The following is a 507,606-nucleotide window of genomic DNA, read 5'->3' as shown; positions in this document are numbered from 1 at the left end:
AGCTCGATTGCATGTGGGGAAAGTCCATTGTGAGGTGATGAGGTCACCTAGCAGGGATGTCGGTGGTAGTACTACGATATCTGCTTCCACGCACCATTCTGGAACAATAGTTGCGAATGAACAATGCGTCTTGTGACGTTGATGCTGGTGACTTTTTAAAATTCTTGATCACAATTTTCTTCGCTTGTTGAGGGAAAAAAAACGCATGTTTTCTCAAATACTCAAGTGGTATTTACCGAGCCTGGTGACACCAGATGTTGGGACTGTTTTGTGCAGATCTCGCAAAGTCTTGTGCCTACTGTGCATCGTCCGTACGATCTGACAAAAAGTAGAAATCGTTGGCGATGTGGGGGTGTTGGCGTCATCAGCTTTGGCCATGATGTCGTGTTGATTTTCATTTACGTATGGTTTTATAATCGATGCGAAAAAATGCAAAAGTGTTACGTTTTTTTTATTTAATGATGTGTTGCGCGTATGATGGTTCCTGGTTTACCTTGTTCGCCCGGCTGTTTTTACAAGGGAGATCCGTGGTGCCGTGAACACGGCAATAACAAAAAAAACGCAATACAAACGAACACTGCAGAGAACGCGGGCGAGCAGGTTCCTCTTCAGGGATATTGCGCAACGAACGAACGAGGTTGTTAACGGAAACGCACGAGATTCAACAACCACACAAAAAAAAACAAGAATCCGCGCAAGTATCATGCGAGCCAAATGGCGACAGAACAGGCGCACCGTGCAATTCTAGATTTAAAGCTTTCGTGACTGCTAGGATCCATACTCTTTGGTTCTATTGGGTAAAGTCACGTAGGTGAAAATAACCCAATAGAACCAAAGAGTACGCACCGTGCAAGACGGGCTGCGTTTTGTGGCCACACGAGACAATGAGGAAGGGGAGTGAAGGAATGGAATCGAGCTGTGTGTAGAGTGGCCGCTATGTTGCGTTCTGAAACACGCAAGACTCAGCCGTTTGGTATCGTGACCTCGAACATTACATTACTCCAGTAAAGTCACGTAGAATGAGAATAAATGAATAAAATAAAATAACACAATAAAATTCTCACGACGTTTCGGCCACAACACAAGTGGCCTTCAGGTGTTGTGGCCGAAACGTCGTGAGAATTTTATTGTGTTATTTTATTTTATTAATTTATTATTTTATTCTCATTCTACGTGACTTTACCGAAAGAACCAAAGAAGATGAATCCTTGCAGTCACGAAAGCTTTAAATCGAAATTACTCCAGTAATTTGAAAGTGAACATTATTTTTTTTACCCGTGTCCGTGGGGATTGTGTGTCGATGTGTTTTTGTTTTGTTTTGGGGAGCGGCGTCCTAGCTTGTGACAACCCCACAAAAAAACCATGTCCGTAGAAGCACCGCTGCCGCCGTTCTTGCTTGTGACAACCCCACAAAAACCATGTTCGTAGCAGCGCCGTTCTTGCTTGTGACAACCCCACCAAAAAACCATGTCCGTAGCAGCACCGCTGCCGCCGTTCTTGCTTGTGACAACCCCACAAAAAACCATGTTCGTAGCAGCGCCGTTCTTGCTTGTGACAACCCCACCAAAAAACCATGTTCGTAGCAGCGCCGCTGCCGAGCGTCCTTGCTTGTGACAACCCCACCAAAACCATGTCCGTAGCAGCGCCGTTCTTGCTTGTGACAACCCCACCAAAAAACCATGTCCGTAGCAGCGCCGCTGCCGCCGTTCTTGCTTGTGACAACCCCCACCAAAAAACCATGTCCGTAGCAGCGCCGTTCTTGCTTGTGACAACCCCCACCAAAAAACCATGTTCGTAGCAGCGCCGCTGCCGCCGTTCTTGCTTGTGACAACCCCCACCAAAAAACCATGTTCGTAGCAGCGCCGCCGCCGCCACTATGCGACGACGCCAAGCCAGCTTTCGCTTGGCGCGTGCTGCTGCGAGTGGCTGGCGCTCCAAAGCCAGACCTTGGGTGGTCGCCTTCATGGGAGGAGAAGCGCACGGAGGCACAAGCGGGGCACGCTGGGAATATGCGGCGCGCGTTGCACCGCGCGTGTCGCTTTTTCGAAGCCGATAGCGCCGCTACGCTGCGCTACGAACCTGACGACCCGGGTTCGTCGATTCCCGCTCACGGCCAACACCAGTGGCCGATTCTATGAACCGGTCCTGTGCCTCCCCTAGGTCGACTCGGCCTCAAACGAGTAGCTTGGTGCGGCGTAAACATCGCCGCTAGGGAGTCGAAGGCGGCCGGGCCACCCACTCCCCTCGTGTGCCGTGCCGGCCTTTATAGGTGCTCGCTAACAGCACTTGCCCCGACGGTCTGTTGAGGCTGTACGGGGATCTGTCTTTTTGTCACATTTCAAGGCCCGCTCGTTGGACACGCGGAACGTTCTGGACGCGAGGAACCAATAAAAAGATGTTTACAGGAGGTTGGGTCCGTGCGTGTGGGTTGGTACTTCAAATCCGTGCTTGCAAACCTCCCCAAAAGTTCGTTTTGTGTGTTTTAGTAACTCGTGCATACTGGTGCTTTGCTCAAAAGCGTGATCTTAAATTGCATTTTTGTCTCCGACGGTTATGAATCTGCCTGGTGGGGTTGTTTTATTTTAATTTAGACGCCGATGTTCTCTTGCGCGTGGCAGTGTGTTCAGGAGCTCGATGCCAATGTCGAGGCCTGCTGTTCACCACGACCAGGGAGGGCTTGAGAGAGAGAGTTTGGTGTTGCTCTTCCTCCTCCGTTGAAGAAGCGCATGCTGCAACGGGGTTTCACTTGTGGTCCGTATAGTTTGGGTTTCATGGCCACAGTGGCACTTTGGCTTGTCATTCGTTTAATTTGTTTAACCGGGATGGTGTAATTTTAAGAGTGACCCGGGGGTCCCTGAAATTATAAAAGCAATATAAAAGAAAAATCCAACAATGAAGCAAAGGAAACTTAAACTAATCTTTTTTATATTTTGCCAGCTAAGGTCCAGTGAGCTACGTACAGTGAGGGGGAAAAAAATGTATCCCCTGCTGATTTTGTACGTTTGCCCACTGACAAAGAAATGATCAGTGTATAATTTTAATGGTAGGTTTATTTGAACAGTGAGAGACAGAATAACAACATAAAAATCCAGAAAAACGCATGTCAAAAATGTTATGAATTGATTTGCATTTTAATGAGGGAAATAAGTATTTGACCACTCTGCAAAACATGACTTAGTACTTGGTGGCAAAACCCTTGTTGGCAATCACAGAGGTCAGACGTTTATTGTAGTTGGCCACCAGGTTTGCACACATCTCAGGAGGGATTTTGTCCCACTCCTCTTTGCAGATCTTCTCCAAGTCATTAAGGTTTCGAGGCTGACGTTTGGCAACTCGAACCTTCAGCTCCCTCCACAGATTTTCTATGGGATTAAGGTCTGGAGACTGGCTAGGCCACTCCAGGACCTTAATGTGCTTCTTCTTGAGCCACTCCTTTGTTGCCTTGGCCGTGTGTTTTGGGTCATTGTCATCCTAGAATACCCATCCACGACCCATTTTCAATGCCCTGGCTGAGGGAAGTTGTCCTGTCCCCTTAGCAGAAAAACACCCCCGAAGCATAATGTTTCCACCTCCATGTTTGACGGTGGGGATGGTGTTCTTGGGGTCATGGACAGCATTCCTCCTCCAAACACGGCGAGTTGAGTTGATGCCAAAGAGCTCCATTTTGATCTTATCTGACCACAACACTTTCACCCAGTTGTCCTCTGAATCATTCAGATGTTCATTGGCAAACTTTAGACGGCATGTATATGTGCTTTCTTGAGCAGGGGGACCTTGCGGGCCCTGCAGGATTTCAGTCCTTCACGGCATAGTGTGTTACCAATTGTTTTCTTGGTGACTATGGGCCCAGCTGCCTTGAGATCATTGACAAGATCCTCCCGTGTAGTTCTGGGCTGATTCCTCATCGTTCTCATGATCATTGCAACTCCACGAGGTGAGATCTTGCATGGAGCCCCAGGCCGACAGAGATTGACAGTTCTTTTGTGTTTCTTCAATTTGCGAATAATCGCACCAACTGCTGTCACCTTCTCACCAAGCTGCTTGGCAATGGTCTTGTAGCCCATTCCAACCTTATGTAGGTCTACAATCTTGTCCCTGACATCCTTGGAGAGCTCTTTGGTCTTGGCCATGGTGGAGAGTTTGGAATCTGAATGATTGATTGCTTCTGTGGACAGGTGTTTTTTTTATACAGGTAACAAGCTGACATTAGGAGCACTCCCTTTAAGAGTGTGCTCCTAATCTTAGCTCGCTACCTGTATAAAAGACACCTTGGAGCCAGAAATCTTTCTGATTGAGAGGGGGTCAAATACTTATTTCCCTCATTAAAATGCAAATCAATTTATAACATTTTTGACATGCGTTTTTCTGTATTTTCTTGTTGTTATTCTGTCTCTCACTGTTCAAATAAACCTACCATTAAAATTATAGACTGATCGTTTCTTTGTCTGTGGGTAAACGTACAAAATCAGTAGGGGGTCAAATACTTTTTTCCCTCACTGTAGCTCTTTTTTTCAGGAGCGACCTAACTATCACAAATCATTGCTCCAAGAAGTGGCATTTCATCATCACGTGGATATTGTAGCACTTAAATACTCCAAATATAAAGCCGAGTAGTAAAGACCATTTGAGTCTAATTTGTGTTTCAAATATTGCACAAACATGAATTAATATTAAATGTTTACAAAATTATTCGTATCTTGCAGTCCTGCTGGAAAGGACATTAATTCTAAAACCATTGGTAGTATAATTAAGCTGCGAATCTGCTTAATAGAATGGCGACCCTGAATCGTAACGTTTCGTAAAATTTGAGAGTGAATCGTCGCACGCCTGTAACGTGCGCACGAGAAATGTTTTGCACGCCGAAATTATCTTCGGTGTTTCCGCTGTCCTGACACTCGTTAAACGCGTGCCCCGCTTCCTGCGCGTGAATCCTTTACCTAGCCATGGGCAGGCGCTAAAAATCAAAAAAAGGCCAGGCCTGCCATAGCCCACGTAGTCATGTCCTGACTTGCCTGAAATAAAAATACGACGGGGAGATGAGCGGTACGTGCGGCCCCTCCTCCATCCATTGCCTCTTCGCTGGACAAGTAAAATAAATAAATAACCGTCGCCTTTCGCGTGATTCCGTTTTGTGACACGAACAGCTGAGCTGGCTTCGAGTTGCGGCATGCCAAACTAGCCTGGCGTGAGATCTGCTTTTCAACATATATTCTCAGGGGCCACGGCCGGTCACGCTGTTTCAAGACTTCTGTTTAGGTCCGTTTGGATTTTTTTTCTTTCACGTGCGTCACGCATCGCACAGGGTGGGCCCGGGAGAGTGTGGGGCTGGGGGGGGGGCGTTTGCAGGGCCCAGCTAAGAGAAGGGACCTGAGATTGGCCCGCGACTATTAGCTGTCGCTTATGGCCCGTTCCCTTCAGATGTCCCTCTTTACCCCCACCCCCCCCATCCCACCCACCCCACTGTCACCCGAAACCCTTGGCATGCACCGTCGGATGAAAGGTCCAGATATTTTTGGATACCGTCAAAAAAAATAAAATAAACAAGAGGCAGCTGTCATTTCTTGCCCGTGTGCCGCCGTCAATGTCTGCCATGTTTCGCATAGCTGTAGGCTCGCGTTGGCACGGACATCTCTGCCAGAGTGTTTCCTTGCATCGCCTTGGCGCAGCTCGTCTGCGTTGCACAACTCCTGACGGGTTATTTTTTGGAACAGCTGTTTGGATCGCGGATTCGTGTTCTCTGCAGCCGGGCGGCTGCTTCGCATGCACAGGTTATTGCTTTGTCCTCTCCGCAGATCACTGCGCCACGCACATGGCCTCTGCGAAAGCCATACTAAACTAGGGCAATTTAATAATTTGAATGAATTGTTGTTTACGTTTGATCACGCCTCTATCCTCCTCCGAGGTGCAAAAAGCCAGGACAATTATGGGAGGAATATCTGGTAAAACTTGGAGGGAAGGGCTACGCGACATACACTGCACTTCCGATTAGCGTGGTTAGCTACGTACGGTGTGAAAGAAGTTCAACATACAAATGTGTCAAGAAGTTAAACATACAGTACATATAAAGGGATTGCATTGTGTGGCACATTGTGACGCATGTGACAAAAACCCAGGCTCTTATTTTTCCAGAATTTGTATTATTATTTTATTTTACCTGGTAAGGCCCCACAGCTATATAGCTCTTTTCAGAAGCGACCCAGCAGCTATCACAGATTATAGTTCCGCGAAGTGGCTTATGCGGAAATTTAGCGCAGCCAAATACTCTGAACGCATGTTTCTAAATGTGGAGGCGAAAACTCGGTGGGCTCGTAGAAAAATCCACACGACCACGGGGAGACGGACACCGCAAACTCCAAATATACAGCAGGCGTCCGGGTCGGGATCGAACCCACGCACTCCTGTGTACCGGGCGAGGGATTTAACGTCTCGCCACTGTGCCCCCCCCTAATGTCCAGGGGGGACTTGCACCCTTTTCTAGGACAGCGTTCCTCAACGAACATTATGATCCTGTGAGATGGCTAGGGCAGGTGAGAACTCTACACGCGGTATATCTCAAGCTGTCGAAACAAGGGTGACGGGGTGCTCTTTGAGATCATTATTCCGAAGGAAAGTCTTCGTTGTGTCTCCTTACCAACCTATATAGGTCCTTCCCCCAATATTCTCCACAGGCCACCACTTGTGGTGTTGGCACTGCCAAGTCTTGAGGAGTGGCATTGTGGTGCTGCGGGGCATCTCGGGAGATGACCCACGTGGTCTGCTTCTTCTAACAAGCACATTGGTCGGTTGTGTTGAAGTTTTTCCCCCCCCCATGATGTCTTGAGAGAGTTGCATCTGCCGAGACCCACTCTCAGTCTGTTTAGGCTGGACCACGTGAGGAAAGCGACTGCAGCCCGAATGCAATGGCTCAATGACAACGCTGTATGAACAACATAGGTGCAGTAGGCTCTCGATTATCCGTGTGCAGCTTATCCGATTTGCGGATTAACTGCGCACCTGAGATTTTGACCTGAATTAATAACTCATGGATTTCCCATTTAAGCCCAAATTAATAATGATTGTTTTTGTTGGTAATGTTTATTGGAAGTTACGTCCTTAAACCGAACAAATATGTTGCTCCGGTTGATCCGAAATTCACCTGATCGCCTCTACAGTACAGTAGTTGCATATATTTACAACAGTGGGAGGAGTTTTATTGATGTTGATTGGTTGTAGCTCTGCTATCATCCATTTAGTGGGCGGACTCTGCTGCGTGGGAGCAGGAAAGTCTTATCGCTGAGCACGCACATCGATCAGTCGATCGTTAGTATACCTACATTAGTTGTTTTTGCCATAGAGATTCGTGGAAAAAGCATATTTTTATTTATTATCCACGATTTTGAATTATCCGCCGTCATTAGCGCGGATAATCGAGAGTCCTGTATTTATAAACGGCAACAACAGTGAATGCGAAACTGAGAGCATTTTTTTTTGTCCGCTTCAATTTACGATGAAAGTTGTCATCTCAAATGTTCGCTTGCAAATCGTTGACGCAACATTGGATTGAGTTTTTTTTGTTTGTTTAAGCACAATACCTTCAACCTTCAACGTTAGCTTAACAGTTGCCTTAGTTGCTCAACGTAAATGTGTTGCCGGTCAATATTGCTGGCAACGCTCGCTTTAAAATTGTGCGGGCATCCCGTGGGTCTTTCGGGGCTGGACAGATGCAGTGTGGGTCCAAAGTCGTCTCGGGAGAGCAGATAAGGGCTTTTGTGGCCACCACTTTGATGAATTTGCCTTCCAGTTGTTGATGTTTAAAAATGTGACCGCCGTGTGTATTTATTTATTTGTCTCTTAAAGTTTATCATCATTAAAAGTATTTTTTAAAAAAAGCTAAAAGGAGCACGTGTTAGGGTCAGGGTTCAGGTGTTTAGTGACAGGTGCCAATGCGAGTGTCCTCCTCCAAGCTGACAACAACATAATATTTAAGAAATACCTCTAATAAAAACAACTCCGATGGACCGGCCACTGCATCCGCGCATGCCTGAGAACCGTCTTCCCCCCGCCAGATCCTTTTCTCCCGGTTCTCCAATGCGGCAGCGGAGACGAGGGGAGCACAAAGGAAGCGACTGTTCAAGGACACCCTCAAGTCCTCCCTGAAGCACAGAAGCATCGGCCTTCAGGACTGGGAGCAGCAAGCAGGCTGCTGACCGCCTAGGGGTTGGCGATGGCTGCATCCACCAGGCCCGTGGGGCCCACTTCGAGACCCAACGTCTCGACGCCGAAGCGGATCGCCGCCCTCAAAAGAGAAAGGAAAAGGAAGCCGACCCGGCGCTGCGGATTCCACTTCCACCTGGCACCACCGCGTGGTGCCTCCAATGCCCCGCAGATCTGCGGATCCAGAATTGGACTCCTCAGCCACATCAAGAGCCACCACCAAACCTGATGGGCGTCATCCTCGAACTCCGAGGGACTGCCGACGATGACGGTTGGATAGTTCGGTTTTAAGGGTAGTGACATTATTTGGTTGGCTCGTGTGCCGAGGACAGGGATAGAGCTGACGATAAACGGGGCGGGGGTTCGATCAAAGTTATAATTTTAGATAACGTGGATAGAATCTGAGGTAGGGGCTTGTGTTAGTGTTTTAAGGTTGTTTTTTTAGGGTTAGTGATAGGGCTAAAAGGCCCTGTGGCTGATGGGATGTGTAAAAGTTTTTCACCCCGCGTTTAGAAATTTGCGTTTCGAGTATGGCTGCAATACAATTCCACGTGATAAGCCACTTCGTTGAACTATTATTTATAGTCAGGTTGGTTCTGACAAAGAGCTCTGTAGTTCAGTGAGCCTCACTTGGTAAGATTAAAACAAATTAGCTGATGGTTTAGTTTAGAGTGACGCGTACGGTCTGCTTATTTGTTACGTACACTCTCCACAATGACGCTCCGTGATTATCGTTTGCTAATATATGAGCGCACGTGGTTAGGATTAAGTGGTAGGGCTCTTTAGTGCCTGTTTTGTTTGGATATAGGTATGCTACACCCAGCACTTTAAATAGATAACCTTCATCACCATGCAGGTGGAAGCCAACTGAGGCCAGCATTCCAATTCCCTGCCATTGCCATGAAAAGACATTACACCCGTTCGTTACCGTCTCTCTTTTTTGTCATTTCAAATCTCCCTACACGCATCTCATTTCAAACAATAAAATTGCCGTACGTTGGGCTTCTTTCGCACCGTACGTAGCCACGTTCTGTTCACTGCTGGATGAAAGCTTCGTTCTGAAAAGTTGCAAACCTGGAAATGAGCTCAGTTCAAAACGTTCAACAATAACGCTGCCTTAAATTAAATGGGTAAAGTCTACAATAGGCAACGTTTGGAGCAAAGCCCACTATTGACTTTATTTTTTAAACGACCTGGGCACAAATGAAAGCTCAACAAAGTTGCCCATCATTTGGACATTGTAGCACAAACAAGGAATGACGTAATTTCGCTAAAAACAAAAATCGTTCCCGAACTGCGGTTTGACGTCATCCGGAAAATGTAATTAGTTCAACAATGATAATAATTTTGATTTAAAGCTTTGTGACTGCAGGGATTCATATTCTTGGTTCTTTCAGTAAAGTCACGTAGAAGGGAAACAATAAAATAATGAAAATATAAAAAATAAAATTATCACGACGTTTCGACTGCAACACAAGCAATCATCATCAGGTATGAAAACCACAGCAAGAAAATTTGAAAAAAGTGGCGTTTTTTTTTTAACGTTAGCACCACGGAGAGCGATTTGGCAGTTATTCAGATGGACGAGTCCATCTATGTTCGGAAAAGAGGAGGGGGTAGACGAAAATAATGGATGCGGTCTGAAAGTCACCGTAAGCGTGAACAATCAATTAAGACCCCAAATGGTTTATCAAATCCTTCCAATGATTGCTAAGCCAGAATCCATCTTCTCGGTTGAAATTGTCTCTATGTTTGTATATGTGGATAGCCTCATGAACGAACCTCTTATGGTAGCCTGATGCCTTGCAAAGAACCTCTGTCTTGGAGAAGTCAATGTCATGTGAGCCTACTGAATTATAACAGTGATCTGCCACGGCCGAGGTGTTGGTCCTACCGTATTTTAGGTCTGCTTTGTGTTCACGAATGTGGTCCGAGACATGTCGTTTGGTTTCTCCAATGTAACTACTACCACAGAGGCAACTTAGTTTGTAGACGCCAGGGTACTGTATGTCCGGAATGACATCTTTTACAGACGGAACCAGATCACGGATTTTATGTAATGTGTTCAATCGGACCTGAATCTTGTGTTTATTCAAGATTTTGGAGATCTTTTTTGTGATCCCCACAATGTAGGGTAGAGTGATGGTTTTGAAAGGCTCCTCAAGAGGGTCCTTCTTCAAGGTTGGAGTGATAGCTTTGCGGATTGTGTAGTCGGAGTAACAATTGGCCTTAAGAGCTTGGTGTACGTGCTTGAGTTCACTGGCTATGTATTCCTGGTCGGATATGCATTGGGCTCTATGGTGCAGAGTCTTGATAAGGGAATTCTTCTCGGATGGATGGTGGTGGGAATCCGGTTTCAGGTAAGCATCCGTATGGGTAGCTTTCCTGTAAACAGTGGCTCATTGAACCATCAGGTCTCTTTTTTATTAGGACATCCAAAAAAGGTAGCTTGCCATCTTTTTCGACTTCCATGGTAAATCTGATGGCTGGGTGTATGGAATTGATGTGGTCGAGGAATTGGTCTAGAGCAGGCCGGTCATGTGGCCAGATGACAAAAGTGTCATCCACGTACCTCTTCCATAAGGTTGGGCGCAGAGTGGCAGTCTGGATGGCGTGAGTCTCAAATTTCTCCATGGAAATGTTGGCTACAACCTGAGATAGGGGGGAGCCCATTGGGTTGCCCTCAGTTTGTTTGTAGAAACAAAAGACCGGACCCACACACCAAAAGCTAGACATTAACAAACTCGTAGTTAATCGCAGTAACAGTTCTATTTCCGATGGTCTGAAATTCGTTTTAACTAAAGGGCTAAACTTTGCAGTCACACCTAAACACATGCCAGTTAATGATATAATTGCCCAAGTAGACGTGGCTCTCAAGGGCCTGGGTCACATCGCTGCAGACGTAGCAAGATCTGAAATCGCTGCAACCCTCAAAAACGCTAAGATGCCAGCTAGCAACCTCAGCAAAGATGAGCGTTTTGAATTATATAAATAAAAAAGAGGGATGGCATTCTCATCCTCTCAGCTGACAAGGGAAATGCCACTGTCATCATGGATAAAATAAAATATAACAACAATCCGCAAAGCTATCACTCCAACCATGAAGAAGGACCCTCTTGAGGAGCCTTTCAAATCGATCACTCTACCCTACATTGCGGGGATCACAAAAAAAGATCTCCAAAATCTTGAATAAACACAAGATCCAGGTCCGATTTCAACACATTACATAACATCCGTGATCTGGTTCCATCTGTAAAAGATGTGATTCTGGACATACAGTACCCTGGCGTCTACAAACTAAGTTGTCTCTGTAGTAGTAGTTACATTGGAGAAACCAAACGACATGTCTCGGACCGCATCCGTGAACATAAAGCAGACTTGAAACACGGTAGGATGAACACCTCAGCCGTGGCAGATCACTGTTATAATTCACTAGGCTCACATGACATTGACTTCTCCAAGACAGAGGTTATTTGCAAGCCATCTGGCTACCATGAGAGATTCGTTCATGAGGCTATCCACATATACAAACACAGAGACAATTTCAATCGAGAAGATGGATTCTGGCTTAGCAATCATTGGTAGGATTTGATCAACCATTTCGGGTCTTAATTGATTGTTCACGCTTACGGTGGCTTTCAGACCGCATCAATTATTTTCGTCTCCCCCTCCTCTTTTCCGAACATAGATGGACTCGTCCATTTGAACAAACTGCCAAATCGCTCTCCGTGGTGCTAACGTTAAAAAAACACCACTTTTAAAAAAAAAAATATTGCTGTGGTTTTCACACCTGATGATGATTGCTTGTGTTACAGTCGAAACGTCGTGAGAATTTTATTGTTTTATATTTTTATTATTTTATTGTTTCCCTTCTACGTGACTTTACCGAAATAACTAATGATAATAATAATTCCATTTATATCGCGCTGTTAATTTAGTATCTCAAAGCGCTGTGCAAGTCACAGCAGCAGCAGAAGACACTCAGCATAAAAAATATATATTATAATTACATTTACTAATATTCTTGGTTCTTTCGGTAAAGTCACATAGAAGGGAAACAAAAAAATATATAAAACAATAAAATTATCACGACGTTTCGACTGCAAAACAAGCAATCATCATCAGGTGTGAAAACCACTGCAATCATCACATCTGATGATGATTGCTTGTGTTGCATTCGAAACGTCGTGAGAATTGTATTGTTTTATATATTGTATTGTTTCCCTTCTACGCGACTTTACCGAAAGGACCAAGAATATGAATCCCTGCAGTCACGAAAGCTTTAAATAAAAATTACATTTACTAAATTAACTAAAAGTTTAATCAGCGAAAGCTGATTATTCCATACAGCGGCTTGACACCATCAAGAAGGGGGGGGGGGTAATGGGGGGGTGATGGGGGGAGCACCTTGACAATGACGTCATCCTCAAACAAATTAAATTATTGCCCCCTCATGCAGCGGCATGATGTCATCGCCGCGCACCTGTGGGATGACGTCACTGCGGCGCTTGCCTTCGGGGTGTGTGGGAGCCTGGGGGGGGGGGATTGTTGGGGATCGATGGGGAGGGGGGGGGGTTGATGACGTCAGTTTCGCGGCGGGTTCCTGCCGTCGTGACGTCACGCCCCCATACATTCACACGTGAGCTGGGACCGGGAGCAAGCGCATCGGCACTGCTCCTGCCGCGTATGTACGTGACGTGTACACACACGTACACACACACATACACACACACGTACACACACGTATACATTGTACACGCACACACGTATACGTTGTACACACGCACACACACGCACGTATACTTGTACACACGCGCACGCACACACGTGTATATTGTACACACACGCGTATACGTTATACACACACACGTATACTTGTACACACACACGCACACACGTGTATATTGTGCACACACACACACGCGTATACGTTGTACACGCACACACACACGCACGTACACACACGTATACGTTATACACACAAACACACACGTATACGTTGTACACACACACGCGTATACGTTGTACACGCGCACACACGCACACACACCCACGTACATACACGTATACGTTGTACACACACGCACCCACACACGTGTGTGTGTACGTTGTACGCACACACGTATATATTGCGCGCACGCACACGCGTGTACATTGCAAACATGTACATTGCAAACACACGTGTATATTGCGTACACACACACACGTGTATGTTGTATGCACACACGTGTACACATGCATTCGGACGTGTACATGACACATGCGTGTATACTACACACATACGTGTGCACAAATACATTATACAAACATGATACTGCACGTGCGTACAGGTGTATATTATACACGTATAAACACGTGTACATTATACACACGTACAGTACAAATGTGTACACACGTGTACTTGAATCGCATTGTACACGCGTGTATGAATCGCCTCACATGCACACACGTATGTGCATAAACACACGTATGTAAATAAATTACATGCTAGTATACACACGGTGTACGCATACACACGGTTTTTAATTCGTCTTAACGTTTGCGAATCACTATACAAAACACAGGTATACACACGGATACAATATACACACATACGCAAATATACCCACGTAGTATGTGCATTAATCACATGTACACGTGTGTACGCACACGTATGTGAACACGTATACATACGTGGAAATCATTGCATTGCGTACACACACATACACACGTGTACAACACACACGTGTACAATACACAGACACGTGTACAATACACAGACACACACGTGTACAATACACACACACGTGTACAATACACAGACACACACACGTGTACAATACACACACACGTGTACAATACACACACACACACGTGTACAATACACACGTGTACAATACACACACACACGTGTACAATACACAAACACACGCACACGTGTACAATACACAGACACACACGTGTACAATACGCAGACACACACACGTGTACAATACACACACACGTGTACAATATACACACGTGTACAATATACACACACACGTGTACAATACACAGACACACACACACACGTGTACAATACACAGACACGCACACACGTGTACAATACGCAGACACACACGTGTACAATACGCAAACACACGTGTACAATACGCAGACACACGTGTACAATACACACACACGTGTACAATATACACACGTGTACAATATACACACGTGTACAATACGCAGACACACACGTGTACAATACACAGACACACGTGTACAATACGCAGACACACACACGTGTACAATACACAGACACACACACGTGTACAATACACAGACACACACACGTGTACAATACACACACGTGTACAATGCGCAGACACACACACGTGTACAATACACACACGTGTACAATACACACACGTGTACAATACACAGACACACACGTGTACAATACGCAGACACACACACATGTACAATACGCAGACACACATGTACAATACGCAGACACACACGTGTACAATACACAGACACACACACACACGTGTACAATACGCAGACACACACACACGTGTACAATACGCAGACACACACGTGTACAATACACAGACACACACACGTGTACAATACGCAGACACACACACGTGTACAATACGCAGACACACACATGTACAATACACAGACACACACACACGTGTACAATACACAGACACACACACACGTGTACAATACGCAGACACACACGTGTACAATACGCAGACACACACGTGTACAATACACAGACACACACACACGTGTACAATACACAGACACACGCACACGTGTACAATACGCAGACACACACGTGTACAATACACAGACACACGTGTACAATACGCAGACACACGTGTACAATATACACACACGTGTACAATATATACACACGTGTACAATATACACACGTGTACAATACGCAGACACACACACACGTGTACAATACGCAGACACGTGTACAATACACAGACACACGTGTACAATATACACACCCACGTGTACAATATACACACGTGTACAATACACAGACACACACACGTGTACAATACACACACACGTGTACAATACACAGACACACGTGTACAATACACAGACACACACGTGTACAATACACAGACACACGCGTGTACAATACGCACACACACACGTGTACAATACGCAGACACACACACGGGTATATTATGATGTCACCGTACACGATATACACGCGTGTAAATAGATTACATCGCCTTGTGTCCACAAAAAAAAACAAAAAGATCCCCCGTATAGCCTCTAACAGACTGTAGGGGCAAGTGCTGTTAGCGAGCAGCACCTATGAAGGCCGGCACGGCACCACGAAGGGGTGGGTGGCCAGCACCACGCCCGACCGCCTTTGTCTCCCTAGTGGCAATGTTTACACACCGCACCAGGTACTCATTTGAGGCTGAGTCGACCTAGGGGAGGCCCAGGACCGGTTCAGATAATCGTCACTGGTGTTGGCCGTGAGCGGGAATCGAACCTGGGTCGCCAGGTTCATAGCGCAGCGCGCTCACCGCTACACTACGTGTGTACATATTGTGTGTATACACACACGTACATACACACACGTACACAGTACACTCGTTAGTTGATGGTCTAAGTCCAATCGCCAGTGATTGCACAAACACGTCGCGTTAAATGTGTCTGCGTGTTTGTTGAGTCACCTAGGGAATATTTTGGTTCAATTCCAAATGAGAATTACAATTTTCAAAAAAAGCGAGTTTTCTCTGTGATGAACATGCCTGTCCCTGTTAGCAGCTCGGACTGGTATCCTAACGAGAAGATCAATCGTTGCCCGTGAATTGGTGTCAAGCAAAGGGCCGACTCTTCTGTTCTTGCGTGTGGCCATATGAATCGATTGACGGTAGCCCGGGTCACCGCAAAAAATATTCGTGGGCCGGGCATAGTTTTAAGGGTTTTTTCTTTCTGGGAGCATCGCTGGTACCACCAGCCTGTCCTGCCGGAGGGCGACGCTGGGAGCGATGATGACGAAGACGACGATGTCGATCCCGCCAGCACGACCGTGACCGCCGGCCGTACCGAGAGAGAGCGCCCGGTGCGCCATTGCCTCCCAAGTGGTCTCGCTCCCAAAGACAAGGAGGGTGGCCGCCCCCGTAAGAAGCAGAACGTGCCGGGGAATGACCAGACCAGCATCCCGATGTACTTTCAAAACGAGCGATAAACAGCCGTTGCCACGCACAAATCCCCCAGCAGCCCCCTCTTTTTTTAATGGGTGTTTTGCGTGCGGTTTTTTTATTTCCATATTTGGCGTGCGTATCGGGCTCAGTGACATCTCCCGTCTTCATAGGCCTTCTGGTTTCGGAGTTATGGAGGTTTTGGCACCCCCGGGTCACCGCCAATCGATTCATTTGTTCAACAGATGACTGCCAATAAATATCGAGGTCTTCGCTGCTTGCTGCCGCTTGCTGTTGCTGGCCACGACGGAGAGGGCTTAGGCAGAGAGAGAGAGAGTTTGTGTCGTGTCGCTCTTCCTCCTCTTGCGTTGAAGCAGCGCAGACCACAGTGGGGTTTACCGTGCGGTCTATGATTTGGGTTACATGGCCACAAACACACCACCTTGGTGGGTGTCTGTGAGTCTCTACCTATCTCAATTTGTCCCTGTGTATATCTGTGTATAGCTCTGGATTGCGTTTGGCCACACGTTCAGCAGATGAATGCCAACGTGGAGGTCTTCCGCTTGCTGCTGGCCACGACGAGAGGGCTTCATCAGAGAGAGTTTGTGTCGTGTCGCTGTTCCTCTTCTTCAGTGGGGATTACCCTATGGGTCCAGAGTTTGGGGTTTGTATGGCCACAAACGCACCACCCTGGCTTGAATTTAATGTATCGCTATGGGTCTCTGAGTCTCTGTGTATCTCTATTTGTCTATAGGTTTACTCTATGGGTCCATAGTTTGGTTGGAATGGCCATAATCGCACCCCTGTTGCTTGTCTTTAATGTATCTCTATATGTCTCTACATCTGTGAGTCTCTATGTATCTCAATTTTTCCTCTGTGTAGATCTATGGATAGCTCTGGATTGCGTTTGGCTGTATGTTCAGCAGATGAATGCCAATGTGGAGGTCTTCTGCTGCTGGCCCACGACGAGAGGGCTTCAGCAGAGAGAGAGTTTGTGTCGTGTCGCCGTTCCTCCTGCGTTGAAGCAGCGCAGACCGCAGTGGGTTCATCGTGCGGTCAATGAGTTGTGTTGTGTGGCCACCACGGCACATGCCTGTGGCTTGTGTCTTTCATTTTCCGTTCATGAAGGAGACGTGGCGCAGCATCGGGCCCTTCTGTTGACGTTTCTGATGCGGTCGGTTGATGGTTTCACCGCCCAGTGTCTTCGAGGAACGTCGGAGCCAAGGTGGTGTGCGACGTTTGGGTCCCAGCTGAGGTGTTCATTGTGAACGTCCGCGCGGTTCCGCTCTGCTGATGAGACGCTTGCGCGTCGAAAACCGGTCCCCAGTTTTGCCTGCGTTTTGATTCGGTGCTCAATAGGAGTCAGATTCTGTATTTAAACTGGATTGAATCCGATGGGCTATACTGGCTATTTTTGACAGATGTCCTCCAGTAGTTCACAGATGTCAAGTAGAATTATTCACTTACAAAATCCCGTGCGGCCGATGGGTTGGGTACAATAATTACCTTGTTACATTTTTATATCGAGAGAGATGTGATTGTAAGGTGTCGTCTGCTTTCTAGTTTGTTGTCTGTGAATGGTGTGTGTGTGTGTGCCCCCTTGGTGTGTCGATACAAAAGGTTATTTGGTATCAGAAGAAGTTTACTTACTTTCACGTACGTCTTATTTGTGTATGTATGTATGTTGAACTTCTTTCGCACTGTTAATCGGAGGTGTGGGGGAGGGACAACAAACTAAACACACAAAGCAGCTCTAAAGAAATGAGTTTGCCATTGTCGATGATTTTAAAGTACGTAGCTCCAAGTGGCTTCCCAATAACGGAAGGAAGAGCGTTCCAGACGGCCGCAGAAGCGCATCTGAACGATGCTGTGATCTTCTTTGGTTCTTTCGGTAAAGTCACGTAGAATGAGAATAAAATAATAAATTAATTGAATCATTGATTACAGACCTGTCGTCCCGACAGGTCTGTTCCTTTCACCTGAAGAAGGCCACTTGTGTTGTGGCCGAAACGTCGTGAGATTTTATTGTGTTATTTTATTTTATTATTTTATTCTCATTCTACGTGACTTTACCGAAAGAACCAAAGAAGATGAATCCTTGCAGTCACGAAAGCTTTAAATGGAAAGATGCTGTGATCGTCTTTGTTCGATGGCCAGCCAAAAGCCACCACCGCCGGCGCCGCTGCTGCTGCTGCGAGGATGACTGGAGTTCGCGTGATGATTTATTCCCCATGACGAGATCAGCAAGGTGTTGCGGTTCAACCTTTTAGCCCCCCCCCCCCCCCCCCCCCGGTGCGCCGCTCTGCGACGATTCACAATAGACGCGTCGTGTGGTGACACAACGCCAATAGCGCGATCGGGATTAAATTGGGGAAAATGGCAACAACAAAAAATCCCATCAAAAATCGATGCCTTTCTCCACATCCGCTGGGACATCCCCCCTGGCCCGCTCGAGGCTGGGACACAACTCATTCGGACGAAACGTTATTTGCTTGAGTTTTTAGTTTGGAGCGATAACGTTGGCCCCCGACTGTTTCAACCACTTGCCAACGTTGGCCCAACGTTGACCCCACTGTTACAACCACATGCCAACGTTGGCGCAACGTTGGCCCCACTGTTTTCACCACTTGCCAACGTTGGGCCATCGTTGGTCCCACTGTTTCAACCACTTGCCAACGTTGGCCCAACGTTGGCCCCACTGTTACAACCACATGCCAACGTTGGCGCAACGTTGGCCCCACTGTTTTCACCACTTGCCAACGTTGGGCCATCGTTGGTCCCACTGTTTCAACCACTTGCCAACGTTGGCCCAACGTTGGCCCCACTGTTACAACCACATGCTAACGTTGGCGCAACGTTGGCCCCACTGTTTTCACCACTTGCCAACGTTGGGCCATCGTTGGTCCCACTGTTTCAACCACATGTCAACGTTGGTCCAACGTTGGCCTTACTATTTCAACCACATGCCAACGTTGGCCCAACGTTGGTCCCACTCTTTCAACCACATGCCAACGTTGGCCCAACGTTGGTTGAATCAGTTGGACCAACGTGAACCGCCGCTCTACCGCCAGACCGCGTCACAGGTTTGCGCGGTGGACTGTAACAATCTCCGGAGATCTGTAACGTCACGCTTTTCAAATCTCGAGCGCGGTGCTCCCGTTTTCCCGCTCTCGGTGTTTCTTCCTCTCTCAGGGAGAGGGAGCTAATGAGCACGACTGGCTCCCTTGGCAGGGTTTTGCCATTGGGGGGTTTGGGGGGGTGGGGGGGGGGAGAGATTGTCGTTCGTCTTTGCAACTCGGTTTACAAAAACAAAAATTATCACCGTGCAGGTGGAGTGCCGATATGAGTGGGGATGCGCCTATTTGGCACAGCAATCCAGCTGCAGGCGATCGCACGTTACCGTTTTGCGGTACTTCTCGCTTAAAATGGCGCTCGTGGCCGAGGGCGCTGGCGTGATACGTTTATCGCTGGGGCCCGATGCGGCTTTTTTTTTTTTCCCCCACCGCAGTCAAATATTTAGCGATTTTTCAACTGTGGTCGCGTGCGTTCTGCCACGGTAGGTTTTACCCAAACTTCCGGCGGGCACGCGCGAGGGTACCTGTTACGAAAAATGCCGCCTCTTAACGTTTCATGCGTCGCCATCATCGTCATCATCATCAGCCATGCTCAATCCACTGCTGGATAAAGGCCTCCCCCGAGGTGCCGCCACCCCTCACTTCTACTGAGTGGCATAGTAACGACATTATCAGCTCAGGGGGTGTGGAAATCGGTCAGGTCGGGGCCCCAATATTTGATTTGTCTCGCACGCTTACACCGAGGCCACATATCACGGCTCCTCTTGCCTCATCACACCGTTACGCTCACGGTCTCGGACATTTAACGCTGCGTGTTAGCAAAATGCAGCCACTGCAGCTCTCAGTGGTTGTCAAGGGGGCCCCAACTCATAGCTTTGTCCACCAGGGTGGGGGGGGGGGCGGTGGTGGCCAAGGTACCCCTTACTCCTACACTAGTTACGCTACCGCTGCTACCGCTACCATTCCCGTGACCGATTCCATCGTCTGGGGTGCTGCTGCCCTTCAGATGGACGCGGCCGTCTCGGCTCTTGCACAACGCGTGTGGCCTTGGGGCTCGTGGCAGTGGTGGCTGGCGTAGCGTTGCTCCAGTCCACCGCTTGACGCTTCCCGAGCCAGATGAACTTTTAACGGCTCTGGCGATCGTCCGCCCCCGCTGCCGTCTGTCTCCGAGTCGCGAAACAATACAGCGAGGGAAAAAAAGTATTTGATCCCCTGCTGATTTTGTACGTTTGCCCACTGGCAAAGAAATGATCAGTCTATAATTTTAATGGTAGGTTTATTTGAACAGTGAGAGACAGAATAACAACAAAAAATCCGGAAAAACGCATGTCAAAAATGTTATGAATTGATTTGCATTTTAATGAGGGAAATAAGTATTTGACCCCCCTGCAAAACATGACTTAGTACTTGGTAGCAAAACCCTTGTTGGCAATCACAGAGGTCTGACGTTTTTCTGGATTTTTTTTGTTATTCTGTCTCTCACTGTTGAAATAAACCTACCATTAAAATTATAGACTGATCATTTCTTTGCCAGTGGGCAAACGTACAAAATCAGCAGGGGATCAAATACTTTTTCCCTCACTGTAAGTAATTGTGCTCAACGACGATGCACGTTTGGACAAGGCCCTGGGACAGAGGTGGGGGGTTGCGTGCCGTTCATCGTCCATCCTTTGTGGCAAACGGAGGACAACATTGGGCACCTCTGAAGCCGATTGCGCTGAATTTTAGACCTCGTTCTCCAATTTTTTTCCCCCCCCGACCCAATTTTTTATTTCCTACTTTTCTGGGAAATGCCACCGGTTGAAATTTCCTCTGCGCCTCCTGCGCTACCGCATGTGCATGGAGCGTCCCACGCGGTCCCGGTGCGAGGTGAAATCTCAAAATATACAGGCATTGTTATGGTCGGGATCGAACCCACGACCGCCTGTGTACCAGGCGAGGGTAGTTAACATCTTGCCACCGTGGCGCCCCTTCAGGAGCTGAATGTCAATGTTGAGGTCTGCTGGCCACGACGAGAGAGCTTCGGCAGAGAGAGAGATTGTGTGTGGTGTCGCTGTTCCTCCTCCCCCACTGAAGGGGCGCAGGCCACAGTGAGTTTACTTTATGGGTCCAGAGTTTGGGTTGCATGGCCGCAGTCGCGTTTGCTGTGGCCCGTCTCTTTAATGTATCTCGAAAGGTGTCTTAACTATCTCATTGGGACCTCTATGTACTTCTACATGTCTCTGTGTATCTCCGAGTCTCTATGGGTCTCATCGGGTCTCTGTGTCTCTATGGGTTTTACAATACGGCCTACAGTTTGGGTTGCATGGCCACGATCGTACTCCCGGGGGCGTGCGTCGTCAATTTTCCATGGATGCAGGGAGCAGAGCGCACCATCTAACCCAAAAACCTTTATTATGAATAATATTGGTCGCGAAAGCCTACGTGTTAAACTGAGAGCGCACCAGCCCGCCGATGTGCCGTTGCGGTTGACTTTTACGCCGGCGTCCCTCAAAAAAAGAGACGCGTTGCATGGTGCGGGTGTCATTTTATTCGCGTGACTGCGGCCGCACATCGTTGGGGATAGGCCCTCATTCAGCAGCGGATTGGCACGTGCCGAGGACTACCTCGTGGCCTTGCAGCGCCTCTTGAGTGCAGTGTGTACAGCTGGAGTCGTGCTGCCATTTTCTTCCCTCACTGTGCGACTTAACAGCCCCCTGGCTGCCTGTAATTGCTCATTAAGTTGCCGGATTTGTGCGAACGGAGGGCAGGACAGGGCTGGTGATAATTGGATCAGCACTCGGTAGAGGTAAAATGAAAGCCATTTGTCACAAACGCCCCCCACCGTCTCCGCTGCCGTCATATCCACCCACTCAAACCCACCTTCACATCCATCCACCCACTTATCCACCCAAATCCACCGACCCATCCATCCACCCAAACCCACACACTCATCCACCCACTCCCACGCACCCAAACCCACTCGCTCACCCATCCACCAAAACCCATCCACCCAGCCAAACTCACCCACTCACCCACTCATCCACCCACTCACCCATCCACCGAAACCCACTCGCTCACCCATCCACCGAAACCCATCCACCCAGCCAAACCCACCCACTCACCCACTCATCCACCCACTCACCCATCCACCGAAACCCACTCGCTCACCCATCCACCGAAACCCATCCACCGAAACCCATCCACCCAGCCAAACCCACCCACTCATCCACCCACTCACCCATCCACCGAAACCCACTCGCTCACCCATCCACCGAAACCCATCCACTCATCCATCCACCCAAACCCACCCCACCCATCCATCCACCAAAACCCACCCACTCATCCACCCCTCTACCCACACTCACCCACCATCCACCCAATCCCACTCATCCACCCACACCCACCCACCTACGGCCGCCCTCCTATGCTCGTTCAGCGTGCGTGTACACGTGCACGCACGGACGCGCATGCACGTGCACGCACGGACGCGCGTGCACGTGTACGCGCTGCCGGGTGTGTTGCTGACCACCCACTCCCTCGTGTGCCGTGCCGCTAGCAGCACTTGCCCCAACCGTCTGCAAAGGCTATACGGAGGATCTTTGCCTTTGTGTGCGCGCACCGTGCAGCAGCCGGTCGGAGCTCCGTGCTGCCAGAAAAATCTTGGTGCACCGCCCCCCGCCTCTCCGTGCCGCTTGGCTTTTGCGCTATTAAATAATGAAATAGCCAAAAGCTTTTAAATCAATCCACTGCGCCCGTACAAAAATAGCTTTGTACAAGACAGGAAAAACAAGGGCATAAATTCAGGTGTGCGGCGGGCTTCGTTTGTATTGGTTTTTGTGTGTTTGGTTTGTTGTCCCCCCCCCCTCCCGCACCTCCGATTAGCACAGTTGGCTACGTATGGTGCGAAAGAAGTTCAATGTACGGAAATACATAGCTGTTTGTGTTTTTTTTGTTTTTACAAATTGCGCGAGTGATATGTTCACGATGCACTTCGGCTAACGGAGTGAACGAACAGTACAAATTAGATGTGTGAAACATTTTAAGTGAAACATTAAAAGGCGAGTGGATTATATCACAAGCCTGGAATCATAAGGATCATAATAATTTGTACAAATCTTGTTGTGTTTACAACGGCTGGGATGGAGGGCAATCGTATGTTTTTTTCACGTTCAATTTCTTACTTGATGAGAAAGGAGATATCAGAGAAGTACTTCTGATATACCCCCGGGTATCCTCTCATATTCAAACGCCGCCCTGCTGCAAATAAAAATGTCGAATGCCACACGGATAATTTGTCATTCTCTTGAGCTAGAATTCGCCGAATTAAGTGAAAACCCAATTTAATTTGATGGAGGGTTTTTAAATATATATTGTGGCGCAGTTACTCGTTGCCAGCTGGTCTGAGACCATCGAGTCCACTACACTTGGGAACCTGGTTTAATAACACGCGGCTGCGACCCGGATGTGAACCTGGGGTTTTCGCTGTGACCTCTAAACCCTACTGGACATCCGTGAAAAATAAATTCATAGCTTATCAGGATTCCTCCAGTCTTAATAAAGATTCGGATTTCGATCCGTCCTCTTCCCCTTCATCATGTGAATTTCTTGGAAGTGCTGATGGCGCACAGCGATATGAGAAACCCTGATTTGAACCCAGGTTCTTAGCCACGCTGGTTCTCAGTGCTCTGACCTTTCAGCCACCTGGCCAGCCACCCCTACCCCTTCATCTGAATTCCTGGAAAGGCTTCTGGTTGCGCAGCAGTGTCTGTACATCTCTGGTTCGTGAGTGCATTATATCCTGCACCAGTGTCTGGTTACATGAAACATTGAACCCAGGGTCTCAGCCATGCTGGCTGAGGAGTCTTGCTAGAGTCAGTGACGCTGGTTCAGTGCTCTGACCTCTGAGCCACCTGGCGGGCCACCCTCTTCCACCTTCATCTGAATTCCTGGAAATCCTGGTTTGCACGCCAGCGTCTGTACATCTCTGGTTCGTGAGTGGGTTGTATCCTGCACCCAATGTCAGGTTACATGAAATATATTTCGTGGGCATGCAGGGCCCCGGGTGGATCCCGAGGTCAGCGCGCCGGGTCGGTCACCGCCGAGGTTTAAAGCCACCGACTATTAAACCCCCGGGCCCTCTGTCGTAGTTTTTTTGATGGTTTTTTTTTTGGCGAATGCCCCCTGGCAGGCTAATCTGGCCGTTGTTGCTGCGCCACCCTCCGTTGCGAAAAATCGCCGTGCCCCAGTTTTGTCCGTGAGCCAGGGCAGAAAACAAATCGACACCAATCTTCGGGAGCAAAAACGTTGAGCGGTGCCGACCACGTGTGTTTTGTGCGGCCGACGAGCGAGCGAATTCATTTCAAAAGGTGGTCGCGCAATTCGCCGCCGTTGGCCACGACCGCTGTTGTCACGCCACACGTCGGACGGTACCGACGCAAGTGAAATATCTTGGGCCAGGGCTCGCAGACTAAATCCGGACAAATCCAATCACTGCTGGGATAGTGGGCAACGGGGATGGCGACTGCCAATCGGATCACAGACAGATGTCACGTGGCAGACCCAAGGTTGTGCGGTTTGTAGACCAAAAAACAAGAGGTGAAATTCCACATTGCTATGACGGGGATGAGTCGATGAGCACGGTTGGCTGCGTGTGGTGCGAAAGAAGTTCAGCGCACCACGCGAGTCTTATCCGTAGGACGGCTGTTGTTGACTTCCCCACAAAGCGGTACTCTTTTTAACATTCGTGCAGGGATGATGGACCGAGTGAACCCCCCACCACCAACCAGGATTTAAACGCGCAAACTCTCAAGTGAGAGACGCTCACTCCAACCAAATACGCCTACCAATGCCTGGACGTGACTACCCCCGGTCAGGTGTTTTCATCTTGAAGGGGCTAAATTTTGAAATCCACATTTAACCGGAATGTTATCGTGACGCAGCGGCAGTAGCAGCAGCCACAGAAGCGTTGACGGAGGTAGCTGCTTCAGCAGCAACAAGTTAACCAGGCAACAGCAGCAGTAATAGCAGCAGCAGCAGTACCAGCAGCAGAATGAGCAGAAGAAGAATCGGCAACATCAGTAGCAGCAGCAGCAACAACAAGAGAAACAGAGGCAGTAGCAGTAACATCAGTAGCAGTAGCATGAGTCGAGCAAGCAGCAGCAGCAGTTACAGCAACAACTGCAACGGGGGAAACAGAGGCAGCGGCAGGAACAGCATCAACAGTAGTACGACTAGAGGAAGCAACAGCAGCAGTAGCATGATTAGAGGTAGCAGCAGCAGTAGCATGATTAGAGGTAGCAGCAGCAGCAGTAGCGTGATTAGAGGTAGCAGCAGCAAAATAAACGGAGGCAGGAGCAGGAACAGCAGCAGCAGCAGTAGCACGAGTAGAGGAAGCAACAGCAGTCGCAGCAACAGCAGCAACAAGAGAGACAGAGGCAGCGGCAGCAGCAGCAGCAGCATCGGCACCTCCCGGGCTCCCGAGAAGAGGGGGGGTGGTGAGCTGAGCTCGCTGCCATCCTCACGTGGCAGTGCTCCACCGGACGTGATTGACAGGAGACGTTGCCTGGGGGCGCCGCCCGGCTTCTGTGTGCTTCCGCCTGGTGGAGAGGTGGCGGTGGTTGGTGGGCGGCTTCTTTGATGACATTCGGCCGGCATTACTCATGGGAGTCTTAAATTCAGAGCTGGCATCTAATGCGCGGCTCGCAGACACGCGTCGACAGAAGATCCCCCGTGCAGCCTTGACAGACTGTTGGGGCAAGCGCTGTTGGCGAGCACCGAAGAAGGCCGGCACGGCACACGTGGGGGGTCGGTAGGCAGCACCACGCCCGGCCGCCTTTGTCTCCCCAGGGGCGATGTTTACACACCGCACCAGGTACTCGTATTGAGGCCTGAGTAGACCTCGAGGAGGCCCAGGACCGGTTCAGATAATCGTCGCCGGTGTTGGCCGTGAGCGGGAATCGGAACTCGGGTCGGCGGATTCGTAGCGCGGCGTAGCGCCAACCGCTAACGCCACCGCTCCCCGCTACTTATGGGAGTCGTAAATTCAGAGACTGGCGTCTTAATGCGCCACACGCGCCCTCTCTCGCGCACACACGGCGTGCATGTCGAATTCGGGCTGTGCCCAGGAGTGCCAGCAAAACAATCCGAAGTCTGCAGCGGGTGTGCGGCGCACGATGCCACGATGAGTACAATCCTTTGTATTTTTAACATCACGGTGAAGCTGAGCACTGGCACCCAAAAGATCCAAGCTCGCCAAGGGGCCAGCAACAAACGGCCCCGTTGAAGGTCGCTGTAATAGGTGCGAGTCGACGCGTTTTGCTGCGAAGTTTGATCGCCGTGGGAGCTTGGAAAACGATGGGGCGGGCGCTGGTGAGGGAATGCCAAAAGCGTGGGGATCGAGGGAAGACGCAGAAGGAGAGGCGTCGGGGCCTGCAGGGACGGGGCCTGCAGGGACGGGGCCTGCAGGGACGGGGCCTGCAGGGACGGGGCCTGCAGGGACGGGGCCTGCAGGGACGGGGCCTGCAGGGACGGGGCCAGCAGGGACGGGGCCTGCAGGGACGGGGCTCTGCAGGGACGGGGCCTGCAGGGACGGGGCCTGCAGGGACGGGGCCTGCAGGGACGGGGCCTGCAGTGACGGGGCCGGCAGGGACGGGGCCTGCAGGGACGGGGCCTGCAGGGACGGGGCCGGCAGGGACGGGGCCTGCAGGGACGGGGCCTGCAGGGACGGGGCGAGCGTGTGGGCGAGCGGCGGCGCATGCGGTGGGCGCGCGAAGCGCGAAGCGCCCGGCGACCCGAGCTTCGACTCCCGCTCGCGACCAACAGCAGCGACAAAGGCGTGGTGCTGGCGACCCGCCCCCCTCGCGTGCCGTGCCGACCTTTCTTCGTAGGCGCTGCTCGCTAACAACGCTCGCCCCAACGGTCTGTTTAGGCGACACGGTGTTGGTGGGGTGGGGGGGGGGGGGGGGGTGGTCTGTGTCTTTTGGGTGAGCGAGTGGGTTATCGCGCTCCGCGGTGTTGCCGGTTGAGCGCGGCGTGGGTGAGACGGCGAGGTCGGTGTCCGACCGATCGGACCGAGCCCTCGACCAACGGGAGGAGGAATTGACAAAGTTCACAGGTGGTGGTGGTGGTGGTGGCGGCGGTGGCGGTGGTCGCGGTGGCGGTGGTGGCAGTGGCGGTGGCGGCGGTGGTGATGAGAAAAGTGTGGTGGCTGAAACATCCGCGTGGCTGAGACGTAACGGTCAGCCTGGTCGACCGAGAGTCATAACGAGACGATCGCACTCCCACCCCCCCCTCCTCCCCCCGTCGCTTATGCAGCTATCCGCCAAGGAGAGATGCCTAACCGCCTCCGCATAACCTCGAGAATACGGGAAATACGATGTGACTCACGCTGAAGTTTTAAAAATTAGAATAGGTTTCTACCCTTTCCGGCAATGAAATAGGAGTTGTGTTAAGATGTTGAAACACAACATAGATACCGATTTTTGCAAGGAATCAAGTTGCTGCCTTGACCACACACACACACGGTTCTGGTTGTAAAACATGCAAACAAACACGGCTCTGATGATATTTGCATTTTCTTTGGTTCTTTCGGTAAAGTCACGTAGAATGAGAATAAAATAATAAATTGATAAAATAAAATAACACAATAATATCAATTTATTATTTTATTCTCATTCTACGTGACTTTACCGAAAGAACCAAAGAAGATGAATCATTGCAGTCACGAAAGCTTTAAATCGAAAGATATTTGCATTGTCTTTGAAACTGACTGACCTACACCAGAGACAGCGGCCTTCTTCATGGCCTTAGTCTCACCACCAGTGTCAGACCGGAGGACAACGCCAAAAGGCGAAACAGTACAATGACAATGCCACACGTAGCAGAGCATTCATAGCTCGGGGTGAGCAGCGACATCATGAGACCCCGGATACCATTGACGTATGCTTTTAACCGTGAGACGAAGCTGGAGAACGCAAAGGAAAACCCCATGCAGAACAGGCGGAGAGAATTCATACGAACTCCGCAGAGAAAGGCACCCGCCTTGGGAATCGAACTCAGATCCTAATTGATGTGTTGCCGCTCCGCTACCCTTTCCGCCCGAGCACAACCGGGCTTGCAATCCCGCGGGTGCCATGGTGACGAGATGTTAACTGCCTCGCCTGGTATACGGGAGGTCGTGCGTTCCATTCCGACCCTGATGCCTGCTGCTGTATATTTGGAGTTTGCATCTCTCTCATCATCATCATCACGGTGGCTAGGAGATGTTAACTACCTCGCCTGGTACACAGGATGTCGTTGGTTCCATCCCGACCCTGATGCCTGCTGTATATTTGGAGTTTGCGTGTCTCTCTCTCATCATCGTCATCATCAAGGTGGCTATGAGATGTTAACTACCTCGCCTAGTTTACGGGAGGTCGTGGGTTCGATCCCGACCCTGATGCCTGCTGCTGTATATTTGGAGTTTGTGTGTCTCTCTCTCATCATCAAGGTGGCTATGATATGTTTACTACCTCGCTTGGTCTACAGGAGGCCATGGGTTTGATCCCAACCCTGATGCCTGCTGGTGTGTTGGAGTTTGCGGTGTCTCTCTCTCTCATAATTACGGTGGCTATGATATGTTAACTGCCTCGCTTGGTATACGGGAGGTCGTGGGTTCGATCCCGACCCTGCTGCCTGCTGCTGTATATTTGGAGTTTGCTTCTCTCTCTCCCCGTGGTTGTGATGGATTTTTGTTTCTTCCGGGTCCTCCGTTTTTCTTCCCTCCACATTTACAATCAACATGACAGGCTTACATTGTTTCTCCTGAGATTAGTATCCACGCGATAAGCCACTTCGTTGAGCTATCATTTGTGATAGCCAGGTCGCTTATGAAAAATAAGCTAAATAGCTCAGTGTACTTGCTACTCCTATCGTGTTTTTGTATGGTTTGTTGTTGTGACGGTTTGACCCCGTGGGCCCTCCTAGACATCTGTGGAAAAGAAATTAATAGCTTATCGAAGTCCTCCTGCAGTCTCAATAAAGATTTTGATTGTGAGATACTTGTATAAGTATTTTGATTGTGAGATACTTGTATCAGTATTTTGATTGTGAGATACTTGTATAAGTATTTTGATTGTGAGATACTTGTATCAGTATTTTGATTGTGAGATACGTGTATGAGTATTTTGATTGTGAGATACGTGTATAAGTATTTTGATTGTGAGTTACTTATATAAGTATTTTGATTGTGAGATACGTGTATGAGTATTTTGATTGTGAGATACTTGAAGCAGTATTTTGATTGTGAGATACTTGTATAAGTAACCGGGTCAAGTCATCTCCTAATCGCTCTCGGGCGACTAGGCGGTGGCGATGATGGTGGTGGTGGCGGTAGCGGTGGTGGTGGCGGTGGTGGCGGCGGTGGTGGTGGTCGTGGTGGTGGTGGCAATAGCGGTGGTGGCGATGACGGTGTTGGTGGCGGTAGTGGTGGTGGTGGCAGTGGTGGTGGTCGTGGTGGCAGTAGCAGTGGTGGCGGTGGTGGCGGTAGTGGTGGTGGCATTAGTGGCGGTAGCGGTAGTGGTGGTAGCGGTGGCGGTGGTGTTGGCGGTGGCGGTGGTGGTAGCAGTGTTGGTGGCTATGGCGGTAGCGGTGGTGGTGGCGGTAGCGGTGATGGCGGTGGCGGTGGTGGTAGCGGCTGCCGATGGGAGGTGTGCTCGTTAGGCGGAGAGAGAGGAAAGAGATGAGAGAGCCGTGGGTAGGAGCCCCCCAGGGTGGAGGGCTGGGGGGGGGGGGTGCTGGTGATTCACCCCCCACCCCCGCACTCGCTATAAACCGCGCGCTGGCTGGCTCTGGGGAGCCCATTGAGTTCTCCCACGCAGCAAAAACGACGAATAAAAATAAATAACGTTAGCGGCACATTTATTTACTTAGTCATCCAGGAAGGGACTATATTTTTTTCTCAGGTAGGGTCCTCGATTGGGTTTTTAATTTTTAAATGTTTTTGGCCGATGAGTGTTTATAATTGTTATTAGTGTAAGAGGTGTGGGAGAAAACCGGAGCACCCGGAGACAACCCACGATGAGGGGGGCAACGCTCTATCGCCGTACAGATGAAAATAGATGGCGGGTAGTTCACTAGCTGTACTGCCTTCTCCTGGCGAGCTTGGATATAACACTAAACTATACTTTTTTTATTTTACCAGGTAAGGCCCACTGAGCATCGTAGCTTTAGAAGCGACCCATCACAAATGATAGCTCAACAAAGTGGACTTATCATCGTCGTGTGGATATGTGTGGGAGGACACACAAGCTCCAAATTTACAGGAGGCATCATGGTCAGGATCGAACCCACGACCTCCTGTATACCAGGCGAGGTAGTTAACATCTCACCACCGTGGCGCCCGCATATACGGCACCTCCTAGAGGCCCACGGTCGTTAAGCTTAGGTTTAGATGCAAGTGTCGAAAATACACGTGTGGGAATCGTGTTTCTTGGTGTAATTCATATGCATTGTTTATATACAAATTGGCTTGCATCAGCCCCTGCAGCCTCTGGAGGTGCTACCATTCATCACGATGTTAGAAGTGGCATGGAATCACCACTCGGGATCGTGGAATTCCTCGATTCACCCAGGGCTTTGGAGGGGAGGACGAGGGATGGTGGGTCGGGAGAGTTGGGGCCGTGGAATATTCCATCCGCGCTTAATTTGACAAGATTTCGAACTCTTAAAATCAAATTAGCAGCCTTTGACAGTCTTGCCGAGAACGCTTGTCTCGCGTGGAGAAGCGTCGTGTTCTCCGGAGCACATCCGAAGATGCCTGCGTGTGTGTTTGAACTTCTTTCGCACCCTGTACGCGAACCAGCCGCGCTAATTGGAGGTGCGGGCGCGAAGGACAACAAATTAAACACAAAGAGCAGTTCTCGGCAAAGCGCCATCGCCTTCCTAATATCGGAATTGTTATAACGTGACAATTTGTAGCGCGGGCACATTTCGCGGAACGGAAAGCAAAGTGAAAGAACCGCCGAGTGGGCGCAGGCCGAGGGCCGCTGGGCCGGTCCACCGCGGTTTTCGCCAGACGGTCCGTTGAATTGGTTTCGAAGGCGTTGTGCAGCTCCGCCGAGAAAAATCCAAAATCCACCTTCCCGCGGCCCCATTCGCTCGCCCCAACGCGGAGGAAGCCGGCGCTTCACCCCCCCCCACACCGGGCGAGAGATCTGAACGCGACGCGGCGTCTCGTGGCAACGCGACGCATCATTGTCATCGTCGTCATCGTCACCGTCGTCATCATCGTCGTCATCATCGTCATCGGCGTCGGTGTGGGCGGTGCCGTTAGGATGAGAGGGGGGCGAGGGGGGGACGGAAAAAAAATGTCGGCTCGCACGCGTAATTCAAAGCCGCGATGCCGAGATTCCAAATCGCTTGCAGCTGCAGCCGGGATGTTACGTTCTGTTCCTCCGGAGCCATTACACACGTGTTGTGTTGCACATAAGAGGGGGAGTGTAATAGTGGCTCAAATGGGGGGAAGGGGGGGGGGTTGTGGGGATGGGGCCGCCCCGCCCCCCCCCCGTGCTAAATCAAAGGTGGAAACGTTGAGGCGCGTTGAGAACTCCGTTTGAAATCAGCGGCCTGGGACAGAGCAGTTCTCGACCCTTTACGGCGGTGGTTCTCCTTAACCCCCGGGGTGCACGCCGCACCCCCTGGGGGATGCGAGATGCCCCCTTTTCGGGAGGAAGGGAGGGGGGGGGGCTGTAGCGAGACGTGGCCGGATTTATTTCGAAGGTAAATCATCGAGAACGCAGGCACGGGCACGTTAAGTTACAGCTTAACTCTGTTACGTGAAACCCTACGTGTTGTTTTAACTTATTGAGATCCACATGGATGCAAGACTCCAAGTGAAGGATATTAAGAACCACTGGTTTTATGGTGTTTAACCCCCCCCCACAACCACCAATCGAGATCACCAGTCTCTGCGCCCCCCCCGCTCCCCCACTCTTTCCCCAGCCCAACCCTACTCACGGTGCATATAAAGACTCCTGTGAACTATTTTTTATTCCATCAGGTAACGGAGCCAACTGAGCTACGTAGTCAATTTTGATTTGAAGCTTTCGTGACTGCAGGAACCCGTACTGTGGTTGGTTCTTTCGGTGAAGTCACGTGGTAGGTTTAAAAGAAAATAAAGCACGACGTTTCGGGCGCGACACAAGCGTCCATCATCAGGTGGGAAAGCGTGGCCTGACACAAGCATGGTCTGACCACGCTTTCCCACCTGATGATGGACGCTTGTGTTGCGCCCGAAACGTCGTGATTCATTTTCTTTTATACCTACCACGTGACTTTACCGAAAGAACCAACCAGAGTATAGTCGATTTGTTTACTTTCAGAGAGAGGGGAAACCTGGCTTATCACAAACGATAGCCCAACGAGAAGTGGCTTATCATCGCGTGGACATTCATAGTGGGCAAATACTTTAAATTATCCAAACGCATCGTTGATTCCAAATGTGGAGGGGGAAGAAAAAAATCACACCGGAGGGCCCCCGGGTGTTTGTTAAATGAATAAATGTGTAGAACGAAAGCGATTCGTGAGGAGCTACAGTGAGGGAAAAAAAGTATTTGATCCCCTGCTGATTTTGTACGTTTGCCTACTGACGAAGAAATGATGAGTCTATAATTTTAATGGTAGGTTTATTTGAACAGTGAGAGACAGAATAACTACAAAAAAATCCAGAAAAACGCATGTCAAAAATGTTATAAATTGATTTGCATTTTAATGAGGGAAATAAGTATTTGACCCCTCTGCAAAACATGACTTAGTACTTGATGGCAAAACCCTTGTTGGCAATCACAGAGGTCAGACGTTTCTTGTAGTTGGCCACCAGGTTTGCACACATCTCAGGAGGGATTTTGTCCCACTCCTCTTTGCAGATCTTCTCCAAGTCATTAAGGTTTCGAGGCTGACGTTTGGCGACTCGAACCTTCAGCTCCCTCCACAGATTTTCCATGGGATTGAGGTCTGGAGACTGGCTAGGCCACTCTAGGACCTTAATGTGCTTCTTCTTGAGCCACTCCTTTGTTGCCTTGGCCGTGTGTTTTGGGTCATTGTCATGCTGGAATACCCATCCACGACCCATTTTCAATGCCCTGGCTGAGGGAAGGAGGTTCTCACCCAATATTTGACGGTACATGGCCCCTTCCATCGTCCCTTTGATGCGGTGAAGTTGTCATGTCCCCTTAGCAGAAAAACACCCCCAAAGCATAATGTTTCCACTTCCATGTTTGACGGTGGGGATGGTGTTCTTGGGGTCATAGGCAGCATTCCTCCTCCTCCAAACACGGCAAGTTGAGTTGATGCCAAAGAGCTCCATTTTGGTCTCATCTGACCACAACACTTTCACCCAGTTGTCCTCTGAATCATTCAGATGTTCATTGGTAAACTTCAGACAGGCATGTATATGTGCTTTCTTGAGCAGGGGGACCTTGCGGGCGCTGCAGTATTTCAGTCCTTCACGGCGTAGTGTGTTACAAGTTGTTTTCTTGGTGACTATGGTCCCAGCTGCCTTGAGATCATTGACAAGATCCTCCCGTGTAGTTCTGGGCTGATTCCTCACCGTTATCTTGATCATTGCAACTCCACGAGGTGAGATCTTGCATGGAGCCCCAGGCCAAGGGAGATTGACAATTCTTTTGTGTTTCTTCCATTTGCGAATAATCGCACCAACTCTTGTCACCTTCTCACCAAGCTGCTTGGCAATATTCTTGTAGCCCATTCCAGCCTTGTGTAGGTCTACAATCTTGTCCCTGACATCCTTGGAGAGCTCTTTGGTCTTGGCCATGGTGGAGAGTTTGGAATCTGAATGATTGATTGCTTCTGTGGACAAGGTGTCTTTTATACAGGTAACTAGCTGAGATTAGGAGCACTCCCTTTAAGAGAGTGCTCCTAATCTCAGCTCGTCACCTGTATAAAAGACACCTGGGAGCCAGAAATCTTTCTGATTGAGAGGGGGTCAAATACTTATTTCCCTCATTAAAATGCAAATCAATTTATAACATTTTTGACATGCGTTTTTCTGGATTATTTTGTTGTTATTCTGTCTCTCGCCGTTCAAATAAACCTACCATTAAAATTATAGACTGATCATTTTTTTGTCAGTGGGCAAACCTACAAAATCAGCAGGGGATCAAATACTTTTTTCCCTCACTGTATTAAACAATCTCCTCGAGCGATTCGGAGAAAGCGACCCTGACCCCGGTCCAAAGTGAAGGCCAAAACTGCGCGTAAGTTTAAAGGGAGGTTAAAAACTACGAACTAAACTATTTTTGATTGTTAGCAGGTAAGGCCCACTGAGCTACATAGCCGGGGTTTTTTATTTATAGCCAGAAATAATTCTGGCTATCACAAGTGATAGCCCAACGAAGTCGCTTTTCGTCACGTTCAAAAATTTATAGCAGCCAAATACCCTGCCACGCACGTTTCTAAACGTGGAGGGAAAAAACCGGAGGACCCGGTAAACACAGAGGTCGACACACACAGAGATACATCGTTTCCCCCGCACCTCCGATTGGCACGGTTGGCTACGTACGGTGCGAAAGAAGTTCAACGCACGTACATACACCGCGCCTGGTTGAGTGGGTCGGGGTTGACTAGGCCTCATCATCATTCTGACTTTCTGGCCCGACCTCTTACTGGACATCTGTGAAAAAGAGCTTCATAGCTCATCGGATTTTCCCAGGCTAAATAAAAAAAAGTCTGATTCTGATCACTCTGGAGTCGATAAAACGAGTGGCCACTTGGTTTTGCCAACTCAACTGTGATTACCCTTTGGATATTTGGATTGCCTCGGCCCCCATCATAGGAATGTGGAATTTCCACTGTGGGTTCTTGCAAGGGCAGTAAAAATAGAGAGATGACCACCACATGCCTCGATGCTCAATTTGAATGAGGAACACACTTTTCACCTTTTGACGCTTCGACCCATTTGAATCAAACCCAAAGTTTATTGCAAATGCAGTGTAACAGCGGCCAAAGACGAAAATCCCCCGTATAGCCTGCAACAGGCTGTTGGGGCAAGCGCTGTTAGCGAGCAGCACCTATGACGGCCGACACGGCACACGAGGGGGTGGGTGGCCAGCACCACGCCCGGCCGCCTTTGTCTCCCCGGTGGCGACGTTTACTGCACACCGCACCAGGTACTCATTTGTGGCGGACTCGACCTAGGGGGAGGCCCGTGACCGGTTCAGATAATCGTCACGTGGTGTTGGCCGTGAGCGGGAATCGAACTCGGGTCGCCAGGTTCGTAGCGCGGCGTGGCGCTAACCGCTGCACCACCGCTCCGCCCACACATCGGTCGCGTGGGGCCCATGCTCGCGAAGCGGCTGCAGTATGTCCCGCGTCCCCCCCCCTCCCCACCAATCAGCTTAATGAAGGACGGCGCTTACGGGAGGTTGTTAAGTGAACCTCGTCGCGTAGGATTCATGCCTTGCGCGAAGTGAATCGATAAAAACAGACGAGCGTACAGTAAACGTGTAGCACCATCACCCCCCCCCCCTCCCTCCCTCCCCGGGCATTTGGCACACGTAAAACGGCCGATGTGTCGGTCGCGATAAATAACCTCGTCTTACGCCATGGTGAAGTAAGTCCGGCAAGGAGCCCAAGTGGCAGCTTTCCAAGCCGAGCCCCCTCTAGTTGTGCCTATTCGTTTTGTTTTATTTTTTACCAGGTAAGGCCCCGACCGAGTTGCTGTGCAAGTTCTTTTTCAGAAGCGCGCCCCTGGCCATCACCAATGGTGGCTCAGCGAAAAGTGGCTTCTTACTGTGAGCAGCCAAATCCAGTCGACCCTTCTGCATCGCGACTCTTCGAAAACATCGCGGGGGTCGGCGTAAGAAATAAAATGGGCGGATTTCTTTGGGGGAGTTTTTGGGAGTTTTGCGAATGCTGCCAGACGACTCACACAAAGTTTAGTAACTCATAAATGCATGAAATGTACGTACGGTAGTGTATAATATTAATGTCGTTTATCTTTGAATACCATGAATATACGCATTTTTAAAGTCAAATTTTCTAAAAAGTAAAATCTTGCGATTAAGAACGCGAAAGCCAGCAGACGACACGCAAAGGCTCACGCGCCCCACCCCCGAACCCCCTTGCTGGAGGCGCTCGCTTCGCTCACCAAGGGGACCAAGGGGACAAAACATTTTTACACGGTTTTTCCAGATCGCGGGGGGCCTGCGCCCTTAACCCCCGCGATGTGGAAGGGTCGCACGTTGATTCTAAATATGGAGGGAAAAACCGGAGGACCCGGAGAAACATCCACGCGACCGCGGGGAGAGAGAGAGAGAGAGACACGCAAACTCCGAATATACAGCAGGCGTCAGGGTCGGGATCAAACCCACGACCTCCTGTACACCAGGCGAGGTTGTTACCATCTCACCACCGCAGCGCGCATCTTCCACGTGTTCTGCCCACGTGTCCACTATATACTCGGTAGGGGCGGTGGCGGTGGGGGGAGTTGCAGTTGAAAGAATTTGCACCTCCGATTTTGCACATTCGGGGGGGGGGGGGGGCGGTGTTGCAGCGTGTCAATCCCGATTGAGTCATTTTGCGGGTGATTTTTTTCAGCATTAAGGATGTTTGGCCAATACCGGCTGCACCGTGCGGTGCCATGGGGAATTCAACGCACGTGCGTGTACCGTACGTACGTTACGTTTGGCAATTTTCAGGGACAGTTTTGCAAATCGCTACGAGCAGTTTAAGAGGTAGCTCCTCGAAGGCCGCTTCCGCGTCTCGTTCTCCCCGCGCAGCGCGGTGCGCTGCGCCGTGAAGCGAGGGGGGTTGCTCGTGGCGCGGCGCGGATAGCAACGCCGCGATTCAGATCGAGCTGAAGTTGCAACGGCAGCAAACGCCGAAGGGCGCGTGTGCCCTTCGGGCTTCTTTCGCGCCCTGCGTGGCCAACCGCCCGTGCTCGTAGGAGGTGCGGGAATCGGGAGGTGCCGATGAGTTTGCCCACGTTCAGGATCGACGTCCGTTCGGATTGCTTGGCCGCTGCACATTCCGCACGCTTGAGACACTTCGTCGAGCGGTCATTTTGTGGGCCAGGTCGCTTTTAGGAATGGGATGCATAGCTCAGTGGGCCTCACCTGGTAAAATTAAAAAAAAAAAAGAGTTTAGTTGGTAATTTTAGTTTTTTTTTGCTCGCGGTTTTTTTTTGCCTTCATGTGGGCCAGCGTCCAGTCATGGCCGTTGTCTCGAGAGATTGTTTTTAATTGCTGTTAGTTGAACGTTTTCATTCTGTGCATTCATGTATTTTAAATTAGCGAATAACCGAAAGACATTTTCGCCACGGTTCCGTCATGCTTCTTTCTTTTTGGGTTTGGTCATCGCGCGACTGAAAACCGTTGTGTCGTAAAACCCCTCCACCACCCACCCGGCACGGAGCCAATTGTTTTTTAAAGGCTCTTCAACACGTAACTAGGCTTTCACGAACCAAATATCATCCATGATGGAGGTTTTCTTGGGGGGTTTAGATTGCGTGAATAAGAATATTGTCGTTAAAGCCGCCACCGCACGACACTCCCGATGAATAAGGTTTGTCACAAGTCTGGCTGTGCGGCTGTCCGCCTGATGAAGCTGGTTGTAATCTCTGGCGAAACGTCGTACTCCCGATTGTAAATGTTGTGGATTTGCTCTCCTAGCGCACAACCGGTGGTGCTGTACTAGTGACGAATTGGCCACGTTCTTTTAAACGTGACAAACCCCTTACTAATTTTCGATTTAAAGCTTTCGTGACTGCAAGGATTCATCTTCTTTGGTTCTTTCGGTAAAGTCACTATGTAGAATGAGAATAAAATAATAAATTGATAAAATAAAATAACACCTGATGAAGGCCGCTTGTGTTGTGGCCGAAACGTCGTGAGAATATTATTGTGTTATTTTATTTTATCAATTTATTATTTTATTCTCATTCTACGTAGTGACTTTACCGAAACAACCAAAGAAGATGAACCCCTTACTAATTGGCCGTGTCGGGTGGTGGCAGGTTTGACGACACATTTATACTGTTACGCGATCTAACCACCCCCCCCAAAAAAAAAAAAAACCTACATATTTTTTTTTGTCCAACGCGTCGCGCGAATCGAACGTCGCCACCAACGTATCGCTGCTTCAGCGCCAGCGGCGTCGTCGTCGTAAGAGGAGGAGGAGAGCGATCTCGCATCGTCGAGGAGCTTGGCAAAAGTGGCGGCGTGGGAGTTCGGTGTGAGCGGCGGCAACATGCTGACTGCGATGATGAACACGACAAACCACCCCCTCCCTCCCCACACACACACACACAACAACCACCACCACCACCACCGCGGTGCTAATTTGCGGCAGGAAATGTCATCACCGTGGTAGCAAGGAGAAAGTTGCCATAGCAACGGTTTTTGAGCCGACGCTGGTGGTACCGCCGTGGTCTTGTTGGCTTCACTTTTTTTCTGCCGCCCCCCCCCCACCCGCATCCCCCCCCCCCCCCGGACTGTACGCAGGCCCCGCACGTTACCGTACGTCCCGCTTGCCCGACTGGGTGTGAGTTGCGCGACCGCGGGAGTTGAGAGGGGCCTGCTGCCCGCCGCTGCCCGCCGCTGCTGCGCCCCACGGCCAACGGAGGCGGCAGGGCGGGAGGTGTGGGTGGACGTGACTTTGACCCGTGGTTAGGTCCGAATGCACCCACGGCGTCCCGAGCCGCGGTGTCATCGAGCGCTTTCGACCGCGTCGTTTACGGTTGCGCCTGTTTGCCCGGCAAAGCTGCAGTGAGTCTCAAGACTCTTCTTTCAGGAGTGGCCCTGCCAAGTTTTTGCACGGTTGTCGGGGGGGCCGGTGTTGCGACGTGTCAATCCCGATCGAGTCATTGGCGGGTGATTTTTTTGTTAGCATTGGGATGTTTGGCCAATACCGGCTACACCGTGTGTATGTGTTACTTATGGCGGAGTGGCGGCGTAGGGGTTAGCGCGCTGCGCTGCGAACCTGGCACGTGAACTGGTGAGAGCCTGACCCAGACGAGAGCCTGGACCAGATGAGAGCCTGAAACAGATGAGAGCCTGAAAAAGGTGAGGGCCTGGACCAGATGAGAGCCTGGACCAGGTGAGAGCCTGGACCAGGTGAGAGCCTGAAACAGGTGAGAGCCTGGACCAGATGAGAGCCTGAAACAGATGAGAGCCTGAAAAAGGTGAGAGCCTGGACCAGATGAGAGCCTGGACCAGATGAGAGCCTAAACCAGATGAGAGCCTGGACCAGATGAGAGCCTGAAACAGGTGAGAGTCTGGACCAGATGAGAGCCTGGACCAGGTGAGAGCCTGGACCAGGTGAGAGCCTGAAACAGGTGAGAGCCTAGATCAGATGAGAGCCTGAAACAGGTGAGAGTCTGGACCAGATGATAGCCTGGACCAGGTGAGAGTCTGAACAAGGTGAGAACCTAAACCAGATGAGAGCCTGAAACAGGTGAGAGCCTTGAGCTGCTGCTTGAAGGTGGACGATGGTGCCTTGCTGCTGCCGCTGCTGCTGCAAGTGCAGCAGTAGGAGAGAGAGAGAGTTCCAGACGGCCGCTTACTGCTGCTGCTGCTGCTCCCGGTGCAGCTACGGAGAGACACCGCTAGGCCGTCGCGGCAAGAAAGCAAAAGCAGTTTGGCCAGGACACATTGAACGGACGAAGGAAGGCACTCTCTCGCGGCACGTGGAGCGAAATGACGGTCACGTCGCCTCTCCTTAACGACCACGTGGAGACGCAGCCGAGAGCTAGACTCAACTCTCCGCCCCAGTGATGAACCGTCGATACCGTCAGGATAATAATCACGAGGAAAGCGAGCAAGACCCTCTACTAGGGAGGCCAGAACTTTATCATTCGTATGCTTTCTATTGATTGTTATTAATTTATTGATTGTTGTCACACCCATTGATGTTTGCATTTTATTGTATAGGGCAGCACCATGTGACCCCCTTCCCCCCCCCCCCCCCATTTGGCAATGTGATGTAGCCCTTACCACCTTGCCCCTATTTGTATATTCTTTATGTATTTCTGAAATTACGTACGAGTCCACGATTTTATTATACAGGGTGTCCGTTAAGTCTGGCATCACAGGGAAAAATAACTAATTCACATCTACCCGGTCATTGGATAGGACGTCGAGGGCCAGCGGAATGGCCAGGCGATAAGCCCCGATCTCACGCCACCGGATTTTTTGTTTGTTTATCTTTGGGGGTCACTTGAAGGCGGCGCTGGGCCAACGCGGAGAAAATTCAGAGCGTCGGAACATTTGCGGCGGCGCTTCATTGACGCGCGTGACGCCGTCGCCCCCTGATACCATTTACCGTGCGCTTGCTGAACCGGGTATCTCGTCTGGAGTTGTGCATCGGGAACAGTGGTGGACGCATCGAGCACGTGCTCTGAGTAAAAGCGTGATCATTGCCATCTTTGTATTCTTTTTTTTCCTATGATACCGGACTTACGGGACAACCCTGTATATTACGGAGATTATATTTAGCAGAGAATGGCTTGACGACATTAAGGGATTGGTGCCAGAAAGACGTGCGCATCAACTCGTTTTGTATTGGCACCGCGAGGCGGAGAGGCAAAACAGTGGAAACGAATGAGCAAATGCGCAGTGCACATCAACGATGATGACGATGATGAATAATAATAATACTATTGTAATTGTACCATTAAAACAGTGCCCCTACCCCCCACCACCCCACCCCACCACCTCTTAACGCTGCGGAGATGAAGGCGCGGACACCAGCCACACAATGATGAGGCCCTGCGTCTTGCCCGCGCTGCTTGGCAACAGCCTTTGCGGGCCGCGGATGAATAATGCAGCGCAGCGCAGCGCGCTCCGCGTTCGACGTGACGTAGCGAAGTCACCTGATGGGGGCGGGGGGGCCAAGCACGCGCGACGTCGGGAGCGGGGATGGCAGGGGTTTGGTAGCGGTCTCATGCCCCCCCCCCCCCCCCGCAAGAAAGTTCCGGGGTTCGACGCCCCGAATCGGGGGCGCACCCTTTTGTGTGCAGTTTTGCGCGTTCTCTCTGTACGTATGTACGTGCGTGCGTACGTGTGTGTGTGTGTTGAACTGCTATTGCGTCGTACGTAGGCAACCATGCTAATCTCCACGATGGAGGTTTTTTTTGTTTGTTTGGGGTTGGATCGCGTAAATGTAGACGTGTCGTTAAAGCCGCCACCACCCGACGCGGCCAATTAGTGAGGTTTGTCACGTGAACAGAACGTGCCAACTCGTGACTAGTACAGCGCACCGGTTGTGTGCTGTAGAGTAAACCCACAGGATCTACAGTTTTTGCTCCCCAACACACCGGTGCGCCGAACTACTCGCGAATTAGCACGTTTCGTTCACGTGACAAACCTTACTGATTGGCCGTGTCGGCTGGTGGCGGGTTTAACGACGAATTTATGTATTTACGAGATCCAAACCAAAAAGCTCTTAATGGATCATTTTCGTCGCGAAAATCTGCGTGTTAAACATGCTAAAACCTGCGTGTTAAACATGCTAAAACCTGCGTGTTAAACATGCTAAAACCTGCGTGTTAAACATGCTAAAACCTGCGTGTTAAACATGCTAAAACCTGCGTGTTAACATGCTAAAACCTGCGTGTTAAACATGCTAAAACCTGCGTGTTAAACATGCTAAAACCTGCGTGTTAAACATGCTAAAACCTGCGTGTTAAACATGCTAAGACCTGCGTGTTAAACATGCTAAAACCTGCGTGTTAAACATGCTAAAACCTGCGTGTTAAACATGCTAAAACCTGTGTGTTAAACATGCTAAAACCTGCGTGTTAAACATACTAAAACCTGCGTGTTAAACATGCTAAAACCTGTGTGTTAAACATAGTAAAACCTGCGTGTTAAACATGCTAAAACCTGTGTGTTAAACATAGTAAAACCTGCGTGTTAAACATGCTAAAACCTGCGTGTTAAACATGCTAAAACCTGCGTGTTAAACATAGTAAAAACCTGCGTGTTAAACATGCTAAAACCTGCGTGTTAAACATACTAAAACCTGCGTGGTAAACATGCTAAAACCTGCGTGTTAAACATGCTAAAACCTGTGTGTTAAACATACTAAAACCTGCGTGTTAAACATGCTAAAACCTGCGTGTTAAACATGCTAAAACCTGCGTGTTAAACATGCTAAAACCTGTGTGTTAAACATAGTAAAACCTGCGTGTTAAACATGCTAAAACCTGCGTGTTAAAAATGCTTAAACCTGCGTGTTAAACATGCTAAAACCTGCGCGTTAAACATGCTAAAACCTGCGTGTTAAACATGCTAAAACCTCCGTGTTAAACATGCTAAAACCTGTGTGTTAAACCTGATAAAACCTGCGCGTTAAACATGCTAAAACCTGCCTGTTATACATGCTAAAACCTGCGTGTTAAACATGCTAAAACCTGCCTGTTAAACATGCTAAAACCTGCGTGTTAAACATACTAAAACCTGTGTGTTAAACCTGCTAAAACCTGCGCGTTAAACATGCTAAAACCTGCGTGTTAAACATGCTAAAACCTGCGTGTTAAACATGCTAAAACCTGCGTGTTAAACATGCTAAAACCTGCGTGTTAAACATACTAAAACCTGCGTGGTAAACATGCTAAAACCTGCGTGTTAAACATGCTAAAACCTGTGTGTTAAACATACTAAAACCTGCGTGTTAAACATACTAAAACCTGCGTGTTAAACATGCTAAAACCTGCGTGTTAAACATGCTAAAACCTGTGTGTTAAACATAGTAAAACCTGCGTGTTAAACATGCTAAAACCTGCGTGTTAAAAATGCTTAAACCTGCGTGTTAAACATGCTAAATCTGCGCGTTAAACATGCTAAAACCTGCGTGTTAAACATGCTAAAACCTCCGTGTTAAACATGCTAAAACCTGTGTGTTAAACCTGCTAAAACCTGCGTGTTAAACATGCTAATCGCTCTCCCTTATTCTGCAATGGGTTTCCTCCGGGTTCTTCACTTTCCTCCCATAGCTAAAGCCCCCCCCGCCCATGCCACCTGGGGTTTGGCAAAACATTCACAGCTTTGACCGGCGACATCACTCGATTGGGACCTTCGCACAGCGGTAGAATCATCGTCCCTTGAACCCCCCCCCCCTCTACAGACGCTTAGCAGGAGTCTCCTGACAAAGATTTTAGAGACTCGACAGGTTAACAAGCGTGCTAGAGGTAATAAATGTATGTACGTTGAACGTCTTTCGAACCAATGAAATAATAAAAAAATAAAATTCTCACGACGTTTCGATTGCATCACAAGCAATCATCCATCAGTTTCTTCCAATTTTTTTTGCGGTGGGTTTTCACACTCTGATGATGATTACTACTGTTGCAATTGAAACGTCGTGATAATTTTATTGTTTTATTTTGATTATTTCCCTTCTACATGATGACTTTACCGAAAGAACCAAGAATGTGAATCCCCTGCAGTCACGAAAGCTTTAAATCTAAATTTCTTTCGAACCGTACGTAGCCAACCACGCTAATCGGAGGTGCGGGGAGCGGGTGGGGGTCGGACAACAATCTAACACACAAAGCACTTGTAATGGAATTAGTTTGTCAATCTAGATGATGATTTAAAAGTGCACAGCTTCAGTGGCTTCCTAATATCGGACGGAAGAGCGTTCCAGACGGCCGCAGAAGCGCGTCTGAAAGCGCCGCGCGATGCGGTAACCGCCGTTCTTTGTAAATCTACAATCAACTTTGCTCGCTCCCCGTTTGGTGCTTAGAGTCTTGTGCGTGTGCGTGTCTGTGTGTGTGCGCGCGTGTCAGATAATTGATTATTGGCGAGCGTCGCGTTCATTGGCTCGGCTTAATCCCGAAGCCAGTGGAGGCACAAGCGCGAGTAACCGAATCCGGACATCGATGGGATTCGTCCCACGCACGACAAACGCCATCGAACCTGGAGCGGTGGCGCCGTGGTTAGCACGCTGCCCTCCGTGCCCCGGAGAACCGAGTTCATTTCCTCCCCCTTGCACCGGCCCTCGTTACCCGCCGTGGTGAAGTATGGCTGAATACAACCACCGCAGCCTTACCTTGAGGGAGGCCTTCATCTATCAATGCCCGTGCCCCCCCCCCTCCTCCTCCTCCCCCCTCGCGCGTGGCAAACAGAGTCGGAGCCGTCCCTAGGTGTGGACGGCCAATCAGGCCCCGCGCTTTGGGGGGGGGGGGGGGGGTCGGGTCCGTGCTTATACGTCACGGTGGTCAGACGTGATAAATTCTGGGGACCTAACCCCCCCCCACCCCGCCTCCCAGGACGGCCCTGCTTGGAGTGGTCTCGCTGATCCCGAACTTTTGGTCTCTTCCCGCGCATCTCAGCTCCACAGGGCCCCACGCCCTTTCCTTGCCACAGCTGTCAGCTGCTGAGACCCACATCCACGTTGTCATCACGTCCAGACTCCACCACGCACTCTCTTACCTCTCCCTACTCATCTCACTCTACTCCCCTCACTTTCCTGCCTCTCCCCTCTCATCTCACTCCACTCCCCTCCACGCTCTCTCCTACCTCTCCCCTCTCATCTCACTCCACTCCACGCACCTCTCTACCTCTCCCCACTCATCTCACTCCACTCCCCTCCACGCACTCTCCTACCTCTCCCCTCTCATCTCACTCCACTCCCCTCCACGCTCTCTCCTACCTCTGCCCTCTCATCTCACTCCACTCCCCTCCACGCTCTCTCCTGCCTCTCCCCTCTCATCTCACTCCACTCCCCCTCCACTCACTTTCCTACCTCTCCCCTCTCATCTCACTCCACTCCCCTCCACGCTCTCTCCTACCTCTGCCCTCTCATCTCACTCCACTCCCCTCCACGCTCTCTCCTGCCTCTCCCCTCTCATCTCACTCCACTCCCCTCCACGCTCTCTCCTGCCTCTCCCCTCTCATCTCACTCCACTCCCCCTCCACTCACTCTCCTACCTCTCTCCTCTCATCTCACTCTACTCCTCTCCACGCTCTCTTCTACCTCTCCCCTCTCATCTCACTCTACTCCCCTCCCCTCGCTCTCCTGCCTCTCCCCTCTCATCTCACTCCACTCCCCTCCACGCTCTCTCCTGCCTCTCCCCTCTCATCTCACTCCACTCCCCTCCACGCACTCTCCTACCTCTCATCTCTCATCTCACTCCACTCCCCTCCACGCTCTCTCCTGCCTCTCCCCTCTCATCTCACTCCACTCCCCTCCACGCACTCTCCTACCTCTCTCATCTCACTCCACTCCCCTCCACGCTCTCTCCTACCTCTCATCTCTCATCTCACTCCACTCCCCTCCACGCTCTCTCCTACCTCTCCCCTCTCATCTCACTCCACTCCCCTCGCTCTCCTGCCTCTCCCTCTCATCTCACTCCACTCCCCCTCCACGCACTCTTCTACCTCTCCCCTCTCATCTCACTCCACTCCCCTCCACGCTCTCTCCTGCCTCTCCCCTCTCATCTCACTCCACTCCCCTCCACGCACTCTCCTACCTCTCATCTCACTCCACTCCCCTCCACGCTCTCTCCTACCTCTCCCCTCTCATCTCACTCCACTCCCCTCCACGCACTCTCCTACCTCTCCCCTCTCATCTCACTCCACTCCCCTCCACGCTCTCTCCTACCTCTCCCCTCTCATCTCACTCCACTCCCCTCCACGCTATCTCCTGCCTCTCCCCTCTCATCTCACTCCACTCCCCTTCACGCTCTCTCCTACCTCTCCCCTCTCATCTCACTCCACTCCCCTCCACTCACTCTCCTACCTCTCCCCTCTCATCTCAAGCCACCCATCATCATCCCTCCTTCGGGGGGGGTCCATAAAATGAGCACCGCTTTCTGGGCAAGTCAACCGCGGTAATCCTGCGGGATAGACTCTACCCCCACCCCAACCCCACCGCCATAGCAATGTGGAATTTCCACCAGTGTCTCTGCAGGGCTGTGTAATAACGAGGAGAGACGAGCACGCACGTCGCAATGCTGCTGGCCCTTGTGACCCCTGACATCACTTTAACCTTTTGATCTCGAGCGCTCTTTTGCCGCCGGTCTGTTTCCACCGCTTCACCCCCCCCCCCCACCTTTGCCACCGCTGCTCCCACATCGTGGCCCCCCCTTCTACCCCCCCCCCCCCGCCCAACGATTGTCTGCTGTGCCTCGCCGGATAATTACCAGGGAGCATTGTCTTTGAGCGGACACCTAATTCCCCCACGATCGGCCCCTCCGCTCGCAAGCCGGAGTTAAATGAAGAAGAGCGAGCGGGAAAAGCGGCGTGCGCTTCTCCCTTGCACGGCGATATTTTTAGTTTCCTCGCGCCAAGCGCGGTGCACGCTGGGGACCTCGGTCGGGCTGCTGCCTCTCTCCTCTCCCCCTCCTCTCCCCCTCCTCTCCTCTCTCCCTCCTCTCCCCCTCCTTCCTCTCTTCTCTCCTCCTTTCTCTTATATATTCTCTCCTCTCCACCTCTTTCCTCTCTCTCCTCTCCCCCTCTCTCCTCTCTCTCCTCTCTCTCCTCTCCCCCTCTCTCCCCTCTCTCCTCTCTCTCCTCTCCCCCTCTCTCCCCTCTCTCCTCTCTCTCCTCTCCCCCTCTCTCCCCTCTCTCCTCTCTCTCCTCTCGCCCTCTCTCACCTCTCTCCTCTCTCTCCTCTCCCCCTCTCTCCCTCTCTCCTCTACCCTCGACTCCTCTCTCCCACCTCTCTCCTCCCCCCATCTCTCTCCCTCCCCGTGTTCTCGCTACGAGTGCCAACCCCAGCCCCTCCATCGCACCACGGGAGCACTTTATTAATAACCACTGCGAGGAGGAGGAGGAGGCAGGTTTGTAGCCGCAGTAGACGCAGCAGCTATCACATGCCACTCCAATTAAACGGGGTGTAATGCTTGAATCGGTGCTTCTCATCCCTGCGTTGCGGGGAGAAGGGTGGGTGGGTGGGCTGGGGTGGGAGGAAGCAGGCTACGGCGTGGATACCGTGCAGGAGAAATGTAAAACCTGGTGTGTGTGTGTGGAACGCCGGCAAATGTCTCGCGAAACGGCAATTGCTTTGCGGACGCACAAAAACAAATACAACACCAACACGTGTGCCGCTGCAATGCGATTGCTTCCCGAGACTCTGTGCAGAAGCAGCGGATGATGTTTCGTGTAGAGGGATGCAGTCTGTCGTAGGTCTCTGTGCGTGAACTGTGGGTCTCTACGTCAGTATGTGGGTCTCTGTGTGTCTGTGGGTCTCTGAGTGTCTATGGGTCTCTGTGTCTGTGGGTCTCTCTGTGTGCCTGTGGGTCTCTGTGTCTGTGGGTCTCTCTGTGTGCCTGTGGGTCTCTGTGTGTGCCTGTGGGTCTCTGTGTGTCTGTGGGTCTCTGTGTGCCTATGGGTCTCTACGTTAGTCTGTGGGTCTCTGTGTGTCTGTGGGTCTCTGTGTGTCTGTGGGTCTCTGTGTCTGTGGGTCTCTGTGTGTCTGTGGGTCTCTGTGTGTCTGTGGGTCTCTGTGTGTCTGTGGGTCTCTGTGTGCCTATGGGTCTCTACGTTAGTCTGTGGGTCTCTGTGTGTCTGTGGGTCTCTGTGTGTCTGTGGGTCTCTGTGTGTGTCTGTGGGTCTCTGTGTCTGTGGGTCTCTGTGCGCCTATGGGTCTCTGTGTGTCTGTGGGTCTCTGTGTGTGTCTGTGGGTCTCTGTGTGTCTGTGGGTCTCTATGTGCCTATGGGTCTCTACGTTAGTCTGTGGGTCTCTGTGTGTCTGTGGGTCTCTGTGTGTCTGTGGGTCTCTGTGTGTCTGTGGGTCTCTGTGCGTGAACTGTGGGTCTCTACATCAGTATGTGGGTCTCTGTGTGTCTGTGGGTCTCTGTGTGTCTGTGGATCTGTGTGTTGGTCTCTACGTGTGCCTGTGGGTCTTTCTGTGTGTCTGTGTGTGGGTCTCTATGTGCCTGTGGGTATCTATGTTGGTATGTGGGTCTCTTTGTGTATCTGTTGGTCTCTATGCGTGCCTGTGGGTCTCTAACTTAGTCTGTGGGTCTCTGTGTGTCTGTGGGTCTTTGCGTGTGCCTGTGTCTTTACGTTAGTCTGTGGGTCTCTATGTGTATCTGTGGGTCTCTGTGTGTCTGTGTGTATCTGTAGGTCTCTACGTGTGCCTGTGGGCCTCTGCATTAGTCTGCGGGTCTCTGTATGTCTGTGGGTCTCTTGTGTGAGTCTGTGGGTCTCTCTGTGTGTCTGTGGGTGGGTCTGTCTGTGTGTCTGTGGGCCTCTGCGTGAGACTGTCTCTACGTGTGTTTGTGGGTCTCTGCGTGAGTCTGTGGGTCTCTCTGTGTGAGTCTATGGAGGGGCAGGGGTGGAACTTCGGACATCCTGCCTCCCCGGGAGATCGGGCCGCAAGTGCGATCCATTCAACCGCGGCAGCGTCCCCCCCCCCCCTTCCCCATGACTCGTTCTACACGGGACAACACGGAGGTGCACAAAGCGTTCAATATTGACGGCGGAAAATCAAATAACGCGTTAGAGCGAACGGGTCGGCGACAAGGACCGTCGAGAGAGAGCGGTTGCCAAGTCCGTTAAACGATGCCTGGTGCCTCGTGAAGAGCTCCTCGTCGTCCGGCTCCGTCATAGGCTCCTCCGTCGTGCGTTTGCCGTGCCGAGGCCTAGTCGGTCAGGACGGCCGCTTTTCCGCCTCCTCCGAAATTCGTGGCGTTTTTTGTTGTTACTTCGCGAACGCTTCTCCAAGAGAGTTCGAGTTGCGAGTTTTTAGTTTGTTTCGCTTGGCGGGGGCGCGGGGGTGAGAGAGAGCTCAAGGTTGTTCGGGATGAGTCTCAATTGAAAGAGCGTAAAATTAGAAATGTGTCGTTCAACCCGCCGCCACCCGACACAGCCAACTTGTATGGGTTGTTGCGTAAACAGAACGTGGCCAATTTCGTCACGAGTACAGCACCACCGGTTGTGCGTCAAAGAGGAAATCCACAACGTTTACAATCTGAGTACGACGTTTCGCCAGTAATGACGACCGGCTTCATCAGGCGACAGACAGATTTGTGGAGACGTCCACCCGTTTCGGTCCCTATATATGGATGCGTAGATGTGGTGACCGCGCTTTCTGCGCCGTTGTGGCTTGGCTCTCCCAACGCACCAACCGGCAAGCGCTGTGCTAGTTGACGAATTGGCCACCTGTGTGTTCTGGGTCAGGCGAAGGGACCCAGAACGCACGTGTGTAGCACCCTTGCACATCGCGTGTAGGCGGACGAGGATGCTGTACGCCAACGTGCGACGGCAGGCGAGCGGGGTTGAGGGCGTGAGCGCAAAGGCTGCGTCCGTCCGTCCGTCCGTCCGCCCGTCCGCCCGTCCGAGAGTCGACGACTTTTCGCGGAGATGATCCCATAGGGGAACGGAACTCCTCGGGGACTGGTTTCCGCCGGTCCGTGGTTCTCCCCCTCCTGGCTCCTCCGAGTCCGTCCTGCTCGTCGCTCTCGCCCTGCGAGAGCGGCGAGCGGGTAGCGTGCGGTGGCGGCAGTACAAGTTGGGATTACCGTTCAAAGTAATTGATTATTGACTCAGATTGGGCGGGTTGGGGGGGGGGCGGGGGGTTCTCGCCCTAATTTATGTCTTTATATGTTCAGTGACTTGCTTTCCATTTCTCTCTTTTGCACTCCTGTCGTTTGTATTGTTTATTGTCGTAAATTGCTGACCCGCCTCTAAACTGGACCATTGGTAGATAAAAAAAAAACAGCTTCATAGCTCATCGGATTCCGACCCTCCAGTGGAAAGAAAGATTCAGCTTCCGATTCTTTGGCGCAGGATCGTGGCACCGATTGATCGACTGCAACGACAACAACAACAACAACAAAAATAACGTCGTCCGCGAAAACTTTAGCGAGACGGACTCGCGCGATCGACCCGGCTGTCGTGGAATCGCCGTGCAGGGCACGTCGGACACACCGCTGAGTGCCGAAGCCTCCCTCCGAGGTTTAAGCGCTTAAGCGGTTGCTGATGCAAGTGCAAACAAGTTGGTGGTCATGGCCGCAGGATGTAAATATTGTTTTGCTTCTTTCGGTAAAGTCACGTAGAAAGAAAGAAAAAAAAAGTGAATAGAAATAATAATAATAAATTTAAAAAAATAAACGAAAAACCACTGTGGAATTCATCTGCGCGCCGGGCCCGCTGGGAAGGCAACTCCCAGCGCCGTGTTCTCCGAGCAGCGTCGCGGCTGGCCGCGTGTGGACGGGAATCGTGCGGTTGAGCGGCCCAGGTTTCCTACGGTGTGGTAGCGGCAATTGGCGCAAATCGACGCGGCCTCTCGTTAACTTCCGGCGCTGATATCACGAACGCGGCGGGCCATCGCCTAACGCGACGGCAAAACTACTTTCTTGAGCTGTGGGGCTGAGCGGCGCGGGAATTCTGGGTGCACGCGCGGAGTGATACGGCACGCGGCGGCGTAACCCTCGTCTCGACTCTCTGTTCCGCGACGTCAAGGCCGCCGGCTGATTTTTTTTTTATAGTGCGCACGAGATTGAAATTGACGTTGTTAACGCACCTCTTCCTAGACGGTAGAGTGGGACGGGAAAAAAAACATTGCCCCCGAAGAGGGCTTCTTCGAGAGCGCTTTCCCACGATGCCACGCGAAGCGCACCTGCCCGGCAGCTGACGGTGGCCGCGTGTGCTGTCTTGGCAGCGTACGGTAGCGGTTCCCCGGTCGCGGGCGTTCCTACGAGTACGTCGGCGCGCCGGGATTACTCGCGGCCACCTCGTCCCGTTTTGCGGAGAGATCAAAGCTCGTTGCGCGTCCCGGCGACTCCTGCGAGGGCGCCGCCGGAATTCGGTCTTGGGGATGCGTTGACGGGCACTTAAAAATATCCGCCGCTGGCATCCTCGTGAGATTCTAGGCGGACCGCCGCACGCTCGCTCGCTCGCTCGCAGCATTTTACCCAGAAGTCCTCCTTCCTTTCCTGTCCCCTGCATGCTCTTTGCGTTGAATTGTTTTGCAAATACGTCTCCAAATTAGTATAAAAAAATGACTGCATTGTACCTACATCTCTCCACGGAGGCGAGATGTTAACTCCTTCGCCTGGTGTACAGGACGTCGTGGGTTCGATCCCGACCTTGATGCCTGCATGTTCTCGCCATGGTCGTGTGCATTTTTCTCCAGGACCTCTGGGTTTTTCACTCCACATTTACAATCAGCACGCGCTTAGAGTGTTTGGCTGCGATATATTTCCATTTGATAAGCCACTTCGTTGAGCTATCATTTGTGAGCGCCAGGTCGCTTCTGAAAAAAGAGCTTTACAGCAGCCCAGTGTGGGCCTTACCTGGTAAAAAAAAAAAGTTAAATTGTTAAATGACTATACTCGATCCGGTTTCCGCTGTGCTGACCATCAACACTCATGACGGCCCTCCTGGCGGCGGCAGTGTAGTAGCCACTCCACATGATTCTGCACTTGCTCCGTTGCTATAGTACTATACCGCCTTCGACTTTTATGAACGACCGGGTGTTTTAAGGTTAGCGATTTGTCGTATTATCTGGGCTGTATAGCAAGTGAAAAAATACAATTACTTAACCATGCAAGTTAAAAAGACTTGTGTTTTAATATTAACGTGTTTTTGTTTTTCAAATTTCGGGCCCCTTTATAACATCATATGCTACAGGCCCCGCACTTAGCTTAATCCGGCGCTGGGCGGCGGGAGGAGTAAGAAAGGCACTTCCAGGGCTTGCCCCACTCGACCCACGTGTCCGTTTTCCTGCGCAACAGTCGGCAACAAAACTGCGCGAGCTGTGGGGGGTCTTTTGGGGGTGGCGGCGTGGGGGGGTGGGGGGGGTGGGCAGCACTTGTTGTTGGTGAACAAAAAAGCACCGATCAGGCCTAAGAGTCGGAGAGCGGTGGTACGGGACGACGATGTTTTGTGAGCTGGCATTGGATGCGAGCTTGCAACGATTCACGTGACACGGCACTCCCAAAGAAGACAAAGATCCCCCGTATAGCCTGTAACAGACTGTTGGGGCAAGTGCTGCTCACGAGCACCGTTCGAAGGCCCGACGCGGCACACGGGGGGGGGGGGGGGTGGGGGTGGGTCAGCACCACGCCCGACCGCCTTTGTCTCCCCGGTGGCCATGTTTACACACCCGCACCAGTTATACTCATTCGAGGCCGAGTGGACCCAGGGGAGGCCCAGGACCGGTTCAAATAAGCGCCGCTGACGTTGGCCGTGAGCGGGAATGGAACCCCGCGGCTCCGGGGTTCGTGGTGCGGCGTAGCGCCAACCACCGCACCCTCCACCTGCACCCCCCCCCTGCCCCCCGCGTCGTTCCGTGCCCACCTCTCAACGCCACGCTGCGTTGCCTTGTGGCTTGTCACGATTGGGTTTGGGTGGGTGGTCGTGCAATTCGATGCGGACTGTTTTTTTTCTTTTCGGCCGTCTCGTTCGTATTGTTTCCTCCCGGGTCCCTTCCCACCTCGTCTGTTTTGCCCTCGTTTAATGGGTGCGGGGGGGGGGGGTTGGTGGGGGGCCGGGGGGGGGTTGGTGGGCGGTGGGGGGCCGGGGGGGGGTGAATGCAAATGGGCGGTGACCCACTCTGGCACGCGCCGTTTTGTTGCCGTGTGTCGCGGCCGTCTGCCAATCGGCTTTCATCTCTGAATCCATTGATCGGTGATTCCTACAACAACAACAACAAACGCGTTGCCCTATAAAAAGGAACCATTCTCCAGCACATTATTTTCCCGTCTTGTAAATGTTTCCGCACCTATACCGGTAGACACCTCGTTTGTTGATATCCCTCCCTCGGGACCCAGCTGCTGTATTCCGTTCTCTTTGCAATGTCGACGTTTTTTGCCGTCGCTGCTGCTAATTGCTGCTACTGTTGCAGCTAGCTGCTACTGCTTGCAGCTAGCTGCTACTGCTTGCTGCTGCTAGCTGCTGCTGCAGCTAACTGCTGCTGCTTGCTACTGCTTCTTGCGCCTGCTGCAGCTAGCTGCTACTGCTGCAGCTAGCTGCTACTGCTTGCAGCCAGCTGCTACTGCTTGCCGCTGCTACTGCAGCTAGCTGCTGCTGCTGCAGCTAGCTGCTACTGCAGCTAACTGCTACTGCTTCTTGCTACTGCTGCAGCTAGCTGCTGCTGCTTGCCGCTGCTAGCTGCTACTGCAGCTAACTGCTGCTGCTTGCTGCTGCTAGCTGCTACTGCAGCTAACTGCTACAGCAGCAGCAGTTAGCTGCTAGCTGCTACTGCAGCTAACTGCTACAGCAGCAGCAGTTAGCTGCTACTGCAGCTAACTGCTGCTGCTGCAGCTAGCTGCTAGTTGTTGCTGCTACTTCTGCTGCTGCTGCTGCTGCTGCTTGCTGCTGCTGCCAGCTACTGTTGCGGCTGCTTCCTGTGGCTCACGCAGCACCACGTAATCCCCCCGTGTGAAACAGCGCTGGCCGAACGGGAACCACCGCCACTCGTGTCAACGTCTCAGAAATTGAACTTGGACTCGCTCGCTCGCTCGCCCGCTCGCTTATAAACGTTGACCGTGGGGGGGGGAGGAGGGAGGGGGGGGGGTGGGGGGGCCGGCGCTTATATGGCAACGCTTAGAGGCGCCAATCGCCGAGATTTCACGTCGGCTGAATAACGAGCGCATCCGGTGGGGGGGGTGCTTGGGGGGGGGGGGGTTGAGAGAGAGAGAGAGACCCCCCGTCCCCCCCGTTCGGTTTCCGCGCAGGATCCTGGCACCGCCGTTCCCGCGTCCACGAACACGGGCGGCAGCAGCAGCAGCAGCAGCAGCTGATGAGTTATTTCGAGCCTCCGCGCACTCACACGCGACACAACGCGACACAACGCACGCTTCGGCGGAGGATGGCTCGCGTGAGTCATCCCAATCAGGGGCTCCCGAGTCGGTTTTTTTTTTCCCTTTCGTATCACCAACCGCCTACTTTGAAGTGCGCGGCATCCACCCACGCCCCTCCGCTGCACAATTAGGGCCGCAGCGAGGAGCGCCTGCCGGGCAGCCGCCACTTCACCGTCGGTCGCCTTCCCTCTCCTCCTCCTCCTCCTCCTGCTCCTCCTCCTCCTCCTCCTCGCCTCTCTCGGGTTTATTTCCCCCCACTCGCTCCATTTTTTTTGTTGTTTTTAATATTGACGCCGCGCGGGTGCGCGCGGGCCCCCGAGGATCCTCCGCTCTCCGTCGTCGCATCTTGGAATCGAGCCGGGTTGGTTGTTGGTGCGGCGTGGGGGCGGGGGGGGGGGGGGTTGGGGGCGGGGAAATGGGTAGCGGTGCGGTTTGCCGATCGCCGGCTTAATTGGCGGCGGTGGAAAAACGGCCACGGCACGCGGTTAGCGCCGGCTCGGAGGCGGACGTCCGGCTCCCTCCCGTCTCCTCACCCACCCACCGGGCCGCCGCCGCCGCCGCCGCGGGTTTCCCGTCGCAGATCCGCCACCGCCGCCGCCGCCACGCGCGTCCGCGCGCCGGAACCCGGCGGACGCTCGACGGGAGCGAGCGATGGAACCCGACGGCGCCGGGCCCGCCGCGGCCGTCCCCGAGGAGGACCCCGCCGCGGCCCTCCCCGCCGAGTGGCCGCGCAAGCGGGACGGCCGCCCCGCCGAGGACGAGGAGGAGGAGGAGGAGGAGGCGGCGCGGAGGAGGAGGAAGGAGAAGGACGTGAGCGCGGCCGAGGCTGGCACGCCGATGCCACAGGTGACTTGACGGTCGACACGCGGGCTGCGGGTGGGCGTGCGGGCGGTTCGGTGAGAGTGGAAATGTCCGGTGTCGCTGTTGGGACCGCGGCTTAGCCGGCGGAGCGGGGCGGAAGGTTGCGGGTTCAAATTCCGGTCGGGTGCGTTTTGACTCGGAGCATCGTGTGTTTAGTTTTGCTGTCCTTCTCCCCCGCACCGCCCGATTTAGCACGGTTGGCGACTCGCGGTGCGAAGGAAGTTCAGCGCACGTGCATACGTCGGCATCATCGCCACCTCGATCATCCCGCTGGGGTTGATCAAATGAGAGAGCCGCTTTGTGGGGACGTCAACAGTGGTCGTCATGTGGATTGACCCGCCGCCTGCCATAGGAACGTGGAGTTTTTTTTTTTTTTTTTTACCGCTGGCTCAGGGCTGTAAACGGCACATGAGCCTCGCTTCAAAGCCCTGTTGAGAACTATATCAGTCAAATTTTGATTTAAAGCTTTCGTGACTGCAGGGATTCATATTCTTGGTTATTTATTATTTAATTGTTTCCCTTCTACGTGACTTTACCGAAAGAACTAACTATATCAGTCGTTGCAAGCGTTCAAATAATAATAACAACAACAACCTCTACTTTATAAAGCGCCTTTCATATTGAAGTATCTGAAAGCGCTGTAACGTAAAAATATCACCGTACTCACAAGTACAGATGCAATCTTAAGCGGAGTTCCAATAGAATGAAGCAACTGTGATCAAACGCGAACAACAACAACAACAACAATTGCAGAGTAATCCGATCGGACGACAAAATGTTATTTTTTTTAAATGTTACGTCACGAGGAAAGCCCGGAAAGGAACAAGCGGGTTCCACGCGACGCGTCGTCCGTCACGTGGTGGGCCCTGGACCTGCCCACCACGTGACAACGCTGGACAAGACCCATCCCACCCCCCTCACCCCCCCCCCCCCCCCCCGAGCGAGCGAACGCGACTGTATCCCTCTCGAGGGACCGTCCGGGTGAAATATTTTGATGAAACGAACGTGGCGAGAGAGGAAACACCTTCCGTGTATCGTGAGACCGTTGGATTTTTTTTGAAAGACATGATTCGTTCATTTTATTTTGGGGTGGGAGGTTAGATGGCGTGACTATATATAAATGTGTCGTTGAAACCCGCCACCACCCGACACAGCCAACTAGTAAAGGGGTTGTCGCGTAAACAGAACGTTGCCAAATCGTCACTGGTACAGCACTAGTGTGTAGTGTATAGTGTAGTGTATAGTAGTGTATAGTGTAGCATACTAGTACAGCACTAACCGGTTGTGTGTTGGAGAGCCAAGCCACGACATTTACAATCTTGAGTACGACGTTTCGCCGGTAATTACAGCCAGCTTCATCAGGCGACAGCCAGATTTGTCCACCCGTTATCGTTCCTTATATCAATGCGTAGATGTGGTGACCACGCTTCTGCGCTGTTGTGGCTTGGCTCCCCAACACGCAACCGGTTAGTGCTGTGCCAGTGACGAATTGGCACCTCTTATGGATGCTGTTGGTCGCGAAAGCCTGCCACGCATTCAACTGACGCGATTCATTGTCTGCTGCGCCAGCGGTGAGCGGTAACCGCGCTCGTAGTTTGATCACGTGAGCCAAGCCGGTGTTGGCCTGGGTGGCCCTGCGGTGAGTTTACCACCCGGGGCTTGCCGGGTGTTGTGGGCTGGAGGCTCCCAAGATGGTAGTGCTTGTTTTGGCGTTGCCCCCCTGGTAACGCGTCGCGTGGTCTTCTCTCCGGCCTCTCGGGTTTCCTGCCACGTGACATCGATGCTCTGTGTCTCTACGGTGTGTGTGTGTGTGTGTGCGCGCGTTGGGCGCGTATGGTGTTTGTGCGCGATGTGTGTACATTGATGCGGTGTGTGTTTGTGTTTGTGCGGTGGGAGAGCTAACAGCACTTGCCGCAACAGTCCGCTAAGGCTACACGGGGGATCTGTATCTTTGTTTGGTGGGGGGGGGAGCGGTGGTGCAGCGGCGAATGCGCTGCGCTACGAAACCAGCGAGACGAGTTCAATTCCCGCTCACGGCCAACACCAGCGATAGCGATTATCGGAACCGGTCCTGGGTCTCCCCTAGGTCGACTCGGTCTCGGTTGAGCGTGGTGCTGGCCAACCACCCCCTCGTGTGCCGTGCCGGCCTTCATCGGTGCTAATCGCTAACAGCACTTGCCCCAGCAGCCTGTTAAGGCTATACGGGGGATCTTTGTCTTCGTATTATTTTTTACACGTGTGCATATGACACGGTGGGGAGCACAGGTGGTGCATCTGTCACTCATCTCAGTCAATCAACCTGTAACACCTGGGGTCCGTCCCGTGTGAACTCCTACCAGGAAGCGCGAGGCATCCACACTTCACGTGACAGCCTTTAAGTGCACCTAGCATGGCACCGGCGCTCTGGTGCCATCACCGCCGCTTAGCGGCAGCTACCGCTGCCGCCGCCGCCGCTGCTGTTGTTTTTGTGTGTAACGACGATTGCGCACGGCATTTATTTCAATTTGCCCCTTTGTTGCAGAATCGAAGCCAGGCGACTGGATTGAGCAGGAAAAAGTCCAAGGTGACAGCTATTTAAACCGCCGCACGTGCACCCTGAGTCAATTACCCTCGCGCTGAAAGAGAGAAGAGATATTTAAGAGATATTTCAGCGACATCTAAGCCCCGACCTCAGCTGAAACATCGCTGACTACGCACGCTTCCTATCGTGCAAGGGCCCACAGTGTCACTGGCGAATGTGTTTCGTCTTCATTGTTCGGTGTGCTTGTGCAATGCACCACTGTGCCAATTGCAGCGGCGGCGTCGCCAAATAATCTATTGTCTTTCTCAATTATAAACTAAACATTTTTATTTTACCAGGTGAGGGCTTCACTGAGCTATGTAGCGCTTTTTCAGAAGCCACCTGGCTGTCACAAATGATAACTCAACTAAGTGGGCTTATCATGTGGGAATTTATAGCAAACCAAATAACTCTAAAACGCGTGACGTTGATTCTAATTGTCGAGGGCAAAACCGGAGGACCCGGAGAAAAATCCACATGGCCAATGCGAGAATACGCAAACTCCAAATTTTCAGCAGGCGTCGGGGTCGGGATCGAACCCACAACCTCCTGTATACCAGGCAAAGTAGTTAACATCTCCTAGCCACCACGGCGCCCCTAATTCTCTGAATCAGTTCAAGCCTCCCGTACATCACGTGACCTCTGTGTGTGTCCACCCCCACTCTGAACCCTCTCCCCTCTCATCTATAGATCTCTGTCCCTCCATCTAAACCAGCTCAAGCCTCCCGTACACCACGTGACCTCTGCGTGTGGCCACCCCCACTCCGAACCCTCTCTCTGCTGCCCTCTGTTGAAACAAACTCCGCTCTGTGCAGCAGCAGCAGCGTCAAGGCCCCTCGTGTAGCCTCCAACTCCGTTTCGTCATTTTTCCTGAACCTTGCGTGTTATGTTATCCTGCCTCTCCACACTGGCCGCGAGAACTTGTGGAAGAGGAATGAAAAAATGCAATTAGAATAATTATTATATTACTACAGTCATGAAATTATTGTTTCTTAAATCCACCCCCCGCCACTGCCTGTCACGCAGCTTCTGCCCACCCAGCAGTCAATCAATCAATCAAACTTCATTTCTGTAGCAATATTCGTGCAAAAAAATGCAATGCATAGTGCGTTCCAGGCATGAACAATGAAAGTGAAATTGTTGGCAAAACAACATCACGTTGTGACAAATGTCTAGCCAAGACGTAATAAAATTAACAACACGTGAAGAAAATCCTAATTAAAAGCAAGTTTTTTAAAAAAAGTACGTTTTTAGATTCATTTTCAAAATGCTTAATGGTTCTGAAGCCCTCAGATCCCCTGGCAAGGCTGTTCCTCAGGCGAGGATCGTAGACACGAAACGCCGCTTCTCCCTCGGGTTTGATCCCTGGCGTTTGGGACGACTACAAGACCGGGTCCAGATGATCTGAGGGATCTTGTTGGTTGTGTGAATGGGTTTGCTGCAGCTAGTCAACCAACAGGTCTAGTGCGGTGGGGTAAAGTGTGGTTACTCCTTCTCCACCTCCTCCGCCGTGGAATATCCCGTTGGGCCAACGGAATCGTCCTTCAGGACGGTCGCTCGGCAGCTGCGAGCAAAGCCATCGCTGGGGCTGCACCTTTGCCCCCCCCTCCCGCACCCCGCGCGACCCCCGTGACCTCTCGTCGCAGGCTTCGGGGAAGATGAGGCTCGTGCGGAGCATGGCGGTGTGCGAGGAGTCTCCGCCGGCCTGCAGCCCCGGCGACGGACCTCACGAGAGCATCGTAAGACGTCGTGCCCCCCCCCCCCATCCTCCCTGCCACCCCCCGCTCATGAGTGGCCCGCTCGGGTACCACGTTTGTAACGGGCAGGGGGAGCCCGTCTAAATTGACTACCTGGTGCGGTGTGTAGGAGCATAAACCACCATGGCGCGAACTCCGGTCATTCCTCGCAGCAGCAGCAGCAGCAGCAGTGGCTTCTGGTTAGCCATCGGACAAAGACGGCCACCGCATCGCACGCATTCAGATGCTCTTCTGCGGCCGTCTGGAATGCTCTTCCTTCCGTTGTGTGGAAGCCACTGGGAGCTGTGAACTTTTAAATAATTTCAATCGACAAACTCATTTCTTGCCAACTGCTTTTTGTGTGTCGGCTTGTTGTCCTTCTCCCTCGGCTCCGATTCGCACGGTTGGCTACGTACTGTGCGAAGGAAGTTCAACATACATCATCAGTGTTGAGGAAACAGAGGCAGCTGTGCGTGGTGTTGGCCCACCCACCCCCTCGTGTGCCGCGCCGGCCTTTGTAGGTGCTCGCTAACAGCACTTGGCCCAAAAGTCTGTCTCTGTTGTGCGCTCGCGTGCCCTTTAGGAGGAGCCTCAAGCGAGAGTCGCCAGCTCGCTGAGTGTCGAGGAGGAGGAGGAGGAGGCGACGCCCGCGAGGGAGGAGGAGGCCAGCGTTGAAAATGAGAAACCGGGTTTGGATGGCAAGGCGACGAAGTTGCTCTCCCGCGGTGAGCGCTTGGCCTGAACGTTCACGGTCGGCGGGTTCCCACGGAAAATGACAAAATAATTAAGCGGGCAATACATCTCCTTTCCCGTGTCTTTCTCTCTGCGTAGTAAAAAAAAAAAACGAAGCGATTTCTTTCACAACCCATCGGCCGCACGGCCTTCTGGGAGTGCGTAACTTGGGGCGTCACGGTGGCTAGGAGATGTTAACAACCTCGCCTGGTATGCAGTAGGCCGTGGGTTCGATCCCAACCCTGACGCCTGCTGTGCTTTTGGAGTTTGCGTGTCTCTCTCATCATCACCACGGTGGCTAGGAGATGCTAACTACCTCGCCTGGTATGCAGTAGGTCGTGGATTCGATCCCAACCCTGACGCCTGCTGCTGTATATTTGGAGTTTGCGTGTCTCTCTCTCTCATCATCACCACGATGGCTAGGAGATGTTAACTACCTCGCCTGGTATGCAGTAGGCCGTGGGTTCGATCCCGACCCTGACGCCTGCTGTGTATTTGGAGTTTGCGTGTCTCTCTCATCATCATCACCACAGTGGCTAGGAGATGTTAACTACCTCGCCTGGTATGCAGTAGGTCGTGGGTTCGATCCCGACCCTGACGCCTGCTGTGTATTTGGAGTTTGCGTGTCTCTCTCATCATCATCACGGTGGCTAGGAGATGTTAACTACCTCGCCTGGTATGCAGTAGGTCGTGGGTTCGATCCCGACGCTGACGCCTGCTGTGTATTTGGTGTTTGCGTGTCTCTCCCTCTCATCATCACCACGGTGGCTAGGAGATGTTAACTACCTCGCCTGGTATGCAGTAGGTCGTGGGTTCGATCCCGACCCTGACGCCTGCTGTGTATTTGGAGTTTGCGTGTCTCTCTCACTGTGGTCGCATGGATCTTCTCCGGGCCCTCCGGTTTTTCCCTCCGCGTGATAAGCCCGCTTCGTTGGGCTATCATTTGTGATAGCCAGGTCGCTTCTGAAAAAAAATATCTATATAGCTGGTAAAATAAAAAAAATAGTTTAAATCAATCGGCAATGATTTCAGGACGGGCAATGATTTCAGGACGGGCAAACCGTGGCCTGTGGATCTTTATAAAACTCCGTAACTGAGGCCACTGTCTTGGCCTGTGGTCTCTTGAGTCTCTGTGTAACTCTACGGATCTCTATGAAACTCTGCATAACTGCCGCCACTGCTGACGGCCTTGTGCCGTTGACCGGCCTCGTGACGGAGCTGCTTAGGCCGACGCGGCCTCCGCCGACTGAAGCAAAGTCTTGAGTCTTCATTCTTCTCTCCGCAGACTCGAGCCAGGACTACACGGACTCGACGGGGATCGATGTTCACGAGTTCCTGGTGAACACGCTCAAGAGCAGCCCGAGGTGAGAGTCACCGCACGACCCCCATCCCCCTTCCGCCGGTGCAGATGCCCCCACTCGAGTTACGCTGGCGCCGTGGTGGCGAAATGTTAACTACCTCTTATTCTTTGGGTCTTTCGGTAAAGCCACGTAGATAGAAAAAATAATAAAAATATCACATTTCACCTGATGACGATTGTGTTGCGGTCGAAACGTCGTGATATTTTTATTATTTTTTTCTGTCTACGTGGCTTTACCACCGAAAGACCCAGAGAATATTAATTCCTGCAGTCACGAAAGCTTTAAGTGAAAAGTTAACTACCTCGCCTAGTATGCAGGAGGACGTGGGTTCGACCCCGACCCTGACGCCGGCTGTATATTTGGAGTTTGCATGTTCCTTCTCTCCCTGTGGGCGTGTGGATTTTTCTCCGGGTTCTCCTAGATGTTAACTACCTCGCCTGGAATGTAGGAGGTCATGGGTTCGATCCCGACCCTGATGATGCTTGTTGTATATGTGGAGTTGGCATGTTCTCCCCGTGGTCGCGTGGATTTTTCCGCAAGTCCTCCAAGATGTTAACTACCTCGCTTGGTATGCAGCAGGTCGTGGGTTCGATCCCGACTGACGCCTGCTGTATATTTGGAGTTTGCGTGTCTCTCTCTCTCTCCTTGTGGTCACGTGGATTTTTCTCCGGGTCCTCCGGTTTTCCCCTCCACCTTTAGAATCAACGTGCGCTTCAGATGATTTGGCTGCTGTAAATTTCCACTCTGTTAGCCGCCTTGTTGAGCTGCCATTTGTGGCAAGGTCGCAGATGTTAAACGAGCTGCTTAGCTCAGTGGGCCTTACCTGGTAAAATAAAATAAAAAATACTCCATACCCATACTCCTTGGTTCTTTCGGTAAAGTCATGTGCCGTAAAACCTTGGATTGCGAGCATAATTCGTTCCCGAAACGTGTTTGTAATCCAAGGGCACTCGTACATCAAAGCACTCGTACATCAGTTGTGATCACGTGACGCTCGGCAGACAAAGTGTACTACACGTACTACTACTCGTATTGCAAGACCTCGCTCGTTTATCAAATTTATATTTATTTACAAATGTTTGCTTCGTCTTGCAAAACACTCGCAGACCAAGTTACTCGCAATCCAAGGTTTTACTGTGGTTAGAAATAGAATTTTTTTTAAAAATCACGATGTTTCGATTACAACACAAGCAATAATCATCAGCTGAGAAAACCACAGCAGGATTTTTTTCTTGCTGTAGTTTTCTCCACCTGATGATGATTGCTTGTGTCGCAATCGAAACGTCGTGATTTGTTTGTATTTTATTTTATTTCTAACTACGTGACTTTACCGACAGAACCACAGAGTAATATGAATTCCTGCAGTCACGAAAGCTTCAGATCACAGATCATACTCCATACCCGTTGAAGCTAACAGCTGTGACTCAATCTCTCTCCTCCGCCCCCAGGGACAGAATCATGTTGCTGAAGCTGGAGCAGGAGCTGATTGACTTCATTCACGATGCGACGTGAGTTCTGACACGCAGCGTGAGCAATCCGTCCGTGCGGTGCTTTGCTCTCTTTATTTTTTTCACCCTTTTTACCGAGCCCCACTCCGGCGACACGCAAGAAGACCTCCAATTCGCACGGTCGGCTACGTACGGTGCGAAAGAGGTCCGACATACACACACACACAGACCCGTGCATCTCGGGCCCATTCGTGCCGATTGCGGGGAGCACTGAACTCAGGACCTGGCTTGGCTCAGCTCGTCGTATGTATACGTACGTCTCTGTGTGAGTCTGTGGGTCTCTGTGTGAGTCTATGTGTCTTTGTGGGAGTCTATGGGTCTCTGTTTGAGTTTATGGGTCTCTGTGTGAGTTTATGGGTCTCTGTGTGAGTCTATGGGTCTCTGTGTGAGTTTATTGGTCTCTGTGTGAGTCTGTGGGTCTCTGTGTGAGTCTGTGGGTCTCTGTGTGAGTCTGTGGGTCTCTGTGTGAGTCTGCGTGTCTCTGTGTGAGTCTGTGGGTCTCTGTGTGAGTCTATGGGTCTCTCTGTGAGTCTGTGGGTCTCTGTGTGAGTCTGTGGGTCTCTGTGTGAGTCTGTGGGTCTCTGTGTGAGTCTGTGGGTCTCTGTGTGAGTCTATGGGTCTCTGTGTGAGTCTATGGGTCTCTCTGTGAGTCTATGGTTTCTCGGTGTGGGTCTATGGGTCTCTTTGTGAGTCTATGTATGTATGTTGAACTTATTTTGCACCGCACGTAACCAACCGTGCCGGGGGAAGGACAACAAAATTAACACACAAAAAGCAGTTCTAAAGATCGAGTTTTTTAAAATCTAGATTTATAAGTGTGTAGCTCCCCGTGGCTTCCTAATATTGGAAGGAAAAGATATCGTTGCAGAGATATCATGGTTAGAATCGGGGATGTGGCCCTGGTTATTACTGCGCGGTGTATTAATAAGAACTTTTTTAGATTTTACCAGGTAAGGTCCACTGAGCTTTTGCAGCTTTTTTTCACAAGCGACCTGGCAATCACAAATGATAGCTCAACAAAGTGGCCTATTACCTGGAAATTTATAGCAGCTAAATACTCTGTACCGCATGTTTCTAAATGTGGAGGGAAAGCCGAAGGACCCGGAGAAAAATCCAAGAGACCACGGGAAGAGAGACGCGCAAAACTCCAAATATACAGCAGCAGGCGTCAGTGTCGGGAACGAACCCACGGCCTCCTGCATACCAGGCGAGGTAGTTAACATTTTAGAGGACCCAGAGAAAAATCCACGCCACCACCAAAACCTCACGCCATAAAAACAGTTTCTTCCCATCTGCTGCTGGCCTGTTAAACAAGGCCAAGGGCTAACACTGTTTTTAACATTTGATCTACATAATGACACCTTGAGGATATTAACTATGTTACCCTATTTGTATTTTTTATTTTTAAATTATATCTTAAAGCTATTTGATATTCGATATTTATTTAATTTTATATACTTCAGCCCCTTGGTGTTAGACTTTTAACCCTTATTATAGTAAGACTTGTTTAAAACTTATTTAAGATTTTAGATTCCTATATGTTGAATGTATGCACCATCCTGCCAAAGTAAATTCCGTGTCGGTGTGAACTTACATGGCGAATAAAACCCTTTCTGATAAAACCCTTTCTGAAGAACACGCAAACTTCAAATATACAGCAGGCATCAGGGTCTGGAACAGACACACGACCTCCTGCATCACAGGCGAGGTAGTTAACATCTCCTAGCCACTATGATGATGATGAGAGAGAGAGAGAGACACGCAGACTCCAAATATATACAGCAGGCATCAGGGTCGGGATCGAACCCACGACCATCTGCGTACCAGGCGAGTTAGTTAACATTTCCTAGCCACCGTGATGATGATGAGAGAGAGACACGCAAACTCCAAATATACAGCAGCAGGCATCAGGGGCTGGAACAGACACACGACCTCCTGTATACCAGGCGAGGTAGTTAACATCTCCTGGCCACCGTGATGATGAAGAGAGAGAGACACGCAAACTCCAACTATACAGCAGACGTCAGGGTCGGGATCGAACCCACGACCATCTGTGTACCAGCCGAGGTAGTTAACATCTAGCCACCGTGATGATGATGAGAGAGAGACACGCAAACTCCAAATATACAGCAGACGTCAGGGTCGGGATCGAACCCACGACCATCTGTGTACCAGGCGAGGTAGTTAACATCTCCTAGCCACCGTGATGATGATGAGAGAGAGACACGCAAACTCCAAATATACAGCAGACGTCAGGGTCGGGATCGAACCCACGACCATCTGTGTACCAGGCGAGGTAGTTAACATCTCCTAGCCACCGTGCCGCCCTTAACCTACGGAGTTGAGCAGTTTTGCGCCGCGTTCGCTGGCCAAATTTAGAAAAGTTGTGAAAAGTTGACGACGCAAATGACTCAATCCCTCCCTCCCCCCCCTCCCCCCCCACATAGCACGCATCGCCTTGCGACGTGAGCATAGCGCGGCTACCACGTTGACAAAATAACAATTATTATTATTGCTTACTAAGTTTGTTGGTCGGGTGTGGGGGGTGTGGGGGGGGGTGCGTCGACGCCGCGATGTTGTCGTTTAGAGGCGTAGCGTGCGAGTGTAGCCCCGGAATGTTGAAGAAGGAACAAAAAATAATCTCTCTAACGTGTTGTGTGTCTGCACGGGTCGACATGAACGGCGGTGGAGGGAACACAAAAGTTGAGGGTCGGTCCCCGTCAATAATTAATGTGAATATCGGTGCCCGTATCGGATACCATGGGCCCCATATAATCGATCAGATTCGAGAAAAGACAAGAGACTTATCACATTCCCCGATGCCTGGCCCTTGCGGCAAACGCTTCCCTGCCGGCCAGATACACAGAGACAAAGATCCCCCGTGTAGCCTTAGCAGACTGCTAGGGGCAAGTGCTGTTAGCGAGCAGCACCCTATGAAGGCCGGAACGGCACACGAGGGGGAGGGTGGCCAGCACCACGCCCGGCCGCCTTTGTCTCCCCGGTGGCGACGTTTCCACATCGCACCGGGTACTCATTTGAGGCTGAGTCGAGCTAGGGGAGGCCCAGGACCGGTTCAGATAATCGTCACCGGTGTTGGCCGTGAGCGGGAATCGAACTCGGGTTTCCAGATTCTTAGCGCAGCGCTCGAACCACTGCACTACCACACACACGTACACACACGTGCACAGACGTACACACACGTGCACACACGTGCACAGACGTACACACACGTGCACAGACGTACACACACGTACACACACGTGCACACACGTACACACACGTGCACAGACGTACACACACGTACACACACGTGCACAGACGTACACACACGTACACAGACGTGCACACGTACACACACGTACACAGACGTGCACAGACGTACACACACGTACACACACGTACACACACGTGCACAGACGTACACACACGTACACAGACGTACACACACGTGCACACACGTGCACACACGTGCACAGACGTACACACACGTACACAGACGTACACACACGTACACACACGTGCACGGACGTACACACACGTACACACACGTGCACAGACGTACACACACGTACACACACGTGCACAGACGTACACACACGTACACACACGTGCACACACGTACACACACGTACATACACGTACATACACGTGCACAGACGTACACACACGTACACACACGTGCACATACGTACACACACGTACACACACGTATACACACGTAGACAGACGTACACACACGTGCACAGACGTACACACACGTACACAGACGTACACACACGTACACAGACGTGCACAGACGTACACACACGTACACACACGTATACACACGTACACAGACGTACACACACGTGCACAGACGTACACACACGTACACAGACGTACACACACGTACATGTGAATCAGAGTCTACGCGTGAGTCATCCTTATGTGGTGACTGAACTCGGAGGCGGTAAGACTTTTATTTAACGAGCACCATCGGGATAATACACACCCTCCGTGGGTACACACTAGTACTGTCGCTAGCCTATACACAAAACCACGTGGGCACACACTAGTACTGTTGCTAGCCTATACACAACACCACGTGGGTACACACTGTCACTGTTGTTAGCTTATACACAACTCTACGTGGGTACACACTATTACTGTTGCTAGCCTATACACAACACCATGTGGGTACACAATATCACTGTTGCTAGCCTATACACAACACCACGTGGTTACACACTAGTACTGTTGCTAGCCTATACACAACACCCTCCGTGGGTAGACACCATTACTGTTGCTAGCCTATACACAACACTACGTGGGTACACACTATTACTGTTGCTAACCTATACAGAACACCACGTGGGTACACACTATTACTGTTGCTAGCCTACACACAACACCACGTGGGTACACACTATTACTGTCGCTAGCCTATACACAACACTACGTGGGTACACACTATTACTGTTGCTAGCCTATACACACCACCACGTGGGTACACACTAGTACTGTTGCTAGCCTATACACAACACCACGTGGGTACACACTATTACTGTTGCTACCCTATACACAACACCACGTGGGTACACACTAGTACTGTTGCTAGCTTATACACAACACCACGTGGGTACACACTAGTACTGTTGCTAGCCTATACAAAACCACGTGGGCACACACTATTACTGTTGCTAGCCTATACACAACACCCTCCGTGGGTAGACACCATTATTGTTGCTAGCCTATACACAACACCACGTGGGTACACATTATCACTGTTGCTAGCCTATACACAACACCACGTGGGTACACACTAGTACTGTTGCTAGCCCCGGCCACGCCCCCCTCTCAGGAACCTACTCGCGGGCTCCCGAGGCTTCCCGACGGGCCCCCCTCTGTGACCTTTCCCCCCTAGATTGTCCGCCTCTCGTGTCTATCGTGGCCTGCTGACGTCAGTGCTGCCGTACACCGCAGCTGACCTTTTCCGCCAGCAGCCATCGCTGTGCCACTACGCTGACAAAGGGGACTTTTAGCGGTCCGTTCAAATTTCAGGGCCCTTCAAAATTGAAGCCGACCGCGTCAGTCACGTCACGTCGTGCGTGGTGGAGCAAGGTGCGAGTCGCACACTCGCCTCTTCCAACGCGTCCGGTCGCGTTCAACTCCACTGGGAGGCCCCTTCCGCCGGCAGTGGCGTGAGCGTAGCAGCTGCCGGGGCTGTACCTTGACCGTCATTACCTCTTGGCGACTGGGAAAAGTCGTTTGCGATTTGTTTTTATGAACACGGCAATCATGGTGCCCTCTCAACCTTGCTGTCCGCCCTCCCTACCCCCATCCTAACCCCACCACACTGCCCCCCACCGTAACCCCCCACCCTGCCCCCCACTCAAACCCCCCCTGCCCTAACCCCCCACCGTAACCCCCCACCCTGCCCCCCCCCATCCCACCCTAACTCAACCCCCCCCCCCTCCCCACCCACCAGCCAGTACAAGAAGTTCCCGCAGATGACGTCGTACCACCGCATGCTGGTGCACCGCGTGGCCGCGTACTTCGGCATGGACCACAACGTGGACCAGACGGGGAAGGCCGTCGTGGTCAACAAGACGCCCGGCACGCGCATGTGAGCTTGCCGCGCCGTGCCGCGCCGCGGTGGCGGGTACGGTGGTGGTGGTGGCGGCGTTCGCCGTTTTACTTTTTTACTGCAACTGCTTAACCTGAACTATTTTTTTGGGGTCTTTCGGTAAAGTCACGTAGATGGAAAAATAATGTATCACGACGTTTCGGTCGCTGCACAGGCAATCGTCTTCAGGTGATTGTTGCCTGTGTTCCGATCGAAACGTCGCGATCTATTATTTTTCTACCTACGTGACTTTACCGAAAGACCCAAAGAGTGTGGATTCCTGCAGTCACGAAAGCTTTAAATCAAGATCTAAACTTTTATTTTTTTTATTTTTTGCCAGGTAATGCCCACACCGAACTGCTGTGTAGCTTTATTTTCAGAGACTCGACCTGGCCGTCGCAAATGTTAGCCCAGCGAAGTGGGCTTATCGTCGTCGCCGTGCGGAAATTCATAGCGGTAGGCCAAAATACTCCTGAGCGCATGGTGACGTCGTTTCTAAACGTGGAGGGGAAAAAACCGGAGGACCCGGAGAAAAATCCACGCGGCCACGGGGGGAGAGAGCGGGAGACAGACGCAAACTCCAAATATACAGCAGCAGGCGCCAGGGTCGGGATCCAACTCACGACCTCCTGTATATACCAGGCGAGGTAGTTAACATCTCGCCAGAACAGTGTCCTGGGTGGACACTAGGGGGCGGGGCATTTAAGACAATCGCCCTCCTTGTTTTCAACTGCTGCACTGGGAGATCAAAACAAAACCCGACGACCTCTGGATATCGGTACGTGCTTGCCCTAACTTGCAGTCGAACGCTCCTTGAAACCGATAACAGGCCTACGCGGGGGTATACACGTCCGTGGCTCGACATGCTTGGGCGTGTGGTCGAGCCTCCGGTGGTGTTGCGGCTTCCCGCGTGGATCGACGCGCCGCAGGACCGACCGTGGGAGACGGGCATACCCTGCCCTTATCGAAGGCGTGCGTGGTGGCTGTGTGGGTGCGTGGCCGCGTCCGTGCGTCTCAGTCCGGAGCAGGCGTTTAACGAGCACTTCACGGAGGAGGGCCCCAGCGCGGAGGCCCCCAAGCGCATGGTGCCGAAGCGCGACGGGGACGGCGCGGAGCAGGAGGAGAGGAAGGTGAGCCGCCGTGGCGCCGTCCCGGGGATAATAATGCCGGCAGCATCGGCGCGGGCCCACCCACCCACCCACCCACCCACCCCGCAAGCACGTTGCAAATTGTCGTCGCGAACGTCACCATCAATCATCAAGCCACTGTTCGTCATAATCATGATCACGGTCGTGATCATCAGCATCCATGAGCAGACGAAGGGCTTAGCTTCGTTAGCCATGCTCTGTTAATTGCTAGATGAGGGCCATGTCATTGTGAGCCATGATCTGGCCACTGCTAGATGAAGGTGTTATCATGATCGTCATAAGCATCATCATCGTCATCATCACCGTGCATGGTCTAGCCACTACTGTGTGAAGGGCTTATCACCATCGGCCATGTTCTAGCCCTGCTTGATGCAGGCCGTATCATACTGTGAGCGTGGCGTGGTGTGTCCGGCTCATGTGTTTGGGATGTGTGCCTGTCGCCGCAGCAGCCCTCGGCTCCGGAATATCGTCTCGCGGAGATCAGGTGAGCCTTGCTGTCGATCGTTTCACTTCGACGAATCCGCGCCTCCTGTGGTCGCAGAGCCGATGGGGGGGGGTGGGGGGTAGGGGGGGTGGGGGGGAGGGGTGGCGGTGGTGCAGCGGTTTGCTGGACACCGGTGAAATGCTGGACGTTTGTGGAAAAAGAGCTTTATAGCTCATCGGATTCCTCCAGTATGAGTAAAAAAAAACTCGGATTATGATTCTGAAACGTTGCAAAAAACTCCCTTCATGTCAACGTCGAGGAGATGTTTTGAGACCTGGACTGAGAGTCCGGCCAGTGTGGAAGAGTTGGCAAGATACCCTCTATTGGGGACTCTCTAGAACGGCGGTTCTCAACCGGGGTACGCGGACTCCTGGGGGACTGCGAGTCCTGGACTGCGAGACCGAGACTACGAGTAATGGTCTGCGAGTGCTTGACTTGAGAGTCCAGGGCCACGGGGGGGGGGGGCGCCTTGTGCCGGTCGTCACGGAGGCTCTCTGGTTTCCGAGGGACGCTTTCCATCATTTTGCTGCGAGTTACGTAGAGATTCGTAGAGATCCACAGAGTTACTGAGATCCCATAGAGGTACAGGAGGTCGTGGGGTTCGATCCTGACCCTGACGCCTGCCGTCCGTATACTTCGAGTTTGCATGGCTCTCTTCCTGTGCTTGCATGGATTTTTCCCCTCCGCATTTAGAATCAACGTCGCGCGTTTTAGAGCAAATTCGATTAATTGACGCGGCGCGACGCTCTCTGTCGGGATTGCCCACGGCAGCAAATCATCGCCCCCCCCCCCCGCCGCCGCACCCCATCCACCCTCCACAACGCCCTGCGAAACTACTGCAGGCTCCGAAAATGGCACCTTGCCGCACGTGATCGGCGATCGCCTTGCCTCGCTGCGAAAGCAATGTTCTCAATCGACTGCAACCGCTGCTGTTGATCCGCGCGAGCGTTTGGGTCGCGCCGCACGCGAAGCGGGATGTCGCCCGGCCGTTTGAAGGGCGCGCCAACGAAAAGCACGGGGGGGGGAAAAAAGTCGAGTTTACGTGGATCTTGACTACGCTGAAGTACGCTCGGGAGGGGGGGGGGTTTGCAGTCGACGCGGAGATCGGTCGGTCAGCTGAACCGGCGATCGTCATGTTCCCGCCCCCCCCTCCCCCAGGATCCAAGAGCCGTCGCCTTTATCCAGCACGCAGAAGCGGAGGCAGATGTTCCGGTGAGCCCTGGTGCTGTCGGTCCCTGGTGTTGTGACGGTTGCTTGTGTTGTGACGGAGAGTCCTCGGGCCTGTCCGTGCGTCACGAGCCAGCGTCGAGCCGCGATGCTCGACGGACGCCGACAGTCAGGGGCGCCGCTGGCGCTCTCTCTAGCGCTGTCTGTCGCTCTCTGTCGCTCTCTGTCGCTCTCTCTATCACTCTCTGTCGCTCTCTCTATCACTCTCTGTCGCTCTCTCTATCGCTCTCTATCGCTCTCTGTCGCTCTCTATCGCTCTCTATCACTCTCTGTCGCTCTCTATCGCTCTCTGTCGCTCTCTATCACTCTCTGTCGCTCTCTGTCACTCTCTAACACTCTCTGTCGCTCTCTATCACTCTCTATCACTCTCTATCGCTCTCTGTCACTTTCTAACACTCTCTGTCGCTCTCTATCACTCTCTATCACTCTGTATCACTCTCTATCACTCTCTATCGCTCTCTGTCACTCTCTATCACTCTCTATCGCTCTCTATCACTCTCTATCGCTCTCTATCACTCTCTATCACTCTCTGTCGCTCTCTATCGCTCTCTAACACTCTCTGTCGCTCTCTATCGCTCTCTATCACTCTCTATCACTCTCTAACACTCTCTAGCTCTCTCTATCACTCTCTATCACTCTCTATCGCTCTCTGTCACTCTCTATCACTCTCTATCGCTCTCTATCACTCTCTATCGCTCTCTATCACTCTCTATCACTCTCTGTCGCTCTCTGTCACTCTCTAACACTCTCTGTCGCTCTCTATCGCTCTCTATCACTCTCTATCACTCTCTGTCGCTCTCTGTCACTCTCTAATACTCTCTATCACTCTCTATCGCTCTCTGTCGCTCTCTAGGGCTCTCTGTCGCTCTCTATCACTCTCTGTCGCTCTCTATCGCTCTCTATCGCTCTCTGTCGCTCTCTATCACTCTCTATCGCTCTCTATCACTCTCTGTCGCTCTCTATCACTCTCTGTCGCTCTCTATCACTCTCTATCGCTCTCTATCGCTCTCTATCACTCTCTATCACTCTCTGTCGCTCTCTGTCGCTCTCTATCACTCTCTGTCGCTCTCTGTCGCTCTCTATCACTCTCTATTGCTCTCTATCACTCTCTATCGCTCTCTATCACTCTCTGTCGCTCTCTGTCACTCTCTGTCGCTCTCTATCACTCTCTGTCACTCTCTGTCGCTCTCTGTCGCTCTCTATCACTCTCTGTCGCTCTCTGTCGCTCTCTATCACTCTCTGTCGCTCTCTGTCGCTCTCTGTCACTCTCTGTCGCTCTCTATCACTCTCTATCACTCTCTGTCGCTCTCTGTCGCTCTCTATCACTCTCTGTCGCTCTCTGTCGCTCTCTATCACTCTCTATCGCTCTCTATCACTCTCTGTCGCTCTCTGTCACTCTCTGTCACTCTCTGTCGCTCTCTGTCACTCTCTGTCGCTCTCTGTCGCTCTCTATCACTCTCTGTCGCTCTCTGTCACTCTCTATCACTCTCTGTCGCTCTCTATCGCTCTCTGTCGCTCTCTGTCACTCTCTGTCACTCTCTATCGCTCTCTGTCGCTCTCTGTCGCTCTCTATCACTCTCTGTCGCTCTCTATCGCTCTCTGTCACTCTCTGTCGCTCTCTATCACTCTCTGTCGCTCTCTGTCGCTCTCTGTCGCTCTCTATCACTCTCTGTCGCTCTCTGTCACTCTCTATCACTCTCTATCACTCTCTATCACTCTCTGTCGCTCTCTGTCGCTCTCTGTCGCTCTCTATCGCTCTCTGTCACTCTCTATCACTCTCTGTCGCTCTCTATCACTCTCTATCACTCTCTGTCGCTCTCTGTCGCTCTCTGTCGCTCTCTATCACTCTCTGTCGCTCTCTATCACTCTCTGTCGCTCTCTATCGCTCTCTATCGCTCTCTGTCGCTCTCTATCGCTCTCTGTCGCTCTCTATCGCTCTCTGTCACTCTCTGTCACTCTCTGTCGCTCTCTATCGCTCTCTATCGCTCTCTGTCGCTCTCTGTCACTCTCTAACACTCTATCGCTCTCTATCGCTCTCTAGCGCTCTCTATCACTCTGTCGCTCTCTATCGCTCTCTATCGCTCTCTATCACTCTCTTTCACTCTCTGTCGCTCTCTATCACTCTCTGTCGCTCTCTATCACTCTCTGTCGCTCTCTATCGCTCTCTATCGCTCTCTATCACTCTCTGTCGCTCTCTATCGCTCTCTGTCGCTCTCTATCGCTCTCTATCGCTCTCTGTCACTCTCTGTCGCTCTCTATCGCTCTCTATCGCTCTCTGTCGCTCTCTGTCACTCTCTAACACTCTATCGCTCTCTATCGCTCTCTAGCGCTCTCTATCACTCTGTCGCTCTCTATCGCTCTCTATCGCTCTCTATCACTCTCTTTCACTCTCTGTCGCTCTCTATCACTCTCTGTCGCTCTCTATCACTCTCTGTCGCTCTCTATCGCTCTCTATCGCTCTCTATCACTCTCTGTCGCTCTCTATCGCTCTCTGTCGCTCTCTATCGCTCTCTATCGCTCTCTATCACTCTCTGTCGCTCTCTATCGCTCTCTGTCGCTCTCTGTCGCTCTCTATCGCTCTCTATCGCTCTCTGTCGCTCTCTGTCACTCTCTAACACTCTATCGCTCTCTATCGCTCTCTATCGCTCTCTATCACTCTCTATCTCTCTCTATCACTCTCTGTCACTCTCTATCGCTCTCTATCGCTCTCTGTCACTCTCTGTCGCTCTCTATCGCTCTCTATCGCTCTCTGTCGCTCTCTGTCACTCTCTAACACTCTATCGCTCTCTATCGCTCTCTAGCGCTCTCTATCACTCTGTCGCTCTCTATCGCTCTCTATCGCTCTCTATCACTCTCTATCACTCTCTGTCGCTCTCTATCGCTCTCTATCGCTCTCTATCACTCTCTATCACTCTCTGTCGCTCTCTATCGCTCTCTATCGCTCTCTAACACTCTCTATCACTCTCTGTCACTCTCTAGCGCTCTCTACCACCCGCAATGACGACGGCGCCCCCCCCCCCCTCCCCCACCGCGGGCCTTAGGAGCCACCGAGACGGCAGCGGCGGTGGCGGCAGCAGCAGCGGCGAAGGCGGCGGCCTGGGCGGCTCGGGCAGCTGGCAGAGCAGTACGGAGACGGATTGCGGCGGCGGCGGCGGCGGCGGCAGCGGCACCCCACCTCGCCGCTGGGGGCCTCGGCCGTGGAGCAGTACCGACTCGGAGAGCTCGCACGCCGGGCCGGCGCCGGCCCGCCGGCCCGCCGTCGTCAAGGCCAGCAGCTTCAGCGGCATCTCCGCCGTGCTGATGCGCGGAGACAGCCACGGGGGTCTGGCCAACGCGGGTGAGAGGGCCCACCCCCACCCCCCCCGCCTCGACCTCCCCTCGACCCAATGCTACAAATGTTCAAATAATGGGCCACTTTTGTTGAGCTGCTGTCATTTGTGGGCAGGTCACTTCTGAAAAATGATAAGCTGATATCTCAGTGGGCTTTTACCTGGTAAGATGACAAAACAAATTGTTAAGTTTTATTCGTAGACAGTTTTCGTGAGTTATTTGTCTACCTTTCCTATACGTTGCACTCCTATCGTGCATTTGTTGCATTCCTTGTTGCTGGACGTCTGTGTGTGAGAAAGAGCTTCATATGTTAGATAAATGTCGAAATGAAAAGCCACTTTGTTGAGCTATAATTTGTGCCAAGGTTGCTTCGGAAAAAATTAATAGCTCAGTGGACTGTGCCTGGTAGGGTCGGGATGGTCTTATTGCATTTGTTTGTGTTTGGGTGATTTGTTTGCCTTATACTCTACACTGCTAGTGTGTTTTTGTTACTGTTTGTTGTTGGAACGTTCTTAGCCCGTGCCCTTACTGGACATCTGTGAAAAAAGAGCTTCATAGCTCATCGGATTCCTCCTGCAAGTAGAAATAAAGATACTGATTCGGAAGCTTCCTCTGCGTTAGCGCTGCTCCCGCGTGGTTTTGCCGCTGTGTGGTACGCTTTCGCGGGCCAAGGTTCACGTGGATTTTTGCTCCGGGTCCTCCGGTTTTCCCCTCGCACAGTGACGCTGGACGTGCGTTGAGAGCATTTGGCTGCTGTGCATGTCCGCATGGCAATTAGCCACTTCGTTGAGCTATCATTAGCGATGGCCAGGTCGCTGCTAACAAAGACCCATGGAGCAGCTCATTGGGGATTACTTCGGTAAAATGGAAAAGTGTTTTATAGCTATAATGGAGTTCTATGGGCAAAGTCACGTCGGTACAAAATACCGAAAGAACCAATGGATTCCTGCACTCACGAAAGCCTCAAATCAAGATTGACATAATAGAGGTTTTTTGGGGGGTGAGGTTTGTCACTTGAACAAAAGCAGCGCCAATTCGTTGCCCACGTGACGAACCTCACTGATTGGCTGTGGCGGGTTTAGCGACACATTCATATTCACGCGACCTAACCCAAAGCACCCCTTATGGATGATGCCGGCCGCGAAAGCCGTCGTTGTTAAAACAGTTCATAGACATTATGAGACCTCCTTTGCCAGTAACAAGATATAGTAATAGGTTTTACTCTTTTTAACTGGCACCAAAAACTGACACCTTTATTCAAGGCATCATGTCTGCAATAACCACAACACAAGCAATCAAAATGCAAACAAAAGAGACAACTCTGACAGTGCATATTATTATCAGAGTTGTCTTTTTGTTTGCATTTTGACTGCTTGTGTTGTGGTTATTGCAGACATGATGCCTTGAATAAAGGTGTCAGTTTTTTGTGCCAGTTAAAAAGGGTCAAACCTATTCCTAGTTCATAGGCAGCCGTTGGACGCGAACGCGTTAGCCCCCTAACACCGTGGCGGCAGAGTCACGAATTCTCGCTATCGGCCTTGCCGCCCCCCCCCTCCCCGCCCCCTCGCCGCTGCTGTCCCCAGGCTCGGACTCGCCGAGCAGCGTGGGGACGTCCCCCACGGCGTGCCCAGCTCGGACTCGGCACGGGCAGCAGCAGCAGCAGCAGCAGCCACGTAGGTCACCCGCCGCTGCCGCCGTGCCCTCGTACTCCGCCACCGTCGCAGCGGCGGCGGCAGCAGCCCAGGTCTTCCCGGCGGGCCCCAGCTACTGCCTGCTGCCACTCGAGAGCATGGGCATCCCTCCTGGGAGCATCCTCGTCAATCCGCAGACCGGTGGGCGTTGCTCTCGCTCGCTCGTGCCCGCGCTGGGTGGCGTGGGCAGCTTTCCTCGTGTTTTTTTTTTTGTTTGGCCTCCAAATGTTTTTTGAGAGACCTGGGCGCCACGGTGGCTATGAGATGTTAACTCCCTCGCCTGGTATGCAGGACGTCGTGGGTTCGATCTCGACCCTGACGCCTGCTGCTGTATATTTGGAGTTGGCGTGTCTCTCTCTCTCTCTCTCTCATCATCACGGTGGCTAGGAGATGTTAACCGCCTTGCCTGGTGCACAGGAGGCCGTGGGTTCCATCTCGACCATGATGATGCCTGTTGTATATTTGGAGTTTGTGTGTTTCTCTCCGCGGTGGCGTGGATTTTTGCTCCGGGTCCTCCAGTTTTTCCCTCCACATTTAGAATCAACAACGTCATGCGTTTAGAGTATTTGGCTGCTATAAGTTTCAACTTGATGATAAGCCACTTCGATGGTGTTTATGGTATTGGTGGGTAGTCGCAGTCTAGTGGTGATAGTGGTCGTAGTATTGGTGGGTTGACGAATACATTCACGGTTGGTTTAATTGACGAAATTAACTGTTGCGTGTGTGTGTGTGTGTGCGCAAGTGTGCATCGTTGGGGAGCGGTGGTGTAGCGGTTAGCGTGCTGCACTATGAACCCGGCGACCCGAGTTCGATTCCCGCTCACGGCCGACACCAGTGACGAATATTTGAACCGGTCCTGGGTCTCATCTCCTAGGTCGACTCAGCCTCAAATGAGTACCTGGTGAGGTGTGTAGACATCGCCGCTTGGGAGACAAAGGCGGCCGGGCGTGGTGTTGGCCACCCACCCCTCATGCGCCGGTGCCTGCCTTAATAGGTGCTCAACGACAGCACTTGCCCCAACAGCCTCTTAAGGCTGTACAGGGTGTCTTTTTGCATTGTTGCTTCTTGGTGTTGGGCGCTCTTCACCATTGTCGTGCTTGACTGGGTTAACGCTCCCGTGTGTGTGTGTGTGCGTTGCTAGTCATGTTGTGGTTAGTGCGCTGCGCTACGAACTCGGCAAACCGAGGTCGATTCCCGCTCATGGCCAACACCCAGTGACGATTATCTGAATCGGTTCAGGGCCTGCCCTAGGTCGACTTAGCCTCAAATGGGTACCTGGTGCGGTGTGTTAACATCGGCACGACGGAGGCAAAGGCGGCCGGGCGGTGGTGCTGGCCACCCTCCGCCTCGTGCGCCGTGCCTTCATTGGTGCTGCTCGCCGACAACACTTGCCCCAACCGCCTGTTACAGGCTATACGGGGGATCTTTGTCTCTGTGTTTTTTGTGCGTCGCTAACTTCTCGACCGCGTCTCCCTCTTGCCCCCAGGCCAACCGTTCCTGAACCCCGACGGTACCCCAGCGGTTTACAATCCCCCGGCCGTGCAGCAGCAAGCCAGGGGTCAGCTGTCTGAGTCGTCACAGCTGATCCTTGCCACAGCTCACCATCAGCCTCAGGGCAACCATCACCACCACCACCACCACATGTCACTGGTGAGCTCATCCTACTAGCTGCCGCTGCGTCCGTCCTGCTGAGCGATTGGCCAGTGACGCTCAACACGTCCGTCCACAGCATCGCCACCCGAAGGGAAACGATAATAGAAAATAAATCTGCACACGAAGCAACTTTTCCGGCGCCATGGCCTTTCCTAATGAAGAACCGTAGACCACGTCCGAGCGTTACCGCGCCTCGAGGTACAGTTCTGCAGGAGCCGGCGATGCCCTGCGGAACGTTTTCATCGTCGCAGTAAGATTCGCGATGATCGCTCGCTACGCGTTGATTAATTCTAAGTGTGTCTGCCTCGCAGAGTCACGGCCAAGCGTCTTCTCCAACGTCGGCTCAGCACCCTTACTCTCAGCACGTGGTGTCCTTCTCCCCTCCGCAGCAGTACAGCGTGGTACGACACGGCACGCTCGCACGCTCGCACAGCCTCGACGGACTGTCGGGGCAAGTTCCGTTCGCACCAGTGGGGGTTATGTGGGCATACTTCACCACGCCGGGCGGCGCGCGTTGGCGATGGTGCTGAACGCTTAGATGTGCGTGGAAGCACAGAAGTACAGGTCCAGCGATGGTTTTTTGATGCCTTGGCCTCTGCCGTTGTTGACGTTACTAACGTTCCTCATACTCTTTGGTTCTATTCGGTAAAGTCACGTTGGTAAAAAAACAACAAAAATGACGACGTTTCGGGCCACAACACAAGTGGTCTCCATCAGGCCACTTGTGTTGAAGACAGCGTTGGAATTCCAACGCTGCCTTCGTGACGGCACGGTCCCTTCACCTGATGAAGGCCACTTGTGTTGTGGCCGAAACGTGATTTTTGTTGTTTTTTTACCATACGTGACTTTACCGAATGGAACCAAAGAGTATGGATCCTTGCAGTCACGAAAGCTGCAAATCTAGAACGTTCCTAATGTTGATGTGTGCTTGATGTGTGTGTTGTTTTTTTTATTCGTGTTATTCATGATTGATGCCATTAATTATTGTCCGTTCCGAATTATCACCGGTGACAGTTCACTTAGAAGCGGTGCTGACCACCTCGTGAGATTTCTCCTAGCCACTTTACGAGCCGTAACTGCCTTGCTTACTCGGAGTTACGATGAAACTTATTGTTAACCGAACTTACAAAAAAAAAGTACTGAAACTATTTTCGTTTTGCAAGGTAAGGCCCACTGAGCTGTATAGGTCTTTTTCAGAAGCGAGCTGGCTATCACAAATGATAGCTCAACTAATTGGCTTGCAATCGTGTGGAAATGTATAGCGGCCAAATGCTCTAAAGGCGTGATGTTCATTCTAAGGTGTGGAGGGAAAAACCGGAGGACCCGGAGAAAAAATCCACGTGACCACGGGGGGAGAACACGCAAACTCGAAGCATACAAGCATTGTTAGGGTCGGGATCGAACCCACGACCTCCTGTATACCAGGCGAGGTTGTTAACATCTTGCCACCGTGGTGCTGCTGCGATGTACTTTTGTGCCGTACGCATATGCGCTCGATCGAGTCGTTAAATTGATCGCTCTGCTTCAATTAGGACGAACTGGGCCTGCACTTTGGCCACGTCGCCCTGAGCCACCACTCCACTGCCGGCGAAATCCCAGAGTCCGCGGCTGCCCCCTACCCGCCTCCCATAATGCACCAGCAGCAGCAGCAGCAGCTCCCGACGGGCTACGGAGCGTCGCCGTCGGCGGGGCCGCCCGTGACCCCCAACGGCTACGGCGGCGCCGGTTCGTCCTACCCGGCCGTGGCGCAACCGCAGGTGTACGCGCTGCAGCAGCAGCAGCAGCAGCAGCACCAGCAGCAGCAGCACCAGCAGCAGCACCAGCAGCAGGTGAGGGCCCCGCGCCCTCCGGAGAGAGAGCCCCCGGCGGGCACGGCTCGGGAGCGCCGCCTCTCGCTTTGCAGTCCCGCGCCTACCGCCGGCCATGTGACGAAAGCCCTCGACTCCTAGGAGCAGGGGAGGAGCCAGGGTGGGGGGGGTGGGTGACAGGGTAGACAATTGTCACCCCCCCCGAGAAAAAAATAAAAAATCGAAAATCTGAAACATTCTGCGTGTAAGTGTACGGCACTCGGTCTGGCGAACCTCGCGCAACTGCGTCGTCAGAGCGTGTCACCAACCGATGGCGTCTGGCTCAACGGCCTGACTCTCTCTAAATCATTCTTGAAATTAAAATTTGTTGAATGTCACCCCGGGCTGAAAATCCTGGCTCCGCCCCTGCCTAGGAGCGGGAACGCTACGGGGTCCCCCCAGACGAAGGCAGGAGAGACGGCGAGTCGATCCGTCCCGATGACGTGCCAGCGTGTGCGTCATCGGCTTTTCTTCCGATTCCGTTCCGATGACGGACGTAGGTGTACATGGCGAAAACGAAACCGTAAAAAAATATATAAGGTAACTTTATCGGTACCAAGGCCCCCACAGGGCCATGCGGGAGAGGCGTGCGGCACGGTGTTGGCGCCGGTTATCGTGGAGTGCGGCGGTCGTCCGCGGTGAGCACCAACGTCTTTAAAAACAGCGACGGCGGGTCGCTGCGACGACGCCTCGCTGAATAAAATGAACGCCAAACCGCTCGCGATTTCCGAGATTCAGCGGCGAGACGGGGACACCACCTACCCTGCGACTTGCAGACGTCTCGGCACGGGGAAGGGGTTACGCGGGAAAGCTGAAACAATTGGAGGCAATTTGCGAATTTGGTGAGTGAGTACAGGGTGCTTAAAAATAAAAAAAAAATGTTAACACTTTTTACGAGACTATAGTTTTTTAATGGAAGTAGAACGCATGAGTGCACTAGCGCGATGTAACGGGTGCGATGTTCATAGCTTCAAAGAGTCGAAGAGTCTCCCAACTTTGTCCGCCAGCGTTGTCAACGCGTGCCCAGGAATCTTCTCCAAGTGGTCTCCAGGTCCCGGAGGCAGCACACTGCTTGTGGTGTTGTTGCAGATTCTCAGAAGTGTGCAGATTTTTAAGCACCCCCTGTGTTACGGACAGCGCCGAATGAAAGTGAGGCCGTGATCGCTGACGTCTTTCAGAGAGGAGAGAGAGAGAGAGAGAGCTCATTTGAGAGTAACCATGAAAGAGTGGAAAGGTTCCAGGGAAATCATGGTGAGAGGTTTCGCCTTCATAGTCCATGCCCGGTTGCTAACGGTGGGGTGGGGGGTGTGGGGTAGGGGGCGTAGGGCGCTGTGCACGTGACAAATCTGTTCGCATTTTTATCACGCGTGGGCTCTGCTTGCCGCCGTGACGGAGGCCTCCTGCGAAAGCGACGGGGAGACGGGGCGAGGGACCTTATCGCACCTCCCATTGACACGGTTGGCTACGTACGGCGCGAAATCATTTACATTATGAGACCTCCTTTGCCAGTAACAAGATATAGGAATAGGTTTTACCCTTTTAACTGGCACAAAAACTGACACCTTCTTTATTCAAGGCATCATGTTTGCAATAACCACAACACAAGCAGTCAAAATGCAAACAAAAAAGACACCCCGAGCCCTCAATACTCTGATAGTGCGCTGTTTTTGAGTTGTACGCCTTTTGGCGTCATCTGGTCCAACACCAATGGAGACTAGGCTCTAAGAAAAGCTGTCTCGGGTGTGGACCAATCAAATTCAAGGACAGTGCCAATATCATTATCAGAGTTGTCTCTTTTGTTTGCGTTTTGACTGCTTGTGCTGTGGTTATTGCAAACATGATGCCTTGAATAAAGGTGTCAGTTTTTGTGCCAAGTTAAAAGGGTAAAACCTATTCCTACGGTGCGAAATAAGTTCAGCAGCAGCAGCAGCATTGACGACGACGACGACGACGCATACGTTACGTGTCGTCCCAACGGGCCCTTGCCCCCCTCTTTACGAACACAAACGGCGGCTTTGCCACCATCGCTCGCGCCGCGGGCGGGCGGGGGCGGGGGGAGAGAGGCGCGCCAACGCTTTCCGCTCGCTGCCGTTGCAGATTCCCGTCTTCGTCTACGCCCCTGGGCAGCTCGGCCTCGTGGGGCAGCAGTCGTGCCGCCCCGCGACCCCCACGCAGTTCGGAGGGCAGCGAGGGCAGCAGCATCCGTCGCAGACACACGGTCTGGCGAGATACCCCCGCCGCGCTCGCACGCTTCCACGCGCCCGCACGACGCGAACGCCGTTCATCCTCGTAGCAGCGGCAGCGGCGGCGGCTTTTAGGGGACAGAGACGCTCTCGGATGCACCTTCTGCGGCCGTCTGAAAGGAATGGAGGGGGAGGTTAAGGATGGGGGGGGGAGGGGGGCTGCAATGATTACGTTTGTTTACGCAAAAAAAACTTTACCTAGTTTTGAGACTTTTTTTTTTTCGGGGGACGGGAGGACAACAGTTTTGCGCTTTGCGGGTAACTTTTCAAACTTTGGCAAGTGTGTGGGACCGTGACGTCGCCACACGTGGCCTGTTCTTCTCGATTAAACTTAACTATTTAACTTGGTTTTTTTTTATTTTATTTTACCAGGTAAGGCCCCACTGAGCTGTGTAGCTCTTTTCATCGTGTGGACATCACGCTTACACGCACGTTGATTTTTCTCCGGAAGGGCCCGGAGAAAAAATCCGCACGAATTGCGGTGAGAGAGAGAGAGAGAGAGACACGCAAACTCCAAATATACAGCAGCAGCAAGCGTCATGGTTGGGATCGAACCCACGACCTCCTGCGTACCAGGCGAGGTAGTCAACATCTCCTAGCCACCGTCACGGGGATCTTTCGCCGCGCGAAGCTCGCCGCGCGGCTAGCGGTATTACCGCTTCGCTCGACCCCGCGGTATATACCGGGGGGCCTCTTCTGTCCGCGAGGAAATCCTCCCCTCTCCGCCCCCAAGGGATATCCCCCCCCCCCGTGCCTCCGGGGCAGGGGGCCGTGCCACTGTCTGTGAGTGTGTGTTGCTTCCTCTCACAGTGAACCGGTCTCTTTCCCCGGCACCACACTCTCGTCCAAAGGTCGCACGCCACGTTCCCGTTATAGCCTCCGCTCTGCGTTGGCGCTCGCGTCGACGACGATGACGCCGCCGCCGCCGCTGTACCGCCTGCACACGGTTGATCACCGGTTATTCCGGGCACCGGCGCTATTATCCGGCTGCTTTCAGCTTTATCCGGCGGACCCGGGCCGATTAAGCGAAACCGGCGAAACCGCTCCAAAGGCTGTAAGCCGGTTCCGGCGATCGGCACCGCGTGCGTCACAAAAATAAGTAGCTGTGCTTGATTTGCGTCAAATCAATTATATATCCAGTAGCAGGGGCGGAGCCAGGATTTCAGGCCGGGGGTGACATTCAACAAATTTTAATTTCAAGAATGATTTAGAGAGAGTCAGGCTGTTGAACTTAGACGCCATCGGTTGGCGACACGCTCTGACGATCCAGTTGCACGGAGTCCGCCAGACCGAGTGTCGTACACTTACACGCAGAATGTCACCCCCGTCACCGCCCCTGTCCAGTACACTATATACAACGACTTAAACAATTAAACGACTGCGCTGTTTCACATTTTTCGCGACTGTTAACTGCGGCGTTAAAAACAGAAATGATGCACAGTGCGATCCGGCGAAAAGTTGCGTGTGAATTGGATGTCCGCCGGAGCACCGGTGTAAGGGTTACGCGCTCATCGTTATTACGGTTATTACGGTTGCGCTTTAAACGTTATAATGGTTGCGAGTTCTGCGTTTTACCGGTTGCGCGTTTTACCGGCTGCGAGTTCCGTGTTGCGCGAACAGCATTCCCGAATGGAAGGGACGACGTTCTCGCGACCCAAAGCCGCCGATTCAATTTTTTTTTTTTTTTTTATCAAACCATATTTTGCCTCGTGGCCCGGCAGGTTTCCAGGGTCCCCCTCCTCCGAGCCAGCAGCAGTTTCAAGGCGTGACGAGCGTCCACCAACAATCCGCGGGCGCCCAGCACGGCAACGACGGCACCCAGCTGCAGGGCTTGCTGCTCCAGTACCCCGCAGCGGCGGTGCCGTCGTACCAGGTACCGACGCTCGAGATGCCTCGGAGCCCGCCGTTCCCACGAAGGCAAGCGCGGGAGCCCAAGGCACGTGGGGGGGGGGGCGAGGCGTCGTGCCGAGCGAAGGGGGCGGCACGGTCGCGGAAGGGGAAAAAAAAGAAGCAAAAAACCTTTGGTGGCAGCGGTGTGAGAAGTAAACTCCGGCACCGTGCCAACGGTCTGCCGGCATGCAGATATTCAATGAATGTGTCGATTTTAAGCGATGAACCCGAACGCGCCTCCTCTTGGTCGCGTCGGATTGACAGCCGCTGCAAAGGAGCCCCCTCTCTCTTGGGGGGGCGGGGGGTGGGCGGGGGGGGTAGGGATTGCACCAGGAAGGGGGGGTGGGGTACCCTGCGGGGCTGCCGGGGGGCCGAGGGTGGACGCTGCTACGCACGCCGAGCGCGGCATCGCGGCCTTGCCAGCGCCTGACCTGGCCCCCCCCCGTTCTGCTTTTCCTTTCGCCCAAGGTCCCTTACCAGCTTCAGGCCGCTTCGCACTCCCAGCACCACCACCACCACCTGCAGCAGCACCACCAGCACCAGCAGCACCAGCAGCAGCACCAGCAACAGCAGCCCGCGCCCGCCCCGCGCGGCCCGTCCAGAGACGGCGGGCCCCACCCCGGCTCCTCGGACGACGCCGGCCGCGCGATGCCGCTGTTCTGCAGCCTGGCGGCGTCGGCGGCGGCCGTGCCGGGGCACGGCGGAGCCCGGGCCCCGGCGGGCCTCCCGCAGGCCTGCCCGGGGACCGCGGGCTCCGGCGGCGGCGTGCCGCCGTCGGCGCCGTACGCCGCCGGCGTCCCTCTGCCCGGCGGCTGCAGGGCCAACTACACGACGGCCGTGTGTGTGCCGTGGACTCAGCTCAGATACTGACACGCTCGGTATGGACCTGAGGCTCGATCCCCCCACCCCACCCCACCCCCGCCCCCACCGCCCCCACCACACCACCAGATTTTGATATGAACGTCACCTCTCCCGAATGTTCCCCCTTGAGTACCTCGGCACTCCCGCGGCGCGACCGCGGGGCCTACGTCGGCGGCGGTGGCTTGGCGGAAGCTGTCGGTTCGAGCTGTCGCGATTGGCCGGGTTGCGCTTCGCCTTAGTTTTTTATTTCTCCCCCCCCGCCCCCACCCCCCGCCCCCCTCCAGTCCCGAGCCACCCCGTTGCACGCGGCACCCTTGTGCGGTCACCGTTGACGCACAAGCGATTTGCGAAGCGCGGTCGTTACGTATTTTACGTAGGACACGGGGTTGCACGTTGCCCCCGCGTTGTTACACCACAACGTGCATCGGCATCCGCGGCGACGTTCAAACCGGGAATAATTCTAATTATTTTTTTGTCACATCTTTTCCCCACCCCCCCCCCGCAATCGCGTCTTTGGGGCCCCGTGCTTTTACACCGGTGACGGTCGACGCATTTTTTTTTTTTTGAAGCGCTGCTCGACGGACGTGCAGGACGCACTCACCCACGTGGTGGCGTTGCTTCCCCTCCCGTTTTGCCCGTGGCTTTTCAGCTGCCGTCCCTCCCTCTCGGCGGGGCTCGGCGAGGGACCTCCGTGCCCCTGGGTCGACCGGCGGGTTGTCCCCCTCGTTAGGACTGCATGCGCCTCAACTACCCGCTCGGGTCTCTCCCCGGGGTTCTGCTTGCATGTGCTATGATGTTGCATGCTGACCGCACGTGGAGAGGGGGGCGCGGGATGTGGGGGTGGCGGCAGTGGTTGTAAATTATCGAGTACGTTCATTTTATTTCAGCTCCGTATAGATTTTTTTTTTTTACACACACACACAAACACACACGTGAAAATTGCACTTTACGGAAGCTGGAATGTTTTCTGTGCGCTTTTGTTGCTGTTGCGAACATAGGGCCATATCGGTCGTCGGTGACGGGCATTGGGCCCTGCGGGTTTAGGCTTCGGACTTGAGCCATTTTTTGCGTCCCGTCGTCCTCCGATTCAGCCACCGGTTGGCTACGTACGGCGCGAAAGAAGTTCGGCGTACGTACGTTGCGTCAGCGGCGCGCGCACTCGAGGGCACGGGGGGGTGAGGGGTGGGAAGCTCTTGTTTCATCGCGCAAACTCCGGTCATCCTCGCAGCGGCGGGTTGGCGGCGAGGGGTTCCGGCCTACCGCCGAACCAAACAAGGTGGCCACCAGCGTCGCGCGGCACTTTCAGGCGCTGCTTCTTAGCGGGCCGCCGTGGAACGCCGCTCTTCCGTCCGATATCAGGAAGCCACTGGTGAAGCTATGCACTTTTTTTAAAATCTCAAGTTGACAACTCGTTTCTTTACAACTGCTTTTTTTGTTGTAGGTTTAGTTTGTTGTCCTTCCCCCCGCACCTCCGATCAGCACGGTTGTGACTACGTACGGTGCGAGAGAAGCTCAACGTACATACACGCTCATGTATGTACTCGCGCGTGTGTTTGGGAGCGGCAGCACGTTGCGCTACGAACATGGTGACCCGAGTTGGATTCCCGCTCGCGCCTTCCCCTAGGCCTATATGGCGGCAAAGGTGGCCACCCGCCCTCTTCGAGTTGCGACTTCGCTGATGGCACTTGCACCGGCAGTCAAAGGCTCCACGCGGGGGGGGGGGGGGGGGGGTGGGATTTTTGTTTTGTGTTTGGGCTGAGTGGCACCTTCAAAGAGTTGGGAGATTTAAGTACAATTTCACGTATATTTTTTTTCCCCAATTCGTATTTATTTAGAATAATTTGCGCGCCGCATTTAATTTGCCCATCTTGCTAACGTGGAGACGAGCGCCCACTGACACCGCGTTTGGCAGGAGACGTCACACGTGACGACGTCACCTCCCCGTGACGTGGTCACTTTCGGAGATCGTCCCAATGTTCACATCTGGGCCCGAATTTTGGATGTCCTTTCGGGGATTCATCCGAACACCAGGAGCGTTTACCCCCCTCCCCCCCTCCGCCATCCCTCCGAGCTCACTCATCGCGCGTCCGTCGGCATCGTTTCCCGCGCCTCCCGCACGCAAATCGCCGCGCCGGTTGTGCGCGAGGTGCGCGTGCCGGAACGTTGGAACAAAAAAAAAACGCGACTTCGCTCGGGGGAGGCCGCAAAAAACCCTCGGCGCGGAATTAACGCCGCCCGAGCGTAACGTGGGCACAGCGCGCAGACGCGTACGTTTACCCCGCACGAGTCCGTTTTAAAAAGAGTATGTTTATAAAAAAATGTATTGTGGGTTTTGTTGTTTATCGATAAGAGATCCGTATTTATTTATTTTAAAACGGGTTGTTTAAAATTTGTTTTTGGTGCATTAGCTTGTTGTCATCCTACCCCGCACCTCCGATTAACATGGTTGGCTTTGTACGGTGTGAAAGAAGTAAAAAAAACATATGTACATAAACTCACACAGAGACCCACAGACTCACACAGAGTCCCATAGACTCACACAGAGACCCATAGACTCACACAGAGACCCACAGACTCACACAGAGACCCATAGACTCACACAGAGACCCACAGACTCACACAGAGACCCATACTTACACAGAGACCCATACTCACACAGAGACCCACAGACTCACACAGAGACCCACAGACTCACACAGAGCCCCACAGACTCACACAGAGACCCATCGACTCACATAGGGACCCACAGACTCACACAGAGACCCATAGACTCACACAGAGACCCATAGACTCACACACAGACCCATAGACTCACACAGAGACCCATACTTACACAGAGACCCATACTCACACAGAGACCCACAGACTCACACAGAGACCCACAGACTCACACAGAGACCCACAGACTCACACAGACCCACAGACTCACACAGAGACCCATAGACTCACACAGGGACCCACAGACTCACACAGAGACCCATAGACTCACACAGAGACCCATAGACTCACACACAGACCCGTAGAATCACACAGAGACCCACAGACTCACACAGAGACCCGTAGACTCACACAGAGACCCACGGAACGAACGGCGGTGGTAGGCATGGCTCGTTAACGGCGGTAGATGAGGTGAATGGAGTAGACGGGAGAGGAAGCGACGGGGGGTGTACGGCGGATAATGAGCGGTTGCCGTGTATTGAGAATATGAAGAGGCAGCCGAACGGTGGCGGTTATGAAGCGGAGATTAAAACTCAAACAACGGCTGTAAGGATGCTCTATAGCGCTTTTGTCAGAATCGGCCCGGCTGTCGCAAGCGATAGCGCAACCAAGTGGCTTATCGTCGTCGTCACGTGGAGATTTATAGCAGAAATAAACGCGTGAAGTTGGCTCTAAATGTGGAGGTGAAAGAAACCGGAGGACCCAGGGAAGAAAAGATGCACGGGGAGAGAGAGAGAGAGATGGGGAGAGATACACGCCAACTCCACGTATACAGGCATCGGGATCGAACCCACGACCTCCCGCATACCAGGCGAGGCAGTTGGCATCACACCACCGCCGGCGCCCCTAGCCCAGCGGCACTCCTCGCGGTAGCGCGGCAGATGCTCCTGAAAAAAGTTCCGCGTTAAAGCGACGGGCAATTTCCCCAACCCCAAGGGAAACGATGCGACGATGAAGCTTGAGCGGGAGACGATGCACTTGCGCGCACACGTGCACGCCGAGACGGCGACGCGTACGACCGAGAGGTGCGTGCCCAGTGGCGGCTCCCACAACGCCGGTGGATTTTGCCCGTTTGTAGGAAGCCGTAAAACGTCGGGGGTTCAGACGGCTGGGTTTGTTTGACTCGTCCCTCCGCGGCGTCTGACGGTCGCGTAGGCTGCGGACGAGCGATCGCACCCTCCGATTAGCAACGCTTCGGCTACGCACGGCGCGGAAGATGTTCACCGTACAATACGCGCGTGGAGGGTGGAAGCGTGTCCGTATCTCGTGGGCGCTTTTTTTTTTTTAAACCTTTCCCGCGGCCCGGTCATCGCCGGATCTCGGAACGCGCGAGCGGTCCAGCGTTCATTTTATTTAGAGAGGCGTAGCGCCGTTTTAATCGCCGCAAAGAACCGCAGCGACACAACCGGACTCTTACGATAGCTGGCGCCAAACTGTGTCACGCGCACTCCCGCATGGCCTTGTGGGAGCCCCCCGTACCAATAAGGTAATGTTGCTTCAGTTTTTCTTCCATTTCCATTCCGATGACGTGTACGCGTACACGTCATCGGAAGAGGAATCGGAAGAAACACTGGTGTACACGTACCGGTACGTCATCGGAACAGGAAAGGGGTTCAGATGGTTGATGATGCACTCCCGGCCCCTAACGAGCAGTGGCGTAGCAGTGTCGGCGTGGGCCTTCATCCTCGCTCGCCTGCAAGGGCAGGCGGTGCTGTGTACAGCGCGCACCGCTTGGGCGCGGCTGCCACCACGCGCACACAGTCGGCTGAACAACCGCGCTCAGCAGACGTCCGTTACTTGACGAGCGCCATGCGGACGCGAGCGGCGGCCGTCGTCGGTCCGTGCGTGCGGTCGCACCGCACGCAACTCGACGCGGGTTCCACAGCCCCCCACAGCCGTGGGCGTGCAGCTGACGGGCATTGACAGCGTCTGCTTCGGGACGGGGGAGAGGCTGCGACTCTCCTTCTGACACTCAGGGTTCCGGACAACCTGCAGGAAAAAAAAAAAAAAAACTGTTAAGCCATAAAAGCTTGAGAAGCGCTGTTTTTTACCCGACGGGGCCGGCGTCCGTGTGTGTGTGTGTGCGCGTGCGGTACTGGACGTGGTGTGCGGTGTGCGGTAGGGGCACGGTAGGGGGGCACAGGCGGTGCATCGGACAGTCATCTCAAGTCAGTCGACCCCGGTCAGCTGGGTCTCTGTCCCGTGACCTCCCTCCTGCCGGCGGGCGTTCGACACTTTTTCACGTGCCTCAGCGTGCACACAGCCTGGCACAAGAGCCGTGGTCACGTCACCGCCACTCCGTGGCGAACGGCGGTTGTTGGTGTGCACGCTACCGGACGTGGAGCGTGCGCTACTGGACGCGCGGGGGGAGGGGGGGGAGGCCCTCACTTAAATCCCACGCTCCATCGCCGTGGGATTTGCCGGCGAGCGGCTGATGCGACGGAAGGGACAGAAACCGGGGGTACTTCGTCTGCGGGGGGGGGGGGGGGAGCGCCCTCCCAAGATAAAAAAAGCGGCGGTTTTGTCGCGTACAATGAGTGGGTTGTGGCAACGTTCTAAAGGAATAGTTTTTTTTTTTTTTAAAAGATATATATCGATCAAAATAATCCCCCCCACAACCCTCAAAATAACAAACACAACCGCTTCCGTTCAAAAGGTGAAACGAGCCGAGCTTATCGACTCGTCTGTTAGTTGCGACCTGGCCTAACGCGTGATGATAGCCAAGTGGCCGGTATCATCATCATCACCACGTGGGGATGTTTCTTTTTTTTTAGTAGCAGCCAGAATAATAAAAAAACGCGAGTTGATTCGAAATTTGAAGGAGGAGGAGACATGAGGGAGGAGGAGGAGGAGGAGGGCACAACCATAGGAAGTTGGAGAGTTATCCATGCGACCACCACGAAGAGAGAGAGAGAGAACAAGAGGACTTCAAATATACAGCAACAGACATCGCCAGCCCGTGGGATCGAACCCACGAGCTCTCCTGCATAGCAGGACGTGTATATGTATGTACTGTATGGTTGCTGGAAATTCTGATGATCCGTCGGTTGAACGTCGAATCTTATGACGTGCGTGGATTGAATCGAACGCGTGCCAATTTGTTTGTCTTTTAGGGCAGCGTTTCTTCACCAATTTTCAGAGGTGGGGGGGGGGGGGTGCCACTTGCCCGCGATGAGACCTCATCAGTGCGAGTGAGGAGGGCCCAGCCACGCATTATTTGAAACCATTGCGGGGTTTGTGGCAGCAGCAGCACCACCACGGTGGTGATGATGATGGGAGGTGTGTCACATTTTGTGTGTTGTCGGGGGGGTGGGCGGTGGGAGGCCTCACTTAAGGAGCCACCAAGGGGCCTGCTAGTGGCCCCGCGGGGCCTTGCGATGACCAACACGGGGCCCACGCTGACAGACCATTCCGGAGTTGTCGTTGACGAGGCAGAGGGGGGCAGCCCTGCAGCGGTTACCCGCGCACGTCACCGCTGGCTGAAGGGCCACACCGTTTGAAACCATTGTTGGGGTTTGACAGCAGCACGATGATGATGATGGGGTGGGGTGGGGTGTTGTCACTGTTTGTGTTATCGGAGGGGGGACCCGCACGTCAGGGGCCGCACCAAAGGCCACCAGGAGCCCGCCAGTGGCCCCCGCGGGGCCTTACACTCTCGAGGGCCTTGCGATAACAACCACCGATGTATGAAGACGATATTTTTACCGCGACCTGTGTAAGTGCTCATGGAGTGAACTCAACCGTGTAGAATTGTCCATGATACAGGATTTTTTGGGTCAGATCGCGTAAAATATAAATGTCTCGTTAAACCCGCCACCGCCACCCGACACAGCCAATTAGTAAAATTTGTCACGTAAACAGAACGTGCCAATTCGTTTCTCAGATTATAAATGTTGTGGATTTGCACTGCAACACACAACCGGTGTGCTGTACTTTCTAGTAACGAATTGGCACGTTCTGTTTACGTGACAAACCTTACTAATTGGCTGTGTCGGGTGGTGGTGGGTTTAACGGCACATTTACGCAATCTATCCCAATAAAACCCCCCACGATGGGTAATATTTGGTTGCGAAAGCTTCCTGCGTGTTTGACGTGTAAAATAAAAATAAAAAACCAGAACAAGAACGCAAGGGGGAGAGACGATACAAACGAGACAGACCGTCGATCTGCAACTCCCAATCGCGTCCCAGAATCGGTGGAGAATTTCGCTGATGTGGCCTGGGGATAGGCCGGGCCGGGCCGGGCTGGTGAAGTGAATCGTCGTGCGGCGATTTTATTGACGCGTTTCCCCCCCCCCCCCCCCCCCCCCCCCCCCCGATGAATTTGAGTCGAACAATTTTTTTAATTTTTTTGTAGGGGAGGCGTAACGTTAAATATTGAGTGGGACCTACTTGCCAGTATCAAAGTACGAAAACTAAGGATAGGTTTTGCCCTTGCTATTCTTTGGGTCTTTCGGTAAAGTCACGTAGATCGGTTCAAAGAAAGCAACAAATAAGTAATTTTTAAAAAATACTTTTTTTTTTAAACACGCTTTAATGAAATGTACCCTACTCGTAATGGCAGAACTCCACGACTCCAGGAAGTGGCCCCGAAGCTTGCCACGACGTAAGGGGACCGTGGTGATTTACAGGCAACGTGAGTTGAGCGTGGACAATTAGACCCAAGCCGAAACATAAAATATAAAAAAGAATGTTTAAAAATCTAGGTATTTTATTTTTATGATAGAATATAGTATTGTCATCAGTAGGACATAAGTATACCAAGTTTTGTAGTCGATACCACATTGGGAAGTGGGTCAAAATTGATTTACAAGATTTGAGGATACAACAACAACAGACAGACAGCGAGTTAAATAAAAGCGTGTAATAAAAAAATAAAAAATAAACTACGTTTCGATCGCAACACAAGCGTTCGAAACGTCGTCGGTTTTTTAATAATATTTTTTAATTTTCTTTGAACCTACCTACGTGACTTTACCGAAAGACCCAAAGAATATGAATTCCTGCAGTCACGAAAGCTTTAAGTCAAGGTTCACCCTTTGCTGGCAATAAAATGGGCGCGGGTGATAAGATGTTCAAACAACCACGATAGGTGCACTTTTGCAGGTAATCAAGTACTGCATGAATCGAACGGTGCTTGTGGTGAACATGCAAACAAACATGCTCTGATAATGATTAATATTTGCATTTTTTGAAGCTGCCAACATGCAAACAAAGAAACATCTGATAATAGCCGCATTGTCTTTTAAACTAATGAAGGCTGTCCCTGGTGTAGGTCAAACAGTTTAGATTTGAAGCTTTCGTGACTGCAAGGATTCATACTCTTTGTTTTTTTCGGTAAAGTCACGTAGGTAAAAAAAAATCTAAAAATAATTTAAAACTAAATTAAATTTAGTTGAAAACAATTTAATTTAGTTGTTTTCATTTAAATTAAATTAAATGTAGTTGTTTTCATTTAAATTAAATTAATAAAATAAATGAAAACAACTAGATTAAATTAGTTGTTTTCATTTATTTTATTGATTTTTTTTACCTACGTGACTTTACCGAAAAAAACAGTATGTAGGTCAAACAGTTTCAAAGACAGAAAAAGGGTTATAAAAAAACAATACTCTTTGGTTCTTTCGGTGAAGTCGCGTCGGTAGAAGATTAATAGCTCACACAACGTTTCGATAGCAGCAACACGAAGCAATCGTCATCAGGTGGGACAACCACAGCAAAAAAAAATGTCTACTTAATCAGTTTTTTTATTGCTTGGAGTTGTCCGACCTGATGACGGCTGCATCGTGTTGCGATCGAAACGTCGTGATCTATTAATTTTCCACCTTCGTGACTTAACCGAAAGAACCAAAGCTTATGGATTCCTGCAGTCACGAAAGCTGTTCATATTTTTCATAAGGAAATATTGAAGCGTACTACAGTATCCATATATATCTTTTTTTGTTCGTACAGTTTGGAGAGGAAAAAAAAATACTAAAAGTTCATTTTTGGAAACCAAAGCGAGAGTTGTTAAAAGTCAACGAGTGGTGTTGTCACAGCTGTGTAACCACACGAGTCGCATTTCGCGTCGTGCCGGCAGAATGAAAAATCCTTGGGCCAGAGTAGAATCAGAATCTTTATTCATACCGGAGGAGGAATCCGATGAGCTATGAAGCTCTTTGTTTTTACAAGATGTCCAGCGTTAGCGGGGCCACGGGATCAGAAAGTTCCAACAACAAACACGATAGGGGTTGCAATGTATATACGAAAGGGGAGCAAATAACTTTAAAATACGTTAAAACGAAACGCTACCCGGCCGCGGTTGATGGCTCAACGAAAGTGGCCGATCTCGTCTCCGGCAGCTGAGCCAGACTGTTCGGATTCACCAGGACGCCTCCTCCGGATTTCTGACCCCCCCCCACCCCCTCAATACGTCTCGGCACTTGCGACGCATTTGACCGATTTCATCGCTCCGTCTCCTTTTCGGCGGTGCGGGCACACCACTGCCAACCTTCGCCACCACCTTCTCTGCAAGGATTCGCCGCCCGGTCGAGGCAATCTGATCAAGCCGTGAAGCAGCTCTCGCAAGCGTTCGAGATTAAACCGGGCTTTTATTTTTTATTTGTGTGTGTGTGTGTTTTGGATGTCTTTGCAGTTTTATTCGATAACTTCTCGAGCATGTGTATGGGTTTTATGGAGTGTGGTATGGGGTTTTTTTGTTAGCCGTGTTTTCTAAAAAAAAAGGGGAACGTTTTATTTTTTTTGTATGCTATGTTGTATAGTTATACGATTACAGAAACATGATGCGCGTGTATATCGGACAAACGGAACACGGTGCGGTGTTTGTTAATACGTTTGCAATTGTGAACCTTCGGTGATGTCATTTTATGCCGGGACACTTTGTGCCATTATTCTTTGAACTTCTTGATTTGTGTTTTAAAAAAAGATAACCTCGATTTTAAGATTTTTATATATATAAAAAAAACTCGTTTAAACCTGCTCCATCTTGTGAATGTTTTACGAAATAAAGTATTTATTTGACCGTGGAATAGTAACACGAATATTAGTGACCCATTTTTTTTACCCTCCCCCATTCCAAATGGCTTGGCAAGGGGCGTGCGTGGCGATGTTTACAGCACACCGCACCAGGTCCTCATTCGAGGCTGAGTCGACCTAAGGGAGACCCAGGACCGGTTCCGATCATCGCTGTCACTGGTGTTGGCCCGTGGGCGCGAAATGAACTCGGTTCGCTGGTTTAGTAGCGCAGCGCGCTAACCGCTGCACCACCGCTCCCCCCCCCCACACCAAGCAAAGACAAAGATCCCCCGTATAGCCTTAGCGGACTTTTGGGGCAAGTGCTGTTAACGAGCAGCACCTATGAAGGCCGGCACGGCACACGAGGGGGTGGGTGGCCTATACACCACGTCCGGCCGCCTTTGCACAAACACACACCACATCATTATACACACATCGCGCGCGCGCGCACACACACACACAAAGTAGAGACATAGAGCAATCGATGTCACGTGGCAGGAAACCGGAGAGCCTGGAGAAAACCCGCGACGCGTTACGACGTTGGCCGTGAGCGGGAATTTAACTCGGGTGGCTGGTTTAGTTGCGCAGCGCGCTCGCTGTGATGTTCCCATCCTACCACCTTCCGATATTAGTTGTACAGTACTCCCATTTCAAACTTGTGCTTTCGCTCGGTTCACACTGGCGCATTCACTTCGCGTGCCGATCACTTGGTTACGGCTCTGTGACCTACCATTAACGTGCGAATCTCTCTTTAAAATGCTAATTTCCCTTTAAAATGCTAATTTCCCTTTAAAATGCTAATTCTCACCTGGCAGCCCTTTGATTGGTGGAAAATCAACCACCGTCGGGTTGGCTGCCCACCATTCGCATTATCATTGGCTGCTGACATTTGGGCTACGCCCATTTCAAACCCCTTTCTTAACAAACTTTTTGGTTCTTTCGGTAAAGTCACGTGGGTAGAAAATAAAACAATAAATCCCGACGTTTCGAACGCAACACAAGCCACCGTCTTCAGGTGAAAATCGCGCTAGCCGCGATGTCTGCTGCTGCTGTTGCGAGTAGCAGCCATGTCTGCTGCCTTGTGAAGAGAAGTTGTTACCAGCACAAGTTTATATAATGTTTTTTTTTTTAGAACAAAGGTAGCCGAAGTAGTGTTAATGGGGGTATTATAGTGTAAAGGTAACGAATAGCGTGCCATGTTCAAGGAAATGAACTTAGATCAGCATGTTGAATTATAGTGCAAAGTTAATGAGCTTCCGTAGCGCATAAGAGCTCAAATTAGCATGTAGGATTATCATATGTATTTAGATGAGAGAAGCATGTAAAAATTAATGAAAATATTAGCAAGTTAATGTCAGTCTATGTGTAACCTAGAATAGCATATTTAAGCTGATGAGTAAAGCATGTAAAAGTACATGAGCGAATTTTTGATTTAAAGCTTTCGTGACTGCAGGGATTCATATTCTTGGTTCTTTCGGTAAAGTCACGTAGAAGGGAAACAATAAAATAATAAAAATATAAAACAATAAAATTCTCACGACGTTTAGACTGCAACACAAGCAATCATCATCAGGTGCTGTGGTTTTCACACCTGATGATGATTGCTCGTGTTGCAGTCGAAACGTCGTGATAATTTTATTGTGTGTGAAAACCACAGCACCTGATGATGATTGCTTGTGTTGCAGTCTAAACGTCGTGAGAATTTTATTGTTTTATATTTTTATTATTTTATTGTTTCCCTTCTACGTGACTTTACCGAAAGAACCAATAATACATGAGCGAAGTTAATGAGAATATCACTTTACCTTGGAAGCTAACACCCTCCCCCCCCCCCCCTTTTCCCTGAAGACGACCGCTTGTGTTGCGATCGAAACGTCTTAGTTTTTGTTCTTTTTTGTTATTTTCCTTGAACCTATCTACGTGACTTTACCGAAAGACCCAAGAATATAGCTCTATAGAGCTTCTCAGTGGGGTGGGGGTGTCAAGGTCGAGTGCCTGCAGTTCTGCACGCGAACAGCAGGTGGCGCTGTGGACGCATGCGTTCGATGAGGGTGCGAGGCTGCAATGTGGAGCGCATAGCGGTTCAACCCCTTAGTAGTGCCCCCCTTTACTTTATTACAGACCAAGTCAGACCTTATTGGTCACCCCGTGTCCCTTATACATCTCAACGTTCATCCTACAAAGTCACTATACACTACTCTACTATACACTACATTACTATACACTATACACTGCACTATTGCATACCTACTCTTTGGTTCTATTCGGTAAAGTCACGTAGGTAAAAAATAAAAGAACAAAAATCACGACCTCGATTTAAAGCTTTCGTGACTGCAAGGATTCATCTTCTTTGGTTCTTTCGGTAAAGTCACGTAGAATGAGAATAAAATAATAAATTGATAAAATAAAATAACACAATAATATTCTCACGACGTTTCGGCCACAACACAAGCGGCCTTCATCAGGTGAAGGGGACGAGACTGTCTGGAGGACAGCGCTGGAGTGAGAAAGCCACACTGAGATCACGACCTTTAAGCCGCAACACAAGTGGCATTCTTCAGGTGAAGGAACAGAACTGTCGGGACGAGTGCGCTTCAATGACCGCTGCTAAGATTCGCAGCGTCTTTTAAGCTCGGTGGGAGGAGCAGGGCGCCTTGACCAAGGAGTTTACGTATCAAAAATAGCTGTGTTAAAGTGTTGAAACAGCAGGGTGTTAAAGTCAGAAAATTAGCATGCAACTGGGGGATTAGCATGTTTTTGTTGCGTAGAGGGTGCGGAGGATGGGTCACTGTGTGTGTGCAATAGAAACGGGAAAAAAAATGTCAACCCCCACCTGATGAAGGCCACTTGGGTTGTGGCCGAAACGTCGTGAGAATTTTATTGTGTTATTTTATGTTATTAATTTATTATTTTATTCTCATTCTACGTGACTTTACCGAAAGAACCAAAGAAGATGTCAAGCCCTTATCCAGTGCCCTACCTTATTACAGACCAATTCAGACCTCACTGGTCACCCCGTTCCTCATAAATCTCAACGTTCATCCTTCAAAGTCCCATCGCAAGGGAGAAACACGAACAAATAGAATATTTTTGTTGCTGAAACGGCTGTACGCCGTGTGGGCCTGAGAACTCAATGTCCCTGTACAAGAATACGGGGTAAACCGTGATGGGTTTGACAGCTACGGGGAACGCGACTTTCCAAGCAGAGCAAAAACGTCCATCACCCATCTGGCGGCGAGCAATTAGTAATGACTACATTTGCACAGCAAAGACAAAGACCCCCCCCCCCCCCCGCGTATAGCCTGCACAGACTGTTGGGGCAAGTGCTGTTAGGCGGCCGGGCGTGGTGCTGGCCACCCAACCCTTCCTGTGCCGTTCCAACCTTCATAGGCGCTACTCACTAACAGCACCTGCCCCGACAGTCTGCTAAAGACTACACGGGGGGGTTTTGTGGTTTTGTTCTGTGTGTGCGCTACATTACGGAAGAGGCTCGTGAAGGATGCTTGCTGGTCAGTTGGAGGCAGTCGGGGGCGGCTGAATTCACTGGCGGAGCCAGTGGGGGGAGGGGGGGGGGTAGCACGTGCCCCCCCAATGATTCGATCTAAATCCCTAAATTTCGATCGGATCATTAGGGTTTATTAGTAATAAATCGGCATTTTGCGACCCCCACTGCCACTGTGCAGCATATTATTACGTGGCCAGGGACTCTGTGAGATGATAGGACAATAGTCCATAATTGGCAATATGTAACGGCAAAGCGGTTATAAGTGACTCACAGAATTGTGCGCAGTTGCGTCTACAGAGTACACGACTTCCCTGAAGGCATCGACACCTTCAGCGAGCGCGATGCCGATCACACAACGCGGTTCGAATTCGACACCTCGATCGATGGCCGCGTCATCGCCGCACTACGCGTCGAATAAAAATCAAGGGACAAGTCCCTTTACTTACTAACAACTCCTTACTTACTAACAACTCCTCTATCAATTTTTCACTGCTGGAGGGGTTGCCCCCCCTACTACCTGGCTCCGCCATTGGCTGAAATGCAGCAAGTTGGCATCGCTGGTGGTACATCGGCCATAGAGGCCGACCGAAATTCGGTTTCGGCACCCAAAATTGGCAAATGGCCTTTTTTCGGCATCGCTTCGGTTTCGGCCGAAAGTAATTTTTTTTTTACTTTCGGTCTGGTTTCATTTTCGGCCGAAACCAGAAATTCAGTTTCGGTCGGCCTCGAATCTGCCAAACATCTCAGTCAGTGAACCCGTGGCACCTGCTGTCGATTGCGTGACCTCCTGTCAGCGAGCCTTCGACGCCTCACGCGACAGCCTCCAAGTGCAGCTGGCCTGGCACAGGCGCCGTGGTGACGTCACTGCCACTTAGTGGCTAAAGGCGGCTGTTGTTGTTGTTGCTTCACTACGGGGAGCGGTCGTGTAGTAAGCGGTTAGCGCGCTGCGCGACAGACCCGGTTTCCCGAGTTCGATTCCAGCTCACGGCCGACACCAGTGACAATTATTTGGGCTGGCCCTGCGCATCCCCTAGGTCGGCTCAGCCTCAAATGAGTACCCAGTGCAGTGTGTGAACATCGTCACCGGGGAGAAAAAGACGGCCGGGCCTGGTGTTGGCCAGCCCACCCCCTCGTGTGCCTTGCCGGCCTTAATAGGTGCTCGCTAACAGCACTTGCCCCAACAGTCTCTTACAGGCTATACGGGGGATCTTTATCTTTGCCGCAGTGTGCAAAACACTTGCTTGCATCATGTTTATGGTTATCCGATGTCCTTAAGGTTATCAAATGTCCATATGTTTACAAGATTACCTTAGGGTTACCAGATGCCCTTAGGGTTACCAGATGTCCTTAGGGTTACCAGATGTCCTTAGGGGTTAGCAGATGTCCTTAGGGTTACCAGATGTCCTTAGGGTTACCAGATGCCTTAGGGGTTACCAGATGTCCTTAAGTTTACCAGATGTCCTGAGGGGTTACCAGATGTCCATAAGTTTACCAGATGTCCTAAGGGGTTACCAGATGTCCTTAGGGTTACCAGATGTCCTTAGGGGTTACCAGATGTCTTAGAGGTTACCAGATGCCTTAGGGGTTACCAGATGTCTTAGAGGTTACCAGATGCCTTAGGGGTTACCAGATGTCCATAAGTTCACCAGATGTACTAAGGGGTTACCAGATGTCCTTAGGGTTACCAGATGACCTTAGGGGTTACCAGATGTCCTTAGGGTTACCAGATGCCTTAGGGGTTACCAGATGTCCATACGTTTACCAGATGTCCTTAGGGGTTACCAGATGTCTTTAGGGTTACCAGATGTCCATAAGTTTTGCAGATGTCATTAGGGGTTACCAGATGTCCTTAGGGTTACCAGATGCCTTAGAGGTTACCAGATGTCCATAAGTTTACCAGATGTCCTTAGGGTTACCAGATGTCCTCAGGGTTGCCAGATATCCTGCAATCTAATATTGTTATTGATCGGTGTACCTAACGCCAGCGAGCCCTCCTCCCAGACAGGCCCGAGCAGGGTGCTGAGAAAATATCGAGTGAGATGTTTACGGCTGAACCTTGCCAAGTCTATCACGGCGAGCCACTGACGAGTCAGGTCACTGTGGCCTCGTGCTCAAACGAGCATCGATGCTGTGACCACCTCCTGTTCACAGCCCTGAGGCAGCGGTGGGAATTCCACATGGCTATGACGGGGACGAGTCCATCCTACCCCTCCCCCTCCTACCCCTCTCCATCCCCTTCCCCGCTCCCTGAGTCCAGGGGTCAGCAAGCAGTATTATTTAGAGAAACAAAATAAAACTTTTTTTTTTACAAACTTGGTTTAACACAGCCTTGGGGGGTGGGGGGGGGGGGGTTAGATTACATTAATTTTGAGTCGAAATAATTGTCGCAACTTTTTTTTTCGTGCCGTTGATTCATTTTACAACAACAACAACGACAACAGAGAACGAGAAAAAATTGAGGGCATAGTTCTAATGTTTAGCTGTGTGCAAGAGACGCCAACCGAACGCGCGTGCGGTCTCTGCGTGGAGCCTGGGACGTCGCCACCAGTTGCGAGGGTTGAGCCGGGAACCACCGCGACCCAGGCGATTGATCGATCGGTCGATCGATCGGTCGATCGATCGGTCGATCGATCGGTCGATCGATCGGTCGGTCGGTCGGTCGTGCGGCCAAACTTTTTTTTTTGCCGATCTCGTTAATCTCGCGGCTCACGATTCGCCGCCTGCCAAGCGCCCCCGTCCACATCGGAGCTGGGCAGCTTTGCCGCAGCCGGGGAAGCTCACCGGACCCCAACGGCCGGCGGCAGTTGCCGAGGTGTGGCACATGGGCGATGGATGTAGTACGGGAGCAACCGGTTGCAGGCGACGTCCCCACCGGTGGCACGCGACCAAAGTTGCATGCAACCTACCGTCGGAATGTGTAAAATACGTCGCCACAAATCGCTGTGCCGATCAGCGCTTGAAAGTCAAGTCTCCCTGGACGACGTCCCCCGGCCACACGCAACAAAGTGGCGCGCGACCAAAGTCACTCGCAACCGATCGCCCAGCTTACGGTCCGGCCGTCGAGGCCAGCGAGCGGGCAAAGGGGGGGGCGGCGGCGGCGGCGGCGACGGCGGCGGCGATGCCCTCATCGCGCGTTTCCTCCGGTACTCAAGTTTTCCCGCTTTATTTCCAGTTGACATTTGAAGCAGTTGGCGGGACCCCGGGAGTCCCATCACTTTCCCCGGGGTGGGAAAAACCCGTGTAGCGACACGAGTCTTGTTGCCTTACCGACAACAACAAAACTAGCGGTCAATCGATTGGCCTCGTCGAGAGCTACTCGGGGACACTAAGTTTCGTAAAAAGTTGAAAAATTACATAAACACGTTAAATTCACTGCCTGGGGGGCGGCGGTGGGGCTCGCCTTGGCAAAGAAGCTGAGGATCGACGGCCGACCGGAGGGCGTCGTCGCCGCGCGCCCCCCGGGGGCTCGCGTTTGGCCGGTGGGGTGGCGCCCATCGTGTTGACCGCCGCCTGCTGCTGCTGCTGCTGGCGCTTGTTGGTGCGGCGAGTCTGGGCGGGCGGCGCGTTGCTGTCGGGGTCACAAGTGGGGCGGACTGAAAAATAATAATAATTATTGACCTGATTTTTGCGGGACCCCGGGGTCCCGCAAAATGATTCATTTGCAGGAGACGTGTAGATGGCTCGGATCAATTGGCTCGTGTGTAAGCGAGCGAGCGGGGGGAGCGAGCGAGCGAGCGAGCGTCTCTCCCGGTCAAGCCATGTGCACCGGAGTCGCTTCTCTCTCGCCCGGCTTGCGGTGCGGCCGCCCGCTAGTTAAACCACGGGCGATCGTCCGCGATCCCTGGGAAGTGACTTTTCGCGGCCGGTTCTTTCTTGGCCTGCTGGGTCGGTGCCATTCGCGGCAGAGCCGGGTTTTGCACGACGAGGCTCTCTCCGCGGGTTCCTTAAACCCGTTCGAGATTCACATTCGATTGCCCCCCACCCCACTCTCTCTCTCTCCCATCATCTCGACTCGAGAGGCGGATCTATAAACTTCCAAAGGTGTTAGTGTGGGGGGCGGGGTGGGTGGGTTGGGTGGTGGTGGTGGTGACGGGTGCTGAAATGTCAAGCTTTTTAAAAATAGGTCCCTACCATTAATAATACAAATATATTCATTATATTTTTTTCTTGAAAATATTGAACATTTTTTGACATTTTCTGCATCTTAAAGAGAGGGGGAGGTGGGGGGGGGGAAGGTCGCCCACATTTGTCCCTCCCCCCTTCTTGAATCAACTACTGCCCCCCCCCCCCCACCCCTCCAGCAATTGTATTATTTTATTTATTAACCCAAGAAAAGCCTCACCGAGTCTCAAGGCTCGTGTCCACGAGGGTCCCGCTCGAGTTGCTGTGTCATCGTACAGGGGCGATGATCGCTATAGGGTTTTTTCCCCTCTTCTCTCCTTCTCTCGTCACCCCCCCCTGCCCCCCCACCCCCGCCCCACAATTGAGCGATTTGCTGGAGAATCTTGAAATTTGGTCAACCAAAAAAATTGGACGCCGTGCGGCGGCGTCACGGTCCCGGCCCATCCTGCGAATGACACCGCTCGACGACGAATGGGAAATCAGAACGTCTGTTTAGAGTGGAAGGAATCCGACGAGCTACAAAGCTCTTTTTTACAGGGTGTCCAGCAGTTTTAGGCAGTATGAATGACCACCACCGCCCGACCCCCACCCCAAACTCCCACTTCGTCTTTTTGTTGTTGTTGTTGTTGTTTTGTTTTCGGGTTGTGCCACCGACGCCGGCAGGACCACTTCCAGGCATCACCCGCCACCCGATTGTAATCTCCACGCTGAGCCTGAATTGGATCCCGGCCTGCCGGGTCCGTATCGCAGAGTGCCAACCAAAGCGCCCACCTCCGAGGACTGGATTGATCCGTAGGCGTTAAAAACCCACGTATATATTATTTTTTTGTTGTTAAGGCCCTCGCTTGCCTAGCAGTCTAGGTCGAGTAACTGCACCGTTCACTGACCTCCAGTTGTGCACGAGGGTTCAGTTCAAATGTTTTGCGATTGCATCTCCAACAAAGCTCTGGACCAGCTTGCCCCCAGCCCTACACCATGTGAGACACACGCCGCGCCCAGGGTGAGGGATAGCACAGAAGGCGAATTGTGGCCTTTAAAGGCCCTCGTCGTGTTGGAGGCCCTCCTTGAGGCTCCTCCGTTCCACGCCGTGTGAATAACAAACTGGGCCACTGGTAGCGTGGTTATCTCGGGAAAATAACTTTCATTTTGTTATCTTTGAATAACGATGACGGAATGAGTCGTGCACTTTGCCACAGCAGCTCCAGGCGAGGAACAAAACTTCTTCTGTTTGGTTGAAGAAATGAGCGGAGTGATTTACGTTTCATTAATTTACTCTCGAGTCGTGTGTGTCAATTGTACGCACATGAATAAATGTGCTTGATGACTTTATTTTATTTTTCGCTCTTTATCATGCTCTATAGCAGTTATATCATGCAGAGCATGTTTGTTTGCATGTTCACCAGCAGTACGTGTGGTTAATGCAGTAACTTGATTCCTTGCTAAAGGCATCAATTTGGTGTTTGAACATCTTAACTGCTATTTTATTGCCAGAAAGGGTAAACACCTATTCTTATTATAATAATAGGGTTTTTCCCCTTTTTTCTGGCAACAAAACTGAAACCTTTTTACAAGGATTCATGTCTGCATTAACCACAATACCTGCAGTCAAAATGCTAACAAAAAAAACTTACTATGATAATATATGCATTGTCCTTGAAACTGATTGGTCCACACCAAGGAACGGCTTTCTTTTGATACTCACAAAAGGTCCCATGGTAGAGCTGCTCACCCCGAGCTATAAATGACCTGGCACGTGCATTGTCTTTGTATTGTACTCTTTGGTTATTTCGGTAAAGTCACGTAGGTAGAAAAATAAAATAAAACTAAAATTAAAATTTTTATTTAAAGCTTTCCTGACTGCAGTGATTCATATTCTTGGTTCTTTCGGTAAAGTCACGTAGAAGGGAAACAATAAAATAATAAAAATATAAAACAATAAAATGCTCACGACGTTTCGACTGCAACACGAACAATCATCATCAGGTGTGAAAACCACAGCAAGAAAATTTGAAAAAAGTGGCGTTTTTCTTTAACGTTAGCACCACGGAGAGCGATTTGACAGTTTGTTCAGATGGACGAGTCCATCTATGTTGGGAAAAGAGGAGGGGGGAGACGAAAAGAATGGATGCGGTCTGAAAGCCACCTTAAGCGTGATCAATCAATTAAGACCCGAAATGGTTTATCAAATCCTTCCAATGATTTTATTGTTTCCCTTCTACGTGACTTTACCGAAATAACCAAGAATAAAAAAATAATATATATCACGACGTTTCGATCGCAACACAAGCGTTCGTCCTTAGGTGGAAAAATAAAAATATAATCCAGCAGTGGAACTGCTGAACCAGCGAGAGATCTGTTACAACAAGGAGGTTATTTATGTGGCGATGGGCAAGCAAGCGGGGTCTGAGCTGGAAAGGAATTCCATCCCCGGATGCAAGCACGTCAGTTGTGTTAATGGGAGAGGAGAGAGAGAGAGAGAGGAGGACCGCTTGTGTTGCGATAGAAACGTCGTGATATTTTATTTTTTGTTTAATTTTATTTTTCTACCCACGTGACTTTACCCAAAGAACCCAAGAGCATGGATTCCTGCAGTCACGAAAGCTTCAAATCAAGATTATCTTTGTGCTGTTCAGCTTTTGAGCAATTCTCTGATGTGACAATGGTGGTGAGAATAGGCCACGTAGAAGGCTGTCTCTGGTATAGACCAGTCAGTTTCAAAGACAATGCAGCTATCATCAGAGTTTGTTTGCATGTTCACCACAAATACGTGTGGTTGGTGCAGAATTGCTTTCTTGAAAAAGTGTATCTGTTGTGGTATTTGAACACCTTAACACCCCCTGTTTTATTCCCAGAAAGGGTACAAAACCGATTCCTAATTTTCATCATTTGATACCGGCAAAAAAATATAACCAACTCCTTTGTGCCATTGACAGAGCAGGCGATTTTAATTTCCCCTCGGCGCCTCTGTTTATTTTTAAATCAATAGCTGCACAGACTTTGCATCTGCAGTCCTGACGACGATGACCTCTTGCCCTTCAAAGGGTGTTTAATTTGTCTCCGTGAGACGTGGCTGTGGAAGTGTGACCGTGGCAGATACACACGCATTGCATTGTTGTTCTATAAACCCATATACAGTGAGGGAAAAAAGTATTTGATCACCTGCTGATTTTGTACGTTTGCCCACTGACAAAGAAATGATCAGTCTATAATTTTAATGGTAGGTTTATTTGATCAGTGAGAGACAGAATAACAACAACAAAATCCAGAAAACGCATGTCAAAAATGTTATAAATTTATTTGCATTTTAATGAGGGAAATAAGTATTTGACCCCCTCTCAATCAGAAAGATTTCTGGCTCCCAGGTGTCTTTTATACAGGTAATGAGCTGAGATTAGGAGCACACTCTTAAAAGGAGTGCTCCTAATCTCAGCTTGTTACCTGTATAAAAGACACCTGTCCACAGGAGCAAGCAATAAATCAGATTCCAAACTCTCCACCATGGCCAAGACCAAAGAGCTATCCAAGGATGTCAGGGACAAGATTGTAGACCTACACAAGGCTGGAATGGGCTACAAGACCATTGCCCAAGCAGCTTGGTGAGACGGTGACAACAGTTGGTTTGATTATTCGCAAATGGAAGAAACACAAAAGAACTGTCAATCTCCATCGGCCTGGGGCTCCATGCAATATCTCACCTCGTGGAGTTGCAATGATCATGAGAACGGTGAGGAATCAGCCCAGAGCTACACGGGAGGATCTTGTCAATAATCTCAAGGCAGCTGGGACCATAGTCACCAAGAAAACAATTGGTAACACACTATGCCGTGAAGGACTGAAATCCTGCAGCGCCCGCAAGGTCCCCCTGCTCAAGAAAGCACATATACATGCCCGTCTGAAGTTTGCCAATGAACATCTGAATGATTCAGAGAACAACTGGGTGAAAGTGTTGTGGTCAGATGAGACCAAAATGGAGCTCTTTGGCATCAACTCAACTCGCCGTGTTTGGAGGAGGAGGAATGCTGCCTATGACCCCAAGAACACCATCCCCATCGTCAAACATGGAGGTGGAAACATGATGCTTTGGGGGTGTTTTTCTGCTAAGGGGACAGGACAACTTCACCGCATCAAAGGGACGATGGACGGGGCCATGTACCGTCAAATCTTGGGTGAGAACCTCCTTCCCTCAGCCAGGGCATTGAAAATGGGTCGTGGATGGGTATTCCAGCATGACACTGACCCAAAACACACGGCCAAGGCAACAAAGGAGTGACTCAAGAAGAAGCACATTAAGGTCCTGGAGTGCCCTAGCCAGTCTCCAGACCATAATCCCATAGAAAATCTGTGAAGGGAGCTGAAGGTTCGAGTTGCCAAACGTCAGCCTCGAAACCTTAATGACTTGGAGAAGATCTGCAAAGAGGAGTGGGACAAAATACCTCCTGAGATGTGTGCAAACCTGGTGGCCAACTACAAGAAACGTCTGACCTCTGTGATTGCCAACACGGGTTTTGACACCAAGCACCAAGTCATGTTTTGCAGAGGGGTCAAATATTTATTTCCCTCATTAAAATGCAAATCAATTCATAACATTTTGGCATGCGTTTTTCTGGATTTTGTTGTTGTTATTCTGGCTCTCACTGTTCAAATAAACCTACCATTAAATTTATAGACTGATCATTTCTTTGTCAGTGGGCAAACGTACAAAATCAGCAGGGGATCAAATACTTTTTTCCCCTCACTGTATATAATATGTACGTGTTAAATCGATTTTGTAATTATTTTATATACGTCTCCAATTGTTTTGGCTAGCCATCGAATAAAGACGGTCATAGACTCACACAGAGACCCATAGTTTGTTGTCCTTCCACCCCCCCCATCCCCCCGACACATCCGATTAGCACGGTTGGCTACGTACGGTGCGAAAGAAGTTCAACACACATATATACACTGCCAAAGTGTTCTCCACAGGTAGCCAGGGATGCTCGTGAGACATATCCGAGACTGGTAAGGTGTTGCTATATTGCCTGTCCAAAGTAACACTGCTGCGTGTACTCTGGCATGGTGTTTTCTACTGATGAAGTGTACTGGATCATGTGTGCTGTGTTACTTCTGGCGTGAGCTTCATGTTTATCAGTTGCTGCTGTCTTTGCTGCTCTCGTTAGCTTGCACATTCCCACCCTGCAATGCCCTGAAACTGCCCTGGAATGCCCTGCAACTGCCCTGCAACTGTTCTGAAACTGCCCTGCAACTGCCCTGGAATGCCCTGCAACTGCCCTGCAATGCCCTAAAACTGCCCTAAAACTGCCCTGCAATGCCCTGCAACTTTCCTCCAATGCCCTGCAACTGCCCTCCAATGCCCTGCAACTGCCCTGCAATGCCCTGCAACTTCCCTGCAACTGCAATTCCCTGCAACTGCCCTGCAATATCCCTGCGCCTGCAATGCCCTGCAACTGCAATGCCTGGCAACTGCCCTGCAACTACAATACCCTGCAACTACAATACCCTGCAACTGCAATACCCTGCAACTGCAATATCCTGCAATTCCCTGCAACTGCAATTCCCCGCAACTGCAATGCCCTGCAACTGCCCTGCAACTGCAATGCCCTGCAACTGCAATGCCCTGCAACTGCCGCCAGTAGCCGTCGATCTTGAGCTGTGATCCTCCTCGTAACAGAGCCGCTTAGCTCATGGAGAGCCTTTACTGGGTGAAATAAGAACGCCTGAGTCTATGGAACTCTATGGATCTCTATGTAACTCTATGGATCTCTATGTAACTCTATGGATCTCTATGTAACTCTATGAATCTCTATGTAACTCTATGAATCCCTGTGTAACTCTATGGATCTCTATGTAACTCTATGAATCTCTATGTAACTCTATGGATCTCTATGTAACTCTATGGGTCTCTATGTAACTCTATGGATCCCTGTGTAACTCTATGGATCTCTATGTAACTATATGAATCTCTATGTAACTCTATGGATCTCTATGTAACTCTATGGATCTCTATGTAACTCTATGGATCCCTGTGTAACTCTATGGATCTCTATGTAACTCTATGGATCTCTATGTAACTTCATGGGTCTCTATGTAACTCTGTGGGTCTCTATGTAACTCTATGGATCTCTATGTAAATATATGGATCCCTGTGTAACTCTATGGATCTCTATGCAACTCTATGGATCTCTATGTAACTCTATGGATCCCTGTGTAACTCTATGGATCTCTATGTAACTCTATGGATCTCTATGTAACTTCATGGGTCTCTATGTAACTCTTTAGATCTCTATGTAACTCTATGGATCTCTATGTAACTCTATGGATCCCTGTGTAACTCTATGGATCTCTATGTAGCTCCATGTTAATGCAATGCCCCGTAACTGCCACCGCTGCTGACGGCATAGGGCTGTGGTCGGCTTTGTAACAGAGCCACTTAAGCCCGATGCGCCCTCACCAGCTGATTTAAACTCCGTCTGTTGGCTAAAACAGCAACGCCATCCACACGGCGTCCCCGAAATTAAAATTGTGAATGTGTTTGATTTCCACACCCCCCCCCATCCCCCACGTGTTTATATATGTTTTCATCGTTGTTTGTCTAAACACGTGACGAGTCGACGGCGAGCTTGTCCGACTGAGGTTGATAAAGGGTGCTAATGCAAGATCTCTCATATGCCGTTGGTAATAAGACAATCGGAGTTGGGGGCCGTCCATAAATGACGTCACGCGATTTTGGACGATTTTTGACCCCCCCCCTCTCGTCACACGGCGTCACAAAAAGTTAGTCCCCCCCCCCTCAAACATGACGTCACGAAGCTCTGCCCCCTCCCCCAAACCATATTTACATTTTGAAAATAAAACATGCTTCAAATCACTTTAAACTACTGTCATTGTTGTGCGTATCTAATGTGGCGCTGCACTCTGATGTTGTAGGAGAACACATTTATTAAAAAGTCAATTTAATGAAGTAGAACGTGTTGTCTATATTTATTCAAAGTTGTTCATTTTGATGTGACGTCACATTTCTCAACCCCCCCCCCCCCCTCGTCACACATCGTCACAAATGTCTGACCCCCCCCCGCCCCCCAGGTGTGTGACGTCATTTATGCGGGCCTCTTGTGCCTGACTCGGCAATCCAGAGTTAGCGTCTCATAGTCGGTGCTGCCTGTCCAGGCAGCTACGGCGTCGTCATTATTTCAAGCCACCCTCGGTGGTGGAGGGGGGGTGGAGGGGTTGCCAGCCTTCGCCGTTCTCCGCCACAACATCACGATGCATTTCGACGGTTCACCCTGCCGCTTAGCCGAACGAATGGGAGAAAAAAATTCAGTACCCCGGGGTTTACAAATTGATCTGCACCTGTGGTGACTGCTATATCGGGGAGGCGAAACGACATGTCTCTGACGGAATTCGCGAGCACAAATCGGATTTGAAACACGGCAGAACAAATTCTTCTGCCGTAGCTGATCACTGTTACAACGCTGTGGGTGATCACGATATAATTTTCTCCGATACCAAGGTCCTCTGCAAACCCACGGGTTTTTTTTTAATCAGAGATTTATCCACGAGGCAATTCAGATTTACAAACAGACACAATTTCAACCGAGAAGATGGTTTCAAATTAAGCAATCATTGGAAAGATGTTCTAAATCATACCAAACATTGAACTAATTTTCAATGGTACAGTATATTTATTCAAGCAGTGGTATCCCAAACTTTCACAGCCACTTATTTCCCTTCACACCAACATTACGTAAACTCCTTCCCCCGCCACCCCCACCGTGCCGGTCCAGTACATCATTGTTATGCTAATTCCTTTATCAAGGCGTTTTTTGTTTCCTCCCACACAGCTTAAAGGACGCGACCTGGGCTTGGCTGTTTTGACTCCAACGCTGTCCTCTGGACAGTCCGGTCCCTTCACCTGATGAAGGCCACTTGTGTTGTGGCCGAAACGTCGTGATTTTTTTGTTGTTTTATTTTTTCACCAACGTGACTTTACCGAATAGAACCAAAGAGTATGGATCCTTGCAGTCACGAAAGCTTCAAATCTAGAAAAAAAATTCCGGCTAAACTTTTGATTGCAAAGCGGGGGCCTTTCGTGACCTCTCGCAATGGAACCCTTGGTCAAGCTCCCAAATCCCCCCACCCCCACCCCATTACCCCCCGACCGCGTGGCCACTCAGCCTTAATGTGAGCGTACAGCTCAGATATTTGAAGAAACAAACCTTGGGGCGGGGGGGGGGGGTTGGGTTTATTTGCTAGCGAGGGTGGTGGGTGGGCATAGATGCCCGAGGCACCGCCACCGCCGCCGCCACCGCTGATGCTGACCACGACGACAGCACGTGGGGGTGAGCGCTCCGTGACCCGCGGGTGAACCCTCGTGGTGTCCGCGGTGGCTCGGAGTTCGCATCACGTCCCGGGTGTGGGACAGCCTCGCAATGTCCTCGACTCCACCGTCGCCTTAGCATAGGCGGGGATTTGCCTCGCCTCTATGCGGGTTCGCTTTATGCCGTTTCGCGCGCTCTTTACGCGCACCGAGATACAATGTAAAGCAAAGATCCCCCGTGTAGCCTTAACAGACTGCCGGGGCAAGTGCTGTGAGCGAGCACCTATGAAGGCCGGCACGGCACACGAGGAGGTGGGTGTAGGTGGCCAGCACCTTTGTCTCCCCAGTGGCGATGTTTACACACCGCATCGGGTACTCATTTGAGGCTGAGTCGACCTAGGCGAGGCTCAGGATCGGTTCGGATAATCGTCACCGGGTGTTGGTGGCTGTGAGCGGGAATCGAACTCTGGTCGCCGGGTTCGCAGCGTAGCGCTAACCGCTACACTACCCCTCCACCGTATACATAACAACAACAACCACCATTCGCCACTCAGTGACGGTGATGTCACCACGACGCTTGTGCCAGGTTATGTGCACGTTGAGGCCACGTGAAGTGTCGAACGCCCGCTGGCAGGAGGTCACGGGGCAGACCCAGATGCCTGGTTGATGCACCACCTGTGCCCCCTACTGTGCCAACTTGCTGTGCTTTAGCCACCCAGCACTCTGCTCGTTGTTGTGAGCGTCGCTCCTCCGCCCTCCGTTGTTGTTGGAGGGCGACTGCCTCCAATTGCCCAGTAGCGTCCTTCACGAGCCTCCTCCACAGAGGCCGATCTTGACACCGCTGGTACCAGTCATCGGCAAGTCCACTCAGCTCCACATCCTCCTGTACAACGTCACTCCATCTCTTCTCGAGCCCGTGCCGCGCCCGTTCAGCCCCCTCTATCCAGCCGAACAAAAGCTGTTTAGGAATGCGTTGACTGGGAATGCGGGCTACATGACCCAGCCAACGCAGCCTTGCCTGCCGGAGGAGCTCACCGATGGGACTTTGTCCAGATCTTTCAAGGATTTGTGAGCTCCTCACCCAATCCAGCCTGGTTAAACCCAGGATGGATCGTAGATAGGCCAGCCTAAATGTTTCTAACCGGCGAAGATGTTCCATTAGGGGGGTCCATGTTTCGCAAACGTAGAGAAGGGAGGTAATGACCGTGGCTGAGAAGACCTGAAGCTTCGTGCGGAGCGACAGACCATGTAGCTTCCACACAGCGCTACGCAACCGATGAAAATATAATGCCGCTTGACTGATTCGGAGTGAGACCTCTGCTGTAAAAAAGGAGCAGGTCATGAGCACAATGCCCAGGTATGGGAAACTCTCCACTCTCTCCACACCTGCCCCATCACCAATTTGGTGTTGTGGAGGTGGGGTGTCCGATGGTACAAAATTCCCAAGCAGGTGCTTAATTTTGGTGGGGCTGATGGTAAGGCCCCACTTCTTAGTGGCAAGCTCCAGGTTCAGCAGCAGCGCCTCCAACTGCTCCTCTGAGTGAGCAGCAATTAAAAGATCATTGGCATACATAACGTGGTTTACCAATAAGGAGCCATCCCTTGACCACACCCGGGCATCGATCAGCCTCCCATTGTACCTGTACCAGATGGAAATTCCTCCGGTACAGCCATCGAAGGCTTCACGAACTACGTGGTCAAAAAAGATGTTAAGTAATGTGGAAACCAGAGGACATCCCTGTCGCACCCCAAGGTGAACAGGGAATGGCTCCGACTCCCGGGTACGTAGTTTTACCCGGGCCCGCTCACCATCATGAAGGTCCTTAATGATCGTGAGCAGAGGTTCAGGGACTCTGAAAGCACGAAGAATAACCCAGAGCCCAGGCCTACTGATGGTATCATAGGCCTAGACCAGGTCAATAAAGCAGAGATGTAGGTTTTGTTGGTATTTTCTACACCTCTGCTGTAGCAGACGGACAGAAAATATGGCATTTGTGCAGGACCGCCCTTTCCTGAAACCGCATTGGGGCTCTGCAAGCTTCTCCTCAGCGTGCCTGGCAAGGCGATGTTGATTAATCCTTGCCAGGACCTTTCCCGGCACACTGAGGAGTGAGATGCCCCTGTAGTTGTTACAGTCTCTGCGGTCCTCCTTCTTAAAGAGGGGGACCACAAGGGCATCCTTCCAATCCTGTGGAACCCGTCCAGTGGTCTAGACTGTTGTTATGATGTCATGTAGAGCAGTCTGTGCAGAAACGCCACCCTCCCTCAGCATTTCGCTTGGGAGATCATCTCTGCCCGGTGGTCTCAGACTCTGGATCGCCTTTAGTACTTCCTCAACAGATGGCACCTCAGCCAGCCACTCACAGGGGGTGACTTCTTCTTCAAATATTTGAGGCACCGGAGCCTCAGCAGGGTCATCCCTACTTTGTCCCACGATGTTTTCTATGCTGAGTGATGTCCCCTCCCCCAGGACTTCACAGAAATGCTCATAAAATCTGCAAACCTGTTCCTGGGGGTCAGAGATTCGATCACCGTTTTTTCCCCTAAAGATGGTAATAGGTGTGGCGCTGCAGGTTACTTTTTTGATGGAGTTAAATAGCGATTTGTGATCACGGGCCATTGAGGCAGACTCCATCTCCTCAGCAACCCACGACCACCACCCATCCTTGTAGTGTCTCACGGCTCTCCGAACCTCCGAGCGAAGGCTGCGGTAAGCCTACTCATTTTCTGACGTTGGATGCTGTAGACAATGAGATTGGACCTGTCGCTTTTTCTCAGCCAAACTGAACACCTTCTCTGTCAGCCAGGGTCTCTGGGGAGGTCTGGACCGTGTACCCAAAGCGGCCATTGCTACTGAATGAACCACAGTCCTAAACCTTGCCCATTTCCCCTCGACATCTGGAGGAGTGGGGGACGATGCCAACCCCAGCCGCAAGCGATCAGTGGGCAAATCAGCTCCATGGGCTGCACAAAAATCTAGCAGCCTCCTACCATTATTATTGAGCTGATCTGGGCCATGCCCTCCAATCACTCCAGACCAGGTGCCAGCATCATGACCAACTCGGGAATTGAAGTCGCCCAACAGGATGACTCTATCCCGAGGGGCCACTTTAGCTAGCACCTGTGACAGGAGGGCATAGAAGCCATCTGACTTATGGGCCTTGCCTGCATCCCTCCATGTATGTTCGTCTTCGGTAGGGGCATAAGTAACCACGACCACCACTCCTCGCCTCCGGTTGATGGGAAGGTGAGCCTAAAGTAGTCTGGGGCTTACTGCTTCCCACACCTCACCGCCACGCTCCCACGCCCCATTCATTATTTTGTTCAGAAGAAGAGCCACTCCCTGTTGTTTGGTAGTCTTCTGCCCCGAGTAGAGGACTGTCCACCCCTCATGGTGGCAGGAGCCAGAGCCGGTCCACCGGACCTCCTGAATACCACAGAGATCCAGGCAGTATTGGTCCAGCTCCCGACAGAGGAGTGGCAGCCTCTCCTCCGCAGTGAGCGTTCGAACATTCCACGTGGTCACCCTCAGTGGCTTTTTGTTGTTTCTGGAGGAGCCCCGAGGGTATAGATTCAATCTCCTGGCTCTGCCAAATGGGGTTTGGCCAGGAGACGTCATAGACGCCTGTCCCCCCTGGGGCCTCCGGAACAAGCTTATTAGATATTTTAGACGTGGTTTTGTGGTAATTAACTGAAGGTGGAGAAGTTACCAGCCCCTCGCACCCGTCCAGAGTCCCCATTTGGCCGCTGTGGTGGTTACAAACGCCATTAGGGGAATGGCCAATCTAAATTGGCCCTCCCCCCCACGGCACTGCCCACCACAGCGTTGCCGTTCAGCACCAACGAGGAGGTAGGAGGTTGTTTTTACCGGACTTCTACACACATGAAAATACATACATATACAAAAATACATTCACAATATACATACATATACAAAAATACATTCACAATATACATGCATGTAAAAAAATGCATTCACAATATACATACATATACAAAAATACATTCACAATATACATACATATACAGTACAAAAATACGTTTGAGAAACTTGGGGATTTTCACAGAAAAGCGCCCCGTTCTTTCAACTGCCGCGTCGGGAGATGGAATCGAACTGGTGACCTCTGGATTGCAGGTCAGGCACGCTGCCAACTATTACACCACCCCCCTGTGGCAGTGCCGGATTATCCTTGTAGCAAAAGAAGCAAACGCTACGGGCCCAGCACTTTCAAGGGTCCCGCGCTAAATGTTATTAAGCTATCAATTCCGGTTCAGTTATTCTGCACTTGCTCTATTACTATAGTACTATACCGCCTTCAACTTTTATGAACGTCTGCGTGTTTAAGGTTTAGCGATTTGTCGTATTATCTGGCTGTATAACAAATGAAAAAAAATACAATTACTTTACAATGCGAGTAAAAAAATTCGTGTTTTAATGACCCTTGGGATACACCTTTTGCAAACCTTTTAAAACAGTCTGCCTCAGCAGCAGACCATGCTTTCCCACCTGATGACGGACGCTTGTGTTGCGCCCGAAACGTCGTGATTTATTTTATTTCATACCTACGTGACTTTACCGAAAGAACCAAAGAGCAAATTTTTTATTTAAAGCTTTCGTGACTGCAGTAATTCATATTCTTAGTTATTTCGGTAAAGTCACGTTGAAGAGAAACAATACATTTATTTATTTTTAAACGGTGTATTTATTTATTTATAAAAAAATTCGTCTCCCCCCTCCTCTTTTCGGAACATGGATGGACTGGTCCTTCTAAATAAACTGCCAAATCGCTGCGCGTGGCGCTAACGTTTTTTTTTTGTATAAATAAATAAATACACCGTTTAAAAATAAATACATTTATGCAAACCGACACACCTGAAGACGACCGTTTGTGTTATGGTCGAAACGTCGTGAGAATTTTTATTGTTTTATATATATTTCATTATTTTATTGTTTCCCTTCAACGTGACTTTACCGAAAGAACTAAGAATAAAAACCAAAGGGCAACTTTATTTATTTATTAATTTAGGGCCCCTTTATAACATCATATGCTACAGGCCCCGCACCTAGCTTAATCCGGCACTCTCCTGTGACAGCATTTAGAGGTTTGTATAAAAAAAAAAATATTACGTCGATACGATTGTGGCATCGTGAGGCCGTCGGGTACAACGATACCGTCGGGGACTGGAGGGGAGGGGGGGGGGCATCCTTTATCAAGCAGCGGATATGCAACGGTTGTTGATGTCGCAGATAAATTCGTGACTTTTCAATTTCCCAAAAAAAGGCTGAACAAATTTTTTTTTGAAACGACGTTTTTGTTTTTTGTGTGGCCACATCCATGCCGTTGTCGAGGGGGGGGGTGGAGGGGGTGGAGGGGGTGGAGGGGAAATATTCCAAAACTCTTTTGGCGGAATAATTCACATCCTTGACTCTTGGGCTCTGGCGCCTGGGTTCATCGCGTGCTCCCATATGTTTTAGTTTCTTTCCGACAACAACCTCCCTCTCTCTCTTTTTGTTTCGGGGGGAAAATCCTGCGGCTCTTTGAATGTCACTTGAAGGCCACGGACTTTGTGCCTGCACGGCATTTTCATTCCGGCCACCGGGGAGCGTCCTGAAAGTCTCCTTCGGTACAGAGGAGGAGGGGAGGTGGGAAGGCTAAGCGAGTTGCGCTCTGTTGCAACCCGCACACCACCCCCCCCCCCTGTCAACCACGTCCGCCGGGATGGCAGTTGCGGATGTTGAGAGATGCCTATCTGGCGTGCCGGAGTGGGGCTGAGGCCGTCTCTCTCAGAGAGGGCCTCGCCGCTCTCTCTCTCTCTCTCGTCCTCTCACTCGCGCACGCCTCTCCGTCGCGTCGCTTTGCTGGGAGTCGACGAGGAGTTGAGTCTCATTCAGGTGCCGTGCGTCGGAGACTCGGCGGCGACCTGGCCAGTCAATCCTTACTGTGAGACGCAGCGGCCACCTTTGGACAACGAGTGACTCGGCAACGGGATTTCAGGACCAGGGTTGTGAGAGAGGAGGGTGAGACAAGAGGGAGGGTACGTTTGGATGCGCAGTGCGGACGCGTGGCTTGTTACCTGGGCCCGCGTGAACGGAGCCTTTACCGGTGGGACGTCGAACGTCGCTGAACGCGGCGTGAGCCGAGTCATTTCACGCCGGTGGGAGGGGGTGGGGACGGCCAACTTTGCACGAGTTTTGTTTGTAGAGTGGCTGGCTTAAAGGGAAGATGCAACACCACCACCCCAACAAACGCAGACAAACAAAACAACAACAACAACAACACGAAACACACGAACACACGCGCGTCCCGTGTAGAAACGAGCCGTCGTAACTGCTTGGCGGTGTGAAACAAAAACAGTTGGCTTGAATTTTAAATAAAATAACGATCTTCGAATTGTGACAATTTTACCTTCGCTTACGGCTTAAGATGTGCAGCCAATCGTCAGGTTACACTCCAAGCGCCGTGCGGATCAAAGGGGCGGTTGTAATGGCCGCACTTAGCCGTGGATCGCAAGCGAGGCCAAAGACCGGTCCAGATATTACTCGCCCACTGGTGACGGCCGTGGGCCGATCACAAAGTCACGTTCGCTGGGTCCGTGACGCTGCGCCAACACTCATCCCACCACTCTCACCCAACTTGAAGCCTCAGCTACGGTCAGTCCGCCGCTGCTATGTCACAACCCTATGATGTGATAACCCCACCACGGCGCTTGTGCCAGGCTAGGTGCACGTTACGGCCGCGATGATGTGTCGAACGCCCGCCGGCAGGAGGTCACGGGACAGACCCAGTAGGTGGCACGGGTCGACTGACTGAGATGACCGGCCGATGCACCGCCTGTGCCCCCATACTGTGCCTACTTGCTGCGTTTTAGCCGCCCGGCGCTCTGCTCGTTGTTGTGTAACAGCCCCACCGGAGCCTTGCACACTAACACACCAGCCGTTGCAGTGCTGAAATTAATACTTTTTTCCTCGAACATTTTTTTTTACCGATTTGGATTTCCGTTCCAGCAGCCGATACCGCCGTAATTTCCAACGTCCCCTGGACGTCTCGGATTTATTTTCGGCTTCAAACTTTAAGCCGTAATAGGAGCCGTGCGCAAGCTTACCTCCTGTAAAAATCACGGGGGCCAACAGACTTTCAACTGCCCCGATCAGAATTAAGTTGCCCCCTCAGCCCAATCTCACCAAAAGCACCTGAGCACAATCTTGCCATGCGCCTACTCAATCCGTGCGTGTCGTTATTTTTTTAAATACCCGCCTGGAGAAATAATGGTTCGTTGCAGACGCTGTTGGTGAGATGCGTGGCTGAGCAGGGCTCACTCAGCAGCTGGGAGTTAAAAAAAAAGGGGGATTGTTTTGTACATTTGTAAAAGTGCAGCCCTGCAAATGCTCGGCTCGCTCTCACTGCCGGCAGAAAGGCTCTCAACGTGCGAGCGAATTCAGGTCCGTGACAAATCGCGTCTTCGTGATCCGAATAATTCGATACATTCTTTGGTAGTGGCGGTGGTGGTGGTGGTGATGGTAATAATTCAAATTTATAATGTGCATTCCATACTAGGGTCCCCCCCCCCGCCCAAAAAAAAATAGTTTTAGTGATGCTGAACGAGGGGGGGTGGGAGGATTCCTATTCAAAACGCGACCGTGTGGAAAGCAAAAGTTTCCCAAAAACAATGAAAACCGAAAAGGATATCGACATCCCCAAGGAATTATCCTTTAAAAAAAAATGCCCGTCCACTGTGATGCATCGCTGCAGATGACGCCTTCCATTCATCCATTGGGGATACCTGGTGTTAGGTCCTCACGTGCTGCAGAAACGTTACGGGGGGCTTGTTAGGCAAAGGCGCAGCCCCGCAATTGCGCTGCCCTCTCGCCGCTGCCGACGGATGGGCCTCCACTGCAGGCGAGCTCGAGAGAAACCTCCGATTGTCGCGGGCGGCTTCGTACGGTGCGAAAGAAGTTCAACATCCACGCGGGGAGGATCCTCGAGAGCGAGGGTGGGGGAACGTCTGGCCAGCGGGCCGTATGAGACCCCGCGAAATTATTTGGGTCTGGGCCCTGCCAAGGCAACCGCAGGCGGGACTCGAAATTCAATAAATCTAGGAGCAAACCTGGAAAAGCAGTTGCGAGTAGCAGCAACATCATCAATACCAGCTAACATCACCACACGCCTCGCCAAAGAGAAGCAGTTTCAGCCATCGCATTAGGGGCGAGTTAATTAAATGTTTGACCAAATGTAACGGGCTCATTTTTAAGTTGATAATTTTGTATGGCCCGCGAATGATGTTATATAAATATCCAAATAGCTCTTGGCAGAAAAAAAGGTTCCCCACCCATGCTCAAGAGCAGGGGTCACCAAACTACGGCCCGCGGGCCGAATCCGGCCCGCGATGTCAGTCCATCAGGCCCGCCGACGGTACTTGAATTTGGTTGATAAAACGTATGGAACACGAGACGTTGTGATACAATTTAAATTTAAATATTATGTTTAGACTACTAGGAGATCTTGACCGCTATGTTCCTTAAATTTGCTATTTAAAATGTTAAATTATTGTATCTAGATGTTCTTGTTTATTGTAATGTTTGCTTATTTCGCGCCATCCCAAGCACTTCCCCGGCTCGTGGTAGTTCCGCCTACGCTCTGACGTTACCATGGTTTCCATGGCAACGTCATGGCAACACGTTACTATGGTTTCCATGGCAACACACACAAACACGCATCTTTCCCGCCCCAAGATTTTCCAGCTGTCGACACAGGTCCGACGCTACAGAAATATGTATTTATTATGCGGCCCACGCTCGTCATTCTTTCAGGTATCCGGCCCACTGTGAAAAAAGTTTGGTGACCCCTGCTCTAGAGTCGAGAGCAAGTAGCCCTTCGCTCAGTTTTAAGAGAGGGGGAGATCTTTTGACGATAAGACATCGTCAGCGGGAGGACCGCCACACATTTGAAGCCATTGTTGGGGTTTGACGGCACGGTGGTGGTGATGATGATGATGATGGGGGGGGGTGTTGTCACTGTTTGTGTATCGTGGGGGGGGCCGCATGCTAAGGGGGCCGCCAGTGGCACGTGGGGCCATACACTCGAGAGATATTTGGCCTACTCTTCCACGTCTTGGAAGAGGTTTTCCGTGAACCCGTTTACATTGCTGAGTGGACGGGGGTCGCGGAGATGAGGTGGCGGGGATTTGAATCGAGTGTTGCACCCTTGCTTCAGCTGCCACGAGACGGGAGATGGAGTCGAACCGGAGCCCTAGTCTAGCGTGCGAACCATCCTATGGCTTGTTACACAATATTAATAATGATAATCAGAATCTGTAGTTATCCTGCAAGGAATCCGATGAGCTATGAAGCTCTTTTTTCACAGCTGTCCAGCAGGGGCACGGTTGTCAGAAAGTTACAGCAACAAATAATAATAATAACAACCCACGTTAGGAGTGCACAGTCTGAATACTAATTAAGCGAATCAGAAATATATCACGGCACTTATAATCCGAATCGGAGTAGGTACAGGGTGCTTCCAATTTTATGTTTAACACAACCGACGTGCTTGCGTGCGGGGATGGAATTCCAGCTCAGACCCCGCCTGTTTGCCCTTCGCCACATCTATGTAACCTCCTTGTTCTAACAACTCTCTCGCTGTGTTTCTTCCTGGCTCAGCAGTTCTACTGCTGGATTTATTTTTTTCCGCCCGAAGACGACCGCTCGTGTTGCGATCGAAACGTCGTGATATATTATTTTTTTTCTTTCTACCCACGTGACTTTACCGAAAAAACAAAAGGGTACTTATATGGGACTATATTTTAATGGAAAAAGAACGGACAATAATACACTGTAACGTAATGAAACAAATGTAATATTAATAGCTTCAAAAAGTCAGAGAGCATCCCACTTCATTAGACCTCCTTTGCCAGTACCCAAAATATAATAATAGTCCTGGCAAAGGAGGTCCAATGATGTAAATGCTTACCCCGAGCCCTCATTACTTTGATAGTGGCATTGTCTTTGAGCTGTGTGAACGCCTTTTGGCGTCCTCTGGTCGAGCACCAATTGAGACGAGGCTCAAAAGAAAAGCCGTCTCTGGTGTGGACCAATCAGTTTCAAGGACAATGCATAATATATTATCGAAGTGTGTTTTCTGCTTGCATTTTCACCACGAGTATTGTGGTTAATGCAGACATGATTCCTTGTTAAAAAAAAGTTTCAGTTTTGTTTCCAGGAAAAAAAGGGGAACCCCCCCCCCCCCTATTATGATAGTCTCCCACTTGTTCGCCCGCGTTGTCAACACATTGCCTGACATCTTCTACAGATGATCTCCAGGGCCCGGAGGCGACACTTCTTGTGGCGTCGTTGTTGTTGTTGTTTGTGCAAATTCTCAGAAGTGTTCGCATTTTAGTTTGAAGCACCCCCTGTATTTACACTGGAGGAATCCGATGATCTCGAAAGCTCTTTTTCACGGATACATGTGAGCAGTCCCAAGTGAGCTCCAGCTCTCCGTCGACCTTGAGCAAGCACGAGACGCTCAAAACGTGGAAGGGTGACTCTGTTTGTTCGTAGAGCTATTCCCGAAATTCAGGAATCCAACCAAGAAATATATTATGAAAGTGGGATGGGGGGGGGTGGAGGGGGGGCTCATTAAGCTGATTGGGGGAAGGGGGGAGCATCTCGTGTACCAAGCGAAGCTTCCAGGGGGTTTAATGAGAGCATCCGCAGCAGATGACGACTATGCACGAGGTGGTTGTTGGGTGCTCAACGTTGTAACCGGAAGACCCTGGAGCCGTCGTGCACCCTCTCGGCTGAAAGACGACACTCATCGTCACGTGGGGGGGGGGGGGCTCCCACCACCCCCACGGGCCGCTCACGCCGCTCGTTAAATACGCGATCGGTAACACGAGCGGCGGTGGCGGCGGTAGTGGCGGTGGTGGTGGTGGTTTTGCTGGTTGGTGGTGGTTTTGCTGGTTGATGGTGGTGGTGGTTTTGCTGGTTGGTGGTGGTGGTGGTTTTGCTGGTTGGTGGTGGTGGTGGTTTTGCTGGTTGGTGGTGGTGGTTTTGCTGGTTGGTGGTGGTGGTGGTTTTGCTGGTTGGTGGTGCTGGTTTTGCTGGTTGGTGGTGGTGGTGGTTTTGCTGGGTGGTGGTGGTTTTGCTGGGTGGCGGTGGTGGTGGTTTTGCTGGTTGGTGGTGGTGGTTTTGCTGGTTGGTGGTGGTGGTGGTGGTGGTTTTGCTGGGTGGTGGTGGTGGTGGTGGTTTTGCTGGGTGGTGGTGGTGGTGGTTTTGCTGGTTGGTGGCTGTGGTGGTGGTTTTGCTGGGTGGTGGTGGTGGTGGTTTTGCTGGTTGGTGGCTGTGGTGGTGGTTTTGCTGGTTGGTGGTGGTGCTGTCGGTGACGGTGACTCGACGTACGGCGCTCCAAATCGGCTAGGCCTATAATCCAGCGCCTTCAAATTGACAACAACAACAATAATAATAATAAGCCGGGACGTGTGACAGCCGTCGTGGTGTTATAAGCCGTGCGTGCGAGCGTGCGTGCGTGCGTGTGTGAGGTTGGTGTGTACGTACGCTGTCTCTGTGTGTGTGTGGGGTTATTGTGTACGTACGCTGTGTGTGTGTGTGCTTGTGTACGTACACTGTGTGTGTGTGTTCTTGTGTGTGCGTGAGAGAGACAGAGAGCGAGCTTGCCAGCCGTGCGTCGTGTGTGCTAAGCGAAGCGGCTGCTGTAGCAATAGCCGCATCAACAGCAGCCTCGGCAACAGCAGCAGCGATGGCGGTCCATTGTCTTGGCCATCGCTGCCTCGGTTGCCTGCTGCTCATTTGCGTGGCTTACAACGCCGACTGCCAAATCGCTGACGAGGTAAGGCCCCCCTCCCCCACCCTCTCTCCTCATTGAACTGATGATCATAACCAACCTACCCCCCTCCTTTCTGGGCTACTACATTAGCTGTATAATCCACCACTCCACCCTCTGCCATGCGGATGTGTGGTGTTTGTTGTTGTTGTTATACACAGCACTCATCATTGTTCGCGCGCCGGATGGTTTTGTATTCGTATCGCGAGACTGCGGTGTCAAAGACGTCTCGTTGACAGTTCCGTATTGTCAAGCGGGCTTTGTCATTTTTGTCCTCCTCGCCACCCCCTCCTCCCCCACGGAATTCTGACCGAGGCCAGATAGGCCTTGCTGTGCCCTCTGTGTGTGTATGGGATGCATGCGTGTATACTGTATGTATGTTGGACTTCTTTCGCACCGTACGTAGTCAAGCGCGCTAACTTGCTGCATTTTAGCCGCCCGGCGCTCCACACATACATACAAAGACAAAGATCCCCCGTATAGCCTGCACAGACTGTTGAGGCAAGTGTTGTTAGCGAGCACCTATGAAGGCCTGAACTGTACACAAATGGGTGGGTGGCCAGCACCACGCCCGACCGCCTTTGTCTCCCCAGTGGTGATGTTTACACACCGCACCAGGTACTTATTTGAGGCTAAGTTGACCTAGGTGAGGCCCAGGACCGTTTCAGATAATCGTAACACTTGGTGTTGGCCGTGAGCGGGAATCGAACTCGGTCGCTAGGTTCATCGCGCAGCGCGCTAACCACTACATTACCGTTCCCCACACATACATACACACAAATACATACACACATATATCCACGCATACATCGATCGCACACATACATACACATATACATCGGCCACACACATACATCTGATGGAACAAACTCATAAACATCTATTGCATAATGAGCACAACATTTTGTTGATGCTGCCTTGCGCTGCGTTAGCATTGGTCCACAATCACAAATAAACAATGTAATAATAAACCTAAGCACATTCCCAAACAAACAATGTAATCATAAACTTAAGCACTTTCACAATTAAACAATGTAAAAATAAACTCAGCACATTCACAAATAATGTCAGAATAATCCTAAGCACATTCACAAATAAACAATGTAATCATAAACCTAAGCACTTCCACAAATAAACAATGTAATAATAAACCTAAGCACTTTCACAAATAAACACTATGCAATGATAAACCTCAGTACGTTCGCCTTAGGGGACTTTTCAAGCGACGGCCCGTATTCATATGAAGAAAAAACGATAATAGACAACTTTTCGGGCAACGGCCCTCCTTGAGACGTTGCCTCTTAACTACCGCGCGTGTCCTTGTAAAGAATGTACGGCGCTGTTGACGAACGCGTCGAGTTCTCTTTGCTGTTGTTGATGTGCGAGCGAGCGCCCTGCGATGCGGCAGTGACGGCGCTGTCCACGGTACTGAAACGCGATGAGCACGAGGCCCTTACTCTTTTTGGTTCTTTGGGCTAAAGTCACGTGAAGAAACAAAGAGTCATTCCTGCAGTCACGAACAGATGGTTGGAGGTCAAACAGTGTTAAGATAACAAAAGGGGTTCCACAGGGTTCCATCCTCGGCCCCCTCTTGTTCTCTCTTTAAGTCAATGACTTGGGCACTGACCTGGATCATTCCAGGGTAAATCTTTTTGCAAATGACACGATACTGATTACTGCTGGCCGCTCTCCGGATGACGTGATTGCTACGCTCCAGAGTGATTTCAACAAACTACAACATCAGATAGTTTCTCTTAAACTAGTCCTGAACACCTCCAAAACCAAGGTGCTATGCTTCTCACCGGGACTAAAGCAGGAAGTTATTTTTCCCCAATTACATTCCTTGAATAATTATCAAATAGAGCAAGTCAAGATCTATAAGTATCTTGGGGTCATCCTGGATTCAAAACTGAATTTTGAAGATCACATTGATTATATTGGTAAAAAGACAAAAATAAAAATTGGTTTTCTGTATCGACACAAGCACTGCTTCCCCCCAATGTTCCGGTTGGAATTGATAAAAGCTACCATACTGCCTCTACTTGACTACTGTGACATCGTGTATAAATCAGCCCCAAGTACTGTACAGAAGAAGCTTGATTCCATCTATCACTCGGCCTTAAGATTTGCATTGAACTGCCCATATAGGACTCACCACTGTGATCTCTACATTGGGTCAAACTTAACATCTCTTAATGTTCGACGGCTTGTGCACCAGATCTTATTTATTCACGATGTACTTACAAAAAAATCCGCAGACTACCTACTGGATCTCCTCTCTGTTTCAAAGAGCAAATTTGACCTCAGGTCTTCGCTCATTTACCAGCTTCACATTCCTTATTGCCGTATAAAAACCGGAGGAAGGGCCTTTGCTATTGATGCCCCCAGGGTCTGGAATGCTATTGCCAATAAACTGCAACTTGAATCACTACCTATGAGATCTTCACTCAAAACTGCTCTAGAGGAGTTGTACACCCCTAGCTGCCACTGCTATTCAGTGGCCTAAGATATGGCTCTCGGGTTTGGTGTTATAATTTATTTATGTAGTTTATTGTAAAAAATTCGGTCACAGTCCCTATGATCACTGTTACATTGCATTTATGGCTTTTATTTTGGTGATTTCGAAAAGGTTTTTTTTGGTTTGGCCATGTTTGTGTTTATTGTAGTACGGAGTTAGACTGATGGCCTAAATCTTAGTTGTCTTGTTGTTGTTGTTTGACTTGCATCCCACTGGGATTTTTGTACACAGCGTTGGTGTACGGTGCTATTTCAGGAATATTTTGATGTTTTTTTTTTCCTGGATTTTCTGTTTGCACAGTCACATAGTCACTTTAAGATGTTTTCTTGTTCATGTTTTTGGTTTTTGTTTGTTGCGGTTGCACCCGATTCAAGAGCGGAATGGCTCACAGGGCTATACCAAAATAAATGGAACTATGAACTATGCTTCGAATCTAGTTAGCACGAGGCCTCGCAGCCTCCCTCAAGCGATGCGCTCGAATGGTCACGCAAACAGTGCGGGATTAAGCTAGTTGCGGGGCCTGTAGCATGTGACGTTATCAAGGGGGTCCTTAATAAAATAAAAACACTTAAATATTAAACACACATATTTTTTTGTTTACTCGCATAGTAAAGTAATTTTATTTTTCCGCTCGCTATACAGCCAGATAATAGGACAAATCGTTCACCTTAAACACCCGGTCGTTCATAAACGTTTAAGGCGGATTAGTACTGTAGTAACAGAGCAAGTGCAGAATCACTGAACCGGAATTGATAGCTTTGAAGCATTTAGCGCGGGGCCCTTGAAAGTGCGGGGCCCGTAGCATCTGTAGCTACTTGTGCTACTAAGATAATCCGGCACTGCGCACAAGTCAATGCTGATTTGAATACAACGCAATGACAACGCCACATGTGTGTTACCTATTAAAGCCTTGGAGTCTTAAGACGTTTTTTTTTTGTTTTAAGGAGGGGTTCTGCATTAGGATGCTTAACGGGTGCCATGAAGAATCCGACGAACTATGGAGATATTTTTCACATATGTGCAACATGGACGGGTCAGAATGAATTGTCTCAGCCCATCATCCCTCTGGGGGCCGATACAACGAGTACCACGTTGTGGGGAAGTCAACAGTGATTGCCATATGGGCTCGCCCCCTCGCCATGGGAATGTGGAATTTCGACCAAGTACCACACAGGGGTGTAAACATGAAGCGAGCAGCAAGAACGTGATGCTACAATATACAACGTGGTGATGTGGCATTAAAAAAAAAACAAATAGAACGATTGATGATGATTGACCATCAAACCCCACGGTGTGCGGAATTGATTCCAGGAATCATTTCTCATAGAGCTGCGTCCTCCGACGGACGTGTAATGACACTCACTCGATGTCACTCTCGCTAGATGCTGCTAGCTGCCGTAGTAAACTGCTGCTGCTGCTTGCTCCCACACGCCGTGTCGCCTCACCGTTTGACATTTCTCCTCAATGCACGCTGACTTGCGTCTGCTCGTTCGTGATGTGTAAACGGTACTTGACATGGCCAAGACATTGGATGATGTAAGTCTCTCTCTCTCTCTCGCACTTCCCCAAAGAGGGCTTAGGAGCTTCTGCTGCTGCTGCTGGCTGGTGCTAGCTAGCTGCTGTAGCTGCTAACTACTACTGCTTGCTGGTGCTAGCTAGCTACTGCTGCTAGCTACTGCTGGCTGGTGCTAGCTAGCTGCTGCAGCTGTTAACTACTACTGCTAGCTGCTACTGCTTGCTGGTGCTAGCTAGCTACTGCTGCTAGCTACTGCTGGCTGGTGCTAGCTGCTGCTGTAGCTGCTAGCTGCTTGCTGTTGCTGCTTGTTAGCTGCTGTAGCTGCTTGTTAGCTGCTGCTGCTGTTCGCTGCTGCTAGCTGCTGCTGCCGCTGTTCGCTGATGCTTGTTAGCTGCTCCTGATAGCTGAAAGGTCGTGAACGTAGCTCGCGGTGTTTGGGAATCCGGCTCAGGGCTCCCATCCGCGTCGTCTCGAGTTTATTTTTGTTACGCAATCACTTCTGGGTTTTATCGGCTTCGTTTATAACACACCGACCACGGCCATTCGGAGCATTCCCTTACAGTATATGGACCCCCCACTCCCCGCCATGACCCCGGAATTGTCAGGTACAGAGGCAGTAACGCGTTTACAGGAAATTGGATCATCATTTTAAATGCGAGATCTCTATATACCGTTGGTAACAAGATATTCGGAGTCGTTAGAGACTTAGAGATATGTCTGGATATTGAACTTTTTTCGCACCGCACGCGGCCAACCGTGCCATTTTGAGGTGCGGGAGAAGGACAGCAAACGAAGGACACAAAAGCAGCTCAAAAGAAACGAGTTTGTCAATCGAGATGATGATTTAACGGCGCGTAGCTCCCGTGGCTTCTTCCTAACATCGGGAGGAAGAGAGCGTTCCAGACGGCCGCAGAAGCGCATCTGAAAGCGCTGCGATGCGGTGACCGTCCTGACCTGCAATCCAGAGGTTCGCCCACTCGATTCGATCTCCCGGGCACGGCAGTTTCCTTCAAGCCTCGCTCGCCTGTCAACCCAGCGGTGTAAATGCTCTCGCCACGGTTCGTCGATCGGCCGTTTCGGGGTGGCCGGGCGAGGCGAAGTGTGAGCGCTCCCACCTCTTCCCAAGACGTGGAAGAGTAGGCCCAAGGTGGGCGCGGCACGGCCAAGAAAAGACGGGGGGGGGGGGAAAGAGACGTGCAGCACGACCACAGGCACCTCTGTTTCAATCGTCGGCCAAAAGCCGCCGTTGGTGCGACCGGAGTGCGGGTTCGTTCGACTTAAGCCCTATCGCTACCTGACCCCAATTCGTTGTGGTCGCGTGCCCTGCAGGTTTCTGTTAATTCCCAGCTTTCCATTCAGGGCACGCATTAAGATCATCGGATGAAGTGCGCCGCTTTAACACATTTAAATGATCAGTGTTGTTGCTGTTGTTGTATCATTATCCATGTTCAATCCACCGCTAGACGAAGGCCTATCGGAGCCGCTGCCATCTGCCAAGGTCACTCCGGTGCAACGATCCACCCGGCAACTGCGCCGCGAGATGATTTCACTCAGTCCATTGACTCGGTGAGCGTTCTCCTGGACGCGTACTATCCAGTGGCGTAGTGACCACATTATCAGTGGCGTAGTGACTACATTATCCAGTGGCGTAGTGACTACATCATCAGTGAAGTAGTAACTACATTATCAGTGACGTAGTAACTACATCATCAGTGACGTAGTAACTACATCATCAGTGACGTAGTAACTACATCATCAGTGACGTAGTAACTACATTATCAGTGGCATAGTAACTACATTATCAGTGGTGTAGTAACTACATTATCAGTGGTGTAGTAACTACATTATCAGTGTCATAGTAACTACATTATTAGTGGTGTAGTAACTACGTTATCAGTGGTGTAGTAACTACATTATCAGTGGTGTAGTAACTACATTATCAGTGGTTTAGTAACTACATTATCAGTGGTGTAGTGACTACATTATCAGTGGCGTAGTAAATACATTATCAGTCGTGTAGTAACTACATTATTAGTGACGTAGTAACTACATTATCAGTGGTGTAGTAACTACATTATCAGTTGCGTAGTGACTACATTTTCAGTGGTGTAGTAACTACATCATCAGTGGTGTAGTGACTACATTATCAGTGACGTAGTGACTACATTATCAGTGACGTAGTAACTACATCATCAGTGACGTAGTAACTACATCATCAGTGACGTAGTAACTACATCATCAGTGGTGTAGTAACTACATTATCAGTGGCGTAGTAAATACATTATCAGTGGCGTAGTAACTACATCATCAGTGGTGTAGTGACTACATTATCAGTGACGTAGTGACTACATTATCAGTGACGTAGTAACTACATCATCAGTGACGTAGTAACTACATCATCAGTGACGTAGTAACTACATCATCAGTGGTGTAGTAACTACATTATCAGTGGCGTAGTAAATACATTATCAGTGGCGTAGTAACTACATTATCAGTGGTCTAGTAACTACATTATCAGTGATGTAGAAACTACATTATCAGTGGTGTAGTAACCACATTATCAGTGGCGTAGTGACTACATTATCAGTGACGTAGTAACTTCATTATCAGTAACGTAGGAGCTACATTATCAGTGACGTAGTGACTACATTATCAATGACGTAGTAACTACACTCTCAGCTCAGGGGGTGCGGCAATCGGTCTGGTGGGGCCCCAATATTTTGATTTGTTTCGCACCCAGAGGCTCTTCTCTATCGCGGCCTCCTCTTTCCCTTATCGCATCGTCGTTACGCTCGCGGTCCCGAACATATAACGCTGTAGGGGCGCTACCGTCCTCTGAACATAAGTGTTGTTGTTATTTTACACTGTCGTTGAAAACATCTCATGGTGTCTGTCAATGGGACCCCATCTCGGCGCTTTGGCAAACCAGGTGGAGGGGGGGGGGCAAGGCACTCCCTAGTTACGCTACCGGTTCTATCGCTTGTGGCTACCGCTCGTGCCTACCGCTCTCTCATTTTCCTTGCCTATCGGCCATCGTCTCACAGAGCTACGTAACTCTTTTTCAGAAGTGACCTGGCTGTCACAAATGATAGCCCACACGGAGTGGCTTATCGTGTGGAAATTCAGGGCAGCCAAATGCTCAGAAACGCGTGACGTTAATTCTGAATGTGGAGGGGGAAAACCGTAGGACCTGGAGAAAAATCCACATTACCTGAGGGAGAACACGCAAACTCCAAATATACAGCAGGCGTCAGGGTCAGGATCGAACCCCGCGAACACCTGTATACCAGGCGAGGTAGCTAACATCTCATAACCACCGCGCCACCTCATTAAGTACCGCATCATCGTGCAAATGTGAAAATGTGCACACCAAATTATTCGCATCTTGCTGTCGTGTCGAGCGCCTGCTATTGCGGCAGGTGGTCATTTCTGGACCCTCCGCTTTGATGGAGGCCCTGCCGTGGTTCGACTGTGGAAGGTTGCCCATTAAACCGACAAATTTATAGCAATCGCGAGAGAAAATCTGAGTCACCTCGGCAGCCTGCAGTACTCCCCCCCACCCCCCCCCCCCCGCTGGTGCAGTAATTGTATGGGGAGTGGGGAACCACGGGGAACCATCCCATCGTAGTAACCATCCCGTCCCTGTACCCCGACCACAGGCTACGTGATATCTACGGCACTGCCTTTTTTTGTTTGCAAGTATCAGAAAGATGAAACAATAAGAATGGGTTCATCTTCTGGGTTCTTTCGGTAAAGTCACGTAGAATGGAGATGAAATAATAAAAAAAAATAACAGAATAAAATTCTCATGACGTTTTGGCCACAACACAAGTAGCCTTCCTCAGGTGAAGAAACAGGACTGTCCGGAAGACAGCGCTTGAGTGAACCCTGCCAAGCTTGGCAGCGTCTTTTAAGCTGTGTGGGAGGAGCAGAGCGACTTGACAAAGGAGTTTACATATAAATTAGCATGTAACTGGGGGATTAGCATAATGATGGTGTGGAAACGGAGGAGGGGGGAGAGGAGATTACATATAAACTAGCATGTAACTGGGGGATTAGCATGATGTTGGTGTGAGGGATTAGCACCACGGAGAGCAACGAGCTTTATTCAGACAGACGAGTCCATCTATGTTCGGAACGGAGGAGGGGGGGGAGGAGTTTACATATCAACAGTAATTTAGCATGTAACTGGGGGATTAGCATGATGTTAGTATGAGGGATTAACACCACGGAGAGCGACGAGCTTTGTTCAGACGGACGAGTCCATCTATGTTCGGAACGGAGGGGGGGGGGGGGGGAAGAGGAGGAAACAGCCACGGTGCGCTGCTCTGTCCTGTGTTGCGTTATAACTATGCTATAAACTGGACTACTATACATTACAATATTATACCTTCCAATCTAAACTACATTGTATAATATCGTATCCATAGACAAACCCCACCCTTGAATTATACAATGCGTTACTATACACTACCCTATACTTTAGACTATAAAATATTAGACTTGTAGTATTACACTATGTATTATTCTACCAACCCTACTGTATACCACACTGCTGTATATTCACTATACAATTACGGTACTATATATTGCCTTATGAATTATGTTAAACATTACACTGTTATACTATTTATTATACAATATTCTATAAACTATTCTATTGACCTTCGTGTGAAAGCTACTAAGAGGCAGTGCCAGCGAATGGACTGTGGTCTGAAAGTCACCGTAAAATGCAATCAATCAAGAACCGAAATGGCTTATAACGTCTTTCCAATGGTTACTAAGCCGGAATCCATCTTCTGGTTGAAATTGTCTCCGTGTTTGTATATGTGGATAGCCTCATGAACGAATTTCTCATGGTAGCCGGATGGCTTGCAGATAACCTCCGTCTTGGAGAAGTCAATGTCATGTGAGCCCAATGAATTATAACAGTGATCTGCCACGGCTGAGGTGTTCATCCTACCGTGTTTCAAGTCTGCTTTATGTTCACGGATCCGGTCCGAGTTATGTCGTTTGGTTTCTCCAATATAGCTGCTACCACAGAGGCAACTTAGTTTGTAGACGCCCGGGTACTGTATGTCTGGAACCACATCTTTTACAGACGGAACCAGATCACGGATTTTATGTACTGTGTTGAATCGGACCTGGATCTTGTGTTTATTCAGGATTTTGGAGATATTTTTTTGTGACCCCCGCAATGTAGGGTAAGGTGATGCTTTTGAATGGTTCCTCAAGAGGATCCTTCTCCATGGTTGGAGTGATGGCTTTCCAGATTGTGTAGTCGGAGTAACCATTAGCCTTGAGAGCTTGGTGTACGTGCTTGAGTTCACTAGCAATGTGTTCCTGGCTATCCACATATAAAAACCATTTCGGTTCTTGATTGATTGTATTTTACGGTGACTTTCAGACCGCAGTCCATTATTTTTATTATTTTATCTCCATTCTACGTGACTTTGCCAAAAGAACCCAGAATATGAATCCCTGCAGTCACAAAAGCTTTAAATCGAAATAATGATGGGTGTTTCACCCTTCCCGGCAACAATACGGGAGTTGTGTTGCGATGTTCAGACACCGAATAGATGCCCCATTTTGTGAGGCATCAAGTCCCGCATTAAGCACACGTACTTGAGGCACAACATGGGAACAAACAACGCTCTGATAATAATCCATGGATTGCGTTTGAAGCCGATTGGCCTGCACCAGTGACAGGCTTCTTTGTGGCCTTGTCTCACCACCAGCGTTAGACCAGAGAATAGCAAAAAGCGAACAGTACAAAGGCAACGCAATATCATAACACTTACAGCTCGGGTCGAGCAGTTACATCTATGGGACCTTTTGACAATGCGTATACATATTAATCTAGATTTGAAGCTTTCGTTATGGCAGGAATCCATACTCTTTGGTTCTTTCGGTAAATTCACGGAGTTAGAAATCAAATAAAACAAATCACGACATTCCGATCGCAATACAAGCCTGATGTGACGACCGCTTGTGTTGGCGACCGAAACGTCGTGATTTATTTTATTTTATTCCTAACTGCGTGACTTTACCGAAAGAACCAAAGAGTACGTATACATATTGTCATGTTTTTTGCATTTTCGCCACGAGTACGTGTGGTTAATGCAAACTTGATGCCTTGGCAAAATGGATATACATTTGGTGTTTGATCATCTTAACACAGAAAGGGTCAAATCTATTTTTATTTATTTCATCAAGAGGATAATTTATTTATGCAGTCAGCAAGCATTGTTAAGCGCCTTGATGAAAGGCGCTTTATAAATGCAAAGTAGAATAGAATGGGGAACACGTGCCATGAATATCCATATTCGCCGCTTTGAGCGTAGCCAAATTACGGTGGTGGTTTTTTGATGCTCGTTGTGACCTAGTTGTAGAATGTGTTCGAAAAGTTGGCAAATTTCAGCTGCCGGTCCCGTGAATTATGCACGTGGATTATTATTATTTGTCCTTCCCTTTTTGTTTGCTCCAAGAGCGATGCCTCACCGAGTTCTTGCAGGCACTTTTTAGGTTGTGGTGGTGGTTGGTGGTGGGTATGGTCACGCATTTTTTGGGATGTTTGGCCAATCGTCGACGATTCAATTCTTTCCTTGGCTTCACGCGGCGGCAGAACAGCGGAGCGAGCCACAGGACGGCACTTAGAAGGATCCGCGCAGACAAGCTGCAAAAAATATAAAAAAATGATTCCGTCACTTTGCAAGCGCATTTTCCGGCCTTTCTCTGCGCACTTTCCTCTCCGGAGCCCGTTGATATTTCACGAGCTGCCGTCACCCTGCGGTGAAGAATCCTTGGGCCGCTTCGACACGAACGAGTAAAGACGTGAGTGTAATACGGCCCGACTTACACCACCGCTGTGATAAGTCACCAGAATTAGTCGTCCGTGCGCCATCGCAGTGCAATGTCATTTTAACCGAGAAAGGTCATGCGTGCAATGGGGCCATTGTTGTTGTCGTCGTCGTTGTGGGGTCGTTCGTAAATAGCAAGAGCAGAGGTGCAGCGTCGGAGGCGAGACAACCGATCGTGCTGCAGGCGAACGCGGCGGAGATTTCGGTGGCGATGAGTGGACGTTGGTCAGAATATCGGAATATTTATTCATGCTGGAGGAATCCGATGAGCAGGGTCGGAACCAGGGGCAGAGCCAGGATTTCAGGCCGGGGTGACATTCAACAAATGTTAATTTCAAGAATGATTTAGAGAGAGTCAGGCTGTTGAACTAGACGCCATCGGTTGGCGACACGCTCTGACAACGCAGTTGCACGGAGTTCGCCAGACCGAGTGTCGTACACATACACGCAGAATGTCACCCCTGTCACCCCCCCTGGCTCCGCCCCTGGTCAGAACGATACGACAACACAACAAACAATGCCAAAAAACGTGATTGGAGTGCAAAGTATAGGAAAGGTAAGCAAATCGCCCAAAAAATACAAACGAAACTAGGCTATTTTTATTTTACCAGGTAAAGCCCACTGATTTGTGCAGATCCTTCTTCAGAAGCGACCTGGCTCTCACAAATGAAAGCTCAACGAAGTGGGCTCATCATCATTACGTGGACATACACAGCAGCAGCCAAATACTCTAAACGCGTGATGTTGATTCTAAATGCGGATGAAAAAAACCGAAGGACCCGGAGAAAAAATCCACGTGACCATCGGGAGAGAGACACGCAGGCTCCAAATATACAGCAGCAGGCGTCAAGGCCCAGATCGAACCCACGACCTCCTGTATACCGGGCGAAGTAGTTAACATCTCGCCACCGCGGTGACTCACGCATAGACGGGCACAACCACAGTTCGTCCACGATTGTCAGGTCACGTGTGGTGGGGTAGAACGTGGGTACTCCCACCACTAACAAGACGTCTGACCAGTGTGGCAAGATACCCTTCGTAGGGGACTCGCTAGAGCAGTGGTTCTCAAGTGGGGGTACGCGGACCCCTGGGGGTACGTGGCAATGTCCCCAGCGGGTACGTGAGGTGATTTATAAAAGTGTGAAGTTATATCGTACATGAGAGTCATTGGTGAATAATCACGTTGTATGAATCTGCCAAGATAAAATAACTGCGATGCAGTTTAAATACATATGGTAACCTAGAACAATATAAAATATCTTTCTAAACTCATTGATCATTAACAATTTGGTTTCCAAGAGTAACTAATGAGCACGAACAAATTACGTCTCGCAATGCAAAGTGTCCATTTATTATATATATTAAAAAAAAAAAACTTTTACATGCATGCAGTTACTAGCTATCTCGTTGTATACCTGACAAAATGGACTGTTGGAATAAAAATATTGACGTTCATTTTTCGTACATTTATTTCTCGTAACAACGTTGGACGACGTTCAGGACCTCGATTGTCGATGCAGATGCCAAAAAGACTGTGGCCTGACGGCAGTTGGTGCCTGCCATGGCGGCACTGGTGGACACCAGTGGTGAGGGAAGCTGTCAAGCTGAAGAAGGAGGCTTTCCGAGTTACGCTCGGAAAAAAAGGTCTCCCGACTCGAGTGAGAGGCTACTGGCTTTGCAAGAGGGCGGCAGCTGCAGCAGTCACTGAAGCGAAAGCCCCCCCCCCCGGGGCCTGGGAGGAGTTTGGAGAGGCAATGGAGAGGGGCTACCGGGCAGCCTCAAATATGTTCTAGCAAATCATCCGACGGGACACGGCCCAGGATGTTCTCAGTAATGGTGGCTGCGTAAACATTGAACTCCACTAAGGAGATAGTCGAGAGGTGGAAGGAGCACATTGAGGAGCTCCTCAACCCGGCGGACATGCCCTCCTGTCAGGAGGCAGCCCTGGAAACAGCTGGGGGGTTGGGGGGGAGTCGGGTACATCGTGGCTGCTTAAGTCGCTGGGGTGGTCCAAGGCCTTCCTAGTGGCAAAGCTGCTGGGGCGGACGAGATTCGCCCAGAGTTGTTGAAAGTGCTGTCGTGGTTAGCACGCCTCTTCGACGTATGAAAAGATGAAAATAGGTTTTACCCCTTTTGGCAATGAAACAGGTGTTAAGATGTTCAAACACCAAATATAAACCTTTTGTAAGGAGTCAAGTTCGCATTAACCACACGTACTTGTGGTGAATATGCAAACAAACATGCTCTGATAATTCACTATATATCACGATTTTTGTCCCTGGGTAGTAAATGTTATTTTTTTTAATTGCTTATGCCTAAAAAGTATAGAAAATGGCTATTATTCCCCATAAACTTTGATTTTGTGACCAGTACTTTATGTGAAGGAATAACACAAATGTACACGTTTTCTCATTGAAAATAGGTAAATTTAAAAATATCACAGTCCTGGTCACAAAAGCAAAGTTTGTGGGGAATAATATCAATTTTCTATACTTTTGAGGCGTAAGCAATTAGGAAATACCACTTACTAACCAGGAACACATTATTTTTTTTGTTACACAGCATAATATATGTATTGTCTTGGAAACCGGTTGGCCTACACCAGAGGCAGCCTTCTTTAGGCCTTAGTCACTGCCAGTACAAAGACAACGCACTATCAGAGCATTTGTAGCTTGGGGTGAGCAGCTAGAAAATGGGACCTTTTTTCAATATCAAAGTATGCAAAAACAAGAATTGTTTTTACCTTTTCTGGCAATAAGACAGAAGGTGTTAAGATGTTCAAACACCAAATAGAAACCTCTTGCAAGGGATTAAGTGCGCATTAACAACACGCACGACGTTGCATGGAAGGCGCGTACAGTACCTCTGGATTGCCAAATTGGGGCCGTGATCCCCATTTTTAAGAAAAGTGACCAGAGGGTTTGCTCCTACAGAGGGATCAAACTCCTCAGCGTTCCAGGTAAAGCCTATGCCAGAGGGCTGGAGAGGAGGATCTGCCCAGTGGTCGAGCCTCAGATTCAGGAGGAACAATGCGGATTCTGTCAGGGTCGTGGAAGAATGGGCCAGCTTTTTTCCCTCTCACAGATGTTTGATGGGTCATGGGAGTATGCTTCTCCAGTCTACCTCTGCTTTGTAGACTTGGAGAAGGCACGTGACCGTGTTCCCCAGAATGCCTCGTGGGAGGTGCTGCGGGAGTACGATGCACCGGTGCCGCTTTAGTGCGCTATCCGGTGCCTCTATTCCCAGAGCGAGAGCTGTGTCCGTATTCTTGGTGTTAAATCAAAGTCATTCACCGTGGGTGTTGGACTCCGCCAAGGGTGCGTCTTGTCTCCATTCTTGTTTGTGGTTTTCATGGACAGGTTACCAAGGCACAGCCGCGGTATGGAGAGTTTCCAGTACGGGGGCATGGAGGTGGTGTCGCTGGTTTTTGCAGATGACATTGTCCTATTTTTCTGGTCAGTCTGTGATCTCCAGTGTGCACTTGAACGGTTTGATACCGAGTGTGAAGCGGCTGGGATAAGGATCAGCACCTCCAAATCTGAGGTCATGGTTCACTCCCGTGAGATGGTGGATTGTGCTCTCCAGGTGAGGGGGAGTTTAAGTACCTCAGAATCTCTTCCGTGAGTGATGGTAAGTAGGAGCGGCAGATCGGCCGGCAGATCGGTGCGGCGTCTGGAGTAATGCGGGCGCTGTACCATTCCGTGGTAGTGAAGCGGGAGCTGAGTTCTCGAACAAAGCTCTCGATTTACAGGTCGATCTACGTTCCCACCCTCACCTATGATCATAAGCTTAGGGCAATGACTGAAAGGAAGAGATCGCAGGGGCCAATATGAGGTTTTTTCCGCAGGGTTGCCAGGCTCACTCTCCGAGGAGTTTGGTAATCTGGGAGAGCCTCAGGGCCGAGCTGCTGCTCCTTCGGATCGAGAGGAGGCAGTTGAGGTGGTTCGGGCACCCGGTAAGGATGCCCCCCGGTAGACTACCCCTGGAACTCTACCGGGCAGCACGTCCCACTGAGCGAAGACCCCAGGACCGGCCCAGGACACGCTGCTGGCGGGACGACGTCGCTTGGCTTGCCTGCGAATGCCTGGGAATTCCCCCAGGAAGAGTTAGAGTCTGTCACCAGGGAAAGGGAGGTCTGGACCGCCACTGCTCAACATGCTGCTGCCACGACCCTCACATAAAAAGGTTAAGAAGCCACTGCTCTAGAACTCCCTCTGTTGGAGGCCTATCTTCTAGTGGCGACACGAGCGAGCCATTGCAGGGCTGCACCGTTACGCCTCCCTCACCTGTAACCCGAAGTGGACTTCACCAGCGTGATGTTCTAAGCCCCCTCATTTACCCAGGCGGAGGGTTGGCGGGGGGGGGGGTGTGCAGACATTTTTAAGAGGCTTGCGGTTTTTATCTCCGCGATGTTAGAGGAGGCAGCGAGGAAATGAGCTCCTCCCGTCAAGCGGAGATCGACTGGACGATCGTCCGAGGGCCGTGCGGGGTGAATTTTTCGAAGAGACGAGGATTAATGTGAGGCAAAAAATGCCAGAGGGGGGGTACTTTGAAGAGGGATGAGATGTTTGTGATTGAGATAGGAGGGGCGGGGGTGGGAGTGGGGGCGGGAGGGGGGGGTGGCGGTGGCGCAGCAGTTTGCTGGACACCGGTGAAATGCTGGACGTTTGTGGAAAAGAGCTTTATAGCTCATCGGATTCCTCCAGTATGAGTAAAAAAAAAACCTCAGATTATGATTCTGAAACGTTTCAAAAAACTCCCTTCATGTCAACGTCGAGGAGATGTTTTGAGACCTGGACTGAGAGTCCGGCCAGTGTGGAAGAGTTGGCAAGATACCCTCTATTGGGGACTCTCGAGAACGGCGGTTCTCAACTGGGGTACGCGGACTCCTGGGGGACTGCGAGTCCTGGACTGCGAGACCGAGAGTACGAGTAATGGTCTGCGAGTGCTTGACTGAGAGTCCAGGGCCACGAGTCCGGGCCTGCGAGACCAGGACTGAGAGCCCTGGACTGGGAGGCCAGGACTGCGAGTCTGGGACTGTGAGTCCTGGACTGAGAGGCCGGGACTGTGAGCCCTCAACTGAGAGGCCGGGACTGAGAGGCCGGGACTGTGAGTCCTGGATTGTGAGTCCTCGACTGTGAGTCCTCGACTGTGAGTCCTGGACTGAGAGGCCGGGACTGTGAGCCCTCAACTGAGAGGCCGGGACTGTGAGTCCTGGACTGTGTGTCCTCGACTGTGAGTCCTGGACTATGAGTCCTGGACTGTGAGTCCTGGACTGCGAGGCCAGGACTGAGAGCCCTGGACTGAGAGGCCGGGACTGCGAGTCCTGGACTGTGAGTCCTGGACTGTGAGTCCTCGACTGAGAGGCCTGGACTGTGAGTCCTGGACTGAGAGGCCGGGACTGTGAGTCCTCGACTGCGAGTCCTGGACTGAGAGCCCTGGACTGAGAGGCCGGGACTGCGAGTCCTGGACTGAGAGCCCTGGACTGAGAGGCCGGGACTGCGAGTCCTTGACTGAGAGGCCAGGACTGAGAGTCCGGGACTGTGAGTCCTGGACTGTGAGTCCTTGACTGAGAGTCCGGGACTGCGAGTCCTTGACTGAGAGTCCGGGACTGCGAGTCCTTGACTGAGAGCCCTGGACTGAGAGGTCGGGACTGAGAGTCCGGGACTGCGAGTCCTGGACTGTGAGTCCTTGACTGATAGTCCGGGACCGCAAGCCCTGCACCGCGAGTCCCGGGACCACGAGTCCAGGACTTGCAAGAGTCGAGTGTGCTGACCATCGTTAATATTCACCGTTAAGTGTTTCTGATGTGGACGGCACTGGGCCACTCTGGGGCTATAAACTTTTCTATTAATTCAAGAGAGGAGCCCCCTGATGGGGCTGACCAGGCCGTGCCCGTGCGAACTTTCCTTTCCTCGCGGGATAGTTTTGAGGCTTTTGTCTTCTTTTTAACTTTTCACTTTCACCCGGGGCCACATTTCAAGGGACCTTAGCGCTAACAATAAATTGCAAAACAACAGCAAAAAAGCCGATCAAAATTCTAATCGCGTCTTCTTACTTTTAGAAAGACTTATGTTTTTTTTAAATTATGCTTTGGGGTTCAGGAGGTGAAAAAAGAAAGCGTGAAGCTTATGAAGTGGCTGTTCATCTCCCCGCCATATCCCTTCATAAGGTTACGTTGAATTCCCTCGAGCGATATTGGGGTTACGGTGGGGGGGGGGGGGGGGGTGGCGGGGGCTGCTTTCGCCATTTGTTCGATTCCTGAGGTCGCGACTAATATGAACCGGCTCGGACCTTTGGGAGGGCATCAATTAATGAAAGGTCAAAAGTGTGCCGTGCCCCGAGGCCTGGCTGAGGATGTCATCCGATGATTAAAAAATGTTCTGCCATCACCGCCGCTGCCGCTTGCCGTGTTGACTCGGCCACGCGACACTTTAAATCCACGGGTGGGGGTGCGGGCCCCCCCCACGATCCCTGACCCCTGACCCCCACCCCTCTCCGTCCCACCGCCCATGGCCCCCATTTTTGTTTTGACACCCGAACAATTCTGGCGTGAAATTATTACTTCCCTCGTGCGCTTTCGGGCTTTGCTTTTATTTCATATTATTGTGATATTCCTTTTTGGCTCGCGAGGCAAACACGATCCTTCGGCAAAGTAAGTAAACAACAGCAATATAATACATTTATTTTAAAGAAAGGTGCGGCTCTTTTTCAGCACCCGGTTGCCGTGCACGCGCGTTCACCACGCCGCGTCGGTCACCGCGGAGGCTTGTTGACCATACTTCACCTGCGCGTGCCCGTGCCCGTTTGTGAAAACTGCATATGGGGGTCGCACTCGTTGCGCGCAAAGGCGCTCGCCGCAAACGAACCGCAACGCCTCGCTGTTGAACGATAAACCACCACCGCTGTTGAACAATAAACCACCACCGCTGTTGAACAATAAACCACCACCGCTGTTGAACAATAAACCACCACCGCTGTTGAACAATGAACCACCACCACTGTTGAACAATAAACCACCACCGCTGTTGAACAATAAACCACCACCGCTGTTGAACAATAAACCACCATCGCTGTTGAACAATAAACCACCACCGCTACTGAACAATAAACCACCACCGCTGTTGAACAATAAACCACCACCGCTTGTTGAACAATAAACCACCACCGCTGTTGAACAATAAACCACCACCGCTGTTGAACAATAAACGGCCACCGCTGTTGAACAATAAACCACCACCGCTGTTGAACAATAAACCACCACCGCTGTTGAACAATAAACCACCATCGCTGTTGAACAATAAACCACCATCGCTGTTGAACAATAAACCACCACCACTGTTGAACGATAAACCACCACCGCTGTTAAACGATAAACCACCACCACTGTTGAACAATAAACCGCCACCGCTGTTGAACAATAAACCACCACCGCTGTTGAACAATAAACCACCACCGCTGTTGAACAATAAACCACCACCGCTGTTGAACAATAAACCACCACCGCTGTTGAACAATAAACGACCATCGCTGTTGAACAATAAACCACCACCACTGTTGAACAATAAACCACCACCGCTGTTGAACAATAAACCACCACCGCTGTTGAACGATAAACCACCACCGCTGTTGAACAATAAACCACCATCGCTGTTGAACAATAAACCACCACCACTGTTGAACGATAAACCACCACCGCTGTTGAACAATAAACCACCACCGCTGTTGAACGATAAACCACCACCGCTGTTGAACAATAAACCACCACCGCTGTTGAACAATAAACCACCACCGCTGTTGAACAATAATAAACCGCCACCGCTGTTGAACAATAAACCACCACCGCTGTTGAACAATAAACCACCACCGCTGTTGAACGATAAATCACCACCGCTGTTGAACAATAAACCACCACCACTGTTGAACAATAAACCACCACCGCTGTTGAACAATAAACCACCACCGCTGTTGAACGATAAACCACCACCGCTGTTGAACAATAAACCACCATCGCTGTTGAACAATAAACCACCACCACTGTTGAACGATAAACCACCACCGCTGTTGAACAATAAACCACCACCGCTGTTGAACGATAAACCACCACCGCTGTTGAACAATAAACCACCACCACTGTTGAACAATAAACCACCACCGCTGTTGAACAATAATAAACCGCCACCGCTGTTGAACGATAAACCACCACCGCTGTTGAACAATAAACCACCACCGCTGTTGAACGATAAATCACCACCGCTGTTGAACAATAAACCACCACCGCTGTTGAACAATAAACCACCACCGCTGTTGAACAATAAACCACCACCGCTGTTGAACAATAAACCACCACCGCTGTTGAACGATAAACCACCACCGCTGTTGAACGATAAACCACCACCGCTGTTGAACAATAAACCACCACCGATGTTGAACAATAAACCACCACCGCTGTTGAACGATAAACCGCCACCGCTGTTGAACAATAAACCACCACCGCTGTTGAACAATAAACCACCACCGCTGTTGAACAATAAACCACCACCTCTGTTGAACAATAAACCGCCACTGCTGTTGAACAATAAACCACCACCGCTGTTGAACGATAAACCGCCACTGCTGTTGAACAATAAACCACCACCGCTGTTGAACAATAAACCACCACCGCTGTTGAACAATAAACCACCACCGCTGTTGAACGATAAACCGCCACCGCTGTTGAACAATAAACCACCACCGCTGTTGAACAATAAACCACCACCGCTGTTGAACAATAAACCACCACCGCTGTTGAACAATAAACCACCACCGCTGTTGAACGATAAACCACCACCGCTGTTGAACGATAAACCGCCACCGCTTTTGAACAATAAACCACCACCACTGTTGAACGATAAACCACCACCGCTGTTTGAACAATAAACCACCACCGCTGTTGAACAATAAACCACCACCGCTGTTGAATGATAAACCACCACCGCTGTTGAACAATAAACCACCACCGATGTTGAACAATAAACCGCCACCTCTGTTGAACAATAAACCACCACCGCTGTTGAACAATAAACCACCACCGATGTTGAACAATAAACCGCCACCTCTGTTGAACAATAAACCACCACCGCTGTTGAACAATAAACCACCACCGCTGTTGAACGATAAACCACCACCGCTGTTGAACAATAAACCACCACCGCCGTTGAACAATAGACCACCACCGCTGTTGAACAATAAACCACCACCGATGTTGAACAATAAACCACCACCGAGCAAGCCCAGGTCATCCTCGCAGCGGCGGCGGCAGTGACTTTTGGCTCAGCCGTCGAACAAACACGGTGGTCACCGCGGCATCGCGCGGTGCGTTCAGATGCGCTTCTGCGGCCGTCTGGAACGCTCTTCCCTTCCGATGTTAGGAAGCCATTGGAGCTATGAACTTTTTTAAATCAGCAAAGATTGTAAAACTGATTTCTTTGCAACTGCTTTTTGTTTGTTTTACTTTGTTGTCCTTCCCCCGCGCCTCCGATTAGCGCGGTTGGCTACGTACGGTGCGAATGAAGTTCAACATACGTACATGCATCTGTGAACGAAAGAGCTTCATAGCACATCGGATTCCTCCACGTTGGAATAAAGATTCGGATTCTGAAACGTTCGCGAGATGCTCCCGGCACCCTGGCTCGCCAGGAGATGGCAGCTTAGCGAGTGGTGAACTCCGCCTGTTCCATCTGCATGGGACGGGGGACGGGGGGTAAGCAAAATAACTCAACGAGCCGGTTTTTTTATCTTTCGAATTCGGTACCAACGCACGCACACGCACGCACACGCACGCACACGCACGTACACGCACGTACACGCACGCTCACGCACGTACACGCACGTACACGCACACACACGCACACGCACGTACGCGCACGTACGCGCACGTACACGCACGCACACACACGTACACGCACGTACACGCACGCGCACGCACTGCGTCACGAAGCAGCCCGTGAAGAGGCCCCCACGGCATGCAGTTCTGGTGTCTCAGGTTGCCGATCCCCGGGATAGAGCGTTGCTCCCCCCCCCCACCTCGCCCGTTAATGGATCCGATTCAAATTAAGATTCGAGATCTCGGCGCGTGTGCACTCGTGTACCCGTGTGTGCGTGCACGTGGTGCGTGTCCCACGTGACGCGGGCGGCGTTCATCGCTTAGCGCGTCACATCGCACGTGTTGTTGTTTTTTTATTTAATTATTGATTATTTTTTTTAACGTTCAAATCAACGCACGTCCGGTACAGAGCACTGAGCACAGAACAAGAAGGCGGGGGAGGGGGGAGGGGTGGTCTGGGAGGAGGGACGTGTGGTGGGAGGTGGGGGGGGGCAGAAAATCCGTGAACAAAAAAAATCCCCGAGATCGACACGGCAAGGGCTGAGTGAAAGGGGTGGGTTGGTGGGCGGGGGGTGGGGGCTGAGAGACGTCGCACGGTGTTTAACAACCATCGGGCACGTGCAGCGTGCAACCGGGTCATGTTGTATTCGAACGGGGAGGAATTGAGCTGGTAGGAGCGGAAACGCGGAGCTTGGTGGTGGTGGCGATCGAGCGAAACCGGAGTTCGTGAAAACCCAGGCCCTGGAGGGACTCCCCGGAGACATTTTCCCTCCCTTCTCTTCCCGCATTATTTACTTTTCGAGAATGATTCGTGCCGTGGTGTGATATTTTGATACCTCCCGGCAAAGTTGCGAGGAGGTCTGAGATATTACTATTATTATTGACTCGAAAAGATGATGTGTGCGCCAATGTCAGGAACCGCTGATGATGTCCCCTCGGGGAGAGAAGGAATGCACCGCAAATGGCCACAATGCTGGGAAATGGAAAAAAAACCTAAAAAATTCAACCTCCACCCCCCCCCCCCCCCTCCAAAGATCCCACGGTCGTGCCACGCGTTAGCACGGTTGGCTACGTACGGTGCGAAAGAAGTTTAGCGTGCGTGCGTGCGTTAGCTCGGAGGCCACGACTGGAGGGGAGCAGCTTAGGGAAGGATCGGATGGAAGAGGATGGGGGAGGCCTTCGTCCTGCAGTGGGGAGGATGACAGCAACAACAGCAAACTCACACAGAGATTCATAGACTCACACGGAGATTCATGGACACTCACTGAGATTCATGGACACTCACTGAGATTCATGGACTCACACAGAGATTCGTAGACACTCACTAAGATTCATGGAATCACACAGAGATTCATAGACACTGAGATTCATAGACTCACACAGAGATGCATAGACTCTCAATGAGATTCATAGACTCACACAGAGATGCATAGACTCTCACTGAGATTCATAGACTCACACAGAGATGCATAGACTCTCACTGAGATTCATGGACTCTCACAGATATTGATAGACTCTCACTGAGATTCATAGGCTCACACAGAGATGCATAGACTCACACAGAGATTCATAGACTCTCACGGAGAACCGTAGACTCACACTGGGATCCATAGATTTACACAGAAACTCATAGACTCGCATTAGAGATCAATATACTCGCACAGAGACCCGTAGACTCACACAGAGATTCATAGACTCGCACAGAGATCCATAAACTCACACAGAGACCCATAGACTCACACAGAAACCCATGGACTCTCACAGAGACCCACAGACTCACACAGAGACTCACATACAGACCCAAAGACTTGACACAGAGACCCATATACTGTACGTACTATGGTTACAGAATGATTGCAAATACTTCTCATTTGAATACCTTGTAATAAATAAAAGTTTGATTAAGAAAAATAGAAACAGGTTTGTTTGTTTTTTGCAGGAGGGCAAGGCATTGCCATTTCAGACGTCTCCCCCCCCCCCCCATGCATCTGCAGTGCCCCGCTTTGTACCCATTTCCCCTCGTTTCGTTATTCTCCACGGTAAACCGTTTCGTGACAGCGCGACCCTGGAGGGTTTTTTTTAACTTCAGTGAATTTTCAGCATCGGTCGCGGTCAGAGTGAGAGTCCGGCTTCGACGATCGATGAGGAGGTGCACGGCTCATCGATTCAAGCCCTGAGCCAGCAGTGGGAAGTTCCACATTCCTATGGCAGGGGATCTCCCCTCGGAAGACCCGGAGATAAATCCACGCTACTGCGAGGAGAGACACCGCAAGCTCAAAATATAAAGCAGGCGTCAGGGTGGGGATCGAACTCACGGCCTTCTGTAGACCAGGCGAGGTAGTTGACATCTCCTAGCCACCGTCACGTGTTCCATTTGAGAGCGTGAAAAAAACCTACCCCGAGCAGAAAATAAATCAATCAATGGAGTCTTCTAAGTTCATCCAAGGAAAAAAAACAATAGCACATCTGGAAATATCCCTTAAGGAATAGAAGGGGAAGTGTATAAATATATACACAGTACAAGGCATTACAATTTCAAATATACCCAATGGGAAGCATTTGAAACAACGCAAGGGCTTTGAGATTGTCGCGTTATGGGAGTTTACCGATTTTGGAGCTGACATTTAATTCGGTGCCAGCACCCCAACCTCCCCCGCTACCCCAGAGAGAATCCACATCACGCGTTCAGAGCACGTGGTTTCTATACATTCCCACGTGATGATGATGATGATGATGCCGATGCTGAGCCCACTTCGCTGAGCTATCATTTGTGGTAGCCAGGTCGCACCTGGGAAAATAAATAAGTAATATTGAAAGAAAAAAAACTTTTTAAAAAAAACACGCTTTTATTAAATGTACCGTACTAGTAATGGCAGAACTCCACGACTCCAGGAAGTTGCCCCGAAGCTTGCCACAACGTAAGGGGACCGTGGTGATTTACAGCCAACGTCAGTTGAGCGTGGACAATTAGACCCAAGCCGAAACATAACATAAAAAATGTAGTAAATTTTTTTTATAATATAATATAGTATTGTCATCAGTATGACATAAGTATACCAAGTTTGCAGTCGATACCACCTTGGGAAGTGGGTTAAAATTGAGTTACAAGATTTGAGGATACAACAACAGACAGTGAAATTTTGATTTAAAGCTTTCGTGACTGCAGGGATTCATATTCTTGGTTCTTTCGGTAAAGTCACGTAGAAGGGAAACAATGAAATAATAAAACAATAAAATTATCACGACGTTTCGACTGCAACACAAGCAATCATCATCAGTTTTCACACCTGATGATGATTGCTTGTGTTGCAGTCGAAACGTCGTGATAATGTTATTGTTTTATATAGATTTTATTATTTTATTGTTTCCCTTCTACGTGACTTTACCAAAAGAACCAAGAATACCAGACAGTGAGTTAGTAAAAAAAAGCGTATAAAATAATCATAGTAAAAAGAGTCAGTGACTCGGTAGAAATAAAGAAAAGCCAACTCGTTTCAATCGAGGGACCTCGCACCGACGGCGGAGGGCCGCGTGCCCGGCGAGACGAGAGCGCACGCGATGCCGGCGGATTTCAAGACGCGTGTCCCGCGACTCCTCCTCCTCCTCCACCGCGTCTGTGAATACGCGAGGCGACTCCTCCTCCTCCTCCTCCACCGCGTCTGTGAATACGCGAGGTGGATTTGCGTGGAGTGAGTCCGCGGTGATTGAATCGATTTTTGTTGTCTTTGAAGTGAGTTCATTCCGGGAGGTGCGGTTTGGGGGGGGGGGGCGGGGTGCATTTATATTTGTATATTTTTTTTCTCTAAGCGACACGAAATAAATACGCGAATAAACGCGGTCTCTTTCGCCGATATGTGTCTGTCCACCTGAACGAAAACTTGCGTGCAAACTCATTTCTTCAGAACTGCTTTTTGTTTCGTGTTTAGTTTGTTGTTTACCCCCACCCCCCAACCCCGCTGCCGCACCTCCGATTAGCGCCGGGTTGGCTACGTACGGTGCGAAAGAAGCATGCACCTCCCCCTAGGTCGACTCAGCCACCAAAACGAGCAGCTGGCGCGATGCGTAGCAAACATCGCCACAGTGGGGAGGCAGAAGCGACCGCGGTGTGCTGCTGCCGTAACAGCACTTGCCCCAAACGTCGGTTATGGCGATACGGGGTGGGGTGATCTTGGTCTTTGAGTGAATCTTGATACCGATCCCATCCGACGAAATGCCGCGGCCGCAGAATATTATTCAGTTTCGCCTCCGCAAATCTGATCGCCGCCGCCGCCGCCGCCGCCGCCGCCGCTTGAGACTCCGCAAAGGCTTTGCCCCTGAGCGCGTCGATGGCCCTCGAAGAGTGTGATTACATCGCCGGTGTTAGAATGGTGACCGGCGCTAGAGGCGCAGCCCCGCAATTGCCACTGCTACCGGAAGGACCTCCGCCGTTGGAAGGGTTATACGGGGGGGGTAGGGCGGTAGGGGGGGTAATCTTCGTGTCGTCTCTTTGTCCTCACGCGGGCGTCTTTCGTCGTGTTTACGCGCAAATGTGTGTGTGTGTGCGTGTGCGCGCGTGTATGAGGGAGCGGTGGTGCAGCGGTTAGCGCTACGCTGCCCGGGCGACCCTACTCTATGGTTTTATTCGGTAAAGTCACGTAGATAAAATAAAACAAAATAAAAGAGTATGAATCCTTGCAGTCACGAAAGCTTCAAATCTAGAATTAATAACCGGGCAACCCTGTTTCTGTTGCCGCTCACGGCCACCAACACCGGTGAGGATTATCTGAACCGGTGCTGGGCCTCCCCTAGGTCGCCTCGACCTCAAATGAGTAACCCGGTGCGGTGCGTAGTAAACATCGCCACTGGGGGGGGGGGGGGGGGTGGAGAGACAAAGGCGGCCGCGCGTGGAGCTGCCCACTCACCCCGTGCCGGCCTTCATTTCAGTTTAATTTCAGTTTCATTTATTAGGAGGTATAACTCTGTGAGTGCAACCGCAACAAAAACATGACCACAGAAACATCTTAAAGTGACTTACGCGCAAAACAGAAAAATCCAGGAAAAAACAGCAAAGTCTTCCAGAAAAAAGCACCGCACTTCAACGCTGTGTGCAAAAATCCCAGTGGGATGCAAGTCAAACAATAACAACCATAAGACAATGTAGATTAAAGTTATGAGGCTAACTCTGTACTACAACAAACAAACGTGGCTAAACCAAAACGTTTTTCGAAATAAAAAAAAAGCGATTAAAACAATAATAGGGTTTTTCCCCTTTTTTCTGGCAACAAAACTGAAACCTTTTTTTTACGAGGATTCATGTCTGCATTAACCACAATACCTGCAGTCAAAATGCAAACAAAAAACATACTATGATAATATATGCATTGTCCTTGAAACTGATTGGTCCACACCAAGGGACGGCTTTCTTTTGAGCCTCGACCCAATTTGTGCTCGACCTGATGACAATGCATATATTATCATAGTATGATTTTGTTTGCATTTTGACTGCAGGTATTGTGGTTAATGCAGCAACATGAATCCTTGTGAAAAAAAAGGTTTCAGTTTTGTTGCCAGAAAAAAGGGGAAAACCCTATTATTGTTACATTTTGCTACTGGCAAAGAAGGTCTAATGATGTCGATAAAAACAACTTAACAGTGAAACAATAACATCATAAAAATATAAAACAATAAAATTCTCACGATGTTTCGACTGCAACACAAGCAATCATCATCAGGTGTGAAAACTGATGATTGCTTGTGTTGCAGTCGCAACGTCGTGAGAATTGTATTGTTTTATATTTTTATTATTTTATTGTTTCCCTTCTACGTGGTGACTTTACCAAAAGAACCAATAAAATGAATCCCTGCAGTCACGAAAGCTTTGAATCAAAATTTAACTTAACAGTGATCGTAGGAACTTCGATTCAAATTTAACAATAAACGATATACGTATCATGTACGGCCAAACTTTGCAGCCACAGCTGCCCTTCACAGGTTCCACTCGCTCACAGCACTTGCCCCGACAGTCTGTTGAGGCTACACGGTGCAGGGGTGGGTGCGGGGTTACACCTTTGTCTCTGTGCGCGTGCCAGGGATTCTCAACGATCGCGCCCAAGAAGAAGGTGCCCGTGACGTCCGAGACGGTGGTGTTCTGGGGCATGCGGCTCTGGCAGGTCGTGGGCATCTTCTCCATCGGAGTCTTGGCCGTCAGTGAGTCGGTGCCCGTTCGAATCCGCCGCACTCGGCATCCGCTACGCGAGCGTCTCTCTACCGGGGAAGGGGGAGGCGGGGGGGGGTGCTGTCAGGTGGGGGTCGCCGTACGTCCAATTCACGCAACTGAAACTCGTTCCGAGACGCCTGCAAGGTGGCAGGCTGGCGGTGTTCCCTCGCCCCGACCGCCGAATTTGGGGGAACGCGCAGGTGGCTCGGTGTTTAACGTCTCCTTACCCTCTCATCCAGGGGATGTCTGTCTCTCCATCTCAACCAGCTCACGCCTCCAGTAAACCACGTGACCTCTGTGTGTGGCCACGCCCACTCTGAACCCCCTCTCATCCAGGGATGTCTGTCTCTCCATATAAACCAGCTCACGCCTCCAGTAAACCACGTGACCTCTGTGTGTGGCCACGCCCACTCTGAACCCCCTCTCATCCAGGGATCTCTGTCTCTCCATCTAAACCAGCGCACGCCTCCAGTAAACCACGTGACCTCTGTGTGTGGCCACGCCCACTCTGAACCCCCTCTCATCCAGGGATCTCTGTCTCTCCATCTAAACCAGCTCACGCCTCCAGTAAACCACGTGACCTCTGTGTGTGGCCACGCCCACTCTGAACCCCCTCTCATCCAGGGATCTATGCCTCCCCAACTGAACCAGCTCACGCCTCCAGTAAACCACGTGACCTCTGTGTGTGGCCACGCCCACTCTGAACCCCCTTTCATCCAGGGATCTATGTCTCCCCACCTGAACCAGCTCACGCCTCCAGTAAACCACGTGACCTCCGTGTATGGCAGCGTCCTTAGGGGTACGGTGAATGGAGGTTTGGGGGGGGTGTGGGGGGGGGATCGCCCCGAGCCCCGCGTTTTGGGGGGTTGGAGGGACCCGCGACTCTCCCCGCCCATGGACGTCCCCGGGAATTGCTTGCGTTGCGCGCCGCATCCCACGCCGCCGTTCATCTTCACGGCAGGGAGTCGTTCTTCGCTCTCCGAACGCGTTCGTGATGAATTGGCGACGGCACCAGCCAACCCACTTGCACCCGGCACACCCCTGCGGGTTCGCGTGGAACGCCGCATTCCGCTGACATTTCACAGCACGGTATCAGTTTGTGGCAGATTCCGGACGAAAAAAAAATGAGTGTGGGGAGAGGGGAAATAGATATATAGCGGGAGCTGCGTTTTCATATTAGCGTGGCTCTCTCACTCTCTCTCAAACACTCTCACACTCTCACTCTTTCACTCTCTCTCACTCTCACTCACTGTCGCTCACTCACTCTCACTCACTCTTTCACTCTCTCTCACTCTCTCTCAAACACTCTCACACTCTCACTCACTCTTTCACTCACTCTCACTCACTGTCGCTCACTCACTCTCACTCACTCTTTCACTCTCTCTCACTCTCTCTCACTCACTCTCACACACTCTCTCTCACTCACTCTCACACACTCTCTCTCACTCTCTTTCACTCTAAATCTCACACACTCACTCACTCTCTCTTACTCACTCTTTCACTCTCACTCACTGGCTCTCAAACACTCACTCTCTCACTCTCTCTTACTCACTCACTCTCTCACTCACACTCACTCTTTCACTCTCACTCACTCTTTCACTCTCACTCACACTCTCACTCACTGTCTCTCAAACACTCTCTCTCTCACTCTCTCTCTTACTCTCTCACTCACTCTCTCTCACACTCTCTTACTCTCTCTCTCTCACTCTCTCTCTCACACTCTCTTACTCACTCACTCTCTCTTACTCACTCACTCTCTCTTACTCACTCACTCTCTCACTCTCACTGTCTCTCTCACACTCTCTCTCTCACTCTCTCTCTGTGCATGCTGTGAAGACGGTGTGTCTAACCGTGCCCCTGGCGTTGACATTACCTGCCAGTGAGGGCCTAGTTTTACGTGTGCATCCTAGCCTCGCCTGACGTTCGTTTTTTGCGCTTTCCAGCTACCTCTTTAAATCTCCGAGCACCTCCGAGTGCTCATCATCTTCTTCTCCCCTCCACCTCTGTGAATGCCTCCAACAACAGACACAGGCTCGTGATGTCTCTCACTTCTGCATCTCTTTTTACTCTCATCACACTCGTTTACTCGGCAAGCCTGCGGCCTACTCACAGCCCTGCACCCACTACCTTTCCCCCTTGCCCTCTGTTACATCCTTCCTATTCTTCTGCTTTACTGCAAACATTAAAATCGCTCCTCTTTCTCACTCCCCTCCTCTCTGCTCCCCCCCCCCCTCTCTCAGCACAGCTGATTCCCTGCCCCCACAGCACCCATCACGTCACGTGACGCTCGTGACAACACCTGCTCACAGCCCCCCCCTCTCTCCTGTCGCCACCCTTCGCCCCCCCAACCCCACCCCAACCCCACTCTTATTTTCCACCCATCTCTTCTTGTCTTGTTCTCTCCTTTCATTCGTGCAGCTAACGACGTTTATTTATTTACATACAATTTATTTTTTGATTTATTTACTTACTTACAAATGCCACGCCACGCCGGAGGACATCTCTCAAACCGCCCAACAGGGACTGTTCTGCTTCACCGCCACCTGAGATAAAGGTAGACGACGTGATAGACGCCGCTGCTGGACAGTGTGTGGGGAAGCGGAACGTCATCGCCGCGACTCCCGTGCACCGTGGCTATGTGGTCCTCTTCGCCAACGCGGAGATGGTGGCGCGCGTCATCGCCACGGGGCTCACCTTCAGGGGGGAGATATTTGTGCAATGCACGCCTCTCTCCTCCCCCGCGCGAAAAGTGCTCACCTCCAACGCCCCCCACCACCTTTCCTCAAAACTGCCGACCTACAACGAGACCTTGAGCGGTTCGGCAAAGTTGTGTCCCGAATCGTCACGCTGACCTCGCGCACGCGGGGACCCATAAATGGCGCACGCCTTGTCGTTCAAGCGACGAACTTTCATGATTTTAAACGGCAACAACACGGAACTCAACGTGAACTTTAAGTGCACTTCGGAAGGCTACGCCTACACCGTGTACGTGTCCACCGCGTTGCCGCGCTGTTACGTGTGCGGTGGCTTCGGCCATGCCCGTGCAAAGTGCACGGGCAAACCAAAAGGAAAAAAACGTGCATCCTGCAACAAACGTCACGCAGCAGCAACAGCGCCAGCAGCTGCAACCGCAGCAGCAGACACCACAGCCACAGCAGCGCCGGCAGAAGCAGCAGCAGCTGCCGCAACCTTCGCAGCGGCAGAAGCAGCTGCAACATCAGGAGCAGCAGCAGCCGCAGCCGCAGCAGCCACAGACAAAGCAGCCTCAGCAGCAGCAGCAGCCACCGCAGCCTCAGCAGCAGCAGCCGCAGCCACCGCAACCTCAGCAGCAGCAGCAGCCACCACAGCACGAGTGCCAGCTGCTGCAGCAGCAGGATGCTGACTAGGCGACCGGTCGCACAAAGCCGCCCACCGACGATGAAGATGACGAGGACTTCACCCTCGTCACCTCGCGCAAGCGCAGGGTGAAGCCCGGCCATGGCGGAGGAGGCCACGCAGCCCCTAACCCTAAATGCGCGGCCACCGCCGATCATGAGCCCTACCCAAAAGACACAGCAGGACGAGCAACACCCCCCCAGAGAGCGCCGTCCTAGACGGCGTTGCGAGGAATGAGCACAAAGACATGCTCGACGGTGACCCATCTGAGGACAACACGGTGGGACAAGGACCGCCAACACCCCCACCGCCGCACGCCGCACGCCGCCTCAGCATTCTCAGAGCAAGAGGAACCACCGGCCGGTACGGCGCCTAACGACGCCACACTGCAAGAAGGCGACGAAGGCCGGCTCACCTCATCCGAGGGGAGAGCAAAAGACCCTCCACTACCAGAGGGCAGCCACCCTCTTCCCAATGAGGCCCTGCCATCACCAACGGCAAACGAGGTTTCTGCCGAGTCACGGTTTGACGAGCTGGAGGACTCGGACGACGAGGTGTCGGAGACCGAAGGAGAGGACAACGTGCGTGAACTCAGCTACTCACAAGTCAACAGCGAGTGCGATTACACACCTGGAGACATCCACAGCTTCCTCGGGAAAACTTTCAGGAAGCGTCAAGTTAGGGTCGCGGCCGTTTTTCCTGACCTCACCGCTTTCCTCAAAGCATCCCAACAAATTTGCCGCAACAGCGACAGGTTTGGTTTCTCAACTCACGATTGCTACCACCTGAAAGCGTTCATGCGCAAGGCGAAGAAGGAGCTTACTTTTGCCCAGAAGTAACCCAGCCCCCCGCAACTACTTTTAACACTACCACCACCACCACCACACAACTACATGATGGCTTCAGCTATTAAGGTTGCTAGTCTGAACTGTAACAGCGCTCGCAGTAACAAGATGTGGGACCAGATCTGCCGCTTTGTCAGGGAACACGAAATAGATGTGACTCTCCTCCAGGAAACTCACCTCGACGCCACTCTGGAGGCCCAATGCCAGCCTTTCTTAGGCGGCCGAGGCCTTCTTCAGCCATGCCGAGGACAACCTCGCCGGCGTGGCAATTGTGCTCAGTTCACGGTTTGCACCAGAGAATGTCTCCTTCAAATAAATCGTCAAAGGTCACTTGATTTCTGTCGAATTCGTCCTGAATAAATCCTGCTTCAGGTGCTATAACGTGTACCCGCCGAGCAAGGCCCCCGAGAGGAAGCTCTTCTTCGGCACGCTGCGGGACGCACTTGCGACAGACGACGTGGACGACGTGCTCACCGTCATGGGAGGAGACTTTAACTGCACCCTTGACCCGGCTCTCCACCGCAACACTGCTGAACCTCACCCTGAATCCGCACGGCCGCTCGCCGAGCTTGTGCGGAGACTGGATCTGCGTGACGTGTGGCGACTACAGCATCCAGCCCAGTGGCAGGACTCTTGGTGCCGCTGCGGTTCTCAAGGCAGGATGAGCCTTGCCAGGCTCGACCGACTATACGTCAACGCCAGCAGCGTTAACCTGCTCGGGGACAGTAAAATCGTACCCTCCGTTTTCTCCGATCACCGCCTGGTCTCCGTGCTGATGCGAATTCCCAGAGCGGAGCAGCACAGCGCCTACTGGAGACTGAACGTACAGCTGCTTGATGACACCGACTTCAGAGAAACCTTCAAAGCCTTTTGGGCTCAGTGGCTGCCTACCAAAGGCAGCTTCAGCTCCCACCAGCTGTGGTGGGACAACACAAAGGTGCAGGTCAGGGTTCTCTGTCAGCAGTTCATGAGCCAGCACGCCACCGCCAAGAACGAGGTGGTGCGCCAACTGCAGAACGAGCTGCTGGCGCTTGAGGCAGAGCTGAGCTCATCCCACGGCACACAGCAGGGTGAGACGCTACTGGAGAAGCAGCGGCTTTTCAGGTCCATCACGGACGAGCAGGCGGCACATCGCGCTTTTGTGTGCAAAAAGATGCAGCACCTGTCGCAGATGGACTCTCCCTCTAAGTTTTTCTTCCAGTTAAACAAAGCACCGGCCAACACCACAAAAATTTCCAGTTTGCGAACTCCAGATGGACAAACAGCAACATCTGAGAGCGAGATCGCCAAGACCGCCAGGGATTTTTACTCACAGCTTTTCGCCGCCGAAACCATACACGACGAGGCTGTCTGGGAGCTACTGGATGGGGGCCCTACCTTAGGAGTCCCCGGGCGGGATCGTTTGGACAGCTGGTAAAGCCCCGGGGATTGACGGCCTGCCGGTTGAGTTTTATGCGGCCTTCTGGGATGAGCTTGGCCCTCCACTACTACAATTGTTGACGGAGAGCCTGCAGAAGGGGGAACTCCCACATAGCTGCAGGAGAGCGGTGGTCTCCCTGCTACCCAAGAAGGAGGACCTGCGTCTCGTCGTGAACTGGCGACCCGTGTCCCTCTTTGTGCGCTGACTACAAAATCTTCTCCAAGGTGCTGGCAAACCGTTTCAAGACAGTGCTGGGTCAGCTGATCCTGCCGGAACAATCGTATTGCATCCCCGGTTGGTGCATATACGACAACATCGGTATGGTCAGAGACGTAATCTTCCTTGCAGAAGCACACAACATGGACTTAGGCCTCCTCTTCTTAGATCAGGAGAAGGCCTTTGACAGGGTGAGCCACGAGTACTTGGATAAACTCAATGTCGCTCGGCTTCGGCCAGGCCTTCATCTCGCACGTTAGGCCCCTGTACACGGGCACATCCAGCCTCTTGAAGATAAACCAGCGGCTCGGCGCCCCTTTCCCTGGGACGAGGGGGGTCAGACAGGGATGCCCCCTCTCGGGGCTGCTGTACACCCTGTCCATTGAGCCAGTGCTATGCCACCTGAGACGAAATCTGACTGACCTCAAAGTCCCGGGACCTGAGAACGCGGTCATCAAGCTCTCGGCTTACGCAGACAACATATGTGTCGTCCTCAACGACATGCATGACGCCTCCGTGCTCTGCCAGGCGGTTGCAGTGTACGAGAGGGGGGCCTCCTCAGCCAGGGTCAACTGGCCCAAGTGCGAGGCCCTGTGTTTGGGGTCGCGAGGCGGCGTTCGCTCTGTGCTCCTCCCAGGAGGAGTCGTTTGGCGGGACGACGGAGTCAAGTACCTGGGGGTTTACCTGGGGAAACCACGTGACGTCGCTCTGAACAACTGGACCGAGCTGGCCAACACAATCGAGGCTAAATTACTGACATGGGCACGCCTCACTCCTGCAGATGTCATTCAGGGGCCGAGTGCTCGTCGCTAACACCCTGGCAGCATTCGTGCTGTGGCACAAGACCAAGGCCCTCCAGCCTCCCGCTTGGCTACTCACCAGAGTCAACCGCTCACTCACGCACTTCATCTGGCATGGAAAGCACTGGCTCAGGCTGGGCGTTCTCTGTCTGCCGGTTGCCGAGGGCAGCCAGGGTCTGGTGGACGTTGCCGCCAGGGTCACGAGCTTCAGGCTCTTGGCCGTCAGGCGGCCGCTGTACGACCGGGAGGAGCTATCCTGGAAGTTGCCGGCCCTTGCCCTGCTGAGGAATGCAGGGGGGTGCCTGGAGTACGGAAAGGAGCTCTTCCTGATTGACGTGAGCCTGGTCGACTACACGAGGCTGCCAGGTTGTCACCAGAGCCTCTTGGACGCGTGGCAGAGCTTCGAGTGGAGCAGAACGCGCGCACCCTACGACCTCGCGCAGTTCCTGATCGCGCCCTTGTTCTGCAACAGCCTTTTCCAGGGAATCAGAGGAGAGAGGACCCTGGCTCAACGCCTCACATCAGCAGGGCTGCAGACAGTCTTCCACCTCGTGCAGGCCCACCAGCCCAAGTGGAAGACCGCAGCTGAGATCGCCAACACCGCAGGGCTCCGCTCCATGCTCGCTGGGGAGAAGCTGCTGCGGGACGTCGCTCCGTGCCATGAAGGAGCTGCGCCTGAAACTGGAGGCACCGGAGGATAGTGGCGGCCCTCCACCCCCCTCCTCCTCTTTCCCAGAGTTGCGCTTCTCCTGCACGCACCCCCCCCAGCCACAGCGACGCCGACATGCTACTGAAGCTCCGAGGCTGCAGGAACGTGCCCCTCAAGAGTGCCCAATACACAGCACTCTACACGTGGCTGTGTCAAGGCGCTGCATTCCTGGGACCTGGCCGACCTACCGGACACAAAATGGAGAGATCATTTCTCTCCCCTCATTGCGACCGCCCCTCAGTGGAAACAAATGTACAGTCTCCCGTAGCCAAACGCTGCGGTGACCTCCAGTGGAGGTTGGCACACTGCACGTTGCCATCGGCCGTGTGACTCAGCCGAATCTCGCCAGAGGTAACAGACTTGTGCATCTCCTGCCGTGCCAGGGAGGATCTGCCCCACCAGTACTTACACTGCCTGCGGCTCAAACCAATGTTCCGCCTTTTGGGGGACATTTTCAGGAAACTGGGGGTACCCTTCTACAACAGCAGTTTCGTATATGGGGTGGTGCCTTACCTGGCTAACAAGCGCCATGACCTCGCCAACTTCGCCTGTGCTCAGGCGAAGATGGCGGTGTACAGAACGAGAAAAAATATGCTGGAAGGTGACACTGACGGCTGCTCTGTGCTTCCAGTGTTCAGGGGCCTGCTCAAGGTGCGGCTCCGGCTGGAGCACGCCATGTACCACACACACGTGTCGGTGATGTGCACGTCTTCTTCGAACGCTGGGGAGCCGGAAAAGCCCTCTGTACTAGCGTGGACGGCACCCTCCACGTGTTCACCTTGTGAAGCGCTCGCTCGTCAACGTGGCGTGCGCGAATGACCACCACCACCACCACGTGACTTTTCTTTCATGTTGTGCGCGGTGCTTTTTAGCGCCACAGCGCGTGGATTTGTAACGTTTATTTTCATTTGTTTGCTGGTGACTTTGTGTATTTCATATCGAAATAGCCTCCAGTGCTTTTGCTGCTGGCGGCAATAAAAGTTGTTTAAAAGTCAAAAAAGTCTCTCTCTCACTCACTCTCTCACTCACTCTCTTTCTCTCCTCCACTCTCTTCTCTCGTGAAGAGCGGGGGGTGGGAGGGAGGGGGTGGAAGGGAGGTGGGGGGAGGGTTGGGAGGGGGGTGGGATGGAGGGCCGGTGGTGAAGGAGGGGGATGGGAGGGAGGGTGTTGTCCTTTAAAGCGTCAAGCCACAGGAATTTTGTGAGTGTTGTTGCCCGAGTCATTGAGAGTCCGACGAGAGGCGCGGTAAACTTAGACTCGCTCTTTGTTTACTCCGCCGCCGCCGCCGCCGTACGGAACAGGCTGCACACCCCCCCCACCTCCACACCGCCTTCTCCTCGACGTCGCCTCTGCGTGTCGGAACTCGCGTAGAGCCACTCCGGAATGCGCTCTCGCGAAATGTTGATGGGGCGCGCGTGCGCGCGCCAGAAATCACGTGTCCCGCAATGAGAGGAGCGCGCGGGTCATGCTACACGGGACAAAACTGCGCCCCTCCGCTCCGCGCCCCTCCCCTTCCTCTGTACGACGGAGAAATCCCCTAGGCAGCAGGTGAATCGAGTTCACGCTGTTTCTGTGGCAGGGTTGTTGGTTACCGCCGCTGCGGTCCGAGCGCCGGCGGGCGCTCATGCCGTGCTCCGAACCCCGGGGGCGATTCCTGCTCGCGCCCATCAACGCCGGGGGTGACGATTTGTCTGAACCGGTCGTGGGCCATCCCCGAGGTGGACGCGAACCTCAGAATGAGTCGCCCATTCGTGTGCCGTGCCGGCCTTCATAGGTGCTCTCTACCAGCACTGAACCCAACAGTCTGTTAAGGCTACACGGGGTGTCGTTGTTGAACGGCTGAACAGTTTATTTAGAATTGCCCTGTGAGCTAAGAAGCTCTTGAATCGGGTTTCATCAACAAAACCAAAAAAAAATGTCAAAATTAAAAAGACAACGTTTGCAACAGGTCGCGTGAAAATTAGCTGCAGTTTTCTTGCAGTAAGTTGTCTCACCTGATGACGATTGCTTGTGTTGCGATCGAAACGTCATGATCCATTATTTTTTCTACCCACGTGACTTTACCGAAAGAACCAAAGAGTATGGCGTCACAAAAGCTTCAAATCAACAATAAAGCAATGAAAAAAGTCAACAAATTTTAAAAAAAATTATTATAATACATTACTTAATTATAAATTGTATATTTCACTAAAGTGAACATTTAAGATTAGAGAAAGATTTTGCAAAATAGTGCATCTAGAGTGAGGAATAAAATTCGACGTAAAAATATGTATTGCAAAACGAGGAATAGAAACGCCTTTGGTAAAATAGTTTTCTTGTACAAACAACAAATTCAAGTAGCACGAGTCGCACTGCCCCTGCCGTGCTGCTTCCGACGTTGTAACGTCAGTGGTGGTTGCTGGCCAAACCAAAAAAAAGCTGAATATAAAGTAAAATCTAATTCATCGTTGAATAAAATTGGCACATTTTATTTACGTTTAAACACTTGGGGTCGCAAAATTGGGAGAACACGTTCCGTTTCTGTTTTTTTTAACAACTCCGTTAAGTTTTTATTTAAAGCTTTCGTGACTGCAGGGATTCATATTCTTGGTTCTTTCGGTAAAGTCACCACGTAGAAGGGAAACAATAAAATAATAAAAATATAAAATTCTCACGACGTTTCGACTGCAACACGAGCAATCATCATCAGGTGTAAAAACCACAGCAAGAAACATTTCACACCTGATGATGACTGCTCGTGTTGCAGTCGAAACGTGAGAATTGTATTGTTTATATTTTTTATTATTTTATTGTTTCCCTTCTACGTAACTTTACCGAAAGAACTCCGTTAAGCTTCGAACGTGTCACTTTAAAAAAATATACTAATAATCGGAAAACCCTCCGCGGAATGACACTTACTTTTGTGTGATTTTATAAATGGAGGAAATGGGTTATTAAATTGCCCGCTATTATCCTCTCCCGGGCACTTTGACAGAGTTAGAAATGGTACAGCTTGATCGTCATGATTATGTCCTTAGGTACGGAATTATGTTTTTTGTCCCGCCCAAATGTAATGTCATGATTGTTGAAAATCAACAAATTACTATAAATTTAACGGTCTCCTGTTGTTCGTAAACTACCGAGCACGATAATTCCACGTGTTAAACGTATCCTTTTTTAAAATTTATAAACCAATAAAATGTGGTTTATAGCTTATTGGTAAAAAAAAAATCTATTTACATTTAACACGTGGAATGATCAGTCTCGATAGTTTACAAACGACATCAACGTTTCTTATTATGTAAGCCGTTATTAACAACTCTCAGATTCAATGAACGTTATTACAACCAGTGTAACACGTCGGAGGCTTTCGCAAGCAATATTATCCATGATAGAGTTTTTTGTTGGGTTAGATCACGTTAATTTAAAATGTGTCGTTAAACCGAGCCACCAACCGGCACCGTCAATTAGTAAGGTTAGAGTACTCATTGTAAATGTTGCAGTGGGTTAACTCTCCAACACACAACCGGTGTGCTGTACTAGTAACGAATCGGCACGTTTTGTTTACGTGACAACCCCCACTAATTGGCTGTGTCGGGTGGTGGTGGGTTTAACGACACATTTATATTTACGTGATGTAACCCCCCCCCCCCCCACGGAATACTGATCAGGCACCATAGATTAAAAGTTACATTTTTATTAATTCATGAGACTGGTATGCCAGCTTGGACACTGGTGACCGTACGAATATTCCCCAAGGTAGAATTAGATTTAGCTCTCTCAATTTAGCTTCAGCCCAGTTCCGAGGGAGTGCGCGTGACTTGCGTTTGCTTACGTAATGCAAGTGCGGATGGATGCACGCTCGCTCGTTCGCTTACGCAGCCGCAGAGGAGCGCATCATCCGGGCGGTGATGCAAATGAAGAGCCCGCCAGGATTTTTTTTTTTTTACAGATTAGACCACGAAAAATTATGGAACATAAAGTGTGAGGAGCGCGTTGCCCGATTCCTCGGGTCAATCATGATTTTTTTATTTTTTGTTTCGAATTAGAAAGGATATTATGCGCAGCGTGTTTCCGAAAAGGAGTGTACCAAAAATGTTTTTCTTGCCGTTGATTTTCACACCTGATGATGACTCCTTGTGTTGCAGTCGAAACGTCGTGAGAATTTTATTGTTTGATATATATTTTATTGTTTCCCCTTCAACGTGACTTTACCGAAAGAACCAAGAATATAGTTGAATTGTTGTTCGAGATGCTGACATCAATTTGATATGAATACTGTGTACTGTATATATATTCAAGTATGCTTTGAAAAGCCCATCTCTTTAAAGTGGCCTTTCCTCTCTAGATTGGGTGGTTTTCCCTCGGTTCTGTTTTTGTTTCACTGCTTTTCGTGCGTTGCGCATTGGGATCCGAAGGATGGAATGCCACATTATATATTTGAATTATTATTATAATACATATTGTTGGTTCATTCGATTTATCAGTTTTAGTTTGTTGCGAATATTGATTGGAACTAACCCCATTATTTGACATCATGACAAGTCAACCCGTTCACCCGACTTAACACCATTAGATGTTTTTTAATCTTTGAAGTCTACTTCGAGCCTACCAAGGGCCCTTGAAGAACTTAAACATCGCATCGTCGATGCCGCTGTGGGCATCCATCCCCACAGATGTGTTGGAAAATGTTCGCTCAAGAGTTTGAACGCCGAATTAGATTGATTATCGTGAGCGACGGGCGGCATGTTGAAGTTTATTAATAATTCCAGAATGTCTAATCAATAGCAACGTGTAAGTCTATGACATGTATTCATGTTATATTTCTGTCGGAATCTCGAATAAGAACAAAGCTAGTCAACGTTCTTTTGGTATATTCGTTTTCAGACAACCAGCCAGGGTGGCTAGGAGATGTTAACTTCCTCCCTGGGTATGCAGGAGGTCGTGGGTTCGATCCTGATCCTGACGCCTGCTGTATAATTGGAGCTTGCATCTCTCTCTCATCATCAGGGTGGCTAGGTGTTAACTACCTCGCCAAACACTCTAAACGTGTGACGTTGATGATTAATGTGGAGGGAAAACTAGGAGAACCCAAAGAAAAATCAACACCACCACGGGGAGAGAGCGAGAGAGACACGCAAATTCCAAGTATACAGCAGGCATCAGGGTCGGGAAAGAACCCACGACCTCCTGTACACCCGGCGAGGTAGTTAACATCTCACCACGGGGAGAGACACCGCAAACTCCAAATATACAGCAGGCGTCAGGGTCGGTATCGAACCCATGACCTCCTGTACACCAGGCGAGGTAGTTAACATCTCCTAGCCACCGTGTCTACCTGGGGCCACTGGTTAGAGCCACTCACTCACCCCCAACCTCTTGGCTTTCTCGGCCCTTCGCTTCGAAGGCTCCCCCTCTCCCCGACCTCTGCCACGTTCAAGTGTGAACCCTTGAAAAACGAGAGAGAATGCGAGAGAGAGAGAGACAGAGTGGCCGGCAGTGATTTCTCGTGAGATTTTCTCGCCCTTTCTGATCGCCTTCTTAAGGAGTCGCGGTGGGGGGCCGACGGCTACTCGCTTTGGTTTTTGTTTTGCTCGCACGCACAAAGGTAAAGGTGCCCCCCCCCATGGTATAGCCTTGACTAGGCTTGTACGGGCAAGTGCCTGTCAGCGAGCACTGATGAAGGCCGACACGAGGGCCTAGGTAGTGTCCACCCTGGGTAGTGTCCACCATGGGGTAGTGTCCACCATGGGGTAGTGTCCACCCTGGGTAGTGTCCACCATGGGTAGTGTCCACCATGGGTAGTGTCCACCATTTCAGTGTCCACCCTGGGTAGTGTCCACCCTGGGTAGTGTCCACCAATGGTAGTGTCCACCCTGGGTAGTGTCCACCATGGGTAGTGTCCACCATATTCAGTGTCCACCATGTTCAGTGTCCACCCTGGGTAGTGTCCACCCTGAGCAGTGTCCACTCTGGGTAGTGTCCACCATGGGTGGTGTCCACCATGGGTATTGTCCACCCTGGGTAGTGTCCACCATGGGCAGTGTCCACCATGGGTAGTGTCCACCATGGGTAGTGTCCACCCTGGGCAGTGTCTACCATGTTCAGTGTCCACCCTGGGCAGTGTCCACCATCGGTAGTGTCCACCATGGGCAGTGTCCACCATGTTCAGTGTCCACCCTGGGTAGTGTCCACCATGGGCAGTGTTCACCACGGCTCAAAGGACCAACAGGGAGAGAGAGAGAGTTGAAAGAGTGAGAGAGAGACTTTTCACTTTTAAACAACTTTTATTGCCGCCAGCAGCAACAGCACTGGCGGCGATTCCGATATGAAAAACACAAAGTCACCAGCAACACAAATACACAAAGTCACCAGCAACACAAATTAAAATAATCGCTACAAATCCACGCGCTGTGGCGCTAAATGCACCGCGCACAACACGAAATAAAAGCCACGTGGTGGTGGTGTTGGTGTTCATCGTGCACGCCACGGTGACGAGCGAGCGCTTCAGAAGGTGAACACGTGGGGGGTGCCGTCCACGCTGGTACAGAGGAGGGGCTTCTCCGGCTCCCCAGCGTTCGAAGAAGACGCTCTGAACATCACCGACACGTGTGTGTGGTACGTGGCGTGCTCCAGCCGGAGCCGCGCCTTAAGCAGGCCCCTGAACACTGGAAGCAGCACAGATCAGCCGTCAGTGTGTGGAAGAGAGGGGCAGGATTGACGAAAGCGGAGACTTTAAATAACAATACATTCTAAGCCACACTTCGTTGACACAGTGGGCGCGTGCGTGCATTTTTTGACGCGCTCGCTCGCACTCTGCAAACAGAGCCATCGCAAGCATTCGAGCAAGGCTTGTGCAATAAATAAATAAATAACACCGCCCGCCCCCCCCCCCTTCATAGTGACAAGTTTTGGATGTTTAAAGTCCCACGTGGTAGTCTCTCTCACTCCCTCACTCTCTCCCTCATTCTCTCACTCTCTCACTCCCTTACTCCCTCATTCCCTCACTCACTCACTCTCACTCACTCATTCTCTCTCTCACTCACTCACTCTCACTCCCTCACTATCTGACTCACTCTCTAACTCATTTTCTCTCACTCATTCTCTCACTCCCTTACTCCCTCATTCCCTCACTCACTCACTCTCACTCACTCATTCTCTCTCACTCATTCTCTCCCTCACTCTCACTCCATCATTCTCTCACTCATTCTCTCATTCACTCACTCACTCTCTCCCTCACTCTCACTCACTCATTCTCTCACTCCCTCACTCTCTGTCTCACTCCCTCACTATCTCACTCACTCTCTTACTCATTATCTCATTCACTCACTTACTCATTCTCTCATTCACTCACTCACTCATTATCTCACTCACTCTCTCACTCCCTCACTATCTCACTCACTCTCTAACTCATTCTCTCATTCACTCACTCTCACTCACTCATTCTCTCACTCACTCTCTCCCTCACTCTCACTCACTCATTCTCTCACTCCCTCACTCTCTCCCTCATTCTCAGTCACTCACTCCCTCATTCCCTCACTTCCTCACTCTCTCACTCCCTCACTCCCTTACTCCCTCATTCCCTCACTCTCACTCACTCTCTCTCACTCTCTAACTCATTCTCTCATTCACTCACTCTCACTCACTCATTCTCTCACTCACTCTCTCCCTCACTCTCATTCACTCATTCTCTCCCTCCCTCATTAGCTCCCTCACTCTCACTCCATCATTCTCTCACTCCCTCACTCTCTCCCTCATTCTCTCTCATTCTCACTCCATCATTCGCTCACTCCCTCACTCTCTCTCCCTCATTCTCTCTCACTCTCTCCCTCACTCTCACTCCATCATTCTCTCACTCACTCATTCTCTCACTCACTCTCACTCCATCATCCTCTCACTCATTCTCTCACTCACTCTCACTCCCTCTCTCACTCTCTCACTCACTCCCTCACTCTCACTTTCTCACTCCCTAACTTTCTGATGACATTTCTAACCCAATCTGCACACCGCTGCGTTCGAGGCCTTCTCGGACCTCGGCGGCTCCCCCAGGCCACAGTCACACGGCCGCTGGCGTTGACGGTGGCCGTGAGCGGGGATCGATCTCGGGGAACACACCCGGGTCCGTGGTGCAGGGCGCGCAGAAAAAAAAGGCGCCCAGGTCGGGAGTCGAACCCAAGCGAAGCCCCTTCTTGCCCCGAGGCACGACGAGTGTTATAACCACCGCGCCATATCACGACACCCTGGGCCGTCCACAAATAAACGGATGCGCCAGCCCCAACCGACGTGGATCGTCGCTGTCGACCTCGACGCGAATTTCTGCTGCGTTGATCCATCACCCCGCGCTGCATCTCGCGATGAAGCCGCTTCTGTTGGGCTTATCATTTGTGATGGGCTGGTGGCTTGTGAAAAGAATATTTTTGTTTTAAAAAGCTGATAGCTCAGTGGGCCTTACGTGGTAAGATACAAAAAAATGTGTTTTGTTTAATTGGTTATGTAGCTTTTTTTTGTAAGTGATTTGATTTACCTTTCCTATGCTTTGCACTCCTATCGTGTTGTTGTTGAATCGATTGTCGTTGTATCGATTGTTGTATCGATTGTTGTTGTAACGCACAGGCCCCGTGTTCCCACGGAGTGGAAGTCTGCGAAAAGGAAAGAGCTTTGTAGCTCATCGGATTCCTCCTGCAGTCTAAAGCAGTGGGCTCTTCTTCTCGACCTGGGGTGCATCACCGCACCTCCTAGGGGTTGTGCGAGATTCCCTTTCTGGGGGGGGGGGCGGGGGGTGGGGGGGGGGTTGGTCGCGAGACAATGGACAGATTCTTTTAGAAGGTAAATCATCGAGAACACAAATTTAGCACGGGCACGTTAAGTTACAACTTACTTTGTTTCATCAAATCCCTGTGGACAGGGTGCTTGCATTTTTTTCAACACTTATATGGGACTATCGTTTTTAAATGGAAAAATAAACTCGTAATAATTAACTTGTAACGTAACAAATGTGATGTTAATTGCTTCAAAAAGGTCAAAGAGTCACCCACTTGTTCGCCAGCGTTGTCAACCCGTGGTGCCCGGGGTCTTCTCCACGTGGTCTCCAGAGCTTGGAGAGAGGCACAACACTTCTCCGCGTGCTATCGTTGCGATTTCTCAGAAGCGTAAAGATCTTTTTTTCTTTTTTTAAAGCACCCCGTGACTCTTTTTTAACATGTTTTATTTTTTGGCTGCGGTAAAGAATCACCGCCGGTCCGAACTAAACATCCCGATTACTGATTCCGTCTCCACCTCCGCCTTGTTTCTCCCCCCCCCCCCTTCTCTCGGCGTGCACAAAGTCATCACCCTGTGCTGCATCTTCAAGTGCCGCATCCCGCGCACGAAGAAGGAGATCGAGGCGCGCTACCACCAGCGGCAGGCGGCCAAGAAATACGCCAACAATCTGGAGAAGGTGCCCCCGCTCAGCGCCCTCACGGAGACCCCCGGTAAGGTGGGGGGTGGTGGGGGGGTGGTGGGGGGGGGCGGTGGGGGGGGGCGGTGGGGAGGCGGTAGAGAGGGGCGGTGGGGGGGGCGGTTGGGGGGCGGTGGGGGGGCGGGGGGAGGCGGGGGGGGTGTAAAGGTGCAGGGCCCCCCTGAAACGTCCCGACTCAGCTGCCGAATGCCCACTGTGCTGTGTGTCATCGGGGTGGGGGGGGGGGCGCGGGGGGTGCCTTGCCCCCGCCCCCCTCGCCCACCTCCCCCCGCCGCCATCCCCGTGGTGACCACAGCTACGAGTTGGGGGGGGGCCCTCCCTACGAGTTGGGCCCCCCTCCCTCTTGCCAACCACCACGAGATTTGTTTTCAACAACAAGTGTCAAAACAGCGGTAATCCTGAACCATTACCGCAGCCTTGCAAACCCCTTTGCCTCTCAATCGCTCACTTATTTATCTGTGCACGATGTTACTAACCACGTCGGCCGTTGATGGAAACAAAGTTAAGTTGCAACTCACGCGCACCGTGCTCAAATTTGTATTTTCGATTATTTAACCTCTAAAAAAAATAAAATCTGGCCACGTCTCACGCCCCCCACCCCCCCCCCCCACCCCCAAAAAGGGGGGCATCTCGCACCCCCAGGGCGTGCAGCGTGCACCCCCAGCTTTTGAACCACCGATGTAAAATAACAACAACAGCAGCACGTATTTGACGATAAGACGGGAGCGCTCCCCCACGGCGTTAAACGTTCCAGACCGCGATAGAGAAATAGCCTCCAGGGCACTGAGAGACAAATCACCAAATTGACGCCGCTTGGCGCACATCGAGTTGATAACGTCGTTGCTAACTGCATCATCAGGACGAGGCCGGGGGGGGGTGGGGGAGGTCCCTAGGCTCCGATTAGCAGCACGGTGGGCTACGTGCCGTGCGAAAGGCGCTCGACACTCACACACACACACACACGTGTAGGCGCATCGGGAATGATGCGGTGAAGCGATGCGGGGCACTTTGAAGTGCTGCGGTAATGTAAGCGCCCGGTAAACGCCTTTGCTCGTGCCTAGATACAAACGCACACACCGCTGGGGTCCCCTTGCTCCCACGTTTTGTAGCGTTCCCTCGATTCGCACCACCGCGCGCTTCGTTCAAAGCCGTCAAATTGCCCCCCTCTCTCACACTTAGGAGGCTTTTGCGAAAGAATGTCATCCGTGATACAGGTTTTTTTTTGGGGGGGGGGAGGGGAGGCGGGGGGTAGGTTATATCGGGTGAATATACAAATGTGTCGTTAAAAGCCGCCACCACCCGTCGTTAATCTGGCTGTCGCCTGATGAAGCTGGTTGTAATTACAGGCGAAACGTCGTACTCAGATTGTAAATGTCGTGGCTTGGCTCTCCGACACGTTCTGTTTACGTGACAAACCTTTACTAGTTTAACACCGTTAGGCTTTCGCGACCAATATTATTCATAGTAAAGGTTTTTGGGTTAGATCGCGTTATTTATAAATGTGTCGTTAACCCTCCACCATCCGACACGGCCAAACAGTAAAAAATGTATCACGTTGACAAAAGACAAAATAGCTCACTACTTTAGCCCACCGGTGTGTTGAAGAGTGAATAAACATCATTTACAATTTTTTTGAGCAGCATCGGGCAATTTGCCAGAATGGTGAGGACCTCCATTTGCTCCCGGCAAATTGCCCGATGATGCTTATTCACTATTCAACACACCGGTGGGCTAAAGTAGTGAACTATTTGTCTTTTGTAAACGTTCTAGATTTATTCTAGATTTAAAGCTGTTGTGACTGCAAGGATCCGTACTCTTTGGTTCTATTCGGTAAAGTCACATAGGTAAACAATAAAACAACAAAAATCACGACGTTTCGGCCACAACACAAGCGGCCTTCATCAGGTGAAGAGAGCAGACTGTCTCGAGGACAGTGCTGGAGTGAAACACAGCAAGCTCAGACCGCGACCTTTAAGCTGTATGCGAGGAAACAGAGCGCCTTGACAAAGGAATTAGCATAAAAAATAGCATTTGATTGGCCGACTTAGCATGATGAACGGTGTAGAGGTGGTGTACATGCGGGTGAACATGCGAGGGGGGGAGGGGGAGTTTACCTATTGATGGTGTGAAAAGGGAATTTTTTAAGAGCTGCAAAAGTTTGGAGTACCACTACTTGAAAAATATACTATACCATTGAAAATTAGTTTAATGTTTGGTTCTATTTAGAACATCTTTCCAATGGTTGCTTAATTTGAAACCATCTTCTCGGTTGAAATTATGTCTGTTTGTAGATCTGAATTGCCTCGTGAACAAATCTCTGATAAAAACCCGTGGGTTTGCAAAGAACCTTACTATCAGATAAAATTATATCGTGATCACCCACAGCGTTGTAACAGTGATCAGCTACGGCAGAATAATTCGTTCTGCCGTGTTTCAAATCTGATTTGTGCTCGCGAATTCGGTCAGAGACATGTCGCTTTGTCTCCCCGATATAGCAATCACCGCAGGTACAACTCAATTTGTAAACCCCGGGGTACTGTAAGTCAGGAATGACATCCTTCACGGATGGGATCAGATCACGAATTTTGTGTACTGTATTGAACCGGACCTGGATCTTGTTTGTTTAGAATTTTGGATATATTTTTAGTAACGCCTGCTATATATTGTAGTGTGATGGTTTTGACCGGAGTATCAAGTGGTTGTTTCTGTATGGAGTGAGAAACAGCTTGGCGGATGGTACGGTCAGAGTATCCATTCCTTTTGAGGGCCAGGTGTACATGTTTTAATTCACTGGTCAGGTGGTGTTGGTCCGAAATGCATTGAGCTCTATGGTATAAAGTTTTGATGAGAGAATTATTTTGGGCTGGGTGGTGGTGGGAATCAGGTTTCAAGTAGGAATCTGTGTGTGTGGGTTTCCTGTAGACAGAATGCCCCAAACGTGACACATTTGTTGCTGTTTGGCCGCGTCGGGTGGTGGAGGGTTACGACACATTCATGTATTTACGCGATCTAACCCACAAAAAAAACTCTATTGTGAACAAGCCTCCCTTTGCTGCACCAACACCCCTCGAGGTATCACTGCCGCTCCAATGCTGTGACTTTTTTTCTCGTGCTTTGTCGTTGCGGGCCGCGGCTTGTGGGTCCCGTCGCAAAAGCAGCCGCGGCAAGCAGCGGGCAACCCGTCGTCCGTGTGACTCCAAATCCTTTGTTTCATCCTTCACGCAAACACCACACCTTTGTTTTCGTCTGTCCTGCAACTATCCTCTTTTTCCCTGCTCGCTCCTTTCGCTCTGCCCGCGAGCAGAGATTGCCCCTCTGCAGACCATCTCTGGCCAGCCGTGCATCCAACCGCGCGGAGGAGGAGGAGGAGGCCACGCGCTCCCTGCCCTCCCAGAGGAAGAAGAGACGATGATTCCCTAGAGGCAGACGGAGCCTCCAAACGCTCTCATCCCGATCCGCGGGCGCACCGTCAACCCCTCCCGCGTTCTCGTCGCCGACCGAAAGAGCACCCCGGCGCAGATTAAAACTGCGCCGTTAAGGGAGCCCCGATCGGCACGGTTGGCTACGTGCGGCGCGAAAGAAGTTCGGCATCGCGCACCTGGGGAGACGTAAAATACGTTCCAAATTTTTTTTTTTGGCTTTGCATTGGCTTAATCTGAGCAGCCGTGCAATGGGTCGTAAATCACAATAATGATGGTGTCTTTGCGGAGTCTCCTCCGGTGGGCCAGAGCCCACAGATCAGGAAACACTTGTCCTCGTCTCTCCTCTGTCGGTCCTCTTGACGCGCGCTGAATCTTTGCTCGATGACCCTTTCGGTTCCATCCGTCGGCATAGGCGCATCCAACCGTGGGGCAGGTTTCTCAAACGGACGGGGCAAGATCCCGACAATGTATTTTGTGCTGGGGGAATCCGAAGAGCTATGAAGCTCTCCTTTCAGAGATTTCCTGTGATATTAATCGGCCCACAACCCCCCCAAAAAAACATCCCCACACCCCCTCTATCTATCCCGCAAGCAACATAAATGGGTTCGCAAAGAACTGGGTCGGTGGGCGGATCACGTGTGTTGGTTTGGTTGGGGATCGAGTGTGAGTCTTCCCAACGTCTTCCTAGGCATGCGGCCAGCCTGGAAGAGTAGGCCAAACACCCTCTTCGAGGTGCCAACCGGGGCTTTCTCTCGCGGAGACCCCTTCCCTACAGCGGTTAGTGCGAGTCAAGCAGTCACGGGGTGCGCCTGCGGCTTTAGCCTCTACGCCGCTGAATCCACGTGAACGTGAAAAAATGAATGGAATAAAAAAAAGTATTACGCTGTGTAAGAAAAAAATATATTTTTTATGTTCCTGGGTAGTAAGTGTTATTTTCCAATTGCTCATGCCTCAAAAGTACAGAAAATGGCTATTATTCTCCACGAACTTTGCTTTCGTGTTACATCGTGAATTTTTTTATTAAATCAAGCAAACGCGATTGTAGCCGCAGGTTTTCGATATTTCCCGCGGAGCCAAAGCGGCCGACGAAACCGGTCGCGTCCTGTGGCGCACGGACGCATCGTAGTCTCCGCGCGCCCGGCACAACGCCGCTACACCGCAGCGAGGCGTGTCACGGCATCGCCGTGTGACCCCCGTAGGGCCCACACGGTTAGGCCACTGAGCCTAAGGGGGACCGACGACTACTGAAGGGGCCTACAAAAACAAAGAAAATGTCGAGCAAATTTTGTTTTGTGTTCGTACGATTAAAGCCACACGACCGCGGGGAGAGATAGTACTCGCAAAACTCCAAATATACAGCAGCAGACGTCAGGGTCGGGATCGAACTCACGAACTCCTGTATACCAGGCGAGGTAATTAACATCTCCTAGCCACCGTGATGATGATGATGATGATTATGAGAGAGACACCGCAAATTCCAAATACGCAGCAGGCGTCAGGGTCAGGGATCGAACCCACGCTCTCCTGCGGACCTTACATGTCCAATACTATCCAGATTGAGGTTTTTTTTTTTAATTTGTGACACGGACGACGGTTAGACTTTAGCCAGCTGTTGTTACCCAAGGCCGGTGCTCTTTCGGCCAACGAGACGTTGAGACGCTGAGGATATTCAAGAGAGCAGCCCCTATCAATGCAAAAAAACGCTGGCATCGTCGTGGACGGTAACGCTGGGCCCGTTTTATTTTTTCGTTAATAATACATTTTCGTAAAGAATAATTAATTCTTCCACAGCAACGGAAACGTCCTGTGGAGAAAGAGGGGAGGGGGGTAATAGAGTCTTCCGGAGCCATTGCTCGTGACGCACCGCTATGCAAGATTTCCTTGTTGGCTTCAGGGCAACGTCTACGACAGACGTAGTATAATAAGCCGAGTGTTGTACTCAATGCAGAATGCACGTGCCAACATTCCGCTCGTCGTCCAGCGTAACCGGTTTTTGCTGCGGGACAAAACGCTCAGTTGGTTTAACGCGCGGTGAGGCTTTGGCGACCAATATGATATTATCCATGAGAGGTTGTTTTTGTTGTTGCCGGGTTCGATCGCGTAAAATATTAATGTGTCGTTAAACCCGCCACCACCCGACACACGTGACAAACCGTGGCAAAGCTCACTGATTGGCTGTACCGGGTGGTGGCGGGTTTTAAGGACACATTTAAACTCATTTGGCACATTTTGTCCAGGTTAAAGCTTATATCCGTCTGCCTGTGCTGCGTGGTGAAGGGCACACACAGCATCAGAATACTGCAGGAATCCGATGAGCTATAAAGCTCTTTTTTTCACAGATGTTCCAGCATGGGCAGGCCAGAACGTTACACCAACAAACAGGGACCTAACCGGCATTGCATCTGCACGATCTGAGGACCCACAATAAAACCCATAATGACTCGCCCATAGCACGCTTCTTGTAGATTGAGAAATATATTTTTGTTTGTCACATACACATGAAACAAATATGCACACCAGCTTTGATCCCTAATAGACTTTTCTTTGAGGGGGTTAGATGGCGTGAATACGTATAAATGCATCGTTAAAACCCGCCACCACCCGACACAGCCAACTAGTAAAGGGATTTGTCACGTAAACAGAACGTGGCCAATTCGTCACTGGTACAGCGCCACCGTTTGCGTGTCGGAGAGCCAAGCCACAACATTTTGTTTTTCACACGTTACATTTCCCCCGTGCCATACTCGGCATCAGGTGCAATTGCGAACTTCAATTGGGGCATCAGACGCCACACAACAGCAGCAGCAGCAGCAGCAGCTATTTATTGACGTTTGGACCGCCTCTTGTGAAGGAGCCACGGCGAAAACTGACGAGGAGGACGCGGCGGGAGAAGGGCAGAACGTCGCCACGATTGCCGAAAACGCCGCGGCTTCCACCGAACAGCAACACCACCACCACCACCACCATCGCAAGAAGGACGAGACGAAGAAGGAAGCGCCCGACCGCGCGACGGACGACGCGGAGCGAGGAGGCGACGGCCGCCGCCAACGCGGCGGCGGTGGCGGCGGCGGCAAAGACGCCGCGGAGAAGCAGGGGAAAAAGTTGCCCGGCGATCGGTCCCGTCGCGCCGAGCGGGCGGAGACGGCGGTGGTGGCGGCCGCGCCGGGCGGGGACGGCACGAGGAGGAGGGAGGCCGAGAAGGCGGCCCGCGGAGGCGGCGCCGGCGCCGAGGACGCCGGGAGGAGGAGGACGAGGAAGGGAGACGCGACGGGGGGAGACGCGACGCGCAAAAAGGCTCCCGCCAAGAGCAAATGACGTGATCGTCACAGTTTCCCCGAGGAAACGTGTTTTTGGTGGTGCTGGTGGTGGTGGTGGTTGTTGTTGTTGCTTTTGTTGTTGACAGGTGTTTGTTGACTGGGGCTTTAGAGTGCGGGCCTGGAGGCGGCGGGGCGGGTAGAACAAGAAAAACAGTTCGTCTTTTGGCGTCCTCTGGTCTAACACCGTTTTGAGACGAGGCTCAAAAGAAAGCTGTCTCTGGTGTGAACCAATCAGTTTCAAAGAGAATGCATCATATTATCAGAGTATGTCTTTTGTTTGCATTCTGACCACAAGTATTGTGGTTAATGCAGACATGATTCCTTGTCAAAGGTTTCAGTTGGGTGTTTTACCATCTTAACAAAGCAGTTTTTTTGCCAGAAAAAAAAGGGAAAACCTATTCTCATAAATTATTAATTTTTATTTTACCAGGTAAGGCCCACGCGACCTCCTGTATACCAGGCGAGGTAGTTAACATCTCATAGCCACCGAGAAGGGGGGGGGGGTGCAGGTTAGCTATGAAGCATCAGAAAGAGCCGAAGCTACCTCATCTGACATTCCAAAAATTGGTTTCGGAGGAGGCCTTGTGTTGTTTTACCTTTTTTTTAAGGTGACCGATGTCCTCTCTGGGTTCTGCATTCGTGTTGTTCCGCATCCCAGCACTTGATGCGAAACGTCGGACATCACGCCACCACCCCCACCCCCCTCCCAAAAGAACCCCCCAACCCTTCACTAGACTAGCCTGCACTGATCTGTGTGCGTGGTGAGGTATGGTCAAACAATCCTCATGGGGTGCGTGGAGGCCTCAATTCCACAGTGGACTAACGAGAGACTGGACTGCCATGTATTATGAGAGATATGAAAGTGAAATAAATAAAATGTACACGTAAGGGTGGTAAGTAAAAAAAAACATTGTGAGCAATATTAAATGACACTTCATATTTCTCAAACTGTCGACTATTAGCTGGCAGTGTACACACATCTAAGAACCTAAAACAATTACGACAATTCATACCATCGTATGTACGTTGAGCTTCTTTCGCACCGTATGTAGCCAGCCGCGCTAATCGGAGGTGCGGGGGAAGGACAACAAACTAAACATGCAATAAGCAAGTTCTTAAAAAAATTAGTTTTTCAATCTCGATTATATAAAAAAATAAAACCAGCCATGGTCTATCCACCGGCGTCTCTCCCGAATCCTGGGATGTAAAATTTCCACCCAGCACACTGCACGTGAACTGAGTTCTTAGCTCCATCTCCTCTAGGCCCACGTTCACTTGGGACGCGGTTCTCATTCATCGCTTGCTACTCTGTCGTTACTCAAGCGAAGCTTCCCTCCACAAACGTTCGCGCGCCTCTGGAAATAAAAGAGGAGGTTCGAGATTTGAAGTTTTCTCGACTGCAAGGATCCATAACTCTTTGGTTCTTTCGGTAAAGTCACATAGATTAAACTAAATTTAGTTATTTTCATTTTATTATTTTCATTATTTTTTTATTTTTCGTCTATGTGACTTTACCGAAAGAACCAAAGAGTCAAAGAGGGAGGCGTGAAGATGTTCAAACACCAAATTGATCAACACTTTTGCAAGGACTCAAGTTACTTCATTAATCACACACGGTACTTGTGGTGAACATGCAAATCAAACATACTCTGATAGTATATGAATTATGATAATGGGTTTCCCCCCTTTTTTACGAATTCCCTTTGAGACTGATTGGCCTAACACAGGGCCGGATTAAGGCACGGGGGCTTTCGGGGCTGCAGCCAAAGGGCCTCCGCTAGCTGGATGGCCTCCTAGAGATTAAGTGAAAAGTTATTTCATTTGTGAATGCTCAAGTTGATTTGTTTGCCTTGCAAAAATAAATTTTATTTTTTCTTTAACTTTGTTTTCCTTTTGAAAATATTACTGGGGGACTCACAGTAGCTGTAGCCCAGGGAGCCTACACAATCTTGATCAGGCCCTGGGCCTACACCAGAGACAGCAGCCTTCTTTAGGCATGATTGGCTGCTCACCCCGAGCTATAAATACCCTGATACCTGTGGCATTGTCTCTGTACTGTTCGCCTTTTGACGTTCTCTGGTCTGACACTGCTGGTGAGACTGGGCCCTAAGCAAACTCGATTATGGCCATGCCTTCTTTATGGCCTAGTCTCACCACCAGTGTCAGACCAGAGAACGACGCCAAAAGGTGAACAGTGCAAAGACAATGCCACAGGTATCAGAGCGTTTATAGCTCGGGGTGAGAAGCTACATCATGGGATATTTTTGCCAGTATCAAAGTATGAAGTATAATAGGTAATTAGCCTTTCTGGCAATAAATCAGTAGGCGTTAAGATGTTCAAACACCAAATAGGAACCTTTCGCAAGGAATCGAGTCTGAAATTTTGGTGCAAGAGGCAAAAAAAATCGATGAATTATAAATCAATGCATTAACCACACGTACTTTGATACAAACATTCGCGCACTTCTGGCAATAAAAGAGGTTCAAAAACCAAATAGATACAAGTTACTTCATTAACCACACACGTACCTACTTTGCATATTTTGATACTGGCAGGGACAAAAAAAGGTGCCATCATAGTCGCATATTTGTGAACGGTTTGAACGTTTCTCATTTGACCCGTGAATGCGTGAACCCCAATTCGCCTTTCCGAAGGTTTCTCTACATCACTCCGAGCGGGCATCTCTCTCTCTCTCCTCTCCACAATCTTCCTTGCGCGCTCTTTTATTCTTTCAACGTTTTCCTTTGCGGTGCCAAGCGTGCGAAGAATAAGAAGAGGAAAAAAATAACATCGCAGCACGGTGATTCTTCACGGACAAGTTTATACAAACAGAACAACATACAAACTTCACGATAGTTAAATACAAAAGGCAACGCGGGCATTCCATCAGCCACAGCAGGTGAAGTATATCTCGTGAATGTCCCACTTTAACGTATCAAACTACTTTGCCGACTATGGAATCGATCGAGAGCGTCGCTTATTGAACAGATAAATATGCCGACGAAGAGTCCCTCCCTAATTGAATTGACGCGAAAATATATTTTCAGCTGCATCATTATATAATTGCGTATATATTTCACAAAGACGGATACGGCCTATCGAATCGATTTAACATTGCAAAAAAAGGAATCTTGGAATCATTACGCCCGACATTCACTTGCATACAAAACTATAAATAACGGCAACAAGCTTAATAGGCTCACACACACGCGCATGATACTTCTTTTTTACACTGTACTCAATAAAGCGGTGGCATGCGCTCATTTGTTATTTATAAGTATCATTGCTCTTACGACGAGGACATCACTAGCTGGACGAAACAGACTTCAACGGCTAAGGCTACCAATCTTGTCGTCGTCAACGTCATTTTGTAGCGAAATAGCCGAGGCTGCGGGAACATAAAATCAATTTGCAGAAAATTCACGGCGAATGAGTCGCTCCTTCTATCTTTCCATCCTTACCCCCTCCCTCCCTCTATCCCTCCTTCCTTCCCTCCATCCCTCCCCCTCTCTCCCTCTATCCCTCCCTGCCCCCTCGCTCCCTTTATCCCTCCCTCCCTCCATCCCTCCCTCCCCCCCCCCGCATCATTAACGGTGTTTGTAACCGGTCGAGGGCGCCGTGTGCGCGTTACCGCCCGGTCCACCGCACGTGAGCGGTCCCTGGCGCCACCGTTCAAATCGCCCGTCAAATCGAAGCAACTCAATCATCGCCCCGGCGACTGCCTTTGTCCACGTCTGAGCGAGTAGTTCCTCCGCCTCCCCACCACCCCGCATAACCCGCATCAGGATAGCAAACAACCACAGCAAACGCGTAACGTTGGGCCAACGTTTTCCGTGCGGTTGGAACTATTCGAAGCGAAGGAACAACGTTGGCGCAAACGGGTCTCCGATGTTGCCCGCCCCTCGACAGTTTCTGTGCTCGCTGGGCAACCACAAGTTCGCAAAAACGTGCAGCAAAGCGACGAGACGAATCGCCGAGCCGGAACGACGCTCGCGAGCCGAGCTCCGCCTCTGCCCTGAGCCGACCGAGTCGCGCGCAACTGCGCTCGCAACCGGTTGCAGGGACTCCCACGCGCACGAAGCAATGCGGTCGCGCGCAACTGGGTTAAGGGTGTTTTTTTTTAATCAAGGCTTGGGTGCAGGGATCAACGGTGCCACATTGGTCTTCGCCTTGTTCTCGCTTCACAACGTTTCGTTCCTATGCGACTATGCTGGCTTAGCCGGCTAAGGGGGGGGGGGCACTTGGACACGCAGTTGGGCGTTCGCGAGCAAAATTTTGTTCGTAATAAAAGGCCCTTTTGGGGTTCGGTCGCGTAAGTGCGAGTGCGTCGTTGAGCCCGCCACAACCGCCCGAAGCAGCGAACCACTCAGGGTTTATAAGAATAGAAGGTCCCATAATGCATCCCATAATGCACTCAGGGTTAATAAGAATAGAAGCTCCCATAATGCACTATCGGCACACCGGTTGTGCGTTGGAGGGTGAATCCACGACGTTTGACAATTCGACTGCAGTGGCGTTTCGCCGGCAAAAAAAATCGCCCTGAATGATGGCTCTGAATGATGTAGTTACCGGCGAAACATCACGGGCACTCGAGGTTGTCAACGATGCAGTGGGTTTACTCTCCAGCCACACACAGCCCCGTGGTGCCCTGCCAGTAACGAAGTGACCACGTTTCGTTTAAGTAGACAAACCCTTCCCTAACCGGCGGTGTCGGATGGTGGCGGGTTTGACGACACGTTCATACTCACGTGATCTCACAACAAACGGAACGTCGTTATGAAGGGGGGGGGCACTGCTTTGCGTTGCGTACGTTCACTCGCGGAGTTGGGGGAGCGGTGGCGCAGCGGTTAGGGGCCGTCCATAAATGACGTCACGCGATTTTGGACGATTTTTGACCCCCCCTCCCCTCGTCACACGGCGTCACAAAAAGTCAGACCCCCCCCCCCCTCAAATATGACGTCACAAAGCTCTGCTCCCCCCCCCCCCCCAAACCATTTTTCCATTTTGAAAATAAAACATGCTTCAAATCGCTTTAAACTATTGTCATTGTAGTGCGTGTTTAATGAGGCGCTGCACTCTGATGTTGTAGGAGTGTTGTTATAACAATTAGTGTTGCTATAACAATTCTATATTTATTTAAAGTTGCGCATTTTGATGTGACGTCACATTTCTCAAACCCCCCCCCCCCCCCCTCGTCACACATCGTCACAAATGTCTGACCCCCCTTCCCCCCCCCCCCCCCCCAGGTGCGTGACGTCATTTATGGACGGCACCTTAGCACAGCTGAGCGAAACGAAACCCCCCGAAACGCGCGAGCGAGCCGTCCTGGGCATGTGGCACGGCATAACGATGCAACCAAATACTGTTGTGGGGGCATGCAGTGCACTTCATTGGCCAATTGATTGTTTGATGTTTAAGCAATTGTCCAGCGCTTGGTTTCACGTTTTAATGGCGTTTGAACTTCGAGGCGTCTCGCTTTCAAGCGAGGCATTTTTCAATGTTCGACGCTACCGTTTTAATTAACGGGTTCAGCTAGCGGCGTTGGTTTCTAAGAGACAGAGCCTCTGCACGTTATCCGAAACAACAACAACAAAGAAAGTACAACGAATGTTAGGGTTTTGACAGCTATTTAAATGTGTGGGACGCTTCGTCAGAGACACTGCAACCCTGTTCACCGCCATTGCCAGTCGAGTTACTTCGGTGAACGAAGCCGCCGTTCCGGTGTCGTCGCTGCGATGGCGTGCATTCGAACGTCGTACAATAGGGGACAAATGGTGTTCTTTACAGGAACGCGCCTTACACGTGCGTAGTAGTCCCTCGTGGTGATATCGCAGTTTAGGTGTAGCTGTAATTCCCTCCTAGATGACGAGACACGGAAGGGAAAATGATGCCCGCCGTCAAGAAGAACAAGGGTCCAAAAACGCCAAGCGTCCAGCGACAAACGGCACTGCTCTGGATGATGCAGCAAAGATGGGATGACGTGTTTTGTTTTACTTGCTTGTCGAGCAAGCTTTGTACGAACTCGGGGGAGGTGAGGAGATGGTGAGGGTAATTCGACGGCGGAGGGACGCGGCAGGAAGAGGAGTGTGGTGAGCGAGGGGGTGAGTGCGTGGGTGAGTGAGTGGGTGAGTGAATGTGTTGTTGTGACCTGCAGGGTGGTGAGCGAGGGGGTGAGTGGGTGCGTGGGTGAGTGGGTGAGTGAATGTGTTGTTGTGACCTGCAGCGTGGTGAGCGAGGGGGTGAGTGGGTGGGCGAGTGGGCGGGTGAGTGGGTGGACGAGTGGTTGAGGGGGTGAGTGGGTGGGTGGGTGGGTGAGTGGGTGAGTGAATGTGTTGTTGTAACCTACAGCGTGGTGAGCGAGGGGGTGAGTGGGTGGGCGAGTGGGCGGGTGAGTGGGTGGACGAGTGGTTGAGGGGGTGAGTGGGTGCGTGGGTGAGTGGGTGAGTGAATGTGTTGTTGTAACCTGCAGGGTGGTGAGCGAGGGGGTGAGTGGGTGCGTGGGTGAGTGGGTGAGTGAATGTGAAAGCAGCTTGTTGTGACCTGCAGCGTGGTGAGCAAGGGGGGTGAGTGGGTGCGTGGGTGAGTGGGTGAGTGAATGTGTTGTTGTGACCTGCAGCGTGGTGAGCGAGGGGGTGAGTGGGTGCGTGGGTGAGTGGGTGAGTGAATGTGTTGTTGTGACCTGCAGCGTGGTGAGCGAGGGGGGTGAGTGGGTGGGTGGGTGAGTGGGTGAGTGAATGTGTTGTTGTGACCTGCAGTGTGGTGAGCGAGGGGGTGAGTGGGTGCGTGGGTGAGTGAATGTGTTGTTGTGACCTGCAGCGTGGTGAGCAAGGGGGTGAGTGGGTGCGTGGGTGAGTGGGTGAGTGAATGTGTTGTTGTGACCTGCAGCGTGGTGAGCGAGGGGGTGAGTGGGTGCGTGGGTGAGTGGGTGAGTGAATGTGTTGTTGTGACCTGCAGCGTGGTGAGCGAGGGGGTGAGTGGGTGCGTGGGTGAGTGGGTGAGTGAATGTGTTGTTGTGACCTGCAGCGTGGTGAGCGAGGGGGTGAGTGGGTGCGTGGGTGAGTGGGTGAGTGAATGTGTTGTTGTGACCTGCAGGGTGGTGAGCGAGGAGGTGAGTGGGTGGGTGAGTGGGTGAGTGAATGTGTTGTTGTGACCTGCAGCGTGGTGAGCGAGGGGGTGAGTGGGTGGGTGGGTGAGTGGGTGAGTGAATGTGTTGTTGTAACCTGCAGCGTGGTGAGCGAGGGGGTGAGTGGGTGGGCGAGTGGGCGGGTGAGTGGGTGGACGAGTGGTTGAGGGGGTGAGTGGGTGGGTGAGTGAGTGGGTGAGTGAATGTGTTGTTGCGACATGCAGTGTGGTGGCTGAATTGGACATCTGTGAAAAAGAGCTTCATAGCTCATCGGATTTCTCCAGGATAAATATTCTGATTCTGAACACATTACACAGGAGATGAAACGGCCTGGTTTATGCAGAGTCCTCAACACGAGCGAGGCATACATTTTAACCCTTTGCCGTTCCGAGACGTCTGCGAGTTACAGGGCAGGTGTCCCGTTCACCGCCGAATCCCGGAACACGCGAGCGGCTCGGCGTGAATTTTATTTAGAGAGGCGTAGCGACGTTGCTTTCAAAAGGCATCATACTCACCGTACAGAACTGTAGCCACACGACCACACTCTATGACAGCTGGTGCCAAACTGTGCCACACGCCCTCCCTGCATGGCCTTGCGGGAGCGTCGGTGCCGATAAAGTTATTTTAACCGTAGTTTTTTTCCCCCGATTCCGTCACGACGACGTTCCGCGTACGTACGCCGTCGGAACGGAATCGGAAGAAAAATGGATGACGTGTACACGTACGTCGTGGGAACGGGAAAGGGGGTCAATAACCAACAAAGGAAACCTAAACGTAAAATAAAAACCCCGCGCATATTTTTTGCACGGATCCGGCACAAACGTAAAGACGCCACACTTGCCCATGACCCCCCCCCCCCCCCACCAAAGCTTTCGCGAACCGATCGGCCTCTCGCCCAGGTTCCCCCCCCCCCCCCCTTTACATGACCGTCTCCGTCTCCTCCTGTGCGACGATGCGGGAGCCGGAGTCCTGCTCCTCAACGATGACGATCGGGACCTCCGGCTCCTCCATCTCCTCCGCGTCGTTCTGCTCCCCGTCCTCCTCCTCCTCCTCCTCCTCGGGGATGGAGGGCGGGTGGGTGTTCTCCGACAGGGAGCCGTTGCGCACGAATCCCGGCAGGTTGCGGTAGTTGCCGTTCGCCGACGAGAAGTGGGCGCAGTGGTTGGCTCCGTTTCTCCATCCCGCCGGCTGAAAGGCGGGCCACACACGCACGCACACACACGCACACACACGCACGCACACGCACGCACACGCACACACACACATGCACACACGCACGCACACACACGCACACACACGCACACACACGCACACACACGCACACACATGCACACACGCACGCACACACATGCACACACGCACGCACACACATGCACACACGCACGCACACACATGCACACACGCACGCACACACGCACACACACGCACGCGCGTTAACTTTATACCGAGAGGCGTAGCGGCACCGCCGTTGTTTTTAAAGACGTCGTTACTCACCGCAGAGAAGCGACGCGACGCGACGCGACCGCCACTCGACGGTAGCTGGCGCCAAAGTGCGCGTTTCGCGCGCCCGGGGAAGCGGGGGGAGGGGAAGGGGGGGGGGGAGGGGGAAGGGGGGGGGGGGGGTCACGTTCGGCGCTCGCACGACGCGTCAAGCGCACGACCGCCGCGTATCCGCCCCGACCACTTAACCGCTCGCACCCCCGTGCTGGCGTTCGCTCTGCGCGGCGGCGCAATGGTTCCGTTCGCCATCGGCGTTCACGAATCCGACCTCGTGCGCGTAAGCGGCAGCTCCGATTGGCGCGGATGGCTTTCGTACGGCGCGAGAAGCAGTTCAGCAGGCGCGCGTTCATCTGCCTCTGTAGCGGGGGCTGGCAGATAAAATAGCAAGAAGAGATTTTTTTTTTTTAATTCCGAGCTCAATATTGGAAGAGCCGCAATGCACCGATGGTGAATAGGAGACGGTGGGTCCTTGATAGGTAACGCGACGAAGCCGGTTCCTTCAAGAGCCGCTCGCAGCTCCGGGCCTGCACGTTAACCAACCCCTGGACTATGCCCTTGGACCCCAGCCACACGGATATTCTTCTCTGCTTTCGTCCGGATCAATAGCAGCAGATTAAAGGTGCGATTTTAGACGACGTTGTCCGCTCAGTTGTCTGTTCAGAAGCAGAGCGGGACCTCGTCCGTTCCTCCTCTAAAGGGGCGAAGGCGGCGGCGGAGTGTTTACGATGCGGCCGACGGTTTGGGATTCCGTGGCCGGACCGCTTCGCAGGGGCCGCCGAATCTTTGACGGCGCCGTTCGTGGCGTCGGGTGGCCCCCAATCGGCCACGCGGCCCCGGTCCCGATTCGGGTGACGGTCGGACATTGGCGGCGTGGAAGGTCGAGACGGACGCTTGGCGTGTGCCGAACTGGAAACTCGGTAAATGTGAGTAATGAAATGACTACCTGCGCAAATGCACAAAACGTTTTATTGGACAATCCGTGACAAGAGTGCGGTGCGACGCAGAGGCCCCAGAGGATAGAGCGCTCGCCGCTTGCTGCTGCACAGTACCGCGGTTCGAATCCAGCGGTCGCCCCTGGTCACTACTGCGGGTTATAATTACCGTAATAGTACCACTGCGCCTGTGGGAGGGGCGGGTGTGTGTGTCGTATTTTCCGGAGCATCTTATAATCCGGAGAATACGGTAAATAGGAAAAGCCTAAGTTGGTGTCTTCAAGCTACAGTGTTTTGTGTGTGCCAGAGGATTGTGAAGGAGTGAATTTTATAATGATGCCCCCCACCCTCCCACCCCTGGGGTTTATCTGTTGAATATTTTATTTCACTCGACGGAGTTGAAAATAAAAACTGGCAGAAACTCTCTCGGCCTAGACGAAAAAATATATATATGAATAGATTAGGTTAAATGTGAAGTGCTCGATACTGCTGCATCTTGAGCGAAAGAATAGATAACACAAAAAACAACCGCGCTTTATTTAAACAATTTTCAACATTGTTGCATTCTACTTCAGTTGACCTCAGATGTGCAATAAGCGTGTTCACAGGCAATGGATTAATGTTCTCTTCAAACCGCTGCCGCCCTCCAATGATCCCGCCTCCATTGTAATAATCTATCATTGAAGTAATCCATTGCAATAATACATTGTAATAATCCATTGTAATAATCCACCATTGTAATAATCCATTGTAATAATCCATTGTAATAATCCACCATTGTAATAATCCATTGTAATAATCCAGTGCTGAATGAAGGCCAGCCTACCCAAACCGCTGCCACCCTTCAATGATCCCGCCGCCATTGTAATAATCCACCATTGTAATAATCCATTGTAATAATCCATCGTAATAATCCATTGTAATAATCCATCGTAATAATCCACCCCACCCATTCCATTGCTACGACCATCGTATTTCGCAACACTCGCTGCTTAACAGAAATGGGGGGGGGGCCTATTTCACGTAACCAGAAGGCTTCATGCAGTCAAGCAGGCCTAATTGCTCGGTACCGAGCTGCAAAATAAGACCCCACCGAGGACTGGCCTCGAGCCTAAGACGGGAAAAGGGGTAGAGGCGCAGCCCTGCAATTGCTCGAGGGGGGAGAACCTGCAGAGGGAAAAGGGGAAAATTTCAGCCTCCTATTTCGACGCTGGTCAGACGTCTCTGAAAGCGCTAGGAGCATCCACACCTTACCCCCCCCCCCCCCCCCCTGTACACACATGACCAGCCGGTCATAGACTAAGCAGCAGTGTGCCCATTATACCGCTGCGTGGATAGCGACGCGGGCAGGCTGTGGGATTCAAGAAACTTTTTGGAAAACTGCTGCGCCAGGAGACCAAATCCCAACCCTCCTGCCCCGACCTCTGGATTTGCAAGTCCGGTGCGCGGACCAGAAGCGGCAGCTTCCCCACCCCCCCCCCCCCCCCCTCAAGGGTGCGTACAACAAAGAGGAGGCATTTGACTTTTTTCGAGCGAGGGCAGCGGTGGCCGGGCCGAGACCACTCAACTCACGCGGGAGTTTTGTCTTCAGATGCAGGGTCTCGGTGGAATCGTTTAGCGCACGGGCACAAAGTGCTGCATGTAACCTGGGAGCGAGCCCCTTCTGCCACTTATTCAGCACTAGAAAGCTTACACAACCTGGCTCGCAGACTGGAATATTTAAGAGGGGTAGTAGCTGCCTGGATGGCATAGCGGGCCACACATTTGCCAGTGGGCACTTTGTTGATTTTGTAAAGCAGCGTGTGCCCCCCCCCTGCTCTTTTCTTCTCATTGCAGTTCAGAAACGCGGTCATTAATAACGAATACTGCGCGTGTACGCATGCTGAACTTCCTTCATACGATGGCCGATGATCGGGAATAATAATCGTGGAGCGGAAGCCAAGGGATGGAACGCGTCAACCCGAGGAAATGGAGTGATTAAATCTGTTCCATGTGCGGGTGCCGAGTGGATTGTTACGCCGAAGGACCGTGAGAGGCGGTGGCGGCTTGGGGAGACTTTCACCCAGCAGTAGATTAACCGTGGCTGACGATGATCGTCATGTTGATGGTGAAATTCCTCCTGCTGTTGGACAATTGAATCATTTGGCGGGACCCCGGGGTCCCGCAAAAATCAGGTGAATAATTACTATTATTATTTTTCAGTCCACCCCACTCGTGACCCCGACAGCAACGCGCCGCCCGCCCAGACTCGCACCAACAAGCGCCAGCAGCAGCAGCAGCAGGCGGCGGTCAACACGATGGGCGCCACCCCACCGGCCAAACGCGAGCCCCCGGGGGGCGTCCGCCGCAGTCGCGCGCGGCGACGACGACGCCCTCCGGTCGGCCGTCGATCCTCAGCTTCTTTGCCAAGGCGAGCCCCACCGCCGCCCCCCGCCCACCAGGCAGTGAATTTAACGTGTTTGTGTAATTTTTCAACTTTTTACGAAACTTAGTGTCCCCGAGTAGCTCTCGACGAGGCCAATCGATTGGCCGCTAGTTTTGTTGTTGTCGGTAAGGCAACAAGACTCGTGTCGCTACACGGGTTTTCCCACCCCGGGGAAAGTGATGGGACCCCGGGGTCCCGCCAATTGCTTCAATTTCTCAAAACGCCTCTGTCCTTTGCTACCATGGAGATGATGGAAGCTAAGCCGGTTTTTAGCCTGGCTAGTACTCGGTTTGGAGACTGCCGTGCATTGGGCTAAGAGGTGGCCAGAAGATGCCAGTACAGCATTGGATTATTGATTCTATCTGTGTGGAGCTTTGAGCACCCTCCCCCCCCCCCCTCTTCGTATGTGTGGTGGGTTTTTAAAAATATTCTTTACTCTCTGGGTGGCTCACAAATGGAATTGGCCAAACATCCCAATGCAGCAGGGCCCTCCTGAAACGCTCGCCTGGGTAAATAAATAGCATTGTTACTACCATTGTAAATAATACTGGCGTAAGAATATGATCAATCTCATTACAAGAATCAATTCCTCCATTGAGATCTGCTGGCCACATCGCAGCCTTCGCGAATAAGCCAAGAAGAAAAGAAGAAGAAAAAAAAACTGCCCTCAAATAATTTATGATTTTCAATGATTTTCATTGTAAGAGACGAAACAAATAGCAACGGACATCCTGCGTCCGGTTATAAAAGTGAATTGAACCCTGCGGAGATTTATTGAACGCAGCACACGATAAAATAAGGTTCTGAATTTAATCTCTCGTAAAGCGTCCAAATCGGACACCGGTCTCAAGCTGCTGCGCGGGTGATTTTTTTTTGGGGGGGGGGGGTGGGGGGGTGGTAGGCCAAGAGAGGGAGGCTCACTTGGTGCTGGGACGGGTTCAACAAAGAGATTGCCGGGGGGGGTCCTGCGTACCTGACAGGCATATTTATTTATGACCGGGCGAGACCCCGCGGTGGTTCCTGTTTTCAGGACCAGCTGGCTTTACAAGAGCGAGTGAATGCCAGGCAGGCGGTCGCAACGCGACAACGAATGCAGACGCAGAACATTGGACGGCGAATGCAACCAACCAACGAACTCCTGCAAAGGACGCGACCTCGACGTCAACTTGAAAGGCGTTGTTGTCACGGGCCGGCACGAAAAGCGGTTGGTGCCACCAACGTTACGATGTGAAATCGGCACCGGGCGATATGACTCACGGTCGACGACTCAACGAGGTAGGAGGCAACGTTGATGAGGCGTCGACAGCGGCTGGACAAAAGCCCCCGGCCCACGCACCGAGCGATTAGGTCGCGCGAGACGAAACCCGCCCTTGGAAACGCCGCGGGGTCAAGTCGCGCCCTGCGGCCGGCCCCCCGGCTCCTTTGCCCACGTCTCAGCCAGCAGTTGTGCAACAGGGGCGTGGCGATGGTGTACGGCCTCGCCCCCTTTACCGCGTAGCCACGCCCACATTCTGCATAGACACCCACCCCCCGCCACCCTACCACCCCACATCAGAGATGAGTAAGTTGAAGCGTATTTGAAGTTATAATAGGGTTTTTCCCCTTTTTTTCTGGCAACAAAACTGAAACCTTTTTACAAGAATTCACGTTACTGCATTAACCACAATACCTGCGGTCAAAATGCAAACAAAAAAACATACTATGATAATATCTGATGCATTGTCCTTGAAACTGATTGGTCCACACCAAGGGACGGCTTTCTTTTGAGCCTCCACCCAATTGGTGCTCGATCAGATGACGCCAAAAGGCGTCACACAGCTCAAAGACATTGCACTATCAAAGTAATGAGGGCTCGGGGTGAGCATCTACATCATTAGACCTCCTTTGCCAGTACCAAAATGTAATAATAGGGATTCATGTCTGGTTAATGCAGCAACATGAATCCTTGTAAAAAGGTTTCAGTTTTGTTGCCAGAAAAAAGGGGAAAACCCCTATTATTACATTTTGGTACTGGCAAAGGAGGCCTAATGACGTATTTGAAGTTGTCACACGGATGATGGTCCCCGTTCGGCCAGTGATATTCTTGTTTTTTTCATCACGGGAGATCCGTGGCGCTGGGTGAGCCACAGCAACAAACGAAACAAAAAAACATCGACACTGCAGAGGAACGGAGTACGGCAGCGGGGTCCTTCAGGGACATCATCGCACGACCAACAAGCGGGGTGCTTAACGGTCGTGTGCGAAACGCACGTTAATCGAAACAAACAGAAAAGTTCAAACGTAGAGAAAAGACAGCGAGAGGTGCCAGAAGCAAACGTTTGGTTCAGCAACAGCCCGATAAACATGCCAACGTTGGGGCAACGTCGGGGCAATGTTGGGGCAACGTTGGCCCAACGACGGTTCCCTGTTCACTGGGAAGGAAACTGAACCGCCGATGCTGGATTGCAACAATCGTTCACGGCCGTTGCTGGCGAATCAAACATTCGTTGGGGCGGTGCTGACACCACAGCAGTGGACAGAGGGGCGGCCGAGCCGGGAGGTGGAGAGAGGCGGCGGGGGTGGTGACGGTGGGGAGCGGTGGTGTAGCGGTCAGCGCTACGCTGCGCTACGAACCCGGCGACCCGGGTTCGATTCCCGCTCACGGCCAACGCCCAGCGACGATTATCCGAACCGGTCCTGGGCCTCCCCTTGGTCGACTCGGCCTCAAATGAGTACCTGGTGCGGTGTGTGTAGTAAACATCGACAAAAGCGGTCGGGCGTGGTTGCTGGCCACCCACCCCCCCTTCGTGTACCGTTCCGGCCTTCATAGGTGCTGCTCGCTAACAGCACTTGCCCCTACAGTCTGTTACAGGCTACACGGGGGTTCTTCGTCTTTGGGTGGTCGCTGTACGCTTGCGAGCAGCGCGCGTGCCCACCTGAGGCTGCAGGAGGGCCCGGTTGGGCACGTTGGTGCTCACGCTGTGCGTCGCCTGTGAGACGGTCAGCCCGTAGCTGTAGCTGTTGCTGCCGCTGCGCACTTTCCTGCGGAAGTCGAGGTTGAGGTTCCAGCGCACCCAAGTCTTCTTGATCTCCGCCTGCACCTGCGGGGGAGGGGAGTGGGCACGCACGCACGGCGCGTCAGGTTCCCTTCAATCGCCGGGAGCGTTGACGAAACTCCAAAACGAAGTGACGCGCGTTTTCGAAAATCTCGCGTGCGGCGCACAACAACAATAATGCTAATGACGCTTGCATGAGTGTTAATTTAAAAAATATATATTTCAAATTATTCCTTGCAAAAAGGTGTCTATTTGGTATTACTTAATTTATTATTTCCTCTTTCTACGTGACTTTACCGAAGGAACCAAAGAAAAACTATTTGGTGTTTGAGCACCTTTACACCTCCTGTTTTATTTGCCAGAAAGGGCAAACGCCTCTTCTTATTTTTCACACTTTGCTACTGGCAAAACAAGTGCCATGACAACGCTTTAATTGTATACAGCGTCATGCACGCCAGCGGCATCCCACAACGCTGTACGTTAATCATATATAAGGACCGAATCCCATATGCGTGGTTGGCTACGCACGGCACCAAAGAAGCCCAAAACACACACGTGCACACGCACGTGCACACGCACGTGCACACGCACGTGCACACGCACGTGCACGCGCACGTGCACCACACGTGCACCCACACGTGCACACGCACGTGCACACGCACGTGCACCCACACGTGCACCCACACGTGCACACGCACGTGCACCCACACGTGCACCCACACGTGCACCCACACGTGCACACGCACGTGTACCCACACGTGCACCCACACGTGCACACGCACGGTGGGAAAGACGTTCAACGTACAGACACACACACATAGGCATGCGTAGGGATCAGCACACACAAGAGATCCAGATAAAGCTAGGATAGCGCTTCTAAACCTTTTACTGTGGCCTTGTACCCCTTGGGTTCTCAATCATGAAATGTTTTTTTTTATATATATAATGTTAATAACTGCGTATGGTTTGATGAAACAAAGTGAGTTGTAACTCACGTGCCCCGTGCTTAATTTGTGTTTTCGATGATTTACCTTCGCAAGAAAATCTGCCCATGTCTCGCACACCCCCAGAAAGGGCATCTCGCAACCCCACGGGGTGCAGCGTGCATCCACAGGTGAAGAAGAACCACTGGTCTAGAGATAAGACTCACATAGAGACCCACAGACCCACGTAGAGATACGCAGACTTATATAACTCCCGCAGGAGACCTCCACAGCGACCCGACAGCCTGACATATAACTCCCCAAAGACTTAGAGTTCCCATAGACTCCTCACATCGGACTCACGACAGCGAGACAGCTCCCCACCACCACCACCCCCCCCCCCCCCCGAAATAAAATTTAAAAACCCAAAGCGCGACCATTTCACTCATGAGCAGAGATTCTCTCTCCCTGCAGCCGGCTTACGGGATGAGAGTGAGCAGGTCAGCGGATTTAATGTGAAATCACGTGGTGGGGGCCACTCTGCTCATTGTCAGGCGGTGGGCGCTGTGGGGAGGACGCGCGGAGGCGCGCGTGTGGCCGTGCGGCGCCGACGTATCCTCGATGGGGTGGGTGTTGGGGTTGTGGAATAAATGAGATTATTATTATTATTACTTTCTCTGCACGGGTTCTTCCATCTCCCTTGGAATTGACAGGCAATAGCATTATTAAAATTTGTTCTTGCTTTTGATGAAAATTATTTTTTTATATACGCACACAGTGTGGTCCAAATATCAGGACACGTAGGGGTGGCTAGGAGATGTTAACTGCCTCGCCTGGTGTTCAGGAGGTCGTGGGTTCTATCTCGGCCCTGACGCCTGCTCCTCCAGTTTTTCCCTCCACATTTAGAATCAACGTCACGTGTTAAGAGTATTTGGCTGCTATACATTTCCACGTGATCATAAGCCACTTCTTTGAGCTATAATTTGTGGCCAGATTGCTTCTGAAAAAGAGCTATACAGCTCAGTAGGCTGGTAAACTAAAAAAAGGATAACAAAAAATCTGAAATATATATACAGTGGTCACTCAGTTTACGATGCCATCGATTACCCATATTTAGATAAACGATCTGCCTCCCATAGGGGTCCCATTTTTTCTATTAACGATACAATTTTCGATTAACAATACGGTTTACGATATCACGAGGCCACCAATCTCAGCCAATCAGAGTGCTCATAATAAAGGTTTTTGGGTTAGATCGCGTTTATTTATAAATGTGTCGTAACCCTCCACCACCCCACACGGCCAATCAGCAAAGAAAAGTGTCACGTTGACAAAAGACAAATAATTCACTACTTTAGCCCACCGGTGTGTTGAAGAGTGAATCTACATTTACAGTTTGAGTACGACGTTTCCCTGGTAAATACATCCAGCATCATGGCGAATTGCCCGATGATGCTGGATGTATTTACCAGCGAAACGTCACAGTACTCAAACTGTAAATGTGGATTCACTCTTCAACACACCGGTGGGCTAAAGTAGTGAATTATTTGTCTTTTGTCAACCTGACACTTTTTTTTTGCTGATTGGCCGTGTCGGGTGGTGGAGGGTTACGACACATTTATAAATAAACGCGATCTAACCCAAAAACCTTTATTATGAATAATATTGGTCGCGAAAGCCTACGTGTTAATCAGAGTGCTCCTAAGTGGACTTGGCAGCAGACTTCAGCCAATGAGCAACGCCCTTTTATGAGCGTTTTCAAAGCAATTGTTTTATGTACATTGCCTCAGGAAATAATTTAAATGTTATGCTCTATTTATTCATTATGTAACCATATTTCTATTAATATGAATGCTTTAATATGTTATTTTTACTTTATTTATTAAAATTGCGTGTTTTTTTCTGGTTAAAAGGGTCAACTTCCGAACGCCGTGGAACAAATGAAGCCTTTAACGTGCATTTCCTATATTCGATTAACGATCATTTCAATTAACGGTGGTTTTCCTGGAACCGATTAATACCGTTAACCGAGCGACCACTGTATTTTAAGAAATCACAAAGGATTATTTCATTTTTTCCTCACAAATGTTCATACTGACTTCTGTTGACACGAATGCACGATGCATGAATTATCTTTTGAAATGAATTTAGGACTTTTATTCGAGGTTACATCACGTGTAATCTTTTTTGAACATTCGTCCACTGCGTCTCACTTTATTCGCAGGCTTCTTCTTGGTCGAGTTTTGTAAACAGCGGAAGAGGTAAAAATATATTAAATCATATTTCTTTGGGTCTTTCGGTAAAGCCACGTAGATAGGTAGAAAAATAACAATACAATTATCACGACGTTTCGATCGCAACACAATCAATCGTCATCAGGTGAAAAAATACAGCAGGAGAGCTGCCACGGCAGGAGAAAATACAGCGGGAGAGCTGCCGAGACACGAAGTTACATGGGCTTGAGATGGGTGTAGCCCAAGGGTAAGTGGGCGGGGCTAGAGGTGGAATTTGCATGTCAATGTAAGAGCGGTGACCTATCTCCATGACGACGAAGCAACTGTGGAGGTGGCCACTGTATTGTGTGTTCTCCTGCCGCGGCAGCTCTCTCGCTATATATTTTTTTCACCTGATGACGATTGCTCGTGTTGCGATCAAAACGTCGTGATAATTTTATTATTTTTTTCTATCTACCTGCCTTAACGGAAAGATCCAGAGAATATTAATTCCTGCAGTCACGAAAGCTTTAAGTCAATATTAATCATAAGTGATCAAATATTAAGTTAAAGAATAAACGGTTAAGATGTTCTAATGCCAGTGTTCAATCAAATATAATAACCCGAAATCTCCTGAATTTTTGGGCCACCCTGTAGATTAAAACAAAAAAACTAAGTTAAAGGTGCAGCCCTGAAATTTCCAGCTCACACTACTGCAAGTGGAAGGGGGACCCCCCCCCCCCTCCCACCCGCCTTTGCTAATTCAATTTTAAAAAATGAGAATTTGAAATTTAATACGAGTTTTTTTTTCCCGCGTGCAAATATTATTGGTGGCTAGCGATGAGATGAGACAGCCCATCAATTCGCTAGACAAGGGAGAGAGAGAGAGAACCCCGTTTCAATAACAAGCGGCCAAAGCCAATACAGATAATTATTCTGATTCTGTTTTAAGGCCAACATTTAAGCCGGGCTGACTTGGCGCCTTGTGCCCGCCCCCCTCCCCCCCCAACCATCATCCATCGCGCACCCCCCTCTCCCTCGCCTGCCCCCCCCTCCCCAATCCACCATCCCCCCGCCCCCCGCTGTGTCACCCAGCCACCGCTCCGTGACAGATCCACTGCCAAGCCTCCGCGCTGGCCCCGCCGCTCGTTATGTGACGCGGTCGATGAAGCGGAAGTACACGCCGCTTGGAGAACGGCGGTACCGACCTGGTCGCTCGCAGCGCAACGGGCGCTGGCCTCGACTCGTGCGTTGCTCGGGACTGACAGGCGGGGGCCCCTTTCGCTAAAGCGTGCGATTAAGGCGCAGCGCACGGCGACGACCCAACAACTACACCCACGCGGGCAAATTTGCCTGGTGGCTTTGAAACGCACGGACGGCGATTACCACACACACAGACACAGACAAAGATCCCCCAGTATAGCCTTTAACAGACTGCTGGAGACAAGTGCTGTGAGCGAGCGCGCACAGCGCCTATTAAAGCCGGCACAGAAACGCGATGGAGGAGGTGGCCAGGACCACGCCTGGTCGCCTTTGTCTCCCGAGTGGAGATGCGTACACATCGGACCAGGTACTCATTTTAGGCTGAGTCGACCTAGGAGAGGCCCAGGACCGATTCAGATCATCGTCACCGGTGTTGGTGGCCGTGAGCGGGAATCGAACTCGGGTGGCCGAGTTCATAACGCAATGCGTCGCTAACCACTGCGCCACCGCTCCTCATATCACACCTTTGTTCGCAGCGATGAACCAGCCGTCAGAATCAAATGCATCGCGCAATCCCATTCACATTCCTGTTCAGGGTACTGCAGTGGCTAGATGTTAACTATCTCGCCTGGTATGCAGGAGGGCGCGGGTTTGATCTCGACCAGGACGATGCCTGCTGTATATTTGGAGTTTGCATGTTCTCCCTGTGGTTGCGTGGGTATTTCTCCTGGTCCTCCGGTTTTACCCTCCACATTTAAAATCGACGTGCGTTTTAGAGTATTTGGCTGCTATCCATTTCCACGTGATAAGCCACTTCGCTGAGCTATCATTTGTGGCCAGGTCACTTCTGCATAGTGAAGCAAAACACCATCCCAAGCCTTTCACTACTGCCGAAAGTGCATTCAGCACTTCAACAGCTGTACAACTGAAACCTGGCAGTCAAAGCTCCCGGGCCTAGACAACACATCCCCTGAACTACTGAAACATCTTGGATCCCATGCACAGGACTGGCGAGAAAGTTTTTTTCACCCGAATCACATCAGAATCATATCAGAATAACATCAAAATCATGTCAGAATAATGTCAGAATAGTATCCAAATCATTTCAGAATCATATCAAAATCATATCAAAATCATATCAGAATCAAATCAAAATCATATCAGAATCATATCAGAATCGTATAAAAAATAACATCAGAATGATATCAGAATCATATCAGAATCATATCAATCATATCAGAATCATATCAGAATCGTATTTAAAAAAATAACATTAAAATGATATCAGCATCATATCAGAACACCGGCTGTCCAAAAACTTGGAGAAGGGGCCAGTGTCATGACACTCCCAAAGACGGGGATGGACCCAGATGTCCCTGCTCGTTCCAGGCCCCCCCGTCACCCCCCTGAGTGCGTCCTCAAATCTCTTGGGGCGAATGGCGCCGCAACGAGCCTCACCACGCTGCCGTCAACGACGTCTCGAGCGATGGCGACGCTCTGCCCGTGTTCCTGGACCTCGCCTGCGGGCGTTACGACACAAGTCTGGCACAACGTGGGCTCCTGCCGGAGCTGTCGCGAGCGTGCCACCACCGCACTCCTTCGAAGTGCGCACTTTGTCAGCTTTTTGAAAGGTGCCAAAAGAATGGGGACTGCCTCGGGGGTGGGGGGGGGTGGGTCTGTTCACAAGCTTAAAGGTCGTGATCTAAGCGTGGCTTCTTCCACTCCAGCGCTGTCCTCCAGACAGTCTCGTCCCTTCACCTGATGAAGGCCGCTTGTGTTGTGGCCGAAACGTCGTGATTTTTTGTTATTTTACTTTCACCTACGTGACTTTACCCAATAGAACCAAAGAGTAAAGATGATCACTGCCCATTGCTCACATCTGCCTTGCTTCGGCATGAATGGCGGCGATCTGAGAGGCATGTATGTAACGCGATTTTTTGTTCCTGGGTGGAAAGTGTTATATTCTTAATTGCTTATGCCTCAAAAGTATATAAAATGGCTATTATTCCCTACAAACTTTGCTTTTGCGACCAGGACTTTACGTGAAGGAATGACACAAATGCACAACCACGTTTTCTCATTGAAAATAGGTACATTTCAAAATATCAATGTCCTGGTCACAAAAGCAAAGTTTCGGGGGAATAATATCGATTTTCTGTACTTATGAGGCATAAGCAATTCGGAAATAACACTTACTACCCAGGAACAGAAAAATATATATAAATGTGTTCCACAGTGTTATTAATGGAGTGGATTATTAACTTAGCGTTTGTGTCCTGGTCACAAAAGCAAAGTTTGTGGGGAATAATAACAGCCATTTCCTGTACTTTTGAGGCATCAGCAATTCTGAAATATCGCTTACTTACCCAGGAAGGAAAAAAAAATGTTTTGTTACACGGTGAAATCATTGGTGCTTCACTGCCAACGTGCGTAGTCAAAGCGCTCCCGACTGGCGGTGCTCCTCGGGAGTGGCGTTGGCCAGGAGGAGCCCGAAGTACTCTGCGACGTTTGTACCTCGAGAAGAACGCGCGTCTGCTGGGCCCGGCTGGCTGGCTGGCTCAGCCCGTCTCCGATGGCGCTTACTCTGCAGCGGATATCACTGTGCCACCCCCGGTACGGACCCGATCAGCTCACCCACCCCAATTTGGTGGACATTCAGCTAAACGTCACCGTGAGAATCAATCTCAGGTGTTAAAAAGGACAACCCTTCAACATCCCTCCCACTACCGTGGCCGCCTGTTGCTGTGCAACAACCATCACCACCACCCCTACCAACACCACCACCAACACCACCACCCCCCCCCCCCACCACCACCACCCCCCCCCCACCACCAACACCACCACCACCACCACCCCTCACCAACACCACCACCACCCCCCCCCCCAGCAACACCACCACCCCCCCCACCCCCCCCCTACCACCACCCCCCCCCAGCAACACCACCACCCCCCCCCCACCAACACCACCACCCCCCCCCCACCAACATCACCACCTCCCTCCCCCCACCAACACCACTCGCCAAAAATTCGCCACCAAGCTGCAGTGGCCAAGACGCTGGACAAAGTACAACACGCGGCACCGGACTTACTCTACCCCACCACCACCCCCCACTTCATGTCGACATTTTGAAGCCACCACCCGTGCTGCGTCTGAAGTCCCCCGGGCACGACGTGTGAGCAGAGTGGAGCGTGTGGCGGTAACAACCAGGGGCTGAACGATTTGGGGAAAATGTCTAATTGCGATTTTTGCTGACAGATATCGCGATTTGATTTGCGCGAAAAAAATTAAGTCAGACTTCAGTTCAATATTCACTGTGTAATAGATTTTCAACATGTGATGGAGCATTTCCACGTGATAACATCAAAATATGAACTGCTCTAAATATTCTAATGCAAGGATGAGAACTTAATAGATATGAATTGCTTCCAATATGTATTTATTAACATGTTTTAATTGAAATAGAACAATCAAACATAGAACAATTGTTAAGTTAAATACATAAAGTTATAATAAGTAATAAAACAATTCCAATAAGAATGTAATCGGACTTTTCAAATCGTTCAGCCCCAGTAACAACCACCGCCATCCGCCACTGAGTGGCGGTGACGTCACTTTAGCGCTTGTGCCAGGCTAAGTGCACGTCACGGCCACGCGGAGCGTCGAACGCCCGCCGGCAGGAGGTCAAGGTGAAGGCGCAGGTGCCACGGGTCGACTGGCTGAGATGACTGAGATGACTGAGATGACTGAGATGACTAGCCGATGCACCACCCCCCCAATACTGAGCATGTGGGACACCCACGCTGGCTGGAACGACGAATGGAATGGAGAGCCGTGAAAGTGTCGAACGAAGACCTCGCACGCGATCCATCCGCCCAGACGCCTGGCTTCGACCCAACCCAAGGCACCAACGGGTGAAGTTAAACCGCTTCCCGTGTGACCAGGCAGCGTGTCGCTGCTTCCGAACATCGATGGGGCCGTGCTACTTACGCGACAGCCCACTGATGCTGCTGGTGGTGGTGCGAATTTTGCGCGGAGCCAGGAGGTGACCATGCGTGGCTCATCATCGTCCACGGCTGTGAAGTGCGTCAGGGCGTGCCGGGCCGGCTGATTGCCCTGCACTTGAAATAGGAGGGGAAGGAGGCCGTAGAGTGGCTCTGTGGCTATGTGGGGGGGGAGCTGACGTGCAACTCATGAAATATTTATCGATATATATCTTGCAAATGTAGGTTGGTGTTTTGACTATGGGAAGTCGCGGTAAAATAGCGTTCGCCAAATAAAACAATGCAGAAAATAAACTCCTGACAAAGGGGCCACATAGATCGCTCAGTGGGCCTCACCTGCTCAAGTAAAAATAGTTTAGCTCGAGTTAAATTCACCTTGAAAGCCCATTCGCCCGCCACACTCCACTCCAACGATAGCAGCAGCACAACCAACAAGGCCCGGCTTGTCCTTGCGCAAAAAATAACTGTGTACACAGCTCCCCCCCCCCCTGCCCCCACGGCGTCTTAATCCCCCTGCAAAGTCCTTGAACAAAACCCACGTGTGGGATGATGGGACAACAACACAAAAAATAATTTCACTCCCGCAGGGTACAGCGACGGCAGCACGCCCCCCCCCCCCCCCTTCCCCTCCCACCCAGAGTTAAAAACAGAGCGTGCTCTCTGGCCCACTAAGAGAACACTCCGTGGAGCTTAATTCATCTTGAGAAGACAAAAAAGTGCTTCTGGCCACGTTTCCCGCTATGACCCCAAACAGCTCGTCCCAGTGCACACAACGGGGCTATGCCCAGGGGTAGTTCGCGTACATTGCAACACGCCGTTCGGATTAATTTCTCATCTCGAATCACAATAAATCAGCAGCGGCAACTGCTTCTTTGCGCGTTCAGTTTGTTGTCCGCCCACCCCAGCCCCGCCCCGCCCCGCCCCGCCCCGCCCCGCCCCGCCCCGCCCCGCACCTCCGATTAGCGCGGATTGGCTACGTACGGTGTGCGAGAGAAGATCAGCTGCAGCCGTGTTCAATCCACTGCTGCATGAAGGTTCCTAAGCGAGCCGCTGCCTCTGACAACCCAACCTTGCCCGCCATGCCCATGGGCAATACAAAGAAGACCCCCCCCCCCCCCCGCCGTGTAGCCTGTAATAGACTGTTGGGGCAAGTGCTGTTAGCGAGCAGCACCTACGAAGGCATAACGGTGGTCATCAATCAGCAGCAGCAGTAGCGGCAGCCGTGTTCAATCCAGCGCTGGACGAGGGCCCTACCCAAGGGCTGCCTCTCACGATCCTGAGATGTTACAATTCCACCCCGCCCCGCCCACCTGCTCAGCGCAAAACTGATCTCATCGCTTCCATCTCCTCGCTGGGACGTGCTCTGGGACGCGATTTTTTTTCCCCTTCCCTTCCCTCCCACGCATCCCTCGGTGTTTTTTTTTGTTGTCAAAATATTACCGCGTGTAGCATTTAATTAATTTACTAGCCACCGCGCGTCCCCTTTTGCACCGCCGGCGTCACGGGCCGCCCGCGAGACACGGAGAAGAATCCCCGAAGGAATATCTCGCGCGGCGATTGTGATGGAGAATTGCTGCAGAAGAAGATTTTTGAAGTCACTGGCTCGCCATAAAGAATTATTTTTTTTGTTCAAATCTTCAACTGAAATCGGGGCAAAACATTGTTTTTTTCGTGATTTACTTCACTCGTGGAGTCGGGAATTTTTGGGCCGTCAACATTTTTTTCTTCTTCTTGTTTTCCCAGTTGTACGCTCAGCGTTACGTCAAGAGACAAACTAATCCGTTTGGCACTTTTACAGACCATTCTGCACCCCGCGCGTGTGTGTGTGTGCGTGTGCACCACCGACCACGCAGTGGATTTTTCCAAAATCGTACAAATGGATTATTCTGTTGCTAAACGGCGAAGATGGCAAATTCCCCACATACTCTGCTACGAGATCGATGTCTGCCGCACGACGGTCAACCTGACATTTGAATTTCCCTACGCTGGAATTGAACTAAATTAAGTGAAACCCGAATTTTTATTTTTTAGATGTATAAATTATTATTATCATTATAATTAGACTGGGCTTCGAAGCATTAGCTACCCACACTTGAGAACCCTGCTTTAGCCATGTGAGGCTGAAAGCCACGTTTAAACCCAGGTTCTCACCAGTGCCAGTTCAGTGGTGGGAATGCCATCAATCGGTGGCTGATGATGCTGTTGCTGCTGCCGATGATGATGATGATGCACGTGATTATGGGGAGCAGTGGTGTAGCGGTTAGCGCGCTGCACTACAAATCCAGCGACCCGAGAACGATTCCCGCTCGCGGCCAACACCGGTGACGATTATCCGAGCTGCTCCTGGGCTTCCCCTAGATCGACTCGGCCTCAAAAATAGTACCTGGTGCGGTGTGTAGTAAACATCGCCACTAGGGAGACAAAGGCGACCAGGCGTGGTGCTGGCCAGCCCACCCCCTCGTGTGCCGTGCCGGCCTTCACAGGTGCTGCTCGCTAACAGCACTTGCCCCACAGTCTGTTAAGGCTATACGGGGATATTTGTCTTTCTGATGCACATGCCCCACTTTCCATGTGACATCTTGAGATGCAGTTACATTGAGATTTTCGAGAAATTCGTTGTCATTGCATTGCATTGAGTGGCCATGGAATACACTCACCTCTCCGTTGCAGAAGCAGTAGATGATAGCCACAAAGAACCCCTGTGTGTGTGTGAGAGAGAGAGACACACACAAAGACAAGAGAGAGGACATATGGGCAAAGAAAATCAATCGTGTGTCGATACATAAAGTCACTTTTCTTAGCACCTCAAACTTCACATCTGTTGGAGCGCCCTGCCACTGCACGTGAAGGTTAGGCACGCCACGATTCATCCCGGGGAGAAATGTTCACAGCGTGTGATGAAACAAAATGATTATGTTAATTGTCAGTGTTAGAATTTTATCAGGATTAAATGCACTAGCAAGAAGTCATTAGTGACAGAGCTGACACCAGCCCCTTGCCGTAATTCAGAACCCACTTTAATGTTCATGGCATGACACTCAATCTGATATATACAGGGTGCTTCAAAAACGTTAACACTTACATTGGACTATCGTTTTTTTACTGGAATAAGAACGGATACTACACTGTGACATGACAACAAATGTAATGTTAATAGCTTCAAAAAGTCAAAGAGTCTCCACTTGTTGGCCATCGTTGTCAACGCGTGGCCTGGAATCTTCTCCAGGTGCTCTCCAGAGCCCGGAGGCGGCGCATTTCTTGTGGCGCTGTTGGAAATTCTGAGAAGTGCTAAAAAATAAAATGAAGCACCCTGCATATAATTGAGTGGGACATCTGTGAATGAGAGAGCTTTGTAGCTCGTCGGATTTCTCCAGGATATATAAAGATTCTTGATTCCGATCATTCTCGGAGATAGAATGTATCAATGCAGTGCAAACAAAAACAACGAGTTTAATACATTTGGGTTTCTTTTGTGCAGGCCATGGTGACCGGGCTGAGACAGAGCCTGATAAACAGGGCCACAGGCCCACAAGTATGTCTCTGCCTTCTTTTCCAAACTACAGATTACATATTGAGGGAAGGAAACTCTCTTGGTGTGTCGGTGTTTTACGTAAAAAAAAATCTCGCCGTTATCAACGCTCATAACATTGCGTTATTTAATTTTGACGAGTTCCGCGTCTGCTGGAAAGTTAAGATTTTATGAGGCTCTGGGCCGAGATCATCACGGGCCGACAGCCCACAACGAGAGCCATCAAGTCCCATCAACTCGCTACGTCGTGAGCAGCGGTCGGGAAAACCCGTGGCTCTTTAAGGACTGTTTTGTGACGGTTCTTTATTAAGGACGACCGTCTCGCATTCACCACAGTGGCATTGCGGCTCTTGCAATATGGAGTTGTTATTTTTTACTACACAGAACTCGAACAAAAATACCTCTTCTTGTTGTTTTGGTATGCCGAGCCCTGGTTACGAGCTTTAGAATCAGTAAAAAAATACAAGAGGCAACTAAAAGCGGGGATTAAAATAGGAATTTGTTTTGTGACGCTGCCTTGGCAGTAAATGCGTAAAGCACAAATAACAACAACATTATAACAAAATGACTGAACACGTTCTTCGAAAATGACACATTGGCCGAAAATGTAATTCAACAAAAAAAATCCCTTTAGGGCAGTGTTATTGACGAAAGTGTTGAGTATTCCATACACGTCAAAATTATTTTGCGAGGTTAACCGTACAGTGATTTATTTGTGGAATTATCACGCAGAGATCGTCATTATTCGCATCTGATACGAAGGCCCCTTTCTCCCCACAAGGCCCCCAACTCACAAGGTCCCCCACGAGCAAGGTCCCATACAAGCCCCCCCCCCCCCACTAACAAGGTCCCACTAGCAAGGCCCCACTCACAAGGCCCCCCACTAGCAAGGTCCCACTCACAAGGTCACCCACTATCAAGGTCCCACTCACAAGGCCCCCCACTTACAAGGCCCCACTCACAAGGCCCCCCACTTACAAGGCCCCACTCACAAAGCCCCCCTATCAAGGCCCCACTCACAAGGCCCCCCACTTACAAGGCCCCACTCACAAGGCCCCACTAACAAGGCCCCACTCACAAGGCCCCACTAACAAGGCCCCCAACTCACAAGGCCCCACTAACAAGGCCCCCAACTCACAAGGCCCCCCAACTCACAAGGCCCCCCACTAACAAGGTCCACTCACAAGGCCCCATCAACAAGGCCGCCAATTCACAAGGCCCCCAACTAACAAGGCCCCACTCACAAGGCTCCACCCATAAGGCACCACTAACAAGGGCCCCAACTCACAACACCTCCCACTCAGTGCAGAGGCCGAGATGAGAAAGGGCAGAATGGCGTGAGGCCGTGGGACCTAGAGGGCCGTGGGAGCTCACGACAGCGCCAGCTCCAGAAATGGAAGCAGCAACAACAAAAACGACGACACAGAAAACCACTGCAGGTCGCTCTGAGGAGCACGATCACAGCCAGTGGCGAAAATTCCACATCCCTTATGCAGGGACCGAGTCTATCCATAGGAGAGCCACTCTTGACTTCCCCGGACGGTGGTGCTGTACTAAACGTATCGGCCCCAGGAGGGATAATGGGACCGAGTGAGTCAACGCACCCCGACTAGGAGTTAAACTGGCAACCTTCCGATTGCGAGCCGCTTGCTCTACCGTTGAGCCACCTGGCCGGATAAACCTTCGCGAGTCCATTAGCCCAGAGCAGATGTGTCACTCGCGTCGGTACCACCGTGCCTGCGGGTGCGAATCGCCAACAACAGTTGAATTTGTGCGAAAGGACATTTGAAACGAGTAGCGGTTTATCAGGTGACCCGCACTCTCCTTTGCCGTATAAATCAATGTTCTTCACTCATTTTCAGGGGGGGGGGGGGGTAGCACTTTCGCCGATAAGACATCATCATGACGATAATGATGTGGAGTATTTCACGATTTGTTTACTGTCGGGGGCCACACGTCAGTGGACCACACGAAAAGGTCACCAGGTGGCTGCCAGTGACCCCCGAGCCTTGCCATGAAGAACACTGGTATAAATAAATTGGTATAAATTGGCTGCTAGATATTGGCTGCATGGGGCGGTGCGCTACCCACTTCTTGTCCGGGGTCCCGCAGAGACCCTTACCGGCGCCACAATGACGAGATGTTGACTACCTCGCCTGGTATGCAGGAGGTCGTGGGTTCAATCCCGACCCTGACGCCTGCTGTATATTTGGAGTTTGCGTGTCTCTCTCTCTCATCATCATCACGGTGGCTAGGAGATGTTAGCTACCTCCCCTGGTACACAGGAGGTCGTGGGTTCGTTCCCGATTCTGATGCCTGCTGTCTATTTGGAGTTTGCGTGTCTCTCTCTCTCTCTCTGTGGTCGCGTGGATTTTTCTCCGGGTCCTCCGGTTTTTCTCTCCACATTTAGAATCAACAACGTGCGTTTAGAGTATTTGGCTGCTACAAATTCCCACGTGATGATGATGATGATGACGTTGACGATAAGACACTTCGTGGTCGCTTCTGAAAACAAAAGCTATATAGCGGCTCAGTGGGCCCTAACCTGGTAGAATAAAAAATAAAAAAATAGATATATATTTTTTCAGATAGTTTCAATACCGGGTTTCTTGAACAACGTGCGTATCTCACCTGGAAGGAGTTGAGAAACAAATCGACGTACATGCGGATCTCCCAGGCTACGCCACCGACACTGTCGGGGAAGCCGACAAAGGCTACGTAGTGCACGCCAAACACGACTGTTAGCACCAGCGTCGACTTGGCCAGTTTGCTTGAGGCGGTACAGCGAAGGTGGGTTAGAGGCGCGATGGCGGCGGCGGCGGCGGCGGCGGTGGCGGTGGAGGCGGTGGAGGCGGTGGAGGAGGGGAAGGGAGGGGGGGCACATGGTTAAACATGCAAAGCACCGCGGCCGGGGACAATTGGCAACGTAAGCGGCGCAAGCTGGGCAGGGGAGGAGGGGGGGGGGGGTTAGAGGCATGGACAACGATGGGTGGAAGCGAGCGAGTCACTCCGTGCCGCGTGGAAGTCTGGCGGCACTTCGAAGGGGTTACTTGCGCGGAGGTGCGCGGAGGTGCGCGGAGGTGTGCGGAGGTGTGCACGCGTGCGTTGGCATCGGTGTGTGCGGCGAGCGGCGTCATGGGGCACAGTGGGGGTGCATCTACCAGTGGTCATCTCGGTCAGCCAAACCATGGCACCCGCAAGGTCTGTCCCGAGACCTCCTCATGCACCTAGCCTGGCACAGTAGGGGGGTACAGCTTGTTGGTGCATCTACCGGTCATCTCAGTCAGCCAACCCATGGCACCTGCAGGGTCTGTCCCGAGACCTCCTCCTGCACCTAGCCTGGCACAGTAGGGGGAACAGCTGGGGGTGCATCTACCAGTGGTCATCTCAGTCAGCCAACCCATGGCACCTGCAGGGTCTGTCCCGAGACCTCCTCCTGCACCTAGCCTGGCACAGTAGGGGGATTCAGCTGGTAGTGCATCTACCGGTCATCTCAGTCAGTCAACCCATGGCACCTGCAGGGTCTGTCCCGAGACCTCCTCCTGCACCTAGCCTGGCACAGTAAGGGGGTTCAGCTGGTAGTGCATCTACCGGTCATCTCAGTCAGTCAACCCATGGCACCTGCAGGGTCTGTCCCGAGACCTCCTCATGCACCTAGCCTGGCACAGCAGGGGGTACAGCTGGTGGTGCATCTACCGGTCATCTCAGTCAGCCAACCCATGGCACCTGCTGGGTCTGTCCCGAGACCTCCTCATGCACCTAGCCTGGCACAGCAGGGGGTACAGCTGGTGGTGCATCTGCCGGTCATCTCAGTCAGTCAACCGACGGCACCTGCTGGGTCTGTCTCGAGACCTCCTGTCAGCGAGCCTTCGACACTTCACGTGACGGCCTCAAAGTGCACCTAGCCTGGCACAGGCAAATGGCGGGTATTGGTATTGGAGCGGTAGTGCAAGCGGTTGTCTCACCGCGGCACGAACCCGGCCACCCGAGTTCGATTCCCCGCCCACGGCCACCAACACCGGTGACGATTATCCGAACCGGTCCTTGGCCTCGCCTATGTCTACTCAGCCTCAAATGAGTACCTGGTGCGAAGTGTAGTAAGCATCGCCACTGGGGAGACAAAGGCGGCCGGGCTTGGTGCTGGCCACTCCACCCCCTCGTGTACCGTTCCGGCCTTCATAGGTGCTGCTCGCTAAAAGCACTTGCCCCAACAGTCTGTTACAGGCTATACGGGGTGCTTTGTATAAATGTGCGTACGGTAAATGCATGAGCTTTTATAATCCTGGTGACAAGCCCGCTAAGCTGCTTAAGATGAAGCGACGAAGGTAGAAATAAAATACTATTCATAAACAAGGGTTCTTGTTAATTCCTGAAGCTTCGGGGGTGATGGAAAATATTGTTCATTCCATCATTCGTACTTGGGAATAATATCGCCCACCACACCTGTAACGAAAAACGTCTTTTTCATTGCCATAAGTGCATGAGTTTCACAACTTTAGCATGTTACCGTATTCTCCAGATTACAAGACGCACTTTACCCACCCTGCATTTTAAAGTATAGTTTGGAACTGCGTCTTGTAATCCGGCAGATCTGTGAGTTCTGCGGCCAGATTTGTATGACTTTATTAATATCGGGCAAAGATTTGACTTTGTTGACAGCGTCTTAAATTATTATACTCACAAGAATACGGTAATTAACACGGCCAGCCTTTTCTCACTTACCAACCACGAAGGCTTTAACAACAACAACAACAACAATGAAAATATGTTTAATTTATAAAAAACACTTAGTAATATGCCCAAGTCAAAATTATCAACGGTATCGTTTTCTTTGGTTCTTTCGGTAAAGTCACGTAGAATGAGAATAAAATAATAAATTGATAAAATAAAATAACACAATAAAATTATTTTATCAATTTATTATTTTATTCTCATTTTATTCTCATTCTACGTGGTTCTTTCGGTAAAGTCACGTAGAATGAGAATAAAATAATAAATTGATAAAATAAAATAACACAATAATATTATTTTATCAATGTATTATTTTATTCTCATTCTACGTGACTTTACCGAAAGAACCAAAGAAGATGAATCCTTGCAGTCACGAAAGCATTCAATCGAAATTTAACGGTATCGTTGTTGCTGCTTTGACTAAGGTTACTTAAAATAAAATAAAAATAAGCATCAGGAAGCTTGGTAAAAACAACAACAACAACAACACGTTTATAAAGAAAACAACAAGTTTAACAGGGAGTAAGTGCTTTTGCGACCAATACATATAATAGAGGTTCATATTAATAGAGGTTTGTATTATCCATAAAAAAAAGGTTTGTTGGGTTAGAGAGTGTGAATATAAACGTGTCGCTAAACCCGCCACCACCAACACCACCGCCACCCGACAGCCAATTATTTAGAGGTTTGTCAGATAAACAAAACGTGCCAATTCGCTACAAGTACAGCACACCGGTTGTGCATTGGAGAGTAAACCCGCCGCAACATTTTACAATTCGAGTACGAAGTTTCAGCCAGTAATTACAACCAGCATCATCAGGCAACAGCCAGAGTTGTGGAGAAATCCTGTTTCGGTTTTAAGTGTGCTGTTTACGTGCCAAACCTTACTGATTGGGTGGCGGTGGCCGGTTTAACAAACACCCTTTATATATTTTACCCCTCGATTGTGGAAAAACAGCTTGTGAATCGCGGAGCAGAGGAAACGGGACGCGTGTCTGCCACAGCGGTGTAGCGGTTATCGCACTCGTACTCGCATTTCAAAGTGGTCTCCCACTTATTCTTCAGTCACCCGGTGTGACGGTGATTGAGGAGGTGGAGGGAGCGATGAGGAGGGAGGGAAGTGGGGAGGAAGGAGGAGGAGGAGTAGGAGACTCTGTGTGTGTCGTTGTCTTGCTGTGGTCTGGGTTTGTTGTTTTCCTACCTTGCCCAAGCCTGACAATCGGTGTTCTTAAGCAATTTAAAGTTATATATACTTCATCTATTGCACGTGTTTATTTTGCCTGATTTGCTTTCCTCTCCTCTACTTTTGCGCTCCGATCGTTCCCCCCCACCCCCCCCCACCCCCCCCACCCCCCCCCCCCACTTTGTATTGTTTATTGTCGTGACTTTGTGACCCCGTGCACCCGGCTGTACACCTGCGCAACAACAGCAAAAAGAGCTTCATAGCTCATCGCATTTCTACCGAGGAAAAATAAAGGTCGTGATTCTGATGAAACAGCGGCGCTAACCGTCGACATTCCCACCCAAGCCAAAGCCACAAGGTCCTCTCCACCGCCACCTCTCGTCTCACCCAGCGGGGTAAAGCGGCGAGGCACGCGCGGGTCGCGCCGCGGCCTCGTCGAACGCGGCGGCGCAGGTTCGCGTTCGCGCGCGGCGAGGCGCGGGCAAAAGCCACCCCTGCCAAGACGCCCTGGGAAAGACGTGGCCCCCCGCGCCATCTCAGCGAAATGGTCACCTCGGCGTGTGCGGCCGCGCCGGCGGACGGCAGGCAGGGTGGCTGCTGCGAGTTTGCAAAGTGAAGCCGAATTTTTAACTCCGTCGGCGGGCGAGAGGGTAAGGTCGCGTCGCGTGCGGTTGTCCGTGCGTCCCAGGGTAACCGCCTCGGAATTTGCAAATGGTGGAAAACTGGGGAACGGATCTCTCGCAACGGGTGGGGGGGGGGCGGGGGGCGGGATAAAATGGGGATATCTTACATCAGCGGGGAAGGGGTGAGGACACTTCTATGTGCCGTATAAAGGGGGCCGCCCATAAATGACGTCACGCGATTTTGGACGATTTTTTAAACCCCCCCCTCCCCCCCCCTCGTCACACGACGTCACAAAAAGTCAGACCCTCCCTCCCTGAAATATGACGTCACAAAGCTCTGCCCTCCCCCCCCCAAAAAAAATAAAACATGCTTCAAACCGCTTTCAACTATAGTCATTGTAGTGCGCGTATTTAATGTGGCGCTGCACTCTGATGTTGTAAGATAAAACATTTATTAAAAAGTCTATTTAATTAAGTAGAACGTGTTGTCTATATTTATTTAAAGTTTTGATGTGACGTCACATTTCTCAAGCCCCCCTCCCCCCTCGTCACACAACGTCACAAATGTCTGACCCCCCCCCCTACCCAGGTGCGTGACGTCATTTATGGACGGCCCCAAAAAGCATCGCGTGGTGTGTTTAATTATAGGAATGTTTAATTGTTTAATTAAACATTCCTATAATTAAACGGGGGGTGGGTGGGGGGGCTTTAAACGCATCGGTCCTGGGAAGGGGAAAAAAACAAACCAGGAAAGGTGGCGACCCCAAGTTTGACCCCACTAAACAAAGAGAGACAAGGACAAAGATCCCCCGTATAGCCTGAACACACTGTTGGAGCAAGTGCTGTTAGCGAGCAGCACCTACGAAGGCCTGGAACGGCACACGATGGGGGGTGGGTGGCCAGCACCACGCACGGCCGCCTTTGTCTCCCCAGTGGCGATTGCTTTTACACACCGCACCGGGTACTCATTTGAGGCTGGGGAGGCCCAGGGACCGGTTGAGATCAATTGATCGTCACCGGGTGTCGGTGGCCGTGAGCGGGAATCGGAACTCGAGTCGCCGGCTTCGTAGCGCAGCGCGCTAACCGCTACGCCGCCGCTCCCCACTAAACACACGCTGACACACACACACAGACACACACACGCTGACACACAGACACACACACGCGCAAGGCCGAACTCGCCCACTTACAATGGGCGCGGTGGCTTGCTGCGGCGTAAGCCACGCGGCGTGCAAGCGTGGCGCGCGAGAGCGAGCGAGCGAGCGAGGGACAGAGAGAGTGCGAGGGGAGGAGAGAGAGAGAGAGTGCGAGGGGAGAGAAGGCGAGCGACGAGTACCTGGAAGGAGTTGAAGAACATTTCGTAGTGCATCTGGATGTGCCAGAGGAGGCGGCTGCTGTCAGTGTAAGGCATGGCAATGAAGACGATGTAGTGAACTCCAAACAGGGGCATGAGCACCAGCGTGGATTTCAAGAGCTTGCTAGATACACACGCAAAGGCCAGAGAGAGGAACAGGGGGGGTCGGGAGAGAGAAGGAAATAAATAAATCGGCGCGTTTCCACGACCGTTTTGGAACTCGGAACCACTCCAGGTAGCCATACATAAAAAATTAAAAAAAAACTGGGACAATACATCATGGGAAGAAGATGAAGAAGTATGTCTCGCAATACTGGAAGCGGGGCGAAATATCAAATATCAATATTATTATTCTAATGAAATTGACGAAAGGCCCGAACTTTTAATGTCGTGGCAAGACTTACAGATTTCTCAGGATAGAGCGATTCCTCCCAAAAACACAGAGTAGGATTCTGGGAAATCCAGCGGAGGTGGATTAGCGATATCTGCTCGGGGCACGACGGTGGCTTCTTTCGGTGGGATTGGTCCTCACATTCGGGTTCACAATCGGTTTTCCTCCACGTTTTGTATCGCGAAGATTGCTGCCACAGTTTTGCCAAGTCGGCCAATTTTGGTTTAACACCTACAGTGAGGGGAAAAAGTATTTGATCCCCTGCTGATTTTGTACGTTTGCCCACTGACAAAGAAATGATCAGTCTATAATTTTAATGGTAGGTTTATTTGAACAGTGAGAGACAGAATAACAACAAGGAAAAATCCAGAAAAACACATGTCAAAAATGTTATAAATTGATTTGCATTTTAATGAGGGAAATAAGTATTTGACCCCTCAGCAAAAACATGCCTTAGTACTTGGTGGCAAAACCCTTGTTGGCAATCACAGAGGTCAGACGTTTCTTTTAGTTGGCCACCAGGTTTGCACACATCTCAGGAGGGATTTTGTCCCACTCCTCTTTGCAGATCTTCTCCAAGTCATTAAGGTTTCGAGGCTGACGTTTGACAACTCAAACCTTCAGCTCCCTCCACAGATTTTCTATGGGATTAAGGTCTGGAGACTGTCTAGGCCACTCCAGGACCTTAATGTGCTTCTTCTTGAGCCACTTTTTTGTTGCCTTGGCCGTGTGTTTTGGGTCATTGTCATGCTGGAATACCCATCCACGACCCATTTTCAATGCCCTGGCTGAGGGAAGAAGGTTCTCACCCAAGATTTGACAGTACATGGCCCCGTCCATCGTCCCTTTGATGCGGTGAAGTTGTCCTGTCCCCTTAGCAGAAAAACACCCCCAAAGCATAATGTTTCCACCTCCATGTTTGACGGTGGGGATGGTGTTCTTGGGATCATAGGCAGCATTCCTCTTCCTCCAAACACGGCGAGTTGAGTTGATGCCAAAGAGCTCCATTTTGGTCTCATCTGACCACAACACTTTCACCCAGTTGTCCTCTGAATAATTCAGATGTTCATTGGCAAACTTTAGACGGGCATGTATATGTGCTTTCTTGAGCAGGGGGACCTTGCGGGCGCTGCAGGATTTCAGTCCTTCACGGCGTAGTGTGTTACCAATTGTTTTCTTGGTGACTATGGTCCCAGCTGCCTTGAGATCATTGACAAGATCCTCCCGTGTAGTTCTGGGCTGATTCCTCACCGTTCTCATGAAATTGCAACTCCACAAAGTGAGATCTTGCATGGAGCCCCAGGCCGAGGGAGATTGACAGTTCTTTTGTGGTTCTTCCATTTGCGAATAATCGCACCAACTGTTGTCACTTTCTCACCAAGCTGCTTGGCAATGGTCTTGTAGCCCATTCCAGCCTTGTGTAGGTCTACAATCTTGTCCCTGACATCCTTGGAGAGCTCTTTGGTCTTGGCCATGGTGGAGAGTTTGGAATATGATTGATTGATTGATTGCTTCTGTGGACAGGTGTCTTTTATATTGGTAACAAGCTGAGATTAGGAGCACTCCATTTAAGAGTGTGCTCCTAATCTCAGCTCGTTACCTGTATAAAAGACACCTGGGAGCCAGAAATCTTTCTGATTGAGAGGGGGTCAAATACTTATTTCCCCTATTAAAATGCAAATCAATTTATAACACTTTTTGACATGCGTTTTTCTGGATTTTTTTGTTGTTATTCTGTCTCTCACTGTTCAAATAAACCTACCATTAAAATTATAGACTGATCATTTCTTTGTCAGTGGGCAAACGTACAAAATCAGCAGGGGATCAAATACTTTTAACCCTCACTGTAGTCGACTTTCGTAATTAAACCCGCCACCACCCGACACAGATAATTAGTAAGGTCTGTCACGTAAACCAAACATATTTAAGACCGAAACAGGAGGATTTATCCACAAATCTGGTTGTCGCCTGATAATGCTGGTTGTAATTACTGGAGAAACGTCGTACTCGAATTGTAAATGTTGTGGGTTTACTTTCCAACACTCCAGTGTGCTGAACTAGTAACCAATTGGCATGTTTTGTTTACGTGACAAACCTTACTAATTGGCTGTGTCGGATGGCGGTGGCGGGTTGAATGACAAATTTAGATTTACGCGATCTAACCCAAAAAAATATGTATTATTGACCTCTTTTGCCCAAACCGCGTGGTCGTGTTAATTTTGAAACAGCACGGCTACAAAAAGTAGAACACATACGCGTATATTTACTTAACATTGCCTGGCCTGACGCACTGTCTATGTTAAAATTATTTGGACGTGGTTTCCCAACCACCATCCAACCCCCACGTCGTCGCCTAGATTCCTGCCCAGGGATGGTGCACCCATCCTGGGCTCGGTCACTAGGCTGCAGTGGGCGGAGGGATGGAGGAGGTGGCGTTGGTGTACGGAATGGGGAAGAGAATGGGAGTGATGGGTACAGGAGTGGTTGCCAAAAACCTCGATGAAAGCGTTGTAGGTTTCCTTCGGGTAATGCAGTTACCGCCCAACGCAAAGCCAAACACTCGTGAATATGAAATACATACGTGAGATTTTCATGACCCACAGTTCGTTTGTTTTGGGTGGGATCGTCTTGCAGGTATAGTGCCACGCACCCTCCAAACGAACCGAATTGTCGCGACGTGGAAAAAAACGTGCCGATTGATTTGATTGTTCAGCAACCCGGCAAGTTTTACAACAACCAAAAATTGTCAACATTCTGCTCGCTTTTGAATGCAGCCGGTTTGGCTTGGAAAAATAAAATCCAAATTGGGGCACATTTGATCTGTTTGGCTGTGCTGGATGGTGGAGGGTTCTGCGTGGCTCCCGTCGATTATCTATAACCCAAAATGAAGCAAATTGTGACTCGTCAATGGAATTGGGCCAAACATCCCAATGCAAGACCCTCTTTAAAAACAACAAACACAAAAACTCTTGAGAGCCTGTGACGCTTTCCTGGGCACACGAAGGGCCTTGCTGTCGCCATAGACGTTTCAAGCCCTAGGCTACGCCAGAGTTTGCGTGCGTCAAAAAAAAAACGCTACGCTTGATAAATGTTGGTCGGGAGGGCCAATAGGCTGATGGAATAAGTAAATAAATAAATAAAAATATTTGCACGTGCAGAGACAGCACGCGAGTTACTTCCCGGTGTACAAGGTAGGCCCTGGGCTGTTACTTGGGCTAGCAGCGGCTGGATCCAAATGGTCATGGAAACGAGGTGAAAGGCAGAAGCGAGGTACGGGGGCACCGATGGGGTGGACACGATGAGAGAGGAAGAGAGGTGAAAAAAAGGGTGGACGCAGAGAGAGAGCAGAGAGGCGGCGTGTGGTTAGGGTCCGTTGGACCAACGTTGGGCCCAACGTTCCATGCCCCCCTCCCCCCTATTCATTCGCGACAAACCAACGGGCCCTTTGTAGGGCCCTCTTTTTGCGCATGGCCCAGCGGGAATGGTCCCCTTTGGCACTCCCGCTCTGGGCGTGCCCCGGATTTAGGGGCAGGGGTTGGCAACCTGCGGCTCCAGAGCCGCATGCGGTGGGCCCTTTACGGACTGCAGTGCGGCTCTTGAAATTCGACGAAAAAATGTCTCTTCTTGTTATTTTGGTTGCCGACCCCAGACCATGGAAGTCCAGTTTGCCATGGAAGTCCAGTTTACCATGGGAGTCCAGTTCACCATGGGAGTCCAGTTTACCATGGAAGTCCAGTTCACCATGGAAGTCCAGTTTACCATGGAAGTCCAGTTCACCATGGGAGTCCAGTTTACCATGGAAGTCCAGTTCACCATGGAAGTCCAGTTCACCATCGAAGTCCAGTTCACCATGGGAGTCCAGTTCACCATGGAAGTCCAGTTTGCCATGGAAGGCCGGTTTGTAAGTCAAATTTACCATGTATGTCCAGTTCACCATGGAAGTCCAGTTCACCATGGAAGTCCAGTTCACCATGGAAGTCCAGTTTGTAAGTCCAATTTACCATGTATGTCCAGTTTACCATGGAAGGCCAGTTCACCATCCAAGTCCAGTTTACCATGGGTAGGGGTTGGCAACCTGTGGCTCTCGAGCCGCAAGTGGTGTGGCTTTGTTAGGGCGGCTTTCGTGACAGTTACATTACCAGGACCCACCTTCTCGTATTCACCATTACAGTACATTGTGTCCCTTTAAATATTGTAGTTTTTTGTTGTTGTTTACCCAATTCGAAAAAAAATTGTCTCTTCTTGTTGTTTTAGTTACCGACCCCCTGAGGTTAGGGGAATTGTTTCCATGAGAGAGATGCTTCATGGACCGGGGTGGGGGTGGGGTACACAGAGATAGAGAGTGAGACGAAGAGCTGCCAGTTGTGAAGCCACAGAGGTGAGACAACTCGACACCAAGTGCAAGGCAGAGACAAAACGCAAATGCAAAAAACGAGGGACGGTGGGGGGTGGGGACGCATGCGTGTACGTGTGCGCGCGTGTGTGTGTGTGTGTGGGCGCGTGTGCGATGCACGCTGTGTTTCTTTCGCACCGTACGTAGCCGACCGCGCTAATCGGGGGGGGGGGGGGAGGTGCGCAGGATGGACGGCGACAGCAGAAGCGGAAACGCGGCGACGTCCGGGGGAGCGACGGAGAGAGAGAGAACGGGGAGGAGGAGGACACCAAGTGGGGGAAGGGAACAAATTTTAAAACAAACAAACAAAAAACGAATTATTTGGGTCTTTCCGTGAAGTCACGTAGGTAGGTTCAAAGAAAATAACAACAACAAAAAACTACGACGTTTCGATCGCAACGCAAGCGGCCGTCGTCAGGGGTGCGTTGCGATCGAAACGTCGTGGTGTTTTTGTTGTTGTTGTTGTTTTCTTGGAACCTATCCACGTGACTTTTACCGAACGACCCAAAGAGCATGAATTCCTGCAGTCGCGGACGCTTTAAGTCAAGAAACAAAAACAGTCGCGCTCACGGTGCGAGGCATCGAACGCCCCAGCCACCCTTGAGCAAACCCAACGGGTGAACAGAAGCAGGTTGCGATGAAAGTGTACGGAGCGGACGTGCTGGGATGGGGAGCGGTGGTGTAGCGGTTAGCGCTACGCTGCGCTATGAACCCGGCGATCCGGGTTCAATTCCCGCTCACGGCCAACACCCAGTGACGATTACCTGAACCAGTCCTGGGCCTCCCCTAAGTCGACTCAGCCTCAAATGAGTACCTGGTGCGGTGTGTAAACATCGCCACTGGGGAGACAAAGGCGGCCGGGCGTGGTGTTGGCCACCCACCCCCTCGTGTGCCGTGCCGGCCTTCATAGGTGCTGCTCGCTAACAGCACTTGCCCCTACAGTCTGTTAAGGCTACACGAGGGATCTTTGTCTTTGTCTCATGGCGTGTATGGCGGTGGACTGGTGGTGTAGCGGTTAGCGCTACGCTGCGCTACGAATCCGGCGACCCGAGTTCAATTCCCGCTCGCGACCAACACCGGTGGCGACCATCTGAACCGGTCCTGGGCCTTCCCTAGGTCGACTCAGCCTTAAATGAGTACCTGGCGTGGTTTGCAAACATCGCCACCGGGGAGACAAAGGCGGTTGGGCGTGGCACTGGACAGCCACGCCCTCGTGTACCCTGCCGGCCTTTATAGATGATCGCTATCAGCACTTGCCCCAACGGTCTGTGAACGCTGTACGGGGGATCTTTGTTGGTAATGTTTGCGGGTGATGCTGGCATGCGATTCTGCGGTAAAAACGCAGCAGGTTGGCACTGCAGGCGGCGCAGCTGGTGGTGCATCGGCCAGTCAACTCGTTCAGTCAACCCATGGCACCTGCTGGGTCTGTCCCGTGACCTCCTGTCAGCAGCAAGCCTCCTCCGACACTGCACGTGACTGCCTCAATTGTGCACCTAGTGGCGAATGGCGGGTATTGGTATCGGTACGATTCAGCGTACGTCTGCGTGTGTGTGTGTGTGTACGTAGGGGCGTGTGTGCGTGCATCTTCGTGTTTGTGTGCAACTCTTGTTATTTTGGTTACCGTGGAAATCCAGTTCACCATGGAAGTTCAGTTTACCATGGGAGTCCAGTTCACCATGGGAGTTCAGTTTACCATGGGAGTTCAGTTTACAATGAGAGTCCAGTTACCAAGGGAGTCCAGTTCACCATGGAAGTCCAGTTCACCATGGAAGTGCAGTTTACCATGGAAGTCCAGTTCACCGTGGAAATCTAGTTTACCATGTAAGTCCAGTTCACCATGTAAGTCCAGTTTACCATGGAAGTCCAGTTCACCGTGGAAGTCCAGTTTACCATGAGAGTCCAGTGTACCATGGAAGTCCAGTTTACCATGGAAGTCCAGTTTACCATGGAAGTCCAGTTTACCATGGAAGTCCAGTTTACCATGAGAGTCCAGTTTACCATGGAAGTGTAGAACACGGACCGCGAGCGTCGAGGAGAGAATGGGTGCCCGGTGACCTCACCGGTACTGCTGTTTGGTGTCGCAGCGGCCGGCGTTGGACTCGCGGAGTTTGGTCGCGAGCACGCGGACGATGTTGATGAACAAGATAAAGTTCACCTTGCGATGGGGGGACAGGGGGGGGCGGGGGGGGGAGGAAGGGGTCGCAGGTAGGGAAACGTAACGAAGCGTCGGTCAACCTTGATTTGAAGGTCGACGTCGATTCCCCACACTCGCGACAAAGCGAACGAAAAGCCACGAAGATCCCCCGGCCGCCACCCCCGCCCCGTACAGCCTGAACAGAATTTCTGTGCCGGAAAGTCGCGCCACGAATGCGGCACAAGTGTCCGGCCGCCGAGACCGCCGCTCTCGTTCCCTCCGCTCGGCGCTGGGGTGGCTGCCAACGCAGCCTTCGCCTCGCCCCACCGCGGCCGTTTCACTTCGGCGACACGGGGTTTAATGTTTTTCTCTATCCCCCCAGCGTCTCCCTGAGACCCCCCACCTCCCACCCCTCCCCCCCCCCCCCACCACCTCCACCCCGCCCAGTAGAAGTGGAACGTTGGGCCCAACGTTGGTCCGACGGTACCAATCGCGACGCCGCCGGCCTGCATCTCTCACCGCGTCCCACACCCAATGGTCACCTCTCTTCCTCTCTCACCGTGGTCCACCCCGGGTCACCCACCCACCCCACGCCACCGGGGCCTCCTTGGAGTACGGACGGTTCCTTTTCACACCCGGTGGCTCGTTGAAGGGTGAAAGAAAAGTCACGGCAGCTTACCAGGATGGCCAGCAGGATGGGCACCTGGTAGATCCATTTGAAGTTGCCAGCACTGAGGTCCCAGCACCTGTTTCGCAGAGCCAGAAACATTAACCGTCGTCACCACGTAGTAGTAGTAGTAATAATAATAATAAGAGTAGTACATTTTATCTTGTAACGTGCCACACGGAATTCGCTCGCTCTTGAAGAGATAGAGAGAAAGAACGATGCACAGGCGCGGGGAGGAGCCACGGACTAGCCGGAAAGGCAGCGGCCACGCGGCAGAGCCGGCGCCAACAAATGCCCAAGCTCTGCGTTCCTCTCCGTGTCAAGATGCTTCAGCCAATCGATGAGTCGCGGGGTGAAACCGGAGCGCCTGGGGAAAAAAAAAAACCACGACTTCCACTCTCCCACCCCTCCAGTGCCGGATTATCTTAGTAGCACAAGTAGCTACAGATGCTACGGGCCCCGCACCTTCAAGGGCCCCGCGCTAAACGCTTCCAAGCTCTCAATTCCGGTTCAGTGATTCTGCGCTTGCTCTATTACTATAGTACTATACCGCCTTCAACTTTTACGAACGACCGGGTGTTTAAGGTTAGCGATCTGTCGCATCATCTGGCCGCATAGCGAATGAAAAAATACAATTACTTGACTACGCGAGTAAAACATTCGTGTTCTGTTTTTATTTATTTAGGGCCCCTTTATAACATCAAATGCTACAGGCCCCGCACTTAGCTTCATCCGACACTGCCCCCCCCCACCCACCCCCCCCCCCCCCCCCCCCCCCACTAAGCCACCACCGCCAAAGTCGTGACGTAATAATCCACCGAGCGGCTGGGCTCCAGGGGTGCGTGGCACGTGGCCACGGAGAGTCACACCGGCTGTGGCGAGGCCCCTGCCCCCCCCCCCCCCCGATCTCGTGCCTTGCTGGCGCTAACGCATCAAACGCAGCGTCCGTGGGGGGCGCCACGGTGGCGAGGAGATGTTATCTCCCTCCCCTGGCACGCGGGAGGTTCGTGGGCTCGATCCAGACCCTGGCGATGCCTCCTGTTGTGATCATTGGAGTCATCAAAATTCTCTCCCCTGTAGGCGGTCAGCGGGTTCCTGTTGAAATTTCCTCCCCACCCCTAAGCCAACCCGCCCCGACCCTTCACATTGAGAATCAACTCGCGTTCTATAAATCGGCCCCGTGTGACGATGACGATGACGACGACGATGATGATGCTGCTGCTGCTGATGATGAAGATGATATCGGCCGCTGCGATGAGCGATTTACGTGTGGCCAGGTCGCCTCTGAAAAAAGAGCTCAGCTCAGTGAGATGTTTTAATTGGGTAAGAACGAAAAAAGAGTTGCGTGTGTGTGCGTGGCAGAGAGAGAGAGAGGCTCTCGCAATAATGTACTGTGTATAACATGAAGAACGGTGATTAATGATACGTACTGAGTGTCGGCAAAAGTCGCTCTCACGCTAACCCAGGCCGCCACAAACACAGCTGGCACGCCTGGTGGAAGAGCACACAACGCACACATTTGTGTTTTACCGTGACCTTAAGATCATAAGATGCTCTGGAAAGTAAGATCTCACCCACGAAACGTAGTTTGTTCTCTTCACTCCCCCCCCCACCCCCGGTGTCAATAAAGTTATATGAATCTGATAAAACAAACGAGACTACGATCACCCGTGTAGCCTCCACAGACTTTTGTGGGGCAAGTGCTGTCCGCGAACACCTACGTAGACCGGGTCGCCGGGTTCGTAGCGCAGCGCGCTAACCGCTGCACCACCGCACCCCACTAAACAAACGCGCGCACACACGTAGCCACGTAGACACCCGCACGCACGCACCTACACGAACACAACAACAATAATAATGTACATTTACGAGGCACAATTCATCCAGGGACCTCAGTGCTCCGTGCGCGAAATTTTGAAACGGAAACATTGCAAAGTCCACGGGGCCATGCGTGTGCAGTGATTCTGAACCGTCTATTGCAGCCTGGTTCTCAGAAAGGGCATCTTGCACCCCACCCGCCCCCCCCCCAGCGGTTTGCGACGCCCCCCGGGATTAAGAACCACCTGGTCGACACGCGGCGCGAGTCTGCGCAGAGGAGACCGAAACGGTGGCCGAGTGCCCTGCCGCTGGCTGCAGGGAGCCATTCCCCACGTGTCTTGGAGCAGCGCCACAGGCAGACGCCTTGCTTTGAATGCACGTGGTACGAAAGGTGTCGCCTCTGTTTACTGGTTACTCTGGGGGGGGGGAGGCAGTAGGGCGGTGGGGGCGGGGGTGTCCTTTACCACAGGGGGGTCCCCAACCCCCGGGACACGGACCGGTACCGGTACCGTGGGTTGTTAGGAACCGGGCCGCACAGCAGCAGCAGGAGGTGAGAGCGGTGAGTCCGCACGTGGCCCGCCCCATTATTTTATTATTTACCACTTCCGTCCGGGTCTCTATCCCTCACTGCGAACTTGTCTCAGTCACGTGGTGTTGGTAAGCCCACAAGCTCTAACCCCTGGTAGCCACAATGAGTAAGCCCACAAGCTAACCCCCTAGCAGCCACAATGAGTAAGCCCACAAGCTAACCCCTAGTAGCCACAATGAGTAAACCCACAAGCTAACCCCCTAGTAGCCACAATGAGTAAGCCCACAAGCTAACCCCCTAGTAGCCACAATGAGTAAGCCCACAAGCTCTAACCCCTAGTAGCCACAATGAGTAAGCCCACAAGCTGACCCCTAATAGCCACAAGGAATAAGCCCACAAGCTGACCCCTAGTAGCCACAAGGAGTAAGCCCACAAGCTCTAACCCCTAGTAGCCACAATGAGTAAGCCCACAAGCTAACACCTAGTATCCACAATGAGTTAGCCCACAAGCTAACCCCTAGTAGCCACAATGAGTAAGCCCACAAGCTAACCCCTAGTAGCCACAATGAGTAAGCCCACAAGCTGACCCCCTAGTAGCCACAATGAGTAAGCCCACAAGCTAACCCCTAGTAGCCACAATGAGTAAGCCCACAAGCTAACCCCTAGTAGCCACAATGTGTAAGCCCACAAGCTAACCCCTAGTAGCCACAATGAGTAAGCCCACAAGCTAACCCCTAGTAGCCACAATGAGTAAGCCCACAAGCTAACCCTAGTAGCCACAATGAGTAAGCCCACAAGCTAACCCCTAGTAGCCACAATGAGTGGCTCTCGCTGGAGAGCTTCTTTGAAAAGGGGGAAAGACCCAATGATGAACACCCCCTGCCGCTCCCGTCCCCCCCCCCCCCCCACTCTGGTCCGTGAAAAAATTGTCCCTGGTGCCACAAAGGTTGTGGACCCGCTGCTAGTTTACCCCATCCGATGAGCGTGAAGCCGCCGAGGTACTTCTTGTCGGAGAAGAACGCCATGAAGATGAGGCTGTGCAGGTAGAGTCCCTCGACCAGGATCCAGTAGTAGTTCGTCGCGAGGAAATAGAGGAAGAGCGTCACCACCACCTTGCAGCCCACCTGCAGGGAGGGCCCGCACACGCCACAAACAGCAGCGCCGCTGCTCAAACGATGCGCGGCTCGGCGCCTGCTCGTTCCCAGACGTCAACGACATCGCCCGGCATGCAGGAGGTCGTGGGGTTCGATCGCGACCTTATTTGGAGCTTGCGTGTTCTCTTTTCCCCGTGGTCGCGTGGATTTTTCTCCGGGTCATTCCGAGATGTTAACAACCTCGCCCGGCATGCAGGAGGTCGTGGGGTTCGATCAGCGACCTTATTTGGAGCTTGCGTGTTCTCTTTTCCCCGTGGTCGCGTGGATTTTTCTCCGGGTCATTCCGAGATGTTAACAACCTCGCCCGGCATGCAGGAGGTCGTGGGGTTCGATCCCGACCTTATTTGGAGTTTGCGTGTTCTCTTTTCCCCGTGGTCGCGTGCATTTTTCTCCGGGTCATTCCGAGATGTTAACAACCTCGCCCGGCATGCAGGAGGTCGTGGGGTTCGATCCCGACCTTATTTGGAGCTTGCGTGTTCTCTTTTCCCCGTGGACGCGTGGATTTTTCTCCGGGTCATTCCGAGATGTTAACAACCTCGCTCGGCATGCAGGAGGTCGTGGGGTTCGATCCCGACCTTATTTGGAGCTTGCGTGTTCTCTTTTCCCCGTGGACGCGTGGATTTTTCTCCGGGTCATTCCGAGATGTTAACAACCTCGCCCGGTATGCAGGAGGTCGTGGGGTTCGATCCCGACCTTATTTGGAGCTTGCGTGTTCTCTTTTCTCCGTGGACGCGTGGATTTTTCTCCGGGTCATTCCGAGATGTTAACAACCTCGCCCGGCATGCAGGAGGTCGTGGGGTTCGATCCCGACCTTATTTGGAGTTTGCGTGTTCTCTTTTCCCCGTGGACGCGTGGATTTTTCTCCGGGTCATTCCGAGATGTTAACAACCTCGCCCGGCATGCAGGAGGTCGTGGGGTTCGATCCCGACCTTATTTGGAGCTTGCATGTTCTCTTTTCTCCGTGGACGCGTGGATTTTTCTCCGGGTCATTCCGAGATGTTAACAACCTCGCCCGGCATGCAGGAGGTCGTGGGGTTCGATCCCGACCTTATTTGGAGTTTGCGTGTTCTCTTTTCCCCGTGGTCGCGTGGATTTTTCTCCGGGTCATTCCGAGATGTTAACAACCTCGCCCGGTATGCAGGAGGTCGTGGGGTTCGATCCCGACCTTATTTGGAGTTTGCGTGTTCTCTTTTCCCCGTGGACGCGTGGATTTTTCTCCGGGTCATTCCGAGATTTCGATTTAAAGCTTTCTTGACTGCAAGGATTCACCTTCTTTGGTTCTTTCGGTAAATCATATTCTTAGTTCTTTCGGTAAAGTCACGTTTAAGGGAAACAACAAAATAATAAAATATATATAAAACAATACCATGAGAGATTCGTTCATGAGGCTATCCACATATACAAGCACAGAGACAATTTCAACCGAGAAAATGGATTCTGGCTTAGCAATCATTGGAAAGATTTGATAAACAATTTCAGGTCTTAATTGATTGTTCACGCTTACAGTGGCTTTCAGACAGCATACATAAAAAAAAAATCGTCTCCCCCCTCCTCTTTTCAGAACATAGATGGACTAGTCCGTCTAAATAAACTGCCAAATCGCTGCGCGTGGCGCTAACGTTTTTTATAAATAAATAAATGCACCGTTTAAAAATAAAGAAATTTATGCAAACCGACACACCTGAAGACGACCGTTTGTGTTATGGTTGAAACGTCGTGAGGATTTTTATTGTTTTATATATATTATTATTTTGTTGTTTCCCTTAAACGTGACTTTACCGAAAGAACTAAGAATATGAATTACTGCAGTCACGAAAGCTTTAAATCAAAATTTCTTTCGGTAAAGTCACGTAGAATGAGAATAAAATTATAAAATAACACAATCAAATTCCCGTAGGTCTGTACCTTTCACCTGAAGACGGCCGCTTGCGTTGTGGCCGAAACGTCGTGAGAATTTTATTGTTTTATATTATTATTTTATTCTCATTCTACGTGACTTTACCGAAAGAACCAAAGAAGATCATTCCGAGATGTTAACAACCTCGCCCGGTATGCAGGAGGTCGTTGGTTCAATCGGACCCTGACGCCTGCTGCTGTATATCTGAAGTTTGCATGTCTCTCTCTCTCTCTTATTCTATTTTGAAATCTCGATTGAAAACGAACTTCTTCAGAACTTCCTTTGGTGTTAAGTTTGTTACTTCCGCGCGAAAAGAGTTCAACACACGTACACACAACGCACCTCCGATGAGCACGGTGGGCTACGTACGGTATGAAAGAAGTTCAGCGTACACACAATTGTTTGACGATGGATACACGCACCTTAGATGCATGTGCACATCTCCTATCACATTCGGCTGCCGTGATGATTTTGTGTGACGATCCAATCTTCGCCAGAGTCCAAATTTTTATTATTAGTTTTTTTTTTTAGAAAACCCAGTGGGGACCGTTGTCGTGGTACATTTATGGGGGTAAGGGGCCGTCCATAAATGACGTCAAGCGATTTTGGACGATTTTTGACCCCCACCCTCCCCTCGTCACACGGCGTCACAAAAAGTCAGACCGCACCCCCCCCCCTCAAATATGACGTCACAAAGCTCTGCCCCCCCCCAAAAAAAATCAAACACGCTTCAAATCGCTATAAACTATTGTCATTGTAGTGCGTTTTTAATGTGGCGCTGCACTCTGATGTTGTAGGAGAAAACATTTATTAAAAAGTCTAATTAAGTAGAACGTGTTTGTCTATATTTATGTAAAGTTGCGCATTTTGATGTGACGTCATATTTCTCACCCCCCCCCGTCACGCATCGTCACAAATGCTGACCCCCCCCCACCCGCCCTAGGTGCGTGACGTCATTTATGAACAACCCCTAATTTAAAAAAAAAGATTTAAAAAAAAAGTAATCTCCATTCCGTGTCTCTAGCCGTCAGTGGTGAAACGCGTTTGGGCCCAATCCACCGATTGTCTCTACAACTAGGTGCATCAGGCGACAGCCAGAACCCCGACTCTGCCGATGAGACCCAGAAGGTTGAAACCGGGCCCAACTGCAGCTCAGTTAATATTGGTTCGCACCGCCAATGGGTCGGTTGAAGCAAAACCGAGTGGTTATTTATACGTGGAGAGGCAGAAAAAATTGAGTCTTGCTTACATTTGCTCTCACCCAATGTTATTTTAGATGTTTTTTTTTTTTTAAACAAAAAACATTTCGCTAACTTAACCTCGGATTAAAAAGACGGAAACATCATTTAACATGAAGAAAGAAAATAATCTCCCACCACAAAAAAAAATGTATCCACGCGCATTTGCAGAAATGGGATTACTCAGAAAACCCTTATGTCGAACTCCCGTAACACCGCGGACACACCACGGCAATATCCAGGGTGTTGATGGAGAGCTCTCGGAGGACCCCGTTACAATTTGGGCTTCAAGATTAACGAAGGGCCGCAACAACATTGCCGTGAGAACTCCCGTGGCAAAAAAAAAACATAAATACGATGGAGCCTACGGCTCCCCCCCTACTGCCTCCCCCCCGCCACCCCCTATCCCCCGACCACCACTCCCCCCACCACCACCCCCCACCACTCCCCAACACCCCCCCCCCACCACTCCTACTCCTTCGACTTGCTAACAATGTTGTTGTTGCTGCTGCTGCTGTTGTTGTTGACGCCCTGCTCGCGTACGTACGTATTGCATCTTGTCCTGCGGTGCCTCGCTGATCACGCGGAGCTCGTCGGCCGCGAAGCCCTCGACGTCGTGGATCCCCGAGCGCGAGTAGAGCACCGAGTCCTTGACGAAGATGCTCACCGCTCGCAGCATGAACGACACGAAGAGGTGCGTGTGGATGTAGTTGCGCGTGCAGTGCAGGCGCCTGCGGAGGGTGGGGCGGGGTGGAGTGTGGTGAGGTGTGGTGGGTGTGGTGGGTGGGTGGGGTGGGGTGTAGTGGGGTGAGGTGGGTGGGGTGGGTGGAGTGAGGTGAGGTGGGTGGGGTGGGTGGGGTGTGGTGGGTTCGGTGTGGTGGGTAGGGTGGGGTGAGGTGGGTGGGGTGTGGTGGGTGGGGTGGGGTGAGGTGGGTGGGGTGAGGTGGGGTGTGGTGGGTGGGGTGCGGTGGGGTGGGGTGGGTGGGGTGTGGTGGGTGGGTGGGGTGAGGTGGTGTGGGGAACACAACAACAACAACAACGGAGGAACTCAGATAAACACTTCACATCTAATCACACTTCACTTCGATGGCACAGATCGTGTAAAGATTGCCATGCATAGGGCTTTATAGGATCGTGTGGGGGGAGTGTGGGGGGCGTGTGGGGGAGTGTGGGGGGAGTGTGGGGGGAGTGTGGGGGGGAGTTTGGGGAGGAGTTTGGGGAGGAGTGTGGGGGGGAGTGTGGGGGGAGTGTGGGGGAGTGTGGGGGGAGTGTGGGGGGTGTGTGGGGGGGAGTGTGGGGAGGAGTGTGGGGGGAGTGTGGGGGGAGTGTGGGGGGAGTGTGGGGAGGAGTGTGGGGAGAGTGTGGGGGGGAGTGTGGGGGGAGTGTGGGGGGAGTGTGGGGGGGAGTGTGGGGTGAGTGTGGTGGGAGTTTGGGGAGGAGTGTGGGTAGAGTGTGGGGGGAGTGTGGGGGGAGTGTGGGGGGAGTGTGGGGGGGAGTGTGGGGTGAGTGTGGTGGGAGTGTGGGGGCTTGTGGGGGAGGTTTGGGCCAAAATTTGGCAGGAGTCGTCCCGACGTCACTGGTCGAGTCCACGAGTCTCCACCCCCTCCCCCCTCCCCTGAATATTGGGAACGTCAGTAAATGAAGATCTATCGATTGATCTATCGGCGTTCTCTCGATCGGGGGAGGGGGGGGTTCACGCTCGCCGCGTTTCGTTGAATGACGAGGACCGCCCACGCGTTTGCGGTGGATCCACGGTCGGGGGGGGGGCTAGAGGGTGGGGGAGGGTGGAGGGGAATGGGGAGCCGGGGGGGTGGATGGGGGGAGGGGGTTCAAGATGAGAGGGGCAGGAAGGGGGGGGGGGGCACCAACTGAGCAGGGTCCACGTGACTGGCGCTGCCATGCGGAGAGCCACGACCCGGCAAAGAGCGGTTTTGTTGTCGGAACTTCTCTCGTCCCTCCCCCTGCCCTCCCCCTGCCCCCTGCCCCCCCCCCCCTTGCCCCCCCTCCCCCCCACTGGACATCCGGAAAGACCACCACTGAGCCGTCTTCATCCCAAAAATGTCCTCTCAAACAAATCCGCCAATTACCTAGGGGACCGCTCGGTTCCTCCCAGCGCCCTCCCTCCCTCCCTTTAAGAGTGTGCTCCTAATGTCAGCAGCTCGTTACCTGTATAAAAGACACCTGGGAGACAGAAATCTTTCTGATTGAGAGGGGGTCAAATACTTGATTTCCCTCATTAAAATTCAAATCAATTTATAACATTTTTGACATGCGTTTTTTCTGGATTTTGTTGTTGTTGTTATTATTCTGTCTCTCGCCGTTCAAATAAACCTACCATTAAAATTATAGATTGATCATTTCTTTGTCAGTGGGCAAACGTACAAAATCAGCAGGGGATCAAATATTTTTGTAGTTTCCCTCACTGTACACAGCTCAGTGGACCTTAACCTGATGAAAATAAAAATTAAAATCGCGGTGTCCTCGTTGTCGTCCGTGCTGCTGCTGCTGCTGTCGCTCACTCAGCACCGCGGATCTCCCGTGTGAGACAACAGAACACTTGCCCAGGGCAACAACCGGCCAAACGGGAACCAATCCACGCAGCAACCTTAGGGGGCCGTCCCATAAATGACGTCACGCGATTTGAACGATTTTTGACCCCTTCCCCTCTCCCCTCCCCTCGTCACACGACGTCACAAAAAGTCAGACCCCCCTCCCTTAAATATGACGTCACAAAGCTCTGCCCCCCCCCCCCCAAAAAAAGACAGAGAGACAGACAGAGAGAGACAGAGAGAGACAGAGAGAGAAAGACAGAGAGAGAGACAGACAGAGAGAGAGACAGACAGAGAGAGACAAAGAGAAAGACAGAGAGAGAGAGAGACAGAGAGAGAGACAGAGAGAGAAAGACAGAGAGAGACAGACAGAGAGAGAGACAGAGAGAGAGAGAGGGGGGGGAGCGTAGCGGGGGGAATCGCGTCGCCTCACTTGAAGTAGCCGAGGACGAAGACTGCCACGGACAGGGAGCTGACGGACACGGAGTAGCCCACGGTGTACATCACGTACAGCCGCTCGACACGTCCTGCGTGCGAGACGGACAAAGATCCCCGGCACCGCCGTTGCCGCCTTCGACAGGCCCGCTGGAGGGGTGGGGGGGGGCACGGCACAGTGCCGTCAGCTAGCACGCCCCGCCCGCCCGCCTTTGTCTCCCCGGCAAAAACGATGTTCGCATCTGCGATTGGCACGGCCGGCTACGTACGGCGCGAAAGAAGTTTAAACGCACGGAGCGAAATGAAAATTTCTCGGCGGCGCGTGGCAGCGGCGTCGGCGAGTGGCGCGCGACCGGTTCCTGGGAAACTCCGCGTGGGGTTTGGGGCGCCGAACCTTCGTCCTCATGTGGAGCTCTGGCCGGAGGAACTGGGCGCACTCCGAGTAGTTGGCCCAGGTCTTGTTGACGCCGCCCGCGATGAAGAGCCACGTGCCGTTGGCAGTGCAGTGGCGGTGGGCCATGCCTGGCGGAGGGAGGGAGGGTGGCGGTGGACGTGGGCGAGGGACGTCCCGTCGATCCGAGCGGATGATGATGATGATGACGACGACGACGGTGACGGTGGTGGAGGAGGAGAAGGAGAGTGAGATTGGGAGGAATGAGTTGAAAGGAGAATGAGATGACGGAGAATGAGGTGGAGGAGAGTGAGTTGATTAAGAATGAGCAGAGGGTGATGAAGAAGAATGAGATGAGGAAGAATGAGATGAGGAAGAATGATATGAAGGAGAATGAGATGAAGGAGAATGAGTTGAATAAGAATGAGCAGAGGGTGATGAAGAAGAATGAGATGAAGGAGAATGAGATGAGGAAGAATGATATGAAGGAGAATGAGTTGAATAAGAATGAGATGAAGAACAATGAGATGAAGAAGAATGATATGAATAAGAATGAGATGAGGAAGAATGAGATGAAGGAGAATGAGTTGAATAAGAATGAGATGAAGGAGAATGAGTTGAATAAGAATGAGATGAATAAAATGAGATGAATAAAGAGTTGCAGGAGAATGAGATGAAGAGGAAAGAAAATAGGAATTGGATAAAGAATTAGATTTAAAAAAAAACAATGAGATGTAAAATAATGAGATGAATAAGAATGAGATGAGGAAGAAGAATAAGATCATTAACCGATGATTAAACAAACCGATTCGTAATTTATATTGGGGCCAGATCGCGCGTTCCACGTTCACTGCGATGCCACGTGACCCTTCCGGTGGGACCCCCCCCCCCGTCTGACCCCCCCCGTCCGCCCCCCCCCCCCTATCCCACCGGGCCCCCACCCCCCTTATTAATTAAATAGCGACACGCAAACCGCCCCCCCCCCATCTCTCTCTGCCTCTCTCTCGCGAGCGTGAGGCCTGGGGCGGAATTTCCCCTTTCACCCCCCCCCGCCCCCCCCGACCCCCCTGGATTGCCCTGGTGAAGCAGTCAAATGTCATCTTAGCCACCGACAGCGAGCGGATGGCAATACACGTGGCAAAAACAATAAACAACAGACGTCAACAACAACCAGTCAACAAACATCAATCAATTAAGGGGGTGAGGAGGAGGAGGAGGAGAAGGGAGACCACCTTAAGCGCATAAACGCCGTGCAAAATAAATCTATCCAGTGGCAGTATTTGTCAGCTTGAGAGAAAACCAACGAGTTTGAGAAATCCCCGAAAGAACGCTCCAGCCTAGAAATAGCCACTCGACTGGGAGAGAGCCTCCACACGGCACTCACTCACTGGCTCACCCTCTCACTGGCTCACTGGCTCACTCTCTCACTCACTGGCTCACTCACTGACTCACTTACTCTCTCACATGCTCACTGGCTCACTCTCTCTCTCACTCACTCTCTCACATGCTCACTGGCTCACTCCTTCACTGGCTCACTCACTCTCTCACATGCTCACTGGCTCACTCTCTTACTGGCTCACTCACTCTCTCACTCACTCACTGGCTCACTCTCTCACTCACTGGCTCACTCTCTCACTCGCTCGCTCACTCACTGGCTCACTGGCTCACTCGCTCGCTCACTCACTCACTCGCTCGCTCACTCACTCGCTCACTCACTCACTGGCTCACTCTTTCACTCGCTCGCTCACTCACTCACTCGCTCGCTCACTCACTGGCTCACTGGCTCACTCTCTCACTCACTGGCTCACTCACTCACTGACTCGCTCTCTCACTCAATGGCTCATCCACTCACTCACTCGCCCGCTCACTCACTGGCTCACTCACTTACTGGCTCGCTAAGTCACTCGCTCTCTTGCTCTCTCTCGCTCTCAACGACTCCTTCTCTCTCCCTCTCACTCACTCACATGCTCACTCACTGGCGCACTCTCTCACTGGCTCACTCTCTCACTCACATGTTCATTCACTGGCTCACTGTCTCACTGGCTCGTTCACACACTCACATGCTCACTCACTGGCTCACTGTCTCACTGGCTCGTTCACACACTCACATGCTCACTCACTGGCTCACTCTCTCACCGGCTCGCTAACTCACTCACTCGCTCGCTCGCCCTCTCTCTCGCTCTCACCGACTCGCTCTCTCTCCCTCTCACTCACGGACTCACTCGCTCGTACCCTGGTGATTGAAGTCGTAGATGTATTCGGGGCAATGAACAGACACGAGGCTTCCGAGGGTTCCCGCGGGCCAGCAAATAATCCCGTCCCATTCTGGGGAACAGTGGCGATCTGCGGGAGCAAATGATGCGCAGCACAAGACGGATTCCTCAACCTGAATCATGCGGCTCGCAGGTTAAATCGCCAAACGAGGGACTTCGATGCCAACAGCCAAAACTTTCAGTTAATTTTAACGTTACCCCCGTGAGCTAAGAAGGCACTTGAATCGGGGGTTGTCATCGACCAAAAGCATCGGTTTCCCTGGCAAACGCAACATAATAGGTCGCGATAAAAAATTTTTATTAAAAGGAATACACAATTAAGGAGGGGGGGGGGGAATGGCAACAAATCACGTAAATGTAGAGTGTGTTACGAAGTTATCTTTTAAATATTTCACTAAAGTGAGGATCATGATAAAAAGAACGCGTTGCAAATAAGGCACAAAAAACGCAAATGGTAAAATAGTTTCCCCGAGAAACATCAACATTTAAACCTACAGTAATGATGGCAACAATCGCGATATTGCACCCGAGTCAGAATAACGCAGCGTCTCCAAATAACGAGCACGTTGACGGTGCAGACGGTGCCAATCATGGCAATGGTGCCGACGGTGGCAATGGTGGCAATGGTGGCAACGGTGGCAACGGTGGCAATGGTGGCAATGGTGGCAATGGTGGCAATGGTGCCGACGGTGGCAACGGTGGCAATGGTGGCAATGGTGGCAACGGTGGCAATGGTGGCAATGGTGGCAATGGTGGCAACGGTGGCAATGGTGGCAATGGTGGCAATGGTGGCAACGGTGGCAACGGTGGCAATGGTGGCAATGGTGGCAACGGTGGCAATGGTGGCAATGGTGGCAATGGTGGCAATGGTGGCAACGGTGGCAATGATGGCAATGGTGGCAACGGTGGCAATGGTGGCAATGGTGGCAATGGTGGCAACGGTGGCAACGGTGGCAATGGTGGCAATGGTGGCAACGGTGGCAATGGTGGCAATGGTGGCAATGGTGGCAACGGTGGCAATGGTGGCAATGGTGGCAATGGTGCCAAAACAACGGCCGGGCTCGCAGTTAACGGGTCCGCCAATTCGATTCGCTCGAGCTCCCTCCACGGTGGCGCGGAAATCTCCGAAAATCATCTCCCACCCCGCCGCCGTTCAGCCCGCCCGTCCACGCGGTGTAAAAGGGGGAAAGGGGTGGGGGGGGAGGGGGGCGGTGTTCTTCGTGTGCGAAAAAACGAAGAGGTTTTTTTTTTTTTACCACCCTTTGTGTCAATGAGACGGGAGTTGTGTTGAGATGTTCACACGCCAAGTGAGTATCCTCTCGCAAGGAATCAAGGTAAAGCGGTAACCCGCAAACAGTGCTCGAGGTGAAAATTGCAAACAAACACTCAGCCGGTCATCCTGGCAGCAGCAGCAGCAGCGGCGGCAGCGGCGTTCAGCTGGCCGTCGAACAACACCCAGAGCCAGATTCGCGTAAAAACTAAAGTTGAATTGTCGTCGAGGGCTCGGCGGATTTTGTTTGTTGAACTTCTTTCGCACCGTCACGTAGCCAACCGTGCTAATTGGAGGTGCAGGGAAAAGGACAAAAATCTGTAACGCAAAACGCAGTTCTAAAGAAAGTATTGTTGACAACCTAGATGATTAAAAAGTGCAAAGCTCCCAGTAGCTTCCTAATATCGGAAACCGAAGAGCGTTCCAGACGGCCGCGGAAGCGCAGCTGAGAGCGCGCGACACGGTGACCACCGTCTTTGTTCGATGGCTGAATCATTGGTGCAAGGTGTCTTAAATCATTGTTTTAAATCATTGTCTTAAAGCATTGGTGCAACGTGTCTTAAATCATTGTTTTAAATAATTGTCTTAAATCATTGGTGCAAGGTGTCTTAAATCATTCTCTTAAATCATTGTTCTAAATAATTGTCTTAAATCATTTGTGGAATGTGTCTTAAATCATTGTCTTAAATCTTTGTTCTAAATCATTGTGGTAAATCATTGGTGCAAGGTGTCTTGAATCAGTTTTAAATCATTGTCTTAAATCATTGGTGCAAGGTGTCTTAAATCATTGTCTTAAATCATTGTCCTAAATCATTGTGGTAAATCATTGGTGCAAGGTGTCTTAAATCATTGGTGCAAGGTGTCTTAAATCTTTGTCTTAAATCATTGTTCTAAATCATTGTGGTAAATCATTGGTGCAAGGTGTCTTAAATCATTGGTGCAAGGTGTCTTAAATCATTGTCGTAAATCATTGTCTTAAATCATTGGTGCCAGGTGTTTTAAATCTTTGTCTTAAATCATTGTTCTAAATCATTGTGGTAAATCATTGGTGCAAGGTGTCTTAAATCATTGGTGCAAGGTGTCTTAAATAATTGTCGTGAATCATTGTCTTAAATCATTGGTGCCAGGTGTCTTAAATCTTTGTCTTAAATCATTATCGTAAATCATTGTCTTAAATCATTGGTGCAAGGTGTCTTAAATCATTATCGTAAATCATTGTCTTAAATCATTGGTGCAAGGTGTCTTAAATCATTGTCTTAAATCACTGCTGCCTCTGTCCACCCTGCAGTAGTAACGGGTTCCCCATAGTCGTGTTGTGTGTGGTGGGGTAGGCTTTGGGTATTCCCACCTCTTCCAAGATGGCTTGCCAGCATTGGAAGAGTAGGCCAAATACCCTCCACGAAAGGGGCTCTCTTGAGCTCTTCCTCCAGCAGGGCTGTGTCTGTACCTTTAACTATCATAATTATTATCATACTCTTTGGTTCTATTCGGTAAAGTCACGTAGGTAAAAAAATAAAACAACAAAAATCACGACGTTTCGGCCACAACACAAGCGGCCTTCATCAGGTGAAGGGACCAGACTGTCTCGAAGACTGCGCTGGAGTGAAACAGAACCTTGGTATCGGAGAAAATTATTCTTTGCAAACCCACGGGTTTTTATCAGAGATTTGTTCACGAGGCAATTCAGATCTACAAACACACAATTTCAACGAGAAGATGGTTTCAAATTAAGCAACCATTGGAAAGATGTTCTAAATCGAACCAAACATTAAACTAATTTTTCAATGGTACAGTATATTTTTCAAGTAGTGGTATCCCAAACTTCTTAAAATCCCCTTTTCACACCACCAGCATGTGGACGCTGCCGTGCCCCCTCGCCAGCCTGCACAGGTCGACCCCCTCCCTACCTCTCATCATGCTAAGTCCGCCTATTAAAAGTCAAATTTACATGCTAATTCCTTTGTCAAGGCACCTTAATTACTCTCACACAGCTTAAAGGCCGTGGTCTGAGCGTGGCTGTGTTTCACTCCAGCGCAGTCTTTGAGACAGTCTCGTCCCTTCACCTGATGAAGGCCGCTTGTGTTGTGGCCGAAACGTCGTGATTTTTGTTGTTTTGTTTTTTACCTACGTGACTTTACCGAATAGAACCAAAGAGTATGGATCCTTGCAGTCACGAAAGCTTCAAATCTAGAAATAATTATTATCATAATACTGTTATCATACTAATTATTATTATTATCATTATGTTGTCATATTAATAATCATTATCATCATACTATTATCATACTAATGATCATTTTCATCATACTGTCATCATAATAATGAATATTATCATCACACTATTATAATAATGCTAATTGGCACCGCAAATATTATCATAACAATGGTCATTATTATCATCATGATTACGATGTTTTATTTACCACCGAGATATCCACGTTGAGTCAAAGGGGAACCCTTTCCTTTCAGCAGCCTCCTGCCACGTAAAGTTGAGCACAGCACCAATTCTTTCGGCCAATGTAAGGGGCCATTTTGTTGATGTCACGTGGGAGGGAAAGAGCCGGGAGAGAGGCAGGAAGAACACGTCCCAAACGCCCGGAGAAAACCCCCGGGGCCGGAGCGAGGGGGTAACCCTGCCACCGCCCCCTCCCCCCCCCTTCTAAACCCCTGGTGGGTGTGCCCCCCCCTCCTCCCGCCACCCCCCCCCCCCCGTTGTTGGGGCAAAGGCTTCACCTGATGCCGAGACGCCGCCCGTCGAGTTGATGCGCTGCTCGCATCTCCTCCTGGCGTCCAGCAGGATGGAGATCTGCTCTTCCTTCGTCAGAACGTCGTCGGCGTCCACCTACACGGAAGTGTCGGAGAGAGAGAGAGTGAGAGAGGTAAGAGAGTCAGAGAGTGAGAGAGAGACAGCTCTCCGTCGTGCCACTGCATCGCCAATGCCGACAAACGAAAGCGGATCACGAGCTGTGCCGGCTGGAAGCCCTGCCGGAGGTGGCCTTCGCAAATGTAAAGAGGAAGGTGCTTTCTACTCCTACGTGGTCCGGTTTCACCAACAGGACACCCTGAGGAGCCACAAGGACCATGCCTGGAGGAGAGCCCCTGCCCTGCGTCTCTCCGGAGAGGCCTCGCTGGAGGCAACTCTACTCCAGCCCGACGTACGACCGCATCGGCGACCTCGGCTGGAGCATCGCCCACGGCACCGTCACCACCGACGCCTCCCTGGCGCGCTTCACCGACACGTCCCCGGAGTGCGGTTCTGCGGTAAAGTGGAGACGGTGGCGCACCAATACGTGGAGTGCAAGAGCCCGGACTCGCTGTTCAAGGTCCTGAGAAACATCCTCCTAAGGTTCAGCCTCCACTTCTCCCCGACGGTCCTCATCTTTGGATACCCGAAGGGCGACGGACCCCAACATCTTCAGGGACCGGTCAACGTGCTCGTCGGCTATGCCAAGCTCGCCGTATACAGGGCGAGGAAGGTGGCCCTGGAGGGGCAACGTCCGGCCAGCAGCCTGGGAATCATCCACGCTCTGGTCGGAGCCAGGGTGTGTGAGCCGGAGTTCCGCCGTGCGCGGCTGACCCACGCCGTGCCGGCCTTCAAGGAGCGGTGGGCGCTGGAGGAGGCCGTGTGCTCGGTGGCAGATGACGGAGAGCTCTGCGTGAAGATCTAAGCTACCCGTCGGAGGCCGTAGGACTGCGAGAAGGGCTAGGTGCTGATGCAGCACTTGTCGTAAAACATATATGTATAATAATATTACAACTATTACATAGAAAACATAGGGGGAACATTGACATGGAGTAGGGATGGAGGGGGTAGAGAGAGAGGGGGGGGGGGGGGTAGAGAGAGGGGGTAGAGAGGGAAGGGGTAAGGAGAGCAGAGCGTGAAATCTATTGTGAAATCTTTCATTTAAAAAGTGTGGGGGGGAGGGGGGGTTACATGAAGAAAAGCATAAAAAACGAAATGATGAACGAAGAAAAGTGCCGACTACACCGAGAATCTTCTTGTTTCTCTGACCGGAAAAATGAAGAGAGTGAGAGAGAGAGAGTGAGAGAGAGAGAGACTTTTGACTTTTAAACAACTTTTATTGCCGCCAGCAGCAACAGCACTGGAGGCGATTCCGATATGAAATACACAAAGTCACCAGCAACACAAATACACAAAGTCACCAGCAACACAAATGAAAACAAACGCTATAAATCCACGCGCTGTAGCGCTAAATGCAGCGCGCACAACACGAAAGAAAAGTCACGTGGTGGTGGTGGTCATCGCGCGCGCCACGGTGACGAGCGAGCGCTTCAGAAGGTGAACACGTGGGGTGGTGCCGTCCACGCTGGTACAGAGAGGGGCTTGTCCGGCTCCCCAGCGCTCGAAGAAGACGCTCTGAACATCACCGACATGTGTGTGTGGTACGTGGCGTGCTCCAGCCGGAGCCGCGCCTTAAGCAGGCCCCTGAACACTGGAAGCAGCACAGATCAGCCGTCAGTGTCACCTTCCAGCATCTCGCTCTTCGTTCTGTAACACCGCCAACTTCGCCTGAGCACAGGGCGAAGTTGGCGAGGTCATGGCGCTTGTTAGCCAGGTAAGGCACCACCCCATATACGAAGCTGCTGTTGTAGAAGGGCACCCCCAGTTTCCTGAAGATGTCCCCCAAAAGGCGGAACATTGAGTTTGAGCCGCTGGCAGCGGAAGTAAATGCACCAAGTCTGTTACCCCCGGCGAGATTCGGCTGAGCCACACGGCCGATGGCAACGTGCAATGTGCCAACCTCCACTGGAGGTCACCGCAGCGTTTGGCTACGGGAGACTTGTACATTTGTTTCCACTGGGGGGGCGGCCGCAATAAGGGGAGAGAAATGGTCTCTCCGTTTTGTGTCCGGTAGGTCGGCCAGGTCCCGGGAATGCAGCGCCTTGACACAGCCACGTGTTGAGCGCTTTGTTCGGGGCGCTCTTCAGGGGCACGTTCCTGCAGCCTCGGCGCTTCAGTAGCTTGCCGGAGTCGCTGTGGCCAGGGGGCTGCGTGCAAGAGACGCACAACTCCGGGAAGCAGGAGGAGGTGTGGGGGGGGAGGACCGCCACCATCCCTCGGTGCCTCCATCTTCAGACGCAGCTTCTTCATGGCACGGAGCACGTCCCGCAGCAGCTTCTCCCCGGCGAGCATGGAGCGGAGCCCTGCGGTGTTGGCGATCTCAGCTGCGGTCTTTCACTTGGGCTGGTGGGGGCCTGCACAAGGTGGAAGACTGTCAGCAGCCCTGCTGATGTGAGGGGATGAGCCCCAGGGTCCTCTCTCCTCTGATCCCCTGGAAGAGGCCGTTGCAGAACGAGGGGCTCGTTCAGGAACGGCGCGAGGTCGTAGGGCGCGCGCATTCTACTCCACTCGAAGCTTCGCCACGCGTCCAAAAGGCTCTGTTGATAACCTGGCAGTCTCGTGTAGTCGACCAGGCTCGGGTCCATCAGGAAGAGCTCCTTTCCGTACTCCAGTCACCCCCCTGCATTCCTCAGCACGGCGAGGGACGGCGACTTCCAGGGTAGCTCCTCCCGGTCGTACAGCGGCCGCCTGACCGCCACGAGCCTGAAACTCGTGACCCTGGCGGCGACGTCCACCAGAACCCCGGCCACCCTCGCCCACTGGCAGGCAGAGAACGCCCGGCCTGAGCCGGTGCTTCCCGTGCCAGGCGAAGTGCGTGAGTGAGCGGTTGACTCTGGTGAGTAGCCAAGCGGGAGGCTGGAGGGGCCTTGGTCTTGTGCCACAGCACGGATGCTGCCAGGGTGTTAGCCATGAGCACTCGGCCCCTGAAGGACATCTGCGGAGCGAGGCGTGCCCATGTCAGTAATTAAGCCTCGATTGAGAGAGGGAGAGAGTGAGAGAGTGAAGCGGCGAGGAGGTCGAGCACCGGTGGCACGCGCTCATTGCTAATTTCTTTCTTTGTTGCACCGGTGGCGAGAGATGTTGACTCCCTCGCCCGGTACACGGGAGGTCAGTGGGGATTGATGGGAGTGAGCGGTTTTCTTTTTTTCGTTGTTGTTTGTTGTTGACGGTCAGCCAAAAGCCCGCTGCTACCAGGATGGAATTGTTCGGGTGGCATTGGGTTTTTCTCGACGCGGTTAAGTTCACGCGATCTGACCCCCATCACCCACTCCCAATCCAAACCCGATCCCCGCTATCGTGGATAATATCGATGGCAAAACAAAAAAGATCCCCCACGTGTTAAATAGCCGAGCCGAGTTTAGGTGGACGGGGCATGTGCGGCCGGTGTCATTTTCGCGGTCCCGCATGGAATGCAGCAGCCCAGCTGTGCCGGGATTTCGCGCAGTGATGGCGACAGCGGCGGCTGTGGGAAAACCAAACAGCGGCGCCACCACTCACTCGCTCACTCCCTCGCTCCCTGGCTCACTCACTCGCTCACTGGCTCACTCACTCGCTCGCTCCCTCGCCCCTCGCTCACTCCCTCGCTCCCTGGCTCGCTCACTCGCTCACTCCCTCGCTCACTCCCTCGCTCCCTGGCTCACTCACTCCCGCGCTCCCTGGCTCGCTCACTCCCTCGCTCACTCGCTCACTCACTCCCTCGCTCCCTGGCTCACTCACTCCCTCGCTCCCTGGCTCGCTCACTCGCTCCCTGGCTCGCTCACTCGCTCACTCCCTCGCTCACTCCCTCGCTCCCTGACTCGCTCACTCCCTCGCTCCCTGGCTCGCTCCCTCGCTCCCTGGCTCGCTCACTCGCCCGCTCAATCCCTCGCTCCCTGCCTCGCTTGGCCACTGAGGCATAGAGTGGGCCCCCCGGGCTGTGGCCAATAGCACGAATGTGGCCACCAGCTGATCGTGGGGAGATGGTGGGGAGATGTTGGAGATGGTGCGGAGATGGTGGAGATGGTGGGGAGATGGTGGGGAGATGGTGGACAGATGGTGGACAGATGGTGGAGATGTTGGGGAGATGGTGGGGAAATGGTGGGGAGATGGTGGAGAGATGGTGAAGAGATGGTGGGGAGATGGTGGACAGATGGTGGACAGATGGTGGAGATGTTGGGGAGATGGTGGGAAGATGTTGGGGAGATGGTGGGGAGATGGTGGGGAGATGGTGGACAGATGGTGGACAGATGATGGAGATGTTGGGGAGATGGTGGGGAGATGGTGGGGAGATGGTGGGGAGATGGTGGACAGATGGTGGACAGATGGTGGAGATGGTGGGAAGATGGTGGGGAGATGGTGGACAGATGGTGGACAGATGGTGGAGATGTTGGGGAGATGGTTGGGAAATGGTGGGGAGATGGTGGAGAGATAGTGAGGAGATGGTGGGGAGATGGTGGGGAGATGGTGGACAGATGGTGGAGATGTTGGGGAGATGGTGTGGAGATGTTGGGGAGATGGTGGGGAGATGGTGAGGATATGGTGGAGATGTTGGGGAGATGGTGGGGAGATGGTGGGGAGATAGTGGAGAGATGGAGATGTTGGGGAGATGGTGGGGAGATGGAGATGGTGGAGAGATGGTGGAGATGTTGGGGAGATGGTGGGGAGATGGTGGGGATATGGTGGAGAGATGGTGGAAATGTTGAGGAGATGGTGGAGATGTTGGGGCGATAGTGGGGAGATGGTGGGGAGATGGTGAGGATATGGTAGAGATGTTGGGGAGATGGTGGGGAGATGGTGAGGAGATGGTGGAGAGATGGTGGGGAGATGGTGGAGATAGGGAGAGATGGTGGAAATGTTGGGGAGATGGTGGGGATATGGTGGAAAGATGTTGGGGAGATGATGGAAATGTTGGGGAGATGGTGGAGATGTTGGGGAGATGGTGGGAAGATGTTGGGGAGATGATGGAAATGTTGGGGAGATAGGGGAGATGTTGGGGAGATGGTGGAGATGTTGGGGAGATGGTGGAGAGATGGTGATGGTCCAGATATCTTATGACCCCCATTAAATCCTCAAAAAACGTAATCGTTTGCGAGTAAGCTTCATTTAAAACGGAAACGAACATGCAAAGGAAACAAACATTTTTACGGCGAATGAATTGGTGGTGGGGGGGGGGGAGGAGGTGTCACAAGACATCTGGACCACCCTACATTCGAGCACGCCTTCACTCAAGGCACTTGACGTGGCCTACAAGACGGCGTTCGCTCACAGCGCTTGCCCCGACGGTCTGTTCAGCCTACCCCAGCGGGGATCTTTGCATTTGAGTCTGCCATCGCTTCCTTCCTGAGTAAAGATCTCAAATGCCCCCCTCCCTCCCTCTCCCACCCACCCACCCCCACCATTGATCCGGCGCCTCGAGATATAATCAGAATCGGAATATTTATTCATACTGGTGGAATCCGATGAGCCGTAAAGCTCTTTTCCACAGATCTCCGGTCGGGGCACGGGGTAAGAACGTTGCAACGGCAAACGACGCAAAAAAAACAACAATAGCAGTGCAAAGTATAGCAAAGTAAAACAAATCACTTTTCAAATAAATTTACAAATATATAGACTCTTACCCAGTGGTTTCACAAACTTTTAGTGGCTGCTACTTTACCTCCTTGTTGAATAATTGTCTCAACCGAGTTACCCCCCCCCCCCCTCTTTGCCTGAGCCAACGTAGTTCTGACAAATCAATGTACGGATAATGAACGTTAATATTTTAACCAATTGTCCAATTCTTGGGGTATTCCTAACTAGCTGGCTGCTAGTATCCATAATACATGGGGGGGGGGGGGGGGGTTTGGGGGTTTGGGGGCGGGGGGGGATGAGATCGCGTGAATATATAAATGTGTCGTGAACCTGCCACCACCCGACACAGCCAACTAGTAAAGGAGTTTGTCACGTAAACAGAACGTGGCCAATTCGTCACTAGTACAGCACCACCGGTTGTGTGTTGGAGAGAAACGCCACAACTTTTACAATCCGAGTACGACGTCTCGCCAGTAATTACAACCAGCTTCATCAGGCGACAGAGAGAGACACACACAGAGAGACAGAGAAAGACAGAGAGAGACACACACAGAGAGACAGAGAGAGACAGAGAGAAAGAGACAGAGAGAGACACACACAGAGAGACAGAGAGAGACACACACAGAGAGACAGAGAGAGAGAGACACACACACAGAGACAGAGAGAGACGCACACACAGAGAGACACAGAGAGACAGACAGAGACACATACAGAGAGACACACACAAAGAGACAGAGAGAAACACACACACAGAGAGAGAGAGACACACACACACAGAGACAGAGAGAGACACACACACAGAGAGACAAAGAGAGACACACACAGAGAAAGACAGAGAGAGAGACACACACAGAGAGACAGAGAGAGACAGAGAGAAAGAGACAGAGAGAGACACACACAGAGAGACAGAGAGAGACACACACACAGAGAGACAGAGAGAGAGACACACACACAGAGACAGAGAGAGACGCACACACAGAGAGACACAGAGAGACAGACAGAGACACATACAGAGAGACACACACAAAGAGACAGAGAGAAACACACACACACACAGAGAGAGACACACACACAGAGACAGAGAGAGACACACACACAAAGAGACACAGAGAGATAGAGAGAGAGACACACACAGAGACACACACACAAAGAGACAGAGAGAGACACACACACAGAGAGACAGAGAGAGAGACACACACAGAGACAGAGAGAGACACACACACACACAGAGACACAGAGAGAGAGACACACACACAGAGACACACACACACAGAGAGACACACACACAGAGACAGAGAGAGAGACACACAGAGAGACACAGAGAGACAGAGAGAGGACGACTGAGAGGCGCAAGGTGAGTGAACTGTATACGAGCAGCTGGCAGCAGCCAAGACGGTGTTAACCCGGCCGCTACCGACGATTTCCCGAGCTCTGCTGTCCTCCATATACGAAGGTGTTAGCAGTCCAATTAATGAGTGCTTATGTTAAACGACGATGATGATGCCGAAAAAAACTTCCAATATATAGCGACAATTAATCCACTGCTGGATGATAGCCTCCCCACCGCGATGCAGGGTCATGATGTGTGACCACCACGAGATCGTCATACCACGTAGCCAAAGCATAGCATTAGTCTGGTGAGTGGTGAGGGTCAGGTGAGTGGTGAGTGTATTGGTGAGTGGTGAGGGTCAGCTGAGTGGTGAGTGTATTGGTGAGTGGTGAGGGTCAGCTGAGTGGTGAGTGTATTGGTGAGTGGTGAGGGTCAGGTGAGTGGTGAGTGTATTGGTGAGTGGTGAGGATCAGCTGAGTGGTGAGGGTTAGGTGAGTGGTGAGGGTCAGGTGAGTGGTGAGTGTATTGGTGAGTGGTGAGTGCATTGGTGAGTGGTGAGTGTAAAGGTGAGTGGTGAGTGTATTGGTGAGTGGTGAAAGTAATTGTATTTTGTCGTTTGCTATACATCCAGATAATACGACAAATCGCTAGCCTTAATCACACAGACGTTCATAAAAGTTGAAGGCGGTATAGTACTATAGTAATAGTGCAGAATCACTGAACCGCAATTGATAGCTTGAAAGCATTTGGCGCGGGGCCCTTGAAAGTGCGGGGCCCCTAGCTACTACTACACATGTAGAAGTAGCTACTACATATGTAGTAGCTACTACTACATATGTACAGTGTGGGAAAAAAGTATATGATCCCCTGCTAATTTTTTACGTTTGCCCACTGACAAAGAAATGATCAGTCTATAAATTTAATGGTAGGTTTATTTGAACAGTGAGAGACAGAATAACAACAACAAAATCCAGAAAAAAACGCATGTCAAAAATGTTATAAATTGATTTGCATTTTAATGAGGGTAATAAGTATTTGACCCCCTCTCAATCAGAAAGATTTCTGGCTCCCAGGTGTCTTTTATACAGGTAATGAGCTGAGATTAGGAGCACACTCTTAAAGGCAGTGCTCCTAATCTCAGCTTGTTACCTGTATAAAAGATACCTGTCCACAGAAGCAATCAATCAATCAGATTCCAAACTCTCCACCATGACCAAGACCAAAGAGCTCTCCAAGGATGTCAGGGACAAGATTGTAGACCTACACAAGTCTGGAATGGGCTACAAGACCATTGCCAAGCAGCTTGGTGAGAAGGTGACAACAGTTGGTGCGATTATTCGCAAACGGAAGAAACACAAAAGAACTGTCAATCTCCCTCGGCCTGGGGCTCCATGCAAGATCTCACCTCGTGGAGTTGCAATGATCATGAGAACGGTGAGGAATCAGCCCAGAACTACACGGGAGGATCTTGTCAATGATCTCAAGGCAGCTGGGACCATAGTCACCAAGAAAACAATTGGTAACACACTACGCCGTGAAGGACTGAAATCCTGCAGCGCCCGCAAGGTCCCCCTGCTCAAGAAAGCACATATACATGCCCGTCTAAAGTTTGCCAATGAACATCTGAATGATTCAGAGGACAACTGGGTGAAAGTGTTGTGGTCAGATGAGACCAAAATGGAGCTCTTTGGCATCAACTCAACTCGCCGTGTTTGGAGGAGGAGGAATGCTGCCTATGACCCCAAGAACACCATCCCCACCGTCAAACATGGAGGTGGAAACATTATGCTTTGGGGGTGTTTTTCTGCTAAGGGGACAGGACAACTTCACCGCATCAAAGGGACGATGGACGGGACCATGTACCGTCAAATCTTGGGTGAGAACCTCCTTCCCTCAGCCAGGGCATTGAACATGGGTCGTGGATGGGTATTCCAGCATGACAATGACCCAAAACACACGGCCAAGGCAACAAAGGAGTGACTCAAGAAGAAGCACATTAAGTTCCTGGAGTGGCCTAGCCAGTCTCCAGACCTTAATCCCATAGGAAAATCTGTGGAGGGAGCTGAAGGTTCGAGTTGCCAAACGTCAGCCTCGAAGCCTTAATGACTTGGAGAAGATCTGCAAAGAGGAGTGGGACAAAATCCCTCCTGAGATGTGTGCAAACCTAGTGGCCAACTACAAGAAACGTCTGACCTCTGTGATTGCCAACAAGGGTTTTGCCACCAAGTACTAAGTCATGTTTTGCAGAGGGGTCAAATACTTATTTCCCTCATTAAAATGCCAATCAATTTATAACATTTTTGACATGCGTTTTTCTGGATTTTGTTGTTGTTATTCTGTCTCTCACTGTTCAAATATACCTACCATTAAAATTATAGACTGATCATTTTTTGTCAGTGGACAAACGTACAAAATCAGCAGGGGATCAAATACTTCTTTTCCCTCACTGTAGCTACTTTTGCTACGACGATATAACCCGGCACTGCAAATGCATCTTCTTTTCTTATGTTGGTTTTTCCTACCCCTGGGTTTAAGTATTTCGTCAGCCACCCCCGTTCCGTACGAGGGCATCTGCCTCTCTCGGTTAACGTGCACAAGACAGCGAGGCGTGTATACACACACACGCGTGTGCACACGTGTGTGTATACACGTGTGCACACGCACGTGTGAACAACGGGCAGTAGCCAGCAGCAGCAACATCAACAGCTGAATGAACGGATCCATCAGAATGATAATATTTTTATACTCGAGAAGTAATCCGATGAGCTGTAAAGCGCTTTTTTTCCACAGACGTCCAGGTAGGAGCCACGGAATGTCACAACTTTACAACAACAAAGAACTCACAAACATGAGAGTAGTGCAACGTCGATGAGAATATTTCAATATACTGGAGGAGTAATCCGATGAGCTGTAAAGCGCTTTTTTTTACACAGACGTGCAGGTAGGGGCCACGGGATGTCAGAACTTTACACCAAACTATGCAAAAGCAGGATAAGGGTGCAAATGATAGATAAGGTAAACAAATCACTTAAAACACATTTACAAATCCGACTAAACTCACCACCACATCGGTAAAGGTTGTTCTACTCACCAGAGCAGCAACAACGAAGTTGGAGAGACGCGTCAACTCCAGGACGAGGATCGTGTTGAGGATCATCTCAGCTCTCATCTTGTGTGTCTTCCTTTCTTCCCGAAGCCGCCGACGTTGTCTCACCCCCAGTGACAAAACAAAACGATGATGATGATGATGCTGGTGGGGTTTCGTATTTGGCCGAGCGGTGGACAGTCGACCGTAGAGGAGCGGGCCTCGGGCGAGCTGATCTTCGTCTTCGTAAGACTTCAACTTGTGAGTGAAGGAAATCTTGAGCTCGTGTGGCTTTTGCGGATATTCCGTTGACGGTGTGTATGTGTATGTGTGTATGTATATGTGTGTGTATGTGTGTATGTGTGTGTATGTGTGTGTGTATGTGTCTATGTGTGTGTGTATGTGTGTGTATGTCTGTGTGTATGTGTGTGTATGTGTATTATATGTGTATGTATGTGTGTATGTGTGTGTGTGTGAGAGAGAGTTTAGATACCTAACCCGTTCGGTGTGATAGCGTCTGGTCTTCCCAATCGTCGCCGCATTTGTCCCTGTAAGGAATCGCCCGTAAGAGTTGTCGCTTCTTGACAACGCCGAGGATGTCAGGTCAATTAAAAAGCCGATTCATCTCGGCGTGACTCACACACACGCGCGCGCGCGCACGCACGCGTCCACGTAAAAAATCAAATACAATAAAAGTCAAGGATCTCTGAAATCATCTAAAAATTAAAATAAATTCAATCAAATCCGTAGCAGGAAATCCACCGCCTCCCCCACACCACGAAAAGCAATGTTAGTACGTAGTAAAAAAAGCGGAATAAATGTGAAATGAAATATATTAATAGTCGATATAAAATAAAGATACGGGGTGCAGCCCTGCAATTCCCTTGCTCTACAGGCGTTAATTTCCTCCAACAGGGCGCTGCACATGTCCCATCCAGAGGACGGGATGCTGAATAGATTCTCTGTCCGAGTCTTCAGTGCGCGTGTGTGTGTGTGTCTGACGCCGCACACACGGACATATACGTATATATGAGATATACCATTCACACATCTGTAGCCGTAGCCATACGCCACGGTCATATATCCATCAGAGTCGTGCGAACTCCAGCGGACAAGCGCTTTTTAAATGCAATCGAGCTCAAAGGCATCCAAATTAGCGTAAAAGAGCCTTACTGCTTTACAAGTGGTTAGAATAACAACAACAACAACAGCCTGGACTGTTGTTGTTGTGTGTGTGTGACTCTCTGTCCCTGGTATGTGAAGAGCAGGGAGACCGACAGCCGAGCGAAGTGGCTTCCTCGCTGCGTGTGGTTTAAAGTCTCCAGGGCTCGGGTTGCCGACGCGTCGTGGTTGGATCGGGGAGTCATGAATGTGTCGGGGGCGGGGGGGGGAGGAGGAGGAGCGGTGGGGCAGCGGTTAGGGCTGCGTTGCGCTGCAAAATCCTCGGCCGGCCACGCGATTTCGATTCCCGCTCGCGGCCACGGGTCCTGGGCATCCCCCACTAGGTCGGCTCAGCCTTAAACATGACTATCCTGGTGCGGTGGGTATAAACATCGCCGCGAGGGAGACAAAGGCGGCCCCGGGCGTGGTTGCTGTCCCAGCCATCCACATCGTGTGGTGCCACAGCGCCGGCCTTCGTAGGTGCTCGCTAACAGCACTTGCCCCGATGGTCCTGTCAAGGCTTTACGGGAGATCTTTGTCTTTGGCTGGGCATCGGTTAGCGCTGCGCTTCAAAAGCCTCGGCCGACCACCCGAGTTCGATTCCCGATCACGGCCACCAGCACCCCCGATGACGATTATCTTGAACCGGTCCTGCGTCCTCCCCCCTAGGTCGACTTAGCCTCAAATGAGGTGGGTTAACATCGGGGAGACAAAGGCGGCCGGGCGTGGCGTTGGCCCAACCCATCCTCTCCTGAGTTGTGCCGCGATCGGCCTTCGTAGGTGGTTTGCCACTCGCTAACAGCACTTGCCCCAGTAGAAAAAGTAGCTACATATGTGTAGTAGTAACTACACGTGTGTATGTGTAGTAGCTACTACACATGTGTAGTATGTAATGTGTAATGTGTAGTAGCTACAGGTCTCGCACTTTCAAGGGCCCCGCGCTAAACGCTTTCAAGTTATCAATTCCGCTTCAGTGATTCTGCACTTGCTCTATCACTATAGTACTATACCGCCTTCGACCGGGTGTTTAATGTTAGAAAATTGTCGTATTATCCGGATGTATAGCAAATGAAAAAATAAAATTACTTTACTATGCAAGTCAAAAATGGATTTTTAATATTTATGTATTTTTTTATTTTATTTAGGACCACTTTATAACATGCTACAGGCCCCGCACTTAGCTTAATCCGGCACTGAGTCCATTGCGGGCTACACGGGGTTCTTTGCTTCTTTAGGTAAAGTCACGTAGGTGGAAAACACAATAAAAAATAAAATAAATTAAATCACGACGTTTCGATTGCAACACAAGCAATCATCATCATCAGGTGTGACAACCACAGCAAGAATTTTTTTTTTACTGAAGCGGAACCACCTCTCCACGTGGGGATCTTTGTGACGGGGGTCGGGGGAGGGGTGGGTGTGTGAATCTGCGATGCTGTGTATCGCAGACACCCTAGCGAAACGTCGTACTGCCAACATTGTTCATGCTTGCCCAACGACGTCGCTACTTCATTCGATTGGCTCCGCCGGGTGGCCGAGAGTTGTCGCGAAATAATTAACACAAGACATTGGCCAAACGTAAACTACAAATGAATCATAATGTATATATGTACACAGCAGTGCCGGATGAAGCTAAGTGCAGGGTCTGTAGCATATGATGTTATAAAGTGGCCCTAAATAAAGTAATATACATAAATATTAAAATACACATTTTTAACTTGCATAGTAAAGTAATTGTATTTTTTTCATTTGCTATACAGCCAGATAATACGACAAATCGCTAACCTTAAACACCCGGTCGTTCATAAAAGTCGAAGGCGGTATAGTACTATAGTCATAGAGCAAGTGCAGAATTACTGAACCGGAATTTTATAGCTTTAAAACGTTTAGCGCGGGGCCCTTGAAATTGCGGGGCCCGTAGCTACTACACATGATGTAGCTACTACACATGATGTAGCCACTACACATGATGTAGCCACTACACATGATGTAGCCACTACACATGATGTAGCCTCTACACATGATGTAGCCACTACACATGATGTAGCCACTACACATGATGTAGCTACTACACATGATGTAGCTACTACACATGATGTAGCTACTACACATGATGTAGCCACTACACATGATGTAGCTACTACACATGATGTAGCCACTACACATGATGTAGCCACTACACATGATGTAGCCACTACACATGATGTAGCCACTACACATGATGTAGCCACTACACATGATGTAGCCATTACACATGATGTAGCTACTACACATGATGTAGCCACTACACATGATGTAGCCACTACAGATGATGTAGCCACTACACATGATGTAGCCACTACACATGATGTAGCCACTACACATGATGTAGCCACTACACATGATGTAGCCACTACACATGATGTAGCTACTTGTGCTACTACGATAATCCGACACCGACACGCAGGATTGCTATCGGCTATCTCCCCAGGCTACGTTGTTGGGCTACGGAGCGGCAGAGTGCAAATTAATTGAATCCGAATATTTATTTTTTTGCTGCAGGAGGAATCCGATGAGCTATGAAGCTCTTTTTCACAGATGTCAAATAGGGCCCACGGGGTAAGAACGTTACAACAAACAGTAACAAAAACACGTGCATAGTACAAGAGAAGTCAACAAATCACCCAAACACAAACAAATAGAACACGAAACCAGCCCCATCCTACCATGCAAAGCCCACTGAGATATCCATAAATGACGTCACGCGATTTTGGACGATTTTTGACCCCCCACCAAATATGACGTCACAAAGCTCTGCCCCCCCCCCCCCGAAATAAAATATGCTTCAAATCGCTTTAAAATATTGTCATTGTAGCACGTATTTAATGTGGCGCTGCACTCTGATGTTGTAGGAGAAAACATTTATTAAAAAGTCTATTTAATTATGTAGAACGTGTTGTCTATATTTATTTAAAGTTGCGCATTTTGATGTGACGTCACATCTCTCACCCCCCCCCCCCCTCCTCGTTACACCTCGTCACAAATGTCTGACCCCCCCACCCCCCAGGTGTGTGATGTCAGTCATTTATGGACGGCCCCTAATCATTTGGACATTTATCGCAGAAAAATTATCTAAATAGTCTCACGAACGCGTGCTTAAATTTTGATTTAAAGCTTTCGTGACTGCAGGGATTCATATTCTTGGTTCTTTCGGTAAAGTCACCACGTAGAAGGGAAACAATAAAATAATTTTTTAAAAATATATAAAACAACGTAAAAAAACGCCACTTTTTTCCATTTCTCTTGCTGTGGTTTTCACGCCTGATGATAATTGCTCGTGTTGCAGTCGAAACGTCGTGAGAATTTTATTGTTTTATATTTTTATTATTTTATTGTTTCCCTTCTACGTGGTGACTTTACCGAAAGAGCCAAGAATGTGAACGCGTGCTTTATAAATGTGGAGGGGGAAACCCGGAGGACCCGGAGAAAAATAAATCCACGCGACCACGGGGAGAGAGAGAGGGGTTGTTCATAAATGACGTCACGCACCTAGGGCGGGCGGGGGGTCAGACATTTGTGACGATGTGTGACGAGGGGGGGGGGGGGGGGTGAGAAATGTGACGTCACATCACAATGCGCAACTTTAAATATAGACAACACGTTCTACTCTATTAAATAGACTTTTTAATAAATGTTTTCTCCTACAACATCAGAGTGCAGCGCCACATTAAATACGCACTACAATGACAATAGTTTAAAGCGATTTGAAGCATGTTTTTTTTTGGGGGGGGCAGAGCTTTGTGACGTCACATTTGAGGGGGGGGTCTGACTTTTTGTGACGCCGTGTGACGATGGGGGGGGGGGGTCAAAAATCGTCTAAAATCGCGTGACGTCATTTATGGACGGCCCCTCAGGGTCGGGATAGAAGCCACGACCTACTGCGTACGCAAATGTTGGACCGTACATCTGTGCTACCCCCGCCTGCACCGATCTGCAACTAAACACCAGCGTGACCCAAGGTAATCCCCACCTCCCCTCCCCTCCCAGTACCGCCAATCAAATGCTAATTTTTCATGCCAATTTCTTTGTCAGAACACCTTGTTTGCTCGCACACAGGTCCGATGTCTGAGCGTGGTTGTGTTTCGCTAAATTCTCCTGTTTGATGAGTACTAGGTGCCTCGGTGAATGTATATGCTCTGACTTTAACATAGCTATTTCTGTGACCAGTTACAAGCTAATCACTCAGCTATTTCAATGCTAAATTCGATGCTAATTCCTTTGTCAAGGGGTACCTCTGCGGATGTGTATACTTTAACTTAGCTATTTCAATGAGCCATTTCAATGCTAAATTATATGCTAATTCCTTTGTCAAGGCACTTGGCCTTTTTCTTCTCACACAGCTTAAAGGTCGTAATCTAAGCGTGGCTTCTTCCACTCCAGCGCTAATTCCTTTGTCAAGGGGTACCTCTGCGGATGTGTATACTTTAACTTAGCTATTTCAATGAGCCATTTCAATGCTAAATTATATGCTAATTCTTTTGTCAAGGCGCGTGGTCTTTACTTCTCACACAGCTTAAAGGTCGTGATCTAAGCGTGGCTTCTTCCACTCCAGCGCTGTCCTCCAGACAGTCTCGTCCCTTCACCTGATGAAGGCCGCTTGTGTTGTGGCCGAAACGTCGTGATTTTTTGTTATTTTGTTTTCACCTACGTGACTTTACCCAATAGAACCAAAGAGTATACTGCCAATATGTTCCATTCCACAGGGAGAGAAATTCTCATCCAGCAGTGGATCGATTGACACAAAGGTGCTGCACGTGGCACCTTTGGTAGCGGAGGAGCCTCGTTGGCGCAGTAGGTAGCGCGTCAGTCTCATAATCTGAAGGTCGTGAGTTCGATCCTCACACGGGGCACTCGAATTAATTTGTTACTATTTCAACATTCGCAGCAGCAGCAACAACAAAGGGGCCAACGTTTCCCTCTGCTGGTCGCTTTCTGCTATTGCAACCCCAACACAAACCTGTGGAACCATCTAGGGGCCAGGTGTCCACCCCCCATTTTCAGTAGATTTTATCATATTCTTTGGGTCTTTCGGCAAAGCCACGTAGATAGAAAAATAATTTTAAAAAATATCACGACTTTTCGATCGCAACACAAGCAAGCGTCATCAGGTGACGATGTGTGACGAGGGGGGGGGGGTTTGAGAAATGTGACGTCACATCAAAATGCGCAACTATATATAATATATAAAACAACGTAAAAAACGCCACTTTTTCAAATTTTCTCGCTGTGGTTTTCACACCTGATGAGGATTGCTCGTGTTGCAGTCGAAACGTCGTGAGAATTGTATTGTTTTATATTTTTTATTATTTTATTGTTTCCCTTCTACGTGGTGACTTTACCGAAAGAGCCAAGAATGTGAACGCGTGCTTTATAAATGTGGAGGGGGAAACCCGGAGGACCCGGAGAAAAATAAATCCACGCGACCACGTGGAGAGAGAGAGAGAGGGGTTGTTCATAAATGACGTCACGCACCTAGGGCGGGCGGGGGGTCAGACATTTGTGACGATGTGTGACGAGGAGGGGGGGTGAGAAATGTGACGTCACATCACAATGCGCAACTTTAAATATAGACAACACGTTCTACTCTATTAAATAGACTTTTAATAAATGTTTTCTCCTACAACAGAGTGCAGCGCCACATTAAATACGCACTACAATGACAATAGTTTAAAGCGATTTGAAGCATGCTTTTTTTTTGGGGGGGGGGCAGAGCTTTGTGACGTCACATTGAGGGGGGGGTCTGACTTTTTGTGACGCCGTGTGACGATGGGGGGAAGGGGTCAAAAATCGTCTAAAATCGCGTGACTGTCATTTATGGACGGCCCCTCAGGGTCGGGATAGAAGCCACGACCTACTGCGTACACAAATATTGGACCGTACATCTGTGCTACCCCCGCCTGCACCGATCTGCAACTAAACACCAGCGTGACCCAAGGTAATCCCCACCTCCCCTCCCGGGTACTGCCAATATGTTCCATTCCACAGGGAGATAAATTCTCATCCAGCAGTGGATCGATTGACACAAAGGGGCTGCACGTGGCGCCTTTGGTAGCGGAGGAGCCTCGTTGGCGCAGTAGGTAGCGCGTCAGTCTCATAATCTGAAGGTCGTGAGTTCGAGCCTCACACGGGGCACTTGAATTATTTTTTTACTATTTCAACTTTCGCAGCAGCAGCAACAAACGACAAAGGGGCCGAGGTTGCCCTCTGCTGGTCGCTTCGCCGCTATTGCAACCTCAACACAAACCTGTGGAACCATCTCGGGGCCAAGTGTCCACCCCCCATCTTCAATACATTTGATCATATTCTTTGGGTCTTTCGGCAAAGCCACGTAGATAGAAAAATATATTTTTTAAATATCACGAATTTTCGATCGCAACACAAGCAAGCGTCATCAGGTGACGATGTGTGACGAGGGGGGGGGGTTGAGAAATGTGACGTCACATCAAAATGCGCAACTTTAAATATAGACAACACGTTCTACTCTATTAAATAGAATGTTTAATAAATGTTTTCTCCTACAACATCAGAGTGCAGCGCCACACTAAATACACACAATGACAATAGTTTAAAGCGATTTGAAGCATGTGCTGCGATGGAAAAGTCGTGATATTTTTATTATTTTTTTTCTTCTTCTATCTACGTGGCTTTACCGAAAGACCCAAAGAGTGTGAATTCCTGCAGTCACGAAAGCTTTAAGTGAAATGTTGGCATGTTCTCTTTCCGTGACAAACCTTTACTAATTGGCCGCGTCGGGTGGTGACGGGTTTATTCCTGAAGGTTCGCGAGTTCGATCCCCACACGGGGCACTGGGATTTTTATTTTTTATTTTTTTAATTACAAGATTCACAGCAGCAGCAGCCTGCACTCATTTTCAGAGACGTGGGGGGCGGCGGCGGGGGGGGGGGCACTGTCGCTGGTGAGACATCATCAGTGCGAGGGCCGTCAACCTGGGCGGAGTTTAGCGAGAGGGAGGAGGGGCACTACCCCCCCCCCCAAAAAAAAATAACTGAACACATTTATTAATTTAATTCAAGTATAATATTTAAAAAATGTGGGTGAGATCGCGTAAATATATAAATGTGTCGTTAAAACCCGCCACCACCCGACACAGCCAACTAGTAAAAGGGTTGTCACGTAAACAGAACGTGGACAATTCGTCACTGGTACAGCACCACCGGTTGTGTGTTGAACAGCCAAGCCACAAGTGACGAATTGTCCACGTTCTATTTACGTGACAACCCCTTACTAGTTGGCTGTGTCGGGTGGTGGCGGGTTTCAACGACACATTTATATATTTACGGGATCTAACCCCCCAAAAAATCACGATATTGGTCGCGAAAGCCTGCCACTACTAACTACGTGTTAAACAAACCCACTGTGGTCTACGCTCCTTCATCGCAGGAGGAACAGCGAGGGACACGAACTCTCTCTGCTCAAAGCCCTCCCCGCCGTGGCTGCCAGCAGCAGCAGACACCGGCATCAATCTCCTGAAACACGTCGCCCCCATTGAAGCAAGAACAGAGATATCTGCTTGCACCGCCGGTTGTAAAAGTAAAAAAAAGAGATCGCCCTACGGCCAGTGTTGTGAATGAGGGTCGTTGACCGAAACGTCAGCGCGTTTGTTTATTTATTGATTTCAAGGCCACACGGCATTTCTGACGAATCGAAGGCGCTTGCTTGTTTTCGTTTGTGTTGGTGTACCACTGCCAGCGACAAGCATCCGTCTGATGAAGGCCGCTTGTGTTGTGGCCGAAACGTCGTGATAATTTTATTATTTTATTTTATCAATTTATTATTTTATTCTCATTCTACGTGACTTTACCGAAAGAACCAAAGAAGAAGCATCCGTCACCCAAACGGTAAGTGAACCTTGTGGCGATACCCCGGGGATCCATAGTACCCCGGCTCTCGCATAATGTTCGCGACGCAGTCATTTTTTAGTCTGTGTTGATGGTCGGCGATGTAGCAATCGACTCATCTCGACGAGCTGTACTCACGACGCACCGCCAGTGCGGTGCATACCGCGAGCGTTCAGGGTTTCGGCGCAAGCATCCTCGCTGCGTTTCGACATCGCGGAGTGTGGCACCGATGTCGGATTGAACGGTTACCCCAGTCGTGGAGTGAAGTACACCCCTGGGAAAAAAAATTAGTGTCCCAGAAATAAAATATTTAATTGCCTCGGCCAGTTTGTATTATTGGGTACCCCGAAATCCCGTCATAAGGATTACTTGGTCAATCGTGTTATTTATCATTCGCGTGTGTCGCTTAATAAGTCGAGATATCCTTCTCTGCATGTGAAAAACGAAATCAATTAACAGGAGTCCTCATTCCAGTGGTTCGTCTTCACCTGGGGTGCACGCTGCATCCCCTGGGGGCTGGCGAGACGTGGCCAGATTTGTATTAAAAGGTAAATAATCGAAGACAAATTAAGCCGGGAAAGTTACAACTGAACTTTGCTTCATCAAACCCCTACGCGTGTTTATCAAGCATTGTTAAACAACAATAATTTACGACTGAGAACCGAATGGGTGCAAAGCTGCAGTGAAGGTTTAAGAATTACCACCGCCCAATACTGGCCCAGGTACACCCCGCTTTACGTCGGAAGGGGGGGGGGGGGGATGCGTTCCCGCGAGGCAAGACGACGTAAATCAAAAGGCGTTCATAGAGAGCGTGGAGGGACGAGGATGTCCTGCCGGCGATGTGAGTGTCTGGGGGGCGCAGTTGAGGCGTGGTCAAATCGGGTAACGGTGTGACGGAATTGGCGAAACGACAAGGTGGGAAGACCTAAATGGGGCGTTCCTGTATGACCCCCGACGAAACGGTGTGCGGAGAGAAAGCGGTCCAGAGATTTTTCTTCTACCGACGTCAAACTCTGCCGGCCTTAATAGGTGCTCGCGAACGGCACTTTGCCCCAACAGTCTGTTGGGAGGTAATATTGGGGACTGCTTTGTCTGCGTGCCTATGTCTCCGTCGATGCGAGGAAGTCGCCCTCCAACAACAACGGAGGGCAGAGGAGCGACGCTCACAAAATAATACAGCGTTGGCACAGCTGGTGGTTCATCTGCCTCGTCACCTTGGTCAACCGAAGGGCACCTGCAGGGTCTTGTCCCGTGACTTCCTCTTGTCAGCGAAGCCTTCGACGCTTCACGTGGCAGCCTCTCAAACTGCACCTAGCCTGGCACCGTCACCGCCGCTTAGTGGCGAATGGCGCCTGTTGTTTTTACATCGCTATTATTTAACCGTCTGTTGTTGTATCCTCAAATATTGTAACTTCCCAACGTGGTATTGACTGAAAACTTGGTATACGTATGTCATACTGATGACAATATTATATTTTATCATTAAAAATTACATATTTTTAAACATTCTCTTTTTTTGTGATGTTTCGGCTTGGGTCTGATTGTCCACGGTAAACTGACGTTGGCTGTAAGTGGCCACGCTGCCTTACGTTGTGGCAAGCTTCAGGGCCACTTCCTGTAGTCGTGGAGTTCTAGTACATTTCATTAAAGCGTGGTTTTTTTAAAATTCAAAATAGTACTAATTTTGCTCGTGCCAACGTGCACCCTGTGTGGTGTGTGTGTGTCTCGAGGTGTCCGACTACGCCACTGTTGGCTAGCACGAAGACATCTGGGAACGCGAACGGCGTTTAGTCCGTAACTCACCGCGTGTACGCACGTACGTTGGACTTTTTTCGCGCCGTACGTAGCCAACCGTGCTGCGAATCAGGACGCGAAACCGCTACCCCTAAACGCAATTCCTTTGCGTGCAAAGAATAATGAATGGGGTGGAAAAAAAAACCTCACACACACGATCTCTGAATCGACGTCGATTCGCAAATGCAAATTTATATATAAGTAAAAAAAAAGTCGACAATTGGACACAGATTCTCTTAAAGATCTGAGACTTAAAATGCGACCCAAATGTTTTTTTTTTCCCACAGTACAACGTAACACAAATCATTCCGGCGAGTGACAACTTCAGGGAAGAGGGCAGATAATTCATTGATCAGATCCGCCCCAATGCATTGTAACCAGCCGGCCTTCGCAATACAAATGTACAGTATTGGCATATTATTTTAAATCGTTGCACGTGATGCCAAGTAATCTCTCTGTTTCTTTTTTAAACAGATCGGGCGCGCCTTATACGACAGTTAAATACAAAAAAAAGTGCTCACACACGTAACTCTTCCTAGCGTGCTGGCACTGCTTTAACTTTTTGGAGAAAACCCAACTTCAGAAGAACACAAAGATAAACAAGCCGGTGAGGTTATTGTTGTTGCAACGTTCCGAACGCAAGCTAAATTAAAACCGCTAAAACTAAAAAAAAAAACAGCGAAATTGGCCGGAGCCACCCAAATAATACACGCGACTCTTCTTCTTTGGTTCTTTCGGTAAAGTCACGTAGAATGAGAACAATTTATTATTTTATTCTCATTATTCTCACGTAGAATGAGAATAATTAATTATTTTATTCTCATTCTACGTGGTGACTTTACCGAAAGAACCAAAGAAGATGAATCCTTGCAGTCACGAAAGCTTTAAATCGAAAATCACGCGACTCTTGTACAGTACATCTTCACCTCTGCCGCTCATCAAATCGCAAGTCGCAGGGACACACGGTCACACCGTCACGACGTTTCAAAAACACCGCCCTGGCAAATGTCTCTTTCTGGCACTCAACGAATATTTTTTTTTAAATAAGATCTACATATACCGTGTACCTCTTGCCAAGAAGTCTGGCCCGCATGGAAGGCCAAATACCCTGACTAGACGGATGGGGGGGGGGGGGCCTCTTTGGAGCCCCCTCGAGCAACGGTGCCCTTCTGCCAGCAGCAACGGGCAGCGCAAGCACGGCATGGCAGGGGCTGCGCTTTTACCTTTTTACATGTACCATGTACAAGTAGTTACAAGACGATAAATTACAATGGCGACGTGTTTCACGGGCCGAGCAAGAGCAACTCAGTCTATTATTAGGGTGGATTTTGCCGATTTGTGGATTAATTTGGAGGGGTGGGGGGGGGAGGGAATACTTTTTTTTTAATTCCATCATTGGTCTCAAATTTCGGACGGTCCGAAATGTCGCTTCGTTTCGGATTGACCCGAGGAAGCAACTGTCGTGAACGTCCAATCAAAACGCGACACCGCGTGCCCGCACAACAGGGGGTTGCGACGTCACAATGGTTGGTATGAAGACTTTTTGTTTGTACATTCGTATAGGTTACCACCCGAAAATAAACAATCTTACATTGTCCTTGAAGATGCAGAAATTCCCTACATTGTCCCAAATCCTGAAATCCCATCACCGTCGTCGTTTATTGCTGCGATTGTTTTACTCCGTTACTCAGAAAGGGGAAACAGTGGAGGGGCGGGGCTGGTGGGGCCGGGCTGGTGGGGCTGACCTGGTGGGGCTGCGCTGGTGGGGCTCGGCTGGTGGGACGGGCTGGTGGGGCTGAGCTGAGCTGGTGGGGCCAGACTGGTGGAGCTAGGCTGGTGGGGCCAGGCTGGTGGGGTTAGGCTGGTGGAGCTGAGCTAAGAATGTGGGGTGGGCTTGTGGGGCTCGGCTGGTGGGGCTGGGCTGGTGAGGCTGAGCTGAGCTGGTGGGGCTCGGCTGGTGGGGCTGGGCTGGTGGGGCCGGGCTGGTGGGGCCGCGCTGGGCTGGTGGGGCTGGGCTTGTGGGGCTGAGCTGGTGGGGCTCGGCTGGTGGGGCTGGGCTGGTGGGGCCGGGCTGGTGGGGCTCGGCTGGTGGGGCTCGGCTGGTGGGGCTGGGCTGGTGGGGCGGGGCTGGGCTGGTGGGGTTGCGCTGGTGGGGCTGAGCTAAGAAGGTGGGGCTGAGCTTGTGGGGCTGAGCTGGTGGAGCTGAGCTGGTGGGGCTGAGCTGAGCTGGTGGGGCCAGGCTGGTGGAGCTAGGCTGGTGGGGCCGGGCTGGTGGGGTTGGGCTGGTGGGGCTGAGCTAAGAAGGTGGGGCTGGGCTGGTGGGGCTGGACTGGTGGGGCTGAGCTGAGCTGGTGGGGCCAGGCTGGTGGGGCTGAGCTGAGCTGGTGGCGCACACTAGTGGTGGGGTGTGGGCAGTGCCGGATTCTCCTGGGAGCAAACGTAGCTACGTAGGTAGCTACGGGCCCCGCACTTTCAAGCTATCCATTTCGGTTCAGTGATTCTGCACTTGCTCTACTACTATATAGTACTATACCGCCTTAAACTTTTATGAACGACCGGGTGTTTAAGGTTAGCGATTTGCCGTATTATCCGGCTGTATAGCAAATGAAAAAAATACAATTACTTTACTATGCAAGTTTAAAATTTGTGTTTTAACATGTTTTTTTGTATTTATGGCCCTTTTATAACATCATATGCTACAGGCCCCGCACTTAGCTTCATCCGGCAGTGTGTGTGTGTGACGGGGGGGGGGTAAATAGACCAGCAGGCAGAGCCAGGGCCAATACAGCAGAACAACAGATTTATCCGCGACAAATTAGTGCAGAACCATCCATGGGGGTGAACAATGACAAGGGGCAACGCGAACGGAGCTATTTACACAGACCCAGCAGAACATCGGCGACGTTCAAATCGGGGGTGGGGGGGGGGTGATCCGTACCCCCTAAGAAAACTAAAAAAGGATCATTGAACGTGGCACGTGACGTCTTGTGCCAGGGTCGGGTTGTCAATAAAATGTGTCACGTGACCCCTCCTCCACCCGACGCGGACACCACGGATGCGACGAGATGAACGCGGAATCGCCAACGTGAACAGTTTCACTGACACGGGTTTGAGCAGCAACAGGGAGTAGCAACAGGAGTAGCAGCAGGAGCAGCAACAGGAGTAGCAGCAGGAGCAGCAACAGGAGCAACAGCAGCAGCAGCAACAGCAGCAGGAGCAGCAGTACGAGCAGAAACAGGAGCAGCAGCAGGAGCAGCAACAGCAGGAGCAACAGCAGCAACAGCAGCAACAGCAGGAGCAACAGCAGGAGCAACAGCAGCAGCGGCAGGAGCAACAGCAGCAACAGGAGCAGCAGCAGGAGCAGCAGCAGCAGGAGCAACAGCAGGAGCAACAGCAGCAACAGGAGCAGCAGCAGCAGGAGCAGCAGCAACAGGAGCAACAGCAGCAGCAGCAGGAGCAGCAGCAACAGGAGCAGCAGGAGCAGCAGCAGCAGCAGCACCGCCACCGGCGTCGTCGTCGTCGCCGTGGTGGTCGGAGAGCGCTCTCACGCCGTTTAAAAAAATGTCAAAGAGTGCCGCGTCGGGTGGAGGAGGGTTTGGCAACACACGTTTTTTTTATGTACACGACGACCCGACGGCCATGGAAAAAAATATATTTAAAAAAAAACTCGTCGTGAATCTCCGACGTTGCTCGCGAGACGGCGATGAAAGGAGTCGAACAATCGTTGGTGCAGTGCCCAGCTTCGTCCTGCGCGACCCAATGGAGTGTGTCCTCCAGAACGGGCGAGTGATTTGACGAAAATAGCATCAGGAGCGGTATAAACTGTTAAATAAGTGTAAATAATAGTGCGCGATGCAAATGGCCAGCCGCACTTCAACTTCACGGCAATAACGGGGATCCGGGTTGCCGTATTTTAAACAGCGGCACCACACGTCCTGAACTATCCCCCCCCGGCATTGTCAACGAACGCACGCGCCCATGTGCACACGTGGCAGCCCGGGGGTTGCGACAGCGGGATACAACGCACGGAGCGGATCGCACACAAAATACGACCGCAGGAGTCGCCATGGACCGGTCTCTCCCCATGGCGACGCTGCGAGAAAAACACGGGCGCCGTAACCGTGGCGGTGCGCGCCGGACGCCGCGCCCCGTAGGGCGGGCGCGCTAGGTCGAACAATTATTTTGTACATTCCACGTTGTTGAAAATCCAGGGTTTCGGTCCACGTCTTACCGCCGCGCGTCACTCGGCATTCTTTGCGTTCGGGGGGGGGCACTCGCTCCTCTGTTGGCGCGTGTCGCGGCGCGGAGCGCAGGCGGGGCACCCGGAGCCCAAAATAGTGCAAGCCGGGTCTTAAGTCTTGGCTCCATAATCCATCTCCGGGGGCCTCCCGCGCCAGGGTTTGCCCCGGGAGTGGGAGGGGCGGGTGGGTGGGTGGGTGTTAACAAAATAATACAATCTAGGCGGAGTTTTTTTGGGCAACGGCCGATTTCTCGACGCGCTGCCGAAGAACGGCACACGCTCCCACGAACTCCGTCGAACCGATTACATTCCGTCACGTTTCGAGGCAATTCGTTGCGTCACCGCCGAACGTTGCTTTCATACGGCTCCCGTTGGTGCATGCACGCTGAACTCCTTCCGCCACCGTACGTAAGCCAACCGTGGCAATCGGAGGTACGGATATTTTAGTATTTTTTTTTTTTAAACCCGGCTTGCGTTTCTGTTTTTTTTTTGCTCTCTCGAACGCAACAATGGCGCGCACACAGGCGCTGTCGGCACTGTGAAACGGCAGCAAGAATCGAGTCGCAACCTGGACAGCACGGGGGGGGGGGGGGGGGGTTTCCCCCCACCGGAGAGCAGGCAGAGTCTGGCAACGCAGCCACGGGGGGACGATGGCCTCGCTCGCCGCGGGGCTTCGCGGTTTCGGCAAATTCGGACGGAGCTCACCGGTCCGAAAGTTGGAACGGCGTCGAAAAGGTTTAGAAAATCCCACCCCCGCCACCGTTCCCCCACCGCCGGCCGCCTCTGTCCGCCCCGGCAGCGTTGAATGGATTCACCACGGTTTAGAGCTCCCTTCACCCACCAGCAATGGGCGGGGGGGGCCGGCAAATTGTTGCCGTTAATTCCGGCGAGGGCGAGGGCGAGGGCGAGCACGCACGAGACACCAACGCGAAGCCGGTTGCCGCTATTGCCGAGCTCGCCGCTGACGCGTCAGCACCAAGCAGCCCCCACCCCCCCCCCCCACCCCCCCAAAATCTCCTCCTCCCCACCCCCCCTCCACCCCTCGCTTCCGTCACCGGACCTTGGGAGAGCGCGATCCGCGCGGGCCGACCCGAGCGACGGCGCGCGTTGACAATCCGGTGGGCTCGGTCACTTCGTGCTAATCGCTCCGCTTTCCGCCGGCACAGGTCTCCTGTGTGTGTGTTTGTGTGTGTGTGTTCGGCGGCACTTGAGTGGTGGCTAGGAGACGTTAACTGCCTCGCCTGGTCTACAGGAGGTCGTGGGTTCGATCCCGACCCTGACGCCTGCTGCTGCTGCTGCTGTAGATTTGGAGTTTGCGGTGTCTCTCTCTCATCATCGTCATCATCATCACGGTGGCTCGGAGATGTTAACTCCTTCACCTGGTCTACAGGAGGTCGTGGGTTCGATCCCGACCCTGACGCCTGCTGCTGCTGCTGCTGTATATTTGGAGTTTGCGGTGTCTCTCTCTCATCATCGTTATCATCATCACGGTGGCTCGGAGATGTTAACTCCTTCGCCTGGTCTACAGGAGGTCGTGGGTTCGATCCCGACCCTGACGCCTGCTGTGTATTCGGAGTACGCAATGTCTTCTTCTCTCGCTCTCTCCCCGTGGTCGCGTGGATTTTTCTTTCGGGTCCTCCGGGTTTTTCCCCCTCCACATTTAGAATCGACGTCACGCGTTTTAAAAGTGCATGGCTGCTCTCTATTTCCGTGTGAACAGCCACTCCGTTGAAGCGATCGTTCGCTTGCCGTGTCGCTTCTGCAAAGGAGCTACATGTAGCTTAGTGGGCCTTACCTGGTAAAATAAAAACAGCTTACAGTAACGACGGAGAGATGACTCGGGCAAGTTGTTCCTGGGGACGGGGTTGCGGTCGCAGAGTAAGGTGTCCCCGCAGACTCATTTTAATATTATGTGGTATCCCTCCGTGTTCTCCGCTGCAAGAGAGGAGGAAATTGACACACGCGTTCCTAATTAGTGTTAAGTGTATTCTTAGCTCTTTCGGTAAAGTCACGTTGAAGGGAAACAATAAAATAATAAAATATATATAAAACAATAAAAATTCTCACGACGTTTCGACCATAACACAAACGGTCGTCATCAGGTTTGACAAGGTGATAATGACCGTTTGGTGTTATGGTCAAAACGTCGTGAGAATTTTTATTGTTTTATATTTATTTCATTATTTTATTGTTTCCCTTCAACGTGACATTACCGAAAGAGCTAAGAATATGAATAACGGCAGTCACGAAAGCTTTAAATCAAAATTTAGGGTTAAGTGGTAAAGCGAAATGCGTGAATATTTCCCGCCACCAGCGGCGACGTTCAAAACCGGCGGCTACACCACTTGAAGGAAGGGGAGGAGGGGGTCGAGTCAAGGATGCAACGCGCGGGGTAAAAGAAAATGGGATGGGGGAAAGGGAAGAGAGGAGAGCAGATAATGCGAGAGATGAGAGGGGAAAAAGGAATTTCTGTGGCCACGCAGAAGCCGTGGAGGCTTGAGCTGATTTAGAGAGAGAGACAGAGATGGTAATTGTTTGACGATTGTGAGAAACAGAGGGTGCCAGCGGGGGGGGGGGGTTACCTTTCAGAGTGTCGAGGATAAAGCACGTCTCGTCCGGGATATTTTGTACCATCTGCAAGGAAGCAACAAGTTACTCGAGCGGCAATCCCACAGAGTAGCCATCGGGCCGCCCCCCTCCTACTGCGAAGGACATTGGGGCAGGACCCTCCTGAAACAAACGAGCCACGAGACTCGGCGAGGCTTTCGTGGGAAGACAAGCACGTCGGCAAACTGTATACGGAAACGGGGTTTTGCTGGCTGGCTGGCTGGCGCACAGGCCCCGCATCCACAGTGCTGGGCCGGGTTCGTGCGTCGCCCACCTGCCCCCCCCACAACCTAACACCTCCTTCCCCCCCACCCCCCGCCCCTCCCCTTTCCCCTTCCACCTTCACCCCCCCCCCACCCTTCGTAGGAATGAGGAGGCTCTGCCAAGGCTCCGGGAGGGAAGGAGCTGGGAGGAACCGAGCGGTCCCCTAGGTAATTGGCGGATTTTGTTTGAGAGGACATTTTTGAGATGAAGACGGCTCAGTGGTGGTCTTTCCGGATGTCCAGTGGGGGGGGGAGGGGGGGGCAAGGGGGGGGGGGGGCAGGGGGAGGGCAGGGGGAGGGCAGGGGGAGGGACGAGAGAAGTTCCGACAACAAAACTGCTCTTTGCCGGGTCGTGGCTCTCCGCATGGCAGCGCCGGTCACGTGGACCCTGCTCAGTTGGTGCCCCCCCCCCCCCTTCCCTGCCCCTCTCATCTTCAACCCCCTCCCTCCTCCACACCCCCCCCGGCTCCCCATTCCCCTCCACCTTTCCGCCCCCCCCCCCCCACCCTCTGCCCACCGACCGCGGATCCAGCGCAAACGCGTGGGCGGTGTTCGTCATTCAACAGAACGTGGCAAGCGTGAACCCCCTCATCCTCCCTCGATCGAGAGAATGTCGATCGATCGATCTGTATTTGACCACATTCGCGTCGAGCGATTTACAACGGAGGGCGCGCGGCCGCCCGTGGGAGGAGGGAGCCGCGCGGGGGGGGGGGGGGGGGGGAGGGGAGGGGGGTTGCGGAGACGCGTCGACCCGACCGTGGCGACGTGGATCACGTTGTTATTGATTCGTGTCCACGGAGCGGTAGGTTCACATTGCGGGGGGGGGGGGGGGGAGGAGCCACATTTAACACAGCACAAATAAATAATGAGATTTTTAAAAATGAAATCAGCGGCGATTCATTATATCGGGACATACGGAGCGGTCGGGCGGGCGGGCGGGGTCGGGGCGAATGAAGCGATATTCCCCTGCGGCGAATCACTCTGACACCGTCCGTACCACGGGGTTGATAATACACCCGAGTGGGCTGCGAGTCAGTGGCGTAGGGCGGCGGGGCACGGGGCCCGTTGCAACGAACGAAATGGCGCCTCTCCCGCTCGGAGCCCCTCCTCCGGCCGCGCGGTTCCCACGGTGTCGGTTGCACCGCCTGCACCGATCTCGGCGGCGAGCGGAGGGAGGGGTGGTGGGTGGGAGGGGGGAGGGCATCGCACCTGGTCGCTGATGAGGACGTGTATGCCGGTGGGGCCCTGCCGGTAGATGTGCTGGATCTGGCGTGGGGAGATGTTGAAGAGGGTGGCGAGCTTCTCCTGGAGCTCCGCGGCCGTCAGCTCCTCCAGGAACACCGCGTGGTAGACTGGAGCGAGCGAACACGCCGCGCACACGCCACGCACACGCACACGCCACGCACACGCCACGCACACGCCACGCACACGCCACGCACACGCCACGCCACGCACACGCCGACCGCGAGGAGCGTAACGTTACGGGGGTGAAGGCTCTGCCCCCACCCCCCCCCCCCCCCCCCCAAGCCGCCATCGCCACTCCTCATCGATCCCGCGATGCGACCGGTCCCCAAACCGAGCGCCCGCGCGCGATCCGACCTCGCCGCTCCACCTCGTCTCGTACGTACGCCCGTCCCAACGCACGCCCGAAAACGGAGGTAGTTTTGGGTTTGTCTTTAACCGCACACGCGGCCATCCGTCCCGACGACCCCGCCACGGCGGGCGGGCGGGCGGGCGAGGTTCCAGCTCACCGTAGATGGCGCTGTGCGGGGGGCCTCCGTTTTCCGTGACGGCCTGCGAAGGCTGCGTCTGCGCCGCGGCCTTCTTCGGCGGCTGCGTCTCCTGGCACACGTACATGGTGAGGCGTGGGCGCACCGACCTGCACACGCGGGAGACAAGGGTCGCCCCGTGTAGCTTTCAACGGCGGCACAGTCAAACGAAGACGGCCACCGCATCTCGCACTCTCGGGTGCGCTTCTGCGGCCGTCTGGAACGCTCTTCCTTCCGATATTGGGAAGCCGCTGGAGCTATGCAACTTTTAAATCGTCATCATCATCATCATCTAGATTGACAAACTCATTTGTGTAAAGTTGTTTTTAGTTTGTAGTCCTTCCCCCTCGCCTCCGATTAGCGCCATTGGCTACGTACAGTGCGAAAGAAGTTCAACAGACAAAGAGACAGAGATTCCCCCGTCAAGCCTTAGCAGACTGTTGGGGCAAGTGCTGTTAAGCGAGCAGCACCTATGAATACCAGCACGGCACACGAGGGGGTGGTGAGGGGGGGGGGACTGTGGCCAGAAACAACGCCCGGCCACCTTTGTCTCCCCAGTGCTGATAGCTTACACACGAGCGCACACGATTGGCTAATTTTGCATGTAAATGTTTCAGCATTGGGATGTGTGGCCGATGCCAGAGTCGGAAATCGAACCCAGGAGATTCTCGCTGCGAGTATTCTCACTCTGCGCCATTGTTCCGCCCAACTTATTGACGTTATTATTCATCAACGTTACAAGCCGTACAACGCGTTTGGAATCGACAGGAGTAAAGTTGGACTAAACGAACAAAATCGACTTACGAAAGAGTACCTCTGGAACCTAACTCGTCCGTAGGTCGAGGCGTCCCTGTGTTGTGAAACAAGTTACCTGGCCTTGACGGCGTTGTAGAGCCTAATCCCATCGGCCGCACCGCAGATCTGGATGAGGTCATCTCGAGACAGCTTGAGGAGGTCCGCCCCTGCACGTGCGGCGGTCCAGCACAGCAAGCGAGGACATTTGTTATTGCACGCTCTTACGAGTCCAGTCCATCGCGAACGTGCACCGATCACACGTTGAAGTGGGCTCTCTGAGGCAGCAGCAACAACAACGCCGACGCCGTTTGGAGTCTGTCGCGCATACCGGCTCGGGGCTCAGGGACGGATCCCGAACCAGGAGCCTGGTAGCGTGTGGGCCAGGCCTTTGGGCCGGAGACCGCCCCCCCCGAAAAACTGCGCCAGGGCCGTGCGGCAGGAGCAGGAGGAGCAGGTCTCCGCGAGCCCGCAGGCCGTAGCCCGGAGTCGATGTGGGTCTTTTGAAGCCGGTTTACGGCACTGATACGGCGAGATAGGACGGAGCGGATTGATGGGAGGAGACTCGTGAAGATCGGCGGGCTCGTGTCAAACAATGAACCCTGATCGACGGTGCCCGAAGATCCATACTCTTTGGTTCTATTGGGTAAAGTCACGTAGGTAAAAAATAAAATAACAAAAATCACGACGTTTCGACCACAACACAAGTGGCCTTCATCAGGTGAAGGGACCAACCTGTCCGGAGGACAGCGTTGGAGTGAAAAAAAGTCAAGCGCAGGTCGCCTCCTTTAAATCTAAATCTAGAGGTGCCCGAAGAACCAACGGCGTTACCCGTGCGGACGCGAACTCAGGCCAGGGTTCCATTCCCCAAATTGTATTTTGTTTACAGCTATGAAAGAAAAAACAAAACGATTAAACTACTTCTTTTTTTTATTTAAAGCTTTCGTGACTGCAGGGGATTCATATTCTTGGTTCTTTTGGTAAAGTCACGTAGAAGGGAAACAGTAAAATAATAAAAATATAAAACGATAAAATTATCACGACGTTTCGACAATCACCTGATGATGATTGCTTGTGTTGCAGTCGAAACGTCGTGAGAATTTAATTGTTTTATATTTTTATTATTTTATTGTTTTCCTTCTACGTGACTTTACCGAAAGAACCAAGAATATGAAACTATTTTAATATTAGCAGGTAAGGCAGCAATACAATCACCTGATGATGACTGCTTGTGTTGCGGTCGAAACGTCGTGATAATTTTATTGTTTATATTTTTATTATTTTATCGTTTTCCTTGTATGTGACTTTACCGAAAGAACCAAGAATATGGAACTATTTTAATTTTAGCAGGTAAGGCCCCCACACTGAGCTGTATAGCTCTTTTCAGAAGCGACCTGGCTATCCCACACGACAACGAGGTGGCTCGTCACCGTGTGGACATTTATAGCAGCCAAATACTCATAAACGCACGCCGATTCTAAATGTGGAGGGAAACACCACCGGAGGAACCGGAGAAAAATCCACGCGACCACGGGGAGAGAGACACGCAAACTCCACATACACCAGCAGGCGTCAGGGTCGGGATCAAACCCACGACCTCAGTAGCACCGGGCAAGGTCGTTAACATCTCACCACCCGTTTGACCAGGCGGTGCTCAAGGGACGGGGTTAGCAGCCACACTTTCAAGAGCGGGCGGATGAGCGAGCGGACGAGCGGGCGGACGAGCGGAGGGACGAGCGGGGGGGATGAGCGGGCGGACGAGCGGGCGCATGAGCGGACGAGATGGTGGGCGAGCGACTCATTTAAAGAGTGAGATTTCTGAGTGAGCGAGTTCAAGGTCCGAGTTTATTTCGTGTCACCAGATGGAGGGGGGAGGGGGCGGGATGTGTGCGGACGTAAGGCGGGGGAGGGGGGCAGCTTGGATCGGCCACTGAAATGGCATTGGCGAGTTCGTCTATCCCAGTTTGCCAACAGTGAGGTTCTCACTTTCGTATAACTGCGAAAGTACCGCGGGCGCTACACCTGGGCCTTTGCCGTAGCACTGCCTTCAAGAACCTTCCCCGTGGTAGCGGCGGGTGACTTTGCCATGTTGGATGCATGCTGAACTTCGTTCGCACCGTACGTAGCCAACTGTGGTAATCGGGAGGTGCGAAAGGGGGGGTTGTGCGTTTGTATAGATATATGGCGGGGAGCGGTCGGGAAGCGATTAGCGCGCCGCGCTACGAACCCGGCGACCACTGGCAGAGCCAGTAGGGGGGGGGGTGGGGTGGCACGTGCCCACCCCCAATGATCCGATCTAAATCCCTAATTTCGATCGGATAATTTGGATTTATTAGTAATAAATCGGCATTTTGCGACCCCCACTGCCACTGTGTAGCATATTATTACGTGCCAGGGACTCTATGAGATGATAGGACAATAGTCTGAGTCCATAATTGGCGATAAGTAACGGCAAAGCGGTTATAAGTGACTCACAGAATTGTGCTCAGTCGCGTCTACAGAGTCCACGACTTCCCTGAAGGCATCGACACCTTCAGCGAGCGCGATGCCGATCACACAACGCGGTTCCAATTCGACCCCTCGATCGATGGCTGCGTCATCGCCGCACATTCGTCGAATAAAAATCAAGGGACAAGTCCTTTACTTACTAACAACTCCTTACTTACTAACAACTCTTACTAACAACTCCTCTATCATTTTTCATTGCTGGAGGGGTTGCCCCCCGTACTACCTGAAAATTCTGGCTCCCCCATTGCCGGCGACCCGAGTTCGATTCCTGCTCCAGTGACGATTATCCCAATCGGTCCAAAGGCCTCCCCTAGGTCCACTCAGCCTCAAATGAGTACCTGGTGCAGCGTGTAAACATCGCCACAGGGGAGACAAAGGCGTGGTGCTGGCCCACCCACCCCCTCGTGTGCCGTGCCTGCCTTCATTAGGTGCTGCTACTCGCTAACAGCACTTGCCCCAACAGTCCGTCTTCACCTGAAGAAGGACGCTTGTTTTTGCGACCGAAACGTCGTGTTTTCTTTTATTAATTTTTTCTACCTATGTAACTTTACCGAAAGAAGCAGAGAGTATGGATTCCTGCAGTCACGAAAGCTTCAAATCAAGACCTTCGTCTTTGCTTTTTAAATGTATATACATAAACGGACCTGTGAAGTTTGAGAAGAGGCGACTGAAACTGGAGAAACGGTGTTGGTGCAGCCACTGCTGCATCTCTTGGATCGTGGCCGTAGGCGACAGCTTCTGCTGCTGCCAGGGACAAATTGCAGACTTAGAATGAGAATATTTAGACACAACGGAAGAGTCTGATGAGCTACACAGTAGAACCCCTCCTGACGAGCACCTCTGTCGAGGATGAATCACTTCGCGACGGGCCTCCACAGAGCCCAATGTGTAGTGTATAGTGTAGTGTATAGTGTAGTGTATAGTGCAGTGTATAGTGCAGTGTATAGTGCAGTGTATAGTGCAGTGTATAGTGCAGTGTATAGTGCAGTGTATAGTGCAGTGTATAGTGCAGTGTATAGTGCAGTGTATAGTAGTGTATAGTGTAGTGTATAGTAGTGTATAGTGTAGTGTATAGTGTAGTGAATAGTGTAGTGAATAGTGTAGTGAATAGTAGTGTATAGTGTAGTGTATAGTGCAGTGTATAGTGTAGTGTGTAGTGTAGTGTGTAGTGTATAGTACTGTAGTTTATACTAGTGTAGTGTATAGTAGTGTAGTGTACAGTAGTGTAGTGTATAGTAGTGCAGTGTATAGTAGTGCAGTGTATAGTAGTGCAGTGTATAGTAGTGCAGTGTATAGTAGTGCAGTGTATAGTAGTGTAGTGTATAGTAGTCTAGTGTATAGTGGTGTAGTGTATAGTGGTGTAGTGTATAGTGGTGTAGTGTATAGTGGTGTAGTGTATAGTAGTGTAATGTATAGTAGTGTAGTGTGTAGTGTATAGTAGTGCAGTGTATAGTAGTGCAGTGTATAGTAGTGTAGTGTATAGTAGTGTATAGTAGTCTAGTGTATAGCAGTGTAGTGTATATCGGTGTAGTGTATAGTGGTGTAGTGTATAGTAGTGTAGTGTATAGTAGTGTAGTGTATAGTAGTGTATAGTGGTGTAGTGTATTGTAGTCTATAGTAGTGTAGTGTATAGTAGTGTAGTGTATAGTAGTGTAGTGTATAGTGTATAGTAGTGTAGAGTGTAGTGTATAGTAGTGTAGTGTATAGTAGTGTAGTGTATAGTAGTGTAGTGTATAGTAGTGTAGTGTATAGTGTAGTGTATAGTAGTGTAGTGTATAGTGTAGTGTATAGTATAGTGTAGAGTGTAGTGTATAGTAGTATAGTGTAGAGTGTAGTGTATAGTAGTATAGTGTATAGTGTAGTGTATAGTAGTGTAGAGTGTAGTGTATAGTGTAGTTTAATGCCTCCATAGCGCCCAATGTGTTCGCTTACCGACCATTCCCCTGTAAACGACGGACTATTGTAGGTACAGTAAACATTAATTAACGCATTAACCATGTTTATTTTAACATTACGTGTTTATGTTGTATCTTTATGTATCAATATCCATTGCTTGAATATTATAACGTCTTTTTTTTTTTTAGGGTGAAAAGGGGTAACTTTCGATGCTATCGGAACGAACCAAGCCTTTTCCTATACTCGCTTAAGCGACCAAACATCGCTTAACGATCGGTTTCGTGGAACCAATTACCGTCGTTAAGAGGGCTTCTACTGTAAAGCTCTTGTTCACAGATGTCCAAGCAGGGGCACGGGGTCAGAACAATAAAAAAAAATACGACAGCAGTTCAAAGAACAAGGTAAACAAATCATCCACGAGTACACGATCGAACATAAGCCCACGCGGTGTTTCACTTGCCGAGTTAAAAAAAAAACGGACCACACGTTTTGGGTGCGCGACGTTTAGACTTTCAAATTCGTCCCAACTGCAGTTACAATCGTCGACCGGCGCGGTAATGCCTGCGACGATCCGACGCCCGACGCCTTCGTATGTGTACTCATGCATGTAACGTCGAACTTCTTTCGCACCGTGCGTAGCCAACCACGCTAAGAGCGGAGGTGCGGGAGAAGGACAACAACCTACGCCCAAGGCTTAAGGCCTTCGTGTTCTCTGCCAATGACGAGCTGCACTTAACACGCACACACAAAAAGCATCGTCATTTTCTGGGGGGATCACAATTCGGTTGAAGAATCAATCATCTCTCCGCGTTCGCGCGGTCACGTATGCACAGTCTGTCTGGAACGTTCTGTTCAGCCTTGCTTGTTCGATTCGTGTAAAAGTACCGTGAACATATATACAGGGACTACTCTACTTAAGAACAATTACGAACTTTCAGAGATACGAACAAACCTGCCGGGATGTTCAGTTGCCTGTTCGGACCGAGTCGTAAGTTCAGCCGCCTCGCAATAGATGGCGGCGGTGGCATCTACATCTGCAGAACGTGAAGAACCGGTGGCATCTACGTCTACATGAGATTATGTAACTTTAAAAGCCAGTTGACCGTGTTCAGTGTACAACGTGTTTGGAATCGACGGGAGTAAAGTTGGACAGTACATCTGGAACCTAACTCGTCCGTAGGTAGAGGGAGTCTCTGTACTCGTTTTCCGTGAAGTCGCCAACGATTCAATGCGATCTTACGGGCGGGATTTCGGTGCGTATCCCCTACGTTGGAACGTACCTCGAGGATGGCGTTATTGGACACCTCGTTCTGGTGGTTTGGCGATGAGCAGTCACTGCAAGGCAGGCGTACCAACAACAAGCACCCCACCCCCCCTACGTGAGTTGCGCCGAAGAACTTTCGCAGACGCATCATGAACAAGACCACGTTCCCCCAGTTCTTCTCTGTGACGATAACCGGCATTCGCCACTCAGTGGCGGTGACTTGACCACGGCGCTTGTGCCAGGCTGTGTGCACGTTGACAGCAGCGTGAAAAAGTGTCGAACGCCCGCCGGCAGGAGGTCACGGGGCAGACCTAGGTGCCATTCGTACCGACTTAGGTGCACTGGCCAATGCACCACCCGTGCCCCCTAACTGTGCCAACTACGACACATCCCAAAACACTGAGGCCCCCCCCCCACCTCCCCATATGTACGCACGATGATGAACGTCTTTCGCGCCGTTACGTAGCCAACCGTGCTAATCGGAAGTGCGGGCGGAGTAGCTCACAGTACCATAGCGTTAGCAGACTGTTGGGGCAAGTGCTGTAAGCGAGCACCTATGAAGGCCGGCACGGCACACGAGGGGGTGGGTGGCCAGCACCACGCCCGGCCGCCTTTGTCTCCCTAGTGACGATGTTTACACACCGCACCAGGTACTCATTTGAGGCCGAGTCGACCTAGGGGAAGGCCCAGGTAACCGTCTCAGATAATCGTCACCGGTGGTGGCCGTGAGCGGGAATCGAACCCGGGTCGCTGGGTTCGTAGCGCAGCGCGCTAACCGCTCCACTACCGCACACACACACACAAACACAAACACGCGCGCACGCACACACGCACGCACGTACCTGTCGTTGACGAAGGTGGTGGGTGCGGCGGATGAGGTGGCCGGCTGGAAGCTGCTGGTGGCGGCCACCGCCGTCACCGTCGTCGTCGTCGTCGTGGTGGTGGGGCTGTTGTCGAGGTACGTCGTGTCTGGCCACGGCGAGCACTGCCCGTCGAAGCGCCCCAACAACAACAAAGTGAACAAAGCGGGCGCAGAGAGGAGAGACGGCATAACGTTCAACGACGTTCACAACGACGACGTTGGCCGACAACAACAACAACAACAACTCGCAGAAGCGAGACGCGCGTGTCGCACGCCCGCGCGCGCGTGTGCCGATGGCTGACCGTGGGCAGTTGCGTTAAAAGCGTTCTTCGAAGCGTCGTTCTTTGCACGTTCTACCGAATTACGCGCAGAGCCGCTCTGCCAAACGACTGCCGGAACGGAGGCCTCGCCGGTCGCGGGAGTCGTTTGACCGCGACAGCCGGCGCGGCGAGGCGTGGTCACGGCGGGGAAGGTGTGTTGTTTGGCCGTACTTCACCGGCGCTGCTCGGCGTGGGTGAGGGGGGAGGAGGAGCGGGGCCCCCCCAAGAAGATCGGGTTCGGATGTCACGCGCGCCACCGACGCGATTTGCAATGCCGCATCACAAATCGCTGCGCGCGTACCGCTCTTAAAACACCGATTCGATCCAAATTTTTTGTTGTAAGGTTTGAGACGTTATTCGTCAAGCGCCGGTCTTCTTGCATTCCCACGTAAAACATCGTCAGCACGCGGCAACGAGCGTAAGAAATGCGTTCCGACTAAAACGGGAGCTGTGCCTTCGTGCAGTGCAATGAACGGGGGACACGGAATCGCTGGGCAAGGTTCACAATCGCGTTGCGAGACTAAACGCCGTCGCTTTGCATGGCCTCAAGATTGCCCCCTCTCGGATCGTGAGCCACATTGGCGAGAGGCCGCGGCTAAAATTTCCAGGCGCTCTTCGCTCAGATTTTCTTTTGCGCAAAATAAACTGCGCGTCTCGACCGTGTGGATTCTGTTGCGGGTTTATCTCCCAACACACGGCACTCGTCGCGTTCTGATTTTTTCTTCGCTTTAAACAATAAAAAAAAATCGGCTTCGTGCAGCGTTACGTCATATTCTCCGGATTATAAGGACAATTTTTTTTTAAAGCAAAACCTCACTATCATAATAATAATAAAGTGTCAAAGAGTGTGGCGGTGACGCTGCACAGCATTCGCTCGCTCTCCGAGAGAGACAGAGAAAGAAAGAACGGGAACCACGGACACGTGGGAAAAGGAAAAGGCGTGCCGGCGCTATCCAGCAATCGCCCAAGCTCTGCAGTCCTCTACGGAAAAAAGTTGAGTGGTTGGCATCTTATGCAACCCGGTAGGTGTGTCGTGTGTGTCGTGTGTGCGCGCGAACAGAATTGTACAACTTTATTGAAACAAACTTTACGGTGCTGCCATACTTCCCGGAGTACCTTATAATCCAGAGAACACGGTAATTATTTTCAAGCCTTTTTTTTTTCTCGCAACCCCCCCCCCCAACTGCCGCATCGACCGCGTGACCAAAAAAAATAAAAATAAATCGCAGACAGCGGAGAGAGACGTGCGGAGAACGAACGCCTTCCCGTAAACCGAGCGCCTTGCATCGTCAACAGCACGGCAGAGAAGGCCCTGCAAGTGCCCACTCGTGTCACTGCTGGCAGAAGGGCCACCGCCCCCCCCCCCGCTGGAGGGGGCTCCAGCGGGCCCCCTTCCACGGTGAGGCAGCAGCAGCACCAGCAAAAGGAATTGTGGGGGGCTGTGCCTTTATCTCTCACCTCTTAGTCCGACTACTGGGAGATAAAGACCTGCAAAAGCGAGTCACGGCATTTTATGATTAAACTATAATTTAAATTTCAGCGGGTAAGTTCCCCGCAGCTTATTTTGTATCAGAAGAGACCCCGTCTCTCACAGATAATAGCTCGCCGAGACGTATCTGACAGTCGTGCGGACATTTAAGAGCAGCCAAATATACTCTTAAGGTTAAGGGCGCGACGTCAATTCTAAAATGCTGCGGGAAAAACGGGAGGACCCGGAACAAAATCCACACGCGACCATGGGGAGAGAGAAAGACACGCAAACTTCAAATATTACAGCAGGCGTCAAGGGTCCGGGTCGAACCCGCAACCTCCTGCATACCGGGCGAGGTAGTTAACATCTCCTCGTCACCACGGAGCCCCATTAACCTCGTTAATAACGTCGTCGTTCATCCTGGCAAGAGTCCGCTCGGACACGGTCAACGGAGCGCGGCCAAATCGCACGGGCACAGCTCCTGAACACCCTTCAACGACCCAAGGTGCTTCCGATCACAAGCCAAATAACGTGTCAGTGTCGTATAATGAAGAGGAAGGTGGGGGGGGGGGGCTGGGGGCGGTGGGTGAGGGTGGGGCGGTGGGGGGAAGGGGAGGGGGGGCTTACAGAACTGCCTCTCTTTGCATGATAATCCCCGACTTCGCCTAGCATAGTCCTCTTAGTCGATTTTTTCAGCTCATTCTCATGCGCGTCTCCGCCATTAGTGCCGGCCCGTTTCATCTGGAGACACCAGACACCACCGCACAGGGAAGCAAGGTAACCTGACGTTATCGAACGCACCTCTTCGGTGATGGCGCCAGAGGGTCGCTGCGCGGACCCCCAACCCGATTTAACAAAACAAAAAAAAATAATAATCACACGTTGGGTTATGCCACGCGGTGAGCGGTCGTTCGTGCGGTCCCTGGCGCGGCGACCGTGGCGACGTTTTACGTTCGCTGCGGACGCCGATAGCGCCGCCAGCACCGCCTCCACAAAGCCTCCACCGTAGGGATGGGTTTCAGGATTTGAAATTTTTTTTGGGGGGGGGGGGGGGTTAAAAAAAAAAATACTACTTTTCGGTACCATTGTCACGTGGGGTTTTTTTTCTCCCACGACCGACATCACGATTCACAACTAGAATTTATTTCGGGTTGGACCGTCGCGTAGGCACGGCGTACAGTTGCTGTTTTTACACGATGGCCCTCCACCGCCCCGGACAAGAATGAGCCGATCGAGTCGAGTTGTCACGTCGCGTGGGCAAATGCGTGCCGATTGATTTGGTCTTACCGGCAAAAAAAAAACGGGGAATGTTGCGTTTCAGCACTGTGCGTGGGGCAAACGTGCTCGACCGAGAGCCCGAGCCCTTGCGAGCGCCGAAAGATGGTGGGTGCGATTTCCCGCTAAACGCCAAATAAATTTTTGAACGTTCCGCCTCCCTCCATGCGGTTTTGCTGGTAAGCCAAATCAATTGGCACGTGTTGCCCCGCACCTCCGATAAGCACGGTTTGGCGAAGCTCGGTGCGCCAAAGGCGTTCAACTTGCACACGCGCACACGCGACATCTCGATTTGATTTGGGCCGTGTCTCGCTGGGTGGTGGATGGGTCACGTAAGTTAACAAAGGCCCACCGGGCTGCGTGGCTCTTTTTCAGAAGCGACCCGGCCACAAATGGCGGCTCAACGAAGTGGCTTCTCGTCACGCGGAAATTGTACAGCAGCCAAAACACTCTCAACGCGTGCTCGTAACTGTGGAGGGAAAAAACCGGAGGACCCGGAGAAAAGTCCACGCGGCCACGGGGAGAACGTGGAAGCCCCAAATTGACAGCGGGCGTCCGGGTCAGGATCGAACCCATAACCTCCTGTATACCAGGCGAGGTAGTCGACATCTTCGCGACGACACAATCCAAAATAAACTAATTATACATCACTTACTCGTTTTTATATATATATATATTTACATACCCGCACGTCAACAGCGTCGACGTCACGTGATTCCCCACCACGTTTTTGGCAGGAAAAAGCGCAGACGTCAACTCCGGATTGCGGATCGATCGGATAGCAAAACCCCCCCCCTCAAAAAAAATACAATATTCTGCGGATCGTTCCAAATTGTGAGATCCAGTCCAGATTTTCGCATGAACCAAAATCGAAAAACACATCCCTACAATGTGAGGAGTGCAAGGGGTGGATGGGGGGGGGGGGGTGGGGGTCACCCCCACAACCATACTTCCCCAGTTCTGGCTGAGGACGCCTAGCATGCGAGTGCATGGTTTTGGAGGTAAAAGTGGGGATAAGGGGTGTGATGGGGGTGGGGGGGAGGGGATGGCGGCGGGGGAGGGGTGACGGGGGGGGGGCAGGGAGATGATCACATGGGATGGGAGGGAACTTGCAGGGGACCGTCTTGAAACTCACCGTGGCTTCAGTCTAAACAGGGACACGAATGCAAAGAGGAAGGCTGCGTGGCCTCGAGATCGCGCAACTATAATCAGCTTTTTTGGTGGAGCCCCGTTGGCTCAATTTAATCAAACGCACGCACTTTTTGCCCCAGTATGTCGCTGGCGGGGCGTATAACAAAAGCGCTTGAAAATATACAACAGCGCGAGGTTACTTTTGCAATATGCCCAGGATTCATATCGGGGGAGGGTGGGGGGGGGTGGTGGCGACGACACGGCCCAGCTGTTAGCTGCGGAGGCTCGTGGTTCGGCTCCAGCCGCCGCCCTGGTCAATACTGCGGCGGCGTGGGATCGCCCTGTAGACACTGCCCGCCGCCTGCTTCACTCGCAGTGGACGTTTAAAAAAAAGATCCCTCTCCCCGTGACGTCGTTCGCCAACGAAACATGTGAAATGCACGCTCACTTTTATTCAATCGGAATTACACGCAGCAACCATCAAACCCGCCCAGCCCCGCCCCGCCCCCCCCCCCTCCCCGTGCCACCCCCCCTTCTGCGAAAACCTGGCAGGACCCCCTCCTGAAAGAGAGTCATGCAATTCGGTGAGGCTTTAAACAAGCACAGGAATAATAATCATAATATATATTTTAAAAGATGAGACATGTGCGTTACGGATGGCAGGTTTTAATCGTGAAGGAGTGGCGCGTGCGTGTGCACGATGAACTTCTGTGGCACCGGGCGTGGTCGAACGTGCTAATCGGAGGTGCGGGGGAAGGACTACAAACTAAATACCAAAAAGCAAGTTCTAAAAAATGTTTGCGGTCGTTCATGAGAAGAGGCTACAGGGGAAAAAAAATGTTGTCAAAATAGTCCATGGACCAGAGCGTAATTCGGCCATCGCAAGAGGCGGACAAAAATATTTATTGATGTGCCACTGTGTGTGTGGCTCCTACGATGTGTATTGTATACCACGCGGATTATTATTATTACTATTAGCAAGCTTGTTTACCAAAGAAAGCCTCACAGAGTCTCACGGCTTCTTTTCAAGAAGGTCCTGGCCCTAAGCGAGTGCTGCTGCTGCTGCTGCTGCTCCATGGAAATCTCAACCGAGTACATTTGCACGTCATTTTTTTCCCGGCGTGTTTCGTTTTTGGCCAATACCGGGGTTACACGTTGTCAAAGGGGAGTTTGGTTTTCTTTTTTTTTAGCTTTGGGGAAGAAACCGGAGAAGCCGGAAGGAAAACCACCGCAGGACGGGCAGGGAAGAGAGGACGTACAAACTCCGCACAGGCAAAGCGCCAGAGTGGGGAATCGAAACCGGGGGGCGAGCGTCACCGCTGCACTTGCCGCCCCCGCACCGCCGCCGCTCTCTCATCAAAATTGAGGCGCGATTCATAAAACTCACGGCACGTGATGATCGGCGTCGCTTTTTCTTTTTTTTACTTTTACTTTTACTACCGGCGATTTAAAAGACGCCGGGCACAACTCGAGCGTTGGAGTGGAAACTAAGCAATTCAATTGAATCGGGTCCATGGACTAAAAGAGGACTTCAGTACTCGACAAGATATATGAATGAATGTAAAAAAAAAGGGAGGGAGGGGAGGGGAGGGAGGGAGGGAGGGAGGGAGGGAGGGAGGGAGGGAGGGAGGGAGGGAGGGGAGGGAGGGAGGGAGGGAGGGAGGGGAGGGAGGGGAGCAGGAGTCTCAGGCCTGCATTTATACGGCGAGATGGTGTACGCAAATTATTTTTTGCTTGCCAAATTACACGCAGCTCTGGCTCCACCTTCATTGCGAACACAACGAAGAGACCTGCAAACACAGTGTGGGAACTCGCGAGCCGGCAAGAGCCACGGCCAGGCAGCTGCCAGGAACAACGGGACAGAAAGGTCTCCCCCCCCGCGGGGCTCACCTCGGTGAGGATGGTGGTGTCGTAGGACAGCTGGTATTTCTCCTTCTCCAGCGGCGTCCGTTTCTCCATCTTATCTCGGTCCGTCTTTTGTTTCCTATCCGCACCTTTCGGCTGAGAGGTCACAACGATCAGACACGGGGGGGGGAGGGGGGGAGGGCCATCGGCGGCGGCCGAAGACGCGACTAGGCCAACCTCAAGCGAGAGCTCGGCAGATCAATGGGTGTCCTTCCCACCCCCCCCCCCAACCGCGGGGAGGGGGGTGGGGTGGTGGGACTGCCGCAACGCAAGTTTGGTACGTACACGTACAGACGACGCGTATTGTATTTTGACATGAAATTATACAAAGTCGTGGCGGGCCAGACTTTAAAAAAGCAAACGATTTATATTTTTTTCTTTTACCAGGTAAGGCCCACTGGAGCTGTATAGCTCTTTTTTTCAAAGCGACCTGGCCATCACAAAAGATAGCTCACCGAGAAGTGGCTTATCACGTGGAAATCTATAGTCGCAGGCAAATACTCTAAGAGCGCGTTTCTAAATCTGCAGGGTAAAACCGGAAGACCCGGAGAAAAATCCACGCAAACAACAGGGAGAGAGAGAGACACGCAAACTCCGAATATACAGGGCATTGTCAGGGTCGGGATCGAACCCACGGCCTCCTGCATACCATGCGAGGGAGTTGACATCTCCTGGCCACCGTGATGATGATGAGAGAGACACGCAAACTCCGAATATACAGGGCATTGTCAGGGTCGGGATCGAACCCACGACCTCCTGCATACCAGGCGTGGGAGCTAACATCTCCTAGCCACCGCAGCGCCCCTCGTCAGCAAGCCGGGACCAGCTTCTCCCGTGCTACGAGTCCAGCTACACGGGATTTTTTATCGCTTCACGGGCGATCTGAAATCGGAAGATCGATACCTCGCTGATCTCGTCAAGGCGCATAAACCATCATCACCGCAAACTCCGGCGGTCATCCGCGCAGCGGCAGCGGCTTTGGCTAACCCACGGACAAAGACGGCTGACCGTGTCGCGCGCTTTTGGGTTCGCTTCTGCGGCCGTCTGGACCGCTCTCTTCTCTCCGATACTAGGAAGCTACTGGGAGCCATGCACTTTTCAGTCACCTCGACTGAAAACAAATTTCTTTAGAACCGCTTTTAGTGCGTTGGTTTGTTGCCCTTCCGCCCCCCCCCCCCCCCCCACCGCCACCTCCGATTAGCTACGGTTGCCTACGTACGGCGCGAAAGAAGTTCACCGCGCTTGCATGCTGCGGCATCGCCGTGGCGCGGCAAACCTTGGCACGGCACCGCGGAACGCGCGCAACGTCAGTGGGACGCGTGGCGACGCGGGCACCTTGAAGACCTTGACTTGGCAGCTGGCCGAGTGCAGGTGCTCCGTGTACTCCCCGCCGTCATTCTGCTTGAACGTGTCGATCTGAACGCGGAACGGCACTCCCTTCTCGCCCCCGTGCTTCCGGGGCGTGAACTCCGTGCTGATGCAGTTCACCTTGGCGGCGGGGGCACAAACGACAAAGATCCCGTGTGGCCTTTAACGGAATGTCGGGGCAAGTGCAGTTAGCGAGACTAGCACCTATAGGGGCCGAGTCGACCTAGGGGAGGCCCGGGACCGGTTCACCGGTGTTGGTCTTTGAGCGGGAATCGAACTCCGGGTCGCCGGGCTCGCAGCGCAGGGCGCTGACCGCGACACGACCGCTCCCGGGCGTGGTCCCGGCCACCTACCCCATCGTGTGCCGTGCCGGCCTTCGTAGGCGGTGCTCGCCAACGGCACTTGCCCCAACAGTCTGTTAAGGCTACACGGTGGGATTCACGGGAGGGGGGCGGTGGGGGGGTGACGGGGGGGGGGGGCACGAGAAGGCGGGCCGAACCGGCGTCAACAATTGTCCAAGCTCTGCAGTCCTCTGCGTATTAAGGCGCTACCGGCCAATCAATGAGTGCGTACATAGCGGAGAAAACGCACGCGTGCGCGAGGGGGAAACACTCGATCGCACACAGCCGGAGCAGGTCGAGTCCACATCATTGCTGCACCGCCTTCTAGCGGCGAGCCAGGGTACGGGCAACCTCACCGACGCCCACAGGAAGCCCGCGCTGCTACCACCGCCTCCACAGGGCCTGGATTGCGGGCAGCCGCGGGGCAGCCGCGGGGCAGCCGCGGGGCAGCCGCGGGGCAGCCGCGGGGCAGCCGCGGGGCAGCCGCGGGGCAGCCGCGGGGCAGCCGCGGGGCAGCCGCCGCCACCGCACCGGCTATCCACCGCCGGATGACGGGCCCTCCGCCCAACGGAAGGTGACCCCGTGGTTCTTCTCCGTAGTTGCTTCTGTCGACGAGTGCCGAGGCGAGGGCCTCTCTTCCCACCTGGATGAAGACGGACGAGCGCTTGGCAGGGTCCCACAGGAACTCCACGGTGTTGAGAAGCGTCGGGTTGGCCCTCGGGTCCACGATGCCCACGGACATCGGCATGTCTGTGGGCAGAGGCGCACCACCCCCCCCCCAGTGACAACACGAGGGTTGCGTTCACAACGACCACCCCCCATCCCCCCACCGCGTCACACTCCCCTCCTTAAAGCACACAGCAGTTGTGGTGAGTACATTTCTGAGCAGCTTTTCACGGAGGCTGTGCTCATCTCCCGGTTACAAACCCTCCCTCCACCCCCGCCTGATCCCGTGGTGGAAATTCCTCATTCCTATGGCGGGTGTTGGTCTTCCCATAAGTTTACTTTCCCACCTCCACCCGCCACCCCCCCCCCCTCCCACAAAGTGGTTACCCCGTTATATCGACCCACAGGGGAACGATGGGGCGAGTCAACAAACCCCAATCAGGAATTGAACTCGCAAGCTTAAGATTGCGAGCCGCCCGGCTCCACAGGGGGAGGAGGGGAGCAAATAGGCAATTACAAAAACGTTCACGGTCAGTGTCGCTCCTGTCACTGCAAAGAGACCCACGGTCGTTGTTGATGCCAGGCGCAGTTCTTTTTAAAGGCATTGTTTACTCACCGCGGAGAACCGTAGCGACACGACCGCGCTCTACGATAGCTGGCGCCAACACAGTGCCACACGCCCTCCCTGTCCCGCATGGCCTTGTGGGAGCCTCGGCGGCGATAAAATTTAATTTTATTTTTCTTCCCATTCTGTTCCGATGACGTACGTACGGGTACGTCACCGGAACGGGTTTAAGATGCTCGCCACCGGGCGGGCTGCGAGGGGAGAAGATGCTTGGGAGGACGAGAAGATTTTGACCGCACTTAACCCCGTGAAAAATACACGTGTAAAATAAATAGAAAAGCCACTGAATAAATCAACAGGCACGAGCGCGATAGGGCCGGGCTCACCGATATCGAGGATGCGATCCCCGGGGCGGTTCCACTTCCAGCTCTCGAGCTGCTGGTGCTCCGTGTACTGCAGGCGGCGGTCGTGAAACACCACGCGCACGATGCTCTGCCAACGCCGGCGGGAGAGAGGGAGAGGGAGAGACAGCGCCGGTTTGACGGTGGCCCGCAGGCGAAGGCGCGGGCGCGGCGGACGCAACGGCGCGCCCGTCGCCGGTTTAAACGCGGAAAGGCTTTTGGCGACTAAATAGCATCGGGTTGGCGGCGGGTTTAACGGCGCATTATATTCACAAGATCTAGACCCCCCCCCACCACCCAAAAAAAAACCCCTCTATTACGGCGTGCGTCGCGTTCGCAGCCAACACGAAGCGTGCACCGACCACCCCTGCCTTCGTGCTGTAATTATTTGCCGCTTGATTACCCAGGGAAAGCTTTGTTGGGTCTCAAGGCTCGGAGATGTTAACTCCCTCGCCCGGTCTACAGGAGGCCGTGGGTTCCATCCCGACCCTTACGCCTGTTGTATACTCGGGAGTTTGCGGTGTCCCTCTCTCTCTCTCTCTCTGTCCACGTGCTCGTGTGGATTTTTCTCGACTAGACACGCGTTCAGAGTATTTTGACTGCTACTATCAATTTCCACGTGATGATGATGATACGCCGATTTGTTGAGCTATCATTTGTGATAGCCAGATCGCTTCTGAAAAAGCGCTACATCGCTCAGTTGGCCTCACCTGGTAACATACAAAATAGTTTAAGTTTAAGGATGCTTGGCCCGTTCCCTTAAAATAATAGCGTGTTTATTGACCGTGGGTTGTGGGGTAATAATCTCAAAACTCCTCCTCGGTTCTGCTGCCTCGAGATGCCCTGAATGGGAGGTGCGGTAAAGTCACGTAGAATGGAACTAAAATAATAAAAATAAAATAAAATTCTCACCTGTTTCTTCACCTGAAGAAGGCTACTTGTGTTGTGGCCGAAACGTCGTGAGAATTTTATTTTATTATGTTATATTTTTATTATTTTATTGTTTCCATTCTACGTGACTTTACCGAAAGAACCAAGAAGATGAATCCCTGCAGTCACGAAAGCTTTAAATCGAAAAATAAGTATCGCATTAGTTATTTACAGTTAGTAACTAACTTTACCATTTTCAACTTATTTTGCACTCCTATCGTTTTTAGCCATCGTCTGCCGCTGTTGTAAATCTTTTTACCATCGCCTGCCGCTGTTGTAAATCTAGAATTGTTGTAAAACTTGCCCAACTCGCCCAAACTGGACATCTGTGAAACCCCAAAAAAAACAGCTTCACAGCTCATTGGATTCCTCCTCTAGCCTAAACGAAGATGCCCATTCTGGTAATAAACGACGACGTCACCGACGTCGTCATCGTCATTAACGACGACGCTTGGGTGCCACGTGTCATTCAACGGCCACAGCGCAGCGCCAGCTAACGTCGCTCGCGGCCGCGCGCGTTGCCAACGCAGGAGGCCATTAAAACGTGACGGCTGAGGCCGACCTCGTAATTCGAGCGGGCAGCTGCGACCCACGGTGGGGGCGATGAGCCGCTGGCAGTCGCGCGCCTGGCGGGCGGCGGGCCTGGCCTCTGTGCAAGGGGACACCCGGGGGATGCGTCAAAGCAACGTCACCGAACGGACTGCTCCGCGGCAATGACATTCGCGCGGCCCTTGCTCCCACACCTTGACATATTTGCCGTTGATCTCCGGGAGTTCTCCCATCTTCCTGTTATCCAGCATTCTCAACTCGTACGACTGACCTGCCAACAACACGGACACACGCGCGCGCGCGCGTACACACACACACACACACGAGGGTATGACGCTGGCGTCAGGGCGCCCAACGCGGACAGAGCCGGATTTGCGTGCTCGTCAAACGCCGGCGTGATTTCCTGCTCAAACGAACAGCGAGGTGGCGCCGGTCTCCCGTTGACAGCCTGAGGCCCGCGGCGGAGTTTCCACATTCCTGCGGCAGGTGCAAGTGCATCCGAAGGACGACCACTCGCAATTTCGAAGACTGCGAGTTCAAATCCTGGTCGGGGGAAGGTGGAAAGGGGCCAGACTCGGCACCATCATCATCATCATCATCATCTCTCCCTCCGGAGTCAACACGAGCATCGGGATGTCGGCGAGTCAGCGGTGGTTGTCCTATGGCAAGACTCGCCGCGCCCCCCTTCCTACCCCCCCACCGCCCCCGCCATAGGAACGTCGAGTTTCCGCCTCGGTGCTCGTTCCCGAGGCGAGAAATTTGCTTCGGCCCGACGTTGAACGCTGAGCACCCCCCGTACCACCCCCCCCCGCCCACCCACCCCCCGACGCCGGCAGCACGCGAGTCCGGTCCGGCTGGAGCTGTCACGCGGACGTGCCGAGCGGGATCCAGCGGAAACCGCAACGGTGCGATGCGGTTTCCGCTCCCCAGGACAAAGGCTAAAAAGGGGCGACCGTCGTTTGCGCGAACTCTGGGTCGCCGTATCGCGGACGGAAACCTGTGGGCAAGACTTTCAAGAAACGCGCGTTCGGAGGGGTATCTGGCTTTCTGCTATAAATTTCCACGATGTGAAAAGCCACTTCCCGCTGGGCCATCATTCGCGATTGCCAGGTCACTTGGGAAAAAGAGCCACGTAGGTCAAAGTGGGCCCTGACCTGGTAAAATAAAAATAGATTTCAGTTTCAGCATGATCACCTCGGAACCACCACCGGAGGTCCAAACGCCGTTCGGTAAACCGTCGGCACGCATCCATCCGACCGTCACATATCCACCCTGGACCGATTATATTGCCTGCCCACACCCAGGTGCAAGGTAAGTTGCTAAGGAAGATCGGCGTGCATACGTACACCACTGTGGTCATCCAGACCAGACCGTGCAACAATACAGCGACGCAACGACCCGATCCACAGACACAAAGGAGGCATCACGGCGACACGCTGCTCCGCTGCCCCCCCGACAGCGGTTGCCTGGCCCGACCACCTGAATGCGAGATTGTAGTTGTTGCGCTGCGTCTACGTCAGCCGTAGCAAGGGATCAGAAGAATCGCTCGTCACTAATACTGTACGCAATCTTCGACTGCAATCGACCGTCCCAGCCAGGTCTGCCGTGAGCCAGCCAAACGCCACACACGCACACACGCACTCACTCACGTGCGTGCGTGAGTGCGAGTGTGTGAACGTTGGTAGGGACGGCCCACATGGGGCATCGGGGTGGGTTGGTTGTGGTTCGCGATGGGTTTGGGGCTGGGGTTGTGGTTGTGGCTAAGGTTGTGGCTGGGGTTGTGGCTGGGGTTGTGTCTGGGGTTGTGGTTGGAGATGCGTTTGGAGATGTGGCTGGAGATGCGATTGGGGTTGTGGTGTGGTTGAGGTCGTAGTTGGGGTTAAGGTTGGAGTTGTGGTTGGAGTTGTGGATGGGGGATGTGGTTGGTTTTGTGGTTGGGGTTGTGGTTGAAGTTGTAGCTGGGGTTGTGGTTGGAGTTGTGGTTGTAGTTGTCATTGCAGTTGTGGTTGCAGTTGTGGTTGGAATTGTGGTTGTGGCTGGGGGTGTGGTTGTGGTTAGAGGTTGTGGTAGTGGTTGGAGGTTGCGGTTGCGAACCTTGGTTCAGGTAGGTGAGCGTCTCGTCGTGCAGCTTGATGGCGGGCGACGTGGCCGCGCACAGCACGTACTGGAACGGCGGCTGCTTCGCGTCGCTCTCGCTCGACAGATTCGACTCCTCTTGCTTGAAGATGGGCAGCGCCAACACGTCGCTGCAACAGGTAGCACGGGGGGGGGGGGGGGGGGCACGGTCGGATGCGGGGGGGGAGGAGACCAACGCACAGCTGAATTAAAGACGGGTCGTCGGCTGACGACTCTGCAGCGAGCGAGCTCGTCTTCCTCGTTAGACACATCGTCGCGAGAGGTCAAAGCGATTTCCTGCCGCTCGGGATGAGCCGTGAAGCCACTGGTGCTCGTCTTCTGTTTACAGCCATCCCTCCCCCACCTGCCGACGCGGCGGTGGAAATGACACATTGCTATGGCGAAGGGACAAGTCTAGAGGTAGGAGAGGCACGCTTCCTTGCCTGTACCTCATGCTGTAGTCATCCCCAGATCTCCCTGCCGTGTCTAAATCATGCTGTAGTCATCCCCAGCTCTCCCTGTGTCTACCTCATGCTGTAGTCACCCCCAGCTGTGTCTACCTCATGCTGTAGTCACCCCCAGCTCTCCCTGTGTCTACTTCATGCTGTAGTCACCCCCAGCTGTGTCTACCTCATGCTGTAGTCACCCCCAGCTGTGTCTACCTCATACTGTAGTCACCCCCAGCTGTGTCTACCTCTGTAGTCACCCCCAGCTCTGTCTACCTCATGGTGTAGTCACCTCAAGCTGTGTCTACCTCATGCTGTAGTCACCCCCAGCTCTCCCTGTCTACCTCATACTGTAGTCACCCCCAGCTCTCACTGTGTCTACCTCATGCTGTAGTCACCTCCAGCTGTGTCTACCTCTGTAGTCACCCCCAGCTGTGTCTACCTCATGCTGTAGTCACCCCAGCTGTGTCTACCTCTGTAGTCACCCCCAGCTGTGTCTACCTCATGCTGTAGTCACCCCCAGCTCTGTGTCTACCTCATGCTGTAGTCACCCCCAACTCTGTGTCTACCTCATGCTGTAGTCACCCCCAGCTCTCCCTGTGTCTACCTCATGCTGTAGTCACCCCCAGCTGTGTCTACCTCATGCTGTAGTCACCCCCAGCTCTCCCTGTGTCTACCTCATGCTGTAGTCACCCCCAGCTGTGTCTACCTCTGTAGTCACCCCCAGCTGTGTCTACCTCTGTAGTCACCTCCAGCTGTGTCTACCTCATGCTGTAGTCACCCCCAGCTGTGTCTACCTCATGCTGTAGTCACCCCCAGCTGTGTCTACCTCTGTAGTCACCCCCAGCTGTGTCTACCTCATGCTGTAGTCACCCCAGCTGTGTCTACCTCATGCTGTAGTCACCCCCAGCTGTGTCTACCTCATGCTGTAGTCACCCCCAGCTGTGTCTACCTCATGCTGTAGTCACCCCCAGCTGTGTCTACCTCATGCTGTAGTCACCCCCAGCTGTGTCTACCTCTGTAGTCACCCCCAGCTGTGTCTACCTCATGCTGTAGTCACCCCAGCTGTGTCTACCTCTGTAGTCACCCCCAGCTGTGTCTACCTCATGCTGTAGTCACCCCCAGCTCTGTGTCTACCTCATGCTGTAGTCACCCCCAGCTCTGTGTCTACCTCATGCTGTAATCACCCCCAGCTGTGTCTACCTCATGCTGTAGTCACCCCCAGCTCTGTGTCTACCTCATGCTGTAGTCACCCCCAACTCTGTGTCTACCTCATGCTGTAGTCACCCCCAGCTCTCCCTGTGTCTACCTCATGCTGTAGTCACCCCCAGCTGTGTCTACCTCATGCTGTAGTCACCCCCAGCTGTGTCTACCTCATGCTGTAGTCACCCCCAGCTCTCCCTGTGTCTACCTCATGCTGTAGTCACCCCCAGCTGTGTCTACCTCATGCTGTAGTCACCCCCAGCTGTGTCTACCTCATGCTGTAGTCACCCCCAGCTGTGTCTACCTCATGCTGTAGTCACCCCCAGCTGTGTCTACCTCATGCTGTAGTCACCCCCAGCTGTGTCTACCTCATGCTGTAGTCACCCCCAGCTGTGTCTACCTCTGTAGTCACCCCCAGCTGTGTCTACCTCATGCTGTAGTCACCCCCAGCTGTGTCTACCTCATGCTGTAGTCACCCCCAGCTGTGTCTACCTCTGTAGTCACCCCCAGCTGTGTCTACCTCTGTAGTCACCCCCAGCTGTGTCTACCTCATGCTGTAGTCACCCCCAGCTGTGTCTACCTCATGCTGTAGTCACCCCCAGCTGTGTCTACCTCATGCTGTAGTCACCCCCAGCTCTGTGTCTACCTCATGCTGTAGTCACCCCAGCTGTGTCTACCTCTGTAGTCACCCCCAGCTATGTCTACCTCATGCTGTAGTCACCCCCAGCTGTGTCTACCTCATGCTGTAGTCACCCCCAGCTGTGTCTACCTCATGCTGTAGTCACCCCCAGCTGTGTCTACCTCATGCTGTAGTCACCCCCAGCTGTGTCTACCTCATGCTGTAGTCACCCCCAGCTGTGTCTACCTCATGCTGTAGTCACCCCCAGCTGTCTACCTCATGCTGTAGTCAACCCCAGCTCTGTGTCTACCTCATGCTGTAGTCACCCCCAGCTCTGTCTACCTCTGTAGTCACCCCCAGCTCTGTGTCTACCTCATGCTGTAGTCACCCCCAGCTGTGTCTACCTCATGCTGTAGTCACCCCCAGCTGTGTCTACCTCATGCTGTAGTCACCCCCAGCTGTGTCTACCTCATGCTGTAGTCACCCCCAGCTGTGTCTACCTCATGCTGTAGTCACCCCCAGCTGTGTCTACCTATGTAGTCACCCCCAGCTGTGTCTACCTCATGCTGTAGGCCCCGGCCCCCAGCTCCTGCCCGATGCCCGACAGGCTGGAGTCGAAGTCGTGCGCCAGCCCCGACTCGATGGCCTCGTCCGGCAGCGGCAGCTTCAGCGTCCACGCCATGGCGAGGGAGGTCGCCAGATGCCTCTCCCTCCCTCCCTCTCTCTCCCACACCACCCCCCTTCGTCTCGTCACCTCCTCCTCCTTCCACCTCGTCCACCTCTTCCGTCTACTTCATGCGCGTGTATCTCGCTCGCACTCCCACCTCGTCGGACTTCTTTGCCTCTTTCCTCGTCGCCTCTCCTCACACCTCGCCTCCTCGTCGTCTTTCTCCCCCTAGTGTGCTCTCTTCTCACCTCGTCTCCTCTTCTTACCGACTCCCCTCGTCACCTCCGCGTCGCTTCTCGCCTCTCTCCCTCTCCTCGTCTCCCCCTCTCGTCTCTCTCCTCGTCCCTCTCCTCGTCTCTCTCCTCGTCTGCCCCTCTCCTCTTCCTCTCCTCGTCTCCCCCTCTCCTCGTCTCTCCCTCTCCTCGTCTCTCTCCTCGTCCCTCTCCTCGTCTCTCTCCTCGTCTCCCCCTCTCCTCTTCCTCTCCTCGTCTCCCTCTCTCCTCGTCCCTCTCCTCGTCCACGACGCGGCGATGGCGCCTCCAGGCCTCTCTCCTCCTCCCACCCCCTCTCCTCACTACCGCCGCCGCTGCTGCTGCTGCCTGCTACTCGTCTCACTTATTAATTTGTCTCTCCCGCGCTCTCTCTCTCATCTCTCCCTAACTCTCCCGTGTAGCCGCAGCAGCAGCACCAGCAACAACAAACAACAACAACCGCCGGGGATTGTAAACGACCCAACCGCTGCGTCGTGCGACCGAAAATAACAAATAACACGCGGCCCATTCACCAGTGGCGAGCACATGGCGGAACACTGTCACGGCGTGTTGACGTCACCACCGTGGGTGGGGCTAACGCGCAATATGTTAATCAGCTCATTGCAATATTATAATTGCCTCATTGTAATATTACAATTGCCTCATTGTGATATTATAATTGCCTCATTGTGATATTATAATTGACTCATTGTGATATTATAATTGCCTCATTGTAATATTACGATTGCCTCATTGTGATATTATAATTGCCTCATTGTGATATTATAATTGCCTCATTGTGATATTATAATTGCCTCATTGTGATATTATTATTGCCTCATTATAATATTAAAATTGCCTCATTGTGATATTATAATTGCCTCATTGTGATATTATAATTGCTTCATTGTGATATTATAATTGCCTCGTGATATAATAATTGCCTCATTGTGATGTTATAATTGCCTCATTGTAATATTATAATTGCCTCAATGTGATATTATAATTGCCTCATTGTAATATTATAATTGCCTCATTGTGATATTATAATTGCCTCATTGTAATATTATAATTAGGGCATTGTAATGATCTAATCCTGATATACCTATCTCATAGTAATATTAGAATAATATAATTGTAATATTATAATTATCTAATTGTAATATAATCGCCTCATCGTATATTATAATCACCTTATTGTAATATTACAATGAGGGCATTGTAAGTATCTCATCGTGATATTATATCTCGTAATAATATAGTTAATTGTAATATTATAATCATCTTATTGTAATATTAACATTAGGGCATTGCAATTGTGTATTTATCTCATCGTAACATAATAATCGTCTCATTAAAACATCACAATTAGAGCATTATAATATCGTAATTATCTCATTGTAATATTATAATCATTTCATTATAATATTAAAACTAATGCATTGTAATATTAAAACTGTTCTCGTCACAATGTTTCAATTAGGGCATGGTAATATTATAATTCACTAATTATATTATAATTGCGCTATTGTAATACTCTAATTGTAGCACTGTGATATTATCATTGTAGCACTGTGATATTATAATTGTAGCATTGTAATGATAACATCGTAACATCCTGATTATAACATTGTAATAGTCTAATTGATAACAGGATAAGGGGCCGTCCGTAAATGACGTCACGCGATTTTGGACGATTTTTGACCCCCCCCCTCGTCACACGGCGTCACAAAAAGTCAGACGCCCCTCTCAAATATGACGTCACAAAGCTCTGCCCCCCCCCCGCCCCCAAATATATAGAAAAAACATGCTTCAAATCGCTTTAAACTATTGTCATTGTAGCGCGTATTTAATGTGGCGCTGCACTCTGATGTTGTAGGAGAAAACATTTATTTAAAAGTCTATTTAATTATATAGAACGTGTTGTCTACATTTATTTAAAGTTGCGCATTTTGATGTGACGTCACATTTCTCAAACCCCCCCCCCTCGTCACACATCGTCACAAATGTCTGACCCCCCCCCCCCCCCCAGGTGCGTGACGTCATGTATGGACGGCCCCTAATATCATAATAGCTCCCACGGCTTCCGAATATCAGAAGAGCGTTCCAGACGGCCGCGGAAGTGCGTCTGAAAACGCCACGCGATGCGACGTATTATAATCATAGCATTATAATTATAACAGTATAGAATTATAATTATAACATTATCATGGCATAATTGTAACATTATAATTATACCATTGTAACATTATAATCACAACATTACAATGGTATAATTGTAACATTATAATTATAGCATTATTACATTATAATTATAACATTATCATGGTATAATTGAAACATTATTATAGCATTAAAGCATTATAATTATAACATTATCATGGTATAATTGAAACATTATAATTATACCATTATTACATTATAATTATAACATTTTCATGGTATAATTGTAACATTATAATTATAGCATTATAACATTATCATTATAAAATTTTCAAGGTATTATTGTAACATTATAATCATACCATTATAACATTATAATCATAACATGTTCATGGTATAATTGTAACATTATAATTATACCATTATAATTTAAAGCTTTCGTGACTGCAGTAATTCATATTCTTAGCTCTTTCGGTAAAGTCACGTTGAAGGGAAACAATAAAATAATAAAATATATTATTGTTTTATATATATTTTATTATTTTATTGTTTCCCTTCAACGTGACTTTACCGAAAGAGCTAAGAATATATACCATTATAATCATAACATTTTCATGTTATAATTGTAACATTATAAGTATACCATTATAACATTATACTCATAGCATTATCATGGTATAATTGTAACATTATAATTAGAACATTATAATCATAACATTATCATGGTATAATTGTAACATTATAATTATACCATTGCAGCATTATAATCATAACATTTTCATGGTATAATTGTAACATTATAATTATACCATTATAATCATAACATTATCATGGTATAATTGTAACATTCTAATTATAGCATTGTAATATTATACTTATAACATCGTAATAGTATAATTGATACGGGTATAATATCGTAAAGGCTCCCAGCGGCTTCCGAATATCGGAAGGAAGAGCGTTCCAGACGGCCGCGGAGGCGCGTATGAAAGCGCCGCGCGATACGGTGACCGCCGTGCTTGTCCGATTGGCTGAGTCAGAAGCCGCCACCGCGAGGTTTGCGATGGGCAGTCGAAGTCATCGTGAAATCAAACTTGATCACTTCCCGCCCATGATCCCATTAACAAAACGTACAAATCCCCCGTGTAGCCTTGACAACAGACTGTTGGGGCAAGTGCTGTTAGCGAGCAGCACCCACGAAGTCCAGGGACTGTGCCAGCACCACGCCCGGCCACCTTTTGTCGTCCTCCAGTGGCGATGTTTACTGCGCACCGCACCAGCTCCTCATGTGAGGCTGAGTCCATCTCAGGGGATGGCCCAGGACCGGTTCAGATGATCGTCACCGGTGTTGGCCGTGAGCGGGGAATTTAACTCGGGCTCGCCGGGTTCGTAGCGCAGCCGGGGGGGGGCTAACCGCACCAAATAGAGCAGAATCTCGACTTAAAGCTTTCGTGAATGCAGGAATTCATATTCTTTGGATCTTTCGGTAAAGCCACAGAGAAAAAAATATAACACAAAACATCGACGTTTCGATCACAACACAAGCAATCGTCTTCAGGATCGAAACGTCGTGATATTTTTGGTTTGTTATTTTAATTGTCTACGTGGCTTTACCCAAAGACCCAAAGAATACAAATAGAGGTGTCGACCTTTTCATAAGACTCACCGCAGATATGTGCTGGCATGCTGCTGCTGCTGCTGCTGGAGGTGGTGCTGCTGCTGCTGCTGGAGGTGGTGCTGCTGCTGCTGATGATGATGATGCAGCATCATCAGCTGCTGTTGCTGAGCATGTGTGGAGGTGGGTTGCGCGTACTCCTCGTGCCACAGCATCAGCTTGGAGAGCCCCGGTGGCCCCTCCATCACCGCGTAATCTCTGACAACGACGAAGGCCACGCGCGTCATCGATCAGTGCCGGATTAAGCGAAGTGGCGGGGCCTGTAACAGATGGTGTTATAAAGGGGCCCTAAATTTCATTTTTTTTTAAACACGTAAATATTAAAACACAAATGTTTAACTCGCATAGTAAAGTAATTGTATTTTTTTCATTTGCTATACAGACATATAAAACGACAAATCGCGAACCTTACACACCCGGTCGTTCATAAAAGTTGAAGGCGGTATAGTACTATAGTGATAGAGCAAGTGCAGAATCACTGAACCGGAATTGATGGCTTGAAAGCGTTTAGCGCGGGGCGCTTGAAAGTGCGGGGCCCGTAGCTACTACAGCTACTACAGCTACTGTGTAGTAGCTGTAGAAGCTACTGTGTCGTAGCTACTACTACATATGTAGCTACTTTAGCTACTTCTGCTACTACATATGCAGCTACTTTTGTTACGACGATAATCCGGCACTGGGTCAGTCCTGTGTGCGTGCTCAGACGGTCATCGAGATGGACCAACGGACCACGATCCTCGCATGGCACGACTGGTCAAGTTCAGTCGAACGCGTAAGTAGGCAAGAAGGGCTCGCAAGTGACGCCATCACATCCCCCCCCCTCCATCTATTTAAGGAACGAAACAGGAGGGGGATTGCTCCACAAATCTGGTTTCTGTCCGCCTGATGATGCTAGTTGTATTTACTGGCGAAACGTCGTACTCGGATTGTGAAATGTCGCGGCTTTGCTCTCTGACACACAACCGGTGGTGCTGTACTAGTATGCTACACTATACACTACACTATACACTAGACTATACACTACACACTAGTGCTGTACTAGTATGCTACACTATACACTACACTATACACTACATTATACACTACACACTAGTGCTGTACTAGTATACTACACTATACACTAGTGCTGTACTAGTATACTACACTATACACTACTATACACTACACTATGCACTACACACTAGTGCTGTACTAGTATACTACACTATACACTACTATACACTACACTATACACTACACTATACACTACACACTAGTGCTGTACTAGTATACTACACTATACACTACATTATACACTACACACTAGTGCTGTACTAGTATACTACACTATACACTACTATACACTACACTATACACTACACACTAGTGCTGTACTAGTATACTACACTATACACTACACTATACACTACACACTAGTGCTGTACTAGTATACTACACTATACACTACACTATACACTACACACTAGTGCTGTACTAGTATACTACACTATACACTACACTATACACTACACACTAGTGCTGTACTAGTATACTACACTATACACTACACTATACACTACACACTAGTGCTGTGCTAGCGACGACTCGGCAACGTTCTGTTCACGTGACAAACCCTTTGCTAGTTGGCTGTGTCGGGTGGTGGCATTTATATATTTACCCCCCCCCCCCCCCAAAAAAAAACCCAGATTATGGATGCGGAACTTCCTTCGCGCCGTACGCAAGCCAACGGCGCTCATCGGAAGTGCGGGGAATCGAAGGGGCAGAAACGATCAACACGCCGATAGACAACATGCCCTCCCCCTGCACTTGATCGGTCACCTCCAAATTAAAAAAAGCGAATTAAAATGCGTACACGTCTCACGGCCTAGTGGTGGGAGTACATTGGATCGTTTGAACAGCACCGGTTAACATTACAATCTCAGACAGGGCATAGCATCGACAATGCGTGTGCGTTGACATGTATGCGCGCTGCGAAGAATGTGCGTTTGTGTATACTTTAAACGCGATGTATGCGCGCTCTAAGGAAGACCCGTTGCCCGAAACGTCGCCTACTATACAACGTGTGTTTTTTTGTTCCTTTCCTCGTTGAAGGCCACGGGGTTCTTGACGAGTGCGATTGTATACTCTTTGGTTCTATTCGGTAAAGTCACGTAGGTAAAAAATAAAATAACAAAAAATCACGACGTTTCGGCCACAACACAAGCGGCCTTCATCAGGTGAAGGGACCAGACTGTCTCGAGGACAGCGATGGAGTGAAACACAGCCAAGCTCACCTGATGAAGGCCGCTTGTGTTGTGGCCGAAACGTCGTGATATTTGTTGTTTTATTTTTTCACCTACGTGACTTTACCGAATAGAACCAAAGAGTATGGATCCTTGCAGTCACGAAAGCTTCAAATCTAGGAGTGCGATTGTGTCGAGTTGGTGCTGATTTGCGCTTAGTGCGCCGCTGCCAACGACAGCTGCAGCCATCACCAACCAGGTTAACTTCGGTGATGATCGTGGAAAAGCTTTGTCAACAAAAGACCCTCCCATCAAGAGAGGAGGAGGGGGGGCGCCCCGCCCCTCTCGATTACCAAGCCTCTTTTCAGCCAGCAGTGCCGCGAGCAAGCAGTTGCAGGGCTGCGTCTTTACCTTTTTTGTTGTTGTAATTTGCACACCGAAGCCAGTGTCGGATTATCCGAGTAGCAAAAGTAGCTACATATGTAGTAGTAGCTACTACAGCTACTACTACATATGTAGCTACTACTTATGTAGCTACTACATGTATCGTAGCTACTACAGCTACTACTACTTATGTAGCTACTACATATGGAGTAGCTACTACAGCTACTACTACATGTGTAGATACTACATATGTAGCTACTACTACTTATGTAGCTACTACTACATATGTAGCTACTACTTATGTAGTAGTAGCTACATATGTAGCTACTACAGCTACTACTACATGTGTAGCTACTACATATGTAGCTACTACTACATATGTAGCTACTACTTATGTAGCTACTACATAGGGAGTAGCTACTACAGCTACTACTACATGTGTAGCTACTACATATGTAGCTACTACTACATATGTAGCTACTACTTATGTAGCTACTACATATGGAGTAGCTACTACAGCTACTACTGCATCTGTAGCTACTACATATGTAGCTACTACTACTTATGTAGCTACTACTTATGTAGCTACTATACATATGGAGTAGCTACTACAGCTACTAACTACTACATGTGTAGCTACTACATATGTAGCTACTACTACTATGTAGCTACGACACGTGTATTAGCTACGGGCCCCGCAACTTTCAAGGGCCCCGCGCTAAACGCTTTCAAGCTACCAATGTTTGATTCTGCACTTGCTCTATTACTATAGTACTATACCGCCTTCAAATTTTTATGAACGACCGGGTGTTTAAGGTTAGCGATTTGTCGTATCATCTGCGCTGTACAGCAAATGAAAAAAAAATACAATAAACTTTACCATGCAAGTGAAAAATGTGCGTGTTTAAATATTGAAGTTTTAATTTATTTAGGGCCCCCTTTACAACATCATTACGCTACAGGCACTTCGCTTCATCCGGCACTGACCTAACGTGCTGGCTGCACCCGCGGCCACCCGAGTTCAGATTCCCGCTCGCTCACGGCCACAAACCAAGCGCTTGGCGATTTATCTGCACCCGGTCGCGGGCCTCCCCCAAAATGAGTGGGGGTAAAATAAATAAATAAATAGCACCCACATCCCCGCTGGGGAGATACAAAGGCGGCCGGGGCGGGATGTCGGCCGCCCCCCATCCTCCCCACCCCTCCCCACCCCTCCCACCTTACCCTTCACGTGCCGTTCCATGCCTTCATAGTCGCTGCGACTCGCTCACAGCACTTGCCCCCGCAACAATCTATCAAGGCTACGAGGCACTGTGTGTGTGTGTGGTGTGTGTGGTGTGTGTGGTGGTGGTGTTGTTGTTGTTGGTGGTGTTGTTGTTGGTGGTGAATGTTTTGCCATTTGCGCTCCGGCGTGCTCGCTTGCAAGCTGGGGGTGGGTAGGGGGTGGGTAGGGGGTGGGTGGGGGGGCTTTCTGTCAACGCGACGCGCACGTGCCTCACGTCCGCCTGCTGCTGCCCGGGCTGCGCCACGTGCGTCGGCGTCGTGGACGCCGCGGCCGGCGCGTCGCCCGCGCAGCGCTGCCCCCCGTCGGCGTAGGGCGCGTGCCGGTGGTCGCCGCGCATCGGACGACCCCTGGGGCGCGCGCCGTCCTTGGGCTGCCACTCGGACTCCGGCGCCGAAGCGGCGAGCCGCGGCCACTCGCCACCGTCCCTCCGTGCCACCGCGTGGTCCGCGCGCGGGGGCCAGTCGCCCCGCGCGTACGCGGAGGTCGCCGGGGCCGCCACGTCGCTGCACTGCGCCGCGCCGAGCGACGGCTTGCGGAGGCCTTCATCCAGCAGTGGATAGATCACTGCTGCTGCTGCTGCTGCTGACGGTGGTGACGGGGTCAGCTGGTGACTCATCATTCTCCCCCAAAATCCAACGTCGAGTTCCAACGGCGGCAGGATAATTCCACGTTCCCAAACTCTCTTATCTCTTTCTTTCACATCATCATCATCATCGTCGTCGTCGCCGTCGCCGCCGCTGCCGAGACCGAACGAGAGTCCACAGAAGAGAACTTCCAGTCCGTGCCGGGAGCTTTTATCGCAGGCCCCGTGTCTGGCGTTGCATCACCGCCGAGCTGAGATGTGTGGGCCCACGGCATTGTCAGCTGTGACCTCACCTGGCCCGCTGGAACAAACCGGCCACAGGTGCACCCCCCCCCCCCCCCCCCCCCGGTGACCATCGTCCCTCTGTTGGGGAGCGGAATGATCCGCCGAGAACCCGGAGAGCGCCGTGTCGTGTTTACCCTTCAACAACCCCGAGTACCACGGCGAGCGATACCCGCAACACGACCGAGATGCCCCACGTCGCACTTTGCAGACTGTTGTGGGCTAAGGAGGGGTTGGTGTGGAAGTTGGTGTTAGCGAGTAAGCAGCAGCAGCACCTATGAAGGCCCGGAAGGGCACACGAGACGGTGTGGGGGTGGCCAGGAACCACGCCCCGACCGCCTTTGTCTCTCTCCAGTGAACGATGTTTACTACACCACCGCACCAGATAACTCATTTGAGGCCGAGTCGATCTGGGTGAGGCCCGGGACCGGTTCAGATAATCGTCACCGGCGTTGGTGGCCGCGAGTGGGGGATCGAAAACCGGGGGGTGGGGGGTGTTCGCTATGGGTTCGCAGCGCAGCGCGCTAACCGCTGCGCCACCGCTCCCTCCGCACACGCTTCACGGACAAGTGTGCGCCTGGGCTGCGTTTGTAGGCAGGGAAATATATACGGATCGTACAGAGAGAATTCTGCTCAAACGGCCGGGTGACAAGTCAAAGGGGCCCAAGACTACGTCTCATCAGAGTGACCCTGGGTGCCAGTGACCCTGGGTTCGAGAGTGACCCTGGCAGCGAGGGTGACTCTGGGTGCGAGAGTGACTCTGGGTATAGAGTGACCCTGGGTGCGAGAGTGACCCTGGGTGCGAGCGTGACCCTGGGTTCGAGCGTGACCCTGGCTGCGACAGTGACCCTGGGTATAGAGTGACCCTGGGTGCGAGAGTGACCATGGGTGCCAGTGACCCTGGGTGTAGAGTGACCCTGGCTGCGAGCGTGACCCTGCGTTCCAGAGTGACCCTGGCTGCGAGCGTGACCCTGCGTTCCAGAGTGACCCTGGGTTCGAGTGTGACCCTGGGTGTAGAGTGACCCTGGCTGCGAGCGTGACCCTGGGTGCGTTCGTGTGCCGATAGGAGCGGTTTGCAGCTTGCTGCTGCTGCGGTATTCCCAAATGAGTAAAGATTGGGATGGCTTCCGATTAATAATTCCTATATTTTGTGTTAGATGTCGTAGATAAGATATTTCGTAAACCAGGTCACCGGGTGGCTGCGCTTCCCCCTGGCACCTCCGAATGAGCAGACGACTGCGAGACGCTTTGCGAGTGAAATTCTCTTCTAAGATTTGGCCTCCTTTTGAAAAAATGATTTTTTTTACCTTTCTGGCAATACAAGAGGCGTTAAGATGTTCAAACACCAACCAGCTCCCATTATTGCAAGGTATCAAAAGTCTGCATTAAGCACACTTGCTTTGTGGCAAAGCATGCTAACACGCTCTGATAATTATACTTATATATACGCGCTGTCTTCGAAATCCGATTTGGCCTGCACCAGAAACAAGTTGGAGGCCAATTGGTTAAACAAAAAAAATGCGCATATCAATCAAAGCATGCCCAGGCACGTTTTGCCACGAGCATGTGTTGTCAATGCAGTGACTTCATCCCGCAGTCAGCGAAGGACCAGTTGCGCGAAACGAGTATCCTCTTGCAGACTCGATGCATTGCAACAGAGCAGCGGGTTTTTCACCTTTACTGCGTAGCTTTAACGTAACAAAAGGGAAACAAAAAATAATAAAAAATATAAAACAATAAAATTCTCACAACGTTTCGACTGCAACACAAGCTATCGTCAAATTTTCTTGCCGTGGTTTTCACACCTGATGATGATTGCTTGATGATGATTGCTTGTGTTGCAGTCGAAACGTCGTGAGAATTTTATTGTTTTATATTTTTATTATTTTATTGTTTCCCTTCTACGTGGTGACTTTACCGACAGAACCAAGAATATGAATCCCTGCAGTCACGAAAGCTTTATATAAAAATACGTAACAAAGTAAGTTGTATCTTGGCTTAAAGCTTTCGTGACTGCAGGAATACATATTGTATGGGTCTTTCGGTAAAGCCACGTAGATAGAAACATTATAAAAAAAAATATCACGACGTTTCGATCGCAACACAAGCGAGCGTCATCAGGTGATCGAAACGTCGTGATATATTTTTTTAATAATGTTTCTATCTACGTTTTCACCTGATTACGCTCGCTTGTGTTGCGATCGAAACGTCGTGATATTTTTTTTTATAATGTTTCTATCTACGTGGCTTTACCGAAAGAAAAACAGTAAAATCGTCCTTGCCTGCTGCGTGCTTAATGTGTGTTTTCGATTATTTAACTTCTAAAACAAAAAATCTGGCCATATCTCGCACACCCCCACAAAGGGCATTTCTGCACCCCTCCCCCCGCCAGGTTAAGAGCCACTGCAAAAGAGGTTAGGGGCCGGCCATAAATGACGTCACAAAAGTCAGACCCCCCCCCCCTCAAATATGACGTCACAAAGCTCTCTGCCCCCCCCCAAAACCATATTTCCATTTTGAAAATAAAACATGCTTCAAATTTATTTGAACTATTGTCATTGTAGTGCGTATTCAATTTGGCGCTGCACTCTGGTGTAAGAGAAAACGTTTATTAAAAAGTCTATTTAATTAAGTAGAACGTGTTGTCTATATTTATTTAAAGTTGCGCGTTTTGATGTGACGTCACATTTCTCAAACCCCCGCTCCCTCGTCACACGTCACAAATGTCTGACCCCCCCCCCCCGCCCCTAGGTGCGTGACGTCATTTATGGACGGCCCCTTGTCTATTTGGCGTTTGAACATCTTAACACACCTGTTGTATGGCCAGCGAGGGGTGAAGCCTATTGTGATGTTTGCATCGTCTTGAAATTGGTGCAAAAAGAAAACGATTCCATAGGTTCGGTCTCATTTTGTGGACTCAACTCTGACATGACCATGTCGACTCCTTCAGCGCTCATATTAATCACCAGCGACACCACACGCTACTCACGTTGTCAATGTTGTGGATTTACTCTCCAACAGACAGGTGGGCTGAAGTAGTACACTACACTATACACTACACACCACACTATACACTACATTACACTATACTGGTAACTGGCGTTTTGTTTACGTGACAAATCCCTAATTAAATTTCGATTCAAAGCTTTCGTGACTGCAGGGATTCATCTTCTTTGGTTCTTTCGGTAAAGTCACGTTTTCATTCTACGTGACATTACCGAGAGAATCAAGAAGATAAATCCCTAATTAATTGGCCGTGTCGGGTGGTGTGGAGCGTCACGACACATTTACACCTACGCGATCTAACCCAAACACCTTTATTATGAATAATATTCGTCGTGAAAGCCCGCTGCGTGTTAAACTCCTTCACTACTAACCGACTGTCACTACCCCCCACCCCCCCCCCCCACATATTCTCGACCTCTTCCTATTCTTACCTCTCCCTTCCTTTCCTTTATGCTCCTATACTGAATCAACGCAGAAGACTGTGCGAATAATGACGTGGTGGGTCACGCAACCTGTGCCGTCATATCTTACCTTTGGCGCGCAGAGAGACAGACGACACATCCGAAGGAGACTCTTTTTTATTATTATTATTACACGCTTTTATTACACATTCTCCTGCAGAGGGAGCTGGCGGGAACGTTGGGTTGCTCGGTCAATGGCCAGGGTCAACGGCGGCACCACGTGGTGCATTCCGCACAATATGCCCGACTGTGAGGGCGGGCACAAGCCGGCGTGAGTTGGTGAAACGTTGAGTTTTATAAGGGCACCACGGGGTGACCAGCCACTCCCCACCCGGCCCCACCCCTCCCACCCCCCACTCAGCCCCACCCCACCCAGCCCCACCCTCCCCACCCAGCCCCACCCCTCCCACCCCCCACCCAGCCCCACCCTCCCCACCCAGCCCCACCCTCCCCACCCAGCCCCACCCTCCCCACCCAGCCCCTCCCCACCCAGCCCCACCCTCCCCACCCAGCCCCACCCTCCCCACCCAGCCCCACCCTCCCCACCCAGCCCCACCCTCCCCACCCAGCCCCACCCTCCCCACCCAGCCCCACTCTCCCCAACCAGCCCCACCCTCCCCACCCAGCCCCACCCTCCCCACCCAGCCCCACCCTCCCCACCCAGCCCCTCCCCACTCCACCCAGCCCCTCCCCACCCTCCCCGCCCCTCCCATTTTTGGATGCACGACGGACGGACACAATAATCCCCTGTGAGCTGGTGGTGTAACCTGGAGGTTCCTACCAGTAGCATTCTTACACGCTTTTATTTAACTGTCTGTTGTTGTATCCTCAAATCTTGTAACTACATTTTAACCCACTTCCCAATGTGGTATCGACTGCAAACTGGGTATACTCATGTCATACTGATGACAATACTATATTCTATCATTAGAAAAAATAAACCATCTTTTTTATATCTTATGTTTCGGCTTGGGTCTAATTGTCCACGCTCAACTCACGCTGGCTGTAAATCACCACGGTCCCCTTACGTTGTGGCAAGCTTCGGGGCCACTTCCTGGAGTCGTGGAGTTCTTCCATTACGAGCACGGTACATTTCATTAAAGCGTGTCTTTTTTTAAAATATTACTTATTTGTCTGCATGTTACCGGTGTGGTCACACGTCCGGACACTTCTTTGCGTGCGTGCCTCGGGTAGTGCTGTGGTTTTCCCCGGCGAGGAAAAGGGGTGTACCGATGCGATCGGTACAGGACGATGTGGAGCTGAGTGGACTTGCCGAAGACCGGTTATTCTATCAGCGGTATCAGGATCGGCCTCTGCGGATGAGGAGGCTCGTGAAGGACGCTGCTACGAGACAATTGGGAGGCAGTAGCCCCTCCAGCAATAGCGGAGGGCGGATGAGCGACGCTCACAACAACGAGCGGCGTGCCGGGCGGCTAAAACACAGCAAATTTGGCACAGTAGGAAGCACAGGTGGTGCATCTGCTGGTCTTCTCAGTCAACGCACAACACCCTCGTTTCTCCTGTGACCTCCTCCGTCAGCGAGCCTTCGACACTTTGTCGGCTCAAGGTGCACCTAGCCTGGCACAAGCGCCGCGGTGACGTCAGCCGCCACTTGGGTGGCGAATGACGTCTCGCTGCTGCAGTTGTGTTTAAAAATAAATAAATATAAAGCCAGAGAGAGACCGTGAGCAATAACAACGTGATACGGAAGCATTTATTTTGTACAAATACAGAAATTAACGCCCAAGTAAGTGTGTGGTGTGTATATATCACCTGAAAGATATAGCTGTTGAAACCAACTATTGCGGCAACCGGCATGAAAAGGTCCGACATGAGGAACCCCACTGCAAATGAAGAAGCCAATCGCCGTTGCAACCCGTGAGATGCCCGCACACGAAGTAAAAAAAGGCAGAGAAATCGGAAATGTTGTGGGTTCACTCTCCAACACACAACCGGTGGTTGCTGTACTCGTGACGAATTGACAAGTGTTGCGTTACGTGACAAAACTTTACTAATCGGCTGTGTCGGGTGGTGGCGGGTTTAACGACACATTTATATATTTACCGCGATATAACCCCAGCCAAAAAAAATCCCCACCTCTATTGTGGAGGCAGAGAAAGTCGAAATGTGGCGGACGAGCTGGCCACAAAGGTCACAGGCAAAACTAAACAAATCTGTGCTTTATATTTTGGGTCTTTCGCCAAAGTCGCGTCGATAGGTTCAAATAAAATAACAAATTCCTGATGACGACCGCTCGTGTTGCGATCGAAACGTCGTAGTTTTTTGTTGTTATTTTCTTTGAACCTATCCACGTGACTTGACCGAAAGACCTAAAGAATATGAATTCCTGCAGTCACGAAAGCTTTAAGTCGAGATTTAATTGAAGCTTTCGTGACGGCAGGAACCCATTACTCTTTGGTTATCTCGGTAAAGTCACGTAGGTATAAAAATTAATATATCACGATGTTTCGATCGCCACACAAACAATCGTCTCCTACCTGAAGACGATTGCTTGCGTGGCGATCAAAACGTCGTGATCTATTACTTTTTCTACCTACGTGACTTTACCGAAAGAACCAACGAGTATTAAAAATCTGTTCTTTATTGGACAGCCTCGTCGAAAAAAAACAATATCCAGTGCCACATTACGTGTCGAGGTTACAAGCGGACTGCGGTGAGTGGTGGCACAGCGAAAGGTGCGCTGCACTATAACAAAGATCCCCCATATAGCCTTAACAGACTGTAGGGGCAAGTGCTGTTAGCGAGCACCTATGAAGGCCAGAACGGTACACGAGGGGGTGGGTGGCCAGCACCACGCCCGACCGCCTTTAGTCTCCCTAGTGGCAATGTTTACACACCGCACCAGGTACTCATTTGAGGCTGAGTCGACCTAGGGGAGGCCCGGGACCGGTTCAGATAATCGTCACTGGTGTTGGCCGTGAGCGGGAATCGAACCCGGGTCGCCAGGTTCATAGCGCAGCGCGCTAACCGCTACACTATCGCTGCACTATGAACACAGTGGCACCCCCACCGACCACCATCCCTAGTTCGATTCCCGGCCGTGGCTATAAGCATCGAATTCCTCGAGATCTGAACCAGACTCAGCCCTCGGGAAAACCACATGCCCAAAGTTGGGCCAAGGGTTCCAAACCAGATGCCCAACGTTGACCCAACGTTGGCATGTGGTTTGGAACCCTTGGCCTAACATTGACCCAACGTTGGCATGTGGTTTGGAACCCTTGGCCTAACGTTGACCCAACGTTGGCATGTGGTTTGGAACCCTTGGCGCAACGTTGGGTCATGTTTACTGAGGCGACCACTTCATCAATGTGTTCTTTTTCATTGACCCCATCTATGGTGAAGTATGGTCAAACAAGCTGCATGAACATGTAGTGGAATGAGATTGACAAAGGGCTGTATATAATTTTTGTTGTTGTTGCGGTGAACTATGGCCTATTAGGACGAGACATTTCCGTCCCCGTTCATATAAAAAAACGTGCAATTTGTTCAAACCTTATTAAAACTGTGCGCGTGTATTAATTTTCTCTGCATTTTTTGTGGAAATAAAGGGCAGGAAAAGGACCGCGGCCTCTAGTGGAACGGACATTCATCGGCGATGTAATGTCCATGTATTACGAGTCCATGAATATAAAATCCAATAGTTTCTATGCATTAATATAGCAACTTAGTTTTCGCTAATATTCTATAGTGCACAGCAAGCCATGGGAACATTGTATTGCGTTACATTGATATGAATGTCTGCCTGCTCGTACAACAATTACACGAACTCCTTAAAACATCAGAGTTTTTGAGCCGTTTTGTTGACGTCTTGAACGTTTCCAACGGCATATCGCTATCGTCAAGTCCAAATCTCGATCACGGACGCTTGGGAAGAAGAAGAAAAAAGTAATCAGCTGTAGCTTTCCAGTTATAAAAACGTAGAATTAATTTACGTGACTGAAATGGCGTCGAAGGCCAAACGTGTTTTCACCTTGATGTCTACAAATGTACATTAAACTTACAAAAGGAACGGCAGGGAAATGTAACTACCACAAAGTCACCGTGCGAGAATTATACTTTGCAGAATGCACCGACCCAGGTGAAACATTCCTGACGTTTGGCCCGACGTTGCTGCACGTTCACTGGCAATCTCCACATCCCAAAACTCGACGGCGGCTTTCCGGCTTCCTCCCCGGGGGCAATGTCTCCGTGTGTCCACGGGGTGCGGAAAGTGGCCGTCAAACCGGAGCGCCGCACGCGTCTCACTCTCTGCAGCAGCGCGACCACGTCGGCATGATCAACAAGCTACAACGCGGGGGGGGGGGTGGTGGTGTGGGGGAGGGAGAAATATTGGCCAAGCGATGGTATTTTCACAGTCGCGTAAGGAATGTTTTATAAACCGAGTCAACCGGGAACACTACGGGAGCGGCGGAATGTTCAACGCGGCAAACAGACGTTCGGGATCTATCCTCGCCGCCACAAAACACTGGACCCGAACGGGCTACACGAGCGCGGAGGGCAACAAAATACAGCCCGGGATCAGCGGACGCACAGCCGCACGGCGCTTGGTTTCCGTGTTCGCGCGGCACAACTTCAGCGTCGTTCCAGGCGCGGGGCAACATCGCCATCACCGAAGGGCGCATTTTCGTGCCGACGCAGATGAAAACAACAAAAACGTTAAATCGCAAGACGGGGAGAGACGGCTCCGGTTCCTAACTACACGCGGGGGATGGATCACGTCGCTGCGGGGATAAAAACGCGTCGGTGAGGTGTGGATGCGGAGGTTGCGGATGTTGCAGAGCTGCCCCTCCCCCCCAAGAGGTGCGTGGAGGTCCAGAGGCTGGAGGCGCCCCAGGGAAGATTACTGGCATGGCCACGGAGGTTCCTTGTGAGACCCGTAATGAGCCCCTCCCTTGGGGGGGGGGGGGGGGGAGCCCAATGTCCGAATTTTTGACCTCTTCACTCCGCGTGCGTTCTCGGTGGTCCCGTTGGGCGAGGTCGCGGAATGACCATATAGAGCTCTAAAGAAGGCTGTGGTCAAGCGCGCGGTGCGTGCCTGCCTACCTGTGGTTAAACCCGCGGTGGAATGCTCACTAGCGTTGCGGAAGAATAGGGTTGAGGGTAAGTAGACGCGAGTTTAGGTTATCAAACATTAAATTTCTTGTACACACGGGGGGGGGGGGGAGGGGGAGGGTGGGGTGCATGGTGGGGTAAAAATGTGAATTAGGTGGTCGGTGTGAATATTTTTTTTGTTAAAATGCCATTCTAAAAATGTTGTAAATGACCATACGTGTATATATATACGAATTCCAATTTTACAAAAGCTTTACACGAATATCACTCTTCGTAAAATTATCTATAAATGATTCCCATGTAATATCTAATATAAAAACGGATGATCCCCCCCCACCCCACCCCACCATCTCTGCGTTCAAAATCATCGCGATGCTTCACATTAGGATCATTGCTTATCATTTCTTTTTCTTTCAACATCCTAGCCCCTTGCTCCCCCCCCCACCCTCCCCCACATAACTATTCTTCTTATTTCGGAGCATTCGCAAATCTCAAAAAGGCAGTTTTTATGACTCTTCGGAATGACCACATTTGTTCGGCGGGGCGGGGCGGGGGTTAGAATTGAAACCGCTTGCTTCACACATCGGCACTCGTGGTGACGTGGGGGTACGGGCGCGTGGTGCTGGGGGGCGTGCAGGGGAGCGGACGCCCCTTGTGCTCTGCAAAACGCGTCACCGGGTCGCAAGAACCCCATCCCCGTCGTTATAAAACCACGGCGGCGGGAACAGACGATTCGTCGCGAAGCTTGAGGCGCTCGCACGTCGATCGGAACCGTCGCGCGCACAACGCGCGCGTCCGTTCCTCCGAGCGGAAAGACGACGACGATGATGAGAAGCCTCTACGCGCACAACGCGGGGGAAAAAAAAACAAACCCCCTAACTCTACGCGCGATTTGTCGTGTTCTTTAGCTGTCAACAAAACCTGCGATCAAATGTTACCCTGAAACAATGACTGTGTTGCTCTCAAGTCCCACCCCTCATGGAAGTGTTAACGATTCACCCACCCCGGCGGTTCTATGAATCGCCGCGGTTCAGGGTTTCAGTTTAGTTTTTAAAAATGTTTTGTTTCAGTTCTGAAGTCTGGTGAATGTAGTGGCCTCCGGTGATTGCAGCCGTCACGTTAATCTATTAAATACAAAATACAGAGGGGGTAGTCCACATGGCCCGGCTGTAGCGTGTCCACTCCTTGCCACAGAGGCTCGTAGTTCGACTCCAGCAGGCCGCCCTGGTTAATACTGCGATCGTACTAATCTTTAAAAAAAGATGCGCGCCGTCGGCTCGCTTCGCTCACGGAGGGACGTTAGGGTATCCCGTGACATCACTCACAAGAGTTGGGCCGTTGCCTGCCGGCGTCATGGTTCCAAGAAATTTGCCATATTAACCACAAATTAAATTCGCTGGGAAACGTGTCGTCATCGCCGACTGCGAAACCTCGGCAGGACCCTCCTGAAAAAAAAAGACACTTGAGACTCGGCGAGCCCTTCCCCGGATCAGCAAGCGTAATTATTATGATGCGACACAAATAGTGACGCGTGAATGCTTAACCGCCACGCGATCGGGCACGCGTGTCGCGAGCGTTAAGAATTCACATTAAATCGACGAATCGTTACACCTCTGCTGCCATACAGAGTTAACGGTGAATACGGGGGCCTCACCAGTTCACTCCGAACCACTCGTAGTTATGTACATGTAACAGCTGAAAACGACACAGCTCTATGTACACGACAGAGCACCGCGCACGCGTCCCTTGCTGCCGATGTGCGGTGAAGCAAAGCAATGATTAACGTCTATGTACAATGGTCAGCAGGCACAGCGGCCAGGCAACGGCGCGCGGCGAGCGATTACGGGAAGGTGCCGCACGTGAAATAAAACGCGCGCGCACGCACGGCTCTTATCCCGTAGATGCGTCGCTGTGGGGGCGGGGGGACAGTGACACGGCCAGTCACCGCCTTGTTATTGGCAGAGGTTCGCGGCTCTTCGAATCCCAGCGGACGCCCCAGTTACGACCGCGGTTATTTTTGCTTGCGCGCAGCAGGCAAAAAAATACGTTTCCCCCCCAACCCCCCAGCGCGCACTCCGTTTAGCACGGTCGGTTGGGCTAAGTAAGGCGCGCAAAAGCAGCTCGACGCATGCGCGGACGTTGGTGATCGCTCCGAGGGCCTAGGCTGTCGTGCGTGCCGGTCCGCACGTTGCGAGAGGTTACACGGCAAGTTACTCAATGGGGACTACGCGCAGGAATCGCCACACCCCACCCCACCCACTCCCCTTCAGGAACCTGGCAAGGTTTCTCCTGAAACAAAAAAGTCACGGGGTTCGGCGAGGCTTTCCCGGGTCAACAAACGAAATTATTACGGCGAATTAACCGCCAGGGACGAAGTTCGGATTCAATTTGCTCCGGAGTTTGAAGCCCGATTTCGTATTTCAATGTATTTGGGGGGGGGGGGGGTTTAAGGCGTCAAATTGTTAATCAGCTAAATGTACAGATTTGTATTTAACAATGTAATAATTCTAAACATGAACCAATGAATTTCCATTTCCATCCGTAAAACCATTTTAATCGAAGCTATTTCCTTTTACACTTTCACGGCTTTAAGCCAGTGACGCCACGTTACCATCAAAATGATGTCACATGATGGCACTTTTCGCGAAAAAGCGCGCAAGTGACATCATGTGGCATCACAGTTTTAGACGCAACAAAGAGCAATGTTCATTTTTATTATTCTCCCAAAATAGGGAACGCATCCTAAGTACCTAGGCCGTGTCCTGAGCTATCCGGACTTGATCTGGAAGCTTTGTTAATCGTAGCGTGGACTTTTTAACGACCCCGTTAGACAGTAAAAGCACGCGATTATGACACTCTGGTGATGTCGCCTCCATACGGTTTAATACTGCGTCGACACAACGACAAGCTATGAATGTGACTTCAAAGTCTTTTTCTTTTTTTTTCTTTTCTAATTTACAAAGCTTCAAACTTGCCCCGGAGAACGTGTGACACAACCTAGGTATGCACCTACAAGATAAGAGCTGTCCCGTCAACCAGACCGCGTCTTCCGCTGAAAGGGCTATGGACATTACTGCCACGCGGCCTATGTGAATAATAATCGCAGGCACTCGGCTGTCGGGCACAGGAGCGGTGTTGAATGCAATGCGTTAGGGTGCGTCTTGCATTGTGAACATTACAAAGGCTCCAACCAACATGGTCTTCCGTTGCTCATACAGGGGGTGAAAAGCACTATAATTCTTATTATTTGGTAAGTTTCAATTGTGGCTGTCAGACCACCCGCCCACCCCACATGGCTATCCTGTCTATCAGAATATCCGCTACTGTACAGAAATGTCTCTACCTTGTAATAAAAAAAAATCACGCGTGAACACACAACAGCAGCCGCCATTCGCCATTAAGTGTCGGTGACATCGCCACGGCGCTTGTGCCAGGTTTGGCGCAACTGCACTGTGAGGCCACGTGAAGTGTCGAAGGCTCGCTGGCACGGGGTCATGGGATAGACCCAGGTGCCATGGGTCGACCGATCCGGAGCGAGGCCCCCTACACACACACACACACTGGCTGACACACGCTGCTAGAAACGAACCTGTGTATACGTGGCAGGCTCTTTGCTTTTACACTTTTTGCAACTTTTTCTTTTTTTTACAGATTGTCACTCGAGACGTCACGGTCACTTGACTCGTGGGCAATCAAGGGGCTAACGGCGTCTCCCGTACGGTCGCGCATTTGCCATCGGTGACGGCGGTGGGGGTGGCGCCAACCACGGGTTAACAGACAACACATCGCGGCCCCCGGGGAAAGGCTTCTCGGTCGCGGGAAGCTTCAGCTGAGCATCGGGTTGTCGCACTCGGCACTGCTGTTCTGCGCGGCTCGCTTGATGTACAGGTTGAGCAGCTTCATCTGCGGAAAAGAACGGACGGCAGGGGGTTAAACGTTGCGAGATTTCGGCAGCCTTTACCGATTTTAATAAAGTTTTTTTTATTTTACCAGGTAAGGTCCCACTGAGCTACGTAGCCCCTTTTCCAGAAGCGACCTGGCCACAAATTATAGCTTAACGAGGTGGCTTATCACGTGGCAATGTACAGCAGACAAATAATCTAAACACGTGTTGATTTAAAAATGTGAAGGGAAAAACCCGAGGACCCGGAGGAGAATCCACGCGGACCGCGGGGAGAACATGCAAACTCCAAATATACAGGAGTCATGGTCGGGATCGAACCCACGACCCCCTGTAAAGTATTACGTTCAACTTCTTTCGCACCATACGCAGCAAAACCGTGCTAAACCGGAGGTGCGGGTGCGGGGGCGGAAGGCCAACAAACTAAACACTAAAAAATAAATTCTTAAGAAATTGCTTTTCAATCTAGATTTACAAGCGCATACAATCCAGTGGCTTCCCAATAACGCGAGGAAGAGCGTTCCAGACGGCCGCGGGAGTGCCGCGCGATGCCGTGAGACCGTCTTTGTTCGGTGGCCAGCGAGCGTGCGACCGCAACGTGCGACTTCACCATCACAGGGGGTTGCGGGTTGCTCCAGTCGCACGGCGCAATCGGTTTCAGAAGTTGATTCCCGGGCCCTCCCCGCCACCCTCGCGGCGCGTGTCCGCTTCCCCGACTCACTTGAGTGCGAGGGTGTGCGAAATCGCATTTTGCGAACGCGGCAGTTGCCGCCCTACCGCCCGCCCGCCAGCACCCGACCGCGCCCGCTCACCTTGCTCCCCGTGAGCGAGCCCAGGTAAGGCTTCAGCTCGTCGCCGACGACGGCGTGCACCGCCACCAGGCAGAAGACACTCGCCTTGCGCACGCTGCTCTCCGCATTGTCGTAGCCCTGCGCGTCGCGGAGACGGGAGCGGCCCGCGCGGTCAGTGCCATTTGTTGTAATAACAAAAAAAAACGATTAAATGGTAAGCAATTAGTTCACTACAGTATCCATACCGCACCTCCCATGCAGGGACATCTCGAGGTGGCAGAAAAAGGAGGGGTTTTGAGATGATTACCCCACAATGGTTATAATCTGTGTACGCCATCTTCGTCCCACAGTCAATTAACACGCTATCCTTTTCAAGGAACGGGCCAAGCATCCTTAAATTTAAACTAAACTAGAAACGTTTTCTTTGACAAGGTAAGGCCCACTGAGCTATGTAGCTCTTATTACCTGGCTTTCGCATATTATAGCTCAAGAAAGTGGCTTATCATCATCACAATTTATAGTAGCAGTCAAATACTCTATAAGCACATGATGTCGATTGTAAATGTGGAGGGAAATACCGGGGCACCCAGAGAAAAATCCACGCGACCACGGGGAGAACACGCATACTCCAAACACACAAGCATCAGGGTTGGGATCGAATCCTCGACCTCTTGTATACCAGATACAATAATAGAGCACCTTTCGTTCAAGGCGTTTTAACGTAGTTTAAAAAACAGTACAATGCAATAATGATTTAGATGTATGTATGTATGTTGAACTGCTGTAGCACCGTACGTGCGAGTCTGTGGGTCTCTGTGCGAGTCTGTGGGTCTCTGTGCGAGTCTGTGGGTCTCTGTGGGTCTCTGTGCGAGTCTGTGGGTCTCTGTGCCAGGATGTGGTTCTCTGTGCCAGTCTGTGGGTCTTTGTGCCAGTCTGTGGGTCTCTGTATGAGTCTGTGGGTCTCTGTATGAGTCTGTGGGTGTCTGTATGAGTCTGTGGGTCTCTGTATGAGTCTGTGGGTCTCTGTATGAGTCTGTGGGTGTCTGTATGAGTCTGTGGGTCTCTGTATGAGTCTGTGGGTCTCTGTGCCATTCTGTGGGTCTCCGTGCGAATCTGTGGGTGTCCGTGCGCGTCTGTGGGTCTCTGTGCGAACCTACGAGTCTCTGTGTCAACCCCACGCACGAGTGCTATTCACGCCCGCTCAGCGCCCATGGGAGCCAGCTGCCGGAATTTACAACCAAACATCAAAAGGCACTTGCCCCCGGAGATCGGATCGGATCGAACCGGCGGCATCCGGACGGCAAAGTCCGGCGCGCTAAGCCAACGCGACGACGGTGCGGCAGTGGCGGCATCGCGGGGCGCGAGCGAAAGTGGGGAAACCTGGAGGAGGCCGGGGATGACGTCGGGCAGCAGCTGCACGAGGGCGGCGCGCGAGATGCGCTCGGAGGCGCGCGTGAGCATCTTGATCGCCGCCAGGTTGATCGGGAAGTCGGCCGTCTGGACCACGGGGCTCAGCACCTTGACGCTCTGCTCGGGTGAGATGGAGCACACCAGCGCCGTGGCCGCCTCCTCTGCCGCCCGCAGCACCTGGACGGAGCGACAATAATAACGACACCAACGATAATTGGAGTAATTAGAAAAAACGACCTGTACAGCATCGCACAGTTTTCGGCTCGCTCTCGAAGGCTGAACGACTCGAAAGGCGCGGGGAGGAATCACGGACGAAGCCGGCAAGGGCAGCAGCAGCAGCCACTGGGCCGGGTGAGCCGACGCCAGCAATTGTCCAAGCTCTGCAGTCCCCTGTATAGTCAGATGTTCTTAGGCGATCGATGAGCGTTCATGCTTGTGGGAGGAAGACGGGAAAACGTGTGTGACGCCGCAAAGATGGAAACAGATGGAGATCAATCCACCCGCTAATACTCCCTTTCTTTACAGTGCAAGACCAATGTGCCACCCCGCGAATGCGATCGAGGATAGCGCAATGTGAAAAAAAGATGTAAAAATAATTGCAACATTTTGTGCAACTTCGTACAAACACTGAATCGCGGCGAGGGAGACCTACGCAGCAGTACTACGATTATAACACCCGCAGTTATAACCAGGGGCAGCCACTGGATTCGAACTGCGAGCCTCTGCGACAACGAGCGGTACCAGCTGGGGACGCGCGTCACCGCCCCCGTTTCTCCCCCGGGGGGCGGCTCACCTCCTTCTGCGGGTCACGGTGAGCGTCCAGGATCTTCATGATGGTGAGCTCGGCGTAGTTCTTGAAGCGCGATGGCTGCGTCCTCAGGATTTCACGCAGCACTCGGAGAGACAGCGCGCGGATGGACGGCTGTCGGGGCGCGGGAGCGCGGGCACACACGCAGGGCAGTGCCGTTAGAAAGCTTTCGACCAATGCCACGTCGGCGGCGGGGGGGGGGGAGGGGCGGGCATCGACACGACGCGTTGCCTCTCCGGACCGTCGCGCTACGCACGAGGAGCGTGCGTCCGCCTCCTAAGCTTACGAGCCAATTGCTTAGGTGCTCATTTGAGGCCGAGTTGACCGAGCGGAGGCCCGGGACCGCTGGGGATATTCTGTTGGCGATGTTGGGCGCGAGCGTGAATCGGAACTCGCCCGGGTTCACGTGCACGCACGAGAGACGAGCTTCCCTCCCCCCCCCCCCCCCCCCCCATATAGCGTTGGACAGACCGGTAGGGCAAGTGCACAAAGACAGAGATTACCCCGTGTAGCCTTAACAGACTGTTGGGCCAAGTACTGTTTAGCAAGTAGCACCTATGAAGGCCGGCACGGCACACGTGGGGGATGGGCCCAGCACCACACTGCACCAGGTACTCGTTTTGAGGTTTAATTTATTGACCTTCCCCCCCGCCCCTCCGATTAGCAAGGCTGGTTACGTATAGTGTGAAAGAAGTTCAATATATGTACAAAGGGGAGGCCCACGACCGATTCAAATGTACGAATCTATGCTGTTAAACATCTTTCGCACCGTACATAGTCAACCGTGCGAATCCGAGGTGCGGGAGAAGGACAACAAACTATGGGTCTTTGCGTAAGTCTATGGGTCTCTGTGTAAGTCTATGGGTCTCTGTGTGAGTCAATGTATGATGTTGAACTTCTTTCGCACCATACGTAGTCAGCCGTGCTAATCCGAGGTGCGGGGCGGGGGGGGAGGAACAACAAACTCAACACACAAAAAGAAGTTTGAAACAAATCGAGTTTTCAATCTGAAACAACCACCACCGGCGTTTGCGGCCGTGAGCGGGGGGGGGGAGGGGGGGACTCTGAACTGGGGTCGGCGGGGTCCGTAGGCGTACCGGGAGGGGCAGGGCGCGCGTGCTCGCGCACATGCACACACACACACACCCACCTCGCTGTCCACGAGAGCTTCCAGGAGGAGCAGCAGCACGGTCTTGAAGTGGTCGTCCCAGAGCCCCATGACGTTTTCGCGCGTGACCTTGAGCAGCTCGAGCAGGGCCGCCTGGCGCTCCTCCACGCACTCGCCGCACTCCGACAGCTCCCGCAGAAGCTCGGCAACCTTGTCCCCGTGGTCCAGCGGGATGTCTGCGATCGGGCGACAGGGCGAGGGGGGCGGCAGCTTCTCAGGCCTCACGGCAAGAAGAAAGGGCCTGGGTTCGATTCCCAACTCGGGCGCCTTTCGGGCCACCCCACCGCCCGCATATTCTCCATGTACGTTGAACTTGGTCTACACGCAGCCTCGTCTGGGTGCAGAAGTGGCCCCGTGTGCCCCTCTTGCTCGTCTTGTATGCATGTACGTACGTATGTAGAACGTCTTTCGCACCGTGCGTAGCCAACCGTGCTAATTGGAGGTACGGGGGGGGTCTAGAGGATTTCAAAGTGCATAGCACCAGTGGGCTTGCTAATATCGTAGCGGAGCCACCACCGCCGCCACCCGGCTACGCGAGAGAAGAGAGAGCTAGAGGACAACTCCGCGGGCAAGCCCCCGTGCCAAAGAGGGTAAAAGCACGGTGGCGAGATGCTAACTACCTCGCCTGGTATGCAGGTCATGGGTTCAACGCCTGCTGTGTATTTGGAGTGTGCGCGTCTCTCTCCACGTGGTCGTGTTGCTTTTTCCTCCGGCTCCACTTTTAGAATGAACATCAGAGTATTTCGGTGCTATACAAATCCACGCGATGATAAGCCACTTTGTTGAGCTACCGTTTGTGACAGCCAGGTCGCATCTCAAAAAGAGCTGTATAGCTTGGTGGTGGTGTCTTACCTGGTAAAATAAAAAAAATTGTAGTTTTGTTTTAGCACAGCAGGGGGGGTGGAGGCGGAACAACAACAAACAAACAAGGCGACCGGGGCCCAACGAGTCCCACCCTCGGGCGGTGCCCGGGCACAGACGGGTGAAAGAGGCGACTGCCCACCATCCTGAAATTGCTCGATGTCGTCGTCGAAGATGGCCTCTCGCAGGGCGGATTTGTTGAACGTGGCGGGGGATCCGCCAGGCACGTGGTTGCGGGAGCTCGTCAGCAGGCCGTGCTGCGACGGGGTGTTGAGCAGCGACGTCTTGTTGTCGAGCGCCGGGCGGCCGCCGCCGTCCGTGCCGTCCGGACCGTGGTTGTGGTGGAGCTGGTTGTGGTGGTGGTGGTGGTGGTGGGGGATGCGCTGCGGCTCGCTCGAGCACACGGCCGGCGCCGGCGCGGAGGAGGACGACGAGGACAGTCGCCCGTCGCGGGAGAGCTGCGTCGCGCACAGAGACGGTCGGCGGGGCGGGTTGAGGGTTCGCTCCGCACGGCGATTCGATCAAGCGCGCACCGATATCAAGGGTGAATTATCGGAAATATCCTGTGAGGCTTACAAAGCTCAACCGCAGAGCACCTTTGGTGACAACCTTTGCGCTGCACGAGCGGCGCAAGTACCGCGTGTCTTTAGTTATATCGGAGAAGGGGACAGCCATGCCGCAATAGTCGAAAAGTCCAAGGGACTCGATTAAGAAATAGCGAAGAGTAAGGCTCTCCCTCTCTCAGCGCCGCCACCACTCTCACTGCCGCCACCACTCTCACTGCCGCCACCACTCACAGCACCGCCACCACTCTCACTGCCGCCACCACTCTCACTGCCGCCACCACTCACAGTGCCGCCACCACTCACAGCGCCGCCACCCTCACTGCCGCCACCACTCTCACTGCCGCCACCACTCTCAGCGCCACCACTCTCACTGCCGCCACCACTCTCACTGCCGCCACCACTCTCACTGCCGCCACCACTCTCACTGCCGCCACCACTCTCAGCGCCACCACTCTCACTGCCGCCACCACTCACAGTGCCGCCACCACTCTCAGCGCCACCACTCTCACTGCCGCCACCACTCTCACTGCCGCCACCACTCTCACTGCCGCCACCACTCTCACTGCCGCCACCACTCACAGTGCCGCCACCACTCTCAGCGCCACCACCACTCTCACTGCCGCCACCACTCTCAGCGCCGCCACCACTCTCAGTGCCGCCACCACTCTCACTGCCGCCACCACTCTCAGCGCCGCCACCACTCTCACTGCCGCCACCACTCTCACTGCCGCCACCACTCTCAGCGCCACCACCACTCTCACTGCCACCACTCACAGTGCCGCCACCACTCTCACTGCCGCTACCACTCACACTGCCGCCACCACTCTCAGCACCGCCACCACTCTCACTGCCGCCACCACTCTCAGCGCCGCCACCACTCTCACTGCCGCCACCACTCACAGTGCCGCCACCACTCTCAGTGCCGCCACCACTCTCACTGCCGCCACCACTCTCACTGCCGCCACCACTCACAGTGCCGCCACCACTCACAGTGCCGCCACCGTCTCGTTTGATGGGTTCAGTGGCGTCCTCCTGGCTGCGGAAGCGAAAATTCTGGATGGCCTCCGTGACACCGCGCAGCGAGCTGTAGATGTCGTCGGAGTTCATGTTCTCCGTGTCGTAATCAGGTGCACTGCACGCCAAACGACACCAAGCCACGCCACATCAAACCACTCCACGCAACCCCACACCACGCCACCACGCAATGCCACGAGCTGGATTAAGCCATGGCATACAAGTCAAAACGATCGCCATTCATCTCTCCGATAAGTTTTGGGTTGTGCTGGGTTGTGCTTCGGCACGACGTCTGACGTTTCGCCCACACGTGCCAGGAGCTTTGTCGAAGTTATAAATTCGGCTCATGTGGCACAAACCCAAAACGCATCGAGCAGCTATACACAGCACAACCGCTGCTAAGAAACCTACAAAGCGATGCTCAGCATTTATATTTCATATTTCTAGCGACGAGGCGTGACATAGCGATAGAAGCTTTTAGTTGCCGTTCAACGTCTTAGCCGACGACGACCGTACCTACTTAGTCCAGCCTACGGCAACTACCGACGCAAGGGGCGAGCGAATGGAGTAAGCGGTTAAGCGTTCGCACTCAGCAAAGGGGACAGCCATGGGGACTAACCGTTAGGATTGAGGTTAAGACCGGCGTTACCTGGGCGTGGAATTTCGTCGAAAGCCACAGCTGTAAGAGGGGGTGCTGGGGGAAGGGTTGGAGGGCGTTTGGCCGGGGGAGGGGGCATGCTTTACCAGCCCATTGGCCGCACCCCAACCCCAGGGGCGTCTGGAATTAGTGCAGGAGAGAGGGACGCAGGCAAACACCCCGGTGAGAGATGGAAGGGAGGGGGGGTAGAGAGAGAGAGGAAGTCAACAGAGGCAGTGTCAACGCAGGCAAGGTCGAGGGTAATCAACGGTTAAGGGGGGGGGGCGGGACGCAAGCACGGCGAGGTACAACCGGAGAAAGTTGTTAAGAGACGACAAGGGGGAAAACACATTTGCAGATCAACACAATCGCAGGCCTTCTGTCTGCCGTGGCATTATGAGTTTGTATTCTTACCGAAAGAACCAAGAAAATGAATTCCTGCAGTCACGAAGGTTTAAGTAGAAAAATAATGAGTTTGGTCCGTGCATTTATTCAGCGACGAAAGCCTCGCTGAGCCTCCAAGAATTCTCCTTCAGGAGGGTCCTGCTGATATTTCCAAGTAGGGGCCCCATGACCGATTTGTGTTTTCAAATCAATTAAATGTGGCAAAATTTGGACTACGACGCCGGCAAGTCCTGTTAGCGAGCAGCACCTATGAAGGCCGGAACGGCACACAAGGGGGTGGGTGGTCAGCACCACGCCTGGCCGCCTTTGTCTCCCCAGTGGCGATGCTTTTTCGCATCGCACCAGGTACTCATTTGAGGGTGAGTCGACCTAAGGGAGGCCCAGGACCGGTTCAGATAATCGTCACCGATGTTGGCCGTTGAGCGGGAATCGATCTCGTGTCACTACCACGCACACAGCCTACTGATCTTTTTTTCGCAGAACATCCGCTGTGAAGCAGACATTGCGTATTTGTCACGGTCAACACACGGTAATTTACCAGGGCGGGCTGTGGCCCCGAACCGAGAACCGCACCACCTGACAAGCGGCGCACACGCTAGTGCCGGGGCCCTGTCAAAAACTGGGGTCGATAACAATCGTTACCTTGCCATGTGCAATGAGACAATTACAATGGTAAATTACAATTGTAATTGTCATTTGAGATAACGCCAGCTGCCGCAATTGTACGTGTAAAGGCACTTGTACGTCATGACCGATGGAACTCCAGTCCTCTCCAAACCGCGGCACGCGAGCATTACCTTCAGCCGATGCTGAAGGCTCAGCGAAGCTTTCCTGGATGGTTGTGCGTGTACGCATGCGCGTATACAGTGAGGGAAAAAAGTACGTGATCCCCTGCTGATTTTGTACGTTTGTCCACTGACAAAGAAATGATCAGCCTATAATTTTAATGGTAGGTGTATTTGAACAGTGAGAGACAGAATAACAACAACAAAATCCAGAAAAACGCATGTTAAAAACTGTTATGAATTGATTTGCATTTTAATGAGGGAAATAAGTATTTGACCCCTCTGCAAAACATGACTTAGTACTTGGTGGCAAAACCCTTGTTGGCAATCACAGAAGTCAGACGTTTCTTGGAGTTGGCCAACAGGTTTGCACACATCTCAGGAGGGAATTTGTCCCAATCCTCTTTGCAGATCTTCTCCAAGTCATTAAGGTTTCGAGGCTGACGTTTGGCAAATCGAACCTTCAGCTCCCTCCACAGATTTTCTATGGGATTAAGGTCTGGAGACTGGCTAGGCCACTCCAGGACCTTAATGTGCTTCTTCTTGAGCCACTCTTTTGTTGTGCCTTGGCCGTGTGTTTTTGGTCATTGTCATGCTGGAATACCCATCCACGACCCATTTTCAATGCCCTGGCTGAGGGAAGGAGGTTCTCACCCAAGATTTGACTGTACATGGCCCCGTCCATCGTCCCTTTGATGCGGTGAAGTTGTCCTGTCCCCTTAGCAGAAAAACACCCCCAAAGCATCATGTTTCCACCTCCATGTTTGACAGTGGGGATGGTGTTCTTGGGGTCATAGGCAGCATTCCCCCTCCTCCAAACATGGCGAGTTGAGTTGATGCCAAAGAGCTCCATTTTGGTCTCATCTGACCACAACACTTTCACCCAGTTGTCCTCTGGATCATTCAGATGTTCATTGGCAAACTTCAGACGGGCATGTATATGTGCTTTCTTGAGCAGGGGGACCTTGCAGGCGCTGCAGGATTTCAGTCCTTCATGGCGTAGTGTGTTACCAATTGTTTTCTTGGTGACTATGGTCCCAGTTGCCTTAAGATCATTAACAAGATCCTCCCGTGTAGTTCTGGGATGATTCCTCACCGTTCTCATGATCATTGCAACTCCACGAGGTGAGATCTTGCATGGAGCCCCAGGCCGAGGGAGATTGACAGATATTTTGTGTTTCTTCCATTTGCGAATAATCGCACCAACTGTTGTCACCTTCTCACCAAGCTGCTTGGCAATGGTCTTGTAGCCCATTCCAGCCGTGTGTAGGTCTACAATCTTGTCCCTGACATCCTTGGAGAACTCTTTGGTCTTGGCCATGGTCGTGAGTTTGGAATCTGATTGATTGCTTCTTTGGACAGGTGTCTTTTATACAGGTAACAAGCTGAGATTAGGAGCACTCCCTTTAAGAGTGTGCTCCTATTCTCAGCTCGTTACCTGTATAAAAGACACCTGGGAGCCAGAAATCTTTCTGATTGAGAGGGGGTCAAATACTTATTTCCATCAAATCAATTTATAACATTTTTGACATGCGTTTTTCTGGATTTTCTTGTTGTTATTCTGTCTCTCACAGTTCAAATAAACTTACCATTAAAATTACAGACTGATCATTTCTTCGCCAGTGGGCAAACGTACAAAATCAGCAGGGGATCAAATACTTTTTTCCCTTACTGTACGTGTGTGTGTGCGCGGAGAGTGGTGGTACAGCGATTAGCGCACACTATGCTACGAACATAGCGACCGGGAATTAATTTCAGCGGTAATTATCTGAAACCGGTCCCGACCCTCCTCAAGGTCTACAAAACCATAAATGAGTACCCGTCTTCGTATCTATGTTAAACTTCTTTCGCGCCGTACGAAGCCAATTGTGCTAATCGGAGGTGCGTAAATAGCAGGAATAGGGAGACACAAGACGGCCCGGTGTAATTCTGGCCACACATCCTGTTCATCGGTGCACTGTGCCAGCCTTGATAGGTGCTCGCTAACAGTACCTTGACGCACAAAGTCTGCGTGGGCTACACGAGGGATACCTTTGTTAATCTGTGCAGATGACCGCACGCACGCGTGCATGCGTGCGTGCGTGCGTGCGTGCGTGCGCGTACCCAAGGGACAACGAATCCTGGGACGACGCGCTCCCTGGAGACGTCAGCGGCCGCGTCCGCCCTGTGCTGGACTGCGACGAGGGGCGATGCGCCACTCCGCTCGCCCACCCCTGGCACGGCACGGGACACCGTCGCCACGTCGGTGAACGCCGCGGTCGCAGCGGCAACGACGGCAATGACGAAAGCGTGGCAATAGACGGCACGAAGGTCGGCGTGAACCCCCGTCCCCCGCCCACCCTGCTCAAACTCGGCGACGGTGAGCAACTCGATTACACGATGAGGGTCAGGGGGGGCCGTTGAGCCGGGGTTGTGGGAGATTCCACCGTGCCACGGTTGGCAGCTCGTCTCTGTCCATCCGGTGACCATTACCCCACTCGCCACAACGTGGTGCGTATTTTTATCATCCCTTGGGACGTTTATTTTGTGCCTACGACGGAATTGCCCTGAACTAACCCGGCTGCGGTCGGATCGCACCTGGTTAAATAAAAACGAAGAGGACACTGGGAGCTGCGCACGGATGCAAACTGGGTGGCGCACTGCGATCCCCGCGTGTGCGCATTGGCGGCGAGACTCGGTGCCTACCAAGGGGACATGCTAACGGTTCCCATGTGGTACCCCCCATGCGGAACCCCCACGCGGTTACTGCGAAGGGGACATGCCCGCGGTGCTCATGCGGTACCCCCCCCACCATGCGGTACCTGCGAAGGGGACATGCCGGCGGCACGGATGTGCGAGTTCAGCAGCTTGGTGGCGGCGGCCTGGAAGGTCTTGGGGAGTGCGCCGAGCAGCATGGTGAACTCGGCCGTGTTCAGCTCAAACAGAGAGATGAGCACCGCCTGCGCCGCCTGCGATCCCCACCAAGAGACGACGACCACCGCCCCCACCCCGTAGAGCTTTAACAGAGACGGGGCTCTCAAGAGTAGACGAGACAAAGATCCCCCCGTATAGCCTAAACAGACTGTTGGGGCAAGTGCTGCTAGCGAGCAGCACCTATGAAGGCCGGCACGGCACACGAGGGGGCGGGTTGCCGGCACCACGCCCGACCGCCTTTGTCTCCCCGGTGGCGATGTTTACACACCGCACCGGGTACTCATTCAAGACTGAGTCGACCTAGGGGAGGCCCAAGACCGGTTCAAATAATCGTCACCGGTGTTGGCCGTGAGCGGGAATGGAACTTGAGCCGCCAGGTTCGTAGGCGCAGCCGCGCCAACTGCTCCACTGCCGCTCCCCAAGACGCACACACACACAGAGAAAGAAAATAAATCGCTCACCTTCCTGATGTCGGAGCTCTTGGGCTCCGTGGTCCAGGTGATGATGCGAGACATGGCGAGCCGCGCCTCGCTCGAGTTCACAAAGTCCGTGGGGTCCATCTGCCGCGACAGGCTCTCGATGTACTTCAGGATGGCAATCTTGACCTGCGGCAGCGCGGATAAAGAATAATAATTTACGGAACGAGGAATGATTTTTCGCTTTCATGTCGAGTCGTACTCTAGGTGCTGGCGGGGGTTGGGGGGGGGTAAGAACACACTCAGCTGTGAAAGATAACAACAAGGGAGCGGATATCGTCGCAGAGCTGCTCCTGAGATGACTTTAGGTCAACTTTGTTTCACACGGTCCGGGGTCGCGTGACAATGACGATCGTTGTTGGAATTGCCCAATTATGTGTGGAAGCAAATATAACGTGAACGTTTTAATGTGCAGTCATTGGTAACCCGGCTGAGAGAATCAACTCTCTTCACTTAAGCAACCTGGTATAATCACTAACAAACAAACAATTTTAATTTTCCCAGGTAAGGCCCACTGAGCTATGTAGCGCTTTTGTAGAAGCGGCCTGGCCACAAATGATAGCTCAACGCAGTGGGTGAACACGTGGACATTCGTAGCAGCCAAATACTCCAAATTCACGTTTCCAAATGTGGAGAGAAAAACCAGAGGACCCGGAGAAAAATCCACGCAACCACGGGGAGAACTTGCAAACGCCAAATATACAGCAGGAGTCAGGGTTGGGATCAAACCCACGACCTCCTGTGTACCAGGCGAGGTAGTTAACATCTCATAGCCACCGTGGTGGTGCCCTGTAGCATAAAAAATATAAAAACAAACGACAGATAACATTTCCGAAATGGCTCTTCTTCATTGCAAAGGATTTACGTGCTATAAATAAGGGCTATTTCCCCCCCTCCTCCCCAAAAAAAAGCGTCACCTATTATATACAGGGTGCTTCAAAAAAATGTTAACATTTCCGAGAATTTACAACAAAACCGCAAGAAATGTGCTGCCTCGTGGCTCTGGAGACCACCTGGAGAAGATTCCAGGCAACGTGTTGACAACGCTTGCGAACAAGTGGGAGACTTTTTTCGGTAAAGTCACGTTGACTTTACCGAAAAAACTAAGAATATGAATTACTGCAGTCACGAAAGCTTTAAATCAAAATTTAAGTGGGAGACTCTTTGACTTTTTGAAGCGATTAACATCACATTTGTTATCGTGTTACAGGGTATTATTATCCGTTCTTTTTCCATTAAAAACGACAGTTCCACACAAGTGTTAAAAACATATTTTCGAAGCACCCTGTATTTTTCCTTCCAGGGCCACACACGGTTCTCCTAGGATCGCTGTTTACATTGTTTTTATAGCTTTATTTTGATTTCGAGAACGTTTTGGTTTGGCCATATTTGTTTGTTGTAGTACAGAGTTAGACTGATAACTTTAATCTAAATCGTCTTGTGCCTGTTATTGTTCGACTTGCATCCCACTGGGATTTTTGCCGTTTTTTTCCTGGACTTTTCCGTTGCGCGCAGTCACTTTAAGATGTTTTTCTTGTTCATGTTTTTTGTTTGTTGCGGTTGCACCCGATTCAAGAGCCGCATGGCTGACAAATGAACTGAAAATGAAGTGAACCGACTGATGGGCGTACTTTGAGAGCTGCCTTGCTTTGCGACTCGAGGGCCCGCGCTGCCGGCGGAGCGTCGCCAAGCGAATCGGTTTCGTCACGGGCAGCAGTGGCAGGAACCCCCGGCGACGGAACCCCCCGCGACTGGTACTCGCCGCTGGGGTTCGCTCAAACGGGTGCCCGGCTCGACCACGCGGGGCGGGGGGGGGGGGAGGGGGCCCCCCCACGCCTTGCGAGGCGCGATAATAAAAAAATAAATGTCCAAGCGTCCCGTTTACAAACCTTGAGGCTCGGGGTCTGTGCGTGATCCACGATGAACCGCATCAAGATGCTGAACTGCTGATCAAAAGGAAACAAGGTCCTGCAAAGCAAAGTAAAAAAAAAAACACACACACGCATTAGGAAATAATAATAATAATAATGATGATTCTATTTCTCTCGTTATTTATGTACAGTAAGGTCTCAGGAGTACGCGGGCTCAGATTATGCGGACCCGCTCGTACGCGACCCTCCCCCCCCCCACCCACCCCCGATTCGTACTCACACTTTGTGACTCGTACTTTGGCTACTGCACGCACGGGGCCGGAAGCAGAGGAAAAACCACCCCCGCCATCACGCGGACGTGCATCACGCGTGGGTACACGGAACCTAACCACCCCCGCGTACTCTGAGACCTCACTGTATACATGTTTTAATTTACTAAGCAGTGGGGTTTTTTATTTTGTACCATCCGTGTAAGGGGTCGGGCTAATCGATGTGCAGCGTTGTGAGATGCAATTGCATGAATGCCGCTAACTAAAATGCAATCATTATAATGGCTCGTTTCAAGACGGTAGATGCGTTCACGAAAAGTGTCGCGTTAAGCGAGGAATCGCTGTTTGGCGAGACGCAATGTACTACTACTACTACGACTGCGCAGTGGGATGGCGGGACAAATAACGGGGGGTACACCGCCACTGCGTTACTTTATACTTCCGCGCGTCGTGTCACTGTAACCGCTCAGCCGCGCAGCTCCAGAAAGTAGTTCGTCGTCGACCGCTCAGGAGGTGCGCCACAACGGTGCGCGCATTTAACCTCATAAACCGGCGAGTTCCGCGTTTTTACAGTCCGCGTTTCGCGCTACAACGGGCGAGTTTCACGTTATAACGGTAAGCGTCCCTCGTTATAACGCTTGCGTGCTCCACATTACAACGGCGTGCGTTCCCCGCATGATATAACGGGGCGCGTTCCGCTCTGTGCGAAAAGAATTGCCGAATGGAAGAAGCGCGTGATAGCAAAAACGCGCAAAGCAAGGACCAACCATATTCATAACCTCCATGATTCAAGGAAACAAAAGGGATTGTTTCATATTCATGTTGCTGTAATAACCAGGTTTCTACGGTGCAACCAGGTCCCCATTGAAACATTTGCATTTATTACCCAACGGGTTTTACCCGTGCCAAAATAAAACAAAACCGGGCAAAGGTGACTCAGCGGTGGAGGAGCGAAAGGCTTGCAATCAGAAAGGTTGAGCGTTTAATTTCTGTTTGGGGGCTATAACCCAGCCCAGCATCCCTCCCTCTGGCTTCGCTGAAAATGAGCACGGCATTGCCGTTCGACTCGCCCCCTGCGCCACAGTGCATGTGGAATCTCCACCACTGGCTCCTGGGCTATGCACAATAAAAGGCAGATGAGTACCACTGCCTCGACGCTAATTTTCAACAAAGTAAACCACCTCCTTGTCATTTAAAACAAAAAAAAGAGTACTTTGCGAGTCAATCCGACGACGACGACGACGACGACGACAACAACAACAAAATAAAAATCCCGGAGCTGACCGCGTCGTGTCGAGGGCCTTCTGCAGCTTGGCGTGCACGGAGACGAGCAGGTCGGCCCCCGTCTTCTTCAGCAGCTGGGTGAGCAGCACGGAGAGCCACTCGTGCAGCTCGTTGTGGTGGACCGCCACGAACTCCACCAGGGTCTCCACAAACAGGCTGAACACCTGCACGCACGCACGCACGCACGCGCGCACGCACGCACGCGCCAGACGCAGCCGGGCATCGGTCCGCGCGCCTCGTCATCGTCATTGTCGCCGTGTGCGCTTCCGCGGCCGTCTGGAACGCGCTCTTCCTTCCCGAGAATAAGGAAGCCGCTGGGAGCTACGCACTTTGAAATCATCTAGATTGAAAACTCATTGATTTTGAGAACTGCTTTTTGTCTTCAGTTCGTTGTCCTTACACCGCACCTCCACTTGGCATGGTTGGCTACGTACGGTGTGAAAGACGTTCAATGTACATACACTACACTACTATATACTACGCTACTACACACGACGTTATACACTACACCATTGTACGACACCGATAACTCATTTCTTTAGATCTGCTTTTTGTCTTTAGTTTGTCGTCCTTCCCCCCCGCACCTCCGCTTAGCACGGTTGACGACGTGACGGTGCGGAAAAAGTTCAACGTACACACATCGTCGTCGATGACTCAATATTGATACCGCGACCCACCCGTTGCAGTACATCCCGAGGTTGCCGTGCGACAGGGGACCCCCCCCCCCCCCACCAAGTGGCAGCTATCACTGTGCAGCACAAGGTCAGATAAGCAGCGCCGTCCTGCAAGGCGGCATTATAGTCCGCCCATCGGGGGCTACGTTTGCAGCGTGGATGTTCTCAATTCAAAGCAAATGGCCGGTCATTTGAGCAAGTTCATGACATTTGGACACAGTTCGATGAACTGTGATCACACGACACTCTGCCAGCGAACCCCCGACACCTCACGAAGGCAACCGATCGCTCCACGGACTGCCCAGTCGCCTCGTTGCAAAAACCGTCATCTCTCGCGAGCGCCAGGCCGCGAAAAGAACGTCGCTGACGCGGCGCCAAAAAGAACGGCGGGGTGGCACTTACTCTCTGTTGAGAATGTCACGACAGCAACGCATGGAGAAAAAAAAGACGCACACACACACGCACAATACCGATGAGCGCACGGGAACAACACAAGGAAAAGACACGCACAAATAATTACGAATGCAACCACGACGCACCGCAGCACTTGGGAATTAAGAGGCAGTGCACCGATGCTGCTGTGCACGAGCGAGTCGTGATCGCGTGTGCATCACGAGCCGGTTTGCTTTGGCCACCGAATGCGCCACTGTCATATTTACACGGCGGAAGGGACTTATTACTACGATTTAAACTTTTTGACAGGTTAAGGTCCACTGAGCTTTGCAGCTCTTTTTCGGAAGAGACCCAAGCCATCGCAAATGATAGCTCAACGAAGTGGGCTTATCACCATCAGGTGGAAAGCAGCCAAATACTCCAAACGCGTGACGGTGATCCTAAATGTGGAGGGAAAAACCGGAGGACCCGGGGAAACATCCACGCGACCACGGTGAGACAGTCATGCGTCAGGGTCAGGACTGAACCCACGACCTCCTGCATACCCGGCGAGATAGTGAACATCTGCTAGCCACCCTGATGATGATGATGATGAGAGACATGCAAACTCCAAATATATAGCAGGTATCAGGGTTGGGATTGAACCCACGACCTCCTGTATACCAGGCGAGGTAGTTAACATCTGCTAGCCACCGTGATGATGATGAGAGAAATGCCAACTCCAAATATATAGCAGGCGTCAGGGTTGGGATTGAACCCACGACCTCCTGCATATCAGGCGAGGTAGTTAACATCTCCTAGCCACCGCGGGGGTGCCTTGTAGCAAGGGATGGAGCCGAGAGCTCCTGTCCATCGTGTAACCGCATGGACCAGGCCGGACATTGTTTACCTTGCTGTGAGGATCTGAGAACATCCTGGAGAATATTTCGCAAAGCCTCTTCATCTCGACTCGACTGCAAATGCCAAAAAATAAAACACGAACACACGAGAGAACGTAAAGCAGAGATCGAACCGGAGAAATACAAAACGAAACTATGGAGCTATGTGCAAAGGTTACTGGGCAATGCGTCACCCGGTCACCCATTGTAAAATCCGCACCTTAACGTGAGTTTGTGTTGTCATTGTTGTTGTCATAGTTGATGTCACTACCACTCTCACCTGGGTCATCGTTGTTGTTGTCATTGTGCCTACCACTCTCACCCGAGTCATTGTTGTTGTTGTCCCTACCACTCTCACCTGAGTCGTTGTTGTTGTTATGCCTACCACTCTCACCGGAGTCATTGTTGTTGTTGTCCTTACCACTCTCACCTGAGTCATTGTTGTTGTTGTTGTTATGCCTACCACTCTCACCTGAGTCATTGTTGTTGTTGTCCTTACCACTCTCACCTGAGTCATTGTTGTTGTTGTCCCTACCACTCTCACCTGAGTCATTGTTGTTGTTGTCCCTACCACTCTCACCTGAGTCATCGTTGTTGTTGTCGTTGTGCCTACCACTCTCACCGGAGTCATTGTTGTTGTTGTTGTTGTCCCTACCACTCTCACCCGAGTCATTGTTGTTGTCCCTACCACTCTCACCCGCGTCATTGTTGTTGTTGTCCCTACCACTCTCACCCGAGTTGTCGCTGCCCCCGCCACTCTCACCTGAGTGGCCGCTGGCTCTTGAGGATGTTCTGCAGGCCCATGAGTCCCTCCTTGCGCTCCGCCCAGTTGGGGCTAGCGCAGTGGTTCAGCACCTCGGCCACGTCCTCCGCCGGGCGGGCACCCAGCACCATGCCCACGCCGCCCATGCCGCCGCCCACGCCGCCGCCGCCGCCGCCGCGCGAGCTGTACGAGCGATCCGAGCACATGCTCGACGTCTCGCTGTTGGCATCGTCGTCCGAGCCGAGGCCGTAGTCGTAGCGCTTCCGCACCGGCTTCCGCTGCTGCCGCCGACAAGGGATCGTTGTTCCAAGTTCCCGGGGGGTGGAGGTGATCAGCCGCAAATCGTCGCCGCGATCGCAGGGGGAGAAAACAAAACAAAACAAAAAGACGGCTCCCTCGTGAAGACGCGCGCCACCCATTTACGGTACCGGTTTTTGCCGGGCCAGCCCAGAGCCACAGTCCGGTTGCCTCCAACTTTCTGGCATAGGAACCGACTGTCTTATCCGACACGTACAACTATGTTTATTGTAATTATTTTTGTTGGGTTATGTGCCTCTTGGGTGTACACGTGTGAGGCGTACGTGATCTTTATTTATAACCAGGGTCAACAAGCCGATTGGGACCAACGTCTCTTTTGCAAAGGGAGGACTGCACGAATTTCCTACGGCATATATATATGACTTTTGGCCCAAGTGTACAATTAAAAAAGGCTCACAGACTTATTGACCCGACCGAAACGGCCACGCAGAAGAAAGCGTTGGCCCATTTCACCGAGCTCAGACAATTCTCAACACTTCTAGGGTCCAAGACGAATTGCAAGATGGGTTCATAAAAATGCTGTCAATATTCCAAGTTTTAGCTTTCGCCTTCATGCGAGGTCCAAACGGGTTGGTGGGGGGGGCGCGGGGGGGGGGGGGGGGGGGCTGGAGTCGATCACGATGGGGGTGAGGAATACAGACCGCCGGGAAGCGAACCGGCCCGGTTCACGAAGCGGGCAAGAAGCCGGCTCCTCCCGCGCGGCCGCGGCAGTCTCACGTCACCGCGCCCCCGACCGGCGTGGCAGGCCAGCACGCCCGCTTCAGAATCTTTATTTATACCGGAGGAATCCGATGAGCTATAAAGCTCTTTGCCAGAAGCGTGCCAAGCGCGGGGCCAGGCCACCTGAGATGCCCCTCGTCGTGAATCTCGCAGGGGGGGGTCATCGCGGAAGAGCGACGGACGTGGGTTCGATCCCGACGCTGCCGCTTGCGGTATGTTTGGAGTTTGCGTGTCTCTCTCTCTCCCCGTGGTCGTGTGGATTTTTCTCCGGGTCCTCCGGTTTTTCCCCCTCCGCATTGAGAATCAACATCATGCATTCAGGGTATGCGGCTGCTATGAATTTCCACGCGACGATAAGCCGCTTCTCGTTGAGCTATCATTATGATAGCCAGGTTGCTTCTGAAAAAGAGCTATAAAGCTCAGTGTAAGAGGTTTTTGGGGGTTAGAAATATAAATGTTGTAGGTTTACTCTCCAACACAACAGTGTGCCGAACTAGTAACGTATTGGCAAGTTTTTTTGAAAGTGACAAACTTTGCTGATTGGCTTTGTTGAAACAGATCATTGGCATGGCGAGTTTAAGGACACATTTATATAACGCGATCCAACCCAAAAACCTCTATTATGGATAATATTAGTCGCGAAAGCCTACGTTTTGGGCCTCACCTGATAAAATAAAATAGTAGTTTAAATTATACGAACGAGCCGGGATTCCGATGTGTGCCCGTCAGCTGTAGCTGGCGAACAAGTGCACGGCTTTCCGGCTGTGATGCACGGGTCAGAAATCATCGGATGATGACCAAAACCGAGAAAGAAAACACCAAATAAAAAAAGAGCGTGACGAGACGCATGGCCCTCATTTTCACCGAGCGAAAAGAAAGCGGAACGCATGGATCTGGGGAACGAGGGCAAGATGGCAAACATTACGGTGTGGGTTCGTTGCCCATCGTCACCGCTGGACGGGACGATGGGCAACGGTGGATACCCGACCATGGAGTGGCAGCCGAAGGAGAGGGGAACGCGCCCGAGAGGAGGCCCGCGGCGGAAGACGGCAGTGACGGTGAGATCGGCTCGGGGTGCGAGAGATACGGATGGTGGCATCAGCCAGACGGATCGTAGGCATCGCAGCACCGGTGAGGGAGGCGTCAGACAGACGTATCGTTGGCATCGCAGCACCGGTGAGCGTGGCGTAAGCCAGACGGATCGTCGGCATCGCAGCACCGGTGACGGTGGCATCGGCAGGGTGAGAGGGCTTTCATCCAGAAATGGAGAGACAACAGCTGATGCTAGAGACAATGACGATGAATGCATATGAAAACACCAACTTGGCGCACACGCAAAAAAGAATGAAGACCGTGTTCGCTTGCCTTTAGAATACTCCATCAGACAAACCACGCGGCGCACAATCACGATTATGACGATAGCCCCGCGCTGCTACGTTTAAAGCCAAGGGAATCCAGAGCAATACCTTTCTGATGGACACTCTGAACAGCTGAACGCAGCAACCACAACGGGAGGTAGGTTCAGTGAAGAAAGAGCAAGGTTGTTCACATTATGCACACCAAACCGTGTGCCCCGGGGGTCAATAAACGTATAACAGATCTGGTCTCATGCACGCACACACACAGCCACCTTGATTATAAAATGAACCCCCCCCCCCTCACCCAACTTTGGCCTTGCTAACATCTGATGATTGCTGGGTGTAATCTCCAGAGTTTGCTTTTCAGCATGACCGGGATCCGCAGCTCTGATATTTAAACTCACACGTGGCGCTAACCCCCAACATAAACTATATTACGAATCGTTATTTTAAATTGTACGCTCGGCACTGTGTCAGTGGAATGAACACGCGTCCGTTCGACAAAAGGAGCAAAGAAACCCCGCGCTCCGAAACGTTTTTGCCGACATCAAACTTCAAGAAGAATTGTAAAGCTGCAGTTTGTTGGGCAAATATCGTGAGCAATTGTGTTCATCCTATGCAAAATATTTCATGCTGCAAATCACAGCCAATTACAACAGCCAAAATATTATGAATAATAACTATCGCACAAAGACGGTCACTGCATCGCGCACTTTCAGATGTGCTTCTGCGGCCGTCTGGAACGTTCCTCCTTCCAATATTAGGAAGCCACTGGAGCTATGTACTTTTAGATATAAATTTAAAACTAATTGCTTCAGAACTACCTTTTCTGTTCAATTTGTTGTCCTTCCCTAGCACACTCTGATTAGCACGGTTGGATACGTACCGTGCAAAAGAAGTTCAACATAAGAATACAACAAAACGGGCACATACCAGGGCGTCCGCAAAGGCAGCTTCGATCTCAGGGCTGGTGTTGAGGACCCGCATGGCGTGCAGGGAGGGCGGAAGGTAGGCTGCCTGATCCAACCCAAACCGGTCAGCCACTGCTCACACACGGTGGGGGGCGCCACGGACACGAGAGACACACACACACGCACGCAACCTCCGCAGTCAGCATCGCTCCGGTCAACTTATTTAGGGTGAGTTAAGGGTTTCACTTTGGCCAATAAATGCTCTTTTTCGATGGGGGCAACTGTGGTTCAGAATCAAGAATGTTTATTTAGAACTGGAGGAATCAGATGAGCTACCAAGTTATTTTTTTCACAGATGTCCAGTAAGGGGGTCGGCAAGTAACATTACATTACGGAAACCTGGGTACAGCAACAACACAAAACAGTTAACAAAACAACGCAACAACAAGGGTGCACACGGACAAGTTCCGAATGGCAATGACGTGCATCTAGCATCATGGTACAAGCAGCGCAAGATTATCTGGCGATGCAGAGCATTTACATCACGTCTCATCTCAAACATTTGAAAGGACACACCCAGTGGTGGCTCTCCAGATAGGCACAAGATGACTCAGCACTTGGCCCGCCAGTAGGTGGGGGGGGGGGATGATTGCTATGCGTAATTTATTAACTTGTGGTCAATTTTGACCTTGACAAATCTGCATGTAGATCGGCATATCGTTTCGGCATGCAAAATGATATGCGTTATCATTTTTCACACACGAACGGATAGGGCACGACCCTGTATTGCGCGCGGCTTAAATCCACCGCGATCGATGGAAACGTCGATTGCCCATTGAACACAACGAGCGTCACAAAAACGGGAAGTGAAAGTGAAGGAGAGCGGATGTGGGGGAGGGGAGGTGGGGGCAGAGGCGTGTGGGGGGCGGCGGGGGGGGGGGCAAAGTGAAGCAGTGTCTGGCAAAGGATTAACGACGCGTCACCTGTTTTGCGCAGTGAGTCGGAGGGGAAGAGGGAGCTGGTGGAGTGAGAGTGCCGTTGAGACACTGCAAGCAGAGTGCTGGTTAATAATGCCGGCAAGGACAGGAAGCAGAAGGGGTACAGGGCAGCTACCTTGTTGGGAAAACAGCAAAGAGCCAGGCAAGTGAAATCAGACAGCGTGCCGGTCGCCAGATAGCTGTACGAGACAGAAACACACTCGCAAAGGCGTGCTCGTTCGCGGACAGCATGAAGGCACAACTTCCCACCACGTTCTCAAGTTTTGCTTTTGTTTAACCAGGTGGTGAGAACTCAAGAGACCAGGATGAGTTTCATTTCGCAAGAGTGACCTGGGGGCGAGGGGGGGGGGGCATTAGTTTGACAACAGAGGGCGATGATTTCTGCTGTGCATAATCCCTATCGAGTAGAATGCGGTGTTATTTTCGGACTGACGCCGGGACACGATGGGCCTGCTCTTGCGAATGACGTCAGGGGATCTTTAACGTCCACTGTGAGCGGAGCAGACGGCGCGCAGTGCGCTATTAACGCCACGGCTACGACACCCGCACTCGTAACCAGGGGGGCCGGCTGCCGGATTCGAACCGTGAACATCTGCAACAGCAAGCGGCGAGCGAGCTAACCCGCTCGGCAACGTCACTCGATCCAGGCCTAGCGTGCGCGTCACGTGGCCACACCACTCTGCGCGCACGGTGATCTTGGCCTTGTCTGCGCCAACAGCTCAACGTGTGGCCGTGTTACTGTTTAGACCACCAGCTCAATGGGGTGGGGAGGAGAGGGGGGGGGGGGGGTCCCCATCGTGCGAAGGAAAGGCCTCTCTGTGTTTGGCATCCGGGGTCAAAAGGGACAACTGTGAGCGTTGATGAAGGAACTGTACCGACGAGTCCTAACGAGGACGAAACCGGACTACAGCTGTCTCTTTGGCTCACTGCTGCCCGTTGGGATAGCCTCATCGTCAGCACTTCTCAAGTTGGTGATGACCTCTTGACCGCGGCAGAACTCACGGACACCGAGGAGAGACAAGAGAAAAGCGAGAGAGCCTAGGAGCTTCGCGCCGTGTGTGTGGGGCGGCAGTGTAGCAGTTAGCGCGGTACAATACGAACCCGGCGACCCAAGTTCGATTCCCGCTCACGGCCAACACCAATTATGGTTATCTGAACCGTTCCTGGCCCTCCCCTAGGTCGACTCAGCCTCAAATGAGTGCCTGGTGCGGTGTGTAAATATTGCCACGAGGGAGACAAAGGGGGCCTGGCGTGGTATTGGATACCCACCCCCTCGTGTGCCGTGCCGGCCTTCATAGGTGCTACTCGCGAACAGCACTTGCTCCAACAGTCTGTTAAAGGCCATACGGGGGATCTTTATCTCTGTTTGCTTGGACCGCACGGTCGGCGAGGGCAGGAAGCAACTCACCAAGCGCAGAGAATCCCCGCACGGGGCTGGCGTCCCGGCTGTTGTCCCGACTGCAGCCCTGGCTCATGCTCGGTCGTGGGATACGGCTCCCGCGTGACACTGCAAATAACCACCGTGCTAGAGCTTAGGAATGATAAACATAACAATGGCAGAACGACTCAAGGGGTGCGAGGGACTAAGACGAGCGGAAAAGGCGGCGGCCAGGTCGTGAGCCATCGCCACATTTTCCCTCCAAGCTCTGCGGTCCTCTATATATTAAGGCGCTAACAAATGCAAAAAAAAAAATACCCTGATGACGAATATTTTTGTGACCGATATCGTCCCCGCAATCTCCCACCCCACCGTTCCCTTCGTTTCCTTCATAAATCTCTTGCCTTACCCCTTACCAATGTTCCCATCTCCTGGATCACAGCGCTGCGTGCTAGTCACCAAATAATAAAAAAAAAAAACGCGCACTCGTATTGTCCCTCCCCGCGTTACTCACGAAACCAATTACCAATCAAACGAAAAAAAAAGAATACAAGTCCACGAGTTACGTACACATACGGTCATTTGCACGATCGTCACTCGTCTTTCACCGACGACGTTCGAATGACGGCGGCCTCCGTGGCCGAACCGCTCAAGGACTCACGGCGCAGGGAGCGAGTGGGGCTGCTGTCGCGACTGCCGCCCTGGCTGCGCGGCACGCGGTGCTGCTTGCGCGCCACGCCCGGCGACGGCACCACGGGCACGCGCTGCGCCACTCCGCCCGGCACGGCGCCCGCGACGCTCCGAGCGGCGCCGGTGACACGGCCCGGCGACCCGCACCGGCTCCCGGCTGCGAAAAAAAAAACACGGCGAGGGCAGGGCGGCTAAGGAAATGTCACCGCCCTCGCACCGGTATGCAGGAGGTTGTGGGTTCGATCCCGGACCCCTGGCCGTGTGTGGCTGTTTATTTGTTCTCTCTCTCGCTCCCTCCCCCCCACCCCCGCCCCATGGTGGTCACGTGGCTTTTTCTCCGGGTTCCTCTTATTATGCCCCCCCCCACCCTCTCCCCGCATTGGCAATCAACTCGCGTTTAGATTATTAGGCTGCTGTTTTAAATTCACCACGTCTGAGGATGACGGTCGACGATGATATAAGCAACTCCGATGGGCCATCACGTGTGGTCAGCTCGCCTCTGAAAAGAACGAATAGCTTGGCGGGCTTCAACTGGTAAAATAAAATCGTTTTTGGGAGTCGCTGATGGGCGGTCTAGCTAAAACCGGTGGTTCCAAGCCTGGTGTGCGTAGGCCACTGGTGGTTCTCGCAAGGCTCTGGAAAGTGGTCCCTGCGCAAACCATGGCACGTTCAATCCTTTGTTTTTGTTTGCTGCACGGTGAACATATAACAGAGGGTTTCGAATTTCGATTTAAAAGCTTTCGTGACTGCGGGGATTCATATTCTTGGTTCTTTCGGTAAAGTCACGATTGAAAAATTTGCATTTTTTTTGTTATAATTTTATTGCTGTGGTTTCCACACCTGATGATGATTGCTTGTGTTGCAACCGAAACGTCGTGAGAATTTTTTTTGTTTTGTTTGTATTATTTTATTATTTCCCTTCTACGCGACTTTACCGAAAGAACCAAGAATAACGAGGGTTGAGAAATCGTCCCGCAGCTCCTGAAATGTTGGGTGACCACCGGCCTAGACCCGAGTGTGAACCTACTCGCCAGGGCTTGTAAGGACTCTCAGAGAAAATATATCCGGCCAGGCGGCTCAGCGGTAGTAGTTAAAGAGGCTCGCAGTCAGTTTGTTACGCGTTCAAATCCTGGTCGTGTGGGCCGATTCATCCCATCATCCCTCCGGGGATCAATAAAATCAGAACTGACTTTTTGGCAAAAGTCGACAGCGGCTGTGCAAGGGTTAGACTCTTACATACTTCATTTATGTTTAAAAAAATTATGACATGCTTACCTTTTCTCTACTTTGCACTTCTATCGTTTTTTTTGTATTGTTTGATGTTGCAACTTGGTGACCCGTCCCTACTGGCCAACTGTGAAAAAGAGCTTCGTGGCTCATCAGATTCCTCCAGTCTAAAGAAATAATTCTGATTCAGATCAATATTAAAATGTGGATTTGACACCACTGGTTAAGTTCTGTAAACGTGAAATGTGCAGCAATGCTTCAATGGCCATACGAGCAGGAAACCACTTGGACTCCGACTTGACGATGCTTTGTCCCCTTGGTTTGACGCCCACCCACCGACATCTTCCACCCGGTGTGGTGCGTACCCGGCACTTAAAGAGACTCACGCTGTGACTGGGACACCTTGGCGCGCGTCCGCCCCCGCGCGTCCGTGGGGGTCACCGGGCTGCTCATGATCCCGCAGGTCGAAGGTCGCGACCGCACGCGGCCTGGGCGATCGGAAAGGGAACGCGCGCGCATGCACGTCACGTCACCGCGTTTTCAGTTGACGCCCACCGTGCCGTGCAGCGGTGGCGCGACGGTATAGCGCACCCGCACTGTCACACCTGTCTTCGGTTTTTGACATCTGAACCGTCATTGTCTGTCCCCCCCCTCCTCCGCCGCCCCCGCCCCATCACCAAATTGCTCTCGGCAAACGTGAAGTATGGTGAAGCAACACACACGGCCGAAACGGCGCGTGCGGAGGCCAGCGATTTGATAAGGGGCCGTTCATCATTATTACTATTACAGGAAAACCTTGGACTGCGAGCATAATTCGTTCCGGAAAAGTGTTTGTAATCCAAAGCACTCGTATATCAAAGCACTCGTACATCAGTTGCGATCACGTGACGCTCGGCAGACAAAGCGTATACGTACACTACTCGTATTGCTAGACCCTCGCTCGTTTATGAAAGTAATATTTATTTAAAATGTTTGCTCGTCTTGCAAAACACTCGCAGGCCAAGTTACTCGCAATCCAAGGTTTTACTGTACACATATTTAAACACACAGTCCCGCGAGGCCAACGGAGGCAACCCCACGCTGAAACAATGTTTGGAAGTTCAGAGCTGGAAGGCGCAAGGAATTCATTCATCCGTCACGCACGGCCAGCGAAGGAGCGTCGCACGGATGCCCGACCTTCCTTCGCACACGTGCCCAAAACGTGCGACCGCGTAAGAAAGGCGGACCGACCCAGCGTGGCGGAGGAGACGGGCGCCGGCACCGCGAAGGTCTTGCGCGACGAGGCGCAGGTGGCGGCGTTCACGTCCATGTCGCTGCGCGAGCGGTGCAGGCCGGACCCCGGCGTCGCCGCCGCGGCCACCACCGACGACCGCCGCCTCGCCACAGACGCTCCGGCTGGGCCACACGTCGCGACGGGAGGGACAGCGTCAAACTTTGAGCTCGCCGCCGGAACCTTACCGTGCCCCGTACGGATTGATACAGCGCCTTAGTCCAAAGGCGCATCACAACAATTGTCAAGTTGTACGCAAGGTGATAAGTGGTTAAAAGAGGAGAGCGGGCTTGTTGTTAAAAGTCGTGGTGCAGTTGCGGTGACAGGAGGAAAGGTGGAGGTGGTTAAGGAGGGGTTGGGGTAGTGATAGGGGGAGCGATAGGGGTAGTGATAGGGGTAGTGATAAGGGTAGTGATAGGACTTGGGGTTAGTTATAGGGGTAGTGATAGGGGTTGGGGTAGTTATAGGGCTTGGGATAGTGATGGGGGTAGTGATAGGAGTTGGGGTAGCGATTGGCGTAGCGATAGGGGTTGGGGTAATTATAGGGTAGTGTTAGGAGTAGTTATAGGAGTCATGATAGGGTTTGGGGCAGGTCTGGTCGTAGCTGGAGGCGGTAGGGCAGGGAGTAGCAGTAGCAACAGGATGGGCAGAGGAGAAGAGATAGGGAAGTTATAGTAAAGATGACTGCTAAGGTGTCCTCCAGCAGGAGTTGGTTCCAGTCAAGGGGATCAAGAAGGGAATAGGAACGAAAGCGTAACTGGGCGCCCCCCGTGCTCAAGGTAGACAGAGAGACAAACGGAAGGACAGACACATGGCCGGACGGACGGACGGACGGACAGATGGGCGTGGGCCGAGGGACGTTACGCAGCAGATGTACGAATGCCTTCGACCTCGGTCGACACTCGCGAGCGATGCACCTCGTGGTGCCGAGACGTCGGCTTGTCGAACGGGGACGCGCTTGGGCATCACCACCCTCCTGCAGGAACAAAACGCACACCACACACCACGTTACGCAATTATGAAACGCAAAGACGAAGGATCCCCCCTCCAATAGCCTCGACAGACTGTTGGGGCGAGCGTCATTGGCAGGTACCAGCACCACGTCCAGGAACAAAACGCACGCCACACCATGCAATCATCAAACACAAAGATTAAGGACCCCCCCCCCCCCCGCCTCCTATAGCCTCAACAGAATGTTGGGGCAAGTGCCGTTATCGAGCACCACACCCGGCCGCCTTTGTCTCCCCAGTAGCAAATTATACAAAAAAAATTCGATTGGACAAGAGCCCGTTGCAGAGCACGCACCGTCAAAATGGAAAGGGGCACATAAATTCCGCAGACAGAGGTCCGAACACAGCGCTTAAGAGGAGAGACGTGTCCTCACTGCTCCCCGGCAGCGATGTTTACACATCGCACCAGGTACTCGTTTTGCGGCCGGCGTGTTCGTAGCGCGGCGCGCTAACCGCTGCACCGCCGCTCCCTACGCCACGTGTCGAACGCACATTCCAGCTGAACACTTAAGAGCTGGGATGACGGGTCGATTAGGACTACGAGTCAACTCGGCCGCCCCCCCACGCATTCTGCCTCCCGAAGGAGAGAAACTCGGAGAAAAAAAAACCCACACACCCCAGGATGATGATGCCCATGATACCGCCAGGCCCCACCCATCACCGCCAATGCAGCGGCACACATGGGGTCGGAGGTCATATTTTTTGTTTCCCTCTTCCTATAGCCACAGCCCTCCTCCACCCCCCTACAGCCCCCCCAACCCCCCACATTTAACTGTTGGAAATAGCCTCCCCCACTGCAAAATCAACCGTTTTGAAGTTTGTACAAGCAGGAAACGGAGCCGTGCGAAACCACCTCAAACTAATATTCAACTGATTCAACATTTTTTTTTATTTTGCCAGGTAAGGCCCACTGAGCTATACAGTAAAACTTTGGATTGCGAGCGTAATTCCTTCCGGAAAATTTTTTGTAATCCAAAGCACTCGTATATCAAAGCACTCGTACATCAGTTGTGATCAGGTGACGCTCGGCAGACAAAGCGTACTACACGTACTGCTCGTATTGCAAGACCTCGCTCGTTTATCAAATTAATATTTATTTACAAAATTTTGCTCGTCTTGCAAAACACTCGCAGACCAAGTTACTCGCAATCCAAGGTTTTACTGTATAGCTCTTTTTCAGAAGTGATCTGGCTATCACAAATGGGAGCTCAACAAAGTGGCTTATCAGGTGTAAATTTATAGTAGCAGCCAAACACTCTAAACGCACGTTGATTTGAAAATGTGTATGGGAAAAACCGGAGGACCCGGAGATAAATCCACAGACCATGAGAAGAGAGAGAGAACGCAAACTCCAATATATAGGCGTTGACAGTGGTCAGAAATGAACCCACGACCTCTTGTATACAAGGCGAGGTAGTTAACATCTCGCCACCGTGGCGTACTTGGGGACACATGCCAAACCAAACCAAAAATGACAACTGCTTTTGCAAATACTGCATTAGCCCTGACAGATGCCGTTTGGCTTCCGTGCTGATGATTTTATTCCTTCCCCGAAGACAAGCGCGCACGTCAAAAGGTGCAACTCGAACCGTGCGTGCGCGGCGGCGTTATTTTTAGCTTGCTTCAAGCGGCCGGAGAAAAATCCACGCGACCACGGAGAGACAGAGAGACAGAGAAAGAGAGACCGCGCAAAACTCCCAATTGCACAGGCGTCGTCAGGGGTCAGGTGCGAACCCACGACCTCCCGTGCACGTCACTCACGTGAGGCTCTCCTGCGAGCTCGACGCGGAGCGGTCGAAGTGAGAGTTGGAGGAGCTGTGCAGCTGCGTGCCGCTCAGCAACTTCTGGTACTTGGGCTCCAGCGCCGCGTAGAGGGCGTCGGACTCGGAGGGGAAGTGCGACCGGAAGCCCCAGTAGGCCCTGTCGCGCAACAGAACGGTAAACTCGGTTAACGTCTGGGCCCCTTGTACACGTGAACCGCGAGTTGTCACAGTGAACGCCGACTCGGTACGAGCGTTCGTCCCTTCGCAGAATCTGATGTTTTTTTAATAAACTATATATATATAGGCCTGTGTGTCTCGGGAGGCAATTATTTTACGCCTCACGAGGTCGGCCGTGGGGTTGAGAGCGCCTATGATGACTCGGCAGGCAAATTCTTGAGTGGCGAATCTTGCCACGCGCCAAGCGACGCCCTCGTTTGCCCGTTCCGCACCGTCCAAACTTACTTCCTGGCCTCCGCCCTGGCATCAGCATCCGCGTCGTGCATGCCCTTCTTTATGGTGTCCGACAGCACCGTGACATGCCTGGTGGAAAACAGGGGGGGAAGGGGGGGGGGAATAAGAAAAATACGCACGAGCACGGGTTTCACGCGGGGCCTCCCTGGCGCGCCCTCTCGCTCGTCCTCGCAGGTATTTAATCGGCGACGATTAAGGGTAACAAGAAGCTCGCGCCCCCATGCCTTCGCCAACCCCGCAGTGAGCAGAGTGGGGCAGGCCTTCATCCAGCAGCGGATAGTAGAAAAGGCTGCACAAGTGCCATCTGCCAGAGGCACAGCACGGCCACGTGGCTCAGCGATAGAGCAAGCGGCTCACAATCGCAAGGTTTGCGAGTTCACAATCCTGGTTGGCCGCTGACTCGCGCCAATCATGCCTCTGGGGTGTTGATAAAATGAGTACCACTTTGTGTGGAAGTCAACAGTGGTTTTTTTTCCCACGATTAGGTGTGCCAGCGCCATAAAAAGGCGGAGTTTCCACCACCGGTTTACAGGGCTGTAAACGGAAGATGAGCAAGAATACCTGAATGCTCATGAGCGCAGAAAATGACAGATATTTATGTATGCTGAACTTCTTTCGCACCGTACGTAGCCAACCGTGCTAATTGGAGATGTGAGGGAAGGACAACAAACTAAACACAAAAAAATCTGTAAAAATACATTACTTTCAATCTAGATGATTTAAAAGTGGCTTCCTAATATCGGAAGAGCGTTCCAGACGGCCGCAGCAGCGCATCTGAAAGTGCGCGATGCGGTGACCGGCTTTTGGTCGATGGTCAGCCAAAAGGCGGCGCTGCGAGGATGACGGGACTTCGCGTGATGCTTCATGCTCCCTGACGAGATCAGCAAAGGTATTCTGGTTCATTTTTGCCAAGCACTTTGTGTGTAATGAGTCACAAACACCCCTCCCCTTGGCACGGGGATCCAGAGTTTGAGAAACGTTGAATGAGCCAAATGACATGAGCAATCGAAACGTGGCCTCCCGACTATACATCATCGGGCCAACTTTCATGAAGACTTACCGCTCAAGTGAGCTGATCTGCCAGACTTGTAGCAACAGGTCCATGAACTCAAAACATCTCCTTTATGAAACAAACCACAACAGATCACCGAGTCACAACCGAAGAAATCGAACGGAAATGACAGATTACGAGCCTTATTCGATGCATTTGCATGGAATTACATTTTCACGTAAGGAATCAATATGACGAGGAATTTCGTTGCTCTTTTATCGTAGCGTCAACGTCTCGAGATGAGATGATCCATTGGGAACCCTTTGCGCAGCGACGCGTCACGGAACGGGGCTACGGAAGTGGATGTCGGAGAGCTACCCTCCGAGATCCCTTTCAGTGAACCTCTGGTCCACACAGTGGAGGAAGAGTCATTGCTTTCAGAGTAAGTTGTGGACTTCCTCCAGTATTTGCGGAGTAGCAAGTACAAATATCGTCGTGCAAGGGTGGTCGGAGTCAGACTGTTAGTGTAGTGTTAACAAATCGTCCATCACGAGGTTTCTTTGGGTTAGACCTTGTAAATGTGTCGTTAAACCCGCCACCACCCGACACAGCCAATTAGTAAGGTTCGTCACGTAAACCTACAACATCTACAATTCTGGTTGTGGGTTTACTCTCCAACACACCGGTGTGCTGTACTAGTAACGAATTGGCATGTCTTGTTTACGTGACAAACCTTAGTAATTGGCTGTGTCGGATGGTGGTGGGTTTAACGAGGCATTTATATTCACACGATCCAACCTAACAAACCTCTATTATGGATATTGATGTAAAATTAACAAATGGTGTTTTAACATAAAAAGCCCTCACTGGGCCTCACCGCATCGATGTTATGAATTCACCAGGAAAGGGCCATTGTATAGATTTTACACAATGCCGCTGTAACGCATTGACCAGGCCGCTCCCCACCAATGTATTCGTGGAGCGGTCTTGCCTAGAACACCTCGCAACCCAGCAGCATTTGCCAAACAGGCCCCACGCTCTGCTGACGAGACTTCGGAAATCAAAACTGATCCAGGGCTTGCCTGCCCAAACAAATGCTGCTCAACGCAAAAGCAGGCTGATGGACCTCAAGGTTAGTGTTGTTTTGGGTAAATAAACACAACCATGCCGGGGGGGTATTTATTTTATTATCTACGTGCACATTCATTATTCCCAACGCAGAAGATGCCCGGTTTTTATCTGCCCCGAAGCTCATGGTCCACCCTAAACCGCATCCAATGCACAAACCATAGCAGATGTGCCTACCCAATGTCCCAAATGGAAAACTCTCTAGTGTGCGACTGTCATCGTCCAAAACAGACCGCACACTACACAGCGACACAATGCCCGATCCACAAATACAAAGGAGACACAACAGCGATACACTCCACTGCTCCTGACGCGGCTGTGTCTGGGCTTGACCATCTGCATGTGAAATTGCCGTTGTTGCCCTGCGTCTACATCAACCCATACGAAAGAAGAAGGGTCCCACAATCCACCGGGAACGCACGCGATGTACACTTTGCACTACTTTGCCATCAGACATGACGACTCAGAAGTTCGACAAACACGCAACCGGACGCGGGGCTCTGCCTCTCCACGCGACAAAAAACAAATATCGAACGGACAATGTCCTCAGCCAGCCTGCGACCTGCATCTGCACTACGCGGCCAGGCAGGAACCCCGGCGCGGCGGTGGTGGCGGCGTTGGAGGGCGGCAGAGGAAAAGCTCACCGTCGAACGGCCACAGACTTGGAAGAACAGTTGCTGGTGATGAGTGGGATGAGCCGCGCCGTGTGCGTGTGCTGTCGGGAGATCAAAAGGAGGCGAACGTTCTCCAACGGAATTTGCTCACCAGGTAAGGCCCCCACCCCCCCCCCTTCTCACTGAGCTGCTGCGTCGCTCTTTTTCAGAGGCGACCTGGCTATCTGTCACAAATGACTGCTCGGCGAAGCGCCGTATCATCACGTGCAAGTTTATAGCGGCCTTAAATGATCTCAACGCGCGACGCCGATTCTAAATGTGGAGGGATTAACCGGAGGGCCAGGAGAAAAACCCACGCGACCACGGGGAGAACATGCAAAACTACAATTATACAGGCGTCAGGGTCGGGATCGAATCCACGACCGCCTGTATACCAGGCGAGGTAGTTAACATCTCGCAGGGTCGGGATAAAACCCACAAACCTCCTGTATACCAGGCGAGGTAGTTAACATCTCGCAGGGTCGGGATCGAACCCACAAACCTCCCGTACACTAGGCGAGGTAGTTAACATCTCGCAGGGTCGGGATCGAACCCACAAACCTCCTGTATACTAGGCGAGGTAGTAACATCTCGCAGGGTCGGGATCGAACCCACAAACCTCCCGTACACTAGGCGAGGTAGTTAACACCTCGCAGGGTCGGGATCGAACCCACAAACCTCCTGTATACCAGGCGAGGTAGTTAACACCTCGCCACCCAAGTACTCAATTGTAAAATTCCTACACATACTCAACTGTTGAACCCCTCCCGTTCAAGGGCACTCACGCGTATGATGAGGCGGATGGCAGCCACCCCTGAGGTCGCCATGACCTTGGCGCTGTTGGGCACCAGGTTGAAGAGCGTGGGCATGAGAGTCTCGGCACAATGATCAAACCGGTTGCCCAGCACGGTTGAGAAGTACCTGACCACGCGCCAACCGCGAATGCATCCTCGTTACAACAGTGCATTGCACGCGCGGAACAAGCCATCGAAAAGGACACGGGATACACATTTTAACACGTAGGCTTTCTCGGCCAATATCATTCATAATAAAGGTTTTTGGGTTAGATCGCGTTATTTATAATAAATGTGTCGTAACCCTCCACCACCCGACAAAGCCAAACACTAAAAAATGTGTCACGTTTACAAAGGCCAAATAGTTCACTACTTTAGCCCACCGGTGTGTTGAAGAGTGAATCAACATCATTTAAAAATTGAGTACGACGTTTCGGTGGTAATTACATCCAGCATCATCGGTCAATTCGCCAGATTGGTAAAGCCCTCACTTGCTCCCGGTCTTAAATAGAGCAGCAGGGTGACGTCATCATTTAACTCAAAGGTAAACCAAACGCAGTTAAAATAACACATCACATAAAGTCTTCTAAAGCTAACCAAATACTATATAAAGCTAGCGATTTATTATTAATAGAGAGAATACAGCACAACAGGAGTGAATTATCTTACATTTCGGAATCGCTAAAGCAGTTACACTTAGATATAAGCAATAGTGTATCCATGCATTATTGGAATATAATCGATACCATAACACAACAATCGGCTGATAATGTGTTTAATCTAACAAAAACTAACCAAATGAATACATTTTCTAAACTTCATAATAAACAAATCCCTACTAAAAGCGAACAATTTAAAAACAAAACCGTAATGAACTTGACTAACAGTGTTTTAACCAGTGACATGATCTCTGTTCTTTCTAAAGGCCTTAACTTTGCCGTTACCCCACGCACAATTCCAGTGGATGAGATAATTGCTGAGGTAGAATCAGCAGTAAGACTCCTTCCACATAATGAGGCAGAGATGACCAGACTCGAGGTTGCCAAAATAATTGAGAATAGCAAAATTCCAATAGTAAATATTAGCTCTAACGAAGCAAAAGCCTTAAGAGAGCTCCGTGTAAATAAAGATATCCAAATCCTGGCAGCTGAAAAAGGCCGCACTACTGTAGTGATGTCACGAGCCGATTATGATAATAAAATTAGAAATTTACTAGAGGAAAGTACCTACATTAAAATTAAACGAGATCCAACTAATACTTTAGAACGTAAGACTACTGCAATAATTGCAAATTCATTAATCCCTAAGAATGAACAATACCAAATTAAGCCAAGGGCCTCAAAACCACCTAGACTGTATGGGCTACCAAAGATTCATAAAATCGGCATCCCATTACGACCCATAGTCAGTACAATTGGCTCTGCCACATATAAATTAGCAAAATATATAACTAAACAAATACAGCCCTACATCGATAGGATATCTTCATTCATAAGAAATTCAGAACATCTTGTGAATGTGATTAAAGATATTAAACTTAATTCTGATATTCTGGTAAGTTTTGATGTGATTTCTCTATTCACTAAGGTTCCAGTGAACGAATCTCTTAAATTACTTGATACACTAGTAAAGAATAAAGGTTTACCAAAAGATATTCCGAAACTTGCTGACCATTGTTTAAATAACACTTACTTCTTATGGAGAAGGGATTTATTTAAACAAAAGGAAGGAGCAGCAATGGGTTCTCCTTTATCTCCTGCTATAGAAAATCTGTACATGGAAAACTTTGAAATAAGAGCACTTGCCTCGAGCACATTAAAACCATCTTTTTGGTTTAGATATGTGGATGACACTTTGGTTGTCTGGCCACATGGTAAAGATACACTTAATGATTTTCTCAATCATCTCAATGCACAAAACCCGACCATCCAGTTCACCATGAAAATGGAGGTGAATAACACACTCCCGTTCCTAGATATTTTGCTTGGACATGGCCTAAACGGTTAAATAACACACAGCGTTTACAGAAAGCAAACGCACACTGATGCCTATATGAATGCAGATTCACATCATCATCCAGCTCAGAAATCCTCTCTTATCAAGACGCTCATACATCGGGCGAAAACAGTGTCAGATGGTGAAAGTCTAGTGAGAGAGATCAAACACGTTAAAGAAGCATTACGACAGAATGGCTACAATAATACTCAAATTAACAGAGCACTGAATGCCAAATCACGATCGCAAAGCAACACTGCAGAAAACAATTAAAATTCCATATATCTCAGGAGTAACTGACAAATTAGCCCGTGTTTTGCAGAAGCAAAACATTACAGTAAGATTTGGTACAGTACACAAAATTCAAAACGTAGTATCTTGCACTAAAGAAGAATTACCTAAATTATCAACAGAAGGTGTATATCGGATTAACTGTTTATGTGGCAGATGCTATATTGGACAGACGGGACGTAACATCAGCATAAGACTAAAAGAACACCAAAGAAATATTAAATTATCTCAAACACAACTGTCGGCAGTGGCAGAACATACTTGTCAACAAGGACACTCAATTGATTTTGATAACATTGAAGTGTTGTGTAAAACTAATTATTACTGGCAAAGACTAATTAGAGAATCCATTGAAATTGAAAGAAATAGAAGTAACTTTAATCGCTCTGACAGCTACAGGCTTAGTGCGGCTTGGAAGCGTATTATTAAATAATACATACTACAATTACTTATAGGGGAAACACATACGAATTAACGGATTACTAACGTAGCATATAATCACAATTACACACATTACAACTAATTACTAATCTACAACTCATTACTAATCATAACCATTGACTGATTACCAATCGATTATATAATTATAATACCCCCCTCCGCCTCAAATCACTGCACCTGAATGAGTTAAATGATGACGTCACCCTGCTGCTCTATTGAAGACCGGGAGCAAGTGAGTGTTTTACCATTCTGGCGAATTGCCCGATGATGCTGGATGTAATTACCAGCGAAATGTCGTACTCAAATTTTAAATTATGTTGATTCACTCTTCTACACACCGGGGGGCTAAAGTAGTCAACTATTTGTCCTTTGTAAACGTGACAAATTTTTTACTGTTTGGCTGTGTCGGGTGGTGGAGGGTTACGACACATTTATAAATAACGCGATCTAACCCAAAAACCTTTATTATGAACGGGATACATATATAAAGACAAATATCCCATGTATAGCCTGAACAGACAGTAGGGCCAATTGCTGTTAGCGAGCAACACCTATGAAGGCTAGGCATAGGTGGCCGGCATCATACGAAACAATGAACACAATGGGGAGATAGATAAGCCGACAATAAATATCCTTGATTTATCCGATTAGATGACTCAACGGCCCCTGTGGCCTTCTGGGTGTGCATAAATTCAGCAGCATTGATTCAGGACAAGCAAAAACTCTAGATGTTTATAGGCAGGGACCTTCTTTCTTTAGGATAACAATCCTAGTTCGATGCAAAATTATATAACACGTGATGCAAAATAATCACGAATTTCGTTGTCTCCTCCATATATCCGTCTCTCCACGTGAAACAAAAAGAAATCTTTTTTTTTACACAACCCTATCAACCCCACGGCATTGAATCGGCACAAGCAAAACTCCGAACCGGCGTCGACAATCAGTGTCTCATCAGCAGACTCAGACTTGCTTGGATCAGTGCCGGCGAACTGCCAGATGTTTATAAGAAGGGACCGTCTCTCTCTTCAGGATGCGAATCCAAGTTCGCCGCAAAAAAATTATACGTCGCGCGACACAAAATAACCATTCGAGTCGTCGTTATACTCTCCACAATGGCGCTGGCGAACGCAACGTGACCCAAAAATTGCAAGCGGGGGGGGGTGGGGGGGGGGGATTTTGCGTCTGGCTAAAAACGGGGAGGCGGCGACGGTGGCAGCACAGACGGATGAACGTACGGAGGGGCGGGCGGGTGCGTGAATAGAGCCGTACCCAAGCGTGATGCAGGCCTCCCGCACCACCTGCGAGCGCAGGTCTTTGGCCGACAGCTTGAACGCCGGCTCCAGCAGGCGCAGGTGGCCAGGGAAGGAGTCCTGCTCTGCCGCTCCCGCCAGCAGCAAGCCCCGCAGCTTCTTCAGCTGAGCGCAAAACGACACGGAACAACACACGAGAGGGGGGGGGGGGGGGGCGCTCGCGCGGGACAGAGAGGGGCCTGGCTGCTGGCACATGGGCCGAAAGGGGAGACCTGGGCCGTAGTAACTACCTATATGTTGGAAATTGTTACAAGTGTCCACCGTTAAAAAGTGTCCACCGTGGCAGTGTCCACCATCAAAGGAAGTGTCTACCATGGCAGTGTCCACCATGGGTAGTGTCCACCATGGCAGTATTCACCATCATAGGCAGTGTCCACCATGAGTAGTGTTTCACCATGGGCAGTGTCCACCATGGCAGTATTCACCATCACAGGCAGTGTCCACAATGAGTAGTGTCCACCATGGGTAGTGTCCACCATCATGGGCAGTGTCCACCATTGAGGATACTGCTTATGGTACTATTATCATTCTGCCTCCCTTCCAAGAAAGACTACCGTATAAAAACAATGAATATTCTTAGAGACAGGTGCTTTATCAATAATTTATAGATTTAAAAAAACATGCGTACATTAAGGTTCAACCTTGCTCCCCGCTTCAGCGATTTGCACGCCCCAGATAAATGTTGACATTTTTTTACCATCCTTAGGCGTGGCTACATTGGAGAACCAAGGTCCGCATGATTGGATGGCCGACGAACAGGGATGAAATAAATGCTTGCTGGGCAGAAGCCTGAAGAAGTCACGAGTTGAGCCGATGTGCAATTGTACGCTTGGCTACACGCATGGCAGGATAAAAAGGCCGAAAAGAACTTGGCGGCGTTTATCGTGCGGCGAAATGAGACCGTGGGTGCAGTGGTGTTCGCGCCGTTCATATAACGCAAGGCTACCATCACGAAAGGCGCGATGGTTCAGGCACAGTCTGCACCTCCGATTGGCACGGTTGGCTATGTACGGTGCGAAAGAAGTTCAACATTTTCCATACATACAGTGGGGTGCGATGATTATCGCCTGTCTTCACAACTGAGTCATTTGCAGGTCAATTAATACAAATCATATTTTTTTATTATTATACAGCGTCACTCACGCAAAACTGCATCTCACAATGCTGCACAAGACAACGGCAATAAAATAAAAAGAGAACAAATGATTGCATGAATGCCAACCCATACAGTTTAACCCCGTATTCTTGTACGGGAAAATTAACTTTTCAAGTCCATATGGCGTACGGCCGTTTCAATACGGGGCAACATTTTTTTTGTCTATTTGTTTGTGTTTCTCCCTTGTGGTGGGACTTTGTAGGATGAACGTTGAGATTTATAAGGGGCACGGGGTGACCAATGAGGTCTGAATTGGTCTGTAACAAGGTACTGATAAGGGGTTGACAGATGTGTCATTGCGTCTCGCAGGACACACAGCGCGCCTAAACCAAGGCCGACTCAATCAGCGGCCGTGCCGATGCCATCCGGACCTGCCGCACGGGGATTAAAAATCCGGGCTGTGTGACGATCGTCGCGAACAATCCCGGGGTGGGTGCGGCACTGATTCGCGGCGCAAACACTGGCTACTCTCACCGCTGCGACGCGCTGCTCCCAGTCGTTCTTGTCGTCGCACAGCACGTCACGGACACCGCTAATGGACTCCTCCAGCTCCCGACTGGAGTGCACCTGCAAGACCGCAACCACCGATGAGCACGGTTGGCTACTTACGGCGTGGAAGAAGCTCAACGTACGTACGTATGGGTAGTATCCACCATCGTGGGCAGTGTCCACCATGGGTTGTGTCCGCCACTATGGACAGTGTCTGCCACCATGGGCAGTGTCCACCACCATGGGCAGTGTCCACCAACATGGGCAGTGTCCACCAACATGGGCAGTGTCCACCACCATGGGCAGTGTCCACCACCATGGACAGTGTCCACCACCATGGGCAGTGTCCACCATGGGCAGTGTCCGCCATGGCAGTATCCACCAATGAGGATACTGCTTAGAGTACTATTATGTACGTATATACGTGCGTCCGTCCGTATCTATGTATGTACAAGACTGCCGACAGCAACACGAGCCGCCACTCTGGGCGACCGTTTATAAAATTGCATTCAAACTAACGTAAACACATTTGGAGTGGGGAGCTCCTTTCGCACACGACAGGGTTACGTTTGTACTCGAACAAATGTACACGATGGAAATGGAAAAGGCTTTTACCCTTTCTGGCAACAACGCAGGAGGCGTTAAGTTGTTCAAGCACCAAAGAGACACCTCTGTCACAAGGCATCAAGTCTGCATTAACCACACATACCTGTGGTAAAACACGCAAACCAAACGTGCTTATATAATGTACGCATTGTCCTACAAAATGATTTGCTTCTGCCAGAGACAGCCTCTTGTATGGCTTTGTCTCTCACCGGTGCTGGAGAGCCAAGGCCACCAAAAGGCGAGCAGTACAAGGACAATGCGTTAATAGCTCGGGTTAAGCAGCTATATCTACGGGCCCCTTTTTTTCCCAGGATCAAGATGGTGAAAAAAATATAAACGGCTTCTTATCCTTCTTCCTGGCAACAACAACAATAATGAAAGAGAGGAGGCGTTAATACAGGGAGGTGTTCAAGCCCCCCCCGCAAAGAGGCGTCAAGTTCACGGGATGTCGCGGATGACTCACGTGCACCAGAGCGACTTCTTCAAACACGCGCGTGAAGTCGTCCTCGTCCACGGCGCCGGCTCCTTCTTTGGAAGCCGCTGCAAACGGTTGACCGACACGGGCACCCGCTTTAAATCCTCCCCGCTTAATGAAACGAAAACCATTTTTTTATTTTACTAAGCAAGGCACAACTTAGCTATGCAACTCTTTTTCAGAAGCGACACCGGCTGCCACAAATGATAGCTCAACGCAGGGGCTCATAGTGTGGACATTTATAGCAATCAAACACTTTAAATGCGTGATGTCGATTCTAAAACGTAGAAGGAAAAAAACCAGAGGACCCGAATAAAAATCCACCCGACCACGTGGAGAGAGAGAGAGAGACACGCAAACTCCAAATATACAGCTGTCGTCAGGGTCGCGATAGAACCCATGACCTCCTGTATACCAGGCGAGGTAGCTAACATCCTGCCGCCGTGGCGCCTTTCGGCGGGCGATTACGTCAGCGCCTCGTCGCTACGGCCGACGTGACTTCACGCGAGCGGCCAGGAGCGGTAGCGCGCCGTGTGCAGCTGCGTCGAGGCCGGTCGCGTCGCCCGTACCGGAAGGGGTCTTGCTGAAGGCGGCGCTGGAAACCCGCGCTGAAGAGGAGGTGGCGTGCCGAGGAGCCGGAGTCCGGGAAGAGGTGGAACTGGCAGAGGAGGGGCGGTTCCCGTCCACCGAATCGTCGTCCTCGAAGCTCTTGCCTGGCAAAGATAAAGGTCCCCGCGGCGTAGCCTTTACCGGACTGCTCGGGTCCAGTCGGGAATTGAACCCAGCCCTTCTTTGCGGTGGGCGTGGGGGGTAAGTGTGCATCTGTAGAGCCATCCAACTCTCTCATACCTGCTGTAGCAATCATGCTTCCCGAGCTCTGAACTTCATCGAATCTGGCGAACAGGGAGTTGAGCCTGCAGAGGGACCGCACGTTTCTCGTCGTGTAAATGTAACACACAAAGGACTTTCGCGACCAACAGTGCGATTCGTCGGATCGCGCGAGTAGAATGCGTTGTCGTACACCGTCTCGTCCTCCGGCCCAATCGTTTCACGCGTGCGGGTCGCTCTCCAGCAACACAGGCCCCGCACTGGCAGCGACAAATCGGCGCGTCTGTTTATCACGTGACTTTATTTGAGATCGGCTGTGCGCGGGCGGAGGAGGGTGGGGTACGCCGCACATTTTACTGAACGCGATCTGACCCAAATAAAAAAATTACCAATTGCGAATTCTTATCGAGCGTACAACGCCGTGACGTAGCAGAGGCGTTTCGTTAAAAACCAGGTCCCGTGTCCCCCCCCCCGCCCCCTGAAGACGATATCAGAGAGTACACGTTGAGGCCGAGTGAAGCGCGGAGTGACCAGTGAGGCAGGCAGCTGAAGTATAAATCGCTGATCATTATCCGTAGTGGTAGCATTTGTCCTTATGATAACGGATTTTCATCCCTCTGCCCGTTCGCCGCTGGGTCAGCTTGATTGTTTGGTTCATTATGCATCGCCGAGGTGCAGACTTTCGGTCTGTGATGCGGGGGGCGGAATAAATAACACCCACACCGCGGTCGCTGTCCATCGGAGGATTGCGAGCGATGGGGGTTAAAGCGTGGGTACTCCCACCGCTTCCAAGACGTTCGGCCCCCGTGGGAGAGTAGGCCAAATACCCGCCAGAGGGGGGCTCGAGGGCTTATTGCAGCGGACAACCCTTCCGCCAGCAGTGGCGTGAGCCAGCAATTGCAGGGCAGAAACTTTTCTTTGCATGGTGTGATGAGCAGGTAAAAAAATGCAGTGCTGGAGACCAAATAAATTCAACTCATGATTAATTGGCTCCCGTATCTAGGGATGACGACACTAATAAATAATTAATGAGCTCGCGTATCCAGGGATCGCGACACTAATAATGAATTAATTAGGGCACGTTTCCGGGTGGGGGGGGGGGTGAAGACGCTAATAATTAATTAGCTCGCCCTATCCAAGGATGACGACGCTATTTTTAACAAATCCGACCACAACCAAGACAGCCGGGCGAGACGTTGTGCAGCAACAACGGCAACAACGCCGGCGTCGACCACAAGCTACGACTCTGTCTCCTTGGCGCAACTCTGTAGATAGAGAACAAGCGAGCGAGCGAGAGCTTTCCAGGAAACGAAACGAGAGCGAGCGTGCGTCGAGAGTTCAAAGTGGCTGGAAGAGGGGGGCGAGAGAGGGGGGGGGGGGGGCTGTGTGCGTCGCGTCGCGTTAGCGCACGGAAAAGTGGGTCACGCGTAAAGAGTGCACACGAGCTCGGAGCGAACGCACGAACACACGCACGCACGCACGCACGCGCGGTCCTGCTCTTCGTGAAAAGGGTTCTAAAAATAAACCTTTAAAAGGGTGACCACCTCACGATGCATCCACAATAAAAAAATATATAATTATATCAATTTTTTTGCTAGGAAAAACTTTGCCGAGTCTCAATACCCGTTTTCAACAGGGCCCTGTATGCGGTGCACTGTCTAAGCAGTGCTTTTAATGTGCGAAAGGATACTGGAGTGCACGGAGAAACCCCTGCTGACACGATGGGGTAACGCTCAAAATGTGCAAACAGATGGGTTCACGAACCCACTATAAGCACTGCGATCTCTTGGCCAACTCCCCCCCCACCCCCAACCCCCCAGCTAGGCTAAATGTTACAATAATTGAATGAGGATGGGTGAAGGTGAATTGCACTCTAAAATGTTAAGATGTACAAGAACTCCAAGGTGATTTCCGGAAAGGAGTGTGAATTCATTAGGCACAAAGAAGCCATGGAGAAAAGTAATGTGTAAACTAATCGGCTTGATGAAGGCAGAGCAAAGAGTGCTCAATCTGTTATTCGAACGAGAACCACTGAAGGGATCTAAGGATTCAAGTTTCAAATTTGGCTGAGTGAGTGGTGGGTGAGCGAGTGGGTGGGTGAGCAAGTTGATGGGTGAGCGAGTGGGTGGGTGAGCAAGTGGATGGGTGATCGAGTGGGTGGGTGAGCGAGTGGGTGGATGAGCGAGTGGGTGAATGAGCGAGTGGATGGGTAGGCGAGTAAGTGAGTGGGTGGGTCAGCGAATGAGTGGGTGAGTGAGTGAGCGAGAGTATGATTGGGTGAGCAGCAGAGCGTTCATTGAACAGTACTGCATGGTTTATACAAAGCATGCAACAACTGATCTATCTTAATACACCAAGGCCCCTGAGATCTTCGGATCTCATTCTACTAAGTACTCTGAGGTCAAGACCCATGTCCTTGGGTGATCGAGCTTTAGCCAGCGCAGCTCCCAAGCTTGGGAACAACGCTTTGCCTTCGCTACATGAGACTATCACAGAATCGTAACATATATTTAAGTCCTGTCTTGAAAACTCACCTATTTAAACTGGCCTCTACCCACCATTAGTTCTAGCCATTTTACCCTGGAGGTTCTTAGCAAGTGGGCGAGCGAGTGAGTGGGCGAGCGAGTAGACCACTGAGTGAGGTGGGTGATTGGGCGGGCGAGTGGGCGGGCGAGTGAGCGGGCAAGTGGGCGGGCGAGTGGGTGGGCAAGTGAGTGGGCGAGCGAGTTAGTAGGTGAGCGAGTGGGCAAATAAACTGTCCTTTACCCCTGCCACACTATTTCTAGACGTTTTATCCTGGTTCTGAGCGAGTGGGCGAGCGAGTGGGCGAGCGAGTGGGCGAGCGAGTGGGCAAATAAACTGTCCTTTACCCCGCCACACTATTTCTAGACGTTTTATCCTGGTTCTGAGCGAGTGGGCGAGCGAGTGGGCGAGCGAGTGGGCGAGCGAGTGGGCGAGCGAGTGGGCGAGCGAGTGGGCGAGCGAGCGGGCGAGCGAGTGGGCGACCTCGCCTTTACCCCCCACCCCCCCTACTAGTTCTGCCCGTTTACCCAGCTGGTTCTGTTTACTTCCTGGCCTTACATACACGGGTGGCACATTGAGATCTACGGATGAAACGCGCCACTTTACGAATGTTCATTATTTGTATTGCCGCTGTTGAGGCGGCAAGCCCCGGGGCGAGGGATGGGTGTACGCGTACCGAGCCTGGTGGATTCCCTTGCCCTTGGCCAGGTCGGCGCGAACTTTCTCGCCAACGTGCCGGTAAATCTCCACCAGACTCCCCAACGCTGCGTCCCGCACCTGGGTAAAAACAAATCCACGTGCACAGGGTGGAGGGTAAAAACAAATCCACGTGCACAGGGTGGAGGGTAAAAACAAATCCACGTGCACAGGGTGGAGGGTAAAAACAAATCCACGTGCACACGGTGGAGGAGAAAAAAAAAAATCCGTCACAAGGGCAAAATCCGTTTGATATTTTACAACAGTCCTCTTAGGGTTGTTTTTGTTGTTGTTGTTGTTTGTGTAATGACCAGAAACCGAAAGGGGAAGATGCATTCGCACGTGTGCAAAAACTTGCAGGTGTTTCCTGGTTACAATGTCATCTTTTGATTTAAAGCTTTCGTGACTGCAGTAATTCATATGCTTAGTTCTTTCAGTAAAGTCACGTTGAAGGGAAACAACAAAATAATAAAATATATATAAAACAATAAAAATTCTGACGACGTTTCGACCATAACACAAACGGTCGTCTGGTCGAAACGTCGTGAGAATTTTTATTGTTTTATATATATTTTATTATTTTGTTGTTTCCCTTCAACGTGACTTTACCGAAAGAACTAAGAATATAAAAAATGTCATCTTTGTGAGCCGGGTCACCCTCGCAAATGAGATCCCTAAGCCTGGCCTCATTCACTTCTCGCCTGGTTGCATGACATCAACTTCAACAGTTACATTTCTGTAAGGTTTTCTTTTTTTTAACATTGTTCCATTTTTGCACAAGTAAATAAGACGTTCTCGTAAACATGTTCTGCTGCCGAAACGTTGGTCACTCACTCTACCGTTGAAAAAGAAAAAATCTACATTTTTAGCGCATTGCTGGTCTTCGTAAATTACTTAAACCGGCGTGGATGAATAACGACGGTGCAGATTTTCGCGGTTGTGCCATACGGCTCTCCCCGGTTGTGCCATACGGCTCTCCCCGGTTGTGCCATACGGCTCTCCCCGGTTGTGCCATACGGCTCTCCCCGGTTGTGCCATACGGCTCTCCCCGGTTGCACCGTGCGTAGCTCGCGACGACGCCCAACGTTTTCGCTTCTGTCGCGCGCCGAACCTGAGGAGTTCAGCCGCCGAAGAAGCCGTCCCCCGGCAAGAGCCTTGCCGCGGAATGTCGGACATCGTACTCGCGCAACAACAACCCGAGCGTATCTACGCGACCACACCCAGCAGGCGCAGGCATTTCAGGTGCCACTTCCTTGCTGATTAGTGGTATAAACCACTAATCAGCCACCCCCATCACGCTGCGTGATGGGGGTGGGGGGGGAGATCGAATGGGTGCGACTTCCCATCGGATTACGAAAGCAGAGACTGGCTGAGCGACGTGAACCCTCCACTGTGTCCACCGACACCCAGACTGGGGAAGAAAATAATTTGCGCGCCTCGTCAGTCCACGTGGGAGCCACGCTCACGCAGCTCCAGGAGCGAAATCTGCCGGTGGTGGCCGCTGTTAAGTGTCTTGACCAATGGCAGTGCGGCCAGCTGCCCGCGGCGACAGACGGGAGGAGGGGAACACTCCCAGGAGGTCGCACGTTACACCGCAGAGACGGCAGCGATGAAATAAGTTGATGCGAACGAATATTTTGTAAGCTGGCACTCGTTACACACACACACACAAAGTGTTTGCAACAAATGAACCGCAATACCTCGCTGATCTCTGGTCATCCTCACAGCTGCAGCTTTTGGCTAACCATCAATCAAAGACGGTCACCGCATCGCGCGCTTTCAGATGCGCTTCCGCGGCCGTCTGGAACACTCTTCCTTCCGATATTAGGAAGCCACTGGAGCTATGCACTTTTAAATCTTGACTGAAAACTAACTTCTTTCGAGCTGCTTTTTGTGTTTAATTTGTTGTACTCCCCCCGCACCTCAAATGATCACGGTTGGCTATGTACAGTGCGAAAGAAGTTCAACATACGTGCATACAATAAACTTGTAAAAAAAATGCTATTTGTTACGCGCACAATATTTCACGGATGGAGATGACCGTTGAATCTGAGGTGCCCAGCCAAGCTTGGTGGTCGTTTGAATGCCAGGTTAGAGAGGATGGGGCCTTTGACCCTTTCCCGTTTCCGAGACGTCTGCAAGTTGGCAGGGTGGGGGGGGTCCCGTTGGCCGCTGAATCTCAGAAAGGGTCAAGCGGTTCAGCGTTAATTTTATTTAGAGAGGCGTGGTAGCACCACTGTTTTTAAAGACATTGTACTCACTGCAGAGAACTGTAGCGACATGACCGCACTCTATGATAGCTGGTGCCAAACTGTGCCACACACCCTCCCCGCATGGCCGAACGGAATCAGAAGAATAACTGATAACGTAGACTTGCACGTCATTGGAACGGAATCAAAGGAATAACTGATAACGTACACATACGTCATCGGAACGGAATCCGAAGAATAACTGATAAATAACGTACATGTACGTCATCGGAACGGAATTAGCAGCAAAAATGATAACGTACACTTAAACGTCATCGGAACGGAATCAGAAGAATAACTGATAAATAACGTACACATACGTTATCGGAGGAAAGGGTTAAGTGTCTCTTAAATGTCAGTGTAGAGTGAACGCTGCTGCTGCTGCTGTTACTACTGCCGATGGCGGGGGCTGCCGCACACAGAGCAGAGCCCCAGGCAGCGAGGGTCCCAGTCCTCGGCGTAGAGAGGAGGGAGGCAGCGCTGGGGGAGGAACATGTCACAGAAGGCTGCGGCTTGAAGAGGCCGTCGTCCGGGAGTCGACTGATCGTGGCTGCTGCCGCCGATGATGAAGACGATCGGTGATGAGTTTGATTTTAAACCCCCAGAAGGAGGGATTACCTGGCCATTGGCGTCCTCCAAGAGGCTACACAGGAAGGGGACCATTTTGCTGAGGGTCAGGCACTTGGCCCCAAACCTGAAGAAAAAAATAAAACAGAATTATCACGAGCGTCCCCGTCAAGAATGTTAAGTAACGAAACAAATAAGCGGCGAGGGCGCCTCTCTCCCCAAAAAAAACGTGGAGGTCATTTTTTTTTCCACACATCCCATCAAGCCACATGGTCTTCAGGGAGGTGCTGGATGAGACACTGATTGTTGAAACTTGTTCCAGGGTTTGCCTGTTGTAAACCAAAATTATGTTGCTGTCAAAATGCCCTCCCAGAACGCGGTGTGGCCCGTGGGGATACGTAATGAAAATTAAAAATGTTACAAATATTACGTTGGACAGATAAACATGGGAAGGCGGCGGTACTGTTTGTCCGAGTATTTATTTCGCTCCCGGGAAGCAACAAGATATTACAATTCGTAATTGAATTTTGATTTAAAGTTTTCGTGACTGCAGGGATTCATATTCTTGGTTCTTTTGGTAAAGTCACGTAGAAGGGAAACAATAAAATAATATATTTGTTTCCCTTCTACGTGACTTTACCGAAAGAACCAAGAATATGATTCGTAATTGCTTTATTGGGTCAAATCGCGTGAATAAAAATGTGCGTCGTAAACCCTCCTCCGCCCAACGCAGAATATATTTCGATTATTTTGGCTGCTATAAATGTCCACGTGATGATAAGCCACTTCGTTGAGCTGTCATTTGTGGCCAGGGCGCTTCCGAAAGAGAGTTACATAGCTCAGTGAGCTTTCCCTGGTAAAATCTAAAATAGTTTAGTTTAATTATTATTTTGCTAGGTATTTGCTTACCTTTCCTATACTTTGCACTCTCACCATGTTTTTTTGTATTGTTTATTGTTGTGACTTTCTGACCCCCGTGCCCCTACTTGGATATCTGTGAAAAAAAGAGCTTCATTGCTCAACAGATTCCTCCTGCAGTAAACATTCTGATTCCGATTCTGAAATAAGGCCCAAGAACGGAGGACAATTTCACAATTGTGGCAACTGCCTGCTGGTTGTAACGACCAGCGAAACATACACATCACTTAAAAAGTTGTGAGCTCGCTCTCCAACAGTACCACCGGAGGTTCTGCTGAAGCAGTTACAAAATTGTCCACGTTTGTTCATCACGTTACAACTTTATTAACTGGCTGCGTCGGCTGGCAAGAGGGTTTACGCTACGTATGTATCTGTACATGTATGTTGAACTTCTTTGGCACCGTACCTAGCCAAACGTGCTGATCGGAGGTGACACGCATATTACTCATACGCGATCTGACCCAAACGAATCAATTATGGACAACAAGTGTTGAAGCAAATAAGGGCACCGCAGCAGTTAAGCTACTTCATGGTAGAGCAACACAAAAGTTAAAAAATAAACTACTATTTACTATTATTATTCTACCAGGTAAGGCCCACTGAGCTACATAGATCTTTTTCAGAAGCAACCTGGCTATCACAAATGATAGCTCAACGAAATGGCTTATCATCACGTAAAAATTTATAGCGGCCAAATACTCTAAATGAGTGTGAATTATAAATGTGGAGGGGAAAAACCGGAGGACCCGGAGAAAATTTCACGCGACCACAGGGAGAACGTGCAAACCCCAAATGTACAGCAAGCGTCAGGGTCGAGATCGAACCCACGACATCCTGTAGACCAGGCGAGCTAGTTAACATATCCTAGCCACCGTGATCGTGATGATGAGAGAGACACGCAAACTCTAAACAAACAGCAGCAGGCATCGTCAGGGTCGGTATCGAACACATGACCTCCTGCACACCAGGCGAGGTAGTTAACATCTCCTAGCCACCGTGATGATGATGAGGGAGAGAGAGACACGCAAACTACAAATATACAGCAGGAGTCAGAGTCGGGATAGAACCTACGACCTTCTATATACCAGGCGAGATTGAAGAGAGAACCGAAGACCGTTCAACAAATTACAAAAACCCCCCCCGTGAACAGGGGACAGGGGGGGCGCGGGAGGCTGCGGGCGGCTACATACGTGCTGACGGTGGTGGTGAGGCACAGGCAGGTGCCCTCCCGCACGCGGTTGTTCTTGTGCTTGAATCCCGGCACCAGCCGCTCCCAAACAAACTGGAACGGGTGGAGAATCGACCCAAGAGTTACTCGGACTGGGACCGCACGCAGCTGAGCGCGCCCAGCGGGGGCTGCAACCGCCCGCGAAAAAACGTCACCTTCCTCCATGATGGCACCGCGCCGTGAGACTGGCGCCAATAACAAATGTGATACATTATTATTTCTAGATTTAAAGCTTTCGTCACTGCTAGGATCCATACTCTTTGGTTCTATTGGGTAAAGTCACGTAGGTGAAAATAAAATAACAAAAAATCACGACGTTTCGGCCACAACACAAGCGGCCTTCATCAGGTGAAGGGACGAGACTGTCTGGAGGACAGCGCTGGAGTGGAAGAAGCCACGCTTAGATGATGATCTTTAAGCTGTGTGAGAAGAAAAAGACCACGAGCCTTGACAAAGGAATTAGCATATAATTTAGCATTGAAATGGCTCATTGAAATAGCTAAGTTAAACTTTAGAACCAAAGAGTATACATTATTATTGTTGTTGTTGTTGTTATTAATATTAGCAAGCTCATCATTATCACCCGATATCTTGCTGTTTGTATTGCTACCTACGTAACAATGACTGTAACTATGATCCGTACTGTGTAACATTTGTACCGTCACAGGACGCCCATGAAATACGGGCCTAAATCAAGATTGAAAGCTCATTTATTCAGAACTGCTTTTTATGTTCAGTTTGTCGTCCTTCCAACTGTATCTTCGAATAGCACGGTTGGCTACGTACGGCGAGAAAGAAGTTCAACATACAGTAAAACCTTGGATTACGAGTAACCTGGTCTGCGAGTGTTTTGCAAGACGAGCAAAATTTGTAAATAAATATTTATTTGATAAACGAGCGAGGTCTTGTAATACGAGTAGTACGTGTAGTACGCTTTGTCTGCAGAGCGTCACGTGATCATAACTGATATACGAGTGCTTTGATATACGAGTGCTTTGGATTACAAACACGTTTCCGGAACGAATTATGCTCGCAATCCAAGGTTTTACTGTACACACATACATATACTAACAGCAGATTGGGCACTTCCAGCTGAAATAAATCAAATCTAAAAGACTAAATCCGTATACACGGAATCCCTTTCAGTGACAAAAGATGCAATCTGGTGTAACAAGATTTAGCCGATGAGGGGGGGGGGGGGGTCTCATCCTGACCATAGAAGAACTGTACTTAAACAACACACGCACACAAACACACACGCATACACTCGCGCGCACAGACACACAGACGCACGCGCACACACATGCACACGCGCGCGCACAATTGCATACGAGTTGCGTTCCACCCTCAAGAGGTCAACAAAGGTGAAAAGTTTCAAAGAACAAGTGAAAGAAAAAAAACACATTTTAAGAAAGAAGAAATACCTGCGGGGGCGCGCATTGCTCCATCAAGGCGAGCAGAAGAGTCTGTGTCTGGTCTCGAACCTGGTCCTTGGTGTCTCCGAGCCGGTCCAACAGCACGGGCACGACTGCCACACGAGGACAAAACACACAACCGTACACCTCAGCGTCGGCGAAAACCCAAGGTAATTAACATACACACCTAGGAGGCACCAGCGGGGTAATTTTAGCCTCACTACAATTCAAACGCCGAGAGGACGTGCGGCGATGGGATGCTCACGGAACTATTGAAACAATTTCCCCGGGAATGTCCTCGGCGAGGGAATTACGTTTCGGTATTTTGCGCGCGTGTTCCTGCCAGGTACCGCTGGGATATCCAGAGCGTGACAAATGGATGGATGGTCGGACAGACATACACATGCAAATTATGTACGTGTATATATGGAGAGAGACGAGTGGCGGTCGCCCCTCCAAACACTCTCCAGGCTCCAGGGCTCGTATTGGGTCGTACATAGGCTGCACCCACTGAAGACCTCCGGCGAACGCTGTGGAGTTCTGAGGTTCTGAGTCAAAGCCTCATTGGGGGCCCCACACCACAGCCCCGCAGGGCTCCGTTATGCCAAGGAAACTGTGGCGGCTTCATCATCAACCGCTTCACAACGGCGACCGCTCGCCGCCTGCCGCTGCTGCCGCTGCTCGCTACCTCTTCTTCCACACGCGGGACGCGAAAGATGACCCCACGGTGCAGGGACTGCGGCCACCCGAACCACGCAATGGTCCACCAACGTCGCCAACAACTAAGTTCTACGCCCGCTCTAGGCCTCGGCAAGGTAAGGTAATTTACCTTTTTTACCGGGTAAAAGGGGCAAAGGTAAGGGTGTCGACACGCCAAGGGGTAAGGTAAAGGGTAGGGTAAAGGAAGCTCGGAAGAATTACCCGGTAGGGTAAAGGTAGCGCGAAGTATTACCCGGTAAATACGGTGCCTTGTTTACCGCTAAAAGCTCCGTGGCGCAGTCCGTGGCCTCCATTTAATAAGTAATATTTAAAAAAACTTTTTTTTAAAACACGCTGTTATGAAATCTACGAGTAATAGCAGAACTCCACGACTCCAGGAACTGGCCCCGATGCTTGCCACAACGTAAGGGTCCGTGGCCAATTACAGCCAACGTCAGTTGACAGTGGACAATTAGACCCAAGCCGAAACATAACATAAAAAATGTTTAAAAATATTTTTATTTTATTTTTAATGATAGAATATAGTATTGTTATCAGTATGACATAAGTATACCAAGTTTGCAGTCGAAACCACATTGGGAAGTGGGTTAAAATTGAGTTACAAGATTTGAGGATACAACAACAACAGAGTTTAAAGAAAGCGTGTAAAATTGGAATAATCGAGAGTATTCTATATTAATAAAGCACTCTACCTAGAATTTACCTGTTATAAACCTTTTTCATGTGTAGTACCCCAGTAATTACCCTGTAATCGGGTAACTTGTATGGGGTAAGGGTAAAAGGTAGGGCAAAGGTAGGCTCGTTGCTTTTAACCTTTTACCTTACCTGCTGAAGAGTAAAAGGTAGGGTAGAGTGATTGTATTGTGGTAAGGTAAAAGGTAGGGTAAAGGTAGGCTCGTTGTTTTTACCTTTTACCTTACCTTCCCGATGCCCAGCCCGCTCTCCGGCGGGCTGGGCAACATTTAGTCGCGCTACTCCAGAAGCTATGGTCACGTGGCTCACAAATTTAAACCTGGAATGTATAATTTTCACGCCGCGCGTACCACAGGCTACAAGACTAATGTGCACATGCTCCATAAAAACTCACTCGATTTGAGATGGTTTTTGAACTTCTCTTGTAAGCGCTCTGCCAACACAGCCAGGACGTCCATTCCCAGAAGACAAACCTGTCAAACAAAAGCAGTGAGGGTTGTGTTTTTTATTTTTTCTACACATACAACAAAACATAATGGGACAGAGAGAAAAAAATATATCTCTGCACCGCCAACTGGGACAAGCACACACAAAGCATCATTATCGCAGGATTCTCTCTCGGCCCATTAGCGCTAGCCGAAGCCTCCCGCCAAGGATCTGTCTGCACGAAGCACTGCCATCCACGTCAACACAAGAGGTTCATTACAGCGCCGATGAGGATGTAGGGTGGCGGGGTGGTGGCAGGGTGGCGACACCGGCGCATCAAGGCAAGACGTTCCCGGGTTCCATTTCCAACTCGGGCACCTTTCTGTGTGTAGTTTGTATATTGTCTACCCTTTCCGGCGTAGGTTCTCTCCGGGATTTTTGGTTACTTCCCACAGGCAGCAGATTAAAAAAAAGCCACACAATGTAACTGGTATGGGCCAAAACATCATCCCAACGCTGAAAACTCACCTAAAAAAATTACTCAATTTGGATTATATCCAGTAACATCACCCCCCTCTCCCGTGAATACTTGCTCAGGACTCCCTTGAAAAAAGTCTTCATAATCACAAAAAAAAAATCCTGAAAAATTCCCACACAGTGCTTTAAAGTTATTGAGTAGGTCGTGATTTACGTTGCTATGATGAAGGAGCCATTACCCAAAACGTTACTTTCTCATATATGGTCCCTTTTTCCCTTTTAAGGCCAAAGTATTATCGACGAATGTGTTCCGAGTTTGTTGCTGTCGTCGATTCTGGCAACAAAACAGCTGTGTTGTGAGATGTTAAAACACCAAACTGAAACCTTTTTACAAGAAATCAATGTCTGCATCAACCACAATACTTGTAGTCAAAATGCAAAGAAAAAAACACTCTGATAATATGATGCAATGCCTTTGAAACTGTTTGGTCCACACCAGAGAAAGCTGGTACTGGCAAAGGAGGTTCCATGATGATGACGCAGTGCCAAATAATTATATTACCTTGGTTCAGAATGCACAGGGGGGGAAGGGGAAGGGAGGAAGTTACACTTGCAACTGTATTTTTCCTCGACGGTCCAGGAAAGCCTTGCCGAGTCTCAGGCCTGTTGTTCAGAATGGGTCCTGCAATGCATAAGATGCTTGGGCCGACTAAGTCTACCACTTTTAAAAAGGTGTTCTGTGGGTTGCGAGGATTCTCGAGGACCCTATCATACATAGCCTTCTTCTTTCGTATGGCTGCTGATGATGATGATGCAGAGCAACAACTACAATTTCAAATTCACGTGGTCAAGCCCAGATAACCGCATCAGGGAAGTAGTGTATTATCATCACTGTGACGTCTCTTTCGTATTTGTGGATCGGGCATTGCGTCATTATATATTGCACGGGCTGTTCCGGATGACCACACTCGCGCACTGGAGAATGTTGAATGTTATAAGAATATATCATGCAGAGATTCACAGATATGGGTTCATGAACCACCTTCTGTACCATAATCTCACAGTCACCACCTGACAGCCAAGCTGGTTTTGTAGGAGTGTCTCAAATTCCTGTGCTTCACCACAACCCTTGACTCCTAAGCGTTGCATCATCGCTGCGCATAGCCACCACACCTAGGTCACCGGACCCTAAAGATGCCAATGTGTGTGTAAAAATTGTGGGTTCGAGTCCTAATCAAGGGTTGACTCAACCCTTCATTCCCCCAGGGTATTTTTGTGTTTAGTTTGTTGTCCTTCCCCACGGCTCCAATTAGCACGGTTGGCTAAGCACGGTGCAAAAGAAGTTCAACATTAATACGTACATAAGAAATACAATAAATTTTTATTTGAAGCTTTCGTGACTGCAGTAATTCATATTCTTGGCTCTTTCGGTAAAGTCACGTTGAAGGGAAACAATAAAATAATAAAATATATATAAAACAATAAAAATTCTCACGACGTTTCGACCATAACTCAAACGGTCATCACCGCCACTTCTTTCAAATGTTTCTTGCCGTTGGTTTTTCACACCTGATGATGACCGTATGCGTTATGGTCGAAACGTCGTGAGAATTTGTATTGTTTTATATATATTTTATTATTTTTATTGTTTTCCTTCAACGTAACTTTACTGATGGAGCAAGGCACTTAAAAAATCTCGATTGAAAACTCATTTCTTAGCCAGCAGACAACATCAAAGCACTCCACAATTTACAATTTGTTTGCTCCAACAAAACTAAAATATCCTTCGCAAACGAGACTTCATCGGGAATGTAGGCCAATCGGTTTCAAGGACAATGCATATATATTACCGAAGCATATTTGTGTGCATGTTTTACCACAAGTAAATTGATGCCTTGTCATTGTGTTTGAACATCTTAACACCTCCTGTATTATTGGCAGAAAGGCAAAAGCCGGTTTTTTTATCATCTTGATTCTGGCAAAAAAAGGTCCCATAAATATAACAATGAACTCAACATTTAAATTGGGATGAATCGATGAAGGTGGGCATGTAGTACCGCAGACTTCCAACAGAGGGAGGTCCGATCAATGAACGCACGCACAGTCTTGTACCGTATAGGGAGTTGGAGGCAGTCGCCCTCCAGCAACAACGGAGGGCAAGAGGAGCGACGCTCTCACAACAACGAACGGAGCGCCGGGCGGCTAAAACGCAGCAAGTTGGCACAGTACGGGACCCAGGTGCTGCATCGGCCGGTCATCTCAAATCAGTCGACCCATAACGCCTGGGTCCGTCCCGTGACCTGCCAGTTTCACGTGGCCTTAACGTGCACGTAGCCTGGCACAAAGCGCCGTGGTGACGTCACCGCTACTTAGTGGCGAATGGCGGACGCTGTATGCACGTTGAACTTCTTTCGCACAGTACGTAGCCAACCGTGCTAATCGTAGGTGCGGGGGAAGAACACATTCATCTTGACGGTATACATTGAACGATGCATATGTATGTACATTCATCTGTTAGTCTACTGCAATCAAATGCTTGCTTGCGAGTGGACTGTTAAAGATTGTTAACGATTTGTAAAAAAAATTCCGTCAGGCTCCCGGCCTGACAGCGGGAGGCAATAACGAGGCTACGCAAACAAAGCTAGAAACATATCGGGATTCCTTGCTTAAAACACAAATGCTGTTTGCTACGATGGAAAGTCGGTCGGTCGGTTGATGGGAGAGAACGCATTTGCTCGATAACAGATAAACTCAAGAACATTAACACATTTGGGAAAACAAAATGTATTTTTTCTTCTTTCAAAAATGAGGAAGAAAACCATTTTTGCTTTCAAGGCTGCATTAACGATTACCGAGAATTAAAAACAAAATACATAAAAACTACCATTTTATTATATTTGCGCACAACTGCCGACGCAGCATGCCCCAAAGAATAGGAGCGTTATATTTTATTCATAGGCGGAAAATAAGAATTGGCATTACGCTTATACAAAAGCCACAGCTTTCAAATCGCGTACGCCCAAGCAGCCTACCACGTGGGGCGCCCAACGCACCGCAACGCACCGCGGTGCATCACGGGTACAACTAAACTTAACACATTTACGCTGCAATACTTCACAAACGGCAAACACAACCGCCAAAAAAACGACGCCACTATTGTAATAATAACGTTGTACAATAACTCTGAATAAAAAAACTCAATTTTTTTTACCAATTAAATCCGAGTCCCCATAGCGTTCGTGTACAGCGTCGCCACATAAAGCGCCCGAGCCATCGCGGTTTGACTTCAACCGTCCTTGTCTTGGGGGGAGCCGCTGATCAAGGATCGTATAGTGAGATCAGCCGTGCTGACACCCGAAAACAACACTCATAGCACCGCCCGGCGATTTTGCTCGGTCAACGGTGCAATTTTTGGAACCAATGTTCCCCATTTCGCTTTTTTGTAAAATAAAAAAGCTTTGAAAGACAGAACCCTTCTCTCCCACCCAGTTGCTCGCTGGTGGTTAATTCCGTTGTTGTGCGAGTACACCAGCTGAGTCAATCGGTCGGTTGCGTTATCGTCGGGTAACGTGTGGGCACTTCCCAGGCGTCTGGCCAGCCCCCGATAGATGGGGCCCACAAACAGGTCCCTGCAGTGTGGGCTGGTAGGAACATTGGAATTTTTCACTTCGTTAAAGTATTGAAAGGCGACGGCCGGACACATTAATCTATTGCAGGCTGGTACACTCAGTTTACAACTTCGTTCCTACCAGTATAAATCCCCCTACAGAGGTGGCTTTTGGCCCTCTGTCGGGGGCTATATTGTGCTTTATCACTCATAGAGGCCTCTCTCTCCACGAGCAGTGTCTTTGGGCAACTATCATCATCAGCCATGATCGCTCCACTGCTGAATGAAAGCTTCTGCCTTCTGTGACGGTATTTTGGTGTAATAATCCACTTACCGCGTGTACACGCAAGCTAATGTTCGACGCTCGTGCCAATAGTTACCGAGTGCCATCCTCGGCTGTGGCTGACACTAACCAGTGGCGAGTGATGCACAGGATCGTCCAAGTGTGCCGAAGTAGCAACCGACAATGCGTGGAGACGGCGTCATCCAGCTGTGGATTTACGAAGGGCTCCAATTTCTTTACACGTCATGAACAAGGGCGTGAGTCGTGTCATCTGACTCCGGAGGGAATGGAGGAATGGATGAATTGCCACGTCTCATGGCCGAAATTCGATTCAACACTTAATTGAGAATCATATCATCAGAATCTTTTATTTATACTGCGGGAGGAATCCGATGAGCTATGAAGCTCTTTTTCACAGATGTCCAGTAGCGGCAGCTAAAGAAAAAAAAATCCTCCTACATTTGTGTTCGCCATCTAATTTGTATCCATAATCACTCCCTGCCCTTACATTTTGCACGAGCATATATCATCCGTGCATAATTTTCACATGCACTTAAAAACAAATAATAATGTGTGATTTGTGAACAGTCACATGCCTAGTGTTTGGAAGGCATCACTCGCGCTCGGAGAGTTTTGAGTCCAAACTCACGGGTTGACGGACAGCCCCACACAAGCTCCTCAATTTCTCGCTCGGTCCACAAAATGACTACCACTGCTGTATTTTGGAAGCAAACAGGCGGTGGTTACAAGACCAGACCTGTTCCTGGCCACCACTGGCGTAGAGATGAATACAGCAGTGGCTGTCCCGAGCGATAAACCCACCCCTTGCCGGAGGGTCCTGTCTATTACTCAATAGCGACTATGAGTGGGAACTATTCATATGCCCATTTAAAATTGGTTACGAGAAATGCTTTTTATTGTATTCTTATCAGGCCCCAATTGGTGTTAAGTGCAGTCTCCAAATCCTCCGCCATGATATCTCTGTCCTCTCGTGTGCTATGAAGGGCCATGACCTGAAACGTCACCTTTTACAGTACTAGATCTACAGCCAGTGTTACATTGATGAATGTGTTGAGTTCTGAGTCATGGTACTTGTGCGCCATTGCCAATGCAGCATTACAAACTAATACCAGAGCATGTTTTTTTTGTTTGCATGTTCACCACAAGTATATGTGGTTAATGCAGACATGATTCCTTGCAAAAGGTTTCAGTTTGGTGTTATAAGATATTAACACAACTGTTTTATTATGGCCAGAAAGGGTAAAAACCTATTCTTATATTTGGATAGTGGCAAGGGAGGTCCCATGCTGTAGCTGCTCACTCCGAGCTCTCAATGCCCTGATAGTGGCGTTGTCTTTGTGCTGTTCGCCTTTTGGCGTTGTTCTGTTTTAACACTAAAAAAATCTGTCTCTGGTGTGGAGCAATCAGTTTCAAAGACAATGCATCATCATATACTACCAGAGCATGTTTATCTTTATTGCATGTTCACCACAAGTATATGCGGTTAATGCTGACAGGATTCCTTGCAAAATGTTTCTCTTTGGTGTTTTAACATCTTAACACCTCCTGTTTTATTGCCAGAAAGGGTAAAACCTATTCTTATATTACCAACTAGCTTGTTTGACCCTGCCATAGGAATGAGGAACTTCGAACCACCCACTGGCTTCACAGCTGTACATAGGTGCGTATTCATTCCCATGTTAGTGTGGGAAACCACGTTTCTATATGGTACAGTACCACCTATGGTTACTTTACCAGGGCGAATATCTGATTCCCACTACGTGTTAATGCACTGAATGCTACTCAAGGCATTTTTTCCCCATTCAAAGCCGTTTAGTTATGGATTTCCTTGAAGCGGACACGTCTAAATCACGTGCAAAGATGGCACGGAGAGCACCGAATTGTTTTAGTTTTCACGAGGCCACATGCCGTTGCTGGCCCTTGACGTTAAGGGCGCCGTGGTGGCGAGATGTTAACTTCCTCGCCTGGTATACATGAGGTCGTGGGTTCGATCCCGACCCTGATGCCTACTATATACTTGGAGTTGCGTGTTCTCCCCGTGGTCGCGTGGATTTTTCTCCCGAGTCCTCCGGTTTTTCCCTCCACATTTCAAAACATGCATATAGAGTATAGGGCTGCTGTAAATTTCCACACGCTGATGGGCCACTTCGTTGAACTATCATTTGTGATAGCCAGGTCGCTTCTCCAAAAAAAAACCACATAACTCAGTGGGCCTTACCAGGTAACAAAGTTTAGTTTTAATTTTACAATGGCATATGTGTAACTAAATCTCAGTGATGAAGTTGGTGATGCTGCTGATGGTGATGATGATGCCGATGCTGCTGATGATGCTGGTGATGTTGCTGATGATGTTGCTGATGATGCTGATCGCACAACAGCAACCCGCCCCCCTACCCCCCCAAGTCTGATGCAACGCACAACTTCCAGTAGAAAATAAACGGACTCTGAACGCTCGTCAGAAAGAAGGGCTCACTGTCTGGAAAATCCACTCAGGCATTCATGCATTTATAAAATACTCGCACCGTATTCTTCAGATTATAACAAGTTTTTTTTTCTCTCCCTGTATTTTAAAATAAACGTTGGAAGTGCGTTTTATAAGCCGGTAACTGTGCGTGCGATGAGATTTGAGACCAGATACACGTTTGGGGGTTTCGTCTTACTTTCCGTAGCATCATGATAATACGGTACTACGCTCACCACATTTCAGAAACACAATCTATGTTTAGACTGGAGGAATCCGATGAGCCATGAAGCTCTTATTTTCACAGATGGCCACTATGGGCGGGTCATAACGGTGAGGCGAGGGAAAAGGCAAAGCAGCAGTATCACTCAAATAATTTATTCTAAAACGTCTGAACAGCGTGGAAGAGCAGGTGAAACTAAATACCCTCTCCAGAGGGGCGATCTCAAACGGAGGCTCTCCAGCCAGCAGTGGCATCAGCAAGTGAGATCAATTAACATCTTGTTTCTAACATCCGATCTTCGATCTTTGGCGAATTCCACAAATGCTTGAGCTGTGTTGCCACACGAGGCCCGCGGGACTTATCTGAAGATATGCGAGGCAAGCAACTGCCAATAACGCTCGGTGGCACATGAACATCGGACGTTATTTAAGGGCGCCACAGTGACGAGATATTAACTACCTCGCCTGGTATACAGGAGGTCATGGGTTCGATCCTGTCTCTCTCTATCTCTCCATGGCCGCGTGGGTTTTTCTCCACGTTCTCCGGTTTTTCACACGTTTAGAGTTTTTGGCTGCTATACATTTCCACGTGGTGATGACGATAAGCCACTTCGTTGAGCTATCATTTGTGACAGCCAGGTCGCTTCTGAAAAATAGCTATATAGCAGCTCAGTGAGGCCTTCCTTACCTGGTAAAATTAAAAAAAATAGTTTCGTTTTAGAGTTTTAATATCGGACCTGCTAGAGAACCACCGGTTATTCACAAGAGAGGACTATCGGGGTGCTCTGGCACGAGAGCTCAAATCCAATCCTCTAATGACCCCGCAATCCACGAGGTATAAATGTGTTTTTGTGTAACCGCCGCTCAGCAAGGAGAGAACACAACAGGCTTTCATATTTCATCTTTCCTTACGCAACTTAGGAACGTAATCGTGAAGAAATGGCATTCCAATGGGAACAAAAAAGGTTCAAACACTAAGTGTACGTAAGCCCACCTCTTCCAACACGTCTGATCACCGTGGAAGAGAAGACCAAATACCCCTTTGGAGTTCACTCTCGAGGAGACCCTTCCGCCAGCCGTGGCGTCAGCGAGCAATTGACAGGACTGCGCCTTGGCCTTTTATTTAGGTTTCCTCCAACAAGAAAAAACATTAAATTGGCAAAACATTCCAATTACTGGAGCCTTCCAAAACAACTCCTGTGAGGCTTTTAAATTACCTAATTATTATGATAGAGAACTTTGAGATGCGTTTGATGCTTTGCAAATCAAACCAGTAGTTTTAAATGGTATTACTTTCCACCTTGTGATACAAATGCCCATTTCCTACCAGACCAAAAAACACTCCCAGAGGAAAGCCATTACTTAAGTTCTTTTTAAAGCTTTACAATGCCCCATAAACCTCATTGTTTAATGGAATGTATAAGCAAAGCTTTGTTTTGCTTTGGCATGAAACATTTTATTGTGTTTTTTACTCTATGCGCAATTTCATTTACCTGCGTACTTAAATAGTTCAGAAAACAGTAATTTACAAGAACAAAAAAACTTTACAATAAAATGTATACATCGTGCTTGAAATATTAATAAGCCACTGGAGCTATTCACTTTTAAATCTAGATTGAAAACTAATTTCTTTAGAAGTGCTTTTTGTGTTTAATCTGTTGTCCCCCCCCCGTACCTCTGATTAGCACGGTTGGCTATGTATGGTGCGAAATAAGTTAAATACGCACTTACACTTTTAAATCTAGATTGAACGCTAATTTCTTTATAACTGCTTTTTGTGTTTAGTTTAATTGTCCTTCCGCCCGCACCTCTGATAAGCACAGTTGGCTACGTACTGTGCGAAAGAAGTTCAACACACATACTTGCATACAATCACGCCGAGAGACAGGAAGAGAGTCACAGGGATTAGAGAAAATATTGACAGGTTATGACATCATTTACACCGCTAACAAAAAAGGGGCTTGGCCAGGACACGTACGTCGTCGCTACGAAGGAGAGTCAAGAATTTCTATGGGAGTGGCAGCCAAGGAATGCACCTCGGTCCGACAGTGCTGCACATCCACCAAGGAGACGGAGCGATGAAATTGGCTCGTGTGCAGCTGCTGGGTGGATTATTCAGAGGGTGGATCGTGAGAAATGGCGACACCTTCGGGAGGGCGTCATCCAGCAGTGGACTGACCATGGCTGGTGATGACGAGGAAAGTAACATTTGCTTAGTCTCACGAGTAGATTGCTGTTGTTAGTTACCGCTTAATTCCAAGTAATTTACTTCCACTTAATTTGTTTTTGTATTCATTTATTTTTCTATTTGACCAAGGTCTAGAGGCTGTTCATGTGAATGAACTCTCATTTGGTTATACAGTTGATCATCGATTATCCGCCAGCTTAGGGGGGGGGGGGGGTGGGGAGGGGGTTTTGCCAGGTTTTTAGAAACACCGGATAATCACTGCATAATTTAAAATAGCTTATTTTTGCACATTCTTCGTGGAAGATAAGTGGCTTGTGTTGTTGCTCTGGAAACCGGGAGATCGATAATGGATGTTCGGTCACCGCGTTGATGGCATTCGTCGCGATTTCTCACTTAACAGAGTGGGCCGCGCGAAGGCTGCCACCTTCCACTGCTGAATGGAGTTCAAAATAACTCTCAAACACCTTGTAAAAGACCCAACGCAGAAGATCCCTGGGTTTGATCTTCCACGAAGCTCATGGTCCCACCCTAAATCGCATCCACTACGCAAACCATGGTGGTAGATGCGGACAACCAGATGCACAAAATGGAATATTAAAAACTCTCCAGTAGCAATGTGCAACTGTGGTCATCCAGAACAGACCGTTAACAACGTATGACGATGCAACGACCCGAGATCCCCAAACACGAAGATGGAGACATCACGACGGTACACTGCTTCCGCTGCTCCCGACGCGGCTTTCCGGCTTCACCACCACCACCACGATGTGAAATCGCAGTTGTTGCTCTGCGTCTACGTCAGCCGTACGACACGGCGCCAGCCCTCGCTCAGCGAACGCCGCCGCCGCCGAGTGCTCACCTTGTAGTGGCTGGTGGAGACCCACGCCAGCAGGCCGTCGACGATCTTGTCCAGCGTGCCGGGGTCAGCCTCCAGGTCGGAAGAGCGCTCCGAGTCGCCGAAGTAATCCACGAGATCGGGCCCAAACTGCAGGCGCTTGCTCATGTCCTTTTGGAGGACGCGCTCCAAAGCTTGTTCCAGATCCATCGTTGTATCGTTTTTGAAGGCCGCTCCCCGCGCGCTCCCCCCGCCCCACCCCCCCCCCCCCCGAAAACAGAATCCGCGGAAAGGGAGACGGCTACTCTTTAATTAGTTACAACGTTTTGATGACAGGCCGTGGGTTAAATTCTGTTGGGGCACGCAAGGTACTACACCGATATGTCCTTTGGTCAGATTTCAATTTGGTCTTCGTTGGCAATCCAGGCTTCGATCCATCTGCAAGAGCATACAAGAAAGATTAAACAATGCGCTCTAAAGGTATACAACAACATTCCTGTCAACCCTTTATCAGTGTCGACCTCATTACGGACCAAATCAGAGCTTATTGGTCACCCCGTGCGCTTATAAAATCTCAACATTCATTCTACGAAGTCGCATCACATGGGAGAAACACAAACAAATCGACAAAAATTATAATTTTTTACCTGTATTGAAACGGCTGTAAGCCGTATAGACCTGAAAACTCTATTTCCCTGTACAAGAATACGAGTAAACCGTATGGATTTACAGATGTGATACAAACAAGGTAAAAGATATGCCTTGCAAATAACCATCCACTGGGGTTATAATCCAACGCTGTAAACTAATTTTGCTTTCATTAAAACTTCCCTTATAATTACCAACAGAAACTTCAACGCACAAACACTGCTTCTTCAGGATGAAAATATATAAAGATGGTGCCAGTGTATACGGTGCACAAAAACATTACGAAGTATTCTACAACTGCGGCAGTAACACTGAACAGGGGTAGAGTAGCAGGATGAAGAACAGCAGTTTCAATTCATGGCTTGTAATAAGGAACACAACGAGCTATTAAGACTGGGGTTTGAACACTAAGCTACGACATTATTATATAACCCACAGGCTCTTAGCGAGCATCATTAACTATACCAGAGTGTGAGGGAATGTAAAAAGAGTGCTGTTTCTCTCCACATCGTTTTTGAATTGATGTGCAGAAAACCATGCGTGAAAACGACTGTGGACACCTGCGGAAAAAGGAGCTTTAAAGCTCATCTGATTCCTCCGGTATAAATATTCTCGTGCGGTGTGGTGTACCTCCTGGCCCCGCGTTAACACCCCCTTCTTGCAACTTACAAATCGCTTCCACGTGACTGAATTATGGTCGTTAGGATTAAGGGTATGGGTTTGGCGAATGTGAGGACTGATGCTAAAAATGAAGCGTTGGCGTCATTCGGGTTGGCCCACATGTATAAGCGTGTGCATACAGTCGATAATCGATTATCCGGCTGCTTCCAACTTTATCCGGCAATCCCAGGCTGATCCGGCGATCCCGGACCGATCTGGCGAAACCGGCAAAGCCGCTCCAAAAATGCTGTAACCAGTCCCGGCTATTGGCACTGTGTGCGTGACAAAAAAAAGTAGCTATGCTTGATTTCAGTGTTTAATATTATAAACAACCTTAAACAATGAAAATACTGCAAGTGTATATACATCACACCATGATGCAGTCTTTCGAGATTGGAGTGGAAAGTACGGTACAGGAAATTCGGTAACTTTTCAGAGCAGGATATTTATTTTCGCCTATTTGTATGTTCATTCTTGTCAATTTCACACAGTACACAGATTTGAAACACTACAAAAAACGTACAACACCTAAAAAACGTAACGTCATGCAATAATGTGCATGACGATCTCCTGTAGTCAAGGTCATAGTGAAATTATTATGGTAAAGTTAGAGACGTTAGGGTTGTTTGGCTTAAGTAGAACATTGGGTTGTCACGGTTGAGTTGAGATAGGGTTTGCAGGGATGGGGTTCGGTAATGAGGTCGTATGTGTGGTTTGCGTTAGGGTTTGTGAAGTGTTATTTTATAGGCAGTGCTGTTCTGGAGGGCGTTAAGTTAGGAGGCAAAGATTGTACGGTTAATTGTGAACTAGGCATGAAGACAGCCTTGTTAATGAATGTTATAGGTCGTGTGTTGTGTTAGGGTTACAGGTACTGTATCGTTGTATTAGGATTACATATATATGTTAGTGTTACAGTCTGGGAGTGCTGTCAATGTTAGAGGCTTTGTGTTAATGGTACAGTATATTCTTACCAAGGAGACTACCGTCAGACCATGGAGTATGACGACTATCCCCTACCCCCCCCCGTACTTGAACACACTGCTCGGTCATTCGCAGTGATGATATAGGCAGCTGTGTTGGCGTTACATCAGTAGCATAGGTATTCCGGCAGTGTAATATACATGTACTGTTGTTCGTGAACTGTATTAGTAACACAGTAATTGTGTAACTGTGTAGGCAGTGTGTTATTGCGAGCCATGTTACAAGCATTGCCGTGTTAGTATAACAGAAGGTTTGTCGCTAACACAGGTAGTCACAAGCATTGCTGTGTTAGTGTTACAGGGCAGTGCTGTGTTAGTATTACAGGTTAGTGCTGTGTTAGTATAACAGAAGGTTTGTCACTAACACAGGTAGTCACAAACATTGCTGTGTTAGTGTTACAGGGCATTGCTGTGTTAGTATTACAGAAGGTTTGTCGATAACACAGGTAGTCACAAACATTGCTGTGTTAGTGTTACAGGGTAGTGCTGTGTTAGTATTACAGAAGGTAATGTCGCTAACACAGGTAGTCACAAGTATTGCTGTGTTAGTGTTACAGGGCAGTGCTGTGTTAGTATTACAGAAGGTAATGTCGCTAACACAGGTAGTCACAAACATTGCTGTGTTAGTGTTACAGGGCAGTGCTGTGTTAGTATTACAGGTTAGTGCTGTTAGTATAACAGAAGGTTTGTCGCTAACACAGGTAGTCACAAGCATTGCTGTGTTAGTGTTACAGGGTAGTGCTGTGTTAGTATTACAGGTTAGTGCTGTGTTAGTATAACAGAAGGTTTGTCGCTAACACAGGTAGTCACAAACATTGCTGTGTTAATGTTACAGGGCAGTGCTGTGTTAGTATTACAGGTTAGTGCTGTGTTAGTATAACAGAAGGTAATGTCGCTAACACAGGTAGTCACAAGCATTGCTGTGTTAGTGTTACAGGGCAGTGCTGTGTTAGTATTACAGGTTAGTGCTGTGTTAGTATAACAGAAGGTTTGTCGCTAACACAGGTAGTCACAAACATTGCTGTGTTAATGTTACAGGGCAGTGCTGTGTTAGTATTACAGAAGGTAATGTCGCTAACACAGGTAGTCACAAGCATTGCTGTGTTAGTGTTACAGGGCAGTGCTGTGTTAGTATTACAAAAGGTAATGTCGCTAACACAGGTAGTCACAAACATTGCTGTGTTAGTGTTACAGGGTAGTGCTGTGTTAGTATTACAGAAGATAATGTCGCTAACACAGGTAGTCACAAACATTGCTGTGTTAGTGTTATAGGGCAGTGTTGTGTTAGTATTACAGAAGGCAATGTCGCTAACACAGGTAGTCACAAACATTGCTGTGTTAGTGTTACAGGGTAGTGCTGTGTTAGTATGACAGAAGGTTTGTCGCTAACACAGGTAGTCACAAGCATTGCTGTGTTAGTGTTACAGGGCAGTGCTGTGTTAGTATTACAGAAGGTAATGTCACTAACACAGGTAGTCACAAGCACTGCTGTGTTAGTGTTACAGGGCAGTGCTGTGTTAGTATTACAGAAGGTAATGTCGCTAACACAGGTAGTCACAAGCATTGCTGTGTTAGTGTTACAGGGCAGTGCTGTGTTAGTATTACAGAAGGTTTGTCGCTAACACAGGTAGTCACAAGCATTGCTGTGTTAGTGTTACAGGGCAGTGCTGTGTTAGTATTACAGGTTAGTGCTGTGTTAGTATAACAGAAGGTTTGTCGCTAACACAGGTAGTCACAAACATTGCTGTGTTAATGTTACAGGGCAGTGCTGTGTTAGTATTACAGAAGGTAATGTCGCTAACACAGGTAGTCACAAGCATTGCTGTGTTAGTGTTACAGGGCAGTGCTGTGTTAGTATTACAAAAGGTAATGTCGCTAACACAGGTAGTCACAAACATTGCTGTGTTAGTGTTACAGGGTAGTGCTGTGTTAGTATTACAGAAGATAATGTCGCTAACACAGGTAGTCACAAACATTGCTGTGTTAGTGTTATAGGGCAGTGTTGTGTTAGTATTACAGAAGGCAATGTCGCTAACACAGGTAGTCACAAACATTGCTGTGTTAGTGTTACAGGGTAGTGCTGTGTTAGTATGACAGAAGGTTTGTCGCTAACACAGGTAGTCACAAGCATTGCTGTGTTAGTGTTACAGGGCAGTGCTGTGTTAGTATTACAGAAGGTAATGTCACTAACACAGGTAGTCACAAGCACTGCTGTGTTAGTGTTACAGGGCAGTGCTGTGTTAGTATTACAGAAGGTAATGTCGCTAACACAGGTAGTCACAAGCATTGCTGTGTTAGTGTTACAGGGCAGTGCTGTGTTAGTATTACAGAAGGTTTGTCGCTAACACAGGTAGTCACAAACATTGCTGTGTTAGTGTTACAGGGCAGTGCTGTGTTAGTATTACAGAAGGTAATGTCGCTAACACAGGTAGTCACAAACATTGCTGTGTTAGTGTTACAGGGCAGTGCTGCGTTAGTATTACAAAAGGTTTGTCGCTAACACAGGTAGTCACAAACATTGCTGTGTTAGTGTTACAGGGCAGTGCTGTGTTAGTATAACAGAAGGTAATGTCGCTAACACAGGTAGTCACAAGCATTGCTGTGTTAATGTTACAAGGCAGTGCTGTGTTAGTATTACAGAAGGTAATGTCGCTAACACAGGTAGTCACAAGCACTGCTATGTTAATGTTACAGGGCAGTGCTGTGTTAGCATTACAGAAGGTAATGTCGCTAACACAGGTAGTCACAAACATTGCTGTGTTAATGTTACAGGGCAGTGCTGTGTTAGTATTACAGAAGGTAATGTCGCTAACACAGGTAGTCACAAACATTGCTGTGTTAGTGTTACAGGGTAATGCTGTGTTAAGTGTTACAGGGTAGTGCTGTGTTAGTATTACAGGTTAAGTCGCTAACAAACGGTATAGTAGTGACAAGCATTGCTGTGTTAGTGTTACGAACAGTCTTGTGTATCACAGAAGGTGCTAGTATTATGTAAGTAACAGGTATTCTATTACAGAGATGTTTACCACATGCATTGTATCACAATGTAGGTAGTTGATGAGTCTGTGAGCCTTGCTGTGGACAGTGTTGTGACTGTGTTTGAACGTCAGTAACACGGGTATTGTGAGCGTAAACCATGCATTGTTTTATATCATGATGACTAATATATTTTATGGTAGTAGAGGTTGTGTAATGAGTATGTGTGAGCACTTGTAAGCAATGTAAAAAGCAGTGCTGTGTTCGTGCTATGAATAGTGTAGTTAAGTGTTATGTTGGAATAATACTTCATATACATTCTGTAAAGATTACAATTGACACAGGAATCGTAAAAAAGTGAAGGCATTTTCTGTGACAGCCCTGTTACATACGATCAGTATAAAGGTTAGGATTAAACATAATGTCGAGTTAGTGTTATAGCCATTGTTGTGTTAGTGATGATACTGGGCCAGTGTAAAACATGCATTGTGTTTGTATATCATGACCAATGTTGTTATTGTAATATAGTAGTAGAGGCTGTGCAATTAGTATTTGTGAGGCCTCTTAACGGGCAGTGTGCTTGTGCTCGTGTTATGAACAGTGCAGTTAAGTGTTATGTTGGAATAATACTTCATATACATTCTGTGAAGATTACAATTGACACAGGAATCGTAAAATAGTGAAGGCATTTTCTGTGACAGCCCTGTTACATACGAGCAGTAGTATGCAGGTTAGGATTAAACACAATGTCGAGTGAGTGTTATAACCATTGTTGTGTTAGTGATGGTAACCGTGTTAGTAACAGGCATGGTTGTCGGTGTTATTCATTAATTTTGTTAAGCGTGTCATTAGTAGTTTATACGTGGAATATAATCGCATAGGCAGTGTGATGACAGTGTTGTGACGATACAATAGTATCGTCACACGCGGTGTTGCTATTGTGTGGTGATGTTCTGGGTTACAGTACACGTATTGTTTTATTGCATTACTAATGTATCGTGCAAAGAGTATCTCTGTAACAATAACAGCAACGACAGGGCCATTTAATTAGCAGTGCTGCATTAGTGTAACGTTAGTAACACGGGTATTGTTACTAACGCTACACTAATATCTCTCTTAACAGAATATATGAGTTATTATAACTAATATATAGTATAGTATTCAAACAGATGTTGGGAGAAAGTGTGGTAGGAGCCCGTTACAGTACTGTGTTCGTGTTACAAGAAATTGTTATGCTAGTATTATTCATAACAGATATCGCAGTTCGTAGCATAGTATAATTACTACTGTATATTATGTAATATATTCATGTTATAGGTATGATGAATATATCTGATCCCTGTTGGAAGCCATGTAATGTTACAGGCAGTATTGTGTTAGTAACAGTTATTGTGTTAGTAACACACTGTGTCATCGTGAATGATAGTGTCAAGAGCCATATAATACAGTGTATCGTGTAGTATAATGATCGAGGCAGTAGTGTGTGTTGTATCTATATGCCACGTTACAAACGTTGCTGTATTCGGGTTACTTTGCAGTGTCGTGCTAATGCAAGTATTATATATTATTATAAGCACTGATACACTGGATAGGCAAACACAACAGCACTTCGAAGGCCGGCACGGCACACGAAGCGGTGGGTGCCCATCACCACGCCCGACCGCCTTTGTCTTCTCAAGTGGCGATGCTTACACATCACAACAATTACTCATTTGAGGCCGAGTCGACCAAGGGGAGGGGGGGCCCCGGGGAGGGGGGGGGCCCCGGGGAGGGGGGGGCCCCGGGGAGGGGGGGCCCCGGGGAGGGGGGGCCCCGGGGAGGGGGGGCCCCGGGGAGGGGGGGCCCCGGGACCGGGTTCAGAAAATCGTCACCCGGGTTGTTGGTCGCGAGGTGGAAATGGAACTCGGGTGGCCGGGCATCGCATCGCAGCGCGCTAACCGCTGCACCACCCCCCACCCCCCCTCACACACACACATATAATAATACACCGTGTAATTGTAATATACGATTAGCGTGGAAGGCAAGGAGGGAGGTGGGGTAAAGAGGGGGGTCTTGTACCTGGTTCTGGGAACGGCTGAGGGGCCCTCACCCGGCCGACGATTCAGAGGCCGCTGTTCGGACCCTCTCAAGAAGCCGCGCTTAGCAACGCCAGCGCCAGCGCGCGCGCGCGCGCGCGAGCCCGTACAAAATTATAATTTTGAAACAAACAAAAAAACACGCCGCCGTTTTGGCACGATGTTGTTTTTTTTTTAAATAAATGTGTTGTATGTGGAAATATCTCCCGAGCCGATTTACAAACGCGCGAAAGCAAAAAAAAAATTGCAGGGAGGGGAGGGGATTTGTTATAAAAAAAAATAACGTGCAGAGCTCCACTGCGCTTCCGGCCAAGAGCCCGCGCGCTGAATTACGTCACTTCCTGCTCGGCCCCTAACTTCCGGAAGATGTCTTCCGTGAATAATAGGAAGGGGGGGGAGAAAAAACGCGCGGAAGATGTTGTTTTCCGGGTATCCTAAAATCCGCGTTTTACCGCGGAATTTTTTAAAAATCGAATTAAAAAAAACCTCCGCCCACCCGAGTTCGATTCCCGCTCACGGCCAATATATTTTTTAAAATCTTCCTGCATCTTCCAGAGACGTCAAGCGCCCACTTGCCCTCTCACTAAACCAACGAGCTATCGACTCTCCCGATACCCGTGCCTCTTCCCACGAAATATCTTTGCGCTCGAGTATTTGGGTAACCATGAGCCACCTTGGCCACAAAACCCAATTGCCCAAATCGACTTAAAGTTTTCGTGACTGCAGGAATTCATATTCACACGCTGTAGCACACGAACCGCCCGCTGAGCTACTAGGAATTATTTTTGTTTGTTAAACACGATGGCTTTCGTGACCAATATCATCCATATTAGAGGGGGGTGGTTATTGCGTTAGATCAGTTTCAGTTTTTTTTGCAGTTGATTTATTTTGGTATAGCCCTGTAAGCCATTCGGCTCTTTAATCGGGTGCAACCACAACAAACAAAAAACACGAACAAGAAAAACATCTTAAAGTGACTGTGTGTGACTGTGTAAACAGAAAATCCATGGAAAAAAACATCAAAATATTCCTGAAAAAAGCACCGTACACCAACGCTGTGTGCAAAAAATCCCAGTGGCATGCAAGTCAAACAACAACAACCACAAGAAAACTTAGATTAAGGCCATCAGTCTAACTCCGTACTACAATAAAACAAAAGATCGCGTGAATATATAAATGTGTCGTTAAACTCGCCACCACCCGACACAGCCAACTAGTAAGGGTTGTGGCTTGGCTCTCCAACACACAACCGGTGTTGCTGTACAAGTGACGAATTGTCACGTTCTGTTTACGTGGCAACTCTTACTAATCAGCTGTGTCGGGTGGTGGCGGGTTTAACGACACATTTTTATCTTGATTTGAAGCTTTCGTGACTGCAGGATAAATCACGAAACGTCGTGATTTATTTTATTTAAACCTACGTGACTTTACCGAAAGAACCAAAGAGTATGGACACATTTATATTTAAAGCTTTCGTGACTGCAGGGATTCATATTCTTGGTTCTTTCGGTAAAGTCACGTAGAAGGGAAACAATAAAATAAAAATTGTTTTATATAGCTACTACTAGTAGCTACTACTACACGTGTTGTAGTAGCTACGGGCCCCGCACTTTCAAGGGCCCCGCGCTAAACGCTTTCAAGCTATCAATTCCGGTTCAGTGATTCTGCACTTGTTCCATTACTATAGTTATTATACCGCCTTCAACTTTTATAAAGGACCGGGTGTTTTAAGATTAGCGATTTGTCGTATTATCTGGCTGTATAGCCAGTGAAAAAATACAATTACTTTACTATGCAAGTTGCAAAATTTGTGTTTTGATATTTACGTGTTTTTTTTATTTAACATCATATGCTACAGGTCCCGCACCTAGCTTAATCCGGAACTGCTCTCACCTCGCGTTATCTCTTTCGTATCGTCCACCTTTTGCGTTCGGCTCGCGACTTTGTCAGCCAGGGGCTTTGTATGTTCCACTAAGGCAGGGGTGGGGAACGTCCGGCCCGCGGGCCGTATGAGGCCCGCGACATCATTTGATCTCTGCCCTGCCAAGGCAACCGCAGGCGGGACTCGAAATTCAATAAATCTAGGAGCAAACCTGGAAAAGCAGTTGCGAGAGTAGCAACATCATCAATACCAGTCGACATCATCAATACCAGCTAACATCATCAATACCAGCTAACATCATCAATACCAGCTAACGTCATCAATACCAGCTAACATCATCAATACCAGCTAACATCACACGCCCTCGCCAAAGAGAAGCAGTTCCAGCCATCGCATTAGGGGCGAGTTAATTAAATGTGTGACCAAATATAACGGGCTAATTTTTAAGTTGATAATTTTGTATGCCCCGCGAATGATATTATATAAATATCCAAATGGCCCTTGGCAGAAAAAAGGTTCCCCACCTCTGCACCATGGCATCACCGGACGTAACCCTCAATCGACGGGCAAGACACCCTCATTTTCCTCCTCAAAAGTATCACCCCCCCCCCCACTCCGCTGTGTCTCACCCACGTGTAACGTTTCGCGCCTCTGAAATACAAAAAAATGAGCTTCATAGCTCATCGGATTCCTCCAAGGGTAATAAATGTTCTCATTCTGCTTGATTTGTTGGGGGGTTTTTTGTTCAAATAAAATATTCCTGTAATAGTACTCTGGAATATTCCTGGAAAGCTGCTAAATTCCTCCCATAATCCACACTTCATACGCCAATTAATTGTTCATTTAGTGGTCATACTCTTTGATTATGGAAAGTGTGTGTTACCCAGTACCTACTATTTGTGTAACTTCATATGCCGATTTAAAAACTGGGCCATCAGAAAACTATTTTTGTTAATTGAATTCTCATCATATACCATGGTGGAAACAAATGCAGTCTCGAACACTGATCCACTCTATCTCTCTGGCCTATTTAAAGACAGTAGTATGAAGAAGGGGCATTGGCGCAAAACGTCGGCTATTAAATCTTGACTTAAAGCTTTCGTGACTGCAGGAATTCATATTCTTTGTGTCATTCGCTAAAGCCACGTAGATAGATGAAATCATAAAAAAATACAAATAATAACATCACGACATTTCGATCGCAAAACACAAGCAATCGTCATCAGGTGAGAAATATCGCGGGAGAGCTGCTGAGGATACGTGGTGGCAGCGCTGCTAAGGTAAGGAGTTGTTCCTTCCCTACCTACCTATGTTAGCAGTTATTTTCGACTCTCTGAGTTACATTCACTAACACAGCCACCGTTAGCTGTGTTAGTAAATGGCGGTCTGCCATCCTTGTCCACCTCCACGTGGCGATAGCTCTTGCCGAGCTCTCTCCGAGCTTACATCTACAAGCAAATCTCTTCCATTGACATGCTAATCTCTTCTTCTTTGGTTCTTTCGGTAAAGTCACGTAGAATGAGAATAAAATTATAAAATAAAATAACACAATAAAATTCTCACGACGTTTCGGCCACAACACAAGTGGCCTTAATCAGGTGAAGGGACCGGACCTTCGAGAGGACAGCGTTGGAGTGAAGACAGCAAGCCCAGGTCGCGTCCTTTAAGCTGTGTGGGAGGAAACAAAAAACGCCTTGACAAAGGAATTAGCATAACAATGATGTACTGGACCGGCACGGTGGGGGTGAGGGCGGGGGAAGGAGTTTACGTAATGTTGGTGTGAAGGGAAATAAGTGGCTGTGAAAGTTTGGGATACCACTACTTGAATAAATATACTGTACCATTGAAAATTAGTTTAATGTTTGGTTTGATTTAGAACATCTTTCCAATGAATGCTTAATTTGAAACCATCCTCTCGGTTGAAATTGTGTCTGTGTTTGTAAATCTGAATTGCCTCGTGGACAAATCTCTGATAAAAAAAATCCCGTGGGTTTGCAGAGAACCTTGGTATCGGAGAAAACTATATCGTGATCACCCACAGCGTTGTAACAGCTATGTAACAGGTCGTATATTGCTGGGCTCAATTTTCATTTCGATAAGTCTATACGATGTACCTTCAACTATCGATGTGAAATACAATGGGGGTGGGGGTGGGGATGCATCTTATGATCTGGAGTACAGTCCCATCTGTACGGGTGGAGCTGCGATTAGCGCACCGCCTTATGAACCGTCCGACGTGAGTTCAATTCCCGTGCCACCGCTAACATCAGTGGCGAGCCATAGCTCAGCTGGTCCTGGGCTGCACCCCACCCCCGCTTGTCCCTTCACCCCAACCCCACGTGCAGTGACCGGTGTGGTGAAGTATTACCAAACAACCCCCATAACAGTCACGCGATTGGGAAGCAGTCATCCAGCAGTGGACTGACACAGTACTGTCAATTATAATTCTTGTTTTTTTTATTCCAGCTGTTGCATACGAGTGTGCATTCATTCATACTTATTGCATAGGAGCATTTCATAAATATTTGCTGAGCAACGCTCCGGATAATTTTGCTTTATTGACAATATGACGGCCAGACGAATTTGGAACGGTGGCCCAATGTCAGCAAAAAAGTTATCCGGGTCAGTGACTGCATATTTGCATTGATGTCGTAGATCCACGCTTACATAATACAGACGATTAAAACCGGTTGTTGTTTGTTTGTTTTGTTTGCAAGTGCGATTACATGGACTGTTTAAAATAAAATAAAAATCGACGTTTGTGCCGTAGTAACTCAGAATTGCAATGGATTATTTGGTGATATCATGGGACATTTTTTTGTGTGCCAGCATCAAAGTATGAAAACTCACAATAGGCTTTACCCTTTCTGGCAATGAAAACAGTTGTTAAGATGTTCGAACACCAAAGAGAAACCTTTTTTGCGAGGAATCAAGTCTGCATTAACCACACGTATTTGTGGTGAACATGCAAACAAAAAAATATGCCCTGATAATATATGGGCATTGTCTTTCAAACTGATTTGCCTACACCAGAGACAGCCTTAAATTTTGATTTAAAGCTTTCGTGACTGCAGGGATTCATATTCTTGGTTCTTTCGGTAAAGTCACGTAGAAGGGAAACAATAAAATAATAAAAATATAAAACAATACAATTATCACGACGTTTCGACTGCAACACAAGCAATCATCATCAGGTGTGAAACCCACAACAAGAAATTTTGAAAAAAAAATTTAAAACAAGAAAATAAAAAAAAATCCATTTTTTTTTCAAATTTTCTTGTTGTGGTTTTCACACCTGATGATGATTGCTTGTGTTGCAGTCGAAACGTCGTGAGAATTTTATTGTTTTATATTTTTATTATTCTATTGTTTCCCTACTACGTGACTTTACCGAAAGAACCAAGAATAAGAGACAGCCTTCTTTATGGCCTAGTGTCGTCACCAGTGTCAGACCAGAGAACGCCAAAATGCGAACAGTACAAAGGCAATGCCGCACGTATCAGAGCATGTATAGCTCGGGGGTGAGCAGCTACATGATGGGACCTCTTTTACCAATATTTGATGACGCTGCCACTGCTGCTGCTGCATTGGCAAGTGGTGCACACACACAGATAATATATATTTTTTCATATCAACATACTCGTCAATATAAATAAACGTATCAACTTTGTATTAGTTACCAGGTAAGGCCCACTGAGCGAAACGGCTCTTTTTCAGAAGCGACCTGGCCACCACAAATGATAGCTCAGCGAAGTGACGGATTGTCGTTGTGAACATTTCTAGCAGCCAAATGCTCTAAGCTCACGTTGATTCTAAATGTGGAGGGAAACATCGGGGAGGAACTGGAAAAAAAATCCACGCGACCACAGGCAGAACGTGCAAACTCCAAATATACAGGCATCAGGTTCGGGATCGAACTCACACCATAGTTGACGTTCTGGACAATAGCCCTTCATCATGGTACATGTAAATCAATGTTGCGTTTCATGGACACACATCTCCATAGAGTAAGCAAGCATGAATTGACGCGGGTATATGGACACGATTAACACTCAAATTAAATAGTGCCCCCAGGACTTAATTTCAGCCAGAGCTGTCCGGGGATGACCTACAGAAAATGTCCCTGGCCCTGACCCCCCCACCCCCTGCCGTCGGTGTTGGGAGGGTGGGCTCTGTGGGGGTTGGGACAGGCTGGGTTGAAAAATATTCCATGAGAAATTAAGGCTAGAGTGCGCCTATAAATACATTTATTTCTAGATTAGGAGTTATTCCACTAAAACTGCAGGCTCAGTTCGCAATGCTTTCCAACTGAGGTTGGCAGTGTTTATGCCACCGCCTCTGGATGATATTGGTCGCGAAAGCCATCGTGTGAAACCCACCGTTTCTGTCCGTCCGTTACGGGGACCGGTGGCACGACAACTCTGGCAAAGATTATAATCCAAAATGAATCATGTTACTCTTTGGTTCTTTCGGTAAAGTCACGTAGAAAGAAATTAAATAATAGAATACGACGTTTCGATTGCAACACAAGCAACCATCATCAGGTACAAATGAATGAGAAAACAAACATACAAAACTTGGAAATAGAATGCAATACAACACAGAGAGTCGGCCAACACGACAGTCAACACCCCACCTGGTTGATTACGTTCTTCCAAAGATTGCTCAAATTTGAGAGAGAGAGAGACAAAACATAGACACGGAGACACACAGACAGACACACAAGCAGAGAAAGACTCACACAGAGACAAACAGAGAGAGACGCACACAAAGGCAATCGAAACGTCGTATTCTATCATTATTCAATTTATTTCTACGCGACTTTACCGAAAGAACCAAGGAGTAATTCCTGCAGTCACGAAAGCTTCGAATCGAGTGTGAATCATGTTGTCACTATTGAAGCACGTACCCTTTAGACCAGGGTATCAAAAACACCGCGACTCCAGTCGCTGCTTCGTGACCGGTTATTTACTAAGGACCCCCACCGTCTTGTAGTCATTGCGGCTCTTTAAATATTGAGGATTTTTTTTTTACCGAATTCTTACCCCCCCCCCCCCAAAAAATATATTCTTGTTATCTTGGTTGCCGGCCTCGGCTACAGACGATTGTCCACGTTGATCAACGACATGCCCGGTACTTCAAAAACGAAAACTATTTTTTGTATTTGACCAGGTTAAGGCCCACTGAGCTATACAGCTTTACTCTTTCGGTAAAGTCACGTAGAAAGAAAATAAATGAAACAAACTTAGCACATTTTGATTTAAAGCTTTCGTGACTGCAGTAATTCATATTCTTAGCTCTTTCGGTAAAGTCACGTTGAAGGGAAGCAATAAAATAATAAAATATATTATTGTTTTTTATATATATATTTTATTGTTTCCCTTCAACGTGACTTTACCGAAAGAGCTAAGAATATAAACTTAGCACATTTTTGGAAATGCAATGCAACGCAGCGAGTCGGCTAACGCACAGTTAAGCCGACTCTCTGCGTTGCATTGCATTACATTTCGAAAAAAATTGCTAAGTTTGTATCTCTCTATTATTTAATTACTTTTCTTTCTCCGTGACTTTACCGAAATAACCAAGGAGTAATTCCTGCAGTCGCGAAAGCTTCAAATCAAGTTTTAAACGGCTCTTTTTTTTTTTCAGAAGAGACCAGGCGATCTCAAATGATAGCTCAATAAAGCGGCTCATCATCGCGTGGGCAAGTTTAGCAGCCAGATTTTACTCTATAAACGCGTGACGCTGATTCTACCGTAAATGTTGGGAGGGGAAAAACCTGGACGACCCGGGGGACAAAATCCACGCGGTCACGGGGAGAGAGACACGCAAAACTCCAAATATACAGCAGCAGGCATCGCCAGGGTCGGGGTCGAAACCACGACCTCCTGTATACCAGGCGAGGAGGTTAACATCTCACAGCCACCGTGGCGTACTGGGGGACACACATCGAACCAAACCAAAACTGTTTTTTTTGGGGGGCAAATACTGCATTAGCCCTGACAGCTGCCGTTTGGATTCTGTGCTGATGTGTTTATTTATTTATTTATTTCTCCCAAAGTCAAGGGCGCACGTGTTAGAAAGTGTAACTCGATCCACGCGTAAGCCGCCACGTTATTCCTTCACTTGCTTCAAGCGGCCGCTGTGGGTTTGAGGAGCTGAACCCACAATCGGTAAGGGGTGGGGGGGGGGAGTTTGACTCATCATCTCTTCATTGGTCGATACGACGACAACAACAACAGCAACGCAAGTAACCACTTTGTGGGGAGTCATCAGTTGGTTGTTCCACGGAGGGACTGGCACCCGCCAGAGGCACGTGGAATTTGCACACCGGCGGAGCATCTTCCCCTCGTTCGCTTGAGTCGGGAGGCCCCCCACCACCCCCCCCCCCCCACCCCCGTGACTGGAAAAAACGCAGCGCTGCAATTGCCCTCTCACAGCCACTGCTGACGGAAGGGTCTCTATCCAGAGGGTGCCCGAGAGAGCCCCTGTATTTGGCCTACTCTTCCACGCTGCAGAGACGTCTTGGAGGAGTCGCGAGTAACCCACACTACCTCTGAGATTGAAAACGAATTTCTTCACAAGTGCTTTTTTGTTGTGTGTGCAGTCTGTTGTTCTCCCCCCCCCCCCACCCCCGCCCCCCCCCCCCCCGCACGGTTGGCTATGTACGACGCGAACGAAGTTAAAAACGCGCACATCCACACTTGATGCCTTGGTGTTTGAACATCTTAATCACCCTGTGCTATCGCCAGCGAGGGTGCAAAGACAGAGGCACCGTCTACGCGCATCTCGACGCCGCTCGTCGAGATGCGCGGAGTCGCTGCTCGTATACCGTAGTGTGTGGGGGGGGGGGGCGGGGGTGGGGGGGGATTAAAAAACCACACAAACCCCGCGCCACCTGAGCCACGCTGAGCCGGCCGAAGTTCAAATTTCAAGAGCCCAAGGGGCCGGGCGTGAGTCTCGCTTGCTCGAGTGATGGACCTGTGGCAACCTCTGCAACAAGCGAGCGAGCGAGCGCGCCATCGACGGGCCGCGCCACGGGGGTCATGGGACAGCAGGGCCCTCGGCACGGTTCGAATGTGGCAGTGGAAAAAAAAAGAGAGAGCGACCCCCCCCCGCACCCCTAGAAGTCATCGTCGACGAAAGTAAATTTTATATTTTTTGAAACAAACAAAAAAAAAGAACCCACTATCCTCCGGCGAACACTTTCGTCCGCTGTAATTTTGTTCACGGCTTTGAAACCGATTGCCCCTTGACGCGCGACCGTGCAGGTTTCGCGTGGCCTTGTCTGCGTTAACCCCCCCCCCGCCACCACCGCCCACCACCACCACCGCCCACCACCACCGCCCACCACCACCGTTGAGGTGGCGCCGTTAGATCTGCTCGAGAAAGTCGCCGGGAACCAGGCCCTTCTTCCTGCCGCTCGTCACGGCCAGGAAGCCGTTGCTCCCTCCGCCCTTTTCCACGCAGATCTGCGGAAAAGTTACAGCGCGGGGTGGGGGGGTGGGGGGGGGGGCTGGTCACTGGTAGCTCGACCGTCGCCGTCTTGCAAGCGGTGCGATGACGCCGCGGGTTAGCTGATGTGCCAGGCTAGGTGCAGCAGGTCACGGGTCAGACCCAGGTGCCACGAGTTAACTAATGTGCCAGGCTAGGTGCAGCAGGTCACGGGTCAGATGCAGGTGCTATGGGTCGAGTGATCTGTCAGGCCCGCTGGCAGGAGATCACGGGACAGACCCAGGTGCCATGGGTTGACCAACTGAGATGACCGTCAAATGCACCACGCGTGCTACCCACTGTGCCAACTGCCGCCACCGCCACCGCGGCTCTCACCTGGTCCTGCCTTAGCGTGATCCGGCCTATGTAGCGGTTCCCCACAAAGGTGCAAAAGGCAAAGATCCCCCGTATAGCCTAGCTAGACTGTTGGGGCAAGTGCTGTTAGCTCTCACCTGGTCTTGCCTTAGCGTCATCCGGCCTAGGTAGCGGTTCCCCACAAAGGTGCAAAAGGCAAAGATCCCCCGTATAGCCTTACTAGACTGTTGGGGCAAGTGCTGTTAGCCCTCACCTGGTCCTGCTTGAGCGTGATCCGGCCTAGGTAGCGGTTCCCCACAAAGGTGCAAAAGGCAAAGATCCCCCGTATAGCCTAGCTAGACTGTTGGGGCAAGTGCTGTTAGCTCTCACCTGGTCTTGCCTTAGCGTCATCCGGCCTAGGTAGCGGTTCCCCACAAAGGTGCAAAAGGCAAAGATCCCCCGTATAGCCTTACTAGACTGTTGGGGCAAGTGCTGTTAGCCCTCACCTGGTCCTGCTTGAGCGTGATCTGGCCCAGGTAGCGGTTGCCCACGAATGTGCGCACGCAGCGGAACACCCGCTCCGTCGTGCGGATCTTCAGCGTGAAGTTGGCAGGGAAGTAGCCCACTCGCTCGCCAATCTTGCCCTGCGCGGCAAGCGGCATTGGAGCAAAGCGGCATCGGGTGGCACATCATAGCACGTGGCATCACGCGCACAGCATCGGTCGCACAAAATTGTGCGGCACGGCACCACGAAGTGTCGCAGCGGTCACACGGATGTTAACTGCCTCGCCTGGTACACAGGAGGTCGTGGATTCGAAGCCGACCCTGACGCCTGCTGTATATTTGGAGTTTTGCGTCTCTCTCCCCGTAGTTGCATGGATTTTCCCCGGGTCCTCCGGTTTATCCTTCCACATTTTGAATCGACGTCACGCGTTTGGAGTTATTTGGCTGCTATAAATGTCCACGTGATAAGTCACTTCGTCCAGCTATCATTTGTGATCGAGCCAAGTCGCTTCTGGAAAAGAGCTACATAGCTCAGTGAGCCTTACCTGGTAAAATAAAAATTGTTTCTAAGTTGAGTTTTTATGGATACGAATTCTTCTGCCATAGCTGATCACTGTTACAACACTGTGGGTGATCACGATATCATTTTCTCCGATACCAAGGTTCTTTGCAAACCCACGGGTTTTTATCAGAGATTTGTTCACGAGGCAATTCAGATTTACAAACACAGACACAATTTCAACCGAGAGGATGGTTTCAAATTAAACAACCATTGGAAAGATGTTCTGAATCAAACCAAACATTCAACTAATTTTCAATGGTACAGTATATTTTTTCAAGTAGTGGTATCCCAAACTTTCGCAGCTGCTTAAATTCCCTTTTCACACCATCAATAGGTAAACTCCCCCTCCCCCCCTCGCCGACCTGCACATGTTCACCCCCTCTACACCGTTCATTATGCTAAGTCTGCCAATTAAATGCTAATTTTATGCTAATTCCTTTGTCAAGGCGCTCTGTTTCCTCTCACACAGCTTAAAGGTCGCGGTCTGAGCTTAGCTGTGTTCACTCCAGCGCTGTCCTCTAGACAGTCTGGTCCCTTCACCTGATGAAGGCCACTTGTGTTGTGGCCGAAACGTCGTGATTTTTGTTGTTTTATTTTTTACCTACGTGACTTTACCGAATAGAACCAAAGTGTATGTATCTGTAGGCTAAAAGGAGACAGATTGTAAGAGTCAGAAGGTGCAAACTAATTCATCCTTCGATCAAATTACCACCCTGCATCATTTATTCGACTGCTGTTAATATTATTCCTGCACTTGTGTGCCCAGGAAAGCCGAGCCACCGAGCCTCTTTTGAATCTACATTGTCTTATGATTGTTATTGTTTGACTTGCATCCCACTGGGATCTTTGCACACAGCGTTGAAATGCGGTGTTTTTTTTCTGGAAGGCTTTGCTGTTTTTTCCAGGTTTTTTTTTTCTGTTGCGTGGAGTCACTTTAAGATGTGTCTTGTTCATGTTTTTGTTTTGTTGCGGTTGCACCCGAGTCAAGAGCCGCATGGCTCACAGGGTTTATACCTCTCCATATATATAAAAGGCAAAGTTGTGAATGTGTGTGTCTGTTCAAAATGTTTAGCGTACTTCCCGACATGCAACAAACTTGAAATTTGCCATGTGGGTACTTTCCAGAGTGTACACCGTGCAGAAATTATAAAAATACACTTTTTTTTGGGGGGGGGGGGAGGGCGGGAGCTCAATAAAACATTTTTTTTGCACGGCAAGTGAGCTGTGACGTCAAATCTGTCACGTGACCCTCGCACGTGGAACCCGGCGACCCGAGTTCCATTCCCGCTCACGGCCACCACCGGTGACGATAATTTCAACCGCTCCTGGGCCTCCCCAAGGTCGACTCAGCCTCAAACGAGTAACTGCTGTGGTGTGTGAACATTGCCACTGGGGAGACAGAGGCGGCCGGGCGTGGTGGATCCAAGTACCGGGCGAAGTCGGGTAGTACAGCTAGTACCTAATAAATGAAACTGAAACATCATCATTAGACCTCCTTTGCCAGTACCAAAATATAATAATAGGGTTTTTCCCCTTTTTCTGGCAACAAAACTGAAACCTTTTTACAAGGATTCATGTCAAAATGCAAACAAAAAACATATTATGATAATATATGATGCATTGTCCTTGAAATTGATTGGTCCACACCAAGGGACGGCTTTCTTTTGAGCCTCGACCCAATTGGTGTAGATGCTCACCCCGAGCCCTCATTGCTTTGATAGTGCAATGTCTTTGAGCTGTGTGACGCCTTTTGACATCATCTGGTCGAGCACCAATTGGGTCGAGGCTCAAAAGAAAACCGTCCCTTGGTGTGGACCAATCAGTTTCAAGGACAATGCATATATTATCATAGTATGTTTTTTGTCTGCATTTTGACTGCAGGTATTGTGGTTAATGCAGACATGAATCCTTGTAAAAAGGTTTAAGTTTTGTTGCCAGAAAAAAGGGGAAAACCCCTATTATTATATGAAACTGAAATAAATAAATAGACCTTAAAGAAGTGTCCCGCGCAGTTTTTTGCAGTAGGGGGCGGTGATTGCTACGCCATCAATATAACATTTGAACATGCGCGCACATACAGAAAGACAAAGATCCCCCGTATAGCTTTAACAGACTGTAGGGGCAAGTGCTGTTAACGAGCACCTATAAAGGCCGGCACGGCACACGAGGGGGTGGGTGGCCAACACCACGCCCGGCCGCCTTTGTCTCCCTAGTGGTGATGTTTATATATCGCACCAGGTACTCATTTGAGGCTGAGTTAACCTAGGGGAGGCCTAGGACCAGTTGGTGGCCGTGAGTGAGAATCGAACCCTGGTCGCCAGGTTCGTAGCGCAGCGCGCTAAACTCTACACACTCACGCACATATAGTGCGTTGATAGCCATAAGAGTTTTTCTTTTGGGTTAAAAACTACAACTAAACTATTTTTTATTTTACAAGGTAATGCCCACTGATCTGTATGGATATTTTTCAGAAGCGACCTGGCCATCACAGATGATCGCTCAACGAAGTGGCTTATCGTGTGGAAATGTACAGCAGACAAATACTTTAAACGCAGATTTCTAAACGTGGAGAGAAAAAAAAACCGGAGAACCCGGAGAAAAATCTATGCGACCACGGAGAGAGAGACACGCAAACTTTAAATATACAGCAGGCGTTAGGGTCGGGGTCGAACCCACGACCTCTTGTATACCAGGCGAGGTAGTTAACATCTCCTAGCCACCGTGATAACGATGAGACAGAGAGAGACACACGAACTCCAAATATAAAGCAGGCGTTAAGGGTAGGAATTGAACCCACGACCTCCTGTATACCAGGCGAGGTAGTTAACATCTAGCCACCGTGATGATTAGATGCAAACTCCAAATATCCAGCAGGCACCACCGTGGCGCCCTTAGTCGGCCAAATGCCCTCTACAGAGTTCCATCTATCACTCATTCACAGGAATTGATCCTGACAATAACAAAAGTGAGCGGACTCACCTTCCACCACTCTTCGTTGGAGTCATCAGTCACCTGTAGCCGGTCCCCAGGGCTGAGGGCACAGAGGGTTAGGTAGCGTCATCTTAGCAGCTCCCTGTCACACGCCGCTCGTATCTTTATTTTCTAATAAAAAAATAAACACGTTCTGTTCTCCTATAACACGGTAGTTGCGTTCCCTAAGAGCACCGCGTTATTGAAACACCGCGTTATAGTAAATAATGTGTAATGAAGCGGTAAAGCACTGTCCGCGATAGCACGTGAGATGCGTACGCAGGCTGAACAAAGACCGAGGCGCGTGAGTAGCATCTAGAAGCATCCAGCAGCATCCCAATTGCCTTGGGATGCTGCTCGACGCTAGGCCGAGGCAGCCGGTTCGCGACCTCCTACTCGCGCTGCGACGTAGTTCCGTTCACTCGATCGCGTTACATCCAATTCGCATCCGCGTTGTTACGTGTGTAAAATAAAAATGCGTTCCCGAATACATCCGCCCGCGTTACACCCGACGCGCATTGTGAAAACAGCACGTGGCGTTCCCGGAGAACACGCTTGTGGATATGTAGTTACAAATTAAAAATAAAAGATTCATCGCGATCGCGCTTCCGTCGCCGCATCGTCGCGAGACGGCAAAATGCAGCGGAGCGGCGCGGAACCCTCGGCGTTGGAGAACGGCACGCGGGAATCACGGGACACTACAGAGCTACCTCGGAGACCCCCCCCCCACGCGGTGGAGGTCAGCACTCTCCCCCCGCCCGCCCGCCCGCCTGCCCGCCCGCCCGCCTGCCCGCCCGCCCGCCCGCCATCGAGTGATCAAACCAATACAGTAAAACTGTTAAAATCTGGAATTTATCTAAAGAAAAAAAAAGAATCTACACCAAATGCAACGTCAGATCTTGGGGTGTTGTTTTTCTTTGCACGACTGTGTGCGTGTGTGTGTGCAGTCATCGACCAGCAGACAGGCCGTGGCGTTGAAGTGCCTTTTGCAAGGCGGACCTGGGGTGCAAACCCAATTCAATTCAGAACACCACCAAAAGTTCGCAAACATGAACATCGTCAGCAAATATGATTAAATAATTCGTTACTTATAGGTCGCATCGTGTAGGTATACTAAACTGAACCTTTTATTTTACCAGGTAAGGCCCACTGAGCTGTGTACCCCTCTTTCAGAAGAGGCCTGGCTTTTACAAATGATCGTTCAACGAAAGTGGCTGATCACGTCGGCTTTCGCGACCAATATCATCCATAACAGAGGTTTTATTTTTTGCGTTAGATCGCGATCTAACCCAAAAAAATACCCTCTTATGAAAGTGGCTGATCATCACGTGGACCGCCTGTAGCAGACAAATAACGTAAACGCACGTGGATTCTAAAAGCGCGGAGGGGGGGGAGAAACGCCAATGTTGAGCCGTGACCTCTGCCACCTGACCAGAGGCACTCAAACGGAGTTGTCACGCGATGGGGCAAATGCGCGGGATCGATTCGCTTTGTCAAACCACAGCAGCAGGAAGAGGTGGGGGAAGAAATACATAAAAGAGAATCGAACAATGTTTTTGACCAAACGCTGCGTACGACGGTTTCGCTGTGAGGTTGCAACGAGCATCCTCAGGTCGTTAACGATAGCAGCTCGGCTCTCGTCACGCGCAAGAGCTTCCTGATCCAGGCTCCGGATGCGATAGCTGAGCTTGCTCGAGGGGGACTTTGACCCGACGGGTTTGTTTTTTCGTGCGGGCATCGGTGACCGGGCTGAGACCGTCGACTCGCCACACTTGAGAACCCGGTTTGGATCACAACTCAGTCTGTGCGAGTCTATGCGTCTCTGTGTGAGTCTATGGGTCTCTGTGCGAGTCTATGCGTCTCTGTGTGAGTCTGTGGGTCTCTGTGCGAGTCTATGGGTCTCTGTGTGAGTCTATGGTTCTCTGTGTGTGAGTCTATGGGTCTCTGTGTGAGTCTATGGGTCTCTGTGTGAGTCTATGGGTCTCTGTGTGAGTCTATGCATCTCTGTGTGAGTCTGTGGGTCTCTGTGCGAGTCTATGTGTCTCTGTGTGAGTCTGTGGGTCTCCGTGTGAGTCTATGGGTCTCTGTGTGAATCTATGGGTCTCTGTGTGAGTCTATGGGTCTCTGTGTGAGTCTATGGTTCTCTGTGTGTGAGTCTATGGGTCTCTGTGTGAGTCTATGGGTCTCTGTGTGAGTCTATGGGTCTCTGTGTGAGTCTATGCGTCTCTGTGTGAGTCTGTGGGTCTCTGTGCGAGTCTATGTGTCTCTGTGTGAGTCTGTGGGTCTCCGTGTGAGTCTATGGGTCTCTGTGTGAACCTATGGGTCTCTGTGTGAGTCTATGGGTCTCTGCGTGAGTCTATGGGTCTCTGTGTGAGTCTATGGGTCTCTGCGTGAGTCTATAGGTCTCTGTGTGAGCCTATGGGTCTCTGCGTGAGTCTATAGGTCTCTGCGTTAGTCTATAGGTCTCTGTGTGAGTCTATGGGTCTCTGCGTGAGTATATAGGTCTCTGCGTGAGTCTATAGGTCTCTGTGTGAGTCTATGGGTCTCTGCGTGAGTCTATGGGTCTCTGTGTGAGTCTATGGGTCTCTGCGTGAGTTTATAGGTCTCTGTGTGAGTCTATGGGTATCTGCGTGAGTCTATAGGTCTCTGCGTGAGTCTATAGGTCTCCGCGTGAGTCTATGGATCTCTGTGTAAGTCTATGGGTCTCTGTGTGAGTCTATGGGTCTCTGTGTGAGTCTATGGGTCTCTGCGTGAGTCTATAGGTCTCTGTGTGAGTCTATGGGTCTCTGCGTGAGTTTATAGGTCTCTGTGTGAGTCTATGGGTCTCTGTGTGAGTATATGGGTCTCTGCGTGAGTCTATAGGTTTCTGTGTGAGTCTATGGGTCTCTGCGTGAGCCTATAAATCTCTCCGTGCGAATCATTTGGCGACCGCGCTGAGACCATCAAGTCACTCCGACACTCTATGGGCCGTCGCAATGCAGCACCGGGAGGGTTGCGCACTCACTGAAGGTCGAGATCGTCCTTCTCCTGCGACTGGAAGCGGTAGAGGGCCACGTAGGTGAAGGCCGAGGTCACCGTGTCCTTGCCCGGCTTCTTGCCCTGAGACAGACGGAGGCGGTGGGACGGTGATCGACGCTCGACAAATATCCCGTGGGCTTGCGCACGCGCACACTGACCCAGAGACTCACACACACACTGACCCATAGACTCACACACACACTGACCCAAAGACTCACACACACACACACATAGACTCACACACACACATATACTCACACACACACTGACCCATAGACTCACACACACACACATAGACTCACACACACACATAGACTCACACATGCACACACATAGACTCACACACACACTGACCCATAGACTCACACACACACTGACCCATAGACTCACACACACACTGACCCATAGACTCACACACACACACACCCATAGACTCACACACGCACACACATAGATTCACACACACGCAGACCCATAGACTCACACACACACAGACCAACAGACTCAAACACACACTGACCCATAGACTCACACACACACTGACCCATAGACTCACACACACACTGACCCATAGACTCACACACACACTGACCCATAGACTCACACACCCATAGACTCACACACAAATCCATAGACTCACACACACCCATAGACTCACACACCCATAGACTCACACACACATCCATAGACTCACACACACCCATAGACTCACACACACACATAGACTCACACACACACAGACCCATAGACTCACACACACAGACCCATAGACTCACACACACTGACCCATAGACTCGCACACAGACCCATAGACTCAAACACACACACCCATAGACTCACACACACAGACCCATAGACTCACACACACACACACTGACCCATAGACTCGCACACACACAGTGACCCATAGACTCACACACACACCCATAGACTCACACACACTGACCCATAGACTCGCACACAGACCCATAGACTCAAACACACACACCCATAGACTCACACACACACACAGACCCATAGACTCACACACGCACACAGACTCGCACACACACATACAGACCCATAGACTCGCACGCACACACACACAGAGACCCATAGACTCACACACACACACATACACAGAACCATAGACTCACACACAGACCCATAGACTAACGCACAGAGAGATCCAGAGACTCACACACAGAGACCCATAGGCTCACCCAGAGACCCATACACTCACACAGAGACCAATAGTGTCGCACAGAAATCCACACTCACACACAGAGACCCATAGGCTCACCCAGAGACCCATAGACTCACACAGAGACGAGAATGAAAGCAAATGAGGAGTGGACTTCACTCAAAAGTGGAACGTCACAAGATGATTACAACAGCAGCACCACCACCAGATAAAGACAACGAACACCCGTGTAGCCTTAACAGACTGTTGGGGCAAGTGCTGTTAGCGAGCACCTATGAAGGCCGGCACGGCACACGAGGGGGGTGGGTGGCCAACACCACGCCCGATCGCCTTTGTCTCCCCCGGTGGCGACGTTTACACACCGTACCAATCACTGCCCCCCCTTCATCGCGAAGCGTCAGAGGGGGGGGCGGGGGAGTGGGGGGTACCACGTGGCACTGCCCCCCCCTTCACCGGGAAGCGTGAGAGGGGGGGGGGCGGGGGAGTACCACGTGTCCGTCGTTACCTTTGTCTCGTCCGAGTTCTGCTCCATGTTTTCGGCGTTCTCGAACACTGCGGACGAGCGCAGAGGTGGGGGGTCTTACGTTTGACGCGCGCGGGCAGACGGAGTGTTGCTATAACAATTAGTGTTGTTATAACAATTCTATATTTATTTAAAGTTGCGCATTTTTACGTGACGTCACATTTCCCAACCACCCCCCCCCCTCGTCACACATCGTCACAAATGTCTGACCCCCCCCCCCTAGGTGCGTGACGTCATTTATGGACGGTCCCTTATGCCCGGGTGGCAAGAGAGCCGGAGAGATGTGGCCTCACCGCCCCGGCACGCAGAGATCCCCAGTGCGGCCACAACGGGCTGTAGTGGCAAGCGCTGTTCAACTGAACTAAATTAACCTTGCCCATAGACTAACATTGCCCATAGACTAACTTTGCCAATAGACTAACATTGCCCATAGACTAACTTTGCCAATAGACTAACATTGCCCATAGACTAACATTGCCCATAGACTAACATTGCCCATAGACTAACATTGCCCATAGACTAACATTGCCCATAGACTAACATTGCCCATAGACTAACTTTGCCAATAGACTAACATTGCCCATAGACTAACATTGCCCATAGACTAACATTGCCCATAGACTAACATTGCCCATAGACTAACATTGCCCATAGACTAACATTGCCCATAGACTAACATTGCCCATAGACTAACATTGTCCATATACCAACATTGCTGATAGACTAACATTGCCCATAGACTAACATTGCCCATAGACTAACATTGCCCATAGACTAACATTGCCCATAGACGAACATTGCCGATAGACTAACATTGCACATAGACTAACATTGCCCATAGACTAACATTGCCCATAGACTAACATTGCCCATAGACTAACATTGCCCATAGACTAACATTGCCCATAGACTAACATTGCCCATAGACTAACATTGCCCATAGACTAACATTGCCCATATACGAACATTACCGATAGACTAACATTGCACATAGACTAACATTGCCCATAGACTAACATTGCCCATAGACTAACCTTGCCCGTAGACTAACATTGCCTGTAGACTAACATTGCCCATAGACTAACATTGCCCATAGACTAACATTGCCCATAGACTAACATTGTCCATTTTTCAGAAGCGACCTGGCCACCACAAATGATAGCTCAACGAAGTGGCTTATCATCATCATCACCACGCGGAAATGTATAGCAGCCAAATACTCTGAACGCGTGATGTCATTGCGAAATGTGGAGGAGGGGAAACCGGAGGACCCGGAGAAAAATCCACGCGACCACGAGGACAACACGTAAACTCCAAATATACAGCAGCAGGTGTCAGGGTTGGGATCGAACCCACGACCTCTTGTGTACCAGGCGAGGTAGTTAACATTTGCTCGCCACCGTGATGATGATGAGAGAGAGATAGAGACACGTAAACACTAAATATACAGCAGCAGGCGTCAGGGTCGGGATCAAACCCACGACCTCCTGCATACCAGGCGAGGTAGTTAACATCTCCTCGCCACCGCGGTGTACCTGACGCTCACGAGTTCAAGTTTTCGCAAAGTGACGCCTACCTTCATCGTTTTCATTTTCGTTCTCCAAGTATTCACTCTCCACGTCGTTGTCTTGCGATGTCTCCGAAGTCTTTCCTCCCTTGACGACAACAACAACACCCCACAACAAACCCAGTAAGACCCAATATACGCATTAACCGCCTCCCTGTAGCCTCCGAGCATGATTGGCTCACGGGTGACGACATCAAATGAACACCCCCCGTCAATTTAAGACTTGAAGCACGAGGAGGATTTCTCCACAGCTCTGTGGCTGTCCAGCCTGACGATGCCGGTTGTTGTTGTTGTTGTAATTACCGGCGAAACGTGATGGCGCTGGAATTGTGAATGTCGTGGTGGGTTCATTCCCCAACACGCATGCGACGCCCCGTGAAACACAAGAGAGCAATCCCCGCCAAGCTTACGTCGTTTCATGGAGCCTATCGCTAGAAATATTGACTTTTTGGAGTTGCACATGCATCTGCTGGAATAGCCTGTGGAAATTTCAGTGCATACTGTGGCGGTACCTATGATTACAGCAGTGCATACTGACTGTGGTGCCTGTGTGTCGGGGGAGTAAACCCACTACGACATTCGCAATTCCAGCACTCGGCTAAACTCCCCAAGTGCTGGAATTGTGAATGTCGTGGTGGGTTCGCTCCCCCAACACAGGGGGGAGCAAACCGCGTGCTGGAACGTCGACGTGGGTTTGGCTGCGACGAACGGCTTGCACGCCACCAGTAAGGCGCTCCCGAGAGATGTCGTTTGTGGCGACCAAGTCGCTTCTTAAATAAGAGCTCAACAGCCCATGTGGGGCCTTACCCGGTGAACTAAACGCGGCTGAACGAAGCGCAGTTTCGTAGCTTCAGCAGCGGACTGACCACGGCCGAAGGCGACGATGGTCTGTGGTGACGACGATGGTGGTGGTGATGGTGACATGAGCATGAAAGTAACTCCCACAGAAGCCGCCAGCCACTCTCGGCGAAGCGACGGAATCTGGGCCTGAGAGCCGCGAGCCAGGGATTGGAGGGCCTCCATCCAGCAGTGGGTAGACCACGGCGCACGACGGTGGACGTGCGACGTCCACCTTCTTGTCGTCCTCGTCGCCCTTGCCCTTGTTGCGGTGCGACAGGGAGTTGCCGACGCGCAGCGTTTCGTAGTCCGGGTCCACCTTGTCGTCAATCACTGCGGCGGGGGGGGGGGAGGGGGACACGGAGGGGGTTGTGGTTGAGTAGTGTCCACCATGGGTAGTGTCCACCATGGGTAGTGTCTACCCTGGGGTAGTGTCCACCATGGGTAGTGTCCACCATGGGTAGTGTCCAACATGGGTAGTGTCCACCATGAGGTAGTGTCCACCCTGGGTAATGTCTACCCTGGGGTAGTGTCCACCCTGGGTAGTGTCCACCCTGGGTAGTGTCTATCCTGGGGTAGTGTCCACCTTGGGTAGTGTCCACCATGGGTGTGTCTACCCTGGGGTAGTGTCCACCCTGGGTAGTGTCCACCATGGGCAGTGTCCACCCTGGGCAGTGTCCACCATGGGTAGTGTCGACCATGGGGTAGTGTCCACCCTGGGTAGTGTCCACCATGGGTGGTGTCCACCTTGGGGTGGTGTCCACCATGGGTAGTGTCCACCCTGGGTAGTGTCCACCCTGGGTAGTGTCCACCCTGGGTGGTGTCCACCTTGGGGTGGTGTCCACCATGGGGTAGTGTCCACCATGGGCAGTGTCCAACATGGGCAGTGTCCACCCTGAATAGTGTCCACCCTGGTAACTTATAAGGTGAAGTGGCGGCACGGTGGTTAGCACACTGCACCGCGATGGTGAGATGTTAACTACCTCGCCTGGTCTACGGGAGATCGGGGGTTCGATCCCAGCCCTGACACCTGCTGTTGTGTATGTGGAGTTTGCGGTGTCTCTCTCCATGGTGAGATGTTAACTACCTCGCCTGGTCGAAAAGAGATCATGGGTTCGATCCCAGCCCTGACGCCTGCTGTTGTGTATGTGGAGTTTGCGGTGTCTCTCTCCGTGGTGAGATGTTAACTACCTCGCCTGGTCTACGGGAGATCGTGGGTTCGATCCCAGCCCTGACGCCTGCATGCTGTGTATGTGGAGTTTGCGGTGTCTCTCTCCGTGGTGAGATGTTAACTACCTCGCCTGGTCTACGGGAGATCGTGGGTTCGATCCCAGCCCTGACGCCTGCCGCTGCTGTATATTTGTAGTCTGCGTGTCTCTCTCTCTCTCCCCGTGGTCGCGTGGATTTTTCTCCGGCTCCTTTCGGTTTTTCCCTCCACGTTTAGAATCGACGTCACGCGCGTGTAGAGCATTTGGCCGCTGCTATAGATTACCCACGCGATAAGCCACTTTCGGGTTCAACTACCATTTGTGGCCAGGTCGCTTCTGCAAAAAAAATCTACATAGCTCAGTGGAGCCTTATCTGGTCAAATAAAAAAAACATTGTGAACAAACAAAAAAGACGTGTTTAACTTTAGCACTACGAACAAGCCGCCACCCAAGTTCGATCCCTGGCCAACGGCTAACGAACATCGGTGGCGATCGACGAACCGCCCGGGATGACCTTTGACACAAATGTCGGGAGGCCTTCTTCATCCAACAGTGGATCGACCATGGCTCTTAACGGAACTTCCTTGCTGCTACTGATGGCGATGATGGTGATGGTGGAGTGAGGGAATGCGGCTGTGGTGTCGCCCAGAGGGGCCCACCCTCACGGGCTAAAACTGAAATACCTCTGATGAATTATGAGCAAAGTGACGCAAACTTTAGCTGCTGTGTGACCTCGGCGGGCATTGACACCCCCCTGATGGGATACAGCGTCGGCTAAAAGTGGCCGCTTGCTGACAAAACTCTCCCGTTCGATTTAGCCTCACCCCCCACCCGTGTGTGTGAGTGTGTGTGAGTTTGTGTGTGTGTGAGTGTGTGTGTGAGTGTGTGTGAGTGTGGTTTCACGAAAGGGCGGTTCTGCACAGATGCCATATTTTCTGTCCGTCTGCTACAGCAGAGGTGTAGGGAATTCCAGCAAGACCTACATCTCTGCTTTATTGACCTGGTCAAGGCCTATGATACCATCAGTAGGCCTGGGCTCTGGGTTGTTCTTCGTGCTTTTGGAGTCCCTGACCCTCTGCTCACGATCATTAAGGACCTTCATGATGGTGAACAGGCCCGGGTAAAACTACGTGGCCGGGAGTCAGAGCCATTCCCTGTACACCTTGGGGTGCGACAGGGAATGGCTCAAGATCGGCCTCTGTGGAGGAGGCCCGTGAAGGCGACTGCGCAGTTGGAGGCAGTCGCCCTCCAACAACAACGGAGGGCGGAGGAGCGACGCTCACAACAACAAGCGGAGCCCCGTGTGGCTAAAGCACAGCAGGTTGGCACAGTAGGGGGGCACAGGTGGTGCATCAGCCAGTCATCTCAGTCAGTCGACCCGTGGCACCTGGGTCTGCCCCGTGACCTCCTGCCCACGGGCATTCGACACTTCACGTGGCCTCAAGGTGCACATGGCCTGGCACAAAGCGTCGTGGTGACGTCACCGCCACTTGGTGGCGAATGGTGGTTGTTGTTGTGTGTGAGTGTGTGGGTGTGTGTGTGGTTGTGCAGGGGAGCGGTGGTGCAGCGGTGAGTACACCGCGCTACAAACCCGGCGAAGCGAGTTACATTCACACTCACAGCCAACGCCAGTGACGATTATCTGAACCGGTGCTGGGCATCCCCCTAGGTCGACTCAGCCTCAAATGAGTAGCTGGTGCTGTGTGTAACAAAAACATCGCAACTGGGGAGACAAAGGCGACCGGGCGTTGTGCTGGCCACCCACCCCCTCTCGTATGCCGTGCCGGCGTTCATAGGTGCTACTCGCTAACAGCACTTGCCCTAACAGTCTAGTAAGGCTATGCGGGGGATCTTTGTATTTGCGTGCGTGCGCGTACCAATGGGTAATACTCCATGCTGCTTGAACACCAGAGGCGTGCTGAAATGCCTCTTGAATCCACGTGGCTAAAGCAGCAACAACAACACAACAACAACATCGTCATGATCATCATCATCATCCTACGTTACCCGATTGGCATCGTGTCATTTTGACTGACGGTGCGTTTACGTCACATGCACGCGGTGGCGCCGGTTTCGGCCAATCCGAGCGCTCGTCAACGGGGCGGAGCTCTGTCTCCTCAGCCAATCAGCTACGCCCATTCATGACCGGTTTTAGACCTCGGGACTGGCTTTGTTTGCTGCGAACGTTTTTCAATTTTTGAGCAGTGGAATCAACATCCCGGTAAGGGGCCGTCCATGAATGACGTCACGCACCTAGGGGGGGTCAGACATTTGTGACGATGTGTGACGAGTGGGGGCGGGGGTGTTAGATAAATGTGACGTCACATCAAAATGCGCAACTTTAAATAAATATAGACAACACGTTCTACTTAATTAAATAGACTTTTTTAAATAAATGTTTTCTCCTACAACATCAGAGTGCAGCGGTACATTAAATACGCGCTGCAATGACAATAGTTTTTTTTGTGCCCTGCCACAGTTTTGCCGCCCCGTCTCTTACCACTTTGCCGAAGCACTCCTTGGAGTTCTCCACACACTTGTGGTGGATGTTGATCCGGCACAGTTTGCATCGCATCCCATACTTGGCGATCTCACCTTGTGGGATAGCAGCAGCAACAACAACAGTGGTATAATAATTCGTAACAATATTAACACGAACTATTTTTTTATATATACTACAAGGTAAGAGCCCACTAAAGCTGTACGGTAGAGCACTTTTTCAGAAGCGACCTGGCTATCACAAATGATAGCTCAAACGAAAGTGGCTTATCGTCACGTGGACATTTATAAGCAGCAAAATACTCTAAACGCGTGATGTCCATTTTCAGTGTGGAGGAAAAAACCGGAGGACCTGGAGAGAAAATCCACGAGACCACAAGGAGAGAGAGAGAGACACTCAAACTCCCAAATATACAACAGGCGTCAGGGTCGGGATCAAACCCACGACCTCTTGCACACCAGGCGAGGTAGTTGACATCTCCTAGCCAACGTGATGATGATGAGAGAGACATCGAAAAACTCCAAATATACAGCAGCAGGGGTCAGGGTCGGGATCAAACCCACGACCTCCTGTATACCAGGCGAGGTAGTTAACATCTCGCCACTGCAGCGTCCCAACAATGTGGCCTTAAAAGAAAACAAAAAATATGTATAATAGGTGACGTTCCGAACAATAGCCCTTCTTCATGGTAAGGGAGTTAACGTATCCCTGCCACCGCGAAAGACAATTTTACCGGCACGTTACGGCAGTTCGCGAAGCTCAAGAGCCGAGCAAACCTTCGTTGGTCTTGCCCACGATCATGTGGTGGCAGATGTCGCAGAAAGTCGGCTTCTTGAAGAAGTGGTCGAGGAATCGGTGAGCGGGGCCCAACGACGCCGCCGCCGCCGCGGCCGCCGCGGCCCTGCCGGCGGCTGACCTCGTGGCCGACACGGAGCGGCCTTCGCCGTTCGGCTCCATGGTGGCCCCATGGCCCGCGTTGCCCCAGTCGGCCTGGTGCATGGCGGCGACGTTGCTTCCGAGTCCAAGCGACGTCGTCTCAGCTGCCGCCGCTGCCGCTGCCGCTGCCTTCGCCGCCTTGGTCCGTTCCCAGCGAGGAGCCGCGAGGAGGAACCCTCTGAGCCGCTGCAACTGGGGGGTTGGCGGAGGTTGGTGGTGGAGATGGTTGTTGGTGGTGGAGGTGGTGGTTGGTGGTGGAGGTGGTGGTGGTTGGTGGTGGAGGTGGTGGTTGGTGGTGGAGGTGGTGGTTGGTGGTGGAGGTGGTGGTTGGTGGTGGAGGTGGTGGTGGAGGTGGTTGGTGGTGGTTGGTGGTGGTTGGTGGTGGAGGTGGTTGGTGGTGGAGGTGGTGGTGGAGGTGGTTGGTGGTGGTTGGTGGTGGAGGTGGTTGGTGGTGGAGGTGGTTGGTGGTGGTTGGTGGTGTTGGTGGTTGGTGGTGGAGGTGGTTGGCGGCGGATGTGGTTGTTGGTGGTGGAAGTGGTGGTTGGTGGTGGTTGGTGGTGGTTGGTGTTGGAGATGGTTGGTGGTGGAGGTGGTGGTTGGTGGTGCAGCGAGAGAAGAGAGGACGAGAGAGGAGAATCGACGATGAGAACAACGCTGGCGAATGATTCTGTTCTGCCACGCGTGGTGGCTGCAGTGTGGTTCAGCAGCGAGCGGGTTAGTAGCTAGTCGCGTAACGAACATGGGGCAGGCAGGGGGTGCGTTGCCCCCTTCCACCCCTCCTGGTGGGAAAAGCTACGAGTTGGGGCCCCTCTAGCCAACCACAATGATATACGTTTTCAACAACAGACACGATTCCTTGCAAAAAGGTTTCTATTTGGTATTTTAACATCTTAACACCAACTGTTTTATTACCAGAAAGGGTCAAATCTATTTTATAAATAAATAATCACGCACTCACCCAGTCTAAGGGCACCTCGTGAGCTCGAATAGCGTGCTCGACTCTCATTGGCGAAGAGCTGTCACGGGGGGAGGGGGTGGGGGGGCACGCCCAATCGGATTTGAGGGCGGAGAACATTCGAATCGGATTGGTCGTCGGGCAAAGTGAGGGGGTCGGTTGAGAGACCCGTCGGGAGAAATGAATGTGATTGGTGGAGAGTCAGGCGCCGCGTGGCGAGATGTTAACTCCCTCGCGTTCCTTGATACAGGCAATGCCGGACAATTACCATAGTAGCAAAAGTTGCCACATATATAGTAGCTACTACATATGCCGCACTTTCAAGGGCCCTGCGCTAAATGCTTTCAAGCTATCAATTTCGGTTCAGTGATTCTGCACTTGCTCTATTACTATAGTACTATACCGCCTTCAACTTTTATGAACGATTGGGAGTTTAAGGTAAGCGATTTGTCATATTATCTGGTTGTATAGCAAATAAAAACAATTACTTTACTGTGCGAGTTAAAAATGTGTGTTTTAACATTCGTGTTTTTTTTATTTTAGGGCCCATTTATAACATCATATGCTACAGGGCCAATGGTGGAGGCAGGATTTTCAGGTAGGGGAGGCAACCCCTCCAGCAATGAAAATTGATAGAGGAGTTGTTAGTAAGTAAAGGGACTTGTCCCTTGCTTTTTATTCGATGCGTGTGCGGCGATGACGCAGCCATCGATCGAGGGTCGAATTGGAACCGCGTTGTGTGATCGGCATCGCGTTCGCTGAAGGTGTCGATGCCTTCAGGGAAGTCGTGGACTCTGTATACGCAACTACACACAATTCTGAGTCACTTATAACCGCTTTGCCGTTACATATTGCCAATTATGGACTCAGACTATTGTCCTATCATCTCATAGAGTCCCTGGCCACGTAATAATATGCTACACAGTGGCAGTGGGGGTCGCAAAATGCCGATTTATTACTAATAAACCCAAATGATCCGATCGAAATTAGGGATTGAGATCGGATCATTGGGGGGGCACGTGCCACCCCATCCCCCCACTGGCTCCGCCAGTGTACAGGCCCCGCACTTAGCTTAATCCGTCACTGAATACAGGTTTTTTTTCTTTGGGGGGGTGGTTAGATCGCGTAAAAATATAAATGTGTCGTTAAACCCGCCACCACCACCCGGCACGGCCAATGAGTAAGGTTTGTCACGTATATAGAACGTGCCAATGCGTTACTAGTACAGCACCGCCGGTGTTGTTGGAGAGTGAACCCGCAACATTTACAATTCGAGTACGACGTTTCGCAAGCGTTTACAACCGGCATCATAAGGCGACAAGCCTGCATTGTATGCAAGAGGTCGCGGGGTCGATCCCGACCCTGACGATGCCTGCATATTTGGAGTTTTGCGTTTCTCTGTCCCCCGTGGTCACGTGGGTGGCTTTGTCTCCAGGTCGTCCACATTTAGAATCGACGTCACGCGTTTCGCGTATTTGTCCGCAATTAATTTCCACGGCGATGACGATGAGGAGCCGACTTCGTTGAGCTGTCATTCGTGATGGCCAGGTCGCTTCGCGAAAAAGAGCTACACGGCTCGGTGAGTCCTGAACCTGGTCAAATGAAAATCAAGTTAAATAGTTATTTTTATCACTTTATTATTTTATTCTCATTCTACGTGACTTTACCGAAAGAACCAAAGAAGAGTTAAATCGGTCGTCGGCTAAGTGACGGAAAAGCTCCGGGAAAGGACGGGGAAGTGAATTCAAAGAGCGGATAGAAGCGGGTTCGCGTCGCCTGAGCGGAGCGGTTCCCAGGTGTGTGTCGTGACGCGCCGTGCAGACGTCGTAATGAAGACGAAGTTCACGGCCCACCGGGGCCCGCTACTTCACGCAAAGGCAAAGATTCCCCGCGTAGCCTGCAACAGACTGTCGAGGCAAGTGCTGTTTTTGCGAGTAGCGCCTTTGAAGGCGGTGGGTAGCCTGCACCGCCGCCCGGCCGCCTTTGTCTACCCCAGTGGCGATGCTTTAGCCACAGCACCGGGGCACTCATTTGAGGGTGAGTCGACAATTGGGGGAGGGCCCAGGTACCGGTTGAAGAGAATCTTCACCTGGCGTTGGTCGCCGTGAGCGGGAATCGAACTCGGCTCGGCGGGGTTCGTAGCGCAGCGTAGCGCTAACCACTGCACCACCGCTCCCCACAAACTACTTTACACACACACACACGCGCGCGCGCGTGCACGCACGCATATATCTAAACATATCGCCGGTGTCTCCTTACCAACAGATATTTTCCCCTTTTTAATTTTCGTTGTTGCTGTACACTGTGTGTGTGTGTAAATGCAGCCACGTGTCAAAGGTGATAGCGGAGGGGGGTTTACATGGCACGGGCTCCGCATTTCGCGGCATTTTTTCCACTGCCGGCAGAAATGCACAGCGTGGCACCGCCAAAGACAAAGAACCCCCGTGTAGCCTTGACAGACTGTTGGGGCAAGTGCTGTTAGCGAACGGCAACCCCTGAAGGCCGGCACGGCGCACGAGGGAGCTTGGGTGGCCAGCACCACGCACGCCCGGCCGCCTTTGTCTCCCGAGCGGCGATGCCCAATGCACCGCACCGGGTACTCATTTGAGGCTGAGTCGACCCAGGGGGAGGTCCAGGGACCGGTTCAGATGCTCGTCACCGGTGGTGTTGCCCGTGAGCGGGAATCGAACTCGGCTCGCCGGGGGCTCGTGGCGCAGCGTAGCGCTGACCGCTACGCTGCCGCTCCCCGCTCCACACCACCACCACCACCAGCAGCAGCAGCAGCTGTTGATGATACTCGGGGCAGGCGGTGGGGCTGTAACGATATGCGGGGCACCTCTTAAGCCTATCAGTGTCGGAAACACAACGCCTCCCCCACGGTTCGAGGTGCGCGCGGCTCGGCACTCAACACTCGCGCCACAGTCTGAGCTCGGCTCGCATCCAGAGAGAGAGAGAGAGAGGAAGGGAGTTGTCGTCGTCGTCGTTGTTGTTGGCACACACAACACCACGCCCGGCGTGCCGTGCCGTGCCCTGCGTGTGGGCCAACAGTGATCACTCGCGTGGCCACCACCAACACCGCCGCCGCCCGCCACCACCGCCGCCGCCGCCCGCCAACACCGCCACCACCACCGCCATCACCGCCGTCACCACCGCCGCCACCACCGCCACCACCGCCCGCCGCCGCCGCCCGCCGTTGTTGTCGGACGACGCGCACGTGCTGGCTGCCATTTTTTGAGACGTTAACTACCTCGCCTGGTCTACAGGCGGGCGTGGGTCCGATCCCTACCCTGACGATGCCTGCTGCTGTAGATTTGGAGTCTCTCTCTCCTCTTTCCTGCCGTGGTCGCGTGGATTTTTTTTGTCTCCGGGTCCTCCGTGTCCCCCCCCGTCCCACCCCCCCACATTGAGAAACGCGCGTTGAAAGTATCTGGATAATTTCGCTGCTGTAAATTTCCACACGATCACGAAGGTGAGCCACTTCGTGGAGCTATCATTTGTGATCGCCAGGTAGCTTCTTTAAAAAGCTAATAGCTCAGTGGGCTGGTAAAATAAATAAAAAAACGTGCCAATTAGTTACGACTTGGTTGATCCAGCAACCCTCGCTACGTAGCCAGGCGTTGCGTGCAACACCACTGCGCAACTGGCTACTCTGCTAGCTAATGACTCGTGTGTACGTTGAACTTCTTTCGCACCGCACGTAGCCAGCCGTGCCAATGGGAGGTGCGGTGTATGTACGTGTGTTGAACTTCTTTCGCACCGTACGTAGCCAACCGTAGCCAATCGGAGGTGCGGTGTATGTACGTGTGTTGAACTTCTTTCACACCGTACGTAGCCAGCCGTGCCAATCGGAGGTGCGGTGTGTGTACGTGTGGTTGAACTTTTTTCGCACCGTACGTAGCCAGCCGTAGCCAATCGGAGGTGCGGTGTGTGTACGTGCTCACAAGCCACATGGTAGGCGCGATAGGCATCCCAGCCACCTGGTTGAATGAAGAAAGAAGCGGAGATTAAATTATTTTGTCTAAATTGCCCTTGGTGGGGGGGGGGGGGGGGTGGGTCTCTTAGCCACATCTAAACATAGACGAGTCTTCCAGAGTCCAGTCGAACCTCTCTTAACGACGGTACTTGGTTCCACAAAACCGGTGGTAGTGTGATTTGGTTGTTAAGCGAGTGCAGCGGCATCGTTGAGTGCTGCACGCGATTGCCACTACAACAGGGAGCAGAAGGGTATCTAAGGGTGATGAGTCAGGCCGTTGAGCTAAGGCAGGGCCATTTGGATATTTATATAACATCATTCGCGGGCCATACAAAATGATCAACTTAAAAATTAGCCCGTTATATTCGGTCAAACATTTCATTAACTCGCCCCTAATGCGATGGGCAGGAACTGCTTCTCTTTGGCGAGGCGTGTGATGTTGGCTGGTATTGATGATGTTTCGAGTCCCGCCTGCGGTTGCCTTGGCAGGGCCAGACCCAAATGATTTCGCGGGGCCTCACGCGGCCCGCGTGCCGGACGTTCCCCCACCCTTGGGCTAAGGTAACCCTTCGGCAGCTCGGGACCACAGCTACAAAACCCCAGACCCACAGGAAGGGGGCTGGGGGGATAACGTCACTCCCCCAGGCACATTCCAGACGGTTCCAGAAGGGAGGAGTGGCCAGGGGCGGAGTGAGCCAGAATCCGGCATAAAAGACGGTCCCGCTGAACGGGTCCGGCGGTCGTCGTTCAACTGAAGACTCAAAGAGCCACCCTGGAGCTGCCACTTTGAAGACTCGAAGCGAAGAGCCCCAAAGGGCTGAACCCGAACCCCTGGCTAGGGTCGGGCCAAAATCTTAACCAGTGAAGAAGCTAGAGCATGGGCAGTGTTCGGCAGGATAGTCGGAGGGAATATCTCCCTAACTATCGGGTGGAAAGGGGCCGTAGCCCTCTGTGTTACTGTTATGTTATAATAAACGTGCTGCCTCCAGAAGAGAGAAGCCTCCACAAGTTTTATACCCACTACACGACGATGGGAAAGTCACGTTAAAGGCGAAATTTGTTCCGATGGCATCGAAAGTGATACTAACAACATTATAAACACATAATGTTAAAATAAACATGGTTAAGCAATGCATTCATTCATGTTTACTGTACCCACAACAGCCCGTCGTTTACAGGGGAATGGTCGGTAAGCGAACACATTGGGGTCTGTGGAGGGACTACACAATTATACACTACACTACTATACACTACACTATACACTACACTATACACTACACTGCACTATACACTACACTATACACTACTATACACTACAGTACTATACACTACACACTACGCTACTATACACTACACTATACACTACTATACACTATACACTGCACTATATACTACACTATATACTACTATACACTACACTATATACTACACTACTATACACTACACTATACACTACACTATATACTACACTACACTATACACTACACTACTATACACTACACTATATACTACACTATATACTACTATACACTACACTATACACTACACTACTATACACTACACACTACAGTACACTACAATACACTACACTATAGACTACTATACACTACACACTACAGTACACTACTATACACTACACTATACACTACTATACACTACACTATTCACTACTATACACTACACTATTATACACTACTATACACTACTATACACTACTATACACTGCACTACACTGCTATACACTACACTACTATACACTACACTATACACTACACTACTATACACTACACTACTATACACTCCATTACTATACACTCCACTACTATATACACTACTATACACTACTGTACACTACACTATACACTACACTTTACACTACTCTACTATACACTACACTATACAATGACAATAGAAACCTCAACATTTGGTACGCGTATCACGTGAGATGAATATATATTAATCGAACTCGGGTCGCTGTGTTCGTAGCGCAGCGCGCTAACCGCTACACTACCGCTCCCCACAACAAAGACAAAGTCCCCCCCTATAGCCTTAACAGACTGTTAGGGCAAGTGCTGTTAGCGAGTAGCAGCCATGAAGGCCGCTACACGTGCACACGCACGCTTTTTAATAAATCACGGCAGCGGTCATTGCTCCGATGCCCGCACTTATTTCCCCCGTGATGAGATTTCATTACCTCCCGCCCGAGCCACGACTGACCGCCCTTCACTGCCCTAAATATTCCATCCCAGACACTGGGTTGTTCAACCAACTCACCAACACACAACACTCGCACCCACCCCACCCGCTCGCTCACCCCACCCGCTCACCCCACCCGCTCACCCCACTCGCTCACACCACTCGCCCACCCCACTCACTCACTCCACTCTCTCACCCCACTATCTCACTTACCTCACTATCTCACTCACCCCACTATCTCACTTACCTCACTCTCTCACTCACCCCACTATCTCACTGGGTAGGAGATGTTAACTACCTCGCCTGGTCTACAGGAGGTCGTGGGTTCGATCCCGACCCTGACGCCTGCTGCTGTATATTTGGAGTTTGCGTGTCTCTCTCACTCTCATCATCATCACGGTGGCTAGGAGATGTTAACTACCTCGCCTGGTCTACAGGAGGTCGTGGGTTCGATCCCGACCCTGACACCTGCTGTATATTTGGACTTTGCGTGTCTCTCTCTCATCATCACGGTGGCTAGGAGATGTTAACTACCTCGCCTGGTTTACAGGTGGACGTGGGTTCGATCCCGACCCTGACGCCTGCTGCTGTATATTTGGAATTTGCGTGTCTCTCTCATCATCATCATCACGGTGGCTTTGAGATGTTAACTACCTCGCCTGGTATACAGGAGGTCGTGGGTTCGATCCCGACGCTGACGCCTGCTGCTGTATATTTGGACTTTGCGTGTCTCTCTCATCATCATCACGGTGGCTAGGAGATGCTAACTACCTCGCCTGGTATACAGGAGGTCGTGGGTTCGATCCCGACCCTGACGCCTGCTGCTGTATATTTGGATTTTGCGTGTCTCTCTCTCTGTCTCTCTCCGGGTCGCGTGGATTTTGTCTCCGGGTCCTCCAGGTTTTTTTTCCCCTCCACATGTAAAATGAACGTCATGCGTTCGGAGTATTTGGCTGCTCCTATAAATGTCCATCGTCATGGTGAGCCACTTCGTTGGGCCACATCAGAAGGGTCGCTTCTGACAAAGAGCTACACAGCTCAGTGGGACCTTACCTGCTAAAATGAAAATAGTAGTGGCAGTATTGAACCGCTGCTCTATGAAGCCCTCACGCCCGGAGACGCCACCAATATTAATAATCCACCCAGCTGCATCTGCTCGGCATTTTAATGAAGGGGTTTGAGCCATCAGCTTCATCATCATCATATTATCATCACCATCATCCTAAATCTAGATTTTAAGTTTTCGTGACTGCAGGGATCCATAATCTTTGGTTCTTTCGTTAAAGTCACGTAGGTAGAAAAATAAAATGAATTAAATGACGACGTTTCGGGCGCAACACAAGCGTCCGTCATCAGGTGGGACAACCACAGCAATGAACAAATTGCTGAAGTGGGCAAAATGTTTCTAGCTATGGTTGTCCCACCTGATGACGGACGATTGTGTTGCGCCCGAAACGTCGTGATTTCATTTATTTTATTTTATACCTACCACGTGACTTTAACGAAAGAACCAAAGAGCATCATCATAAAGCAGAATCCCAAGTAGACAATAAATTAAGTTTCATCGTGAGCAATTGAATGCAACTGGGAGGAGAATCTGACACAATTTGTTTTGCGAGTACACGGCGCATGCAGAGAGATAGACTAACATTGCCTGCAGACTAACATTGCCTGTAAACTAACATTGCCTGTAGACTAACATTGCCTGTAGACTAACATTGCCTGTAGACTAACATTGCCTGTAGACTAACATTGCCTGCAGACTAACATTGCCTGTAGACTAACATTGCCTGTAGACTAACATTGCCCGTTGACTAACATTGTCCATAGACTAACATTGCCCGCAGATTGATATTGCCAATAGACTAACATTGCCCATAGACTAACATTGCCTGTAGACTAACATTGCCCGTTGACTAACATTGTCCATAGACTTACATTGTCCATAGACTCACATTGCCCATAGACTAACATTGCCCGCAGATTGATATTGCCAATAGACTAACATTGCCCATAGACGAACATTCCCTAAAGACTAACATTGCCCATAGACTAACATTGCCCAAAAACTAACATTGCCCATAGACTAACTTTGCCCAAAGACTAACATTGCCCATCGACTAACTTTGCCCATAGACTAACTTTGCCCCTAGACTAACATTGCCCGCAGACTGATATTGCCCATAGACTAACATTGCCCATAGACGAACATTTCTTAAAGACTAACATTGCTCAAAGACTATCACTGCCGGTGGACTAACATTGCCCATGGATTAACGTTGCCCATTGACTGACGAGTTGTTGATTAAATGAACTAAACCAAACTAATTCATAATAATAAATAAACTAAACGTGTTATTTTACCAGCTAAGGCCCACTGAGCTATGTAGATATTTTTTTTAGAAGCGACCTGGCCACCACAAATGATAGATCAGCGAAGTGGCTTTTCACGTGGAACTGTATAGCAGCCAAATACTCTAAACGTGGAGGGGAAAGACCAGGGCACCCGGAGACAAAATCCACGCGACCATGGGGAGAGACACTCGCAAAACTCCAAATATACAGCAGCAGCCATCGTCAGGGTCGGGATCGAACCCACGACCTCCTGCATACCAGGCGAGCTAGTTAACATCTCCTAGCCACCGAGATGATGATGAGAGAGACACGCAAACTCCAAATATACAGCAGCAGGCGTCAGGGTCGGGATCGAACCCACGACCTCCTGCATACCAGGCGAGGTTGCTAACATCTCCTAGCCACTGCGGCGCCCCAAACATCATGGACAGGGCTATATGGAAGTAAGGCCACGGGTCGCCCGCGTCTTTGCAAGAAACATTTAAAATAAAAGCACGGCTCTTAGAGAGGGAGACAGAGGCGGAGAGCGGTGTCGATGTTGCATCGTTAGAGTCGTTAGTTCACGCGACTGTGTTCAGTGTTCACGCGACCGTGTTCGGTGTTCACGCGACTGTGTTCAGTGTTCACGCGCTAAGACGCTGGCTCACCTCGACTCGCTCACCTCCTCACCTCGCTCACCTTCACCGGGGCTGTTTTATCCACTGGGCGCGCCTCCGCTGTTTCCGCACTCGGTGAGCGATCGTTGAAGGCGACACAGACAGACTACGCACGTACACGTATGTTGAACTTCTTTCGCACCGTACGCAGCCAACCGTTAGCAACCCCCCCCACCTCCACACACACTAATACGTTAAGGAACCCAGTTCAACTCTCCCGGGCGAGAATCTCTCTCTCTCTGTCTGTCTTTGTATGTGTGTCTGTGTGTGTGTCCTGGTGTTTGGAGTTCTCAGCTGGCCACACAACAACCAACGCCTGCCTGATCGTGCTCACAGCGGAGTCACGGGGCTAAATGAGCGCCTCTGCACTTCGGGAAAGTGGCGCCGACACCGTTTTGTTAAAATAGCCTCGAGCTGCGGAGCCAGAATGGCCCAGAGCACGCGTGTGTGTGTGTGTGTCTGTATGTGTGTATGCGTGTGTCTGTGTGCGTGTGTGTCTGTATGTGTGTATGTATGTGTGTTTGTGTGTGTATGCGTGTGTCTGTGTGCGTGTGTGTCTGTATGTGTGTATGTATGTGTGTCTGTGTGTGTGTATGCGTGTGTCTGTGTGTGTGTGTGTATGTGTGTCTGTGTGTGTATGTGTGTGTGTGTGCTCACAAATCATTGAAAGATCTGGGCAAGGTCCCATCGGTGAGCTCCTCCGGCAGGCAAGGCTGCGTTGGCTGGGTCATGTAGCCCGCATGCTCAGCCACCGCATGCCGAAACAGCTTTTGTTCGGCCGGATCGAGGGGGCTAAACGGGCGCGGCACGGGCTAGAGAAGAGATGGAGTGACGTGGTACAGGAGGACGTGGAGCTGAGTGGACTTGCCGATGACTGGTACCAGCGGTGTCAAGATCGGCCTCTGTGGAGGAGGCTCGTGAAGGACGCTGCCACTGGGCACTCGGAGGCAGTCGCCCTCCAACAACAACGGAGGGCGGAGGAGCGACGCTCACAACAACGAGCGGAGCGCCGGGTGGCTAAAGCAAAGCAGATTGGCACAGCAGGGGGCACAGGTGGTGCATCAGCCAGTCATCTCAGTCAGTCGACCCGTGGCACCTGGGTCTGCCCCGTGACCTCCTGCCAGCGGGCGTTCGACACTTCACGTGGCCTCAAGGTGCACATGGCCTGGCACAAGCGTCGTGGTGACGTCACCGCCACTTAGTGGCGAACGGCGGTTGTTGTTGTGTGTGTGTGTGGGTGCTGCCCCCTCCCCCCCCCTTCGTGTTCCGCCCTTGCCCATCATCAACGCTGCTGTTCGCTCACTCGCAGCACTTGCCCCAATAGTCTGTTGAGGCTATACGGGATGCGGCGGGGGATCTTTGTCTTTGTGGTGGCGTGGAGGCGGGGGTTGGCGTGTCGCTGGGGAGGAGGAGGCGGGGAGAGCGTTGCCACTGCCGCTGTAATTCCATCGTCGTGTAGGAATAGCTCGTGGGCCCGCTCCGTACCCAGGCTGGCATGAACTGCCCCCCCCCATCCCACTCCATCCACCCCCATCCACCCCCAATCCACCACATCCACCACTACCCCCAGCCACCCCTCCCATCCCCTCCATCCACCCCCCCCCATCTCCTCCATCCACCCCCCCATCCACCCCCCATCTCCTCCATCCACCCCCCATCCACCCGCCCCATCCACCCCCCTATCCCCTCCATCCACCCCCATCCACCCGCCCCCATCCCCCCCCACCCCCCTCATCCACCCCCACCCTTCTGCACTGGTGACCATTCCAACCATAGGCCTGCTCACGTGGAATGTCAAAAAAAAGGCAAAGACCCCCCCCCCCGTCCCGTATAGCCTCTGCAGGCGTTTGGGGCAAGTGCTGCATGCACGCGTGCGTGTGTTGGACTTCTTTCGCACCGTACGTAGCCAACCGTGCTAATCGGAGGTGCGGGGGAAGGACAACAATCTACAAGGGAAGGATCAACGATATACAAGGAACGAAACAGGTGGACTTCTGTCGCCTGATGAAGCTGGCTGTAATTTCTGGCGAAACGTCGTACTCAGATTGTAAATGTCGTGGGTTGGGTCTTCAACACACACCCGGTGGTGCTGTGCTAGTGACGAATTGGCCACGTTCTGTTTACGTGACAAACCCCTTACTAGTTGGCTGTGTCGGGTGGTGGCGGGTTTTACCGACACATTTTATATATTTACGCGATCTCACCCCCCCCCCCCCCCCCAAAAAAAACCCTCTATTATGGATGATATTGGTCGCGAATGCCTGAAAGGACAACCAACCAACGCGCACGCGCAAAACGGCTCCATAGAAATTCCTTTTCAGTCCGGACGATTTGACAGCGTGCAGCCCCCGGTCGCTTCCCCCCGTGCCGGAAGGCAGGAGCGTTCCAGACGGCCGCGGGAGCAGCGCGCCTGCCTGTCGCGAGGATGACGAGCGGAGTGGTGTCGCGTGATGATGGTTTGTGATCCTTGGACGAGATCAGCGAGGGGATGTTTGGGGGGAATTCGTTTGTGCGGCGAGCGAGCGAGTGAGGTTGCGAAGGGCGATCGAACGTCATCAGCGTGTCTATCTGTAGTGGACAACAACAACAACAAAAAATACGTGAAGGCCTCCGTCACTGTTTCGTTGGCCACCAACTAATGTTGGTCATGCGGGTAAAGGGGCAGCCTTGAAAGCGCTCGCTCGTGACACTGCTGCCAGAAAGGCCTCCACTGGAAGGAGCTCTGCAAGGCGGGATTTGTGGCCTACTCTTCCGAACGTCTTGCAGGAGGAGGAAGATGAGGAGGAGGAGGAGGAGAGAGTAACCCACACTTTACCCCACCAGACGTGGAACTTCAGCGTCGGCGGATGGAATCGAGCCCGAACCGGCGATCTCTGAATCGCAAGCCCGGTGCGACACTCGTTCGAACACCGCCACCAGCACCCCCAGCAGCACCAGCACCACCAGCACCACCACCACCAGCACCACCAGCAGCACCAGAACCACCAGCACCACCAGCACCACCAGCAGCACCACCAGCACCACCAGCACCACCACCAGCACCACCACCACCACCAGCACCACCAGCACCAGCACCACCAGCACCACCAGCACCACCACCAGCAGCAGCACCACCAGCACCACCACCACCAGCACCACCAGCACCACCAGCACCAGCACCACCACCAGCACCACCACCAGCACCACCAGCACCACCACCAGCATCACCACCAGCAGCACCAGCAGCAGCACCACCACCAGCACCACCAGCACCACCACCAGCACCACCAGCACCACCACCAGCACCACCACCACCGGCAGAACCACAGCAACATCATAGTGGTCACGCGCCGGTTCGATTCCATCTTGCGGTGGTAATTAAATAATTATTTTTATCCGTGCCCCGCCCCCCACGCCCGAATAAAGATGACTGATTATGCTGATGACGATAATGACTGGTAAAGCATGACGACGACGACGACGATGATGACGCTAACGATGACGTCTGATGAGTCAGTCGGCCGGCAGAGTTGGGTGGCCGCGTGCCGTCTGTCTGCAAGTAGCAGCCGCGCAGCTCCACAAATAGCGTGCCTCCTCCTCCCCCCGCAGCCCCGCCCCTCACCCGCAGCCCCGCCCCCCTCCCACAGCCCCGCCCCCCCAGTACCCCCCCCTCATCCGCTGCCTTGCACGAGCTAAGCCCTTGCACGAGCTAAGCCCTTGCAATGGCCAAACAGCAATACCGAGGAGCTGTCCGGGGCTGAGCTCCAGAAAAAAAATTATCTACCCCCCACCCACCTACCCACCCACCTACCCACCCACCCCACCCACCCACCATCCCCACCCTACCCACCCACTCCACCCACCCACCTACCCTACCAACCCACCCACTCCACGCACCTACCACCCACTACCTCCCCCACCCCACCAACCCCACCTACCCACCCCACCCACCCCACCACCCCCACGGTCCCCACCCACCGCTGCTGTCGGGAGCCGTGTCCCCACCCCCCCGGTGTGGTTTGGAAGTTTGGGGAAGCCCCGGTAAATACCTTCGTGGTAGGGGGTTGGGTGGGGGAATTTAAGTCTCGGTAGGCAAACTTTCGCTGGGCATCCGTCAGGGGTGGGGGGGGGGCTTTCGTAACTCGAGTATCAATAAAAAAAATTCCGATTACATTCGTGTATCTATATATTTATATATCTATTGGGGGGGGGGGGCGGGGGGTGTGTCAGGCACATCGCCTACAAACTCGTGGAGAGAAATTGAACGCAAAAGTCAAAGGTCAAAGTAACGTGCTGCTGATGATGATGATGATGCTGCTGATGATGATGCTAAGTGCCGCTCGCGAATGCTCGGGTTTGGTTCTCGTCGCCTGTTTACAACCCCGTGGTGGAAATTCCACATTGCTATGACGGTGGCGAGTATTCTCTCCGCGAGGACAACCGCGGTTGTCTTTCCCACAAGGTGGTGTTGTCTTTTTATTTTATCGACCCCGGAGGGGGGGGGGGGACGATGATGATGGGCTGAGTCAACCCTCCTCTCCCACCCACCCCCCCAACAAATGGGATTTGAACTCGCGACCTTCCCATTGCCGCTGAGCCAGAGGCTTACATTTCACTTCGCCGCTTGCGTCAGAAGCGCATGCCAACCGCGCTTTCACCACCACTGCTACCGCCACCACTACCGCCACCACCGCCACGACCACCACCACCGCCATCACCGCCACCACCACCACCACCACCGCCACCACCACCACCACCGCCACCACCACCACCACCGCCACCACCACCGCCACCACCACCATCGCCACCACCGCCACCACCGCCACCATCACTGCCACCACCGCCACCACCACTAAGGCCGCTGATGTGACGGCCACCGTCCCCGCGTGGGGACTGTGCAGGCATCGCGTTACATCCCCCACACCCCACACCCCACACCCCCCACCCCATTCCCCATCCCCCCCATCCCCCCCACCCCAAACCCCATCCTCCCCACCCCACACCCCCCCATCCCCCCCACCCCACACCCCATCCTCCCCACCCCACACCCCCCCATCCCCCCCACCCCACACCCCCCACCCCACACACCCCACCCCATTCCCCATCCCCCCCATCCCCCCCACCCCAAACCCCATCCTCCCCACCCCACACCCCCCCATCCCCCCCACCCCACACCCCACCCCCCCCACCCCACACCCCATCCCCCGGAGCTGTGACGCCAACAGGGGGGCCCGAGAGCACGACAGAAATAGCAGTGGGAAGAGACACACACAGACAGACACACAGACACACACACAGACACACACACACAGACACACAGACACACACACACAGACACACACACACACAAACACACAGACACACACACACACAGACACACAGACACACACACGCACAGACACACACACAGACACACACATGCACAGACACACACAACAACAACCGCCATTCGCCACTAAGTGGCGGTGACGTCACCACGACGCTTGTGCCAGGCTATGTGCACCCTGAGGCCACGTGAAGTGTCGAAAGCCCGCTGGCAGGAGGTCACGGGGCAGACCCAGGTGCCACGGGTCGACTGACTGAGATGACTGGCTGATGCACCACCTGTGACCCCTACTGTGCCAACCTGCTGTGCTTTAGCCACCCGGCGCTCCGCTCGTTGTTCTGAGCGTCGCTCCTCCGCCCTCCGTTGTTGTTGGAGGGCGACTGCCTCCAACTGCCCAGTAGCATCCTTCACGAGCCTCCTCCACAGAGGCCGATCTTGACACCGCTGGTACCAGTCATCGGCAAGTCCACTCAGCTCCACGTCCTCCTGTACCACATCACTCCATCTCGTCTCTAGCCCGTGCCGCGCCCGCTTAGCCCCCTCAATCCGGCCAAACAAAAGCTGTTTCGGCATGCGGTGGCTGGGCATGCGGGCTACATGACCCAGCCATCGCAGCCTTGCCTGCCGGAGGAGCTCACCGATGGGACCCTGCCCAGATCTTTCAAGGATTTGTGAGCTCCTCACACAATCCAGTCTGGTTAAACCCAGGATGGATCGTAGGCAGGTCAGCCTAAATGTTTCTAACCGGCGAAGATGTTCCATTAGGGGGGTCCACGTTTCGCAAGCGTAGAGAAGGGAGGGAATGACAGTGGCCGAGAAGACCTGAAGCTTAGTGCGGAGCGACAGACCAGGTAGCTTCCACACAGCGTTACGCAACCGATGAAAAGATATTGCCGCTCGACTGATTCGGAGTGAGACCTCTGCTGTTAAACTGGAGCCAGTCATAAGCACACTGCCCAGGTATGGGAAACTCTCCACTCTCTCCACAACTGCCCCATCACCGATTGGGAGTTGTGGGGGTGGAGTGTCCGATGGTACAAAATACCCAGGCAGGTGCTTAGTTTTGGTGGGGCTGATGGTTAGGCCCCACCTCTTAGTGGCACGCTCCAGTCTCAGCAGCAGCGTCTCCAACTCCTCCTCTGACTGAGCAGCTATTACCAAGTCATCAGCATACATAACGTGGTTGAGCAATAGGGAGCCATCCCTTGACCGCACCCGGGCATCGATTAGCCTCCCATTATATCTGTACCATATGGAGATTCCCCCGGTACAGCTATTGAAGGCTTCACGAACTACGTGGTCAAAATAGATGTTAAATAATGTGGGAGCCAGAGGACATCCCTGTCGCACCCCAAGGTGTACAGGGAATGGCTCTGACTCCCGGCCACGTAGTTTTACCCGGGCCCGCTCACCATCATGAAGGTCCTTAATGATCGTGAGCAGAGGGTCAGGTACTCCAAAAGCACGAAGAACGACCCAGAGCCCAGGCCTACTGATGGTATCATAGGCCTTGACCAGGTCAATAAAGCAGAGATGTAGGTCTAGTTGGAATTCCCTACACCTCTGCTGTAGCAGACGGACAGAAAATATGGCATCTGTGCAGGACCGCCCTTTCCTGAAACCGCACTGGGGCTCCGCAAGCCTCTCCTCAGCGTGCCTGGCAAGGCGATGTTGAATAATCCTTGCCAGGACCTTTCCCGGCACACTGAGGAGTGATATGCCCCTGTAGTTGTTACAGTCTGTGCGGTCCCCCTTCTTAAAAAGGGGGACCACCAGGGCATCCTTCCAATCCTGCGGAACCCGTCCAGTGGTCCAGACTGTTGTTATGATGTCATATAGGGCAGTCTGTGCACAAACGCCACCCTCCCTCAGCATTTCGCTTGGGAGATCATCTCTGCCCGCTGCCTTTCCTGGTCTCAGACTCCGGATCGCCTTCAATACTTCCTCAGCAGATGGCACCTCAGCCAGCCACTCACAGGGGGTGACTTCATCCAATATTTGAGGCACCGCAGCCTCAGCAGGGTCATCCTCACTTTGTGCCACGATGTTTTCCTGGCTGAGGGATTTTCCCTCCCCCAGGACCTCACAGAAATGCTCAGCAAATCTGCGAACCTGTTCCTGGGGGTCGGAAATTGGATCACCGTTTTTTCCCCTAATGATGGTAATAGGTGTGGCGCTGCAGGTTACTTTTTTGATGGAGTTAAATAGAGATTTGTGATCACGGGCCACTGAGGCAGACTCCATCTCCTCAGCAACCCGCGACCACCACCCATCCTTGCAGCGCCTCACGGCTCTCCGAACCTCCGAGCGAAGGCTGCGGTAAGCCTCCTCATTCTCTGACGTGGGATTCTGTAGCCGATGACAGTGGGCCTGTCGCTTTTTCTCAACCATCCTGAACAACTCCTCTGTCATCCAGGGTGTCTGGGGAGGTCTGGACCGCGTACCCAAAGCAGCCATTGCAGCTGCATGAGTCACAGTCCTAAACCTCGCCCATTTACCCTCGACATCAGGAGGAGTCGGGGACGATGCCAATCCCAGCCGCAAGCGATGATGAAATTCTCGCTTGCAACTTTCATCAGATAACTGAGACCAGGCCACTTTAGGTTGGAATGTGGTCCTGGGTGTACACCCACCACCGGAGTGGAAGAATGGCAGGCGCATCTTACAGATGACTAGTCGATGGTCAGAGGGCAGATCAGCTCCACGGTAGGTCCTGGTGTCAAGGACATGGGCTCGCATTCGCTGGTCCGTCACTATGTAGTCCAGCAGATGTTCTTGCTTGGACCCGGCATGCATCCATGATGTTGTGTGGATGCGCCGATGCCGGAACAGCGTGTTGGTAATTACAAGCCCATGGGCTGCACAAAAATCTAGCAGCCTCCTACCGTTGTTATTGAGCTGATCTGGCCCATGCCCTCCAATCACTCCAGACCAGGTGCCAGTATCATGACCAACTCGGGCATTGAAGTCACCCAACATGATGACTCTATCCCGAGGGGCCACTTTAGCCAGCACCTGTGACAGGAGGTCATAGAAGGCATCTGACTCATCGGCTTTGCCTGCATCCCTCCACGGATGTTCATCTTCGGTGGGGGCATAAGTAACCACGACCACCATTCCTCGCCTCCGGTTGATGGGAAGGCGAGCCCAAAGTAGCCTGGGGCTTACAGCTTCCCACACCTCACCGCCACGCTCCCACGCCCCCTTCATTCTTTTGTTCAAAAGAAGACCCACACCCTGTTGTTTGGCAGTCTGCTGCCCCGAGTAGAGGACTGTCCACCCCTCATGGTGGCAGGAGCCAGAGCCGGTCCACCGGACCTCCTGAATGCCGCATAGATCCAGGCGGTACCGGTCCAGCTCCTGACAGAGGAGTGGCAGCCTCTCCTCTGCAGTGAGCGTTCGAACATTCCACGTGGCCACCCGTAGTGGCTTTTCGTTGTTTCTGGAGTGGCCCCGAGGGTAGGTATTCAATCTCCTGGCTCCGCCAATTGGGGTTTGGCCAGGAGACGTCATAGACGCCTGGCCCCCCGGGGCCTCCGGCACAAGCTTAGTTGTTACATATTTCAGTTTAATTCGTGGTTTTGTGGTAATTAATTGAAGGTGGAGGGGTTACCAGCCCCTCGCACCCGTCCAGAGCCCCCGTTTAGCCCCTGTGGTGGACACATATGCCATGAGGGGAGGAGCCAATCAAAATTGGAACTCCCCCCACAGCGCTGTCCACGACAGAGTTGCCCGTCCGGCACCGCGAGGAGGTAGGGGGTTGTTTTGCCGGACGCAGACACACACACACACACAGACACACACATACACACACAGACACACACACAGACACACACATACACACACAGACACACACACAGACACACACATACACACACAGACACACAGACACACACATACACGCACAGACACACACATACACACACACATAGACACACACATACACACACAGACACACACGCACAGACACACACACACAGACACACACAGACACAACAACCGCCATTCGCCACTAAGTGGCGGTGACGTCACCACGACGCTTGTGCCAGGCTATGTGCACCCTGAGGCCACGTGAAGTGTCGAACGCCCGCTGGCAGGAGGTCACGGGGCAGACCCAGGTGCCACGGGTCGACTGACTGAGATGACTGGCTGATGCACCACCTGTGCCCCCTACTGTGCCAACCTGCTGTGCTTTAGCCACCTGGCGCTCCGCTCGTTGTTGTGAGCGTCACTCCTCCGCCCTCCGTTGTTGTTGGAGGGCGACTGCCTCCAACTGCCCAGTAGCATCCTTCATGAGCCTCCTCCACAGAGGCCGATCTTGACACCGCTGGTACCAGTCATCGGCAAGTCCACTCAGCTCCACGTCCTCCTGTACCACATCACTCCATCTCTTCTCTAGCCCGTGCCGCGCCCGCTTAGCCCCCTCAATCCGGCCAAACAAAAGCTGTTTCGGCATGCGGTGGCTGGGCATGCGGGCTACATGACCCAGCCATCGCAGCCTTGCCTGCCGGAGGAGCTCACCGATGGTACATTGCCCAGATCTTTCAAGGATTTGTGAGCTCCTCACACAATCCAGTCTGGTTAAACCCAGGATGGATCGTAGGCAGGCCAGCCTAAATGTTTCTAACCGGCGAAGATGTTCCATTAGGGGGGTCCACGTTTCGCAAGCGTAGAGAAGGGAGGGAATGACCGTGGCCGAAAAGACCTGAAGCTTCGTGCGGAGCGACAGACCAGGTAGCTTCCACACAGCGATAAAAAGATAATGCCGCTCGACTGATTCGGAGTGACACCTCTGCTGTTAAACTGGAGCCGGTCATAAGCACACTGCCCAGGTATGGGAAACTCTCCAACTCACTCCACAACTGCCCCATCACCGATTGGTGATGGGGCGCGGGGCCCTTGAAAGTGCGGGGCCTGTAGCTACTACTGCACGTGTAGCTACTACTACACAGTAGCTACTACTACTACACGTGTAGCTACTACTACACGTGTAGCTACTACTACTACACGTGTAGTAGTAGTAGCTACTACTACTACACGTGTAGTAGTAGCTACTACTACACAGTAGCTACTACTACTACACGTGTAGTAGTAGCTTCAAATCGCTTTAAACTATTGTCATTGTAGTGCGTATTTAATGTGGCGCGGCACTCTGATGTTGTAGGAGAAAACATTTATTAAAAAGTCAATTTAATTAAGTAGAACGTGTTGCCTATATTTTATTTAAAGTTGCGCATTTTGATGTGACGTCACATTTCTCAACCCCCCCCCCCCATCGTCACACATCGTCACAAATGTCTGACCCCCCCCCCAGGTGCGTGACGTCATTTATGGACGGCCCCTTAGCAGACCATGGTTGCGGCTGTAACCTCGCTCCCAAGCTGCTGCTGCTGACGTGTGTGTGTATATGTATAGGTGTATGTGTGTACGTGTGTGTGTACGTGTGTGTGTATGTGTGTGTGGGGAGCGATAGTGTAGCGGTTAGCGCGTACCTGGTGCGATGTATAAACATTGCCACTAGGGAGACAAAGGCGGTCGGGCGTGGTGCTGGCCCACCCACCCCCTCGTGTACCGTTACCGGCCTTCATAGGTGCTCGCTAACAGCACTTGCCCCTACAGTCTGTTAAGGCTATATGGGGGATCTTTGTTTTTTTTGTATGTGTGTGTACGTGTGTATGTGTGTGTGTACGTGTGTTTGTGTGCACGTGTGTGTGTGTGTTTGTATGTCTGTGTGTACAACCACCATTCCCGAGGAATGGTGCTTGTGGCTACTTATGCCTCCACCGAAGATGAACATCAGTGGAGGGATGCAGGCAAAGCCGATGAGTCAGATGCCTTCTATGACCTCCTGTCACAGGTGCTGGCTAAAGTGGCCCCTTGGGATAGAGTCATCATGTTGGCTGACTTTAATGCCCGAGTTGGTCATGATACTGGCACCTGGTCTGGAGTGATTGGAGGGCATGGGCCAGATCAGCTCAATAACAACGGTAGGAGGCTGCTAGATTTTTGTGCAGCCCATGGGCTTGTAATTACCAACACGCTGTTCCGGCATCGGCGCATCCACACAACATCATGGATGCATGCCGGGTCCAAGCAAGAACATCTGCTGGACTACATAGTGACGGACCAGTGAATGTGAGCCTATGTCCTTGACACCAGGACCTACCGTGGAGCTGATCTGCCCTCTGACCATCGACCAGTCATCTGTAAGATGCGCCTGCCATTCTTCCACTCCGGTGGTGGGTGTACACCCAGGACCCCATTCCGACCTAAAGTGGCCTGGTCTCAGTTATCTGATGAAAGTTGCAAGCGAGAATTTCATCATCGCTTGCGGCTGGGATTGGCATCGTCCCCGACTCCTCCTGATGTCGAGGGTAAATGGGCGAGGTTTAGGACTGTGACTCATGCAGCTGCAATGGCTGCTTTGGGTACGCGGTCCAGACCTCCCCAGAGACCCTGGCTGACAGAGGAGGTGTTCAGGATGGTTGAGAAAAAGCGACAGGCCCACTGTCATCGGCTACAGAATCCCACGTCAGAGAATGAGGAGGATTACCGCAGCCTTCGCTTGGAGGTTCGGAGAGCCGTGAGGCGCTGCAAGGATGGGTGGTGGTCGCGGGTTGCTGAGGAGATGGAGTCTGCCTCAGTGGCCCGTGATCACAAATCTCTATTTAACTCCATCAAAAAAGTAACCTGCAGCGCCACACCTATTACCATCATTAGGGGAAAAAATGGTGATCCAATCTCCGACCCCCAGGAACAGGTTTGCAGATTTGCTGAGCATTTCTGTGAGGTCCTGGGGGAGGGAAATCCCTCAGCCAGGAAAACATCGTGGCACAAAGTGAGGATGACCCTGCTGAGGCTGCGGTGCCTCAAATATTGGAAGAAGTCACCCCCTGTGAGTGGCTGGCTGAGGTGCCATCTGTTGAGGAAGTACTGAAAGCGATCCGGAGTCTGAGACCAGGAAAGGCAGCGGGCAGAGATGATCTCCCAAGCGAAATGCTGAGGGAGGGTGGCGTTTGTGCACAGACTGCCCTATATGACATCATAACAACGGTCTGGGCTGCTGGATGGGTTCCGCAGGATTGGAAGGATGCCCTGGTGGTCCCCCTCTTTAAGAAGGGGGACCGCACAGACTGTAACAGCTACAGGGGCATCTCACTCCTCAGTGTGCCGGGAAAGGTCCTGGCAAGGATTATTCAGCATCGCCTTGCCAGGCGTGCTGAGGAGAGGCTTGCGGAGCCCCAATGCGGTTTCAGGAAAGGGTGGTCCTGCACAGATGCCATATTTTCTGTTCGTCTGCTACAGCAGAGGTGTAGGGAATTCCAACAAGACCTACATCTCTGCTTTATTGACCTGGTCAAGGCCTATGATACCATCAGTAGGCCTGGGCTCTGGGTCGTTCTTCGTGCTTTTGGAGTACCTGACCCTCTGCTCACGATCATTAAGGACCTTCATGATGGTGAGCGGGCCCGGGTAAAACTACGTGGCCGGGAGTCAGAGCCATTCCCTGTACACCTTGGGGTGCGACAGGGATGTCCTCTGGCTCCCACATTATTTAACATCTATTTTGACCACGTAGTTCGTGAAGCCTTCAATAGCTGTACCGGGGGAATCTCCATATGGTACAGATATAATGGGAGGCTGATCGATGCCCGGGTGCGGTCAAGGGATGGCTCCCTATTGGTCAACCACGTTATGTATGCTGATGATTTGGTAATAGCTGCTCAGTCAGAGGAGGAGTTGGAGACGCTGCTGCTGAGACTGAAGCGTGCCACTAAGAGGTGGGGCCTTACTATCAGCCCCACCAAAACTAAGCACCTGCCTGGGTATTTTGTACCATTGGACACTCCACCCCCACAACTCCCAATCGGTGATGGGGCAGTTGTGGAGAGAGTGGAGAGTTTCCCATACCTGGGCAGTGTGCTTATGACTTGCTCCAGTTTAACAGCAGAGGTCTCACTCCGAATCAGTCGAGCGGCAATATCTTTTCATCGGTTGCGTAACGCTGTGTGGAAGCTACCTGGTCTGTCGCTCCGCACTAAGCTTCAGGTCTTCTCGGCCACGGTCATTCCCTCCCTTCTCTACGCTTGCAAAACGTGGACCCCCCTAATGGAACATCTTCGCCGGTTAGAAACATTTATGCTGGCCTGCCTACGATCCATCCTGGGTTTAACCAGACTGGATTGTGTGAGGAGCTCACAAATCCTTGAAAGATCTGGGCAGGGTCCCATCGGTGAGCTCCTCCGGCAGGCAAGGCTGCGATGGCTGGGTCATGTAGCCCGCATGCACAGCCACCGCATGCCGAAACAGCTTTTGTTTGGCCGGATTGAGGGGGCTAAGCGGGCGCGGCACGGGCTAGAGAAGAGATGGAGTGATGTGGTACAGGAGGACGTGGAGCTGAGTGGACTTGCCGATGACTGGTACCAGCGGTGTCAAGATCGGCCTCTGTGGAGGAGGCTCGTGAAGGACGCTACTACTGGGCAGTTGGAGGCAGTCGCCCTCCAACAACAACGGAGGGCGGAGTAGCGACGCTCAGAACAACGAGCGGAGCGCCGGGTGGCTTAAGCACAGCAGGTTGGCACAGTAGGGGGCACAGGTGGTGCATCAGCCAGTCATCTCAGTCATCTCAGTCAGTCGACCCGTGGCACCTGGGTCTGCCCAGTGACCTCCTGCCAGCGGGCGTTCGACACTTCACGTGGCCTCACGGTGCACATAGCCTGGCACAAGCGTCGTGGTGACGTCACCGCCACTTAGTGGCGAATGGCGGTTGTTGTTGTTGTGTAAGTGTGTACGTGTGTGTGTGTACGTGTGTGTCTGTCTGTATGTGTGTGTGTACTGTGTGTGTGTACGTGTGTGTGTCTGTCTGTGTGTCTGTGTGTGTGTGTTTGCAGCCTATCGGATTGCCTAGCGCCGACTGACCGGCCGATAGGCATTCAATCACCATCACCACCACCACCATCATCTCTCTGCCAACGCTTCAACGGCGCCCACTGGCGGACGAGGCTGAGATCGCTGGGTGCCTGCAGCGAGCTTCCGATCGCAGCGTCATCAGAGGCAGCAGCGTCATCAGAAGCAACATCAGCAACAGAAGCAGCAGAAGCAAAAGCAGCAGCAGAAGCAACAATAGCATCAGCAAAAGCAGCAACAGAAGCAGCAGTAGCAACAGCAGCAGCAACAATAGCATCAGCAACAGAAGCAACATCAGCAACAGAAGCAGAAGAAGCAACAGCATCAGAAGCAACAGCATCAGAAGCAACAGCAACAGAAGCAGCAACAGCAGCAGCAGGAGAAGCATCAGAAGCAACAGAAGCAGCGGTGGCGAGGGAATGCGATTTATCCCAAAGCGACATGCGGCACGCGTTTGTGTATTGGTGCGTCCGTGCATTTCGTGAGTTAGTGCGTTAGTGATTTAGTGCATTTCGTGAGTTAGTGCGTAGAGGTATGCGTGCGTTAGTGCTCCTAAGTGCGTCCACGCGTTAGCGAAATTAGTGTACTGGCACGTTAGTGCGCTAGCGCGTTAGTCCGTTGGTGCGCTGGCACGTCAGTGCGTGAACGCGTGAGTTAGTGCGTGGATGAGTTAGTGCGTGAACGCGTGAGTGAGTTAGTGCGTGGATGAGTTAGTGCGTGAACGCTGAGTGAGTTAGTGCGTGGATGAGTTAGTGCGTGAACGCGTGAGTGAGTTAGTGCGTGGATGAGTCAGTGCGTGAACGCGTGAGTGAGTTAGTGCGTGGATGAGTTAGTGCGTGAACGCGTGAGTGAGTTAGTGCGTGGATGAGTTAGTGCGTGAACGCGTGAGCGAGTTGGTGCGTGGATGAGTTAGTGCGTGAACGCGTGAGTGTAGTTAGTGCGTGGATGAGTTAGTGCGTGAACCCGTGAGCGAGTTAGTGCGTGGATGAGTTAGTGCGTGAACGCGTGAGCGAGTTGGTGCGTGGATGGGTTAGTGCGTGGGTGGGTGAATTAGCGCGTGAACGAGTGAGTGAGTTAGCGCGTGACTGAGTGCGTGAGTGAGTGAGTTAGTGAGTTAGTGCGTGAGTGAGTTAGCTAGTGAGTTAGTTAGTGAGTGAGTTAGTGTGTGAGTGAGTTAGTGCGTGAGTGAGTTAGTGAGTGAGTGAGTTAGTGAGTGAGTTCGTGAGTGAGTTAGTGCGTGAGTTAGTGAGTGAGTTAGTGAGTTAGTTAGTGAGTTAGTGAGTGAGTTAGTGCGTGAGTGAGTTAGTGAGTGAGTGCGTGAGTGACTGGGTGAGTGAATGAGTTAGTGAGTTAGTTAGTGATTTAGTGAGTTAGTGCGTGAGTGAGTTATTGAGTTAGTGAGTGAGTTAGTGAGTTAGTGAGTGAGTTAGTTAGTGAGTTAGTTAGTGATTTAGTGCGTTAGTGAGTTAGTGAGTTAGTGCGTGAGTGAGTTATTGAGTTAGTGAGTGAGTTAGTGAGTTAGTGAGTGAGTTAATGAGTGAGTTAGTGAGTGAGTTAGTGAGTGAGTTAGTGCGTGAGTGAGTTAGTGAGTTAGTGAGTGAGTTAGTTAGTGAATGAGTGAGTTAGTTAGTGAGTTAGTGAGTGAGTTAGTGAATTAGTGAGTTAGTGAGCTAGTGAGTGAGTTAGTGAGTGAGTTAGTGAGTTAGTGAGTGAGTTAGTGAATTAGTGAGTTAGTGAGCTAGTGAGTGAGTTAGTGAGTGAGTTAGTGAGTTAGTGAGTGAGTTAGTGAATTAGTGAGTTAGTGAGCTAGTGAGTGAGTTAGTTAGTGAGTTAGTGCTTTAACGAGTAAGTGCGTCAGTGTGTTGGCGCGTGAGCGCGTTTGTGAGTGGAGCTCGCTGAAGAAGGAGGTGGAGGAGGTGGGGGAGGTGGAGGAAGAAGGGTGGAGGGGGTGATGGGGGGGGGGGGTACCATCGAGGATCGAGGTCGCCGCTCCTCCTCTGCGATGTCGCGATGGAGCGGCTCTCGATCCCCCCACGCCATGACGCAGACACCACCACCACCACCATCACCGCCACCACCACCACCACCACCGCCGCCACCACCACCACCACCGCCACCACCACCACCACCACCGCCACCACCACCACCGCCACCACCGCCGCCACCGCCGCCACCACCGCATAATTTCTCAAACACGGCGGCGACGGGAAGCAGAGAGACCGCGAAGCTCATCGCGGAGATCTGCCCCCGGAACGTCGGAAGACAAAGATCCCCCGTGTAGCCTTAACAGACTGTAGGGGCAAGTGCTGTTAGCGAGTAGCGAGCGCCTATGGAGGCCCGCACGGCACACGAGGGGGTGGGTGGCCAGCACCACGCCCGGCCGCCTTTGTCTCCCGACACACACACAGAGACACACAGAGACACAGAGACACACACACAGTGACACACACACAGAGACACACAGAGACACAGACACACACACACAGTGACACACACACATAGACACACACAGATACAGAGACAGACTCACACAGAGACACACACAGACACACACATATAAAGAGACAGACTCACACAGAGACACACACACAGAGACACACACATATACAGAGACAGACTCACACACAGACACATACACAGACACATACACACAGAGACACACACACAGACACACACACAGACACACACACACAGAGACACACAGAGACACACACACAGAGACACACACAGACACACACACAGAGACACACACACAGACACACACACAGAGATACACACAGACACACACACAGAGACACACACAGACACACACACAGAGACACACAGAGACACAGACACACACAGAGATACACACAGACACACACACACACACAGACACACACACAGACACACACACAGACACACACACAGAGACACACACACAGAGACACACACAGACACACACACAGTGACACACACAGACACACACACACAGAGATACACACAGACACACACACAGAGACACACACACAGACACACACACAGAGATACACACAGACACACACACAGAGACACACACACAGACACACACACACAGAGATACACACAGACACACACACACAGAGACACACACACAGACACACAGTCACACACACACACAGACACACACACACACCGAGACACACACAGACACACACAGAGTGACACACACACACAGAGCGGCGGTAATCAGCGGCGGTCACCGCTGTGGGATATGCGGATATGAGGCAGCTACGCGCGTGTGGTGGTGGTGGTGCTGGGTGGTGGTGGTGATGCTGGGTGGTGCTGGGTGGTGGTGATGCTGGGTGGTGGTGGTGGTGGGTGGTGGTGGTGGTGCTGGGTGGTGGTGGTGGTGCTGGGTGGTGGTGGTGATGCTGGGTGGTGCTGGGTGGTGGTGATGCTGGGTGGTGGTGGTGGTGGGTGGTGGTGGTGGTGCTGGGTGGTGGTGGTGCTGGGTGGTGGTGGTGCTGGGTGGTGGTGGTGGTGGTGCTGGGTGGTGGTGGTGCTAGGTGGTGGTGCTGCTAGGTGGTGGTGTTGGGTGGTGGTGGTGGTGCTGGGTGGTGGTGGTGCTGCTGGGTGGTGGTGGTGCTGGGTGGTGGTGGTGCTGGGTGGTGGTGGTGCTGGGTGGTGGTGGTGCTGGGTGGTGGTGGGTGGTGGTGGTGGTGCTGGGTGGTGCTGGGTGGTGGTGGTGCTGGGTGGTGGTGCTGCTGGGTGGTGGTGGTGCTGGGTGGTGGTGGTGCTGGGTGGTGGTGGGTGGTGGTGGTGGTGCTGGGTGGTGGTGGTGCTGCTGGGTGGTGGTGGTGGTGGTGGTGGTGGTGCTGGGTGGTGCTGGGTGGTGCTGGGTGGTGGTGATGTTGGGTGGTGGTGGTGGTGCTGGGTGGTGGTGGTGATGCTGGGTGGTGGTGTTAGGTGGTGGTGGTGGTGATGCTGGGTGGTGGTGGTGCTGGGTGGTGCTGGGTGGTGGGGCTGCTAGGTGGTGGTGCTGCTATAGGTGGTGGTGTTGGGTGGTGGTGGTGCTGGGTGGTGGTGGTTGCTGGGTGGTGGTGCTGCTGGGTGGTGGTGGTGCTGCTGGGTGGTGGTGGTGGTGCTGGGTGGTGGTGGTACTGTTGGGTGGTGGTGGTGCTGGGTGGTGCTGGGTGGTGGTGTTGGGTGGTGATGGTGATGCTAGGTGGTGGTGCTGGGTGGTGGTGGTGCTGGGTGGTGGTGCTGCTGGGTGGTGCTGCTGGGTGGTGCTGCTGGGTGGTGGTGCTGCTGGGTGGTGGTGCTGCTGGGTGGTGGTGGTGGTGGTGGTGCTGGGTGGTGGTGCTGCTGGGTGGTGGTGCTGGGTGGTGCTGCTGCTGGGTGGTGGTGGTGCTGGGTGGTGGTGGTGCTGGGTGGTGGTGGTGCTGGGTGGTGGTGGTGGTGGTGGTGCTGGGTGGTGCTGCTGGGTGGTGGTGGTGCTGCTGGGTGGTGGTGCTGGGTGGTGCTGCTGGGTGGTGGTGGTGATGTATATAATAATAATTTATAATAACGCGACGGCCGCCCTAGACCCACCGCAGCAGCAGGAGGTGGCTCACGCAGTGCGGTGCGCTGCGTCCGAGTGTCACGTCTAGCCCCCATGTTAACCTGCTCGCTCTCTCTCTCGGGGGGTGGTGGTGGTGGTGGTGGGGGGTAGCTGGTGGGTGGCTGGTGGGTGGGTGGTGGGTGGACGTCAGGGATGCGATCCGCGCCGTCAGGGTGACCTCCAGCGACGATGCTGCGCTGAGTGAGCGGCGTCTGGCGCGGTGCCACGCGTTAACCTCGCGTCTCACAGTCCAAACAGGGTTGTTGTTGTTGATTTGTTTTAATATCCAGTACCCCTCTATTTAAGACCGAGATAGGAGGACTTCTTCACAATTGTGGCTAATCGCCTGTATGAAGCCGCTTCTTGTTGTTGTTATTGTTAATCGCCAGCGAGACGCCAACGCAACTCGAGCCTTCAATGCAGCCGCGGGTAATTTTGCTCTCCAGCGCACCGAGGTGCTGAAGCAGTCACAAAATAGTCGCGGGTTTTGTATTTTTTTTTTTACGCCGCTGTTTGGTTGTTAACGTGGCAAAAAAAAAAAACCTTTTACCAGTCGGCCGCGTCGGGTGGCGGAGGCGGCGGGTTTGACGACACACTTTTGCTAGACGCGATCTAACCCAGTGGCGCTTGAACGGTGCGAGTAAACACATAGGCGTTGATGAAACAAAGTAAGTTTTAACTTAACGTGCCCCAGCGCTCTGTTTTAATCTCCAACACACACACATCGGCTGTGTGACGGCAGAGTAAACCCACTCCTGGAATCGTCGATTTCCGGTGCAGCATCAACAAGCGGCATCGTCAGTCGACAAAGTGACAGAGTTGTGGAGAATTCCTCCTCCTGTTTCGGCCTTTGAACGCCGTTGGCTGATGCGAACTCAACGCCTCGCAAGAGAGGTCCCAGTCGGTACAGTCACGTTCGCTATACGTCAGCAGTTTTCCCGTCGTATCTGTTCCACCTGATGACGGACGCTTGTGTTGCGGTCGAAACGTCGTGATTTAATTTATTTTATCGTTCTAACTACTACGTGATTTTTAACCGAAAGAACCAAAGAGTATGTGTATCCCTGCACAGTCACGAAAACTTCAGATCGAGGTCAGAGGGGGTGTCTGTTTTTGGTGTTTAGGACGACTTAAGGCCTGCCGGAGGTCGGCGAGACAACGCCGGGCCAGCGACGTTGAAAGTCGTCGCTGATTCAACCGCGGCCACGTCCGCGACTTTGGGCCCAACGCAAACGGTCAAGGTGGGCCCGACAACATTTGTGAGTTTTCTGGGTGAGTTGTGTTGTGGGGGAGGGGAGGGGGTGCGATGTTGGGTGGCGAGGGGGAGGAGGGGCGGGCGGTTACCTACTTGCTACTGGACATCTGTGAAATGATAAATATTTATTTTAAAAAAAATTTAACACGCTGTTATGAAATGTAGCGTACTAGTAATGGAAGAACTCCACGACTCCAGGAAGTGGCCCCGAAGCTTGCCACAACGTAATGGACCGTGGTGATTTACAGGCAACGTGAGTTGAGCGTGGACAATTAGACCCAAGCCGAAACATAACATATAAAAAATAATGTTTAAAAAATATTTTATTTTTAATAATATAATATAGTATTGTCATCAGTATGGCATAAGTATACCAAGTTTGCAGTCGATAGCACATTGGGAAGTGGGTTAAAATTGAGTTACAAGATTTGAGGATACACCACCAACAACAACAGACGGAGTGAGTTAAATGAAAGCGTGTAATAAAAGCGCGTGAAAATGAGCTTTACAGCTCATCGGATTTCGGTCCGGTGTAAAAATCAATGTTCTGATTCTGAAAATCCGCGATCACGTTGGCCCGGAAACCGCCCGCCTTGGCCACTTTGGTGAGTAGAACAAAAACGAATTTCGCTGCTGTTTGAGAAACGTCGCATCCCTCACAAGCCTCCCCTTATCCCCTACCCCCCCCCACCCACCCACCCACCCTATCCATCCACCCCAATAAAATCGACAACTCCCAGGGACAATCGCAGAGTCAGCGACACTTTGCCCGCGCAATGCATTGCAGGGTCGCACTCATTTCACGCAAAGTGCTCGCCACGAAATGAGCCACGGTCGCTCGCTGCTCATCTCGCCAAGGGACGATCGCCGCACGAACTCCGCTCGTCATCCTCCCAGCGGCGGCGGCGGATTTTTTTGGCGAACCATCGTGCGGTCGCCGCATCGCGCGCTCTCGGGATGCCCCCCTGCGGCCGTCTGGAACGTTCTCCCTTCCGATGCGCGTATTAGGAAGCCACCGGAGCTCATGCACTTTGAAATCATCGAGATTGACGTGTCGCTTTAGAACTGCTTCTGATGTTTCGTTGTAATTGTCCGTCGCCGGCACCTCCGGTTAGCGCGGTTGGCTACGTGCGGTGCGAAAGAAGTTCAACGCACGTACGGTACATGTTTCACAATAGAGGTTTTTGGGTTTGATTGCATCAATATGAAATGTGTCGTTAAACCCACCACCACCCGACACAGCCAATTAGTAAGGTTTGTCACGTGAACAAAACGTGCCAATTGGTTACTAGTTCAGCACACCGCTTGTGTGTTGGAGAGTAAACCCACCATAACAAGGGGTGCCGTCCGTAAATGACGTCACGCACCTGGGGGGGGGGGGGGTGGTCAGACATTTGTGACGATGCGTGACGATGGGGGGGGGGGGGGGTGAGAAATGTGACGTCACATCAAAATGCGGAACTTTAAATAATATATAGGCAACACGTTCTACTTAATTAAATAGACTTGTTAATAAATGTTTTCTCCTACAACATCAGAGTGCAGCGCCACATTAAATACGCACTACAATGACAACAATAGTTTAAAGCGATTTGGACGGCCCCTAATTACAACAACAACAACAACCAGCATCATCAGGGGACAGCCACAGAGTTGTGGAGAAATCCTCCTTCCGTCTCGGTCTCAAATAGACGGGAGGGGGGACAAATGTGACGTCACGTGTGAGCCAATCAGGGCGCGAAAAACAGCCACGTCACGTGCAGGAAACAACGCCCCCCCCGCCCCCCAATTGGTCACTCACGCTTTTGTGCATTTCTAGACGCAATCGGCAGATGGCGGTCTAACGCAACACTTGGATTCTCCACCTCGCCGCGATTGGAGTGTTGTGAGTTGATTTGTCGCGGTGTAACTCTGCGTCGAACTCGGGACCCCTATAGCATACAGAGAGGGTCCTTTGCCTTTAAACATCTGTTCAAGCTGCTGATCAGACACTGAACGTGGAAACATGTCCTTTGCCTTTAAATATCTGTAGGCAGCTCACCAACACTGACTGGTTCAAGCTGCTGATGAGACACTGAATGTGGAAACATGTCCTTTGCCTTTAAACATCTGTAGGCAGCTCACTAACACTGACTGGTTCAAGCTGCTGATGAGACACTGAATGTGGAAACATGTCCTCTGCCTTTAAACATCTGTAGGCAGCTCACCAACACTGACTGGTTCAAGCTGCTGATGAGACATTGAATGTGGAAACATGTCCTCTGCCTTTAAACATCTGTAGGCAGCTCACCAACACTGACTGGTTCAAGCTGCTGATGAGACACTGAATGTGGAAACCGGTCCTTACCCTTAAACATCTGTAGGCAGCTCACCAACACTGACTGGTTCAAGCTGCTGATGAGACACTGAATGTGGAAACATGTCCTTTGCCTTTAAACATCTGTAGGCAGCTCACCAACACTGACTGGTTCAAGCTGCTGATGAGACACGGAATGTGGAAACATGTCCTTTGCCTTTAAACATCTGTAGGCAGCTCACCAACACTGACTGGTTCAAGCTGCTGATGAGACACTGAATGTGGAAACATGTCCTCTGCCTTTAAACATTTGTAGGCAGCTCACCAACACTGACTGGTTCAAGCTGCTGATGAGACACTGAATGTGGAAACATGTCCTTTGCCTTTAAACATCTGTAGGCAGCTCACCAACACTGACTGGTTCAAGCTGCTGATGAGACACTGAATGTGGAAACATGTCCTTTGCCTTTAAACATCTGTAGGCAGCTCACCAACACTGACTGGTTCAAGCTGCTGATGAGACACTGAATGTGGAAACCGGTCCTTGCCTTTAAACATCTGTAGGCAGCTCACCAACACTGACTGGTTCAAGCTGCTGATGAGACACTGAATGTGGAAACAGGTCCTTTGCCTTTATACATCTGTAGGCAGCTCCACCAGCACTGACTGATTCAGGCAGAGCCTGGCTGTGCTGCTGTGTGAGTCTATGTGTCCCTGTGTGAGTCTACGGGTCTCTGTGTGTGAGTCTATGGGTCTCTGTGTGAGTATATGTGTCTCTGTGTGAGTCTATGGGTCTCTGTGTGAGTCTACGGGTCTACTGTGTGAGTCTATGGGTCTCTGTGTGAGTCTATGGGTCTCTGTGTGAGTCTATGGGTCCCCGTGTGAGTTTATGTGTCTCTGTGTGAGTCTATGTGTCTCTGTGTGAGTCTACGGGTCTACTGTGTGAGTCTATGGGTCTCTGTGTGAGTCTATGTGTCTCTGTGTGAGTCTGTGTCTCTGTGTGTGAGTCTATGTGTCTCTGTGTGAGTCTATGTGTCTCTGTGTGAGTCTATGTGTCTCTGTGTGAGTCTATGGGTCTACTGTGTGAGTCTATGTGTCTCTGTGTGAGTCTATGTGTCTTTGTGTGAGTCTATGTGTCTCTGTGTGAGTCTATGGCTCTCTGTGTGAGTCTATGGGTCTACTGTGTGAGTCTATGTGTCTCTGTGTGAGTCTATGGGTCTTTGTGTGAGTCTATGGGTCTCTGTGTGAGTATGTGGGTCTCTGTGTAAGTCTATGTGTCCCTGTGTGAGTCTATGGGTCTGTGTGAGTATGGGTCTCTGTGTAAGTATGGGTCTCTGTGTGAGTCTATGGGTCTCTGTGTGAGTCTATGTGTCTCTGTGTGAGTCTACGGGTCTCTGTGTGTGAGTCTATGTGTCCCTGTGTGAGTCTACGGGTCTCTGTGTGTGAGTCTATGGGTCTCTGTGTGAGTATATGTGTCTCTGTGTGAGTCTATGAGTCTCTGTGTGAGTTTATGGGTCTCTGTGTGAGTCTATGGGTCTCTGTGTGAGTCTATGGGTCTCTGTGTGAGTCTATGGGTCCCCGTGTGAGTCTATGGGTCTCTGTGTGAGTTTATGGGTCTCTGTGTGAGTCTGAGTTTCTTTGTGAGTCTATGGGTTTCTGTGTGAGTCTATGGGTCTCTGTATGAGTTTATGGGTCTCTGTGTGAGTCTATGGGGTCTCTGTGTGAGTTTATGGGTCTCTGTGTGAGTCTATGGGTCTCTGTGTGAGTTTATGGATGTCTGTGTGAGTCTATGGGTCTCTTTGTGAGTCTATGGGTCCCCGTGTGAATCTATGGGTCTCTGTGTGAGTCTATGGGTCTCTGTGTGAGTATATGGGTCTCTGTGTGAGTCTAAGGTTAATGTCTATTTAACTCGTAGGAGGCTTTCGTGACCAATATCATCCATAATAGAGTTTTTTTTGGGTTCGATCGCGTAAATATATAAATGTGTCGTTAAATCCGCCACCACCCGACACAGTCAACTAGTAAGGAATTGTCACGTGAACAGAACGTGGCCAATTTGTCACTAGTACAGCACCACTGGTGGTGTGTTGGAGAGCCAAGCCACAACATTTACTGTGTGGTGTGTGTGTGTGGTGCGTGTGGCGGTGTGTGTGGTGTGTGTGAGTGTGTGGTGTGTGTGTGGTGTGTGTGGTGTGTGTGTGTGTGGTGTGTGTGTGGTGTGTGTGGTGTGTGGTGTGTTTGTGGTGCGTGTGGTTCGTGTGGTGCGTGTGGTGTGTGGTGTGTTTGTGGTGCGTGTGGTGTGTGTGGTGTATGTGTGGTGCGTGTGGTGTGAGTGTGTGGTGTGTGTGTGGTGCGTGTGGTGTGTGTTGTGTGTGTGGTGTGTGTGTGGTGCGTGTGGTGTGTGTGTGGTGCGTGTGGTGTGTGTGTTGTGTGTGTGGTGTGTGTGGTGTGGTGTGTGTGTGGTGTGTGTGTGGTGCGTGGTGTGTGTGGAGTGTGCATTGTGTGTGTGTGGTGTGTGTGTGTTGTGTGTGTGGTGTGTGTGGTGTTTGTGGTGTGTGGTGTGTGTTGTGTGTGTGTGGTGTGTGTGTGTGTGGCGGTGTGAGTGTGGTGTGTGTGTGTGGCGGTGTGAGTGTGGTGTGTGTGGTGTGTTTGTGGTGTGTGGTGTCTGTGGTGTGTGTGGTGTGTGTGTTGTGTGTGGTGTGTGTGGCGGTGTGTGTAGCGGTTATCACGCTGCGCTACAAACCTGGCGATCCGGGTTCAATTCCCGCTCACGGCCAACACCAGTGACGATTATTTGAACCGGTCCTGGGCCTCACCTAGGTCGACTCAGCCTCAAATGAGTACCTGGTGCGGTGTGTAGTAAACATCGCCAACGGGGAGACAAAGGCGGCCGCGCGTGGTGCTGGCCACCCACCCCCTCGCGCGCAGTGCCGGCATTCATAGATGCTGCTACTCGCTAACAGCACTTGCCCCTACCGTGTGTTACAGGCTACACGGGGGACCTTTGTCTTCTGCACGTGACCCGTGCTTCGCTCCGCTTTGAATGAGTGCTGGGGAATGTTTGGGGGATGATTGATGAATGAATGAATGAGAGCGCGCGCGTTTCAGCTGCTCACGAGTGAATTGTTCCGCCCCCCCCCCTCCCCAACTGCAGGAGGAGGAGGAGGCAGGGGGTCTCGAGGGGGTCTCGAGGCAGCGGGTCTCGAGGGGGTCTCGAGGGGGTGGGAGGGGATGCGGGGGTCTCGAGGGGGTCTCGAGGCAGGGGGCTGCGGTGTTCAACAAGAGACACTGCGCCCTGAGTGGACCCGGCCCGGCCGAGATGGAAGTGTAACTAGTGTAACTAGTGTAACTAGCGTCACTAGTGTAACTAGCGTCACTAGTGTAACTAGTTACACTAGTGTAACTAGCGTCACTAGTGTAACTAGTGTGACTAGTGTAACTAGTTACACTAGTGACGCTAGTTACACTAGTCACGCTAGTGTAACTAGCGTAACTAGTGACGCTAGTTTAACAACGACAACACTTGTTTAAAAAGCGGTTTACATTTATTTTAACGAAAATCCATTCAGATAGAACTCCGATTGTGGCATGTTTATTTCATTCGGATCCTGCGTCCATTGCAAAGAGGTGACTACTGTGGAGCTGTTCGTGACCGCGTCGTCTGGAGAAGACGGAGCGAACCCCAACAGCGTTAAATGTTCGAGACCGTGAGCGTAGCGACGATGCGATGAGTAGGCAAGAGGAGGCCGCGATAGAGAAATAGCCTCTAGGGTGCCACCGTTCAAGAGACAAATCACACAAATATTGGGGGGGGGGGGGTGCATCTACTCCGACCGCCGCACCCCCTGAGCTGATAATGTAGTTACTACGTCACTGATAGTGTAGTTACTACGTCACTGATAATGTAGTTACTACGCCACTGATAGTGTAGTTACTACGTCACTGATAGTGTAGTTACTACGTCACTGATAATGTAGTTACTACGCCACTGATAGTGTAGTTACTACGTCACTGATAGTGTAGTTACTACGTCACTGATAATGTAGTTACGTCACTGATAATGTAGTTACTACGCCACTGATAATGTAGTGACTACGCCACTGATAATGTAGTCACTACACCACTGATAATGTAGTCACTACACCACTGATAATGTAGTCACTACAACACTGATAATGTAGTTACTACACCACTGATAATGTAGTCACTACACCACTGATAATGTAGTTACTACACCACTGATAATGTAGTTACTACGTCACTGATAATGTAGTCACTACGCCACTGATAATGTAGTGACTACGCCACTGATAATGTAGTTACTACACCACTGATAATGTAGTCACTACACCACTGATAATGTAGTTACTACGCCACTGATAATGTAGTCACTACACCACTGATAATGTAGTTACTACACCACTGATAATGTAGTCACTACACCACTGATAATGTAGTCACTACACCACTGATAATGTAGTTACTACAACACTGATAATGTAGTTACTACACCACTGATAATGTAGTTACTACGTCACTGATAATGTAGTTACTACGCCACTGATAATGTAGTCACTACACCACTGATAATGTAGTTACTACACCACTGATAATGTAGTCACTACACCACTGATAATGTAGTTACTACGCCACTGATAATGTAGTCACTACACCACTGATAATGTAGTTACTACACCACTGATAATGTAGTCACTACACCACTGATAATGGAGTTACTATGCCACTGATAATGTAGTTACTACAACACTGATAATGTAGTTACTACACCACTGATAATGTAGTTATTACATCACTGATAATGTAGTTACTACGCCACTGATAATGTAGTGACTACGCCACTGGTAATGTAGTCACTACGTCACTGATAATGTAGTTACTACGCCACTGACAATGTAGTTATCACACCACAAAACAACCCCATACCTCCTCGCGATGCCGGACAGGCAACTCTGTCGTGGACAGTGCTGTGGGGGGAGGGCCAATTCCGTTTGGCCCCTCCCCTCATGGCGTCTGTGACCACCACAGTGGCTAAACGGGGGCTCTGGGCAGGTGCAAGGGGCTGGTAACCCCTCCACCTTCAAAAATTTACCACGAAACCACGAACTAATAAGCTTGTGCCGGAGGCCCCGGAGCCAGGAGATTTAATCTCTACCCTCGGGGCTCCTCCAAAAACAACGAAAAGCCACTTCGTGTGGCCACGTGGAATGTTCGAACGCTCACTGCGGAGGAGAGGCTGCCACTCCTCTGTCGGGAGCTGGACTGGTACCGCCCGGATCTCTGTGGCATTCAGGAGGTCCGGTGGACCGGTACTGGCTCCTGCAACCATGAGGGGTGGACAGTCCTCGACTCGGGGCAACAGACTGCCAAACAACAGGGTGTGGGTCTTCTTTTAAACAAAAGAATGAAGCGGGCGTGGGAGCATGGCGGTGAGGTGTGGGAAGTAGTAAGCCCCAGGCTACTTTGGGTTCGCCTTTCCATCAACCGGAGGCGAGGAGTGGTGGTCGTGGTTACTTATGCCCCCACTGAAAACGAACATCCGTGGAGGGATGCAGGCAAAGCCGATGAGTCAGATGCCTTCTATGACCTCCTGTCACAGGTGCTGACTAAAGTGGCCCCTCGGGATAGAGTCATCTTGTTGGGTGACTTCAATGCCCGAGTTGGTCATGATGCTGGTACCTGGTCTGGAGTGATTGGAGGGCATGGCCCAGATCAACTCAATAATGATGGTAGGAGGCTGCTAGATTTGTGTGCAGCCCATGGGATTGTGATTACCAACACGCTGTTCCGGCATCGGAGCATCCACACAACATCATGGATGCATGCCAGGTCCAAGCAAGAACATCTGCTGGACTACATAGTGACGCACCAGCGGATGCGAGCCCATGTCCTTGACACCAGGATCTACCGTGGAGCTGATCTGTCCTCTGACCATCCACTAGTCATCTGTAAGATGCGCCTGCCATTCTTCCACTCCGGTGGTGGTTGTACACCCAGGACCCCATTCAAACCTAAAGTGGCCTGGTCTCAGTTATCTGATGAAAGTTGCAAGCGAGAATTTCATCATCGATTGCGGCTGGGGATGGCATCATCCCCCACTCCTCATAATGTCGAGGGTAAATTGGCGAGGTTTTGGACTGTGACTCATGCAGCTGCAATGGCTGCTTTGGGTACGCGGTCCAGACCTCCCCAGAGACCCTGGCTGACAGAGAAGGTGTTCAGGATAGTTGAGAAAAAGCGACAGGCCCACTGTCATCGGCACAGAATCCCACGTCAGAGAATGAGGAGGCTTACCGCAGCCTTCGCTCGGAGGTTCGGAGAGGCGTGAGGCGCTGCAAGGATGGGTGGTAGTCGCGGGTTGCTGAGGAGATAGAGTCTGCCTCAGTGGCCCGCGATCACAAATCTCTATTTAACCCCATTAGAAAAGTAACCTGCAGCGCCACACCTATTACCATCATTAGGGGAAAAAACGGTGATCCAATCTCCGACCCCCAGGAACAGGTTTGCAGATTTGCTGAGCATTTCTGTGAGGTCCTAGGTGAGGGGAAATCCCTCAGCCAGGAAAACATCATGGCACAAGGTGGGGATGACCCTGCTGAGGCTGCGGTGCCTCAAATATTGGAAGAAGTCACCCCCTGTGAGTGGCTGGCTGAGGTGCCATCTGTTGAGGAAGTAATGAAGGCGATCTGGAGTCTGAGACCAGGAAAGGCACCGTGCAGAGATGATCTCCCAAACGAAATGCTGAGGGAGGGTGATGTTTGTGCACACGCTAGCCTAAATGACATCATAACAACAGTCTGGACCACTGGATGGGTTCCACAGGATTGGAAGGATGCCCTGGTGGTCCCCCTCTTTTAGAAGGGGGACCGCACAGACTGTAAAAACTACAGGGGCATCTCACTCCTCAGTGTGCCGGGAAAGGTCCTGGTAAGGATTATTCAACATCGCCTTGCCAGGCACGCTGAGGAGATGCTTGCAGAGCCCCAATGCGGTTTCAGGAAAGGGCGGTCCTGCACAGATGCCATATTTTCTGTCCATCTGCTACAGCAGAGGTGTAGGGAATTCCAACAAGACCTACATCTCTGCTTTATTGACCTGGTCAAGGCCTATGATACCATCAGTAGGCCTGGACTCTGGGTTGTTCTTCATGCTTTTGGAGTCCCTGACCTTCTGCTCATGATCATTAAGGATCTTCATGATGGTGAGCGGGCCCGGGTAAAACTACGTGGCCGGGAGTCAGAGCCATTCCCTGTACACCTTGGGGTGCGACAGGGATGTCCTCTGGCTCCCACATTATTTAACATCTATTTTGACCACGCAATTCGTGAAGCCTTCAATAGCTGTACCGGGGGAATCTCCATTTGGTACAGATATAATGGGAGGCTGATCGATGCCCGGGTGCGGTCAAGGGATGGCTCCCTATTGCTCAACCACGTTATGTTTTCCGATGATTTGGTAATAGCTGCTCATTCAGAGGAGGAGTTGGAGACGCTGCTGCTGAGACTGGAGCGTGCCACTAAGAGGTGGGGCCTTACCATCAGCCCCACCAAAACTAAGCACCTGCCTGGGTATGTTGTACCATCGGATACTCCACCCCCACAACTCCCAATCGGTGATGGGGCAGTTGTGGAGAGAGTGGAGAGTTTCCCATACCTGGGCAGTGTGCTTATGACCGGCTCCAGTTTAACAGCAGAGGTCTCACTCCGAATCAGTCGAGCAGCAATATCTTTTCATCGGTTGCGTAACGCTGTGTGGAAGCTATCTGGTCTGTCGCTCCGCACCAAGCTTCAGGTCTTCTCGGCCACGGTCATTCCCTCCCTTCTCTACGGTTGCGAAACGTGGACCCCCTTAATGGAGCATCTTCGCCGGTTGTAAACATTTAGGCTGGCCTGCCTACGATCCATCCTGGGTTTAACCAGGCTGGATTGTGTGAGGAGCTCAAAAATCCTTGAAAGATCTGGGCAAGGTCCCATCGATGAGCTCCTCCGGCAGGCAAGGCTGCGTTGGCTGGGTCATCTAGCCCGCATGCCCAGCCACCGCATGCCCAAACAGCTTTTGTTCGGCCGGATTGAGGGGGCTAAACGGGCGCGGTACGGGCTAGAGAAGAGATGGAGTGATGTGGTACAGGAGGACGTGGAGCTGAGTGGACTTGCCAATGACTGGTACCAGCGGTATCAAGATCGGCCTCTGTGGAGGAGGCTCGTGAAGGACCAAGCTACTGGGCAGTTGGAGGCAGTCGCCCTCCAACAACAACGGAGGGCGGAGGAGCGACGCTCACAACAACGAGCGGAGCGCCGGGTGGCTAAAGCACAGCAGGTTGGCACAGTAGGGGGCACAGGTGGTGCATCAGCCAGTCATCTCAGTCAGTCGACCCGTGGCACCTGGGTCTGCCCCGTGACCTCCTGCCCGCGGGCGTTCGACACTTCACGTGGCCTCAAGGTGCACATGGCCTGGCACAAGCGTCGTGGTGACGTCACCGCCACTTAGTGGCGAATGGCGGTTGTTGTTGTTGTGTGTCTGTGTCTGGATCCGTGCGTGTGTGTGTGTCTATGTGTGTGTGTGTCTATGTGTGTGTGTCTGTGTCTATGTGTGTGTGTGTCTGTGTCTGTGCGTGTGTGTGTCTATCTGTGTGTGTCTATGTGTGTGTGTGTCTATGTGTGTCTGTGTCTGGGTCCGTGCGTGTGTGTCTATGTGTGTATGTGTCTATGTGTGTGTGTGTGTCTATGTGTGTGTGTCTGTGTCTGGGTCCGTGCGTGTGTGTGTCTATGTGTGTGAGTGTCTATGTGTGTGTGTCTGTGTCTGGGTCCGTGCGTGTGTGTGTGCGTGAAATCGGAAAGGGAGGGGGGAGCGTCTGCGTCGATTGTCCGACGTTTCCTCGACAAAGCCAGCAGCCGCTTTGTGGCGCGTGCAGGTGTGCGTGAGGGATACAAAGGCTGAAAGGGGCCGGTGATGGGTTAGTAGCTGGGTGGGTGTGAGCGGTGAAGGGGGGGAGGTGGGTAGTGTGGGGGGTGGTCTGGTTAGTTGGGGTGGGTGGGTGGGACACCGGGTCTCTCTCTCTCCCCCCACCACCACCACCAATTGTCCCACGTGATTTGTGATGACACCACCCTGCCCCCCCCCCCACACTTACATGGGAGTCTCTGTCGCCCATCGAGAGAAAGCGGTCACGTCGCGTGTGTCGCTCAGCCCCGACTCGTGGGCGGTGTGGAGTGGCGGGTGGCGGCGGTGGTGCATTGGTGAATGATGTCATTGTGCCGGTTGTAGTGCAGTAGCAGTGGTGGTGGCAGTAGCAGCGGTGGTGGTGGTTGGTGGTGGTGGTGCATTGGTGAATAATGTGGTTGAGCCGGTTGTAGTGCAGTGGTGGTGGTGGTGGTTGTTGGTGGTGGTGGTGCATTGGTGAATGATGTCATTGTGCCGGTTGTAGTGCAGTAGCAGTGGTGGTGGCAGTAGCAGCGGTGGTGGTGGTTGGTGGTGGTGGTGGTGGTGCATTGGTGAATAATGTGGTTGTACCGGTTGTAGTGCAGTGGTGGTGGTGGTGGTTGTTGGTGGTGGTGGTGCATTGGTGAATGATGTGGTTGTGCCGGTTGTAGTGCAGTAGCAGTGGTGGTGGTTGGTGGTGGTGGTGGTGCATTGGTGAATAATGTGGTTGAGCCGGTTGTAGTGCAGTGGTGGTGGTTGGTTGGTGGTGGTGCATTGGTGAATAATGTGGTTGAGCCGGTTGTAGTGCAGTAACAGTGGTGGTGGTTGGTGGTGGTGGTGCATTGGTGAATAATGTGGTTGAGCCGGTTGTAGTGCAGTGGTGGTGGTGGTTGTTGTTGTTGGTGGTGGTAGTGCATTGGTGAATAATGTGGTTGTACCGGTTGTAGTGCAGTGGTGGTGGTGGTTGTTGTTGGTGGTGGTGCATTGGTGAATGATGTCATTGTGCCGGTTGTAGTGCAGTAGCAGTGGTGGTGGTTGGTGGTGGTGGTGGTGCATTGGTGAATAATGTGGTTGTACCGGCTGTAGTGCAATAGCAGTGGTGGTGGCAGTAGCAGTGGTGGTGGTTGGTGGTGGTGGTGCATTAGTGAATAATGTGGTTGTGCCGGTTGTAGTGCAGTGGCAGTGGTGGTGGTTGGTGGTGGTGCATTGGTGAATGATGTGGTTGTGCCAGTCGTGGTTTTAATGATTTCAGTGGTTACCCCCTCTCCCACCCCCCAGCCCCCCTAGCCCCCCCTAGCCTCTCCCCCCCCCCCCACTCGCCGCCACACCGGGAGACGACCCCCCCCCCCCCACCCCCCAATGCCTTCAGACGCAAGGAGGCGAGCGGGCGCGTGCGAGTGACGACCAATGCACGAATGGGGCGTGGAAGCGAGCGCCGTGGCCGGTGTCAGAGAGAGAGAGGCTGAGTGGGGTTGAGTGGTGGGGGTGACAGGGGAGTGGTGGGGGCGGTCGTGAGTGAGATGTGGGGAGAGGGGGGGGGACGATGCATTGTGGTGGGTGGGTGGTGGGGGGCAGGAGGTGTGTGTGTGGGGGGGGGTGGGTGCCTGGCACGTGTTGGTCACACGGAATCAATCGGGCACGCTGCTCTTTTTTGTGTGCGCTGTGTGCGTTGATCTGCGGCGTCTCTCTCCCTCCCCCCATTCAATCAGCGCCCATGGACGTGGGGGGATATAATGGGGGGGGGGGAAGAAGGGGGGGGGCGGGGGCAGGTGCCCCATGCACCCCCCCCCCACTCGGCCCGCCCCCCAATAAATGTAGTCAGCGTGGGGAGGTGAGCCATGGTTTATGTCAACGCTCTAATAGCCGACACGGGCATCCCTTCCCCCCCACGGAAGCATCGCCACGGAGGGAGACAAAGGCGGCCGGGCGCGGTGTTTGGCCGCAAGCAGCATTTTGTCCCAACAGCTTGTTAAGACTACACGGGGGATCTTTGTCGTTTTTTTAAATAAAATATATATACTGTATATATAAACTGTATATGTAGCTGTCTGTGTGTGCGTCTGAGCATGTGTCTGGCTGCTGATGGCTCTGTCGGACTGTGCGCGCGTGCGTGTCGTGTGCGACGGTGTGTAGTAAACGTCGCCACTGGGGAGACAAAGGCGGCCGGGCGTGGTGCTGGCCACCCCCCCCCCTGTCCACGTGCGCCGTGCCGGCCTCCATAGGTGGTGCTGCCCGCTAGCAGCACTTGCCCCTCTCCAAACTGCCTTGGTGAAGGCTACACGTGGGGGGGGGGGGGGATCTCTGTCTGTGTGAGCTTGTCCCTCTGCGGGCGGTGTCTCCGTGCACGCGAGAGTCCGCGTGGAGAGTCGAGGAGGACACGGGGGTGGGGTGGAGGGTTTACTGAGGGCGGGTGGGAATCGTCGGATAGGGGGGTGGAGGGCCTCGCGTGGGGGCCCCTTAGGGACCCAGTGACCCATGACAGCAGCACGCGTGCCCCATGCAGCGTGAGTCCACGGAATCTCTCCTCCCCCACCCTCCCCTCTCTCTCTCGCCTCCACGCTCCCTCTGCCTTCCTCCCCTCTCCCTTCCCTCTCCATCACTCCCTCCCGCTGCCCCGAGACACGCGTTGTCAGCCATTCACTTAAGCAAAAAGTCGGCATCACCACCACCACCATCATCATTCCCTCTCCGATGTCATCTTCACCTGCGTCATTGTGGTCGCTTTCCCATTGCGTCTCGCTCATCCCCCCCCCCCCCCCCCAAACTCAGCGTGAGCTCTCTCGTCTCACGCACTCTCATCCCACCCCCTTTCATCCCCTCTCATCCCATCCCTTCTCATCCCATCCCCTCCCATCCCACCCCCTCTCATCCCATCTCCTCTCATCCCCTCCCATCCCACCCCCTCTCATCCCACCCCCTCTCATCCCATCCCCTCTCATCCCACCCCCTCTCATCCCATCCCCTCTCATCCCCTCTCATCCCATCCCCTCTCATCCCACCCCCCTCATCCCACCCCCTCTCATCCCATCCCCTCTCATCCCCTCTCATCCCATTCCCTCCCATCCCATCCCCTCTCATCCCATCCCCTCTCATCCCATCCCCTCTCATCCCATCCCCTCTCATCCCCTCTCATCCCATTCCCTCCCATCCCATCCCCTCTCATCTCACCCCCTCTAATCCCCTCCCATCCCATCCCCACTCATTCCATCCCCACTCATCCCATCCCCTCTCATCCCCTCTCATCCCATCTCATCCCATCCCAACTCATTCCCCCCTCCTGCACCCTCCCCCCTCTTGCCAGCTGGCCTGTCCGCGTCTCTGCGCGTCAATGCGTCGTCACAATGCAGCTACAGAACAGAAAACAACGCAACTCGATCTGAAAGAGAAAGACGCAGAGAGAGAGAGAGAGGGGGGGTAAGGGGCTGCGCGCACAACAACCCAACAATCACCACACGCGCGCAGAGAAAACACAAAAAAGCGGGAGAGGAAAGGAGAGCGGCATCGATCTAAAGAGAGGGAGGGAGGGAGGCAGAGGGTTGATGAAGAGGAGCCCGTGGTAAATAACTCTCGCCCCGCCCGCCCTCCACAATCGCTCCCCTCACACAGGGCCCACAGTTTCGTCTCCTCGAGCCCCAACATTTCAAAACAGAACGCTGTCCATTTCCCCGCTATGACGGAGGCTTTTGTGTTTCGCATCCAGGAATCAAAGCAAATCGCTTAGGAGTCAAGAGGAGGAGGAGGGTGGTGGTGGCTGCGGTGGTGGCCGTGGTGGCGGCAGTGGTGGTGGTGATAGTGACTGTGGTGGTGATGGTGGCGGTGGCGATGGTGACGGTGATGGTAGCGGTGATGACGGTGGTGGTGATGGTGGTGGTGACGGTGATGATGGCGATGGTGATGGCTTTGGTGAAGGTGGTGGTGGTGATGATGATGATGGTGGTGGTGATGGTAGTGACGGTGGTGGTGGTGGTGGCACTGGTGGTGACAGTGTTGGTAGTGCTGATGGTGGGGGTGGGGGTGGTGGTGGTGGCGGTAGTGTAGCGGTTAGCGCGTTACGCTAAGAACTCAGCCACCCGGAGTTCGATTCCCGCTCAAGGCAAACATTAGAGACGATTATGTGAACCGGTCCCGGGCCTCCCCTAGGCCGACTCAGCCTCAAATGAGTACCTGGTGCGGTGTATAAACATTGCCACTAGGGAAACAAAGGCGGCCGGGCGTGGTGCTGACCACCCACCCCCTCGTGTGCCGTACTTTATAGGGTGCTACTCGCTAACAGCACTTGCCCCAACAGTCTGTTAAGGCTACACGGGGGATCTTTGTTGACAGTGATGGTGGTGGTGGTGGCGATTGTTGTCGTGGTGATGGTCGTGTAAGTTGATGGTGGTGCTGATGATGACGATACTTTGGGAGCGGCACGTGCTCTTGGAAGATTGGGACTCGTTTGAAGAAGAGAGTCTGCTGCTGAGGAGCATGTTTAAGAATATGCTTCACCCTCTCCGGCAATAACGCCTATTGGAAGGCGTCGAGTGTGTACGTTAAACTTCTTATCGGAGGTGCGGGGTGGGGGGAAGGACAAACAAACTAAACACAGTTCTACAGAAATGAATTTGGAATCTAGATTTTTAAACTCATTCTCACAACCACGGGGGCATTAACCAACACTTCGCTGTGGAATAAAAAAAAAGCATGCAAACAAGCATGGCTCTGATAATATTTGCATTGTCTTTGAAACTCATTGCCCTACACCAGAGACGGCGGCCTTCTTTAATGGCCTAGTCTCACCACCAGTGTCAGACCAGAGGACTAACGCCTCGAGGCGGACAGTACAATGACAATGCCACACGTAGCATAGCATTCATGGCTCTGGGCTGAGCAGCAACATCACGGGATACCTTTTTGCCAATTTAAAAGTATCAAAAATTAATAATGGGTTTTACCCTTTCTGGCAATGAGACGGGTGTTAGATTTGTCCAAACAGGAACCTATTTTCAATGAATTAAGTTGGTGCTTTCACCGCACACGGTATTTGTGCTGAACATGCAAACAAACATGACTCTTGTTTTGATTTAAAGCTTTCGTGACTGCAGGGATTCATATTCTTGATTCTTTCGGTAAAGTCACGTAGAAGGGAAACAATAAAATAATAAAAATATATTGCTTTATATTTTTTAAAATATATTGTTTTATATTTTCATTATTTTATTGTTTCCCTTCTACGTGACTTTACCGAAAGAACCAAGAATATGACTCTTGTTCTTTGGTTCTTTGGGCAAAGTCACGTGGGTATAAAATAAAATAAATTAAATCGACGACGTTTCGATTGCAACACAAGCAATCATCATCAGGTGGGAAACCCACAGCAAGAACATTTTTGTACTGAAGTGGGAGATAGAGAGTTGCCGTGGTTTTCCCACCTGATGATAATTGCTTGTGTTGCAATCGAAACGTCGTGATTTAACTTAATGTATTTTCTTCATACGCGACTTTACCGAAAGATCCAAAGAGCACATGGATCCCTGCAGTCACGAAAACGTCAGACCTAAACATGTCTCTGATGATTATTATTTACGCATTGTCTTGGAAACTCATTGGTCTACAGTCTTCTTTATGGCCCTGCCTCACCGACAGTGTGAGTGGACCAGAGAACGCCAAAAAGGCGAGCAGTACAAGGGCCATGCAAATATCAAAGCGTTAAAAGCAGCTCGGGTGTGAGCAGTTGAAGCCTGCAATGAATGGGTTTAAGTGCCCTCGGGGTCTCTTTCGCGAGTGATGGTGGTAAGCGGGAGCCGGGACATCGCTGGTGAGGAGTCCCAGGCATCACCGTCCCGCGGTCGTGAAATCTAGGAGCTGAGTTCTCGAACAAAGCTCGCGGTCATCCACGTCGATCTGCGTCCCCCCCCCCGCCACTCGCCTACGGTCGTGAGCCTAGGGGAATGACCGTAAGGGAGAGATCGCGGTTAACGAGGGAAGGCCGAAATGAGATTCCTCCGTGGGGTTAACCGGGGGCTCGCTCTCCGTGAGCGGGCGAGGAGAGCTCAGAATCCCGGGGGAGCCTCAGGATCGAGCCGCTGCAGCCTCCGAATCGAACCAGTTGAGGTGGTTCGGGCACCCGGTAAAGGATGCCCCCTGGGAACTCTATCGGGCAGCAGCAGCAGCGACGCACTTGACGGAGATCCCCTGGGGCCCACGAGCACGCTGCTGCTGCTGCTACTGGCGGGACGACGTCACTCGGATGGCCTGGGAACGCCCGGGAACTCCCCAGGAAAAGCTACAGTCTGTGTATAGTAGTGTATAGTGTATATTAATGTATAGTTCGTATATAGTGTAGTAGTGTATAGTGTAGCAGTGTATAGTGTAGTAGTATATAGTGTAGTAGTGTATAGTGTAGTAGTATATAGTGTAGTAGTATATTGTGTAATAGTGTATAGTGTAGTAGTGTATAATGTAGTGGTGTATAGTGTATCGTAGTGTATAGCAGTGTAGTGTATAGCAGTATAGTGTATAGTCCTGTATAGTGTAGTAGTGTATACTGTAGTAATATATAGTAGTGCATCGTGTATAGTAGTGTATAGTAGTGGATAGTGTATAGTAGTGTAGTATTGTATAATAGTGTATAGTAGTGTATAGTAGTATATAGTGTATAGTAGTATATAGTGTATAGTAGTGTATAGTGTATAGTAGTGTATAGTGTAGTAGTGTATAGTAGTATATAGTGCAGTAGTGTATAGTGTATAGTAGTATATAGTGTAGTAGTGTATAGTAGTATATAGTGTAGTAGTGTATAGTAGTATATAGTGTAGTAGTGTATAGTGTAGTAGTATATAGTGTAGTATTGTATAATAGTGTATACTAGTGTATAGTGTAGCAGTATATAGTGTAGTAGTATATAGTGTAGTAGTGTATAGTGTAGTATATAGTGTAGTAGTGTATAGTGTAGTAGTATATAGTGTATTAGTATATAGTGTAGTATTGTATAATAGTGTATAGTAGTGTATAGTGTAGCAGTATATAGTGTAGTAGTATATAGTGTATAGTGTAGTATATAGTGTAGTAGTGTATAGTGTAGTAGTATATAGTGTATTAGTATATAGTGTAGTATTGTATAATAGTGTATAGTAGTGTATAGTGTAGCAGTATATAGTGTAGTAGTATATAGTGTATTAGTGTATAGTATAGTGTAGTATTGTATAATAGTGTATAGTAGTGTATAGTGTAGCAGTATATAGTGTAGTAGTATATAGTGTATTAGTGTATAGTGTAGTATATAGTGTAGTAGTATATAGTGTATTAGTGTATAGTGTAGTATATAGTGTAGTAGTATATAGTGTAGTAGTGTATAGTGTAGTAGTATATAGTGTAGTAGTGTATAGTGTAGTAGTATATAGTGTAGTAGTGTATAGTGTAGTAGTATATAGTGTAGTAGTGTATAGTGTAGTAGTATATAGTGTAGTAGTGTATAGTGTAGTAGTATATAGTGTAGTAGTATATAGTGTATTAGTGTATAGTGTATTAGTGCTGCCACGACCCTCACCAGGACAAGCGGATCGAGAAACGAACGGACGGACGATCAATATGAGTCTGCTGTTTGTATTCACGTTGGACTTTTTTCGCACCGTACGTAGCCAACCGTGGGTGTTCTGGTGGAGGCCCCATGTCAGCATCTTCTGACACGTCGCCGCTATCTTGTCACGTGCGTGCCCAGTAAGCATGGGACGTTGTGGGGTGTATCGGGCATTGCTCAACAAAAGACGGTGGTCACCGCACCGCGCGGCGCCTTCGGGTGCGCTTCCGCAGCCGTCTGGAACGCTCTTCCTTCCGACATTAGGAAGCCGCTGGGAGCTACGCGATTTTAAATCATCGTCTCGATTGACAAACTCATTTCTTTCGAACTGATTTTTGTACGTTTAGTTTGCGCCCCTCCCCCACCCCCACCTCGCGCGCACCTCCGATTAGCCACGGTTGGCTACGTACGGTGCGAAAGAAGTTCAAGCAAGGTACTCCTCCACCTTCCCTCGAAGCCCCCCCCCCCCCACCAACCCACCCACGCTTCGGGCAAAATCAGAGGGGGCCCTCGCTCATCTCCTCCGCACCTTGTGACCCCCCCCACCACCACCCTCCACTCAGCGGGGAGAGATGAACGCGCTGCGCTATGAACCCGGCGAACCGGAGTCCGATCCTCGCTCACAGCCAAGCAATCAGTGACGATAATTATCTGAGCCGGTCCCGACCATCCCCTGGGTCGACACAACCTCAAATGAGGACCTGGTGCGGTGTGCAGTAAATGTCGCCGCCACTGGGGAGACAAAGGCGGCCGGCCGTGGTGCTGGCCACCCACCTCCCTCGGGTGCCACAGCGGCAGCACTTGCCCCAAACAGTCAGTCGAGGCTACACGGGGGATCTTTGTCTTTGTAGTCTTCACAGGCACCGCTGCTACACTGCACTTGCCCCAACAGTCAGTCGAGGCTACACGGGGGGGTCTTTATCTGGTGGGTGAGTGCGTCGATTCATGACACGCGGCAAAAATGAACAGTCAGAATCCGAATGTTTTATTTTTCAGTGGAGGAATCCGATGAGCTATAAAGCTCTTTTTTTCCACAGATGGTACAGTAAAAAGACATGAACGCGCACACGCATATATCTTGCATTTGCGATTTTTGTTTAAAAAAAAAGTTTTCTTTTCATGTTCGTATTTAAAAGGTTAAATAAGTTACCAACAATAAATTATCGATGCCACGGCTTTGCTCACAGCAACAAACAGCAACGTTTATTTCCAATGACAACAAATCGCCCACGTGGTTTCACGCGCACGGAATGATTGGGACCCCCCGTGTCAGTTTCCGACGCGATGCAAGTCCATGCCGTGTCAAGCCATCACGGTCTTTGTTACAGGTAAAAAAAATAGTTTTCACGTCCATACGGCGCACAGCCGTTTCAATACGGGCAACAAAAATTTAGTTTTTGTCTTATTTGTTTGTGCTTCTCTCTCGCGATGGGACTTTGTAGGATAAACGTTGAGATTTATAAGGGGCACGGGGTGACCATTAAGGTCTGAGTTTGTCTGTGATAAGGTAGGGCACTGATCAGGGTTGACAGGTATGTAGTAGTGTATAGTGTAGTGTATAGTAGTAGTTTATAATAGTGTATAGTGTAGTGTATAGTGTATTGTATAGTAGTGTATAGTGTAGTGTATCGTAGTGTATAGTGTAGTGTATGTTGTAGTGTATAGTCATGTATAGTGTAGTGTATAGTGTAGTGTATAGGATGAACGTTGAGATATATAAGGGGCATGTGGTGGCCATTAAGGTCTGAGTTGGTCTGTAATAAGGTAGGGCACTGATCAGGGTTGACAGGTATGTAGTGGTGTATAGTGTAGTGTATAGTAGTGTAGTTTATAGTAGTGTATAGTGTAGTGTATAGTAGTGTATAGTGTATTGTAGTGTAGTGTATAGTGTAGTGTATAGTAGTGTAGTTTATAGTAGTGTATAGTGTAGTGTATAGTGTAGTGTATAGTAGTGTATAGTGTATTATAGTGTATAGTGTAGTGTATAGTAGTGTGTAGTGTAGTGTATAGTAGTGTATAGTGTAGTGTATAGTGTAGTGTATAGTAGTGTAGTTTATAGTAGTGTATAGTGTAGTGTATAGTAGTGTATAGTGTAGTGTATAGTGTATAGTAGTGTATAGTGTAGTGTATAGTGTAGTGTATAGTAGTGTAGTGTATAGTGTAGTGTATGTTATAGTGTATAGTAGTGTATAGTGTAAAGTGTAGTGTATTGTATTGTAGTGTATAGTGTAGTGTATCGTAGTGTATAGTGTAGTGTATATTGTAGTGTATAGTAGTGTATAATGTAGTGTATAGTGTAGTGTATAGTGTAGTGTATAGTAGTGTATAGTGTATTGTAGTGTATAGTGTAGTGTATAGTAGTGTGTAGTGTAGTGTATAGTGTAGTGTATAGTGTAGTGTATAGTAGTGCAGTTTATAGTAGTGTATGTTGTAGTGTATAGTAGTGTATAGTGCAGTGTATAGTAGTGTATAGTGTAGTGTATAGCAGTGTATAGTGTAGTGTATAGTGTAGTTTATAGTGTAGTGTATTGTATAGTAGTGTAGTGTATAGTGTAGTGTATCGTAGTGTATAGTGTAGTGTATTGTATAGTAGTGTAGTGTATAGTGTATCGTAGTGTATAGTGTAGTGTATGTTGTAGTGTATAGTCGTGTATAGTGTAGTGTATAGTGTAGTGCATAAGATGAACGTTGAGATTGATAAGGGACACGAGGTGACCATTAATGTCTGAATTGGTCTGTAATAAGGTAGGGCACTGATCAGGGTTGACAGGTATGTATTAGTGTATAGTGTAGTGTATAGTAGTGTATAGTGTAGTGTATAGTAGTGTATAGTGTAGTGTAATAAGGTAGCGCACTGATAAGGCTTTGACAGGTATGGATGTCCTTCCGTCATCATAATCGTCTTCGTCATCATCCTAATAATAATCTTCATTATTAAATAATGAGACGTCATCTTTATCATCATCAACCTAACCAGTCATCATCAGCAGCCTAACCAGTCATTATCAGCCTAACCAGTCATCAACATCATCATCAGCTTCATCAGTCATCAGCATAATCATCAGCCTAGCCAGTCATCATAATCAGCCTAGCCAGTCATCATAATCATCAGCTTCATCAGTCATCATAATCAGAGCCTAACCAGTCATCATCAGCAGCCTAACCAGTCATCATCATCAGCCTAACCAGTCATCATCAGCAGCCTAACCAGCCATCATCATCAGCCTAACCAGTCATCATCATTACTCGCTGCGAGCCACTACCGCTGAAGCCACTGCCCGGTTAGTAACTAACTTAAGATAAATAAATAAATACAGTTTAACTTAACTTCTCCTGCTCTGCAGCGCTGAAAACATCAATAACGAACACCGTAACAGGCGCCTGTATAATATTAACAATATTCAGATTTATCTTTTTTTATTATTTATCGATGATAATAATCAAGATTGTTTATAAAATATGGACCCGATTTTAAATCGCTATATCTCTGCAAGCACGAACCGCCCATGAATGTAACCCTGACCACTTGAAAGGGCGGGGCATAGAGAGGGCGGGGCATCGAGAGGGCGGGGCATATAGAGGGCGGGGCATAGGGAGGGCGGGGCATAGAGAGGGCGGGGCATAGAGTTTAAAATGATTACCGCTACATGCCTCTACTAGCGCACAAACAGCCCCTACCCTCAGTCATTCTCTAGATGGTGACGCCAGTGAACAAACAGCCCCTAGCCTCAGTCACTCTCTAGATGGTGACCCCAGCACACAAACAGCCCCTAGCCTCAGTCATTCTCTTGATGGTGACCCCAGCGTACAAACAGCCCCTAGCCTCAGTCATTCTCTTGATGGTGACCCCAGTGAACAAACAGCCCCTAGCCTCAGTCACTCTCTAGATGGTGACACCAGTACACAAACAGCCCCTAGCCTCAGTCACTCTCTAGATGGTGACCCCAGCTTACAAACAGCCTCTAGCCTCAGTCATTCTCTAGATGGTGACCCCAGCTCACAAACAGCCCCTAGCCTCAGTCATTCTCTAGATGGTGACACCAGCGAACAAACAGCCCCCGAGCCTCAGTCATTCTCTAGATGGTGACCCCAGTGAACAAACAGCCCCTAGCCTCAGTCATTCTCTAGATGGTGACCCCAGTGAACAAACAGCCCCTAGCCTCAGTCAATCTCTAGATGTTGACCCCACAACACAAACAGCCCCTAGCCTCAGTCATTTTCTAGATGGTGACCCCACAACACAAACAGCCCCTAGCCTCAGTCATTCTCTAGATGGTGACCCCAGTGAACAAACAGCCCCTAGCCTCAGTCATTCTCTAGATGGTGACCCCAGCACACAAACAGCCCCTAGCCTCAGTCATTTTCTAGATGGTGACCCCAGTGCACAAACAGCCCCTAGCCTCAGTCATTCTCTAGATGGTGACCCCAGTGAACAAACAGCCCCTAGCCTCAGTCACTCTCTAGATGGTGACCCCAGCACACAAACAGCCCCTAGCCTCAGTCACTCTCTAGATGGTGACCTCACCGCAACACAAGGGGCGTTTTGTGTTATGCAGTTCAGCAAAACTAAATCCGTAATTGCGTTGCAGCGGCGCGCGTTTCAACGGCGTTTTAGCATTGATCCGCCAATGTCAAAGAGCGTTCGTCGTTGGTGCCGACGATTTGAGGACACGGGCTGCTGTTGATGTAAGGGGAATAGAGCACAGGGCGACCACGCACCTCAGAGGGAAACGTGAGAAGGGAGGCGTTTTGGGACGAATTCAACTCACGTCTCGATGTTGCCGGTACAGCAGGTGGAGGGCACACAAAGAGCATTTATAAAATGTTTAGTTAAACTTGATGACTCATTAAACCGTGTGCCACTGTTTCTGTAATTGTAACATGTTGTCATCGTGAAATATACTGCTTTGAAAATTGGATCCATCGTTTTTCAAACGTCTTGTATCATCCGTATTTAATACATGGCCGTGAATTGCAGCGCCTTTGGCGGTTGCTGGAGAGATGACGTGAGCCCAAATGCAGCGCCGACACGTGACGACACCCACCCAGACAGATCGATATATAATAATAATAAATAATCTATCGATACAGCACTAACCGGTGTGCATTAGTCGAGAGGTCCATGATCGATTCTAATCCATGGACCCCGACAAAGGGGAGGGAGGGTGAGATGGGTAAGCACAGCATGGGGTATCTAAGCCGCGATAAATATTTGATCCATGACACAGGTGTCTTGGGTTAGATCGCGTAAATATATAAATGTTGTGTCGTTAAACCCACCACCACCCGGCACAGCTAACTAGTAAGGGTTGTCACGTTGACAGAACGTGGCCAATTCATCACTAGTACAACACTCGCGTGTAGTGTAATGTGTCGTGTATAGTGTAGTGTATAGTGTAGTATACTAGTACAGCACTAGTGTGTAGTGTATAGTGTAGTATACTAGTACAGCACTAGTGTGTAGTGTATAGTGTAGTATACTAGTACAACACTAGTGTGTAGTGTATAGTGTAGTATACTAGTACAGCACTAGTGTGTAGTGTATAGTGTAGTATACTAGTACAGCACTAGTGTGTAGTGTATAGTGTAGTATACTAGTACAGCACTAGTGTGTAGTGTATAGTGTAGTATACTAGTACAGCACTAGTGTGTAGTGTATAGTGTAGTATACTAGTACAGCACTAGTGTGTAGTGTATAGTGTAGTATACTAGTACAACACTAGTGTGTAGTGTATAGTGTAGTATACTAGTACAGCACTAGTGTGTAGTGTATAGTGTAGTATACTAGTACAACACTAGTGTGTAGTGTATAGTGTAGTATACTAGTACAGCACTAGTGTGTAGTGTATAGTGTAGTATACTAGTACAGCACTAGTGTGTAGTGTATAGTGTAGTATACTAGTACAGCACTAGTGTGTAGTGTATAGTGTAGTATACTAGTACAGCACTAGTGTGTAGTGTATAGTGTAGTATACTAGTACAGCACTAATGTGTAGTGTATAGTGTAGTATACTAGTACAGCACTAACCGGTGTGTTGGAGAGCCAAGCCACAACGTTTACAATCTGGGTACGACGTTTCGCCGGTAATTACAACCAGCTTCATCAGGCGACAGACAGATTTGTGGAGAAGTCCATCTGTTTCGTTCCTTAATTAGAGGCGTAGATGAGGTGACCGCGCTTCTGCGCTCTTCTTGAGCGAAGTGGAGAGAGGGGTTAATGAATCAACGCACATTTTGCATGCGCATTATGTGAGCCCATTGACCCTGTACTTCCTGTCCATTGTGTGCACTAAAATAACCGTACCAACGGGAATCCCTATTGAAGTATTGGTGGCCTGTATGTGAGTTTAGGTACTATTGTGTTGATTGTGCGTCGAACTGGGACGCCCCAACGGTAGTCGGTCCGTCGCCTGCAGTGAGATCGCCTGGTATGCAGGAGGTCGTGGGTTCGATCCAGACCCTGACGCCTGTTGTATATTTGCAGTGTCTCTCTCTCTCTCCCTACCCCCAGTGCCGGATTATCCTCGAAGCGCAATTAGCTACCTATGTAGCAGCTACTACATATGTGTAGTAGCTACAGGCCCCGCACTTTCAAGGGCCCCGCGCTAGATGCTTTCAAGTGATCAATTCCGGTTCAGTGATTCTGCACTTGCTCTATTACTATAGTACTATACCGCCTTCAACTTTTATGAACGACCGGGTGTTTAAGGTTAGCGATTTGTCGTATCATCTGGCTGTATAGCAAGTGAAAAAATACAATTACTTTACTATGAAAGTAAAAAATGTGTTTATAATATTTATTTACATATTTAGGGCAACCTTTACAACATCATTTGCTACAGGCCCCGCACCTAGCTTATTCCGGCACTGGCTACTCCCACGTGGTCGTGTGGATTTTTCTCCGGGTCCTCCGGTTTTTCCCTCCACATTTAGAATCAACATCATCACACGCCCTTGGAGTATTTTTGGCTGCTTATAAATTTCCACACGGCGACGGTGATGATGATGTTGATGATTAAGCCACTTCGTTGAGCTTATCATTTGTGATAACCAGGTCGCTTCTGAACAAGAGCTACGTAGCTAAGTGGGCCTTAACCTGGTAACACAAAAATTAGTTTAGGAGCTTTCAGTTCTCCCCACTCCTCTCTTCTTTGTTCATAACTTTCATCCCCGTATCCACTGCTGGATGATAATGGCCTCTCCAAGCCACCACCTGCCATCGAGCCCAACCACATTCGGCTTTACCTGGTCAAATTTGTTTAAAAAAGTTTTTTCGAAGCGAGCTCGACTCAGCCATTGATGAGTACCTGATGTGTAAACGTCAGCACCGGGAAGACGAAGGTGGCCGGGTGTGGTCCCAGCTACTCACCCTCCTCCCCCCCCCCCCTCATGTGCCATGCCAGGCTTCATTCGGTGTTAAGACTATAGGGGGGAGGGGGGAGGTTTATCTTGTACCTTTGTTATTGACACATCTATTGAGGTTTCTGTTGTCTGTGTATTTCTTTAGGAGGTAACACGCGTGGACCGTGCAAGCGCTGCTGGATCAGGCATCTGAATGGTGGGGGTGGTGGTTGTGTTCATTAATGAACTTGGGGGTGCAGAGTGGAGACTCGAGCCCCCATCTGAACCCGGCCCCCCCTGGGCGAGGGGGAACAGAGCCCCCCACTCTCCTCGGCGGGGTCGTGTTTCAGCGAAAAGTTGCCGAGGAACACGGACGGGAGTGGCGCGTGCTGCTGATGAAGCTGCTGCTGCTGATTATGATAATGATACTGCTGATGATGCTGATGGAACAGCATGTGTTGATGTGCGCCCTCGCTCTGCAAATGTGGCCCTTGTTGCTCCTGCTGCTGCTGATGATGATGATGATTCTGATGCTGCTGCTGCTGCTGCTGATGATGGTGGTGGTGGTGTTGATGATGAGCGTTGTGAACTCTGCCTGGCAGATAAGTGCTCGTGGCTCCTTGCTGCTGCTGATGATGATGACTCTGACGTTGCTGATGCTGCTGCTGCTGATGATGCTGCTGCTGCTGATGCTGCTGCTGATGATGATGATCCTTCTGCGGGTCAGGCCCACCCATGCACGCCGCCTGTCCGTACGAGGGACTCGGCGTGGCGGCCCACGCCGAGGGCATCACGACGCCGCGCGGAGCCACGAGGTGGGGCACAGCGTGCGCGTCGGGCAGCGACGGTGGCGACGGGGCCGCCGGCAGCTGCTCTGGGGCCACCCCTTGCACGCAACCCGCCACCAGGTTGGCCGTCGCTTGCGACAGCCCGCGGCAGAGCGTGGCCGCGAATGCTCGCGGGTCCGGGTTGGACTCCGAGCGCAGGGCGACGGTGAGGGCGGCGATGTAGTTGCCGGCGAGGCGAAGCGTCTCGATCTTGGAGAGGCGCAGCTGCTGCTGCTGCTGATGTTGTTGTTGTTGCTGTTGTTGTTGCTGCTGCTGCTGTTGTTGTTGTTGTTGGGCCCCGGCACGGCACGGCACGACTCGGCGCAGGCCGTCCAGGGCCGCGTTCAGGTCGTGCATGCGGTGGCGTTCGCGCGCGTTCGCCTTCATGCGGCGGACTCGGTAGCGCTCGGGGAGCCTCTGTGGCCCCGGCGTGGCGAGGCCACCGCCACCACCGCCACCACCGCCACCGCCACCACCGCCACTAACGCCACCGCCGCCACCACCGCCACCGCCACTAACGCCACCACCCATCCGTTTTCTTCTCCTGCTGTTGCTGCTGCTACTGCTGCTGCCCCCCGAATCTGATGGTGGCGGTGGTGCCCCCACCGACCCACGTGACTGCCGCCGAGTGGCCGGAGCCGTCCCCGCGGGCCGCCTCGCCGGGTCGCCAACTCCATCGTCGCCGCAGCTGTCGTCGTGGCCGCCTTCATCCTCGTATTCCTCCTCCTCCTCTTCATCCTCGTCGTCGTCATCATCCTCGGGGCCGCGCGCCGTCGTGACCTCGCGGTGTCCCGGGCTCGCCCGGCACGCCGACTCCCAGTCCCGCGGGACCCCGACGGCAGGGGACAGCTCGGGCATGGCTCGCCACTTCCTCGCCGCCACCACCACGTGGAACCCCTCGAGGCTCAACGAGACCCCTGGGGCAACCGGCGAACGGCGGCGCTTCTGGGCTCCCTCTTCCTCTTCGTCCTCTTCCTACTTCCTACTCGTCCTTCCCAATCCTCTTTCTCCACCCCCTCCCCTCGTCCCTGCAAAGAGATATGAACAAACGTGGCACGACACGAGTGTTAACGATGCTCAATTCGCTGTGACATCAGCACTGGGGTCGGGTCTGGTGCTGGCCCCGCCACCCCCACGTATCCCCCCATCTCACGTGCGCCGTGCCGGCCTTAATAATATAATTATATAATTGCTCACGCACAGCGCTTGCCCCGACAGTCCGTGCAGGCTATGTGTGGGGATCTTCGTCTTTGCTGTGTGCGATGTGATAGTTTGTATTCGTGCTAATTTCTCTCACCCGTTTGTCTTTCTTCATTCCGAACCGAACCGTGATCATGGCCGCGTTAATAATTCAGCACGTGGCATTAAACGGCTCGCTCCTTTGTGCGTGCAAAGACAAAGGTCCCCCGTGTAGCCTTCACCAGCCTGTTGGGGCAAGTGCTGTGAGCGGGTAGCAGCTTTGAAGGCCGGAACTGCACACGAGGGGGTGGGTGGCCGGCACCACGCCCGACCGCCTTTGTCTCCCCAGTGAGGGTGTTTACACACCGCACCTGTGTGTAACACAGTATTGTGTGTTACCGTCACACAAAGTAAACCTCACCACTAACCCGTACCCATCCTCCCCTGACTCCTCACCAGTGCCCCTTCTGCTCACCACCAAACGCCCCTCCCATCCCCCACGCGTGCCACACCCCCCAGGTGCGAGCGTGAATAATGAATGCGCCTTGCACGGGAATTAATATTTCATTGGGGGGGGGGGGGGGGAGGCGATTACGAAAGGAGACGGAGCCGATGGACTCGGCTAATGGGATCCGGAAATTTAAAAACAAAACGAGGGACCGAAATAACACACGGGGTACAGGAGGTCGTGGGTTCGATCCTGACGCCTGCTGTAGTTGTGGAGTTTGCGGTGTCTCTCTCTCATCATCATCACGGTGGCTAGGAGATGTTAACTACCTCGCCTGGTATACAGGAGGTCGTGGATTCGATCCCGATCCTGACGCCTGCTGTAGTTTTGGAATTTGCGGTGTCTCTCTCTCATCATCATCACGGTGGCTAGGAGATATTAACAACCTCGCCTGGTCTACAGGAGGTCGTGGGTTCGATCCCGACCCTGAGCCTGCTGCTGCATATTTGGGTTAATAAGAAAGGGGGTTTGTTTGGGTTAGAGCGCTTAAGTATGAATGTGTTACTCTTTGGTTCTTTCGGTAAAGTAAAAAACGGCTCACTCATTCATCCTTACCTGATGATGGTTGCTTGTGTTGCAATCGAAACGTCGTATCCCATTATTATTTGATTTTATTTTCTACGTGACTTTTACCGAAACAACCAACGAGCAAATTCCTGCAGTCACGAAAGCTTCGAATCTATAAATGTGTCGCGAATCCGCCACCACCCGACACAGCCAATCAGTAAGGGGTTGTCACGTGAACAAAACGTACCAATTAGTTACCACTTCAGCCCACCGGTGTGTTGGAGAGTAAATCCCCAACATTTACAATTTGTGGTACAGCGACGTTTCGCCGGCAATTAACATCCCGCATGATCGGGCGATGTGGGCCAGCAGCATTGTGAGATCTGCGTCTACATTCGGAGTTTGCGTGTCTCTCTCTCTTTCTCTCTCTCTCTTTGTTTACGATCAGAGGAAACAAGAAGATGCTCGGTGTAGTCGGCACTTTGCTTCGTTCATCATTTCGGTTTTTTTGTTTTTTAAATGCTTTGCTTTATGTGCCCCCCCCCCCCCTATTTAAATGAAAGATTTCACGAAATATTTCACTCTCTGCTCTCCTTACCCCTTCCCTCTCCCTCTACCCCCTCTCTCTCCCTACTCTGTCTATGTTCCCCCTATGTTTTGCATGTAAAATTTGTTATTTATTTATTTACTACGACAATTGCTCTCTCTCTCTCTTTGTCTCAGTCTCCGTGGTCGCGATGATTTTTACCCGGAGTCCTCCGGTTCCCACCCCCCACCCCCCACCACCCACCCCCCACCCCCCACCACCCACCACCCTGCCTCCCACATTTAGAATCCACATTTACGCGTTGAGAGCAATTTGGCTGCTATGAATTTCCACGTGGTGATGATGATGATGTTGATCCACTTCAGTGATAACAAGGTCCCCTCTGAAAATTTGCTCCATAAACGAGTGCAATTTGTACCGCCATGCTCTCTCTACGTGAAACAGAAATTGTTGACTCGCTTAACCGTTCCCCTATGCTACTCTTCTATCCTTGATTGTCGATTGTTTTGTTGATGTCAATAACTCGACCCGTGCCCCTTTGCTGGACATCTGTGAGAAAAAAAAGTTTCATGGCTCAAGGGATTTCCCCCTTGCAGTGAAACATTAAGATTCGAAATCCGCTTGAAGGCTCTCACGCTGTAAACCCCACCTCCGAGTAGAACGGTTGGCTTTGTACGGTGCGAAGGAAGTTAAACATCTACACACACACACGCTCGCACACACGTACGCGCACGCACACACACACAACAACAACCGCCATTCGCCACTAAGTGGCAGTGACGTCACCACGACGCTTGTGCCAGGCCATGTGCACCTTGAGGCCACGTGAAGTGTCGAACGCCCGCGGGCAGAAGGTCACGGGGTATACCCAGGTGCCACGGGTCGACTGACTGAGACGACTGGCTGATGCACCACCTGTGCCCCCTACTGTGCCAACCTGCTGTGCTTTAGCCACCCTGCGCTGCGCTCGTTGTTGTGAGCGTCGCTCCTCCGCCCTCCGTTGTTGTTGGAGGCCAACTGCCCAGTAGCGTCCTTCACGAGCCTCCTCCACAGAGGCCGATCTTGACACCGCTGGTACCAGTCATCGGCAAGTCCACTCAGCTCCACGTCCTCCTGTACCACATCACTCCATCTCTTCTCTAGCCCGTGCCGCGACCGTTTAGCCCCCTCGATCCGGCCGAACAAAAGCTGTTTGGGCATGTGGTGGCTGGGTATGCGGGCTACATGACCCAGTCAACGCAGCCTTGCCTGTCGGAGGATCTCACCGATGGGACTTTATCCAGATCTTTGAAGGATTTGTGAGCTCCTCACACAATCCAGCCTGGTTAAACCCAGGATGGATCGTAGACAGGCCAGCCTGTTTATAACCGGCGAAGATGTTCCATTAGGGTGGTCCACTTTTCGCAAGCGTAGAGAAGGGAGGGAATGACCGTGGCTGAGAAGACCTGCAGCTTCGTGCGGAGCGACAGACCCGGTAGCTTCCACACAGCGTTACGCAACCGATGATTCGGAGTGAGACCTCTGCTGTTAAACCAGAGCCGGTCATGAGCACACTGCCCAGGTATGGAAAACTCTCCAATCTCTACACAACTACCCTATCACCAATTTGGAGTTGTGGGGGTGGAGTGTCCGATGGTACAAAATACCTAGGGAGGTGCTTAGTTTTGGTGGGGCTGATGGTAAGGCCCCACCTCTTCGTGGCAAGCTCCTAGGTCAGCAGCAGCTCCTCCAACTCCTCCTGTGAGTGAGCAGCAATCACCAGATCATCGGCATAAATATGTAGCGCTGTTGATGGGCTGCACACCCGGGCATCGATCAGCCTCCCATTGTATCTGTATCAGATGGAAATTCCTCCGGTACAGAATTTGAAGGCTTCACGAACTACGTGGTCGAAATAGATGTAAAATAATGTGGGAGCCAGAGGACACCCCTGTCGCACCCCAAGGTGAACAGGGAATGGCTCCGACTCCCGGCCATGTAGTTTTACCCGGGCCCGCTCACCATCATGAAGGTCCGTAATGATCGTGAGCAGCGGGTCAGGGACCGAAAGCACGAAGAACAATCCAGAGCCCAGGCCTACTGATGGCATCATAGGTATTGACCAGGTCAATAAAGCAGAGATGTAGGTCTTGTTGGAATTCCCTACACCTCTTCTGTAGCAGACGGACAGAAAATATGGCATCTGTGCAGGACCGCCCTTTTCTGAATCCGCCTAGCAAGGCGATGTTGAATAATCCTTGCCAGGACCTTTCCCCGCACACTGCCGAGTGAGATGCCCCTGTAGTCTGTGCGGTCCCCCTTCTTAAAGAGGGGGACCACCAGGGCATCCTTCCAATCCTGTGGAACCCGTCCAGTGGCCCAGACCGTTGTTATGATGTCATATAGGGCAGTCTGTGCACAAACTTCCACCCTCCCTCAGCATTTCGTTTGGGAGATCATCTCTGCCCGGTGCCTTTCCTGGTCTCAGACTCTGGATGGCACCTCAGCCAACCACTCACAGGGGGTGACTTCTTCAAATATTTGAGGCACCGCAGCCCCGGCAGGGTCATCCTCACTTTGTGCCACGATGTTTTCCAGGCTGCGGGGTTTTCCCTCCCCCAGGACCTCACATAAATGCTCAGCAAATCTGCGAACCTGTTCCTGGGGGTCGGAGATTGCTCTAAACGCGTGATGCTGATTTCGATGTGGAGGGGGGGGGGAAACCGGAGGACCCGGAGTCGAAACATCCACGCGACCAAACTCACGCACATGGAATCGCGCGCGCGCGAGTGCAATACCAAAGCATTAGCTGGTAAGACACGCTCGCTTCAGTTGTAATTGTGTATCCATGTTTGCAGTGATTTGCCAACCTTTCCTGTACGTTTTCTATTGTGTTTGTTGTTGTTGTAACATTCTGACCAAGTGGCCCTTCACCGGACATCTGTGACACACGAAAAAAAAGGAGCTTTATACCTCATCGGATTCCTCCAGTATAAATAAATATTCAGATTCGGATAATACTGTAGGCAAAGACAAAGATCCTCCCGTATAGCCTTAGCAGACTGTTGGGGCAAGTGCTGTTAGCGAGCACCTAGGAAAGCCGGAACGGCACACGAGGGGGTGGGTGGGCCAGCACCACGCCCGGCCGCCTTTGTCTCCCCAAGTGGCGATGTTTACACACCGCACCAGGTACTCATTTGAGGCTGAGTCGACCTAGGGGAGGCCCAGGACCGGTTCAGATAATCGTCACTGATGGTGTTGGCCGTGAGCGGGAATCGAACCCGGGTCGCCAGGTTCGTAGCGCAGCGTAGCGCTAACCGCTACACCACCGCTCCCCACAACGCAGGCACACACGCGCACATACACTGCATGGAAAACGGCGATACCTCAGCTCGAATCGCGGTCACGGCTAACGTCAGTGGCGAGTGATATTTGAACCAGTGCTGTGCCCACCCCGCTCCTCTACACCGACCGCACTGACCAGCGCGGTGAAGTATGGTCGCAAACAGCCCCCTGAACTAACAACAACAACAACCATTATTACAATTGGCCACTTAAATAGTGGTGACCTCAATCGCGGCTCTAGCGCCAGGCTAGATGCACTTTGAGGCCAGCAGTGAGGTTGGCTCTCAGTGCCGACGCGAGGAGCCCACGGGACAGACCCAGCAGGTGCTACGGGTTGAGTGTTGTGCCAGGCTAGGTACAGGAGGAGGCCACGGGACAGACCCAGCAGGTGCTACGGGTTGAGTGTTGTGCCAGGCTAGGTGCAGGAGGAGGTCACGGGACAGACCCTGCAGGTGCCACGGGTTGAATGTTGTGCCAGGCTAGGTACAGGAGGAGGTCACGGGACAGACCCTGCAGGTGCCACGGGTTGAGTGTTGTGCCAGGCTATGTGCAGGAGGAGGTCACGGGGACAGACCCATGCGGGTGCTACGGGTTGAATGTTGTGCCAGGCTAGGTGCAGGAGGAGGTCACGGGACAGACGCATGCGGGTGCTACGGGTTGAATGTTGTGCCAGGCTAGGTGCAGGAGGAGGTCACGGGGACAGACCCATGCGGGTGCTACGGGTTGAATGTTGTGCCAGGCTAGGTGCACCTGCCGGCAGGTGCACCACCTGTGCCACCTTTAACAGACGCAAATACAAAGATGCCCCGTGTAGCCTTGAACAAACTGTTCGGGGCAAGTGCTGTCAGCGACCACATATGAAGACCGGACACGACGCATGCAGGGACGGGGGGTGGGGGCGGTGGAGTGGACAAACACTCGGCCCGGCCGTCTTTGTCTCCCGAGTGTTAATTCATAATAAAGGTTTTTGGGTTAGATCGCGTTTATTTAGAAATGTGTCGTAACCCTCCACCACCCGACACGGCCAATCAGCAAAAAAAGTGTCACGTTGACAAATGACAAATAATTCACTACTTTAGCCCACCGGTGTGTTGAAGAGTTAATCCACATTTACAGTTTGGCCGTGTCGGGTGGTGGAGGGTTACGACACATTTATAAATAAACGCGATCTAACCCAAAAACCTTTATTATGAATAATATTGGTCGCGAAAGCCTACGTGTTAAACCGAGTGTTAATGTTTACACATCGCACCGTGTACTCGTTTGAGGCTGAGTCGACCGAGCGGGAGGTCCCGGGAGCGGTTAAAATATTCCCTGTCACCGATATTGGTCGTGAGCGGGAATCGGAACTCGTGTGGCCGGAGTTTGCAGCACAATGCGCTGACCACTGCGCCACCGCTCCCCAGCCCCCCCTCCCCCCCCCCTTACGTCGACACACAAACTTGACGTGCGAACTCGCGACAGAATGAGACTTTAGAATTTACCTCGTGCCGATGAGGAGTTGCTGAATCCGTGAAACGCCGTCGTTTCTTCTCTCTCTATATCTGTGTCTCTGACTCTCCCCTCTCTCTGTCTCTCTCTGACTCTCCCGTCTCTCTCTCTCTCTGACTCTTCCGTCTCTCTGTCTCTCTCTCTGACTCTCCCGTCTCTCTGTCTCTCTCTCTCTGACTCTTCCGTCTCTCTGTCTCTGACTCTCCCGGCCCTCTCTCTGTCTCTGACTCTCCCGTCCCTCTCTCTGTCTCTGACTCTCCCGTCTCTCTGTCTCTCTGTCTCTGACTCTCCCGGCCCTCTCTCTGTCTCTGACTCTCCCGTCCCTCTCTCTGTCTCTGACTCTCCGGCCGCTGAGTCTGGGTGTTTTGTTTGAGTCCAGGCAGCGTGAGCCATCATGTGGACGAAGAGACGTCACAGCCGTGGATAAGCGGTACCCCGCCCACCCACACACACACAGCACACACACACACTCACACACACATACACACACACTCACACACACACACCTACACACACACACCCACACACACCTACACACACACACTCACACACACTCCTACACACACACACCCACGCACACCCACACACTCACACACACCCACACACAACCACACACACACCTACACACACACACCCACACACACCCACACACACACCTCCACACTCACACACACACCTACACACTCACACACACACACCCACACACACACACACCCACATACACCCACACACACACCCACACACACCCACAAACACCTACACACACCCACACACACACAAACACCTACACACACACCGACACACTCACACACACACACCCACACACACACAAACCCACACACATACACAACCACACACCCACACACTCACACACACACAAACACCTACACCCACACCGACACACACACACCCACACACTCACACACACACACCCACACACATACACAACCACACACCCACACACACACACCCACATACACACCCACACCCACACACACACACCCACACACACCTACACACATACACCCACACACACCCACACACACACGCACACACACACACACACCCACCCATCACCTCCATCACCCACCACACATCCCATCACACCTAGTCCCATCACCTCCATCACCCACCGCACACCCACCATCACACACCAGCCACAATCAACGTTCACTGCCCCCCCCCCACTACCATCACAGCCCCTCCCCCCGTCCCCCCCCCTCCTCACCACACACCGCCCCCCTCGCCTCTTCCCATCACTGTTGACGTTTCCATCTGCCGCCGGTGGGGGTGCTGGCTATGACCCCCAGAAGACCCCCCCCCCCCAGTAGAGGTGTTTAATAGGCACTCGCTAACAGCGCTCTCCCCCACTCCCCCCCAACAGCTGATGCATCAGCTGTCCCATTGTCTGTCCCGGCCACCACCACACGCCCCCCCCCCACCCCCCCAACAGACCACAGGGAGTGGGTGGGGGGGGGGCGACCGCTGATGAACTTGGCCCCGGCCACCCACTAGGTCGGCTTCGACGTAAAATTAGCAGACGCCCGGTGGTGGCGGCGGTTTAGTTGGCGTCGTGGGTTAGAAGACAAAGGCGGCCGGGCGGAGGAGGGGTGTGTGTGGGCGGGGTGCGCCAGTGCCAGCCTGCTGCGATACGACTTCACAAAGACAAAGATCCCCCGTGTAGCCTGTAACAGACTGTAGGGGCAAGTGCTGTTAGCGAGGAGCAGCACCTATGAAGGGCCTGGAACGGTACACGTGGGGGTGGGTGGCCAGCACCACGCACGGCCCCCTTTGTCTCCCCAGTGGCGTTGATTTTTCACACACCGCACCAGGTTCTCATTCGAGGCTGAGTCGACCTAGGGGAGGCCCAGGGACCGGTTCAGATAATCGTCGCCGGTGTTGCCCGCGAGCGGGAATCTTGCCCTAACAGTCGGTGCCAATCCACCGATGGGTTACGATAAATGTGCAGCCCTGCAATTGCCCTCTCGCGCCACCGCTGGCGGAAGAGCCTCCACTAGAGGGCCCCCTCTAGAGGGTATTTGGCCTACTCTTCCACGCCAATCAAACGTCTTGGAAGAGGAGGTGGGCGTTACCTTTGCCTTAACCCCACCGCATCGAGACCCATAGAATCACTTGACTCGCAGACTCACACAGAGACCCATATAATCACAGACTCGCAGACTCACAGAGAGACCCATAGACTCACATAGAGACCCACAGAAACTCGCAGACTCATACAGAGACCCATAGAATCACAGAGTCGTAGACTCACACAGAGACCCTTAGACTCACACAGAGACTCGCAGACTCTCATATAGACTCATAGACTCACAAAGAGACACATAGACTCACACCGAGACCCAATAGAATCACAGAGATCAAGAACTCATACAGAAACCGATAGAATCACACAGCGTCTCACAGACTCACACAGAGACCCTTAGACTCACAGAGACCCATAGACTCACACAAGTACCCGTAGAATCACAGACTCACATAGAGACCCGTTGACTCACAGAGACCCATAGAATCACACAGGGTCTCACAGACTAACATAGAGACCCATAGATTCGCATCGACTCACAAATACTCATTGACTCACGCAGAGACCAATAGACTCACGGGGACTCACACAGACACTCACAGACTCACAGAGAGACCAATAGCCTCACACAGAGACCAATAGACTCACACAGACACTCACAGACTCACAGAGAGACCAATAGCCTCACACAGAGACCAATAGACTCACACAGAGACACACAGACTCACACAGAGACCAATAGACTCACACAGAGACCCATAGACTCACACAGAGACCCATAGACTCGCACTGAAAATTGTAGACTCACAGAGACACATAGACTCACACAGAGACCCATAGACTCACAAAGAGACGCAATAGAATCACAGAGATCAGGAACTCATACAGAAACCCATAGAATCACACAGCGTCTCACAGGCTCACACAGAGACCCTAAGACTCACAGAGACCCATAGACTCACACAAGTACCCGTAGAATCACAGACTCACATAGAGACCCGTTGACTCACAGAGACCCATAGAATCACACAGGGTCTCACAGACTCACATAGAGACCCATAGATTTGCATCGACTCACAAAGACTCATAGACTCACACAGAGACCAACAGACTCACAGAGAGACCCATAGACTCACACAGAGACCAATAGACTCACACAGAGACCCACAGACTCACAGAGAGACCCATAGACTCACACAGAGACCAATAGACTCACACAGAGACCCACAGACTCACAGAGAGACCCATAGACTCACACAGAGACCAATAGACTCACACAGAGACACACAGACTCACACCGAGACCAATAGACTTACACAGAGACCCACAGACTCACACAGAGACCAATAGACTCACGTAGACTCGCACAGAGACTCCTAGACTCACACAGAGACCCACAGACTCACACAGATACCCATATACTCACACAGAAACCAATAGACTCACGTAGACTCAGACAGAGACCCACAGACTCACAGAGAGACCCATAGACTCACGTAGACTCACACAGAGACCCACAGACTCACACAAATACCCATATACTCACACAGAAACCAATAGACTCACGTAGACTCAGACAGAGACCCACAGACTCACAGAGAGGCCCATAGACTCACACACAGAGCGATTCAACGCTGTTGAGCTCACGTCGCGAGCAGCCATCCTATAGCGCCACCTCGTGGTTGGGTTAAGAATCAGCGCCACCGTCTTCCCCACTACCTCCCACTCACACAAGGGGGCGCTATGGCCCAAGAAAGAAGTAAAATAGCACTGCACTGCTTAACTATATTCCACGATTACTAATTTACCAGCCATGGTAAGTCCAGCAGTGGATTAACCATTTTTGTCGATGCTGCACTGTGTGAATCTCTATGAGTCTCCCTGTGAGTCTCTCTCTGACTCTCTGTGTGCGTCTCTACGAGTTTCTCTCTGACTTTCTGTGACTCTCTGTGTGAGTTTGTGAGTTTCCATGTGAGGCTCTCTATGAGTCTCTGTTTTGAGTCTCTCTGTGTGTCTCTGCGTGAGTCTGTGTGAGTCTCTGTGTGAGTCTCTGTAAGTCTCTGTCTGTCTCTCTATGAGTCTCTGTGTTTTTCTGTGAGTGTCCGTGTGAGTCTCTGTGTGATTCTCCGTGTCTCTGTGTAAGTCTCCGTGTGTGTCTCTGAGCGAGTCTCTTTTTCAGTCTCTCTGTGAGTCTCTCTATAAGCCTCTGTGTGAGTCTCCGTGTGAGTCTCTGTGTGAGTCTCTGTGTGAATCTCTGTTTGAGTCTCCGCGTGAGTCTCCGTGTGAGTCTCCGTGTGAGTCTCTGAGTGAGTCTCTGTGTGAGTCTCCGTGTGAGTCTATGTGTGAGTCTCTGAGTGAGTCTCTGTGTGAGTCTCTGAGTGAGTCTTTGTTTAAGTCTCTGTGTAAGTCTCTGTTTGAGTCTCTGTGAGTCTCCGTGTGAGTCTTTGTGAGTCTCCGTGTGAGTCTCTGAGTGAGTCTCTGTTTGAGCCTCCGTGTGAGTCTCTATGTGAGTCTCTGAGTGAGTCTCTGTTTGAGTCTCTGTGTAAGTCTCTGTTTGAGTCTCTGTGAGTCTCCGTGTGAGTCTTTGTGAGTCTCTGTGTAAGTCTCTGTTTGAGTCTCTGTGAGTCTCCGTGTGAGTCTCCGTGTGAGTCTCTGAGTGAGTCTCTCTGTGAGTCTCCGTGTGAGTCTTTGTGAGTCTCTGTGTAAGTCTCTGCTTGAGTCTCTGTGAGTCTCCGTGTGATTCTTTGTGAGTCTCTGAGTGCGTCTCTGAGTGAGTCTCTGTTTGACGCGCAACCGTTATAACGCCGAACGCGCAACCGTTAAGACGAGGAACACGAAACAATTATAACGAGCATCACGCAACAATTATAACGAGGATACACGCAAACGTTATGACGCGGTTTCTGAGCGGTCGACGACGAACTACTTTCTTAAGCCACGCGGCCGAGCGGAGTGACACAGTAACGCGGAGCGACACAGTAACGCGGACGGCGTGACCCCTCGTCTCACTTCTTGGTCCCGCAGCGGCAGTCACTGCAGGGCTGAGACTCAGCGGCTCAGCCACTTCCTCGCTTAACGCTGTGTTCGCTATAACGCTTTTTTCTACGATTCTTCAATTTGTTACGTTTACTTTTCACGTTCTATTTTAATTTTATTATTTGTTTTTTTTATTTCTGAATACTACGACTGCTGCTCCAGAGTTAAACGAGGAGTGACTCTAAACGAACAATTAAACAAAACAAAAACGCTACGGGTAAAAAAAAATGAGAGTCCCCACCCCTCTCTCTCTCCCCTCTCTCTCCCTTCCAATCCGTGTGGTACAGCGTGGAACATCTCTTAAAATAAAGCAAAAAGAGATCCACAGCTCACCGGATTCCTCCAGTAAAACCACATTATTATTTTTTGATTTAAAGCTTTCGTGACTGCAGTAATTCATATTCTTAGCTCTTTCGGTAAAGTCACGTTGAAGAGAAACAATAAAATAATAATATATATAAAACAATAAAAATTCTCACGACGTTTCGACCATAACACAAACGGTCGTCATCAGGTGTGATCATCAGGTGTGATGGCGACCGTTTATGTTATGCCGTGAGAATTTTTATTGTTTTATATATATTTTATTATTTTATTGTTTCCCTTCAACGTGACTTTACCGAAAGAGCTAAGGATACACATTTTTATTCTCAATCTGGACGAGTCCGCCCAGGCTATCCCCCTCCATAGCGGGCGTGACCAAGGCACTTGCAAGCCTGCGCCTTTACCTTACATTTTACACCAGCTACCCCGCCCCCCCACGATATCCCCCCCACCAATCCCTCCTCCGTGTATGACGTCACCTCACGTGCCGGGCTTCGCGTGGCTGCCTCGGACGTCCTCCCACACGACTCCCGGTACATTTCCACTCCATTCGAGTTACAGCTGAACACCTCCATCCCCATTACGCCCCCCCCCTGCCCCCCCCCGCGCCCCCCCCCCCCAATGTTTATTTACTAGGACTCACCACCCCCCCGCCCCCACCTACTCCTACACTGCACCTTCCCGGCACCGTCATGCTTGAAGCTGGCCCGGCCTGGAATTTGACCTCCAAAGTTTCGTGACTGGGAGCAAGGGACCGACTCTAGCCCCTCTCGGCTAGGGGGCGAGCGAGGGGGGCAGGGGGGGCACGGGGGAGTGCGCGCGGGGGGTTATACCCCCCGCGCGCGCGCCCCCCCCCCCCCCCGAGAGTGAATTATTTAGTGGGCGCCACGATGGCCAGGAGATGTTAACTACCTCGCCTGGTGTACAGGAGGTCGTGGGTTCGATCCCGACCCTGACGCCTGCTGCTAGGAACGATAGGCTGAGTCAACCCCTTCTCCTCCCTCCACAGCCAGGAATCGAACTCACACCTTCACCGAGCACGATCGGACGATCCTGCTAGTCGACTTGCGATGGAAATGTCCCGTGTTAGTTTACAAAGCACGCGCCCTTCGCGATAACCTTTGTGCTGTATAAAACAACAACAACAACTACTAATGTCCTGCTCATATGAGCATCGTTCCATATGTTTCCAGCCCCGAGTCAGTTGTAGAAATTCCACGTTGCCATGATAAGGGCGGCGTCTCTAATTTCGACCACGGATGGGCAGTGGGCCGAGTTAACCTCCCCCACAAACTCCCCACCACCACCACCAACACCACCCCCACCACAGCCAGGAATTGAACTCACAACCTCCTCCTCCCCCACATCGCTGCGTGCCACCGGGCCAGATCGGCCAGTCCTGCTGGTCGAGCCTCGCGATGGAAATGTTCCGTACAGCCGAGGATCCATCAAGAGCGGCGCACTTCGTGGCACCCTACACACCGCCACGGTAGCGGCACAGTTTACCAGAATGTACTCATTGACATTCACTTGCCTACATTCCAGCTCCTGAGAAGTAAACTTCACGAGGGTGTTCCGGTCCAGAGATGTTGACAAAGGGGGGCGGGGTAGGGTGGGGGGGGGCTCTCTTCTGCCTGCGGGGGGTAAATGAGGGCGCGTGCCTTGTATCACTGCTAGCTGAAGTCAACCACCACCACCACCTCTAAGCTAACCAGGAATTTAACTCACGACCTTCCGAATCAGAGCCCGCTCGCTCACCCGCTCAACTACCCGGCTGGCGAACACTCCGTGTGTATATAAATACAGGGGGGTGCTTCAGACTAAAATGTGAACACTTCTGAGAATTTGCAACAACAAAACCACGTGACATGTGCTGCTGCCTTCGGGCTCTGGAGCGCACCTGGAGAAGATTCCAGGCCACGCGTTGACAACGCTGGCGAACAAGTGGGGAGACCCTTTGACTTTTTGAAGCTATTAACATCACATTTGTGTTACTGGTAGGAACCTCCTGGTTACTACACCAGCAGCCCACAGGGGATTATTGTGTCCGTCCGTCCGTCGTGCATCCAAAAATGGGAGGTGTTGGGGCTGGGTGGAGAGGGGAGGGTGGGGAGGGGCTGGGTGGGGAGGGTGGGGAGGGGCTGGGTGGGGAGAGGCTGGGTGGGGAGGGTGGGGCTGGGTGGGGCGGGTAGGGTGGGGAGGGTGGGGTGGGGAGGGGCTGGGTGGGGAGGGTAGGGAGGGTGGGGTTGGTGGGGAGGGGCTGGGTGGGGAGGGTGGGGCAGGGTGGGGAGGGGCTGGGTGGGGAGGGTGGGGCTGGGTGGGAGGGGTGGGGCTGGGTGGGGAGGGTGGGGAGGGGCTGAGTGGGGAGGGTGGGGCTGGGTTGGGGGTGAGAGGGGTGGGGCTGGGTGAGGAGAGGCTGGTCACCCCGTGGTGCCCTTATAAAACTCAACGTTTCACCTACTCACGCCGGCTTGTGCCCGCCCTCACAGTCGGGCATATTTGCGGAATACATCACGCCGCCGTTGACCCTGGCCATTGACCGAGCAACCCAACGTTCCTACCAGCTCCCTCCGCAGGAGAATGTGTTCATGTTACAGTGTACTATCCGTTCTTTTTCCCATTAGAAAACGAGAGTCCCGTATAAGTGTTAACACATTTTTGTTTAAGCACCCTGTATATATAAACTTTCCACATATATAGTAAACACTCGGCGTAATATAAGTGTAATGTAGCTCTCAGAGTCACCGTCTTGTTCCGTTACATGTCTATTTATTGTGAATAAAGTCCGCCGACTCACTGATAGCTTCACGAGTAATCGCGAGTGACTATACACACGTGGGTAACTTCTGTGACTCTACGCTACGCTCCCTGTGTAGCTGGCCGGCTACACAGGAGCGGACGCGTAGTAGCAAAGCCGTAGCCATGGAGCCAACATTGGGGTGACCAAATCTTCCAGGGCGCCTGGGGGGTCCCCCCCCCCCCCCCAGAAAAAAATCTAAATTTGAAAACGAATTTCCTGCCTAAAAGATTTTAAAAATTCGCCAACACATAGGATGGACTTTTTTTGTATTTTTTTTTACAATAATGTCTAATAGTGTATTGTATTACGTTGCTCTGTTTTTTTATTTTTTACCATTTCTTGTTTCATTGTATGTTAATGGCAGAGATTAGGGATGAATAAAGTACAATCATAACCACAATCATATAAACACAAATCATTTTATAGCAATATATTGGGAGGGGGGCATTTTGAGCATATTTGAATATAATTACGGCCTTGCGTAGTAGTAACGGAGACAATATAACTCTAGCCCTTCAAGTCTACGAGGTGCCCGATCCAAGATGATGAAGGCGACAGCACCTTGGTTCCTCCACAACAGCAGCAGCAGCAGCCCCGAACCCCTTTCCACGCCGGCTTTTATCCCCATCACGACCAGGCCAGGCCCCTTTTCCAGAACCGTCTCTCACCGCGCCTGGCTCTGTCTGTCTCTGCCCCAATTTACAATTTACGTTCACCTTAAGGTCCCGTGCTTATCCTCACGCTACCCTGTCAGTGCCCGTCGCATCAATCATTAGTAACGACCAATCTCGATTTGAAGTGTTCGTGACTGCAGGGATCCATACTGTTTGGTTCTTTCGGTAAAGTCACGTAGGTAGAAAAATAAAAATAAAATCTATTTTATTTTTAGCAACGACCACTTAGGTCCCACATTACCCGAACGTGTCCCTGTCTGTTCCCGTCACGTTAATGAGTACCCACGGTCACGGGCAGCCGTACTGTCCTCACATCCCCCCCCGTACTGCCCTTACATAAGCGCTCCATATGTTCAACAAACCAGTAACACCGTCGGCGTAGGGTTATCGCTGTTTCGACTGCGCGTGCTGTGATTGTACTGCATTTGTAGTTCCAGAGAATTAGCCCCCATCCCACCCCCCACCCCATATGCAGGGGCGTGGTAAGCGAAACGTCGGACATCGTGCGAACAAAAACACGTGGCGCACAGACTCGTTGGAGCGGTGAGCGAGTGAGTGAGGAGTGAGAGCGAGCGAGCGAGAGACAGGACTGGCAGAGCCATCACCAATACAAGCTGTTCCTCATCAACCCTTTCATTGCACTTTGGCTGGGATCCGGTGATCTGGTAATGAAAATATATTTTATTTAAAATGTGATGAAAGAGGTGGCTAGTTCTCTCTCTCTCTGTCTGTCTCTCTCTCTCTCGGGGGTTCATAATGGCCATGTCAGACAAATGCAGCCCTGGGTCTGTGTGTGTGTGTGAGTGTGTGCGTGTCTCAGAAGGGGGGTTCATAATGGCCATGTCAGACAAATGCAGCCCTGGGTCTGGGTGTGTGTGTGTGTGTGCGTGTGTCTCAGAAGGGGGGTTCATAATAGCCATGTCTTGAAACAAGATTGTCATGTGAATGAGTGAGGCTGTCCTGGGTGATACAGGACTCTTACAATAACCCATGTCTCGAGTTTCCTGGCTAGCTGATGGCTGGCCTGCTCTCCAACCCGATCAGTCAGAATCAGAAATCCTGACGCCTGCTGGATATTTGGAGTGTGCGTGTCTCTCTCTCTCTCCTTCCGTGATCGCGTGGATTTTTTTCCTCCGGTTCTTCCAGTTTACTCCTCCTTATTTCTCATCAACATCGCGCGTTTAGAGTATTTGGCTCCTGCTATGAATGGCTACATGATTATGATGATGAGCTCACCTCGTTGAGCTATCATTTGTGATGGCCAGGTCGCTTCTGAAAAAAAATATCTACACAGCTCAGTGAGGCTTTATCTGGTAAAATAATAAAAAATGCGTTTAGTTTATAGAATCAAAATATTGATTGAGAATGGGGGAATCCGGTGAGCTATGAAGCTCTTTTTTCACAGATGTCCAGTCGGGGGCACGGGGTCAGACAGTTACAACAACGAACAATGCAATAAAGCAGTAACTCTGTTGTTGTTGTTGATGATGTTGTTGATGTTGTTGATGTTGTTGTTGTTGATGTTGTTGATGTTGTTGATGTTGTTGATGCTAGCGGCTGCGGCCCCCTTGCCACCTGAAACTAGCTGGGTAACTGGCTACACGAGATTTTCCGCGTGATAAATAAACGTTGAATTGAATCCAAAAGTTGTGAAGATATTTAATTAGAAGCTTTCGTGACTCCAGGAATTACTCTTTGGTTCTTTCGGTGAAGCCACGTCGAAATAAAATAATTAAAATAATAGAATACGAAGTTTCGATTGCAACACAAGCAGTCGTCATCAGGTCGAACTAAATTTGAGAGAAAGACAAAACACAGACACGGAGACACACAGACAGACACACAAGTAGAGAGAGACAACACAGAGACACACACAGAGAGAGAGACACAACATAGACACACAGACAGATACACAAGCAGAGAGAGACAACACAGACACACAGAGAGAGACACACAACATAGACACACAGAGAGAGACACACAACATAGACACAGAGAGAGAGAGACACAACATGGAGACACAGACAGACACATAAGCAGAGAGACAACACAGAGAGAGAGACACACAACATAGACACACAAAGAGAGACAACACAGAGACACACAGAGAGAGACACACAACATGGACACACACAGAGAGACACACAACATAAACACACAGAGAGAGACACACAACATAGACAACCACAGAGAGAGACACACAACATAGACACACACAGAGAGAGACACACAACATAGACTCACACAGAGTGACACACAACATAGACACACAGACAGACACACAAGCAGAGAGAGACAACACAGAGACACACACAGAGAGACACACAACATAGACACACAGAGAAATAACACAACATAGACACACAGACAGACACACAAGCAGAGAGAGACACACAACATAGACACACAAACAGACACACAAGCAGAGAGAGACACACAACATAGACACACAGAGAGACACACAAGCAGAGAGAGACTCACACAGAGAGACACACAACATAGACACACAGACAGACACATAAGCAGAGAGAGACAACACAGAGAGACAACACAGAGACACACAGAGAGGGACACAACATAGACACACAGAGAGAGACACACAGAGAGACACAAGCAGAGAGAGACAACACAGAGACACACTGAGAGAGACACACAACATAGACACACACAGAGAGAGACACAACATAGACACACAGAGAGAGACACACAGAGAGACACAAGCAGAGAGAGACAACACAGAGACACACTGAGAGAGACACACAACATAGACACACAGAGAGAGACAACACAGAGACACACAGAGAGAGACACAACACATAACACACACAGAGAGACACACAACGTAGACACAGAGAGAGAGACAACACAGAGACACAGAGAGAGACACACAACATAGACACAGAGAGAGACACACAACATAGACACAGAGAGAGACACACAACATAGACACACAGAGAGAGACAACACAGAGACACAAGCAGAGAGAGACACAACATAGACACACAGACAGACACACAAGCAGAGAGACACACAACATAGACACACAGACAGACACACAAGCAGAGAGACACACACAGAGACACACAGAGAGAGAGCCACACAGAGACACACACAGAGACACACACAGAGACACAGAGAGAGACACACAACATAGACACACAGACAGACACAAGCAGAGAGAGACAACACAGAGACACACAGAGAGAGACACACAACATAGACACATAGAGAGAGACACACAACATAGACACACAGAGAGACACACACAGAGAGAGACAACACAGAGACACACACAGAGAGAGACACACAACATAGACACACAGAGAGACACACAAGCAGAGAGAGACAACACAGAGACACAGAGAGAGAGACAACACAGAGACACAGAGAGACACACAACATAGACACACACAGAGAGACACACAGCATAGACACAGAGAGAGACACACAACATAGACACACAGAGAGAGACAACACAGAGACACACAGAGAGAGACACACAACATAGACACAGAGAGAGACACACAACATAGACACACAGAGAGAGACAACACAGAGACACACACAGAGAGAGACACACAACATAGACACACAGAGAGACACACACACACACAGACAACACAGAGACACACACAGAGAGAGACACACACAACATAGACACACAGAGAGACACACAAGCAGAGAGAGACAACACAGAGACACACAGAGAGAGACAACACAGAGACACACAGAGACACACAACATAGACACACAGAGAGAGACAACACAGAGACACACAGAGAGAGACACACAACATAGACACACAGAGAGAGACAACACAGAGACACACACACAGAGAGACACACAAGATAGACACACAGACAGACACACAAGCAGAGAGAGACAACACAGTGACACAGAGAGAGACACACACAACGTAGACACACAGAGAGACAACACAGAGACACACAGAGAAAGACACACAACATAGACACACAGAGAGAGACACACAACATAGACACACAGAGAGAGACACACAACATAGACAACCACAGAGAGAGACACACAACATAGACACACACAGAGAGAGATACACAACATAGACACACAGAGAGAGACACAACATAGACACACAGAGAGACACAAGCAGAGAGAGACAACACAGAGACACAGAGAGAGACACACAACATAGACACAGAGAGAGACACACAACATAGACACACAGAGAGACAACACAGAGACACAGAGAGAGAGAGACACACAACATAGACACACAGAGAGAGACAACACAGAGACACACACAGAGAGAGACACACAACATAGACACACAGACAGACACACAAGCCGAGAGAGACAACACAGAGGCACACAGAGAGAGACACACAACGTAGACACTTGTAATGCGTGCATATTCGCACGCATTACAATCACTGACTCGCAATCACTCGCTTCAACGAGTCAGTAACACTCATTAGCGTGATGTGATCAGTGAAGACAGCCGCGCAAAATCCAAAATACAAAACAACCCCCCCCCCCCCCCGTGCTCCCCGTGTAACCACCACGAGCTGATGGTGCAAGTCCTGTTGTGGGGGCTACCGTCCACCGCCATCACTGAATTGTCGGGGCCGTTGCCCACCGACTCCCCCGTTCCATTCATCCAGACTACCGACCCCTAATGTCTCGCCCCGCCTGTACCTCTGCCTGGGATGTCGACCGCGTTTGCGTAGCTTAATTAGCGGCTCGTACGCTCTGCGCTCGCGATGCGCTACGCTGTTCAACGGCGGCGTGTCGCGGTGGAGCGTGCTCGCAAAGTAAAACCCCGTCCTGCACGGGAATAAACAGGCGCGGCGCGCCGCCGTGGTGATTCCCTCCCACCCACGCTCCACGCGCTTAAGCAAAGACAAACACGCCGCGATCACTTTGCTCCGATTTAACGGGCCGTTCACACAGGCTGTCCTACCAGACAGTCTCTTCCCTTCACCTGATGAAGGCCGCTTGTGTTGTGGCCGAAACGTCGTGAGAATATTATTGTGTTATTTTATTTTATCAATTTATTATTTTATTCTCATTCTACGTAGTGACTTTACTGAAAGAACCAAAGAAGAGGAATTCAGTTACTAATCCCACCTATAACCACGGGCATCTCGCGGTTCCCGCGCCCCGTGCCGTGTGTGTGCGGTTTCGCTCGCGGTGGCTCCACGGCCTCCGCCGTGACCACGCAACTTTAACGTCAGGTCACGGCGCCGCGGTGCGTGTCGGCCTCTGGGGTAGATCGCCCAATTTCCCGGCCGCGGGAAACCGTGAAGCTTGATCCCATTAGGGGCTTCCGGATAAAAACCCGTCGGCCAGGTGACCTTCCCTCCCGGCCCTACGTGGGGTGTGTGTGTGTGTATACATGTGGGGGGGGGGGGAGGGGTGCGCCGCGTCGGCGTCGTCACTCCCCGGTGGCGGTGTCACGGTGGTGAATACGGCCCCCGATGGAGCTGCTCCGCCGCGGTGGTACCACACTGTCAGCGAGTGGCGCCTATTGAGGATGTTTAAGGCTGAGTCGACCCAGGGGAGGAGGCCCAGGACCGGTTCAGATAATCTTCACTGATTTGTTGGCCTCGAGCTGGGGAAATCGAACCCGAGTTAGCCGGGTTCGCGGCGCGGGGCGGTCACCGCCACTGCCCTACCACTCGCCGCCACGTCACAACGGCGCTCGTGTCAGGCTAGGTGCACTTTGTCCCTGAAACTGATTGGTCCACACCAGAAAGCCGTCTCTGGTGTGGGCCAATCAGTTTCAGGGACAATGCATCATCATACATCATCAGCGTGTGTTTTTTTTTTGCATTTTGACCACAGGTATTGTAAAAAGGTTTCAGTTTTGTTGGCAGAAAAAGGGTGGGGAAAACCCTATTATTATATTTTGGTACTGGCAAAGGAGGTCTAATGATAAACAGAAGCTGCTTGGGGCATGCGTTGGCTGGGCATGAGGGCGGGCGCTACATGGAGCTCACCGATGGGACCGTGTCCAGATCTCCCATTGCGTGGATCTGTGCGAGCTCCTTCGCACATTTCAGCCTGGCTTAGCCCAATGATGGATCGTGGGCAGGCCATCCTGAATGTTTATTGTAAGCAGCCACAGATGTTGCTTCAAAGGGGTCCACACGTGTTTCGAGCGGAGCGGAGAGAGGGCCGTGGAGACCCAGAGCGTTGTATGGAGAGACAGTGCAAGCACAAAGATCCCCACGTGGAGCCTGTAACAGACTGTTGGGGCAAGTGTTGTTCGCGAGCAGCACCTATGAAGGCCGGCACTGCACACGAGGGGGTGGGTGGCCAGCACCACGCCCGACCGCCTTTGTCTCCCTAGTGGCAATGTTTACACACCGCACCAGGTACTCATTTGAGGCTGAGTCGACTCTCACACACACACACACTCTCACACGCACACTCTCACACACACACACACTCTCATACACACACTCTCACACACACACTCACACACACACTCACACAGACACACTCTCACACACACACACACTCTCACACCCACTCTCACACACACACACTCTCACACACACACACTCTCACACACACTCATACACACAGGTTACTTTTTTGATGGCGTTAAATAGAGATTTGTGATCGCGGGCCACTGAGGCAGACTCCATCTCCTCAGCAACCCGCGACCACCACCCATCCTTGCAGCACCTCACGGCTCTCCGAACCTCCGAGCGAAGGCTGCGGTAAGCCTCCTCATTCTCTGACGTGGGATTCTGTAGCCGATGACAGTGGGCCTGTCGCTTTTTCTTAACTATCGTGAACACCTCCTCTGTCAGCCAGGGTCTCTGTGGAGGTCTGGACCGCGTACCCAAAGCAGTCATTGCAGCTGCATGAGTCACAGTCCTAAATCTCGCCCATTTACACTCGACATCAGGAGGAGTGGGGGACGATGCCAACCCCAGCCGCAAGCGATGATGAAATTCTCTCTTGCAACTTTCATCAGATAACTGAGACCAGGCCACTTAAGGTTGGAATGGGGTCCTGGGTGTAAACCCACCACCGGAGTGGAAGAATGGCAGGCGGATCTTACAGATGACTAGTCGATGGTCAGAGGACAGATCAGCTCCACGGTAGGTCCTGGTGTCAAGGACATGGGCTCGCATCCGCTGGTCCGTCACTATGTAGTCCAGCAGATGTTCTTGCTTGGACCCGGCATGCATCCATGATGTTGTGTGGATGCGCCGATGCCGGAACAGAGTGTTGGTAATTACAAGCCCATGGGTTGCACACAAATCTAGCAGCCTCCTACCGTTGTTATTGAGCTGATCTGGCCCATGCCCTCCAATCACTCCAGACCAGGTGCCAGCATCATGACCAACTCGGGCATTGAAGTCACCCAACAAGATGACTCTATCCCGAGGGGCCACTTTAGCCAGCACCTGTGACAGGAGGTCATAGAAGGCATCTGACTCATCGGCTTTGCCTGCATCCCTCCACGGATGTTCGTCTTCGGTGGGGGCATGAGTAACCACGACCACCACTCCTCGCCTCCGGTTGATGGGAAGGTGAGCCCAAAGTAGCCTGGGGCTTACAGCTTCCCACACCTCACCATCACGCTCCCACGCACCCTTCATTCTTTTGTTCAAAAGAAGAGCCACACCCTGTTGTTTGGCAGTCTGCTGCCCCGAGTAGAGGACTATCCACCCCTCATGGTGGCAGGAGCCAGAACCGGTCCACCGGACCTCCTGAATGCCACAGAGATCCAGGCGGTACCGGTCCAGCTCCCGACAGAGGAGTGGCAGCCTCTCCTCTGCAGTGAGCGTTTGAACGTTGCACGTGGCTTTTCGTTGTTGCTGGAGGAGCCCTGAGGGTAGAGATTCAATCTCCTGGCTCCGCCAATTGGGGTTTAGCCAGGAGACGTCATAGACGCCTGTCCCCCCGGGGCCTCCGGCACAAGCTTAATAGTTATATATTTTAGTCGTGGTTTCGTGGTAATTTTTTGAAGGTGGAGGGGTTACCAGCCCCTCGCAACCGTCCAGAGCCCCCGTTTAGCCACTGTGGTGGTCACAGACGCCATGAGGGGAGAGGGCCAATCGGAATTGGCCCTCTCCCCACAGCACTGTCCACGACAGAGTTGCCCGTCCGGCACACACACTCTCACACACACACTCACACACACAAACTCTCTCACACACACACCCTCACACACACACACTCTCGCACACACTCTCACACACACATACGCACTCTCACACACACTCTCACACACACACTCACGCACACACTCTCACACACAGACTCTCTCACACACACACTCACACACAGTCTCACACACTCTCACACACACACTCACGCACACACTTTCACACACACACACTCTCACACACACACTCACACACAAACACTCTCACACACTCACACTCACACACACTCTCACACACACTCTCACACACACACTCACACACACATTCACGCACACGCACTCTCGCACACTTACGCTCACACACACACTCTCACACACACACTCACACACACTCTCACACAGCAACATCCGCCATTCACCACTAAGTGGCGGTGACGTCACTACGACGCTTGTGCCAGGCTATGTGCACCCTGAGGCCACGTGAAGCGTCGAACGCCCGCTGGCAGGAGGTCACGGGGCAGACCCAGGTGCCACGGGTCGACTGACTGAGATGACTGGCTGATGCACCACCTGTGCCCCCTACTGTGCCAACCTGCTGTGCTTTAGCCACCCGGCGCTCCGCTCGTTGTTGTGAGCGTCGCTCCTCCGCCCTCCGTTGTTGTTGGAGGGCGACTGCCTCCAACTGCCCAGTAGCGTCCTTCACGAGCCTCCTCCACAGAGGCCGATCTTGACACCGCTGGTACCAGTCATCGGCAAGTCCACTCAGCTCCACGTCCTTCTGTACCACATCACTCCATCTCTTCTCTAGCCCGTGCCGCGCCCGTTTACCCCCTCAATCCGGCCAAACAAAAGCTGTTTCGGCATGCGGTGGCTGGGCATGCGGGCTACATGACCCAGTCATCGCAGCCTTGCCCGCCGGAGAAGCTCACCGATGGGACCTTGCCCAGATCTTTCAAGGATTTGTGAGCTCCTCACACAATCCAGTCTTGTTAAACCCAGGATGGATCGTAGGCAGGCCAGCCTAAATGTTTCTAACTCGCGAAGATGCTCCATTAGGGGGGTCCACGTTTCGCAAGCGTAGAGAAGGGAGGGAATGACCGTGGCCGAGAAGACCTGAAGCTTAGTGCGGAGCGACAGACCAGGTAGCTTCCACACAGCGTTACGCAACCGATGAAAAAATATTGCCGCTCGACTGATTCGGAGTGAGACCTCTGCTGTTAAACTGGAGCCGGTCATAAGCACACTGCCCAGGTATGGGAAAATCTCCACTCGCTCCACAACTGCCCCATCACCGATTGGGAGTTGTGGGGGTGGAGTGTCCGATGGTACAAAATACCCAGGCAGGTGCTTAGTTTTGGTGGGGCTGATGGTAAGGCCCCACTTTTTAGTGGCACGCTCCAGTCTCAGCAGCAGTGTCTCCAACTCCTCCTCTGAATGAGCAGCTATTACCAAATCATCGGCATACATAACGTGGTTGAGCAATAGGGAGCCATCCCTTGACCGCACCCGGGCATCGATCAGCCTCCCATTATATCTGTACCATATGGAGATTCGCCAGGTACAGCTATTGAAGGCTTCACGAACAACGTGGTCAAAATAGATGTTAAATAATGTGGGAGCCAGAGGACATCCCTGTCACACCCCAAGGTGTACAGGGAATGGCTCTGACTCCCGGCCACGTAGTTTTACCCGGGTCCGCTCACCATCATGAAGGTCCTTAATGATCGTGAGCAGAGGGTCAGGTACTCCAAAAGCACGAAGAACAACCCAGAGCCCAGGCCTACTGATGGTATCATAGGCCTTAACCAGGTCAATAAAGCAGAGATGTAGGTCTTGTTGGAATTCCCTGCACCTCTGCTGTAGCAGACGGACAGAAAATATGGCATCTGTGCAGGACTGCCCTTTCCTGAAACCGCAATGGGGCTCCGCAAGCCTCTCCTCAGCGTGCCTGGCAAGGCGATGTTGAATAATCCTTGCCAGGACCTTTCCCGGCACACTGAGGAGTGAGATGCCCCTGTAGTTGTTACAGTCTGTGCGGTCCTCCTTCTTAAAAAGGGGGACCACCAGGGCATCCTTCCAATCCTGCGGAACCCGTCCAATGGTCCAGACTGTTGCTATTATGTCATATAGGGCAGTCTGTGCACAAACACCACCCTCCCTCAGCATTTCGCTTGGGAGATCATCTCTGCCCGCTGCCTTTGCTGATCTCAGACTCCGGATCGCCTTCAGTACTTCCTCAACAGATGGCACCTCAGCCAGCCACTCACAGGGGGTGACTTCTTCCAATATTTGAGGCACTGCAGCCTCAGCAGGGTCATCCTCACTTTGTGCCACGATGTTTTCCTGCCTGAGGGATTTTCGCTCCGCCAGGACCTCACAGAAATGCTCAGCAAATCTGCAAACCTGTTCCTGGGGGTCGGAGATTGGATCACTGTTTTTTCGCCTAATGATGGTAATAGGTGTGGCGCTGCAGGTTACTTTATTGATGGTGTTAAATAGAGATTTGTGATCACGGGCCACTGAGGCAGACTCCATCTCCTCAGCAACCCGCGACCACAACCCATCCTTGCAGCGCCGCACGGCTCTCCGAACCCCCGAGCGAAGGCTGCGGTAAGCCTCCTCATTCTCTGACGTGGGATTCTGTAGCCGATGACAGTGGGCCTGTCGCTTTTTTTCAACCATCCTGAACACCTCCTCTGTCAGCCAGGGTCTCTGGGGAGGTCTGGACCGCGTACCCAAAGCAGCCATTGCAGCTGCATGAGTCACAGTCCTAAACCTCGCCCATTTACCCTCGACATCAGGAGGAGTCGGGGACGATGCCAATCCCAGCCGCAAGCGATGATGATATTCTCGCTTGCAACTTTCATCAGATAACTGAGACCAGGCCACTTTAGGTTGGAATGGGGTCTTGGGTGTACACCCTCCACCGGAGTGGAAGAATGGCAGGCGCATCTTACAGATGACTAGTCGATGGCAGAGGGCAGATCAGCTCCACGGGAGGTCCTGGTGTCAAGGACATGGGCTCGCATCCGCTGGTCCGTCACTATGTAGTCCAGCAGATGTTCTTGCTTGGACCCGGCATACATCCATGATGTTGTGTGGATGCGCCAATGCCGGAACAGCATGTTGGTAATTACAAGCCCATGGGCTGCACAAAAATCTAGCAGCCTCCTACCGTTGTTATTGAGCTGATCTGGCCCATGCCCTCCAATCACTCCAGACCAGGTGCCAGCATCATGACCAACTCGGGTATTGAAGTCACCCAACATGATGACTCTATCCCGAGGGGCCACTTTAGCCAGTACCTGTGACCGGAGGTCATAGAAGGCATCTGACTCATCGGCTTTGCCTGCATCCCTCCACGGATGTTCATCTTCGGTTGGGGCATAAGTAACCACGACCACCATTCCTCGCCTCCGGTTGATGGGAAGGCGAGCCCAAATTAGCCTGGGGCTTACAGCTTCCCACACCTCACCGCCACGCTCCCACGCCCCCTCTAATTCTTTTGTTCAAAATAAGAGCCACACCCTGTTGTTTGGCAGTCTGCTGCCCCGAGTAGAGGACTGTCCACCCCTCATGGTGGCAGGAGCCAGAACCAGTCCACCGGACCTCCTGAATGCCACATAGATCCAGGCGGTACCGGTCCAGCTCCCGACAGAGGAGTGGCAGCCTCTCCTCCGCAGTGAGCGTTCGAACATTCCACGTGGCCACCCGCAGTTGTTTTTCATTGTTTCTGGAGAAGCCCCGAGGGTAGATATTCAATCTCCTGGCTCCGCCAACTGGGGTTTGTCCAGGAGACGTCATAGACGCCTGGTCCCCCGGGGCCTCCGGCACAAGCTTATTAGTTATATACTTAATTCGCGGTTTAGTGGTCATTAATTGAAGGTGGAGGGGTTACCAGCCCCTCGCACCCGTCCAGAGCACCCGTTTAGCCCCTGTGGTGGACACAGATGCCATGAGGGGAGGAGCCAATCGAAATTGTACCTCCCCCCACAGCACTGTCCACGACAGAGTTGCCCGTCCGGAACCGCGAGGAGGTAGGGGGTTGTTTTGCCGTACACACACACACTCACGCACACACACTCTCACACACACTCACACACAATCTCACACACACTCTCACACACACACTCACACACACTCACGCACACACACTCTCGCACACACACTCTCACACACACTCACACACTCACACACACACTCTCACACACACACTCACACACTCACGCACACACACTCTCGCACACTCACTCTCACACACACACTCTCACACACACACATTCTCTCACACACACACACTCTCACACGCACACACTCTCACACGCACACACTCTCACACACACTTTCACACACACTCACCCACACACTCACGCACACACACTCTCACACACACACTCTCACACACTCTCACATTCACACACACACTCACGCACACACCTCACACACACACTCACGCACACACACTCTCACACACACACACTCTCACACACCCACTCACACACACACACTCACACACACACTCACGCACACACACTCTCACACACACACTCTCACACACTCTCACACTCACACACACACTCACGCACACACACTCTCACACACACACTCTCTCACACACACACACTCTCACACACACTCTCACACACACTCTCACACACACACTCTCACAGACACTCTCACACACACACTCTCACAGACACTCTCACACACTCTCACACACACACTCTCACACACACTCACTCACATTCTCACACACACACTCTCACACACACAAACTCTCACACACACACTCACACACTAACACACACTCTCACACACACACACTCTCTCACACACACTCACACACACTCTCACACAGTCTCACACACACACTCTCACACACTCACACACACTCACTCACACACACTCTCACACACATTCACACACACACTCTCACACACACTCACACACAACACGCTCACAGACACTTCAGCATTTAATCCGCGGCGGTGATTGCTCAATTAACGATGACATTTGGGACTTGAAACGGACGCCCTTTTCCCCGAGGAACTCTCCCGAGGAGGCCGCCTCCACCCCATCGTGGCACGCCGCTCCTGCTCAGGCGTCGTTACCAGCGCGGCCCGGGAGCTCCGCTTCATTATTCATGGGGGGGGGGGGGGGGGGGGGGCTCACTGAGGGGCGGGGTGAGTGGGCCTGGGGGGAGGCGGGGTTACGGGGGGAAGGAGTAGGGAGGGAGAGGGGTGGGGGTCTCGGTGATCCTGCAATTGACACTGAGCACCCTGCACTCTGTAACACCCTGCACTATGTAACTTGACACCCTGCAATATGTAACACCCTGCACTATTCTTTTCTAGATTTGAAGCTTTCGTGACTGCAAGGATCCATACTCTTTGGTTCTATTGGGTAAAGTCACGTAGGTAAAAAATAAAACAACAAAAATCACGACGTTTCGGCCACAACACAAGCGGCCTTCATCAGGTGAAGGGACCAGACTGTCTCGAGGACAGCGCTGGAGTGAAACACAGCCATGCTCAGACAGCGACCTTTAAGCTGTGTGAGAGTAATTAAGGTGCCTTGACAAAGGAATTAGCATGTAAATTTGCATTTTAATAGGCGGACTTAGCATGATGAGAGGTAGGGAGGGGGTCGACCTGTGCAGGCTGGCGAGGGGGCACGGCAGCGTCCACATGCTGGTGGTGTGAAAAGGGGATTTTAAGAAGTTTGGGATACCACTACTTGAAAAATATACTGTACCATTGAAAACATTTGTTTAATGTTTGGTTCGATTTAGAACATCTTTCCAATGGTTGCATAATTTGAAACCATCTCCTCGGTTGACATTGTGTCTGTGTTTGTAGATCTGAATTGCCTCGTGAACAAATCTCTGATAAAAACCCGTGGGTTTGAAAAGAACCTTGGTATCGGAGAAAATTATATCGTGATCACCCACAGCGTTGTAACAGTGATCAGCTATGGCAGAAAAATTCGTTCTGCCGTGATTCAAATCTGATTTGTGCTCGCGAATTCGGTCAGAGACATGTCGTTTCGTCTCCCCGATATAGCAATCACCGCAGGTACAACTCAATTTGTAAACCCCGGGGTACTGTAAGTCAGGAATGACATCCTTCACGGATGGGATCAGATCACGAGTTTTGTGTACTGTATTGAACCGGACCTGGATCTTGTGTTTGTTTAGAATTTTGGAAATCTTTTTAGTAACGCCTGCTATATATGGTAGTGTGATGGTTTTGACCGGAGTATCAAGTGGTTGTTTCTGTATGGAGGGAGAAACAGCTTGGCGGATGGTACGGTCAGAGTATCCATTCCTTTTGAGGGCCAGGTGTACATGTTTTAATTCACTGGTCAGGTGGTGTTGGTCCGAAATGCAATGAGCCCTATGGTATAAAGTTTTGATGAGAGAATTCTTCTGAGCTGGGTGGTGGTGGTAATCAGGCTTCAAGTAGGAATCCGTGTGGGTGGGTTTCCTGTAGACAGCATGCCCCAACGAGCCATCAGGCCTCCTCTCAAACAGAACATCCAAGAATGGTAGCCTGCCATCCTTCTCCACTTCCATGGTGCATTTGATGGCGGGATGTCTGGAATTGATGTGGTGTAGGAAAAGGTTCAGAGCAGGGAGGCCATGTGGCCAAATGACGAAAGTGTCATCCACATATCTCTTCCACAGGGAAGGTCTGAGGGTGGAAGTCTGGATGGCGTCCGATTCAAATTTCTCCATGAAAACATTGTCTATCACTGGTGACAAGGGGGAACCCATGGGAGTACCCTCATTTTGCTTGTAGAAGGAACCATTCCAAGTAAAGTAGGTGTTGGTGAGGCAGTGCCTGACCAAAGTAGGTACCTCGGGGTTTAGTCCATGTTGTACCAAATTTTCAATTATATCAATGGTATCAGGTACCGGGACCTTGGTGAACAAGGAGACCACATCGAAGCTGACAAGGATATCGTCAGGGGACAGTACAACGTCCTTGACCATAGAAACCAATTGGGCCGAGTTAAGTACTGCTGAGGAGGTCTTGCCAGTGAAAGGTAGCAAGGTATCCGACAGAAAACGTGCCAGCTTATAAGTAGGGGAGTTGATCGTGGATACGATGGGTCGTAGTGGAGTGCCTTCCTTATGAATCTTTGGAAGACCATAGAATCTAGGTGGTCTTGCAGCAGAAGGTTTTAGGGAGGGACGTTTAGTTGGTTCGATTAGGGAGGTCGAACTTGTGATGATCTTGTTGGTTTTTATAGTTAGGCTTTTAGTAGGGTCATTTTTGATTTTTGAGTAACTACCATCATTGAGTAGGTCCTGAATTTTATTGTTGTATGAGTTTTTATCCATAATTACAGTGGCATTGCCCTTGTCGGCTGAGAGGATGACTATATCATGTCTCTATTTTAATTTCGCGAGTTCACACCTGATGATGATTGCTCGTGTTGCAGTCGAAACGTCGTGAAAATTTTATTGTTTTGATATTTTTATTATTTCATTGTTTCCCTTCTACGTGTGACTTTACCGAAAGAACCAAGAATATATTTCTTGTCTCGTTGTATGTAATGGCAGAGATTAGGGATTAATAAAGTACAACCATAACCACAATCATATAAACAGAAATCTATGCATTGATTTATATGAACACAAGTCTAGATATTGTGGCCGAGGTTTAGCGAATTGTTGTTTTTATTTACATAGCATCGCAATTTTTATTTTTTGCATCAATATATGGGGGGGGGGGGGGGACATTTTGAGTGTATTTGAATATTTGTGGGGGATGTGTCCCGTCCCCCCCCCCCCCCAATATATATTATAATCACGGCCTTAGGAGGATTAATTGGCGCGCCACGGTGTGACTGCAGCCAGCGATGGACCGCGTCCGCCAGAGTCTACGGCGACCTCGTGAGCGGCTGTGAGTCTCGCCACGAGTTGAAGCTGTCGCGCGGAATCACAACAGCTGTAGAGAGAGAGGTGTGGGTGGGGAGGTAGGGGGGTGGTCGGGAGGGGGTCATTGGTGGTGATTGTGGTGGTGGTGGTGGTGGGCATCGGGTGGTGATGGAGGGGGGTGTCAGCGTGATGGCTGTGGGTAGACTACACGGAGATGAGTGTCTACGTTGGGGCTCAGGCTGTGGAGTAGCGAGGCTTGGTGGGAGCTCGTGGGGGTCGGCTCAGGAAGCCCGCACGGGGTGGCTCTTTAAGGAACTCCTTTGTGCCCGTTATTCACCGCGTTATTCACCACGTTATTCATCACGTTATTCACCACGTTATTCACCACGTTATTCACCGCGTTATTCATCACGTTATTCGCCACGTTATTCACCACGTTATTCACCACGTTATTCACCACGTTATTCACCGCGTTATTCACCACGTTATTCACCACGTTATTTACCACGTTATTCACCACGTTATTCACCACGTTATTCACCGCGTTATTCACCGCGTTATTCATCACGTTATTCACCACGTTATTCACCGCGTTATTCACCACGTTATTCACCACGTTATTCACCGCGTTATTCACCGCGTTATTCACCGCGTTATTCACCGCGTTATTCACCACGTGGCAATTGCGGCCCTTGAAATATTGAGTTGTTTTCTGTGCGTGCGTGCGTGCGTGTTACAGAATTCGAAAAACACAGAACGACGGCACTTCTTGTTATTTTGGTTTCCGATCCCCTGCTGTAGCAGGTTTGCAATGGCTTAGTGCATGGTGGGCTGGTTGGTCAGGGTTAGGTGTATAGGGTCAGGGTTAGGTGTATAGGGTCAGGGTTAGGTGTATAGGGTCAGGGTTAGGTGTATAGGGTCAGAGTGGCGGGGAAAGGGATAGTTCGTGTTTAATCGACCGGGTTTGATTTTGAAGGCTAGGAGTTCGGCTTAGAGCTTAGTGTGTGGTTATCTAGTACGGTTAAGCTTAGTGGGTCGGGCTAGCGAACGGGTTACGTGTCTGGTTGGCTGGTTTGTTAAGGCTAAGGGGATGGGTTAAAGTTTAGTCTAGGGGGTAGTGATAGAGCTAGCTACTGATAGAGCTAGCTAGCTAGCTAGTGATAGGGATAGCTAGTGATAGGGCTAGCTAGTGATAGGGCTAGCTAACTAGTGATAGGGCTAGCTAGTAATAGAGCAGGCTAGTGATAGATCTAGCTAGTGATAGAGCTAGCTAGTGAAAGGGCTAGCTAGTGATAGTGCTAGCTATTGATAGAGCTAGCTAGTGATAAGGCTAGCTAGTGATAGAGCTAGCTAGTGATAGGGCTAGCTAGTGATAGAGCTAGCTAGTGATAGGGCTAGCTAGTGATAGGGCTAGCTAGTGATATTGCTAGCTAGTGATATGGCTAGCTAGTGATAGGGCTAGCTAGTGATAGGGCTAGCTAGTGATGGAGCTAGCTAGTGATGGAGCTAGCTAGTGATAGGGCTAGCTAGTGATGGAGCTAGCTAGTGATAGAGCTAGCTAGTGATGGAGCTAGCTAGTGATAGGGCTAGCTAGTGATGGAGCTAGCTTATGATAGAGCTAGCTAGTGATAGGGCTAGCTAGTGATGGAGCTAGCTTGTGATAGAGCTAGCTAGTGATAGGGCTAGCTAGTGATAGAGCTAGCTAGTGATAGGGCTAGCTAGTGATAGGGCTAGCTAGTGATATGACTAGCTAGTGGTAGAGCTAGCTAGTAATAGGGCTAGCTAGTGATAGAGCTAGCTAGTGATAGGGCTAGCTAGTGATATAGCTAGCTAGTGATAGAGCTAGCTCGTTATAGAGCTAGCTAGCGATAGGGCTAGCTAGTGATAGGGCTAGCTAGTGATAGGGCTTAGCTAGTGATAGAACTAGCTAGTGAGGGCTAGCTAGTGATAGAGCTAGCTAGTGATAGAGCTAGCTAGTGATAGAGCTGGCTAGTGACAGGGATAGCTAGTTATAGGGCTAGCTAGTGATAGGGCTTGGTAGTGATAGTTCTAGCTAGTGATAGCGCTAGCTAGCGATAGGGCTAGCTAGTGATCGAGCTAGCTAGTGATAGGGCTAGCTAGTGGTAGAGCTAGCTAGTGATAGGGCTAGCTAGCGATAGCTATGGATGGGGTTAGGGTTTAGAGGTTAGGGCTAGCTTCAGGGCTCGCATCTGGTTGGCTAGTTTGTATGGCATATTGATAGCGTTAGGGTTTAGAGGTTAGGGCTAGCTTCAGGGCTCGCATCTCGTTGGCTAGTTTGTATGGCATATTGATAGCGTTAGGGTTTAGAGGTTAGGGCTAGCTTCAGGGCTCGCATCTGATTGGCTAGCTATAGAGTTGGCAGCGGCTGGGCTCGTTTGAAGATTGGCCATGGAATCCTGAAGCGCTCCGCCCCCTAACGCCTCGCTCCCCCCCCCCACCGATGCCAAATGTGAAGCATTTCACTTTGAGCGTCCCGCCTTGTCACTCGTTGCGCTCTCGCCTCGCGAAGGTGAAGAGAGAGAGGGAGAGAGCCAGGGAGACTGAGCCGAGAGTGAGCCGAGCTAAGTTTGAGTCAGAGAGAGAGAGAGGGAGGGAGATACGTTGAGTCAGAGAGAGACTTTAAGGTCGAGCGAGAGAGACAAAGCGAGAGAGGGACACAAACATCAAACACACGTGCGAAGCAGCCCAGCTCAGCGCGAGACCAAATCGCTCCGAGGCTGACCAATCCCTCGTCGACCTCGGCTGACGCCTCCGGCCGTGACCTTGTGACCTCGGCCCTGGACTCTGGGCTGCGTGGACAATCAACATGGATCAGCGTAAGAGCCCCAAGAAGAAGCTTCAGTTTGAGGTGCCCAGCAAGCAGCTGCACGGTCACTTGGATCCCCGCTCTTCAGAACAGGTGAGTTTGAGAAAGAGAGAGAGGGAGAGTTCGTGTAATTATACAATCTTTATAAAACTATATTTTAAATAAAGAAATGTAATAGCAGGTAAGGCCCCACTGAGCTATGTAGCTCAGAAGCGATACGGCCATCACAAGCGATAGCATGACCATCGCGTGGAAATGTGGAGACGAGTGGGTGATGTTGATTAAAAATGTGGAGGGGTGTGGGAGGGGGGGGGGAAACACGGAGGACCCGGAGAAAAATCCACGCGACAACGGAGAAGAGAGGGAGACACGCAAACTCCAAATATACAGCAGCAGCAGGCGTTAGGATCGTGATTGAACCCACGATCTCCTATAGACCAGGCGAGGTAGTTAACATCTCCTAGCCACCGTGATGATGATGATGAGAGAGACACGCAAACTGCACATATACAGCAGCAGGCGTTAGGATCGTGATTGAACCCACGATATCCTGTATACCAAGCGAGGTAGTTAACATCTCCTAGCCATCGTGATGATGATGATGAGAAAGACACGCAAACTCCAAATATACAGCCGCAGGCGTCAGAATCGTGATTAAACCCACGATCTCCTGTAGACCAGGCGAGGTAGTTAACATCTCCTAGCCACCGTGATGATGATGGTGAGAGAGACACGCAAACTCCAAATATACAGCAGCAGCAGGCGTCAGGATCGTGATTGAACCCACGATCTCCTGTATAACAGGCGAGGTAGTTAACATCTCCTAGCCACCGTGATGATGAGAGAGACACGCAAACTCCAAATATACAGCAGCAGCAGGCGTCAGGATCGTGATTGAACCCACGATCTCCTGTATAACAGGCGAGGTAGTTAACATCTACTAGCCACCGTGATGATGATGATGATGAGAGAGACACGCAAACTGCAAACATACAGCAGCAGCAGGCGTTAGGATCGTGATTGAACCCACGATCTCCTGTAGACCAGGCGAGGTAGTTAACATCTCCTAGCCACCGTGATGATGATGATGAAAGAGACACGCAAACTCCAAATATACAGCAGCAGCAGCAGGCGTTAGGATCGTGATTGAACCCACAATCTCCTGTAGACCAGGCGAGGTAGTTAACATCTCCTAGCCACCGTGATGATGATGAGAGAGACACGCAAACTCGAAATATACAGCAGCAGCAGCAGGCGTCAGGATCGTGATTAAACCCACGATCTCATGTAGATCAGGCGAGGTAGTTAACGTCTCCTAGCCACCGTGATGATGATGATGAGAGAGACACGCAAACTCCAAATATACAGCAGCAGGCGTTAGGATCGTGATTGAACCCACGACCTCCTGTATACCAGGCGAGGTAGTTAACATCTCCTAGCCACCGTGATGATCATGAGAGACACGCAAACTCAACATATACAGCAACAGGCGTCATATTCGGGATCGAACCCACGACCTCCTGTATACCAGGCGAGGTAGTTAACATCTCCTAGCCACCGTGATGATCATGAGAGACACGCAAACTCCACTTATACAACAGGCGTTAGGATCGTGATTGAACCCACGACCTCCTGTATACCAGGCGAGGTAGTTAACATCTCCTAGCCACCGTGATGATCATGAGAGACACGCAAACTCAACATATACAGCAGGCGTTAGGATCGTGATTGAACCCACGATCTCCTGTATACCAGGCGAGGTAGTTAACATCTCCTACCCACCGTGGTGCCCTAACTCAGGGCTGACATCAGTGCCGGCCTTCATAGGTGCTGCTCGCTAACAGCACTTGGCCCCAACAGCCTGTGAAGGCTACACGGTGGGACCTTTGTCTTTGTATATGTGGTTTACGCGCGTGTCGGTCCGGGACCTCCCCTAGGTCGACCCAGCCTTAAATGAGTACTTGCTTGCGGCATGTGCACAGATCAGCACTGGGGAGAGACAAAGGCGGCCGGGCGTGGCATTGGCCACACCACATCCTCGTGTGCCGTGCTGGTATTCATAGGGTGCTACTCGCTGACAGCACTTGCCCCCACAGTCTGTTATGGCTAGACGGGAAATCTTTGCCTTTGTATGTGTGTGTGTATACTGTGGGGAGCGGTGGTGCAGCGGTTAGCGCGCTGCGCTACGAACCGGGCAATCCGAGTTCGATTCCCGTTCACGGCCCACACCGGTGACGATGATCAGAACCCATCCTGGGCCTCCCCTAGGTCGACTCAGCCTCAAATGGCTACCCGGTGCTATGTTTAAACGTCCTTACTAAGGGAGACAAAGGCGGCCGGGCGTGGTTTTGGCCACCCACCCCCTCGTGTGCAGTTGCCGGTCTGCATAGGGTACTGCTCGCTAACAGCACTTGCCCCAACAGTCTGTTACAGGCTACACGGGGGATCTTTGTTTGTGTCTATATCTAGTGGGGAGCGGTGGCAGAGTGGTTAGTGAGCTGTAATCCAAACTCGACGACCCAAAGTTCCGTTTCTCGGCCAAGGCCGGCATCAGTGGCGAACACCTCAGCCTGTAGACCCAGCCTCAAATGAGTACCTTGTTCGCGGAGCGTACACAGATCAGCACTAGGGAGAGACAAAGGCTGCCGGGCGTGGTATTGTTTTTACCCCCCCCCCCCCCCCCACTCGTGCAGGCCGTGAAGTACAGCACTGGCTAACAAACAGCGTTCTCCCTGTGCGTGCGTGGTGAGATCATTGTGTGTTGTGTGTGCATGTGACTTTGTGTTAAGTGCGGTGTCTGTGCGCGTATGTGTGTCTTATTGTTGTTGTTGTGGGGAGCGGTGGTGTAGTGGTTAGGGCGCTGCGCTACGAACCCGACGACCCGGATTCTATTCACGCTCACGGCCACCAACGCCGGTGAGGATTATTTGAACCGGTCCCGGGCCTCCCCTAGGTCGACTCAGCCTCAAATGAGCACTTAGTGCGATATGTAAACACCGCTACTGGGGAGACAAAGGCGGCCGGACGTGGTACTGGCTACGCACACCCAAGTGTTGCGTATCCGGCCTTCATACGTGCTAACAGCACTTGCCCCAACAGTCTTTTTAAAGGCTATACGGGGGATCTTTGTCTTTGTGTGTCTCACTCAGGCACGTGTGTCACCGTGTGTCACCCTGTGCATTCGCGTGTTTTGTCGCTGCAACGTGGGGCCGACTTTCCCCGAGCACTTTCGACTTGAACTTTGTTTTTCTTCCTGCACGGTAACTGTGCCGCAGCCTGGCCAACTGCATCAATCACCCACCCACCCACTGCCTCAATGCAAAAGGGACAAGGCAGTGGTGAGCGTCGTTGGAATAGGGACCGAGTCAGTGAACAAGGCGGTGGTGAGCGTTGTGGCCGAGCCACGTGTTATGTAAACGCGCGTGATCGTGCACATTGCCTGCCTTTCACGCGGTGCTACGTCGAGGGCTTGATGGTGAATACAAAACGGCAGCTCAAAAAATGAGTAACTTGATGGTGAAGCCAAAGGCGCAGCCCCGCAATCAGCTCGCTCGCGCCACTGCCGGTGGGAGGGTCCTCCTCTCGAGGGGATCCCTACACGGTGCCCTCTGGATAGGGGGCATTCCATGCCTGGCCAGACGTCCGGTTCAGATGACCGTCACTGGGTGTTGGCACTGAGCGGGAATCGAACCCGGGTCGCCGGGTTCGTAGCGCAGCGCGCTGACCGCTACACAACCGCTCCCCTCCTTCATACGCACACGTCCCTCGACGTAACATATTTAAGCACGGGTATTTTTTACACATCCCGTCAGCCACGGGGGGGGGGGGGACTTCCTGTCAGCAGCATTGGTTCAATGCAAGCAAAAACTCTGGTCCAGATCCCATATCACGTGTCTCATCAGCAGAGTCAGGCTCGCTTGAAACCAATGGTGGCGAAATACCACGCGTTTATAAGCCAGCACTGGTTTTGATTTTCAGGGCCTCATCAGCAGTCAGGCTCGCTTGAAACCAATGCCGGCGAACTGCCACCTGTTCATAAGCCAGCACTGGCTTTGACAGTCAGTGTCTCATCAGCAGTCAGGCTCGCTTTACCTAACCCTGGCGGGCCGCCACGTGTGTATCGGCAAGGACACGCTGATTACGATTTGGGCAGGCGTTCATTTATCCTCCGACAAAATGATACAACGCATGACCACAAAATTATCGCATTGGCACGTGATCGGTGCGGAGAGTACAAATCGTTCTTCACGGTCGCGTCTTCTCGTCGTCGTCGTTGTTGTTATTGTTGTTGTTATTTTAGCCAACCGATTAGCGCTGCTTGGCGACGTACGGTTGCGAAAGACGTTCAACATGCGTCAGTGCCGGATTAACCTAAGTGCGGGGCCTGTAACATATGATGTTATCAAGGGGCACTAAATTTTTTAAAAAACGTAAATGTTAAAAAAACACTTTTTGTTTACTCGCATAGTAAAGTAATTGTATTTTTTTCATTTGCTATACAGCCAGATAATACGACAAATCGCTAACCTTAAACACCCGGTCGTTCATAAAAGTTAAAGGCGGTATAGTACTATAGTAATAGAGCAAGTGCAGAATCACTGAACCAGAATTGATAGCTTGAAAGCATTTAGCGCGGGGCCCTTGAAAGTGCGGGGCCCGTAGCTACTACATATGTAGTAGTAGCTACTAGTAGCTACATATGTAGTAGTAGCTACTACACGTGTAGTAGCTACTACTACATATGCTGTATATGTACACATGTAGTAGCTACTACACGTGTGGTAGCTACTACATATGTAGCTACTTTTGCTACTACGGTTATCCGGCACTGGCATGCGTACATTTTTACTCTGTAGGCTTCGGTTACGCCCTAGCGAGCCCTGGGTGCCACCAGACACGGCAAACTCAAATAAGACAATCATTATCTGTTAGGAATTTCCATTATCGAGTCTCAATTGATTCATTCTTTTTCCCCTCTCTCTCTCTCTTTCTGTCTCGTCTCCGCCTCTGTGCTTTTTTACGACGAGTGCGCATCCTGTACAATTTGCTCGCGATAGCGAGACCAGGAGGAGGAGGAGGGAACGGTGTCTGGGTCACGAGAGATGTTAACAACCACGCCTTGTATACAGGAGGTCGTGGGTTCGATCCCGACCCTGACCCTTGCTGTATATTTGGAGTTTGCGTGTCTCTCTCTCTCATCATCATCACGGTGGCTAGGAGATGTTAACTACCTCGCCTGGTATACAGGTGGTCATGGGTTCGATCCGGATATTACACATCATCGTGAAGCCCGCGGACCATCTAGAGCCCACGACTTTTTTTCCCGCGGCCTCTCTCAACACGGCCCGCGGCCTCTCCAGATACGGCCCAGCGGCCTCTCCAGACACGGCCCAGTGGCCTCTCCAGATACGGCCCATTGGCCTCTATAGATACGTACTCTTTGGTTCTATTCGGTAAAAGTCACGACGGCCCAGTGGCCTCTCTAGACACGGTCCAGTGGCCTCTCCAGATACGGCCCAGCGGTCTCTCCAGATACGACCCGGTGGCCTTTCTGGATACGGCCCAGCGGCCTCTCCAGATACGGCCCAGCGGACTCTCCAGACACGGCCCAGTGGCCTCTCCAGATACGGCCCAGCGGCCTCTCCAGACACGGCCCAGCGGACTCTCTAGACACGGCCCAGCGGCCTCTCCAGATACGGCCCAGCGGCCTTTCTGGACGCGACCCGCGGCCTCTCTCAACGATGCCCCCGGCCTCTCTCGACACGGGCCGCGACCAAACGAGGCCAAACCCCTTCTAAAGCGTCGGCCGTGAATGCGACAGCTGAACTGTCGCTTTCACCACGGCCGCACTGATCGGGTATTAGAGGGGAGGTGGGGGGGGAATTAAATAAAACAATTTAAATCCGGTAAAACAAAATCCCGTTTCTAATTTTAGCGGGCCGGGGTAGTCACGCCCCTTCAATGCGATAGCCGCTTTAATATTGCTGGGCCTACACGGACGTTAGTTTTCGTGTCGTTTGTTGTTGTTCTTCTTGTTGTTGTTGTTATTGGCGAACGCTCAGGAGCTGTGTGAGTGTGGTAATGTTTGTTTGGGGTCAGCCGAATACCGGCCACCCGAGTTCGATTCCCGCTCACGGCCGACACCTGTGACGATCATCTGAACCGGTCCTGGGCCTCCCCTAGGTCGACTCAGCCTCAAATTGGTAACCTGGTGCGGTGTGTAGCAAACATCGCTACTGGGGAGACAAAGGCGGCCGGGCGTGGTGCTGTCCGCCCAACCCCGAGTGAGCCGTGCCGGTCTTCATAGGGTGCTACTCGCCAACAGCACTTGCCCCAACAGTCTGTTAATGCTACACGGGGGATCTTTGTCTTTGTCTGGCCGCTCAAGTCAAGTCGGGAGGTCAAGATTTCCTGTTCGGTGCTCAGTTAGGCAACGTTCCCCAATCCCCCCGTGTGCTGTAAACTTTCTAGCTCCCCACTCCGTCTCATCTCTCTGTACTGCCTCGTTCGCTCACCCCACCGCCCCCTCATAAACCCCCTCTCCCTACCCTGCCGCTCCTCTCTCACTCATAAACCCTCTATGCCCCCATACCTCTCTCTCTCGGCTCCGGCTGGAGCACGCCACGTACCACACACACACGTGTCGGTGATGTTCAGAGCGTCTTCTTCGAACGCTGGGGAGCCGGACAAGCCCCTCTCTGTACCAGCGTGGACGGCACCACCCCACGTGTTCATCTTCTGAAGCGCTCGCTCGTCACCGTGGCGCGCGCGATGACCAACACCACCACCACGTGGCTTTTATTTCGTGTTGTGCGCGGTGCATTTTGCGCCACAGCGCGGGGATGTAGAGTGTTTGTTTTCATTTGTGTTGCTGGTGACTTTGTGTATTTCGTATCGGAATCGCCCCCAGCGCTGTTGCTGCTGGCGGCAATAAAAGTTGTTTAAAAGTCAAAAGTCTCTCTCTCTCTCTCCCCCCGTCATATACTCCCCCATCCCTACCCTGTCGCTCCCCTCTCACTCGTAAACCCTTTATCCCCCCCCCCCCCCCTCTCTCTCTCACTAAAACCCCGTGCCATCTCTCTTTATCTCGATAAACTCTGTCACTCTCTCAAAACCAGCCCCCCTCCTCCTCTCTCTATCTCTCTCATACCTATCTCACTCGCCATCCCTCGTTCTCTCTCTCTTTTTTTTTCACGATCAGAGGAAACAAGAAGATGCTCGGTGTAGTCGGCACTTTGCTTCGTTCATCATTTCGTTTTTTTTGTTTTTTGTTATGCTTTGCTTTGTGTGAACCTCCCCCCTCCCCCCCCCCTTTTAAATGAAAGACCCAACAAAATATTTTTTTCTGCTCTCCTTACCCCTTCCCTCTCTCTCTCACTACCCCCCTCTCTGCCCCTCTTCTCTCTCTACCCCCTTCGCTGCCCCCCCCCCCACCTCTCTCCCTGCCCCCTCTCTTCCTACTCCATTTGGCTCTCTCTCGCTCACTCTCTCGCTCTCTTTTTTTATAACTACGACAAGTGCTGCACCTGCACGCAGCCCTTCCCACAGTCAAACTGCCTCCGACGGGTAGCTTAGATCTGCATGCAGAGCTCTCCGTCTCACCCTCTGCGCTCTCTAAATCTCTCTCTCTCTCTTTGCTTGCTCTCTCACAGCCCCCTCCATCTCTCCTCTCTCCAAGCTGCGGTTCTCGCCATCGTCTCTTGCCCTGCGATTGCATCGGCCGTCTGCAAGGTTCGCAGCGGAGGGCATCCGAGGATCCCCCTTCAATATCTGAAATCGGAATTTGTTAAAAGTTCCCAAAAAAATCTCATCCCTAGTCGTGTCACGTGTTGGTGGACGGTCGGATGATGTTTGTGATGGATGGTAGGGTGATGTGTGTGGTGGATGGTAGGGTGATGTGTGTGATGGATGGTATGGTGATGTGTGTGATGGATGGTAGGGTGATGTGTGTGGTGGATGGTAGGGTGATGTGTGTGATGGATGGTAGGGTGATGTGTGTGGTGGATGGTAGGGTGATGTGTGTGATGGATGGTAGGGTGATGTGTGTGGTGGATGGTAGGGTGATGTGTGTGGTGGATGGTAGGGTGATGTGTGTGGTGGATGGTAGGGTGATGTGCGTGGTGGATGGTAGGGTGATGTGTGTGATGGATGGTAGGGTGATGTGCGTGATGGATGGTAGGGTGATGTGTGTGGTGGATGGTAGGGTGATGTGTGTGGTGGATGGTAGGGTGATGTGTGTGGTGGATGGTAGGGTGATGTGTGTGGTGGATGGTAGGGTGATGTGTGTGGTGGATGGTAGGGTGATGTGTGTGATGGATAGTAGGGTGATGTGTGTGATGGATGGTAGGGTGATGTGTGTGGTGGATGGTAGGGTGATGTGTGTGATGGATGGTAGGGTGATGTGTGTGGTGGATGGTAGGGTGATGTGTGTGGTGGATGGTAGGGTGATGTGTGTGGTGGATGGTAGGGTGATGTGTGTGGTGGATGGTAGGGTGATGTGTGTGGTGGATGGTAGGGTGATGTGTGTGATGGATGGTAGGGTGATGTGTGTGGTGGATGGTAGGGTGATGTGTGTGGTGGATGGTATGGTGATGTGTGTGGTGGATGGTAGGGTGATGTGTGTGGTGGATGGTAGCGTGATGTGTGTGATGGATGGTAGGGTGATGTGTGTGGTGGATGGTAGGGTGATGTGTGTGGTGGATGGTAGGGTGATGTGCGTGGTGGATGGTAGGGTGATGTGTGTGATGGATGGTAGGGTGATGTGCGTGATGGATGGTAGGGTGATGTGTGTGGTGGATGGTAGGGTGATGTGTGTGGTGGATGGTAGGGTGATGTGTGTGGTGGATGGTAGGGTGATGTGTGTGATGGATAGTAGGGTGATGTGTGTGATGGATGGTAGGGTGATGTGTGTGGTGGATGGTAGGGTGATGTGTGTGATGGATGGTAGGGTGATGTGTGTGGTGGATGGTAGGGTGATGTGTGTGGTGGATGGTAGGGTGATGTGTGTGGTGGATGGTAGGGTGATGTGTGTGGTGGATGGTAGGGTGATGTGTGTGGTGGATGGTAGGGTGATGTGTGTGATGGATGGTAGGGTGATGTGTGTGGTGGATGGTAGGGTGATGTGTGTGGTGGATGGTATGGTGATGTGTGTGGTGGATGGTAGGGTGATGTGTGTGGTGGATGGTAGCGTGATGTGTGTGATGGATGGTAGGGTGATGTGTGTGGTGGATGGTAGGGTGATGTGTGTGGTGGATGGTAGGGTGATGTGCGTGGTGGATGGTAGGGTGATGTGTGTGATGGATGGTAGGGTGATGTGCGTGATGGATGGTAGGGTGATGTGTGTGGTGGATGGTAGGGTGATGTGTGTGGTGGATGGTAGGGTGATGTGTGTGGTGGATGGTAGGGTGATGTGTGTGGTGGATGGTAGGGTGATGTGTGTGGTGGATGGTAGGGTGATGTGTGTGATGGATAGTAGGGTGATGTGTGTGATGGATGGTAGGGTGATGTGTGTCGTGGATGGTAGGGTGATGTGTGTGGTGGATGGTAGGGTGATGTGTGTGGTGGATGGTAGGGTGATGTGTGTGGTGGATGGTATGGTGATGGTAGTGATGGATGGTAGGGTGATGTGTGTGGTGGATGGTAGGGTGATGTGTGTGGTGGATGGTAGGGTGATGTGTGTGGTGGATGGTAGGGTGATGTGTGTGGTGGATGGTAGGGTGATGTGTGTGGTGGATGGTAGGGTGATGTGTGTGATGGATGGTAGGGTGATGTGTGTGATGGATGGTAGGGTGATGTGTGTGGTGGATGGTAGGGTGATGTGTGTGGTGGATGGTATGGTGATGTGTGTGATGGATGGTAGGGTGATGTGTGTGGTGGATGGTAGGGTGATGTGTGTGGTGGATGGTAGGGTGATGTGTGTTGTGGATGGTAGGGTGATGTGTGTGGTGGATGGTATGGTGACGGTAGTGATGGATGGTAGGGTGATGTGTGTGGTGGATGGTAGGGTGATGTGTGTGGTGAGATGGTAGGGTGATGTGTGTGGTGGATGGTAGGGTGATGTGTGTGATGGATGGTCGCGTGATGTGTGTGGTGGATGGTAGGGTGATGTGTGTGGTGGATGGTAGGGTGATGTGTGTGGTGGATGGTAGGGTGATGTGTGTGGTGGATGGTAGGGTGATGTGTGTGATGTATGGTAGGGTGATGTGTGTGGTGGATCGTAGGGTGATGGTAGTGGTGGATGGTAGGGTGATGTGTGTGGTGGATGGTAGGGTGATGTGTGTGGTGGATGGTAGGGTGATGTGTGTGATGGATGGTAGGGTGATGTGCGTGATGGATGGTAGGGTGATGGTAGTGGTGGATGGTAGGGTGATGTGTGTGATGGATGGTAGGGTGATGTGCGTGATGGTTGGTAGGGTGATGTGTGTGATGGAAGGTAGGGTGATGTGTGTGATGGATGGTAGGGTGATGGTAGTGATGGATGGTAGGGTGATGTGTGTGTTAGTTTATAATGATAATGGGCAGAGCATTCATCCAGCAGTAGCTAGACATCACATCACCACCCCGAGTCCTCCCATCCAGCAGTGCGCTCACAACGACGCGGAGGCCTTGATCCAGCAGTGGACAGAGCACGTGCCCACGTGTTCACACCGCGCGTGTTTTGTTTTTGTTTGCGTGTTGCAGCTTAGGAAGCGTCGCCCAACCCCAGCCACGCTCTTCCTGCTCAACGATCAGACGTCTCCAGGTGCGAATCGATCCCGCACATCACACCCCCCCCCCCCCGCCAGAGGTTGATTCTAGTCGACTAATTCGAGTCGACTCCAGGACCCAGCTGGGATGCTTCTCAAGTGATGTATAGCTCCCTCAATCTCTCTCTCTCTCTCTCCCTGTGCAAGGGGGAATCTGGTTTAAGCAAAAACTCGCGAGTCTATGGATCTCTGTGTGTGGCTAGGTGATGTTAACTCTCTCGCCTGGTATACAGGAGGTCGTGAGTTCGACCCCGACGGCTTTATATTTGGAGTTTGCATGTCTCTCTCTCTCTCTCTCTCCCCGTGGTCGCGTGGATTTTTCCCTCCACATTTAGAAGCAACGCCATGCGTTTAGAGTCTTTGCCTTGCCCATAAATGTCCGAATGATAAGCCACTTCTTCTCATTTGCGCGTGAGCCCAGGTGGCTTCTGAAAAAGAGTTGCATAGCAGCTAAGTGTGGGCCTTACCTGGTCAAATAAAACAGTGATTGTCATGGCAATGAGTGAGGCTGTCCTGGGTAATTCACGACTATTACAATAATCCATGCCTCGAGTTTCCCTGGCTAGCCGATGGCTGGCCTGCTCTCCAATCCGACCAGTCAGAATCATTAACCCTGACGCCTGCTGTTTATCTATATAAGGAACGAAATAGGTGGACTTCTCCACAAATCTGTCTGTCGCCTGATAAAGCTAGTTGTAATTACTGGCGAAACGTCGTACTCAAGATTGTAAATGTCGTGGCTTGGCTCTCGTGACGAATTGGCCGCGTTCTGTTTACGTGACAACCCTTTACTAGTTGGCTGTGTCGGGTGGTGGCGGGTTTAACGACACATTTTTATATTTACGCGATCTAACCCCAAAAAAACCTCTGTTATCTCCATCCATGGTCGTGTACATTTTTTCTCCGGGTCCTCCGGTGTTTCCCTCCAAATTTAGAATCAACGCCACGTCGTTTAGAGCATTTTGACTGCTGTCAATGCCCACGTGATAACTAAGAGCCAATTTCTTTGAGCAATCGTTTGCGATGATCAGAGGTCGCTTCTGAAATCAATAAATAAAATAAACAATTGAGCTTTATCGCAGCTCGGTAGGGCCTTACCTGGTTTAAAAATATATGTATATAACATTATTCATGAAAGTTTTAGTTTAACTCACTGCACTTCAATCACATCCCGGCGGCAGGGGCTGAGCGCCCCCCCCCCCGAGATCCGAACCCAAAGTTCCGAACCGCTGGCGGCTCAGCTGCGTCTCTGGAACCCCCCCGACCCCACCCCCCCGGCGCGCGCTCTTGACGACCACGATGACGACGATGACGACGATGATGATGATGACGACGACCACGATGACGACGATGATGATGACGACGACAATGATGACGATGATGACGACGATAACGACGACAATGACGACGATGACGACGATGATGATGATGACGACGACCACGATGACGACGATGATGATGACGACGACAATGATAACGACGATGACGATGATGACGACGATGACGACGATGATAACGATGACGACGATGATGACGGCGATGACGACGATGATGACGACGATGATGACGACGATGTGCGTCACAACTGAGTGGCGGGGTGGGGGGGGGGCGAGTGGGGGGCGATCCGTATAAATCAATCATTGGCAGCTGCACGGTCACTGGACCGGCTCTATTTCTTCCTCGCTGCCGTCATAAAACCGCCGTAAAGAAAATAAAAGACACCCCCCGACCCCAACTTCAGAGCAGCGGGTCTTAACCTTTATTGCAGCCTTGCACACCCATTTGGTTCTCAATCATAATATATATATATTTTTTATAATGTTAACATCAATAGCAAAAAGGTTTGATGAAACAAAGTTGTACTCTCAGTGGCCCCGTGCTTAATTTGTGTTTTCGATTATTTACCTTCTAAAGAAATATAATTCTGGCCATAAATCTCGACTTAAAGCTTTCGTGACTGCAGGAATTCATATTCTTTGGGTCTTTCTGTATAGTCACATCGATAGAACAATACAATAAAAAAAATAAAAATGAAGTTAATTTTGTTAAATTATTTGTCTACGTGACTTTACCAAAGAATATTAATTCTCGCCATGTCTCGCACACCTCTGAAAGGGCATCTCGCACACCCCAGAGAGAGAGAGGGTTCGTGCCGGATTATCCTAGTAGCACAAGTAGTTACAGATGCTACGGGCCCCGCACTTTCAAGGGCCCCGCGCTAAACGCTTCCAAGCTCTCAATTCCGGTTCAGTGATTCTGCACTAGCTCTATTCCTATAGTACTAGACCGCCTTCAACTTTTATTAACGACTGGGTGTTTAAGTTTAACGATCTGTCGTATTGTCTGGCTGCATAGCAAATTAATAAATACAATTACTTTGCTATGAAAGTTACAAATTTATGTGTTTAAATATTTAGTTATTTATTTATTTAATATGTAGGGCCCCTTTATAACATCATATGCCCCAGGCCCCGCACTAATCCGGCACTGGAGATTGGGGGGGAGGGGGCGGTGGATGTGGGGTGCGTGCGACCCAGGTTAATACAAACCATTGTTGCGCTGACGAGTTTCACGTCGATTTCAGCCCGAGCAGGGTGCTTCAAAACTCACAAGGGACGAGGATGGGACTCGTTTTGTAACGCCGTGACGAACCCCCCACCCCCGCCACGTTAGCCCGCTGCTGGTGGGAGGCGATAATTGCTTCGTCTGTATCACTCCACCACCACCCCTCATTAGAGTAAAATTTGCGACTGCAATTTTTGCGACTGCAATTTTACGCGTTTGGCACATGTGGAGTCGTCAACGCACGCTGCCACACACAACGCCCCCCCCTAATCTTGCCGATTGACGTCAGACGATGTTTAAACGTCCTCTGTGAAGCTGGCGGCGAAGAGCGCAATTATTATAATTCGGTTGAACACGTAGTAGTGGTGGTGATGGTGGTGGGAGGT

General features: G+C 51.1%; 7 protein-coding genes and 3 non-coding genes across 24 annotated transcripts in view; 6 read left to right on the top strand and 4 right to left on the bottom strand.

The window, feature by feature from the left end:
* Positions 1-12,803: 12,803 nt before the first annotated feature.
* Positions 12,804-94,643, top strand: LOC116954676 (cAMP-regulated phosphoprotein 21-like). 3 transcript variants are annotated; one of them, XM_076052521.1, is made up of 18 exons: positions 12,804-12,881; positions 57,538-57,579; positions 59,223-59,315; positions 59,896-60,037; positions 61,330-61,408; positions 62,854-62,913; positions 68,381-68,518; positions 69,537-69,648; positions 70,113-70,150; positions 71,309-71,362; positions 74,419-74,714; positions 76,291-76,539; positions 77,885-78,048; positions 78,363-78,452; positions 79,584-79,880; positions 81,996-82,116; positions 83,863-84,014; positions 84,500-94,643. In XM_076052521.1, the coding sequence occupies exons 3-18, from the start codon at positions 59,235-59,237 to the stop codon at positions 84,899-84,901; spliced, it is 2,475 nt and encodes an 824-aa protein (XP_075908636.1). In that variant the 5' UTR covers positions 12,804-12,881; positions 57,538-57,579; positions 59,223-59,234; the 3' UTR covers positions 84,902-94,643. The 3 variants fall into 3 exon arrangements, with proteins under 3 accessions (XP_075908636.1, XP_075908635.1, XP_032831266.2); XM_076052520.1 differs by lacking the exon at positions 12,804-12,881 and adding an exon at positions 54,572-55,001 and having other exon boundaries at positions 70,116-70,150; XM_032975375.2 differs by lacking the exon at positions 12,804-12,881 and adding an exon at positions 54,572-55,001.
* Positions 94,644-121,884: 27,241 nt separating this feature from the next.
* On the top strand, positions 121,885-174,776 carry TMIE (transmembrane inner ear). Its single transcript, XM_032975664.2, has 4 exons — positions 121,885-122,407; positions 149,229-149,346; positions 166,024-166,170; positions 169,462-174,776. The coding sequence occupies exons 1-4, from the start codon at positions 122,318-122,320 to the stop codon at positions 169,575-169,577; spliced, it is 471 nt and encodes a 156-aa protein (XP_032831555.2). The 5' UTR covers positions 121,885-122,317; the 3' UTR covers positions 169,578-174,776.
* Positions 174,777-180,938: 6,162 nt separating this feature from the next.
* Positions 180,939-242,988, bottom strand: LOC116954812 (parathyroid hormone/parathyroid hormone-related peptide receptor). Its single transcript, XM_076052519.1, has 14 exons — positions 241,647-242,988; positions 231,546-231,654; positions 227,502-227,612; positions 225,266-225,400; positions 224,877-224,970; positions 222,442-222,625; positions 218,576-218,729; positions 216,689-216,749; positions 215,271-215,337; positions 214,518-214,612; positions 207,656-207,797; positions 198,911-198,952; positions 187,793-187,957; positions 180,939-181,208 (listed from the first exon to the last, which is right to left on the bottom strand). Exons 1-14 carry the CDS (start codon positions 241,722-241,724, stop codon positions 180,939-180,941), a joined length of 1,707 nt encoding a protein of 568 aa, XP_075908634.1. The 5' UTR covers positions 241,725-242,988.
* Positions 242,989-247,617: 4,629 nt separating this feature from the next.
* On the top strand, positions 247,618-247,690 carry TRNAM-CAU (transfer RNA methionine (anticodon CAU)). The gene has a single exon. It is a non-coding gene; the product is annotated as a tRNA-Met (tRNA).
* A 1,209-nt stretch (positions 247,691-248,899) lies between these two features.
* On the top strand, positions 248,900-248,972 carry TRNAM-CAU (transfer RNA methionine (anticodon CAU)). Its single transcript has one exon. It is a non-coding gene; the product is annotated as a tRNA-Met (tRNA).
* A 6,304-nt stretch (positions 248,973-255,276) lies between these two features.
* On the bottom strand, positions 255,277-285,501 carry LOC116954651 (transcription factor CP2-like). 3 transcript variants are annotated; one of them, XM_032975331.2, is made up of 17 exons: positions 284,560-285,501; positions 281,711-281,862; positions 279,811-279,887; positions 278,123-278,228; positions 277,149-277,255; positions 276,132-276,284; positions 274,782-274,892; positions 271,113-271,226; positions 268,675-268,817; positions 267,849-267,903; positions 266,864-266,893; positions 265,317-265,416; positions 262,244-262,334; positions 261,355-261,482; positions 260,813-260,955; positions 259,316-259,367; positions 255,277-258,668 (listed from the first exon to the last, which is right to left on the bottom strand). In XM_032975331.2, exons 1-17 carry the CDS (start codon positions 284,679-284,681, stop codon positions 258,631-258,633), a joined length of 1,722 nt encoding a protein of 573 aa, XP_032831222.1. In that variant the 5' UTR covers positions 284,682-285,501; the 3' UTR covers positions 255,277-258,630. The 3 variants fall into 3 exon arrangements, with proteins under 3 accessions (XP_032831222.1, XP_032831223.1, XP_032831226.1); XM_032975332.2 differs by lacking the exon at positions 266,864-266,893; XM_032975335.2 differs by lacking the exon at positions 271,113-271,226 and having other exon boundaries at positions 284,560-285,500.
* A 13,170-nt stretch (positions 285,502-298,671) lies between these two features.
* LOC116954778 (CLIP-associating protein 1-like) lies at positions 298,672-376,394 on the bottom strand. 8 transcript variants are annotated; one of them, XM_076052511.1, is made up of 40 exons: positions 376,041-376,394; positions 368,743-369,156; positions 358,593-358,671; positions 356,795-356,898; positions 355,333-355,424; positions 353,276-353,351; positions 350,389-350,489; positions 347,211-347,275; positions 346,931-347,074; positions 346,350-346,426; positions 345,266-345,358; positions 343,595-343,740; positions 339,587-339,722; positions 338,793-338,863; positions 337,090-337,149; positions 336,021-336,098; positions 335,557-335,715; positions 333,703-333,761; positions 332,746-332,910; positions 331,902-332,003; positions 330,260-330,445; positions 329,629-329,727; positions 328,206-328,268; positions 327,245-327,354; positions 326,420-326,443; positions 323,916-324,196; positions 323,164-323,227; positions 321,208-321,371; positions 319,673-319,751; positions 317,769-317,912; positions 317,196-317,342; positions 316,498-316,607; positions 313,217-313,345; positions 312,544-312,685; positions 311,130-311,445; positions 310,109-310,302; positions 308,944-309,072; positions 308,121-308,327; positions 306,762-306,878; positions 298,672-305,951 (listed from the first exon to the last, which is right to left on the bottom strand). In XM_076052511.1, the coding sequence occupies exons 2-40, from the start codon at positions 368,926-368,928 to the stop codon at positions 305,874-305,876; spliced, it is 4,776 nt and encodes a 1,591-aa protein (XP_075908626.1). In that variant the 5' UTR covers positions 368,929-369,156; positions 376,041-376,394; the 3' UTR covers positions 298,672-305,873. The 8 variants fall into 8 exon arrangements, with proteins under 8 accessions (XP_075908626.1, XP_075908632.1, XP_075908627.1 ...); XM_076052517.1 differs by lacking the exon at positions 313,217-313,345; XM_076052512.1 differs by lacking the exon at positions 326,420-326,443.
* Positions 362,391-362,520, top strand: LOC116937818 (U4atac minor spliceosomal RNA). The gene has a single exon (XR_004402053.1). It is a non-coding gene; the product is annotated as a U4atac minor spliceosomal RNA (small nuclear RNA).
* An 8,901-nt stretch (positions 376,395-385,295) lies between the features above and the next one.
* On the bottom strand, positions 385,296-412,155 carry LOC116937815 (SH3 and cysteine-rich domain-containing protein-like). Of its 3 annotated transcripts, none has more exons than XM_032944929.2 (11): positions 411,662-412,155; positions 401,376-401,727; positions 400,600-400,694; positions 399,977-400,043; positions 397,127-397,224; positions 396,064-396,142; positions 394,470-394,516; positions 392,768-392,862; positions 389,773-389,824; positions 386,234-386,371; positions 385,296-385,411 (listed from the first exon to the last, which is right to left on the bottom strand). In XM_032944929.2, exons 2-11 carry the CDS (start codon positions 401,596-401,598, stop codon positions 385,313-385,315), a joined length of 993 nt encoding a protein of 330 aa, XP_032800820.1. In that variant the 5' UTR covers positions 401,599-401,727; positions 411,662-412,155; the 3' UTR covers positions 385,296-385,312. The 3 variants fall into 3 exon arrangements, with proteins under 3 accessions (XP_032800820.1, XP_075908625.1, XP_032800821.1); XM_076052510.1 differs by having other exon boundaries at positions 411,684-412,155; XM_032944930.2 differs by having other exon boundaries at positions 411,693-412,155.
* Positions 412,156-493,167: 81,012 nt separating this feature from the next.
* LOC116954755 (uncharacterized) overlaps positions 493,168-507,606 on the top strand; it is a 43,053-nt gene continuing 28,614 nt past the window's right edge. For both annotated transcript variants that reach the window (XM_032975528.2, XM_032975527.2), the window contains exons 1-2: positions 493,168-494,003; positions 504,591-504,651. In XM_032975528.2, coding sequence (XP_032831419.2) covers positions 493,911-494,003; positions 504,591-504,651 — 154 coding nt within the window. In that variant the 5' untranslated portion in view covers positions 493,168-493,910. The remainder of the gene's footprint in view (positions 494,004-504,590; positions 504,652-507,606) is intronic.

This window comes from Petromyzon marinus, chromosome 56 (assembly GCF_048934315.1).
Source record: "Petromyzon marinus isolate PM22_M1 ecotype Great Lakes invasive population chromosome 56, UKy_Petmar_22M1.pri1.0, whole genome shotgun sequence".
NCBI classification, from domain to species: domain Eukaryota; kingdom Metazoa; phylum Chordata; class Hyperoartia; order Petromyzontiformes; family Petromyzontidae; genus Petromyzon; species Petromyzon marinus.
The sequence above is the reverse complement of the archived record's forward strand: the minus strand, read 5'-3'. Positions and strand labels throughout refer to the sequence as shown.

Excerpts from the sequence above, each read along its gene's own strand:
- LOC116954651 (XM_032975331.2), bottom strand. The coding sequence starts at position 284,681 with ATGGCGTGGACGCTGAAGCTGCCGCTGCCGGACGAGGCCATCGAGTCG. Across the intron at positions 281,863-284,559 it reads GCCGGGGCCTACAGCATGAG|CGACGTGTTGGCGCTGCCCA; the intron begins GTAGACACAGCT and ends TACCTGTTGCAG. Across the intron at positions 262,335-265,316 it reads CCTCTTCTCAAACTTCACAG|GGGCGGACCTCCTCAAGCTG; the intron begins GTCCGTTTATGT and ends CCGCACGTGCAG.
- LOC116954812 (XM_076052519.1), bottom strand. The coding sequence starts at position 241,724 with ATGAGAGCTGAGATGATCCTCAACACGATCCTCGTCCTGGAGTTGACG. Across the intron at positions 224,971-225,265 it reads CATGAGGACGAAGGTTCGGC|GACGTGTCGAGCGGCTGTAC; the intron begins GCCCCAAACCCC and ends TCTCGCACGCAG. Across the intron at positions 216,750-218,575 it reads CTTCACGCTCATCGGATGGG|GCGTGCCAGCTGTGTTTGTG; the intron begins GTAAACTAGCAG and ends CTCTTCCACCAG.
- LOC116954778 (XM_076052511.1), bottom strand. The coding sequence starts at position 368,928 with ATGGATCTGGAACAAGCTTTGGAGCGCGTCCTCCAAAAGGACATGAGC. Across the intron at positions 356,899-358,592 it reads CAAAAACCATCTCAAATCGA|TCGTGCCCGTGCTGTTGGAC; the intron begins GTGAGTTTTTAT and ends CTCGTGTGGCAG. Across the intron at positions 339,723-343,594 it reads GAGGCCTGCATCACGCTTGG|GTACTTCTCAACCGTGCTGG; the intron begins GTACGGCTCTAT and ends GCGCGTGGTCAG.
- LOC116954676 (XM_032975375.2), top strand. The coding sequence starts at position 54,807 with ATGGAACCCGACGGCGCCGGGCCCGCCGCGGCCGTCCCCGAGGAGGAC. Across the intron at positions 55,002-57,537 it reads CTGGCACGCCGATGCCACAG|AATCGAAGCCAGGCGACTGG; the intron begins GTGACTTGACGG and ends CCTTTGTTGCAG. Across the intron at positions 79,881-81,995 it reads AGCAGCAGCACCAGCAGCAG|ATTCCCGTCTTCGTCTACGC; the intron begins GTGAGGGCCCCG and ends CTGCCGTTGCAG.
- TMIE (XM_032975664.2), top strand. The coding sequence starts at position 122,318 with ATGGCGGTCCATTGTCTTGGCCATCGCTGCCTCGGTTGCCTGCTGCTC. Across the intron at positions 122,408-149,228 it reads ACTGCCAAATCGCTGACGAG|GGATTCTCAACGATCGCGCC; the intron begins GTAAGGCCCCCC and ends TGCGCGTGCCAG. Across the intron at positions 166,171-169,461 it reads CGCCCTCACGGAGACCCCCG|AGATTGCCCCTCTGCAGACC; the intron begins GTAAGGTGGGGG and ends GCCCGCGAGCAG.
- LOC116937815 (XM_032944929.2), bottom strand. The coding sequence starts at position 401,598 with ATGCACCAGGCCGACTGGGGCAACGCGGGCCATGGGGCCACCATGGAG. Across the intron at positions 400,044-400,599 it reads AGGAGTGCTTCGGCAAAGTG|CCACGTGGATTCAAGAGGCA; the intron begins GTAAGAGACGGG and ends TTGCTGCTTTAG. Across the intron at positions 385,412-386,233 it reads TCACGCTCAAGCAGGACCAG|ATCTGCGTGGAAAAGGGCGG; the intron begins GTGAGGGCTAAC and ends ACTTTTCCGCAG.